General features: G+C 42.6%; 1 protein-coding gene across 1 annotated transcript; it reads right to left on the bottom strand.

The window, feature by feature from the left end:
- Positions 1-92736: 92736 nt before the first annotated feature.
- GLI3 (GLI family zinc finger 3) lies at positions 92737-501559 on the bottom strand. Its single transcript, XM_078688198.1, has 15 exons — positions 501250-501559; positions 455857-456019; positions 341467-341706; positions 281546-281651; positions 238137-238339; positions 220683-220817; positions 195400-195601; positions 179217-179430; positions 176473-176589; positions 175408-175548; positions 124558-124707; positions 115093-115257; positions 111393-111674; positions 99358-99685; positions 92737-97427 (listed from the first exon to the last, which is right to left on the bottom strand). Exons 2-15 carry the CDS (start codon positions 455978-455980, stop codon positions 95140-95142), a joined length of 4695 nt encoding a protein of 1564 aa, XP_078544324.1. The 5' UTR covers positions 455981-456019; positions 501250-501559; the 3' UTR covers positions 92737-95139.
- Between the last annotated feature and the right edge of the window lie 75157 nt (positions 501560-576716).

The raw sequence follows: 576716 nt of genomic DNA, 5'->3' as shown, positions 1-576716 counted from the left end.
CCGAGTACACAGTGTATGTGCTGGAGTGTCCCTGTGCCCTGCGATATGTCGGTAGCACGAAGCTGCAGGTGCATAAGAGGATACTCCAGCACATTAGGGCCATCAACACTGATGATTCCACCTATCCCGTGGCTCGGCATTTCAAGGAGCATCACAACCAACAAAGTCACTTACTGAAATATTTTGCCATTGACACAGTTCCACCCTTACAGAGAGGTGGCAACCGTGAAGCAATCTTGAGAGCTCTTGAGGCTCAGTACATCCTTGAACTAGACACAAAGGCCCCATGTGGCCTTAATACTAGTGTGGATTTTTATACCCATTTGTAAATATCAGGTGGCTTGCATCAGTTTTTTCTAGTTACATCTACTGTTACATCTTAATCTGGGGACTTTTAGCATCACCATATTTTGGTGGATGGCTTGTTTTTCAAAATGAAATTGCTATAGAACTGTTTTTGAAGGTCTCCCCCATTGGAAAATGAATTTTGAACCATCAATCCATTACACTCCCACCATCCATCTAGGGAGGGATTATTTAAAAAAATCTTTAGCCGTTATTATTTGTCAACACTGCTCACGACATCAGTTATTTTATTTTAGATGCTTGCGGTCGATTTAATTACACTCGTGTAAAATTTGATTAGTATTTTTGAACTGTATACCACAGAGATTCAGGTTGACAATTTAATTTGATAGGACATGTTAGATTAACCCACTAGGGTAGTATCAAATGTCTCAACCATCACAACCAGAGTGTATAAATAGGTCTTTGGTGAGAAAATTGTGATTATTAAACACTGTGTTAGTTTCCCGAATTGTTTGTAGATTATTAGATCTTAGAGAGGGCATTATTCACAAACCTTTATTTCTCGTTTGTGTTTATTTTCTCCCTCCTTTTTTACACTCTTTTTTCACTGACAGTGATTCGACAACTTTTGCAAAATTTGGCTTGGAATAATTTCATTGTAAATATCCCATTTAGATGTTGCACACTAGTGATTTATTGTGGTGGTTGTACACTAACAAACATTGTTCTATATGATCAACAACAGTGGTGACAAATTAGTTGCTGGAATTGCACATGTTGTTTATGTCTATTACCTGATCTCTGTGATGAACCAATCATCTGATTCCACAAGCATGCACTAGCACTTTAAAAATGGGTTGTCTTATCCCCAGCATCATGTGACCAAGGCCTCTGGGTAGGCCGAAACGTTATGCGGGTGGCGATGCATCTTATTTGAATAAACACCTTTTTCACCTGATGGCTGGGTCGGCTTTCGTTTTGTGCTGGATCGGTGGTGACCTGTGACACTGGGGAGTGCCGGTTTATGTTGGACGAATGCAGTTGTCATATATATATATATATATATATATATATATATATATATATATATATATATATATATATATATATATATATATATATATATATATATATATATATATATATATATATAGCTCCACAGTTCCGGTTAAGGATGTGCCAGGACAGATTCTGGGGTGGTCCAGGCTGGGGCTACCGGCAGCCCATATATACTTTCCACGATTCCTCATAATAGCGAAGAACGCCCAGACACATGGATGTTCAATGCAAGTTGGAAATGTATTCGTCCAAAGAAACACAACGCGTTGTGATGCCTTGGTCACGTGTACAAACATTACAGAACACTCCACCAATTATACCCTCTGTCATCAACAGAGGACTTCCACCCTCAGTGTAAACCTGTAGGTATTATTCGACTATGGCCGCCATTTTATAGTAGCATATTTCTAATTCATTCACTGTGGCTTTTATATAACATCTCATAATGCCCGATTGCTACATATTAAAATCGAAACATTAATCACACATTGATAATATATATACTTTCAATGAACGAAATAAATTGAATAAATCAATGTATGATTTTACAGCAGTTGCCCATTATCAATAATCTCAATTCATATTTCTGTTCAGTTATGTATGACAAATGTCTGCTCCGCATTTCCATAGCGCAATACTCAAAAACATTACATTCACTTGCCGACGGGCAGTCCCATCCTACGTCAGCGAGTGTTTATCCAATGGTTTCCCTTCAGCATGCTTAATGTCCATTTCACATTTTCGTTGTTCATAAAGTGCCCAAATTTTGCCCCAATATGCAAACACGGGCTTTATGTACATGCTGGAATACCAATTGTACACTTATTCAAATGCATCTATCAAGGAAACACAGAACATATGAAAAGTATTGTGAAAAATAAAAACTGAAAAATCACACCCAAGTGGGCTACTAGATACCCTACCGCCATTAAGTTATTGTCCAACTCTGGAGCCCCAGGTTGGATTGATCTTTCTTTTACAGGCCATAGTCAAACGTGTAAACGTGTCTGAAAATATTAAAAGTATAAAATCACTGTAAGATTCCAAAAGGCAGCCTATCTGCTAATCTCCACAATGTATTCATTCCATTAAGTGGATCACCAGTTCTTCGTTGGAATTTAATCCGTTTGGCGCTCACAATCAAAATCGATGATGTATTTAGATTCCAACTTCCGAAGTGACAACTCACGGTTGCCTCCTCTTACACTCAAAACCACACAATCTATTACTATCATCTCCAAAAGACTCTCATCAGTGATGTCATGAAGACTGAGGAGGGCTAAGCATGAAGGGTTGTGAAAGGAAGTTCCTTGAGAAACAAAGTATATTATGTAAGGTCACGATGATCTCTTCTTTCCTGTTAGGTACTATGTATGAGCTAGGCCCACACCAGTTGGGGTTTGTTGGGGGGGGTGGGATGGGAGGGCAGGGAATTCCATGTGGTTGTGAAGGGATGCTGACATGGGAAGGTGGCGTGACTTGATGCTATGAGTAGTGAGTTTGATATTTCTAGGATAGACTGAGCGCACGTGGGGTGTGTCCCCAAGAGCGACTGAGGCAAGGGACAGGTTGGTTAATGAAAGGAACTTAGGGCCATTATAGTGGCATACATTAGGATCTATAGTTTGAGCTTAGGCATGGATTGCCCGACAGTTGGGGAATGGGGTATTAGAGTTAAAAAGCAGATACTAGAGCTTCTGACCGAGTGACAGTCCTGGCTCCTCTAAGCTAATACCAGGTTTGTGCACTATCTAAATGACGCCGCCCGGCCTCAGGGATGTGGGCATACTGGCTGTGTAGAGGGCTGATTGATGATTTGTGTACAGCGATTGGGAGGGGCGGGCTCATCGGTATGTACAACTGTATGTTTTCTAAATCTGCAATTAAAATTATTTTTTTTTAAATCAGTGATGTCATGAGTGATGTCACTGACCATGTCATGAGTGATGTAATATGTGACGTCATCAGCAGTGCAATGTGGGCGCGCGAGTTATAGTTAGCTGAATTAACTATAACGGGGGAATTTTAATGGTTTTGTATGAGTGAAATGTCCAGCTAACTATAAAATGTGTGAAACCTTTGGTTTTTTCAGTGAATTTCTAAGGTTTTTTAAATGCTAATTTTTAACTATAACATGGCTGAAACCTATGGTTTTTTCAATGAATTTCTAGGGTTTTTTAAATGCTAATTTTTAACTATAACGTGGCTGAAACCTATAGTTTTTTCAGTGAAAATATATATCTCGTATTTGACCGCCCCAGTTTCACGTCCAACCTGGGAGGAGGGGCGCTGCAGTTAAGCGGGGACACAGGACTGGCACCGCGATGTTCGTCGTCCTTCAACCACCCCACCCTCCTGCCTGGGCACATAACCACATTGTTCTCCACTCCCCCACACCAGCTACCTGACATTGCCAAGACTGTGCATGCTGGGATTTGGAGTCCGCAAAACTCAAAACGGACTGTCATTCGCTGTGCAGATCGCATAAGGGGGAGGGAACTCAGTGCTCACCGACATTCATTCACAGGAGGAGTCCATTGGGGAAAGGCTCGTCAAGGAGGAAGGCGCTGAAGAAGGCTCATAAGCCGAAATGCATTCGCCAATCCGGGACCTCTGAATAAACGGCTGCTTGTTCCCTACTCCCCGTGTGGCCTCTCATCTTTTCTTTGGGAAAGTGTGCAAAGTGTTGTATACTGCGCAGCCAGACGCGCAGAAGAGATGGCCCTGCAGCTACAAGTGACTCCGGGATTCACTGGCACCACGCTGCTCGCAGCTTTAAGACAATCGAGGAATCGATAACCCCGGGAGTCCGCCAAGATTCTCAGCAAGGAGGAAACTGACTGAGGTATTTTATCTCGACGGGGCAAACTGTCTCGCATTTGAACGCCCCAGTTTCACGTCCAACCTGGGAGGAGGGGCGCTGCAGTTAAGCGGGGACACAGGACTGGCACCGCGATGTTCGTCGTCCTTCAACCACCCCACCCTCCTGCCTGGGCACATAACCACATTGTTCTCCACTCCCCCACACCAGCTACCTGACATTGCCAAGACTGTGCATGCTGGGATTTGGAGTCCGCAAAACTCAAAACGGACTGTCATTCGCTGTGCAGATCGCATAAGGGGGAGGGAACTCAGTGCTCACCGACATTCATTCACAGGAGGAGTCCATTGGGGAAAGGCTCGTCAAGGAGGAAGGCGCTGAAGAAGGCTCATAAGCCGAAATGCATTCGCCAATCCGGGACCTCTGAATAAACGGCTGCTTGTTCCCTACTCCCCGTGTGGCCTCTCATCTTTTCTTTGGGAAAGTGTGCAAAGTGTTGTATACTGCGCAGCCAGACGCGCAGAAGGGATGGCCCTGCAGCTACAAGTGACTCCGGGATTCACTGGCACCACGCTGCTCGCAGCTTTAAGACAATCGAGGAATCGATAACCCCGGGAGTCCGCCAAGATTCTCAGCAAGGAGGAAACTGACTGAGGTATTTTATCTCGACGGGGCAAACTGTCTCGCATTTGACCGCCCCAGTTTCACGTCCAACCTGGGAGGAGGGGCGCTGCAGTTAAGCGGGGACACAGGACTGGCACCGCGATGTTCGTCGTCCTTCAACCACCCCACCCTCCTGCCTGGGCACATAACCACATTGTTCTCCACTCCCCCACACCAGCTACCTGACATTGCCAAGACTGTGCATGCTGGGATTTGGAGTCCGCAAAACTCAAAACGGACTGTCATTCGCTGTGCAGATCGCATAAGGGGGAGGGAACTCAGTGCTCACCGACATTCATTCACAGGAGGAGTCCATTGGGGAAAGGCTCGTCAAGGAGGAAGGCGCTGAAGAAGGCTCATAAGCCGAAATGCATTCGCCAATCCGGGACCTCTGAATAAACGGCTGCTTGTTCCCTACTCCCCGTGTGGCCTCTCATCTTTTCTTTGGGAAAGTGTGCAAAGTGTTGTATACTGCGCAGCCAGACGCGCAGAAGAGATGGCCCTGCAGCTACAAGTGACTCCGGGATTCACTGGCACCACGCTGCTCGCAGCTTTAAGACAATCGAGGAATCGATAACCCCGGGAGTCCGCCAAGATTCTCAGCAAGGAGGAAACTGACTGAGGTATTTTATCTCGACGGGGCAAACTGTCTCGCATTTGACCGCCCCAGTTTCACGTCCAACCTGGGAGGAGGGGCGCTGCAGTTAAGCGGGGACACAGGACTGGCACCGCGATGTTCGTCGTCCTTCAACCACCCCACCCTCCTGCCTGGGCACATAACCACATTGTTCTCCACTCCCCCACACCAGCTACCTGACATTGCCAAGACTGTGCATGCTGGGATTTGGAGTCCGCAAAACTCAAAACGGACTGTCATTCGCTGTGCAGATCGCATAAGGGGGAGGGAACTCAGTGCTCACCGACATTCATTCACAGGAGGAGTCCATTGGGGAAAGGCTCGTCAAGGAGGAAGGCGCTGAAGAAGGCTCATAAGCCGAAATGCATTCGCCAATCCGGGACCTCTGAATAAACGGCTGCTTGTTCCCTACTCCCCGTGTGGCCTCTCATCTTTTCTTTGGGAAAGTGTGCAAAGTGTTGTATACTGCGCAGCCAGACGCGCAGAAGAGATGGCCCTGCAGCTACAAGTGACTCCGGGATTCACTGGCACCACGCTGCTCGCAGCTTTAAGACAATCGAGGAATCGATAACCCCGGGAGTCCGCCAAGATTCTCAGCAAGGAGGAAACTGACTGAGGTATTTTATCTCGACGGGGCAAACTGTCTCGCATTTGACCGTCCCAGTTTCACGTCCAACCTGGGAGGAGGGGCGCTGCAGTTAAGCGGGGACACAGGACTGGCACCGCGATGTTCGTCGTCCTTCAACCACCCCACCCTCCTGCCTGGGCACAAAACCACATTGTTCTCCACTCCCCCACACCAGCTACCTGACATTGCCAAGACTGTGCATGCTGGGATTTGGAGTCCGCAAAACTCAAAACGGACTGTCATTCGCTGTGCAGATCGCATAAGGGGGAGGGAACTCAGTGCTCACCGACATTCATTCACAGGAGGAGTCCATTGGGGAAAGGCTCGTCAAGGAGGAAGGCGCTGAAAAAGGCTCATAAGCCGAAATGCATTCGCCAATCCGGGACCTCTGAATAAACGGCTGCTTGTTCCCTACTCCCCGTGTGGCCTCTCATCTTTTCTTTGGGAAAGTGTGCAAAGTGTTGTATACTGCGCAGCCAGACGCGCAGAAGAGATGGCCCTGCAGCTACAAGTGACTCCGGGATTCACTGGCACCACGCTGCTCGCAGCTTTAAGACAATCGAGGAATCGATAACCCCGGGAGTCCGCCAAGATTCTCAGCAAGGAGGAAACTGACTGAGGTATTTTATCTCGACGGGGCAAACTGTCTCGCATTTGACCGCCCCAGTTTCACGTCCAACCTGGGAGGAGGGGCGCTGCAGTTAAGCGGGGACACAGGACTGGCACCGCGATGTTCGTCGTCCTTCAACCACCCCACCCTCCTGCCTGGGCAAAAAAACACATTGTTCTCCACTCCCCCACACCAGCTACCTGACATTGCCAAGACTGTGCATGCTGGGATTTGGAGTCCGCAAAACTCAAAACGGACTGTCATTCGCTGTGCAGATCGCATAAGGGGGAGGGAACTCAGTGCTCACCGACATTCATTCACAGGAGGAGTCCATTGGGGAAAGGCTCTTCAAGGAGGAAGGCGCTGAAGAAGGCTCATAAGCCGAAATGCATTCGCCAATCCGGGACCTCTGAATAAACGGCTGCTTGTTCCCTACTCCCCGTGTGGCCTCTCATCTTTTCTTTGGGAAAGTGTGCAAAGTGTTGTATACTGCGCAGCCAGACGCGCAAAAGAGATGGCCCTGCAGCTACAAGTGACTCCGGGATTCACTGGCACCACGCTGCTCGCAGCTTTAAGACAATCGAGGAATCGATAACCCCGGGAGTCCGCCAAGATTCTCAGCAAGGAGGAAACTGACTGAGGTATTTTATCTCGACGGGGCAAACTGTCTCGCATTTGACCGCCCCAGTTTCACGTCCAACCTGGGAGGAGGGGCGCTGCAGTTAAGCGGGGACACAGGACTGGCACCGCGATGTTCGTCGTCCTTCAACCACCCCACCCTCCTGCCTGGGCACAAAACCACATTGTTCTCCACTCCCCCACACCAGCTACCTGACATTGCCAAGACTGTGCATGCTGGGATTTGGAGTCCGCAAAACTCAAAACGGACTGTCATTCGCTGTGCAGATCGCATAAGGGGGAGGGAACTCAGTGCTCACCGACATTCATTCACAGGAGGAGTCCATTGGGGAAAGGCTCGTCAAGGAGGAAGGCGCTGAAGAAGGCTCATAAGCCGAAATGCATTAGCCAATCCGGGACCTCTGAATAAACGGCTGCTTGTTCCCTACTCCCCGTGTGGCCTCTCATCTTTTCTTTGGGAAAGTGTGCAAAGTGATATATTTGTGTCACTGTTATATTTTGAATTCATTCAGATATTAATTTCTTTTTGTGTCAGGCAATGTTAAGCCACGTTAACATTATGTGTCTTTGTTTCCCCCTTTTCCCGAACATTTGCCAAAATACATGTAATGATAGTATGTCTTCCATGTTTATAGGTGTCACATGGTATGCACACGCAGTTTAAAAGTTCAGGTGTGAGGGGTTTTTAAATTGACTGTGATCAAGGGCACCCCGCCCGAAACGCGTCAGTTTTCTTTCTCTGTTAAGCGTTGCTTAATAAAAACCTTTGCCTGGATACTGGATTCGTGGAGTTGTCTGCTTTCCTGGGGACCCGGGACGGCAGTTTTGCTTCTTCTTGTTTTCGAGATTTATTCCGCGGAAGGTGGTTGCTTCCGCAACGATTCCACTCCTTTTAAGTGTCCGACGTCGTCAACCAGGTCTGGCTCTCTGTGCGAACAGGAATTTGACGACGGACCCTGCCTGGATGTAGTAACACGCCTTGCCGGGGAAGAAAAGCATTTACCCGCCCACAAACGCCCACAAACGCCGAGCGCTGAAGGAAGCCTGTGGAGTGTAACATTCTGAACACCACGAGCGAGTAAGCGGCTGTCGGAATACTGTGGAGGGCTTCCCGTGAGGGGTGAGTGAACGTTCTTGGCGGTGAGGAGGAAAAAGGCATTGTGCGGAGGGTGGTGTAATTATATCGTCTTCGCTGCACTTCAGAAACTAAAGCATTTACGCTTGATAACAGAGATTGAACTCGAGATGTCGGATGACACAGTAAAGGGGCGGGAGGCGGCTTCGCTGCTATTATTTACCAACTTGCCGAAAATTCCTCAAAGAGGAGCTTCCAACACAGCTGGTATATCGGGGGCTGCACAATCACAACCCCCATCGGATGAAACGAAAATAAAGGCACTAATGAAACGCTTGGAAAAAGTGATGAAAAGTGAAGTCACCAAATGGTGGGAACACAAATCATTGACAATGTACATAGCAGAAGAACATGTTCCACGAGGCTTACGCATATTATTGGCACCTAATTATGAGAAACCCCACCCAGAAATGCTGAAAAAATGGGGGAAAAGCAATTTGGAGGCCTCAAAAAATCTAATTCTAATTTTAATAGAATATGCTGAGATAGACCGTGACATTTTGCTTAAAGAGTTGGCAACAATTAATGAGGAATTGCTCAAATTCGAACCAAATGATTTAATTACCTCATTGAGAAAGGAAATTCAAGAGAGAGTAAATGGACATGAGGAAAAAATCAAAACCCGTAAAGCGTGGAAATTTGCACGTGATAAAGATGATTACGAGCATGGTAAAATCTACACGTTTGCACGCAAGTTTGAGGATGCCAAGCGCTTGAAAATTAATCAAAACAAGGCATTGCCGCTAACTGACGGGGGAGCATCCTCAAGCCAATCTGGCACAAGAGAGCAACCAAGAGAGCACTTACCCAGCACAAGTGACTCCAACTCCAACTTGAGCAGTATTGACAGCGATAATTCAACAACCGGTGAAGATGGGGATGAGCCCTTAATGGTTCTTGATTTGGGCGAAGAAATTGATTTTTTTAGTCAACGCCCGACTGCAAACCTTGCGCCCACGCAAGCAGCAACAGCAGCAGAAAAAAGGGCCAGAATCAACCGGCGTAGGAAAGAGCGACGCCGAAAAAACAGATGTAAGAAACAACAACAAAAAGAAAAAATTCTGGCACAAGAAGAAAAATCAAATGAAAAAACAATAATCAATCTCTCATCCCAAACTTTGACGATAGCGGAACAGCAATTACTTAGTCTTGGGTTAACTTACTGTCCTTTGACGGACTTTAATTATTCAACCACAAGAATAGATATATTCCGCTATATTCGAAAGCTCAAGTTGTCCAAATTCTTTAAAATCAAGCAGAATACATGTACAACGGAATCAGACTTAGCTACACCAACCACTTCTAATCTCCAAGCTAGTGACGTAAGAGGTTTACTTACTCTGTGCCAGTTGGATCAAGGTACGAATGACATGGATGACAACATATCGACTCAGGAAGAACTAAGATCTGCTGAAATCCCACAGACGGGAGCAGGATCAAGCCCATTTAAACCATCATCTACATTTATGCCCATCATGCCTAAGGATGCAATAGATTCATTTCATGATGTGGTAATATCAGATTTGAAGAAATTACACCACCAGATCAAACACCGTGGCAGGATCAAACATGATAAGGAAAAACAATACTGGGACTTTGTATCTAGACTAAAAAACGACTATCGCAATATAGTGTGCAGCTCCGATAAGGGCGGCAATATTGTTATATGGCCACAGGAACAATATATTGCTGAAGCCACTAGACAGCTATCAGATTCATCATGTTATACAAAAGCTGATGTTAAAATGTACGACAAAGCAAGGGACAAATTGAGAAAACTTCTCCTTCAGTACAAAAGGGAGGGTTTAATCTCCATTCAAGAATTCAAATTCCTGCATGTCGAATTACCCTGCATGGCACGTTTTTATCTAATACCTAAAGTCCACAAGGAAGTAACACCCGTACCGGGAAGACCAATTATATCAGCTATAGACAGTATGGGTGAACACCTTGCTCAGTATATTGACTATTTCCTGCAACCTTTGGTGGTGAAATTACCTACATATATCAAAGATACGGGACATTTTTTGAATAAAATCCACAATACCACCTGGACAGATAACTCTCTGCTAATTACGCTAGACATTGAGGCTCTGTATACGAGCATTGAACATCAGAAAGGTTTGAAGGCCATGGAGTTCTTTTTAGGGACAAGGCCGGTTGATTGTTACAACCACAGTAAAATGCTCATTTCATTGACAGCATGGAGTCTCAACCATAATTTCTTCATGTTTGGCAAGGAAATATACCTGCAGCGGAGAGGGGTGGCGATGGGGGCCTGCTTCTCCCCGAGCTACGCATGTCTTCATGTGGGGTTTTGGGAGAGGCAGGTCCTTATGGGAACACTTCAAGAGATTTTTAAAGAACATGTCCAGATGTGGGTAAGATTCATAGATGATGTGTTTTTAATTTGGAGGGGAGATGTTTCCAGTGCACTTGCGTTCATTGATCAACTAAATAACAATGATTATAATTTGAATTTCACTCATCATATCAGTGAACAATCAGTTGATTTTCTAGATGTAAGGGTATATCACAAATCTGGCAAAATTGCAACTACCCTTCATAGAAAGACCACTGCTGGCAATGCAACTGTGCACGCCAGCAGTTCTCATCCGCAGCACACAATAGAAAACATCCCCTATGGAGAACTGCTCCGTCTAAAAAGAATTTGTAGCAGTGAGGATGAATTGGAGAGATGCACTAATGAAGCACTTAGCAGATTCAGGAGGAGAGGGTATCATGCTGACACTTTAAAGAGGGCAGTTCAAAAGGTCAATAAAAAATCCAGGGAATGCCTTCTACAGCAGAACAGTGGTAAAACAACCACCGAAACAAGTTCTGAAGAGTCTGAATTAAGATTTATTACACCGTATAGTTGCCAGAACAGGAAAATTAGATCAATCCTTACCAAAAGCTGGCCGATCTTACAAACAGACAATGTAATAGCATCTGACCTCCCTGATAACCCTAGAATCACTTTCAGGAGAGGGCCGACCCTCCGTAATCATGTCACCAATGCGTTTCCCGAAATCCTCAAACCGAAAACTTGGTTCCCGCAACATCAGGGCTTTTTTAAATGCTCTAGTTGTCGGGCATGTAGGTTTGGTATAAACACCAGTACTTACATGACTCCTTTCAGTCCCACGCCTGTCAAAATCAAAGGCAAATACGATTGCAGAACGGAGTTTGCTGTGTATGTCCTGACGTGTACTTGCGGCCTGAGGTACGTTGGGAGTACTCGGCTTGCGGTGCACGTCAGGATTTTACAGCATCTCCGAGCAATTGTAAACAACGACAATGCCTATCCGGTGGCGAGACATTTTAAAAGTGTCCACAATAATAATTTGGAAAGTCTCAGCTACTATGTCCTTACCTCTGTGCCTCGTCCTCGTAGAGGAGGAGACAGAGACAAGTTACTTCGCCAACTGGAATCCAGAATGATATTAGAGCTAGATACCAAGGTCCCGAATGGGTTGAATACCACTGAGGACCTATATCACTTCCTATAAAGTCACTATACCCTGTATATATTAGCCTTAACGTGACATCTGGTGTTAATAGGCATTATATATCCTTTTGCCTAAAAGCTTATCAGTGGAGTCCGCCTCCCCTCTTAGGTCACCATATTGACTCACCAAACAAAATTAATTATTGTATACACCCCCTTTTCTGTTTTTTAGTAAGTTGACTTACTTTTCCTTCACTTCGCCCCATGTATATATTTCACGTTTGAACTTTGAATTAAATTTACCATTACTATATGTTGGAGTATGATGTATGCACAACTACCATATTCAAAGTGAAACAATATTCAATGATTTTGTTTATTCATGTCTATTTTTGCATGATGTTACTCACTAGATGTTGGGTACACAATCCCATTATTTTTGTTGGGGTAGATATACTATTAGACGTAGGAGAGCTGTTTGGGAAAATAGGGGCTGCCATCATTAGTTTGATGTCCCCTTAGCAAGCACATTAAGGTGGGGTTGCCATCACTATATAATGATGTCCCCACCTATACACAAACAGGGCATGAATTGTTTGATTTTAATGCATATTTTTGTATATATTTGTACAGTATTTATTGTGTATCAAGATATCATCCACTGAACATAGTATCTCCAACACAGATGTACATATGAGATATGGTCGTTTGTATATAGAGTAAATAGACGACAATTGTATGTACTTATATGAGTGACATTTATTTTTATGGGTATATATATATTCCTACATAGATATTAATTATTAATTGTGTCAACATATTGAGTTAAAGTTTGGTTAGTATGTGACGTAATAATGGTATTGTCCTTATTCAATCTATTCCTTTACTGTCGGTATACATAAATGATAGAATTTTTACTATTTTTGCCCTTGAAAACCTTTAGAAATATGTGACATTTAGCATTTATGCGGCTAGAATTTGTGTCACTGTTATATTTTGAATTCATTCAGATATTAATTTCTTTTTGTGTCAGGCAATGTTAAGCCACGTTAACATTATGTGTCTTTGTTTCCCCCTTTTCCCGAACATTTGCCAAAATACATGTAATGATAGTATGTCTTCCATGTTTATAGGTGTCACATGGTATGCACACGCAGTTTAAAAGTTCAGGTGTGAGGGGTTTTTAAATTGACTGTGATCAAGGGCACCCCGCCCGAAACGCGTCAGTTTTCTTTCTCTGTTAAGCGTTGCTTAATAAAAACCTTTGCCTGGATACTGGATTCGTGGAGTTGTCTGCTTTCCTGGGGACCCGGGACGGCAGTTTTGCTTCTTCTTGTTTTCGAGATATATATATATATATATATATATATCACCAGAAACCCTCCAAAAAGAAAGGCAGAGGCCACAACGGGGAACATCTTGAAGGTTTCTTTATTTCAAAAGGATGGCACATCGGGCGTATGCATTTCGGCTGTCGTGTAGCCTCTTCAGCGCCCAGCGTAGTCAAAGAGGAAAGTCTAGTGCCGCTAATTGGTATGAAAGTTCACCTGTTGAAATGCTGCTCGATCACTCCGCCCTCTTTGTTAATGGCCATACACAGCATACCAGTGGTTCGATGCACTGCATGTCCCAGCATGCAACAGTCTGCCGGGAAAGGGCGGCCGAGTGGATGCGTGATCTGCAAAGTGGCACTAGTCCCAGTGTCTCATAGATGCCGTATCCCCAGAAGCTAGTTGCCTCCTCGAGTCCCCAACTGCACCACCTATGCTTGCAGAGAATTTCTTCACGGGGGTAAGTCCGCAGTGCGTCTCACCCAATGCGGGGTTAAGTAACTCCGACACCGTTTTGTAACTTCTGTTTGCCTGAGGTGGGTCTGATCCGATTCAAATACTTGAAGGAGAAGAAGTAGCTTTTCGCCGAGGCAAAAAGCCGGGTAGCCAGTATAGATCAGACCAACTTGCGTGCAGGGGCCTCTGTACTTGCCGCTGGCAGATCAGCAAGGTAATATCACCAGAAACCCTCCAAAAAGAAAGGCAGAGGCCACAACGGGGAACATCTTGAAGGTTTCTTTATTTCAAAAGGATGGCACATCGGGCGTATGCATTTCGGCTGTCGTGTAGCCTCTTCAGCGCCCAGCGTAGTCAAAGAGGAAAGTCTAGTGCCGCTAATTGGTATGAAAGTTCACCTGTTGAAATGCTGCTCGATCACTCCGCCCTCTTTGTTAATGGCCATACACAGCATACCAGTGGTTCGATGCACTGCATATATATACATTCAAAACAACTTGAACCAAAACTCCAGCGGTCCCACAGTCTTCAGGATTTCTCCGGAGCAAGAAACGAGAGCCGACCCAGCTTGCAGGTGAAAAGATTATTTATTGATTCAATCCACCATCAGCATAACGTTTCGGTCTGCCCAGAGGCCTTGTTCAGACAACGCTAGTAAGGGAACAGATGATTTTTAAAGTGCAAGTGCTCAAAAAACCTGTTGCATGATTGGTTGCAACACCGAGTCCGCCCAAACAGACATAGAAAACTCAAATCCATCCCATAAAAAGCATAGATATTGTGCATTGAGAATAATCAACCATAAAAAAAGTGTTAATTAATATATAAATACATTGTTTGCAGTAACAATGCTTTACTTAATGTTAAAAGCATGATTTAGGCAATATAACACTAAAAGAGGTGACTACTGCTCAGGTAGAGACATTAAGTATATCACATTGTCTTCATATTCACATGGTGAGACATCCTCATTCAATATAACCCAGTGGATAAATTCATGGTAATCATGGTAAATTAAAGTGTGAGTTTTATTTACAACATGATACGGGCGTCGCAGTATAAGCAACACGCAACATAGTGCAAAGGTACTCTGCAAATAGTGCGCTCAATATAAAAGAATCAATTCCTTTTAAAAAAAATCCATTACAACCAGAATAAAACAGAAAGAACCACTGTACTGTGCTAAAGGGTAACAGGCCAGAGCCTCCGAACTTCCCATAGGGTAAAGCTGTTTATACAGTAAAAAGGGAAGTGAGTGATGGAGCCTGTCAGGGCAAATTAATAAGTAGTGCGCAGGACAGATTACGGAAACTATAAACAGGTGTAAAAATCCTCACTGGCGTTAAGACCAGAGGGATTTTTGCTGTCGAGTTCCACAATATACCTTGTCTCAAGGGCTCGTAAAATAGCCTTGCGATTTCCCCCCCCTCCTCAACGGGGGAACCGCATCAATGACAAAGTATTTCAACAGTAGCCTCTGACTTTCATGAAGGTCTTTAAAATGACGTGCAACCGGGTAAGCTGTATCACCGGTGTTAATGGCCCTTATGTGCTGGAGTATCTGTTTGTGAACCTGCAACTTGGTGCTCCCCACATATTGCAGGCCACATGGACACTCCAGCACATAAACAGCGAACTCGGTTTTGCACGTCAACTGTTTGTGGATGACATGGGGTGTGTCTGAAAAAGGTGTAATGAATTGCGTCTTATTCACCCCATGTTTACACGCCTTACAGACAGCACATTTTCTGAAGCCTTTGCTGGCTTTGAGCCATGAGATGTTGGTTAACACCTCCGGACTAGATCTCACCAGAGCATCGCTTAAAGAGCGTGCTTTTCTGAATGGAATCTCATATATATATGAAAAATGCTCCATTTCCACTCTGTCTATATATACATGTATATGTATATTTACATCAATATAAACAAATATATATGTGTTTTTGTGTGTTTGTATAAGTATAAATTGATATATAGGATCAAATATTAAAGGAATATATTTAATTTATATTATATTAAAATATTTAACATTTACTACTTTAACTTCTTTTTATATTAAAAAAAATCAATACTTTTCTCTATTTTTGGACAATATTAGTGTCAACGAATTATTTTTTCAATATTTTTGTAGTTGACATTATAAGTATAGGATCACAATAATGTGGTAAATGATATTTTTGGCAAAATATTTTTGTCAGCGATAATGTTTACCATGATATTGTGTCAGTGACCCATGAGAGTCATAATTGCAGTACTAAACTGTCCATATTTGATGTCTCATTTCTCTATGATGTTGTCCATACTGGTTACATTGTCGTTCTATTATTAATTATATGTCCTGAATGTTGTTATTTGTGAAGTAAGATGACTGGCCACTTAGGACACCACTCACATGGCTTTTCTAGTTGCTCAGCAAAAACATTGAGTGGCTTTGGAATACTCAAAAATGTGATTAAGATGGCACATGTCTAATTTACTTTTCCTTTTGGATGATGGAAAATAGTGTAAACCTTTCTTTAATATTTTAATTTCTTGTTGGGAGACCATTCTGTTCTAAAATATTGACAGCGTATGACTTAACTTCCTCCCCTCATCAGAAGGTGCTGTGGTTTATTTGTTTCCATCTGAGATCATTCTATATCTTTATTTAAAGGTGTGTAGCTTTTGGTATCAACTCCTCCCAAGTTTCAGTTCTGTATTTGCATTTTGGTCTTCTTATGAAAAGGCTGTTAGAATGTATTGCCATACAGAAACATGGAACTGTTTTGGGAATTGGTTTTGCGCCATTTTATGCGGACAAATTCAGGCTCTGAAAGTAGAAGGAGTGTGCCTAAAGGGAAGATCAAGAGAAACTAAATGAACTGCTCAGGTTCTTGTAGAGGAATAATTACTACATTTGTATGAATGGAATGGGTGTGTCGCATACTTTCTAAAATATATAGAATATCTGATTTTAAAAACAGTCGTTGTAAAGTTCACCTGGGCTTGTAGCATGAAAATAATCACTTCTTAGACATTTTGTTCTATGAGTGAGAAAACAACCGGAAGTTAAAAATCGATTGTACTAAAGGCCTGTCATGCCTATCTACCATCACAAATAATAAATAACTTCTAGCACAAAATACTGAGAAACCAATACATTCTGTTAGTAAATGTACTACGGAAATAAATAAACTGTGCAAAATTAAGCAAAGGAACTGACAACTTCAGACCCTGGGTCCAGCTCGAGTAGATACATTGTTGCTTTCCCAGATATTGCTTTACCAGCGAGTACTCACAGTGCTTGTCCTCAGTAACTTTTCATCTGCGCTCCAGCTCCTATCTCCAGCCGCGATCGGTCGTGGGAGTACCTGCAGGGCGGTGACGTGGGGAGGGACATGGTGGGAGGTAGTAATCTATGGATTTCAGAGGTTTACAGGTAAGTAAACATATAAATAAATAAAGCAAATTTTGTTGTGTGCACTGCATCCCCAAATGAGATGCAGTGTGCGCAACAAAATTCATTTTATTTATTTATATGTTTACTTACCTGTAAACCGCCATAATCCATAGATTACTACCCCCCACCCTGCCCCTCCCCACGTCACTGCCCGGCAGGTACTCCCACTACCCACCGCGGCTGTCTAACTCTCATACTATTGCAAGTTTAATTGTCTTGATGCAAATGGATTTGAAGCAATTCCTCAGTGCTGAATGCAGCATATGTTCTAACATATAGGAGGGCAGGCCTTTGACTTTTAATATAATTAGGGATGCCAACAAGGTTTTGGTTCACTTACCTTAGGTATGCTAACTGGTTAATGTAGTTAACAGAAACTGGAGGACTGCCTTTAGAACTATCTAGGTGTCCATCTCAAATTTCAGAGTACACAAACAGGGGCCTCATTTAGAGTTTGGTTGATAGGATACATACATTTGCATGTCCTGTATCCTAGCAGCAAGCATTAGGCCAATACTTAAGAAACCTTCGGCCGACCCTAACATCCTCCTAAACTATCGACCGATCTCATTGCTCCCATATTTCGGGAAAATACTTGAATCCTTTGTTAATAAACAGCTTGTGAGCCATTTGGAAAACCAGGAGCTTTTAGACCCTTCTCAATCGGGTTTTCGCACATCTCACAGCACAGAGACAGCTTTAGTTGAGGTTGTGGACAATGTCAGGCTGGCCATAGACAAACACCAATCAACTATCCTTATTCTGCTTGATTTGTCGGCGGCATTTGACACCATCTCCCATCGCATTCTAATCCAACGGCTGTGGGAGATTGGTGTCAGAGGAACTGCCCTGAAATGGTTCACAAACTATCTGTCTGATCGTACAACAGCTGTCCAAATTGGCAAAAATACAGCAAGTGAAAGGCCTATTAAGATGGGTGTTCCGCGGGGCTCTATTTTAAGCCCTAAGCTTTTTAATGTCTATATGACACCGCTTGCCAGAGTAATTAGAGCTTTCGGCTTTGAAGCATGACTGAGGTTGAGAAATGGATGAGCACTAACCATCTACAGCTCAACAGAAGCAAATCAGAAATCATGCTCTTTGGTAAAACTGCAGAACATTAGGCTCAGGACTGGTGGCCAACCAATCTGGGCAGTTGCCCAATTCCCAAGGAATCAGTGCGTAATTCAGGATTTCACATGGACAATAAATTGTCCATGATGTACTAAATAAATCATATCATAGGCACTGTCTTTGGACTTATGCACAGCCTTAGGAAAGTTTTTAAGTGGATCCCCGCTGAGGCCCGGAAACCCCTAGTTCAAGGTCTAATCATAAATAGAATGGACTACGGGAATGCGGTCTTATTAGCTATAAATGAACATCACCTAAATAGACTACAGGTTCTTCAGAATACCGCAGCATGATTGATTTCAAACATACCACGAAGGTCTCCATTGGCCCCATGTTTGAAGAGCCTTCATTGGCTCCCAGTAAAAAACGAATCCGTTTCAAAACGCTATGCCTAGTCCATAAACACATGTACGGAAAGGGTCCAAAATACTGGTCTCAAAAGCTAACATGGTATGTTCCCCAAAGAGAACTCAGATCCAGCGCTGAGTTTCTGCTCACTCCCCTCAGAATACAAACCTCCAGAAATGGTGGTCGTTCCTTTTGTTTCCTCGCCCCTCCCCTGTGGATTAAAATGCCCATCAATCTCCACGCTATCTCTGAACACAGCTGTTTCTGTAAGAAGTTGAAGACCTGGCTTTTTGCAAACTAAGCCCCTCCCTTTCTCGTCAGAGCTGTCTGCAAGCGCCATGAGACTCTTTGGATGCGATATGTGCGCGATACAAATTTTCTTGACTTGACTTGACTTGACTGTCTGCCAAACTGGTGGTGGTTCAGCTGCACTGTTTAGAGTTGTGGACTGTCACATTTCCAATAGCAGATCCTAAGCTGTCTCCGCAGATGACAACCTTTGCCTCACAGCAAAGCCCTATTTAGGGACAAGAGGAAACCAAATAAATGACACCCACATCATCTGAGATGACCATGTCTAGAATATTTATTTTTTATTTTTTCAATAACTAACTCTACTCCTACTTTTGTAGTTTGTTTTTGAAGAGCAAAACACGTTGATGGGTGTGTGCATTAAATATGTGGCAAGTAGTGGTGGTTTCTGAGCATGTATGGTAAATTATCTTTCTGCTTTCTGGGTTTTGGCACTGTCATGTTTCTGTTCCAATCTCAAATGTTCCTTATATTCATGTCATATCCTCAGTCACTTATTTTATCTTTCATATACTGACGCATTAAGCTCAAATGATGTATCTCTCATATATTTTGCCTACAGAATTCAGTGACTCAGTCACTCAGTTACTAAGTCACTCACTTACTCTCTAATTGCACCCTTCAAATCTCTGGAATTAACGTAGAAAGGCAATAACAAGAGGCCGAAGCAAACAGTCTTAAAGGCCATGTGAGCCCTTGTCCTCACACAACTGTCCAATTTTGCAGCATAAGAAAACAGCAATAAAATGAAGGAAGGGTCAACAGGGGCGAGTAATGACCAGGGAATCTAACTGAAGCATTACTGAAATTCCCAGCTAGATTTTATAGATGTTAGAAGGTCTCATATTCATTGCTTTGTGTACAAATAACCCTTCGACTGAGGTCATCTCACTTAGAACTGTGCCCAAGACATCCAGCATACTGTTTTGCAGAGCCACCATGTTGACTGACGGATAATTGGGGATTTAGGCAACTAGGAAGCAGAGGGTGCAGAGAACCGGTAATTACCAGGGGCCCAGAGATCAGCCAAGTCCAACACAGCGAACATTACTTTACACTCTCCAAGGAAGGCATAATGCAAGGCTTGGGAAGCAATGCTAACTTATATCTGGCTGTTCAAATTAGGCAGTTGTCTAAATAATATGGCATCTTATACTCAGAGGATAGCCTGCTTCTAAGCATTCCCTATGTTTGTTATACAGCGAAACATATGTGTATAGTTGTCTCAGACAGGAAAAAAAGGATCACATAGTGCTGGAAGAACTGTCCTAAAAAGCATGAGCCTTCTAGCATCATCATCTTTCCTGACTCAAATTACATTTAAATGGATGCATGTCACTAAATTGCTGATCACTACATCAAGAGTCACCACATTGCAACCTCACTCACAATGCAAGCCATAACCTCCACACAAAATGCATGAAAGAAATTACTATGAATGTGATAGCAAGTATTGGATTGAATATATCTTGCTATTTAATTACCTTGGGGATTATTCAGTGCTATACCTGATGTACTTGGCTTGGTATTTTTCCAAACGTTTTGCCTTCACTCCATTGCTGAACTCATTTTTGTTGGGATTAGGACTCTACTTTCTGCCTTGTGTCTTTCTGCCTGTATCCAGGGTCATATGATTCGAAATGTCTCTGCTGTGTTGTCTACTGTTTCCAGGCAGTGAGACAAAGGAATCCTTGGTGAGAAGGAAAAGAATCTACCTGACAAAATGACTGGGGAGGAGCTCTACCCTACCCTGATTGCATTTCAGAGGATCCTGCCTGCAGCACACACAAAGGAACCTGACACCAGGCCTGCCCATGCCTTTGTCACCCTAGACGAAGAGGGACTGCCCTGCTGACTGAAGATGGGTGATTGGACCTGCTTTCCTTGAATTCGGGCTACCCAAAGTGACTCAAAGGGTCAGGTGGTTGACCTCCTCGGGTTTAAGCTACTGGGACACAAAAAGCTTCCAGATGCCTCCCTGCAAATATACGACAGGCACCAAATGGACCTGCCTGGACCTACCAGAGCCCTGCTGCTGGTGTCTGATGGAGTGAGTCATGATGCTCCTGAAAAAAGGTGACGATAAAGATGTTTTGGTCTCCTCATGAGTATAAAGTGACCTTTCATGCTGAGAATCAATAGCATCCGACAACCACCAATGCAACGATCCAGCGGAACCTGTTCTTAATACCTACAGCGACAGTTCGTAATGATCAACCCATGCAAAGTTCCAATGAGACCTGTGTTTTGCGTCACCAGCCACCGTCAATGTTGACCATCAATGTGAGACCTGCCCTTCATGCCAACAGTAATCACTTGAAACGATCAACCAACACAAAGCTCCAGCAACAACTGCCTCTTTGTGCTACAGCAACGACTGTCCACGATGCTCGACCTGCTCCTTGTTCCAACAGCCTCTTTGTTGCGGCCGCTGCCGACATGAACTGAACTCTTTTTTGTGGACTTTGAGAAGGTGACTCTTCTGCAAGACTAACATGGTCCCTGTATCTGACCCACACACTATCATGGTCCGCCTGAACTTGTGACTTTCCCCTTAACTAGCATGACCAGATAACAGCAATATAGCCAGTGTCTGACCCAGGGTGGTGTGGAGTGCAAAAAAACGATGGATTTAGGCCCAGATCCTTGTACTGGGGTGAATGTATGACATTGTTCTACATTCTGTCCATCAACTGTGTTTTTTGCAGATAACAGCAAGTGGCGCTTTCTACTCCTTTTTCAATTCAATAATCTTTATTTCGATTTAAAAAACCATAAAAGATTACATTCAATATAAAAACATCATACAATAATATTTCAAAGGTGTGTGAGTAGTGTGCGACCGAACCCCCAATTGTAATCATACAATAATATTTCAAAGGATATCCCTCCCGACGATGCGCATATATTGGGAGTCAATGTCCCGTTACAAGACCTTTCTTGGATTTAAAAAAATAATAAATATAAATAAAATCCCGTCAATAAATACATTTTACAATAGAGTAGCATTTTAACAATGTTTAAAATCACACATTTGTATGGGAAGTACATTTTATATTGTAAACAGTAAATGGCACTTGGAAAGATATACAAGGTTCCATGGGGACCAGCTAAAATAATGCATAGTGGGACATAGCCCCTCTAGTACGAAGCCAACAAAGTACAAATCTAGTTGTAAATCCATTAAAGCTCACAAGTACCTATAAATGCCTATAATTTCAGTCATATTCTCTTTCTTATTAAATCAACACCAAAGAGATATCTACTTACACAAACTACTATTGCTTGTGTCGTGTCTGTTTGCAGTATTCTTGCCGCCTGACAACATGATCTAATACCCAAGAGCTGGCAAATGTGTTTAATCCATTTCCTCCTCGAGTGTGTGTAAGGTGAACAAAATAATAAAACGTGCAATTTGTTCTCTTTTGCACCAGTGTGGCAGATATCACAAAAACCATTGTTTGTACCCCTGCTGATCCTTTTCACTGTATTTGCATTAATCTGGAAAATACCGTAGCGGAATTTAAGGTAGAGGGATTTAACAAGTTGTGGTTGTATTTCATCCAAAAAGGACTCAAATTTACCATTTGGTTTTATGGAAAGGAACCTTGTGGATAAAGTACCTAGGGGCATATTACCAACCTACAGCGATTTTTATCGCTAAATAGGGTTAGCGGTAATATTTTTATCGCGCCCTTCACCTGTTTTTATTGCTGAGATAACTTGCTATTAGCAAGGTTTATCTCAAAAGCGATAAAAATCAGGCGAAATGCGTGAATATCGCTGTCAATACAGCGATATTTACGCATTAGCGTGACAATGCTCTTAGCCATGTTATCCACCTCCCATTGGATAACATGACTAAGAACTGGTCAGGGCAGGCGTTAGCTTTTGGAGATATTCGCGCTTAGCGCGAATATTTCCAAAAACTACGCCTGTATTGATCATAGGCGATAGCGATGTTAGCGACTGTTTTCAGTCGCTAACATTTTGGCACGCCCACTTTGCAAGCGATAATTATCGCTGACATGCAAAGTGGGCCCCTAAATGCCCGCTATCGCCTACAAGCTGTCGCTAACTGGTGTTAGTGACAGCTTGGTAATAGGGCGAGAAAATTATCGCCGCATTAGCGGGAAAAAGTCCCGCTAAAGCGGCGATAATGGCCCTTGGTAATATGCCCCCCTAGTTATGGCGTGAAGTATCTTGAATAAAAGCCCAAAATGTCTGTTTCAAAAGTTTTTTGACCCCTAGTCAATCCCCGAGGGACCTCCCAAAACTGTTTTAATCCTAATTTATAAAACCAATCGTGAATATGGTTCAACCATGGCAACCTTGTGCTATTTTTAATTCTAAAAATTTCCTCTAGGCCTTCCCTATAATGAATAAGTTTATCTGTTCACCACAGACGCACCCAGAACAGTAGTGTTAGCAAAATTGCCTGCTGATCAGTGCGACGGATGTTTAAGTCCATCACTACTGGTATTAATAGTGTATGCATTGGCAAACTTAACTGTTTCCTAAATAATTTGTTCTCGTGCACCACAAAAGTATTAGTTATTACATGACCCCACAGTTCAGCCCCGTAAAGGCATGCAGATTGCACCCTATATTTATATAACTCAAGTGCAGGAGAAACAGCTTTAGACAAACTGTTCTCATGCTTCCTTGTTATTGGGATTGAGTTTTGGATTCATATTGTTTTACTTTTTTCCAACTGTGGTCTCCAAATCATTTTAGAATCTAAAGTGATGCCTAAATAGTTCAAATATAGCACATATTCTGTCTTCTCGTTTTTCAGAGTAACATTTTTTTTAAAGATTTGTGTGGGTTAACTGCCATGTATTTTGTTTTGGTAGAATTTATTTCCAAGCCCTTTGTTTCACAGTAAGTTTTGAAAATATTTAATAACCTTTCCAGACCTTTGGGGTTTGTGATATTAAAATTGGATCATAGGCAAATAAAAGTGCTGGTACTGGCACCCCTCCCCCCCCAACTTGGGAGAATCATGTTCGCAGCCCAAGAGATAATCAGGGATTTCATTAAAATGCAACGAAAATAAGGTAGGGGCCAACACGTATCCCTGCCTTACCCCCCTTTTTACTAGTATGCGATCTGTAAGTTTGCCATTTGGCCCCCATCTAAACCTTGCAAAATTGACCTTGTGTAATCCAATGATCTGTGCAAGGATTTCACCTGGGATGCGCTGATCTCTTAATACTTTCCACAGGAGGTTTCTAGGTATAAGGTCAAAGGCTGACTTAAGGTCTACAAAAGCAATGTACAAGTGAGACTTTTTAACTGTAATATACTTCCAGATTATTCAGAGAAATCTAAAGACCTGAACAATTGTGTTGTGTCTAGTTTTGCCTTTAAAGCCTTCTTGATAATTAGATAAACAATCCAGTTGCTCAGTTTATTTAAAATTTGACGTGCATATATCTTTTGTAAAACATCAATTAAGCTAATCGGTCGATAATGCGACGGGTCATGGTGGTTACCCTTTTTAAAAATAGTTGCAATCTTTGCACCCCTCCACGTTTCAGGAATCGGTGCACCTGATGCAACTGCATTGCATAGGAAATTAATATAATGAGCCCAAACCTCTTAATCCTGTCTCCATAAATCACCAGGTATATTGTCTGGGCCAGGTGCCTTCCCTGCTTTTGCTGCATTCATTGCTACTAATGTTTCCGCCATACTAAAATATAGTGGGGCATCATTTGCGTGATTTTCATAGCCTTCAGGATTGTAGTCAATATCATTATTAGAGGATGAATAAAGTTGTGAAAAATTAGTTATCCAGGTGTTTGCATCAAGGAAAAGGTCCTTGTTACATTTTCCTTTTTTATTGCCCTTAGATATCAAACGCCAAAAGGTAGCTTGGTCATTTAATTTACCTGCAATTATCAGCTCAGTCCAAATATTATCTTCCCAGTTTTTCCTAGACTGGGCCAGCACCCTCTTGTAATAGATCCTTTAAGGGCTTGCCCCTTGTGATGCACTGCGCAGCAGTGCTCACTCAGGCGAGCCGTTTTGTAGAGGTTTTCAAAATGGACCTGGAAATCCCACACAGCTCGTGCGTGTTCATTTCCTAGGTCCATCTTGATTAGGCTTTGCGTGCATGTTGTTTTTTAACAGAACACGCAATAGACCATAGGCGGTCGCGTAGCTCTGCCTATGGCCTATTGGTGTCTATTACGTGGACCAAAGCCCATATGTTTTCAATTATCGTGCCCAGACACGGGCGCGATAATTGAAAACATATGCTCGCAGTGGCTCGCGCACCAATCGCGGGCATTTTTTTTTACAATCTTCGCGATCGCTTTTAGTGCTGCTTGCCCTGTCATGTCCAATATGCTTTTGTCTCGTGCCTCCGCCGATGGTCCGTGGCAAGAAGATCATTGCACTGGATGCTAGGCATTGCTAGGATTAGGGTCAAACTTTGTCTGCTTCGTGAAGTGCTCCTGGATAATCGTCCTACTTGTTTCTCTTAGTGCTACCATAACCTTAACCTTTGTTGTAAGAATCAAATCTTTTTTTGCGTTACGGCAATCTTTGTTATACCATGGGTTCTCTAGTGTAGATGTCTCAGATATTCCCTTTTTAGATGCCTCTGGAACCTTACTTAGTATTGGTACTAGTTCTTCTACCAATTTGTCATGCATTTCCATAATTGGAATCTCTGTTGTTGGTAGGTTTACATACGGAGAGACTATTTCTACATAAATGTCATAGATTTTTATAATAGTCATTTCGTTTCCCCAAAGTCAAGGGCCATCTAAGTGCTCTTCGATTATTTGATAGTAATGGCTCAATTGCACTATCACTACGTTCGCATCGCCTAAGGGAATTTAACTGAAAAGAGAGGATGAGAGCATCAAACATAAAGGATAATGGTCACTCTCTGTTCTATCCTCAATTACTAGATCATGTATCAAGGACCAGAGGGGGATAGATACCAATATATAATCTATACAACTTTTAGAGTTACCCCGAGTAAATGTAGTAAATTTGGGCTATCAGATGGTAGTCGCCCAAAAGTGGAATGTTATCGGCCAAGTCCTCATCTTCAAAAATATTTTCAAATCCGACCTCAGGTTCGAATTTGCGGTTGAAGTCACCTCCAATAATTATCAAAGCACTCTGGTTAATCATAGTTAAAATTTTATCCAGTTGCTCAATAACTTCCAGTTCTCTACTTGCTACATTCGGTCTGCTATATATATTAAAAATACTTCTTTTTCACCTTAAACTTTAAAAACCCATAACTCCAGTTCCACTATTTGGATTCTAATAATGTTGGTGTCATTTTATTCAGTAATATTTGCTCTACTATTCTAAATTTGTTTGGGATCTTTCTTGTGCTCTGTTTTTACTTTATATTGTGTGTGTGCTGCATAAATTCTTTACACATTCCCTCTAAGTAAAACCTGACTGCTTTTGTGTTAAGCTACCAGAGGGTTAAGCAAAGCTTAATTTAGACATTTTGGGGCAGATTTACGTTTCCTGGCGCATCCCTGCAAATCAGCAGGGATGCACCAGGAAAGATGCGTGACGCCACCACAGATGCACCACATTTACAATGAGGCACATCATGGCGCAAGGATCAAGCTGCGTGTCGCATCTGCCGGCGTATGGTGGCGCAGTGCTAGAGTTGTGTCGCGGGGGCGCAACGCAACTCCAGCACTGTTCCCACCTGGCCTATCCTCAACATAGTGCATCACACCTTACACCTGCTTCAAGCAGGTGCAAGAAGACGCAGCGGCGTCAGAAAAGTGACTGAGTGAAATCATGTAGATTTCACTCAGGCACTTTTCCCAGGCGTTCCTGTGATGGAACGCCCCCCCTTGCGCCGGAACGCCCACATGAAACGCGCAGGGCTTTACAACGTGACGCATCTCTCTAGATGTGTCACGATGTACATAGGGCGCAACGTGGCGCATGGTTTATGCCGCTGCTGCGTCACAGAAGTGACGCAACAGCGGCGCAAATGTGGCGCACAGGCCTCGTAAATCTGCCCCTTAGATTTTGACATCATCCAATGAGTGTGCGAGATTTCTTTATAGCATACATAGTGGTGGGTACATATCATATTACTTGTCTACCTAATTTTTACAGCATTGGCCAGCTAATGGGTGTAATGGTTTACAAAACACATCTGCTCTTAATGTACCAAAGGTGTGTAGAAGTATTGAACACATTATAAATCTTTGCATTCAAAAGTAACTCTGTGTGGAGGTGAAAGTTGACGACTTGTGTTCGTTATGTTTCACACAAGTTTTTTGGTACTGCAGAAAAAGTGTTTAACAGGAGAAACAATCTACATAGTAGATACACACTTTTTGTATGCAACCTTGAGTTATTAGACAGAATCATGTCAGCATGACAATTTCTACATAACTTAGAAGAATGAGTGCACCAGGTACTAACCTGGGCTACCTGTAAAGTTTTCGCGACAGTATAAAGGGTTCAGGTAGTAGGATGTTTAGCACCTTCATATCTTTTTTGACAACTTTTGCATAGAGTGTACACTGTTCTTATTAGATACTTTTCAACAATTTGTGGTGTGTTTATTATGAAAGTTTCCCCCTTTGCAAACAGTGTGGTATAAAGTAAACTTGCCCCAGAGTGTAACACTGTTTACAGTTCCCAGCACCTTACTGATATCAACATCATTACTCTATGTAGGTTGAGTGAGTTTCAGGTATTTGATACAGATAAAAGCTGTCCATAGTAGGTCATTTGTTTTGGAACTGACATTCACAATTTTAAGCTACTTGGCTTTCTCTGAACAGTTGTATACAGATTGAACACCGTACTCAATGAGGGTTTCCCATATATCTGTGGTTTATTGTTAATGTGAACTAAGCCACCTGTAAAGTGTATAGTATAGGGTCAATGTTGCACATAATGCAAGCTTTCTAGACCTAAGGGAGTTGTATCTGTAGTGGCAGTAATGATGGCTGATATTCTCCTGAGCTATTTTGCACTTACTGTCAGGCCTCTAATACCATAGTTATTAATAGACCAATATGCAGGAAAACAAAGCTTGGATGATGTCATCAGTGATGTCATCAACGATGTCATAGAACATGTCATTAGTGATGACATAAGCAGTACATTGCAGGGGCAAGTGAATTTCTGTGGGGGGTTTTTTGCTCCAAAGGTTATGTTATCACTGACATACTCACCTAACTATAACGTTCCTTTAATCTTTGTTTTTTTCAGTGAAGATATATATATGTGTGTGTATATATATATATATATATATATATATATACACACATATATATATATATATATATAAAGTGACCACACAGCTGGAAGAGCTGCCATTCTCCATGCAGCCCCCTCAGTCGGCAAACCCGTTGTGATAAAGGAAAACAAAAATGTATGTATATTTCTAAAACAGCTTACATTCATGAAGAGCAGTCTATGCTAACTGTGGATTTTTTGGGGTCAAATTTAGTGTCAGTATATAGTTGTTAAAAATATCCATTAAGATCAATACAGCCATAGCCAATACGGAATACGGCTCAAAATTATGGCAGATATTATCTTTTTTGTGTGATCTTTAGGTAACATGCATGGAATACCATTTGGTCATATATCATACCAAGCTTCTTGATATTTTCTCAATATTACACCACCTTACCTGGGTTTAAATATCCCCTCATCAATTCCTACTGTTCAGGCTTCACAGCACATTTAGAGTTATTTTACCTTTTAATATTGTATGGGCTTCCTTGAGCCCCTAACACTGCACCCATATACATGAGGGCTCAACACTGCATCCATCTGCTTGCTATGCACAGACTTATACCTATACCTCTGTGTATGGACTTTTCCACCCTAACTGTGGCGTCTGAGTGCAGAGAAATCTGCACACATAAGTATGGGGAGTGCGGAATCATAAAACTCCTCACATAGTTTGTGAATACCAAAAATGAGTAGTGTTTACCTTTGAGAATCAGGCCCAGAGGGTGCTGTACATTTTGAAAAGGTGTAAAAAAGAGAAGGAAAAATATGTGATCATCACTGGCTTCTAGTGAGGAGGGTCGTTACATGAGAATCTAGGGCCAGATGTAGGTGGCCAAATACCGGTCAGTAACGGCCGAAAATACCGATTTTCGGCCGTTTCCGACCGGTATTGAGCGTTCGGTATGTAGGTGATAGGAAATAGGCCGAATCGGTAAATTTACTGAATCGGTAAATTTACCGATCGGTAAAATACCGATTATGAAAATTTACCTACCGATCGGTAAATTTACCGATCGGTATAGTTACCGATCGGTAAACTTTCCGATCGGTAAACTTACCGATCGGTATAGTTACCGATCGGTAAATTTACCGATTCGGTAAATAAGTGTGGTAAATAAATAAATAATACCCTATTTTTGACTAGACTTATAGCATAACAGATAGCTCAATAAAATAAGAGTCAAGATTCGAGGTAGTAGGAGTTTCTGCAGGTTTATTACAGCATAAGGACAGGATCAGGACAACCTGCATAGGAACAGAATGACAGGGCCCAGCAGGACAACTGGGGCCCAACAGGGGAAGAGAGGCCCAGCAGCTGCTGGGGCTAGGTCTGGGATGAGCGCGCTAACTTTTAATAACAATACATTGACTTATATACATAGCGCAAACACATAGCATTACATTGCAGTAGGCGTAACAGTGGGTGGAGCAGAAGGCGTGACGCGTAGCAGTCGCGAAAGATAACAGTAAAAAGAGGTGTAACTGGGAGTATACATAGACATGTGATGCAAACGTAACAGAATATGTCATGAATGGGCGGAAACATAGGAGGGGGCTGCCTAAGGAGCCGGGACCTCTAACCTAATGGTGCGCGAAAACTGGCAATGACGTATTACTAGGAGAAGCTGGGGGCTACGAACTCTGTGCTAGGAGCAGAGACTAGAGTCTGGAGGGTCGGAGCGACATGTACCTAAACCCTATCTGGTATCTAATGTTTAGGGAACATGTTGATATAAACTAGAAGTCATGAGGGGAAAAGCTAACTTGATTCTAAGACTGGACCATGCATTATTCTACATGTAGTGCGTGATGGAGAATACTAAATGACCATTAATACAGTATTTCTCTAACGTGGAGACGAATAGGCTAGACAATGACGGAAACTATTGATGCAGTTCAGTAGCTTAGGAATGCAAAGGAGGAGGACCGAACTGATAGCTGGAACTATAACATACTTTTGGCAGACTCAGAGGCAGAGCCGGGCTGCACCGGGCACTGCGAGGCAGGAAGTAAGTGAAGGGTCGAGGATACAGGTGGGGGCTGTATCGCTCCTCAGCGAGGCTTTCAGGAGACAGGAGCTGAATCTGATGTCCGGGCCCTGTTGAGGCCTGGAAACGGGGACTTTATAATGGAATAACGTGCACACTGAGAAACGTTGCAACATAACTTTACATAGGCCTGATATTCGTAGTATTCACGAGGACTGGAAACTAACATACTAGAGGTGGACACAACTGGAATTGCGTCATTAATCGGACATGGGGAATAACATATGCATATTGGTCATGCACACATAACATATGATGGATGAGGCGTAGGGACACAGAACATGGCAAATTTTACTTTTCCACATTCCCTCCTTGTCACTACGTTTCCATCAGGAAACATCAATTTTCATGATACCATCTATCATTTCATACAGTACCATTTGTTCGTCTCGAATTGTCTTGGAACGGGATTTAGAACGGGGCTTGGGACTAGGAATACAAGAGGTAGCACACATGCTGCAAATCGCAGGGCCACATTGTATACAGAGGCAGCAGCTAAATATGATCGCTACTGCAATACCTAGAAAGGACAGGACTTTCCATCCCCAGGCGGAAATTATATTCCAGAACCAACCGGACCATGTCCAGGTGCCTGGATCTTGGTGTAACAGATGGGCAATTTTATGGAGTCTGGTTATAGCTGAATAAACAGACGGCGCGTTATTAGGAATGAAAATGCAGCAACTAGATCCGATGACTCTACAGGCCCCGCCCCTATCGGCCAGTATGACGTCAAGGACGAGACGATTTTGCAAAACGACCAATCTCATAGCAGATTGTTCTTCGGTTAAGTTACCTAGAGCAGAGGCAGTCTCATTTACTACGGCTTCAAGGGTTCTTGTTAACCTACGGATCAGTTTACTATTCTGGACAGGTCCTACAAAGAAGAAGAAACCTTTATTGAAATCTGTATACTGTTCTAGAGTAGTTTCAGTATAATCGACAATTGGGGACTCCCTTCTATGTCTAATGTGTACTAGATGTGTGTTTCTGTGATAATCAGATGGGGCTAGGAAAACAGGTGGCAGTAGGAAGGCAATGTAACAGGTTCCCTCCCAATCGAGGGGCAGACGAACATATGCGGTCTGACCACAAATAAAATAAGAATGACGTGAAGCTTTAAAATTAGATTTCCCACTGTCACTATACTGGATAACAGTAGTACATTCACTATATCCTACGTGTGCGGAACCATAACTACGGACACATAATTCGCCTTTGACAGGTAGTACTGAAATAGCAGGTAAGTCTGGAGTAGTATCAGACTGAACATTCAGGACCATGAATTTCGACGAATAATTACCTAAATTATATACTTCATTTTCTAGATCTAAACCTGTTCTGTGGGGGAAACCTTTCTTGTCTGGAAAACATGTACTGTTAAGAAAAGACATATCTGTTGAGGATGACGTTAACGTGGACCATGCTCCACACGAACCATTATGTGAGAATGGATAAGGAAACAGTGGCAGAACTCCCTTCGGTGTCTGAAAAGGGGGGAGTCGACCACACACCCAACAATTAGTGGCATTGCTGGTCTGGTGTGAGTAATGTAACATACGGATAAATGTGTTGTTGCGCATAGCGAGGCGGTAAGAATATTCGTGAGGAGGCAGATCACTAAACGTGTGCTCTACTGTAGCATTAGCAGACATATTTACATGAGGAACTGGAAAACACAGGAAAAGTGCGTAACTGGTGCAGGAAATCATTATGCTGAGAAACAATATGAAACTCAGAAAAACGATACATCTGATTGAACTTTGACTGACTCTCTCACTATGGGGGTCTATTTTATACATGTCAGAAACAATCTAACCGTTTCACCTAGGGGAGGACTTATACAATCAAACTGACTGACTTATTTTACTAGACCTTAATTTGAGCTTATACTCCTGTTGCGGAGTTTTCTCTACCAAGGGAGGGGTTGTAATAATGTCTTGTGCGGGACAGTCCTTTAAAACAATGTTCTGGCAGTCTTTCGAATCCTGGAAATCCTTGGAAATGTTTTTGGAGACTGATTTCAATCCATTGAAAAGTTTTACATGAGAAAGGTGGACCCACCCCTTCCTGCCTTCCAACTTGACGGCAGTTCGGGTGGTCAAGAGGACCTGACGTGGCTCCTTCCAACGTGGTTCCAGCGGACTTGATCTGTCAAAATTTCGGACCATTACAAGGGAGCCTGGAACGATCTCGTGCGGTGCCACCTCGGTATTGTCTGGAAATGCGGCGGCAACCTGTGAACGACATGAGTTGAGGGCAGACATCAAGGAAGCTAGGTAATCTGTCAGCATATTACATGAAACATCGGTAATACTTCGGGGTCTAGGAGTACCCCACATGTTAGGGGGGCGGCCGAATACGACCTCATACGGGGACAGACCTGATCTGGAATGTGCGACCATGCGCATATAAAACAAAGCGACTGGCAGAGCTACTAGCCAGTCCACACCTTTTTCTTTACAAATTTTGGCAATGCGGATTTTCAGGGTCTGATTATGTCTTTCGACCAGACCGGCTGCTTCAGGATGGCGTACACAATGGAACTTCCACTGGTACCCTAACAACAGGGAAACGTGCTTCATTAACTCTGAGGAGAATGGCTGACCGTTATCAGAATATACGACTCTAGGGAGTCCGTATCTAGGGAAAAACTCACGAACCAACTGCTTGGCAGTGGTCGCGGCTGTGTAATCTGGGACTGGATATGCTTCTGTCCACCTGGACAAAGCGCATACTACTACAAGGACATACTTGAAACCTCGACATCGCTCCATCTGAATATAATCCATCTGGAGGACCTCAAAAGGGTGGTCAGGGGGCTGGAAACCACCTTGTTCCACCGGGACACTTTTACCTGGGTTAAACTGACAACATATCATACAGGTACGGACTTTCTGCTTGGCTGCAGCTCGTAAATGCTTGTTGAACCAAATGTTCTGGATACTGTCTAACATAGCTTTTTCTCCTAAATGTGCTGGACTATGTGCGGTATTGATAATGACTTGAACCATAGAATCAGGGAGAAACCATGTGGCTCTACCCTTCGTTAACCATCCTTGATCTGTCTGAACCCCTCCTTGTTCAGACCATTTCTTGATTTCATCGGGAGTAGCATGTAACTGGATATCTATGACATCTTGAGTAGGGTCCTTAACTGTCATACATGTAGTCGGATCTGGAGTGTGTGTCATGTTAACTGGAATGTCTAGAGTCTGTGCTGTAAGCTTGGCTGTGCGGTCTGCTAGATCATTACCTTGGGAAATAATGTCAGTAACTTTCGTATGTGCTTTGCATTTCATGATAGCAATGGATGTCGGTAAATGTATGGCGTCTAACAGGGCTTGAATAAGGAGACCATGCTGAATCTTGGTTCCATGAGAAGTCATGAAACCTCTCTCCTGCCAGAGCACTCCGAAGTCGTGTACAACTCCGAATGCGTAACGTGAATCTGTGTAAACATTGACTTTCTGGTTCTTGGCGTGTATACAGGCTTGTGTCAGAGCGACTAGCTCTGCTGCTTGAGCGGACAAGGTGTCAATACGGTGTGTTTCAATAACTTCGGTGTCAGTAGTCACTGCATACGCGGCGACTAGTTCTCCTGTACTAGTTCTCATACATGAACCATCCACATAAAGTGTCAGGTCAGGATCTGGTAACGGAATGTCTGTCAGGTCTTGTCTTGGCTTTGTCATAATATTAACTACTTCCACACAATCATGTGGGTCTGGATTTAAACTAACTGATGGTAACAGTGTAGCAGGATTCAGGACGTTGCAGCGTCTAATTTCTATGTGTGGCTGGAACAGTGTCAATTCATAACCTGTTAAACGTGCAATTGTCAAGTGCTGAGTTTGTGTTCGGTTTAAAAGAACTTCTACTGAATGTGGGACTTGTACTGTCAGGGAATGCCCTAAGACTATGGAATCACTTTGTCTGATAGCTAGTGCTGTGGCTGCAACTGACTTGAGGCACGCAGGCAACGCCTGGGCGACTGGATCTAGTGTGCTCGAAAAATAAGCACAGGGCTTGTATTGACCTGCTTGATCTTGTGTGAGAACAGATAATGCTGTACCTTCGCGTTCAGTAACGAAAAGTGTAAAAGGCTTACTGTAGTTCGGTGTAGCTAGAACTGGAGCTTGACATAAGGCTTTCTTTAACTCGTTAAAACTAAGTGTATGGTCAGATGTCCAAGGGAGGACAGTCGATACGGCTGCCTCCTGTGTCGTTAACTGTATCAGTGGCTTGGCTAGAAATGCATACTGGGGAATCCATTGTCTACAATAAGAAGTAAGGCCGATAAAGGCACGTACCTCCTTCTGGGTTCTGGGCTGGGGAAGACTCGCTATTAACTGGATACGGTCGGGTGTCAACTGCCTACCCCTCTTGGACAGCAAGTGTCCTAAGTATACCACTTGCTGGACACAGAATTGAAGCTTCGAAGGTGACACCTTGTGCCCCATCTCGGCTAGGAAATACAGAACTGTAAGTGATGCTCGCTCGCAAGCACGTTCAGAACGGGCTGTGATCAGTAGATCATCGACATACTGGAGCAGGGCAGTGTCAGTTGGCATGTGAATATTGTCTAGTTGTCTCTTAAGTGCTTGACTGTAAATACTAGGACTTTCTGTGAAACCTTGAGGAGCGCGTGTAAACATATAGCTCCTTCCATTTAAACAGAATCCGAAAAGAAACTGGCTATCTGGATGAATTGGAACACTAAAAAATGCATTCTTGAGGTCAATGACAGTGAAGAACATGGCTTCGGAATCAATGGCTGTTAACAGGGAAGAAATATCTGGGACAACTGGGTACTGAGGAATAATACATTTATTAAGCTCTCGTAAATCAATCACTAATCGATATACTGGGGGTGCATTCGGATCAGTACGTTTCATGACTGGAATGATCGGAGAATTGCATACATTGGAGTCAGTTTCCACAACTACTCCTTGAGCCATGAGCTCGTCAATAATTTTGGATAAGGCTGCTACAGCCTCAGGTGGCAATCTGTACTGTCTGATTCGGGGTAACACTACACCTGGCTTGAGAGTCACACGATGGGGTGTGATTTGCATATAACCTACATCAGTTGGACCTTGCGCCCATAAATGCTGTGGAACATTAGACAATCTGGAATCAAAATCTCGTAATACATAGTGACCCTTAAAGTCACGTAGGAACAGACGTATTCCCTCTGGGGAACAGCAAATAACTGCACCTAATTCTTTCAGTGTCTTAATGCCTAATAGGTTTTCTGGACATGACTTAGTAAGTAACAGATCAGTAGTACGGGACAATGGACCTACCTCTAGAGTGACTGGCTTAGATATCTCATTAACTATTGGTTTTCCTGAAAATCCAAGGGAAACATTTCTTGAGCCTGAGAGCGGAGCCCCTGGAACTTCGGCATGACTAATTGTGGTCCTACTTGCCCCTGTATCGATCAAAAACTTTCTGTCTTTCCCTAATACTTGACTGTGAACATAGGGACCTTCTTGATCTACAGGTATCTCGATGAGAGGCAAGCCTACCTCCCTCTCTAGGCTGTTTCATGAATATGGCTGGTACTCTGGATACTCGGACTGTGCATACTGGTACATCTGTGATGTGACATGCTGTGTTGCAGCAATAGGCTGCGGTGCGGGAACTGTCTGTTGTGCATTCTGTGACTGAGGAATCTGTGAAACTTGTTCTTGTCTCGGCGGACGTGGTCTTTCTTTAGTCTTACCAGTAGCTATGTTGTGTTTCAGAACTGCACACTCGTTTATAAAATGACCTGGCTGTTTACAATAATTGCAGTTCCCTTTAACGGGAGCTGCAGGATGACTGGCTTGATTCGGACCCCTCTTCTGACTGTCTTGAGGAACAGATTGTGCAACTAGCACTTTCATTTTCGTGTCTTTCATACGTTTTCTCTCGTGTTCTTGCTCTTCTCTGATTCTATTCTGGTGATACTGGAGCATCTGGAGCATCTGGGACGGGGTATTTGCTTGCCAGGTGCTTTCGACTTTCAAAACACGATTTTTAATTTGTGGGCTTGAATTCTCGACTAATTTGGTAACGAAAAGATGAGGGTATGACTCACTACTTGTCTTGAGACCACTATTAATACTGAAACATTTCTCAAATCTAGAATAAAAATCACTAATATCTTCATCTTGTTTCTGTTTACAGGCTGAGATTGCATCCCAGTCTTCTTTTCTAGTTGTCAATAATCTGGGTAAAACTTGAATTAATAATTCTGGTAATTCTTTACATTTATCTCCAAGACCGGTACCTGGTACTCGTGCCTTGTCTTCAGCTTCTAGAGCTGCCCAATCGATCTTTTTCTCTCCCACCTCCCATTCCTTTTCCTTTAACTTTTCATACACCCCTGCGGGTAACAGGACCTTTAACATTTTAATGATATCTGGGTAAGTGTATTCTCCCATACGGAGCATGTCTTTTAATTCTCTATGGAACCCTGCTGGATCTTTGTCATGACAGGGAATTAATTTCTTCATTTCCAGAAGTTCCATCTTTGATATTGGAGTGTATACAAACACTCGTTGCATTACGCCACCCGCCCCTTGGACTGGGTGGACTTCTCGTAACGGATTCTGTCTGTCTATGTAGAATGGTTTACTTTCTGGGGGTGAGACATGAACAAAATGCGGGTTCAGGAACGTTCTATATTTGTGGCGCTGTTCTAGAATGACACTAATTAAATCGGTACCTAGACCTCTCCATCTATACTGGAGTAACTCGTTCAGGACATCGTGTAACGGGCCTGGGTCAGAATGTTGACCCTCATACAGAGTAATAAGGTGTTGGATCATATACGTACCCACCAGTCGTTGCTCGGCTGGGGGCAGTTTCAGAAACATTTGTGCCACTATTTCGTCTGGAAAAGTGGTAGAATCAGTAATCCATCGGACTGCTGATCGGACTAGTTCTTGTTCATGCATAGTACTTAACTCACTATAACCGATTCGTGATTTCAGAATGTGGTCGGTAGCTTGAAATACTTGTTCTAGAGAACCTTGTTCTGGTGCTGGATGACGGAAAATAGACTTGGGTTCTAGACGTAAATGGCGATCTGGAAATCTAGATTTTCCTACATATGCTATTCTGGCGGGATTCTCGTCTTCCTCTTCAGGATCAGAGATACTTTCTTTCTCACTTACTTGTGCTGCTTTACGCTGGTCGTGTAACCTTATTATTTCTTTACGAATTTTCTTGTACATACTCTCCATGGCACTGACGGTCTTGTGCTTACCCTCGGCTATATTATCACTCCACCTTGTCAGGATTCTCATTTCGGCGGGATCTTTAGACGGGTAATCTTGTTCTCTTATTAGACAATTGATCAGGAACTTTAATATCATGAGCTGAATCTCGGCTTTCCTTTGAGACATAATCTCGCCAATACTTTCTGGATCATCCCCTGTACGGATGAAACGATATATTCTGTCTAGATCTTCTTTCATATTCGGCAAGGTGACTAGATACTCGGTCACTCTCCTTACACGTAAGGAATATAAAACCATAGTATATTCGCCTGGAACTGGATCATAGACACATTCGTTAAGGGCTTGCCTGATTTCTGTAACAGACTTATTACTTTTAGGAGTACGCTGTGATGCTTGAGCATGTAATTCGAGTGCCGATAAACGTTTGTGTGGCGGCGGGGTTTGAGGAGTAGCTCCTCCTGCGGCCCCTAAACTGGAGTCGTCTACTGAGGCTCTACGTCCTGGCAGAGTGGGAAATGGAACTGTAGGCTGGACCGGGGGTACCGTAACAGGTACTCCGGTGTCTGGAGGAACATGAATTACCTGGTTTACAGGGACTGGCGGAGCGCGAACAGGATTTGCATATTCTGGGACTGTGTCGTCCAAGTAGGACGAAATAAAAATATCAGCTGCGGTCGGTTTGTGACGTAGCTTGGTCGGAACTAATGGTGGCGGGAAATTACTGGATGCCTCTGGGGTCGCTTTTGGCAAACCTTCGGCAAGAAGAGGATACATACCCTTAATGAGGGCATGCCTCTGTCTGTCTGACTGTTCGGCTTTGACTTGTTCACCTATCTCGATTAATTCTCTTTCTTGAGCTCGTTCTTGGGATTCTCTACTTAACTCTGACTTTCTGACTTCTTTTTCCGTTCTTCTATGCGCCTCTTTACGCCATAACTCGATGGCATCTTTCTGTGACTGTCTGGCTTTCTTTTTCCATAATGCTTCTTCTACTCGCATGATACATTCAGCATCCCATGTACCCGATACGGGCCATCTATACTTGTCTTCTAACTGTTTGGTATACTCTACCCATAAATCTAGATACATTATGGCGCTTATGCCATGTTTCTGATACATAAAATGACCTGGACTGTCCCTAGGCGGGACAGGAACTGCTTCCTCTAACAGACCCTTTCTAGTTTTTAACTGTCGTAATCTTGAAAAGAGCGGCATTGTAAACTTAAATCGGAACACAATACAATACACGAAGAACAATAACAAGTGGGGAAAACAATTCAGGCATACCACGACATTGGAATTACATTAAACAATATCATAACATAACAGTTCGAACAGAATATTACCTGAAAATACTGAAAACAGAAACAGAACAGATTTTCTCGAGAACGGAACAGACTAGAGTTACTGGATGCACTGCTGTAACAGTACGGAACATACCGGTCCCAAAAAGGGACGCATCAGGACCCGTGTCCACCTAGGTGAACACTTCGTTTGTGAGTCTGGGCACCACCAACCCACGGACCAGGAGTCAATTTAGATTGGTCCTGTCTAGATACTACCCCAGCAATGGTACTCACCGGGCAGCACGGAACGGAAGGCCTCGGACGGGACTGGACTGCTACGACGACGGACTTCGGACTTCAGTTACGGGTGGGCCTCCGGATACCTCGGACCTTGGACTCTCGGCTTGGGCTCTGGTCGGGACTCGCCGCGTTCCTCCACCGTCTCGTTCGGATGCTGGACCGCCTCCTCCGTCTCCTCCGTGGGCCTGAGGGATATTTGAGCAGAAATATCTGCCACTGCGCAGAAGAGTTCCGTCACGACTGCAGAGGGTCAGGGGGTCGGCGTGGCTTCACCGACGCGTGGGGAAAGGGCAAGTCCCTGTTCGGGCGCCATTATGTGGTAAATAAATAAATAATACCCTATTTTTGACTAGACTTATAGCATAACAGATAGCTCAATAAAATAAGAGTCAAGATTCGAGGTAGTAGGAGTTTCTGCAGGTTTATTACAGCATAAGGACAGGATCAGGACAACCTGCATAGGAACAGAATGACAGGGCCCAGCAGGACAACTGGGGCCCAACAGGGGAAGAGAGGCCCAGCAGCTGCTGGGGCTAGGTCTGGGATGAGCGCGCTAACTTTTAATAACAATACATTGACTTATATACATAGCGCAAACACATAGCATTACATTGCAGTAGGCGTAACAGTGGGTGGAGCAGAAGGCGTGACGCGTAGCAGTCGCGAAAGATAACAGTAAAAAGAGGTGTAACTGGGAGTATACATAGACATGTGATGCAAACGTAACAGAATATGTCATGAATGGGCGGAAACATAGGAGGGGGCTGCCTAAGGAGCCGGGACCTCTAACCTAATGGTGCGCGAAAACTGGCAATGACGTATTACTAGGAGAAGCTGGGGGCTACGAACTCTGTGCTAGGAGCAGAGACTAGAGTCTGGAGGGTCGGAGCGACATGTACCTAAACCCTATCTGGTATCTAATGTTTAGGGAACATGTTGATATAAACTAGAAGTCATGAGGGGAAAAGCTAACTTGATTCTAAGACTGGACCATGCATTATTCTACATGTAGTGCGTGATGGAGAATACTAAATGACCATTAATACAGTATTTCTCTAACGTGGAGACGAATAGGCTAGACAATGACGGAAACTATTGATGCAGTTCAGTAGCTTAGGAATGCAAAGGAGGAGGACCGAACTGATAGCTGGAACTATAACATACTTTTGGCAGACTCAGAGGCAGAGCCGGGCTGCACCGGGCACTGCGAGGCAGGAAGTAAGTGAAGGGTCGAGGATACAGGTGGGGGCTGTATCGCTCCTCAGCGAGGCTTTCAGGAGACAGGAGCTGAATCTGATGTCCGGGCCCTGTTGAGGCCTGGAAACGGGGACTTTATAATGGAATAACGTGCACACTGAGAAACGTTGCAACATAACTTTACATAGGCCTGATATTCGTAGTATTCACGAGGACTGGAAACTAACATACTAGAGGTGGACACAACTGGAATTGCGTCATTAATCGGACATGGGGAATAACATATGCATATTGGTCATGCACACATAACATATGATGGATGAGGCGTAGGGACACAGAACATGGCAAATTTTACTTTTCCACATAAGAATAGGTAAAATTGAACATTGAGATGTAGGGAGGCTCTGAAATACCGATTTTGCCTCAAAATCGGTATTTAAGAGTCGGTATTTACCATGGATTCAAATCAGGTGGTAACCAGGTGCAGCCTATAAAAAAGGACCCAAAATGCAATTCAGTTTGCACAATGGCGGCATTTTATGTAATAGCAAGACGGCTACGGCTACGGGAGGAAGGAGAGAGGGAATGGCTGAGACAGGAGCAGGTCTACAGGCAGAGGGTGACCCTGTTCATGCTCACAGAGGAAGAGATACTTCAAAGGTACAGGTTGGCTCCAGACACCATCTTGGAGCTCATCAGGAACCTCAAACCACTGTTGGAGCACCCCACCCCAAGGGCACATACAATTCCAACACATGTACAGGTGCTGTGCAGCCTCCACCTGCTGGCGTCAGGGAGCTACCAGAGCGTGGTTGCTGTGGCGGGAGGGGTGACCCAGAGCAGCCTCTCAAGGTTTTTTCACAAATTCCTTGACGCCATGTTGCATAGGTGGAGCATTACATTTCTTTTCCATCCACCCATGCTGAACTTGTTCAAACAAAATCTGAGTTCTACCAGATGGCAAGATTTGCCCATATCATCGGATGCATTGATGGCACGCACATCCCCATTTGTCCCCCTGCTGCCACAGAATACATTTACCGCAATAGGAAGTCAAGCCCCACCATCAACGTCCAGGTGATTTGCAATGCAAAGTACGTCATCACAGACCTTGTTGCAAAATTCACAGGAAGTACCCACGACTCCTATATATTTCAGAACAGCGGAATCTATGCACGGCTGTCAGCAGGGGAATTTGGCGAAGGATACCTCCTAGGTAAGACAGAGTCAGCGACCCCTTCCACACCTATTGCAGTGAGAATGACAAGTATGCATGTGAGTAATGTATTCCAATTTCCCTTTTAGGAGACAGTGCATATGCCCTACGTTCATTTATCCTGACTCCCTACCTCAACCCCTCCACACCCAGCCAAAGGAGGTATAACCGGGCCCACAAAAGTACACACAATGTGGTAGAACGGACCTTTGGCATCTGGAAGAGCAGATTTAGATGCCTTCACAAGAGTGGAGGCGCAAGGCAGTATACCCCCACCACCTGCTGCAAGATCATAGCTGCCTGTGCCATGTTGCACAACTTGGCTGTGAGGAAGGGTACAGAGGTCGAGTTGTCTGACTACGAGGATCATGACGACGACAATGCTGTGCCTGACAGACAACCTGCTGGAGTCACAACACCAAGTGATGGCAGATACAGACGTGAGGAAATAACAAGCAACTATTTCTGAGTAAGTAATGAGACACAGACAGGTTGTGTATGGGCCAAAAGTATTTATATGTAGCCACAAAGTTAAAGCACTTAAGTGCAACAAATTAAATTTAAGAAAGGTGGGGACAACATGTCCTGGGTTACATCACCCACTGGCAAAGTCATTTTCGCGCGCGCTTCCCAGAGCCACTGGGATGTTCCCCACTGCCTTCCTCCTGGCCTGCAGGCTCAGCTGGGCGCCTGCTGCTCCTACGGGGCTGCACCACAGCGCTTCCCAAGCTACTGCGGCTACTGCTGTCCTCTCCCTCAGGCACATCCAGGGCAGGATTGTGTGCTGTTTGAGAAATCCTCATTGCCTCTAGGGCACTGGTGATTCTGGCCATGCCCCTGGTGACCTCGGCCGTGTTCTGGGTGAGGCTTTCCTGCATGTTATTGCCTCTACGGCATAGCTGTGCTGTGGCAGTGGCGAGGCGATTCATGGCCCTATTGGTTGCTTGGGCGTCCCTGCGCCTTGTGTGCTCTATGTTGTCCAGTTTTGTGCACAGCTGCGTAATTGCAGAAGTAATTCCTGCAGCTAGGTCTGCATTTGATTTTACAATGTCCCTGTTGCTTTGTGCAATGTCACTGATGCCCTTCCCCATTTCTCCTATTGTTTGGTTTAGGGCACGGAATTGGCGGTGGCAGGCCTGTATATATTTGCCCTGCATGCGCTGGATGCGCACCATGCTTCCCTCCAGCCCACGGAAGACAGTGCCATCTCCAGAGCCACCTGCACTGCTGGGCATGCGGCGACGTCTGCGCATGGTGTCAGATTCTGTGTTGGGCTGCAGTGCAGCATGAGGCATAGGCGCAGTGTCTTGAGCCTCAGCTTCTGCTGCCTCCATCATTGGCAGTGGGGCCACGAGTCGCCTCCTGGCTGGTGGGGTTGCAGGTGCAGCCTGTAACATTGATGAGGATGTCTCAGGAGAGAATTGCAATGCAGGGGATTGGGAAAGGTATGAGGAGTGTGCAAACTCGGGGGTCTGGACTGTCTCCTCTTCCTGTGTGATGGCAGTTGTGTCCTCCTCATCCTGCGATGCATGGACATGGCTTGGCCCTGCCTCGTCACTCTCCTCCCTCGCTGCTGCAGTCCCTGTTGTCGGTGTGACTTGACTGGCTGATGGTGCCCCTAGGTGTAAATAAGCGTATGTCAACTGAGTGCTACTGTGTCACAGTGACTAAAATAAAATCTTTACACATTTTACTTTCATTAATCGCCATTACTTTCACTGCCTTGCTGATGTCTGTTCAGTTATACATGGTCTAATATTAGCTGACTACATTTCCCATAATGCATTGCTCCTGTATAGTGCTAGCAGTACTGGACTGGGGTTGGCCTGTGCACAAAGGGTTAAGGGATGCTGCTTGGTATGGGGTGTTATGCTGCGCATGCGTCTTACCTTTTGCTTTGGCTCTGGCTGAGCTGTCCACTTCTCCCAGTCCCACGACACTGTCTGGCTCGATGGTTGACGCCACCAACTCCTCCAGGTCAGTCAGGGGGGGTGCTGGGTTCCTGCCTCCACCGGTGAGACCAGCCTGTTTGTGCAGCTCTGCCATCGTTCTCTTTGTGAGGCTCCTGATGTCGTAGAACCTTTTCTTTAAATCTTCCAAGCTCCTGCTGGTGACTCCCACAGCATTCACCCTTTCAACAATGTGTAGCCAGAGCTTGCGTTTTGCAGACTCAGCTAGAGTGAGGGACTGCTTTCCAAATAGTTGTGTGTGGACTCTAACCACCTCCTCCACTAGTACCTGCAGCTCCATGTTGCTAAACTTTATTTTTCTCTTTCTGTCAGCCTTCTGGCTCTCTGTGCTGCTTGCCATTCTTTCAGTATTACACTCAAAACAAATCTCTCCCTGCTGCTCTGTCTCTCTGCTCAGCTCTGCCTGCCTCCAGAACCTTCTAATGAGTTGCAGCTGCCTGGGCAGGCACTTCCTGGTAGGAAGGGGGAGGGTGGTTGCACCTGATTGGCTGTTGTGTTAAGTTTCACTTTTGTTTGCTGCACGTTTTTGAAAATACCGATCGGTATTTACCGATCGGTATTTACCGATCGTCCGATACCGACTTTTACCGAATCGGTAAAAAATACCGATTTTTTATCTACATATCATTTACCGGTTTTTAAATACCGAATCTGTAAAATTCGGTATTTAAGAATCGGTAAAATGAATTTACCTACATCTGGCCCCTAGAGCACTATATGCTATTCATAGATGGTTACAGGTAACATATTCAGCTTGTAGCATGTGTGGCTTTGAAAACACATGCTCTGTATTCACTCTATATAGACTGAAAAGCAATGCCTCCTGAAAGTGGTGGCTAGTGAGCACATAATGTACATGTCTGAAACAATGTTCTTAGGACAACCTGGCAAACTAAAACTGGTAGATGGGCTAGAATACTCAGACAATGGAGCTTAGCATAGGTGTGTGGTATTGGTCAAATGGAAGATTTGCAGATTCCCAGATACTTGCTAAAAAGATATCACCAGGTAGAGCTAAAACGGCACGCTTTTTGTACATGGATTGAGGTCTAGGGGGCACAGGGATTATGCGTTTAGCATTAGAATATTAGCTCTGAGTGCACGTTTAGCATTAGAATATTAGCTCTGAGTGCACTTGACAATCCATCTAGCAACACCAGCTTTAGAGATGGAGTGACCCCTTGTGGGGTATAGTAAAAGCTACAAAAAGTTGATTGGACTCCTGGAATTACTAAATTCTATCAATATAATTCTTAACTGCCCTCTTAACATCTGGAGTGACAAAAGAAGACGGGTAGCTCATCCAGTTCATGTGGAAAGTGGAGGCAACCTGTGGCAGAATTTTTGGGTTGGTGTGGTATCCTTCTGAACCTTGATGAATACTTTCTACCTGAACCTGCTAATGTACCTGGGGCAGATGATTACAACTGAAAAAACACATTACAACACAATAACAGCAGGGTATGAGAGTAGAGACTCGAACAGTGGGTCTATGAGTCATGTGAGGATCATATTCAAGTTCCACACAGGGGCACAGCGCTTTCTGAGACCATACTCTTTTAAAACCCTCCTTGAAGACTTTAACGACTAGTACTGTGAAAAGTGATGCTTGTTGGCTGTTTTGAAAACATGCTGTAACTGCAGTTAAGGAAAATGCTACTTACCAGTATACATCTGTTCTTAGCATGTAGAGCTGCAGAATATCATACTTTTGCATAGATCGCCATCTGGTGTTGGGCTTGGATGCTTGCAGTTTGTTGTTGTCTTGGAAGAAGTCGTTGTAGTCACGAGATAGGTGACTCCTCCCTTGGACGATAGTGCGCATGGGCATCGACTCCATCCTTAGATTGTTTTTTGCGATGATGGGAAATGATGGAGTTTGTAGGAAAAAGAGAAGATGTCCATGTGAATGTATCTGAGTAAGATAACACTGGAACAGATACAAGTCCCGGGGAGGTGGGTGGGCGTATGATATTCTTCAGCTCTACATACAAGGGCAGATGCATACTGGTAAGTAGCTTTATCCAGTCGAGGCATATGAGCTGCAGAATTCATACTTTTGCATAGACTGTATTGCAGTGTCTCTCTTAGCGGTGGTCACCTGTATCTGTTGCAGTGGTTCTGAAAAGTGTCTTAAGAACAGCTTGGCCTACAGAAGCCTGTTGCTTTGTCTGCACATCTACACAATAGTGTTTGGTGAAAGTGGGTGTAGTAGAACATGTAGCTGCCTTACAAATGTCTTCCAGAGGAATGTTCCCTAAGAATGCCATGGATGCCCCTAGTTTAAGTGTTGAGTGTGCTCTAGGGAAATTGTTAATATGCATTTTGCTTTTTGGCAGCATATTTGAATGCATTTAACTATCCACCTGGCAATTCCAGATTTAGAGATGGGGTTTCCTTTATGCGGTGGAGAGAAGGCTACAAACAGTTGGTTTGTCTTTCTAGAAGGTTTAGTCCTGTCAATGTAATAAAGTAGAGCTCTTTTTATGTCTAGCGTGTGAAGAGCTCTCTCTGCTACGGAATCTGGGTTTTGAAAGAACACTGGTAACTCTACAGATTGATTAATATGAAAAGCAGAGATTATTTTGAGAAGGAATTTTGGATCAGTTCGAAGAACCACCTTGTTACGATGTATTTGTAAGAATGGTGTTGGGTACTATTTATGTAATGCTGTGCGAGCTGTCACGAGCGTGTGTGTTGTTTCATAGCTTGTGATCAGCTTGTGTCTAATGAGAATGTTGGGGACCGTGTTGTGTTTCAAATATGTGGAATGTTGGGGGGAGTAATGTTGTTAGGGGACTAGTGGCATTATCTTGTGGACTTTGTGATGAGTGGATGTTAAATAAACCACGTCTCATTTTTACACGCTTCCAACGTGTTTTCCTTCAATTGAGATTTCCAACAAATGGTTCTAGTATGGTTAAAGCCTGGATCTCACTTCCTCTCCTGAGAGATGATTGCGACAAGGGAAGTTACTTTCCATGTAAGGAACTGCAGTTCGCATTTGTGTAAAGGTTCAAATGGAGGACCCATGAGCCTAGTAAGTAGGATGTTTAGATGCCACACTGGTGAAGGGGGGCAGTGTGGGAGAATTATCCTTTTAAGGCCCTCCATAAAAGATTTGATAGCCGGTACTCTGAACAATGACAAATGTTGTCTGTTTTGTAGGTAGGTGGCAAGGGCAGCCAGATGTAATCTTATGGATGAGTAAGCTAGATTATATCTTTGCAGATGCAGCAAATAGCAAATGATGTCCTGAATTGAAGCATCTAGTCGGTCAATTTTGTTGTGAATGCAGTAAATGACGAAACATTTTCATTTGGCTGCATAGCATCCTCTAGTAGTAGGGCGTCTGGCTTCTTTGATAATGTTCATGCAGTCCGGTGGGAGGTTAAGGTAACCAAACTCTAGGACTTCAGGAGCCAGATCGCTAGATTCAGTTGTGCTGGATCTGGGTGCCTTATCTCGCCATGGATCTGTGTTAGCAGTGTTGGGGAGAGATGTAATTTTTGGTGTAGAAATACTGAGAGTTGGAGGAGTGTTGTGAACCATTGCTGCTGTGCCCATGTGGGAGCAACTAGGATCATTTTGAGAGACTGTTGCTTGAGCTTGCTTACTACTAGTGGAATGAATGGTAGTGGCGGAAAAGCGTGCGCAAATCTGCCTGACCGGGTCATCCATATCGCATTGCCCTTGGACAACGGGTGTGGAAACCTGGAGGCGATGGTTGGGCATTTTGTGTTTGCATGTGTGGCAAACAGATCTATGTCTGGGTGGCCCCACATGTGGAAAAATGGTTGAAGAACTTGAGAATGAAATTCCCATTCGTAGATCTGCTGTGTCTGACGACTGAGCAGATCCGCAATCTGATTGTGCACTCCTGGAAGATGTTCTGCAAGAAGATATATATTTTGTGGAATGGCCCATCTCCATATACTTTGTGCTAGCTGAAACAGCTGCAACAAGTGTGTTCCTCCTTGTTTTTGTCTGTAATACATTGCTGTTATATTGTCCGTGCGGACTGGGACAGTTTTGTTGAGAAGTTGTGCTTGAAACGAATTTAAGGCAAGAAATATTGCTAGTAATTCTAGGTGATTGATGTGGAGCAGTTTTTGTTGAGAGGTCCACTTGCCCTGAATTGTATGGTTTAATAGATGGGCTCCCCAGCCGGTGAGTGATGCATCCGCTGTTCGCACTATCTGTGGAATTGGCTGTAGGAACGGCCGCCCTCTGGAAAGGTTTTGTGTGTTCCGCCACTGCAGAGAACGATGTGTGTGACTGTCCACCAACACAAGATCTGTAAGTTGACCGTGAGCCTGATTCCGCTGACGGGCTAAGCATTCTTGCAAGGGGCGTATCTCACGTCTTGTGTGAGGTACTATGAAAATGCATCATTCCTATGAGCTACATAAACACTCGAGCTGGAAGGGAGTGTTGTGGTTGAAATTTTGTGATGAGGGTTTGCATACTTGCTATCCTGGCTGGATTGGGGTATGCTAGAGCTTTGGAAGTGTCTATGGTGGCCCCTAGATACGGGAGACAACCTTTACAGCGCAACTTTTACTACGCAGTGCCATTACGATGCAACTTTTACAACGCAAACCATTACAACGCATTGCGCTGGGGGGAGCTCTAGGATAGGGAATAGGTTTAATTTACTATCCAACACCTTCCCTACTATCCACGGGGACTGGAGTTGGAATAGTAAATTAAACAATTCACTATCCAGCGCCACAAAGCACTATGGGGCAGATTTATGAAGGCCTTGCGCCGCCGGTGCGTCACTTTATTTGACGCAACGGCGGTGCAAATAATGCGCCCTATTTACAACGTGCCGCATCTAAGAGTTGCGTCACGTTGTAAAGCCCTGCACCATAAGGAGGCGTTCCTGCGCAGGGGGGGCGTTCCTGCGCAGGAACGCCTCCTAAAAGTGGCTGAGTGAAATCTATGAGATTTCACTCAGTCACTTTCAGGACAATGCTGCGTCAAAACCCTGCGTCTGCTTGAAGCAGGCGAGGTCTTGACGCAGCATTGTGGAGATGGGGCACCCCCGAGCCTTGCTGGAGCTGCGTCGCACTTGCAATGCAGCTCCAGCAATGCGCCACCTTTACGCCACAGATGCGTCACGCATCTGTGCCATTTTTGCCCCATGGTGCGCCGCATTGTAAATGCGGCGCACCATGGGTGGCGGAGCAGCGGCGCAGGATGACTGGCGCATCCCTGGGGATGCGCCAGTCATCATAAATCTGCCCCTATGCGTTGTAAAGGCATGCGTTGTGAAAACCGTGTTATAAAGGCATGCGTTGTGATGTCATACATCCCTAGATACTGATGTAGGTAGGAGGGCTGATGTGACTTGGCGTGGTTGATTGGGAACCCCAAGTGGTGTAGCAGTAGAATTGTTTGGTGAGTGTGATGAACACACTGACTGTGTGACTTGGCTTTTATCAGTCAGTCGTCCAGGTATGGACACACAGGGATTTGCTGTCTTCGCAAGTGTGTAGCTACCACCGCAAGACACTTTGTGAAGACCCTGGGTGCTGTGGTTACCCCGAATGTGAGAACCTTGAACTGATAGTGCTGGCCGTCCTCTGTGAATCTTAGATATTTCCTGTGAGCAGGGTGTATGGAAATATACAAGTAGGCATCCTTGAGATCTAATGTTGCAAGGAAGTCACCTTGTTTAAGTAGTGGGAGGACTTGTTGAAGAGTTATCATATGAAAGTGATCTGACTGTATGTAGAAGTTGAAAGGTCTGAGATGCTGTATTGGTCTGAGAGTACCGTTCTATTTGGGGATTAGAAAATATAGGGAGTAAAATCCCTTCTCTTGATGCTCTAGGGCAGAGGTCTTCAAACTTTTGTAGGCTGAGCCCCCCCATCTAACCCTTTTTACACATCGAGCCCCCCCCACCACCTTCTGACAAAAATGTTCTGGAAGCTGGTACTCTGCATCATTGACGGCCATTCCCTCCTGCAGAGCCCAGGTCATATAGGGCAAATAATATTAAATAACGTAAGAGTATTTAGTAAACTAAAGTTTTTGTAGTGCGTGTGCATAATATAAGTTCAAACAAAAAAGTCTTCAAGAAAAAATTAGCACAAAAAATTACATTGGTGCTTTCTTTTTCACATAAACCACAACATTTAGGATAGATTAGTAAAAACACTCCCAAAACACAGGTGATGAGTGTGCCTGTTTTTCTCCACGGAGATGGACAATGTGTGGATGTATTCTTGCTTTTGCCATCCTCAGGTTGTGCTCCACTTCCAGTCTTGAGCAGTTCCTGTAAACGGGAGTGCTCATAACATTTTGTAATATATTTTCTTCAGTTTTATATGGAGCGAACATGACCCAAAGGTATTGGAGCGCTTTACAGGAACATCTTTTACATTACACAGGCACGCTTTCATTTTTTGTAAGCACAGGGAGATTAAGTGATTTGCCCAGAATCACAGGATGTTGAGCAAATACCATGAATTGGTTCCCCAGCTCCACGGTCATCGGCTCTGGCTGTTGCACCACATCCTTGCCCCTAAACAAGATATCAGAAAAAGTGGTTCCACAAAACATGATTTAAGACACAATTGAAAAATATGTGATCTTGTGGAGTATGGCCAGGTGTTGCCATGCCAGTAGGAGGCCAACCACAGTTTTCCAAGAAGGCCTAGGAGACATTTACATACACATGTGATATAAGTGATTCGAGAGGATATATACAACTGTATTCTCTAGTAGCATCAAGAGTCAATTTGTTAGCATAGTGGCTTATAAAAAAGATTGCCTTACAAAGCTTCAGAAATAGTTACCCAAAAAAGCATTTAAATTTGGTCTACGAAGGAAGTGAGGACAGATGGTAGGCATAATTCACAATATTTGTTATATTAGGCTTGTGGACTCAGCTCGTGGACTCAGCTCTAGGGATTGGAACATGTTAAACAAGCACTAGCAACTTTAATCAAGGTCAAATTCATTTTTGTAAGTCACTGGTAAATTAAGTGATTTTGTCCAGGATCACATGATGTTGACCCAATGCCAGGACTCGGACCCAGGTCCCCAGAACGAAAGTCAGCACCTATGGCAACTGTAAAGTAACTGTGATTTAAATACCAAGAATAATAATGAATGTGGCAGTACTTATATTAGCAAGACTGGATTTACTGTTTCTAAGAAAGTAATATATTTAAGAAGTACAACAATCGGAAACATAGAAGATAGTCTACAGTGGCACATACAAACAGCAACTTTTAAGAAGGGCCAGAGTGGCTCACAGCCCCAGCAACGTAAAAGAAGTTGAATAAAGGGGGATAGCACAAGTTATATAGATGGACAGCAGTGGCACGTTCAACCGGCAACATTGAGGAAAGACCACAATGACACATACTGTCAGGGACATAGAAGAAGCACTATAATGCCACTTATAGACTTTGTTAGGGGCATGCTGACAATGACAAAAAGTCACACAATTCAGTTTGAGGAATGAAAGTGGCAGCCTAAGAGAAGTAATGACACAGTTGATCAAGTGTGCGTGTGTGAACGCTAGATAATGTCTCTGATATTTTTTGTGTGTGTTTTTTCCACCCCAAAAAACATTGGGCCTCATTTATGAGGCCCTTTGCGCCATCGGAACGTCACTTTTTGTGACGATCCGTGGCGCAGAAGCCTGCGTGATATTTATCAGGCAGCACTAAGCCACTTTTTTGGCTTAATGCTGCCTGATAAATATCAGTCCCTTTAACACAGTGTTCTGCGTTAAAGGGGCATGCAGTGGGTGTTGCTGGAGGCGTTCCCAGCAACATCCATTGCCTTTTGACACTTCTCCAGATTTACGAGAAATCGTAAATCTGAGGCAGTGCCAAAAGCTTACGCCTCCAAGGGAGGTGCAACGGGGAGAAATATCTTTATTTCTTCTCGTTTTTCCTTTTTCTAAGTGTGCTGCAATCTGCAGCACACATAGAAAGGAAAAGCCTCTTGTGCTTATTTTTGTACAGAGAGGTTTCCCTTCCTGTACAAAAATAATCATCCCTGGTACAAAGGTGGCTGCGTTGGCACAGGCAGCCCATTGTGCGCCAGTGCTGGGGAAAAGGACAGGAATGCACCGTATCTTATAGATACAGCGCATTCCTGCCCTTTTCTTTTGCCGTAGGGAAGTGCAGCAGGAAGGCCTGCTGCGCTTCCCTACGGCAAAACCTCATAAATGAGGCCCATTTTCTTTTTGAAAAAAACACGAGACCATTAATATTGAGCATTTACATATTTAACATTTGCTCATAATGCAAAACATGTTGCTCTTAGAGGATTGCCTTATTTCCAAGATGGCACCTAGGTAAACCAAAGAGTCCTTACCATGTGCTGAAAACAATGCTCATAATGCACTACTATGAATGTGCTGTGTAGTAGGCTAAACGATACACACCAAGCAGGAAAGACTAACAGTTCTTAAATAGTTTGCAAGAATCCAGCCCCACTGGTCTGAATCCTGCCTTTGATGACTTCCTGGTACAGTTTCCTGCTATGAATGTTTCCTCCCTAGAAAAGGTGTATTTCCACACTCTAATACTTTAATTCTCAGGCCCCTCTTGGAAGTTCGTTCCTCTTTGTAAAATGTTTGATTTTATCCTGTATATTCCTCTCTCCTGCGTGCTACATCGGAATTAGTGTCTATGTAACTTTCATTATTAGTCTCCTGTGTTTCTTTGCAATGTTTTATTGTGTTCCACGGTTCTTTTGTAATGTCACAGGCTCTATTGTACAGCGCTCTGACACCTTCGGGTAATGTCCGCATTTTATAAAAATGCACATATAAATAAATACATTTGGGAGTCATGTCGAAATCCAGCCAGGCAGACACAGCATGTGCGTGCTGGAGATAAGACTCTAAACATTGCCAAGCCGAGCCCCCAGCTGCTCGCAGCAGCTCGAACTGAGACACACGGCGGCGGGGGGTTAAGCACTTTGACCCTTACGTGGTGTTTCGTGCTGAAAGCAACAATGGTAGAGAAGTGGTGGGGTGGAGCGCGCGCCCCCCCTGAGGGGATGCTGCGTCCCCCAAGGGGGCCCGCCCCACAGTTTGAAGACCTATGCTCTAGGGGAACTGTTTCTATTGCATGCTTTTGAAGCAGTGAGAGACTTCCTGTTTGAGGAGCGTTAGATGTTCCGTGGACATTGGACGCTGTTTGGGTGATATGTTGGGGGGAGTTGCAGTAAGTTCCAGGTAGTAACCATACAGGATAATTTGTCTTACCCACTTGTCTGTAGTGATGGAATTCCAGACAGGTAGGAACTGTGGGAGTCTCCCTCCGACCGGAGTGGAATGGTCTTGAGGGAGTGGAGAGAAGTCACTTTTTGTTAGTGGGGGTGGTGCGAGTATTGTTACTCGGCCTCTCCCTTTGTTGTTATTTCACCTGTACCCATCTCTGAAATAACCCTTGTTGGGGGATGTTTGTGTGAGACTTTTGTAGGAGGAGGAAGCAGTATCTCTACAGATGTTTTCGGATGCACCCCTATAAAAGGAGCGACAAAAGGAGCCTCGTGTAGATGGAGACTGTAATGCACCCACAGATTTTGCAGTGTCTTTTTTCATTTTCGCTAATGTAGTGTCTACAGCTGGGCGCAAAACGTGTTCCTGATTGAATGGCTGATTAAGGATAGTAGTTTGCACTTCTTGTTTGAAGCCAGAAATGCGCAACCATGCATGTCTTTGCAGTAACAGACTAGTGTTGATTGATCTAGATGCAATGTCTGCTGCATCGAGGGCACATTTAATGGATGTGTTTGTTATTAGACTGCCCTCCTGAATCAAATCATTGGCTTTGGCCTTGTATTGGTCAGGCAAATGCTGCATTAGGCCCACAAGCTCGTCGTAGTAAGCCCTATCATATCTGGCAAGTAATGCTTGTACATTAGCTATCCTCCAGTGATTAGCTGTTTGGGAGGCAACTCATTTGCCGGAGGCGTCTAGCAGTTTTGACTCTTTGTCTGGAGGTGGGGCATCACCGGAAGTTTGGGCGTTGGCCCGCTTCCTATCATTGGTCACTACCAGGGAATCTAAGGGGAGTGGGCCTATAATGTAGGTGGGATCATTAGGGGCGGGTTTATATTTTTTATCAATCCGAGGATTGAGAATCCAGGTCCTGACGGGGAATCAAAGATGTCTGGAGCATGTTTAATGACACCTTTATGCATGGGTAATGTTTGTACTGTCCATTGTGACTGTGCAAAAGTGTCTACCAGGAAGTCCTCCTCTGTGGGGTCTGAATGCATTTGCACGCCATGTTATTGGGCAGCCCTATTAATGAGCTGACTAAAACCAATGTTGTCATCCGGGGGAGATGGTCTGGTTGGGTATGCCTCTGGATCAGGAAGGTCTGGAGGATCTACAGGGTGACTGTAGTCATCCCATGTGTCCTGTGGAATGTCAGTGTCATCATCAGGATCATTGAAGGGGTCATTAGTTCCACCCCTGCCCCCTATGTCATCATCATCCTGTGGTGGTGGTGAGGATGGAGGAAGTATAGGAGACTTTGGAGGGGAAAAGGGGTCAGTAGGAAAAACAGGAGAAGAGGGTCTAAATGGTGAAGTTGCACAGTCATTTTGCTTCTCAGGCACCTCAGGAATGTGTGGGGTGTCCAATTGTCTTTTGTTTGAGGGGGTACTGATAATATGGCCTGTTTTAGGGTCCACCTGCAGCCTTTTCTGTTTCAGATTGATGGGATCTGGTAGACACAGTTCCTCCTCGTTGGCATGTGCTTTCGGCGTCGATTTTTTCAGTTCGGGACGTGGTTAGGTTTGTGTGGAGCCTTTGAAGGGGTTTGTATGTCCTCCAGCTTCGGTGTCGAGTCGGAAATCTTTTCGGATCCGAAGGTTTTTGAGGTGTGTTCGGTTCCGAGGCCTTTTGGTTTTTCAGTGCCGAAGTACTTGGCACTGAGGTCTTTTTAGCGAATGCGGGATATGTTCCTGCTTTCAGTACCAACGATGCTTTTGGGGCACTGATGAGGCTTTGTTTTGATCTTCAGAGCTGGGCCGGGGGGGCAGGGCTTCTGATGTGTTCTTTTGGTCTCGACTAAGGCCTTCAGGCAAAGTTTTGACTGGAGCCTTCTTTTTGGGTGGGGTAGGGTATGGGGCAGTTGTACTCACTCGTTGACCTGGAGTGATGTGGTCATCGGAGTCGTTGTCTTCATTAGCCTCAGATACGATGTCGAGCTCCTCTGAATCCTTTGCCTCTGGGACGTCGGGCCTTCATTGAAGATATCTTCTGGCACCGGTGCCGATCGTTGCGTCATGAAGTGTTGTCGAGCCCGGCGATCACGGATAGTTTTCTTGGATCGAAAATAGGCACAGGCCTGGCAATGTTTTTCTTCATGTTCAGGCAAGAGACAAAGGTTGCAGACCTTATGATGGTCGCTGTGTGGAAATTTAGCTCCACACTGGGTGCATTTTTTAAATGGAGTCCTTTCCATTAGCTGTAGGACCGAATGGCATAGATAGGCCCAGTGGCCCGCGTCAACGACCGTAACTGGGGAAATCTTGAGTTATCGCGTCAAGGCACGCAAACAAAACAATACTGTAGATTTGCGATGTTTTGCACGTAGCAGAGGTCTGGAAACACGGTACCGAACCGGAGCGCTGAAGTTAAATCCAAATCCGATGGCGGAAAAAAACAATATAAGGATGGAGTTGATGCCCATGTGCACTATCGTCCAAGGGAGGAGTCACCTATCTCGTGACTACAAAGACTTATTCCAAGACAACAAACTGCAAGCATCCGAGCCCAACACCAGATGGCGATCTATGCAAAAGTATGAATTCTGCAGCTCATATGCCTAGAACATGAAAGTTTTTGGAGCTGTAGGCAAGACCTACCTTGTATAGGTTTAGTAGATAACAGACAACGTCTTGCACAGAGACCCTAAAGGGATCTAACTATTTGGAGAAACACTAGTGCATTAATCTCTTCCACTTAATGCCATAACACTTGTGGGAAGTGGGCTTGCATGACTCTATCAAAATAGGCATGCATTCATCCGGAAGTGTCAGATTGCCAAACTTAAGGGAGGTCTTAAGGTTCAGCTCTCTGAGATCTGGGTGTCTGAACTGGCCCTGATGCTGAGTGAAAATGTCTGGCCACATTGGGAGCTTGTTGTGAGGAGTGACAAACATTATCAGGAGCATTTGTTGGACTTGGACCGCTCGGCAGGGTTACATCTACACTTTTTTTCCATCATCCCTCTTGTTATCTGAACACGTTTTTGTTGGATTTTAGGACTCTGAGCACTTTACCACTGCCAACAAGTTCTAAAATGCTTGTGCCCTCTACTTTAAACCTATTAAAATTGGCTTACACCCAATTGGCACATTTAATTTATTTGTAAGTGCCTAGTAAAGTGGTACATGTGCACCAGGGGTCTGTAAACTAAATGTCACTGGTGGGCCTGCGCACTTATTGCACCACCCACTTAAGCAGCCCCCTACAACATGTCTCAAGCATGTCATTGTAGTGTCTGCAGTTTCAAACAGTTGATTCGACTTGGCAAAGCAACCTTTTGCCAAGCCTAAAACTCCCTTTTAAATTCATGTAAGCCATCCCTAGGGTAGACTCTGAATAACTGATTGTGCAGGATGTCATGTATTTAAAAGGTTAGACATGTACTTTTAAGTTTTGCATTTCCTGGTAGTCAAAAACAATTCTTACATTTATTTTCACTACTGCAAGGCCTATTGCTGTGTTAGAGCAACAGTGGGTTAGCTTATTACATTTAATAAGGGATAATATTTGTTTAGGAACAGGTAGAAATGTCACGTTTGTGTTTAAGGAAATATAATTAAAAACGTTCTGTAATGGTAAAATCTGATTTTAAGTCACAATACTGAAAGCTGATATTTTCTTTTCCTATTTATTTGGTATCTCCAACTTGTATGCCTGTATTCTGGGTCACATTATTAGGTGTAATTGGTCTTTGTGCACATGTCCCATGTATCATAAATAGGGACACGATGTTGGCAGGATGGGCTATCCTGACCTAATGGGAAGGGTGGAGCGGTCACCTACCACACTTGCATTTCTAAGGTGCTGCTTACACACAGACACCCACACACAACCCACACCCACACACAACTTCACACTAGCATTATATGACTCTAGACATCCTGGGAATAGGGCCCAGAGGATGGAAAATCCAGAGCCAGATGTTGGGGGCAAGTCTAGACATTTTTATCACTTCAAAGCTGGCACCGTTTATAAATATTGTACCCTCAGACCAACTCTTTAGTACACTCCTGAACATGTGACTAGTTCTGCACGAGGATTGCCATGCTGCATGAGGCATGCCTGCTGTATGAGAAGGAAGACTTGACCTGCTTTTTAATGTCAGCCTACCTGAAATTAAACCAGGACAGCTAACTGGCCTCCTGTTCAGAGCTTCAGGGACATACCAAGCTCCAGAGGCCTCCTTGCACCTGCCCAGCTGACCTGATGCTACCGAACCTGCCACTTGACTTGCCTGAGCCCTGCTTGCTTCTGTTAGAATAGCTCCCTGTTCCAGAGAGGCACCTCCTCAGGTTCTGAGAACTTGGTTGGTATCAGAGTGCACTGCTCTTCGCAACCACAATTGGGTCTGTTCATGCCGAGATCTTGCCGCCCATGATGACTGCCAATGCAAAGCTCCAGTGGACTTGACTTTTGACCAACTGTGACCTCCAGCGGCGACCTGCATTTTGATATCTGCACTTTGCACCATACCATCAACAGCTTGCGGTGACCAGACACGCGAAGCTCCAGCAATGGCCATCTGTGATGCCTGGCAGGATCTACATGCTACAGCAATGACCATTCCCCAACGCCCAGCCAGCTCTTCGCAATGCAGCGAACCCCATCCACAATACTTTTCCTGCTCCTACCGGCCTCCTCCATTGTGAGCTGGACTCTTTCAGCTGAACTTATCTGGTCCCTTTAGATGGCCTGCACTCCATCATGATAAGTCTGACCTTGTGACTTTCAATCGGTCTTGCACATCCAGATATTCGTGGGGCGCTTTGTGCTTTTAGGAGTTAAACTTACATAAAATCTTTCAAATTCAGTATTTCCGTTTCTACAGATTCCATTTTTGTGCCAAATAATTTATTACATTTTACCCTCTTTTTCTAAGTTTTTCTTATGCTTTGTTTTCTCTTTATCATTGTTTTAAGTGCTACATAAATATTTTACACATTGTGTTTAACCCTCTAGTAATTTAGCACAAAAGCAGTGCTTACCTCAGAAGCAATGTGTAAAGTATTGATGCAGCACACAAACAGTAATAAAGTGAAAACACAACAGAAGAACAATTCCACACCAATTTAGTAAATGTTAATGCACAAAATCACACCAAAATGAATTAAATCTAATCAGTAGAACCGAGCCATGAATTTCTAAATTAGTTTATGAAAAATAGAGCCTAAAAGATCAAAGCACCAACCATGCATATCTGGTTGTACGAGACCAAGTCAACGTAAAAATTAAATGCCACCTTGATGCAGCGTGGGTGGGATACAAGGACTGGATGGGGCCAGGTCTCAGCAGATCTTTGGACATAGAAGACATTTTGAAAAAACTTATGCAGAAGGTAGAATCTCAGTGCAGTAATGCACCAGACAGTATCTGAGGACGAGTCGTTGATGACTGGGAGCCACTGGACGAAGTCTTGGTGAAGCCGTTGATAAGAGTGGGAAAAACTGCGAGCAGGAGAAGCTAGATTCTCAGGCTGAGGAGGTTGTTGTTGTCAATGGGGTGCTGGTCATCAAGCTCAGAGAAGATTTCTACCTTTGGACTTGAATTAACCAGTAGGATGATGCTGGAGGCTGTAGCCAAAGAGGCCTCCATGAGGCAAATACGGTCACCAAGAGATCCAGCTGAAGAGGATTTGCTGCTTTGGAGCTGCAGTAAAGTCACCACTCCTAGCAGCATGGCACTTTCATTGGCTCGCAGGTGGGCCAGTGTCTCCTGGAGGATCTCAGAGCAGTCTTTTCTGGAAAAAAATTCTGTCACAGGTTTTGCATTTTGTTAGGAGGATGACACATTAATACCACACCAAGAGTCCAAGAGTTGGGGAGAACCATGTGGGGGCTAGGACGCACTCTAGGAGGGTCCAGCAGCAGCAGACAGGTAATCTGCAGGGTCTCTGGAACTCTTTGTGTCTCTGTGGCTCATGCAGGAGGCCAGCCAGATAGCCTTTTGAGTCACTGTGGTGTTCCTGGGTTAAAGGAGTTGGTCCAGTCTACCTTCCTAATGTGGAAGGGCAGCAAGGCAGTCCTTCCAGCAGCAGGGCAGCAGAGCAGTCCTTCATAAGAGTTTTCTGCAGGTCCAGAAGAGATCTGAAGAGTGGTTCTGTATATATTCCTGGTGCCATCCTTTTGGTGTTGGGGAAACTCCCTGTCCTACCCCACCTTTGGTTCTAGAAAGTTCTTCCCTTCCCCTGTCAAGGCTGCAAACTGTATGGAGGACAAAGGGCTGGTGTCAGGTTCCTTTGTGTATGCTGGAGCAAAAGCCTCTTAAAGTTAAGTGGGGCAGAATACAGCTCCATCCAGGGGTGGTTACTCCACTAGGGCGGAGTAGCATCGCCCCACTGCTTTCTCGTAGTGTGTGAAGCAGAAACATAAAATGGTAATAACTATCTTTTTATGTCCCTGCTTCTCACACAGCGAGAAAGCAGAAGGGTTTGGTTGGGACCGGCGGGTCTGGTCTAGGGCATGGGAGGAGTGGCTTGCCAAGGATCTTGCCCACTGCTGAGGGTGCTGACTGTTTGGTTGGCATTCTGGGGCTGCCCACACCATTCATGAGCACTCTGCCCTTTCTCCATGCTTGTTGCTATGCAGCCTACATGGAGAAAATGGCGTCCCCGTAAGCCCCTGGCTGGGCGGCATCCCCACCAATTACAATGCTGCCATTGCAGTGTTGTGATTGGCTTAGGGGATGGGAGGGAGGTCGCCTGCTTCCTGTTCCTGCCAGAAGCAGGAGAGCAGGAGCAGGCACCAAGAAAACGCGAAACCGGCCTGTATCAGGTACGTTTTTTTAAATATTAAATTGACCCCCACCCCACGTGAGCCTCCCCATGCTACCCCCGCCTGCGATTAATGCCGGCCTCTCAAAGTTACAATATTTCCTTGTGCGACATACAAACCGCTGAACACAGATGCATCATTTCTTTCACAAGTTAACTTTAAAACTGTTTTGCTTGCAACTTTGAAAATGGAAAAAATTGGTGACTCAAAAAAGGTGCTACCTTCCTGATTTTAATGTGAAAAGCAACGTGCCTAACCTTCGTAAACTACTGGCAGTGGTAGTTTTTACAGTAATTAAAAGCCGCTTCAGCTGAAAACTTTGCATGCATGCACAACCTTTATTAATATAGTGCAGTATAAACTTTCACTCATTTTAGCATTACTAGTACTACTCCCTACATACTGCATTAAGGGCTGCAAGTAACACACAGTTGAAGATTGTGAAGCACTCTTCAGCAATGTAGTCTTGTCACCTAATAAAGGTACTGTTAATGACAAAGGTCTGCGACGCTTACTATGTGGTTGAAGACATGAACAACACAACCAGTAGAATTCAGGAAAGCGAAGATAATTGGCTTGGGGTTATTACACTGGTCGTTAGTAACAGGGGAGGCTCTCCTCTAAGGTGGAGGAGCGTAGTCCAGTTATTTTTATTTAATTAACAGCCCCAATCATCCCCACACCCGCGCAACCTCCCTGTGACCCCCTTCCCCGTGTGACCCGAGCGCCTCCCCCCCCACTCCCAAGCCATGCCGTCCGTGACTGGCTCCATCCTCTGTCATCCTGCCAGGATGGCCCCTTCTGCCCTCAACTAGTCCCCTTTGTGTCATTCTCTAGGAGGAACAAACCTCAACAGCAGAGCCATTCACAGTCAGGTAACCCAGGGTACTGGAAGAAATTGTGGGGCAAGAAAATGCCAACTTTCTAAGAGTGCAAAAAACACAGTTGATGGACAGAATGTAGAACAATGTCATACATTCACCCCAGTACAAGGATCTGCCCCTAAATCCATCGTTTTTTTGCACTCTACACCACCCTGGGTTAGACACTAGCTATATGAAAATCAGCTCTCACCCTGTGCCTCATGGGAACCGTCCAGTCCGAACTACCAAGCCATGTCTTTCCCAGACCGGAATCAAGCATCCAAGGACCGGTTTCTGGCAATCAGCCTTCATCAGCCTGGATAGCTTGACTCCAGTGGTGTGGAGAGCCTGGGACTCACGTCTGAGCATACCCAGCCCACTAGGGGTGAAAATTGCAAAAAACACAGTTGATGGACAAAGTGTAGAACAATGTCATACATTCACCCCAGTACAAAGATCTGGGCCTAAATCCATCGGGTTTTTTTGCACTCCACAACACCCTGGGTTAGACACTGGCTATATGCAAATCAGCTCTCACCCTGTGCCTCATGGGAACAGTCCAGTCCGAACTACCAAGCCATGTCTTTCCCAGACCGGAATCAAGCATCCAAGGACCGGTTTCTGGCTATCAGCCTTCATCAGCCTGGATAGCTTGACTCCAGTGGGGTGGAGAGCCTGGGACTCACGTCTGAGCATACCCAGCCCACTAGGGGTGACAATTTCAAAAAACACAGTTGATGGACAGAATGTAGAACAATGTCATAGATTCACCCCAGTACAAGGATCTGGGCCTAAATCCATCGTTTTTTTGCACTCCACACCACCCTGGGTTAGACGCTGGCTATATGCAAATCAGCTCTCACCCTGTGCCTCATGGGAACAGTCCAGTCCGAACTACCAAGCCATGTCTTTCCCAGACCGGAATCAAGCATCCAAGGACCGGTTTCTGGCTATCAGCCTTCATCAGCCTGGATAGCTTGACTCCAGTGGTGTGGAGAGCCTGGGACTCACGTCTGAGCATACCCAGCCCACTAGGGGTGAAAATTGCAAAAAACACAGTTGATGGACAGAGTGTAGAACAATGTCATACATTCACCCCAGTACAAGGATCTGGGCCTAAATCCATCGTTTTTTTGCACTCCACACCACCCTGGGTTAGACACTGGCTATATGCAAATCAGCTCTCACCCTGTGCCTCATGGGAACAGTCCAGTCCGAACTATCAAGCCATGTCTTTTCCAGACCGGAATCAAGCATCCAAGGACCGGTTTCTGGCTATCAGCCTTCATCAGCCTGGATAGCTTGACTCCAGTGGTGTGGAGAGCATGGGACTCACGTCTGAGCATACCCAGCCCACTAGGGGTGAAAGTTGCAAAAAACACAGTTGATGGACAGAATGTAGAACAATGTCATACATTCACCCCAGTACAAGGATCTGGGCCTAAATCCATCGCTTTTTTGCACTCCACACCACCCTGGGTTAGACACTGGCTATATGCAAATCAGCTCTCACCCTGTGCCTCATGGGAACAGTCCAGTCTGAACTACCAAGCCATGTCTTTCCCAGACCGGAATCAAGCATCCAAGGACCGGTTTCTGGCTATCAGCCTTCATCAGCCTGGATAGCTTGACTCCAGTGGTGTGGAGAGCCTGGGACTCACGTCTGAGCATACCCAGCCCACTAGGGGTGAAAATTGCAAAAAACACAGTTGATGGACAGAATGTAGAACAATGTCATACATTCACCCCAGTACAAGGATCTGGACCTAAATCCATCGTTTTTTTCACTCCACACCACCCTGGGTTAGACACTGGCTATATGCAAATCAGCTCTCACCCTGTGCCTCATGGGAACAGTCCAGTCCGAACTACAAAGCCATGTCTTTCCCAGACCGGAATCAAGCATCCAAGGACCGGTTTCTGGCTATCAGCCTTCATCAGCCTGGATAGCTTTACTCCAATGGTGTGGAGAGCCTGGGACTCACATCTGAGCATACCCAGCCCACTAGGGATGAAAATTGCAAAAAACACAGTTGATGGACAGAATGTAGAACAATGTCATACATTCACCCCAGTACAAGGATCTGGGTCTAAATCCATCGTTTCTTTTCACTCCACACCACCCTGGGTTAGACACTGGCTATATGCAAATCAGCTCTCACCCTGTGCCTCATGGGAACAGTCCAGTCCGAACTACCAAGCCATGTCTTTCCCAGACCGGAATCAAGCATCCAAGGACCGGTCTCTGGCTATCAGCCTTCATCAGCCTGGATAGCTTGACTCCAGTGGTGTGGAGAGCCTGGGACTCACGTCTGAGCATACCCAGCCCACTAGGGGTGAAAATTGCAAAAAACACAGTTGATGGACAGAATGTAGAACAATATCATACATTCACCCCAGTACAAGGATCTGGGCCTAAATCCATCGTTTTTTTGCACTCCACACCACCCTGGGTTAGACACTGGCTATATGCAAATCAGCTCTCACCCTGTGCCTCATGGGAACAGTCCAGTCCGAACTACCAAGCCATGTCTTTCCCAGACCGGATTCAAGCATCCAAGGACCGGTTTCTGGCTATCAGCCTTCATCAGCCTGGATAGCTTGACTCCAGTGGTGTGGAGAGCCTGGGACTCACGTCTGAGCATACCCAGCCCACTAGGGGTGAAAATTGCAAAAAACACAGTTGATGGACAGAATGTAGAACAATGTCATACATTCACCCCGGTACAAGGATCTGGGCCTAAATCCTTCTTTTTTTTGCACTCCACACCACCCTGGGTTAGACACTGGCTATATGCAAATCATCTCTCACCCTGTGCCTCATGGGAACAGTCCAGTCCGAACTATCAAGCCATGTCTTTCCCATGTCTTTGACCGGTCTTTGGATGCTTGATTCCGGGAACTGTGTTTTTTGCAACTTTCTAAGAGTGGCATTTTCAGAAATGTGACTTAAATCCGACTTTATCAATAAAGAGTTTTTTAAATTACAATGCATTTGTGTCCAAACCGCTATCTGCTCCCAATCCAAAGTTAGCACTTGTTAAATGTATTAAGGTAATCCAGTGTTAGTGAATGGGAGAGATAGGCCTTACCAAAGTGCAACACGACATTAGGAGTTTTTTCATTGCCAGGACATCTAAAACTCAAGTACACATGTCCTACTTTGTAAATACCATACAAACTGCTCTATGAGCTGTTAGCGACTACCTTAGTGGTGCACTCTAAATATTAAAAAGGAAGGTTTAGGCCTGCCAAAAGGTTTATTTTACCAAGGTGAAATAGCAGATTAAAACTTCACTACAGGCTGCAGTGGCAGGCTCAATACTTGTGTTGAAATGACGCTTTAGTTAGTGTCACAATGAGTGCTGCAGGCAAATTAGGGTTAGGCCAATTTTACCATGTTTTAGGGAGAGGGCACAAGAACGTTAGCACTGGTTAGCAGTGGTAAAGCCAACAAAAACAATTTCAGCAAAGTAGGATGGGTGAAGGCAAAACATTTGGGGGGACTACAACCCAAGGGAGTCAGGTCTAACAGAACACAATCACCCTCTGTTTCGTTAGGCTATGCTTTTATGCTTTTGCCTGCGAACAAATTTAGAGCAGAGTCCACAAAAGGTGGAACATGCTGATATTGAATGTGTTATATATATAAAACACAAGGGAACACAAAGGTGCAATAAGCTTGGAACCTTGGGTATTTTACGTATCAACAGAGACAATGGTCCCTAAGCAAGAAACAATGAATCCAGATAAATATAGACTAAATAGTTCTATATCATATGTCCAGCCGGACAGTTTAATTTCCAATGGAAAGAATACATATAAAAATCAGTGTGATACAAGTGGGACACCAGCCGGTGCCGAACTAACACACTCAAGGGAAAAGGGACAGGGGAAATTTCTAGGCAAATTTCAGACGGTCTGAATATCATAAATCATAAACAGACAATGCAAACTATACACATATGCAACTATTAAATCACATGATGGTTATGCATTTAGTGTATTTAAGGTCAACAACGTTTCAAACCCAATTAAAATACAAGGTTCATCCTCAGGACAACAATAAATTGCCTAATGAACACAATTCTACATAGTACCCACACTGTGGGATTATTTTGCCAATATGATAAATTACGAAAAAATAAGAAGGGGAGGAAAACAAAAAAACAGATTAAAACAGTTGTAGGCATGTCAACCTTTCTATGCTTGTAACCAATTATAGCCACGTTGAAACACTGTCATGCGAAGTCATGCAAAAATGTGCACGTGACCTTAAAAATCTGAGTGGCATACTGGAAAACCCTCAAGTGATACTAGCCATCTACTGACTGTACATGCAAAGAAAGTGAAGGGGATTGAGTAAGTAGTGACAGGCGATGGCGGTGCAATAAACAAACAGACGTGTAGACGTCAGGTTGCATGCAAGAGTGAAAAGATAACAGTACTGCGCAAGGAATGATTAATCCAATAAGAATTGAGGAGGGCGGAGGACACGAAAGGACAATGGGCAAGTGCGGAGGGGTAAAAGGGGCATGCAATTGTTCGCATTGAACACAGCTTACCGGGGGGACGCGGTATTAGGCTTAGTAGTTACAATAATAGACTACGGCGTGTTGCCAAACCTATGGAGAAACATAACGCGGGATTAGCCAATGAGCAGGGAATACACAAACACCATGCGGGCTCAAGGAATATTTTCTTACCCGGGAACCGCTATTGCGGTATCACAATGTCGGGCAGTTCTACAAGGAAGCAAAAGGACTTAGAAATAATGAACGATAAGCCACGTGGACACTGAAGAGGTATAGCGATATGTGATCAGAAACACGGCAAATTGGGCTTACTGTGTCCAAAAAGGGTACAGGTCCTCAATGGGGGTCCTTGTCCGTCGTGGGAAACACCTCGTGATCAGAGAGAATTCATGTTGATGACGGAAATGGGGTTATTTCGGGTCACATGATGACAGTCAAGCCAATAAAATTACATTGGGAATGGCGGTCATATTAGCATAGTTAGGAAGTAATGGTTAGAGAAATGAGAACGAACGACCAGTGCTAAATGATGTAGGTACGAAGGGGAGTGACTGTATGACTTATGACCATAGTTGCGAGGCAAACCAATATAGGGGTCATAACAGGTAAATTGTATCAATTACACCAATAAAGTTACAGATAAAAATTGGCGGCCATATTAGCAAGGTAGATGAAATGCAAAAATCGGCCATGACTGAGTGGTGCAAGGGATGTGAAAAAAGGAAACATAGCAGTGACAAATAATCAATGACAATATACATATGGCCATTATTACAAAACAAGACCCTAATACAAGAGGACACCTCATTATTTTAGTACATCATAGCAACACGGAATAAGATTTCTAGAAATCAAATCAATGAAGTCCAGTCCTCCATCCTGTTAAGGCCACTGTGAAGGCTTTTAGTCTTCAAAATCCAAAGGAGTTCTTTCTTATTAAGGAGACGTTGTAGGTCCACCCCACGAGGCGGCAACTTGATCAGGGAGATGATTGTCCACTTGAAGTCCAACTCAGTATGCGAAAATTCAGTAAAATGTTCAACCTTAGGGGCATTTGGAGTCTTGCAACGTATCCTGCTCCTATGTTGACACATTCTCAATCTCACCTTCGGGGTTGTCTGCCCTATGTAAATCTTTGAACAAGGACAGATGATGGCATATATGGCATTTACACTATTGCAATTGGAAAACTTTTTCCGTACATGCTTAACATCATTGAAAACAAAATCTTTACCCCCCCCAGTAGTGTCACACATTGAGCAATTACCACACTTAACATGCCCAGTCAGAGGGGGAAGACCCCATATGTTATCCAATGTACCACTCTGGGGTGGGATAGGCAAGGCTGCACGAACCAGATGGTCCTTAATGTTTTTGGACTTTTTAAATGCAAAAAGGGGTTTCTCAAGTTGGAGGCGCCCTGCATTGACCACCGGCCAATGTTTCTTGATACTCTTGGTTATAGAATTAGATGCAGGGGAAAAGGTGGTAACACAGACCAGCCGGTTCTGTGTCCTCCACACTTTTTTCAATTTGGTATTGATATAGCGTCTGAGGAACTTAAAAAACTAGAAGCTGAGATTCAAGACATAGAGAAGCAGATTTCGGACAATTCAACTGTACTTGAGTGCAAAAAACTCCTTGAGGAAATTGAAAAAAATGTAGGAGATTTCTACAGAATCGAGCAAAACAAAAAAACTAATAAAGTTAAAAAAGATATAAGAAACTTTTCCCAGGAAAGGGCCTATCCTTACCTGGTAAAAGATTATTATACAAATAGAAGGTATACTGGCCCCCAAAATCATAATTCGAAACCTTGGGGTCGTTATAATAAAAGACAAACATTAGTCGTTTTTTCCGATACCTCGGCTGAGTCATCTGACAGCTCAGACCAGAGTGAAACACCTGGCCCTTCCAATAGGGTTCCTTTTTTTAGCCAGAAGCCAGTCAGACCCCCCAAAGAGAGGGAAAGCCAAGCAACCACAGCGGTGGCCTTACCCACCTGGCGAACGCAACACCAGACGACAACACTACCAATGGTAGACTCAAACGTCCCGCGGAGTGCTCTGTCTAATGATGGGCTTGATACTGTACCCTACAACAATACGCTCCCAATTTTTAATCTTACACAACATCTACTGTCCAACAGTGAGCTGTCCTTGTTAAGTAAAGGACTATCATTTGTCCCAACTACTCGTCCGAATTACCTGGAAGTTCAAACCGAACTGCTTAGGTTTTTCCGCAAATTGAGATTGCATGCCTTCTTCTTGTTAAATCCTCAACCTTTGCCAATCTCGAGTACTCCTTTCAAACCACCATCGACCTTCTCACCAACGGGCAATATGGTCCCGGCTGAACTTCTCACATTTGAGAAACTTGTCCTGAATGACATAACCAACCTTGAAAGACGCCATTCTTTTATTCCATATAACATCTCTCTGGAAGAAAAGAAGGCGCTAATAAACTTGAAATCCAATCCTAATTTTATCATTAAACCTGCCGATAAGGGCAGAGGTATTGTTATGCAGGATTTGGACATTTACAAGACTGAAATTAAGCGTCAACTTGATAATCCAGAACATTATGTCAAACTTTCAAAAAATCCAACCAAAGACATGCAGAAATTGATAGCTGAGGTTACCACTGAAGGTTTGGACCTTGGCTTTCTCAGTAAAAAGGAGTATCTGTTCCTCAATGCTAAATCACCAAGGATTCCGGTGTTATACACACTCCCGAAGGTTCATAAAAACGCCGAGCATCCACCTGGACGGCCCATAGTGTCCGGTTGTGGTTCGGTGTTAGAACCCTTAGGTTTATTTGTTAATCATTTCTTCAAAGACTGTGTACCAACAACAGAATGTTACATACGTGACAGTATGCATATGATTAATATAATAGAGTTGTATCCTTTTGACCCCACGTCCAGTGTACTTTGTACTCTGGATGTGGAGTCATTGTATACCAATATCCCTCAAAATGACTCTATCCTTGTCATTCAGGATGTCCTTAACAAACGCCATAGGCCCATCAAATGCCTACTTTGTTTATCTTACAATTACTCGAGATTTGTCTGACTAAAAATTACTTCCTGTTTGATGGCCAATATTTTGGCCAGATCAAAGGTACATCTATGGTGGCAATTTTTGCCCCCAACCTGGCCATTCTGTACATGGACAGTCTGGAATGCGGACGTATTCTGACGTCGACTAATCCCTTCCATAGTGGTATTACACTATGGAAGCGATATATCGACAATATTTTTATGATCTGGATCAACTCTGAAAATTTACTTCCCTCATTCCTACATTGGTTGAACAGTAACTGTAGTGGTTTAACTTACACGCTATCCACCAGTCAGGCCAATATTCCATTTTTAGATCTCAATATACAGGAGAAGGATGGTCACCTTATCACGAGTCTATACAGAAAGTCTACCGAACGGAACACTCTTTTAAATTACCAAAGTCACCATCCACGTGCCAATCGAGATTCATTGCCATAATCTCAGTTCCTCAGATTACGCAGAAATTGTTCTCTGAAGGAGGACTATTTTGAGGAGGCAGAAATTCTGAGCGCCAAGTTAAGGGCAAGAGGCTACCCACGGAAGTTAATCCGTTCCTCTCTTAAACGGGCTTGGTATTGCCCGAGGGACGTGCTACTTGAACCAAAAACCAAGAGGACACAGAACCGGCTGGTCTGTGTTACCACCTTTTCCCCTGCATCTAATTCTATAACCAAGATTATCAAGAAACATTGGCCGGTGGTCAATGCAGGGCGCCTCCAACTTGAGAAACCCCTTTTTGCATTTAAAAAGTCCAAAAACATTAAGGACCATCTGGTTAGTGCAGCCTTGCCTATCCCACCGCAGAGTGGTACATTGGATAAGATATGGGGTCTTCCACCTCTGAATGGGCATGTTAAGTGTGGTAATTGCTCAATGAGTGACACTACTGTGGAGGGTAAAGATTTTGTTTTCAATGATGTTTAGCATGTACGGAAACAGTTTTCCAATTGCAATAGTGTAAATGCCATATATGCCATCATCTGTCCTTGTTCAAAGATTTACATAGGGCAGACAACCCCGAAGGTGAGATTGAGAATGTGTCAACATAGGAGCAGGATACGTTGCAAGACTCCAAATGCCCCTTTGGTTGAACATTTTACTGAATATTCGCATACTGAGTTGGACTTCAAGTGGACAATCATCTCCCTGATCAAGTTGCCGCCTCGTGGAGTGGACCTACAACGTCTCCTTAATAAGGAAGAACTCCTTTGGATTTTGAAGACTAAAAGCCTTCACAGTGGCCTTAACAGGATGGAGGACTGGACTTCATTGATTTGATTTCTAGAAATCCTATTCCGTGTTGCTATGATGTACTAAAATAATGAGGTATCCTCTTGTATTAGGGTCTTGTTTTGTAATAATGGCCATATGTATAATTGTCATTGATTATTTGTCACTGCTATGTTTCCTTTTTTCACATCCCTTGCACCACTCAGTCATGGGCGATTTTTGCACTTCATCTACCTTGCTAATATGGCCGCCAATTTTTATCTGTAACTTTATTGGTATAATTGATACAATTTACCTGTTATGACCCCTATTTTGGTTTGCCTCGCAACTATGGTCATAAGTCATACAGTCACTCCCCTTCGTACCTACATCATTTAGCACTGGTCGTTCGTTCTCATTTCTCTAACCATTACTTCCTAACTATGCTAATATGGCCGCCATTCCCAACCTGTAATTCTATGGGCTTGACTGTCATCATGTGACCCGGAATAACCCCATTTCCGTCATCAACATGAATTCTCTCTGATCGCGAGGTGTTTCCCACGACGGACAAGGACCCCCATTGAGGACCTGTACCCTTTTTGGACACGGTAAGCCCAATTCGCCGTGTTTCTGATCATATATCGCTATACCCCTTCAGTGCCCACGTGCCTTATCGTTAATTATTTCTACGTCCTTTTGCTTCCTTGTAGAAATGCCCGACATTGTGGTACCGCAATAGCGGTTCCCGGGTAAGAAAATATTCCTTGAGCCCGCATGGTGTTTGTGTATTCCCTGCTCATTGGCTAATCCCGCGTTATGTTTCTCCATAGGTTTGGCAACATGCCGTAGTCTATTATTGTAACTACGAAGCCTAATACGGCGTCCCCCGGTAAGCTGTGTTCAATGCGAACAATTGCATGCCCCTTTTACCCCTCCGCACTTGCCCATTGTCCTTTCGTGTCCTCCGCCCTCCTCAATTCTTATTGGATTAATCATTCCTTGCGCAGTACTGTTATCTTTTCACTCTTGGATGCAACCTGACGTCTACACGTCTGTTTGGTTATTGCACCGCCATCGCCTGTCACTACTTACTCAATCCCCTTAACTTTCTTTGCATGTACAGTCAGTAGATGGCTAGTATCACTTGAGGGTTTTCCAGTATGCCACTCAGATTTTTAAGGTCACGTGCACATTTTTGCATGACTTCGCATGACAGTGTTTCAACGTGGCTATAATTGGTTACAAGCATAGAAAGGTTGACATGCCTACAACTGTTTTAATCTGTTTTTTTGTTTCCATCCCCTTCTTATTTTTTCGTAATTGATCATATTGGCAAAATAATCCCACTGTGTGGGTACTATGTAGAATTGTGTTCATTAGGCAATTTATTGTTGTCCTGAGGATGAACCTTGTATTTTAATTGGGTTCGAAACGTCGTCGATCTTAAATACACTAAATGCATAACCATCATGTGATCTAATAGTTGCATATGTGTATAGTTTGCATTGTCTGTTTATGATTAATGATATTCAGACCGTCTGGAATTTGCCTAGAAATTTCCCCTGTCCCTTTTCCCTTGAGTGTGTTAGTTCGGCACCGGCTGGTGTCCCACTTGCATCACACTGATTTTTATATGTATTCTTTCGATTGGAAATTAAACTGTCCGGCTGGACATATGATATAGAACTATTTGGTCTATATTTATCTGGATTCATTGTTTCTTGCTTAGGGACCATTGTCTCTGGAGATTGAATGTGTGACGTCTTGATGTTCATGGCAAACCCTAACCTGTGGAGTATGGACACCTCTGTTTGAGTGTGTGCTAGGCATTGCCATTTGCTGCTTGATCAGTCAGTCATTCAGATAAGGGAAGACATGTATAGCATTTCTGCACAGGTGTGCTGCTACTATTGCTAGGCACTTTGTGAACACCATTCAAGCTGTAGTGACTCCAAACAGTAACACCTTTAACTGGTAGTGTCATTCACTTACCACAAATCAAAGGAACTAGTGATGCTATGCGCTGGGTGGAATGAGGTGTGAAAGTTCGCATCTTTCAGATTAAGTCACAAGCAGCGAAATTATGCCCTCAATAGTGACCATGAGAAAATGCTCTGACAGGATGGACCTGTTTATAGGGATAAGAGGGTGTAGGGAGTATACCTCTTTTCTGCTTTGTTCTCAGGCATCAGTTCAATGACGCCTTTTGCAAGGTGTGCTTGAACCTCCTTCTCATAGCTTGAGGTAGTCTTAGCTGAGAACGTGGTGAAGGAGTAGTATGTTGGGTGGCATGGTGTGGAATTCTACTCAGTACCCTTCCTGTACAATGGAGAGCACCCACTAATCTGAGGTGATATCTCTACACTGAGGTAAGAGGATCTCAGTCTTTCCCCAAGAGGTGTCCAGATATCAAGGAGGACAGGTGGGTAGTCACTGCTTTCTGAAGGAGGTGCCTCTACAGGAGCCACCTCTGACATTTCCACAGTCATTGGATCTGTAGGCCCACTGCTGAAAGGTTTTAGTTTAATGGGGGTCTTGAAAGGGCTGTTGGTGTTGTTGATAAGATAGCCGCTGCCAAGTCGCTGCTGATTTGACACTACTACTCATTTAATGCCTGCAAGAATCAGATCTTGGACTGGGGGATTGCAAGACACTCATAGACTTGCAATGTACATCTTCCTTTTATTCTTTTGGAGCATATTGTCTATGTGGGGGCCAAACAGAAGCTTGCCATCAAAAGGGACATTTATGAGTTTTTGCTGCACCTCATGCCGAAACCCACATATCCCACACAGGAGGATAATAATGTTTATCTCTCTAGCGGCAGTTTCTTGGCATCTCATGTAGACATGGCTGATGGAATTGCCTCTATTTCCTGTGGGCCTCTTGGAGGTGCTTGAACAGCTGCTCCATTTCCTCCTCGGGGTACTGTTCTTACTGAGATAGTAGCCCCACAGAATAGCCAATGTACGAATGGGTGACTGCTCCAAGCTTCACATGCTTCTCTGTGGTGACTATTTGCTCAAATTCCTTATCTGGGGTGAAGCATCCCCTGTTGCCTGTGCAAATGCCCTCTTTTGTGAGGTGTGCACAGCTAAGGAAAGGGGGAGAGCTGGACATTCACATAAAGAGGGTCATCCATGGCTAGTTTAATCTTTTCGTTAACATTGGGTGTGACCACTTTGGCTTTTATGAGCTCTTTAAAGTTATCTGTGGCAGATGTATGCATCTCTTTCATATGGGGAGGTAGTGTACTGGTCCAACTTGGACGTAATCTTCATCCTGAACCGTGTGCCTCTTTACTTGATAGTGCTGGGTGGCCCATTATAATCCCGCATGATAGGCAGTGGTATCATGGAGTTGTGAGCCCTTGGCAGGTAGGGTTCGAGTTTGGGATCCTCTGGGAGGTTGACTACATATTCCTGCCCACTGGTTTTCGCCCTTCTGGGGAATGAATAACTCAAAGTAAGTTCCTGTGGGGAATAGGGACTTCCTGTATCTGATCCGATGTCCATGGGTAGGGGTGTGTGGGGGCAGTGATGGTGGTGGAGAAGTTGTAGGTAAGGAATAAAATGATAGCGGACTAGTTACCAAGTCACTGATAATTTTGGAGGTGGGAGGCCCCAAGACGTTAAGGTCTCATTCATCATTGAAGGCCAGGCTGCCTTTCTGGGGAATCCAGATAAGCCCTGGAGCCGGTAGCTTGGGGCGTTTTTTGCCCATGTCTAGTATTATAGTTTTTTTCTGTTTTGCATCGAGGTCTTCAAACAGTTTCTCAAAGATCGACCCCTTAGTGGTCTCCATTTTGACCTTGAGGGTGTCTTCGGCGTTGGTTTCAATGCCGGTGGAGGTTCAGCTTTCTGCATCAATTTCAGCTCTAAGTGTGCATTTTCAAGGTTTTGAGATGAGGCGCCATTGAAGCGTGCTGCAGATTGGAGTATTTGTTTGAGGAAGGGGAGGGACGAGAGCAAAGGCAAGCCTCAATCCTGAAGCAACCAGGACAGAGGGGCACAGGAGTACCTATAGACCCATCCTCTAAATTAAAAAGAAACAAGACAAAATATCCTGTCAAAGAGTGAAGAATGCACTCACAGAAACATAGCCATCCACCGGAAGGCGAGAGCAGAAGGCCAAGCCAAAAAGGTCCTCGCAGAACGGGGAGGAAGGGCGGGCTGTGAAGGAATATGCGGCTAAAATCGTCTCTACCAGATACATCGTTACCGAAAGTAAGTGACTCGTACATCTGATAGACACTACTAGCCGCAGATTCCTTAACGTAGAATAGGTACCCGAGCCATACCCATGGGGAAGGAGGGTCTGCAAAAGGACCCCACCAGCCCGGACGTAACAGAAGGTCCCACACGGGACCAGTCCAATGGACAGGGCGAGCAGCCCCGCCCCCAAGGCAAGAGGAAACCCACAAGCAGAACACCCCGACCCCTAGAGGGGTGTGGGAAGAAGAAAGGAGAACGAGAAGCCCGTTCACACTCAACAGAGGAAACAAGGGCAAGGCCAGGGAAGGCCGAAGCACCCCACATCCCTACAAGGCAATCAAACCTCCAGCCAATTCCAGGTAAGAAAGAAGAAGAAACCTAGAGGGCCCAAGGAATCGAGAGAAAAGAAGGCAGCCCACCATAGCCGAAAATCAACAGACCAGACAAAAGCGGCGCCAGCAGCAATAAGCAGCCGGAAACAGGAAGAATAGCCCGGCCCCCAGGAAGACCGGGCAGGATACGCCTGAAAAAGGGAAAAAACATGACACCATTGCAGCCTCCAGGGCAGGAGCATGAAGGCGAGGAAATGCCCGGACACCACCACGAGGGATTCGCGCACACCACCTAAAGAAGTATCTGCAACATACATAAACGCCATGGAGAGCAGAGGCCCAAAGGTGACCACAACCCCCTAGCACAACGCAAGCTATATAACAGCTACCACTACCCCACATAGGGTACATTAAGTCCCAAGACATGGGAACGCTCTTTGTAAGAAACTTCCGCAGCAAAGGAAAAATGAAAGAGCCGCAGGGAAAAAAACCCCCGCAGAAGGCTTGTCAAGCAGCCTAAGAGAAAAACAGACGGCCTAATCTCAGGGCAAATCTGACAGATAACTCAAGCAAAGAACACACATACAGTCAACAAAGGGCCGTCCAGCAGCCAACAAGCCACAATCCCAGCAAGGAAAACTCGAGTGGCTATAAAACACACAGCACAACAAGGGCGACTCGCCCAAAAGGAGATCCAAGAACCAGATCAACTCACCAGTCATTGAGGAGAAGGAGTAGGAGGAGGAGGAGGAGGACAAAGCCCTCCCAAGAACCTCTGGATGGCCGAGTCGGTGCCGTCGAAGGGAAGATTAACCAGTCGTTTTCTAACATTCTCAGGGAACACACTGTCCCGAAGCCAAGCGTGGAGGCGAAGGGCAACCGAAGAAGCCATGGCACGACCAAGCACCTCCGATATGTCAAGAGCGGAGCGAAGAATGAACGCGGCCAGCTCCCGGCCATCCAGCGCTTTATGCTGCAAGTCAAGCTGAACAGTCTCCTGTGAAGCGGCGGATCCCAAGGACTCAGCCGAGTCCCACAAAGAAGAGGTGGCCTTGGCCAACACACATAAGGTGTTAAGGGGCCGCAGAGCGACGCTGGTCGAGGTGAACATGTTGCGCCCTCAAGAGTCCAGCCAGCAGATGGAGGCAACAGTGGCAGCAGGGAGGGAAAAGCAGTCTGCAAAAGTGGGCTGGAAGCAGCGGGGTGGAGGAAAAGACACGCCGGGTCACGCAGTGCTGGAAGGTGCCGGTGCAGGAGGTGAATAGGCCCCAGTGGCGGGACGCCGCCAAGTCCCCATCAGGGCAGAAAAGGGCAAACCCTCAAAGGGAAGCAACAGCTCCCTCCCACCAGAGCCCTGATGGAGAACCTCCAGAAGATGATCTGCAGGAAAATGAGCAACCGGGTCACCCATGCGCAAAATACCCACAGCCGTGTACACAGCGTGAGCGAAGGCCTCCGTAGGGCCCCGTGGTGCAGAAAGCAGCTCCTCCGTGGGCGAAGGCTGCAAACTAAGGCAGCCATCACCGAAGCCAAGCGGGGCAGGCAAAGGCCAGACCTGAAAAGTAGAAAGGACCGAGGAGTGGGGGATCTGTTGCTCCGCCGGCGAAAACCGCGGTCTCGGGGAGCCACCTTTTGATGACGTCGGGGAAAAAGCCACCACGCATCAGCCCGTCTCCGGTGAAGATGACACCAGCAGACACCCAACCTCGGGAGAAGAGAGAGCGTCCGAAGACGAGTCCATGACCCGATGCCTGTCCAGCGCGTAGAGTCCGCAGCCTGAGACAGGACATCATCACCACCCGGCGCCAAAGGAGATGCCGGACAGGCCTCTCCCACGTCACACAGCGCTGGGGACCGGAGCTGAGCTGGAGCCGAAGTGGCCAAGGGACGGCTCCGGAACGGCGCTGACTCAACCTCCGACAAGGCAGCCGAGAGGGACTGGAGAGTGACAAGAAGCCCTCCGCCAGCCTTGACCCAGAATGGGACGTAGGGGCTCCACCGCCAAGGTCGATTCAACCTCCGACTCAACCTCCAACGAGACCCTCAAAGGTCCCCACCCCAACGGCACCACATCCTCCAAGCCTGGAGCCGAGCCAGTCTGCGCCGAGGCCAGAGACGCCTGCAATGCCGCGTAGGGCCCCGTGCAATTCAAGGGATCCGCCGAGGTCCCAGGAGGGGAAGGAGGAAGAGAAGTCAGCGAGGCCTGCAGGGCTGCCCCATACAACTCCATCTGGGCTCTCGACGCCCCCTCACCGGGAAGTGGTGGATAGGGGGACAAAACGCCCGCCGCGACTTCGGCTTCAACTGTTGGCACGGCCCACAATCAGTGAAGCCGTGATCTTCCCCCAAACACCACATGCAAATGAAGTGAGGGTCCGTCGCTGACATAAGAGGCCCACACGATGTGCAAGTCTTAAAGCCGGAAGGCATTCGTACACTGTTCCACACAGATAACCACAATTGTGAAGAGAAAAGGGGCCTAAATAGACCCGGAACAGAGACCGGATCCACGTTGAACACGGAAAAGGAAAAAACTGATGTAGGCGCGCCGGGGTGGGACTTATGTGACATTGCTGACGTCATGTGCGCAGACGACGCCTGGGCAGAGTCGCGCGATGCAGTCCCCCCGGCAGGCAGGGATGCTGTGGCAAAATGTTTTCCGGATCCAGTCTCATGCCTGGGGATAATTCTACGTTAAGGAATCTGCGGCTAGTAGTCTCTATCAGATGCTGCATCTTGTGGTAAGTCCACCACCTCTTTCCCTGGCACTGGAGGGGCTTTTTGTATCAAAAGACATGGCAGGTGCCATAGTCTTCTTGTAGTTTGACAAGAGATATAAATCACAGACACCATGATGGTCATACCTGGGACACGGGTGTTACACCTATGGAAGAGTTGGAATGGTGTACGTTCCATACCCTTTCCTTAGGTACAGTCTCCAAAAGGAAGCCCAACAAGACTTGGGATTTATTGAATGTTTGAGTCAGGAGGCAGAGTGCATCGAAGGCTAACAGTCGGTGACCATTCTCGCAATAATACGTAGTCCACCGTACTGGCGAAGGTTCGGCAATGAAAAAGAAGGGGACGCATACTGCGGGGAATAGACTTAAGAGAAATCACATATTTGGTCTTGTCAGCCGTAACGGATATGATTGACCGACACTGCGTTCGTATGTCTGGGACTTCAGTTACAATCAAGTTTTGAAAGTTGGCAGGCGGAGCCTAAGTGTTTGATTCGGCGGTTTCAACGGTTTGACTACCTGAAGAACAGATACATGTATTTCCCCTGACGAAGGGACTCCTTTGTCCCGAAATGCATTGGGCGGACGAAGATTCTCAAGCACTTTTAATTTGGAAATTAAATTGTGAATCATATCATGAGTTTTGAGAAGTGATTTGTATAATGAAATGTACACTGTATTGATGACAATGCATGGTTAATTGAAATAGTATGTGATTAAATACTATGAGAATAGTGAAATTATAAATGAAGGTGTATTTTTGATCACAAATGAAGTATATCATTCATGTTATGCAGGCTTGTGTCCAGGTTATCTATTACTTGGCCTCTATTTGGTATTGAAAGCCCCCCAGATGCTGAAACTGGCCCAATTTATTTGGGCACTTTGTATTAAAGAGTAGCACTGCCAAGATTATGGACGCCATGAACTGCAGGCATGCTGCTGCACATGTGCTTTGTAACGCAGACTCATGTACCGAAATGGGCAGAAGAAGACACACGCTCAAGCATCTATAGATGCATACATACATGCATTCATGCACAATCCATCCTCCCCACAGCTATTGATTTTTTAATTTCTGCTACATATTGCTGCATCTGGCCCGCATCTCAATTTGCTCTCCTCCTCTTCTCCTTCTCACACAGTTTGAGCTATCACATACCAGGGCCCCCACACTCACTACACATTATTGTCATTGACAGTGTATGGCTTACAGCATGACCTTTCATCATGCAGCAGCAGGTGTGTCTGCCATTTACTGCCAATAAAAAAAGAAGTCAGAGGATATCGCACTGTCGCTAACTTCTTCGCTCCTTCTCAGAGAGGCCACAGGTATACCACCCAGTGACAAATATTTTTTTCTAAGGCTATGTGATGTCACTGAATCTACATGTGCCAAGCCAAGACCAGCACAACAGCAAATCGGATCACCCACTGTGGGGCTCAGGCAACATAAAGGGAGTGAGGATGACATCATCTTGATCCCTCCTTTATTTGCTGCTAATTGATTTATGTAATTGGCATTGATGATAATCATTAATGATAATCTAGCTCATTGCATTATAGCACCCCAAATAGATAATGGATGGAATGCTTATTGTCAAACATTCACCCACGTCACAGATCTGGGTTAAATCCATCGTTATTTTGTTCATCATGTTTGTTCACAAGTTTGGACCCAACCATATGCAAATCAGTCTTGACCCTGCTTCCGGTGGGAACAGTCCAGGATGAACTGCCAGGACAGCTCCTCCCTGGACCAGAAAGCAAGCATCTTGGGACAGGTTTTGGGGTATAACCCCTCATCAGCCAGGTTAGCTTGAATCCAATGGCATAGCAAGCACAGAACACACGTCTGGGCATACCCATCCCTCTTAGAGCAACTATACCAACACAAAAAGATGACGACTGGAATTCTAAACATTGTCAACCATTCACCTCAGTCACAGATCTGGGTTTAATCTGTTGTGTTTTTGCTCACCATGCCAACTCAGCGTGGATCCAGTCATATACAAATCAAGTCTTGACCCTGCTCCAATGGAATCCATCCCTCATCAGCAGGTTAGCTTGAATCCAGTGGCATGGTAATGACGGGACCCGCGTCTGGGCATACCCATACCACTCGGGTGACAAATGCAAAAAGAACAATGCAATGCAAAAAACTGATGGACGGAATGCTAAACAATGTCAAACATTCACCCCCAGTACAAAGATCCGAGTCTTAATCCATCATTTTATTTTTTGGGCTGCATATGAATATTTGGGCTGTATATGAATCTACAGCACTACATGCTACTAATATATGCTTACAGGATAAGTACCATATTCCATGCATAGCATGTGCTGGCCATAGGCACATACGCTTAGCATCAAATGCAAAGCAGCTCTCACCTTTTTGGTGGCTAGCGATTGGTTGAAGTATTGGTTTGAAATAGTGTTTTAAGCACAGCTTGTTGATCTGTGAAGACAACACACTCGTTTTTAGGTCTCGACCTGCCAATGCGCTTGCGCATTGCTGGCGAGACATATAGAGGGCCACCAGCAAATCCTACCAAGAGGTTTTGGAGTGGAGATTATGCCCAGTGCATGTGAGGCATTCAAGTGTGAAACTTCGCCAGCGCGCGCTCGGCCTCACTTCTCACTCACACTCCAAATGCTCGTTCCCTCCCACTCGTTCGCTCCCCTGCTCCCCCGCCACGCATCACTTCCTGCTCCCCTTGTTATCGCTCACACCCCATATGCTCATTCCCTCCCACCCTTCCGACTTCAAAGGAATGCCGCTCCCCTGCTCCCCCGCCACGCAATGCCGAGAGCTTGTTAAGCTTTGAAGTCTGCCCCAGTTTCTCATCCATCCTCACTTTATCTCGCTGTTGTCTCTAGTTTTCCGAATCGTTCTCCGTGTCTCACCCCCCCTTGCTTTCGCAACAATTCTTTACTCTTCTTTCCCCATATCTTGCTCTTCCTCTCTCCTCCAGCCCCCCTCCCCCACCCCCATAGACTCTCAGTTCGGGCCGTCTCTAGCTCTCTCTCATCTCTCCATCTTCCTCTCTTTTCTGCTGTTTCTAGCTCAACCTCAGGCTACGTTCTGACTCACTCCCTCCCTTCCGACTTCAAAGGAACGCCGCCCCCCCGCCATGCAATGCCGAGAGCTTGTTAAGCAGTGCGGCACGCCGCACTTAGTTTAATGTTTTTTTTCAAATCTGCGCTTTCCGTCCCCCCCCCGCCACAGCAATGCTGAGAGCTTGTTCACTTAGTAGTATTTATTGCTATTCTAGACGAGTTTGGTGTTTTATCACTCAACTGAATGGTGCAAAGTGTACCGACCTCACAAGGATGAGAGGCGCACTTGGGCTCGAACCTACGACCTTCACACTGCAAGTGTATACCTGCCATTCATTTGGTGCATTAGTGTAAAGATCTATCATTTGCGCCTTGTCCTCTCTTATACCGCCTCTCTCTCACTGTTGCCCTTCTTTGCCACTCTTTTCTCTCCTTCTCTCCCGCTGTCCTCCTCTCTAGCTCTCTCTTGCATTGTGTTCTCACTGTTAAGACCCATCTCTCAACCCTTTTTGCCTCTCTCTTGATGTCTCGTTTTTACCCTCCCTTTCCCCCATTTAAAATCCACGCAGTCCATTGTTATCTCTGCACTGTCCCTCCCTACTTTGCTCTGTCCGCGTCTGTCTGTCACTCTCTGCTCAAGTCACTCGTTGCTATTCCTCTGCAGAGGCCCGCCTCTCTCCCCCTCTCTCTGCCCCAGTTCCTCTTCCATCCTCACTTTATCTCGCTGTTGTCTCTCTAGCTTTCCGCTTCTCGCCCAGCCGGTTATCGCCCGACTTTGTCCTGCCCCCCCAGCCTCTCTATTCTATTGTCCTGTCATTCCTAAATCTCTGCCCTCCTCTAAACCATTCTCTGTCTCACCCCCCTTGCTTTCTCAACAGTTCTTTACTCTTCTTTCCCCATTTCTTGCTCTTCCTCTCTCCTCCAGCCCCCACCCCCGCAGACTCTCTATTCATGTCGTCTGTAGCGATCTCTCATCTCTCCATCTTCCTCTCTTTTCTGCTGCTTCTAGTTCTGTCTCACTCCCCACAGTCACTGACTGCCTCGGCTTATCGTTGCCAAAAGAGTTTGCTCTTGAATATCCATTTTCAACCGTGCATCCAGCAACAGGCTGTACTAGAGTGACGTTTTAGAAATCAAGCAGCGATTCGTTTAAACAAATCATGGGGAAATAGGTTACTAGCTCAGCCATTTAAAATCCAGCCTGTGTTTATCCTGGCCACATTCGGTACTATGATTTTAGATTATACGTTTTTTTGGCTGTCGCTTGTTTTTCTCTCTGTCTAGTTCCTTTAACCTCATTCTCTGGCTCATGCTTTTTAGGTCGAGCTTCCTCGACTTTTTGTAAAAGGGGATCTTAAAAGTGCAACCCAGCGTGGCCATCTGCCTTTCCTTTGCCATGGGTAATTAAGCGCCTCTCTCCGGGTACCCTTTCATGTCCGGCGAGCTGGCCAATGCCCCCATGCTGTTGCAATAACAGGCTCACATTTCACCTGGCCCTCGTACCACTACAGAGACAAAACTTAACTTTTCCAGATTTAACATAATTTAAAATAAGACTTATTAAATATGCTGTTTGTGTGTGTGCATTTGTTTCCTGTTTTTTTTTCTGCTTGTGTAACAGGAATTTAGCAAATGATGTTCACTCCTGGACAAAGCACAAGCTGCGTCAGTTTATATAGTTATAAAATATATAATTAATAGGCAACGAGGCAAAACGTATTTTTTTAATGCACCATTGGAAATATTCTATTATGTATCCCGTAGTTGACCTTTGGCGCCGCGGCCAGGGCGACTGACGCTGGAATCTGGGGACCACGGTTCGATCCCCGGCTCCGGCGGCAGGTTAGCCCAGCACCATGTGACTCTGGGCAATAGCTCGCTTAATCTTCCCGACGGCCCCCAGCGCCTAGAGACCCTTACGGGTGATTGTGCGCTTTACAAATGTGGACTTTTACTTTACTTTACCTTTGCCTGATGACATTTTAACAGCCTTTTATTTTTAATTTAAAGTGAGAACAGTCAGTATCTACAGCTTGTGAGCAGATCATGATACCTCGTTGCATTTCCGCCTGCGCTATAAACGGCTAACGCCACCCCCCTCTCTGTGGGTTCGTCAACTTTTCATCCCACTGAAAGCACTACTGCTTAGGACTGCCAAAGAGACTCTTTTCCTCAGACCATGCGCTTTGACAGCACCGGTGCTTGAGCTATAAAATCTATGTATGCATAGGTTTCAAAGCTAGCATTTTGGGTTTTTTCATGTCAGCTGGTGCATTTGAAATGATTAGTTGGTGGCGTGGACTGGAGCTACTGTGTTTTCTCTTTCCCATAACACTTTATTTTAAAAGTTCGGAACAGGCTCTTGTGACTTGGGGCCCAGCATAGTTAATTAAGGAAGTGCAATTAATAAGTCATCTTAGATAAAGAACCTCCTGAACTCTCTCTACACCCCTCTCTCTACACCTCTCTCTCTCTACACCCCCCTCTCTACACCCCCTCTCTCAACACCCCCCTCTCTACACCCCCTTCTCTCTACACCCCCTCTCTCTACACCCCCATCTCTCTACACCCCTCTATCTCTACACCCCCTCTCTCTACAGCCCCTCTCTACACCCCCTCTCTACACCCCTCTATCTCTACACCCCTCTCTCTACACCCCCTCTCTACATCTCCTCTCTCTACACCCCTATCTCTACCTTCTCTCTCTACACTCACCTCTCTCTAGACCCCCCTCTCTCTACACCCCCTCTCTCAACACACCCCCTCTCTACACACCCCCTCTCTACACACCCCTCTCTCTCTACACCCCTCTCTCTCTCTCTACACCCCCCTCTCTCTCTACACCCCCCTCTCTCTCTCTCTACACCCCTCTCTCTTTACCCTTCTCTCTCTCTACACCCCTCTCTCTACCCCTCTTTCTCTCTACACCCCTCTCTCTACACCCCTCTCTACCTCCCTCTCGCTCTACACCCCTCTGGCTCTACACCCCTCGCTCTACACCCCTCTCGCTCTACACCCCTCTCGCTCTACACCCCTCTCGCTCTACACCCCTCTCTACACCCCTCTCTCTCTAAACCCCTCTCTCTCTACACCCCTCTCGCCCTACACCCCACTCTCTCTTTACCCCACTCTCTCTACCCCCCTCTCTCTACACCCCTCTCTCTACCTCTCTCTCTACACCTCCATCTATCGCCCTCACTCTATCTATCTATCGCCCCCACTCTATCTATCTATCTATCTATCTATCGCCCCCTATCTATCTATCTACCGCCCTCACTCTATCTGTCTATCGCCCTGACTCTGTCTATCCATCTATCGCCCTCACTCTGTCTATCTATCTATCGCCCTCACTCTATCTCTCTCTCTCTACACCCCTCTTGATCTCTCTCTACACCCCCCTCTCTCTCTACACCCCCTCTCTCTCTCTCTACGCCCCCTCTCTCTCTCTACACCCCCCTCTCTCTCTACACCACTCTCTCTCTACCCCTATCTCTCTACCCCTCTCTCTCTACACCCCTCCTCTCTACACCCCTCTCTCTACACCCCCCTCTACACCCCTCTCGCTCTACACCCCTCTCTCTACACCCCTCTCTCTACACCCCTCTCTCTCTACACCCCTCTCTACACCCCACTCTCTCTACACCCCTCTCTCTCTACACCCCTCTCTCTACACCCCACTCTCTCTACACCCTTCTCTCTCTACACCCCTCTCTCTACACCCCTCTCTACACCCCCTCTCTCTACACCTCCATCGATCTATCGCCCTCAATCTATCTATCTATCTATCTATCTATCTATCTATCTATCTATCTATCTATCTATCTATCTATCTATCTATCTATCGCCCCCACTCTATCTATCTATATATCTATCTATCTATCTATCTATCTATCTATCTATCTATCTATCGCCCCCAATCTATCTATCGCCCCCACTCTATCTATCTATCGCCCTCACTCTATCTATCTATCTATCTCCCTCACTCTATCAATCTATCTATCTATCGTCCTCACTCTATCTATCTATCGCCCTCCCTCTATCTATCTATCGCCCTCACTCTATCTATCTATCGCCCTCACTCTATCTGTCTATCTATCGCCCTCAATCTATCTATCTGTCTATCTATCACCCTCACTCTATCTATCTATCGCCCTCACTCTATCTATCTATCGCCCTCACTCTATCTATCTATTGCCCTCACTCTACCTATCTATCTATCACCCTCACTCTATCTATCTATTGCCCTCACTCTATCTGTATATCTATCTATTGCCCTCACTCTATCGCCCTCACTCTGTCTATCTATCGCCCTCACTCTGTCTATCTATCGCCCTCACTCTATCGATCGCCGTCACTCTAACGCCCTCACTCTATCGCCCTCCCTCTATCTATCGAACTCCCTCTATCTATCGCCCTCCCTCTATCTATCGCACTCCCTCTATCTATTGCACCACCACAGCATCACTCAGCACCACCACAGCATCACTCAGGGGCACCAAACCATCACTATGCGCTACCACAGACAGCATCAATGAACGCCACAGCATCACTTGTCGCCACCACAACATCACTCAGCGCCACCACAGCATCAATCTGTGCAACCATTTAACAACAACTGGTTCAAATATGTTCTCTCAATGTTTCAAGCTTTATTACAAATGTCACAAAAAGATGTTAATATTTCACTTCTGTTCTTGGATTTTCGTCACAATAAAATACACTAAACAGAATCTTCACAAAAGTTATTTACAAAAGTTTAAGCTATCACCATTACAAATAACAATAACTTTTATTTAAGTATTAATTATTTAAAAAAAAGCCATTGCTATTTGTAATATCAATACATCTAAGTCACGTAAATATAACACATATTGCATTACAAATGCTATAGGTGTCACATTTGCGAAAGTTAAAACTATTGGCATTGTAAATGACAAAGCTATTAATTTAGCTATTTTCAAAACCAACACATAAATACAAAATCTGTCATTTACAATACCAATACCTCAAACTTTCCTAATGCGAGACCTATTGCATTGCAAATGCTTGTTTGTGAATGTAAGTTGATTATTAGATGTTGCTGTGCTGCAAATATCCTCTATAGTTATATTTCCTAGAAAAGCCATTGTAGTTCCCCGTTTATGTGTGGAATGTGCCTATGGTGGTACTGTAAATACTCTTTTGGCTTTCTGGTAACAGGTTTGAATACATCTAACAATCCATCTAGCAATTCCTGCCTTAGATTTGGGCTCCCCTAGTGAGGCTTAGAAAAGGTGACAAAAAGTTGTTGTGTTTTCCTAAAGGGTTTTGTTCTACCAATGTAGACCATGATAGCCCTTTTGACATCTAATGCATGCATGTCTTTCTGGGCTACTGTGTCTGGGTTAGGAAATGTTATGTTATGTTATGTTATCCTTTATTTCTAAAGCGCACAGCTACTCAGAGTATCCCGGCGCTGCTACCCTGAACCCCCGCCCACCAACACCGCAGGCAAAGCCTCTAAAAGAGTGGGCTCAGAACAATAGTGTTTTTAGGCTCTTTTTAAAGACAGCCGGACCAGCAACCTTCCTGAGAGCAAGAGGAAGTTCATTCCAAGCTATGCCGGCTTTACGGGTGAAAGAGCAGCCACCTAACCTATGGCGCAAAAAACGTGGATTCTGGATAAGGAGTTGGTCCGCAGACCGCAGAGTCCTGGTAGGGGAATAAAAAGCAAAACGCTTCTGAAGATAGAGTGGGCCCAATCCATACAAGGCCTGTTGGACAATGACCAACATTTTAAATTTCAAACGGGCCTCAACTGGGAGCCAATGAAGGTGGCGGAGATGGACCCGCACGCTCTGCCTGGAAGAGAGGCCCAGTAGGAGCCGAGAAGCCGCGTTTTGGACTACCTGTAACTTTTTAATCAAATAGCCTGGACAACCAACTAAAAGCGCGTTGGAATAATCCAACCGCGAAAGGATCAAAGCCCGGACTACTGTTTCTTTGGCCTTCACAGGCAGAAAGGGGAGGAGTTTTCGCAGGGTTTTAAGTATACCAAAACAAGTTCCTGTGAGTTTTTTGACATGTGTCGCAAAATTCAGATTTTCCTCAAACCACACCCCCAAGTTTTTTGCAAGGCCCTTGTCTGATTGAGGGGGCGGAAAGTCCGGAGGCCACAGTCTAGTTCTAAAGCCAGCAGGAAATGCTCCAAACAGGAGCACTTAAGTTGTGCATTGGCCAGCCAGCGAAACACCGCAGAAAGACAACGCTGAGCCGTGATGACCGAGTCCTCACCCCTTCTCCAGGTGAACAATAACACTGTAGTTCCATTGTCTGACATGTGTGAAAGGGCGAGACCCCCTTGGGTAGGAATTTTGGATTAGTCCGCAGAACAAATTTTGTTGGAACATTTTTAAAGAGTTTTAAGGGCCTGTAGTTCACTTATCCTTCTGAGAGAAGTGATTGCCATTCGGAAGGCAACTTTGCATGTTAGAAATTGGAGCCAACATGAACGAAGTGTTTCAAATGGCGTCCCCATAAGCCTTGTGAGGATAATGTTTCGTTTCCAGGCTGGGGCTGGTGGAGTGGAAGGTGGGATAATTCTTTTGAGTCCTTCTATGAATGATTTTATTGCTGGTACATATGTTGCTTATTCTGCATGTAGGCAGCTAGGGCTGCTCAGTGCAATCTGATAGATGTGTAAGTGAGCTCTGCTTGCTGCAGATGGAAGAGATAACTTATAAGGTCTTGCACTGTGGGTGCTAAAGGTGGGATTTATTTATTTGTACAGTAATGTACAAATGGTTTCCATTTTGCAGCATAGCATGCTCTAGTTGTAGGCCTACAAGCTTGTTTAAGGATGTCCATATATTCTTGTGGTAATTTCAGATGCCCACATTGTAGGATTTCAGGAGCCAAATAGAGTTATCTGACTTGGATTGGGATTCATTACCTTTCCTTGATCTTGTGTCAGTGTATGTGGCAAAAGAGGTAGTTTCTCATGTGGCACTACAGATAGTTGCAGTAGGGTTGTCAACCATGACTGCAGAGACCATGTTGGGGATATTAGGATTAAAGTTAGAGACGTTTGTGTTAACTTCTGTACCACATATGGAATGAGTAGGAGAGGAGGAAAAGCGTTGGCAAATGCTCCTGACCAATTCATCCTTAGGGCATTGGCCTTGAATTGGGGGTAAGGAAACCTGAAGATGAAGCTTTGGCATTTGGCGTTGAGGGGAGTGGCAAACAAGTCGATGTCCGGTGTTCCCTATCTTTTAAGAGTGGAATAGTGGTAGGTTGATCTCTCACTTTTGTACCTGCTGATGTGACCTGCTGAGCTTATCTGAAAAGTTGTTGTCCACCCCAGATAGGTAGTGTGCTAGGAGGTGGATTTTGTGAGTGATTGCCCAGTACCATATGAGCTCTGATAGGAGGAATAGCTGTGAGGAGCCCCCAACTCCTATTTCTGAATATATTGCATTACAGTCATATGGTCTGTTTGTATTAGTACTACCTTCTAGTGTAGGTGACAGTGAAAAGCTGTGAGGGCTAGTTGAATTCCCAGAAGCTCTGAATGACTTAAGTGTAGATGTCTCTGATATGGTGTCCATAGACCTTGAACTGTGAGGTCTTGCATATATGCTGTCCACCCCTGAAGAGATGCACCTGTGACAATGGTGACTTAGGGAATTGGGGCCTTAAAGGGCAGACCCTACAACAAGATGTTGCTTTTCCACCAAGGAAGAGAGCAATGGGCCACTGGTCTTACCAACACTAGATCTTGTAGATGACCTCTGCTTGAGACCATTGATACTGCAGAGTGCGCTGAAGGGGGCACATATGTAGGCGAGCATGTGGTACAATGACTGTGCAGGTAGACATCATACCTAAAAAGCTCATCACTACCTTTATTGTGAGTTGAGCTTGTGGTTGAAAAAGAGGCAATGTTTGTGTGAACTTTTGCACTCTTTCTGGACTCGGATAGTCTTTGGCTGTGACTAAATTGAGTGCTGAACCTAGGAAGTGTTGAACCTGTAGCAGATGCAAATGAGACTTTAGTATGTTGAGCGTAAACCCTAGTTTGTGCAGAAGGTTGAAAATCTATTGGGTGTCCTGAACACACTACTGGTAGTTTGGACTCTCAATGAGCAAAATAGGGGAACATATGTATTCCTTCCCTTCTAAGATGAGCCGCCACTACTGCAAGGCATTTGGTAAAAACCTTTGGAGCTGAAGTGACCCCAAAGGCTATCACTTTAAATTGGTAGTGTTGGCCGTTGAGTTTTCGAAACTGAGATAACGGCGATGCACTGGATGTATGGGAATATGTAAGTATCCGTCTTTGTAGTCTAATGCCATCATGAAATCTCCTTGCTGTAGCAGTGGTATCACCTCTTGTAGTGTGACCATGTGGGAGTGTGTTCTGAGGAGATGTAATTGTTGAGTGGCATGGGTGTTAACATTTTGTCCTTTTTGGAGATGATAAAATAGAGGGAGTATGATGCTCCGTGTACCCGATGTTGTAAGGGTTCAATTTCTATTGCCCCCTTTTCAAGGAGAGATTGGACCTAATCCTGTAAAAGGGTAAGTTGTTCTTGTGGCATGTTTTGTGTTCTTAATGGTATTGTGGGTGGTGTCTCCTTGAGTTCTAGACAATAGCCATCATTGATCTGAGGTGATGTTGTCAGTATGGATAAAAATCTTGTAATCTTCCCCCAACCGGTGTTATATGCGGTGGAGGGAGGTGTAAGTTGTCACTGTTTTAGAGAGGAGGGCGTCTTGGGAGTGGTTGTGCAGCCTCTACCTCTATTTCTATAGTTTGATCTATAATTGGAGCCTCTGGTAAAGTGATTAATATGACCCCTGTTGTTTATAGCCAGTGTCGGAGTCAGTGGATTAACCCTTCTGGCTGCACCCCTTTATTGGCCCCTATGAAAGGAACTGCAGTGTTGGTAGGTTTGCAAGGCCCCCATTGCTTTAAGGGTGGCTTTTTCCTTTTTTTAACTTTCCCGACATTTCATCTACCTATGGACTAAAGAGATTTTGTCCATCAAATGGTAAATTGAACAAGTGTTGTTGCATGCCCAGTTTGAAGCCGGAGAGCCTGAGCCATGTGTGGCGTCTAATAAGGACACTGGTGTTGACCTTGCGTGTGTTTGAGTCTGCAGAGTCCAGGGCACGCTGTATAGTGGCATTAGAGATAGCCCTATCCTCTTCTACCAGTTGCGTACCACGTTGTTGGAATTGATCAAGGAGATGTGGCAGTAGTTCCTGCATTTTGACCCATGCGGCACGATTATATCTGGAGAGAATCTCTACAGAATTTGCAAAGAGGATGTGGTTGGATACTTGTGCTGTGACGTGCTTGCCTGTGGCACCATATTTCTCACTGTCCTTATTGGCAGGAGATGCATCTCCTGTGCCCTGCGAAGTTGCCCTTTTCCTAGCTGTGAGTCCCATTAATGAATCCTGAGTAACATGCCTCTTAATATATTCAGGGTCCAATGGGAATGCTTTGTACTTTTTTTCAATTCTAGAGCTAACAACCCTAGATTTAACTTGCTGCTTAAATATGTCTTGTGTAGAAGACAAGAGGACTTTGAGCACAGTGAGCGACTGAGCTGTTTTTTGCGACCTATTAAGTGTCTCTTCCAGGAAATCATCCTCTTGTTGTATAGTGTGTAGGATTTTATTATGGTAAGCAGTAGTTCAGCTGATAATAAGATATGATGTTTTATCATCTGGTGGGAACGGCTTGGATGGGTAGATGTTAGTATCTGTAACATGCACCGGATCTGCATCATAAATATCCCATGGGTCAGGAGTAGTATAGGGATCTCCCTGTGGATTTGTGAAATAGGTGATATTTTATTTCTCTGGTTGGTAGTTACCAGTAGGCGACTGATCTGGTGATAAATGTAGCTGCTCTGAGGGCAGGTGTTCAGAAGGGGGTGAATGCACTGGCCTTGGTGTCAGTGAAGGCAGAGTAGGCGAGGATGGAGGCGGAGAAGGAGCTGGAGGAGGAAGATGAGGAGGGCTTGTGCTTGTCTTGCAAGCGCTCTAGAATTGGCTGCACTTGACTTTGCCTTGACTCAGCGTCATCTTTGGTTGCTTTCAGCGTCAAAGGCGCCAAAGAGGGTCTTGTCCCCATTGCAGCTTTGTGTGCATGGTGTTTCAATGCTGATGGCTTAGCGCCAGCTTCAACACTGATGTCTTTGGTGCTGAAACATCTTTTGGTTCTGAGGTTATTTTCGGATCCGATGTGTGCTGCTTTTTTCACTGCTGGTGGCAAAATATATTTTACGGCATTATAAATTCCAACGCTAGTTGAAGGCTTTCCAGGTGGAGTGGATTTATCTTTGTGTGCCTGCTGGTGGAGACAGCCATGGCCTAAGGGGAGTGGGACTTCGTAAGCCGGTTTGGATGGTTTAGCAGGGGGTTAGGCTGCTTTTGCTGAGATACTCATGTGCCCCTGCCTGGAATCACGGTCGGAGTTCAAACTGTCCTCATTGCTAACTAGCAGTATTGGTACATCTGGAGGCGCCGTCTGCGTGTCTGTGTCCTTCGGTTCCTGCATGGGGTCAGGTGAGTACTCCCCGAAGTTGTCCGGTGCATCTACTGTGCATTGCTGCATGGTGGTGTGGGCCCAACGACACTCCCTTCGTGGCTGAAGTGTTGTTTTTTCTTTTTTTTACCGGAATGCCAAGCACACCTTGTAGGAAGTCTCCTTGTGTTCCAGTGACAAACAGAGATTGCACACTTTGTGTTGATCTTGCTGGGAGAAATTCACGTAGCACTTGAGGCAGAAGCTGATCGGTGTGTTTCCATCCCTCATGGGTGCTGGTATGGAGAGAGGAGGCGAAGAAGTTTTAAGGCAGGGCCCGGACCGGCACTTCAAAATGTCTAATAACAACAGCCGGTGTTGTTCGGTTGTGGAAGCTGTTCGGTTGGAAAGAAACAACGGGGCGCTGCAAAGGCCTCCGTGAGGAATTGAGCTTCGGTCCCAGAGCTACGATAATAATGTCTGAACCGACCCGATGGCAGAAAAAAAGCATCTAATAAAGGGGCCAAGGAACATGCACAATACACACCGGAAGAAAATTCACTATACCTCGTAACTCCTCAAAGAACAACAAATTGTAATTGTCCGAATCCAAAACTCGATTCCAGGATAATAAGCATATGTATGTATCTACAGCCAATACATGCTAGAAATACAAATCTTAATCTTAATTTGCACCTATTGTTGTGATTCCCATATTGCATTGCCCTTCTCGCCCCTTTCCACAATTTTGTTTTCCTCTGGCCATGGGATGTCCTCCCATCTGAAGAGATGTGAAGACTGTGAGGGTTTAGCGAATGCTGCTCCACTTCATTTCCTTGAAGCATTTTCCAGTCCGGACCCTCCTTCAACACCCAATCCATTAAAGAAAAAGAGAACAGAAGGAATTTTTGTCAAACTATGAACTGGGGCAGAAAAAAAGTAGGATAAATAATGCAGCATGTTCAGTTTGACCCAATTCCTGTTCCACAGCTCCTGGGCATTATGCTCTGGCCATTTACAGGGGAAACAGATGGACAACAAATGAGTATAGTTTCCACATAATTGAAACTTGCACAGTTGTGGGTATTTAATACACAATATTATTTTAATATGTAATTGTCACCCCAAAGATTTTAGTTGGCATTATCATACATTCTATTCAGATAATGCATGAGCAGAACACAAGAAGTCTTGACATGGCAAGTTGTGTCTTACAGTAGACTGCAAACTTTACAATGAACTGCTGTGCCATCTGGCTTCAATACACACGGAATAATGTGTTTTCATCTTAAGACTTAAGATGTAACTAGTTTGGTATGGTAATGTCATCGACTAAAAATCTGGTAGAATTTCAATATTATCAAGAAAACAAAAAAGATATTTGGTGTTGACAGATTCGCTGGACTAAGTGATGCCATAGTGTGAGTTCACAGAGAGAAGAGCTAGCTGAACTTTACATTGTGAAAACAATATATCTTACTGCAGGAGTGCTCTGTTTGATCTGACAATCCAGTTGCAGATTGTAAGTGAGTTCCTGAATGTACAAGGTAAGGTGCTGCATGGTCTGGGTTCTGTGAGTATGTGAGATTTAACCATGGTATATGGCCCAAAAAGTACAATGGTGTGGGCCTGCTCGAAGCAGCTTTCTCTGAAAAAGTGCTGTGGGCTCTGATTTGGAATATGAAGTGCATGTGTTTGGACCGTCCACAAAGTAAAATGTCAAGACACTTGCTTGATGTAAGAAGGTAAAAGCAAATTTTTTATAACAATAATCTTCCCAGTCTGATGTAAGTTACATTATTTAGGAATGATTTTTATTTTTACGTTTGTAAGTTACTGATGTATTGTTTGGATTATTTATTAGCATATTTTATGAAGCAGGGACATGTCTTCTAATGGTTCAAGATACTGTGACTGATTTTGAGTTTGGCAGATAGATTACACTCTCACAAATGTGAAGGACATCCTATGTGCCTTATTACAAGGATACAAGTTTATAATGCACTTGTAATAATGTGGACGGAATATCTATCACGGTTTTATGATGAAATAAATCATCGGCCACACTGTAAATCAGGCCCATTGTTTCTAATGTTAATATGTAGGCCATTTATTTTATTTCTTTATCTACTCTTTGTTAATTGTCTGAACACTGCTAGGCAACCTAAAACGTTATTTGTAGTTTAATGTAGTGCTCATCAGGATATAGTAATAAATTAACCTAATCACTTTTTTCGGTACTTTGCATACTTGCCTCAGTGGTCTTAGTTAACATTATTTTGCTCTGTATTCTCTTTTTTTGTAAAGTTGTCATCTCCACAAAAAAACTGTTAAACACTTTGATTGATTTAGGCCGTTGCTCGGGAAAATATTTTATAGTTATGAATTATTATAAATATCATACAGCAAGAGAAGCATACATTGACCTCCAAAGATTACTTTTTTTATAAAGGCCCAGGATAATTAGAATTGGGAGTTCCAAAATGCTGACAAGTTTATAGTCAATAGAATGTAATGTTCAAACAGAGACCTTACCATTTAATGCACAGAGATAACAATGGTGTGAAAGGGATTTTACATCACAGGCCTTTTTCCAGGATGTAGTAATTATAAAACGTATCTAAAACAGTGCTATGAATTACAAGAGCTAAATTATGAAACTATTGGTGGTTCAATCTTCAAGAAGCATAAAGAAATGTAGAACAGAAAACATATTCAAGTACAAAGTTGTTTTTTTTATTTGTCACTGTAAGAAACTTTTTTTCTTTGTTATAAAAGAGCTAAGCCGTTCCAAAAGCCAGAGCACAATTCATATGTACACAGTGCTAAAAAGCCTTCAGATTAGTCTAAGGCTTGAAACATCAGATCGTAACTGCAGGTGTATCAAACAGACACTAGTCCAGGTACATTTTAAGCCTATCTCTACCAGACATAAATGTATTTACGCATTAAAAAAACAGGATTACAACAGTTTATAAAAAAAAACTTTTTATAAAAGTGAAAAAAACAATGATAATCGGTCTTTTATTATACACGTCGGAAGGATATGCCACAATACTTTTTCAAAGGAAGATATTCTACACTCATGAGGACATTAATACATGAAATAAAAGGCTTGCAAAATACTTCTGGACAACAGAGGTGCGCTGTGTGCATAATGATTTTTTCTTAAAAAGCACAGAGCAATGACTAACATTTGGCAAAATTCTTGGTCCCTCTTTAACAGAATCAACACAAAATAAGGCACATACTTACAATTTCTGAATCTGCTGATGAAGTTGTATTTGTAAAAGACAAACACATTTTAATACACGGGTGCCTGACCTTAAAATGAATGCCTACATAAAGCAAGAACGGGAAAGTACAAATCATGCAATCTGACTGCTTGAACACTTTCATCATGCGTACCTGTTTATGACATTCTTTGGTGGATAAGGAATGTCAAAATAATCTGAATCATGTGTATCAAACATACAGAGGATGGATTTTAAAAACATTTTTCCTGTTAACAGTACCTATTGTAAAATACTCTGAGATTTACAAGCGCCATACAATCAACAATCTTTGCTTTTATTTCTTTAGATTTACTATAGAAAATTGCATTTGATGTTGGGTGTATCTGCTAAAAAACACTGAAAAAATGCACTTTCTCTACAGTCTTTAAAAAGTATCTACTCAAGTGCAGAACCTGTGAGCGACAAAAACCTTTACAGCACTTACATGTTCGGAAAATGTTCTGTTACAACCACAAAGATAGTACAAAGATAGTACAATGTGTGGTTACAGCACTATTGTCCAAACACAAGACACGTTGAGCAGCTAATGTGCACCATCAAGTACCATATATGCACCAAATTTGCTTGCACCAAACGCAGCCAATATAAAAAACAGCTCTGAAATCTAAGGAAAGCTAAACTTCCTTGAAAACGTTTAATGCTTTTCCTAAGCTGCAGCCACATAGGGGCCAACTGAATTCAAGCCCTCTGAAAAACTATTGTGTAAGCAAAGGGATATAAAAAAAATAATGCATTTACATCTAAATGATTGCTCCTTGGTTGTTGAATATGGCTTAAAGATGAAACAAATATACCCTCATTACAGGCCTGTGCCTTTCATAAATTCAAACACATGTTTAAAGCAGCACATTCTCTGGGGAAAATGTGTCAAATATGCTATATCATTTTACAGTAAAATATAATCTGAATGTAATGTATCACACTCATTCCAAGCTCATCAGATGTGTAGTAAATATAGGTTTGTGGAGTAAGACTCCTCAACTTGTTTTACAACTTGGCTCGTCCAGTGGAATACCCTCATGAGTACCTACATGCACGCACACACACACACACCCCATACCACTGCCTCCCACACACATCCATGTACACTGCAATATAACAACAGATATTTGTGGTGAAAAACGTTTTCTTGATTCAAATAATTATGTTTTTAGCATGGTCTTGGTAACTAAATTGTAATGCCAAAAATGACTTCGGAGTGCTTATGATGTCGCCTTGAGTTCAGCCTTTCATTTAACCATGGGGAAGCAAAAATGAACATCATGTTTTTTTGTGTTTTATATTATTTTGAAATTGTGCTCGGTAAATGAAGCGTGAAAAAATTCAGCAAAATCCAGCTGCAACAGTAGTTGTCCAAATCCTTACAATTCATCACTGATTAAAGTTTCAAATACATACAATGTAAGTTGGGCTTGTATAAAAAATAATATATTCATCTTGACAATTGTACAAAGTGTTTAGCGCAACAGAAAATCACCAGTCATTTCTATCCTTTTTGTTCACATGCATGTCAGATTTTTACATTGTTCTACAATAAAAAAGAAAGCATACCGACTTTCAAACGGGGTGGAGAATAGGAGGTAACAATACTGATCCAAACAACTGAAATGGAAGACAGTTTCTCCCTAGAACACTTTAGGGTTTTCAGAGTCATTATTCCATAAAAGGAACATACATGTAGTACATCCTATGCGGATGGGACGAGAATGCTAAAATACATATTTAACTAAAAAATACCAGTCTTTGTATCTCTTATTTTCTAGTCATTCTTTGCAGTTGCCTATTGCATAACAGCAAGAAACTTGCTTTCTTCTGCAAGAGAGGTCAATAAAGAACTCATGTCCCCAATCGCCATGTTGGTTGTGCTGACCGGCATAATTGGGAATGTAAGAGACGCTCGTGGAGTAGTGAGGCGTGAAGAGTTGCGTGAGAGATTCAGGATAATACTCGGGCTCAGGGCTCCAGAGATTAAGCTGGCATTGTCCCCATCATCTAAGATTGAGTCAAAATCAATCTGAACCCCTAACAGACTGTTGCTGTCAATATTATCAACTGTGCTTGTCACTTGGTTGGCCCCCGGGGATAGAAGCTCAGATGAATTGGCAGTTTCCTGTAGGAGGCAGCTGGATTCTGTAGCAGGGACAGAACTGATTTTCACGACTTGCTCATTAGGTCCTAATGTTTGGTCATACAACTGACCAGAGTAATTTGACATGTTAGCACAGGATTGTTGAAATTCACTTTGCGTCTCCATTTTAACACTGTTTATCCTGCATGCCTGGCTTGCATCATTGATATGTTCTTGCAATGGCAGGATGTGATGCCTGTGCAGGCTTTGTCGTCTGTTTCCCCCGTAGTTGATATTACCAAAGGGCTGGTAACCTTTTGTGACCATCATATTTGATTGATTTCCATTGTTATTGGGAGAAGCTTGTTGCTCTTCGTAGGAAGTGGCATGTGGCACAAGGTTAACCTGCCCAGATATAATTTGATTGGATCGGCCAGCTTCATAAGCATGCGCGCTTTCATTCCCTTGGTGGTTTGCAAGGTGCTCGCTCAGAAAATAATCATTTTCAATTGCATTTCTGCTCCGCAGACCATTAATGATATCTGTCGATTGTGAACCGACAATTAAGGATGTTGAGAATGGTGCCTGTCCCACATTCATCTGCAAGCTATTGTTTTTTGGCTTCAGCCTTTGTGCACCTACATCACAGGTGCTAACCATAATTTCCTGCCTGTTCATGGTTTCACCATACTGGTGTGCTCTGTTTTGCTGCATACTGCTAAAAGAGTTTCCAGAATTGTTCATTGTCAAACCGTAAGAGCTATTTTCAATGTTATGGAAACACGCATGCGCAATTCCATTTCTTGACTGATTTTGCTGCTGAATAATCATGTTGTTAAACAGCCCAAATGCGCGATTTTGCTGTACCATAGAACGCTGCTCATATTTTCCTTTTACGGGAGGCTTTTCTGCACTTCCTGAGCTGACCTCATTCCATTGAATTGGCAAATCATTTTTGTCTGCATCAGAGTTGAGGTGATCGGAGTTGTGGTAACGCTGACTTCCTTGATTGTTTGTTGCATGTCCCTGCTCAAAGCTGTTGCTGCTGTTCCCCATGGCTGTGCTCTGTTGCTCTTTGTTTATTGAGGCGTTGCTCTGGAAGTGCTCGTGGGGACTAAGGTTCTGAGAGTTCAGATACTGAACAACATCATCTGGAAGGAAGTCCTCATCATCTAAATTCCCATCAGCCTCCATGATCATTGCCTCTAGGGCCACATTCTCACTGATACTTGGCGGACAGGGAGAGTAATTATTGCGCATTAACCCACTCTCAGAGCGTGTATAGTTCTGCAGACTTAAATTACGCCTTTCTGAGGATGGAGGAAAAGCAGGAGGATTGACATTGTTCAGGCTGTTGAAACGCTGTACTCCAGCAGAGGAAAGGTTATTGGAAACCATTCTTACTGGATCACTGGCTCTTCGTGTCGCATTCCCTTGCATCTCTTGAGGTAAAATATGCCTTCTTCCAAAACTGTTTGCCCCACCATCACTAGACCTTCTTGGAATATTCCCTGAAGAAAGTGTTAACCCTGTATCTCTGTTGTCACCTAAAAGTGCCATTCGTGTTTTCAGGCTCATTCTCTCCATGTTAGGCAGTGGTGTTGGCGGTGGGCCCCCAGTCGCTGCAGCATACTTAGCTTTCAGTCGGTACTGCTGAGCTGGTGTAAGGCTCAGGAAACTTGGTAGACCATCATACTGACTTGTGTCACTCGATCTTCTGGAGGCATCCGTGGAGATTGGGTCATAGGAATCTGTAACACTCAAATTGTGGTGCCTTCCCTCTACCTGAGAAGCATCACTTGACCGCCGGCTTGAAAAACATGGTGAAATACCAGAGGACCTCCGACTACTCAAGTATGCTGAACTGATGGTGCTCGTGTTGCTGTCCCGCCTGTTGTTCAGCATGTTTAACACTGTGATGTCAGTGCTGGAAAAGTCATTTTTGCTTGGAAGAATAGTCATGGATCCTACTGAACTGCAGTTGTTGCTTGACTGGAAACCTAAAGCAAAACACAAACACGGTCAGTTAGCCTACTTTACATATTTGCCACAGTTTATAAAAATAATATGTACATTCCAAAAAGAACTCCCATGAATGTTTTGGGTTAAACTCTAGTAAATATTTTTCAAGCTCAATTCAATAAATGTATTGTGCTTTGGCGATAAGGTTTCAAAGTATATATTTAAACATATGGATTAAAGGCTAACCGTGTCTCGTGGTCCAGTACTGTCATTGAGTGAATAATGCAACATTATATATCTTGAAATCAAATGATGTGTAAATGTCAACAGATCCCAGTGGTAACATGTAGATCCATAACACACATTTCCTTTATAATATCTAGTAATATTTGCAAGAAATAAACAGTCTTTCATTGGCTGTAATTTTATAAGTCATGGGGAAAACCACATACCAATGAAGTTGTTGATTTTGAAACATTGTTCGATTATACAAACAAGCGTTTCCATATTACACAAGAAGCACTGTAGCATTGTAGTTCATGATGTTTGCAGAAACACTGTATAATTTCTTGTATTTTTGTGTATAAAAGATGTAAGAGCAAATATCTTTTTGGTCACAAGGGTGAAAGATTTATTGAGTTACACTTCCATGATCTTTATTTGCCCCAAATTCCAAACTCCCTCTTCAGGTGAATTTCACGACTAGTGGCATAAAAGTAAGCTATTCCAACTTAATGTCTTCACCACTGAAATATTTTGAGTGACTTTAACTGTGTGTTTGCAAAAGTATTGCCTTGGGCCTGGTTTAGAGTTTGCCAGCATCTACGACATATGTTCATATTGGAAGGAACCACAGTCATTGCAGTTCCTGTCAATGTTGTATAAGTTAGATGGATGGCTTCGACAAACAGGACAGCCGTCCATCACACCTTTACATAGCTTTACTTTTTTCAAAAATAAAAACCAGAGTGTGGGAGTTTATTTTTCAAAAAAGTTACACTAATGACTGACACACTGTCTGAGTTTTGTCCCATGGTGTAGGAGTCATTTTGTTTTTTTTACGTGTTTTACGATGACTTACCTGGCATTAAGAGACAGATAAATAAAGCCACCCCCACTCTCAATTGGGCAAAAAGTTGGATGGCTAAACTTCGAAGGTCCATACTCCATCAGGCTGTCAGAAGAACATGTCGGCGATGGAGGCGGAGTAGGCTCCATTGTTGACATATTGTCATCTGCCCACCTCTAAATCAGCCAAGAAGACAGTGAGTTTGCCAGAGAGGGTACTCAGTCGCAAAATCAATAGAGTACCCTCTACATTAAACTCTAAATCAGCCTCTTAATTTCCAACATGTCTAAGAGCAATTATCTTTGGATGCCTCATTGTATATCATTTGCCTCCATTTTACTAAGTGAAAATGGAGGCAAAACTTGAGGCAAACATGCCTAGTTCTTATTTTTTATTATGTAAGAAGTAAAATTGGAGAAATTTTGATGTGATTAATTTGTGGCTGCGGCATATCTTTTACATGTTGCGCTAGCCTTAGGATCAGTCACTGAAGTTCTGATCATAAGATAGTTGATATTACGTTTATCCAGCTGTGGGTATGTTAAACAGAATTAGTAGTGCATCAAACTAATACATGCTATATCTAGTAACGAGTCTCTCATAGGTGTATTATTTCTTCTGAATATGCACTTATTACTAGTGAGAAATATTAGGCATTACAAAGTTGCTTTCATATTGGACTTTCCATGTTTAATAGAATTTCTTTACATTACTCAAATGTTTCATCAGAAGAACACATCACATTACATGATGGAAAACTAAGGTTTAGACACTACCAAAAAGGGGTTTCATACACTGCTTGAAGCAAGGTAGAGGTAGTTGCAATATTTGATGAATTAAACAGAAGTGAAAAGAAAACAGTCAACATTTAGAAATGCATAACTAACTTATGATCTTACCATTTCCATTGATGAGCGGTATGTTTGGGGCTCTGGAAGGTGGAACGGGGTTTAGTCTTGGCAGCATTCCATTGACTTGTTTGAACTTTTCTACTTTTACTTGCTCCATCCATCTGGTCCCTGTCATAATTCTCCTGGCTTGTAAACCGAGTGCTGAATTTGCTGTGGAAATGGTAGAGTCCATGATTGGGGTTTCATCAATGGCACTGAGGTCTCCTACACTATCTCCACTACTTAGAGTAAGCTCGATCCCACTGTTGGAATAGTTGCTGAAGGGGGACTGTTCGCTGCTGCATGAAGACTTACCACCAGGGCTTGGCTGAGATGTCTGTTGGAAAAATAAACAGAACAAGACGTAAGAGTGGTCCACAAACAACTTCAAGACTGTCAACAAGTCACAGGATAAGTAATCATTTCAGGTAATAATAAGAACCCATATACAACAAAATTTTATTTGACACATGAAATAGAAAGATGACCACTTCAGCTACTTAGAGGATACACTTGGTTTCTTTTAATTTCTATTCCTGAATATGGACAAAAAGGATGGCCCATAAGCAAACAGAGAGTGTGACGTGTGGCTATGCCCTGTTACAATAGGACAAATACCAATAGAGAGGCAATTAAGAGAAATACTGCAAAACTGTGTTTGTGTGATGCTTCCACAAGTTCTGCCAGGGAGCTTGTAAGAAATATATATGCTCTAGGTAGCGAGTAAATAAATAAATAGTCATACTGGCAGAAGAATGTGTTCATTTGCTATCATCAGCAATAGCTGGAGTACGTGTCTTTTTGTGTACATGTGATTATATGTGCCTGGGTATATGTTAGACCAGGCAGCCTTAGGGTTATCTTCCCTCCAACATTTTGCCTTCCTCCTTTATTTTTTTCTGACATCATTTGTGCTGGCAATAGGACTCTGATCACCTTACCACTCCTAACCAGTGCTAAAGCACATGTTCTCTCTTTTCTAAACAAGGTAATATTGGCTTAAACTAAATTGTCATATTTAAATTACTTATATGCCCCAAGTAAAGTGGTACTATATGATCCCAGGGCCTGTAAATTAAATGCTACTAGTGGGCCTGCCTTTTACTACACTTAAGTAGCCCTTTAGACATGTCTTAAGCCTGTCATGGCTGAGCCTATGTGTGCAATTAAAACTGCCATTTCGACCTGGCAAAATAAGTCTTTTGCCAGGTCCAAATCTTCTCTTTAAATACATAGAAGAGATCCCTAGGGTAGGCCCTGGACATCCCAGAGGGCAGGGTGCAGTGTATTCTTTTTTAGAAGGACATGTACATTTAAGGTTTTCATGGTTTGGTACTGAACAACTCTTACATTTGATTTTTTACTACGGCAAGGCATATCTCTCTCATAGGATAACATTGGAGTTGACATATTACATTCTATACGTGTAATTTCTAAATAGGAAGGGATCACCAGTTCATGTTTGGTGTCTGTAGAATCCTAATTTATAATCCAAAAATATGGTGAAGTCAGATTTTAAATTACCATTCTGAAAATGCCACTTTTAAAAAGCTGATATTTTCTTGCCATAGCCATTTTGTGCATGCAGCCTACCTCTGGTCACATTACTAGGTGTAGCTTGCAGTTGGGGTCTGTGTATTCCTCATAGACAGCCCAGGATGGGAAGGAGGAGCTGGACCCAGCCTCACTTGCACCTGAATAAGCTGTGTTCTGTCACCACACAAAGGGCCTAACAACCCTGCATTGTCACTTCAGCAAGCTTGGAACTAGGCCAGGGAACTTCATGCACTTCAAAGACACTGTCTAAAAGCTTCACACACCTTCCAGAACCAGGGCATAAAAAAGGTGACCGAAGACACCACCTCTTTAGTACACTTCTTGACCTGTGGATACTCTGGTAGGAAGAAGGACTGTTGTGCTGCTGAAAGGACTGCCACTCTGCAAGACTGCTTCCTGAAGGAACTGCTGCCCTGTTGTCTGGGTGAGAAGGACCTGACTTGCATCTCTTGAACCCGGAACCCAGAGTGACTCCAAGGGCCAGTTGACTGGCTTCCTGATCTGAAGCCTCAGGGATATAATAGGCATCTAACAACCTTGCACCTGCCCATGAACTCTCCCATCTGTGAGTTTACACGGTCAAGTGGTGTCACTCCAGTTCTGGGCCCTTGGAAGTGGGCCTGTCTCTTTGGATCAAGGAGGACCCATAATCTCCTTTGATGCCCAGCGCATCCCCGAGCAGAATTGCTGTATCACCGCCACTGCGTGGTTTGGACCTGTCGCAAAGAACCACATCACTGCTGCAAGTCCTCGGTCCCGATGTATCACCCCTACTGCATGTCGCAAATACTGCATTCTCGACAACGCTGCCATATTCCACATCGCAGCCTCACAGCTCTTCGGAACGAATGAATCTCCCCGACTGCGAGCCTCACACTTGATACCAAACTTCACATTACAAGCCCTCTTCAACTAGAGCCCTGATGACAGCGCAGGACCTCACATGACAGCCTTAACGCATCTCAGAAGAGATACATCGTTTTGGCTGTGCCACGCATCTTTCACACGGATCTTCGCAAAGCTCAGCATCCCAGATCTTAAGATACTTTGTTCAGAGGCCTATCTTTAAAAATCCATAACTCTGGTTCTACTGATTTGACATTTTGGTCTTGTTTTATTTATTAAAGTAAACTCTATGTTTCTAACCTGGTGTGGGAACTTTGTATGGTGTTTTCACTGTTTCGCTGTTTGAAGTGTTTCACAAATACTTTACACATTGCCTCTAATATAAGCTTTCCTGCTCTGTGAAAAGCTACCCAGGGGGTGAACACAGGTTAATTTGGGGTTTGGTGGCACCTTAACCAGACAAGTACTGTGGTCTCTGCTTGACCAAAGCTTACAACCCAGTCTACCAGTAACCGCATTTTGTACAGTATACATATGCAATAAAACATATTTAGTAGTAGAGGCTCTGTGACATAGGTGCTTATTGTAGGATAGCAGGGGTAAGGCAGCACCTGCAAAACAACAATGCAGGAGTTTAGAAGGTAATGAGCAATACAGATGCCCTTAAATTTGGTTTTTATCTTGTTTCAATTTGCAGTGCTTTAAAGACAAGTCGACCCCGCAGCAGAGCGAGGCCTGGAGGGCATGCAGCAAATATTACTTGCCATCCTAGATACCTATGTCGTGCCCCCGAGGCCTCATGAAACCACAGGGGCCTCCAGTGAGGATATCCTCACCCAGTGCCGTCTATCCTCTTGGGACTCATTAGTGACCCTGCACCAAAGAAGGTACAGACTCCTTCTCCACACACAAGATACATGCCAGACCCTGCTACACTGAACCAGTGCCAATGCCACCAGCATTCGAAGACTCCACATGCCAATATAGTGGTAGCAGCTTTGACCTAGAATGACAGTGCAGTCCTTCCAAAGGCTGCTTTCTGGCCAGTGCGACATTCGAACCGGACGACTTGAATGTTTGATTTGTCCTGCATTCCGTCTATCATTTGTGTGTCCACTGCCATGAGAGGCATGTTTTAACCTGGCGGGTGGTTCAATCTCTGCACACAAAGCCATCATTCCAAATACGATCATTACAATATGGACGGTGATGGGACAGTGTATCTAAACAAGAGACGGCAGCTGTTGAAATGCCACCCCCTTCTGTTGGTTGAGTGGTAAGCTTTGCCTGCTTCCACATTTAGAATGGAACCGAGGAAGGGTTGAATTTGTTGGGGTTGAAGATGCAACTTTTTCGCATTGATAGTAAAAATTGTGCTGTGAAGTAGAAACACTGCTAGCTGAGTGTGTGTTAGGCATTGTTGTTTCATACTGCTCTTTATCGTCTGTCGTCAAAATATGTAAACACAACTGATGTTTCTATACAGATCAGCTGCTGCGACCATCAGGCACCTTCTAAACACCCTTAGAGATTCAGTAACTTTGAAGGAGTAGTGTTTTCCATTTACCAAAAATTGAAGGTAATGGTGGTGATGCACTGGGTGTGTAGTGCTGCGAATGTGCAAATCTTTCATCTCTGACATGAAGTCACCTCGGCATAGCAGCGAGTTGATCAATTGACCATGTGAAAAAATTTGGAGCATTTGACTCTGTTCAATGGTCAGAGGCTGAGGATTGCTTGGACTGAAGTGTTCTTTTTGGGGATGAAAATACAGGGAGTACACCCTTGTACTCAATTGGTGTACGGGTTCTAGTTCAATGGGGCCCTTTGCTAGGATTGTGTAGTATTCTGAGTGTTTCCCCTTATTATATATAAGCTCATTACATGTATTCATCCCCTATGTTCTATCACCATGGATTCATAGAATCCTGTTGTGCTCGCAGAGTGTGTTCTACTAGTGACTCACTCTGGCTCAGACCACGACATGACTAGCAGTTTGTTCCTGTACTTCTGATTCCAATAAAGTCATTCAAGCAAACAACCTCGCCTCCCGTGGATTTCTACAGATTGCCTGCACCTCTTCCTGATGAAGGTGATCTGAACTCAGTACATGATGGTGGGCGGGATTTTGAGACAGGGAGTGTGAAATTTGAGTCACTACCCTACCCTCACACGGAGGATGACCTACTTGCTTATGGAAGGCTTTGCCATATTAACAGGAAGTGCCTTAGGGTCTGGTTTAGATCTTGCCAACTGGGTTACACCGTCACAATGGTGATGGATATCCTGTCTGCCAAAATATAAAACCCATTCTATTCTATGGGATTTATATTTCGACAGACTGGACACGTATGAAACAATCTTGCATTCGCAAACAGTGTGAATCTGTGATTTCCGCAATTAGTCATTACAAAATAGCCTTCAAGATGTATGAAAGGCTTTATAGTCACCATTTATAGTCTTTATAGTCATCATTTTAAGGAATCGCAAACATTTTGATTACCTAAAATTGCAATTGCTAATAGGGATTCACATTTTGCAAGTCCCTTAGCACATGTACCTAGCATTTTCTAAATGTAAACTGTGCATTTAGGAAACTGCTACTATCATTGAATCCTAGTCGATGGTAACGATGTGCACATTTTGAAACATGCACAAAACGCATTTTTCAAAGTGCCATGTAGCGCACACATGCCCCTAGGGTGGTCTGTGACAACTGTGAAATGTTTTCCATACAAGAGCACAAGAAAATGCTCACAAGCCCACCCCACAGCAAGGCTTTCTCTTTCAAGGTTTGACTAGGCATGGTCCGCCAATGACAAACTTCATAAGGCATAGGCCACAATGTGCCTTGGGGCATTGGGATGTCTGGACACAGATTTTATCAAATACCTACATATGGGTGATAACTATACATGCACAACAAACTGATTTTGATTATGGAGATGACTGTGGCTCTTTATAGGTTCGAACACAATTCTCCTATATGTTGAGATGCACTGGAGGACAAAAACTAAATGATAGTGTTAGAAGGTGGTTCTTACACTAGGGGCCGCCTGGATTTTTCGCTTTTTCAGCACCTAATTGTTGAGCTTTTACTGTGGGGGAGCCTCATAATCTGGGACCCAGCCACAGTGAACTCATAATGAAGGAGACTGCAGGGAGATTTTACTGGTGTCCGCCTGGCTTGACTAGGCCGCTGCGCAGCAGCTGGAGTATGGCACACCGTGCTGGTTACATGCAGACACAGGTGTACATGCGTGTGCACACGTGTAGGAGCTGCGCAGGGGAGATTTCGAGCGTGCGCAGTCCAAGAGCAGCTACAGAGTGAATGGTGTGGCAGGACTTATGCAGAATTGGGGGATGACATGGAATAGGCTTTATACCCTGGGAAGGAACTTGCCAGGGAAAGTCAGTATGTTTTAATGTGTTTTTACTTCATTATTCCCCTATGGGGATGTGGGGCTCATGGCTAAAATGACTTCCAAAAGGCCTACAGATTCCAGACACGCACTAAAGTCCATTGTAGAGTAGGTGAAAATAAGTATTCTGCAGAGTCCAAAGTCATATGTACTGCTTTTGGGTCATACAAAACTGTCATATTTCTCTGAGCCAGCCATGACCAGACCCAGACTGAGGGTTGAACTCAGCTGGATGGATTGATAACCTTTCTTCCACAAGCTAGGGCCTCCTCTCCACAAAGAAGAAGATGGGTGGGGCTACAGGTTCATCTATTAGCAGCTGTCACTGGGTGCCAGGCACCAGGCTGCACCAAGAAGTAAAGAGTTGGGTTTCAGAGGCCATGTGGCCAGAGACACTGGATGACTCCATTTTGAACAAACCCAGAGGCTGGACAAGAAGGAGGGAGCAGGGGCAGGGAAGTGATGTGTCGCTGTTTGATAGGACCCACAGAGACTTTCTGCCAGCCCCCATCTCAACTTTTAAAAAGTACTTGCACAGGAAGAGAAGCTCTATCTGGGGTATGGTCTGCGCAGGCGAAAGGTGCTGAAGCCTGGTGCAATGGGCAGTTGCAAGGAGGACACCCCTGACTGCCCCCCAGGCCCCTAACAGTACCAGAAGAAGAGCCCAGGACCGGTGCACAGAAGAAGAGGCCTCTGCACAGGGAGAAGAGGTGCAGGAGGAGAGCCAGGCGAAAGGCTGGCGCAGGGAGCCAGTGCAAACTGCTCCCTGCAGAATGCACCCTCTTGGAGACCCAGATGGGGAGGGAGGGTGCTCCCAGTGGCTGGGGGGCGCCGCCAGGAGCAAGAAGACGCGAAAATGGGGCAGATCGGACCTCCAGGGGCTGAGATATGGCCCCCAGAAGGGGAGCGACCATTGACTTGTGGCCCCCTGATGGCGAAGCGCGCGAGGCTCCGCCGGCGGTCCAGAAAAGGCCCCCGGGGTGGGTCCGATCCCGGGGACTACCCTCCAACGTGGAGAGCCTGCGGGGGTTCCGGATGGGACCGGGCCCCGAACAAGGAAGGAGGAGCCAGGGGCCCGGGTGGGACCGGGCCCCCGACCAAAGCGCGGAGCGGCCGGGTGTGGGCTCGCCGCGTCGCATACCCTTATCCGGGGGTCCAGTTGGGACCGGGCCCCCCACCGAGGCCCCAGAAAGCGGCAGGAGCTTGAAGCGCCCCATGATGCCTTGCAAGGCATGAGAAATGGATTGTTTTGGGCGTTTTGGTGGCCACCAGAAGAGAGGGGAGCAGCGCAGTCTCGCCCCCAGCACAAAGCTAAGTCCCACCCTAATTTTCTTGAGGATTTAAAAAGAATAACCCCTCAACGCTCAGCGAAGATTGCATCACCTCCTAAGCTGGAACTTTTGTTCTACAGCGAGGGGTACATTGAGACGTGCATCAAAGATTGAAGGGCTGAGTTGGAGATGTCTCGAGAAGGGCATCCCCTGGAGGTGAAATGGCGTAATTGCACTGAAATGCATTTATTAATGGTTATTTATTTTAGAGGGACTGATGTTCAATGTGAAGTACTGGTGTAAGGTGAAGTCACAAGCAAAGTGGATTTAAGTGATTAGACACTCCTGCTAGGATGTCTGATGGTATTTACAACTTAATCCTGTGATCATCTGTGATGCCTTTAGGGGCTTGAATTGCAATGCATTTTTAATGATATCCAAATGTGCTGAGTACTGTCATTCTAAAGTGTGTGTAAACATGTAGTCTTGCTGCTGCGCTTAGGTAAAGACCCCAGACTGTTAGCCCTTAAGATGTAGAGGTGTATACTTTAGGGTCAGTAGGAGATGATTGGTCAGGGTCATGTGTCACCAAGGCAGGTGTATCCCTGTTTAATGCTTGTTGAGGTAATGGGAGGGGGACGCCACTGGGATGGTGCCAGTGCGCAGGTCCCTCGCTCCAGGATAGGTTCAACTAATTGCATTGGGGGCAAGATGATGTGCATACATAGGAGTGGTGGTACTAGACCCTCCCACCCTTGCGGGAGGGGTGGAGATGTTATGCAATGTCACAAAGTAATTCCAACAGCTTATGTATATTTGTAAATTGGTGTATAGTATTGAGTGGTGTGTGTGTTTAATGAATGTACTCTTGCTTTTATAAAGGAAAGTACAGACTGTACAATCAATTATTGAGTGTTATTTTGCACACCTGCAAATGGCGATTACTAGCCCACACCACCTCCCTTGAGTAAGCCGCAGACTGCTCTGCAACGCTACCCTCTGAGAGTCAGGCGCTGCCCTAGGGTGTTTGGTTCCCAGTGAAGGACAAATGTGTCATGTTATTTGTGCAGGCCTCACAGATGCTGCCCCGTTTTCCAACATATAGCCACTGTAACGTGGACCTTCAGGTGCATAATACCTAGTGTACAATACTCTTTTGTATTGTTCATATTTCTCAAAGCACAGCCAACAGTATATTTAAGTGACAAACTTGTGTCGAATTAATTTCTGCCTGAATCGGAATTTAGCGCATATTTTTGGAACGATAGATCTTTGGACTGGACAGCTGTTCTGATTATGATCCAAATGTATAGTAAACCAAAATTATTTCCATGGAGAGCATTCCTTTTCTGGTACTTGGTGGTACAATACGTGAAAAGAGAATGCAGTTTCAGTGTAGGCTCAGAGGTCATGCCACAAAAACGACAATCACAATTGCTATTAACTGACAATCCAGTGGGCAGTCACATTAACAAAACATGGATTTATTGGCACCAGCATGAACCTACAATGCAAGGCAAATAATCTTTCAAGCAGTACTTTCATTTCAAATACTTCCCAACATTGATCTCTTGCTATAAATACCTTGTTCTACCCATTCTGTATAATGTTGAGAGAAAGGCACATGGACATTGCAATCATTGTGTTTATGAACACTCAGATATGTCACCAATGGATTTCTTTAGGGATGCAGTGAAAAAACATCAAGTGGTGAAATGTCAAGACCACACTTTAGAAAATGAAAAATGAGATTCATGTAAAAATGTGACACGATGGCTTCTGTCGAAATACTTTAAATATCCCTCACCTTATTACCCACTGTCCTTAGGAAGTTACCGCAAGACATTTATTGAAATTAGAAAGAAGAAAGACCAGATTAGTTAAAAGAATATGGTTAATGTTAATCTATTCTTTACAAACTAAAGGAAAATCACTAACATTGTTATGTTATGTACACAATCAGGGAAATTTAATTTTCAGTCAGTGAAGTGCTAAATAATCAGATCGTATTGTCTGCAAAAATATTTACTATACGTGTTGTGTTTTCATCAGGCCTAATGTTCAACCATAATGTTTGGTACCACACTGTAGCTTATTGATATTCAACAATTGGGCAGAAATGTTCTGCCCGCTTTCTGTCAAAATTAGCAGAAGCCTCTCTGGAAGATGCCAAATACAGTGAATTAGAACAATAAGATAATGACTATGCACTTATACTTCTTTCATGTTAGAGGTACATATTACAACAGCACTCACAGAAGGTATGAATACAATTAGCACTATTGGCAAAAGTACACAACAAACTTTTAGGGCATGTTACCTCAACACAATATGGAAACAGCTTTGAGAACACCAAGAGGGTGCAAGTTCCTGCTAAGCGATAAAAGTACAGCGCTAATGCTAGTTATTTTAATATTTTCCTAAACATACTAGAGGTATATTCAATGTGAGGCATAATAATATTCAAGGGTAATGTAAATTTGATTGAACATTTCTGAAGGGGGTCAGATAAACTGAGCAATTGTATCTACTAAAGCGCCAAGAGACCCTCGAGTGAACAGAGCTCTATAAGTACAACTAACATTAACATCTACAAAACTGCGAATATTCTGGGCACAAAAGTCTCGCAATAAGGTAAGTACATTTTTAAATAAAAATACTTTTCAGTTTCAAAAGTCAACACAGTGGAATTTTCAAAGAGTTCAATGTTATCCCATGGAGGAAAACAATAATGCGGTTATAAAGGTAAGTATTCAACTTACAGTTCCAGTCTGCGGGACCAAAGGTCAGCAAGGGTCAAGTGAGTACCAAAACTGCACCACCAACAGAACAAGGGCGGACTGGTGCAGAGGTAAAACTTAGTTTGGCCCAATCAGTTTCAATGGAGACTGGGTGTGATCGAAGCCACACTGCTTGCAGGTAGGTAAATAGGCTGCAGGGGCCCAGCTTTGGGGGTAAGATTAAGTACAGAGGTCCCCCAAAGCAGCGAATAACATACACCATCAGCGGCACAGGGGTGGCTGGGTGCAGGGTGCAAATTCAGCTTTGGACACCCAATGCTTTTCAATGGAGAACGTGCTTTGGACAACTCGGCTGCAGGCGTTGCACCGGAGGCTGCAGGAAGGAGACCTATGACAAAAGTGGTAAGCAGAGATGTAGCAGGTCGTAGGGGACCATCGATTCATATCACCAAGGCCCAGGGGTTTCGGGTGCAGGGGTACCTTTAGACGTCGTATTCTTCTAAACAAGCCAATCGCGGTCAGCGGGAGCCCATGGAGTCAGGCTGCAGGTGTGGTCCAGGAGGGGTCAGACAATCCTGGACTTGAGATCAGAATCGCTGTGGAATCTGTTCTGGGTCGGTGGGCCACCTGGTCAAGGGCCGCAGGCATCAGGTATAGAATGGTCAGGACTCGTGGTTCCAACTGGCAGCAGGGTTCTTGGTGTTGGATTCTTGGGGAAAGAACCACTGTCTTCTGGAGTTCTGTTTTTTTTCAAAGTTCAGGCAGTCTTCCTCTGGTTTCTGGAAATCACTGGCTGCAGGACAGGCATTGTCTTCATGCAGGGTCTTTGAAGCTGGAAACAGGCCGGTAGAGCTGGGGCCAAGCCAGCGGTCATCTTCAAGCTTCGCTGCACAGTGTCTTCTTCGTCCTTCTTCTTAGGTGGCAGGTAACTAGTTTCAAAGACTGAGGGAGCTTCCTAAATACTAGATTTAGGGGGCATTTTAAGGGAGTAACAGGCAGGGTGAATGGGCACCTCACCTGGGGTGACTACATCCTCTATTATGCCACTGTTTGGAAGAGCTTCTTCATTTTCAAGATGGTGGGGACTGAAAAGTGTGCTTAACTTCGCCTCCTCGCCCTGAGAAGTGGAGTTGGAAAAGGTGGGCACACCTTCTAGACTTTCTAGCTTTCCCTCACAAAGTGGGGGTATAAACCGGGGGCTGCCATCTGCTGCTAGCAGCAGATGCTGAGGGTCCCATAATAAAGGTAGCAGGCCGTTGAAGCTCCCCCTTCGAGCATTGTGCCCATGCTGGGAGAGGAGGTGCACCCAGGACGTGCATTGTTCCTAGTCCTGGAGAGTAGATGTGTCCAGGGATCCAGGGGTCCAGAAATGTATCTGTGTGTAACAGGCTGCCTAAAGCCAGTCAGTGACCAAACCAGGGTCTGTAGGTTTTCAGGGAGCACCTCTGAGGTGCCCTCTGTGTACATGTTACAATAAATCCCACACTGGCATCAGTGTGGATTCATTAAAAGGAGTTGTCTGGTACCAAATGCTCCTGTACTAAGGAATAGACCCTAATACTGTAGAGGTATATCTGCTCATGCAGATATGGCCAAACCTATATATAGTGCACCCTGCCTTAGGGCTGGTAAGGCCTGCTGGAGGGGTGACTTACCTATATCTTACGAAGTGCTAGTTGGCATGGCATTTTTTCACCTCACTGGGCATGCAAGCTGCAGTGGCATGGTCCCAGTGAGCGGGTTCCGCAGGACCCTCTTCAGCTCCCAAGCCCTAGGTACCCAGGGTACCAATTACCAGTGACTTACGGGGAATAGAAGTATCAATTGTGGATATGTTTTTAGGGAACAAACACGGGTACTGGGGAACCTGGATAGCAGGGAACTGGCTCCCTGCTGTCCAGGTTCCCCAGTACTCCACAGTCAAAGTTGCATCAAAAGTCAGGCAAAAAGTGACGGGTACTGCAACCAAACCCCATTTTCTCACAATGAACTTAGGAATGGCATGGTTTAGGGAATCTAAAAGTGTACTAATAGTAATTATTTTGTACATTGTATTGGGATAGCCATTGCATGTTAGTGTATGTATTTTCCGCAGTTCACGCATTGGTATCTCTGCTTGCTTTGAATAATATAGCTTTTGGTAAAGGTTACACGATTCTCGAGTTATATATTGAAAATGTTCAGATGCAAAAAGTAATGCTGCTTACCATTGGCTTTTCAGTCTTGACAGACTTCACCTGCAGGCATTCTTCACGTTTTGAGGTAGAGTTGCTGAGGTCCCGTTGATCACCAAGTGCGCTATGTCCTGGTGATCGTGACTGTGAATGACTCCCAGATTCCCTTGGGGGAGGAGGTCTCGGATGGAGATCCCCACGCTGCTTCTTGGTCACATGTGCTTCGGGTCCATGTACTGTCTTCACATGCTTGCGGAGGGAGCTGGGATCTGTGTAGCGTTTTGTACAGCCCGGGATTTTGCAAACATATGGTTTCTACCAAAACATAAACAAATGTTAGTTTATTTAGATTTGATTTAAAATCTAAAAGCATTCTTCATAGAAGAATCAGAGCAACACAGACTACAGAGATTTCAAACAATCACCTACATCATCAATAAATATTTTCTGCAATTGAATATTTTTTTGACAACTTTTGGCAATACTTGTTCTGAAGTTAGCATGCAGTATATATGGGTCCCAACTTTTCAATTTGTCATTTTAAACCACTATCAGACTTTGAATCAATGGGAAATAATTGTCAGAGCAGATTGATTAGTGACTGTATAAAGAATAGACTGAACCTGAAATGTGTGTTACCATAGCTCAATGGTGGATCTACTAATGCCAAAAACATTTTCTCTCCCCTTAATTTTTTGGGGGAGGATTAATGAAATATATTTTCCATAGAAACAGATATAATGGCAGGTAGAATTTTCAAATTCAGCACCCAAGCATTTTAGTTAAGTGCAAAAGAGAAAATGCATATGGGGCAACGATAATGAAAAGCTGTTACCAAATGATGGGGCCAATTTATATTCTTGCAGTGTGTATACTCCGTCACAATGGTGACAGAGTACACACACCAATAACATAATTGTCCGCCTGCCTGATTTAACTGCGGGTGGAACAAAGGTTTGGATACAGTGGTGACTACTCTGTCACTGCCATAGCCAAGCCTCTTCGATGACCTGATGGAGCAAGGGCCATCGGAGAAATGGCAACATGCCCCCTCACCCAATTTAAATGGGCAGAGATGTAGCCATTGTTTTACAGTCTGTCATCGCCAGGCAAACCCTGGTGGTGAGGGATACTAAAATATAAATAATACTCCCCCTGCCATGGCAGATGACTCCCATAGAAAGGGAGCATTATTGTTTTATTGTATTTTTTTTAAATCCCGTTTTGAGATTTTTTTTCAAACAAAAACATTTCAACTGTTTGGAGCAGGATTGTGTCATGATGACGCAACCCTGCACCAAACAGCAATATGCATTGACAGGAACCACCGTGATGGTGGATCCTGCCAATGCCTTATAACCTTATAAATTAGCACCACATTAGCGTTCATTTATAAATTTCGCAGGTGGGCCCTCCACCACAGGGACTGAGTAATCCACTCCGTCACCCTGCAGCAACAACGGGCTGTGCGCCGAAATATCGCCCCCCCTATGTCTTCTGAATGGTATGTGAGGGAATCCACGAGTCAAAAATGTGTGGGACATGAAATGCTTTCATCTGGTTCTATCTCTTTTGATATCAATATATTTAATATATTATAAATACTTAAATTGCTTTCCACATGATGTCAACGTTCACAATCCAAGCAATGGTAAAAGGTACCAACCGGTACTTTGCAAAATCCTTCCACTTAAAAAAATGGACCACAAGGTTGAGTTAACCAGACCAGAAGCCAGGATCAAATCTGATGCTCTCTGTAGCATTCATAAGCTTACTCAAGCAAGGTGCACAATAGCAGAAGAAACTGGCTCCTTTCAACGCTTCTTTCGGTAACTTTTTATCATCTGCCACCTGTCTTATTCTCCATTTATTAATCAAGATGATCAGCCATGGAGGGAGATCCATGAGAATGCAGTACAAAAGATTATGGAATTTACTTACCCACTCCTTATGCAGCAAACCCAACCACCTTTGATAAAAGAAACTCCAGAAATGTAAACGCTATATATTTGTCCCTTCCTTGTATGCTCCTAGCATTTGTGATTGCTAGAGAGAAACATAGGTTGTGAGCTTTGTCGCTCTGATTGAACTCTTAACGCCTAATGCTAGCACAGATCTGTACACTGATAACTCCTCTAATGTATCTAAATAATTGAAAGGTAAGTCCTCACCCTATAATATCCCCAAATAAAAATAAAAAAATCACTCCAACAAACCTTTAAAAATATCTTATCCCTGTACTTGTCTTGTGCTAAATGTGCAGCTCACCCATATTTTTTCTATAAATTGCTTGAAGTACCTTAGCATTTGAAGAAAAAACACTACAACCATGCCCAATCAAGACCCATGATAATCTGGGTGCCAGTTATCTTTGTTGGACTGCAGTGGGGTAGTTGGAAACAACTTTCAACATATTAACAAATCATTAATGTAGCTGGGTTGTGTACAATGCTGGGACATTCAATTTCCATTACAACCCTGCAAATATAAATTCTGTGATTACTGTGACTAGTCATTTTGTGGATGCCATTTGATCCTGCATGTTTCACGATTACAAACTGGCTAATGTTTTAGATATTACTTTTGCTTTAAATAGCAAATATGCACAGCATTCAATAACCACGGAGAGCAGTAGAGTAAGGGGTGATATATCATCACAAACTGACAGCATGTCAGTAAGCAATTGGGAAATCTTTGGTGCCTCCTAAATGATCTTCAACAAATATCAGAAAGCAGAAGTAACTGACCCAAATCATCCAGCTCAAACATATACTCCTGCCAATTAATGCCATGGGCTGGTATCTATAGATTGCAGCATTGCTAAATGATAAAAAAAAGAAATTCCTGAAATGGTGTTGGCCCATTAAAACATTTTTTAATGGTTTCAAATAAGAAACTGAACAAAATAAGCCCCAAACCACTGAACCCAGGCTCCAACTCAGGAACGTTCAAAGTGATGTTCTACTGCGGTATGTTCTGTGCAGAACATTACCCTGAAAGCCCTGATGCAGGAATAATGTGAGTTCCATTCAGCATATGGAGGCATTCAGCTAGAAGAAACTTTCCCCAAGAGAAATTTATTTTCCAGTGTTTAGCAATTAGAAAGAAAAAATATTACTTAAACACATATAATTAAGATTGTTACAATAATAAGGTCATTTAGAATATGCTAGAAAACTATTGAAGGCAATAAGTGTTGTTTTGCAGTTCATTGTGAGTAGAAAACGTTTTTCCAATTATATACTTTGAAGAGCTTTAGCTATGTTACTTGCCATAGGTTTGCAAGCATTGACTGGTTTCGTATCAACTGTGGCAAACAAAGCCATCCTGCTAATCTGGCCTGAAAGTGTATAGTTATAAAAGAATGCTTACTTAGATCATACCTGAAAAAACATGCCCAGAGAAAAAAGAAAATATTTGAAAGAAGGAAATAGAAAAAGAAATTGAGCATAGCATTCTACATGCATATTCAACAAAAATTGAAATCTATTTTTCCTTTACTGCAATGTAAAGAAAATGGTATGAATTTCGCTCAAATTTAAAATAAACTCCAGTAGGTTTGCAAATGCAAAAAAATAATAACAGGCATGATCGTTAAATTGATTTGACACAATCGACAGAGAATGCCCTTCAAAAACATGTATAGAAAGGTTTCTACATGAAAGATCATAAAGAACAATGTTCTTCTTCTGGTGAAATGTGCTAGGAAGGCATTTCTAATTCACAAGCATACCTCATTCGAATGAGTTCTGTTTTGGTGCTTGGCCCTGTCTGATGCATTTGAGAAAGCTTTGTTGCAGGTTTCGTGCTCACAGACGTATGGTTTCTCTCCAGTGTGAGATCTCAAGTGGGTTTTCAGGTTTTCAAGTCTGGAGTAGGCCTTACAACAACCTTCAAACTAAGTAGAAAATGTAAATTGTGATTAGGTGTGACACACACAGCAAAGGTAAGCAGTACAAGAAGTAGCAGCAGCATTGGCTGGAAGTATTCAGCATCTCAATGACACAAGGTATGGCAGTACATTTTAAGTGTTCTAATTAAGCTCTGTCAGACAAGCTAGTTCAGTGAACAAATGTATCAACTAGTGATCTGTGATTAACTTCAGAGTTTGACAGCTATCTGGACATCCTGTCCACCTTATTACAAATGCATTATATCCTATAGCACTTATAATAAGGTGCATGGGATATCCTTCACATTTGAGATGGAGTAACGCATGCGCCAAATACTAAGTCAGATCCCATGTCACTAAACACACAATAAATATGCTAATTATAATAAATAACATACAATTTTAAGTTTACTTTGATTAAGAAACTTAACTGCATTCGTGAGTTTTCATGGCTAATATTAAAAGAGATAAAAGAAATAGTGAAAACATTCAAGAACTGAAAAGGAGTAATCATTACATGGAATAGAATGGCACAGGAAGTAGAATGTACAGAAGTGTTTACCTCTTCTTTTACTTTCTAATATATGTTGTGTGTGATGCCATTAGTGATGAGACATGAAAAGTGCCTAGTGACTTCCTAAGTGACCACTGCTGACGTTATATGTGATGGTAGCAGTTATATCATGTGTGGTGCCAAACGTGATGCTATTAGTAGTTCAGTGGAGAGAGTTAAAATGACCAACCTGCTTTAAATGAGGCGTGATCATTTTGCACTGAAGTGCTAACATACTTTCATTCATTTTACTGTTTCATGGAATATATGCACAAAGATTTGTTTTATGATAATGTGACCAAGGGTGTACCAGACATTAATGATCACGGAATTCCCCAAGCAATACTAAAGAAGTTCAAGATAATGAAACAGGTATACATCTCAAGGCACCAATCAGCATGGTAACCAAGTGTAGACAACCTGAATTAGTCAAAAAAAATTAGTTGATTTTTGGACCTTGTTTTGATTTAATTTTAATAAGTATGCTCTGATAGCTGTATTACACAGTATGATAATAAATATCCTTCTAAAATTTAATTGGATTTAATGAGTGGGACATATCTAGATTACCTTTTTTCCCGTCAAAATTACTGATTTTTCAAACTTCGGAATGTTGGTCAACCAAGTTACAATCTGAGTTTGATAATATTTGCAGGTCTATCTCAGACAACCTAACCTCTGAGCCACAGCCATGTCAGTGGTTTACTACGTTATGCGCCTCTGCCCATAAACAGCTCCTGACTGCTTTGAAAAGCTGCCCTTGTGTTGCATATGATGTTAAAGAGGCAAAATGGCTATATAACTTGGATCTAGAGGAAAGAAAAACTGAGATTAAGAATTAGGCCTGGGAAGATCTCATAGCGACAGGAAAGTCCAGGGACAGTTCGAAATTTTGGGAAGTTGTCAATCAGCCATTTTTTTTGCTGAGCTAGATACACCCAAAATAGAAAATTTAATATAAGTGGATGCATTGGTGACCAATGTTTACCGGATTATTTTCACTAGAATATCTGCCTGCTAACACAGTTTTAGCCTGCAGTCCAAATCTTCAGCACTCAAACAATTTCCGAAGACCCACTTGAGTCTATGAAGTGACCCTAGCCATCAAAAAATGTGCCTCTGGGAAGGCTCTCATCTCAGATGGCATGCAAGCCAATATTTTTAAAACTAATATGAATTTATGGGCCCCTTTACTGACAAATGTTTTCATATCTGCCTTTTTAGGTCTAATCCCCAATTCTTGAAAGACAGCCACCATTGTCCCTATTTTTAAAAAGGGGGATAGATGACAGCCAACATGCTAGAGGTCGATTTCTTTATTGGACACTAGCGCCAAGATCCTGGGTCGAGTATTATGCCTCACCTGGAAGACTGGGCTGCGGAAAATAATGTTGTGATGGAATCCAAATACGGATTAAGACATGGTATTGGCACAGCCAAACACTGCTCAAAGCTCTCTCCCTTATAGCAGGGAAAAATGTGAAGGCCAAAATAGTTTAGTAACATTTGGCCTTCTTTGATTTATCTAGAGCCTTTGACCTAGTTAATCACTTCAAGCTATGGGATATGATGGGTGTCGAGAAAGGACTTCTCACCCTTAATAGGTGCTTACATCTGGACCTTTAAGTAAGGGTACATTCTAGCCCTGTAGGTGAATGTTCCCCTCACATTAGCTCTACCCGGGGTGTTAGGCAAGAGTGTTTCCTGGCTTCTTTCCTTTTCTTGCATTATATCAAAGGGACTAACAAACACCTAACGGAAATGGAAAGGACATGCCAAGTGTGGGAAACAAAATTACAACCATTTTGTTACATGCTGACGATGCGGTGCCCGTTGTCCAAATGGCAAACGGCCTACAGACCATTTTAAATTTGTTTTTAACCTATGTGAATGACTTGGACGAGCTGGTACATTTTTCAAACACTTAAATTATGAACTGCTGTGACCCAACAATGAGTCCAAACATTTTGTTACGGGGATTCTCCTTTCGCAAAGGTAAAATCTTTTAACTTTTTATGTATTCTTTATAGACTATTTTTTTGCTGGAACACATTGCTAACCTCTAGAGTGCAGCACTTTAACAGAAACATTGAATCAATATTCAGATTTGCCAATAGGTTGAAGAATAAACCAATCACGGAAATGCTACGTTTATATAAGATTAAATGCATCTTGGTGGGGGTATATGGCGCGGTCTATAAGGCCACTATAATACGGGGGTCCTCCAAAGAGCAGAAAATCGTTTCATACGTAGATTATTGTCGGTTCCTGGGGGCACTGCCACACTCATATGCCATGAGGAATGCCATATACGGAGGACTTGATAAGTCTTTCACCACTGCTATTCTGGATCAAATGTTGGAGACCCCAGAGGCTGGTCTTGTAAGAACTTGCATTACTGATTGTCTGTCACTTGATAGGGCAGACCAGGTTCCATGGCACTTCTATTTGAGGCAAAATTTCGAGCCTATAGGCCTCTAAGGACTATACAAAAAAACTCTGAAAAATTGGCCTGAACATGAAGAACTGATTCAACAATGCTATTTGGACCATTGCATGAACTCACGCTTAGAGAAGGCCCAGGCCAAGGAATCGATAGTTAAATATTCAATATTGTCAACAAAAAACAGCATGGAGACCTACCTAGAATGGATTATAAACCCCACTCAGCGTTATTATCTTACAATGTTTAGGTTATGCACACTGCACATTAAATATGCTTTTCCTTTATCAGGGATTTGGCAACAAGACCTTCCCCAATGTCTATGATCACCAGATATTTGCTATGCATTATTGAATTTTATAAGAGTGACTTTTAGTTTTAGGAAACAATATGAATCTTAACAACCTGTAAAATATATGCACTATGAACTGCACATAAGCACTCTATCTTCTATTGATGGAGTATATGCCATTGCTATAAAGCCAATTTTTTGTCTTTTCTTGCTTATCATGGAAACAATATTCATTTTAACAATCTGTGATATACATGCACTGTGAACTGCATATGAGCTCTTTATCGCCTATTGATGGAATCTATGCTTTGCTGAAATGTTAATTCTTTGTACTTTCTCGTTGGTGTCATGCTTTTATGACTTTGGCCGAATAAAGATATGTTGATGCTGCTGGTTGTTGGGACACTCATAAGCAAGTTTCCGTGCTGCATCGTTTTGCAGCATTCCGAGGCCCTAGCTGTGGTGGGACTTCTTCCCCCAGCCTTCCGCTGTGTGAAGGAGAGGCCAGACTGTGATGCACTTGAAACAACCAGCAACCTCCAGCAGAGTGGGAAGTGCCTGGGCCAAAACCTAGAGTGTGTGTTCGCCTGGGCCACCCCTCTTCTGTCAGCCTCTTCAGGTACTGTGCTCTTTCACTCCTTTTTTGACTCTTACTGGTCATTTTCTGAGCCTAGGTTGCTGGCGGTGCTTTCTAGTCCCCTGCATCCAGTATTTCTGACATGGGGAAAGGAAGTGCTGCTCCCTTGAAGCTACACACCTGGTACCACCCTAGATGATTTTCTACAGCTGGCTGTGGGAGCAATCAATAACAAAATTGAATCAGCAGAACAACGCTTGTCCTTATCATCCCCTCCTGAACCTGAGTCTGAGATTTTGCAGGCCCTCTTCGAGCCTACTATAGTCGATATGGACTCCTACACGCTGCTGCAAGCTGTGCCCTCGGGGATCCAGATATTCCAACTGGTCCCCCCGACTGTGGTCTCATTGCGGCTGTTGATGGTTTGGAGGGGGCTCAAATGCTTGTGGGGAAAAGGAACATAAAAAGCCTCAGGGGAAAGAGGAAGAGGGCAGAAGGGACAGGCAAATCCAAGAGACAATGCCCAGACCCTTCAGCAGCTCCAACCAGCTTGAGCCCTGGCCCTACGTCTGACTCCCGCACTTACAATATGAGCAAATCCAAAGAAAATGTGCCTGACATGTCGAGGAAAGGGGTGGTAACATGTCACAAGTGGTCATTTCTGGCTCATCTCGAGAAATTGGAGGAAGCACGGACAAACCTGAGTAGTGTCTTTGTGGAGCGACATCTAGCACTGTTCCTGCCAAATGGCTCCGGGGGCGCTGCTAACAGCATTGTCCCCTCTATGAACCCACATCTTGCTCAGCCAGATCAGACTAGAACCGACAATTCAACTACTTTCGCTGAGATTGCATGACCACCTGGAACCACTCCAAGAAGTGTCTCACAGCAAACGATGAAGACTAGCAGCTCTGAGCTGGAGGGGATGTTAATTAACAATGTGACCATAATTTTACCCACTGCCTGTTTATCGTATGTGGCAATAATAACTAATGTTCTCCCTCTGCCCCCAGGTAAAGTTGAATCATCTGACCAATTAAGGAATAAGGTCCTCCATTGGTTGCATTCTAAGTTTATTTTTCCAAACACGAGAGCTGACCGTATAATTATGACAAGAAGGTTTGGGTGTATTGGACCCACTAGGAACACTATCAAGGGGTACTGTGTCATTATAAATGTTAAACAACCCAAGGCACCAGGTGAGATTCTGTCTAATCCCCCAATGCCTAGTATTATTCCTGGAAACATCCCTTTTCTTCCCCTCGCTTATTTCTATCGCCACTTGCATCCATCTTGCATGGTGCAAGCTCCCGCTCTTCATGTCCAATTTTCAACGGCTGACTGTCAACCTGCCATTCCTACATCCAATAGATTCATGGCACTAAGTGATTTACAGGACACAGATTGACATAACATCATTGGGACTCACCCAATAAGGAAGAATGGGGCAATCAATCCAACTGCCCCCTATTCTTTAGTCATTGGCTGACAGTTGGGCCTGTTGCATCCATCTGTAATTCTATCACTCTTCTAGCTGAGCCAAAGGTATTAGAACCTCCTAGTCAAACTGTTGTATTCCCTTTACCAGCATCAGCAGGATATAAAAGAGTATGTTTATTTACATCATTGAATATATTTGCCGTTAAAAACATGCTAGATGTCCCAGATTGGGTCCCTATTGCTTCAACATCTCATGTGATCTGCCTTCAGGAAACTTGGGACGTAGTCCCTTGCCACGTGAAATGAGTCTCCACTATTTTTTCGCCAACTGCTCCATCATTGTCAGGTCGACCGAAGGGGGGGTCTCCAAATTCTAATCTCAAATCTGTTACCCGAGGTTACTAGGAGATCATTTACTGCCTCGCCGTATTACCAGTTTATGTGCTTGTCCATTCTGGGCGGATTTGACCTGGTTTTAATTACTTTCGATAATAATTTATTTGACTCTACACCCAGTGTGGTTATAACTGCTCTAAAGGCAGATTTAGATACGTTCTTGCAAGCCAGCCCATCAAATTGTGTTATCTTATGGGCGTCGGATTTTAATATACAGAAATGTACTTTTGTCGCCAAACTGGTGTGTGGTAAAACTGATTTAGTAGGTGATGGAGCCTCTCACGTTTTACCTAACACCTATGGCCCGTCTTTCAATTTCCTAGTTTTTAGGTACAACCTATCATTATTGGAGCCCAATACTGAAGTAAATAAAGTCCTGATCCCCTCTGTTATTGGTAGAGGAGCTAGCATGAATATTGAGCATTTTTGTGTCTCATTTTCAGCCAGGAACCTTGATCTTGACCATAGAATAACAGCAACTGCAGTAAGTGACCATTAACCACTGGTTGTATACCTGTCTTTACATGTTGAAAAGTTGAGGGTTAGCACCAATATGACTAACATATATGCCATTAGGGCCAATAGGGTATGGATTATGTGGGTGGGGTCGAACCTTCAGCTGTGCTCCAAAAGTTGTTAATTACCAATGACACAGAGTTTAAATACTGCCTGAGTGATAAGATAAATAATATGCTGCGGTTTTATTCATTTGTAGCTTTTACTAGGTCATTTAACGTCTCTCCGACGCGAAAACCTAAAACCTAGCCCACAACGAAGCGTGGCTAGTTTGATCATTCATGCACTCAGGTAGCTAAATTGCTGCGGACAGCACCGCACAGCTCACCAAGAGACTATACTGTCATCAAATTACTTAGGAAGGACTACATCTTGGTTTTAGCCAATAGGAAGATGGTACTTAGGGAAAAGTCTTGGGTTTATCTGGCCCAGGCAGCCGAGATCGATGGAGACACTTTGTTGGGGAACACTGTTAATGCCCCCTTCTTGAAAGATGTCACAGCCCCAGAACTCACTTCCCACGTACCACCCTGCATGTGAGTTGAGCATTACTAAGACATTTTAGGCTCTCTAGCGGGTGATACAGATCAGTTAGGCAACCCAATTGATAGCAGACCCCTAGAAGTGTCCCTGGAAGATGTCCTTCTTAGACTAGATCGCAGTGCAGTGGGTAAAGTGCCCAGGCAATATGGTGTTTCCGGTTCATGCCTTTAAGGCTCTGGGAGAACTCTGGGGCCCTATTAGTAAATGATACCCCCCAGCTGGGACAACTCTATTATAGTACCCATCTTTAAGAAGTGGGATAGATCCAATCCTAAGTGCTACCGTCCAATTTCATTATTGGAGTCATCTGCAAATTGATGAGTAGTGTGCTCCTACAAAGTTTAGACCAGTGAGCCAATGATTACTCTGTCCTGTTAGAAGCCCAGTATGGTTTTGAGAAACGGGTGGGCACAGTAGAACAGTGTGTCAACCTGGACCTGCTTATCTGGAAATACATAAAGGGCAAGCTTGGATCATTATATCTGTGTTTTGCTGAACTCAGTTGTGCCTTTTATTGCGTGAATCATTTATGGCAAACTTTACTCTAGCTTGGAGCACCTGAGAATCTTGTTTGCTTTCTTGCTAGATTGTATGCGAGTTTGACTGCCCATGTACGCTTTGGCACAAGTGGAGAATGTACTCACTCCTTTAAAATCAAGATGGGAATAAGAGAGGGCTGTGATCTGGCACATTCCTTTTCTCCCTTTACATCAAAGGGGTTGAAGATGTCCCCAGGGCTATGCAGGCCGACATGCCTATGCTGCAAGCTGCTTTGTCCCTGTGTTTCTTTACACCGACGACGCAGGTCTATTGTCAAGAACAATCATCGGACTGCAGAGACTGATAAACACCTTTGGTTTTTTTATGGAGGGAAGAAAATTGAAAATCAATATCCCCAAGATTTTTAAGATGATAAGTTGGAAGAAGTCCCACAGGAGCAGAGCTTCTTTATGCAAGGTTCCCCGATTATGAGTGTCAACACATTATTTGGGTATATCTTTTGCCAGTAAAGGCTTATGGGTCAATCATGTACAAAGGACTAGACTTAAAATGAGTAGGGCCTGTGAGGGTGTCTTTAGATTTTCAAGTACGCTCGGTAGTCACCCTGTTAGAGAAATGATTAATATATATATATAAAGCCAAAGCATTGTCTGCCTCCATGTATGGAGGAGGCATCTGGGGATATTCGCAGAGTGGCTCTTTACAGGTAGAGAAGAATGCCTTCCTCAAGCGTCTGCTGAGTAGCACTGCCTCCGTTTCAACTTATTGCTCACCAAGAGGTTGGACTTAACTATCTAGTGGACTTACTCTTACTCAAGCCGATCCTTCTTTGGCAGTCATTGTGGACCTAGCCCGAAACGACCGTCACAAGATCCATCATCATGGATTGTCTTACACTTCCTCATGTTTTTAACATTCTTTGGCTTTCTCATATTAATGAAACCCTAAAGAGTCTTCATGGCTCCCTTATGATTTGATCTCCATATAGTGTATTGGCCCAGCATAACACTAAGTTATAATCCCACTTCTTACGCTCTAGATCTGAAAATAGGGTGAGTATTACCGAATCGTTAAGAATCTTACCGATTCGGTAATACTTACCGAATAAATACCTACATCCCATTTACCGATTCTAAAATAACGAATCGATAAAATTCGGTGTTTTAGAATCGGTAAATCTTCATTACCTACATCTGGCCCCTAAATGTTTTGAACCGGAACCGATTCATTGTTGATAATAACAGTTTAAAAATAGAATGTTTCTGTGATGGATTTTGCACCACGCTAGATTTATATTTAATACTTAATCGAAAAAATGCTCGGCCCAACTTCTATTTATGTAATATGTCATAAAGGTACACCTTAAGTGGTGTCAACTAATTTCTCTTTTCATATTTTAAGAACGAATACATGAGTAAATAAGTGCAAAGTTTTTGGACACTTTTTGTCTTGACTGATAATATCTAAAATGAAAATGTTGTTTAATGATCAGTACCCATTGAAATGAGAGACCCATATTATGACATTTTAGGAAGAATAGAAATCCTTAGTATTCTATAGTTTATTCATATCAATGTATTAGAACACTGTGGCCACATTTAGATTTGGACAGTAAAGAACATCTTCCAATTTCTGGATGGACAAAGCTAAAATACTGTACTGATAGTTGATTCTGCTCTAGAGTTAGCATTCACTTCAGAAACTGGAGGATTTTTCATTGTCACCCAACTCTAAATCTTCTAAACAAAAAAACAGGAGAGACCCGAAGATGTGTGAAGGATAGGTTATAAGAGTACTTCCCGGAGTCATTCCGAAGATGGGGGAATGTCACTTTCTACTAGCGAAATACAATAGAATGGTAGGAGAATGTTGGTTTGCGACTGGAAGCCTATGGACTTAGTCACAACTCTGTCATTAAGCCAGAAAATATTTGTCTCATTGAAGTAGTTGTGCACATTCGGTAGCAATGTCAAACCTGTTCTATTGGGTGAACAAGCAATACACCATTAAGCTGCTCTCCAACTAATGATTTTGCTGTTACTTACAGTGCATTTGTGTGGCTTTTCTCCGGTGTGTCTTCTCATGTGTACCACCAACATGTACTGGGCTTTAAATGGCTTTTGTTCTCTTGAACAATCTAGCCAACGGCACACAAACTCCTTCTTCTCACCATGTATGTGGTCATTATTTATGTGCTGGATGGAGAAAATGTAAATTAGTGACAGTCAGTTAACTGTTTAACGAATAGCGCACAAAAGCACAGTGGTCAATTTTTCTGTAATATAACGTGTATTGGTGAGAGTTTTTTTGAAAAATATGCAAACAATTTCAGTTACACCAAATCATACATTTTCAACTGACAGAGATATATACTAATATTAATTCTAATTGCTGGTACTGTGATTGATGCTACATTTCACAACAGTTAAACTTTAAATTTCAATCCCTCTGTGACTCTTTCTGTGCCTGCTTACCTCCTCTTTTACTCCTATCACCTTATGTTGCATACAACTAACCTATCAAGGTTTAAATGCAAGATATTGTTTGTGATGTTTAATGCTTTGCAAAACGTGTCAATAGCCTAACACAGAACAATACTCATCAATATGCATCAATAACAGATCAACACATCAGAAGGAAAAAGTAAGACCTCGTGAAATCCACAAGATGCAGTCTTCATTACTGTGATCTATATAGAATAATGGTTAGTTTATTGGGCTTTTGTAGAAAAACTAATGTGCGTTATTCTAGCAAATGTATATACACTGTGGGCCTTCTGTACTGTTAAGAGTTTAAAGAGATTTAAAAAACACCTGGTGCACAGCTGGAAAACCATGACACAATGACTGAACTCTTATGTCCTCTACCACCCATCATGCTTTGGCTATGTTGGGTGAAGCGAGGCGTTTGTTGCACCACTACAGCATAGAAATCTAAAGCAGCCTTGACACACAAGATTACATACTGGCATGGACATACACATACAAAAATTAGGAAGACATCATGTCTCTGCAGATTACAGAACTAGTGGAACCAGACCCACCCCGTGTCCACCACCCCCACACCAAAAATTAGACCATTGCTGGGATGGGAGCATCAAACCTATTCACTCTCACGCTGCTAAACTGGCCGCCTACAAATATGCGTGAGAAATGAACCACAACATTGGCAATGCCTTCCCCTATTTCTTTCAGTTTTACCTAGTCCTAGGAAGGAATTACATAATTAGTGGAGGCATTACAACACAGCCAGATATAAAACGGTTGCTGTGATAAAAGCATTAAATGTACCCAGTCTGACTGCAGCAAGACGTTTACCAAAGCACACCTTACCGCAGCTGACCTCCAAATTCATTTGTTGGCCCAGCTCAAATAGACAACGATCCCTTCACAAAAGAACACCTACTATCCATTATGGAGTTGTGCTTTATTTATTAGGCTTTTATCTGCAAACACTGTGTTTTTATTTTCTCAATGCCTTAATTAAATCAATTAGCAGTTTCATCTTTTCAACTTTCACCAGCATTTCAAAATACACAGTTTTTAAATTGATCGGGCACGACATTTACAGTCTCGAAGACTATCTACGCTTTCTTGCGATGACACACGATTGATGATGACAATTCACTGTGCACCCTTTTACTTAATCTATAAACTTCGCTTTTCTGTTAAGCAAGCACCGCAAATGTAGCTCAGACGAGGAAAAGCTTCATCATTGGCTGGAGACATAGCCAGTCCCCGTTTTGGAAATTCATGACGTAGTAAAGGCTGGAAAACAGTTATACATGTCCACTGAAAGGAAGTCAGACATTGGAACACGCTGGATTTGTTAAATTTCCATTTACATATTTTGAGTGCAGCTCCTAGATAAGTGAAAAGAGTCAGTACATTGGAAAAAGGTGCTATGCTACAAATAAGAATTCGGGAAACAATATCATAAATTAGAAGAAATTATTTTAAGTTGTTTGAGATAATGTGAACTCACATTACTATAAATACATCTAGACAAGTAGTACAAGAGATCAAAGTGAAGGACTGCAGAAATAAGCATACCAGTAAAAGGTGAGGCAACATATTTATGAAATTATTGATTTACTTATCTCTGTTCACTTCCAGTGTTGTCATTGGTTATATGATTTATCAGCACGTCTGCTCAAACCAAAATGTAAACCACGTGTGTTGTGTTTCTGCATATAGTGAATGTATCTTTAATTCCTCATTAATACATGACAGGGTGATTCACAAACCTCTGTTTAAAAGTTAGAAATGCCCTCATTAGAGAATTTTTACCAGAATTTGAACAGATGTCTGATTTTCTTTTATTTAGAATAAGGCTAGATGTACTCTTGGTAACTGTCATTTGCAATATCCGGTTCTACCACTAAACTCCCTTTAGGGTATTTAAGGAACTTTACAACTCAGTTGAACACATGTACATTTACATGTCAAAAAGGAAGGGAAAAACTTTAGGTGTAGTGAATGCCCAAAAAGTTTATGGGTGTTCATTACTTACCAATCCCTGCCTTCCAATTGCCCTTAGCTTCAGAACAACTGTATTCCGGCTTCTAAATCTAGTTATGACAATGGCATCTTTTCTACCGAAGAAACTAGAATCTTTGAACCAGGAACTGCTGTTTACATCTACAGACTAGTTTTTGTGACCTAATTGGACTTAGGTGCAAGCAACAAAGTTTTAAATGTGCCTTGTGTAAGCCAATGTAGGAATTATTCAGAACGGAAAATAATTCTGCAATACAGCATAGACGCAATCATAGCACAACAGTGGTACTCAATGTGTACTGTCACGTATACACTTTACATTGTGATTGCTTCAGAATCCATGGCCTTCCAACTCATGACTCTGCCCCAGTATTGGATTAATGGAGGCACCAGGAGAGCAAGAGTGCCACCGGAGATGCCCTCCTACAGCTCTAGCACCAGTCCTATAAGACTAGGTGCACACGGATGATTGGAAGTTGAACATTCCGCACCCTTCTTCTTAGACTCAGCCTCCACCATTTTTATGACTGCATATTCTAGATTTTGTTTATAAAGGACAGCCTCTGCAATGCTTGCTTCTCTTACAGTCACCTAGACTATTCTCTGCCGGACAGGATAATGAGCTCCTCCAACACCGGCATCGTGAAAATAACCCATGTCAAGCATGAACTCCAGCCCTACGTAGAGGGAGACATGCACTGCTGAAAGTGGGCATGTAACGCGGCATCAGTCAAGGAGGCAGGCAGCAAGAAACTGATCACAAGCAGCCCAGTCCACTAGGCTGATGATCTTTCTTGGTCAATGTCCTGAACTCCATGTGTCCTAATAATCTGCAATCCTAAACAGGCATGTCAAAGATAAGAGTACCAGTGAACAACACACCCAGTTTTGAGTGGCTTCGGAACACCGGGGGCATTATCGAATTATAGGAACCCTTAAAGCAAATTTGGGCTACTAATCCTATCAGACTCTCACACATGTGTGAAGTAGTGTACCCAAATACAAGAGGGCGATTTTAAGTAATTTCACAAATTGCTCTTGAAATGTAAAGGCGCAAATGAGAACCACTCTTTGTTATAGCAATGTAATGGCTAATAATCCTGTTTCTTTAAACAAAAATGGTTTATATAGACAACAAGGTGTGCATCCAGTTGCAGGGCCCATGGTTTAAGTCCTCAATTGGGGGCAATAGCATTGTTTGATTTAAACAAGGAAGTTATATGTATAATTTGAGGTGTAGAGTATACTCTGCAAAATAGACAATACACTATTTTATATTTAAAAGTCAGAATGTTCTGCAAATGAATGCATGATTGCTCCAGGATTAAAAGCAGATAATACTGCTCAGGTGGTTTCAGCAGAGACCCGAGGGACTGCTCATTAGTGATGTGAGAAAGAGTAATGGTTCATGTGCAACCCATTCAAATGCGATGGAAGCTCATAATTCGAAGCAGTCTCTTGACAGCCCATTTATGTCTCATTAGAGAAACATCACTTCATTTTGGAAAAGTGGGCAATAAAAGTAATGAGCGTGCTAGGAACAATCTCACTAATTGTGATTTATTTTAACAATCAGCACACTTTATGACTGAATGGGAGTGTAGCTACCCGTGTATGTTGGTTTTAAGGTAGGTCTACGTGCACCAAGACTTTGATGTTCACGGGTGACAGCACTTAGTCATTCTCAACAGAACATGTTCTAGTGATCACACATTATTGAGACCAACTGCTTGCCCTCGATGTGGTGCATACCTATAGTAATTCACCTACTCGAGCAGGAAATTAGTCACTGAGAAAACAAGCACTCTAGAATACATCATTAATTCTCAAGAATTGATACATTAATTTGGTTATTGTGAAAAGTGAGACACTGGGAATACTTGTCGCAGCAAACTGGATACAGAGAAAGCAGAATAATGTCCCCACTTGAAAACACGTGCTGAGTATTTTTTAACACTTGTTGTTTTTACAACAATTGTGCTCATTTTCAGGAATGTGTCAATAATAGCACAGTCCAGCATATAACATTGGCTCTGCTGTTTGAGGTCTTTTCAAGTTTCAAGAATTCTGCAAATCATAACATGCCTGTGAAGGAAAGACCTGCTTCTGTTGCTGGTTATAAAGTGCTTGTAGAAATCGTTGACACAATAGGGTTCAAGGCGCTGGTTTCCATGGTTCCAATGCCATGACAATCATGAAGAACACATGACGGGAAACCGAGCAGTGGCACACTGATAACAAAGGAGTTTCGTCCAACTTAAAATGGAGAACATTATTAACACAACATGTTAATTGGGCATAACGTTCATTCTACCTATTGGATATAATCACAACTGAATCCGTCTTCTAGACACTCACTCAGGCAGCTGTATGGACCACATTCTGAAATGCATGTTAATATACCCTGACCTTCCATTTGTATTCAGCGTAGTGATTTAAGAGTAAGTGGTTGGCTAATCTCTGACATCTTCATTTATCAAGAGAGGTAGTGACCAAATTAGAACCTGGCAGAACATTGACACTGTGTTAGTGTTGTCCAGTGCAGGCGCACTAGTAGTAAGTCTCTACCTCATACTATGCAGATCACTTCCGCAACCCAATTAATGGAAGGTTGGTCACAGAAGATTGCACATACGGGAGCCCATTGTGAGGCCTATAATGAGTGGGCTGGTGTGAGGAGAAGACCTCCCATTTTGTAAGACTAGATGCTCAGGATTTCAACCACTGACTTCTGATGAGGATATAAGACAATCCATTGACTCAAAGTATTAGCATACACATATGGAATGGATACTGAGAATTGAGCCTAGACCAGGGTCAATCAGCACGACTGATCCTCGATGTTCCCCGACGAAGCCACATCACACCCCACCTGAGAGGCCATCATTGGCTCACCGTCAACAACAGGATCACCTTCAAACTCCTCATCCACGCACACAAAGCCCTACAGAACGCCGGACCATCATACCTCAACAACCGTCTCAGCTTCCACACACCCACCCGCAGCCTCTGATCTGCCAACCTCGCTCTCGCCACTGTTCCACGCGTCCGGAAAACCACCGCCGGGGGCAGGTCCTTCTCCTACCTCGCCGCCAAGACCTGGAACACTCTCCCTACCAACCTACGTCAGACCCTGGACCTGCTGGCCTTCAGAAGACTTCTCAAGACCTGGCTTTTCGATCAGTAGCTACCCCCTCCCCCCCCCCCCCCCCCAGCGCCTTGAGACCCTCACAGGTATGTAGAGCGCTTTACAAATGTTAATGATTGATTGATTGATTGAATTAACATCCTGGTAATGAGGCTGTCTGAGTCAAAGCTCCTCATGAGACGTTTGTAGCATCAGTAATCTCACACCCTCTGGAGGCCGGGCACTGATATCTAAAGAGCGAGCAAGAGGGATCGGAAGCCTGTGGAGCTGTTCTGACTCTGATAGCTTCATACTGAAAATCTGCTACAAATGAAACCGGATGTCAAGTTTCAACAGTGCATTGGACTCCCTTAGTGCCTCCAGGCAGCTCCTGGTGCAGAAGAGCATGCTCAACATGGAACTGCTTATATGCTGGTGGTGGAGCAAGCCATGCTGGGTTTCAGAGATTAGCCTGGGTGACAGTAGGGGATGGAAGCCCTGCTGAGGTCACCCTCTAGATACTTCCTCCAAGACAAGCTTGAGTAAAAAAAAAAATGTAAATGTTGTACTTGTATAGGGCAGGTATCACCGCAAATGCATCAAGGCGCTTGTACACATACCGCTGTGGAACCCTTCCTGGCTTTTCCCTGTGAAGTGTCCACTCCTGGGCACCCCCAGGGTGAAGCCAGGAATCCCAGCGCTGTTGGGGCCGTTGTGGAGATTAAGCAAGCTATTGCCCAGAGTTGCAGAGTGGGACCCACGATTAGAATAGGCACCGAGGCGAGAGAAATATCAGGTCCGAGGGAATTATTGCACCCAAGACCCGCCGAGGTGGGAATTGAACCCTGGTCCCGGGCCAGACCTCTGCATCAGGGTCTGCCGCTCTAATCATTGAGCCACACTTCTCCACTGTGAACAAGGGCATGGACTGTGTCCACATCAGCTTGCACTCAGCTCTATGCTCCATCAGTGTGTGCTACTCACTGTCCCTACATACAGTGTTCAAATGGCTGCTCAAAGAGCTACATGAAGACACCGCCAAGCTTCTGAAATGTATGTGACGCTCTTGCTGTTCAAGAGTCTTCAGAGTGATTCTGGTCATATGTGTTTTCTGTTTCATACCGGTACAACTGGGATGGGGAAAATTCAGAAATTGGGCCCTGGAGGTCCACTAAGAAATAAGGAATTACTGGGGGAATCTGTAACTCTGGAACAGCTCCCTCCCATAGTCCTACATTTTCAAAAGTACTTTTACAAGAAGATTTACGCAGTTTTCAGCAGCCGAGATCTCTGGGTGAAAGTAAGGCTCACAATCCTGATGGGGACAGAAATTACTATCAGAGCCCCTTCAGAGTTAAAAGGCCACTCATAATGAGGGGCTGGTATCTGTAAAGAATTGAGGTATTCAATGTAACTAGGCATTTGTAATTTTGGAAGCCTCAACAACTGTGCTTGTTCAAGCGGCATATCAGAGAGCAGAAAGGACTGCAAAGAATTACCATGAGCCGTAAACGAGGCTTTACATTTTCGAAGACCACCTTTACTAATTTACTTTTGTAAGCAATATATTTTTAGAGCTGCAGCCACTGAAATTTATTGAACATTGAAACGTGTTTAAGTAAAATGATTATATCGTAAAACACGTTTTTGTGATTACTTCTATTTAGTAACTCCTCACAGAATAATTAACTTTGATAATTGGTGCCAATTTCTTAAGCAGGAAATGTGAAGATAAATTTTGCCTTCATGTCATGGAATTAAAGTGCGCTGACATCAAGGTTTTTTGGGTACTTAGCTACTAAAACCGACTGAGTTGCTCAGTGAGCTGAATGTTTGCCACTGACAAGTGCAGTGTTCTTCTAGTTATGAGTAGGGCTCATTGTTTTCCGTTTTTACTGACTTTTACAGATAAATATAGACAGAACACATTGTGTTTCGTGTCTGTATTTATTTATAAAAGTGGAAATATGCAGATAATGTGGCTTCTTTTGAGTGACTCTCCAAGCTGAGGTTCATGACTTTCAGGCCAGTGGTTGTACATATTGGCAGCATGGGTGGGGTGGTACAAAGCTCAATGAGATGTACTTAAATTACAGCATACATATATTTGTGCTAATGTGCACATATTTTTAATGTGGGCTTATTATCTTATTTTTGGCTGTGTAATGTGCTAAAACCGTACAGGCAGAGTGTACGTTTATCCGTTAAATAAAAGTGGAAATATGCAAGTTTTCACCTCATCTGTTCACAAAATACAAAATAAATATGTATAAATACCAATAAGATGGCCAACAAAAAACAAATATGGGTAAATATAGATGGAAATGTTCCAAAAATAAATACCATAATAACGAGAGCCCTGGTTATGAGTTAGGTTGAAGGCAATACAAACTATTATGTTTTTCCCAGGTTGGTAAAATGATTACTATTAATTAGGTATTAGCAGAATCTGTCATTTATGGCGCTCAAAAAGACATAAGTGCGGTATGAAGTTGAACGTATGAAAAAGATGTTATTAAAAAAACAAATTATTACACGGGTCAGATTGTGTGGCCCTTTACCACAGCATAAACTAGGAGCAGAAACAATGCAGGTTTTATTGAAATGATTACATACTTATATGAGAAATTCACATTCCGTTTACTTCACTCGTTTTACTTTCTATACTCTGTGAAGTTAATTTCAAATTGATATGGTGTAGCTGGATCTGTAACTCATTTAAGACGAAATAAATAAGTGATTTCTTTTTATATGGGAAATAAATGAATGTACCACATGTGTTTTCGAACGCACACGGGTCCCTTTTTCAAGTGTGATACTTAATATTTCCTGCACTGCTTGTTAAGAAATTTCGGACAAATAATGCCAAAACAGCAATTATGAAACACGTTTGCAGTAGCATGAGATTAATCGCTGTGCCACTAGGTGGCGATCAATACCAATAAAGCACTGGAGAGCAAAGGATTCATGGTGGAGATTGGCAAAGATTACAAGAGTACCCCAAAACTTGCACAGTATTCTCCACTAACCATTATAATAGCGGTGTGAACTTTCCAAAATATTGACATCCAACTTAAGGCAGTATTTAGGGGATCGCCTACAAGATAAGCCCAACCTGAAGAAGATGCTCATAGAGAGGCGATTAATGGAACTGCCTTACAGGGAAAGTTGACAGGAAAAAGGGACCCGGAAACACGAAAATTATTTGCTGATGCTCCCGATAGGAATGTAAGACTTTTTGCAGATATCCTGAGACAGATGGGCCATGAGGCAAGTGTTGTTAGTTTAGGCAAAGCTGTTGACTGCTATATTTAACACTGAAGGGCATTTTAGCTGTGGGACAACTGAGAACACGTGTCAACTGCTCTATCTTAAACAACATTCCCATGTCAATAGGTCTCATTTGGGCGTCTACGAGTTTTATGATGTCTCACTCTGGATTTTGACCTCTAACTGGACCTGGACACAACTGCTACAGACGGTAACCCAAGGCCCGATTCACCGAGACTTCTGTGTGTGTGTGTGTGTGTGTAGGTATGACTTACTGATATAATACTACTGGCTTTCACTTCTCATTAAGGAATAAAATAGGCTTAATCCCGATATACTCCTGGTTTAGTTTTGGAATCTAGCAAGTAAGCCTGGAGAACTACTTAAATCGAACACACACATACACACACACAATTCACACACTAGCCAATGTACATGGTGCAAAGCGTCCAATATAACCATTTCTGTTCTGAAATGTAAAACTGTCTGCATGGCAAACAGAGAGGTAGGCTTCTAAAAAAACACGACAGTTCTTATTTTGGTTTTTAAACATTGTTTAACGTGTCTCTCATGTGTGGATGGGTTTTTCCAGATGTGCTGGGAAATGAACAAAAATGCAAAAGTTTGGAATTTCTTTTGGCGATTTTCTCTCTTCAGTGTATTCAAGGTTTCCCTCTTGGCAGCTAAAAAAACCTATAGGTCCCAACAGAGAAGCCCGGATGAATCCTGGGTTACCTGCAGTGAGGGGAACACGGCGTAGAGTGGAACCTCATTGGCTTATTTTAGGTGAACCTCGACCAGTAATGGGGACCGTCACAGACGAAAAGATAATGATAGTAGTGTTCCTGGACCGGTCCTAGAATTCAAACCCATGGGACACAAAGTTTACTATTTCTTATGGCCGGCTGTTGAGGGCTATACAGGTTGTTAAAGGCTCTGAACCCAAGTTATAGCTATAGAGAGGGCGAGGGTCTTTTCACAGCCTGTATAGCTTGAGGCAGAAGGGCTATAAGGCTATTAGAACATTCCACCCACTTAGGGTAGAATGTTCTAAATTTAAAAAGGAGAAACAGAAAGACAAAATTGGAATGTTGAAGCAGAAGGCTTCCATCAGTCATTAGAACATTGGAATGTTGGGAGCTCCATTGAAAACAATGGAGTGCTCAGGGCTTATAATGGCTGGTATAAGCCTGGACCTCAAACATTCCAATGTTTCTTTGTTCACAGCTCTGACTGTGAACAAAGGCTTCAGGGAACCTGAGGGGAGTCCAATCCCCTCACGCTCCTATAAGGCTTTTTTTTAATTAGAACATTCTGCCTTCTAGTGGCAGAATGTTCTATAGCCTTATAGCCCTTCGTAGCTGGGCTATACCAGCTATTAAAGTCCCTCTCCCTTGTTAAAGGCCCTCGCCTTCGGCTTTGGCCTTTAACGCTGGAGAGGTCCTTTAATAGCCGGTATAGCCCTCTACGGCGGGCTATAAGGCTATATTATAAGATCGGAGCAACTGCATTGTCGCCAATGAGGCTCTCAACATTCCAGTGTTCTAATTTATATCACACCTTTCTTTTTAGCATTTCATGTAAGCCATTGCACAGCCCTTTCAACCAAGTGTTTACAATGGAGTTAATTGTCAATGAATGATGCCAACCGTGCCAAAGATGTAGATTTAAAGGCTCGACTGGCGGAATCCCTGGCCATTATAGGAATGTAAAAGCAGTTTAATAGTGGCAAAAGCAGAAGCTTAGATGACTAACATGTTTATCTTTTGTATGAGACTGCTAATTAGATCACTGGAATTTTGAGAACTCTGTTGAAGACAGTGGTTTAGTTCTGGGCTTTTAATGGCTGGTATAAGCCAGGAGCTCCAACATTCCAACGCTTGTCTTCAGGTGTCTCCCTTTTCACTTTAAAACATGTTACCATTAGTGGGTAGAATGTTCTGATAGCCATGCCTGGGGCTATAGCGGTTGTTAAAGGCCCTTTCACTCTTTGTAAGGCCCAGGCCTGCGTCTCAGGCCTATAACTCGGGTTCAGGGCCTTGAACAACCGGTATAGCCTTCGGCAGAGGGCTATAAGGCTATATTACACCACCCAGTCCCAAAAATACTAGTGTGAGCCGTCTTTGGGGTAGCCCAAAATATATTCATTGTGTTATTTTGAGGCTGTGCAAAAGTGTATTTTAACTGCAATTTTGTGTACACCTCGTAGTCAATGTGGCACAGAAATAGTTTATAGATTCCTTATTACATTTAAGGGGTGGGCTTTGACATATGCCATTTTCATTTATTACTTTAGTCAACTGCCTATGATAAAGACATTACATTATTACATTATCAATGTTTTCACACTTACGTATACGTTAGTATAAATATTAGTACCTAATAAGAATCATATTTAGCACAGAGCCTTATATATTTTATTGCAAGTAATTAAGGGGAGTGGGCTTGGCTTGAACCAGCAGCAGACTTTTTGTGCACAAAACTAGGGAAATGTGTTACATGCTAAAGTGTTTACCAAAGCATCATGTGCACCCATCAGCTAAGTGGTATATGTGATTATGCAGTGCTTATAAAGTGATTGAGAAAGTTTACAATGCACAGGTGTACTGTGGGTGGAATAGAATGAAAAGCCAGGGAAAGGGGTGAACTGCACTGTACATATCAACAAGCTGGGTTTACTGGAGCAAAGGCTGGAAAGCAATGCATGCCTGCAGATGTAAATGACCAACTGAGGGCGATGGTCATTCCTTTGGAGAATGACGGGGATGATCTAATGATATTACATGAGCTTTATTGTGACAATCACATTATCACTTCCACTACATTGAAATAACCTCGACATTGCGAAGTAAGTTGTGGAAAGAAAATGTGGGCGTGACAATAGTATCTACATTAGTTAGGGAGTTGTGATGTTACTGTACATCAACGTTATCGACCTCAATAGAATATCATACAACCATGGGAAGATTCGAAGCGGTGAGCATTGCAGCCTTTTCATACAGCAGTAGGGACAGATCCAGCCTGAGGTGGTTAGGGTGGTGATGCCAAAGTGTCGCACCAGAGAATAAGGTCTGCTTCGCCCTGGGATCATTGAGGGCTTTGGTAAGTTCAGGTCTGTGCAGAGTTAAGTGGAGTCTGCCTACGTGCCAACAGAGGGTTTTGTTGTTGTTCGACATTTGTATGAAGGTGGGTAGGGCACAAGTCCTAAAAAAAGAAGTGGGGGGACGCTGTCACCGGAAGTGGCGTCACGAGTCACGACAGGAAGTGACGTCACGAAAGGTGCCGAGCTCCTCGTCCCAGAGAGGCCAAAGAGTGAAGTCCAGCTGTTTGGCAGGGGGACTGCGTCCCCCCGGTAAAATAAGTGGGGGGATGCCGTCCACCCGCGTGGTACCCCGACTCGAGCCCTGATGGTGGGTAACTTATTCTCCTCGGATTCAGGATTGCTGGCGTGGAAAGTTTAAAAGATGCCACAACTCGTTTTGCAGCTGGCAAAGTGATCCAGTGAAGCTGCATTCGAGTGGGGATTTATGTCTGTAGTTCCCTCGTTTAATTACTAGTCATACCGTGCCATGAGAATAGTTAGACTTGATCCTGGGAGTGTGCTGCTTCAGTTGACGTGAAAGAAAATGTGAACCAACACCTTAGAATGGAAGGTGGTAGGAAAGGCAAACGATCTGGTGCCTGGTGTGTGTGTGTGAGAGAGAGAAAAAAAAATGAGAGTGAGAGAGAGAGGAGCGGTGAGGGAGAGAGAGAGGAGCGGTGAGGGAGGACGGGAAGCAGGGGTAGAAAAGTATGGCACAGTAAAATAAATAGCAAAATAAATTACTTACAATTAAAATAAAAAGAGTGTAATTAAAATAACAAGAAAGACAATTTAAATGATAACAACGGAAACAAGTATGAAAGAAAGGGTAAGGAGAAGGAAGAAAAAAGCAAAGATGTAAGATAAACAGACGGAAACCTAATAAATAAATTCGGCATTAAAAGGTGAAAAGGCGAAATTATGAACATTAGAAAAGCACGTTTCTCACAATTAATTATTTTGTATTTATTGTGGAGTATTTTCACTTGTTCCTATACACCACCACAGCATAGGATAGAAGTGCAAAGGAAGCACAGGGAGATGGCGCGCTTTGCATACGTTTACATGAAAGACTGGCAGTCTGCCCTGGCTGCAAGGCGGTTGCCCTGACCACCAGACCCCCCCCCCCCCCCCCCCCCGCTGCCAATGTCTTCAAAGGTCATGGGTTAAGAATGGGGAGGAACCATTCACGATAACCTTCTTTTTTTGCCAGCCTCGTAAACGCATATGCTTTTCACTTAAGAGTCCTACATATGTATGTGCAGATATCCTTCTGCAGCCACCAATAAATTAAATGTTCCCAAGTTGTATGGTAAATTGCTAGAGGCAGCGGATTCCCCAAGGATCAGTCAATCTCTGGCTCGCCTACAAAGAAAATACTGTACTTTGCTCTGAAGAGCATTCTGTGGCAATTTAAAGGCAATGAAAGAGTCACAATATCCTGGAGAGAGGAAAACCTGCACTATTACATTCTTGACCCCAGAGAAAGGCTCTGCCCCCAGGAGCTGAGCAGGGACAAAGGGAAAAAAAGCCTAATCCCACATATATAGACAGCAGTTCATGATGCGGCATGACATTCCTTTTAATCTTTTGATGTAGTAGTTATGTGTGTACGGCACAGCGCTCAAGAAGGGAGGGGGCAGGGGCCAGGGGGGGTTCTTTGCTACTCCTATAGTTAGAGGGGCATTCCAAGAGACTTTGCTGTGGACTCTTGTCTTTGAATGTTAAATGTGGTTGCCTGAAGACATGAGTTTAATGTGATTATGGATTATCGTATATTACGAGAATTCTTTCCCAATAAGCTCACATCTTGCTCAGCAAACAACTTGCAAGCATTACGGTAAAACAGATTGCCATCTGCCCTCCCATTTATTTAGCTTTGTATTTAGTTATATCGGTCTTGGTTTCTAAGAGAATATATTACAGAATTATAGCCCGCTGCTTATGTACATACCAGTTGTTAAATACCTTCAACACTAGGCAGATGTCGTTTGATGCAGGGGGCTCTAATGTTATTAGAACACGCAGTACAATGAGGTTAGAATGTTATAAACTTGTGCAGTCCGCTTGTTCAGTGCACTCTGCAGTACGCGCTTGGCGCCTTTGAAATCAGGTTAATTCCAGTAAAGAATTGTTCCAAAAAAAAAGAAGAAGATCATGTTCTAAATTATAGAGGGAGAAACAATAAGGCAAACCTTGGAAAGTTAAATGAGACAGCCTACACTAGCAATTACTGGCTCTCTGCCACTCACGCCACAATTGAGAGCCCAACATTCCCAAGTTCAAACAGAGCATTTAGGGCCACATGTATCAAAGTTCCATTTTGCATTCCCTAAATAGTGAATTTTAGCGAATTGCTATTTTGGGAAGGCAAAATGGTATGAAGCAATTCCCTAATAGCGATTCCTACTTAGTTGCAATCGCAATTAGGGAATCGCTATTAAGAAATGCTATTCCATTTGTTCCTAGACGCACGTGCGCCCTACATGGAAGTTTGAAAAATGATTATTTTGTGCTTTTTCAAAAACTGCACATGCTTACCATTGACTTGGAGTCGATGGTAATAGAATATCCTAAATGCCCAGTTTGCATTTAGGAAATGCTTGGTACATGTGCTTAGGGAATCGCAAAAACTGTGATTCCCTATTGGAAGTCACAATTTTAGGAAACGCAAAAAAGTCTAATTACCTAAAATGCACTGCCAAAGCCTTTCATACATCTTGAAAGGGTATTTTGCATTCACGAATGGCCACATTTAGCGATTTGAACCATTTGTGAAATCAAAATAGGTTGATACAATGACATACAACGAGACAGACCGCTTTTAACAACTGGTATAGCTGAAGACAGAAGGGCAATATTGCTATTTGAACATTCCACATATTGAGGACAAAAACCTTTAATTAAGTAGGGAGAAACTTAAAGAGAAACACTAGCATATTGGAAACGAGTAATAGTGCTACGCTACATTGTACTGTCCCACACCATTCTCCTCAATGAAGACTCAAAGTTTACGAAGTTCTAATAACTCTTTCAATTTTACATTTTTGCAAAAATTACAAATACTCGCAAGGAAGCAATCTGCCATCCACTTCAGCCTACTTGCTGCCATAATGTCTCTGCCGTTTCCTCAGTTTTCCTAGCACCACCTGAGCTTAAAACTGAACTGTGCATGTACCTTGATATGATCAGACCGACACAAGATTGCTAGTTATTGAGACTTTCTTTCCAGACCTGCAGGTGTTCCTTTGCAGGAACAAAACACGTATTTAGGACAATAGCTAGTTGTGTAACATTCCCTTGCTTGAAAACTGTAATCAAGAGAAGAGGAAAATGACAAGCTACACAGTTAATGCAATTTGGGAATGTATATGGAAAATCCATGAAGTACTGATATGCAAGAGTGGCCTTGACAATACATACTTTGAAAATCCCTTTTCATGCTTTGTAGAATGTCTTGCAGGCTTGAACTTGCAGGGCGGGACAATGGCAACATTAAGTCAAAGGGAATTAGTGGTTTAGATTCCCCAAAAATGTAAAGAAAAAAATCCCACTCAAAAACAGTCTATGGGCTTGATTCATATACTGCACTTTGTAGTACGTTTTTATAGTAATGCTCCAAAATCTAACTTTTGCCTATTCTTATATGGGCAATGGTCCTGTCTCGAGTCTCTGCACGTGTAAATATAGAAATACAAGAGATATCGTAGCACTAAAAAAAAAGAATGTGTTAGAGCTCAACACACAGGACTCCACCATTTGCTGCTGACTACGTACAGACTTTATCATATCTCCCGTATGTACAGACTTCGCCATACTTGTATACCTCATTCTCTGAGTAAACGTACTTACTTTTTGGACCATGGTGAAATTAAGGCACCAAGACGTTGGGGTTAGCCGCCAATTCAGCTGAGTTTTTATACTTTGCGGAGTCAACACTAAGGACTTGGCCTCCTACTCACATAGGAACATTTATTGGAACTTCTGGACCTATACGGACCACGAGAAGAGCCTTGAAGAAGTCCTGCATGTGACAAAAGACATGTTGGCTGTACCTCATGATGTTGGATGTACCATTTTTGGAACATTTTGACAACAAACAAGCTTCGACTGAACACTTCCTGAACGTGACTTTTTGGACTAAATTCATACCTAGCCTACAAATTTCTCTGAGTTCTGTTATATCTCTTGTATTCATGTGCTGATTGTGGCCTGTTGCTCATCACTCGCTTGCAGACACCGTTGGTAGTAGGGCGTTTGAAGTCTAATAGACCATGGTACGCATGTAGTAACAGGCTATTTTGTCAACAATACCCACATAAATTGATGCTTTATTAGATGTGCAATTTTTCTTCACCACTACTACCTCTGTGCTTGTGTACGTGTAAATATAGGTGGTAGTAGTAAATGTGGGTGGGATACAGGGAAATGGGCATGAAAATGTTCAGACTTACTCCTAAAGATGACGGGATGAGGGAGGAGTAAGAGGGGTTTAGGTAGGGCCAGGGAGGGCATTAGGGAGGAAAGTCACCACCCGCACAAGAGTAAGCCAACTGCTTACCTCTGGGCATGGATTTGTAAATGACACTTTTGTAGTAAGTTTATACTCTGAGTTTGTGAATTCCAACCGTAGTAAAGTTACTCCCAAGTGTAAACTTATTCAAAAGTGTAAGTTACCTTTGTAAATCAGGCATGTGTTTACATCAAACGTAAATGCCCACTGGTGAGGACTAAGGAATGCAGGTGACAGTAAACAAATCTGTAGTGGAAGTGATTAAATTCTTGTGGGAGAAGCCTAGAAAATGTTATCTTCTAATAGGCATTTTATTTAAAATAAAAAATAAAATGGTTAAGGAGATCCATGAAACCTTCACATGTGGAACTAGTTATTTGCGGATTAACTTAGGAGGAAACAGAAATAATGTAATCAGCTATGCAAGTGGAAAAAGATGTCTTTAGTAGAACTTAGAGGGCATCTTTCTGAAAGTTTCAAACTCTCGTCCAGAGCCCAAAATGCTTATTATATTAACGATATGTTAAGAACGATTTGTTTTGCTCTGTAGGAATATATTAGCAATCCTTTGTGCAGTACATATAGCGTTCCCACTACATTGCATCACAACTGAAGTCAAGTTCAAAACGGAGGCAAAGCGGATGGGATGGCAGCAGTGCTTTTATTGTGTAATGGTACAAACACACATGGGAAAAGAAAATATTAAATAGAAATGTGTTAACTTTCTGAGCTTAAGCCGTTTACTGCCTTGCACTGTGAGTGATGGCAATTGGCCAGATCACAAGTGCACATTCGCCTAAAAATTAGTACCAGGGCAATTTTTTCTTTCCATTCTTTTTTATTTTATTTTTAGTCATCCTCTTGTGTTTATACTATGTTTTCACGTCAATGTAATAAAATCGAGTAGTACCTTTTATTGTGCTAATGAAAGTCATTTTTTTCTGTGATATCTTTTTAAATCTAACAAGGTTATTTCATAACTTCTCCGGTTACACCTGTCTGCTAGGAAGCACGTGCAATGTTTTCTGAAAGTTACACGCAATGATTACATTTGTTTAATTTTACATATTCATTGCCATATCATCATGTTTATATTCTGGCATAATTTCCTTTTTTCTCCTTTTTATTTCTTCAGCACACACTTTAAAAAAAAGCTATTTCTCTTCCACGATGACACATCATTTGGTGTTTTCTTCAATTTTTTGTCCAAGTAGAGTATCTCTTAGCATTGCCATAAATATAAGCTTTATTAAAGGCTACATGTAATATTAGGGCTTTATATTATTTTCATTCTATGCATATTACCCTGAAGATTGTTAGAGAGAATGCCACTATACTATGGTAATGAACAGTCAATTATGTTAAGTACTCATATTATTTCTATCGCTGTTATATTGTTATTTTAACGTAATAAAAATATTATAGAAAAACATAACCTGTGTCTGCAAACTGAAACTGTTTTCTCATAACCTCTACTCCAATCTCACTCTTCTGGCTTAATTTAATGTCATTAAACCCAAAGATGTAGACTTGAATGTGTTTCCTTCAGGACAACATTTTGAGGCATATCCCAATGCTACCACCCATACTGCTACATCGTTATAAAATGGGATTATACTAACACTGTTCTTCTAAGAAAAATAAGGTTCCATGTGTTACTATGAAGGGAGGTGTTACCTTAACTACTATTTGTATATTGTGCAACTGCAACTTGTGTGGCTTGGTAATGCAGTTGCTTTTTGGGAGCTATTGTATGCCGGAGACTGAAAGAGGGACTGGACAGGTGTATGGGTGCGGAATATGCTCTGTTGCAGAGTTGGGGTCGTCAGTGAAGGCCACCCATGTTACAGTTGACTTATAATATGTATGCTAGTGTACTGTAGGGCTTTGACTGAGGCAAGGTTGGGTGAGTCAAACCAAGTGTTGAGGTTTCTGAAAATAATCAGGTTGACTGAAAAGAATGGCAGAGACTGCATCAGTGAGGGTTCTGGCAAATGCAGTGTTGTGGGGGTCTGTATACAAGAAGACGTTAATGAGGAGTTGGGTGAGAACCTTTGCTTGTAGGGGAGGGCTTTAATTTCTGATACCGAGAACACCGGGGTTAGTGGTAATTACAATTTTTTACTGACCGCCTCTAAGGCTATTTCCCCAGCTCTTTTGCTGGGTTCATGTCTCAGAAGGATATGGTTTCCAAGTGGTTTTGCATTGTGCAGAAATGGAGCACTGCTTTATGCAAGTCTGACTTCTTTGATAAAAAGCAAATCTTGTCAGTGAATGAATCTATTATGGGTTCATAGACAAAGATCAGATAGATACGCTGATATGAGTACAGCTGGAAGCTTGACGAATGAGAGGGAAGTAGTGTGCTGAGAAGGGGGAAATGTAAGAATATCATTGTTGAGGTGAAGAGGTGGGGATAGTGTAACAGGGGAGCAGGGAGAGGAAACATCAGGAGAAGCATGGTGTGGGTGAGGTAAAATCAGGCTGTGGAGGGCCAGCTTTATCATGAGGCGTACAAGTCATTTATAGCATATGCCATTTAAGCATTTATTTCTAACAAAGCTGAAAAGCAACCTTTTTCACTCGTTCCATAAAATTATGGCCACTAAGCTCTCAATGTAAATGCTCATTTCTTGAAGCACTGGGCTATGAATCAGTCACATAAATATTGATCATAATTAATCAGAATGGGGCTTGCCCAATAAACTAATTCAGTGAAAAGAATCAGTGAAATTATTTTAAAAGGGGAAAAGGCTAAAATACAGCTTCCAATCAAAACACGTTAAAAGTGACTGTGCATCAGATGTGCAGAACAAAGGCGTCCATTGAGAGAACAGGTCATAACAATGGAATATCGTATTGATGTTTAAGAGTGAAAGAGGATTTAATGTCATTTGTAAAAAAGTATTCTTTCCCGGGCGCATCGGAAGGGACAGAACACGCAATTCCAAAATGCCTGCTCCTTGCTAATCCTTAAATAATATTTAAAATCGTAACCATTTTGCTACAACTTGACCAGCTTCGAATAGTATGAGAATGTAGTTATAGCATTCATTTCTGGTCCGTCTCTAAAATTACTGAATTATCTTTATCACTTCTGCAAAACCATCAAACATCCAAACTACCTATTAAAATATAGCAATAACCAGATTATATTTTTATAGAGTTGGTACATTTCTCATCAATGACTGTTCATGCAGGTGTAACAGATCATGATTTGTCTACATATGGCTCTGATTCAGCAGTGGCTTAGCAGGACAACATTTGAGCACTCCAAGTCAGTGCTTTTATTCACGATGTCAACACCCTCATTTTTTGGCCTTTACCCAGTCCACGCAGTAACATTTTTAATTTCTGTATAAAAGATTTACTGAGAAAAAGGACACATTCCCACCAAACAAAAAGGGGAATAAATACCAATACGAAAGTGCCGGTTGTAACTCCACACCTATGACCATTCCTATAATGAAACGGTCTACTGGTGTTCTGTCTCTAAAGAAACAATGTGTGTGCACGTGTGTTTAATGAGTGTATACATGTGTGCATATACTGTATGCACCCCCATATACTGAGCCAGGTCAACTTTGAACCTGCATGCAAAAATCCTCCAAATACTGGTACGGCATCAGACTTTTTTCTTAGTGAAACCACAAAGATGAAGTGCTCATTGCTGAATTTCACATATATGTCTGTATATGTTTCTTATAATTTATGACTCCACCCGATCTTTAAACTTCAGTTTTGAAAAGTACATATGATTCAGTACTTGTGGTCAAATGTTTACAATGTGATTTGCAGAACAAGCATGGCAGAGGCTGCTAAAACTTAGAAACTGATGGGAGTATCAACCCACGCATTTGTAAAACCAGATCCGGCAGTCAAGCCTTCTCCTATATCGCTCCAAAAGTGTGGAATGACCTGCTGCTACTCATAAGTGCTGCCTCCTCACTTCTTGAATTCCACAAGAAAGAGAAGACCTGATTTTTTGAATAGATCAGATAGGACCTAGATGTGGCTAGACTTGGATAGTAGCATGCTCTACAAAACTGCATAACATAACATGTACAGCATGCTACTCTTCCATAGGAATGTAGCAGTTACAGAGAAGCAGCCCATGATCTACTGCAACTCGTGTTTTTCTCCTTGAACGCAACTTGCGATGCACAGGGACTGTTAAGGATTGCCTTTATGTAGTCTTTTATCTTACTGCTCCTCCATCAAAATCCAAGCATGTCAGATGTTTCTGCGGAGCTCGGGTCAATAACTTCAGGGGTCGTCCCATAGAATGAGCACCTTTACAAAATCATGGCCCTCAAGCCAAGAGAAGATACAGCAGATACAGCATCTGGAGCCAACTAGTGGTAGTAACTGCCTCATGATTAATAAACAAGGCAGGCAATTATGTGGCCCTGATGAAGTGTTGGGGCTGGGGCATAATGCCCCGTCTTCCCCTCTTTTCTGGCTGCTCTTTCAGAAGGCAGCAGTTTACAAAGTGGTCCACCATCTGCTGTGACTCGCCCAATCTCCCTGCACCCCACTGCTGATGCCCAGGTCCTGTTGGTAATTTTTCAGTTAAAGAATACAAACAGTATTAAAAGAAATCAGCTGAAGAAAACAAACAGTGCATCAGCATCTGTAGCTCCTGCTGCTGAGCCTTGACACAAATAAAAGGACAAACCTAATGAGGCCGGGTGTCAGCACAATATAAATGACTGCGAGGGAGAGGGTGATGCATGGCCCAGGATCTGAGAGAGGAATGTCCGCCATTGTTCGCGATTATGGATCACATCACGATCTAATAGCAATTTTTATTTAATCAATAATTTCCATGCTGAACAGACAGCCCTGTTACCGAGAATCGACAAGCAGGTACTGATAGCAGCAAGGCTTGTTATTAATCTTTACCCTGCAAGCTTATCAGCCACAGCTACTGTAAAAGCACCACCAGGATGGATTGAAAAGCACAATGCTCTTTTTTTTGTGCGTGTGTGTGATTCCTAACAGGTACACAACGTTTCACACGCTTTTTATATTACCAAAAAAAAGTTAATTTGAAGAACCCGGGGCCTGAATTGTACAAAACAGCCAATTCGCATTTAGCAATTTCACAAATCAGTGGGACCAAGAGCCGGCTCGTTGTTAGCCATTACAGGCTAATAAATCATCTTTCTCTTTGAGATGTCAATCGCCAAAGAGCTTTGTAAGATGCTGGCGTCTGTAATTCAGTGAAGTCTTTTCATCTTGAAATAAGATGCTCTAAACTGATAAGAAGAATAATCCGCTCTTGATCAAAAAAATAATCTGCATTTTACCAATTAAAGCGGCTGCCAGGAGCAGCGTCGGACTGCGCTGAAGTTTATCTCTGCTAAACACAAGGAGGAATACAGTGCTCGCTTTGTTTCATTTTCAGGCTGACTACTTTATCTCGCGCTGGGGACTCGCGCGCCTCGGCGGCAGGACACACACGGGGAGGGTGCGCCGGCTTCTTCATGCGCACGGCGCTGCTCCCCGGGGGACCTCCCTGACAGTGAGAGCCCCTGGCTGACCACCACCCATTCATTCCCGAGATAGCGTGAAATCGCCCTTTATACGAGCGGCCCTGGTCCCTGCAAAAGGGTGGCGGGTTAGAGACACAGTGTCATGTTTACTGACCGGCCACCGAAGTTGTTTGTAGCTCTGTGCAGCTACATCATAATATCTTGAGTTAGCAACCCCTGCATCCTGAACCAAGAATTGCCATCCATGAGGGGGAAAGGTGAGGGCCCTCCCGAAGGACCGAGGTCGAAGGAAGACGAATTACCTTTGTCCAAGAAATCTACAGTGGATTCGCCCTCTCCTTTTAGCGGTAGAGTAGTTTATTTCACTTAATGTATGTCTATCATCTCGCTTTCAGGGCAAGGAACGCATCTAGAAATTAACAACACAAATGGCAAAGATAATATTCCTGTCCAGAAAGTAAAAAGCGAAAGGAAAGACGAAACATGAGAGTCTTTGATTTAGAAGAATCCAAATCATCACATCACTGTATACCTAGGCTGTCTTTGAGAAAACATTTGAAAGCTGACACCTGTCTATAGGCATGCCACCATATGGTGGTCAACTCCCGCTTATCAAGCAAAGCTCTGCAGTGAGGAGCATTTCCTTCCACCAGTGGGGTATAGGGATGGATTTGAATGAGCGGGACCATGCAAATCTAATCCAGGCAACCTTCATTGCCTGGTTCGAAATGAGAATAAGTATTATGTGCCTGTTTTCAACCTTTCCTTTCATCCCACCAGCCTTTCTCTGGATTAATGCTGGTTGAGGTTTCAGGGGGCCCGGTGGGTCTGTACAACTCATTCTCCATATGGAATCATACCACACTGCACCACTCAGTGTAGCAAAATACTCTTAATCTCAGATATTTTACCATTCATCTATGCAGAAATATGAGCATAAGTGCAGCAAAGTAAAATGTTTCAAAGTGCCCTGTAGCTGGACTTTCAGCCCCTTGAGTGTTATTGGTTAACATTGCCTCATAGTGTGATCTGTTGGGTTTCTTTCATTTCTTCATTTCAAGGACTTTGAAATTACATGAGTGACTTGAGATTTCTGATGTGATAATTAAGTGGCCTGTTCTACAAGTGGTTGACGATGCACTATAGCCCTGGTTCTGAGTTGGCCGAAGGAGTAGGTGCTTTTTAAAATATCCCCCAAAATCTTCCTCCACAGCATTCAGATGTGCTAAATAACACTTAGACTGATTATTTTCGGCACGTTTGAAGGGTGGGATATCCCACACTTCCGTAACAACCACGAGTGGTAAGTACCACACAACTTTGAATTTCAACCCCTGAATAAACAGAGGCTTGCGCAGGGGTCAGAAATCTCCAACAAAATCAGGACCTATGTCTTCATTGTGTTATCACTGCTGCATTCTGGTGATGTCAATACCATTCTGATCTTCTGAACATCTGGAGCTGGAGCGTACACTGTAAGTTCCACTTTTGTGACTGGCCATAGGTTGGCCGGTGCCAGTTGCTATGGACATTTGAGTGTCTACTGAGGATTAGGAAAATAAAGTTGCACTAAGTGATCTTCATATCAATGATTTATTTCTACAGTTAATTATCTGTGCAGATTATTCAATATTAGCTCGTGTTCTATCTGCCAACTGTAATGTAACCCTTCTTTGGCTTAGTAGAGTTTAAACCTTGTGAAAAGAAATTCACAGGGCCTGGCACTTGATGGGATTCCCATTAAAAGAGTCTAGCCGTGTTTGGGATTACACACTATCTGTAGTAATTCATGTCTCTGAAATGTTTCTCCCAAGATCTTGTTTGTCATCTAGCATGCTATTTTCCTTCTCAATTGGTTATTCGAGTCCCCCCAACAGAGGGTGTGTCCCAGTTACCACAAATGAGGTGTAAAAAGGAGTATACATTTGAATTGGTAACACAACTAGTTCCTGAACACATTTTGTAAGGCAAAACCTGGAGGATTTTTTTGGGGGGGAACTGTTTTTTCTTAGGAGTTTGCAGCTCTCAACTAAGGAAAACTTGCAGTAGGACTTTTTAACCCCTATTTTTAGGCCCAAATTTAGATTAAGGAGGCAGAACCACACCCAGTAAATAGTGTATCTGACAGTCACAGCATTTATCTAGTGTAGAAATACATGACAAATTACCATCTTTAGTGCTAAAGAAATGTGAGATTTAATGATATGAAGCTGCAAGAGAGACAGCTCGAAAACGAAACATACCCTATTGCTGCTGGCTGTGGATGGTTCACAGAATAGGCTTCAAACAGCCACAGGCAGAGAAAAAGCTTGTCTAGTTCCAGACAATTATATTTTTACTGTTGTTAGAAAGGTTTTAACGGCTGAGAGGAAAGGGCAATGAGGTGAGACGTGAAGCACTAATGCCTGATAGAAGTAGTCTTATTGTATCTATTTTCCAGCAATCAGACTCCGAACAGACGGTTAACTTCAACTCAGTAGGTAAATTAGAAAGGAATGAAAATAAACCTTCTCTATCCAACATAGCACAGCAGGCGCATTTTTAAAGCACTTAATCACGTGTGAAGGATTTTTGTCACTATTGACAAACGACAGATGTTTACTGTTACCAAGCTATTTTCAATTTATGAACTTCAGAAAGATGAAGTACTATGTGAACCCAGCAGAATTCGAACCTGTACCCATGGGATCAAACAGAGTCTCCTCTTGATGGGCCTTTAGTCGGCTAAACCCCCAGACTCAGTTTAGACTTGTTACTGTTGCCCTCCCTTTCGGTGACTGCAGACAGCCTCTTGTGTCTGGTTACAAAATGAGAATAAAGTAACATTTGCAAACTGCCAGCAATCAGTCCTGAAAGTGGACTGAGATAAATGGAAACTCACACTAGACTGCAGAATTTTGTCTGGGGCCTGAAAACAGAGATGCAATTGTACTCACAATATAAAACAAATTAAAGAGCGCACGGAAAAGTAATAAATATTTGCCAAATCTCGGAATCCGAATGCCAGTAGGGACATGCTAGGGTACTGCCTACCTAGAGGGCTCCTATAAACACATGAAGTATTTATGGACATTTCTCAGAGAAAAGCAAGCTAAATCTTAGCCACTCAAGTAACAAAGAATCTTTAAATGCGAGTGCAAGGAGTTAAAGCCTGAAAGTGATGTGCCGAGAGAGAGGTCTGTCAGCATATGTAAAATAAATATATCCATATATATAAGATGGTCTTCGTGACCTCATAAAAACACAAGCGTCCACTGGACTTGCCTCTCCCCTTAATAAAGAAAGACTGGTGATTTAGGCTTAGGCCAAGGAGAATCTTTAAATCCGGAGTAGAGTAGAATGTCCCGGCTGAATTTCTCCACTATAGCGTCCCCACGCTGGAGGAAATTCAGCCGGTAAATTGGCCATCTTGAGTTCCCACAAAATCTAAAAGAGACTCATAGCTTGTTGTCAGGAGGATATTTACAATACAAATGGATTGGTTCTAATGGAAGAGGGCTACCCTTGTGGTGTGGATATTCATGCCCCATTTAATTCGACATACGAAGGAATTGTATTGGAAAATTCATCACATTACCACTACAAAACGTTTGCGACAGTCATCACTGAACAAGAGTTAAATGATGCACGGTGTCTGGATCAGTAGACAAACTCCTAAAACCGAGAGAAGTGGGCACATGTTTAAAGCATTCCAAAGAAACACTTCAAAATGTGCCTCCATCCACAGGAGAACCGAACAAGCTTGAGCAGAGGGGCTATTGGTGTGCCTAGGCCAGATATGATTGGTTTCTTTGACCAAACAGGTGTCCCACACTCTGGTTAACATGACACTTAAAAACAATAAAAGCTAAACATTTTCAAATGCTTTTAATGTATTGCTCGATTCTTTCATGTAGCATGGACATGACACCATTTCCTGATACACGATGTTCAAACTTGAGATAAAGGTGTAGGGGAAAAATACCGGGAAAATATAAATAGGCATGAAAAAATCAAAAGAAAAAGAATCACACAGGTTAATAAAACAAAGCTTTTGTGTTTTTTTCAGCGAGCGGCTGCTTTGTGTTTATAGATGGAAATATTTGCACAAGACACACACACAAACTGTATATTGTGTTGAAGACTATTACGGAAACCTGCAATTCATGCATGAAATGAAAGGAATGAACCTTATGTTGCTTATGTAATGAAATGTTAGGGTAATATCCGATATTACTATTTTCTCCGATTAACCTTAACATTCTGTCTCAAGTGCCTGAATCACAGAAATGAAGGTTTATTTTTGAAGTTTGCTCAGTGCAATTTTTGTAAACTTTGTCAACTCACATTTGATATTCTCCTTCCTCTCCTTGACGAGGACGGGCTAGCTGCATTGATTATTGCTTCTTTGATGATTGCTGTATCTGATGATCTCTCTTCTTTATTTGGTATTATCAGGTCGCAATCACATCTCGATATCACAGCAATATTTACATCATCAAAACAATAAATCCAATTTACTGAGAATTAGTATACATTTTAACTGGAGAGGATGGTCGGATTGCTACTGAGTAGCCAATCAGAGATGCAAGCATGAATTTACAAGTAATTCTCATTTAAACCGAAGATTTCTAAACACATATTCAGGTGTTTTAAAATACGTGGACTATGGCTATATTACATTCCAGTCTGGGGATTTTAGGTAGGCAGAGGTGAACTACAGAACATAATTGTACTCTCCTACTATTGCAATGAAACAGGCAACACTCATGGCATGTCCATGTCGCTTCAGGGTATAAGTGGCACGGTGGAGGGTTGTGTGGGACCCAACTAGGCAGAGTGATATTGGCCACGCTCCCCTGCACCTCCCCTGACACACTGAAGTGGGTTTAAAGGAGGTCCACCAGTGTTCGCCTCAACAAACCGGTCCTTTTTAAGACAGCGAAATGTTTAGACTAATTAGGTTGTTTTCAGTATGGTTGCGCAGTCTTCATAATAATGACCTGACTGTCAGATCATCTGGCCTCAGGAGTAGGATGTCATTTGAATGAGCGATTTTAAAAGTAGCCCAACCTGGCAACGTTCAGCAATGTCCTTTGCCACCGAACAACAACACTATTGCATCTCTCACTCACACAATGCTTGGTAGGCTTGTGTCCAATTGTATTCTTGCTTACTATCAGAAGTCTGCTATTCAATGTGTAATGAAGGCCACCAACTTGAAAGTCTCTTTCATCTTAGGCAACAAGCCATTTCGTTACTTGGTAGATGACAAACATATAATAAGGCTGGCAAAGATGTTTGTCTAGAATGTGAATCAGGTGAATTATGGGCAAATTCAGGGTTTTAGAAACTTTATGGAAAAATGTTGACTATTTGAAGTCATTGGCTTGGGATGACTATGTCAATTTATGAAGTAGTCACCTAAATTCGAGGAGGCCATTGGTTCTATTAGCCGCCACCACGAACCCTTTTGCTCTTTCTAAATCCTTGTTACGCCACTTGTTTAAATTACTTCAAAACATTGGGAATAAAAACATTGGGGCCTACTCACATCACAAAGGTAAACAAACATGCATGTGAGTAAATCTAGACGTTTAAGTTTACTCTTACAAAATACTTTAGGCTATTCACCTTTTATGAGAGTTCATTTATTTAAAAGTATAGTCTTACATGTCCCTATCCACTGCACTCAGATGGTAAAGCCTAATGGAGATCACAGCCACTGGGACGGTGATCTCCCCATTGTGAAGTATAGGGAAAAGTTTATTAAACTTTAGTGAAACACAAAATGTGAAAAAAACTTATGATTTAAATATTTATGTTAATGATTATAATTTCATGAAAGTATTTAAAGTGCAAATTAACATTAAAAGGTTATAGCATTATTAACTTAATTTTAAATTAAAAGTGTAATTATTTTGTAAATATTAGATTGAAACTAAAATAAATAATCTGAAGTTAAAAAATGTTTTATTATGGACATGCACGGCCCGTGCAGGGCGTTATACCGGGGCGGTGACGTCAGGCGGGGGAGGGTCAGGGTGGGGGTTGTAAAATTCGGGATATGGACCATTACAGGTAAGTACCGAAAAAAATAAACAAAACGAATTTCGTTACCTGCGCTGCATCCCCAAATGTGATGCAGCGCGGGCAGCAATTTTTTTTTTCTTCGGTACTTACCTGTAATGGTCCATATCCCGCATTTTACAACCCCTCACCCTGACCCTCCCCCGTCTGACGTCACCGCCCCGGTATAACGCTGATTATGGATTAAAAGTGATGTATAGAATTAATTACCACACATTTAATTGTTTTAAATAATTAATGTTTCATTACATTTTATATTAAAAAGGCTAACAAAAATAGAAATGATGTTTTATTTATGGATCTTTTTTAACATTAAATAATGTAAATGTTATTGTGTTTTATTTTTAGAACTTCTTAACATTAAATAGAATTTATTTGAAGATTTATACAGTTTAAATATTTTTTTACATTACTTTGTATAGTGTTTAAATTTAAATCGCTAACAGAAGAGGCGGAGGTGGAGAGCCCTGGACATATAGGTATGTGAACAGCATTTTGCAGAATGTTAGTAGTTCTATTGTAGTGCTATTAAATGCGCTACAAAAGACAGTTTGTGAATAGGCCCCTCAAAGTGTAAGTCTGTTGCCTAATTTTCTCATCTCTCGTTTCAAAACCATGGGCCTGTGAAAGTTTGTATTATAGGAGAATTTCGATAACGACAAAAATGTGCACTCAAGATAGCATACTAAAGGTATTTCTCAATTCTTGAATTGCCTGCAAGATCATGCCTTAGTGAAATTTACTCTTGAAATGCAGCGACTCTGCCCTAGTAGCTTAAGTAGCTAGTAACTTGACATAGAATACTTATTGATAGTAGGGGGTACTACTGGAAGTCGCTGAGGAATCAGATTCCTAGAGCAGGAAAGCACATGGAACACCTCAATGGAGAGGAGACGTATGAGATAAAGAGGAGCAGCTTCCTGTATACTGCTATTAGCATGCAAGAGAGAGAGGCATCAGAGCCAAAGGTACATGGAGGTTAAACTTTCCTTACTCACACTTGCAATCAATACTCTCTTGGAGTTAATTCATAAAGTGAAAGTGGTATACAATTGGAGTTTTTTCCATATGCTGATCAATGTTACTCCTTAAGATAGGTTCTGAGGTGTATATCTAACATGCTCTTTTATTATTATTTATTAATCGTGTGCCATTGTTCATTAATGTGACTAATTAGTTACATTTTGAAAAAAATAAATGTGTGTTAAGGGTGTACTGTGCATTGACTGACAGAATATTTTGATACAGTTTACAACGATTGTACCAAATTATTGTACTTTAAAAAGTTACTATCGGGTGTGTGTGCGCCCCTGCACACTGTTCAGGGCAAAATGCAGTTCTCCATATTTTAGTGTATTCATACATTCCTATTTGCTGACGAGATGTGGGTTCCTCCTGAAAGCCATGCTGGGAATACACAGAAATTCCAGCTGTGCATCCTGTGACTGCATCAGACCAAGGGGCAGAACTTGTCAAGATTTAAGGGCCTGCATCAGAAAGCCCTTCAATGCAGAAGGCACCCTATTCCATGGTAGGATGTCAATTATAGATAGGGACTTGCTTCAGCAGTCAGCCGGCACTGTCAGACACTAGATAGACAACCATGAAGACGCGTGAATCCTTCCATTAACTTTAAGAGGGAGAGGGGATGGAAGGGTACTATAAATAAGGCAGATTGTCAGAATGGTTTAAAACACCTTGCCTGCCGGATAAATATATCATGAAAGTTTAGCTCTGTGTATTCGAGATGGCTATTACACTTTCAAATGAGGAACGGCTCAGAAAAAGGCCAAGTACGATGATTCGATCCCTTGATGACGTTTTGTGCTTTTCTTTATTTTAAGGCTTTAAGGGGCACATGCATCAAGGGTTTTTGCATTCGCAAACGGTGCGAATAGCAAAATTCGTCCGTTTGCGAATGCAAATCCCTTTTTTGGGATGCATTAAGCTTTTTGCTTCTTTCGCAATTTAAGAAATCGCAATTTATTTGCGATTTCTTAAATTGCGATTGCATTTAAGAAATCGCAATTTTGCGATTTCTTAAATGCAATGCATGATTTTTTTGAAATGCGAAATCGCAAATAGGTAGTGGTAAATTACCATGAAGTTAACCTTCATGGTAATTTGCGAAAACTTTAAAAAGTGCACAAAAGTGCATTTTTGAAAGTTTCATTTTACACACACACATGCCCCTGGGGCATGTGTGTGTGAAAAATGTACTTAAAGGTACATTTCAGGGGTGCAAGGGGAGGTCCTTTGGACCCCCCCTGCACCCTTGAAATTGCATTCTCATTTTGCGTTTCCTTAATTACGAATCGCAAAATGAGAATGCCTTCACATTCATTCCTCTAGGCCCATAGGAATCAATGGAAAGCGATTCCTTAATTGCGATTCGCAAATTGTGAATCGCAATTAAGGAAAATTAAGAAATCGCAAAAAAGTTTGCAATTTCTTGATGCATAGCCGTTTGCGAATTCTTAATTGCGATTCCTTAATTTTCGCAATTAAGAATTCGCAAACGGGAACATTGATGCATGTGGCCGTAAGTCTCGTGGAAAGAGATGTTAGGTCTGCCCGGACTGAAATAAAATAGGTTAAGCTTGAGGACACGATTTACAAAGCAATGCTAAAAAAAGGCAGAAACATAGAAATATAAAAATATGCAACTTTTTCTCCTTTTAGCTCGTGCAATTGTTCCTGGTAAGAACGATGGAAAATCTTTAACAATACTGGTGTCTGAGACTGTTGTAGGGAGGGAATGTCTGCAATTTCACACACTGGCTGCTCAAAATATGTAATCATAAAATATCTAGGTCCTCAATGAGAAGTTGTCAGGCTTGTAGCCAAGTGGCAGCCCACCCATCATATTGCTTGCAGCCAAGTGGCAGCCCAACCATTTTTCAGCCCAGTCAGAGGGACTTTTTAGGCCTGGCTTCACAGTGCAGCTGTCTGCAAGAGCTAATGTTCCCAATTCTTCAAAATATACAGTGTGGGCTTTGGGTCCACCCAGGAGTACGACTCTGTCACCTCATATTTTGCTCTTTAATCCGTCATTATGCCCCTATTGCATGCGTATATTGGAAAGCATGAGGTACTATTTTACAATTCAAAGGTACAATGAATTATTCCATTTTTTATCACTTAGATGCATGGTAAATAGAAAACAATCAGTTTTTGTTTTATGTTTTCACTGCAGTAGGTCTTATAAAAAATGCTTTAGTCTGAACTCTTTATGTAAGCCAGACATATTAGCTTTGCCAATGCTTGTTTCAAAAAAAGTGCTTCTATTTAAATGGCAGGAGCACTTTCGACAAAATGCAACAATGATATATCAATGTGCTATGCCATGGTGGCATGAAGGAATAGCTGGGAATACTTAGTTTTTCCAAATGTATAATCAATGTCCGTGAATTTGGTGGGTGTTTTCTCCAAGTGTGGGTGGCTCTTGGTCAGTTTTCCTGCCAAATACCACGTTGCCATAACTGTATCAGATAGACATATGAAAGACTGAAGGTGAACAGAAGGTCAGACTTGAATAGGACAGGTCTTCCAATGCCATGCCAACTGGAAAGTCAGCAATTGTAAGCATTTTTGCTGGTGGAGTCAGCTTTCGACCCAGTAGCTGAAACATGCCCATTCCCCCACTACTGAATTTGGTGTGTGGGGTGGAAGGCCTATCTCAGCCAGTTTCTGAAAGATGCTTTTTTTTTTTTTTGCAGAGTTTTATATAGCGCGAACTAGAACCGAACCGAATCAGTTATCAGAGCGCTTTACATAGCACCAGTTACGTTACATGAGGACACACTTTCATTTTAGGCACGGGGAGATTAAGTGATTTGCCCAGAATCACAGGGGGTTTTTGGCGTCGTTACCGAGTCTCGAACCCAGATCCCCAGGTCCGAGGTCGAGCGCCTTAGCCGTTAGGCCAACCCCTCTCCCCAACTCTCTTCACTCAACTCTACATGAGCCCACTAGTCATGAACAAAATCAAATTGCCTGATCTGGTGATCTAAATATTTCAGAAAGTTAAAAAACACATATTCGGTTACTGTGAACTCCATGGTACCTATGCAGATGCATGGTGCAGCTTTTCTTTTCTCTTTTTTGAACTTTTCTAATTGAAATGGTAAAAAAAGTAATGCATATCAGTAATATCAATTTATTTAGGACACAGCACAGGGTGGCTAAACCAACCACTGCTAAAAAAAAGTGGGGTGCCAGTGTAAAGATGAAGTGTCATTACCAGAAGTGTGATATCCACTGTTTTCATCCAGCAACCACATACTCACTGATTTAAAGTCAAGGGGCTGCCTCTCTGAAATGCACATGAACAAGACACTGCAAGCAGTCTATCTCTTCACAATCATCAGGTCTGCCAGACGGGGCTGGCACATGCCAAGCTTTGCCACAAATACACACATCCACATTAATGGAAACATGCTATTGAAGTCCTTCAGGGGAACTAAGACACACACAGAGGGTTCTTGGGATATAAAGCATGGTAGACTGACAATACAAGGACTTAGGAAGATGTGACAAGTGAGAAGGAAGGAGAACGTTTTAAGATCGTTTATGAGGAAGCAAATCAGGTTCAGTTTCACTTTAAAGATATTAACTGAGGAGCTGATAGAGTTGTAAAAATAAAGTGGTTAATGAGGACAATAGAGCAAAAAGAACCGAACAAATAATGGGTGCAAGGGGCCAATGAGGGGATAAACAGAAACTGATGGTGTGCATAAGGGAAGTCTACAAATAAAGTGTTGGTGCACTACAATGAACTTGTCCTTATATTTGAAACTAACTGAGGCAACATATTGTGTCCTACAACAATTTCATGAACATAACCTCAGACAGGACATGAATAAATCATAGAAAATGTAATTTACTGGTTTGCAAATTTGAACATCTGCAGGGCTATTCACAAAGGTAAGCTACACTTGTGAGTAAGTTACATAACTTTACTCTTACAGTTCTACACCCCCTGAAAAGGGCAGTGGAGCCAAATTTACAAGAACAAGTTACTACTGCCAAAAAGAAACAGTAGGAAGTCCAGCACCACACATGGCCAACTACTGGCACTGCAACACTGACCCATAGAAAATAACGGAGGTAGGAACTTAGAATAAAATCCACAGGATATACAGTTAAATTAAATACTTGTTTTCAAATAGATAAAATATTTAAAACATATATATAATATTTAACTATAAAAAAATGTAACTTAAAAAAAATGTAACAGGAAACTATAATCAAATATAATTAAATTACTTTAATTGTATACACCATGTTTTATCATTATTAATGGAAGTTTGTCTAACTTTAGGTGGTTATTGATTATTTTCATTTAAACTTCAGCAAAATAATTTTCATGAAATTGAATTCAAAATTTAGTTAACAATGCTGTATCATTTTTATTATTTTGTGCTACATTTGAAATAAATATTTACAAATTCGTTTTCATTAATTTTTTAACATACACTTATTTTTACAAATCTTTTCAAAGGTTAATAAACTTTTTATTTTTTCATATACTAATCCATATGGAGATCTCTGCCCCGACAACAGTATCCCAATGGTAAAGTAAAGTAAAAAGTAAAAAGTTAATTACCGTATTATGCTTAATATTAATTCAAATTAATGTTATAATATATATATATATTGTAAATGTAGAATCATTTTACAACTTAATAAGTGAAGTCTTTGCATAGCAATAGGCTTTCTCTTTTGTGGGTAGATGCACACTTTCTCCTAAACCACTTTCCAAGTCCATCCTTACTCCTCCTTAATTCCCTCCAGTTTAATATTAAGCACTCCCTGTTTTCCATCCACTCTGACCCTCCAGCCTTTACTCCTAAAATGTATAGTTACGCGTTTGGAAACTCTGCATTCGGGGTGAGATCTCTAAACAGAAAAAGATAGGAGAGGCGGAGGCGTAACTTTTCCATGTAAGTTTGTGAATAGCATTTTGTAGTATTTTTGCAGTGCTATTGCAGTACTACAAACATACTACAAAATGCAGTGTGTTAATGGCCCTCTGCTATCTACTTGCCTTCAGAAGTTGTGCCTGTGTAGTTAATCTGCCTTGGCAGTATCATCCCACATAGGTAACAAAGGAGAACCACATATAAATAACCAAAAAAAAAGCTGCCTTGACATAAAGGAGTAAAAGTAAACCATTGTAGTGAGTGTTACACCTTGAGTGAACGTACAAACCCACAGGAATTGAAAATATTGTGTGTTTTCGTAGATAGAAGATTTGTACCACAAACCCAAACTGCTTAGCCTTATTACTGAAAAAGCGAAATATTTGCTCATAGATATTGTGCAATTGTTCCAAAGCTCTAGCTTCTGGGCATAAGGCAGTTGAGAGAATTACATAAATTGCTGGATAATTTGGGAACCTGAAATATTTCTAGAGATCAAGGACAGAAAAATACCAGTTTTTACCTTCCAACCATGAAACGAGTATAGCTTGGTAACAAAAAAAACTGCCACTCACTTACTTAACTTCCTTATTTGAAGGTAAAAATAAAGCATACAGCTCTCATTACGATGGACAGGCGGACCGCAGGGGGGTACGATCGCCAATTCTGACAGGATCAAAGATCCTGTCAGGACAGCGGTCGGATTAGTGATCCATACATTGGGGGCGGTGCCCCCGTAGGCATTGCCTTAGGGATTAGGATATCCCTTTCCGAATGCCTGTTCATGGCGATTCCACCTGTCGCTTTCTAATCTGGTGGGTGGGTCCACGGACGACTTGTCGGCCGGTCCCAATCCCACAACGATGGTGGTCAAACGTTTGCCTGACCGCCATCGAAATGGCCCCCTTAATTTCTAGTCCAAAATGTGTATCAAAAGGAAACACTCGATTCTGCCAATAGACTTCATTATCTTTAATAGAAAAAAGTTCAGTTTTTGTTACTGACAATGTATTTAGTTAAGTGAATTTATCTATAATATTTTATTGAGCACAATTTAAGAAAAATAATTGTCCTATCATTTAAATACCTCTTACTCATCGTCATATTAATCGATGTACTAATCTTAATGACAATATATTATATACTAGCACAAACAGTGTACATAATGGTCAACATCCATTCTGGGGAATTATCACTCTACCTCTTTACTCCATCTCACCCTTACTCTTCAGTGAGGAGGCAATACGCCAACAAGTGAATAATAGTATTCCTTTTAATGCACTACCACTTGTACTCTTAGCTCCTTTTCCTCACTTCTCCACCTCAAACAATGAGGTAAGAGGATAAATGACTTTGCCGCAAATACTGCACACCCTCCATTTTCAAACATTATCCTTCTTTGTCCTCATTGCTTCACTCAATGAGTGGGGAGTGAAGAGAAACTGTACCAAGTGAATCCTCAAAGATGACGGAGAGGCTAAATCATGGTTAGTGTTCACAGATTCTCTATGGAATCAAGCTTCTGAGTGGATGGCAGAACCACATTGCTTGGTTGATACAGGTGACCATTGTAGGAACAAGGAATGGAATGAAGGCTGAGCAATACTTATTTATTTATTTATTTATTTATATAAAGTTTTATATAACGCAGACATTACCCAGGCCGGTATCAGAGTGCTTTACAGATGACCAAGGACACAAAGAGTTGGGCCTGAAGGTCAGTAACAACAACAGTGATAAGCAAGATACTTGAGTAGAAAGAGGAACAATTTATCATGCTATCGCAAAAGGAAATAGAAGGGCATATATGAGCAACAGACAAATATAGATGTTGAGAACAATCATAAGTCATAGACATAGTCAAAGTCATGGGCTCAAATGCAAAATACATTGAAGCAGCGTCACTCTGGACGAGGCAGTCAGTAGCAGAGGAGCATAACCCACATGTAGCGAAACCAAAAAAAATGGTACCTGGTAGGGGTAGATGCAACCAAAAAAGGGTGTTTATCAATAGAGCTTTCACTTCTTCTTTGAAAGATGCCATAGAGGGAATCAGGCAGAGAGTTCCAGATTCTCGGGGCAATACCTGAGAATGCCAGATTATAGGTTTTGTTTCTTTTGAATTTTTGAGGTTTTAGCAGCAGGGTGCTGGAGCTCCTAGAAGATCTGCTACCACCAGAAAGTTCCAGTTTTTGGGCTAGGTACAGAGGGGTGTTAAAGTGAAGGGCCTTGTGTGTCATGCACACAATTTTAAGATGAATCCTAGCCTCAAAAGGCAGCCAGTTTAGGGATTCCAGGTCCGGTGTGATGTGGCTATTTCTTCTGGATCCCGTGATGAGCCTTGCTGCTGAATTCAGAGATGAGCAGTGCCAACTTGTAGCTGGTTAGCCCACACAGTGTTGTGCTACCATAATCCAACCCTGAAATTACTAGTGCTTGAACAGCAGACTAGAAGTCATCCGGAGGGAGGAAGGGTTTTTATCTTTCTTAGGATACTCATGTGGAAGTTGGCCCCTTTGGTAGCTGAGCTAATATGCTCCTGCATACTCAATGTCTTATCGAGGATTATTTCAAGAGACCTTGCCGAATCAATGATGTGTGGGGTACAGTAGAGAGCTGTTATGTGTTTTAAATTATGCTACAATGATGGTAGTCTGTTTGGTTGGCGCGATAAGGAGGAATTCCGTTTTGGAGGAATTTAGCTTGAGAGCCAATGTTGTGTTTTGAGTAGGGTTGAGTTTAGTGATCTGATGTCGTCCGGGGAGGAGATTTTCAGGTACAGTTGGCTGTCATCCGCATACCTGTGATAGTGAATGGATGAATTGAGCATTTCCATTAGAGGCATCATGAACAAGTTAAAGAGTGTGGGTGAGAGTGCAGATCCCTGAGGGACACCAAGTGTGGATGGCACAGAGTTGGAGAGGGATTGATTGACTTTAAATCTTTGAGTTCTGTTACTAAAAAAGGAGGCAAACCAGTTTAACACTGCGCCTGAGAGTCCCATCCTTCATTTCTGTAAGTCCAGGAGGTTGTCATGTTTGACCGTATCAAAAGCTGAAGATAGATCCAGGAGGATTAGAAGGCAGGCTTTGTTCTAATCTAGCATTCTTAGAGAGTCATCAACTATGTGCGTAATAGCTATTTCAGTACTATGGCCAAGGCAAAAACGCGATTGGAATTGCTCTAAAAGCTGGAATTGATCAACGTGGTTGCATAATTGGACATGAACACTTTTCTGTAGGAGCTTCGATAGAGTTGAAATGCTAGTGATAAGACGAAAGTTATTAAGACCCTCTTGATCCGCGGTGGTTTTTTTGAGAATGGGCGTAACCTGCCCTGACTTTAGACAATCAGGGATCATACCTTGATGTAAGGAGGCATTTACTATTTTGGTCCATAGAGGGACTAAGTACCATTTCATCTCATTGAAGAAACTTCAAGGGTAAGGGGTTACTAAAGTGGTTTGAGGGTTTCAAAGTAGGAGGCAGATTGAGTATAGAGAATTGGTCAAAGTGGGTGAATTGGCTGCAGCAGGCATTATTTTTGGGTGAGAGACCTATATCAGGCAGAGGCTTAGGTGGAGGAGGGGATGTAGGGCTAGTCACGAATAGGACAGTTGGTTAGTTACATTGCAGTGTTCGGAGATCAGTTTCAATCTTAATTGTCTTTTCAAGAAAGAAAGAGGCAAACACTTTGTAATGGACTATGATGGCGTAGAGTGGGGAGATAGTTGGATTAGAGTTTGATCAATTAAAAAACACATTTAGGTCTGTTTCTGGCATTACCTAGTTGGCTTCTGAAGAAGTTTGATTTCACCCTCCTGATATCTTTGTTGTAAGTGCTTTTCCTAGATGTCAGGAGCAAGAGGTGTTCAGGGGGCTGTGGAAAAGTAAATTTTGCCATGTTCTGTGTCCCTACGCCTCATCCATCATATGTTATGTGTGCATGACCAATATGCATATGTTATTCCCCATGTCTGATTAAAGACGCAATTCCAGTTGTGTCCACCTCTGGTATGTCATTTTCCAGTCCTCGTGAATACTACGAATATCAAGCCTATGTAAAGTTATGTTGCCACGTTTCTCAGTGTGCACGTTATTCCATTATAAAGTCCCCGTTTCCAGGCCTCAACAGGGCCCGGACCACAGATTCAGCTCCTGTCTCCTGAAAGCCTCGCTGAGGAGCGATACAGCCCCCACCTGTATCCTCGACCCTTCACTTACTTCCTGCCTCGCAGTGCCCGGTGCAGCTTGGCTCTGCCTCTGAGTCTGCCAAAAGTATGTTATAGTTCCAGTTATCAGTTCAGTACTCCTCCTCTGCATTCCTAAGCTACTGAACTGCATCAATAGTTTCCGTCATTGTCTAGCCTTCTCGTCTCCATGTTAGAGAAATACTGTATTTAATGGTCATTTAATATTCTTCATCACGCATTTCATGTAGAATAATGCATGGTCCAGTCTTAGAGTCAAGTTAGCTTTTCCCCTCATGACTTCTAGTTTATATCAACATGTTCCCTAAACATCAGATACCAGATAGGGTTTAGGTACATGTCGCTCCGACCCTTCAGACTCTAGTCTCTGCTCCTAGCACAGAGTTCGTAGCCCCCAGCTTCTCCTAGTAACACGTCATTGCCAAGTTTTCCCGCACCATTAGGTTAGAGGTCCCGGCTCCTTAGGTAGCCCCCTCCAAGGTTTCCGCCCATTCATGACATATTCTGTTACGTTTGCATCACATGTCTATGTATACTCCCAGTTACACCTCTTTTTACTGTTATCTTTCGCGACTGCTACGCGTCACGCCTTCTGCTCCACCCACTGCTACGCCTACTGCAATGTAATGCTATGTGTTCGCGCTATGTATATATGCCTGTGTTTTGTTATTGAATGTTAGCGCGCTCATCCCAGACCCAGCCCCGGCAGCTGCCGGGCCTTATTGTCCTATTCCCATGCAGGTTGTCCTGATCCTGTCCTTATGCTGTAATAAACCTGCAGAAACTCCTACTACCTCGAATCTTGACTCTTATTTTATTGAGCTATCTGTTATGCTATAAGTCTAGTCAAAAATAGGGTATTATTTATTTATTTACCACATAATGGCGCCCGAATAGGGACTTGCCCTTTCCCCACGCGTCGGTGAAGCCACGCCGACCCCCTGACCCTCTGCAGCCGTGACGGAACCATACCGGCCAAGTGCAGATATTTCTGCTTCAAGTATCCCTCAGGCCCACGGAGGAGACGGAGGAGGCGGTCCAGCATCCGAACGAGACGGTGGAGGAACGCGGCGAGTCCCGACCAGAGCCCAAGCCGAGAGTTCAAGGTCCGAGGTATCCGGAGGCCCACCTGTAACTGAAGTCCGAAGTCCGAAGTCCGTCGTAGTCCAGTCCCGTCCGAGGCTTTCCGTTCCGTGCTGCCCGGTGAGTACCATTGCTGGGGTAGTATCTAGACAGGGTCAGTCTAAATTGACTCCTGGTCCGTGGGTTGGTGGTACCCAAGCCCACAAACGAAGTGTTCACCTAGGTGGATACGGGTCTTGATGCGTTCCTTTATGGGACCGGTATGTTCCGTACTGTTATAGCAGTGCATCCAGTAACTCTAGTCTGTTCCGTTCTCGAGAATTCTGTTCTGTTTCTGTTTTCAGTATTTTCAGGTAGTATTCTGTTCGAACTGTTATGTTATGATATTGTTTAATGTATTTCCAATGTCGTGGTATGCCTGAATTGTTTTCCCAATTGTTATTGTTTTTCGTGTATTGTATTGTGTTCCGATTCAAGTTTAGAATGCCGCTCTTTTCCAAGTTACGTCAGTTAAAAACTAGAAAGGGTCTGTTAGAGGAAGCAGTTCCTGTCCCGCCTAGGGACAGTCCAGGTCACTTTATGTATCAGAAACATGGCATAAGCGCCATAATGTATCTAGATTTATGGGTAGAGTATACCAAACAGTTAGAAGAAAAGTATAGATGGCCCGTATCGGGTACATGGGATGCCGAATGTATCATGCGAGTAGAAGAAGCATTATGGAAAAAGAAAGCTAGACAGTCACAGAAAGATGCCATCGAGTTATGGCGTAAGGAAGCTCATAAAAGAACGGAAAAGGAAGTCAGAAAGTCAGAGTTAAGTAGAGAATCCCAAGAACGAGCCCAAGAAAGAGAGTTAATCGAGATAGGTGAACAAGTCAAAGCCGAACAGTCAGACAGACAGAGGCATGCCCTCATTAAGGGTATGTATCCTCTTCTTGCCGAAGGTGTGCCAAAAGCGACCCCAGAGGCATCCAGTAATTTCCCGCCACCATTAGTTCCGACCAAGCTACGTCACAAACCGACCGCAGCTGATATTTTTATTTCGTCCTATTTGGACGACACAGTCCCCGAATATGCCAATCCTGTTCGCGCTCCGCCAGTCCCTGTAAATCAGGCACTTCCCGCTCCTCCAGACACCGGAGTACCTGTTACGGTACCCCCGGTCCAGCCTATAGTTCCACTTCCCACTCTGCCAGGACGTAGAGCCTCAGTAGACGACTCCAGTCTAGGGGCCGCAGGAGGAGCTACTCCTCAAACCCCGCCGCCACACAAGCGTTTATCAGCACTCGAATTACATGCTCAAGCATCACAGCGTACTCCTAAAAGTAATAAGTCTGTCACAGAAATCAGGCAAGCCCTTAACGAATGTGTCTATGATCCAGTTCCAGGCGAATATAATATGGTTTTATATTCCTTACGTGTAAGGAGAGTGACCGAGTATCTAGTCACCTTGCCGAATATGAAAGAAGATCTAGATAGAATATATCGTTTCATCCGTACAGGGGATGATCCAGAAAGTATTGGCGAGATTATGTCTCAGAGGAAAGCCGAGATTCAGCTCATGATATTAAAGTTCCTGATAAATTGTCTAATAAGAGAACAAGATTACCCGTCTAAAGATCCCGCCGAAATGAGAATCCTGACAAGGTGGAGTGATAATATAGCCGAGGGTAAGCACAAGACCGTCAGTGCCATGGAGAGTATGTACAAGAAAATTCGTAAAGAAATAGTAAGGTTACACGACCAGCGTAAAGCAGCACAAGTAAGCGAGAAAGAAAGTATCTCTGATCCTGAAGAGGAAGAGAACGAGAATCCCGCCAGAATAGCGTATGTAGGAAAATCCAGATTTCCAGATTGCCATTTACGTCTAGAACCCAAGTCTGTTTTTCATCATCCAGCACCAGAACAAGGTTCTCTAGAACAAGTATTTCAAGCTACCGATCACATTCTGAAATCACGAGTCGGTTATAGTGAGCTAAGTACCATGCATGAACAAGAACTAGCCCGATCAGCAGTCCGATGGATTACTGATTCTACCACTTTTCCAGACGAAATAGTGGCACAAATGTTTCTGAAACTGCCCCCAGCCGAGCAACGACTGGTGGGTATGTATATGATCCAGCACCTCATTACTCTGTATGAGGGTCAACATTCTGATCCAGGCCCGTTACACGATGTCCTGAACGAGTTACTCCAGTATAAATGGAGAGGTCTAGGTACCGATTTAGTTAGTGTCATTCTAGAACAGCGTCACAAGTATAGAACGTTTTTGAACCCGCATTTTGTTCATGTCTCACCCCCAGAAAATAAGCCATTCTACATAGACAGACAGAATCCGTTACGAGAAGTCCACCCAGTCCAAGGGGCGGGTGGCGTAATGCAACGAGTGTTTGTATACACTCCAATATCAAAGATGGAACTTCTTGAAATGAAGAAATTAATTCCCTGTCATGACAAAGATCCAGCAGGGTTCCATAGAGAATTAAAAGACATGCTCCGTATGGGAGAATACACTTACCCAGATATCATCAAAATGTTAAAGGTCCTGCTACCCGCAGGGGTGTATGAAAAGTTAAAAGAAAAAGAATGGGAGGTGGGAGAGAAAAAGATCGATTGGACAGCTCTAGAAGCTGAAGACAAGGCACGAGTACCAGGTACCGGTCTTGGAGATAAATGCAAAGACTTACCAGAATTATTGATTCAAGTTTTACCCAGATTATTGACAACTAGGAAAGAAGACTGGGATGCAATCTCAGCCTGTAAACAGAAACAAGACGAGGATATTAGTGATTTTTATTCTAGATTCGAAAAATGTTTCAGTATTAACAGTGGTCTCAAGACAAGTAGTGAGTCATACCCTCACCTTTTCGTTACTAAATTAGTCGAGAATTCAAGTCCGCAAATTAAAAATCGAGTTTTGAAAGTCGAAAGCACCTGGCAAGCAAATACTCCGTCCCAGATGCTCCAGATGCTCCAGTACCACCAGAATAGAATCAGGGAAGAGCAAGAACACGAGAGAAAACGTATGAAAGACACGAAAATGAAAGTGCTAGTTGCACAATCTGTTCCTCAAGACAGTCAGAAGAGGGGTCCGAATCAAGCCAGTCATCCTGCAGCTCCCGTTAAAGGGAACTGCAATTATTGTAAACAGCCAGGTCATTTTATAAACGAGTGTGCAGTTCTGAAACACAACATAGCTACTGGTAAGACTAAAGAAAGACCACGTCCGCCGAGACAAGAACAAGTTTCACAGACTCCTCAGTCACAGAATGCACAACAGACAGTTACAGTACCGCAGCCTATTGCTGCAACACAGCATGTTACATCGCAGATGTACCAGTATGCACAGTCCGAGTATCCAGAGTACCAGTCATATTCATGAAACAGCCTAGAGAGGGAGGTAGGCTTGCCTCTCATCGAGATACCTGTAGATCAAGAAGGTCCCTATGTTCACAGTCAAGTATTAGGGAAAGACAGAAAGTTTTTGATCGATACAGGGGCAAGTAGGACCACAATTAGTCATGCCGAAGTTCCAGGGGCTCCGCTCTCAGGCTCAAGAAATGTTTCCCTTGGATTTTCAGGAAAACCCATCGTTAACGAGATATCAAAGCCAGTCACTCTAGAAGTAGGTCCCTTGTCCCGTACTACTGATCTGTTACTTACTAAGTCATGTCCAGAAAACCTATTAGGCATTAAGACACTGAAAGAGTTAGGTGCAGTTATTTGCTGTTCCCCAGAGGGAATACGACTGTTCCTACGTGACTTTAAGGGTCACTATGTATTACGAGATTTTGATTCAAGATTGTCTAATGTTCCACAGCATTTATGGGCGCAAGGTCCAACTGATGTAGGTTACATGCAAATCACACCCCATCGTGTGACTCTCAAACCAGGTGTAGTGTTACCCCGAATCAGACAGTACAGATTGCCACCTGAGGCTGTAGCAGCCTTATCCAAAATTATTGACGAGCTCATGGCTCAAGGAGTAGTTGTAGAAACTGACTCCAATGTATGCAATTCTCCGATCATTCCAGTCATGAAACGTACTGATCCGAATGCACCCCCAGTATATCGATTAGTGATTGATTTACGGGAGCTTAATAAATGTATTATTCCTCAGTACCCAGTTGTCCCAGACATCTCTTCCCTGTTAACAGCCATTGATTCCGAAGCCATGTTTTTCACTGTTATTGACCTCAAGAATGCATTTTTTAGTGTTCCAATTCATCCAGACAGCCAGTTTCTTTTCGGATTTTGTTTAAATGGAAGGAGCTATATGTTTACACGCGCTCCTCAAGGTTTCACAGAAAGTCCTAGTATTTACAGTCAGGCACTCAAGAGACAACTAGACAACGTTCACATGCCAACTGACACTGCCCTACTCCAGTATGTCGATGATCTCCTGATCACAGCCCGTTCTGAACGTGCTTGCGAGCGAGCATCACTTACAGTCCTGTATTTTCTGGCCGAGATGGGGCACAAAGTGTCACCTTCGAAGCTTCAATTCTGTGTCCAGCAAGTGGTATACTTAGGACACTTGCTGTCCAAGAGGGGTAGGCAGTTGACACCCGACCGTATCCAGTTAATAGCGAGTCTTCCCCAGCCCAGAACCCAGAAGGAGGTACGTGCCTTTATCGGCCTTACTTCTTATTGTAGACAATGGATTCCCCAGTATGCATTTCTAGCCAAGCCACTGATACAGTTAACGACACAGGAGGCAGCCGTAGCGACTGTCCTCCCTTGGACATCTGACCATACACTTAGTTTCAATGAGTTAAAGAAAGCTCTATGTCAAGCTCCAGTTCTAGCTACACCGAACTACAGTAAGCCTTTTACACTTTTCGTTACCGAACGGGAAGGTACAGCATTATCTGTTCTCACACAAGATCAAGCAGGTCAATACAAGCCCTGTGCTTATTTTTCGAGCACATTAGATCCAGTCGCCCAGGCGTTGCCTGCGTGCCTCAAGTCAGTTGCAGCCACAGCACTAGCTATCAGACAAAGTGATTCCATAGTTTTAGGACATTCCCTGACAGTACAAGTCCCGCATTCAGTAGAAGTTCTTCTAAACCGAACACAAACTCAGCACTTGACAATTGCACGTTTAACAGGTTATGAATTGACACTGTTCCAGCCACACATAGAAATTAGACGCTGCAACGTTCTGAATCCTGCTACACTGTTACCGTCAGTTAGTTTAAATCCAGACCCACATGACTGTGTGGAAGTAGTTAATATTACGACTAAGCCAAGACAAGATCTGACAGACATTCCGTTACCAGATCCCGACCTGACACTTTATGTGGATGGTTCATGTATGAGAACTAGTACAGGAGAACTAGTCGCCGCGTATGCAGTGACTACTGACACTGAAGTTATCAAGACACACCGTATTGATACCCTGTCCGCTCAAGCAGCAGAGCTAGTCGCTCTGACACAAGCCTGTATACACGCCAAGAACCTGAAAGTTAATGTTTACACAGATTCACGTTACGCATTCGGAGTTGTACACGACTTCGGAGTACTCTGGCAGGAGAGAGGTTTCATGACTTCTCATGGAACCAAGATTCAGCATGGTCTCCTTATTCAAGCCCTGTTAGATGCCATACATTTACCGACATCCATTGCTATCATGAAATGCAAAGCACATACGAAAGTTACTGACATTATTTCCCAAGGTAATGATCTAGCAGACCGCACAGCCAAGCTTACAGCACAGACTCCAGCCATTCCAGTTAATCAGACACATACTCCAGATCCGATTACATGCATGACAGTTAAGGACCCTACTCAAGATGTCATAGATATCCAGTTACATGCAACTCCCGGTGAAATCAAGAAATGGTCCGAACAAGGAGGGGTCCAGACAGATCAAGGATGGTTAACGAAGGGTAGAGCCACATGGTTCCTCCCCGATTCTATGGTTCAAGTCATTATCAATACCGCACATAGTCCAGCACATTTAGGAGAAAAAGCTATGTTAGACAGTATCCAGAACATTTGGTTCAACAAGCATTTACGAGCTGCAGCCAAACAGAAAGTCCGTACCTGTATGATATGTTGTCAGTTTAATCCAGGTAAAAGTGTCCCGGTGGAACAAGGTGGTTTCCAGCCCCCTGACCACCCTTTTGAGGTCCTCCAGATGGATTATATTCAAATGGAGCGATGTCGAGGTTTCAAGTATGTCCTTGTAGTAGTATGCGCTTTGTCCAGGTGGACAGAAGCATATCCAGTCCCAGATTACACAGCCGCGACCACTGCCAAGCAGTTGGTTCGTGAATTTTTCCCTAGATATGGACTCCCTAGAGTCGTATATTCTGATAACGGTCAGCCATTCTCCTCAGAGTTAATGAAGCACGTTTCCCTTTTGTTAGGGTACCAGTGGAAGTTCCATTGTGTACGCCATCCTGAAGCAGCCGGTCTCGTAGAGAGACATAATCAGACTCTGAAAATCCGCATTGCAAAAGTCTGTAAGGACAAAGGTGTAGACTGGTTAATAGCTCTGCCAGTCGCTTTATTTTATATGCGCATGGTCGCACATTCCAGATCAGGTCTGTCCCCGTATGAGGTCGTATTCGGCCGCCCCCCTAACATGTGGGGTACTCCTAGACCCCGAAGTATTACCGATGTTTCATGTAATATGCTGACAGATTACCTAGCTTCCTTGATGTCTGCCCTCAACTCATGTCGTTCACAGGTTGCTGCCGCCTTTCCAGACAATACCGAGGTGGCACCGCACGAGATCGTTCCAGGCTCCCTTGTGATGATCAGAAATTTTGACAGATCAAGTCCGCTGGAACCACGTTGGAAGGAGCCACGCCAGGTCCTCTTGACCACCCGAACTGCCGTCAAGTTGGAAGGCAGGAAGGGGTGGGTCCATCTTTCTCATGTAAAACTTTTCAATCCATTGAAATCAGTCTCCAAAAACATTTCCAAGGATTGCCAGGATTCGAAAGATTGCCAGAACATTGTTTTAAAGGACTGTCCCGCACAAGACATTATTACAACCCCTCCCTTGTTAGAGAAAACTCCGCAGCAGGAGTATAAGCTCAAATTAAGGTCTAGTAAAATAAGTCAGTCAGTTTGATTGTATAAGTCCTCCCCTAGGTGAAACGGTTAGATTGTTTCTGACATGTATAAAATAGACCCCCATAGTGAGAGAGTCAGTCGAAGTTCACTTCAATGTATCGTTTTTCTAAGTTTCATATTGTTTCTCAGCATAATGATTTCCTGCACTAGTTACGCACTTTTCCTGTATTTACCAGTTCCTCATGTAAATATGTCTGCTAATGCTACAGTAGAGCACACGTTTAGTGATCTGCCTCCTCACGAATATTCTTACCGCCTCGCTATGCGCAACAACACATTTATCCGTATGTTACATTATTCACACCAGACCAGCAATGCCACAAATTGTTGGGTGTGTGGTCGACTCCCCCCTTTCCAGACACCGAAAGGAGTTCTGCCACTGTTTCCTTATCCATTCTCACATAATGGTTCGTGTGGAGCATGGTCCACGTTAACGTCATCCTCAACAGATATGTCTTTTCTTAACAGTACATGTTTTCCAGACAAGCAAGGTCTCCCCCACAGAACAGGTTTAGATCTAGAAAATGAAGTATATAATTTAGGTAATTATTCGTCGAATTTCATGGTCCTGAATGTTCAGTCTGATACTACTCCAGACTTACCTGCTATTTCAGTACTACCAGTCAAAGGCGAATTATGTGTCCGTAATTATGGTTCTGTACACATAGGTCATAGTGAATGTACTACTGTTATCAAGTATAGTGACAGTGGGAAATCAGTTTTCAAAGCTTCACGTCATTCTTATTTTGTTTGTGGTCAAACCGCATATGTCCGTCTGCCCCTCGATTGGGAGGGAACCTGTTACATTGCCTTCCTACTGCCACCTGTTTTCCTAGCGCCATCTGATTATCACAGAAACACACATCTAGTACACATTAGACATAAAAGGGAGTCCCCAATTGTCGATTATACTGAAACTACTCTAGAACAGTATACAGATTTCAATAAAGGTTTCTTCTTCTTTGTAGGACCTGTCCAGAATAGTAAACTGATCCGTAGGTTAACAAGAACCCTTGAAGCTGTAGTTAATGAGACTGCCTCTGCTCTAGGTAACCTAACCGAAGAACAATCTGCTATGAGATTTGTTGTTTTGCAAAATCGTCTCGTCCTTGACGTCATACTGGCCGATAGGGGCGGGGCCTGTAGAGTCATCGGATCTAGTTGCTGCATTTTCATTCCAAATAACGCGCCGTCTGTTTATTCAGCTATAACCAGACTCCATAAAATTGCCCATCTGTTACATCAAGATCCAGGCACCTGGACATGGTCCGGTTGGTTCTGGAATATAATTTCCGCCTGGGGATGGAAAGTCCTGTCCTTTCTAGGTATTGCAGTAGCGATCATATTTAGCTGCTGCCTCTGTATACAATGTGGCCCTGCGATTTGCAGCATGTGTGCTACCTCTTGTATTCCTAGTCCCAAGCCCCGTTCTAAATCCCGTTCCAAGACAATTCGAGACGAGCAAATGGTACTGTATGAAATGATAGATGGTATCATGAAAATTGATGTTTCCTGATGGAAACGTAGTGACAAGGAGGGAATGTGGAAAAGTAAATTTTGCCATGTTCTGTGTCCCTACGCCTCATCCATCATATGTTATGTGTGCATGACCAATATGCATATGTTATTCCCCATGTCTGATTAAAGACGCAATTCCAGTTGTGTCCACCTCTGGTATGTCATTTTCCAGTCCTCGTGAATACTACGAATATCAAGCCTATGTAAAGTTATGTTGCCACGTTTCTCAGTGTGCACGTTATTCCATTATAAAGTCCCCGTTTCCAGGCCTCAACAGGGCCCGGACCACAGATTCAGCTCCTGTCTCCTGAAAGCCTCGCTGAGGAGCGATACAGCCCCCACCTGTATCCTCGACCCTTCACTTACTTCCTGCCTCGCAGTGCCCGGTGCAGCTTGGCTCTGCCTCTGAGTCTGCCAAAAGTATGTTATAGTTCCAGTTATCAGTTCAGTACTCCTCCTCTGCATTCCTAAGCTACTGAACTGCATCAATAGTTTCCGTCATTGTCTAGCCTTCTCGTCTCCATGTTAGAGAAATACTGTATTTAATGGTCATTTAATATTCTTCATCACGCATTTCATGTAGAATAATGCATGGTCCAGTCTTAGAGTCAAGTTAGCTTTTCCCCTCATGACTTCTAGTTTATATCAACATGTTCCCTAAACATCAGATACCAGATAGGGTTTAGGTACATGTCGCTCCGACCCTTCAGACTCTAGTCTCTGCTCCTAGCACAGAGTTCGTAGCCCCCAGCTTCTCCTAGTAACACGTCATTGCCAAGTTTTCGCGCACCATTAGGTTAGAGGTCCCGGCTCCTTAGGTAGCCCCCTCCAAGGTTTCCGCCCATTCATGACATATTCTGTTACGTTTGCATCACATGTCTATGTATACTCCCAGTTACACCTCTTTTTACTGTTATCTTTCGCGACTGCTACGCGTCACGCCTTCTGCTCCACCCACTGCTACGCCTACTGCAATGTAATGCTATGTGTTCGCGCTATGTATATATGCCTGTGTTTTGTTATTGAATGTTAGCGCGCTCATCCCAGACCCAGCCCCGGCAGCTGCCGGGCCTTATTGTCCTATTCCCATGCAGGTTGTCCTGATCCTGTCCTTATGCTGTAATAAACCTGCAGAAACTCCTACTACCTCGAATCTTGACTCTTATTTTATTGAGCTATCTGTTATGCTATAAGTCTAGTCAAAAATAGGGTATTATTTATTTATTTACCACAGGGCGGGGAGCCTCTCCAGGAGCGTTAGAATAGTCTCAGATTGCATCTCTCTGAATTTAAAATATTGTTGAACCAAGGTTTGAAGTCTTTGGAGGACTTTCTTTTTAGTTGTAAGGGGACAACTGAGTCTAAAATACTCAATATAGAGATGTTGTAATTCTCCGTGAGGTCCTGTACCTCAAACATGTCAGTTGGTGGCAGCAGGGTATTCTTGCTGAGGGGTATCAGTTCATTCATGTTTGAGTTTCGGAGAGATCGTTTCCAGAGCCTGGGATTCTTGTCTTGTGATCTTTTCTTAGACCAAGGTTCAATGAAGTGGAAGGAGATATAATGATGATCAGACCAGTCATACAGGGCAATCAAGACCAATTGAATAGCAATGGGTTTAACTATAATAAGGCCCAGGTTCGATCCCAGAACTTGAGTGGTGCTATTACAGATTTTAATTAGGCTAAGGTCCGCTAGGAAGGTTTTAAGAGTGTTCGCTGCCAGGTCCTTGACTCATTCTAGTGTCGGTTGAAGTCTCTGAGGAAGATTTGGGGACAAATTTGCCCCACATTGGAAGAAATGATTTCCAAGATACGCTCAAAAAAGGAAAGGATATCTCCCGGTGGATGGTAAAACATGTGCGATTTGCATAATGGCCTGCTGTTGCTGGTGATGTCAATGTACAGGTATTCGCAAGAGGATACTGCATCTATGTGTGACTGTTTTACAATTAGACTATTCTGGTATATACAGGTGATACCTCCACCAGGTCTGCCCGCTCTGTCCAGCCTGATGATGTTATGGTTCGGGGGACTAGTATGTCAAGGACCGGACCAGAGGAATCCTTTATCCAAGTTTACGTTACAATGAGGATGTCAAGATCCTGAGCCCGAATGAGTTCAGCAATGTCTGTGGCATGTTTCACAGCTGATCTACAATTGATGAGCATGCACTTCAGATGTGGAATGGTGTCAGAGGAAGTAGGCTGTGTGAAGGGAACTTGTTTCAGGTTAGAGAAATTTAAAGCATTAGTGTTGTGTCTGGGTCTTCTGAGAGGGTTCGGAGGAATGGCTTGAATGTGTTTCTGGTGATATGGCTTGTCCATGAGAAAGGTAATATATGAGCGCAGGAGAATACAAAAGGCAATTACAAAATCTGATTCACGAAGATTTCAAAATTAAGTGACGTATGGATAATCCTGGATACCAAATACAAAACTGCAATATTTATAAACAGCTCTGTATACTGCAAAACATAATGATGTTGATGGAAAGAAACGGCGCAATGCATTTTTAATGACAGGTCTTCTGGATGTCACACACAGAGGTAAATTGATACAATAGAATAATTATAATTCTCTGGACAGGCTCAAAGACTTTAATTGCTTCTGGTAAACCCTATATCCTGCACCCTTGGACTAAAAGTGCTCCTCTGGAATAAAAAAACAAATCTAGCATCAAAAGGTTAATAATAAGTGGTGTTCGGGTTGCTGTTGTTCAATAACCATCAAAGTCGGCAACTGAAAATAACGTTTGCTGGCTTACAGGATCACAGCCATTACACTCTCCATTGAAGAATTTATTGAATTTTACACTAAGCTTAGGCTGACTGAACAGGTCAAGCCATGTGGCTCAGCATCATTTCCTATTTTCGCAGAAATTTGTGAAGCCAGGGTAGATTTTACTGACACACTAGCTTGAGACACTTGACCCAGCATGGGATCATGTTAGAAACCCCCATGAGAAGGTTGCATAGTTTTAAAACACGCTTCCTGCAGACCATTAACTTACGTGCACAAGCTGGTCCTGTGTGTCGAATTCACGCGAACAGCCTTCCCAGTGGCAGTTGGTTTCATAGATCATTTCAGGCTCTTGCTTGCTCTCATCTTTATCACATTCCTCCTTCACTAAAGTCATGCCTTCCGTCTGTTCCTGCCAGAGAGAGAGGTGAAGCAGGGTGTGTGTTACATGGTGAAAGGACAGGCCAGTTGCTTCAGTACCTGGGACTGCAACAACTATTTATTTAGACTGTGCGTCCCATTCACCAATTCCGTCACATGTGTAACAAAGCCTGCTCTAGGCAGACTCTTCAGTGTCATAGGTAAAGACAAATATATCTCCACATAGAAACAAAAGGAAAAATCTCAAGTAAGAAACACAGAACTAAAACCTATTATAATTGGGGTCACAAGAACAGATTTAATCTGAGGACAACCAAAAAGACAATAATGAGCCTGAGGATGGAGCAATTTGCTCATGATCCATATTCGGCCATTCATCAATGGATATCACCTATATAATGATCACTTCCTGTGGTGGACAAGTCTGAACACCAAGAAGTGGAAATTACGAATACTAACTTAATATGATTACCATTGAGAAATTGAAGAGGGCACTGTTACAACACACGTGAGGTGACAGATAGAAGGACTCCATGATAATTACTGCCCATAATGACTTCCACAACACAAGCCATACTCGGCCAGCAATAAAACACAAGGAAAAGGGCATACAATACTTTACTTCTACAACCCATTTTTGTTTTCAGGATAACTTAAATGTACTTGTAATAGTCCAAAGGGATTAGTAAAAGTGTTTAGCATTATTCTATGAAATACCAGTTTCAGCAGATAAGAGAACTGACCAATAGAAAAATCTAATAATTTGCATAGGATCACACATTATGCGTAGATTTACATCTGGGAACAACAAGGTATGCATTCTATGCTAAAGTGTGAGTAAGTGAATGCCCCGGGCACATGGATGGCTTTAATGAGTATACATCTATGCAATGTTTGTTCTACTGTGCCCCTGTTCAGAGAAGCCTAATTAGAGGAATGTGAAAGTTTAAATTACCTGCATATGTCCTGCTCCTGGGCTCGGTAGTTCCTCATCAGGCTTTACCTTGGAACGCTTGTTGTGCATTGGGTCCCCTGTACTGCTCACTGCAGATTCACTTGTAGGCTTGCTTTGCTGTTAAATTGCCAAGTTTTTTTCAAAACAAAATTATTATATAATATATTTACAGTTAGATGTCAAAAACATAAAACGGTTTGGAACATGTAAATCACAACCTTTAATTATTGTGGACATGCAATTACATTTAATAGAAACCATTATCTTACAGACTGGCTGCATCACTAATGTTCATAACAAAACAAAATAAGACAAAAGACGATGTTAATCTGTGTAGCGCATTTTTTTCAAAATGACAGCCTAGGACGGTGTTTCCTGAATCACTGTGAGTCAGAAGAGTAGAGGACTCAAGGTACTAAGGGCCTCATTTAGAGTTTTGCAGCTGGTTACTCCCTCATAAACATGGCGGACATCCCGTCTGCCTTATTAAAAGTGCATTATATCCTACAGCACTTGTCATAAGGCATGTCATGTTTGTGACAGAGTAACCCTTCTGCCAAACTCTAAATCAGGCCCTAAGTGCCCCGCAATGTTTTTTCTAGGGGTCAAAACTATCTTCATAAATCTTTTCCAACTTTATACTAAATATCTTTATTTAGTCAAAAAGCTGGGTGTTCTCTGACTGCTTAGGTCTAAGTGCTAACCCATTCGAGGCTAGGGCATGTCATCTTAGCATGGTGCCAACTGGACAGTACAGGAGAGTTATAGTGTTTCCATGGGTTCCTCATGTCCGCTGTCCTCAGTGTAAAATCCAGTTATTGAGGGTAGACAGAGCAGCAATGCAGTGGAAATTGGCAATCAGAACATTCATAGAAAAAAGACATGCGATAATTAATGGCACATCTAATTTTATTCCCTGTGATTTATAGATGGACAAAATGGGGTCTACAACAAAGGCTGCAACCAAAATTTTACGTTTTGATGGGTACGATATATATGAAATAAAGTATATTATAAAGATATTGCAAGTCACTGATGAGTTCCATGAACATACAGAGGAACGAGGACGAAGGCCACATATTTAATAAGGCCATGGAATGCTGCTGTGACTTGCAATAGCCTTGCAAAATATGGAAAATAGGCAGGGTCGGACTGGCCATAGCGGGCACCGGGCAATCCTCTGGTGCGCCGCATGGGTGGGGGCCGGTTTTGGGCCCCTGGGGGCAGTTTTGGTTACAGGGCCATTTTTGCAGCATAGCTGCAAAATCGGCCAAAAACCGGCCCCGGCAAAAAGCTCGGCGGCACCTCCAACCCCCCCCCCAAAGTGGGGAGGGGGGGCGAGCACTTTGCCAGGGCCGGTTGTGGTTCCCAGTCCGGCCCTGAAAATAAGGTCTTTGTGGATGATTCTCACTACTGTCAATCTCTAGTGCCGGCCAGTAGGTTTTCAGATTGACAGGCAGGGGAGTTAAAAAAGAAAAAAAATCCCAAATTAATCTTAAAAAAGTGCAGACATATAGCTTTTTATGTTGTTCTGCAATGCAAATGTTTTTTCAGATGACTGTATTATACTGTGTATAGCTGAATCATGTATGTATTCAAATCTCAGTATACATTTATCAGTTGAACAGATGTGGAAATATGCCCATTGCAGCCTAGTTGTTATACTAAACACTAAACAAAAACGGATAGAGAAAGAATGAGCAGGAAATAAATATGGATAAATACATACAGAAATGTTAACAAAAGAAATACCATAAAACAGGGATTCTTTCCTATAATGTATAGCGGGGGCACATTATTTCTTAAAATACATGGCAATAACATCACCCTTCCCAAAAACAGAAATATCCTTGGTGCATTGCTTTTTCATATGAAAGGATTTTGCAGATATGAAGCATGAAAGTAGAACTTGGAGTGCACAATTAAGCACACCAAAAACCAATTGTTTTTTGTAGTAAAATTATATCACAACCAACTTCATACAAGTCAGATTTTAAAAAAAACGCTGTAGGTCAGAATATGTCGACACATGCAGAGAAATTCAGTCTTTAATATATTTAACTGAAGACTGCAAAACAAAAATGTGTAGCCATAAAGGATCACTTTACAGTTAGAAAAACAGAGCAGATTAAAAAGCAAGTTTTCCTTTTCGTTGCTTAACCTGCAGCTGTTAAGTATACGCTCTGTGACCTGCCTTTCCCCTTGGCTGCTGGCAGAAGGCATTATAACAACAGAAACAAACTCATTATAGTACAGCAGTTATGTCATACAAGAGACGTAAGTAACAAGTCACCTGTAATAAGGAAATTAGAGGCAGACTTCTATACAGGGAATGCATTGTCCATGTCTTATAAACATTCTCAGCATAAATTATAATGAAATAAAAACCTGGGCAGCCTTTAAACATTTTATGCGTAAGCCGCATTCACATGTGTTTGATGAAGGAGTTATTCATTTCATTTTCAATAAATCCAACATATTCCCCTGTGGCCCACTTTGCCCGAACTGAGCTGTGTGATATGGCAGAGGCAGCTTGGCTACCATTTACGTCTCACAGAACTTTTGGCCAATCAGGAACTAAGGGCGGACTCTTGCGATCTGTGACAAAGAAGGATTGCAAATGCTTCAGCTGTACCAGTGCTGTACAGGATTTTACAGCGATTGAGGTGATGAATCACCAAGGTGACAATGTGCTTCTAAAATGAAATTAACAAGCTGCAAAGGTGTGGATCATTAGCTCTCACCTGCGTGGACTCGGAAGGACCGCTGCTGACCTGGACTGGGTTCAGGACACTCGGGAGGCCGGGGATCGGTCTCTGGGTAGGAAACGCTGGGGCAGGATGGATGAGAGGGGGGCTGTGCCCAAACGCCGAGCCGATGCTTTGCTGCCTGGACAGGAGATGCTGGTGCATTTGCTGGAGAGATACCGGGGTGTGAGGGTAGGCGAAGCTCAGAGGGCTGCATTTGGACAAAACATGACCACAAATGAGAGGCAGTAGGGATGTTACTGACAGTAATGGTGCGGTCAGTTTTTGATTGTATGTGAGAAACCACTCTTTAAAGGTAAATATAACACCAGACAGCAATAATGATGCAGCTAAAATCTCTACTCCCAAATACCATACTAGGTATGACTAAAAATGCAATAACACAACCAACATCAGTTTTATGAAGATAGTGAAAAACAGCTCATCCTTTAATTTATTTACTTTAACTGCATATTTGAGCAAAATATGAACAACATGAGTGTGCTTGATCTATGGTTTATGGTTTATATGGTTAGTTACTGTAGCCTCTGCAGCATGTGTTATCTTGAGGCTGAAGGGACTCCTTTAATCTAGACTCCGGCTAAGCTCCTTCATATTTCTCTAGATCTTATTACAGAGGAGAGAAAATCAATTGGCTAAATGTGTTTTGAACACCATGCTTGTCATATCACTCATTTGTTTGTTAAGATGGAGGGCTTGGCACATCCGCTATGTCACTTAAAGAATTTCCATCAGTGCCGTTTGGTTACCGAGCCTGATGGATTAACCTCTCTCCTCTGAAATTGGTGATCAATGAGCGTCAACTGAGAAATATTCCAATGGGAAAGCGCTCCTCCCGCCCCCAGTTAGACGACATTAAATGTCTATTAGAGGCCATTATGCATGCTAATACCTGTCATCACTTCATTACGCAGCCACTGTTCCTGGGCAACAGTGACTTCTGAGGAAATTGCATTACATCCTAAAGACCTCTTTAGCAGTAGGCAGTGCCAAGCCCTTCTTTATGCCATACTTCAGAAATGAATTGTTCATAGAGAAATCCTCGCGTGAAAATTGTAAGATGTTCTCACAGTCCTTTCCGGCATTGTGCTTGAAAACAATGGTGTTCAATGATCTCCCCTTCTTTTGGAATAATTTAGCAGACAACTGCATCCACGTGCTGTTTCTTAATTCTGCACAAAAATTAAAATATTCGTGCAGCGGCAAATTTACATTTCCAGGCATACGCAACCTCCCATCTTAATTAGCTCCGCCGTTAAGCACATTATGTGGAAAAATGTAAATTTCTGAGTACGAGGAGGATCCGAAACCTTAGTGAATTTTGAGGCTTGATGAAGCAAGGATGCGGGTGGATTTTGCTTCCTTGGGTCAAAGATAAACCCAGGCAGCGAAGTGCTCGGTGTGATAACATGCTTTTACGGCTAACGAAAGCCTTGCGTTGCAATAGTTGTGACATTCAGGGAAGAATGTCATTAGAAATACCCCAAGAGAATACCCACCGCCGTTGACGAGAGCTCTTCTCATTTCACGTTGTATCTTCTTGCTAACGCAAACTAGGCGCAACGATGGGGACAGTAATTGTTCTCCGCGAGAGTCAGGAATAATATTCAGTTATTGCAGCCCGATAGTCCCTGCCAGTGCTCCAGTAAGCAGCCATGAGTGATTACAGCGCAACTCACCTCAGGTAGCCGCAGAGGATGATTGATAGGGCATTAATCACAAGATGCATATCAGGCTCAGAATTTGTTCACAAGCTTTCCTCTAATAGCTGATTTCATGTTCGCTGAGCTCCATGGCAGTTTGTTCAATTTATTCTTCAATGTACAAGCCATTTATCAAAGAACACAATGATGTAGTGCTTTTTTCTCTTCTGGTGAATACGTATAAAACTGTGACTAGGTGTTAAGTAGATTAGAATTAAAATTCTACTTTTTAATATAAAACAAAATAATGGTGTAATTCACTATTTATTCAGTTTTATTGTGCATTAAAAATATATTATTCCAAGCATGCTAAGGTGACCTATTACTGCTGAAACAGAACCTAATGGAAGTCCAAGGGGACGCACGTTATGAAACGGCTAGTTCTGGCTTTCTCTATGGTAACCCTGGTACTGCTCTTGTTAGCCCTGGATTTAGGGCTCATAAAGGCAGTGGCACCATAGAACGGAAGAGGGCTCTAAGAGTCCTGTTTATTTTATGCACTTTCCTCTCCTTTCCCTATTTCCTCAGCAAGAAAGAGGAAGCTTATGAGGGACCAAGGGCGGGACAAGTCATCTTCCACAATAGAGAGAGAGCAAAATAATCCCACTACCACTAGAGTAGAGTTTTGTAGAGTGGATTGGCACTGAGTGTCCTGTATTGGAGTGGTATAGAGTGCAGTTGTGTGGCGTACAGTGGAGTGGTGTTGAGTACAGTGAACTGGTGTAGAGTGCACCGGAGTAGAATGTTGCAGAGTGCAGTCGCGTAGAGTGTAGCGGCATAAAATTCAGCGGTGTACAATCCACGTCGTAGAATGAACCTGCACAGATTATAGTTCTGCATAGTAGAGTACAGTGATGTAGAGTGCAGTAGTACAGAGTGCAGTTGTACAGTGTATAGTAGAGTGGAGCAGAGTAGAGAGGAGCAGAGTGCATCGGTGCAGAGTAGAGGGGCATAGAGTGCAGTGGCGAAGAGTGGTGTAGAGTAGAATGGCGTAGAGTGGTGCAAAGTAGAGTGGGATAGAGTGGTGCAGAGTAGAGTAGTGGCATAGAGTGCAGTGGTGTAAAGTAGAGTGAAACAGAGTTCGATGGCAAAGAGTGCAGTTGCAGAGTAGAATGTCATAGAGTGCTATTGTGTAGAGTGGCTGAGAGTGCATTTGTGTAGAGTGCACTGTGTAGGGTGGCATTGAGAGCAGTGGGGCACAGTGCAGTAGCGTAGAGTAGAGTGCATTGGCATACAGTGGGTTACAGAATATATTGGCGCAGATTGCAGCAGCATAGAACTCTGCAGCATACAATGCAGCATCATAAAATGCAGTGTTGTAGATTAGAGTGGTGCACAGTAGAGTGCAGTGGCATAGACTGCAGTCGTGCAGAGTAGAGCGGTGCAGATAGAGAAGCATTAATTGCAGTGGCATAGAATACAGTGGCATAGAAAGCAGTGGTGTGGAATAGAGTGCAGTGGTGCAGGGTAGAGTGGTGTAGAGTGGCTTAGAGTGCAGTGGTGTAGATTGGTGCGGAGTAGAGTGCCATAGAGTGCAGTGGAATACAAGGTTGTAGAGTTCAGTGGCTTATGAGTAAGCTTTCCACAGACGGAGCCACTGGGAGCACACTGACGAAAAGCTGATAGTCCTCTCGACTTGCAGTCGGGCAGGTGGACCAAGCATTTGCCAGACAGGGAACTCTGTCAAATTTGTGATGGAATACCTTGCCCGCTTAACTCTAAATTAAACTCTTAGTTATTTTAAGTAGCTGGTCACTCAATCAATCAAACTGTTCTTGCATAGCATGGCGTAATACCTATGGGGGTATCCAGGCACTGTGCTGGGGAGTTCATTTGAAGAGCCAAGTCTTGAGTCCCTTCCTGAAGTCTGTCAATGATGGTGTGATTCGGAGGTGGAGAGGGACAGAGTTCCAGGATTTGGCAGCGAAGTGGGAGAAGCAACTTCCTCCGATGCTGCATCGACAGATGCGCAGTGTCTGGGCACGGGTGAGGTGGGCAGAGTGGAGGTTTCTTGGTAGTTGGTGGAAGTTCAGTTGTGGTTCATGTATGCAGGTCCTTGGTCATGGAAGGCTTTGTAGTTGTGGGTCATGATCTATTCTGTATAGGGAGTCAGTGGTCCTTTTGGGTAGGGGGATCAGTCTGTCTGCTGTGTTCTGGGTTGTCTGGATTCTTCTCTTGAGTTCGCTCTTGGTTCGTGCATAGACTGCGTTGCCGCAGTCGAGCCGGCTGGTGATGAGGGTCTGCGTCACTGCTTTCCTGGTGTAGATGGGTATACATTTTAAAATTCTTTGGAGCATGAGGAGTGTGAGGAAACAGGCTGAGGAGACAGCATTGACATGTCATTTGTTGGTGAGTCCGCTGTCCAGGATGATGCAGAGGTTGTGAGCATGGTCTTTCGGAGTGGGTGCAGGGCTGAGTTGGATGGCCACCAGGTGTTGTTCCAGAGAGTGGTGTGTCTGCCGAAGATCAGCATTTCAGTCTTGTCCACGTTTAGCTTCAGACAGTTGTCCTTCATTCAGGCTGAGACGCTCCTCATGCAGTTGTGGAAGTTGGCTTTCGTTGTGGTGGGGTCTGCTGAAAGCGAGAGGACGAGCTGAGGGTCTTCGGCATAGGAGATGATGTTGATTTCGTGGGGTCTGCCGATGTCTGCTAACGGTGTCATGTAGATGTTGAAGAGGGTAGGACTGAGGTCTGAATGATGAACCTTGAGGACGCCGCAGATAGTGCTCTTGGGCTGTGATGTGAAAGGAGGGAGGAGGCGGCTCTGGGTGCACCCCTTGAGGAGTGATGTTATCCATCTGAGAGCCTCTTCTTTGATTCCGATCTGGTGTAATCGGCAGATGAGTGTGTGGTGGGATAATGTGTTGAAGGCTGGGGGGAGGTTGAGAAGGATAAGGGCGGCTGATTCTCCTCTCTCAAGTAGTGTGGATGCTGTCCGTTGCGGCGATCAGGGCTGTCTTTGACTGTGTTTGGCTCTGACAGTTGATTGGGAGGGGTGGAGTAGGTTGTTTCTCTACAAGTGTTCTGTGAGTTGGAAGCTGATGGCCTTTTCCAGGATTTTGGCCGGAAATGGGAGTAGTGAGATTGGGCGGTAGTCTGGAGATCCGTGGGTTTTGTAGTGTGTTTCTTGAGAAGGGGTCTGAGCGCTGCCTGTTTCCATGCATTGTAAAAGGTGGCTGTGGTGATGGAGGTGTTGAGGATGGTGGTAAGCTGGTAACTGATCTCAGCACTTCTGAGGCTGAAGATTCTGTGAGGGCATGGGTCGGTGGGTGCTCTAAGTGGCTGTAGTTCCTGGTGTACTGAGTTGTTCCCATGAGGTGAGTCAGTGGTCATCAGCTGTATTCATGGGAGTGAGGATGTTGATGCTGAGGAGGTTGGTGGACTGGGTATCAACATTTCTGTAGATGGTGGCAATCTTGTTATGGACGTAGTCTGCCAGGGTGTGGCAGAGCTCCTGTGTAGTGTAGTGGGGATCAAGCTTTCGGTGGCCGGGGAGCAGGTGAACTCTCTGATGATGGTGAAGAGTTCTTTGGTCAGGTTGGCGCAGGCCTCGATGCAGTGTTTTAGGGCCTCCTTTTTTGTGACTTTGAGTTGGTGATGGTAGCTGATAAGGGCGGACTTGAAAGTGGCATGGTCGATGTTGTTTCTGCTGGTGCACAATATTATTTCCAGTTGTTTGCATCTTTCTTTTCGCTGTGCTGAGTTCCAGGGTGTACCAACAGGCTGGTTTGGTGGGGTCTGTGTGTTCTGGTGGGTTTGGTGGGAGCAACTTTGTCAGCCACTCTGGTGATACATGCGCTGAAGATCTCTACTGCTTGATCCAGGCTTGTGGGGACGTCAGACTGGGAGCTGCTGAGGGCGTCGGTCCATTGGTGCTGCGTGACATTGGTCCAGCTGCGGAAGAGGGTGTTGTGGTGACTGGACTGATCGGACCAGATGAGTTCAGAAGTGCGGCTGTATCTGACTCTGTTGTTGGATGTGAAGATGGTGTCCAGGGTTTGTCCTGCTCTGTGCGTGGGGTCTGAGACCAGCTGTGTGAAGCTGATGTTGTTCATTCATTCCAGGTCAGTAGAGTTGGTGTTGGTGGGGACGTCCAAGTGGAAATTGAGGTCTCCCAGGAAAAAGTAGAGTTCGGATTCGATGGGGAGTTGGGTGATGAATTCTGTGATGGCGTCGGTGAGGCCAGTATGTGGTCCAGGCAGTCTGTATGCGAGGGTGCCTCTGATGTTGGTTTTGTTGTTGGTATGGTGTTGGAAGTTCAGGAATTCCATGATCAGCTTGGTTTCATCTTCTGCGGTAGTGCAGATGATGGATTTCTTGTGTACAATGGCAATGCCACCTCTGTGGTTGTTGGTGTGGTCGCAGTGCTTCAACTTGTAGCCATTGAGTGTTGTGATGGCAATATCAGTGGGCCAAGATTCTGGCGATGGGCACAGTCCAGGCGTGGATGGACACAGACAGGCTTGTCATTGGAGAACCTTCGGCGTGCTGGTGGTGCTGCCATGCAGCATCCACCATAAAAAGTCCTGGCAGGTGCTAGCCGGGATGGCGAGGAGTGGGAAAAGGCCTGCGGGAACTGGAGCCTATGGGACAAGGCAGGGCTACGAGGTGATCGAGCGGCGGGAAAGGCAAGTGATCAATAAACGGGGAAGTGCAACCAACCCCAGTAAAAAGATTACCCCGATAACAAGTGCCCAAAACAACAGTAAGAACCCAAATTAAACAATAATACACTATAATAACAACCTACATTTAAATAAATAAACTAACTTAGGAGACGCTAAAGCCTAGGGAGAGGGACTACCTAAGGCGATGAACTAAGCGTTACCCCTGACAGCAGGGGGAGGTGACTTGATGCTGCAGGGAGTAACAGAACAGAGAAGACCAGACGCATTAATAGGGACCCAAGGCGACTGCTGCACCGGTGGAGAGGGGAGCAATGTGAAGACCGAGAGGTCAAGTGTTGCTCAAAAAGGCAGCGCAGCTGATAATGTCCACTGTTATCAGGGGTCACTGGTTATGTAAGATGGAACTAACAGTGCTGTATCACTGCGTGAGAAGCTGCATAATATCATTTGCATACTTTTGGAATTTAGGGAATTTAAAACAACTAGGCCCCTCCAGATCTCCTCAGAACAATCATTTAATGTTAAAGATAGATTTACAAGTCATGAAACTATCTTTCAAAGTGGTGCCACAATCCAACACAGTAACGCATTTTTAACATCCCTAGAAAATTGTTAAGGCATTTTAAATGTATTTCTGGTCTAGGACAATTTTTGAATCTCTTATGTCTTTTTTGATACTGAAGTGGTATCGAGAGCAGCCTAAGAAAACATTAGAATACAGGACATAACTATGTGGTTCTTCGCTCTCCCCAGTTTGGAAACAAGAACACTGTCATATGCCATAGAAGTATTAAACATATCTAAAACAACTAACTTAATGTTATGTTAAAGGAGTTCAAATCCTGAAACTCTCCCCCCCTGCCCCCACCTTCTCTGCTGTGGAAGATTCATTCACACATTTCCTGACTTGAGAACCAATGTCTTTAGAGCGAAGAGGCAGTAAACTTGCTTGCAAGCAGAAGACACAAAACAGTGAGTACAGAAATGGCCTACCTTACAGTACGAGAAATGCGAGTATTGACAGGTTCTGAACAGAGTTGACAAACCATTTCAAAAGCATAATATAAAACGAAAGCAAAGGCTACTGAAAGAGAAATCACGTGCGAATTCAAATGTGGCAGATACACTTGGCTATTTATCGTGCACAATGTTTATTCTAGCGAATCATATAAAGCAGGGAATGGATCTGGGCTGTTGTGAAGACAATATTATGTTAAGCCGATGTCCTCTAAAACATTCCTTAATGGTATGGAAGGTGTTCCTCTGCACACATAAACCGTGATTGAAAATCCTCATAGGCAATTTACTCAGTATGTTTAAGCTTGCCTATGAAGCAATCTGATTCGGCAATGCCAGAGCTCAGCGCGCTCGCTCAGTTGTGAGCTATTAGAGCCAATGCTCAGTGAACTGTACAACTATGGATTGGAACAGGATTACCAGGACTTTCCTCCTCTAGGTCTCTGCTGTTCATACTGTAAGTCAAAAGAGACCAAATACCACTACTACCTCACAGGCATGTTTCACATTTTGGTGAATGCAATTGAAGACCTTAAAACATGCAAGGTTAAATTAGGTAGGATATGGTATGACCCAATGGCACTTTTTCCAGGGTCTCAATAAGAATGAAGCATCTGACAGCAAATAATACATGCATATGTTCGGTGTTCATATAACAGAATATTTGAGTTTAGTTTGTTGCTTAAGGACTGAAGCACATTGTTTTTTTCTATAAGCAAGTGTGACTTGGAAATACATAACAACTGCTTAAGCTGGGTTGATTTAGGCTTAACTTTAAAAGTTCGGGCAAGGCAGAGAAAGGTATGCAGGTGTTTGTGAATCCATCTTAACTTATGAATTTGTTCTTGTGTGTGTTGCCATAATATGTAATGATCACACCCCTGGGAAGACATAGGTGTCACGGGTGAGAAAAACATGCACATCCTGTGAGATTTACACAGTAGTAAGGGACATTTGTGCACATGAAAATCTGCAGAACCAGATTTTGTGCATCATAATTCAAATTATACATAGTTTAAATTTCTTCCAAACTTTGTGTGAATCAGGACCACGGCTATTTGCTTGGGAAAATGTTAGGTCATGAACTGAGTTCATTAGTTTTAATTGTCATGAACTTATACCAGCCACCAAGGAGCCTCATCTCTGGTGTGTGTTGAGCTAAGATTTGGATACTTTAAGTCTTATTGAATCTGTTGGAGTCCATTTTCTGTTTCACTGTTCGAGGGCCCTGACAAATGTTGATCGTGCCAGATTGTCAGAGGCATATGTGCCTTTTTTCTAATGCTCCTATGCAGCTATTTGGTTCACAAGTGAACCTGAAAACTTTCCTACCTACACTAACTCAATTTGCTGTAGTGTGGTGAATCTGTTAAATCACTCTTGCATTTTTTTTTAACTTTAGATCTGCTTATTGTGTTTTAATAAGCATTACAACACATTTGCAAATGAAAGAGCAACCAATAGGCATCAGCAAAGCAGTAGTAACACATACAAAAGGATATGCAGGTAAAACATTAAAGTTTCACCAAGTCCCAGGTAAGGAGAAGGCCCATGGTTTGCTAATTTGCTCCCGGTAAAAAAGACCAGGAGAGCCAAAGGGGTAGACACCGCTGTTTGTTTTCTTGTTGGAACATGCCTGTTTGAGGAATTAAACTAGGAAACAAACTGGGATGGAAAGGAGAAGGGCAGCGGGAGGATGAGGGGATCTCTAGGAGAACTTCCTTAGCTGCAAAAGTGCAAGAAGGGGGGCTAACCACAGGGTGAATTAACGCTACCAGCCCCCAGAGGGCGTTTGAGGGGAAACTCTCCCTTACCCCGGTGTGTCAAACAGGTGGAGAAAGCGCAGTCTGGGGGGTTGGAAGCATAAGTACTCTAAACGGGACATGTAGTCAATAAGAGATGTTCAGAGGAGCAAGAACCTTTTATCTGTGAGGGACAATAAGTGATGCATTTTACACAAACATCACCTCTACTATGCTAAATAATGTCATTTTCTCTATCTTCCTGCAGCCTGTCTTGCGTAATGTGTAAATTTCTTGCACAACATCATGTCATAAGCCAGGTAACGACTATTTCATGGAGACATTATGTACATAAAAATAGAAATAGTCTACTCCTGCAGTGTCCACAAACACAATGTACTGAATACTTGCATGATGACTGGTTAACACAGCGCTACATTTATAAAAGGCGACGGCAAAGAGGGTAGTCCTTGTCAAAAAGGATGGCACGCTGGCTGGAGGGCTTGACAGCAAAATTCCTAAAAGTTTTTCAGTAAAAACCTAGCACCACTCATGACAAATAAATAATACCTACACTTAGACACAAACCTACGTAGATGCATGCACACACACACACACAAACATGAGATTCCAATTTAATTTCTAAGCATGATGCTAATTTAAACGCTTTGTGACTTTTACATATATCTACTTTCTGAACATGTGTAAATCATGTATCATTTATGTGTAATAGTAACATACATTAATACATTTCTGACATACATTTGATTCATCAACTGTGTGCAAACTAATTGTATTGCACACTGTGCCCTGTACATATTGTATAGAAACTAGTGGTTTACAACTAAACTTTTTTGCTTTTCTCTAAACTTTTTTACAATAAAATGTAAATGTCTTCCAGTACTACGGGAAGACACTGAAAATGCACAGTTTGGGACACTTTCCAAAAACCTTTCCACCATTTACAATTGGAACTTTCGGATATAGGTTAGGTGCTGGTGCAGAAGTGCCAAGTGCATTGCAATGTCCTTATGAATACCAACAAAGATGAAACTCTTTGGGTGTTGACTTAATTTCTATTCGATGTCCCCTGCCGCTCCTTCGACATTCTCCGTGGCAATGCCCACTTGTCTTATTCAAATTCTGATCTGTGTGTATTTAAGGATAACATGTGTTGTGCAACCTACATATGTTCGAATCAAGCATGCATTAAGCATGTTTCATAGTCTGTACGCTCCCCATAATGAACACATGCACACACTAAGACTAATTCAAGAAATAGGTTACACTTAACATATGAAAAAAGCAGTGTGCATCAGCCCCAGTATCTTTCAACCGGCCGCAAAAATTAGAAGCGAAAAGTTTCCTCTAGCAGTCTCACAGAACGCTACAGGAAGGGGCTGAGCTGGAACGCAATTGGATTGGCGTATCAAGTTGTAACTGACTTTAAGAAAAACAGACATGGCAATCAAAGACAAACTTTGCGGCTAGGCTGTCCGACTACCAAGGTCATCTAGTTTCATGTCACAGCTGGCGAATGTACCATAAAACAGCTGGCATTCAAAGTCAGGGAAATTGTTTCCAGTTTCTCTTCCTTTCCAACTCAGGCCCTTTCTCCCCTGGGCGTGTAGTTAACGCTGCTTATTTCTTACACACCGTTCGTACAGCTGAAGACTAGCGTGAGACATACTTCGAAATGAAGAAAAGAGGGGTATGCAAATTTGCGTGAAGAGGCTGGCATCGCCACTAGAGGCCTGGAGGGCTCTGAGGTCAGGTCGATCATATGTAAGCTGCATGGGGCAAAAGGTAGAGTGCTTCATCCTGGATGTATGGGGGCAATCACCAGCACACTCAAATAACTGCTAACATCTGTTGGTTGAGCTTGACAAAAGAACCATGTTTCTTGGAGAAGGACAGCTCTGACTTTACAGAACAAGCTGGGGTTACAACTGGAGTCTATAATCGAATAGCAGAAATACACAAAGGAATACCCAGCACGTAGCAGGTTAAGGTACTCCACCAAGCAAAGAAGAACCATAAAAGTGATAATGTTAGAGTTAAAAAGGCACACAAAGCTTACACCAACAATGTTTTTTTAAACACAGGAACTGACGTGCACATCTGGGTGGATTTCAGCATCGCCTTTTGTTTTTCAATTAATACACGGTTTCAACTTGTAAAACGTGTATGAGAAAAAAAGCAAATAGTATGTTTCTTATCATAGTTGCCGAGCAGTCAATCCTCAATCTATTCCTAATTTTTAAGTGAATTGGCATTCAATTAACACAAAGAAAGAAGGCACAATTGTGGACACAACCACTAGATGGCTGAATAATGCACCGAACGTGAATCCAGAAAAAATTCAAGCTTCGAAACGAAATATTCTAAAACCCCAAACTAGTTTTAATGTATGGCATGAGAAGGTACACTTAGCCAAGAGGCAAAAGAGAGTTGGGAAGCTGAGTTTACTAATACATGCCCTGAATAGAAAGTGTCAGAACATATTTTCTGTGCGATAAGTAGAGGCAGCACTTGGCATGTATGCCCCAAACCCTGGACAAGGATAGCATACTTCCATGGGATGAGGTCATGTGCTTACAGAAAAGGAGGTGGGAGCCAACTAAGCCCCTGCAAACTGCAGATGAGCCACATTTATTGTACCCTACAAGGTGTGGATTACACAACAGAGGCTTGACATGTTTAAGGCATAAATCAGGGTCTTTCGCTTAGGTTGAAAAAACACTTCCACAACTACCTTATGAAACAGAATGAATAGTAAAATAATGAGACTGAGGTCTAGGATTGAATGACGTGTAGGAAGCAGGCATATTATCTCCGCTCAAATTGCTGTTTAAGGATATGGCTTAACATTTGAAGATGGCACAGCTGCAGTGCCCTTCAGGAGGTTTCTAGCTTATACATCTACCGTTTTTAATGTCTTTTGTCAGTCCATGCTTCTGTGTAGATGTATTAGTAAAGCTAGCAGGACTGCTTAGTACATTTTGTTCAACGACAGTGATCTTATCCTCCCCACAATGTAAGAATCTCTCATTTCCTCCTTCGGGGCAATTTTAAGAGCTTCTCTCTGAATTTTTCATGAGCAAAATCTCTGATATCATTGCCAATTACACTAATGCTTCCACTGCTTATCTGCCTTCTGTGTTCTTCCCTCACTCATCACTTGCCCCATGTCCTGTGATTACTCCCATCCCTACCTATGTCGCACTTACTCCTCCCTCACCCATTTCTTCCCTCACTCATCTCGCCATGAACTCTCGTCTTGCACTAATGCTCTAGCTACTCTGCTTCCCTTTCTCAAGCCTAAATGTCCACTAAATCCTTGCAACTCCATCACCAGTAACATGACCAATACTATTCTGCTCTTGCTTAAGCAACATTGCAATGCCTTTATTTTTTATACTACTTTTCCCTCTGATTAGAGGTCAGCTCTCAAGGTCTCCCTTCTAAAAAAAATCCTCTGTGGACCCATCTGTCTTTATTAATTATCATGCCGTTTTACTTATTCTCTGCCTTACCTCAATGACCTCCTCTATTCATCCTTGGAATCCCACTCTCTTTTGGGTCTTTCTCAATTTGTTTTTTTATCTCTTCTACAACATGGAAGCTGCTCTTCTTGAAGTTGCTGGTGACCTTCGCGTGATCTTAAATCAAGGTGGAAATGCAGCCCTGATTCTACTTTCCTTATCATCTGCCTTCGGCATTGTGTCCCGTTCTCTAGTGATTCATCCTCTCCAACAGATCTCTGGCACTGCTTTGGCCTGGTTTACTTTGTTCATATCCAACTGTTCACAGGCTGTTCGCCTCCCCCTTTTTGTTCCACATTCAAACCTTTTTCATGTGGTGTCCCTGAAAGCCCTTCCTTAAGCCCCATTTTTTCATATTGAGGATCAGGAAGATCAGTCGGATGCTGACCCAGTCGGCCCTGATCCAGGTGGTGATAGCTTTAGTACTGTCACCCCTGGATTATGCTAACTCCATATACTTAGGCCTTCCTCTTTTTCTCAGTAAACGTCTCCAACTGGTTCAAAATCAAGCCGCTAGATTGATCCATCAACAGCCACGTTGGCAATCAGCAAGACCCCTGTTAAAAAAACTCCATTGGCTCCCTATCTCCCAAGGAGTAGCATTCAAAACGGCCTGCATCATTTTCAAGTCTCTTCGCGCCCGCAGTCCCCAATTCATCAATAACCTGTTGCCTAGGTACGTCCCTTCTCGCAATCTCCGGTCCGCCAATCTTCATCTACTGGCCACTCCTTCTTTTAAGCTCCAACGCCAGGGCGGACGCAGGTTCGCGACTCTAGCTTCCAGATTCTGGAATTCCCTTCCCTTGGAAATCCGCTCCTGCACTAATCTCCTGATTTTCAGGAGACAGTTCAAAACCTGGCTATTCACTCAGGCCCATGTATAATCTTCCGATCGCTCGGGCATCTGCTAGTTAGCGCCATGAAACCTCTGGGTGTACGTGCGCTCTACAAAAGATTGTTAACATAACATAACATCCTTGTGGGCCAACTAAATAAACCTCACGGTCTCCAGCTCATATCCTAAACAGATAATACTCAAATTCTTCTTAGGCTAGCCAGCAACTCAAAGACCAACAGTACTAGTGGCTTCAAACACTGTCTTTCCAGTGTGACCACCTGCCTCAAAATTAATTCAGATAAAACTGAACTCTCACTGGTTGGAGGTACCCCAACCATTTTGTCCTCATGGTAGTGGCCACCTTAAAAAGGCTCCTTACAGCCTCCTCCTTCCACTGTCCACAATCTCTTTGGCACACCTTTCACATTCTGTTCTCATATATCACAGACCTCTGCCCCTTCTTTTGCTATGCTAAGCCTCTCTGGGAAATCCTTCCCCTTCTTCATACTAAGGGGAAGAAAGCAATCATCCAAGCAGTGGTGTTATCTTCCTTGACTTTCTCGGTCTTCCTGCTTATATAACAGATGACAATAATCACTGATGCTGAAGGTGATTAACGTGATAAACTCAGGAATTCCTGGATGGATATGGGGTACAGACCTTATTTTGCTAAGAGCCCAACAAGGACAGAAGTTCATCCCTACTTTGGTACAAACAAGTGAAGAATTCAAGGCCCCAGTTAGAAGGGTAGGTTTTTGAATTGCCTCTTAATGAATATCTAAACCAGTGTCAAGTGTGGCTTTGTGTTTCAACATTGCATGCCATCATGTAATATGAAACCACTCTACCCTTATTAGGAACTTTATAGAGAAAGCTCATTTGTGACCAGTTTTTATTAAGGACAACAACCCTGCCAGTTTGGATCCAAAATGAGAACAAGTTAGATATATTACTCTTCATTGATTTGTTGTTCCTGGTTCTATCAAAGCCCTGTAATGGGAAAAGTTTAATCAAATTGAAGACAAAGAGTAGGGGTTGCATTAATATACTGATGATAAGAGACGAGATTGCATTAATAACTGATTTTGTGTGCTTGGTACCCCAGTAAAGAGACTGAATAAACATTTGCCACATGTTACTAGTTTAGTATAGTTTATTACACACTGTTCATTACTCTCCACATTTCTCCGCACATCTGAACCCAGATGTTATAAGACGAAGCATGATGCACCCATTGAAAGGGGGCGAGAGACCTTCTGGTAAATTATTACAATGCCATCCACCGTACATGAAAAGAAAACTGCAAGTCACTTCAGATTTAAGAGTCCTTATAGCGTGTGAATTGGACAGTTGTATTTTTAGTGCTCGCACCAGTATTGGTACCCAAGCACCATACAAACCTTGTGACAGATGCATGGTAGCACTTTATTGTCATGTGGATTGTGAAATGATTTTCTTTCTCGAAATGAAGGTTCAGCAGGCACGTCAATCAATTATTTGGAGTGATAACCAACAGAACTTGAGATAGGTGCAGGCTAGCAATTAGTTGGACAATCTATATTTTAGTATACATTGAAAAAAAACAAATCTTTCTTTTCAGGCAGCTAATTATTTGATTAAGCCAACATCACCACAGATGTGCCCTCTTAACATGTTTCACGCATCTTGGAACAAGCGATTTGTATCAGTTGAAGATTCAACTAGCCTTGTATCGAACAATAAAATACTCATTTAGGTGCTTTCGCACTCGCCCGGACAATGCTTCGATTACCTTATTTTTTATACCGGCTACCACTGACAGCCAAGTAGGTCAAACTCCTCAGTGACTTCTAATATCCTACAATTATACTCAGAAGCAATATTATCACATATGTTGATTTTGGTCAAGATTGTTTTTTTTTTATCTCGATTAAAACTGAAACTGTCCATGATATTTTCTGATTAAAGCATACCTCCAAAATTACGATACGCTGACATTAAAACTTTTTTTTAAATGTCATTGTTTCCCTTTTTTTGATTAAAGACATTATACTGTAGTTTCGGAGGGCAATCTTAAAATTGTTTTTTTTCTGCTGCATTGCATTACAAAGGAGTGGTTGGTTGCAGGGAAAAGTGTAATAAAATGAAAAACACAAACGGGGACAAGATGGTAGGCCTGGGCGGTAAATTCCGTTCCGCTCGCGGAATTTGCGGAATTTGGGTAATTTTGCGTTCCACGGAGAAGACGAAATTTCCCAAAATTCTGCGTTCCGCGACTTCGCGAAATTTTTTGCTTGTTCACGTTCTCAAGTGCGTGTTTGCGAGATATTTCAGCCCAAGCACGCAGGCAGTGATTGCAAACAGTAAAAAACATTGCGAACAAGCAATTCCGCTTGTTCGCAGAATTTCTGCGTGTTCGCTGAGATTTTATACCGTTTCGCGATTATGCAAATTCCGCCCACCCCTACAAGATGGTCCACTGCTAATACCCCTATGAATCAAACCAATGAGAAGCACAATAAATGGGACAGGGCAGAAGGAATGTTTATGTTGTAAAAATGATTTTTATCAATAACTGTTTTTTTGATGGAGAACATGACCTGCAACCATTAAACATTTGCCAAGTAATCATCTGCCAAAAGGTTTTATTTTCCCCATGAAATGTAACATTGTTTTAAAAATGGTTGCAAATTATCCAAAAGCCTACCTGATCGCACTTGCCGATAAGTGGCCGTAGGAGCCACTGGCCGAGGAGCTGCTGCGAGAGGAATTGAGAAGAGTGACCAGGGAGTTTGGAGATGTCCGAATCATCGTCTGGAGGTCGAAACTGTGATCGGAGAGAGGCGATATGGAGAGGGTCCGTTTTCGACTTGGCCTGGCTGACAACCGAGGACTGGGGAACCTGGAACCTGTCAAGCAAAGAGAACATGGTCAAAGGCCGGCCGCAACAAGAACCAAATTATTTATCGACAAAGACGGGCAGCGACAAACCCATAACTGCCTGCGACATAGGCCTTCACTCCCCACCTGTGATCTACTGACTACAATTGAAGAAAATTAGGAAGAAAAATGTGTCTTCCAGCCGCTTACCTCAGGGGAGCTCTGTTTATTAATGTGCACACGAAATGATAAATGGCTAAACAAAAGGAAAAGACTTCTGTGTATTACCCCACTCATTTCACGTGATTTATGAATCTGACGGCTGCTTAGACATTCACATCATTAATTCACTACAGGCAGAGAAAGAGCGGTTCAGGCTGGAGCTACCAACAAACGCAAGCCCTCCCTGCCAAACGCGCGCAGCCGAAAATAAACTTTTCAAATATCAAGTTGGGATGGAGATCTTGGCTCTCTGACATGAATCACCTCATTTATTAAACAGTGAAGCACGGATGAACTCAGTATAAACACCAACACACAGGTCCCCGCCATCTGCGCAGATTTTAATGCTAACACTCACACTTTGCTTAGAGGCTTTCATTTTTTTAGAAAATCACATGCTCTGTGGATGCTTCTGCATTAAGCCAATAATTTTTGGGGGGAAATCTTTTTATTTTAACAATGCTTGTAAGACCAAATGGTACAATGCCATGTACAAATAGCACATTAGGGAACAATACAGACATCATTCAGGCGTTACACATCAGGGAATCATAAGTGTCTTTCATCCATATAATTAGACTATATCTCCACCTGGGCACCCGCCTCTCTGTATTTGCGCCGTGGCCCCCACATTTTCTTCCATTTTTTCGAACCCCCCTGCTTTTATATACCGTTTCTTCCACTCTCTGACAACAATCTAGGTCCCACTGCCAATCCTCCCACAATAATTTTGTAGTAAAAATATTCATAAATATATTAGAATTGTGGGATTATGGGGCTGCTACTGTAGACAATGTAACGGCAGAGAACACGCTATAGCTTGTAAAAGTCTTCTGCTCTAAAATGTTATATTTTGTCTTTAGGCTTGTTCCTGTTTAAATTAGAAACGTCTACCCTCAGTGGAAGGAATGCTCTAATACATCACAATCCCTCACCTGCGACTCTGGCCTATATATAACTTGGGGAGAGGATCTGTAATGACTAATACAGGCCTTAACTGCGGCCTATTATACTATAAGAAATATATGGGGGAAAAATCAGCATCTCATATGAACTAGTTCTGTTGGACGGTATCATTAACTATACTAAATTAACTCCCACTCCCTACTTAGGATGCCCCATGACATCACAAGTGACATTACAAATTATATCACTTGGACATGCCCAGGAGGCCATGCATTGTGTCCTGCCATGCCAGTATGATATACCACTGCCCCATTCTGTTTTCTTTTTCATTTTGTTCTGTAATCTTCAGATCCAAAGTGAAGTCCACATATGCTGTTAATATATTTGCATGCCAGGCAGTTCTAGTTAGTTTAACTTCGAGCTAAAAATCTGAATCTGACATTGTGTTGCCTTTAAGGGAATGCTGCACAATTTCCTGCTGTATTAGATTGAATATTGCAGAGTGCCTTTATATTAGAATGATATGTCACTTATTGAAGGTTTCTCATGTTGTCCTTAATGTTTCATTTCTTTGGTTTGATATTGCCCTATTTGTATCTGGTCCAAAAGCTGCACCCTTATCAGTGGCTCTGAGTGCTACCAGATATTTAGCATATGTTGTGTGCAAGCTTCCTTGAGACAGATTCAATTCATGTCGTGCTCCAAATACAATATAGAGAGGAGAGGGACGGATTTGCAAATATTTTAGTATAGGCCTGTGTTACTTACCCTTGTAGTACTCCCAGCGTAGCCTTAAATTGCAAATGTAAGCGTGGAGTATTGTTGGATTAACTCCTAGAATTCAGGTGTAGGGAAGGAGTACTACAACACTAAGTTACAGCAAAATCTTTGGGAATCAGGCGTAGTGTTTGATAGTGGGGTGTTTTGAAAACTCAGTTATGCATGTCCTTTGGTGTACCTTTACCGATCCTGCATAGGCATTAGCTGCATGGACTTTGCTTTCTTCATGCTCCATGTTCCATAAACTTTATTTGTTTCTACACACTGATTCAATCAATAACGCTGTTCACTGTTGAAACGTTAGGCTACTTAGCACTTTGCCTGTCCAGCGCCGGGACACTTTTTGGGTAGCTGTCGCGCTTAATAAGCTTAATAAATAAATAAATAAATTCATCTAACAGCTATTTTTCCAAACCTAGCTTGCACTCTATACTTGCTTGATAGGGCTTACTAAATCCAGAACCGCAATATGAGGCGAGTGCAATTTGGACCTGTGCAAATCGACATATTATATTTACTTATGGAATTAAGTTGAGTACATCTAATCTTAAATATGCCATTATATTGTGCTTTCCATTGCCCACCGCAAGGTCTAAAGATCTTTCAAGATGGTTAAATAAGTTCCTACTCCTTTTGATATGCACGGTTGTTACATGGTTATGTTTACAAAGGTTTATATTTACACATGTGAGAATCACTAGCTAACATTTATTTCTTTTGACTCCATGGAGAAACTCCTTCACCTACACCCAACATCTACTATTGACAAGTGAGCCTCTGTTAGACTTTGCATCTTTAGGTGTGGTTTCCCCTTAAGTTTTGCTTTCTGATCTCCTGTTTTGACTGTGTGCTGAACTTTGTTTTTGCTGGCTTTAGGACTCTGTGCACTTTTTCTTTTACTGCTGATCAGTGCTAAAGTGCACGTGCTCTGTGTCTAAAATGTAATGGTATTTGGTTTCTCCATAATTGGCATATGTGATTTACTGATAAGTCCCTGGTACAGTGTACTATATGTGCCCAGGACCAAGCACGGCCCGTGCAGGGCGTTATAGCGGGGCGGTGACGTCAGGCGGGGGAGGGTCACGGTGGGGGGTTGTAAAATGCGGGATATGGACCATTACAGGTAAGTACCGAATAAAATAAATAAAACGAATTTCGTTACCTGCGCTGCATCTCAAATTTGATACAGCGCGGGCAACAAATTAAAAAAAAATGTTTTTTTCGGTACTTACCTGTAATGGTCCATATCCCGCATTTTACAACCCCACAGCCTGACCCTCCCCCGCTCGACGTCACTGCCCCGGTATAACGCCCTGCACGGACCGTGCCTGCCCAGGACCAGTAAATTAAATGCTACTAGTGGGACTGCAGCACTGATTTTGTCACCTACACGAGAAGCCCTTTCAAACATGTCTCGGGTCTACCACTGCAGAGCCTGTGTGTGCAGTTTCAATCTGCCATTTCGGGATTGGCAAGCTTACCAGGCAGAAATCTTCCTATTGTATGACAAATAAGGCACCCCTAGGGGAGGCCTTAGGTAGTCCCATTGGCAGGAAGCAGTGTATTTAAGAGGTAGGACACATGCTTTGTGTTGTACATGTCTTGTTAGTGAAAAACTGCTGAATTAATATGTCACTAAAACAAGGACTGTCTCTCACATATATTAGCACTGAAGCTGTCTTGTAACACTTCGAGTGTAAGTTCCAAATGGGAAAATATAGGAAAAGTAAAATTGGTGTCTCTGGACTCACAATTTAAAAACACATATTTTAGTCAAGTCGGTTTTTAAGTTACAGGTCTGAAAATGACACTTTTAGAAAGTTGACTGTTTCTTACTTTAATCATTCTGTGCCTCTTCCTGTCTCTGGAATACACATCTGGGCTGGGTGACAACTGGGCTTTATGCATTCCCTTCAGGCAGTCCCACACAAAGGGAGCTGAGGCATGCCCTGCATATCCTGATCGCCCATCACCAGGCTGCTGGGTCTTCCTGAGTGAGAGGGAGAGGGAAGAGCTGACACTTGCACCTAAATAGGGCTGTGCCTGCACCCATACAAGATTTGCATACCCTCCAGTAGTGTGTCGTGAGCCAGGCCAGGAAAAGGCAGGGTCTTGTGCACTACAAAGACCTTTCTTTGAAGTCTTCCTACTTCAAAACATAAAATAGGTATGAGCACTGGACCTCTGACACCATATACTCAGAAACAAATCTGGAACTGAGGACATTCTGCCTGGAAGAAGAGCTGTTGTGCTTCCAGGAGGGACTACCATTTTGCTGCTTGCTTTACTGTATTGGTCTGCTGCCTGCTGCTTCTTACCTGGGAGTGAAAGGACTGGACTTGACTCTACATTCTGCATCTTCAAAGATTCTCCAAGGGCTTGTTCGGCATGCCTCCTGTTTCTGAAGTCTCAGGGATATCACAGACTTCACCTGCATCTTGCTACCATCACCTGGACTCGTCTGCAGTGGTGTCAAATAAATCCAATCCTGTTCTCTTGGAAGTGAGTGTTTGGTGTTGCAACCCAAGAAACCAATGCATTGACACTGAAGTGTCATTTGGAACCAGCACACTTCTCTGTGATATCGATGCATCAACTCTGCCTGCACCAGAGCTGTGGACACCGATTGCCGACTGGCAATTCAATGACCTTGACTTAAAACAAAGCCCGACTTTGCCGACGCAGCACCTCCAAATCACCTCTGCAGCTACGCACTGTTCCCAACTCTTGACGTATTCCAGACTCTGCAAGTCTTTGCACCAACACATCGCATGCAGCCCAGCGGTTCGACATTGACACCTCGGCCTGATGCACAGCGCTCTAGACACGACCCATCAACAAAGCTGCAAGACCTTGAAAACAACGCATTTCCTTCGACAACGACGCATCCCCTCCTTTGTTCAACACTTCAGCCCCGAGCTTAAACGCATCCAAATGAAGGTCAGTGGGTCTGCATGAGTCCTGTATTTGGCCTGTGCTGAATCGCGGTCGGACTGAACTTTGGGATTTGCCCTAGTCAATAGCGACCACACAGACCCAGTTGGAGCTACTCATTTTTAAGCACCCCATTTTGATTTACTGTTGCAAAATTCATATCTTGAATCATGTATGTTGGATTTTTATCATTTTTGTCTCATTTTACTTCAATAAATATTGGCTATTTTTCTAAACTGATGTGGAGTACTTTTGTGGTTTTGTTACTGTGTGTGTGTGTGCACGAATACTTTACACATTGCCGCATTGGATTAGACCAACTGCTCTGTGCCAAGCTACCAGAGAGTGAGCACAGGTAAACTTTTCATGGGTACAGTCCTTACAAAACAAAAAGGGAAGTGTAGAGGAGTTGATAGAATCACCCTCCAAAACGATGTACATAAACAAAGAGATTCTATCAATGTGTGGCCAAGTATTTTATTGATAGTTTTACAGTGATGAAAATATGGTGAAAGTACTCTCTCTTAGGGTGATAAAGATGAGAGCGTTATGTGCTTTTTAAAATACCCCTCACACACTAAAAAAATCCAGTAGTGTCATGCTTCATCATTGGGGTCTTCCCGTCCCTCTACGGGGCGGGGCGTGCTACGACCTGACCGACTACGCGGGAGCACTGAAGTGGTGACAGGACTATGTGATGGTGCAGGGTGTCAGTGAAAGTGTAGGGACCTAACAATGTATGTGAGTACAAAAAATTAAAAATCCTCTGGCTAGTAGAAAAAAATAATTTATTGGCTTCTCTAGCTGGGGACGTTAAGAAGGCGGTTTTGGGGTTGAGCCGATCGCTACAACCTGGTCTACATGTTTCGTAGGCAGTCCCCTACTGCCTACTCATCAGGACCTTCTACTGGTCCCTACAAAAATGAGCTCAGTTGCTAAGTATTGTCAGCCTGTCTTCCTAAAAACTCACAGTAAAATTCCACTGTAAGTTTATGCTTCAGGGCATGAGCTGGCCCTCGGGAAGCAAAAATTTATCAAAAATAGTGACCCAAATGTGGTCTCTGTAAAGAAAAGGGAAAAAAGGGAGACACAGATATTTACATTTATAGCTGTGAATTTTGCGCTTTCATTGTTGTTTGCGCCACAATTTCACTCATCAAATTCATTCACCCATTACACAAAGAATAGCTTTTAGACTTTATGGACAGAGTGATGGTTCAGTCTGCCATCCCCTGGCTGTCCGTGAATGGTGCCGAACAGTGGACAAAGAACACACAGATGTTCATGGTTGAAACTGCGGTTTGTCACTGCGCTTTCATAGTTGTCTGCGCCATCTTTTCAAATTCTAATAGCCCATTGCCTAAAGCCCTAATGTAAGACTTTATGGACAGAGTGATGGTTCAATCTGCCATCCCCTGCCTGTTCGGGTAAATACCCAGACGTATACATGCCCTTAGTAATTAGGGCTGAATCTATCTCCACATGCACACACCATCGCGACTCAATACATACAACGACATTTCACAGGATTAAAAAATGAGGAACCCGTTCTCTCGTGCTAGTCTTAAGGTTAAGGTCACTGAATCATTAAAATCCCCACAAAACGGGACGCACCCCTGCAATGGAAAAGTAACCATACATACTGTTGTGGCAAATGCGTTGTGCCCCATGAGCTGACAATCGGTAGGAAATCACCGCGGCGCTCTGCAAGAAAGAGAGCCACGCCCTTAGCGTATTTGTGCAAACTGTGCGAGTAGTGGAAAAATGTCTCAAGACCCACTTGTTTTGAGACCTGGGGTAAAGGTCTGTAACTTACTTTGTCCGCATTGTCCCTAAATCTTACTTCTACCAGTCTTGCCGCTCTGCTGAATGCTCGCGTGTTGGAAGCGGTGAATCATTTAAGCTTCCCTGCGCGCTGGTGAAGGGTGTGTCCAAACACTAGCGCGCTAACCCAAAATGGCCGCCCGTAATGGAACGCGGGAGGGTGAAAAAGCGGAAGTCTATCTACTGTGTCTATTGGCCCTGAGATGTTGCCTGCACACTGTAGATATAATTGAAAAATAGATCGTTTTTCACAGTTTGTCACAGCGAAGATTATACTATACTGTTGGTACTCAAATATAGCCTGCACCAAGTAACTCTTAAAAAATAGATCGCTATTCACAAATAATGACAGAGGAGATTATGCTACAGCTAATTGGTGCGAAAGCCATACTATAATAACCAGGTCAATAGTGGTGGACCTAGATTGATATAGCAGTTGCTAGAAAAGGTTATTAGAATTCAGCTAGGAATCTTTACGCAGGTCGATGCCCTGAGTTGGACAAAGATGTAGGGTTATAGGTTGGTTTAGAAGGACATATATGTATTTGTGGGTAGAGACTTGACCCCTGCGTTAAGGTTGGGCACAGTAGTCGTGCACTGTTGGTGCTGTGTTGTAAAGGGGGGGGGGGGTTTCTACATGCCATTAGGGTTGGTAACTTAAAGGGGGCCTCTGTTATTATTTGGCCACAGTTAGGGGTGGTGCCTCAGGGAATGGGGGTCTTGCGGGGTACGGGGGTTCTATAACTGACCCCATGGAATTTCATCGTTCAACCCATTTTTATTGGACTGGACACGAAAAACCCATCTCTGTTCCTTTTCAAGGAGATGCCTTTCGTTGTCGATCTGTTCAATTACAGTCCACAGTATGTCTTCAGGTTTATGACCACTTTCCAGGAAGTGGTTTGTTAATTTGGTACTCGACTTTTTGCACTTGATAGTGCTTTTGTGTTCACCTATTCTTAACTTCACTGCCCTGCTCGTCATGCCAATATATTCGAGTTTGCAGGGACATGTGATGAGGTATACAACGTTGGAACTATTGCAGTTGCTGAATGTTCTTTGTTCCCATGTTGTCCCGTTGTTGAAAGTCAATTTTTTGCTTTTCCTGGTCAGACAGCATACCTTGCATCCGCCGCAGGGGTAATGCCCTTGTACAAAGTTAGGGTTGCCAGTATTGTTCACCCTGTTGGCCTTTGGTCTGGTATGAACCAAAATGTCCCTGACACTCTGTGCTCTTTTGTGCGAGAACATTGGCTTTGGAATTTCTAAGTCCCCACTATTGAGAATCCTCCAGTTCTTGTTAATTATTTTGCTCACCTGATCAGAGTTGGTGTTGTACGTGGTCACACATATGGGTCTCTGCTTTTCCACTTTCTTGACTTTATCCTCCAAGAGGCTTTCTCTGCAATTGTTCCTTGCTCTCTTGTAGGCTTGATCAATGATCTTAGGTGGATAGTTCCTCATTTTCAATTTTTCTTTTAGCTCATCTGATTGGGTTTTAAAATTCTCAACTTCCGTACAGTTCCTGCGGAGTCGCAGAAACTGGCCGTAGGGGAGATTATCCCTCAAGTGTCTCGGGTGAAAGCTCTGGTACATCAAGAGACAGTTCTTGGAAGTACTCTTAAAATGGGTTGTTGTCATCAATCTGCCATTTTTGGGGAAGATGTTCAGATCCAGGTATACCAAATTGGTTTTTGTTGTGACGCTGGTGAATTTGAGGAATTCATCCTGATAGTTGAGCCATGTCAGGAACTGTTGGGCACTCTTATCATCGCCATCCCAGATGATAAGGATGTCGTCGATATACCTCTTCCAGGTTAAGATCTTGGGCCTGAATGGGTTGATGATGTTTAATATCTTTGTAGCCTCCAGGTGGTGAACATAGAGACCAGCTATGCTTGGAGCAAATGTGCTTCCCATGCTGGTCCCGTGCTTTTGGAGGTACAAAGTGCCGTTGTATTCAAAGAAATTTTCCTTGAGAGCCAGGGCACAGCATTCCATCACCACGTTTCGTGGTGTTTGGTACTCCCAGTCATCTGTGAAGAGGACATCTTCAATTATCGCCAGTGTTTCATTGTGAGGCAAGCTTGTATACAGGCTCTCCACATCACAGCTAATTAATAGCTGTGTGTTAGGGTCAAATGACACCTCCTCGAGCAGATTAAGCACATCTTTCGTGTCTCTGAGGTATGTAGATGTGCTTTGTACCATTGGGCGCAGGAATGCGTCTGCAAACCTGGAGACTGGTTCGAGGACCGACCCGATCCCCGATACAATCGGTCTACCCGGTGGATTCACAAGGTCCTTGTGGATCTTGGGTAGGATGTACAGGTAGGGGGTCTTTGGGTTTTTTTGACACAGAAATTCCCCTTCCTTGGTGGTAATCCAGTCGTGGGACAGTGCCTCCTCGACCATTGTCTTAATCTTGATTGAAATTCTCTCAGTTGGATCTGATGAGAGTATTTCGTAGTTTCTTTTGTCCTGTAACAGCCTGGTACACTCCTTGTCATATTGATCTATACTATAGATGAGTATAGATCAATATGACAAGGAGTGTACCAGGCTGTTACAGGACAAAAGAAACTACGAAATACTCTCATCAGATCCAACTGAGAGAATTTCAATCAAGATTAAGACAATGGTCGAGGAGGCACTGTCCCACGACTGGATTACCACCAAGGAAGGGGAATTTCTGTGTCAAAAAAACCCAAAGACCCCCTACCTGTACATCCTACCCAAGATCCACAAGGACCTTGTGAATATAGTATAGATCAATATGACAAGGAGTGTACCAGGCTGTTACAGGACAAAAGAAACTACGAAATACTCTCATCAGATCCAACTGAGAGAATTTCAATCAAGATTAAGACAATGGTCGAGGAGGCACTGTCCCACGACTGGATTACCACCAAGGAAGGGGAATTTCTGTGTCAAAAAAACCCAAAGACCCCCTACCTGTACATCCTACCCAAGATCCACAAGGACCTTGTGAATCCACCGGGTAGACCGATTGTATCGGGGATCGGGTCGGTCCTCGAACCAGTCTCCAGGTTTGCAGACGCATTCCTGCGCCCAATGGTACAAAGCACATCTACATACCTCAGAGACACGAAAGATGTGCTTAATCTGCTCGAAGAGGTGTCATTTGACCCTAACACACAGCTATTAATTAGCTGTGATGTGGAGAGCCTGTATACAAGCTTGCCTCACAATGAAACACTGGCGATAATTGAAGATGTCCTCTTCACAGATGACTGGGAGTACCAAACACCACGAAACGTGGTGATGGAATGCTGTGCCCTGGCTCTCAAGGAAAATTTCTTTGAATACAACGGCACTTTGTACCTCCAAAAGCACGGGACCAGCATGGGAAGCACATTTGCTCCAAGCATAGCTGGTCTCTATGTTCACCACCTGGAGGCTACAAAGATATTAAACATCATCAACCCATTCAGGCCCAAGATCTTAACCTGGAAGAGGTATATCGACGACATCCTTATCATCTGGGATGGCGATAATAAGAGTGCCCAACAGTTCCTGACATGGCTCAACTATCAGGATGAATTCCTCAAATTCACCAGCGTCACAACAAAAACCAATTTGGTATACCTGGATCTGAACATCTTCCCCAAAAATGGCAGATTGATGACAACAACCCATTTTAAGAGTACTTCCAAGAACTGTCTCTTGATGTACCAGAGCTTTCACCCGAGACACTTGAGGGATAATCTCCCCTACGGCCAGTTCCTGCGACTCCGCAGGAACTGTACGGAAGTTGAGAATTTTAAAACCCAATCAGATGAGCTAAAAGAAAAATTGAAAATGAGGAACTATCCACCTAAGATCATTGATCAAGCCTACAAGAGAGCAAGGAACAATTGCAGAGAAAGCCTCTTGGAGGATAAAGTCAAGAAAGTGGAAAAGCAGAGACCCATATGTGTGACCACGTACAACACCAACTCTGATCAGGTGAGCAAAATAATTAACAAGAACTGGAGGATTCTCAATAGTGGGGACTTAGAAATTCCAAAGCCAATGTTCTCGCACAAAAGAGCACAGAGTGTCAGGGACATTTTGGTTCATACCAGACCAAAGGCCAACAGGGTGAACAATACTGGCAACCCTAACTTTGTACAAGGGCATTACCCCTGCGGCGGATGCAAGGTATGCTGTCTGACCAGGAAAAGCAAAAAATTGACTTTCAACAACGGGACAACATGGGAACAAAGAACATTCAGCAACTGCAATAGTTCCAACGTTGTATACCTCATCACATGTCCCTGCAAACTCGAATATATTGGCATGACGAGCAGGGCAGTGAAGTTAAGAATAGGTGAACACAAAAGCACTATCAAGTGCAAAAAGTCGAGTACCAAATTAACAAACCACTTCCTGGAAAGTGGTCATAAACCTGAAGACATACTGTGGACTGTAATTGAACAGATCGACAACGAAAGGCATCTCCTTGAAAAGGAACAGAGATGGGTTTTTCGTGTCCAGTCCAATAAAAATGGGTTGAACGATGAAATTCCATGGGGTCAGTTATAGAACCCCCGTACCCCGCAAGACCCCCATTCCCTGAGGCACCACCCCTAACTGTGGCCAAATAATAACAGAGGCCCCCTTTAAGTTACCAACCCTAATGGCATGTAGAACCCCCCCCCCCCCCCCCCTTTACAACACAGCACCAACAGTGCACGACTACTGTGCCCAACCTTAACGCAGGGGTCAAGTCTCTACCCACAAATACATATATGTCCTTCTAAACCAACCTATAACCCTACATCTTTGTCCAACTCAGGGCATCGACCTGCGTAAAGATTCCTAGCTGAATTCTAATAACCTTTTCTAGCAACTGCTATATCAATCTAGGTCCACCACTATTGACCTGGTTATTATAGTATGGCTTTCGCACCAATTAGCTGTAGCATAATCTCCTCTGTCATTATTTGTGAATAGCGATCTATTTTTTAAGAGTTACTTGGTGCAGGCTATATTTGAGTACCAACAGTATAGTATAATCTTCGCTGTGACAAACTGTGAAAAACGATCTATTTTTCAATTATATCTACAGTGTGCAGGCAACATCTCAGGGCCAATAGACACAGAAGATAGACTTCCGCTTTTTCACCCTCCCGCGTTCCATTACGGGCGGCCATTTTGGGTTAGCGCGCTAGTGTTTGGACACACCCTTCACCAGCGCGCAGGGAAGCTTAAATGATTCACCGCTTCCAACACGCGAGCATTCAGCAGAGCGGCAAGACTGGTAGAAGTAAGATTTAGGGACAATGCGGACAAAGTAAGTTACAGACCTTTACCCCAGGTCTCAAAACAAGTGGGTCTTGAGACATTTTTCCACTACTCGCACAGTTTGCACAAATACGCTAAGGGCGTGGCTCTCTTTCTTGCAGAGCGCCGCGGTGATTTCCTACCGATTGTCAGCTCATGGGGCACAACGCATTTGCCACAACAGTATGTATGGTTACTTTTCCATTGCAGGGGTGCGTCCCGTTTTGTGGGGATTTTAATGATTCAGTGACCTTAACCTTAAGACTAGCACGAGAGAACGGGTTCCTCATTTTTTAATCCTGTGAAATGTCGTTGTATGTATTGAGTCGCGATGGTGTGTGCATGTGGAGATAGATTCAGCCCTAATTACTAAGGGCATGTATACGTCTGGGTATTTACCCGGACAGGCAGGGGATGGCAGATTGAACCATCACTCTGTCCATAAAGTCTTACATTAGGGCTTTAGGCAATGGGCTATTAGAATTTGAAAAGATGGCGCAGACAACTATGAAAGCGCAGTGACAAACCGCAGTTTCAACCATGAACATCTGTGTGTTCTTTGTCCACTGTTCGGCACCATTCACGGACAGCCAGGGGATGGCAGACTGAACCATCACTCTGTCCATAAAGTCTAAAAGCTATTCTTTGTGTAATGGGTGAATGAATTTGATGAGTGAAATTGTGGCGCAAACAACAATGAAAGCGCAAAATTCACAGCTATAAATGTAAATATCTGTGTCTCCCTTTTTTCCCTTTTCTTTACAGAGACCACATTTGGGTCACTATTTTTGATAAATTTTTGCTTCCCGAGGGCCAGCTCATGCCCTGAAGCATAAACTTACAGTGGAATTTTACTGTGAGTTTTTAGGAAGACAGGCTGACAATACTTAGCAACTGAGCTCATTTTTGTAGGGACCAGTAGAAGGTCCTGATGAGTAGGCAGTAGGGGACTGCCTACGAAACATGTAGACCAGGTTGTAGCGATCGGCTCAACCCCAAAACCCCCTTCTTAACGTCCCCAGCTAGAGAAGCCAATAAATTATTTTTTTCTACTAGCCAGAGGATTTTTAATTTTTTGTACTCACATACATTGTTAGGTCCCTACACTTTCACTGACACCCTGCACCATCACATAGTCCTGTCACCACTTCAGTGCTCCCGCGTAGTCGGTCAGGTCGTAGCACGCCCCGCCCCGTAGAGGGACGGGAAGACCCCAATGATGAAGCATGACACTACTGGATTTTTTTAGTGTGTGAGGGGTATTTTAAAAAGGACATAACGCTCTCATCTTTATCACCCTAAGAGAGAGTACTTTCACCATATTTTCATCACTGTAAAACTATCAATAAAATACTTGGCCACACATTGATAGAATCTCTTTGTTTATGTACATCGTTTTGGAGGGTGATTCTATCAACTCCTCTACACTTCCCTTTTTGTTTTGGAATTACTGGCAGCGTGCAGCTGCGGAAGTCAATCAAAGAATTCATCTCTTCACACCACCTTTTGTGGTTCTGCACTCGGCGACACCAGCAGGATAAACAGAGGACCCCCCGTTTTTCTGTGTACTAGTATGGCTGACCTGGGCCTTGCATTCACTGAGGACGAGATCTCTAACCTCATGGCCTCCTTAGGTACATTTGAAGGATTGAACTCCGGATGCCCATCCTTAAAAAATAGTGATTGGGATGAACTAGAGGAACTAAGGAGAACCCAAATAAAAACAGCCATCCATGGGCTGCTCATGTCTGAGTATCTTAAAGTCAATACAGCTCCATCAGGTCTAGTAGTACGGAATGAACCATTCATATTCCTTGAAGACAAAACCTTTAAAATCGATTGGTCCCAAATATCATGGAGATGTACACGGGACTGGATCGTTTTAATCATCAAAACAGCTAGCAGATTAGCGAGTGATCTAAAGGTGGAAATACAGGCAGTGGAAGTACGCCTCAAGAGTTACGAGTCCCCAGCTAACTTAAAGAAATATCTGGATGAACTAAATAAAACATTGAACGACTTTGAGATATCTCTAAAAGACAGCAAATACGAAAAACTCCAAAAAGACACTAGTAGGTGGAGTAAAGAAAAGATCTACCCCTATATAAAGGATAATTATAAACCAGCTAATGACAATGCCTCCAATGACGGTTCGTCTGATGCCGGATCCAACAGCTCTAACTCGAGCAGTAATAGAAGCCCAAGATTCCAGGGTGCACGGAAGAATTTCCGACGACCCAACAACCGGGGCATGAGGGGATGGAACAGCTACCCTCAGCCAATGATGTACCCCCCGCAACAGTTTGGCCCACCGCCATTTCAACATCCGAATGCCCCTTTTCCTCCGTGGGGTTTCCAGCAAGATTACGGATATTATGACAACTCGGGTCCTTTTTTAGGGGCGCGCCGAGGACAAGCCAAAGGAAGGAATCGGAGAGGCAACTCGGTCCATTGGAGCAACGAAGACGAAGTAACTCCAAGAGTATCAACCAGGAGCATGACAGGGGCACAAAAGAATCAGAAATGAGCCTGGTTGTCAATCTGATGGGTAACGAACTATCTGAACCACAGAAAAGAATATTGGAAAAAGGCTTAGGTTATGTCCCCACGAGTAATATGGATAAATTCCACCTGTGCAAGGAAGTACAGGAATTTATGAGGAGACTGAAACTGCAAGTCTTTTTCAAAGACAAAGTGGACACCCAAGAGAAAGGAGATACCGGACTCAAGCCCCGATCAACTTTCACACCGATGAACAACACCCTCCCCATAGAACTCCTGACCTTTGAAAAAGCTGTCATGAAAGACCTGGAAGCCCTCGACCCAACGCAGAAACGCGTTTTCCAAAATGTTTCAAATGAAGAACGAAGGGCGCTCCGGGACCTAAGTAACAACAAACAATTGGTCATAAAACCAGCAGACAAGGGGGGTGCCACAGTATTGATGAGTATAGATCAATATGACAAGGAGTGTACCAGGCTGTTACAGGACAAAAGAAACTACGAAATACTCTCATCAGATCCAACTGAGAGAATTTCAATCAAGATTAAGACAATGGTCGAGGAGGCACTGTCCCACGACTGGATTACCACCAAGGAAGGGGAATTTCTGTGTCAAAAAAACCCAAAGACCCCCTACCTGTACATCCTACCCAAGATCCACAAGGACCTTGTGAATCCACCGGGTAGACCGATTGTATCGGGGATCGGGTCGGTCCTCGAACCAGTCTCCAGGTTTGCAGACGCATTCCTGCGCCCAATGGTACAAAGCACATCTACATACCTCAGAGACACGAAAGATGTGCTTAATCTGCTCGAGGAGGTGTCATTTGACCCTAACACACAGCTATTAATTAGCTGTGATGTGGAGAGCCTGTATACAAGCTTGCCTCACAATGAAACACTGGCGATAATTGAAGATGTCCTCTTCACAGATGACTGGGAGTACCAAACACCACGAAACGTGGTGATGGAATGCTGTGCCCTGGCTCTCAAGGAAAATTTCTTTGAATACAACGGCACTTTGTACCTCCAAAAGCACGGGACCAGCATGGGAAGCACATTTGCTCCAAGCATAGCTGGTCTCTATGTTCACCACCTGGAGGCTACAAAGATATTAAACATCATCAACCCATTCAGGCCCAAGATCTTAACCTGGAAGAGGTATATCGACGACATCCTTATCATCTGGGATGGCGATGATAAGAGTGCCCAACAGTTCCTGACATGGCTCAACTATCAGGATGAATTCCTCAAATTCACCAGCGTCACAACAAAAACCAATTTGGTATACCTGGATCTGAACATCTTCCCCAAAAATGGCAGATTGATGACAACAACCCATTTTAAGAGTACTTCCAAGAACTGTCTCTTGATGTACCAGAGCTTTCACCCGAGACACTTGAGGGATAATCTCCCCTACGGCCAGTTCCTGCGACTCCGCAGGAACTGTACGGAAGTTGAGAATTTTAAAACCCAATCAGATGAGCTAAAAGAAAAATTGAAAATGAGGAACTATCCACCTAAGATCATTGATCAAGCCTACAAGAGAGCAAGGAACAATTGCAGAGAAAGCCTCTTGGAGGATAAAGTCAAGAAAGTGGAAAAGCAGAGACCCATATGTGTGACCACGTACAACACCAACTCTGATCAGGTGAGCAAAATAATTAACAAGAACTGGAGGATTCTCAATAGTGGGGACTTAGAAATTCCAAAGCCAATGTTCTCGCACAAAAGAGCACAGAGTGTCAGCGACATTTTGGTTCATACCAGACCAAAGGCCAACAGGGGGAACAATACTGGCAACCCTAACTTTGTACAAGGGCATTACCCCTGCGGCGGATGCAAGGTATGCTGTCTGACCAGGAAAAGCAAAAAATTGACTTTCAACAACGGGACAACATGGGAACAAAGAACATTCAGCAACTGCAATAGTTCCAACGTTGTATACCTCATCACATGTCCCTGCAAACTCGAATATATTGGCATGACGAGCAGGGCAGTGAAGTTAAGAATAGGTGAACACAAAAGCACTATCAAGTGCAAAAAGTCGAGTACCAAATTAACAAACCACTTCCTGGAAAGTGGTCATAAACCTGAAGACATACTGTGGACTGTAATTGAACAGATCGACAACGAAAGGCATCTCCTTGAAAAGGAACAGAGATGGGTTTTTCGTGTCCAGTCCAATAAAAATGGGTTGAACGATGAAATTCCATGGGGTCAGTTATAGAACCCCCGTACCCCGCAAGACCCCCATTCCCTGAGGCACCACCCCTAACTGTGGCCAAATAATAACAGAGGCCCCCTTTAAGTTACCAACCCTAATGGCATGTAGAAACCCCCCCCCCCCCTTTACAACACAGCACCAACAGTGCACGACTACTGTGCCCAACCTTAACGCAGGGGTCAAGTCTCTACCCACAAATACATATATGTCCTTCTAAACCAACCTATAACCCTACATCTTTGTCCAACTCAGGGCATCGACCTGCGTAAAGATTCCTAGCTGAATTCTAATAACCTTTTCTAGCAACTGCTATATCAATCTAGGTCCACCACTATTGACCTGGTTATTATAGTATGGCTTTCGCACCAATTAGCTGTAGCATAATCTCCTCTGTCATTATTTGTGAATAGCGATCTATTTTTTAAGAGTTACTTGGTGCAGGCTATATTTGAGTACCAACAGTATAGTATAATCTTCGCTGTGACAAACTGTGAAAAACTATCTATTTTTCAATTATATCTACAGTGTGCAGGCAACATCTCAGGGCCAATAGACACAGAAGATAGACTTCCGCTTTTTCACCCTCCCGCGTTCCATTACGGGCGGCCATTTTGGGTTAGCGCGCTAGTGTTTGGACACACCCTTCACCAGCGCGCAGGGAAGCTTAAATGATTCACCGCTTCCAACACGCGAGCATTCAGCAGAGCGGCAAGACTGGTAGAAGTAAGATTTAGGGACAATGCGGACAAAGTAAGTTACAGACCTTTACCCCAGGTCTCAAAACAAGTGGGTCTTGAGACATTTTTCCACTACTCGCACAGTTTGCACAAATACGCTAAGGGCGTGGCTCTCTTTCTTGCAGAGCGCCGCGGTGATTTCCTACCGATTGTCAGCTCATGGGGCACAACGCATTTGCCACAACAGTATGTATGGTTACTTTTCCATTGCAGGGGTGCGTCCCGTTTTGTGGGGATTTTAATGATTCAGTGACCTTAACCTTAAGACTAGCACGAGAGAACGGGTTCCTCATTTTTTAATCCTGTGAAATGTCGTTGTATGTATTGAGTCGCGATGGTGTGTGCATGTGGAGATAGATTCAGCCCTAATTACTAAGGGCATGTATACGTCTGGGTATTTACCCGGACAGGCAGGGGATGGCAGATTGAACCATCACTCTGTCCATAAAGTCTTACATTAGGGCTTTAGGCAATGGGCTATTAGAATTTGAAAAGATGGCGCAGACAACTATGAAAGCGCAGTGACAAACCGCAGTTTCAACCATGAACATCTGTGTGTTCTTTGTCCACTGTTCGGCACCATTCACGGACAGCCAGGGGATGGCAGACTGAACCATCACTCTGTCCATAAAGTCTAAAAGCTATTCTTTGTGTAATGGGTGAATGAATTTGATGAGTGAAATTGTGGCGCAAACAACAATGAAAGCGCAAAATTCACAGCTATAAATGTAAATATCTGTGTCTCCCTTTTTTCCCTTTTCTTTACAGAGACCACATTTGGGTCACTATTTTTGATAAATTTTTGCTTCCCGAGGGCCAGCTCATGCCCTGAAGCATAAACTTACAGTGGAATTTTACTGTGAGTTTTTAGGAAGACAGGCTGACAATACTTAGCAACTGAGCTCATTTTTGTAGGGACCAGTAGAAGGTCCTGATGAGTAGGCAGTAGGGGACTGCCTACGAAACATGTAGACCAGGTTGTAGCGATCGGCTCAACCCCAAAACCCCCTTCTTAACGTCCCCAGCTAGAGAAGCCAATAAATTATTTTTTTCTACTAGCCAGAGGATTTTTAATTTTTTGTACTCACATACATTGTTAGGTCCCTACACTTTCACTGACACCCTGCACCATCACATAGTCCTGTCACCACTTCAGTGCTCCCGCGTAGTCGGTCAGGTCGTAGCACGCCCCGCCCCGTAGAGGGACGGGAAGACCCCAATGATGAAGCATGACACTACTGGATTTTTTTAGTGTGTGAGGGGTATTTTAAAAAGCACATAACGCTCTCATCTTTATCACCCTAAGAGAGAGTACTTTCACCATATTTTCATCACTGTAAAACTATCAATAAAATACTTGGCCACACATTGATAGAATCTCTTTGTTTATGTACAGTCCTTACCCTGACAGGGATTGTGGTTCTTGCTAGGACAAGGTGTATACATCTGCTAACCAGAAACCTAATTTCTAACAGTCTCTCTGACTTTAAAGTAATATTCATAATTCGGAATTTGGGATCATGTTATCATTAAATTTTATGTCTCAGCTTTGCAACCGTTTGCAAAAGAGAGACATGCTATTTCTCACATTTTTCTTACATCACACTAAAAAAATAGACAACTACCAATACCCCAAAAAACATGCAAACTGCCAGAACCCATAAATGTTCTAATGTGACCCTAGTGTTAAAAGAATTAAAGAAACACTCCTGCTTGATAGAGTGACTGATCAATCCCAAGGCAAACGTCGCTAAAACATTAGCTGTGCATAAAAGCATCACTAGTGAATTCTTGGAACACTAAGGAATATGGGGCTGTGTGGAGCATTTGTCACAGTGCCGGGAATCCTTCATTTCTTGCTCACTGGTCTCAGACAAGCCCATCCGACAGTGACGGTGAACTATTGTCTCAAGGAGACTTTGTGGCCGTTTATCTGCAATTAGGTTTTTTGGGCCTCAGTTCAGCTCTTGGTGTAAAGTGAATTTCACCAGTGCAAACAGGTTCCTATTGCAACATTTTCTTTCGTAGATTGATCTGAGAAGCCCTGGAACTCAAAGATTACTGTCACTCTTTGGTGGCTCTGAATATTTGTTGGACCACAGCATGCTATTGTACTGCCTCTGTTACGCGTACTGTACATTGCATGTTCCTTTGCACGTCTGCTCACCTACAAATCATTTGCATGTATACACCACATAAGGATGGCTGCCCTTTAACCTGAATGCTCTGACTCCGCACCTCATTTAAATTCACAAAAAAATACAAATATTACGTTTATTTTTATTTTAAAAAAAAATAAACATATGCATTTCTTAACCTCATGACGATAAGAAAATATTACATTAATGCAGCATCCCTCCAAATACCCATAAATGTAGACAAGGACATGAAAGCTGCTAGTGAAGTAGCATGGTTCAGTATGTTTTATTTCATATTCTTCTATCACAATTCCAAGTTTAAAGAAGTCATTAAAACCTTTGCTTGCGATAAGCACCAAAGACGCTCTGCACTGATTGCAACACTTGACGATTACATGCAAACGTAGGCATTCTGATTGCCACAAAAGAGGGGCAGGGTCTCCCTTATATCTGCCGCTAATTGTTTTGTTTCTGTGTTCTAAAATTATGACAAAGAAGAAAAGGTTTTATTTTCACAATGATGAATGATGGGACATTCAGATTTCCACTTAATGACAATTAATTTACCGAGCGCCCAAGCAAGTTAAAATACTTTTAATTAGTTTTTACAAAGGAAAAGGGTAACTTCATACTCGATTTAGATAAAAGCAGCGATTGTCTGACTAAACACATCCTCATCAAACGAGGAAGGTGAGGCTGAGTGACCTTCCCCCGTATTCGCGCGTGTGTTTAATTCTCTATTTACTGCTTAAAATAACTCATTTGCATAAAGGCGCTGCACATTTTTCCTATCTTAGATGGGGGGAAGAGAGATAATTGAAAAGTTGCTGTGATGATGAATTTCAATTGTATTCGCCCCTATTAAAAACTCAACGACTCACTAAGATGGAGCGTGTTTACCTTGCGTCGAGGGAATGTTTAAGGGACAGGCAGAATCTGGCATGAATTAATGGCTGTTGCTCTTCTGCCTTAGCAGCCATCTTGGCGAGTCAATGAAAATGGCTGGGTCTGAACTGGGGTGGCGAAGTGAGCTAAAGAACGATGATGGATTCAACCCAGATCTGTGACTGGGGGTGACTGTCTGAAAAGTTTCAGAGCTCCGTCCATCATTTCCTTGTGTTTGCAATGAAACTTGCTGCACATGCAGTATGAGAAGACACTGATCACTTTTTTTCAAGACCAACCCCGGTGTTCAAGTGTAACTACACTCGCCCTCTCCCCATTTGTGTACAGTGCAGGGGGAAGGGGAAGGGAGGCGGGGTTAGCATTGGTCTGGGATTTCTTGTCTGAGACTTTTTAATAGTTTAGTCTATCTCATTATCAATAAACTATGTTGGCTTCCAGCTGAACTTCCTTGTGGATGACCCTACTTAGCAGTTTTTCTCTGTTTATAAAAGACAGATGCTAAAAGTAAGGGCCTGGAAGCTGTCTCTGCCCTGCGCTGGGCTAGTAACTGGATTCCAACTCTCTCGGTTGAGTTTCTAGGGAAGACGGATGTCATGGATTGATAAGCAGGTCTTGACAGGGTAGGATGTGCAATATATTTGTGTATTTAACTCAGAACTGCTGGTGGGGACTCTATGTCCAAGAGTCATTAGGTCGAGCCTTCAAGACTGCGCAAGCTGTCTCATTGAGAAAGACATATTCTGGGTTTACCAAGAACCTAGAGGGGCTTGCAGCCTGCCTGCCTGTTGCTTACCATTGGTTGGATTTACTGTCACTCTCAGTTGCTCGCTTTTTAGTTAATGGCTTGCTTTTAGAAAACTACCTTTTTGTATTTTGTTTAAGCACTCTGTGAGAGTGTTTGTGTTTTCCAGCTGTATCCCTTTTGGTGCTCTTCTCCCCCCTCCACGGTGCCTTCTCTTACCTAGGTGCTTCTCTTCTCCCACCCGTAGTGATGCTCTCCCTCGCCCATATGCCCCCACCCACGCTCCATGTTGCTCTCTTTTGCTGATGTTCTCTCCAATGTCCTGTCTCCCCTTCCCTAATGCTTGATGATGCTGGCTCCCTCCTGTGTGCTCTGTGTTGCTTTCTCCCGTGTGCTTCTCTCCACCACAGTGTTGCTCCTCCCTCATGTGCTGCTTTCCCTCCCACAATCCACTACACGATGCTTCCCACCCTGGCTCGCCCCCGGCCAGTCGCATCTTTGAACCACAGCATAGAAAGTGAGCCATGAACCATGTTTATATATCATATTCACTTCGGAGTGACAATAAAGAAAGTACAATAATTAACCTTATGATACTCATGGAAACTGTATTACCACTTTGTTCCCAATCCCCACCGTTTTTAACTTTAGTAGGCTATTTTATTTTGTGATGTCACTAATGAAATTGTGCTTTTATGGCAGTAATTGCCGAAATAAAGTTTATATTGACTTGACTATTGATTAATCTTTGTGTGACACTAATATATCAAGGCAGTATTATTTTCTAAAAGATGACGTGGATCACATAGCATGGTCCTACAAACACAAGACTTATGGTCTAGGGTTTGAAATCTCCATTGCGCATGAGCTGTAACCAAGTAGTCAATGCGTTACCCAATGCTAGTGAAGTGAAAAGTCATCATGCACAGTTCTTCCCATTGGACGCTGGTCTTGTCTTTCAAGAGAAAGCTAATATCCGAGTTCAGGGTGTTTAGGAAGCAGCCAGAACAGACACCAACTAAAAATGTCATCATGGTGGGTATGCTATCTCTGTGATTCTGCGTTTAAGCTCGGGAGTTAACAGTACATTGCGGAAAACGTGCTGGAGTCACGCTCGTTTCTGTGATGTATCCCAGTTCCATGTTATGTGTTTTAACATGGAACTTGGTACAAGGAGATTCCATAGCTTGGCAGGTGGTGACTGCAAGCAGTTTCCACATGGTGCACTTGCAACATACACTGTGCACCATTCCGCCCACTCCTGCTCCACTGCTGGGATGCTGTTCTGTGGCTAATGTCTTCGCTGCATGCATCCTAAGAGCAAATCTCCACTTTGTGTTTTGCACATCTATTCAAGCTTCTTTAGTGTTCCATGTGGAATCCTTTAAGATGTGGATGTGTTCTGCCACAAGTGACTTAGTACTTTGTTTCTGCAAAGGGTGGGATTCCAAACACACTTATGGCGGGCATGGCTGTCCCCTGCACAGAGCACACACTGCAGATTTTTATGTTTCTCTAGTGAACCGTGTGTGTGAACTTCAGAAATGAATCGTATATCCACTTGTGCCTGAACCAATAGTGCAAATGTAATTCATGTGGTCTTTTTGTAATTCATATGAAGCTATGAGATGTTTTAAGCAGATAAAAATATCTGTATTCACTCATATTTCATAGCTGACAAGTTTTCAATTGCCGATGTGACATTTCAGTGCTGTGAGAGGGGCTCAATAAGTGATCGTGGGCAATGGAACTCACAATTTGTGGATACCATGCTCTGTGGACAATGTGTGAATGCAAAAGGCGTAGAAAGCCAATACGTTCCAGAGGTGAGACCTTTTGGCTTTGCCAATGCTGGTTTTTAGTCAGTGTGCATATATTCTGTACGATGTGCATTCTGCATCTGCAGTTCAAACAGAATCTGCTTGCAAATGATATCATCTATAGCCTCCAGACACCATTGTTGAGGCAAAGGTGTCACGGGGAGCTCCAAAATGCATATTTGTCAGTACCATTAGGATATGCTAACAAGGATATGTAAATAACATAACCATGCAAAAGGTGCAGAAAGGTTAGGCCAAATTTACTAAACTCCAGAAATAAACATTAGAAACCAGATCTCCATTTTGTCAGCTGCTGGCAATGATGTATTGAGCTAAGCTTGTTCTACCACATATTGTCAGGGTGCCTCAAAGGCAAAAAGTTATAAAATAAAGAAGAAGAATAAAAGAGAATAATAAGAAAATGATTATGGACCCACCCACTAGATAGTGGAATAATGCACAGCATCTGAATACAGAAGAGGTTCACGCTGCAAAATTACAGATGGAATCCATAGATACTGTTGCCTCTCTGCTTATCCCAAGGACACTGGAGGCCCCTGCGCTTAATTTGTAAATGAATGAGTGCTGGTGCTCAAGCCGTACTCACAAGCCAATGGCGGACCCTATTAAATGTCAGCATCCCAAATACAAAAGCTGAGTATCTTAAATCCACCTCATACCTCTTTCATACCGCCAAGCACGCCTTCCCCCTTTATCCCGGCGTTCAGGTTCCTGTTTTCTCCCTTGGTGGAGATTTTTCTGTGTTTTTCTTCATCCACCATTCCCCCCTGTTTTTTATCCACTCTCGTACTCTCTGTAAATGTCTAATGAGGGAAAATAAGTGGTGACTCCCAAAAATGAGTGCCAGACTGGCAACCATCATCTCAAACTAAGCACTGGTGATGCCCTTCTGGATCACTTCAATAATCAAAGAAAGTACTAGACTATGACAATATGACATCATGAAGGGGCTTTAACGGGTATCTTGAAACCTGAACTTGAATAGTATTTTCAATTCCAAGAATTGGTTGTCAGACCACCTTCAAGCTTGGGATTTCTATAAAAGCTGGACGCTGGTGTAAGTATCTCTTCAATGTCTTGAGTTGCTCCATAAATATTTTTTTTTTAATCAAAGGCCCAGTTACCTACACCTACTTTGTGACAGCTAGCAGGAGAAAAGTTTCCCATATGAGGTTCATGTTTACAAACTGATTCATTCATAATCTTCAATGAGGTCTCTAACATAAAGTTTTTTTCCCCACTGAAAAGGGTGCAGCTAAAACTCTCAAAAAGCTGACACACTTAGGAAAGCCATCCCACTGCAGGTTTTAGTTCCATTGAGCCCTCAGCAACAGAGAGGAACTGAGGGGCATATTATCAAGGACCGGTGTTAGAATTATCGTCGTTTTATCGGCAGGAAACTGCTGATAAAACGTTGATAATGGGCTTGATAATACACAGGGCCGGACTGAGAACCAAAACCGGCCCTGGCAAAGTGCTCGGCCGGCCCCCCTCCCCACTCGGTGGGTTGGATTTGCCGCCGAGCTCTTTGCCAGGGCCGGTTTTCGGACGATTTTGTTACACAGCCGATTTTTCAGCTATGCTGCAAAAACAGCCCTGTAACAAAAACGGCCCCCAGAGGCCCAAAACCGGCCCCCACTCGTGCGGCGCATCGGGAGATTGACTGGTGCCTGCTACGGCCAGTCCGGGCCTGATAATACGCCCTTGTTAATTCCCATATAAGCCCATGTTCTGATGTTAACATGGGCTTTAATGGGAATTAACAAGGGCGTATTATCAAGCCCATTATCACCGTTTTATCAGCAGTTTCCTGCCGATAAAACGGCGATAATTCTAACACCGGTCCTTCATAATATGCCCCTGAATGTCTGCCCAGTTCCATGGAGACACATAAATGATGAACAGCCAAGATGGAAGGCTGCTTTTTTAAATCTATAATTTAAGGATTCTGGATTCCTCGCCTCTTTTTATATGTAAAAACATGAACAAATTTCGAATTTAAGAAAATTAGAAGCTAACAGTCCTAAAAGTACGCTTTAGTAAAATAAAACAATGTCACTTACTTTCCATGGCATGCAGATATTCCATATGAAGGGCGCTTGCTCCCGCTGTAGCTGCTGATGGGAACATGTCAGCATAAGGACTGCGCAGCGCCATTTGGTGGTAATATTCAGCTGGATTAACGCCAGCATGTGGAACTAGAAATAAAACATCAAAAGCATTTTTACCAGCGTGAGCTGTAAGAAAGATGTCGAACCAGAGCATTCCCCGACCATAGTCACTTCAAAGATGGAGTTCTACAAAAACATGCAGCTGAAATACAGTTGGTAGAACAAGAAAGACAAATATTTACATATAACGTCATTTATATCAAGAATTCGCCCCCATTGCTTGAGCACAGTAAAAATATCCATGTTAATTGTGTTCAAACTCTTTAACTTTGGTTCCCTAAAACCCGTCACCCTTCCTCCTGCCTCCCTAGGTCGAAAGATATAGCCCTGTCCATAAATATAGGTTCAGAAAAACAAATTCATAAACAATAAATATGAAAATGTGCCTGCGTGCTAGAGGTTTTTAAACAAAGTATGAAAATTAAAACCAGTTGACTAGGCGCAGCGTTCTCGTTAGATGCTTTTACAAGGTGACTAGCTACTCACATAAATAACGGGTCAAAGGTGGAAGTGGATGGTATGTAGGTTTTGAATGTATTCACCTCAGCAGAAATGAACGTTTGCCTTCCGGGGTCAAATACTCAAATTAGTTCTTGGAAAGTTCATTGCAAAGCTGTAAAAGTAGCCATTGGTTGATGGGCAAAACAAGTATTTCTAAATTTAAGTCTTTCTTAAGGCAGAATACAGATTACGCTTCCTGAAGTAAACTGATGCTGCCAGTCCTCAGGTGTCCATACTTCTAGCTACTCATTACAAGTGAATGTCAATGGACAAGGAAGGCTGTAGGGTTGGGAATGAGTTTGGTACAGACAGCCTGGTTAGGAAATAATTCAAAAACCAGGCTGGGAACTTGTGCAGAAATTTCTGAGAATTTGACCCAGTATCTTGATGCAATAAAATATGGTGAGATACATGTATGTCCCAGCATTATTTGAACATCGAGAAAACAATACAACAAAATGGAGCAATTTATATTATCAAAGAATATAAATGTGGCCTAATGGATAGAACGATCGACCTCGAAGCTGGGGAATCGAGTTAGAAGTCTAGGAAGGGAAGCTCAACATCTTGTGAATAATCACTGGTATTGCGGTAACAATACCTGAGCATGATTGAGTTAACCATTTTGCTAAGTTGTATGACCTTAATGAACAGATAGGTACTGTAGATCTTTATAAAGATAACCTGTCCTTTTGTGCCCCAGTCTTGGTGAACATTCTGAGGAGTGCAAATTAATGCATCGGCCCATAAGTCGTGGTCGCAGCAACGATTGTGCTAATTTTTAAAAAGGGAAATAGAAGTGACCCACAATATTATCGGGCAATCTCTTTAATAGATGCCACAGCAAATACTCTAGGTGGAGTTCCACTTGACCAACTAGAGAACTGGGCTCACGAAAAAGCCATTATAACATTGGTACAATATGGCTTTCAGCATGGATTAGGTACAGCAGATCAGTGCCTGAATTTACAATTAATAATGAGCAAGTATGTGGCCGTCAAAGGGGGGTTGCCTTGTCCTGGAGTTTATGGATTTAAGAGCAGCATTTGATAAATGTCATGTGGGGAAAGCTGTGGACTATGCTGCTAAGTCAGGGTGCCAATCCTAAATGTGTCCACCTCCTTGCCCAGTTGCACACAGATGTAAAAGGCAAGCTTAGGTACGGGTCAGATGGGGAGTGTACCTCCTATTTAAAGATCAGAAATGGTGTCAGACAAGGTTGTGTGCTGGCACCCTTCCTCTTTAGCTTTTATATTAATGGTCTTGAGGCCTGTTTGATCGAAGTTGCAGCTGACCCACCCAGGATGGGGACACGTCATCTACCTGTTCTTATGTATGCAAATGATTTATTTATTTTTATTTATTTATTTTCAAAGTTTTATATAGCGCGAACAAGATCTTCACAGATATCAGAGCGCTTTACATAGAGGGGTACATGAGGGAACATATTCAAACAATAAATCACTAGATCATACAGTACAAATAGGTGGCTACAAAGCCCATCACGAGAGTAATAAGACAGCTCATACAAATCAGTGAATGGGTCAAACATGTAGTACAGATCGGTGCAGGGTGTTAACAGAGTTCGAGATAGTAGATCAAGTGTATTTAGCCATGAGGATAGCTTTTACTTCCTTTTTAAATAGTGTAGTGGAGGGGATAAGCCTGGTTTCGGGAGGGAGTGAGTTCCAAATCCTAGGCGCCAATCCTGAGAAGGAGCGCTTGTATGTTTTTTCCTTCCTGAATCTTCGAGGTTTCAGCAGAAGATTCTTTGTGCCTCTAGTGTTTCTAATACCCCCAGAGATTGTCAGTTTCTGAGCGAGGTAGCCGGGTGAGTTTAGGTGTACCGCCTTGTGTGTCATGCAGGCGATTTTCAGATGTATTCTGGCTTCAAAAGGCAGCCAGTTCAGGGATTTCAAGTCGGGGGTAATATGGGAGTGCTTTTTTGACCCAGTGATGAGTCTCGCTGCAGCATTCAGAGAAGCTCTTAGTGGTGCGGTAGTAGTTAGGGGGAGTCCGCAGAGGGCGGTGCTGCCGTATTCAATACGTTGGATGACTAGCGCTTGTACTGCTGTTTGGAAGTCTTTGGCTGGGAGGTAGGGTTTAAGTTTCCTCAGAGTATTGATCTGGAAGTTCGCTCCCTTTGTTGCCTTGCTGATATGTTGCTGCATGTTGAGGTTGGTGTCAAGTGTTATGCCTAAGGATTTTGCTGAATCCACTATGGTCGGTTGGACATTGAGAGCTGTTAGGTGCTTAAGCCATGTTTGTGTGGTAGATATTTTCGTGGGAGGTGAGATCAGAAGGAACTCAGTCTTCATAGCGTTGAGTTTGAGGTGGTTATCAGCCAACCAAGATTGGGTGCTTCTGATCGTTGAGTTCAGACGCAAGATGTCTTTGGGGGATTGTAGCTTGAGATATAGCTGAGTGTCATCGGCGTACATGTGAAAGTTTACGTTGGATGCATGTAGCAGGGAGGTGAGAGGTTCCATGACTAGGTTGAACCAAGTTGGGGATAGAGAGGATCCTTGGGGGACGCCTAGCGTTACAGGTATTGGCGAGGACATCAGGTTATTGCTCTTGAATTTCTGCGACCTGTTGTGAAGAAAGGAAGTGAACCACTTGAGGACAGTTCCAGATAAACCCATTCTTGTGTTTAGTAGTTCTAGTAGATTCTCATGTTTAACGGTGTCGAATGCTGAAGAGAGATCTAGTAGGATGAGGAGGCAGGTGTCGTTTTGGTCTAGCATTTGAAGTGCGTCGTCAATTATGTGAGTCATGGCAGTTTCTGTGCTGTGTCCTGCTCGGAAGCCTGACTGGTGGGTGTTGAGGAGATCAAATTGCTCAATGTGTTTAGTCAATTGTAGTTGTGCGCATTTTTCCAACAGTTTGGCGAGAGTAGGAATATTGGTGATGGGACGGTAATTGTTGAGATCAGAGGGGTCAGCTGTGGTTTTTTTTAGTAGAGGTGTGTCCTGACCAACTTTGAGGGAGTCAGGTATGCTTCCTTGTTGGAGAGAGCTGTTGATAATTTTAGTCCAGAGAGGGAGAAGCAAAGGGGTAAAGTCTTTTACTGCGGAGGCAGGGAGGGGGTCCGTGAGGTGATTGGAAGGTTTCAGGGTGCTGAGCAGTTTGCCAATTTCTTCTTCCGAGTATGTGCCGAAGGTTGACCATGTAGCATTGTTTTTTGGTTCAGTGGGTGCTAGGCATTGGGGTTTGGAGTAGAGGCTTGCGTCCATGAGGAGATCGTTTTTTATTTTGTCAGTTTTTTGGATGAAGAAAGCAGCGAAGTCTTCACAGGAGGGTGCCTCATGCCCAGTGTTGCGCGGTTGGGGTTGTTCCTTGGATTGTGTTCTGATTAGCTCAAACAGTTTTCTTGGGCGGTTTTTTGCTTGGTCGAGTTGGAGGCTGAAGAAGTCTGATTTTGAGCGTTTTATTTTCCTGAAGTAGGCGTTTCTCTTTTTCTTCAGCTCTTTTAGGTGCATTGCAGAGGGAGCTGATCTCCAGGTACGCTCTGCCATTCGCATGTCTCGTCTATCCTCATTGAGACTCCCGTCGTACCATGGTTTGGAGATTTTAGTAGAGACTCTTTTCAGCTCCATAGGAGCAGCCTCATTGATTGCGTCTTCTTGGCATGAACGGGGAGAGGCCTGCAGAAACTCCTTAACAGCTTTGTGACATTTATGTCTGATCTAGGCCTCTCCACGAATAAAACTAAATCTTATTGAATGATCTGTGGGCAACTGCAGAGTAAAGTAACTCCTTTTCATATTGATGGAGTATCCCTCAAATGTGTGTCCACATTTATGTATCTGTGGGTACCATTAGACAGTAGGAACACCCTGCTACATCTTAGGGGGGAAGGGTCATGCAATTTGAACAAGTAGTAGTGTTCCTATGCAAATTTGCCACTCCGTTAGGGTCTATGCCCCTAGATTACTATCTATAAAGATAGACCTATATTAATTGCTAACTATGGGGATGGTGTCTGGGGGCATATTGACCCAGACGGGTCTGCAGAATAGTGAAAATACGTTTTTGTGAAGACTTATGTTATTTCCTCCCAGTGTTCCTGCCACTATAGTACACGAGGAGCAAGGTTTAAACTTTATAGGTGATCTAGTAAGGATGGCAACAACTTTACTCTGGTTGTCAGTCTGGTGTAGGACATAAGCGGCGTTGACACAAATGGTGAGTTCTGACTGTCTAAACCTAGCAGGGGCACATAAGATCAGTTGGCTTATGTTTGTTAAAGAAAAGAACTTGATGCCATTGATAGATCCGATCTGTTTCTCATCCTGAAGTCTATAGCACCTCGAATTAGACCTCAGGTAAAAGGAGAACTGCTAAATTGGATGGCCGGAATCAATGGGGGGGGGGGGGTGACTCAAAGAAGGGGTTAATGGCGGCCTACCTTCCCATTTGTACTACACCATGTATAGAGAGCCATACCTACTAAAAGTACCATGCCACCAGAGATATTATTTGTCAAGATTTAGATTGGGCTTGCCCCAATTTTAGGTGTCTTACCCCTCCAAATTATTTGCTGCAAAATACTTGATACCCTGCCCATGCAACTCAATCACCGAGCAATCACAACTACATGTTTTTTCTTTTGTGAGCTCTATAGAGTGCAAAGAACACAGCTAATCCTACCTCTTTTGAGACCGTTAAATATTAGGAGGTGTAAAGAGGTTTTGGCTTACTTACAATTGTGTCAGACTGATTTAATATGCATAAGAGTTTTATATATTCTTTACCTCTGTTGTCAAATGCAGGGGAATTGTGCGGAAATAAGAGTAGTACATTGTCTGAAGGTTTATGTTTATGTTTTAAAGCTTTTTATTGAGCGATGGTATTTTTATGATATGATGAATAATAATCCGTTGACATTGTATGATTATCTAGCAAGGCTAGGAAGGATGGGGCGATATCTTTTTCAGAACATGTTGTGCCTCAAGAGATACTGTTTTTATGCAGTACCCTTTTTAAATTATAAGGAGTTTATGGAATGATGGCCTAAAATGTTGAATACTTTCCTAATCGCATATTTTCCAGATGCTGAATGTATTTTTTTTAATTGATTTTAAAATATGTTTGTATGCTTTTATGGCTTTTTGTAACCCGAATAAAGCTTTTAAAGCTTTTAACTAACTAACATGAATACATGTTAAGTGGAAACTTGTGCATCTAAAAGTACTGAAGTAAGATCATCCCAAGTCCATAAGTCATGCTCAGCGAAGTGGAACTGCTTCCTTCATGGTCTAAATGGAATTCTTGATTAAAGTAAAAAAATCTTATGTGCAATTTTTATGTTCAATAATAAAAAATAATACTAAGCTCCTTCCACTGCACTTTACCATACTGAAAACTGCGGCCAATTAATTCAATAAAAACTTAAGTGCTCTGGGCCAAGACAAACCACACAATCATAGGCAGTGGTGGCTCCTCTGCTAAGGTACGTCGCCCCACTGCTCTGAGAGCAGTTCAAAAATGAAAAATAAAATGATAATAACCCAATGTTTTAATCATTTAATGTTTCTGTAGTGGCAGGGCAGGACTGGGCAGAGCAGGAGCCAGGGGGAGTAGTGGTGGACACTCTCTAATTGCCCATGGCGGTTTGGCCGGCTGTCTTGGACCGAACAAACAGTTATGCACACTTTGCATGCTCCCCACCCGGCTGTTTTGCACAGCCTGGTTGGAAAACAAGAACAGGCTCTCAGTCCCCGTCTGAGCGCTGAACCTTGGTGCTCAGACCAATCACAGCGCTGCTGTTATGCTGGTGTCAGCAGCGTCAGAATTAGTTAGGCGAGCATGTGTGCTTCCTGCATTGACGACTAAAGAGGGTCAAGAGGCGGCGGCCGGCCTGCAGGTAAGTGGATATTTTTCCATCTCCCTGCCCCTCCTCCCTTAACCGCATGCGCGCTGCGGCGATTTTCGCGCTACCTTTTTTTCAAAAAGGCGCGTTAGATGACGAGCTCAGCTCGTCATCAGCGTGCGAGCGGCGCAACTGACGACGGACTGAGCTCGTCATCAGCGCCGAAGGGGTTAAGCAGCAGCCACCACTGGAGTTGAGAGAGACATTTCAGACAGCTAATTCACTATTTCAACTCAGACACCTCAGCACTCATGCAAAATATGGAAAGAAACTTAGTGGCACCTTTAGAAGAGAGACTCTTTCAATAATATGAGTAGATGCCCTTAGTGGCCTACAGAGTCTAGTGACGTTTTCCAGAAAGCTTAGACTGTAAACTACAATATCATTAAGAGGCGTGGCAGGATTTCAGCCTTTGCACTCATTCATGTAAAAAAAAATGAGGCCTGGCTTACCACGTAGCACTACACAGGGCTGCGTTGTGAAGGGCATCAGCTTGCACATACTGCTTCTTCTCAATTACCTTTATAGATCTGGATGGAGAGAATTTTAACTCTTTGATGCTAAAGCTACTGAGAAAGGTCAGAGGACAGTATGTCCATTGTGCAAAAAAAACACATGAGAAGATCAGGAACGCAGTTTGTCTGAGAAGATAACTAACCAACGTTTACACTCCTTAGTGAAGTGTTATACTTTGTTTTGTTCGTGATGTCCCACAAAATCTGTCTATTTTTATTTTTGTATATGATGGGTTTACTATTTATGCGTGGATGTTTCATGTGCTGTTTTGAATCACATCCTTCATAGTTTCTGTTAAAGTTTGTAACTTCATTCTTATTGAAACCTACTCCTTTCGAAGGAAAGCAAAAATGTGTATTTGCACTAGTTTGTACAGCTACTCGAATTTGCGTCATAATCCCCACTCCTTATCTTCAACAGACTGTGTGATTCGGGGCACCTCCCTTATGGTTTGCATTTGTTGAATGCCTCATTGCACAACGAGTTACAATCTTGTCTTCCTCAAATAACCAACTGCTGTGATGCTGAGCATACGTTACTGTTTATTTTGTTTTTAGAAAGTTGTATGTGCTATTGAATTGTGCCTCTACTTTTCACTGAGATTATAAGAAAATTGCTGACATACAGTTTCTACTTCATTAAAATGTAGTGGTCCTCATGAGAAGCACTGGTACTGCCCTTTGATAAGTGCAGCAACTCTCCCTGAGAAGTACACATACTGTCCTCAAAGAGAAAGAGCTGCAATGATAAGTGCCAGTACTTCCAAAATAAAGTGCAGCCTTCCTTCCACGCTGAAGCTTACCTGGGAGTAGATGTGATCTAGTTGCTAAATTAACAGTTTACGGATTCTTGTTTCACCTGCCCTACTGACCTAATAACATCTTTTGGCCTGTTATTTTATCTCTCCTACATACAAGGCCATCACTATTAACTCGCAAAGATGTCCCTTATGTGCATCGTATCAGTACATTTTGTAACTATTTTCTAAACCAATGCTCTCATTCGACTTAATAATTCAGAATAATCGGCGCGTTCAACACAAGCCTCTCCAACTGAAAACACAAAACCCACATCTACTGTTTACCTGGAAGGAAACAGCCCAGGAGTAAAGCGCTCTCGATTAATGTGTTGTGAATGGCATGGTAAAGCTGTGCATGAAGTTATACAGATCTCAGTAAAACTTGAGACAACAAGACTATGCCATAGTTTGTGCAGCTCTAAGTAGTACTTGAGACATCAGAGCAATACCTCAGGTTGTAAGTGAAATCTCAAAAAGAAGATCTATTTATTAGATAGATACAGCACTCTCAGCGATACCTGCAACAGCGCAACCGTACAACAGTGTCTCCCAGGCTACACACCAAACTGGCTAAAACTTTAAACAGCAGAGTTATCCCTCAGGCAAAAGAGCTGTTAAAAGGCAACCAGTCCCTCAAGCTAATCAGTTCTATAGGGCAGCATAACCATCCTAGATGTTACACATCTCACAGGCTCAGATCTCAAACAGGATATGGCACAGCACACAAGTGAAGAAGTAAAAAAAACAGAAAAACAATGATGGGGTGAGGCCCCTATAAAGCTACATAGGAGTTGGGTCCAAGAAGAAGAAATAACAGAAGACACTGGACAAAGGAGGAGCGGCAGTACTAATACTTTTGGACCTCTCCGCAGCCTTCGACACGGTCGATCATGTCATCTTGATCGACCGTGTCGCAGCCATAGGAATTAAGAACAGAGCTAAAAAACTTCTTGCTTCTTTTCTGGCTGACCGTCCACAGACAGTGAAGATGGGCCATTACACCTCCCAGACCTTTACTCGCCCCTGCGGAGTACCACAGGGCTCCTCGCTAAGTCCGACACTCTTCAACATTTATGTTTCGGACTTAGCGAGGGTAATAAAATCTTATGGAATCGCCCTCACAACCTATGCGGATGATACTCAACTGGTGTTATCTGTATACAACGATGGTACATCAGTTGCGGCAAACTTCCAAGAGGGAATGCGGGCAATCAGCTCCTGGATGTCATCAAACTGTCTTAAATTAAACTCTGACAAGACAGAGGTGATGACATTCGGGAAACTGGAACCAACCTGGTCCCCCCAATGGTGGCCACCTGAGATGGGAGCACCACCTCAACCGGTTGCCAAGGTTCGTAACCTGGGAGTCATATTTGACAACAAAATGACTTTCCATCAACATGCCAACTCCGTGGTCTCCTCATCCTTTTATACCCTAAAAAGGATTAAAAAAATGATTCCATATCTACCTCCTTCTGCTGGCAAAACTCTAATCAGTACTTTGGTCTTTTCTAGAACAGATTACTGCAATGCCCTTCTTTTGAATGCCCAAGATAAGGTCCTCAACAGATTGCAGCTGGTCCAAAACGCCTCGGCCAGGATCCTACTAACCATTCCCAAATTCACATCTATCTCCCCTTATATTCGAAAGCTGCACTGGCTCCCAGTGAGGAGCCGGACAAAATTTAAGGCTTTATGCATTGCATACAAAGCCATTAACAACCAGGGCCCACAATTCCTAAAAAAAGCCTTCTGCCCTCTTGAACACTCAAGAACTTTACGTTCGTCGTCAGCCCATCTGCTCAAAGTACCACGTACAAGAAGGGCCAACTGGGGAGATAGATGTTTTACCATCTCGACATCCAAACTCTGGAACACGCTACCCCTCTATATCAAAACCGCCCCCACGCTCATCAGTTTCAGAAAGAAACTAAAAACCTGGTTGTTTTCAGCATACATTTTCTGCCACAGTGACGGTTCTGTTCTGCTAGCGCCGAGACACCCCTTGGGTATTTGCGCGCTCTAAAAATCGCAATAAATAAATAAATAAAATAAGAACTCCTATTGCTACACCTTAAATTAATTTAAACACGGTTCCAATGTATCTACCATATCCTCTAACTCAACTGTACAAACAGTTTTCCTCGTATGATAATGTTATTTCATAATTGTTCAAGGCACATTGCACTACTGTTTACGTTGAAAGATTCATATGCATATATACACCAATGTTGTATGTGCATTCAAGACCCAGTGCTCAAGTGAAATAAGTGGTGTGAATTCAATCATGAGTCACCGTGTGTGTGCATAATACATGATATTTTTTAAAACCAAATAATGCAAATAATGAAAAAAAATGAAATAAAAAAATAACAAATACAATCCACAATGTACACCAGTCCACTACCTTTCAAATCACTGTGAGTGTATGTTTTTCAAAATAATTAGTCACGCAATATGTGATAACTTCCACAAGGGAAGGAAATGTCCAACTTATAAGACCATATCTATTCCTCATCCCTTGATGCCTGTTGAGTCAAATAGTAAATCCAGTCCAAGGTTACCCATCTCCCAGTTACACCTAAACCGTAAGAGCTCTCAACTTAAACATTCAGTAGTGCATGACACCACAATGCTATCACCCAGTGTGCACTGCCCGCAATAAGGCCAGGTCATATATGAGACACACCTCACTATGAAGTATATGGTATGGGCAATCCAACGAGTATCTCTCAAGCAGGTGACTGGCCAGATTAGGAAAGTATTAGTCGTATGTCCGGCACAGGAGAGGTCCACAATGTAAGCCGCAAAGGGCTGCGGGTCAAGAGCACTCAGGTCCAAGGTCCCCCATACCACTGCATCTCACCAGGGCAGGGGGGGTGAGAGAGGAGTCCAGATCGCAGTTAATCCAGGTCTCTCTTGGCTACACCTGCCAAGAAGCGTCAAAACTGCACCATGGATAACACGACAGTGCGGCTCTTCCGGAGACCACAGGCGTTATCCTGCATAAACTACCCTATAGGTCTGCGGAATGCCAGCACTGTGAGATGAGCTGAACCCAAGCCCTGCTGGGAAGGGTCAGTAGCATCCCAATACAAGGCCTGTCAGTCCCGATGAGAAATACCCAGCTCTGTATTAATAAAGGTACTGACAGAAGACAACATTACCTATATGCTGGCAGGCACCTACAGAGCTCGTTCAATCAAGAAGAATTCTCTACTCCTGCTCAACATACATCAGTGTAGTCTGGTTCAGTACGTGACTGCAGAGGACACACAGAAACAGTGTGATGGCGCCAGTACTATCTGCAGCAGGTACCTGAAGTCTGACAGCAGCAGTGCCGCCTGCACCAGTCGCGTTTAGTATGGCAGCAGCAGTACCTTCTGCACCAACGGCTTGGGGTGTGGCAGCCCTGGGTACCTATAGTGTGATTGCAGCAGCACTATCCGCACCAGGTGAATGCAGTGTGAGTGCAGCAGTAATACTTACACCTGGTGCTAGCAGTGTACCAGCAGCTGTACTGCCTGCACTGGCTGCTTGCAGTATGACAGCAGCAGCACCTTCTGCACCAGCTGCTTGGGAATGTGGCAGCACTGGGTACTTACACTATGATTGCAGCAGTACCGTGCACCAGCTGCTTGCAGTATGACAGCAGCAGCACCTTTTGAAACAACTGCTTGAAGTGCAGCAGAACTGTGTACTTATACTGCGAGTGCGGCAGTAATATGTACGAGGTACTTGCAGTATAACAGTAGCAGTACTTCCTGCACTGACTGCTTGCAGTATGACAGCATCAGTACCTCCTGCACCAGCTGCTTGGTGTGTAGCAGAACTGGGTACTTATACTCTAAGAGCAACAGTAGCAGGCACCAGGTGCTTGCAGTGTGACGGAAGCAGTACTTTCTGCACTGACTGCTTGCAGTATGACAGCATCAGTACCTCCTGTACCAGCTGCTTGGTGTGTAACAGAACTGGGTACTTATACTGTAAGAGAACAGTAGCAGGCACCAGGTGCTTGCAGTGTGACGGAAGCAGTACTTTCTGCACTGACTGCTTGCAGTATGACAGCATCAGTACCTCCTGCACCAGGTGCTTGCAGTGTGACGGAAGCAGTACTTTCTGCACTGACTGCTTGCAGTATGACAGCATCAGTACCTCCTGCACCAGGTGCTTGCAGTGTGGCTCCACTGGGTTCCTATAGTGTGCTTGCAGCAGCACCGCCTGCACCAGGTGCTTGCAGTGTGACTGCTGAGTAATACTTGCACCTGGAGCTTACAATGTCCCAGCAGCTGTACTCCCTGCACTAGGTGCTTGCAGTATGACAGCAGCAGTACCTCCTGCACCGGTTGCAGAAAAGCGCAACCGTCTATTTCAGTGTGACATCAGCAGCACCGTCTGCAGCAGCTTGTGGCAGTATGGCAGCTTGGCGGCTCACAGTGTCATTACTACCTGCATCTGTCGCTTAGAGCGTGACAGCAGCAGTACCTTCTGCACCAGCTGCTTGGAGTGTGACACCACTGGGTACGTATAGTGTCAGTGCAACCGGAAGGCGCAGCAGTCTATTTCAGTGCGACAGCAGCAGTGCTGCCTGCACTGGTGCTTTTAATGTGGCATCAGCTGTACATCTGCAGCAGCTGCAGGCTGACTGAGAGCATGGGGATCACAGTGTGACCACAGCAGACCTACCTGCACCCATGCAGGATGAGAGTAACTTTATTACCTGCATCCGTCGCTTAAAGTGTGACAGCAGCAGCACAACATGGCACAACCTCTGCCATGCACACATCTAGCTAAGCCCACCAAACCTGTGTATTAAGAAAAGGTCAGCCCTATGGGCGCTGTCAATGATTGCTTCAAAGGTGCCTTGTTCATTGCATATGAGCAGAGTATTCGAGGGTGTAAATTAATGGAAAAACCAACAAATCAGTGAGGGAAAACTGCGGGGGAACATGCAGACAAAGAAAGCAGACTTGAAATTAATGGGTGCCTTTACGTTCCGGGGTTGATAAACTGAGTAGGAGTGTGTGCCAATGTAAATAAATGGTAAGGGGACTAAAATAAATTAAGTGGGTATGACATTAGGTCATTCCTTACTTACACGGTTTTTTAAAGCAGTACAGTAGTGGGGACTCATGGTATCTTTCCAGACACACTTAAAATACTTCCTGAGTGTTCTGACATATGTGTCTGGGTTAACTAATAATAACATTGGCTGCATGCTTTATAAGGAAATTAGCCGAACTTGTTAAGCCATACAGTGATGACAGAAAGATAAACTATAAATGCATTGCTTGGTAGCACAAATTCATTTTTCTTCTCAAAGTAAAATAAAACACATCTAGGAGAGGAAAACTAATGAAACAGCAAACAGTTTGCATAATGGAATATCGGGCAGCCTGGGACATATTTCGGACATTTGCTTTATTTGGAGTCGTTCCAAATTAAAGATATGTTTAAGAATGTATTTCTGCACATATATAAAATGTTTATGGGCAGTTATTTTAAAGTCAGTTGGGTAACTCTACAATAACGTATGGCCAAACATGCACGACAAATAGAGTAGCCACTCAATCAACCAACAATAAAACACTTTGGGGCCCTAGGAAGGGAAAGTGCCACAGTATCTCACAAAACCGAATGACTACCGCAAAGTAAATGTAGAAAGAAAGATGGCAATTTCACAGCACATCATTGCTGTATGACTACATTGAGTAACTCATGTTGAAAAATGTGAAGACAACAGTGAACGTATGAACTATGTAGGAAACACTGGATTGGTTCCTGTGGCTGAAAACAAAAAGTTCAGCTTGCAAGGAGAGGTTTATGATAGAGTGCCATTAGTTCAGAAAGAAAGTTGGAAGTTCAAACAAGTTCTGGCAAAGCCAATGGGTCTCACCATGCAAGGTCTATTGGCTATGCTGTACAGTATAGTATGCTGTATGGTATAGTATGGCCTGTCATTGTATAGTAGGTATAGTATGGTTCGTTAGTGTAAATGGTATTGTATGGCCTCTCAATGTATTTTGTGGTTTTGTATGACCTGTCATTATATAGCATTTTATGGTATGCCCTGTCATTGTATAGTTTTGTATGGTATTGTATGGCCAGCCATTGTGTAGTATAGTATGGTATGGCATGGGCTGTCATTCTATATATGCTACATTATGGCCTGTAATTCTATGGTATGTCATTGTACAGTATAGTATGATATATCCTTGTATTGTATGGTATGGCCCATCATATAGTTTGGTATGGTAATCTATGGTATGGCCTGTCATTGTATAGTATGAGATGGTATGGTATGTGATGGTGTGGCCAACCATGTTATATTATGGCATGGTATGGCATGGGGTGCTATTGTATATTTGGTACATTATGGCCTGTAATTCTATGTATGTCATTGTATAGTATAGTAAGATATGTCATTGTATTGTATGGTATGGCCCATCAAATAGCATGGTATGGTAATCTATGGTATGGCCTGTCATTGTATAGTATGAGATGGTATGGTATTTGATGGTGTGGCCTGCCATTTTATATTTTGGCATGGTATTTCGCTGTATAGTATTTTATGACCTGTTATTTTATAGTATGATATTGTATGGCATGGTATGGTGTAGTAAGGTATGGTAGGTCATGGTATGGTATGTAATGTATGGTTGGGTATGGTATGGTACGGTATGGGATGGTATTCCTTGTAATTGTATAGTATGGTATGGCATGTCATTGCACAATAAGGTTATGGTATGGTATATTGTGTCATTGTGTGGTATGGTATAGTATAGTATGGTATGGGCAGTCTTTGTTTTTTATGATACGGCATGGTATGGCCTTCATTGCATAGTATAGTGTGGTATGGTATGCGATGGTATGGCATCCCTTGTTCTGCATGTTATGGTATGGCCTGTCTTTCTATGATATGGTATGGTATGTTATTATGGGATGGTAAGATATGATATGGTAATGAAGAGAGGAGTCAAAGGCCATAGAGATTGAGGGTGAGAGGGAGGGCATCAAAGACACAGGACGGAGGGCTGGAGCGGGAAAAGGGAACGCAGACAGATGGACGGAGAGAGGGCATGTGAAGGAAAATCATGTCTCCAATCCAACTAAAACAACAAAAGTCAGAAAATGTAAGTGATTTGCATACTCTGAAAATAAACTTTCACAACAATATTTGACTTACTAACAAAGATGGAGATACAACAAAAGGGGTCAAAAGCCAGAGGTATGGAGCATTGGAGGGAGGGGGACAAAGGCACGCAGAGGGTGGGAGTGAGGGAGCAGGTAAAGGCATCACAGACGGAGGGAGAAAGAACAAAGCAAAGGAATAACCTATCTGCAATCAGTGGTTAATTTGTAAAACAAATAAGTGCTGGGGCTCTCACCAGAAGGCAGCTTGCACCCGCTTGTTTCTCCTGTTAGAGCTGCCTAAAACACCAACTACGAGTCATGAAAGTGGGGCGAAGATGTGGCATAATGGCCAGAGCTAACAACTTCGGAGCTGGGGAACCAGGTTCGAATCTGAGCATGGACTGTGATTCTGGACAACCACTTAATCTCCCCGTGCCTACCATAAATGAATGTGTCCTTAACTGGTGCTCATCAAAAGCGCTGGTGTTGATGATTAAGTGCCGGTGCTGAGCACCGGAAATCACCAGCTCAAATTAAGCCCTGTCTGCAATACAACTAAAACAACAAATGCCAGAAAACTGTAAGTGATGTCAATTCGGAAAATAAACTCAAATATGCTGTAGCATGTTTATAGCAGTAACACAGAGATACAGAGAGAGAGGTCAAAACCCACAGCAACATACGAAGGAAGGCAGGGGGGCAAAGGCAGTGCGGACGGAGGGGAAAAGGATGGAAAGCGGGATGCAACGGCAACACAGAAGGACATGTCTTCCATGCAAACAAAATAACACAATTAAAAAAAATATATTGAACACACGCAGTCTGAAAATATACTTTCTCCGCTATTGTGAAGCGTGTTTGAAGAAGAAGAGGGAGTGGGATGGAAACAGATAGGCGGGAAACAGATGTACTATTTAAGAGTGCTTCCTGAAGAAAAAAAAAATAGGGCAGCAGGCAGAGGTCAAGCAGCGGATGGACACTCAATGCGCTATAAAATCAGCATGTACTAACCAACCCAAAGCACGGAAATAGGAGTGACAATGAAGTCAACCAATGGCAAGCAATGGAAGGGCTCTAAGTCCCCTTTACGCTACTAAAATGTGTAGCAGTTGACAGTACACAGGCTATTCCAGGCAATGCCTAAAACTGGGGAGAAATGATTCACTCGATCTCCGCAACTTGAGCATTTTCTGTTACCAGTTTACTCTAATTCTGTCTTCTACAATCAAACGAAAATGTCTACAACAGGAGGAGGAGAACTGCTGCACAACGGTGTTCAGCTGGAAATTTACGTATTTTCAGAGCAGACTTTTTGGTTTATTCCTTAATGCACTATGGCCTTCATTTAAAAATGGGACTTGTTTTGCATACGTGACCTTCTCAGGGAAAGGCATGCTGCTCATGGAATCTAGCAGGGCCATCAGAGATTTGACAACACAGCTGGGGTCTTATCGATAACCTTGATGCGTTTCTGTGTTACCGTATATTACTCCAGTTGTGACACTTTTTGGGCCTGATGCCCAACGCTTTTCCTTTATTAAGGGCATCTTAAGCACAGCCAAAGTCACAAATTACTCACACATAATGTTCCGCAATTTACAATGTATTTAATTTTACACATTATGCATTTAGAGGAGTACCTTATGTGGGTGCTAAATACGCAGAGTGCTCAAATCATGTACTTGTAAAGTCTATGAGATTTATAGAAGTGCATATTCCTATGGAGTAGGAATGGGGAGATGCAGTACAAATTAGGTGAACAAGCACAAAGCACTTTGAGGGTATTCAGACAAAAACACATATCATTTATTATACTTACCTGTTAAAATTCAGAGGAAACGTGAGAGTGGTGTGGACAGGTCGATGAAGCAAGCCAATCATGCAGGTGTCTCTGGATGTATCTAGGAAGGACTCTCGACCAGGTTCACAAAAGTGAACTTGCACTTCTGTGTAAGTTTCATTATTTTGGGTATTCACAAACTATAGGTTAATAATAAGTTTAGGGCTGTGGAGACTTCACATTCGGGGCCAGAACTCGGCATTTAAAATGATAGATCTATCCTATATTTTTTTTTTTAAGAGTTCTCTGCTCCGACCGGGTAGTCTTTGCAGTCGTAAATTTACCTTTAAATCTTAGTTTGTGAATAACCAAAAATAGTAAACTTATACAAAAAGTTATCCTTTTTGAATCTGACCTTATGTGTTTAGGTGGAAATATTTTTGTTATTAGAGGAAATTTATGTGATGAGAAAATAACTATTTAATGTGTAAATTTATTAACCATGATAGTGGATAAAGTATGAAGAGATGCATATATAGGGTTAGGGATAACAAAAATGGATCACCTGGATCTGGCGAAAATGTATAGGCAAACTTTTGTAAATTACGCAAATGCAGAAATAGCATAGACTTATTATGTTTATGGCTGTGTTTTTGAACTTGGCCATCAGATATATGGCAGATATCAAGGAAATTAGAAACAGTGCAACAGACATGTACCAAGAAGGCAAAGTGAACTCACTGTCAGTCGGGCTGAGTCCACGAGCAGTCGAGATCATGGACAGAGACGGGCTGCTGTGCAGGGACCGGATGTAGTCTATGTAAGGGTTAATATACGGCTGAGGAGGGCTGAAAGGAGACTCTGAGGTTCCGTGGTTTCTGTGCGGGGAAATCCTGATGAAGGGAAGGTCTGGATACGTCGGGCTACTCGATAACGCAGAAGGCCTGGAAACCAAAAAGAAAATGATGTGGTTATTCATTACAATATTGGCAACCATAGCAAAAGCATAAAAAAATTGTAGGCACAGTATGACTGATAAATTACAGATGTACTAGTCAAATCAAGTTAATTTTATTTGATTTAGTTCTCCACTGAGAACCGCAAATATTCAGTACATAACATAACATTTTTAAACAATTTTGTTAAAAAGGAAGGTTTTTCATTCTAATACAAAGTTAAAATAGGTTTTAAAAATGTGTATAGATTGTAGCAGACAAACTCATTTGGAGGAGCCTTACAAATGTACAGATGTACTAATTTTGAATCAACTAAACAATTCGAAGGACAGAGGTGTTCAATTTTGATAATTTATTGAGTCTAATTGATAGCACAAATTAATGTATTTTTTTGCTCTTGTATGTGATAGTAGCAGAAGGACGTTTAACATTTACAAATCGGGCTGAAATAAGACAAGAGTGCTGCTGCGAATGAGAGCTGCTGGTCAGACCGGGAAGGAGCCTGGAAGGCTTCCATTTCTTTCCTGAACCACAGGAGAGTAGGGATCAGTCTAAGAAGCATTCGTTCTCCATGATGAAGGGTAGCAGAAGTCAGTTTTCTCTCTTTATTGCTATTTGCTATGGTTGTTTATTTTATGAGGTTTGTGGTGCAGCTGCACACAGAGGAAGTGTTTTCAATCTAGGTTGTTCAATTTTCTGAAATGGATAGGCTTGTAATGATCCAAAGTATTTTGAACTTGATGCTGTGTTGAGAGGTAGAACCAGTTAATAGCCTTGAGGCAGGGGTGAGGTGGCAGTATTGATAATCTCAAACCACTATTCTATCATTAATTATACGAACTTCTCGGGATCGTAGATCTATGTAACCTCACTTTAATTTTTTAAGCTGTTCCGCATCAGAATTATGTCTTAGAGAGCTTCACAATTAATTTTCGGATAAAATATGTTTCAAAATTATTAATTTTCTGATAGCATATATATAAAAGGGTTTAGTGTATGTAGTGTTAAAAATCAGGATTAGCCAATTCTAAAATTACCAATTCTAAACTTTTTAAGTAATACAGCAGACAAGAATGTGTGGAATACATGCCTGGAAACAGCCAAGTATGGCAGCAGGGCCAGTGAAAGACAGTTTTAGAGCGCACATTCTCTCATTAGCCGGTCTATTGTTGGCTGCGGAGAACGGCTCCTTTTTGCTCCCTCCGTGCACTGGCTGTAATCGGCTAGGGGTGAAATGTCAGTGCTTGTCTGGAGTGAGGATATGTCGGCTTCCCAGGGTACACCCCATTTCATCACAGTGTGAGGATAATAAGCTCTGCTTTTGGAGGTGAATGGTCCTCATCACCAGCTATTCTCCAGTCTCTGAGAAGAGGCTTTTCACTTGTCGGCCGGGAGTGCGCCTCGCAGGCCCTTACCATCCCCTTCCATTGTACACGATAAGTATGCCTCAAGTAAGCGCCACTTCAACAGACTGACATGAGCTAAATGTCTTTTATTAGACACCTCTGATTCCAGCGCATTTTAAAACATGTGACCATCACTGAGGCTACCAACACTAAATTTCAGCCCGAGAAGCTCTTGGCAACGAACCCAACATTATAGAAGCCAAGAGTAAAAAACACCACGATTGGCAGCCACCAAGTCTCATAAGAACCAAATGTAGGTAACATATTCCTGAGTTCTGCCTGTTTAATGTATTAACTTTCTCAAATACAAGGATTTACTATCTGAAAAACAGAGCCAATTCAACACTTGGCCAAGAACTAATGATTAATGGTGCAAAACCTTCAACTTATTTCTAATAGACCCTGGACAGTATGACTTGGCAGTGAGGACATAGGCAGGGATGACGTATTCCTGCCAGAGCTTCATACATGTCCGTTTTGAACAGTTCAAATGGTGCCGGCGTATAGCAGAAGCCCCATGGTGGCTCATTTAATGCTGTGGCTCAATTTAAGACAATCCTTTTACTTCAAAGCGTCCAAAAGATACAATGCAGCAAAGTATTGCTTAAGCTTGGGTGTATACAGTGTCTTTTTCATAATTCAACAAGGCAAAATGTATGCATGGCTCTTATAATGCAGGATCCACATTCTGTATCAAGTCTTTCTGGCTCAGGCAGTGTTTGATTATTTTCTATTTCTCTGAGATTTTAGGAGTCTTATTTTGTGAAATGCTGCAGTAGTGTCCGCCTCCTTAGTATTCCCCCAGTATGAACTGCATCTTTTGTTCAAAACTTGGGTACCAATTTGGAGTCGATGCAACCAGAGGTAATCAGTTTTGAAGAGAGAGAACTAAATCTGGGGAAACCCCATATTGTGGAGGCAACTTCACTGGGAATTAGTCTGTATTCAGCTATGTCTTCCACAAACAGGAGAATGTAGGTTATCATACAACTCATACTCAGGACCTTAGTTTTGGAAAGCCTGTGAGTTGCATTGTCGATGCATGTCAAAAACTGAGGACAGAAATGCCGGCATAGCAAAATATTGTGGCCTAAATATAGAGCATTGAAATATTGCGAAGGCAAGCATGTATAGGAAATTGTAGATTTATGACTCTTAAATCTACATGCACGTATCTTGAAGATATGTATATCATCAAAGTGCAAATATCAGGAGCTACGTAAATGTATACTTCCCTACATATACTTGCATTCACTGACAAACTTGTAATACTCTCTATTTTGGCCACAATATTTTTCTATGACGAGATCTAGTCCACGATGTACTAGTAGTATACCCATCAGAATTGTATGTCAGAATATCGAGAACTGAAATATCGGGATACATAAATAAGGTGACATAAACCAAAATTTTGTGAAGCGAAGTACATATAGGTAATTATAAATGTATTATTCGTAACTACGCGTTCACATACCTAAAGTATACGTGCATTATTAAGGTACATATATTTGGAGTGAAGTAAAGTAAATCTATAATTACCTTAACATACCTCCGGGTTGCTATATTTTGGCCGCAATATGTTTGTATGACGCTATCCTGTCCACGATATGCGCGTGGTAGACCCTTCAGTAAGGTCGATGTCCCACTGTTTGTAAACCTTGCATTCCTGGTCTGCATATGCCTATGTCCGTAACTCAGGAACGCTGACCTGTGTTTGGTCATTATTTGCCTAGTTTAGTGTTTTGAACCCTCAATATGGCTGGTTGTAGTCTCTGCTCACTAATCTTAAACATTTGGTCTTATGCTGCATAGTTATTTGATTTTTCAAGTTAGATTTAAGTTGTTCTGTGTCTTTATACCAGAGACACATGATCGAGTTTTTTTTTTTTACAATACTACTGTTTGTGTTTAAAATGAAGGTGTCACTTTGGGGAACTTAATCATTTGTTTATCGAACAACAAATACATCCTTTCTGTTGGGTTAGTGTCCCACTTAACAAGACCCTGGATTTCAGCATGTTCTCAGACTTCATTGACATGGAGGAGAATTTATGTTGGCGCCTTCTCAAGGTCCATTGATGCTCATTGATCAACTCATTAAAAAGCAGTCCCTCCTTAAGCAGCACGCTAATTAAGCGGGGTTTAATCAAGACAAAGAGAAAAGATAAGTGGCCAATGATTACATAGTTGGAGCGCTAACTCAGGCCTAAGGGCTTACCTCTTAACAGATGTCCATATGCTTTGAAAAGTATGCCTACAGACAGCTAAGATTTATTTTGGCAAATGACCTATTGTATTTAATATAGGTTTAAAGTCGACTTTGTGTTCACCCTTTGCAAGTATCCCTATTCTTGAGGTAGCGGATCAGTCTCCTTTTTTCCTACCCCTGGAAATGTAGTTGAAACATGGTGACATTTATGGTGGCATGCGTTTACAAAGAAGGCCACCAAAATGAAGACTAGGTCTTAGCAGATATAAGAACAGCAGAGCAAGTGGATAAATCCCCTCCGAGTACACATTAAAGAAACTATTTACGTGTAAGCCCGTGTGCTAAGAACCACATATTCCATTATATGTTACTCTTTAAGCATCCTTGCAAACCTCAACCTTGCTTTAATTCAATACACTGAGGGAGTTTCGAGTAATGAATTTAATGCATATATATGTCTTTTTTCAAAGACACAGGCCTTGGCCAGTAAAAAGGGACAAGCAGCTAGTATCCCTTTATGGACAGAGAGGAAAGGTTTTAGGAAAGTTTTATAGTGATAAGCTTTTTCAGGGGAGGCTGGTCCCTGTGACAATGAAAGTAAAGTAAAAGGATCTACCTTATGGCTGAGCTCAGTTCAAAATCTGGTCTGAGGTTGCATGTGGTATGTGATACCGCCTAAAGTACATGCAGGTGTTATGCAGCTGTACACAAAAGAATCACTGGCAAGAGGAGGTGGATGTAGTGAGTGCTTTACATCTGAAGACTGGCTCAGGGTAGGTGATCCTATGGGGTAAACCTAGTTTTCTGTAAAGAGTAACTGCAGATTTTAGACAGGGTATAAGGCGCTGTGCATATCACAAGATGAGTCAACTGTCAGGTGGCTGCAAGAGGGGCATGAGAAGCCTAGGTATTGGGGGAAGGGGGCGAGCCACATGTGAGACCAGAAGCAGTGGAGACTGCAAGGGGCATGGAGAAAGGCGAGCCACTCTTGACAATCGTGGCTTGAAAATATTCCGTTTTCTAACTGTGCAGTGATAGTTGCACTCCTATCAGTGCTTTAGTGACCCAACTTCTTCTCTCTAAGTCGACATCTCATGGTACTTTTCATCAGTGAGTGGTACCACTTTTAGGGCCCACTTCCTATGAATTCCTGCTATTCTGAGTTGTAAGTTGTCTCAGCTGGCTACTAATATGGAATCTACATGTCTGCAGGCCTTCCTGCATTTTGAAGGAAATCTCATCATTAACCCCTCCCATGCTCATGACGAGCTGAGCTCGTCATGAGCCACGGCGCTCCGGTGCTCATGATGAGCTCAGCTCGTCATGGCCTGTGGAACGCTCAGGTGCGGGGAGAATTCCCCTGCTGTGCTGAGCGTTCCACGGGAGCCGGGGCACCTGTGACGAGCTCAGCTCGTCATGAGCACAGGAGCGCAGTGGCTCATGACGAGCTGAGCTCCTCATGAGCATGGGGGCGCTGTGCGCGCCCCCCTCCCCCCAACACAGCGGGGGAATTACCCCATTACCCCCACAGCGAAGGGGTTAAGGGTTCACAATTTAGCTTTGTGAGTTCAATGCCTCCACATTAATAGCAGAATACTATTCTCAGACTACTACGACTTTCTGTGATTTAATGACTTGTCCTGTTCTACCTTCCGATCACTTCGAGACCATGCAAACTCTGGGGATGCACCATACAAACGCTCTCAACATAACATAACAAATAATGGCCTTTATTCTTTTTATTTTTTTTACAACAACCCGTTTGTTTCATTGTCTTAAGCCAAGCCCCTTGGGCTAAATACCCAGAATAACTGGTGGGAAAACCCAAAAAAATGTTTAAGGCTCATAGCACTGAAAGGTAAATGAACCAGTCACCAGTCCTGGTTGAAATCCACTCCAAGACCTTCACTCCACTACCAACCCTACTGGTCATCTGCCCAGAATCCGTCCAGGATTTTTTTTACTGTGACATGCATGATGAGCTGCTGAGCAGCCCTTTAGTGGAGGACTGAGTATTATACAAAGCATCATCTTAGGAGGCATTTCCCGGAACTGTATTTTATATCTAACAGCATAATTTGACCAAATAAACAAGTACATTTGCATATTGCACATTCACGCCCAACGTGTGTCCTGGTGCTTTCAATAGAAAACACAAACGCTTCCTCTTAGTCCATTCAGTGACACTCATTTCATCAAACCAAGACGCATGAAAGGCTAAGCAGAGGGGAATCAGGGACTATGAGGTGAAACACAGATCCCTGTGGTGAAGGCATTAGTCACTGAGCCACAGACGTTTAAGTAGAAACTTAGCTTCGGATCTATGGAGCTGCAAAACCCTAGCCATGCAAACTAATAACATGCCCTGATTGTACAGTGTTAAATTTTACAGTGCACGGGGCAGAGGTATCTAACTCCATAAAAATGATTTCTACATATAATCTGTTTTTGCTTTCCAATTATGTCATATGATAAAGCGCTTTGCTTTACTTTTGCAGATAAAATAAATACCATTTAGGAGGCTTTTTCTTTGCATGGGGGCTGGGATGAAGGGACCATAGATCATGACATTTGGGCGGAAAATATTAGGTCGAGAGCCTAGTCTCCTGTGATTCGGGCTAGTTGAGTTATTAACCCTTAAAAACACATAGTTTATAATGAAAATGGCAGCTGACCGCTATCTACAGTGCAGTGAACCTGACACCATAATAAGGTTACAGATGGATTATTGTTCTATCACATAACATAGAATTTGTCAACCAATTGGAATGAAGTACTAGAGCGCAACCTAATGTATTATTGCCTGTTACATCCATCAGGGTGTGTTAATAATATGTCAAAGGTCAAATCTAGCTATTTCATCATTCATCATCTCTTCCAGGCAGGAGCTCTGAGAGCTGCCTGTGTGACCAGAGTTTGGACTATAGTTGCTTATGTTCCAGCAATCAAAGCAACAATAGATCTTGTGATTTTTTTTTAATAGGATTAACATTTCTAAACATTTTAAGCGTGTCTTTGTAATTATCTTTTTGCTTGTGTTATAAAACATCGAATTTAAGGAGAATTGATAGATAATTAAAGTAATATATTTTGTGATTAAATATTATTGATTTAAAAAATGCATGTTTCAAATCTACATTGCAATGCCCTGTATAAAAGTGACCTACATGAAGAAACCATGTCTCACTGCTTAGAAAAGTAGGTGGGTGCAGTTATAATAATGATATCATCGTTTTGCATGTGTATCAGGATGCCTGCGTTCTAAGGCATGATGTGTGGATCCCCCAAGGGAAAGTTTAATTTTTGTTTGTCATATGTTAAGTCACACCTCTCCTACTTCCAACCCTCAGGATGTAAGTGTCAGATGCCAAGAGAGAACAAGCATTCGAAAATGAAACATGTTCCACTTTTTAATACCCTGACTTTGTAAATGCTTTTTGCCAAAGCTGTGAAACATCAGTAAAAAAATCAAAAAACCAAACAGTTTCATTGACGCAGCCGTTTATGGTGGTTGTGTTATTTCCAAAGCGCACACATGCATGACAACATAGGTGCGAGCATGCATCTTACACATGAGCATGCTTCAGGAATGATGCAGACATGATTTTATTTTTTAATTTAATTTTCAATTCCAGATGGCAGATGTCATTTGGAACCATAAATTTAAAGAATCATTTTACAAGTGATTCAGGGACCAATGGAGCAGTGGGAGGGGCAGCCACAGGGAAGGAAGTGACAATCACTAAGCAAGGGGCAAAGAAGCAACAATGGCACTTAAGGGAGGACACGTGGAAGGCCAAATAAAAAACAATTTGAAAAAAGGAAGGGAATGGTGGGGAAGCAAAAGGGGGTGCTAGGGGGAGGGACGAGGGAGCACAGGGGCAGAGGAGTGCTTGCACATGTGGGAGAGCGCTAGAAAACATGGACTCTCATGGAAAGTCATCCAATAAATAGATGGTCAAGAGGCTATTCTACAAGGGAGAGATAAGCACATGAAGAGAAAGGCAACTCATTCCATAAGAAGTATGCAAATGAAATTGACAGATAAAACAACCAACGATAAGCAGTAGATGGGCTCTAAGCCCACCACAAGTTTTTGGTATGGTCCACAAGAGTCTCTCACTTACAAACAGCTAAATGCTGTATGGATAGTGAGACCTAAAAATATATAATTGATTTGATGCCTGGATCTGAATAACAGAGAAGTGAGTCTCTAGCCACCACTCCCCTCGATTTAAAACACAGCAGTAACATTATAGTTTGATGAGTACATCAGTGAGAACATTAACATTTTAAACTGAAAAAAACACAGAAATTCACAAGTTACAGTTGGCAGAGCTAATTATAACTTGTGCCCCCACCATGTACTGCTCTTGACCTCACAAATTACATCACTCATGACATGTTCTATGACATCATTTATGACATCACTGATGACATCTCAAATTACATCATTGATGACACCACTAACGACATCTAAGCTTCTGTTTTTTAACACATTGCTCTATAATGGCTATAGCATTAGAGCTATACCCATTTTTTAATTCAAAACGTTAATGATGTCACTGACATGCCGCTATATGTATCAACAAACCATTTTGCATTTCCTAAATAGCGAATTTTAAGGAATCGCTATTTAGGAAATGCAAAACGGTATGTATGTACAAAATCGCTTTCCAATAGCGATTCCTTAGCATTCCTAATTTGAGATTAGCAAATTGTCATTCGCAAATTACCCCTTCATTTCCATGGGCCAAGAGGCCCATAGGAATGAAAGTGCAATTTGCGATTAGCAATTTGCTGATCGCAAATTAGGGATTTTTCCAAGGGTGCAGGGGTGTCTCAAGAACACCCTGCTGCACCCCTGAAAAAGACATTTGGGGGCATATGGCGCACATACATGCCCTAAGGGCATGTATGGGCGTCATATGGCACCTTTGGTTTTTTTCAAAAAAGCTTTTTGATAAGAATTCGCAAATTACCACCAACTAGAAGTTGGTGGTAATTTGCTAATCCTTAATGGCATTTTTTCCATAATATTTGTTTGATACATTGCATTTAAGGAATTGCAAAATTTGCAATTCCTTAAGTGCAATCGCAAAATAAGGATTAGCAAATTTTGCTAATCCTTATTTTGCATCAAACTTGTTTGATACATTCCATTTGTCTATTTAGCATTCGCAAAGGCCGAAATTCGCAGAATTTCGGCCTTTGCGAATGCTAAATAGCTTGATACATATAGCGGATGGTCACCTAACTATAACGCTACATTAACCTTTGTTTTTTTCAGTGAAATTCTAAGGTTTTAAAAAAGAAAAACATCTTTTTTATCACAACTAACTATCATGTTACTTTATCCTTTGCTATTTTCAGTGAATTTCAAGATTTTTGTAAATGTAAAGAAATATTTTTTTGCCATACGTAAAACCAACCCCCGGCTGTGCGTGGCGATGGGTTGGCCACAGGGCCTTATGTTTTTTGAAGGGCAAGGAGGCCGTGTGCCACCACCCCGAGCCTTATTTGGGTATGGGGACCCCCATCCCCAGGTCCTCTTTTTTTAATGAAAGGATCGGGGCTACGAGGCCCCTTCCCGAGCCTTATTAGGCCCTTGGAACCCCATCCCCCAGGGCTGTTTATTTTAATTAAGGGGGGTCACAGGGCCCCCCTCTCCAAGCCTTATTAGGCCCTTGGGACCCAATCCCCCACTCCCCAAGTCTTGTTAAGCCCTGGGGACCCCATCCCCCAGCACTTTTTTATTAATGAAAGGGGAGGGGCCCTCCCAGAGCCTCGTTAAGCCCCAGGGACCCAATCCCCCAAGGCCTGTTTGACAATTAAAAGGGGGGGATGCGCTGACCACCTTCTTAAACATTGTTCTGGCCCCCCTCCTCAATAGTCAATCATTTTGGCTCGGGGGGTGGGCTCCCCAGGTCTTAATATGCCCTGGGGACCCCTTCCCCACAAGTCCAATACTTAAAATAAAGGGCAGGGCTGTTTATTTTAATTAAAGGGGAGGGGTGCCGCGTGACCCCCCTTCCCTACCTCCCAGGGCCTTGTTAAATAAGAAGGGAGAGGGCCATATGGCTCTCTCCCTGAGCCTCCGCATGCCCTACGGGCCCCATCCCCCCAGCCACTACTATAATGAAAAGGGAGGGGGGCTGCACAGTCCCCCTTGCTGAGCCTTTTCCGGCACTGGGGCACCATCCCCTGGTGCTGCATCAATAAAGGTGGGTACCCTGTTGCCCACTCAGGGCACCCATCACACATTCTCCATTTTGAGAAAATTCAGCCCCGGAGGTTGGCTCCCTGGGGCCTATGATGACTCTGGGAGGGGGACCGTGCGGCCTCATCCCACCAAAACTCAATCATTTTGGCAATGGGATGGGCTCCCTGGGGCTTGTACAGGCTGGGTGTAGGGGGTTGCACGTCCCAACATCCCTAAATACATAATTTCTGCCTCAGGAGTGGGCTCCCTGGGGACTTGGATGGCTCAGGGAGGGGTTTGCGTGTCCTCCCTCCCCAATTACATGAACATTGGCCCCAGGGGTGACTCCCGGGCATTTAAAGGTCAGATGAGGGGTCCACACACCCTCTCCCATTAATAAAACAAAGTGGCTCTGGACGCCATTTTTTTATTTTTTACAATCCTGCAGGAGTCCTGCGGGATTGCTGCAATTTTTGCTGATTTGGGGGGTTTTTGGCCACTGCCCCTTATATTTTTTTTAAAACATGGTCAGAACTGGGGACCTGAGTCCTATAATGACTACCAGCAATATTTTTTACGTGTTGCTGGCAGCCAATCAGAGCACTTGCCCTGCACCAGTATGACTCCTGCAGGAGCAAATTGGTGCAAGGAAAAATGGTCCCTGGGCCAATTAAAATTCTCTATTTATTAAAATTGGTTCAGGCAACACTCGCAAGAGTCCCTCGAACCCAACAGTCCAGATATCTATTTTTTTTAACCTTAATATCACAAAAATTACTGATTGGATTTAAACCAAATCACAAAAAGTACAATCTGCGTACCAAGATCTACCTTCCTGTCAAATTTGGTGTATTTCCATTCATCGGTTTTTGCTGTTGCCTTGTCTAAAAGAAGTGTATGGAAAATGCATCTGGACTTTGCATTGCGGGACTCCTCTTTTTTCTTGGCCCCTGCTTGACGGATCGCCCTGAAAATTTCCATGCATAAACTAGACAAAAACTAGCACATTCTTGGAAAGTTTCATGGCAAAGTAGCAACAAATAATGATTTTCCTATGGCGCAGCTGACATAACTATAACTACTCTGTGGGTAATTATATACACATACATACATATATAAATACACACAATATATATATATGTATGTGGGTATATATATATATATGTATATATATATGTGTGTGTATATATATATATATATATACATATATATATAAACACACACAGACATACGCACACCTACCTTCCATTGTGACTGTGGGCACATATGTTAAAACCATGTAAATGAGTTGCTTTTAATTTACTAAATGTGTGAATGTATGTGTAAGTCCCAAACCACATACCAATTTATTTTGATATAATCATGTGCAAACACTGCTCTGCATCTGCAAAATCCTGTTTTCAAGTGGCTATTATTCACAAGTGTTTTACAGACATTAACAGGAGCACTGTGATGCAGGACCTAGTGTGATCTGGATTCTAAGATATTGTCAATAAATACAAAAATGATAAGAAACTATGGACATGCCCCAAGATACAGATATACTGGGACAAGATTATATGAGAACTCAATGGGGTGCTCCAGATTTCCCTTCCCCTAGACCCAAAATTCATCCTACTAGGAATAAATAGTGAAGGTAGACATACCGAGACCGCAACTAATGTGTAGTGCTCTGGGATTAATGATGGCAAAAAGAGATATAGCACCACACTGGGGAGCAAAGGACACACCAACCCTAAAGGAATGGAAAATAGGGATGACCAATGTATGGCAGCAGAAAGGGTGACGTATAAAAGTAGAGGATGCCCAGGCAAGTTCCGAAAGGTATGGGGAAAGTGGATGCGACACTATAGACTGGATTTCATTGACAAACCCACACAAGCCGTAAATGGGAATAAGACACAGCCACAATGAATGGAAAGGGAGAGAAGGAAGGACTAGGGTAGCAAGAGCGTGGGAAAAGGAGCAAACGATCCTAAGCAATACTAAAGAATGTACATATACAGGGAATGAACGGAGAACTTGAATAGACAAATGTTTATGAGTTGTGCAATTGTTGTGTTGTTACTGAAAGAAAATCAATTACATTTTTTTAATTAAAAATGATATGAAAATGGTATAAATGTATGCTCATGCATACTTAAACAAATTTCATCCCTACTTTCACAGACATTTGGGCTTCTAAAATCTCACATTCCAATGGCATATTATGTCAAATATGTATTTCTATCTTGGAGCATTAAATGTCTGTGGTAGAGTGCAGGTGATACGCTGCACACAGATAATCTATTGTCACAATACACATAGCCAGCGTGCTTTGGAGTGGTACTGATCTGAAGAAACACGAGCAGCATTTCAAGCATCCCTAAAGAGGCCTGCTACTACCTGCTGAAGAATGGCAGTCACCTAGAAGTATGTGACCAGGAAAGACCAAAAATACCTGCGCTGATTGCACCAACTGATGGTGAACACTTACTAACTTGAGAATTACTGAGCTTATCATAAACTGCATTTACCAGAATGCAATGTGGAACTTTTCATCAGATGGAAGCAGTGTGCACCCGTGCACTTTTCAAGCTTCTCCTGGAGTGATTACTCTGATGAGCTTGGGATGCACCTGTATGATTTGGAGTGGTAATGACCAGATGAAATGCAAGCATTTCAAGCGCCCCTTAGAGAAATCAGCCTCTTTCTCCTGAAGAAGGGTAATCACCCTGAAACACATGTTCAGCAATGCACAGAGTACTAGTACTGGTTGCACCAATTGATGGTGAACACTGCCTAACTTGTGACTTCCTTAAACTATAATAAATGTCATTTACCAGAATGCAATGGGAAACTTTTGCTGCGAGACTAGCAGCTTCCTCCTCCCCCTCCGTCCCTCACCTGCATAATTAAGTAAGCACCTACAAACATGTAGCTTTGTGGGTATTTGCCTACCCGTTGCTCGGAGCTTCACAGCCTGAAATGCATCTAAATGTGTTGTGGCCGACTCCAGCAACAAGTGGCTTCATGAAAGGCAATAGAACACCTCCATATTTAATAAGGCTGCACATTTTCTCCAAGCGGAAAAATATTTTCCACCTGGAGAAAAGGGCTACATGAGCCAAAGCACAAACCACAGATTTGTGGCGCAGAAACGGCATATCTGGTGGAAATTTGGTATTTAAAGTTTTCTTTTATTCACAATCTTTTTTGTAAATCTGGGTCACTGAGGCTTCACCTGTGTTTGTGCATCATTGGCTTTTCCTTATTTTTTCCGACCGCTTTGTATATCTGGACCACTGAGGTTTACACAGTGTTTATGCATCACTACCGTAGTGTAATGGTGATCAGTGACGCTGTGGGTGCATTGAACGTTCTGAAGAAGATATACTGTGAAGATGCACTCATCATGGGCAATCTAGCAAAACACAGAGTATGCTAAAACTGCACAATCCAATGGGAATGTGCAAAAGTGACATCAAATTCAACCTATTTGATATGATGGAAGAGGTGACCTTATACACCTGCTAAGCCTCTAGCTCATACTATAAAGAACATAAACAAGTCTAATCTTCAGAGTTTGGTCAAGTTAATCTTGCTAGGACCCCACACGACTCCATTGTTATAAAAAAATTGTTGTGAAATAGATCAGTTGATTTTATGATCAATGCCAAAGCCACCAAAGCTCTCAACGACAATAAAGCAGAATGCTGATCTGTTTGTATTATGTTTTGTAGTATCTCAGAAGATATCTCCTTCTTGTACAATACATAGCATTAAAATAAATCCTGACGACGAGCTGGACTTCAACTGTGTGGGTCACAGGATGTAACACTGTGAGAACCACAGCACTTCCGGGTGAGTGATACGTAACATCTCCAGATAGCTCACCCCCAGTGAGCGGAAGTCACATCCTCGCCTTGGTACCGCTCTACGCGAGCATCTCGAGTCTCGGCCCGGCCTCCTTCATTTATCACAAGACACTCACTCCGGAGGGGATCTAATCTGCTCATTCGACCACTTCGCTGCCGATGACTTTGAACTCTATCTTTTCACATGTGACCTCTTTGCCTCAGTCCAGTGCTGCCTCAATGATGCCTCTCAGCCATTTCCGCCTCGATGACACACCACTACATAAAGCTCAGCGCGTCAAAGTCACCCGACAGCCTCGTGCATCAAGCCTTCGCTCTCAGTTTCTGCTGACAACACCACCATGCTGCTTGTCTTCAACCAGGGTGTCTTGCATGACAAATCCCTTTCTTTGGCTGCTCACTGAGATTTGATTTTGAGCGATGCCGAGGAAACTGACTCTTCTAAATCACGCAGTTTCCAACCTGTTGACAAACTAGCCGAGGGGAATGGTCGAACGATAGCATTTTAGTACTGATGCAGTAGAGCCCGAATTTCCAAGATATACTTCATACCAATTCTGAAAATGTATCAACTTTAGCACTGACATTGTTGCCGGACAATCCGAGGAACATATGTGTTTGTGTTAGTCAAGGTCTTGTGAGGAGCAAGAGGCTAAGGTCATCAAACTCAAACTCCTATTGTCGGAATATTGAGGAGAAAAATATTACCAAGCCAAAATACTGACTACCAATTTTAGCATGAAGGTAAAAAGTAAGGAAAGTTAAGATTTATTGATCTTTACTTCACATCTATGTACTCTGAAAATATATATTACTACTACTTATAACTCCGCATCTATAGTCCTTGGATCTTGACAATATATATATGTGTGTGTGTGTGTGCGTGTGTGTGTGTGTATATACATACACACAATCATATATATACATACACACATATATCTTCAAGCTTGACATTCTATAGATGTGGAGTTAAGAATAGTAATAATATATAGTATTTTTATTTGTATGTATATGTATATATACATACACACAATCACACACACATATATATATATAATCTCTATATATATATGTTTATATATATATATATATAGATATATAGATACAGATATGTCCAACACTCCGTCACTTGTCTCACGCTCTGGAGTCACACCAGCCAGGATACAAAGTACACGGACAGATATATACAGATATGTATATACATATATACACCCATATATTCTGTACTTATAGTTAGAATTCCCAGGGATAGAAATTCTTCTGATTTTCACTTGATAATAACTTTACCACTGTTTACCAAGTTCCCGCAAAACCTTGGAGACCTATTTTCTTATTTCTAAATTGGCATAGTTTTGTGGTGATTAGTTAATGGAGTGCGAAGAAAAAAGGGGGTCTCACAACATATTTTTCCACCAATGTAGTGTCCATAGACTGTTTACTCAATTGTAGTGGTAAAACGGCTGAACAGATTTTCATGAAATTTGCCACGAATATAGATTGTGGCCTAGAAATTATCTTTTCGGTATTTCATGAAAATCCGTTCAGTAGTTTTTTTTTCTAATAAGGGACAAAATCTTAGCGATATATTGGGCTGCGGTACTTTCTCGGTACATAGCGATGATAAAAATGACAAACACTATGTTATTATCTAATGAAAGCCCTTATAGAATAAACAGGACGCCATATTGTTTAGACCACACTTTGGCTGTGTTGTGGGTTTCCACGTGAGATTTAGCTTATTACAATGTTTTTATGCTATAGGAAGACATGAGGCAATTTACCATACTCTGCCCAGGTAGGTGAAATTATTTGTATTGCTTTATGTTTTTTTAAAGGTTTTCGAAGTACCAATGCACTCTCTCAAAAGTACCACAGTACTTTTCAAATATTAAAAAAATTAAATTAAGGGATGAAAGTAGGGGGGTATGTAATATAATACAGAACACCATTCTACTGTACACCACTGCACTTTACGCCACTACACTCTACACCAGCGTTCTCCAATGACTGTCCTGGAGGGCAGAATACATGCCAGATTTTAAGCGTATCCACGTTGGAAAAATGTAGTTATCTTAAAAATCTGGCATGGATCTGGCCCTCCACTGCACTCTACTTAACATGACTGACCTCTACGCATCTCCACTCTACTCTATACCATTGCACTCTACGCCCCTGCACTCTATACAACTCTGCTCTTCTAAGCACCACTGTACTCTATGCCACCCTACTGTGCACCACTGCACTGTAAGCCACTGCGATGTACCCCACACTACTCTGCAACACTGCATTCTACGCCACTGCACTATTTGCCACTCTGCAACACTGTGCTCTATGTCATTGCTCTGTATGCCACTCTACTCTATTGTGCACTGCTGCGCTATACATCACTCTAATCTACTCTGCACCACTAAACTATATGCGTCTGCACCATAAGCCACTCTAATCTACTCTGTACAACTCTACTCAATGCCATTGCACTCTACACCACTCTACTCTCACCATCCTACTCTACACCACTACACTCTATGCCACTACAGTCTATACCACTTTACTGTACTCTGCACCACTGTACTGAATACCAATGCAATCTGCCCCACTCTACTCCTCCAGGAAGCACTCTGCTGTATGCCACTGCACTCTACGTCACTCTACTCTACTCTGCACCACTGCACTGTACACCACTGTACTATCATTTGTACCAGTGCACTCTATGCCACTGCACTCTACTCAGCACGGCTCTACTGTACTGCACTGGACTCTACGCCACAGTTCTCTACTTTGCACCACTCTACTGAATGCCACTACACTCTAATTAAGGTACACACGTATCCTGAAAATAATTGTAAACCAGCAGATCACGCACTGTTAAAAAATCTGCCCGTTTAGGGTTAGGTAGGATCAGGTAAATGCACATGAATCTGCCATTGCTGTCGGACAAACTCTAGGACTTCTGTGCATTCCATAATAAGAGTAACCAGAGATAAAATTAGCATAATCCCGTAAATCAGAAACTTAATATGATGACTGTGAGTCAAACCCTTTATTAAGACTCATCATCTCACATTTATTATGTATATCGATCTAAAACTCCCTTTTACATCAGTGTTTTTATTTTAATTTATAAAAATAAATAAGAATATACAAATATCATCTAACGGTGGTTTCTGCTAAGCCAGCCAACTGAATAAACATTGGTTTTCTATTTGATCTCACTATAAAACCACCGTGGATAGGTGGGAAAAGCCTTATCTTTTTTTATTTATTTAAATATTTTTTTGGTGCACGGTTTCGGCCTCTATCGCGGTGACTAATGTGCTGTGTGGCCATTATGGTCTTCAAGTCGAAAATTACTTCCAGAATGAACGATAGGGTCTGCCTGTCTGCTGATTGGGTCTGGATGATGATTGATTAGAAGAGAGCGGGACTACACAGCCATGCGCGGAGCTCTAAACTGGGCGCCACCTGCTTATAACACTGAAGTCCCTTTCAGCAGTGGCTGCAGAGCTATTAGATGTTTTCATAGTAACAGCATTTCCCCTCTCATGGCTTGTGCATTTTATCTTTATTCTTTCAAATCCTGAAATTGCTTGGATAAGAGAGACTTTTTTTTTACACATTTCTAAGAGCAGTCTGAACTTTTAGTGGAAATTGAAGAGGCTTTGTGTCAAATACAGCTAAATCCTACCTTTCCATATCAAACCCCGGCTAGAAAATTACTGTGCAGGCGATAAGGCTGCGAGATATAATAAAAAGTGACTCTACTCAATTTACACCGTAATATTGGTATGACTGAATATTTTTCATTCAGGTGACTGATAAAAATCACTAAACGGTATTGCAGATAAATAAAGGAGGCCTCTGTCAAGAATAAACACCATTAATCATAAAGTCTCACCCTCCAAGCAGCTGGGCTACGCTTCGGCACAAATTTGCCGACACAGTGATGTCTGACTCACACTTTGCTCAGTTCCTGGGCTTGGTCCCTTGCACCTATTTATGCTCATATTCTCTGGCACGCTACTGTTTGGGAATGTAATTTAGGTGCTAACTGAAGAATTGCGCCTATGGAATATTTACACTATTATAGAGATAAATAGTGAAAGCATAAACAATGGAGGAGGAGACAAAAATATGGCTGCAGGCGGGTGTCCGAGGGCTAGTTGTCCCAGAAATGCCTGATTCCCAAGAGCATGAAAAGGTTCCACACCACCTGCTACTAAAATGTAAAACAAAACTATTGTGTGTTAATGAGATTCCCCAAAGACCAGGGAGATTATGAAATACCACCAGGAACGAAATATTAAAATAAAATAATTCTGTGTACAAATGGGTCATGATCAGGCTTTCATATGGCCTTCAGCATGCATCTGGAGAGTCTTACAAAGTGAGGAATTCAATTGAGTCTCATATGGTCTCGGTTTTCAGAGAGTGACTAAGTGACTGTACTTGTGTGTGTGTGTGTGTGTGTGTGTCTGTCTGTCTGTGTGTATGTGTTTTAAGCTGGGAAACATTGTGATAAATTATAACAAGGCGAGTAATTTATATAACACCACAAACTTAATTGTCTCTAGTATTATTAATATTGATCTTTTCTACTCCACCACTAAGGAACTTACTTGATTACTTAATAATAGGGGATATTTCCACCCACAGAATAGCAATCATTGTGTAGACAAAGGAAGAATGAAAGGCTGAACCCGCACTGTCATTCAAAGCTTTGATCAGCAGATTACAGTAAAATCCTGACACTCACTGAACTGTCTCAAGATCTACATTTCTACATAAAGCGATTCCAAAAATATTCAGATGTTTAAAGAGAATTTTGCACAGCTATTTTTTAGAACATGTTCAAATTGAGTGATAGCTTTTATACATATCGATGCAGACAAACAAAAGCATGGGTTAATATACTACACAGAAATTCACTAGATGCACTTACAAGGACAGAGACAAACCCTTTATCAGTAGGCAGGATATAGCGTTTTGATTCTATGTCTGATCCGACTGCCCCTACTTACATCAACATATGTATGTGACATACAGCATCTTCACACTAGCTGAGGGAGTGCATTAATAAAAGCATCAACATCAGTACAAATCAACCTTTCTCTTTATTACCATCTATGGGCTTATGCTCTTATGTCATTTCTGGTGACTCAAAAATAATTTCCAACCTCCCTAAAAAAAATCAGGCCCTCTTGCGTGACTACAAGCCATCCCTCGTCTAGGAACTGGAAGGCCACACTTTATGCCTTCTGTGGTAGCCTCACAATAAATTCACCACACTCATATCTTCAACAGTACACTCTCAGGAGCTGCACTATTTCACTAGTCAAAGATAATAATACCTATATAGGGTGCATGATGTTAAGCTGCTATTACTCTTTCTTATGTTTGTTCTTTTCAGGAGCCTGAATTTGGGACTAACCTTAGAACTTTAGGAATCACATTCCAGCAGGAGGTGGCTTCTCTTAAGATGTCAGAATATAGACTATCCTGGTGAAGCTAAGGTTTGTACACATGAGTGACTGATGGATTACATCCCTTAAAAATATATATGCCTTGGTGCATGGTAGAAGGCAAGAATCCTGAAGTTGAGGAACAGCAATTGAGGGAACCAAAACCACACTGTCATCCCTTGTCATTCAGTTTCAATGCACTAAATTAATGTCTAGAAACCGAACTTTGTAAAGTCTTTGGCAAGTTGCTGGAAAGTGTTCCCTAGATTCAAACTGTTCTCAATCAGTTTATGGAGAAACTGTCTACCTATTTACCCCACCATTCATTGAATATTTTGGGGTATTTTACTGCAGAGCCGTAGAAATTGAGTCATGGAGTGAATACACTCATATTGAGCTATTGCAAAATATGAGGCTTTGAAAAACACAGGAAAGTGGTGCAGATTTGCAAGGATCACTGTGAGCTTACTAATCCACAACTTCCTCAATTTTGAGGTAGTAAACCATATGACTATAAACCCTAAACCGAGTTTTGTTTTTGTTTGAAGACAAGAAGAGGAAAGGCATAGCACTATTGTTTGTACTTCCTAGTGGGCAAGAGCAGGCCACTGTGGTTTCACACTTATGGTCTGCCTCTTGATGAGCTGTGCTTATGTTGACTGTGTTGTATATATGTGTGTGTGTGTGTGTGTGTGTGTGTGTGTGTGTGTGTATGTGTGTGTATGTATATATATACATATATATATATATTTATATATATATAAACAATGGAAGGGTGAAGAGTATATCCAGTTGCCCTACATCACATGAGGGAAGAACTCATACTCTGACTGCAAGTAAGGCGGACCTGGTTACTCTTGGCCATCTGTAGCCCAACTGAGACTCCTGAATATGTTTACTTCCACATGCATGATCCTACGCTTCACAATCTTACTTACAGGTAGGAGAGAATAATCTGTATCTCACCAGTTGCTTACAGCCATCTACATGCTTTGTCAGTAGTAGGGTTGTTATGTCAAGTTACATGCTCTGTTGCCACATTTTGTTGAAAGAAGACACTGATTACCACCAAGATGTTGGGGTCTACTGTGTTGATGTGGTCATTCAGGATTGAAGGGTAACATGTCCTGGTACTCTTTATGTCTCAGTCTAAATGATCTTGTTTATGTCAAAGAAGACAGTGAGTACTTTCTCACAGTGTACTGGGGTGCTATTGGAAGTTATGGCCATTGCATTCGTTTTAGTCAACTCAATAAACATTTAAAAAGTTTTCAGGTCTGAGTGATAGCCCTACAAAAGGGGGTGGTAATGGACAGAGCATCTGAACCAATCAAACACTCACACCCAGTCAAAAGATCTGGGTGTGAGTGTTTGATTGGTTCAGATGCGGAAGACGGCTGTAATGCCAGAAACCGGTCCTCGGAACCTTGTTTCCGGTCCAGGGAAGGCATGGCTTGGCAGTTCGGGCTGGACTGTTCCCATGAGGCACAGGGTCAGACTGATTTGCATATAGCCATGTCTGAACTGGGGTGGCAGAGTGGGCTAAAGAACGGTAATGGATTAAACCCAGTTCCGTTGACTGGGTGTGAGTGTTTGATTGGTTCAGATGCTCCGTCCATTAGCACCCCCTTTTGTACCGCTGAGTGATAGCCCTTACATTAACCTTGTACTACTCTGAACTGTATTTTACATTGGACATTTTGGATGTGGCATAAGTTTTCTCACTTGTCCTTTTTAACTTGTGCCCTTATCGTTTTTAGTGTGCTGACTCTTTACTTCAAACCATTTGTTAGCTCACTTCAGTCTGATTTTTCTTGTTTCTTTAGGGAGGTTTTGGCTACCATGTTGAGAGTCCTGATGATCGGAATGAGCTTTTTCCATGTTTGGCCCTGATGCCCTTACTGTCTTGAAAGAGAAGGAATTTCAAAACCAGAAAGTGATGTCCTGAACAGGATATTACCAAGCATGAGTATCACAGGTCATTTAGCCTTATAGATTGCTTAGCTGGTGTCTCTGCATATGGAAGCGTTGATCGAGAAATTATAAAATAAGGATATGGGTTGAATGGGCATATCTGGCATTTCAATGTTGCAGGTTGACACAAAGGAGTGACACTTGCAGTAGACATTAGCTGGGTAAACAGAAAGTCCTATAGTTTGTTGACTACATCCATTGACTATTTGCTCACAGGTATGTCAATCAATTGATTAAATATTCCACATTAGCAGGATATATTTAGCTAGACTTTCTATCCCCTCTCCGAAGGATGCACTGGACTCTGGTATACAGTTTATAATGGCAATAATAAATGAGCAGCAGGGGCATAAAGAGCAGAGTGACTGTACGTTCAAAGAAGGTGTTACTAATCCTGCTGATTTTAAGGTGTGCTCTGTGACCAAAGTAGATCAGTGCTACTTCATCACATGTAGCCCTATTTCTGTTGTTGTTGAAGATGTTTTGATGCTATGGGAGAAACGTACTAAAGAGAATAGGTATGCTGAATGACCAACAGGCATCTGACAATCCAAGAACTATGCTGTATTTCCCTATAAGCTGTATTTCTTGAGACTTTTTTCAAGTCTACGCTTGGCAGGTGAATGTGCTTAATCAAGCCAGTCTTCACGCTCTCATACGTGATTGCAATTGTTTATCAGTGGCACTAGTAGTGGAGTAGTTGTGGTCAGACATTGGCGTGCGTTTATTTGGTCATTCGGGAGCAAGATAGTGGGTGGGTATGAGTCCTGAATGCATGTCATCCCCTGGTTCCTTTTTTTTTTATGGTGGGGTAAATCTAGAATTTGGACAAATTTGTCCCGTTCCTACCCTAAGCATTTGGGAGACAGAGAGAGTTGATGTGCTCAGCATACCTGTTTTGTGGTGTTTTTTAAAAAGTGAGCTATTGTTTATGCCTGGTTTGAATCATTACAGTCTCATCTAGGTGTCGTTGTGTGAGTGTTCTCTAGTACTGAGGGCTGATGTGATTGTTAGGAGTCACGTGAAGGTCTTTTCTTACTGGACGATATGTGTTTTGGGGAAACGCAGATCATTTCTAAGCTTGCAAAAAGTGATCGTGAATGAGCGGTCGAAGAAGGAGGTTTTACAAGTTAATGTTATTTTCTAATTAAGTACATGCATGCCCGATGTGTCACAATTGAGGCATTGTCTGTCTGTAAGAAAATGATAATGTAGCTGTGAAAAAATATCAAATCTGATAGTTTCGAAGAACACAGAGGACATCCATTTAAAATAATATAAAAATGTTATTTTATGCAATTTACCAAAACATAGTTTCACCATACCTTGTACACTGTATATTAGTATATCTGATCATCAGATATAGACAAAAGCCCCCTTGCATAATCACCATTATTTTATGTTGGAAGTAATGTATGATCTGCTGGCTGCCTTGCATGCAGACATTATCTAAAATTCAATTAGAATATGTAAACTAAAGAAAAAGTCTCAGATCTAGCACAGAAAGCCCTTACATGTTGTTTGATATGTTAGGTTATGTATGTTTTGCTATATGCAGGGCCACTGGAATTTAAGTGATTGTGCAGCCACAGCGATTTTTGCATGTTCAAGTTCAAGTTCAGAAATTTGTATAGCGCATTACTCACCCAGAGGGTCTCAAGGCGCTTGGGGGAGGGGGGGTACTTTACTTATCGAATATCCAAGTTTTTAGTTGCTTTCTGAAGGAGAGGTGGTTCTGTACAAGGCGGAGGTGGGTGGGGAGAGAATTCCAGGTTTTGGCCGCTAAGTAGGAGAAGGATCTTCCCCCCATGGTGGATCTATGGATGCGCGGAATTGCGGCGAGGGCTTGATTGGACGATCGTAGTTGGCGGGTGGGGGTGTAGAAGGATAGTCGCGTGTTTCGGTGGGGATCCAGCGGAAGATTTTTTTGAGCATGCGTAGGATGTTGAAGCATGAAGATGAGACGGCGTTGACTTGTCTGGTCATCGAGAGGGAGGAGTCCAGGATGAAGCCCAGGTTACGTGCGTGGTCCGTAGGTGTGGGTGCGGTTCCCAGGGCCGGTGGCCACCATGAGTCGTCCCAGGCGGAGGGGTATGATCCTAAGATGAGGACTTCCGTTTTGTCCGAGTTCAGTTTTAAACGGCTGTTCTTCATCCACTCGGCTACTTCTTTCATTCCATCGTGTAAGTTGGTTTTGGCGGTGTTTGGGTCTTTGGTGAGGGAGAGGATCAGCTGGGTGTCGTCTGCGTAGGAGATGATGTTGAGGTTGTGTTGGCGTGCGATGGATGCGAGGGGACTCATGTATATGTTGAAGAGGGTGGGACTGAGTGATGATCCTTGTGGTACGCCGCAGATGACTTTGGTGGCCTCTGATCTAAAAGGGGGGAGGCGGACTCTCTGGGTTCTTCCGGCGAGGAACAAGATGATCCAGTCCAATGCTTTTCCTTGTATTCCGACGTTGCTGAGGCGTTGTATGAGGGTGCTATGACAAACTGTGTCGAAGGCTGCGGAGAGGTCAAGTAGGATGAGGGCAGCTGTTTCTCCGTTGTCCAGTAGAGTTCGAATGTCGTCTGTTGCTGCGATGAGGGCGGTTTCGGTGCTGTGTTTGGCTCGGAAGCCGGACTGTGAGGGGTCGAGGGATTTGTTGGATTCGAGGAAGGCGGCGAGTTGACTGTTGACGGCTTTCTCAATAACTTTGGCAGGGAATGGGAGGAGCGATATGGGGCGGTAGTTCTTAAGTTCAGTGGGGTCTGCTGTGGGTTTCTTCAGAAGGGCGCTGAGTTCGGCGTGCTTCCAGCTTTCCGGGAAGGTGGCGGAGTTGAGGGAGCAGTTGATGATGTCTCGGAGATGGGGTGCGATGATGGAGTCTGCTTTGTTGAAAATGTGGCGGGGACATGGGTCGGTTGGCAATCCTGAGTGGATGGAGTTCATCAGGCGGATGGTGTCTTCAGCGGTGATTGGGTTCCAGGCGCAGAGGTTGTTAGAGGGGGGTTTTGGTTCGGAGGTGGGTGGAGTGGACTGGTCTCCGGACTGGTTTTCAAAGCTGTTATGTATGTCGACGATTTTGTTGTAGAAGAAAGAGGCTAGGGAGTCGCAGAGGTCTTGGGAGGGAGTGATGTCGTTGGTGCCGGTGGTGGGGTTGGTGAATTCTTTGACGATATTGAATAGTTCCTTGCTGTTGTGGGCGTTGTTGTCAAGTGATCCTTGAATGCTGATTTCTTGGTGGATCGGATCAGTTGGTGGTGTTTGCGGGTGGCGTTCTTGAAGGTGGTCAGGTTGTCAGTGGTTGGGTTTTTTCTTCAGGCTTTCTCGAGGGTGCGACATAACTTCTTGGATTTCTTAAGGTCATCGTTGAACCAGGGGGCTTTTTTGCTACCTTGCTTGATTTGATGGTTTTTCAGGGGTGCTAGTTCGTCGGCGCTGTGGGCGATCCATTGTGTGAGGTTGGTGGCTGCTTGGTTTGGGTCCGATGATTTGGCAGGAGAGTTTTGGTGAAGCGATGTGAAGAGCTGGTCGGTAGTGATTTTGTTCCAGTTTCTTCGGGGAATAGGTTGTGGGGGGTTGTGGGTCGTGGTTTTTTAGTAGTTGAAGTGAACGCAGCTGTGGTCTGTCCAGTGGAGAGCTGTGGTGTGGTTGAAGGAGATGTGCTTGCTGGAGGTGAAGATTGGGTCGAGCGTGTGTCAGGCATAGTGGGTGGGGGAATTGACAAGTTGTTCGAGTCCGAGGTTGTCCAGGTTGTCCAGAAGGGTGGTGGTGTTGCAGTCGTTTTTCTTTTCCAGGTGGTAGTTGAGGTCTCCCAGAAGAATGTAGTCCTCGGAGGGGAGGGCGTGTGGGCTGATGAAGTCAGTGATGTCTTCGCTGAATTGTGTGCGGGGTCCTGGTGGCCTGTAGATGAGGGTGCCTCTAAGTGTGGTTTTGGGGTCAGTGTGGATCTGGAAGTGCAGGTGTTCGGCGGCTGCGAGGTTATCGTCGGAACTGGTCGTGATGCGGATGGAGTTCTTATGGATGATGGCGATGCCTCCTCCTGTTTGGTTGGCGCGGTCCTTTCGGATGATCTGGTAACCTAGTGCATAGTTATAGATTTGCAGATTGTGACACATAATCCATCATCTGCCACATAATCTGCAGATTTTAACAAAAAAATTGTTTCTAGCTCAAACCGTTCAGATTGTATTAAAAATACGATGACACATGTTGCAGCGCAGTGGAAGGACCTTTGCAAAGTTGGACTGGTCACCTTTCCGTTGCTTATTAATATATTTGATTGTTAAATTAATACTAATGTAATGCAACCACAGCCCAGAAAGTGTAACCAAGTTTTAAAATTATATGAAATAAAGAAGTAATACTATTACAAAATGTGCCGCATTATGCCACATAATTTGTCTTTTCTTACTGCATAATTTGGCCCTCTCCTGCCGCACAAATCCAGGGTCCCTGGCTATATGGAAAGTTGTTTTGAGTTGCACTAAATTGTCTTATTGAAGGGCATATGTACAAAAACTGGTTTCTTGGTTCTAAGCTCTATCTTCTGAGGCAGGATTGAGACTGAACAGATAATAGAGGAAAATGCACATGGTGACATCCGAAGTGATGTGAGAATATAGCCAGAAGTTTACCTGCCTGCAAAAAAGAATGTTATCTTCTATGGACACATAGCTCGCGGTCTAGTTCTAAGATGGTACAACCCACGTCCCGAAAAGGCACCAAATACGATTATCATGCGCTGAGATGCATAGTTAATGAATACTTCAGGCATCATATGGGACATAATGCAGGCTCAAGGATCAGAAGAAGCTGAGGTTCAGCAGATGGTGGACAATTAATTGCTCCTTGAATCGTAAGGTTGCCTCCCCGTCCTTTCAAGGTAGAAAATGAACAGCATCTAACCATGGCTGTCTGATATAGTCCGTGCCTGTGGGACGCTCAGCTGCTGCTCCTCGGGTGTCCAAACTGACTGTCTTCCATGACTGCCTGTATGCGGTGCACTTTTATCTTCCCTGAATAGACTCCATAGTGACATCCTCAACCATAAGCATGAGATCTAGTCCTCCTTCTTCTTCCCTTCACTAGATGCTTAGGCACAGAGATCTGAGACAGGATAAGAGCACAACTCTGGTCAATCACTTTTTGCGCCAAACCGCTTCCCACATAACCCATGCTGCATCCAACACTACAGCACGCCTCCACTGTGGAAAGCGCTACACGGCCACTAGTGTGCTTTGGCATATCAGCAGAGGTCTCAAGTCCTGTATAAAAGCAACTATATCACAAAGCAATACAAAAGTAACCACTGATCCCAACTCAGAGATAGGGTGATATGGGCTTGTTCATACCAGAAAATATTGTGATAGCCACACGCTGTGTACTTTATGTGCTGTAGCCACTCCAACAAATGTATTGTATTGTATTGTAATTGCATTTATATAGCGCTTACTACCCCTGACGAGGCGTCGAAGCGCTTTTTCGGCGGGTAGCACGCTACTCCGGGACCCACAGAGGATTAGTGTTGAATTAGTATAGTGAAACATGCAAGTACATTTTAAGTGGTGGATACGTTAATCAGTTATTTGGATTTGGAATGATAGCAGAAGGATAGAGTAGGACAAAGGTTCGTATTTATCTATCGCTCGCTTGTTGACGCATGCTATTCAGGGAGCCTATAGAGGATTAGTGGTGAATTAATATGGTGAAATATGAGGTAATTTCAGTGGTGGATATTAGTCTGTTACTTGGAGTGAGAAGGATAGCGGATGGATAAAAGGGGAAGAAAGATTTGCATTCATATAGCACTTGTTACCCCTGATGGGCGTTGAAGCGCTTTTCTGGCGAGTAGCACGCCACTCCGGAACCCATAAAGGATTAGTGTTGAAAATTAGTATAGTATAAATATGAAGTAATTTGAGTAGTAGATATGTTATTCAGTTATTTAGGCAGTATATTAGTATAGTTGAATATGGAATTTGAGAAGTGAAACATGTTAGTCTGTTAATTTTTATTGAAAAAAGGATAGTGGAGGGATAAAAGAGTAAAAGATTTTTTTTTATATATATATTAGTAGTAGGAAGAGGCTTTTGGATGAGTAAAAAGGAGTTTTGGAGGGAAGGAGTCAGAGGGGAGAGTTTAGAAATGTTTGTTTTAGGGGATCGGTGTAGTAAAAAGGTGTCAGATGATGCATGGAGGGGTAGAGCAGGAGAGAGTCTAGAAAAGGTTAGTATGTAGTGGTATGGGGTTTGGGATAAATGAGAGAGTGGATGTAGAGGATATATTGATAGATCTATAGGATGCGAGATAGGGTAGTGCATTAGAAGGAGTAGTAGAAAGAAGTTTGAGAGGAGTCTGAAGGTTGGGCTAGAAGATATATTGAGTGAAGTATAGGCTGAGAAATAGGCTAGTGCATTGGAAATGCTAAATTAGAAGAAAGAGATAAGTATATAGATCCATAAGTACATTAAAAATATATAGATACATAAAAAAGTAAGTATATTTAGATTAAATATATTGATAGAGGCACAGGATGAGAGATAGGGTAGTGCATTGGATATGCTTTTTTTCAGGAGAAAAGTAACAGACACACAGATCCAAGTACATGGATGGTACATAGATGTACAATGGAAGTATGTACATGTAGACCAAAAATGATTTTTATTTATTGATGATTATTATTATTATTATTTTTCTTCTCTTAACAACATAATTGTTTTACATGTTTTATAAAGTAATACACAAAGATAGATACATATCTATAGTGAAAACAAATGCTTATATACAGAGGGATATGCTGTAAATTTCTATTTCCGTATGGTACCTATGTGGGGAAGAGCCAGATCTTGAGTAGTTTTCTGAAGATAAGGTGGTTGTCGGTGGATCTTATGTTGGGGGGTAAAGAGTTCCATAGTTTGGCTGCTTGAACAGAGAAGGATGTGCCACCCATTGTTTTTTTCTTGTATGGTGGGATTTTGAGGCGAGATGCTCCTTTAGAGCGTAGGTTCCTTTGTTGAATGTGTTTGGTGATTTTATTCCTGATGAAGAGTGGTCCTACTCCATGTATTGCTTTGTAGGTAATACAAAGCAGCTTGAACGTGGATCTTCTGGCAACCGGTAACCAATGCAGGGCTTTCAAGGCAGGGGAGATGTGGTCTGGTGGTTTGATATGCAGGAGTAGTCTGGCAGCCGAGTTCTGAATCCGTTGTAGTCTTTTCATGGTCGTTAAAGGTGATCCGTGGTAGAGGCTATTGGCGTAATCGAGTTTGGATAGAACAAGGGAGATGGTAGCTTGGACCTTGTGTGGAAATCCCAAATGAGGGAAAATTCGTCGCAGCGTTTTTATAGTAGCAAAGCTTGATCTTGCTAGTTTATTTACTTGGACATTCATCGACAGCTTGGAGTCCATGGTCATTCCGAGGTTTCTTACTTCCTTCGATACTTTAGGCAGTGATCCCAGTTCATCAGGCCATGCGGCAAGCGGGTTGTAATTTTTCCAATCGCCACACGTGAGTATTTCAGTTTTTGAAGCATTCAATTTGAGATGGCTCCAAGTCATCCACTGATCCATGGCTCTGAGACAGCTGAAAATTGGTGATTTTCCAATGTCTTTGGGGCATTCCAGTTGAAGGAGTATTTGCGTGTCATCTGCATAGTTGTAGCACGTGAGGTGAAATTTATTGATCAGTACTGGTAAATACTTCATGTAGATGTTGAAAAGCATGGGCGAGATGATAGAACCTTGAGGGACCCCTGCTTTTGTGGAGTACGGTTTGGACGAGAAAGGTGGGGTGTGGATGACATTAGTTCTGTTTCGAAGGTAGGACGCGATCCAGTCTAGAGCAGTTCCCTCTATGCCGGCTTCATAAAGTCTTTGTTTCAGAGTGTCATGGTCAACCGTGTCAAAGGCTGCTGAGAGGTCCAAGAGGAGTAGCGCAGCAACCCCGTTGCGGTCAACTGTATTCTTTAGGTCATCCCAGATGGCAAGGAGGGAAGATTCAGTGCCTCTTCCCGGACGGAATCCTGTTTGGAAATCTGAAAGTATGTCATTCTCTTCAATGAATTGGGACATCTGGGCGAACGCTGCTCTTTCTATCAGTTTGCCCAGGAAAGGTCCATTTGTAATGGGTCTGTAGTTTTCGGGGTTCAGCGGGTCCAAGTTTGTTTTCTTCAGTAAAGGGCGTATGTATGACTTTTTGAGTTCTTCTGGAAATATTCCAGTAGTTAAGGAATCGTTGATGATTCTTCTTACTGGAATGGCAGCAGACGTTGATAAAAGAATTGTCTTGAAAGTTTGTGGCGGATAGGGGTCAGAAGGGCTGCCGGCAGGCCTGCTTGCTTTGACCAGGTCCATAAATTCATCGTGTGAGATGTGTTGGAAGGAACGGAGAGGCTTGATTAGAGCATTCTTGGATAGTTGTTTTGAACAAGGGTTAGTGCTGGTGCTTTGTTTCTGTTGTAAGTACGAGTCCAACGTGTCTGCTTTGTCCTTGTAATGATTTGCCAGTTTGTCTGTGAAATCTTGAGTAACAGAATGAGTTCCTTCTAGGCAATTTGGTTTTCGAAATTCATTGAGTATTTTATAGAATTCTTTATTTGCACATTTAGCGTTTTGAATTCTGTCTGAATAGTACCTTTTTTTAGCTTTTTTGATAGCAGACTTATATAATCTGTTAATTTTTTGTAGGTGAAGTTTGTCTTGTTTGGCGTTTGTTTTGAGCCAGGTACGTTGCAGCTTTCTAATTTGTTGTTTTATGTTTTTTATTTCTATGTTTCTCCAAGGCGCTTTTTTCCTTTTGTTCTGTTGTGTGGTTTTGAGTGGTATCAGGATGTCAAAAGCTTCCTGTAGCCACTCGTATAGATTCTGAACAGAATTTATGGTTTCCAGATTTATACTGGATGTTAGTTGTGTTTCCAAGTGTTCCAAATTGAGTTTGTTCCACGGCCGATAGGTGGATGGATGTAAGGTAGTTTTAGGTGAGTTGCTTAGTGTTGTTTTATGTTGGAAAGCAAGCAAGTGGTGGTCTGACCATGTGACTGGAGTTATAGTTTGAAAGGTAACTAGTTCAGTATTAGCAAAAATGACATCTAGGATATGTCCAGCGATGTGTGTCGGATTGGGGACAATCTGATGCAGGTTCAATGCGTCTAGGCCAGTGATTATTGTTTTCGGATGGGTCATATTGGTTTTATCAAACCAAATGTTATGGTCACCCAGAATGCACAGGTTGGAGTGTATTGTTATCAGATTTGAAACTGTGTCTAGAAGTGCGTCTGGGAATGTTGCCTTGCTAGGTGGAGGTCTGTAAAGGAGCAGGAAGTTACAGGTGGAAGACGGTGTAGGATTGCATCTTGTTAGAAGAGCCTCACAATTCTTTATGGAGATGTGTGACTAGTCTGGTACAACACCTACCTTACTGAAGCAGAAATGCCGAAGAACACAAAGTTTATAAAGTATCAGCTTCCTGCGAAATGGTAGTCTGTTCAACTGAGAGGACAGCTCTGTTCTGACACTGAATCACCTTGTAAGTCTTGATGTAAAGAAATAATGGAGCGTCTTCACAAAAGCATTTACGAACACGGGAAGTAGTGTTACAACAATGAGCTTTAGGGACTCTTAGATGCCTTTGTGAGTCGATCTTGAAACATCAACTTGCCCGTTAGTAAAAGTGCAAAGAGGGAACAATCCTTTCTATTTCCACTCACTACATATGAACAACCTTATTTTACTCCCATTTTGGAGGTTTGGTGAAAATTCAAAAAGATGTTTAAGGACTATGTAATAAAGTTCAACAAGAGTATCACTTTAGGCCAAACTTCCTTATTAAATAGACTTAACTATGATGAAATACAGTATCCCTTCATTTAAGCCTCAGGATTCATTCTCGCTGAGACTTGGCATGGGAAACACTCCACAAGGAGGCCGGAGCCGTAACCGTCCAGAGAGTCAGCTGACAAAATGGGGGAGACAAAATGGTGAAAGCATCTTCATCCGCAAGAGCAGTGAAGGTAAGGGCAAGGAGAAGCCCACGTGAGGGAGAATATGCGCTAAGAGACCTCTCCTCAAACCTTTGGTGGTGGCTGGGAGGCACAAGGGTGCAGAAGGCATTGATACCACGCTTCGGCTCAACATCCTGTGATTCTGGGCAAATCACGTAATCTCCCCGTGCCTGCCAAAAATGTATGTATCCTTGTGTAACGTAACTTGTGCTCATGTAAATTGATCCAATACCTTGGGGTCAAGTTCGAGCTATATAAATCCAAAAAAACAAAAAACTGAGGTTCGGATAACGCTCTGGGCGACCATTTAAATACATCGCCGCGTGAAAGGGGACACTATAGAGGGGAGCAACAGTGAACATGGGCAGCAGTGCAAAAAGGGCAGATTTGTTTCTGTTTCTTATAATTATATATGAATAGTCCTTTGTTTTTCCTATTTTGGATATTGTACTTAAGGCAGTAATAATGATCACTAAAGAACAAACCAGAGTGATCACATACACAGCAGAAAGCAGGTCAGCAGGCAATGTGCCACGACAACAGCAGAGAAACAGCAAAAGGAGTCGCCTGATAAGCTGACTAAACTTTCTCAAGCGCAGCATAGTTTGATTACGTCCGTGTGCTATTAAACCTGTGATTCCCAGACCTATTAACGAGGTAAAAGACTATAATCAGTTCTCCACCTAAAACGCTCAACAGGGCCCTCGCCCTACCCACCTCGACTTGGAGTGGCTCCCGGGCACCAATGGTGCAGGCGGGCCTCTAATCGACTTGCAGGCCCGAGAGGAGCGCAGCTCATGCGGAAAAGCAGTTGTCAGAGAGAGGCCGGCGAACCCGCGTGGGAAGCAAACACAACAAACAGCTCAACAGAGAAAGCGACGACTATCAGAGAGGGGCTGTTCTAGTGCTTATGCGAAGTACACCAAACCCCCAGTCACTGCCTCTGCCTGAGGCACCCTCCAAGGGTGGATAGCGCTTAGAGGGGGCTTGTGAGTGCACACATTTACTGCCTGCCATGGAAAGCACAGCCATCGTCACACTGTTATCTACGTGAAAAGACTTGCATAAGCTGGTAAATTGCACAAACTGTCCCCCCAAAAGCTGGCATTTTATTTATTTAATTATGAAGGAGCTTTAGGAAGACCTGGGTGTCTCCTTTAATTCAACGCAACAATCTGTGGCGGTTTCAAGAACATAAAGTTTGACATTAAGTTCAACGGCAAACTGCTTTCAAAATTACAAATTTGCACAGGATACGTAAATGCAAAAAGGCTGGGATTCCCCACAAGGAGAGTTTATGTTTTTTAGGGGCATGTGAATGCAATGGATTTTTGCTCATTAAAAAAAACGCATTCTGTGTCTTTTGTTTCGTCGTTTGATGGGTCATAATAAAGGTATGCTAACAACTTTGACCTTACCGCCTGCCCTTACTTAAGTAACAGCCCGAAGAAGGGTCTCTTTATTCTGGCCTGCTGCCTGCACTGCCTCTCGGGTTACTACCTTAAAGCTGGGTGCTGAATGTGGCCTTTGTGGTGTCGAGTGACATCATTTTTTTAATATAAAATCCTATGCGTCGTTAAAATATCTTTTACATTCTGCAAACTAAAGAGCGAGCTCAGGGCTAAGGGACTGACACTCCAGAAGAAACTGCAGTCGGTGCCTTTGTTAGGTCGGCGAGGCTGTAACATTGGGAGATGGCGTGCTGCTGGTTAGATAAAAAGAAAGTATCAATGAAATTCGTGTATGACCATCTTTATAAAAAAATCAAAAATTGGACAGTTGTTATTAACTTTCTAACATTGGTCACAATGGCCTAAAAATTGAACTTGTTGCTTTTGTCTTCCTTGTATCCGCTCGCTGGTGGCTCTAATACTACCAAAGGTGGTATGCAATACTTAGGGAAAAGACATAAATTAAAAAATAACTAAATACATTGAAAATTGTTGTTGCCTTGGACGCCAAATATACTTGCAGGAGAGCTGCTGCTAAATCGAGTCAAAAGTGAGTGGAGCTAGCTGCAAGTTTGCAATAAATACCCTGTTTAACAGATGCCCCGTGCTCGGATTAGACTCATTTCTGAGTGTAATATAGGCCAAATGCAGTACACAGTGCAGGAACGCTTTCTGACAGTTTCCAAGTACTCACAATCAATAAAAATATAAATCTAATGGCCATTAAAATGGTCGAAATAGGCCTCCTTTGGTCTTTCAGCTTTGTTTCCCTCGAGTACACGAACTACTTCACTAAAAAAGAATAGCTTGACTGTTTGCAGAAAGTGGGAAAGTGGGTTACGCATTCGCGAGGGGGAGGGGTGGGTCAGGATTGAAAGTGGAGCAAGGTGTTTTTTTTATGCATCCGCGAGCCCAACAGCGCACCAGCTCCCGGGGAAAGCTATTTTTCTTCAAATGAACCCGTGCACAGCAAGGCCTAGTCCTCCTCTCGTTACTGCGACACCTGACGTGAGAGGGGGCTGTGTGTGCGGAAATGGCGGTCACAGGCCGGTACCTCTCAGCCCCGTGCAACAGGTTTGACGGCAGCCTCCATAGAGCCGGCTTGCTTCCGGTTCACTGAACCCAAACACCTCAGTCAATATCTGCTCACTCAACTAATACTGCTGACTGCAGCACAAAGGACACAGGAATTTCACCCAATGAGTCACCGCAGCACAGGGCTCCAAACGGCCATTAATTGTATTTAGGCTGCATTATATGCTTAATTAGATATTTCAATCAAGCGTACCGTGAGGTTCTCGTCGACACGCCTTTCAGGCATTGCCAGTAATGTTTTTAGGAAAGGCCTGGAGGATTGCTTCACGAAGCAATGCTCAGGAAACAAAAAATAAATGTATGTGTTTTTTAATGTGGCATATACTCTATATGAAGCGATAATACCGCACGGGGAATTACCACTACAGAGAGGTTTGGTTTTCCTGGGTACAGCATTATCAAAGCACAATTATGTCGGACTGTGGAATAACAGTCATTTTTACAAGTTTTCCCATAAGAACTGCAGAACCAAATATTGTCTTCTATGCACGAATTCGGGTAGGATTTTTCTGGCGAAATATGGCCAAAGTAAAATGCATATTCAGTGTTGTATTACTGCAAAAGCTGTAATCTCTATTCAGGTGCAAACTCTGGTTTGTGCTTGAAGCACCTGACTTGGGATTACCACACAATAGGGTCCTACATTGTATTAGGCCTCTGAGGGTGGCTCTCTGTTACCAGGCCCACTGCATGTGGTTCATTGTTTCCCTTCAGTATAGTTAGTGGCATGTTTGCCTTAACCATGAAAAAGAACTACATAAAATACTCGTCTGTGCAGCACACAAAATGCTTCATGTTCGTCCAACGCATTCTTGTAATAAAACAAACTCAAGGAAAATAATTCTCTGAAACATGTACAAATATTTTAATTTACTGGAATTAACAAAACTTTCAAGAGAGCCCTGTCAGAAGATCTGGTTATGCAAAACTACAGCAGACTTGAATGAAGGGTTCACCAATCATATTAGGGTCCCAAAAACAAAGGTCTTTAATTCGAACAAAGCAGTATGTGTACAGCTGCCTGTAATTTAGCATGCTTACAAATTCTATACATTTCTGCAAGCCTAAATTTTCCCTAAACAGAGACGGTTTCGAAGAAAAACAGAACATCACAAATAAAAACACGTCGAGTTTGTAAATCTTTAACCATGTCTTCAACTACTGCAAAATATATTTTCTCAATCTCAAGACTGCATCTCTTTCCTTTCTTTGAAATTAAATGGAATGAAGACATCATATTTAAATTAGTGATCCTGAATGAAGCTGTCTGACCTCCAAGAAAAGAGAATAATGTCACTATTTGTGGGATAGGAGAGGGATAGACTAGCCAAAAGCGACAGAGAAGACTAGGCAAGCCGCCCAACCATTCAAATGTCTTGGGGATCCTTTCCTGGCCAGCCTGCTGAAGAAAGATGTTGGTATTCCATCCTATGAAACTGCAATTACCTTATTTTACCCCTAATGAAAAAATACTGGTCCCTTATCTGCACTAGAAGGCCCATGCAACTGGAATTTGAAAAAGAACAATTTATGCAGGGAGCCTTAGGCTCTGGCCAAATGAAGAGTTATACTCATAATAGTGCTGTGTTTTAAGCACAAAAAGTAAGCGTCAGTAAGCCGCTCTATAATGGGCCATTCACTAACATCTTTTGTCATGGATATCCTAGCTGGGAGTATGTGTCAAAAGGGAAAGGACTCCGAATAATCTTCAAAATCCCCATCCTATTTTTAATAATTACACTGTGGATACTTTTACATGTTAGTGAGGCCTGACTGACCAGAATAGTATGTTTGGCAGCCATATTTGATTGCATTTTTAAATATGGTAACAAAACATAACTGCAATGTTTAAATGAGTCTAGACATACTTAAACACTGCCAATTTAATAGAATAATTGTGAAAAATTCGGCGGAAGCCCAATGATTTTTTTTGCCCACTGGAGAGGCGTGGTATGAAAAAGTTTGAAGATCACTGTTCTATGACTACCTACCACATCTAATGAGTTACTTAAGACGTTGGGCCTGATTCAGAGTTTGCGGATGGTCCTTTCAGACACAAAGGTGACGGATATCCCGCCCACCTTATTACAAGTGCCTTATATTTAATGGCACTAGTAATAAAGTTGGCAGGATATCTGTCATGTTTGTTGTGGAGAAACCTGTCCCCCAACTATAAATTAGGCACTTAGTCTAAGAAGGAAGACTTAAAACTGTTAGCCCAAGGATGCAAATATTATGTCAAGACTAAGTATATTAATCGTATGCACTTCTTACCCATTACCCGATGCAGGAGCTGCAGCAAACCGGTAGCAAGTCTTGGTCTTTTATCTGGCTGTGTGCATTACTTCGCCCATTAACTCATTACATCCTTGAAGAGTTTTCTGGAGTCCCGTGGTGTGCATTATTCCACTATCTAGTGGTTTACTGGTTGGGGTCCGGAGTTGTATTTTCTTTTGTTTTCTTTTTTATGGTTGTGGGTGTGGTAATCGAACACCATTTGGTGGTATGTCTGTCTTCTTTGTGACATCAGATGAGCGGCCCAGAAGGTCCTGTAGGTATGCCATCTTCAGATTATTTTTTCCCATTTTAAAATGGTAGGTGTTTGAACTTCCTCTTTCTCTCTGGTCTTGTTAAAGAAAATCGTTTGTTTGCCCCTGACTTTGGTAACTAAAAGAAAGCCACCTAGTTGTATTGCTTGGTTCACATGGAAATGCTCCACTACTTTGCGAAGGAACTGGGGGAATGGTTCTTAAAAAGATTCGGTCTTTATGGATTTGGAGAGATGATTTGAGGCTGGTGAGTGCTTACAGCTCATTGACTCTGTGTAGAAACATCAAGTCCAATAGTAAGGCGGTTTTTAATGTTAGGAACTAAAGTTCTGACTTGTGCGCCGGTTCAAATGGTTCTGTCATGAGCCCAGAGAGCACAGTATTCAGGTACCATGTCTGTGGTGGTACCTTCCATTTTTGCACCTTCTAGAAATCTCTTTACGACTGGTAGAGTGAACCAACAATGCTCATAGGCCCGAGGTGTAGGCCATAATGGCAGCCAGGTGAACCTTGAACGATACGTATGCTAACTTATTATCCAGCTGGTAAGTCAGATACTTTCGGTCTGTGGTGCTTTCTGTCCTCTTATCTACGTTGCCTTGTTTCTTGCACCAGTGAATTTATTTGTTCCACTTTGCAGAGTAACACTTGTGTGTGCTTGATCTTCTGGCCTCTTCGAGAATCTCCATGGTTATCTCTGGACAGTGGAAGTGGCAGATTTCTAGGTACTCAGGAGCCAGGCAGCTAAGTTGAGAGTGGTGGATCCTGTGTGTCAGATCAGACCATATTTTAAAGAGTGCAGTGATTAGGTCCCATTACGATGGCAGGACTATCCTCTCTCACAAAGATATTGCTACCAGGTCTGAGAATTTGTCTGGCTCAGTGAGAGGCTACCAGGATAAGGTTCATGTCAGAATGTTTGAACTTGTCTATTACCATCTGTATTAGGGGAATCAGTGGAAAGACGTATCAAAGTGTCACTGGTAAGTTTATTGACATGGCATTCATTCTGAACCGTTGGTGTGGGTATCTGGAGTCATCTTGCATTCCCTGGGCTTGCAAATATATGTACGTCTGGGGTACCGCATTTCCTGAAGATGCCTTATGGCATTCCTTGATTTACCCGAGGCAGGACTGGCCCTACCAGGTATCGGGAATTTCCACAGGAGGCATGGTGGGGGGCCCGTTTTGTTAGTGGTGCGCGTTTTTAATACTGCAGCAGGTTTTAAAACACTGCAAAGTTCCTTGTATATCCAGCAGTTATCAGGAAATATCAAAAGTGTCAAGATAACTGGTGAATAATGTACCTGCTGGAGAGAGATGGGAGTTTTGTCTAGTGGCAGTTTTGACTCATCTAATGTAGCGCAGAGGGTTAATATGCCTGCTGCAAAGAAGGTGTACCATGCATATCAAAGAACAGTATGTTATGTGCATAGCTTATTGGGTTACTGCTTGTGTCACAGAGATTCTTCTGTTACTGTGCAGTTCATAAGTTACAATCATAATCTAGCACAGCGTACTCTGAACTGCCATCAAAGAGCTGCATGCAGGCTGCATGATACAGGTTAGAAAATTATGTTTTTCCCAGTCTTTCATTATTCTGAATGCGCTAAAGAAAGTTTTTTTTGGGTAGAAATAAATTTGTATTATTAAAGTCAACCCTAACCACTGTGTTATGTTCTGAAACCTGAGTTTGTGCTTCTCCACACCCAGCACTCTTAAAAAAATGCATATCAGTATGATGACATGTGAATCTACACCTTGTAGTCCCATTTGCCTTATGTCACATCTTCCATACACTGATTTACACGTATATGATTCATTGTCTCTGTATGTGTGTGTGATGTGAAGTGCTCTGACACCTTACAATAGTATGAGAGGTTCTATAAAACAAATGAAATATCTGTGAGAGGGGAGCTATGGACAGATGAGAGGCACTGTTGGAGGGTGATAGTGAGGGAATCATTGAAGAGCCCCAACAAAGACTGTTTGCATCCTGGTGCACAGTACAGGCATCATGTACTATGCTTTGAAAGCTAATACAATTTAATATATAATGGCAAATGTGTCGTAAAAATGCACCAATTGTTCCATCATTTCATGGAGGGAAAACTCCCAAAGTCCCCCTTTGTAGTGGTCAGGCTCACTTGAAGCACTTGTGCTGCAGGGTACGGTAGCTGGTCTGACAAAATTTGCCAGGGCTACTTTGGGTTCCCAGTCCGGCCCTGGTTTTATCTTCCATTCATGGGTTGCATTTGCTTGTCTGCTTAGCCTGCCAGCTTCGTTATTTTGTATGCCTGGCAAGTATATCACCACCAGTGTTATATTTGTTTGGATTGCCCTAAATTCTTGTGCTCCCAGATGACGGGTCCCCATTCTGGTTGTGAAAAAGGGGTGAGTTTCCTCCCTTTTCAACTCCCTCTCAGTGTGTGTGGCCTTCGGTGGTATCCGGTTGATTTAAACTGTTCTTTCTCAGTGTCTCTTTCGACGATCAGTCACTTCCCCTTCGACTCTTTTAGAGCTCCTCCATCCTGCTTCCAGACCCAACAGTGAAAAAAAGAAACTGAGGTTGGCAAACAGCACAGGAAATAAATTCCTGGGTACAATTCTGGTGTCACAGAAGGGATGGCCATACCACCAAAAGTTGGTTGACAACCACACCAACAACAACAACAAAAAACAATTAGGAAGTTACAATTCCAGACCCAAAAATGACTTGGCTGAATAAAGCACATTATGTGAATCTAAAAAAGATTCACGATGCAAAACTTAATTATTCCATTGGTGTTCTTTATACAGTGTGGATCAGCAGATACTTTAAAAACTAAACAAAGGTGTTTTGGATGAACATTATATTGGGGTCCACACAGACGCTATACCACCAACAATGAGGAGAACAGGAATAGATTTTCAGGCCTGATAAGCATATAATATCTTAACATAATTTACATTATTTGTTCACGTAGATGGATGGGTATTTGGAACGGAAGGAAATCCCAGGCAGGTTAGAGGACAGTGGAGTCATTTCATGGCTGGATGTATTGAGGTATCCTCACACCTTCCATGCCTAAAAGTAATCCTGCTTAAGCAAAACACTTTATTTATATTCAAATACTAAAGTGACCGCTGCCATTTCAGAAATTCCCTTGGAAGAACAGTGCAGAATTTCCACTATAGTTTTCAACCTCCCAAAACTCTACCACCACAAAAAAAATGTAGACATTTACTAATATGACTGCATTTCACAGTTCTTAATCCCCTGGTTAATAATTTTTCTAATGATGACATCGTTTTTACTATTAAATTATTAACTTGATTGGACAGTTGATAAGTTACACCAGTCGCACTGAATCTTAATTTTTCTTTCTCTAATCAGGACAGGTGAAATCACAGATAGCAAATCACTGGCATTACTTAGTGTCTTCTTAGATGCAATCACACCTCCATGGATTCCCCATGGTAATTTACTTTGCACTAACAAGGTGCCAATGGAGTTATCTATATATTCTTAGCAGAATAAATACGAAACAACTATGAGCAAAATGACTGCTGGCACTTATGATCCCAAGAGGCAGTTTCATAAAAAAGGGGTAATATGAGTAAACCTCTCCTCTTTTGGAATAAGACCAGATGTTATCTATACCAGGTCACTAATTTAGTGACGGGAAGTGAAAGTCAAGGATTATTTCTAAATGGGAATACATGCTTGCTGGTTCTTCTTGCCAGGTAAGAGACATTGGTATTACTTTCCGAAGCCAATACCTACCAGAGCAGTCTGTAGTGAGTGCAATGCAATGTGGAAGTTTGTGTTTTCAGAAAATATTTCTCTATGCTGCATCTTCCAGGTTAATCAAACATGGGGGTTTATCTAAAAAGCTTTTGTTGGGGGGTGGGGGATTCCTAAGACCTGTTAGTTTGTCAAGTTCCCAGGGAACCCACCGATGCTTCCAATGAAGTAGGGTAGGGTGCACCACAGCTTCCTTTCTACCTCGAACGTGCAGCGCAATGGTGGGCTGGAAGGGGGCAGTATAGCCTACTTACATTTTCCATTCACCCACCTGGATGCAGTGGGTGCATTTCATGAAACCAATCTACACCTAAGCATTACAATCTGGTTACACCATTTACCACATGTCTTGGTGGAAGTAAAAACGTTCGACCTGCAATTTCATGTATTGAAGGCCATGCAATATTATATTGAATGGCTCTGTCAGATGAGGAGCAAGTATGAAATATTCTTTGATAATGTCGTTTTAAATTTTTTAGCTGTAAGGCTTTGGAGAAATGGTTTGTACTTCGTGTTTTTGTTCAATGCAATTTCCAATTCAAATGTACTGCATGTCATAGACAATGGAGTATATTTGATGCTTAAGAATATGGAGGAAAAAAAATCTTCTTTTGGAAAAAACAATCTATTCAATGAGTTTTGTATGTATGAATGTTTGTTAATGTAGCTTACTTGTGTTGCACAAACGTATCCAGAAAGGAGTGCTGTGTCGCATGGATAAAAGCAAATCGTTTATTACTGGCGTTCGAGTCAGAAATAATTGAACCGTTGTAGGGGACACTACATAGGTGAATCCTTTATTCTTAAACTATAATGCAAAGTTCTAGGTAGAGACTCGTGTGAGAATGCCGATGTACAAGAATCATAGTAGCAGATGGAGTAATGTATAGAATATTAGAGAGCAGGCGTTCTAGTTTCTGTATGAAAACTGAAGAGTAAAATATTAATGGTGCATATTTAAACATTTCTAACACGATATGTTCATGATACCAGAAGTGCCTTAAACATATTTCTCTTTCCATGAAAAAAAAACAGTGACATTGTCGAAATAAATTCATAAAGGGCTAGAGGATGTGAAAAGGCTGTAATTACATCCATTTTAACATCTAATAAGCCCTGGTTGGGGAAACCAAAGCCGGGTTAATTCGTGATTTCCTCTGTTTATTCAGAACCAAATTAAGTGTCAAACAACTAATACAGCACATTTTTCATTATACAAGCTCTTAATTTAATTCTTGTCCACATTGTTGATGCCTGATGGGGTGTGTTTATGGAAGGAGAAGAGCTATTTACAAACATCTGGGAATGAGATCTTCGTTGATGGACAATGGGAAGATAATTTGGAGAGAACACGTACAATTGTATCCTTTGTGCTACAAACCCATGCAATGACTTGGAGCAATTTCTGCGTACATATACCCTGCTGCCTAATGCCTGCTTGAGAATACAACACAGATGTATAGCAGCCTCCAGGCAAATTTGCCCTGAAATTACAACGCCGTAATGGAAAACTGATCCAAACAGCATCATTCCAGCATTATATGAGTACTCGAGCATGTAGTTAGGAGTGTTAATATCAATTAATTCTGCACAGGAGCGGAATACGTTTTCACACCACTTCATTTTTCATCAGCGCATGTGTAATTACAGAACTCCAGCTAATAGCCATGGTGCTGCAGACTGCCAAGAAAATAACTAGCATTATTCTTCCAAGGAGTCTTGTGTTTTCCTTCCTTTATTGTCTCAACATGATGGGTAATTATTACATATGATTAAACGTATGTATTAGGTCTTTTAGCGAGCGAGTGAGAACACCTCCTTCTGGCTTCAGTTCAGAAGCCATTCATCGTATTTTTGACCTCAACGTATGAATGAAGTCTGTTATTACTGTATATACTATTTTGCAATTCAATCGTTCCAGATGAGATAATATTGATGCGCCAACCTATTTATTTTGCATTTCTTTTGACTGTTATCGCTAGTTATTTTCTTTTCTTTTATCTTTATGTAAACCAAGTGCTATATCAGGGACGCCATTTTGTCTCAGTGACATTGTCATCAATCACTGGAAGCATGCGGGCGCACACAAGAGCGGGCTATATAGTGCACTGTACATTTCATTACAGAGCCGCTGATGAATTTGGAAAAGGCAGTGCCTCAATGAAATCTGTGCAAACAAGAAGACCCCTAAAAATGTGAAACACTATTTTATACCAATGATTGGTTACTAATAAAGTTTTGCTTTAGTGGTTCCAAATGTTCCAGTAGCAGAATGTGCATAGGACTAATATTTAGGTTACTCAATATTAGAAGGGTTTTGTTTGAACTCAGTGTGATAAACTTGGTAATTGTAAGGGCCTGAGCTAGGAATTATCAGCTTTACAATAATCAAAATGGAATGCTCACATACACTATCTATTCCATGGGTGAGGTGAGCTCTCAAATGCCAATGGCCAATGAACATGACCGATAGCCTAAGGATCTTCGGGCATACTAACACTAGCAGAATCGCTGTGGTGGACTGCATGCCACAATTATTTAAATGCTCACAGCTAGCTAAGTTACTGTAACTGATACACTGCACAGGAAAATGTATCAACATCGGTAATTACTAGGTACTGTATTAGCCAGGACCTTTTGTTTCTCCAAAAACAACTTAACAGGTGCATATATATACACTGACACATGGACGGGCTTTCAGACAGCCCTCTTCGTCCAAACGTCTGCAATAGTGTCATTCGCTTCCATTATCACAACATACTACATCAGACAGAGGTTCAGCTCACATCAATCAGCCTTTGACTTAACTTACTATGAGCGAGGGCATTCTGTTTATGCAAACTGTGCACATTGGCAGAAAGAGTAGTCCCCTTTACTGCCATGCACTTTTTCTTTTTTTGTTTTTAAATCTATCGTTTTCCTTTTGTAAACTCTTTTTTTCCTTATATAAGGGCCTGGCAGCTCTTCAGACACCACTACCAGGCCATCAGTGCCGCTTACAACACACCACATGCCACACACAGTTTTAGAGGCCTCTATCTTGAAGAAATTGCTTTGTAATCAGGTATCTAAATATTTTTCTAACCAATATTTTAAATATTTAAAATTTTAAATATTTGAAAGAATTGTTTCAGCATTGGAAACAAGGAAATGTACATTTTGGGTTATAGTTTTAGTCTAATAAGCTTGATGCATTAAATAAGTAACATTTGAGTACATACATGTGCAGTGGAGGAATAGGTGTGGGGTCATAATGGTACCGTCCTTCGTGATGTCGTGCATCAATTGGCACTGGAGGATGGAAGGCTGGGAAAAAGGGTTGAGGATCTGAAAAATAAAAGGATACAGTTAACAGGAGACAAACTTACTTCACACCACTATTAGGAACTTGCATTTAAATCCTTATTTCGCACTAAAGAAATCGTTTGCACAGTGGAAACATGGACCAGCAACATGTCTCAGCAGTAAACATTTTCATTTTTGAGTGTTTTCTTCCATGGTTTATATTTTGGGAAATATTAGTTAAAAAACAAATAACATTCATCTTTTCTGATTTGTCTGAAACATTCTGGGCTTCATCACTAACGACTGGTAAAAATAAGGCGCAAAAAACTTCCAATATAATTACCATGACTTCAGGAGAGATGGGAAACTTTGCACCTGATCACAAGTTTTCTCTTACGCATAAGGTGGTGAGAATTGTGATATCAGTGCAATAATAGATATTGCAAGCAGCATTACAGCATCGTGGTCCAATATGCACACAGTGTTTAACATGAGTAAATCCCAGGGACAAAAGAACAGTTTGTGCAAAATGCGTGCTGTGAAATCACACGCAGTTGCTATTTGGCCCTGCTCAAGTGTTACCACTGCACTCAGAATGAGATCACTATTTTACCAGTGGGGTTCACTGTTTGCAGCAGGATTTCATTCTTTTGAAAATTGTCTGAATGCTTTAAAGTTTGTGTGCCTGATGTTGCATGAAATAATTCCTACACTATAGCCTTCTCAAAAATTGTTACTTTTTTTCAATCTTTTGCCCTTTTCAGATGTCCAGGAGATACCAAATTCTTTTAAAGTGACTGTAACACATTGGAATTGATAAACAAATGTTAGTAGGTAGTTGAAGAATATTTCTGGAACCATTCATTGGCCCCCACTATGTAGCCCGAGTTTTCAAAATATGGTGCAGGAGGGCCAACTTCATGCCAGATTTTCAGAAAAGCCACATAATATTATCAAACATGCAGTAAATCTAAATGGAACTCTTGCACATTGTAAGGTTATTCTAAAAATCTTACATATATTAGTCCCTCATTCACATTTGTTAAACACACCTAATGTAGGATGTTATCTATGGATTAAAATCACAGGATCAATACACAAAACTTTCTTTGGCCACTTTATAGAAAGTGTCCCACAGTCACAGTAGATATGTATTCCTGCTTTTTGCACCCTCAAGGCACTTTGGTATTACAGAACAAGGCACAGATTCTTGCACGGCTGCTTCTGTAATGCAGATGCTGTCAGTGTCAAATGTGTGCTGACACCATTTACTTGTGGCATTCCGTTACTTGCATGGGGGTGCAGCCTCATGCAAATTAGGGAATTTGTTCCTTTTGCCCCCACGTAGAGGCAAGGATACCATCAGGAGAAGCACTGATTGTAAGCCACACAGAGGTGGAGAACAGTCAGTGTGCCCCAAAGGTGCCCCTTGAAAGGGGTAAGAGAGCACTCCAGGCATCCACCAACAGGCAAGTGCAGTCACTCACTGCACCAATTAAACACCCACACCTTGTAACCATGAGGGCAGTATCCACCTACACAGTGAAAAGTTGCCTAGCCTCTTCAAAGACCTGGTCCATCTTTCACTAATATGCTGTTCCCAGTGCAAACGCGTGCACATGCATCTTCTGGGAATAGAACACTTGCTGCTACATGGCTAATTCTGCCGGTCTGCACCCAGCATAATTAAGGTTACAGCATGGATCCCTGTTCAGAATCATGTCTGATGTTTTCCTCTGCAGATCCGGATGCCCTGAGCAAATAAATAGCAGATATGTTGCACTTGATCCTAGTTAATCTGGCAATTCATCCCCTTGGCCCCTACAGTTCCTACATCTGGAAGATCACTGACATCCTTTAGGGAACATTCCTTAGGTCTGGCTTACCTTATCTCTTACAAGTAAAACTACATGGGAGATGCACTATCTCAGGCTATAACAAAAGCAATCAATAACACTTCTAGGTCCATGAGGGGTATTCATGGATACACTGAAGCTTTTACATAAGTGCCAATATTTATGTTGAAGACTCACGATCAGTGAGTACTGTTTGCCTCATTGGACACATAAACAATATATAAGCTACCATATAAGTTAGATGATACCTTTTTTAAAAAAAAAAAAAAAATAGGCATTATGGAGAATCAAAAGGACAGATGGAAAGAACAGCAAAGTTTTCAACTGCAAGAATAGTGACCATCAGAACACGAAGTAATCAGCAATAATCTTGCACATGACACTGGACATTTTCCCCACAGACCGGATGTATGACGTTACAACGCATGCTATTACAACGCATGCCTTTACGACGCAAGTTTTACAACGCAAGTCGTTACAACGACTTGCGTTGGGGGGGGCGCTGGATAGTAAATAGTTTAATTTACTATTCCAACTCCAGTCCCCGTGGATAGTAGGGAAGGTGTTGGATAGTAAATTAAAACTATTCCCTAACCTAGAGCGCGCCCCAGCGCAATTCGTTGTAATGACTTGCGTTGTAATGGTTGCGTCGTAATGGTAGTGCATTGTAACAGTTGCGTTGTAAAGGATGTTTCCCCCACAGACCACACTGCATCCACACACACTACTAGCTAAACATGCATGGTATGGTTTAGAACATATCAGATAAAGTTGAGTGCTGCAAGGCTTCATTACTTGCAGTAATGTACTATACAAATGTCAAGGAACAACAATGACAATCGAGTAATACTGCCCATTTGGGATGTGACCACGTTATAAATTACTTTGGCTCACTAGCACCGTTAAGCACAAACACCATTGCTTTTATAGAAGATCCTTTCCTTCTTTGCACAGACACTGGGCCCTAGACATTGCTCTTTTCCTCTGTGAAATACTTCTGGGTTTTGGGAAATTGATTATGAGGTCTTACTTTACAAAGATTTGTTGTAACTTACTATTGTAGTACTCATGGCTTGCTCCTGAACAGAGCTGGCACTTGCTCAGCGAGAGCCCTGGGTAAAACCAAATCTGGGGCCACCTCCGACTCGTCCTCCTTTATTGCCTGTGTACTGAAAATTTGGGAGGAGTAGAAGCGGCGGTGGCCAGTACAGGTAAATACGTTGAGGCGGGGTGGGAGTTGGGGGAAGTCGACAGACGACGGAATAGATATAATTAAATAAATAAATAATACCTATTCAGTCTTCTGTCGACTTCCCCCAACCCCTGGCTGTGCCCTCCCCTACCCCATGGCGCTTACCTGGGCCGGTCGCCGCTGAGTAAGAGGAAAGTGAAAGGGGGGGGCAAGATTAAAGAGCACCATGAAAAAGAAAAAAAAAGCTGGCAAGGGCAGAAGCAGACATCACAAAAATTGTTTAAACACACTATTCTTTGGATCCAAGTCAAAGGAAGACTGTTGCAGGGAGCTCCAGTGTCCATCCTGAGGTCGGCGCTCTGGGCATCGGCCCAGATTACCCATGCTAAAGGCCGGCCCTGTTCCTGGAAGTTAGGAGTACGTAGCTAGAGCTACAAGAGTACGCCACACCTGCTTAGAGCAGAATCTTTGTGGAATTGGGACAAGCGCTTGGTCTTCACTCTACAAACGCTGGATCCCAAAATGTGAAACAAGGTCACTTGAGGACACTTGCGCCTCACCCCCCTGTTCCTCCTCACTGCTCTCTTCATCTCTGCCGAGTTTAGCGAGCACCAGCTTCAACAGCTGTGCTATCTTGGACTCTCCCTCCTTCCGCTTCTGATTGCGCTTGGGTGGCATTTCTACCCTTTTCCAAAAATTAACCTCTGGTGCCTTCACTCTGTTGCCGCCCCAAACACTTTATACACCGCTAACGCTAATTGGTTAAGCCAAATTTTTGCTTTTATTCAGTCAAGATATACCTCTAAATACCTTCCTGGCCCTCCAGCCCTTTCCAGAGCTTAGGCTGTTTGCTTAATCCGCCTATTCTGCTCATGGTGAGCAAATTGGCTACCAGGTCCTACTGACAAAACTTATCACACGTAAAGGGGGCTTTTTATTCTTTCACCGCGCCGCGCACGCGCTCACGCCCCAAAGATTGATACCCTTCGTGCCAGTCAAGCATAAAAAACGCCTGCTCCGTGTTACGCCCGCATGGACGCCGCCCGCCCAGTACTGCGCGCAGACCCGCTACCCAGACAGCTGCCACCAGAAGTACGCCTCACCCACTAGGCAGCGCCCCGAACCACTACGATGCCGCCTACCAGGTCCACTACGATCCTCTCAAAAGCCCTTCTCCCCCGCCTCAACGCCGCACCACACTAAGCGCCGGCTTCCCGCCCAGCACCCGCGAACCAGCCACCCCCTGGGAAGAAAGAGAAATGGACGAAACCAGCCCGCTAACTAAGCGCACCCACACGCAAGCGCATGTGCTACGCGGCACTCGGATACCGGCCTGATGGAGCCCCAAACCGATCCCAGCTAACACCTACGACCACGAAGCAGACAGGCAGGACACCCTCATGCGGGGACGCCACCCATCGGGAAAGGGAGAGAGGGAGACCGACTGGACGAGCCCCACAGCGAATGCGCGCCTAACACAAGTTCGCGTCCGACGCTGCACCCAGACGCACGCCCGAGAAGCCCCCACATCCCACCAGCCAAATAACAACGGATGGACGGGCAGAAGTTAGGTGAAGAGCCCCACGCCCAGAAACGCCGGCAGCAGCCTAATCCCAGCTGACGAGCGTTAATGAACGCGAAACACGTGTCCAGGGATGGCAAGCACATCAGTGAATACCCTCAAGATTCAAGACTCGGGTAGAAGCGCACCCGCTGATACCTACTACATCGACCATCATGCTCATGGGTCCCACGCTGATGGGACGAGCAGTGTGCGACCTCATTTGGAAATACTATTTATACAGGCTCCCTTGAGCCGGTGGAGGTGACCACCTCGAGATTCCGCACCTGCGCGCCACAAGAGGTATCTGGACCTGCTAATATTTTCGGTAGCCCACGCAGCAACCCCGTGCACACGCCTAATCCCTGCTGACGAGCGTTAATGAACGCGAAACACGTGTCCAGCGATGGCAAGCACATCAGGGAATACCCTCAAGATTCAAGACTTGGGTAGAAGCGCACCCGCTGATACCTACTACATCGACCATCATGCTCCGGGGTCACACGCTGATGGGACGAGCAGTGTGCGACCTCATTTGGAAATACGACCACGAAGCGGACAGGCAGGACACGCTCATGCGGGGACGCCACCCACCGGGGAAGGGAGGGAGACCGACTGGACTAGCCCCACAGCGAATGCGAGCCTAACACAAGTTCGCGCCCGACGCTGCACCCAGACGCACGCCCGAGAAGCCCCCACACCCCACCAGCCAAAAAACAACGGACGGACGGTCAGAAGTTAGGTGAACAACCCGACGCCCAGAGACGCCGCGAACAGTCCTGGAGCGCTCGCTCCCCCCGTGCCCCAACACCTCACCTCAAAACTGCCCTGCTGCAACGAAACCGACGAAGCTGTAGGAATTCCCGACGCCCGACGATCAAGACGCAACACTGCTGCCGCCGCGAAAGAGCTTCAGCCACCGCCCAACGAGATTGAAGGTGAGCCCTGTCCGGGAGGGTGTCCAGCCAGAGGAGAAAGAGAGCGAGTAGAGGAGCACCCGGGGCAAAAGTAGCCCCCTTGGCTCCGCCCATTGCACCTGAGGCGCAGAGCGGAAGAGCGTCACCCTGCGCCCCGGAAGGACTACCTGTCCAGTAGCCAACCGGCTACTGTACACCAATGGGGGTGTGGCGGGGATCCGGGAGGCCGGGAACTAAGGGCACGCTTGCTAACACTTGCGCTTTTCAAATGTGAAACAAGGTCTGATCCATAACTTGGAGCCACAGAACTCTAATAATTTCGCCACGGTAAATTCACGAATAGTTTTACAGATATAGCGTGTTCACGGAATCACCAAAGAACTTTAAGATTCCAGCGCATGCCCTTGTTTTACAGGCAAAACAATATTTAAATACCTAAATGCAAACTTGGTGTACTGTTGCGAGATAATCTAACAAAGACTGTTGAGACGAAAATTCATTTTTTTACATTTATTAAGTTGGGGGAGCAGCTGTTCATCTAATAATATTAAACAAGGCCTGCCCTCGACAGATGCCCTGGTACACCCAGCAGTTATCACACAACTATACAAGGCTTCAATAACATCCGCTCTCTGTCAGGATTATTATTTAAACAATTCCTCTAACTACTCTTCCCAAAGGTAAACTGTGGCTAAGCTGTTTTCCTTCCCCCTTCACAAAGCAGATAGCAGGAGGCGTTTATTTGAACTACTCCGGGGTTTACTCGGAGCTCTGTTTAAACACTTGCTGCTCCGCACCGCAAACAAACAGGTCACTTCATTAGAAAGGCAAACAGTTTAGCACTTGCATGCGAGCACTTGAGGGGAACTATGAGCGGCGAAGGAACCCTCGGCCCTCTGTAAACACGCGCTCGTCTACAGCCCCGAGCAGCAGCCACGCGGAACGACACTTCAAAACCCGCTTCACAAACACTTCACACGTCTGCGCGCGCAACAAAACGATAACCTCGGGGAGACTTTCGGAGCGCCTGAAAGAAAGGCGTGATGTTAAACACCAATATTCTCTTTTGTTCCCTAGCTCCGCGAAATAATACAACGTGAATCCGTACAGTTTCGTACTTTTTTTTATTTGCTGTTTTATATGGCGCGAACTCGACCCGAAGGTATCGGAGCGCTTTACCAGTGCATTACAGACGGATACATTCATGTTAGGCACGAGGAGGTGTAGTAATTTGCCCAGAATCATCGGATGCTTGAACCTCCCCTGCCAGACTCGAACCTGGTTGCGCAGCTTCAAAGCCGGCAGCTCTAGCCGTTCAGCCACATACCTAAGATACGAAACTACCCCTCTCAACGCTATGGGCTGGCATATCGAAGGCGAATTGCAAAAGACAGCAGAAACTTAGAGATGTCAACACGTGGAATTTAATGTAAAAACTTGCAAAAAATAGCCAAACTTAATACTCGTTCAGCTCATTAAGCGTTTTATAGAAAATGTTGAGACTGTGTTTCGGAGACTTCAAGTGAAATCTCTAAAAATGAGCCATTGTGCCAGTTTTTCTAGCAAGGATACTTTTGTGCATAAAAATAGTCAGCTCGTAGTCTAGAGGATTGTTTTTTTTCTATGCTCCAGATCTACAATTTTGCCATAAGCACAATTATGCAGTGGTTGTGGCGATAATTTGGGTAAGTATGACGCAAACTATGCAGCATAATTTACATTTCACCTAGCCTAGTCTTAAGAGGTTGCGTATGTCCGTTTTATAGGGGCATATGTATTAAAAACCCGGTTTGCGAGTCCTTAATAGCGATTTTTGTGTATGTAAGAATCGCAATTGCGATTCCTTAATATTCCTTAATTGCGGAACGTAAATTGTGATTCACAATTAAGGAATAATTTCCCATTCATTCCTATGGGCCTAGAGGCCCATCGGAATGAATGGGAAGACTTTCGCAATTTGAGAGTACCATTTAGGTACTCGCAAAGTGCAAATGCAATTTCAAGGGTGCAAGGGTGTCAAAAGGACACCTTGTTGCACCCCTGAAATATGTATGTGTGCACATGTGGCACACATACATGGCCTAAGGCATGTATGTGCGCCACATGGCACATTGAAAAATGCAAAAAAGTGAATTTTTCCAAAGAAATCGCAAATTACCACCAGCATGAAGTAGGTGGTAATTTGCGATTTCATATGCCAAAATCTCAATACTTGGGTGCATCCTGCATCACATTTAAGGCATCGCAATTTGTGATACCTTAAATGCAATCGCAAAATAGGGAATTGCAAATTTAGCGATTCCCTAATTTGCGAGGCCCTTTGGGATGATACATCCCAATAGGCTTTTTCCCGTTCGTAAACGGGCCAGTTTGTGAACGGGAAAAGGGCTACATACATATGTCTCATAGGTCGTTGTCCATTGTTTTATCACCAATTTATTAATGAGCACAAAACCGAAAAATACCGGAAACACACCAGTTATGGTTTGAAACGCACAATACTTAGTACAACCCCTTAGCCAATGGCAAAAAAGTCTATCTACAAAGTGCAAAACATGGCAAGGTTGTGAGGTTTGGCCTGCTGCATGCAATCCATAACTTGGGAATTTAGGGGCTAGTTCTGTTCTGTGTTCGCTGAACCTTAATTAACCTTTAACTGTTTTTAAATGCATATATACTGATCCTAAAATAGAATCTGTAGGCCAATAACAGTTGTTTTATCAGTAATTTCACTGTACAGTAGTAATAACAAGAAAGTTGAGCTCTGCATTCTAGTAAGAAATGTGTGTATCTATGTTTTATTAGTACACTGGCGCTCAATATTAGGTGTTATTGGGCCATTTTTATTTTCACTAGAATTTATTTATCATATATATATACATATATATATATACAAACCGACATAAGAGCAGGTGTGCCCCTGAAATGAGGTTTCAATATTAGTCAAATTGTAATGGCAACACTATGCTCAGTACTTTACACATCCATGACATATGCCATATTTCCATGCTCTCTGATTTATAGCTCAGCGCAACATTAAGGTAGATTTATCTTGTCTGGTTTATTTATAACGAAAAATGAGACAACTGTCAAACGTGACTGGTCATTTACAAATATAGAGTTTTTTAAGTCTACGTAAAAGATGGCAAGGCAGCAAAATATGCTTATATGCGCTCTGCTTTCTGACTTCTCCATTTATCACTTGGGAATGATGTCCTATGCTGAGCCTCGGTTCCCTTTGCTCAGTAAAACAATAGCAGCATGCACATTCATGTTAATAGTGTTTTCTTATGTTTTGTGTGGTTTACAGGAAAATGGATGCCCGAACATGTGATTTCAAATGTTCATTAATAAATGAAAAGATTCCAATTTACGCCACATAATTGTGAAGCTACATTTCTAACATTGTTCTATGTTCATTGCGAAAACATTATTTCTTTGCCTTCCTGCAGTCTGCTTGTGACATATCACGTCCAATAACAAATATTGCTTAAAATCGAGGGTTTCCACATTTTAAAGTATCTTAGAAAACACAGCAGTGCTTAGAAAGTATATCATCAATAATTTGATAAATAGCATCTAATTCATTAGTTGTTAAATACACTGTTCCTGAGTTACTAGTCCACTATCACGAGAGAGAGAGAGAGGACATTAATGACACGTATATCTAGTCCAAGGCAGGACGGCTCTAATGCTACTTGAACAATCTATCAACTGAGATCTGAGTGAGAAAAGGGGGCCTATGGAACAACGGAAACCTAGGCCTTGGGCCATTCAATATTTGACCTCTGCTACATTGTATAACGAAGTGTTGGTTCCACCATTTCAATGTATTGAAATAGCATTATATACTCTGGCTTTGGGGGCTATGTCACTTGATATGGCTGTAAGTTTCTGGAGTTATTTTATACAGGTGTCCATTATTGATGAAGGCCCTCTCGCCAAGCTTTAGGCGCAGGCGGCAGTTGCATGCCCATAACTAACAAGCATTTGCAATGCAATAGGTCTCGCATTTGCGAGAGTTTGAGCTATTGGCATTGTAAATGACAATACCTTTTATTGCAGTTTTGTTAATTAACACATGAATAAAAGGCATTGTCATTTACAATGCTAATAGCTCAAACTCTTGTAAATACGATACCCATTTCATTACAAAGAAGCGGCCACCATTGTCCCGGGCTGCTTTGAAAGTGAAAGCGCGCATGGCGCGCGGAATGTTGCAGGAAAGCATGTCATGCCTGCAGTAGGAGAAATGCATGAAAGAAAATAGTGCTTACAGACTAAATAAGTCATCCCACGTAACAACACAAGTAAAAGGGCCCAGGAGGTTACAAATGAAGACAAGGCGTACTAAGGAAGGACTAACAAGCCTATTAACGAATCAGAAGCCAGCATTTATAAGGGACAATGCCGCAAGCCAATGAAAATAAGGGTGGAGAGTGGGCGGAGCTTCAAGGTCATACTCAATCACAGCATGCCTTGCAGAGCAACACATGCGCTGCCCAGGATAGACCTAAAAAACAGGGCCAGAGCATTTCAACATAGCACTTTTCAGCTAGGGGTGAAAGGTGAACATTCAGTGACCTAATCTCTGTGTTAAAGTAGAAGGTGGCCAAGCCAACCAACAAAGCAGTCTTTGTGCTTCAGCAGCTGGTACCAAACACATGCCCACGCTAACACATACACACACACACACACACACACACGCACACGCACAAGAACTGTTTGACATTAGATATTAGCAGATGGTGTACAATCCCACCAGATGCTAAATAACCCATGCATGAATGGGGTCATTAGGAATAAAGCCACATACAACAATGCATGGTAGAAGCAGAATGTACAGACATCGCAGAAGTTCGGTTACAAAGGTTTCACTTTGGAGGCTCTTCTTCAAACAGTTGTGAGGGCTTGAAAGTGAACTGGAGAAATAATAGTGGGCGAGATTAGGTTATTGAATTTGCTCCAAGGCACCTTGTTCTGACGCTGCATGTCAAACGGTATACCCAATAAAGGCCAATACATAAACCAAATGTGATAGCCGTTTGGGCAAGAAATAGGTGAAAGTGGGTGCGATGCAAAGCCACAGTCAGAAAGGGAGCAATCCAGGTCAACATTCATGGTACAGTCGTATGTGCATTTTTTGGATCCTGCCTACTCGCCTTTCTCGGGTATTAAAATAGTCATGAATTAAAATATATACATAGAGGAGGTTCTGAGTGAGCCCTCTTCATCCGTTGATATGTTAAATTGTCGTTCACATGTTGCTTCTGCCGACCACTGCAGACAAAATGGGTCAGCCCACTTAGGCTCCTGGCTGTCTTGCCTGGGATAGTATTTCCAGGTAACACATGCACTTACAAAGCAGAGCACTTAGTACTGAGGGCCAATCTGTCCTTTCGTTTATTTATTTTAAACTATTTCTTAAATGTTTAATTTCTATTGCATATGCATAAGAAATATTTTTAAAAAAAGGCAAAATTGCCAATGCCCATCCTATGGGTTTTGTTAATGCTTGCTAAAAAACAATGCTGAAACGAAAGCCATTGAGGGAAATCCCTTCGGCCACAAACCCACAGGCGTCCAGGTAACAGATGCGTCTCCGTATGTAGCAAGAAATAGTGGTACTACAGAAAGCTATTCCTTGGATTTATAGTATACGGCAGAGCATGGGCTCCTCTTATACGACAGAACAAACTGAAAAGCTTAATAGGAGAAATAAGTGAAAGTATGGGGCCATATCAGCCTGTGACTTTAGTGAAATTAAGATTGTCAGCCCATGACAATGGTGAGAATTTACGAGTCTTCTCTGCAGTTGATGTGTTTAACAGTATTGGCCAGAAATATTGTGAGTGTGGTTGTACTACATTCTGGGGGGCCAGTGAGTGACATTCAAAAATAGTTTGCTAGGTAAGCATGCGGAAATCGAGTGCGGGAAGAAAATACGTTGTTTTAGAAAAATAGGTGTAGAGAAGTGGAGGTAATAGGGAAATAAAGGGGAGAAATGAAATCAACAGAACAGTACTCACAGGAAGCCCACACTCTCCTTTTGGACCTTCAGGACAATCAAAGCCTTGTAGTCCCTGCAAATAACAAGCTGGCTCTGTGGAGCCGACGGGGGAGGGAAAGGGAAAGCGCGCGATGCACGCGCTGTGTAATGCCAGCCTCCGGGGACAAGAGATGTGCACGCGTACGGACTGCACATCTCCTGTGTGTACGCGTGCACATCTCCTGTCCGCGCGTGCCATCTCCTGTCTCCCTTCGGCACAGAAAGCGGCAATAATAGATCTCGCCATGGCGAATGGCGCGCATGCGCTGCGTCGCTAGGCGAGAGCTAAAAAGGGGCCTCTAATGACGGGCTCATTCTAAGGCTATAATACTAGCTATGGAAACCTACTGTAAACAAATAACCTGGTAATGAATACCAGCAAAACCAAGATAATGATGTTCAGGAGTAAACGTGAATTCAACTTTTACATTTTCATAAAGCACAAGAAGTTGGAGCAAATGGCATCCTTCAAGTACTTAGGGTTAATAATGGACACAACATTGAAATGGAAATCCCATATACAAACCACCAGGCATTAATCAGAAGTTTCTGAGGCTGGCGCACATGCACAGTTAGAGGTTTCTATCTTTATTAATAAAGTTTTCCAAGTAAAGGTTGGAAGTCAAATCACATATGAGCACAGATATGGGGGGCTTAACAAGACAAGTGAGTGCACAGGACTGTAAGGGAGGACATTCTGGAAATAATTTCTTAAACTTCCAGCAAGTTTCCCCATAGCAGTGTTGGAAGCAGACATTGGCTGTACTTCCATTCAGACAATGTCAGATGGCTTCTATCAAATAAGGCTAAGCTCGAGAAGCACTAACCTTGTAGACCAAGCATGAAATGAACATCTCTCTATGCGGTCAAAATCCAGTTATGCAATTCAATCGAACAAGGAAGCTGCAAGACTAGGTCTATCACCGTCCTCGAATATGAACTTGTTGATATGCAAGCAGCTGAACGCCATAGTTAACAAGCAATCTCTGAGCTTAAAGTTTGTTTAAAAAATCAATGCCCTAGGTAACCTTCAACCGAATTGTCATGCTGACTTGTTCAACCAATCTTCAAACGCTTAACAATATCTAGTGAACCAGAGGGAAAGAATATTGTTCGCCCTAACTAGAGGGAGGTGCCTACTAATGAACACGACTGAGAACAGAAGAACAGAAGAAACCAGATAGTCTAAGACAAATGCCTTTTCGGTGAAAGAGAGGGCCTGGAACATTTTATGCTGCTTTGCAGACACTATGCTAAGGTCAGGTCCAACACAATAATCCAGTATCTATGCAAAGAGCAGCTCGAAAATGCAGCAGACCTAATATTCTTTTTGTTGTGTGACCTTGTGAGCCAAGCAGCAAAAGCAGCAAGCCAATATTTAAGGCTCAGTTGGGACATTCGTTCAAAACTCCAAGATGCTTAAGAAGAAAATGTATTGGGTCAAAAACGTTGTAAGATCCTATTGCTTTATCGCTAAGTATATCCTTTTATGTGTTTTTATTTTAATTTGGAGTGATGCACTTTGTTTTTAGAGCATTTCGCAATTTAAGTTTCTAGTTTAAATCTTTAATTATTTAATTGTATGTGTGAAAAGCAGCTATGTTTTGTACTAAGGGCCGAAAGCACTTTAATAAATAAATATCATAATAGTCCATCAACTGAGGCTTATATTTCGAAATAAAAAACTGTGAAACTTAAAAAGAAACAAAGATATTCTAGAGATAAGAAGTCCTAAACTAGGCATCATTGGTGCTCTCCAGTTCCTTTGTCTACAAATGCCTTCAGAACATTTCAGTGTCTTAATATAGCATAAAAGCATAGCTGTCAAAGGGTATACCAGAATCTTTTTGAGCTACAGTCCCAAGTGCAGGCAAGGGCCTATAACGAAGGAGAAGCTTTTTAATGACCAGTGTAGTTTAAGACAAAAGAGACATAATTAATTTAAAACATTTTGCCCAATGAGGGTGTAATGTTCTAAATTAAAAGTGAGATAAACATAAAGATAGGCATTGGAATGTTAGAAGCACAATATCTATAACTGCAAATACTGAACCTGTTACACCGCATTGTGTTCAATGGAGCTCTAAACATTCCAGTGTTCTAAGTGTTATTATCTGCACGTGCAAGTAATAACTCCAGTGAATTATTTGCCCCTGAAACTACAACTCAAGGCACATGTGAGCATCCTTAGTAATGGTAAAGGAAATAAGGCTGTTAGCACCCTCTGCTGCACCCCTCACTACTGTAAGAGATAACAAGCATTTGCAATGCAATAGGTCTTGCATTTATGAGAGTTTGAGCTTTTGGCATTATAAATGACAATGCCTTTTTTTACGTGTGGTTTTTAAAACAGATCAATAAAAGGCATTGTCATTTGCAATGACAAAAGCTTAAACTCTCGCAAATGTGAGAATTATTGCATTAAAAATGTGTGCTATAAAAATAAAAATAAGCGTTAGGAGAGAACGTGCCCTGCCTGCAATAGCAGGCAGGACAATGCTATTTGAGAAAATAGTGCTCCGAGGCTGTAATTAAAGCCTACTGGGCAACAACACATGTAACAGGGGGTGTTGCCATGGGACGTTACAAAATGAGACAAGGCGGTACTAAGGAGGGACTACTAAGCCCTTTGACCAATGAACAGCTACAGTTTACGGTGGGCAATGACACAAGCCAATACAAAATGTGGGTGGAGCTTCAAGTCCCTACCTCAATACAGGATGCCTCGCAGAGCAGAGCATGCGCTGCCCAGGCTCGACCTCAAAACCTGCTATGTATTAGCGCCCCACTAGAAGGGAGAGATGGGTCTGCTGCCCAAGTCTAATGGAAAGCAGCTCCTGCTTTGGGTCCTGGTACTTAGTTTACAGAACGACCTCTCTCCCTTTGAAGTTTCACTATGTCGACTCCACCCCTTACTTAACCAGAGGAGAAAAACAAGAATGACAGACACAGATTTAGAGGAAAAATAAACAAACGTCTTATTATTTTCCTTCTGTTTTAAGTCTCTTAAGCCACACTCTGAAACTTCATCCAGGCTACATAATCCTTTAAAAAAGAAAAGGCGGTGGGAATAGTTGAACTTCTTAGATGTTTTGTTCTCTCCAATCTGTACAACTGATTTTTTTTTCATGAAAGTTAGGAATCAGAGGGGCCATGTATAATGCATTTTTTTATTTAGTTTTTTAATGCATTTCTTTGATTTCAAATAAGTTTGTACTTGAATAGTGGAAAAATGCCCAGTGCAGAACTTCTAATGTAGAATATTTCAGCAATGCATTTTGATATCTTTGACAATGTTGATAACAAACTATCTCTACCCTTGTCAACATTTTACTAAAATATCTGCATCTGGCTATGACCACTGACTGGCTGGTCTTAAATTAGGGAGAGTACCGTATGCATTGGTCAAAGGGACAGGAATAAACAATTTCAGCGCATCTCCTCTTGCACTCATTTTTTGGCATGAATTAGAGAACCATCTGGGACCTGTTAAGATAGAAATTACTCATTGTAAAAAGAAAAAACCTCTCTATCTCAATTATCAGGCTCCAATAGTATATCAAAATACACTTCGGGACTGGTTCGCAAATAATTTTCTGTAACTTACTTTAGCAGAACACGCTCCTTACTCTTGAATTCCATAAGCCAGATTCACAAAGATTGCTGGATGCGTAAGTCTGACTTACTTTTATAGTACTCCTGTCCTACTGATGAATTTCAGGATTAAGACTGAAGTACGTCTAGCTTACCCCTAGAACTCATAAGTACTATAAGTGTAAGTCATAGCAAAATCTTTGTGAATCGGGTACTGTGAGCAAGCCAGGAGTACTAAGAACGTGACACAAATGAATCCACAACAGGAGGCAGGCAGATACAACTGTCTCTGCCCTAGTTAGCTACCAAAAAGAATCTCCTGCACAGCTTAATGCATAGGTGTGCACCACTACGTAAGTTGTAAAGAAATGTGGAACCTAGAAAGTAGATGGGTTGAAGAAAAAAAGCCCAACAAGTAATGAAAGGACTATGAGGGAAGTGTCTGTCCACAGGAGTCAATGGAAAAGGCTGCTACTGAGATGGATGTGGCGCAGGGTCAGGACCAGCATGCTCAGAGAGGTACACACATGTTTTTTAAATCATATTTGAAGCACTTTTCAGGTTTCGCTGCACAGCGCTTGAGAAATCCCTTGTAAATAAAACAAAATCTTAAAAGGGCTTATAGCCCACCCATTACCTTTTGTTGGCATTCTTATCACTGTAATTTCCCTTCTTTCCATTACTGACTGTGTGAGATTTCCTGTTGGATTCCTGTCTGCCTTCATTTCTCTTTGTGTGTTTTTGCCTTCTCTGGAACACTGGCCAAGTACCTCTTCCTTTTGGAGTGTTCATTTGCGGTTTCGTCACTGGAGCTACTTTTGTCCCAAACACCCTGCCCTCCTCCTGCTGTCCGTTGTCCCCCACACCACCGTCCCCCCACTGTCCATTGTCCCAAACAAGCCCTCCCTCCTCCACCATGCTGCTTGCCAGCCTCCCAACCCCCCAGCACTCTTCTTATTTTTTACATGATGCACCACAGCGCTGGCTGCTGTGCTACATGGCTTAAAAGCGAGAAAAAAAACTATGATGCGTTCAACGCTGGCTGCGCCATATAACGTTCTTTTTTACTTGAAGCCATGAGGTACAGCAGCCTACACTGCAGTGCAACATGTAAAAATAAAAACATTCACAAAGCCAATAGATCTCGCATAGGCGCAAGCTATTGGCTTTGCCAATGCTTGTTGTTCTTGCCACAGAGTTTCAGCAGTCCTCAATAGTTGAGAACATTGGTGCACTTGGCGTAAGTATTAACAGAGTGTAATAAGATTTCTGGTCTAATCAAGGTTATATTTTCTCCTTACAGCCTGACACGTAAGCTATTTAGGACATCATAAGAGATCCCTCCCTCTTTGATGGTGGCGTCGAAGTGAAGAGACATGTAATTTAGAAAGAAATAGGCCAATGAGACAGGGGGGCATGTAGATCAATCCATAGATACCCACATTTACATTGTGTAAGTTGAGAAAAACCTATCCACATGCATGAAGTGAGATACATACCACTGACCAAACAGGCATGTGTCCAAGGACAATGGCTCAAAGTGCATTAATGGTTGAAGTTGGAGGAGCAGATGCAGTACGCCTGCACTTTTACATTCACACCTAAACCAATAACTAGCATGTAAATCTTAATTTGAAAGACAGTAATCCATATGGATCTTAGGATGGAATTCAGCCTGGCCATGCTAATACTCCAACAGCATATAAAGCACCATATTCATGCTAGTACTGTCACAGAGCGTAAAGCACAGTTTCCATGCTAGTAATACAAAGCCATCAGCATGCAAAGGATCATTCTTGAACTAGTGACCCACACAGCACCACAAGAGGAAGTAAAGCACCACTGTCCAAAGCAACCCATGCACACCCATTTCAAGCATATCAAAAAGCTGCTTTACTTTGCCTTTTTGTTGGTCTGTGTCACTTGATCCACCTAACCCCAATTAAAATGATGTGGGCTGCGTGCATTACACATGAAGAAAAACCCTAATATGCAACAAAAAAAACGGTTTTACTGATTAAAATCATTCTACCTTGAAATATCAGATGCGCAATAAAGGAAACAGCAAAATTCACAATAACTTCGGACGAAGGTGTCTATGATTCATCTCCATAACCTGCAGTAGGTAGTGAACACATAACAGCAGAACAAGGCCTTCAGCTTGCTCTGCACAACTGTGCCGTCAATAGAGAGAAAAAACACTCAGTTCCTGCCTGAAAATAGATCAGGGAGGTAAGGGCTTTCCTAGTTGACATTTTCTGACGAATGCCCTCTTGGGAAAACAGCGAGCTTACACTTTTCTTTAGAATTCATATTCCCACAGAGGTTGTGGTTGGTTCATGGGTTTCTTGAGCAGCCTTGTTTGGTAGTTCTGTCTGTTATAGCAATATGCCCTAATCAGTGTTCAGGATGTGTAGCTGTCCCTTGCCAAACCCAGCCACGCTTCTTCAGTCACAGCATGCAGAGGTGCAGCTGTAGCAGCTACTTCGTACACCCCGGCACGCCGTGCCAAGACTGTCATGAGAATGCTGGAGCCCGTGATATAAACAGGCCGTACCACAAACCACAATTTTTGCTCGGAAAGAAAGGATCAGGGAAAGACTGACATTTAAGGAAACGGAAAGGCTAGTGAAACAAAGTCGTGATGGGAACCAGAAAGAAAATCAGTGTGGTGGAATTTTGCTGGCAAACAGTAAACTAGCACTAGCCGTAAACAGGGTGGAACACAAATGATCCTCTCTAGAAAGATTATCACCTTATTGCCATGGATGTTGATTCACCAAAATCTCAGGTGTAGCAGAGGTGGCATCAAACACCCTTTGCCCCAAAACACATCGAAGGTGAGACCTTCTGTCCTACTCTTGCCTCCTCAGTAGCCTTTTATTTCATAGTAGTAGCTCAAGTTGTAGAAACTACTGAACATGAACAGGATTCAAGGAGCCATCTTTACTTTCTGTTCATGTTGTTGCATTCTTGACCCCTTAGACCAGCAATTGCAAGGCCAAGAGTAGCATTTGCTACCGCAGTCCTACCTTCAGTAAACTACTAATTGACAGCCATGTTTACGTCCTAGCACGCCTCACTGAACCAACTCTCAGTCCGGCGCAGCACGTACCTTGACTACTCAATTTTTCAAAACTAGACCGCCACCCAATGCATTTTCTGTTGTTCATTTCACTTTTACTCGTGATACATCCTCATTCAAAGTGGCGATTGACTGCTCATGCAGTATATTCAAGAGCACTTTCTAATGTTGTCATAATTAAAAAAACAAACACAGATGAGGGATAGCACCATAATCAGTAAAACTGTTTTGAAAAAGTTTTAAGATGCAGTGGAAATAAAGAGGGTATGGCTTTTACTGCTATTTAATACCCAGATGCTCTCAGTTTTAGGCGCAACTGCGCCCCATCCTCAGTGGAGGCAGGCTGAATAAATGTTGCAGTAAGAAAGACAATATTGAAACAGTGGGAGAGGGGATCAACGGGGCCAAAAAAATGATGGTTTCCAGGTATATCCATTGCTTAGCAGCAGAAACTCTTGCCAATCTTTCTTTTATGTCCGCCTACAGGGTTACGCACACAGACTGGCATGGCTTTAAAAGTTTTATGAGTTGCTTCAGCAGCGGGACTGAAGCACCTATGTAACTTTTTCCTACTTAAAATAAGTCATATGAGATGTAAACCTAAATAAAATGTTAGTAGTGAACTAACTAAGATTGTGCGAGGTGCACTTTTTTCCCGCTGGCGTAGTTTTGCCAAATTCCCAATGTTCACCCTTTATGAACTGTGTCTGGGCAAAGTTTTCTTCAGGCTTACGAAATCATTTTTAGCTCGATCGAAACCGGCTAATCTGGAAAATGTATGATTTTTTTGTTGCAAGTTTAAATTTCGCTGGGCTTTTCTCTTCACAGTGGTGCTTTACAGGAACAGTAACTGCTTTTCTGCAAAGCGGAGTTTATGCTGGACAAGTTTGTTACTGTTAAATAACGGTATAGGCAACATGTGGCATGGCAAGAGTCAAGATTTACATGCAACTGTAGCAAAGCAATTCATTTCTCAATCTTCTCAAGTTGCAGAGTTTGTGATGGTAGTCATCTCTGTGACGCCCATATTACCTATGCGGCCCTGTTGTTTTAAATGGCGACCCTGATACAGGAAGGAGATGCGGGAACCCTGGGAGAGCAGTTTTGGTCTCTTTTAATTCTACAGGTGTCAGAGGATGGAACAAATAGGCTTCTGAGCTGGCACTGCGAAAGTTCATTACAACATCGCTTACTGCGGCGCATGACCTCAGAAGCCAGGCATCTGGCTGAGAGGAAAGTTTACATTAATGTGATGAATATACATCTGGTGTAGCTTTCACTGCAAAATTTTTTTTATAAAAACAAAGGTGTGTCTTCCTGTCGAATACATCACTTAGTATGCTCCTGGCTCGACGTGCTACCAAAAATATTCAGTTATTATTACCCTTGCCTCTACTTGAGATGCTGAAATTAACACTTTATTTTTTATTACATTTTTATTTCTACTGAAATGGAAATGCAAATGGTTTAAAGAGAGTTGGACAAAGCCTTAACGTGTCTTAGCCAACATAAACCAGAGCAAAAATATTCCCCCCTCAATGTAATGTCCATGAGTTAGCGGTCACACTGTCATGTTATGCACAAGGAATAACGTCACCTCAATGTGTCGAAGACCACACTGAGCTTTTGAGGATGCCAAGTAGAATCCCCAGCGTCAACACCCCTGAGAATGCTTATGCTGTCATTGCATACATGCCACTTCCTTTAACAGAGACCCTTCAGTGCCTGGGTCCCACATTTTGAATCTCCTGATCATTACAGGTCAGACTTGAGAAGGACATTAGGATGTGCATAAAACCAATAAAGAGTGTGATCTTTGACGATTCGACCCTGCCTTCTACGGCTGCCAATTTTATTGTGACCTGTAAAAGATCACTGTGCAGTGTGTTCTGCACACTTTATGACACTAACTAATTGGTTTATCCACTCACTGAGGCACTCACTCACCCATTCACTCACTCAATCACTCGCTCACTCAAAAGAGCAGGGATGTGGTAGCTCAAGCAAGAGGGGCTAGGGCAGCCTGGGTAAGATCTAGTAGAGAGAACAGTGCAAAAAGACAAGCAATGCACTATTTATGTACAGCGACTTTCTGTCTAAAAAGACAGGAGTGTTATTTTAAGAAAAACTACCTTCCTGAAGCAGCTAGAACCTCTGTTGCTGTTTCAGCAAAATTAATGGACTTACCAAGTCCAGCGTGAAGATGGATGCATACAAAACAAATTTCAAAGAGTGAAACAACTAATAAGAAAACCTAGAAATAGATGGTGCATCTTTATTATTTTCAACATGAGTTTGGGATCTAATCTCAGACTAAGAAACAGAAATAAAAATTAACGATTTGTTTCTGTTCTGTAAGTTACACACATTTGTACAGTGTATATCTACCATATATATAGTCCAGCAGGAATTTTAGAATCTGGGCGCTCGTCTGGTAATCTCATTGAACTAAGTAAATGTGGTCTGTGGACAATGTATTCCATAGTACTTCACAATATATTTAGAGGGTCATCATATTGTATAATGGTCAGCAAGATGAGAATATTCTAATGGATTATATTGGATCCTTGTAGAACATTAGATGGATGAATGTGTGTGTGCCGAAGGGCTTTGCCATTTGGTTCGTTCTGCTCGGTTGCATAGTTATTCATTTCCCATCTTGGGTGGCTGTTCAGTTTGGAGGAAAGTTGCTTGATTTTGGTAGTTTGATGGTGTGTGTGTGGGTATGTGTGTTTTCAGTGGTTAATTTCTTATGAAAAATTATAATTTGTTTACACACACACACACACACACACACACACTATAGGCTAAAATGCTTGGTGCACACCACTGTCTGTTATCTTTTGCAACTAGGTCTAGTTTTAAGAAACCTTTTAGAGTGACAGAAGAAACATGCTTGTTTTAACAACAATTTACACTGGGTAAGAATGGTTAACTGTGCAATTGGAAATCAAAATAGCCTCAGCAAGATGTGGAAAACGTTTTCTTTCACAGTCCTGCCACTCTGATTAACAATATCAGCTCTACATCTGCAAGAAATTTATAAAGTGCGCTCTTTGCAAATTGTGGTGAAGCAATTTGTGCACAGTTAGTTCTTTGTTTAATCGAGAAATCTGCCCGAGCCCTGATTGTGAGCTTATTTCCCCAAGGCTGGCACTGAAGGTTATTTCATTATGCCTTTTGGGAGCAGCAATCTATCTAATATGTTTGTGAATTATTCCAGACGGGCTGAGCTGCACAGGAGAACAAAGCCCGGCTTCCACTGCGAAAAGACTAGCATAACTCCCAGCTGAGAAGATTCAAACTGAGATTTCTATATACAAATACAGAAGAAATTTGTAGGTAATTGGATGCATTTGGCTTTTTGTTGTGTAGGCGGTCTATCTGTATTTATTTAAAAAGTATCAGCAAGGCAGAGCTTAATTTACCTCTTACAGCCAGCAAATGGATAATGGTTGGAATGTTGTCGAAGTTGCCACTTGCGCTAGAAGCAACTAATGCTGACATCAAGTTAATATTTCGATTTGCTTATAGAAAATAATCAATTTTGTTGGCTAATGGGTTATTTTACCAGAGTAGAGCAGAACTTGAGCAAATAGTGAAATTCACAGCTGTGTACTAGTTACTGCAAAAGTTACATGGTGATTCAAACTTAAAGCACCTTTATGACCCGCTTACAGGCACTTCAAGTAGGGAAGTCAAGCACAGGCAAACATAAACTGAAGTCCATACAGATGCAGCTGCGGCGCGTGCAGGTAAGAGCGGGAGGGCGGTGAGGTTGGGTGGGAGAGATTTCGACATACCACCACGATGGGAAATACATTTATTTCATTTTCCCGCGTGGCCGTATGTTGAAATTCCCCCCCGCCCCCCTTTACCCGGCTCCACCGCTCTTACCTGCACGGGCCACGGCTGTGCAGATGGCAAGAAAGAAAACGCTGAAGTACTACAACTCTAAAAGTGCTGTTGTATGGCCTCGGATGTAGTGTGGCAGCATCCATTGTTAGGTGGGTCACACTACTGATACTAGCAGGAAAGAGGGAAGCACAATGCAGCTGGTCTTCTCCTCCTACTCCATGTTTTTACCATGATTCAGCGAGTGATGGGTCTCCAGGATTGATTCGGGAGACTGAGAGGCCCAGTGTGTGAGCAACAGGCAGTGTTTAATTTGCTCAAAAACATAAGTGCCTGGGCTCTAGCAGGGAGGCAGCTTGTGCCAGCCCATTTCTCCAGTTAGCGCTGTCTAAACAGAACGAACTACTAACCATGAAAGCGGGGAGAGGATGTGACGTAATGGCCAGAGCTGCTGACTTTGGGGCTAGAGGCTCAAGTCTCGGCGTCAGCTCAACATCCTGTGATTCTGGGCAAATCACTTAATCTCCCAAAAGTGATGTCCTTAACTGGTGCTCATAAAAAACACCTGTGTTGATCATTAAGTGCTGGTGCTGAATACCGGAAACCACTGGCACAAATTAAGCACTGGCAACAGGAGAGGCAACACAAGTGTCACCTTTATTAGGTGACAGACTGATGAGACAGTGGCCCCTTTGGCACCTTCCATACTTGGACGATGGTGTCTAACTCACAGGAACCGGGACCCGCTGTACACAGGCCCACCGCCAGCTATGCTCTAGATGCAGCAAGTTCCTTGACCAGAGCAGGAGGGCATGGAAGTAGTTCTCATTATATTGATGGGAAGGGAATGGGGTATAGCCAAGATAAGCAAGATGAGTCAACGCCTAAATGGGGATGAGTTTCTTCTTTGTCTCTCCTTTCATGGAAAACCAGGAAGAAAGAAGCAACTAGTACACCTGTGCCTAAGAAGGATAAAATTCAGCAGGAGAAGACAGGACCGAGCTCCTTTTGTACCGGGAAAAACAAGCCAGAAGAACCTGCCAAAAAATCATAAACTAAGGAAAAGTTTGGAAGTAGCGTCTACCCAGAAGCAGTAAAGTGCTGCCAGGGACACTGTTAATCCTCTGTCTCTTTCACTGCAAGTATCAGTCATCACATCAGGATTATCCAGCTAGAATACTCCTCAGTTTTCGCAGACCGAAAGAGAAATTGCTGGCATCTGAGCACCAAGAACTTAGCAAAGCTCTTACAAGAGTGGGGACATTTTAAAGTATACTCTGGGCAGGGCTCCCTGTCGCAGTAGGTTAAAATTCAGGCTTGGAGGCCAAGAGACAGGATTTCATGAAAAAGAAAATCTTGAAAAACCACAAAAACATTTCAAGTTAGTGCACATCTGTGCTGAGATGGTGCACGTAGCACATTACTCGCACTTCACACTTTCTCTGTGAGTTGCAGAAAGGTGCACTTCAAATGGGACGAGGGCTTCTCAGGGCTCTTAGGCCCACCCGTATATTCATTTACCCAAAGATAACCACTGAGCTTTCATTCCACTATTGCCATGTCCTCATATTCAAAAGTAGGCATCAGCTCAGAAGCTCTTTAGATCCATTAAAGTGGCAAATATAAAGAATTCTCGCAAGCAGCCACTGGAGAGGCTAGAGGTAAGCCTGCGTAATGTCTGTAAGCATTCGTAAAGATGAGCTGTTTACTTCTGCACAATGGACACAGTGTTGCTGGGAGTGAAAAAGTATTTTTATGAGCTAACAAAGCGATTACTGCTTAATATTCTTATGTTTTCGGAAAGTGAGTCATTTCATTTACCATGTATTTCTTTTATGGTTTATAAAAAATTCCCCACACCCTTTCTGAAAAGAGATCAGAATGGATGCAGTTTCTAGAGTTTCAAACAACAGTGAACACCACCACCTCCACATAAAAATGTGCATTCTATTATCAGTAAAAATTCCTTTGAACGGTTAAAAAAAGCTTTATGAGAAATCTGAATGATCATTTATCAACTTTTTCGACTTTCTGGAACTTTTAGCAGTTTCACATTCCTCGAATCTTGCACTGCTAGATAGAGCACGGGATCACGGCTGTTCTCTTCGCAAGTCAGGGGTGGCTGCACTTAATATATTTATTTATATTAAACTCTTTTTGAAGTGTGCTGCTATGTATTTATTTTAGGAGCCCACAGGCCTCCATTTCCAAAAATCCAAAATGACTGCATTAATAAAAACTGAAATTGTTAACATTAAAAAGCAAACGCCAAACTTCTTCCTGAAACTGAACAGAGCCGCAGAGTAAACAGACCCGCGGCCAGGGCCATCCCACTGAGCAAACCTTTGATACCAGTGCTTGGAGGCCTGCCTGACTCACCCCAAGCACTGCAGCTGTGAGCCAACAAGAACGAAGAACTCAGGGCACAGAACCTTGCGTCGGGCCCTCTCCTGGGGCCTCAAGTCATGCACTCCAAACATCTAAATACACGTTTTGTGCTGACAGAGAGGTCAACACTTCTTTTATCGTTTTTACAGAGCATAAGTACACTATTCACACGAGGTAAAGCACTGTGACAATATTTAGCGGGGTGGAGTTGTGTACTTCAGAGTGACTTCCACTGCACACCGATCACATCATGAAATGGGGTGCTTCTTTTATCAACCACACAGTAACTGATCCCCCATTTCGCCTTCCTGTTTCTGGAGTTGCTGTGTACTGGGGCAGAGCGGCTCCAGATGAGCCCCATTCAGAGACAAGGCTTTCAAATAGCTGATTCAAAGAAACTATATGATCAGTTTGTTGGTGTTAAGACTACTTCTGAACCCCACCCCCCTCTTTCTTTTCCCCTCTTTCTTCTCCCCCTCTCACACTCTCCGGGGGGGGGGGGGGTTACAGACCTACCACCCGAACAGCCTATACCATGTATGATTTATGTACCCATGTAACCATAAAATGCATTATATCTCCCAGCTGTAACACCCCCCCAGTATCACTGCATCACTACTGTACTGTATTGAAAATCTTCTAAATAAAAAACTTTTGAAATAAAAAAAAGACTACTTCTGAACAGTCCCATCAGAATGCTCCCTCTGTATTTAGTTAAATAATATCATATTCAAAAGCATTGCCCCAAACGCTTTAATTTATTATTGTGTTTATATGTTTAATGTCTTTTCAGATTGACAAAATAAAAAAAATGTAATCTGTGTTGAGGTAAGGACCGCCTGCCCTCACCCCTTCACCTCCGCTGTATTGTTCTTTAATGCCCTCACAGCATATCAGTGCGTTGCTCCCTACTCACTCTCACTGGGCCTTTTTTGTCAAGGGGGGTTGCGAGTAAAGACAATGGACCAGGAGGAAGTATGGCCGCACACCACCACCCACATCCATGCAACCAACTGACAGACGTGTTCCTACCTCTCTACCCAAAGCAATGTCACCTGATGAGGAGGCTGGGAGAGGGTTGTCTTTCAGAGCGGTGATGTGCTTTAAATGTGGTATCATGGCTAAATAGTGACTCTCATGTCCATGTCGTCTCTAGCCAGGCATCTATGACACCTTCCCTTACCCGTAATCAATTCTAAAGAACAAAATTAACTGGGCCTAATAAACTCAATGCAATATGATTAGAAATAAACATTCATTACGATTGAGAATTAAAAGAAGTGAGTCACAGTCAACAAAGAGAAACTTTAGGTACCTCATGTGATAGGAGGCACCAAGGTGAAAACTAGTTCCACTCTTGAGCTCCTCCAGATGAAATCAGGGATTGTGTGTGGACGGGAACATCAGGGTTCGAGGAAGAATCCATTCACACATCCACATCCATCCACATGCCCACCCGCTCACACACACACATACAGCTACATGCATGCATCTGAACTAAATGATTGTCAGCTAACTAGGGGTGGGCGTAGTTCGCAAAGTAGCGCTACACGAAGTGCACTTCGCACTACGCGAGCTACGCATAGCACTTCGTGAACTGCATAGTAGCATGTTCGCACTGTGCAAGATGTCGTTTGCAATGATTGCACAGTGCGGACAAGCATCCGGCACGGTGCAATCATTGAAAACGGCATCTTGCACAGTGCGAGGTGTACTTTTCTGCCGTTCGAGTAGATTTTCACTTGAGCTGCAGCTTTTTCAACGCAGACTCGTAGATTCTCATCGCGAGCAGTCGCGAGCATGCGCGAACACTCGCAATGAGAAACCTGACCTCCCCGCGTTGAGAATCTCACCGGGAGGTTTATTTTCCATACTCGCGATTGCAAACAAGGAACAAGACTCGCGAGGATGTAATTTTGCTTGTCCGGGGTCGCCAACTTGACATTGAGGACCGCAAGCAAGCAAAAAATGACCGCTGCACTATGCTTTGCTACGGTACGCATGTTTGCACTGTGCTACGTGCAGCTCACAGAGTGCAAAGTTGTGAAAACTTTGCAAACTACGCGAGCGTAGCGTAGTGCTTTGCCCAGGGTTACAGCTAACATATAGTGCAGAACACACAAATCCCCACACAAAGGTAGAGAAATATATTCCAGACCCAGGATCCTAACAAAGTGAAAAAAAGCAGACACTGATCACTCTTCTCCCCAGATATATAGGGCGTTATTTACAAGCTGGTTTGCATCGCTTTGAACCAAGCAATGCAGTGCTAGAGTGACGCAAACCTAAAGTCACATTTATGCAGCCATGCAAGGCCACTTTGTGTAGCCCTGAGTGGCTCCATAAATCTGGAGTAAGGCAATGCTGTGCAAATCGATGCGTTGCATTACTCGGCCCTGGGAAGGCGTTGTATGGGTGTTCCCACATGGTATTTTTGCATTCCTAGATTTACCAGAACTGGTAAGCCTGTGAATGCGCCAAAATGATACACTTTCTCAGGAGAGGTGTAACGAGGAGAAATATATTTATTTCTCTTTGTTACTTCCTTCTTCTATGTGTGATGCATTCTGCAGCACACTTAGAGGAATATGCATCCCAGTGTCCTTTCCTGCACAAAAGCAATCCTGGATGCAATGTAGGCACCCTTGCACTATGGTGCAAGGGTGCCTACAATGGCAATAAGCTGCCAAAAGGGTGCCAGCACAGAGGAAAAGGCAGGAATATGACTTGTTGCCTTGAGTATGGCACATTCCTGCCCTTTTCTTGTCGCGCAGTGTAGCACGGGAAGGTGACTTGCTGCACTGCGTGACTTTTTCATAAATAGGCCTCATGCTGTTTGACACACCACTAATATTCCGATCCCAATGCACACACAGGTTGTGCGTTCGTCTCTAGTGCCTAATACCTAGTTTCGGCACTGTAAGGGGTTAGGGGAAAGCAGTATTGTGACCCAGTGAGAGGAATGCCACAAGGCTACCAGCTGAGATTTCTACCATATGCCAACACATCTACGTCATCAGAAGTCAAGCCACAGTATGAGTAACCATAAGAATATATGCTGAAATGCCGGGACAAAAGGCAAGCATAGTTGGTTGCAAACATCATACAGGATATTAGCATGTATCTAAAAGGTCCAAAATATGAAATAATTGTCCAAGAATAATGCGCAGCTTGCAAATGCATGAGAGCCATGACCAAGGTGAAGTCCATATATGCCGTAAACAATTTTACAAATGTAGCATAACCCCGACTCTCTTCAAAAGCCAAATGAAACAGAAAGGAACAAATTAAAACAGAACGAGCACAGGGGAAGCTCGTCTTGTCAGTTTAGTCCAGTAGGTAGCTGCCTATGGCAAATTAAAATATGGCCATAACCGATCCGCCAGAATATTTTCTACATTAAGACTGAGCAGCATTTTCTTACCTTCCAAACTTTAAGACTGCTGATGTTAACCAAAATATGTAAACGAAGCATGGCTTTCATTAGTAAAAGTGGAAAGGCATTCATTAACCAATATCCATGAAAGTAATGAAAATTCTACCAACAGACATCATGTAAAATGTCGATTATGTTTCTGTAATCTGCATGATGATTAGCACATTTCCACATACCCTCCGAGTTTACAGGCAAGGCAACTGACTAATGGCAAAAAAACGTAATGTAAAGCAATGTGCTCAGGATCACACAGTGCTGTGAAGTGAAGTAACTGGGATCAGAATAAAGCTACACTGAGCCCAGAATCAATCCTGTCATCTCTCTCTCTTAAAGTCCTTCTTAGGATGATACAAGCATTGTTTTTGCTTCAGGAAGGGCTGTATGACACTATGAATTCTCACTCTTAAAAGATCCTTTCACAAATCTTGCAATTGGATTATTTCTGGTCAGGTTGGGGTTTAATTGCTATGCCCGCACCTTTCCTGGTGACTGACTGACATCACCTGCTTGTCGCCATCCAGTTCCCTGCCTTAAATGCACTTTTCTAGGCCTTCTGTGCTTTGGAAACTCACTCACATCCTGTCACCGTTCACAGATATTTTACCTTGATTGATACTTGAGAAGAGTACCTAAAATATGAATGTAGAGGAGCTGGACCCTCAGATGGACTTACTCCCACCATATATGCCTAGGGTGCATTGGCAGAGCAGAAGGAACATCTTCTGACTACACTGAACCTAAACTTAAAAGAGGGAATCTGTTTCTAGAGCTCTACCCATGGAAGCCAGATTACAACGGGCTACTTTGTATGAATATTTACACTTTCCAACTAGTGCAGTAATTAGAGTTACTGTTACAAACCGGGGCGTGAACGTCATTTTGTAACCAGCCAGTAACTCAAATGGGTAGTGCAAAATCAAAGTGCACTGGTGCAAAGTAACTCGAAAGTGGCCCTTGATGAATGCTAGGGGCTTTCCAGGGACTGTGGTGCACATTTTAAGCTAAAACTAGCCTGTAAAGAATGAAAACTTTAATGTTTTGAGGCTTTTTGACTCTGAATCAACTCTACCTTTCATCTGCTCATTTTCACCTCTCCTGTTCCATTTCATGCCAATTACATCATATTTTGGTGCTTTGCTAAGAAGCAAATCACTGTCTAACTGCCTGTGTTTTTCACACAGTCAAGCTAACCCGGTCACAAACAAATGATTTGCCTAAAACTACGTCAACGTGGTAAAGGTACTGATTTCTAACTAGTCAATGGAAGATGTTCGTAGCTGATGGCTAAGTGAATTTCAATTCACCATTACAAAGTCCTGGTTCCTTTTTGTGTTAATTTTCATAAAAGCGGTGGGCAGCCTCTCCCCGGGAGGGGTAAATGTTTTTGGTGGTATGCCTAGTAAGACAGATACCACATATCGAGCCATATTAGGCTAACCCCTACTTAAAGCGTCGTTGGCTGCGGGCGAATATTGGCCTATGTGGTGGTATAGGGGGTAGTTTGTTTAGCAGCGGCTGTGTTGCTGCCAAGAATATGTCTCGCTCTGCTCCGAATACATTTACAGTTTGGTAAACTGATTGCCTTCATGCTTCCTTCTCAAAACAGACTCTGACATTTTCGTCTCTTTGCGGTCCCAATTATTTTTATTGGATTACATTTAGCCCAGTACATTGCTCCACATGCTTCCTTTTGTCCCAAGATCTACAATTGTAGCAATTAGCGTCCTAATGCACGGCGGAGCTGTGGCCAGGCCACAAAAACATTTCTGTCCAATTCTGAGGGCCGCGCAATGCAAGGAGAATGGATTCACGTTGTACAAATCAAGGATATAAGTCATTCTGACTGTTTTAGAAACACTGGATATGGAAAACGTGGATATATTATTGTGCTGTAGGAGCACCTTTTCATAAGGTAGTCAATGTTCAATGTGTAAGTTTATCACGTGTATGTGGACATTTGCACTCTACCTGTGCCAGTAGAATGCTACCTAAGGCTTCATGGAGCTATAATGTGCAATGCACAAGGTGTTATACAGTGCGCTGTTACCTAAAAGGTAAACAACTAGGACTTCATGGCTTTGCAAAATAGAGTAATTTATTGAACATACAGACGTATGCTGATAAAGAATTCCAAACTTTACGGCATTACCGAAACGTATGTTCTCTACACTACGGACACACTTTTTTATAGAGCTCTCCTTGGATCCTTGATTAGTATCAGCCAACCAAGCATGCATCTTTCAGTTGTGGTTTTTTAGGCACAGTCCATGTTTTCTGTCCCTCCATCATTCACCGCACGACTATTATTGCGTAGTAGAGATTTCATGCCTTTGAGAACTGGCCTCAGCAACTCAAATTCTGAACCTAGAATAGGATTTCATGACCTCCTCAGGGTTCACTATCTTCCTGGTGTATTTCGTTTGGGACCCGTCCCAGGGCTCCTAGATGTCAGCCTATCTTGCATATGAATATTTTAAAACAGGTTTTCTATTGGTTGGTTGTGGCCACGCCCTAATCACAGCCATGTAAATGAGAGGATTTGAATGTATGCACAACGATGGGACTTTACATTCTAAAGTGCATGTGGGTGTTTTTCACATTTGGATTAACATGAAAAGAGTAGAAACACTGCAATGAAAAAAAAAGAATGTGAAATATGTTTATTGTTTCTGATTTTGAATCAGAATAGCTCCACTACCCATGAGCCACGCCACGATCTAGACTAAAAATGATACATTATAAGCAGAGCTGCGGGATGCCTGTGCCTCTGGGTCCACTCGAGTTTTCTTATGTAGTATTACGCCTGTCTAATCACTGGTAGTTGTACAGGCAGAATATGACAGTAAGTCAGTCAGTCATATACTTTATTCAGAAAAATTGTCCATAAAACATTTAACTAGCAATTTCACACAATCATTTCAATCAATTCCAATTAGTAAAATTGATAAGAAACTCACTATATCTTGATAGTATACAAGATAAAACTAGAAGTACAAGTTTAACAAAGTTGTCCGCCACAGGATAAAAATCGTGAACAGTGCCAGGTTCGAAAGGATGTGGACCCAATACTCGACTTGCTGGACTTGTTAGGTGTATTATTGTCCTGCTGTGGGTAGAGAGTGGGGTTGGGTTCATGGAGCAGGTATTTGCCATTGTTTATGCTTATTTTGTGTCTATTCTTTTTCTTTCAAATGTGGCCTTGCTCCTATATCGAAAATCAATAACATTTGTTTTGAAAAAAACGGCATTAAGTAAAAGCTAATTAAGAATATCTCTTTCTAATGGTTAGTGACTCTCTAATATAACTAATTACAGTACTACAAACTCCTGATGGACCTAATTGCTGTAAATACGTAAAGCTCCTTTTATGTGAACTAAAATGTAGTTGGCGTAAGGATGGAGCTAAAATACGTGTTCTCACAGATTTACAGGGTGAACAAAAAGAATAAAGTGCAATGTGCTTTGACATGCGTGATTATCACAGGGGCAAGCCAGGAGATTCTCAAAACAGGCACCTCGGTGAGGAAAAGCACAGAGAAAATGTATGGACGTCAATCTTAAACTGGTCAGATAAAATCTGTATTCTATGGTTTATGCATGAGTAGGAAAAAATTCCGGCTCATAGTTGAATGATAAAAAATGGTTTATATCCACCGAAAACCACAGGAGTGTGTTATATATAAATATGCGTCATCATAAAGAGGGTCTTAAACCGGGCCCTGGCTGAGGTGGGCATTAGACTGGGGTTGGTGAAAAACACAGGTACTCCCAGTCTAATAAAAGTACTCTTGACATAAGGTAGCCAAGGGATAAGAGACATCTTGTACCAAGCTAACCAATTCAAACAAATGCTTTTGGTAAGACTTATATCAGGGGATTACCGAATTTTCTGCCATAACATAAGTGGGGCGAGCACAATGCAATCCTCCAGGTAATTTGGACCCACTAGACGAACTCGAAGCAACCATTGGGAGTCTACGCTGAGAGCTGTTTTCTATTTTTTTGAAGGCTAGTACAATTACGATAACCCCACACTCCTACCCCATAAGTAGCAATTGAGCAACATTTGACTTTATACAAGGTTATGTCCTTCACTGGCCCTTGGCCCAGTTTTGATGCAAACCGAAATACGGCTTCAACTGATCTGGGCAATTGCTTTGCTCTCAGTCAAAAATGATCCCCTATTTACATGTGAGTATAAAGGCAGCCCTAGGTAATTAAAACTCTCTACTTTAGAGACGACACTATCTATCAAGTGGGTCTTGTTTTCAGTTCCATTGGCCCATAGACCATTACAAAGGACTTTGAATGGTTAATCGTCAAGTCTAAAGTCACCATGAACTCAGAGACAGAATGTGACAGTCGGTTATTTGTAGTTCTGAAACACATTCCTCGCCTAGACTCTTGTTTACAGTGTCCAGATCTTACAGTTGCCAGACTTCATAGTAAATATGAGCGAGGAACTACTGCACATTTATCATTTCTTGTCTTTTGAAATAAGGAGGTAATTACCAATTTTCTGTATTACCACTGATTTAGCGACTTTTATTAAATGAGGGTGACTGTGTCAAAGTACACAGGTGACAATCACGTCAATAGCGATCTTAGTTGTTAAAAAATGGTTTTACTTCACCAAAGGTTTGGCTTTCCATAAGTATATGAATATAAAACCATGCGTTGTCACGTATTCTGTGATTGTGTTTAGAAGTGCAGTCTGAAATAGGGAAGTGCGCTGCTTCATGACCAGAACAAATAAGCAAAAACCTGCACATTTTAGAGCAGGAGAGGCATAGTAACCGGAAGCGTATCATTTTATGCCTGTACCTGTCTGTGTGTGCTGCACTACTTACACTGTGCCCAAGTAGCCCTAAGAATAGCCAACAAGCCAGCAGAGTGGGCTGCAGCATTCTCACATACTCTGCTATACGCGGAGCACTTCGAGGAAGATAAAAGGGCGACGGCGCGCAATAACACCTCCTGCAGGTGCTATTAAGGTCCCTGACTGGGCGTGCAGACAAAACCATCCCCGTGTAAACCTGAAAGCGGACTAATCCTCCAGGACCGCTGTAATGAGACCTTCCGGAGACGGAACAACAGCGGCCTATCGGGGAGGGAGGCGGCAGCCTGCTCCCAGAAGTCTCCTCTCGCGGAGTTACATCAAAGCAAACCGGGACCAGATAGCAGGATTCTGCGCGAATCCCTTATCTGCGCGCTAGCGGATGCTTCTCCGCTGATTGTCTCGAACTGCCACCTGTCCCCGGCATCTTTGAAGACAGCACTAAGCCTGTGACGGAGCTGACCTCCACGCGCAGGCTTTCTTTTATGTCTTTCTTCGTTGCCTCCGCAGTTACATGATGCCCCTGCAATGCACACTACATGAAACAAAGGCAGTTCTCCCTCCGCGACTCACCGTCCCCAGCTATTTGAAGGCGCAAAATAACACAACATTGAGGATTACACTCCCGCCTGTAATGTGCAGCCCCATTCTCTGGAGGCGCGGCACTCATTTTGGAGAGATATAGCTAAGTGGCTCTTATGCACAATGGGTTTACAGTGGGGTTTGCTGTAACTGTAAGCCTTCATCAGAAAGCTGCCTACAAGAGATAGCTTAAAATCACACAGCTTTGCACAAATGGATTGATTTAAAAATGGGATGCTGGCACTTAGGCACAAGGACAATATTATAGAGTTAAGATTTAAGCTTGTGTACACAGTAAATCCATTCAATGAATGTCATTCTGCAGTCTTCCAACAGAAAATGAAGTGTAAGTGAAAATGTAAAATTAAATCTGAATTTTATAAAACAATATTGTAAAACGAGATTGGTTTGCTTGGAACAGTATCTATCTACATACACCCATAGAAACGAAGGTATGATCTGCAATTTAAACACCAGAGAAATTCTCCAGTTAACATGAAGTTCAAATATCATATCTTGCTATGCACTTCATGCGTGTCATCACAGATGATATAGAAAACAAAAATCTGTGAACTGGTGCTGTCCTATAGATTAAACGGAGAATAAAGACAGTAGTAGCACTCTTCTCGACCAGATGTCCTCATTAGATGGTATGGAGAGGGTAGACTGGTGCAATTGCACTGAAGAGCAGAAGATAGCCTGAAACTAGCCGGTATAAGGATGTTGTTTCATTTGGCATCTCAATGTGCTTGCATAAAATATACAAAGATGTAACTTCAGCTCTCCAGCTCACGGGAGACAGATATTCAAAGAGGCATACAATGCACAGGTAGGGGATTTGGATGTCTTTTGCGAGATTGTGTATTTTTAGAAGGCTAGTTTTATATTCTTGTTAAACAGATGTGAAAAAGTGCAACCATTTGTTGCTTAATCTGGCTCATTGATGATGTTACTGGTGATCACATACCTGTTAGTGTGACTGATTATGTAATTTGCGGTGAAATGATAAAAAACAACCACATAATGGCGCACAAAGGACAAGGCTATGCATACGTATGCAGTACCTAACAAATACAACCCGTATTTGGATGCTGCAGTGCACATAACGTTTTCTATTAAGAAACAAACATGCATCATGGAACAGGACACATTAGACAAAACATTGAGCATGTATCCAACACAAGTCAGCTATTACGTGGAGCACAGAATCACCAAGCCCACAATGGTGGCAACTATAACCATAAACAAATAATAACAACCACAACAGAACACATTATTCACAACAATGCACACATATTCAGCTCAACTGAGTGGCGCCATGTAGTTCAACCTCACTGAGCAGCACCCCACTTCACAAAACAACATACCACTCCATAATAGCCCATAACACATACTAAGCCTAACACCCAATCAACATCCCACAGATACTCTGGTCGGACACATACTTAAAACTGGGAAATACACACAAAATAACACAACGGCATGAGTATACATGTGCGAAGTTACGCATAGTGCATTGGGAGGGTGAATTATGATTGTGTAGAAAACCATAATGGGGGAAGTTCAGTGGTTTTTTTGCTTTAAATTGGAACAGAAACATTTTTTAATCTGGCACTTTTCTTATGATTTTTTAAAAGTTTTTCATAATATACGTTTGTTTGAGAACTTAGTGTCCAACCATAATGTCCCTTTGACAATTGATTTCTTTGATTTTTGTATTTACTTAGCCCACACTATACCCTCAACCTCAACCTCTAACCCATATTCTTCTGCGCATGAGGTGAGGCTGTGCTCAGAAGCTGATTGACACGCTATCTATCCCAGGGTGTGATTAATGATAATGTATTGGCCTTCCTGAAAGTTTAGAAAATAAAATCATTTATACTTTCAAGATGTCTACCCCGTAGAGTCTACATGCAATGTGATGGCAATCTTATCAGTATAGAAAATGCAATCTTCTATACTTTAAAGATGAGCACCATGTTGTGTCTACATTCAATGTGACCACCAATTCTTGAAATATAGCATCTAGAATTCCAAGATGGCCAGCCGCAATTGGCACTGGCAATGCTGGCGCAATTTTAAAGTACTAAAGACAGGGTGACCCAATATTCCATGTGGGATGTTAGAGACACACATCATTTTGAGTATCACAGTATATACTCTGTCCATCTGGGTGGTGGAGGACTATACAAGAGAGTTTGTTTTGGCAAAAAACAAATAACTAGTGTCCCCCACAGCTAGGCAGTGTTTTCCCTGGGTGTGGGGCTTGTAAATTAAATATTTTGGTCCATCACCTCCGGCAGGTTTGCCACTACCAACAATCAATATATATAAGAGAACAAAATAATGTCCAAACTAAGATCAACTCTGAGATGGTCTTTAATTGGAGAGGACCCAAAACGAACACCCTGAAGTGAAGCGTTTACTACATGTGGACAGCAGGAAACAGTGAAATGTGAAGGAGGATGCTGTTCTGCGGGGACTCTGCCTCAACACCAAAAATTAAAACGTATATTGCATCAAAATATGCATTTACCATCCGGCAGTAATACAACTCGCCAGCGTATGACGTTACTGTCTGTATTTGTTCGTGACTTCACACGTGATAAAATGAGGTTTGCCAGCAGTACTGTTTTACCACCTGGTGACAAAGCACCAGGCAATATTTACCCAGGATGGTAATTGCATGCTAAGAGTAGTCATGCATCATTAAATAACACATAATTTAGGTCTCAGAGGAGCAGTAATATTGTCTGACCCGTACTTTAGAGGTAATTGTTATCTAATGAGACCCCAAGATATTCATAAATTATTTTATTTTCTCATTAAAATTTCAGACTATTTCTCCAAAGTAAGATTGAGTTTAAATTGTTCTCTAGCTAGTTCAATGGTAAATGAACATTTTGTGCAGATTTTGGATTTGGATTTAAGATTTCCCTTGTTTTAATAAGCATGTTATGTGTTGAGCTTCAATCCTATTTTGTCTTTACTTCTACTTTGTTTACATGGCTTAGACTTCGCTACTTACAAAATTAAATAATTAACTTAAAGTAAAGACTGTCTAGAGTAGATTTTTTTCATGGTGCATACTACAGTTTTTTTTCAGACGCATCCTATAATTGCGCACCCAATAGCGTTAAAAACGATAGAACTAAAACAAGATAAGGTTGTGGTTAACTACAAACAAAAAGCATTTCCTATAACTACTCACATGCCCAGGGGACTCTTGGCAGCATTTTTATCAGTAACTTCAGGAAAGAATCCAGGGTCAATACAACAGGAAGGGTGTGGGAGAGAGCATACCAATTTATTGACAAACAAAAAAGTATCACGGTCCAAATCTAGAATAATATTAATAATGCCAAACGTCACAGGTTTTATATTACACAATAAATTATGAAGTTTAGATAAATTCACAGTATTTTAAAATTAAGTAGTGCAACTCCTCATTGTCACAAATAGCTCATACATTAAAATACTCAAAACGGAAAAAGGATCCCTTCTCCTGACATATGCTTTCTTCGCTACCACATCACTCTCTCCTTTGCCTCTTTCCATCTATGTCTTTCGTCCACTCTTATATCTTCTCCCCCGCTATACTTTAACTTCTCTGAAACCTCGAGCGGAAACATTTTTAAAAAGCAAAAAATACTTCTGTGATTTACATTCATGAATTTGTACTCATAAAGAAAGCTATTTTCATGTGTACGCTAGGGTTACAAGCTCAACTAGCTTTGTGAATAAGGCATATATTGGCAACATTTTTGCAGATATAAACAGACCGATTTTAAAAATCAGGCCGTTTGAACTGGGGAAAAATGCTTTTCCAAATGTTCAAATATTCACACTGTGATTCTCCAGAATAGCAGTTTGGGTGTCGAAATCTGTATTTGGAAGGGGCGTGTTTAGGCCTTACCTACCATATAGCGATTTCCTGTGTTATGTATCAAAGTTTTAAGACCGAAATGCGGTTGCAAAACCTTGATATTCTACTAACTCAAATTTCGTGGTAATGCATTGGCAAATTGGAAGGGGTCCCCCGGGACCCATTTCACTTGCGAATGTTGCAAAAAGATATTTTAAGAGCAGGCAGTGGTCACAGGGACTACTGCCTGCTCTTAAAAAAATGAAAACAAAATGTTTACTTTTTTTTATCGTTAAACCACATTCCGTTTTCCTTTAGGGTAAATGGGTTGCATTTCACCAAGAAAAAAGCCCATCTATTCAAAGGGAATCAGAGAGATAGTGGTCCGCTGACCTCAGCAGGCCACCATACCTGTCATGGCAGGCATTCCTAATGGGTTGGATAGTGCGATATACCTCATTAATATTCACGAGGTAGGTCGATTTGCAACCCATTAGGAATCCCAAGTATGACCCAAAATGTTTCATACATAAGGAAAAGTAATTTCCAAATAGTAATTCGTATAACATCTTTACTTGGAAATTGCTATTCCTACTCCCTGTACATCTAACCCATAGTACTTTTCACATTTATAAGATACAAAAAATAGTGTTTCTGACCCTCAGCATGTAGGCCTCTACATGCTCTCCATTAAATTGAATGTTATGCTTTAATTTTTAAAAGTAGTGATCTATCTGTTTTTAAAAAGCACAATCTATAAGATGAACTTCAAAGAGCTATTTAGCCCCAAAGATTTTAAAAGCACCCACAATATAAGAGTTACCTTAATGTCTGACCAGTATGGCCACTTTAATGAATTATTTTGTTATTTTCAGATCTATTGTAATTTATTTAGCAGAGGTCTCAAAAATCAAAATAAAATGCACCAATGGCACCTCATATGCACAGATAAACCTCCGGCGCAATTAGCAGTCTAACTCTGTCTATGGCAGAGAGAACTTGATGCGTGCAAATTTATGCATACTAGAATACTGGCTGGCACCTAATCCTTAAATTACCTTAGTAAGTAGCAAAAGCACTGGAAGGACCGTGTAAAAGTATGTTTCTCCCTGTTGAATAACTTGTAAAGAAGTCCTTGAGGCAGGGCATATGTTTCTCCTAATGAGACATGGGTTGTGTACTGCCTAAGGTTGTCTAAAATGTTCATTCTACTGGGCAGAACTTTCCAAACGAAATAGTGTGTTTCATTAAAACATTAAATCAATAATTATTTTGCCTAAGCCTGTCTCATAAAAACTTTTGTGTGTGGAAATTTAACGGAGAGCCTAGCTTTTTTGATGCAGAGAAAGATCTATCAAATATTATTTGCTGTATGTGTTTCCTGTTTCCAAATTAGAGATTTCATAATCAGTGATTTGTTTCTCTTGAAAATGTTTTTCCCCACATATTTTTCAAGTACTTTATATTTTTGAACACATTGCCAGTGCTGTGCAATGCTTTTCCAACTATCCATGCAACCGAACAATACCTACTTTCCTCTAACATCTCCCTTCATCCCACCCACCATCTGCATGTACTTGCAAAACCCCAACTAATGAACATACATAACTCCTATTAATTTAATCTTTGATAAAGAAATTGCAGTAAATGTATGGACTGGTTTTCTTGAAAGACCAAGACTAATCTCAACAATCAGCAATCACCTAGGGCTCAGTAATAGCACACTACTGCTTACCCTAAAAGACTTCAACACCTTGTCGAAAGTAGCAAACACTATATCAATCCAATTGAAATACCATACAAAGCAAACATGGTTCTTGTGGCTCAGTGTACTAATCAGATGTCATGGTCACAGGTTGAAATACAAGCTGGTACACTCAGTCTTTCAATCTTCAAAGTGTGACTGGGTCAAACTCTGTTGATGAAAAAAATCCCAGTTTCCAAGAGAAAAAGCCCACCACCAACAACCACTGGCACACATTTAGCATTCGATTTATAACAGATCATACGTTGTAGAAGCTATTGAAAACGAGCTTAAACTTTGTTTTGAAAGAACTCAAGGGCATTAGCTGCCATAACCAACATCAGTCACAGTTTTTGAGCAGGCGTCCCTTGTGTTGACGACATTACAATGTTTATTACCCATATCTTAAGCTGGCCTACTGAGATGCATTTTATAGCGCCCTTTATGTATGCTGCATGAGCCTAACTCGAATTCCTATTCTCTGACATCACTTTCAGTCTCCGCATTGAGGTAGGCTATCACCTTTCTGAGAATCCCAGGGATGAATTTTATGTTATCCCAACAGAAGATGAAGAGAGCATAGCAGATAGCTTTCCTCTGAAGTCACAGTGTTTCAGTTGTTCCTACATTTTGTTTTTAATCAACGTAAACTGACGAGGATGTATCTAAATATTTTTGACTTGCGCTATTTTACATTGTTGGTCAGTTAAAGCAGCCCTTGCTCTAAACACCTTTCACCACGACTTATGAAAACAGGATTCTGGAGCTGATAATGTATGACATGAACTTTGTGTGCATTTTATTTTGTGCCATATAGTTGTGGGGGTGACAATTTATGTGTTTTTTTGTGTTTTGTTTTTCTGTATTCTAATTTGTTGTGAGGTGCACTATTTTAAATTAATGGTACTGTTATGTTTATTTGTGTATGTCAATGTTCCATATTCTATAGTTTACTTTAGACAGTTCTACAAATGCTGCTATGGTTCCAGTCAAAAGCAGAACATACCTTTCAATTTCTGTGCAATCAGTATTTTACCAGTGTATAAGGCGGTAAAATAGCACTGATCCAACTCTTCAACTACGTAAGACACAAGTCAACCCTAAAGTGTGGTAGACTGTGGGCCTTGTCACAAAAGGGGAGCAGTGGTATCGTTAAATTAAGACACAGGAATGATGCATGCACCTTCATTTTAATGTTTTTAGTTACTGATCCAAGACGGTGGACACCATGAAGATCTGCAAATTATAAAAAGAAAGGATTTTTTTTTAGCTCAAAAGTGCTTTTAACAGTGTGAAGTGGCCTGGTAGCAAATGGCAACTATGGGCCCTCTAGGAGGATTTTATTAAAATGTTTCAAGGGTCGTGATGGTCGAGGAGTGGATGAGAATGTGTAGGGCAGCAAGGGACAAGCAATCAGGTGAGAGGTGAGAGAGGGAACAACTGTGGTGTGCAAAGGCACTTGTTGTACTGCGGTTTGTTCTGACAGCAAATGGAAGCTGCCAGTCCCTCCTAAAATGTAACTGAAAGCATTATTTTAAGGCCTGCAGGGGGCGGGACCTGGGGAGCAACAGAGGACTGGGTGGTGACAGGTGAAGGGTAGGCAATAGGGCGGCTGGGTATTTGAGGAAAGGAGAAGCAGCACGAGGGAGTGAGCAAGAAAGCTCACCAACTCTGAAAAAAGTAGTTCCCTATAAGTCAGCCAACCAAAAGGATAGAAAAGAAGCTATACTCCAGTCATGGGACAAACACTGTAGGGCTTTGGGAGAGGCGGCCGACCAGCGGGAGGCCTGGCCCTCCCGGGGTGGGGGAGGGGGTTTGGCCCAGGGGGGGGGAGGGGCAGCCAGCACCTCAGTTGGGCTGGTTGGGCTTTGTGGGCTCCTTTTGGGCTGGTTGGGCTGGTCTTGGGCTATCTGGGCAGCCAGCACCTCAGTTGGGCTGGTTGGGCTTTGTGGGCTCCTTTTGGGCTGGTTGGGCTGGTCTGGGGCAATCTTTGGGCTAGTGGCATATTTAGCCGGACATTTTGGGAAACTACCCACCATTTTGGTGGTAGTGACCCAGCAGCTGGCTGTAGGTGTCCTGGGGGTTTATCTGTTTGGTTTTTCTGTTTGGGTTTTGTGGCCTGTGACTTGGCTTGGTGTTTTGCCTGTGTTAGTTGGCTGTGGGGGTGTACTGAGGGCTTCCCTGTCGCTGGTGGAAGTTTGACTTACTGGGAGCCTTCTGTCCTGCGTGGGCCTCGTGGCTGTGACTGGCTGGCCTGGGCGCGGTTTTAGGCGCGCTCCTCTGAGTCCCTGTATTGTGGGCGCACTGCGTTTCCTTGTGCAAAGTCTGAGACTGTGGTCACTCCGCGGCCACAGATTATATTCGTGGAAGGGGCTGAGGGGGCTCCAAAAGCAGTCACAGCAGCTGGAGTGGCGGCACGGGAGGGGAGGGGGTACTCGGTGGTGGGGGCGGGGCCTAATGGGGGATGCCCACATACGAAAGAGTGAACAGTTGGGGGGATGCCCCTGGACAGGATGACATTGGGGGGTGCCCCCCTCCTAATTGATAGCTCGGACACGGAGGGGAGAGGAAGGGAGGGTGCGGCGGGGGTGAGTGCTGGGGGTGCCGCTAAGGGGGTTGGGAGTGCAGTGGGGGTGACCAGTCCGATGTCCCCTGGGGGGGCAGACGACAGCGATTGCAGTTCCGGGTGTGGGGGGTCCGGGGGTGAGGAATTGGGGGGTGAGGGGGTGGGGGCCGACCTGGACTGGCAGACCTTGGAGTGCGGGCCGGCTTCCACAGCGGGGTCGGGGTGCATGGAGCATGGGGGGTTGGGGCAGACGGGGGACCGAGAGGGGGGATCGGGTGGGGGCACAGGGAGATCAGAGGGGTGGGGGGTCAGTGCGGCAGGAATTGGAATCGTTGGTTTGGAGTGCAGGGGAGGAGGAGGGGGGCAGTTGGGGGGAAGGGGGGTGGGGTTGGCCGGGCCCTGGTAGGGAGCGGGGGGAGGTCGCAGGACAACCCGGCACATCGAGGGGGATAATCAGCGGGATGGTGGTGAGGTGCTCGGTAGAGCAGCATGCGGCTCCAAACCACCGGGAGGATGGGACGGCTCTGCTTTATGCGGGCGGTCGCGCTCCCATGAGGGACCGGGCGATAGAGCCCTACGAGAGGCGGGACAGTAGGTCCCCGCCCGCCCCACCCCGAAGGGTCGAAACGGCCGCCGGGGAATGGGGCGGAGGTCCATCATTTCTGATCGGGACCCCGTGATGGAACCGGAGGAGAGGAGAAGGGAGAGTGTGGACTTGGGTGATTTGTTGCGTAACTGCAGAGAGAAGGCGGGGCTTAATCGGCTGGAGCCCATGGAGGGCGGCCGTTGGCGTGATGTGGATATGGAAGGGCTTCAGCTGGATTATGACGACGACAGCACGGAGGACGGAGAGATTCGGGAGGGGCGGGGCGGGACGGGGGGACAGAGTAATGTTGTTCCTAGTGTGTTGCAGGCCCCGAGGAGGAGCAGATTGGACAGAGTGGCGGCCCTCCCTGCTCAACTGGTTAGGCAGCGAGATCCGGTGTGGACTCCGACCTTGACGCCAGGTAAGGAAGGTGGCGGAGCATGGAGCGGGTCGGGCATGGCCCACCGGGGTACGGTGTCCGTGGGCACTGATGCCAAGGGAGGGGAGGAAGGAGTGCAACTTAATAAAGGGACGTACGTGAAGGACATGGGGGTGGACCCAGATGCGGAGGGAGTCGGTGGGCCGGGGGCCGTTAAGCCAGATGGGGGTGCCAAGGGGGGGTGACGGTGGGAAGGAGAGCCACGACTTACCGGTGCGTAAGCTCCCATATATGGGCATCACGAAGCCCCTGGGGGCGCACCTGTCCTTGGCCACCAAGGAGAAGATTTGGAAAGGGGATTATGTAGATATTTTTGAAGCGCCTACATTGGGAGCTGCCGGCGAAGGAAGGATCGAAAGAGGAGGGGCAGGAATTGGCGAAGAGGCCGCAGGTGCCTTTGACCATAGAAAATTGGTTGGCGGGGTTTTTGATATTCGCCAGCGAGTACTGTGAGAAGCACCCAGAGCGGGCGGTCGCGCTTTTTAAATACATGGACGTGATCCAAAGGGAGCAGGTCACGTATGGGGGATACACGTGGTCGCGCTATGACGAGGAGTTTCGGGCGCGATTGGCGGAGAAATTGAAATCGGTCCACGCGCACAAGGCGGTGGGGCAGGACTGGTTGTTTAAGGAGGTGCGGGAGGGACGGATGGCGGGCCCCTTTCGGGAGGCGCCAATTCAGGACTTGATTATTTCCCCTATCGGCGTGGTGCCGAAGAAAGAGCTGGGGCAATTTTTCCTGATTCAGCATCTGCCGTGGCCGGAAGGGAGGTTGGTAAATGATTACATATCAAAGGAGCTGACCTCGGTGTCATACTCGTCCGTGGATGTGGCGCGGCGGCCTGATTCGGCGGACTGCCAGCAGCAGCCATGCGGTTTTACGGAACTCATGGGTTACCTGGGTGTGCCCTTGGCACCAGAGAAGATGCAGGGACCCAGTACAGTGCTGTCATTTCTGGGCATAGAGCTCGACGCCGTGGCCATGGAAGCACGCCTGCCGGAGGACAAGAAGGTGCTTATGGTGGCATTGGTGGATGGCATGTTGAGGAAACAGAAGGTGACGGTGCGTGAGGTCCAGGTTCTGTTGGGTCATCTGAATTTCGCGTGTGGCGTAGTTCGGGTGAGCCATATATTTTGCAGGCGATTGGGTCTGGCGCTGTCCGGTCTCACGTTGCCGCTTCATCACCTCTGCTTGTCAGCAGGGACGAAAGAGGACCTGCACATGTGGCAGGCTTTTCTCAAGCGTTTCAATGGTGTGCCCATGGCACCCCCGGAGGACTGGGAATGGGATGTCACCACATCATCGGATGCGGCGGGGTGGGCGGTTTCGGTTTGTATTGGCAGGAGCAGTGGAGTGCGGAGGAATGGCCGCCACATTGGCAAGACGGGGGACGGAGCATTGCTTTCTTGCAGCACTTCCCGCTCTTGGTGGCAGTGACGGTGTGGGCGCAGGAGTTGGTGCACAAGCGGGTGAATTTTAAGGTAGACAACATGGCGGTAGTACAGGTCGTTAACAGACAGTCCGCCAGGGACCCGCATGTGCTCAAGTTGATGAGGGTGTTTATTATGAGGTTTTGGAGCATGATATTTTGTTTCAAGCTCGGCATGTTCCCGGGGTGCACAATGACATTGCGGATGCTTTGTCTCGTTCACAGTAGCAGAGGTTCCATGGGCTAGCCACGGAGGCGGACGAACACAAGACGCCGGTGCCGCTGGGGCTGTGGCACGTGGGAGAAACAGGGTCGTACAGCTGGTAAGAGCGTCTGTGGCGGTTTCTACCTGGAGAGCGTACGAACAGGCATGACTGGAATTTCAGGACGGTGGGGCAGTGCGGCAGGACGATCGCTGGTTGGTGGTGCAAGCTAGTGGTGCAGTTTATGCTGTGCATGATGGACAAAGGAATGTCAAAGGTGACGATTGCTGGTAAATTGGCAGCTGTCGCCTTCATGGGGAAGTTGTGGTGGAGATATGCACCGTCTGCGGGGGAACTGGGCGTGCGTTTGTTGGAAGGTTGGGCACGGGAGAAGGGTGCGTCGCCGCTGGCCCATCACTGTGTGTCTACTTGGCACTTTAATTCGGCTTTTGCCCTCCATCCGCCACAATCGGTAGGAGACTGTGCTGTTTTCCACGCTCTTGTCGTGGATGTATTTTGGGGCGTTTCGAGTCTCGGAGCTGGTGGGGGATCAGGGTGGGGCCTGGGATCCTGTGGGGGGATGTGAAACTGAGGACCCGGGAAGTGGCGGTGAGATTGCGACGTTCTAAGACCGACCAACGGGGGCGGGGACATGGGTCGTGCTAGGTCCGCTGGAGTCAGGTGCGGTGTGGCCGGCAGCTTGGGATAGGTTGTTGGCGTCTGCGCGGCAGGCGGGGTCAGGCGAAGTTTTCTGTCAGGGTGACCATAACAGGGTGACGGCGTCTCAGTTGTTAGGGGTCCTGCGGCATGCCCTATGCGCCATGGGTGAGGACCCGAGGGTTTTTGGGACACACTCGTTCCGCATTCGGGCGGCGACGGATGCAGCACGACAGGGTTGGGGGCGGAAGGAACTCATTCTCTTAGGGCATTGGAAGTCGGACTGCTATCAGATGTATATTAGGCTGCAGGGAGTGGGGTTGGAGGACCGCACCTGATGGCGTTTTTTCCTGTGGCTCACATATGTGTCTTTGCAGGTGCAGTGGCGGGGGCGGAGGAGGCTGTGGGTCATTCCTCATTGTGGGTCATTCCTTCGTGAATCGGGCGGAACGTGCAGAATGGGAAAAGGAACGGAGTTTGCATCTCGGATTGGACCCAGGGTTGTTTGTTTGTCACTGGCAGGGAAAAGGGGGTATGCGGTGGCATGAGCTGCTGCCAGCGTTGAGTAAGGTGATCAGGAGGGGAGTGTGTCTGGATGTGCTGATTATACACCTAGGGGAGAATGATTTGGTACAGTGCAAGGGTCTGGCTTTAGTCAAGCAAATGAAGAGGGATTTGTTGGAGGTGGGGCGCCAGTGGTCAGGCTGCCATGTTATATGGTCTTAGTACTGAGGCGGATATGGAGAGGAGCGGAACGGCCGGCGGCCATAGGTAGTGTGCCCAGGAAGATTAACAGGGAGATGAGGTGTTTTTGCAAAAAGGATGGTCTGGGTAGGATGGAGCATCCGGAATTACGCTATGGGGCAGTGTACTTTTTTCTGGAAAACGGAGTGCATCTATCTAGGTATGGGATGGAGTTGTACACTGTGCAATTGAAGGAGGCACTAGATAGGGCCATTGGAGTATGCCGATACCCTAAGAGACAGGATGCCTAAGGGGGGGGGGTCAAAAGCCGTTAGGACGACTTTCAAGTTTTTCCTAAAAGTGCAGGGGGGAGTTATGAGGTCTGGGTTTACAGTTGGGTAGATATAAGAAGTTTTATAGTTAGGTAGGTAGGAAAGTTGGAAAGTGCAAGTTGGTGTTTATAATTGTTGCAGGGGGGATCCAATTTTAGGGGTGGGGGAGTGGGGTATGTTAGGAAGTATATATTTAGTGAGGCTTAGTTTTGTTCGGCACAGGCCAAGGGTATGTATTTGTAAGGTGCACCTGTTTCCAATAAAAGCGGCTTTTGCACACCAACAAGCTGGTCTGTGGTATGTCTGCCCCTCCCCACCCCAGTATGGGCCCAAAGAGAGGAACGCAGGCCCTCAAATAAGAAGTAAGCAAATGAGAGTGACAATTAGGCCAATCAATGGTACGTAATAGTTGGGCCCTACCCCCACTGTACGATTTTGATACAGACCACAAGAGGCTTTTGCCTACAGAGAGCTACAAACTGTCTAGCAGGTGAGGCCTGAAAAGTAATTAGCTATAGGTTTAAGAGTGTGACTCCTTTTTTTAATGGTCTCACTGTGAAACACCCAGGGCTCATTGCAAAGGGAGCAATGTGACTGCAGAAAGCACTGGCTGCATGTAAAAGATTAGTTTTTGGCACTGGGTTTTCAAGACTCTAAATATGGAAGGATCGCTATTAGCACTGGAAACTGAAGCTGAAATGTAGAGTGACTTTCCAAGAAAGAGGAAGATTTCTGGAAAATCTAGGTGAGATACTTTATGAAGAAAGGGGTCTTCGCATATAGAAAAGGACTGACTTTGTTAGAGCAATATGCATGTAACACTGTGATACAGTGTTTTACATTTTGTACAGAACCTTGCCATTATAGTAAAAAAAAAATGTTAAGAAACACTTTGCTCGATTGATTTGATTGATTGTTACGTACATTGTTTTTGTGCGATTGTGTGCAGCCCAACGTCATGGGCTAACCTAAGCAAATATCCAAACACAACTTTTTTCCCCCATAAAATTCATTGAATATGCTCTGTGTGCAAGAGTCACTCGTTCATAGATTGAATAACATTTAAAAAGAATCTGAAACACTTGAACCAACACCCTTAATATCAAGAGTTGTATGGGTAAAATATATAAAAAATCGGAATCACTTGGAACAACACCATTAATATCAAGAGTTGTATGGTCTCTACACCTAGGTGATCCAAACCACGAAAAAAAAAGATTTTATTTCTTTTGATTTTTTGGGTGCCCGCCCAACATCTCATAAGTTTGGTATACCAAGTTTTTTATCCAGTGGTTGGGCTTCTTTAGTTCTAGAAACTACAAGCTCTCTGGTTGATAAAACGCTAGTTGTAGACTTAACGAAGGACTTACAGAGGCTTAGTCCCAAGCAGCAAATTTCTACTGGTACTCCACATGACAGCTTTCTCAAACTTACAAGTCCGTTATTTATTGAATGATATAGGTAGCACCCACCACTTTATATAGGTCAATGACATTCTGTAGGCACATGCATGCAAGATGACACAGAATGACGTGAACATCAACAGCCGCCACTTCATTGCATAATTTATTTCTTTATTTCCCCACTACGAAACAGCATGAACAAAAAGTATTGCTTTTTACCAATGCCGTGCAGCATCATCAAAAAGCTTTGGCAAAGAAAGTAGGTCTTAAAGGCAATACTTTTATTGGTTTTACCAATGCTTGTTTTTTTGTCTAGCTTTTATATAAAGAATTTAATTATCTATACAGGCTGAATGCTTGTTTTTTTTAATGTCCTACGTGAGATTCCTAGCCCCCAAACGGTAGAGAACTGGAAGATCTTATGACTGGCACAAGTTAAAGGCTATTTAGAAAGACTTTGTTACAAGCATTATCATTTTAACATTATCTCTATGGCAAATGTAGACAGATATAGTTGGGAAGATGGTGCGAAGGCAAACCCGCACTGTCCTGTGTAGACCTACACTCCCTATCACAAAAATTAAAACAAGCATTTGCAAAGTCAATTAGCCTTGCCAAAGGCTAACCCCAACATAATGACACCTGTGTGCCCATACACCTCCATGTATGTGTGCGTACACATCATGACAAGTCGGCCATTTTGGCTTTCGGCCCCAGCATGAGTACTTATGCTCTCATAAGCAATGCTGTACATTCTTTTCAGTATAAACACAGTAAGTGCATCTACGAAATTTAAGCAGGTTTAGCAAAAAATGTGATGTGTTGTGCCAGTTGAGGAAATAATGTGTAAGCATGGGCTCAAAAACAATGTGTGGTGGTTTGTTACATGACATAGGACACATATTTTCAAAACCTTGTGTAGGTTATAACTCTTGCTTCTAATGAAGCAGAGAAGCTGTAAGACATCAATAACATATAGAGGGAAAGGTATGGTCTGCCATGCAATATAAATTTGTATTTTAGTCACAGACCTCAACAACCATAAACCAAGGTACCTGAGGCATGACAGCAACTCTGAATCAGCAAAACTCTACAGGAAAAATATAGCTATGTATCGCAAAAGGCAGAACATACATTTTCTGGACATCACTAGAAAAGAAAATGTACGTTCTTCAGATAAAATAAGAAACGGCTAACAAAATATTTGAAAGTTTCTAATAATTTCACATGAAAGTGTCTGATGAGGGAATGCTAGCATACTTTGTGTGAAACCTATTTCTAAATGTGTTGCTATTTATGTTCATAATGTTTACGTTTTTGCACACTTTTATTAGATTATGCCTGTTGCACTGAATTCTTTTATTGTGTGTGCTTTTAGAATTCTCTGTCCATAAGAAATAATCTATTGAAAAATAAAATAAAGGATCAAGCACATTTTACCATATAATTTAGGGGTGGAAGCTAATTTATATTTTCAGACAGAATAGCACTAACCTGTATGTATAGTCTTATTTATTTGAGATAAATGCGCCTGTTTAATACAATCTGTACCAAATGCATCAAGCTTCAAGTCACATTACAGACAAAATACAAACAAGATATAACCATGAATTAAAAAACATACAACCCTAAAACAGACACACGAAACAAAGGAAGAATGTTTCCCGCTGCTCATAGTACTCCTACCAACCTGAAGATTACTATGAAAAATATAATTTGTTAAGTAGAGCGGCGCATGGTGAGGTGAAATACTGACAAATGATCCAAAAGACGTTATGAATAGTAGGCCTTTAAAAATATGCATAACATATAAAAGCTGATATTGAAATGTGTTGTAGGCTGATCATGGAAAGTTGAATATCTGTCGCACAGGGAGAAGAAAAGTATACAAGATCTTAACGGGAAATACAACACATCAATCAGAGCAACAATAATACAACCATATAAACATACTTATTAGTCACCTAAAGAGAGCAATTTCTTTTGGAACACAACAGTTCAAACAACCCTCCACCTGACCACAAAAACCTACTCACTAAATGAAATCTCACTGCAGCTTATTCAAATATTAATTCAATACATACACAAATATAAATACCAATGGGAAAAAAATAAACCTTCACACTCCTGTAAGGTGGAAAGTACAAATGCTTTAAAAAGTCACATTTATTTAAAGTGCACGACAGGGCAGTTGCAGTACAGTAGCACTAAATCCTCCTTATGAAGGAAAAGAGGTACAAAAGACTACCATGCACTCGACACAAAGCTACTTCAGCTCGTAGTTAATGCCATAAATTATAGGATGTTTTAGAAATAAAGAAACAGAGAAAATAGAGAAAGAGAAAACCAAAGAAAATAAATCCAGGGAAAGAGAGGAAAACTGCTGAGATCAAACCCCTATAAGGGCTCCCGCTTCCTGTCCCACACAAAGATAAAACCAAAATGCATGTTTTGTATATGTGCCCCAGTGTTCATTTGTATCAAGAAATATAGACGGGTAATACCACTTGATCATATAGTGTGGATATCCCCTTAGGTCACAGACTTTGATATCAAGTTCTTAAGCAATGAATGTGATCTATGTCTGATTTTTGCAATAATTATGTTTGATTGGTGTGGTATCTGATGCACCACGACAAAAAGTTTTTTCTTTGTACTATTTATTTTATTTTCTAGGAAGAATAAAGATTTTATTGCCAGGTTAATGTATATAATAATACATTATTTTGTGAACTCAAAATCGGCCTGTTTCATAAATGTTGTGATGTCACTTACTCTTTTAGCATACCCGGGTTACTCGTGAAATTCAGGAGTGAACAAGAAGTATTACAAGAGTAAGTAACAAAAACATATTTGATAATCGAGCTCTGTAATTTCTAAACAGAAAGAATCCATTCACTTCAAGCTTACAGAATTATTAGTAACAGCCTATAGAGAGAGTAATGCGATGGGCAGTTTCATGATTAAATTGTCAGTTGATCTTAAGGTGTGGTCTTGAAAACCTAATCGTTCTAACGACCTTAATAAGAATCTGCCAGGCAACAGATTTGATTTTTTTTTTACTTGTTTCTATTTCTTTAATTTCTATAGTACGTTTTCTGTCAAAACGTCTACGGAATACATGTTCTTTTATTATTCAGTTCCACTGCTTTAACTAGGTGACGTTGGCAAATGACACTTCACTCTAAATTCTAGTGAGTTCTACTGTCCAGGAAGAACAGTGTCTACAGTAAACAAGCTGCTGGCGGAATAAATTAAGATGGGTGGGAGTTTCTCTTCTATATGTGAAAGTCGTCCCTTCTTTTGAAGAATTGGGTATATGTGTACCATGACTTAGTGAGGACTCTGGTCGATCCTTCTAAGGTGGTTAGCAGGTCGGTGATGAGTATGAAGCCGTGTGACGTTAGTAATATGCGATGAGCCAGGATGTCTATATGGCCATTGGGGTGTTTTATGTATGGGTTATGGGTGAGGTGGAGCAACACTGCATGAAATGACAACAGCGCAGTAAGGAGGCTTGGAATTGGATGAGTTCTTTCTCTTTCTGAACCTGAAGGAAATGTTCAAGCCTAATAGGTGGATCGGAACAATAAGAGTGTGTTGGATGGATTAGAAGTTCTTGTGGGAACTCATCTTGTGAGGGGTGCTTAGACAGATTAAAAGAGTAGGAAGGAGAGTGTTTGAGTAAGAATTATTATGCTCTAAGAACTGGGTTTGTGAATAGTGAAGGCAAAATCATCAGTGCTCTGAAAAGACATGTAGTAGTGGATGAAGAAGGGGAGGTTAAATTGACAGAGGATTATGTTGTGTCACTCCAGTTTAAGGCTCATGGGGATTGTGATGCTGACAGAACATCTCTGTGTGAGGTGGAGAGGTGGGCGAGCCACTGAAAGCTCAAGCCTGCTTGAGCCAGATGCCTGGCTCTGGCTCAGCTTTAGGTCCACTTGGACTCTCGTGCCCAAAACGAGCCAGCAGGCCCGGACTGGCGGTTGCGGGCACCGGGCAATCCCTCGGTGTGCCGCAAGGGTGGGGGCCGGTTTTGGGACCTGGGGGCCGTTTTTTGTTACAGGGCCGTTTTTGCAGCATAGCTGCAAAATCGTCCCCTGTCACAAAATCGGCCGAAAACCGGCCCCAGGAAAGAGCTCGGTCGCACCCCAAGGGGGCCGGCTGAGCACTTTGCCAGGGCCGGTTTTGGTTCTCAGTCCGGCCCTGCGAGCCAGGCCTTATTGTGGCATCTGCCTGCCTTGCCCTCTCTAACTTAATGCTCCAAGAACGAAAGTTACCCTTAAATACTACCCTTTTATGTAAAACAAGGGAGGGAAATAGGCACCCATCCAGTGGCTGAATGGCACAATGTCATATCAGAAAACCTAAGAATTTTCCTGCCTTTCCCACACCTGAACAAACTGTGTGATCGAAGGCAAATATTCTACTGTGTTTCTTTTTTTTCGATTATTGCATCTGAGAGCACCTTGAAATGTTTGAGTTCAGAGTGTGTGCTATGCAAACACCTTTCTTACAACTGTTTTAAATAAGCTATTGTGTTGTGCAATGTAAGACTCAAGGCTACATTCAGGGTGCCCATGACTAATGCATTGCGGGGGCTGGTGAACATGAATATTTTTAAGTTTATATTTAGAAACTGTCATTATTAACAAATGCCTCTCAATGCAGTGATGTAATCTGATGTACTAGGATGAAACACTTCTGCATGTAAAAGAAATGCACTTTAAAAAAAATAATTTGAAGTGTATTTATCATATTTTTATTTGCACAGTTTACGTGCCATATATCTTCAGGGCTCAGCTCGAGCATGGGTTCTTAGAGCCCGGCCAGTCCCTTGGCTCAGCTCCGCAGATCATGGACAATCTCCTATTTTGTGATTGAATGAGGCAAATATTTTTGGGTGACCCTGATTATTGCTGATATCACAGCATGTGTCTCAGCAGCGTGGTCACTTAATGCCAGAGTGCGCAGAGAAGAAGTTAACACCACAAAGGTCTCATGGTTAAGTGTAAGCAAAGCTACAGGCCTATAACGGAGCATTTAACAGAAAGCAATAAATACTTTATTGGCATTTTTTAAATTCTCAAATGTTTGGCTGGTAAAATGCACGTTTTCGTGGGCATGCTTTAATGATCAAACAAAATAACCATGGGGTTTTAAGTTCAAACTTTAGGGCTGAAAGGTGTAACTAATTGACTAGAGACACAATTAACATAATACTTTGTGTTTATTGAGGGGCAATAAAATGTTACACATAGCTTTTAAAACACCCTTTACAATCACCTCAAAGAGGAGTGGGGATTTTCAAATTCCAGCGCCCAGAGTTTATCTTTTTGGCATATGTTTAATTTTTTAAGAAAAATCCCCATGAAATGCGTTTACCAAGTTAGTATTTTGAAACAATAAAGAGAAATAAAACAAGTGCTAAAATTTCAATAGTCTGAAGAAAAGAAATTGTATCGAAGCCCATTCCTGGCTGAAGAAAAGAAATTGTATGAAAGACTGTGTTGTAGCTTCCCATTCCTTGGATACTAACAGAAACTGCAAGGCATCCACCCAAAACAACGCCTGACTACAGTCTTTCAATCACTCCACTGGAAACCTATAGCTAGAAGGACACAATGTTCAAGGCACTCTGTATTGTCCAAAGAGCCACCCAAGGAAAAGGGACCACAATACCTACAAGTCAAATTCAAGCAATAGAAAAAAACAGCTCACTGCACTCCAGGCTTGCATCAATTATCATCATACCATCTATCCATAAGTAATCCATATGAGAGACTGCATTCTAAGTATAAGCCGTAAAGCTCTTGAACTCACTGACAGAATTTGAATCATTCAGGAGCATATACAGGTCAGAAGACAGTTGAAAACATGTCTACTTCCAAGATAACTAGATTAACCCCACATCCATTGGATATAACCTGCAAAAACAAGCACACCTTCAAGTTCAATCTTCTGCTTACAGCCCACAGTAAGAACCACTCCAACCAGCAAACTACTTTCTATAAGCAGGGAATCTAAGATGGGCTGACCTTTGGTTTGTCAGGGTATTATGTGCCTACGACAATTAATATATAACATTTCTGAACCACGTTAATACTAACACCATCAAACTCAGAGGCCGGCTGCCAACTTAAACGTACCCTTTTTATGCTCAAATAAGACAAATCTGCTGTGGCGCTTGTCTGTTACCAATACTAAACCAAGCAAAAAAACAGCATTCACCAAATGAGGAGGCATAGAACAACTGCAGAGATTTGTCACATACTGCTGGTTAATCTGAGGATTTATTCTAGTCCATCACTGCAGGTCCCAAGTAACTCAGCGCTATGACTGCTTCTTTACATGCCACAATCACACTCAGATATGGGATGATAGTAACAAGACCCATCCGAGCACACCTCTTTACTTCTTTCTCTCTCCAGGCATGGCAACTCATGACTAAAACTACAAACAACATTTCAGGTTAACAAGCCAGTGCAGTAACCAACAAAGTAGACTATGATCATAAGAAATGCCAAAGGGACCTGCTGAGATCATCAATACTGCCAGGTTACTGAAAACCATTAACTGTGTGTGTGTGTGTGTGTCACAACTCACCACAATGCTAGGTGCTGCAATCCATAACATGATAATCACACCTTGGTGGTCATCAAGCACGACATGGAAAGACTTCCAACATAGGGCCACAAAGTTAAGTCAACAACCTCCTAGCCACACTCCCTATATGGCGTAGCTTGCTACCCAAGCAGGCAAGGGCTTCCATGCCCCATGTAGGGATAGTAAGCGCTATAAACATGATGCAACACAATACAATACACTTGCACTGACAAACAAGAAAGTAGATGTGTTGGGATGTGGTTGACATTGGAGAGAGGGAAGACAATGCCATATAAGTAGTCTGCACCTTTTAATCACGCCTATTTGAAAATAATATGAGAAAATATAGGAGATGTTATATTTCCATGAGTTTAAGGAGTTAAGGAGAATAAAATATGAAAGCCATTTTTCTGTTTTTGTAACTGATGATTGTTACAGGGCAGATATTCTATTGCTCTTTCTATTTTTCTACGGTGGTGTTCAAGGTTGTTCTCGGTATATAAGCAGATCCTGAGAGCTTACAATTCTCATAATTTAATTTTTTTGTGTGGAAGATCTTTTTGATTTGGCAGTTTCTTTTCTTTTTCTCTACTATTAGTATAGATTCAAAGCAGTTGTGGTGTCAGTCCTCTTCTTCTATTCAACATGAAAGCAGATTCCTACAGGACCACTGTGTTTCAGCACAGCCCCTGAAATGTCTAAACTGCTGTACTTCATATCTCTGCTGAATGTTATTAGGGCATCTGCATATTAAAGATCAAGTTCTAGTGAAAGATAAATTTTATTACTGAAAAAAACGAATAACTGATTCAATAATTGATCCATGGGGATTCTCCTTTTTTGTCATTTACATGTAACCAATTGTATTTTATGTTCTTCTATGATGATGCCTCAATAGGTATCAGAGGAAATGCACTGCCATAAACACGGGAGAAGGTGATGAAGATGAAGACAGCTGTCCACTGCACGATGGAAGGCTTGGGAAGGGCAATCAAACAAGTACGTTTCACCATGAGCATGAACACGGATACATCCTCTAAGGAAGAATAACATGCGTGGAGGAAAGCCATTTGAAAGAAAAAAGGTGGATAACATGTTTATGAAGAGATCTTGTCATCCTGTTCCTTAGACTGTCCCTGTTATACATTTAGAGCTTCTGTTGGAAAAAAACTTGAACGTGCCCTCGTGCGTGCCCGACCTGTGCAACTGTGGCAGCCATATAGTGCTGGGCTCCTTTACCATTATATTAGATTACTATCATATTGTATTATTAGTTATGTCTTCACACACACACAGGCTAATCTCAGTCCTACTTGAGTTTCGGAAATTGTATAGTATTCAGAGTGATCTTGAGTCACAAAAGTCCAGATAAAATGTGTACATCTATACATAGAGATCTATTGATAGCTTTTGCACGATTTACCCAATGTGAGTATTTGCAAATCCCCCAAGAACTCAAACAACAAATATAAACATGTTATTGATAGGTGTACTGCGATGATGTGCGCTCTCACATTTGAATTTTTCTCCATCTGTAAGACATTTTTCTATGTGAAAACGAGCCTACACCAGTACCTGAGAAAAATGCAGGATGTTGTGTGTAAATTCCATACCATTCCTGTACAGTTACTCAAAACCTATCACTCTTAGCCCTTTGCCTTGGCACATCCATCTTGCAGGCCCTACAGGACAGCTAATGACTGTGACAATACTCCATACTGTCCTATTTTCAGTATAAAAAGAGCCATCTCAGGCTTCAGCTGAATTCAAGTGTAGGGATCCAGTAAGTTGGTTAAGATTCTCAAATGATAATTTAAAGACGACAAGAAATCTAATGTTTGTACTTACTTTAAAAACAACCACGGCCATTCAACAACACTAATAACTTAACGCAAAACCATAACCAATGTCACATTTCAACTCTTTTTGTGATTTTTTAAAGCAAATCAAACATTACACAACATTAGATTATTCTTTAATATTTGCAACGATTCACAATATTAAAGCAATCGTTTCTTGGAAATAAGCATTTAATTTGGCGGGGAGAATCAGACGCATGACTTCAGCAAGCTCAAAATAAGATGTATGTGGAACCCAGTATCTGGGACCCTGTATTACAGTGTTCGAGTTATGTGAGACAAGAACAAAGCAGCATTGGCAAAGCTTATTAATATAATAAATATAATTTGAAATGGAATTATGCAAATCTAACTATTATTTAAATAAAAAACACCCCAAACATGGCGATCTGTGCATTCTTAAAGGCAATGCATTAACCAATTCAGCAAAGAGGGACTACAGGTGCAGATCACACAACATGTTTGATTAGCAATATTTCTTTGCTTGGGAATAAATTAAGGTAGGGCTTGCTTGCTCAAACACATTTTACCATGATGTTATGATAAACGGATTCTGGAGGTGGTAATGTGTGACAAGAATGGCTGTGCATATGTTGTGTGGCATTTTGCTGTTGTGATGATGTGTTCTGTAGTAGTTTTTGCTAGTGATGTTATTGCATTGTATTGTGTTTATGGAGTTATATCTTGTTTTTCCTTTTTTGTGTTGTGCCCGGCTATGTTTTAATTATGTTTCTATATTGAGTGGAGTGGTGTGGCTCACTGGTTAGAGGCGGCAGACCCGGAAGCAGAGAACGGCCCGGGACCAGGGTTCAATTCCTGGCGCGGCAGGGTCGCGGACCAGGGTCAGCGGACTCGACAATTCTCGCCTCGGTGCCTACTCTAACCATGGATCACACTTGGCAACTCTGGGCATTAAGCTTGCCTCATCTCTACAACGGCCCCCCACAGATGCCGGGGATGCCTGGTTTCACCTTGGAGATACCCAGAAGGGACCATCTCACAGGGAAAGCCAGGACGGGTTCCCCAGCGGTCTCCAGCGCCGGGACGCTTACGGGCAGCTGTGCGCTTTACAAGTCCAACACATTTACATTTACATTGATTTGTGGATGTTATTGTGTTAAGTTTTTATGTTTGCTTTGGATGTCAATAAATGCTCCATTTCCAGCAAAAATAACACATTGCTTTCAGGTTCCCATGACAAGCAACCATTTGCCACTAACTATGGTAGTTAAATAGCACTACTCTAGCTCTTCAACTAGTTAAGACACCAGTAAGCCCAAAAGTGTGGAAGAGGTTGTGTCTTAACTTAGCACCCCTAGTGCTCGCTTTATGTGATATGGCCCTGTATGACCACCAATGGGAAAATCAAAGTGCCAGGTACAGAACAAAAGTCCCCCCCAAAAAAAGAAAATGTTGCAACTGTGCAGCATCGGAGATACTGAAACAGAAAGACAAGTAGACAAGGCCAGACTGGCCACATCAGGCATTGGGAGATTGTTTCCCCAGGAGCTGGAAGAGTGGAGGCCCGTCTTTGTTACTGGAGGCTGGTTTTGTTACTGGGGACCAATTGTGTAGCAGTGCAGCAACTTGAAAAGCACCCGCTGCAGTGTTCCTTGACTATCTAGCAGTTTTCAAGCAACAATACCAGTGTCAAGATAACTCTGGTGACTAATGTACCTGCGGGAGTGAGGTCAGGTAATGTAGCGTATATGGTTAAAAGGCCTGCTGCAAAGAACATGTACCATGCATGTCACAGAACAGTATTTTATTTGCATAGCTTAGTGGGTTAGTGTTTTTGTCACAGAGATCCCTATGTTACTGTGTAGTTCATAAGTTACAATTGTAATCTTGCACAGTGAGCTATGAACTGCCGTTAAAGAACTGCATGCTAACTGCATGGCACTGGTTAGCAATTTATGATTGCTCCCAGTCTTGCAATATCCTAATGTTGCTAAAAGGCGGGGCGTTTGGGTAGAAATAAGATCTTATTAGAAAAGCCTACCCTAACCACCTTGTTACAATCTGAATTATTCTGAGTTTACTTCTCCACCACAAAGCACTCTTAAAAAATGCCTACCAGTATGGCTGACATGTGGACACTAACCCTTGTAGTCCCCTTTTAGTTATGCAACATTTCACTGATTTACACTTGTATGATTTATTGTCTCTGAATGTGCGTGTACCATGTAAAGTGCTCCGACACCCTACACTGGCATGAGAGGCACTATAAAACAAATGAAATAACATGTGAGAGAGCGGCTATGGAGAGATATGAGGCAATGTTGGAGGGTGATAGTGAGGGAATCACTGAAGAACCCCAAAAAAGATTTTTGGATCCTGGTGCTTTGTAAGGTCATTCTTTGCTATGCTTTAAAAGCTAATACAAATGAATATATAATGACAAATGTGTTGTAGAACGGACCATTTCCCCCTTTGTAGTGGCCAGGCCAGTTTGCGGCACACACTATGCACCTGTATGGGAGTAGGCCTGACACTGGGCTGGACTGGGAACCCAAAGCAGCCCTGTCAATTTTCTCAGATCAACCCATGGGGAAGCACTGCCTTGCCCCTGGAGGCTGGAAACACTTACTTGCTGCTTTGTTACTGGGAGCCAATAGTGCAGCGCCGCTGCAAAACCATCCCCCAGGACCAACCTTCCGCCTCAAAAGCCCCCTCACCCTTCCCCCCTCCCGGGGAAACTCCTGATGCCCGTCCGGATGACCGGTATGGCCACTTCGACAACATCTGCCTGGGCTGCTTTGGGCTCCCAGTCGTGCCCTGTAAAGGAGACTTCGCCCAAATAACAGACTTGAAACGGTATTATTTCGTCTAACCGCAGATTCGCACTGCATGCCTGACTTGCCATGCCTAATAAAGTTCTTTTGTACCGCTCTGGAACCCCCCCTCGTTTCGCATCACACAGAGGCAATGCGTTCGAACAGAAGAAACTTCCTCCAACCCATTTCCGCTACAAAAAGACGTTTGCTGTTTAACTCACTACAAACCCGGGTCCCATAAAAGTCTCCGCCAACTGGGAAACAAAGTCTGGCTTGCATTTCGACAAGCACAAACCGTTACTTTTCCCTCTCTTTCTCTTCTGGAGCGGTCGATGATAATTGTGCCTGCTAGAAACTTTGATCTGAGCCCTGATGAGTGAGCTGTTCCCACTCCCCCCTCCGCCCCCCTTGACTGCCTGCCAGCTAATGAAGGCAGGACATTAGCCTTTATCCTTGCCACTTTCCTCAGGAAAATAAGTACGCTCTAATCAACTGTCCTCACTAATCAGTCATCTGGCCAATGACCTTTTGCCTTCCATTTTTACAAGTTGGTGAATAATGTGGAAGCACAGACTGGACCCCCTTTGTGAGGGTTTTAAACCAGCATCTGGAGCTGGAGACAGAGGGGTTAAAAGGCATGGCTGCACCGCCACCAGGTGATAAATCTGCAATCAAAAGGCGCAACGCCAGACACCTCAAGATGTACTTCATTACCGCGCCACCAAATTGCTTTGTTTTAAGTAGAAACAGCCTTTCCCTTCTGAAAATTAAGCAACCCACGCCTCCTAAGGCTCTTTTTTTTCTTGCAGACAAATCTATTCCACATCTGTGTTCGAATGACCCTTAATTTCGCTTTTTTTATTATTAGCAAACGAGACTTTAACAATTGGTTTTTGGCTTTCTTGGTCGCAATAAATAAAATGGAACTCTAAAATGTACTTCCACCAAATTTTGTTAGTGTCCATAAAAATATAATGTTTTTCACAACCTGTTTTTCCGTCCTTGTTTCGCAGGCACCAAGTTTTAATTTTTGCTTTCCTGGCTAGGACAGAGAACAGACGTATTTGTAAAACTTGGGCAGGTTAAAACTAAATCTGGTGCAGCTCTTTACTTTCTTTTTATTTCATTGGCTCAAAAGGTGGAATGCAAATTGTCTTGACTAACATCATTCAGACAGGAACAAAAAGCACTGCCCCTTTCCCCTACCATCTTAAGTAGTAACACAGTTGATTAATCCTGATAATGAAACACCTTTTAAAAGCAGGAAATTGAAATGATAGATGTGATAGCTCTAATATCCTCAAAATGTTATAGCGGAAACATGCTGTCACTTGTAATAAGTACTCACGGTAATGAGGTTCCATGTATCCATTCCTTGGGTCCATAGCAAACAACGCACCACGGTAGGGTAAGGTGTGCTCATGGATGTGCGATATGGACGCATGAATCTCCTTCTTTATCGAGGCCCTCTCCTCACTCGACGTAGAAGGTTCTTCGCTGACCTTGCTGAGGCCCGGCCCTCCCTGTGGTTGCATTGTGATGGCGTTCCGCCTCTCCCGGTGATAGGGCTGACCAGGACTTTCATCTTCTGTAAAGAAAAAATAGAAAAGTAATGTAGATGTTCACAGGGAATTGCAGAGATCATAGCTCTGTGCCGCATTTACAATGCTATGGGTACTTGATATCGCGCACAACCCGCTTCCGAAGGAGTATCTCGGCGCAATGTTGAATATAATTGTATTTATTTCTGTTCATACTGGTTATAGATGAACTGTTGGGTGAACTGTAAAAAAACTTTCAGACTAAGGGGCTGTCCAGCATAATATTATCAGCTATTTATTGCTGCACGTGGTTGCTGCACCATTAATCTCACAGAGAGTAACAGCAGGCAATGGTCTGCAGATGACTTGGCTCTCTTAAGAAGAACCGAGGCTCCGGAAAGCCCACATCAACTGCTAGGCCTGGAAGTCACTTATGGAATATCTAGACAACCCACTAATGCATCACAAGCATGGAAAGATCATTATTCCTCTACTTCCGAAATGCAGTAATTTGAAAGGGGGTGTTATTTCATTTACAATGACAACATTGATGCAATTTTCCAGCTAGCACAGGGAAGGGTGTGGCAAGATGAGGCAGCATTCAAAGAGTATAGAAAGAAATTGAATAATTAGTAATTAAATGTATTCAAAGGTACGCATCGCATCCACTGTGTTGCACATAGTTGTGTGTCACTTCATGCCACCACAATATACATACTAAGAAACATCATCTGTGGCAACACCATGTCAAACTGGAGTAGCTATGCTTGATTTCAATTTAGACGTATGCTGAATGGCACAAGCTGTGCAAGGAAAACTGGCCATTGAATTAGCCTTGCCAGTATTTGGATGTGGTACAAAAATCCAGATGTGTTAGGGAATGCCCACAATTACACAATCCTATGGTCACAATGTAGTTCCATTACATACAAAATGATTCTGGTGCATTACCCTTCCACAAAGGGTCATGCCAAACACCTGTGTTTGCCAGAAAAGTACATGTGTGTCGTCACACTATGGACCCTATTTTGATGTCAGTCGGAAAGCCTCCGACCACAGCTCAGAGGCTTTCGGACCGACATCGACGGTTTCAATTCCGACCACCTAATTACAATCTAGGTGGTCGGAATTGAAACCACCCGTTTATTACGGCTGGCTTCCAACGGGCTCAAAGACCCTGCGGCCAGTCGCAGACCAGCCCGTAACCTCAATGGATGCCGTTTTCGCAGTTGGCATTACGATGCTCAATTTACGACTGGCTTTCCATGCTGGGCTTTCCGACATGGAAAGCCTGTTGGAAAGCGAGTTTTGGGCCCCCTAGCAGGGCCCCGTTCTCCTTGCGACCTCCAGTTGGAGGCAGAGGAGTCACCTATGGTGCCCCCCATTTAATCCATGCACTGTGTGGCAGGCACCTTGAGGTACCTGCCATGTGATGCAGGGATTAACAGAATCTCCCATTTCCCTGTGGGAGCTTGTGCTACAGCCAGTTTACGGCCACAGCACAAGCGCCCATAGAGAAATGAGAGAATGCAACCGCACCATGTGCGGTCGCATTGTAATTGCGGTGTTGTGATCAGAGGTCAGTCGGTCCTTAGACTGCGACGGTGTCGGTCTCAGGCAACTCTGATTGACATTGTAATCGAGCCCATACTAGTTCAGTCAGATCTGAACATTAAAACTTCTGCATTTTAGGTGAACCTGGATATAGCAATTTCAGGTCCATTTCCAGTTTTTAACCCTCATGACCATAAGGTTAGTGCTAAATTACAGAACAATGGAAACAAATAGAACATTTTCAGAATTCAGACTCTTCTATACTATTCAGTGAAGGTATGTTTCCTGAATAATGAATGCCCAGCCACTGCTGAAGTTCCCACATCAGTGGTGCTGGATTTAGTCATGCGGGAGTTGCTGCAGTGCCCTATAAAACTTGAAAGAACTTAAATGGAGAATAAGCAATAAAAGGACCCTTCGTGTGTTTTTCATTTGGCAGCATTTTTGTGTTTTCAAAGAAACACTGTCAAATATCCCCTATTCCTTTCAAGAGATGAGTAATTGCCCAGCACCACCACTCTAGAAATTGATCCAGCACCACTGTCCCCGTATTTACTGATGGTTGATTCCTCATTTGCACAAGTGTGCTTCCCGTGCAAATTAGGTCATTCATTTTGCCCCAGATTATGCTCCCATTCCATCGCAAATTAAGTCTTGTGAGATGCAGAATCGAGATGAGTTGCTCCTCCACACCTTGTGAAGTTGAATTGTTGAAGAGGATAAGGAATAACCCACACATCTTCCAGAGGTTCACAGTAGGGGATTTGTGAGCTGTAGCCAAAATGAGTTAAAGATTCCTTGGCAGAGAATTAGAAAAACTACCATTAAACAATAAGGGGGTTGAGTAACACTATGTGGCATTTGGGTTGAGCAACGCTGCCTGGATAAAGGCATTCCTCCATGAGAATAAACATGACACTCTGCTATGCAGCAGCACACTAACACAGTGGTTTGCTATGCAGATGACGGGGTTCAAGGAGACAGATGGATATAGGTTTCTTCTGTGATTGGTTCATATTGGCAGGAGTCAGATACTGTTTTCTGGCATTCACTGTGCAAAATTGACAGTCCCAGCAACATATGATGCTGTGTAATCCAATAAATAGGCAGGGCTCAGGCAGCCAATAGATCTGGTATTGACTGACTGCTCTTTGACTATGCCAATTCTTGTTTTTTTGCCAAATTGTATTGTTTGGAAAGCTGTGGGTCGTGTCAACCTAAATAAACATTGTCTAAAAAAAATAGATTTCATTTGTTTTGGTCTCAAAAGCACACATTGCTATAGTATACCCTGGCAGTGAAGGAAACTAGTTTGTGTATGGATGGGCTTTTTGTGAAAGAACATAATGCTGAAACCCCCAGTGAAGTTACCAAAATGGCTGAAGTGGGCTGACCCACTGCCAGGTGCTGTATGCTGTAGTGAGAAGAAGAAACATGTGAATGACACAATAAAAGACTAATGGATGAAAAGGGATGACTGCAAGGCCCTGTAAATAATTGTATTACATATGTAATTTTAGTTCAATCAAAAGATCTGGGTAATGCCAGACCTAAACAATCACTGGCAAAGTCAATAGGCATGAGCTATTTTAGATGAATAGGATTTGTTTATGGCTATGCATGGCGCAGAGTGTGTCTTTGTGACAGTATTGTTGCGTGAGTGTGTGTAAGAAAGTGTGTATGTTGAAGTGGTGTATACGGAAATGGTGGTGTTTATGGAATACAGGTGTAGCAAAGATGCCAAGGGCCCTAATGAAACAATGAAAATGACCTCTTAAAATACAGCTATATTTGAGGTACAGTAAGCCAATCACATCTCTGGTGTACTATCAAGGACTAAACCCCTCGTAAGAAAACAAAGTATAAGTGCGAGATGAGAGAGAGAGAGAGAGAGAAGGTACAGTGTTCAGTTTACAGATTCAAAGGCGGAGAGAAAGGACTGAGAAAGGCAGTAGCATAGCGCACCACCTCAAGAAATAAGTTTTGTTAATGTTGTAGCAAGAGGAGTGGGCTTGATTACTGCAGCTACCAGGTGTTACTTATATTTGTTTGATACATCTGGGCATCAGAGTTCGAAGAGTTTCTTTAGTCTTCATAAGCTAATGTAAATTCTTCTGAGAAAAACACAAAATTATTCAATTTTCAATGTTGTAGTTAAACAGCAGCTGCTTTTTTACTTTGCGGCAAAATGTGAAAAGTTCAAATTTTTGTAAAACACATTGTTTTCCTTCACAAATATGCAAACCTTAGTTTTGTATCACAGTTAGGAATCAGATTTACTAATGCTTTGTGCTAGGTTTGTGACAGAAATTACACAAGTGGGGCAAACTAGTTGCAGTGCAATGGGGTGAGATTTACTCTATAACAAAAAACAAGATTTGCATTGGAATGTCACCAAAGTTACACTAGGCGCTACTTTGCCTCAAGGGGGTGTTACATAGGCATAGGTGGTACATGGTCCCATGCAACCGGCCATGGGTTCTAACACGAATCCCTATCTACTAACATTCGTAGCCTTCCCTAAGTGCATGCAGTACATGAAGGGTGTTGCCAAATGGGAACAAGTGAAAGACCAAAGCACACACACCACCCCCACCTCTCTCCTCTGTAACTCTTGGATTGAAAAACTATTTCCATTCCACGCATTTAAAAAACATATAGCAACAAGACCGATATCTTACAGTTTTCAAAATGCTATTGCATACATATTAAAGGTCTAACTTTCCTACATAAATGTGGAACAGCAAACTGCCATCATTCACACTGCTTGATGCTCCATACAGCCAATGGCCATTTAGTGGGCTGAAACAAATTGTTAATGGTTTTGAGAGCAAAGCCAGTAGTACAGCAAGGCTGACCCACAGTCCACCGTTTGCAGGCTAAATGTGGGCAGATCCAGAATGTAAATGACACTGGAAGAAACCAACGGCTGAAAGGGTGTGTGTGTGTGTATACATAGATACATATACACACATAGACGTGTGTGAATGTGTGAGTGTGTATATATATTTATATTCACTGAAAAAACCATAGGTTATAGACCATATATAGTTAGGAATTAGCATTTAGAAAACCTTATTTTACTCACACAAAACCATTGAAATTCCATATATAGTTAGTTGCACTAACTATATATCGCGCACCCGCAATCCACTGCTGATGATGTCACATATTACATCATTCATGACATGGTCAGTGACATCACTGATGACATCACTGATGACATCTCAAATGACATCACTGATGACATCACTGATGACATCTCAAATGACATCACTGATGACATCATGACACACCAATACCAGTTACTACATACGCACTCACTGATTCCTACGTCTACACACACATTCACTCATTCACCCATACAATCACTCATACATACAGTCACTCATTATTACAACACTATCATATGCACTTATACACCTATGCAGACAGTCACACACTGCCACTCATCCATGGAGTTACTCACACACCAAGTCAGTCCTGTAAAGAATCAATCACACTTCCATTTCTTCATCTATACAGTTAAACACAGAACACCATACTTCAGTGACATCACTGATGACATCACTAATGACATCTGAAATGACATCACTGATGACATCTCAAATGACATCACTGATGACATCATGACACACCAATACCAGTTACTACATACGCACTCACTGATTCGTACGTCTACACACACATTCACTCATTCACCCATACAATTACTCATACATACAGTCAGTTATTATTAGAACACTATCATATGCACTCATACACCTAGTCAGTCCTGTGAAGAATCAATCACACTTCGATTTCCTCATCTATAGTTAAACACAGAACACCATACTTTTCACACATATACTAACACATACTTACTCTCTTATACAATCACTGATACAAGTACACATTGATATGCACAGAGTCACACACCTCCCAGCCAGCCACACACACACTCAGTCTTCCATACATCCACTCATTCTTCAATATGTAAAACGTATTTAAACTTTACAAAAACACACAGACACTAGATGATGTCATCAGTGATGTCATTTGAGATGTCATCAGTGATGTCATCAGTGATGTCACTGACCATGTCATGAATGATGTAATATGTGACATCATCAGCAGTGGATTGCGGGTGCGCGATATATAGTTAGTGCAACTAACTATATATGGAATTTCAATGGTTTTGTGTGAGTAAAATAAGGTTTTCTAAATGCTAATTCCTAACTATATATGGTCTATAACCTATGGTTTTTTCAGTGAATTTTCAAGGTTTTGTAAATGCTAATTCCTAACTATATATGGTCTATAACCTATGGTTTTTTCTGTGAATTTCATTGGTTTTTTAACAGCTAATATCTGTAGCTGTAAAATGTATTCTTCTTTAAATCCAAAAATATATTTTATATGTTTATGAATAATTTTTTTTTTAAATATTTTTTTTTCTTCGTTCCCGCTTGGCGAATCGGGAAGCTTCCCGTTAGCTGACCTTGATGCCGCGAAATAGACCGCGAGCCGGTAAACGTTTCTTTACCGCAAGTGCCGCGTTAGAAAACAACATCGTGACGCCTCCCGTCCGCATGACGTTTCACGTTCTCGCGTGATACGTCATATGACGTGCTACGTTAGCGAACTGGTACGCGAAGCGAGTCGCAAAGCGCAGGTTTCTGGAAGCAAACCGGGAGGCCCTGCAAAGCGCTTAACGTAAACACAGCAAGTCATGTGACTTGGTAATAACACTTTTCATTGGTTCATTTCACTTTTGGTTTCCTAATGATGTAAGACTAGGTCATATAATCTAAAATGAACACTTTTGATTGGTTGAGAACTCTTGTTTTTCCCAAATGATGAAAATCCCTCCTTCTTTCCTCACTCTGACTTTCATCATTGTGAGAGAAAGACCCTTTGTGATCACTGAGCAATGGCTTCTTTAGTAGCTTCAGCTGGTGCTTCCCCACCACCTCCACCACATCCAAGGAAGAGTGGACCACCTGCTCAAGTTATAATTCAACAAGAAGAGGAAGAAGAGGAACAGGACGACGAGCACGAAGAGAGGCAGTTTTTGCCTGAGCAGCCCAGGACGTCTCACCGGAAAGAAAACTTCATTTGGCAATTTTTTTAAATTCCCAAAGGTCAGAAAAAAGTAAATGCAAGATACGTAACTTGCCTTATATGTCAAGATAGACTGTCCAGAGGGACCGACAAAAAATACAGCTTCGGAAACTACACAATGCATCGCCATATGACTAGGTGGCATCCTAACAACTACAGTGCTGCACAGTTTCGGAACGACCTAGATAATCTCCCTATTATGGCCAGAAGATCTGTTGTACCGGAAGTAACGGGACCAGAGGGCAGGGAGATGGTGCCAAATATACAAATGAGATTTGGTGAAGTAAAACACATCTGCGTATTTTGCGATGGATTCATTTGCTACGGAGAAAGAAGCATCACTCTGATCAACAGAGCTATTGACTATCATATGCAAGTTTGTACGAAACGCCCAAAATAATAAATACTTCTTTTTTTGTTTTGTTGCTCCTGTTGAGCCCTTTACAATGAATCGTTTTCATTGCCCCCTCCAAGAAAAACCCAAAAAAATATAAAACTGTTCAGAAAAATTCAAAAAAAGTAAAAAAATGTTCCGAAAAATAATAAAAAAATATATAAAACAACAAAAACAATAAAAAAAAAGTTCTTTTCAGAACTACCTCCCCGTTATTAAAAAATTGGTACAATATTTGGAACTGTGCCAACCTCTATTTCTCTTAGTTCGCTTCCCAGTTCGCTCGCCGGTACGCGAACCAGAAGCGAACCAAAAACAGTAAGTATAAGGGAAGGAAACAGACACTTATGTTAAAAGAAAGACAGTTATAGGGGAGTAAACTAGAGATACTATTACCCGTAATCCACTGCTGATGATGTCACATATTACATCATTCATGACATGCTCAGTGACATCATCAGCAGAGGATTGCGGGTTTTTTGGCAACGTGCCTTATCCACGGTTTAATAACGCTGCCTTTTGCTTTATATAAGTTTTCAAATTGTATGAAATATATACCAATAGGTCGTTATGAACCTTTAGGTAGTGCTTTTCTTCATGAGGTCTGGTCGCTTCCATACACATACAGATGTTTCAAAGATGATCAAGAAGTTTATCTGAATGGAGAGGAATGCACTGAGACGCCAGATCATTCACTAATGTGTAGGCACATACAGTTACACGGTTCATGCAACAAACACCGACCAAATATGGCTTGCGTGTTGCAAGGCACGCCAGTTCCTGCTATCATCCCCACGTTCAAGTTGTTGGAAAATGGTAGTTATTTGATGCTCAATAATGAAGATTGTTCTGAGTGAATTAAAAGTATTCCTTTTATCGTAACAGTAAGTGAACGGGTTATTTGCTGCAGAAATGTTCTATTTCCTCCCACACATGAACATAGGGAGTTTTCAATCTGGCCACAAATACCAACCTTGGGACAGATTTCAACGGCATGGCAAGAATAAGAGCTCTTTTGTCTCAGAGAGAGGTGGCCTTGAGTTCGGCCCGTGAAACTTTCGTGCTTCACATAGCGAACACCCGTACAGAGGTGCAGACCCTTTTCAATTCAGATTTGCCTTTCAATTTCAGCAAGATGGTTCCGACTATCTTTAACGCATCCTCCACAAAGACCCTGGCGCACTTTTTTAAAGTTGTTACCAGTGGTCTCGTGACTTCATTTGAGAAAATCTTTGGAGTCATCCCTGCTTCCTTTCATTCTATTTTCTCCACTCTGGTTCGTGGATTGGCATTTTTACTTGCATTACCAGCGGACGCTCTTGTGCTTTTTTACATTTTTAAATATGGATGTCCCTCCTATGCAACCTCCCACCCTGCAGCTGCTGACACTGTTCCGCAATCGCATGCTAGAATATTATGGCACAATGCCGGTGGCGATATTAAGCACGGCATATGGATTATCTTTTCGATTCTCCTACTTCACCTGTGTCCAGCCTGTATTTCACTGCCTGACCTGTGATTTCGATTGGGCCATTGATTTGTGTCTCTGCGGACCGGTTTCTCCTGACGTCGACTTTAATCAGCTGATGACTCCTATCATTACTCACGAGTTGGTTTGTCCTGGCGAAAGGATTATGGCTGTGGCATTGATGCATGGACTACTTGGTCCCTGGAATTTACTGGCGGCAGCACAGTCTTTCTTGGAACAGAGCTTTCTTGAAAACCCACCGAGCTGTCCTCTGATGGTGATAGAGGATCCGGTGCTGGGAGAGCACGTATGTTCTTTTCCGCTTTTAAATTGGATGGCTGAACTGTTTTCGGATGAAGACGGTGACTTCCTATTGGAGGCTGTTGCAGCTTATTTTGCATACACAGTTATGTCATAGACCTTTTTCATGTTTGATATGCTGAGTACTAGCATTTCATTGACAATTCATTGACTTATTTGTCAAGTTTTTATTATTTACCTTGCCTATTGGCTTAAGACTCGATAAAGTACTTGGCTGTTTTATTTTTCTTTAGCATTAAATTTTCCTAGTTTTTAATGCTTTACCTTGCGGACCGTCCACATATAAACTTGCAATCTGCTCTCATGAGATGGCACTTCTATTATCTTATTCAGTTCGTTTCCGGATCATGGGGAGGTGTCATCTAGGTCCTGGATATCTTTACACCGTGTTAAGTTAGCATGGGCTCATTACCGGTTTAAACGCCATTTTTCCTTTTTTGCAACTTCTGCACACGACACTTAGTTGTTGCTTTAGCTTTCCACCTAGTAGTTCATCGTGGTTTACATGAGAATAATATGTTATTGCTCTACTATCTGCTTTGCTTGTTAAACTATATCTGTACAGCGAGTGCTAAAGTTTCAAGAACAACACGATACAGAATTGTTATGAGGTCTGATCTCCACGACTTCATACTCATAACATAAGTGCAACTTCTGCCAATTCTGGGCATGAGGCGGGTTTTATATTGCTTTGCCGAACACACATACACAACAGTTGATGCGGTTCACATGAAGAGAGAGCTGGTGTATGCTGATGTGATTCCTTCAAATCTAAGACACTAAAGTATGGGCACGCCCTAAACCAACACAAAGAGACCTTCTTAGCAAATAATATAATATGTGTATTAGGGAGGGTGAGATATAAGCAGCCGCGGGCCGTGGAGGGAGTTACGGTGAGGCAGGGAGGCGGGGAGGGGGAGAAGCAGGGTGGAGCCCTCTCTACCTTGCCCCTCCCCCTCCCCGCCTCCCTGCCCCACCGTAACTCCCTCCACGGCCCGCGGCTGCTTATAAGTGTTGCTAACTCTTATTCATTTACAGCATGTTAACATACTGTCACCATTCGCTTTTTATGTACTAGTAACTATGCTGGTAATTTTGCTACTGATAATATGTGTACTTGTATTCTCCACCCTGCTTCTCCCCCTCCCCGCCTCCCTGCCTCACCGTAACTCCCTCCACGGCCCGCGGCTGCTTATAAGTGTTGCTAACTCTTATTCATTTACAGCATGTTAACATACTATCACCATTCGCTTTTTATGTACTAGTAACTATGCTGGTAATTTTGCTACTGATAATATGTGTACTTGTATTATCTAAGATACTACACCTGAGAAGACGGCATTAGTAAATAAACATTTCAAATACACATGTGTTCTTCTTAACTCCATGTTCTGGTTTCTAAGAAATATATAACGACCGACTGTTCATGAGTTCCACGTATCCTGAGGTACTATAAGTTCATATTCTGGATTGTCTAAACATTGAGAGTTTGTTATATCCAATGTGACACTGTACCTAGCTTGCTAAGGAGTTTTTGATTACTAACGTGAGTTTTGGGACACCCTAATTCGCCGAGGTTCCAATCCTCTGTCCACAGTTCTGTGTGAGAACAGAAACCCTGCGACAGGGGCACCCCCGACCCTTGCTGGAGCTTCATCACACTTGCGATACAACTCCAGCAATGCGCCACCTTTACGGCACAGATACATCACGCATCTGTGCTGTTTTTGCCCCATGATGCGCCGCATTGTAAATGCAGCACACCATAGGTGACGGAACAGCGGCACAGAATGACTAACACATCCCTGGTGATGCGCCAGTCATCATAAATGTATCCCTATGCTTCTTATCTTGTTAGAGATGAACCGCCATATGTATCATCAAAGTTTTTTGCATTTCCTAAATAGCGAACTTTAAGGAATAAATAGCGATTCTTTACCATTCCTAGTTTGCGATTAGCTATTTGCTAATTACAAATTACCCATTCATTTCCTTCATTTCCATAGGGCGGTTGGACTCACTTTTAGCTCGAACGGCTGAATGGATTTCCACGAAACTTGGCAAAATTGTAGGGACTGGTAGCCCGATGTGCCTTTGCTATGTCTCAAGATATATGCTCCAGTGGTTTTTACGAAAATTAACTTTGAAAAATATATATTGGGCTACATTGGCCTATATATATGTTGGAGCCCAAATGTAGCCCAATGTAGCCCAATGAAGCCCAATGTAGCCCAATGTAGCCCAAAGATGGCCGCCAGACACACAAAAAAACAAATGTAGCCCAAATATCAGCCAGATGTAGCCCAACTATAGCCCAGTGACAGAATGACCAATCAGCTTCGCAAACCTCCGTTACGCGAAGCGGAGCGCTGTTACAGATATATATCTTTTTTTGAACGTTAATTTCTCAAAATCCACTGGAGCACATATATTGAGACCTAGCAAAGGCACATCGGGCTACCAGTCCCTAATATTTTGCCAAGTTTCGTGCAAATCCATTCAGCCGTTCGATTATTATTATTATTTTTTTTTTTTGCCCCGCGGGGCCCTTTTAAAACCTCCACATCAAACCTAGGGGGTCAGCGAGGATCTACTATGCCCCCTTATAGTTATTTCCCCCTTTGTTTTGACCTCCTCTTGTCTCTCGATCCTACCGAGAGACAAGATGGCGGCCGCTACGGACTTTTTGGAATGTTGACAGACGCCGGAGAACCAATCAGCTTCGCTTCACAAAGCTCCGTTGCGCGAAAAGTACGCGTCCTGGGACGCTGCCAGGTCCGCTGTTACAGATATATATCTTTTTTTAAACGTTAATTTCTCAAAATCCACTGGAGCACATATATTGAGACCTACAAAAGGCACATCGGGCTACCAGTCCCTACAATTTTGCCAAGTTTCGTGCAAATCCATTCAGCCGTTCTGGCTAAAAGTGAGGCCAACCGCCCTATGGAAAACTCAATGTTAAAAACACGTTTTGGGACCCCCCTTTTTTCTCGGCCCCCCCTTGACGAACCCCCCCCAAATTTTCAAGGGCTGCTCAGAAACAAAATGTGCCATTTTCCTGAAAATTTCAGCCAATTCCGTCCACAAACGCCAAAGTTATTAGACATAGAATTTTCAAAAATCCCATAGAGAAAAAATCCTAACTATATATACCTACTGGCGACCGCCAGTAGGTAATACATATATATATATATATATTTATATATATGAGGAAGTGTGTGTGTTTTTTTTATAAAATCTCTAAAAATCTGACTCATAAATTATTTTCAATAAGATTACCTTAGTCCTGGGCATTTACAACATGATGTCTAGGGTGAGACATACCCACTCAAGGAAGAATCTTTGAGAATGGGACCCGATGAGCCAAGAAAAACTATCTTTCAAAACATTCTAAATAAAAGAATGCCCTTAGACCATACATCATATTTATGAGGTCCTTTTTATAAGACCCTGGACATGATAGATTAACCTTTAAAGATGTGTGCTTTTCAGCAGGTGCTCCGAACCACTGAAGCTATGCATTGTCCTTTCATATCCTTTGATAGAGATAATGAAGTAATGCTTACCCATCACACATTCATCCTTTTAAGCGATACTCACATTTAATATCTCCAACAAACAACAAGAAGACGGCTCAAGATCTTTGCAACTGACGATCACTTGGGCCGCATTCTAGTTCATCATTTTCCACCCGCCACGTCACTCTAGACAAAGGATCCTCATGGAAACAGTTTGTCCCAAACTAGCAGGAGACACCATTTCTAGAAGGGACCAAAAGCAACCCCAGACTGGTTTTGCGCTAGGTGAGGTTCGTCATAAGGTGTAGCTTGATTCCTGTGGCACAGCAATGATGGGACCCATGTCTGGGCATACCCATCACACTTCATTTTGTACCTCAGCACATTTAATGTCTAAGAACTAGAAACAGTGAACACAGAAGAAAGGAGTGAGGACCAAAAGCCGTTTCACCAAGGCATGTAAGAGTATGTAAACGAGTACTAAAAGTGTAGTAGTTTATATACTCCACAATATCTTTGTGAATAGAACAGGTGTGTTGAATTCTGAAAGATTTGTCGACACCTATAGATGCAGCTAAACCAAAAGCATAATCTACTGGTGAATAATATATTGCTTGGTAGTGAATCAAGTAGTGAGCCCAAAAAAGGGATTATAAAGGTTGGCACCAAAGTTACAAAATTCTGTTGCTTCAAGTACTTCCTGTTTACTAATATTGTACATGATCATCAGCACTTATGTTACAATAATTTGTATGTTAAATATAACAAATCTAGCTAAAAAAAGACAAATTGAGTAACATGAGAGACAATGATCTGAAAACGAAAGATTTATCAACTAAGAAAAGAACGCATGAGGAAGAAAGGGTACATTTAATGGGACCAACTTTTTGTCCAGGTTCCGATATGAATCTGATAGAATTTAAAATGTGCCTAATCTAATTTGTTATAAAGTTGTGATTACTTAGGTATCATGGGGTGTATTATCAAAGGTATGTTTACCCACTTTTTGTGCAGCCAAGAGACTTTGGCATTGCAGAAGGGGACACAATCAGCTGCTTCCATAATACAAATTATGCTGGTCCCAAATGTGAACTGGAGGCCATCTGTCATTTGCATCGTGGCATAGCCCATTCAAATGAAGGTATCCTTTGCCTCTCTACCTGCACTGTATTATTGAAGCAGGGCAGAGGCGAGGAGGAGTTGACGAGGTGCACTGATTTTTTACCACATAGAGGTGGTACACAGTAAGTTTGCTACTTAAGTGTGCCTCTTGGAAGGGGGGGAGAGGTCTTCAGGACCCGAGGCATTTCACCTGCAGAAGGGTGCAGTCACGGTTGCCATTTGCACAGTGAAAGATGAATTTGCAGCTTCCAGCAGCTGCTCTGCCTTTTATTAATGTGCTTCTCCCCAGTTTAGATGTGGGTTTGTGCTTGCACTGGGAATAGCGCAATCTTTGTTTTAGGATATACTGACCTGATTAGCATCCGGTGCCCTCACTAAAGGTGCAATGTGGCACAAGCAGGACAGTTCTTACTATCTATTATATGTGCCCATGTATCAAATGAAATCTCATTCATGGGTAACAGTAAATAAACCTGAAACACAGTAGTGGGCCAAACATCACCTATATTTTCTATTTCTTGAAAAATTCGAATCTGAAAATGAAGTTGGTGACTATGTGACTATCTAAAATCAGACGTTGACCTCACTTTAACGAACGACAAGGGTTACAAGTTAGAGCAAACTTTTTAACTTAGCATCATCATAGACCAAGCCATTGCAATGTTTGAACATCAAGTATGGCGGGGTTTCCTTTAAAGATTTTATTGATTAAATAATGTTTTTAAATGGACAGATAAAGTCAAAAACAGTCTTAGGAAGTAACAGACAGAGCTTCAGGGTTGAACTGAAATTAAGTGTTTGATTGTCTAAATTCAGATAACGATGAAAACAGAATTAATATTGACAAGATGGTGCTTGTAAAACAAGCAAAATGATTTCTCACTGAAAAACAGTACTGTTACCCAGTGAATCTGTCGTAAAATTAAAGGCAAGCCTCAAACTTTGATAATGACAGTGTTAATGTTTGATGAATACATTCCCAGTAAATTCAGCATACATTTTTTTTAATTTACTTGAAAATGAATAATCAATGTCAAATTCTCCAAGAAGACTCAGTTATGTAGTATTGACAGTCTGATGGATAATAGATCTGTGGGTGTCAATACATGTTGCACGGTCTGTGGAGGTATTAATGTCATTTTTTAAATCAAATATGTACTAAAACACTGTGCACCAGACAGGAATGACTGATCTGGACACTATCAAAAAATGTCGCAATAAAGCAGTTGAATACATTCTATATTATTAGTATTGATATAACACTCCATGAATCTTACTCCTGCTTGAAACCAGCCCAATTACTACATGCTGTGAGAAGCATCACTTTGTTCAAAAATGGTGTTCGTAAAGCAGCCTGGCAATGGCATTTGAGAGAGAGCCAACTTAAAATGGCTCTAAACATTGACAGTGGATGCACATCCCCTGTCTGAAAGACGTAAATAAACCCATGAAGTTCACTGTTTGTGGGGCACCAAGAAGTAGCTAACTACGGAGAGGGAGTGAAACCGGTCTTGACCTGGAGCTTGCAGGGTTCCCCGGTCTCCAAATTAAGCTCCCACCATGATCTACGTAAAGCAGTATTTGCTAAGTGTCACCATGTGGCCAGGTGTTCCCACTGTCAACCGTGAAGGCCTAATGCTGCTTTTGCTCCCTAAGGTACCCACCCAGGAGGGACCATTTCATCAGCCTCCTCGGCCGGAACTTCCAAAACAAGCACCCATCTAAAGACGAGTGCCCACCTACATTTGCCTCCAAATTTGTAACTGCTGAATACGAGCCTCCACATGCACTGGCTCCTGAGGACCACAACTGCTGTAGATGAATTCCTGCCTGGGTTGGCCAAAAGGTTGGGGTTGCCAACAAGCCCACTGAAGGTACTTCTCAGCGCCCTTGTTCTTAAAGGGGTACAAAAGGGGGTGGTGATGGACGAAGCATCTGAACCAATCAAACACTCACACCCAGTCAACAGATCTGGGTTTAATCCATCACCGTTCTTTAGCCCACTCTGCCACCCCAGTTCAGACATGGCCATATGCAAATCAGTCTGACCCTGTGCCTCATGGGAACTGTCCAGCCCGAACTGCCAAGCCATGCCTTCCCTGGACCAGAAACAAGCTTCCGAGGGCCAGTTTCTGGCATTTCAGCCGTCTTCAGCCTGGCTTGCTTGAATCCAGTGGCAAAGTGAGCAAGGGACTCACGTCTGAGCATACCCTGCCAACTTATGGCGAACAAAGTGGTACAAAAGGGGGTGGTGATGGACGAAGCATCTGAACCAATCAAACACTCACACAAAGTCAACAGATCTGGGTTTAATCCATCACCGTTCTTTAGCCCACTGCCACCCCAGTTCAGACATGGCCATATGCAAATCAGTCTGACCCTGTGCCTCATGGGAACAGTCCAGCCCGAACTGCCAAGCCATGCCTTCCCTGGACCGGAAACAAGCTTCCGAGGACCGGTTTCTGGCATTTCAGCAGTCTTCAGCCCGGCTTGCTTGAATCCAGTGGCAAAGTGAGCAAGGGACTCACGTCTGAGCATACCCTGCCAACTTATGGCGAACAAAGTGGTATGTTATGTTATGTTATGTTATGTTAAAGATATTTATATAGCGCCTATCACCGCCGGTCTCTAAGCACTTAACAAAAGAACATAACACACTGGTGCCCATAGAACCCTCAGGTATTCCACCGCCTAGACTGTCATGAAAGCTTTCCTAAAAAGATGGGTTTTTAGTTTCTTTCTGAAGGGTAGAAGCTGTGATTCCTCCTTCAAGGTATGCGGGAGCTCATTCCACAGTTGTGGGAGAAGCACAGACAGGGCCCTGCCTCCTTTAGTTTTTAATTTGAACCTAGGTTGAATCAGATTCAAAATGGTACAAAAGGGGGTGGTGATGGACGAAGCATCTGAACCAATCAAACACTCACACCCAGTCAACAGAGGGGAGGACGTGGGCACCATAGGGATATCTGCATTTCCTAGACGCCCAAAGGTGTATACAACCTTGTAACTGAACCACCTTTGGAATACAAAGTATTTAATAACTGAGTGATTAAAGTACTTCCTTTTACTTAAAATATGAGTACTGGGCTAGACAATACTTTATTGTCTATGTTGGGTGTCTCTTGAGTTCTGAGCTCTTGCTCCCATCCTTCCTCCGTGAGAAGCCTGTGACCACACGATCTCACTACCCTTAAAGTCAAACGCAGAAAGGGTTGTACTTGGTCCAGATTACAGATCTATAGGAGGATGGACTCCAGGACGGCAGTGGCAAAGGACCTCCACCCCCACTGCTGGGGCACATTAGCATCTCTCTGCCCTGTGGTCTGACATATATGCAAAGGCATCAACTTGAGTCAGGCATCTGTAAAAGAAATAGAGCAAACTGTGCACTCACTGTCACATACAACATTATTTACAGAGCAAGCGGGCATAAAAGCTGATTTTAGAAACAGAATAGGAAGCTATCAAAAATATTTGCATAGTTTGCATGGAAAAATAGAGAGTCTTAGACTAAGATCACTTTAATAAACAAGCATTGTCAAAGCCAATAAGTTTCGCCTAAGCAAGACCTATTGGTGTTGTCAATGTTTTGAAAAGATGTTGCACAGCAGCATGGACTGCAGTGCAACATGACTCAAAATGACTCAAAGTAAATAAAAGCAATGGGTTATGGTGCAGCCAGTGTTGGCTGCACCATAGTGCTTATTTTGTTTTCTTTCAGTCATGTTGCATAGCAGCGCTCTTTAAAAAACATTAACAAAGCCAAATAGCTCTACGTAAACTATTTGGCTTTGTTAATGTTTGTCGAAGAGGATGTGGCCTTACGGTCAGAACTGCTGCCTGTGGAACCAAGTTTGAGTTTGTGCAGCGGCTCAACACCCTGTGATTCTGGAGAAATCACTTAATATCCCTGTGGCTAAAAAATATGAATGTGTACTTGTGTACTGTGACTGGTGCTCTTGCAAAGTGCCCCAATACCTTCAGGTCGTGTTTGCCCTATATAAACCTACAAAAAAAAAGCAAAAAGAGGGAGGCGGGTGGGAAACAAAGGCGGGGGTGAGTGGACTAAATAGAACAGCGTGGTGGGGTGGTAGGAGGGTGATGAAAACAAATTTTAGAAAGAGTACCTGAAGGAGCCTGTGGCCAGTGGTAGGATACTAGCCACAGGAAGCAGTACTTGGTCCATGCTCCATGGCAGAGACTAAGTCTGAAGTCCAAGGTGAAGCCGAAGGCAAAGAGGAGGCCACTAGGAAGCAAGGTAACGAGAGAGACGTGGGAGCCAACCAATGGTAAGTAAAGATAAATAATGGGCGGGCTCTAAGCCCTTTTTAAGAACAATAGATTTAGCTGAGAGCGCAAGCACGCTGTTTGTGAAATCTAAAAATGACACAAATAAATAGTCAATATGAATTTTCGAAACTGGGTACTGTTTCTCTGACCCCAGTACATAACTTATAGTATCAGAAGTTCATATTAAAAGCATGCATATTTTCGTTTAATGTTTTACATGCACACACCCATCTATTTCATAATATTTTTTTATGATGAAGCAGAAATATCCATACTCCTTGCAAAAACGATACTGCAATCACTTTCGCCTCTTGTGAAATAGTTAAATAAGGAAGTGTGGGTTTCAATAAAGAACAGAATTCAAGATATTACCAAGATGGAGGTCTGAACTTTACAGAACAGCAATAAACGCGTGTTCTAGTTTACTCATAAACTCCAATCGGTTTGTCTTCGGATGCACACATCAGAAGGTAAACTTTGAAAATTCAAGACAAATCCTCTGAACTGAAACAGTAAAGCTGGTGAATCGTGCTTCAGAATTCTGGACCAAAACCAAAGTTAGAAAACACGTGGTCACTGTGTCAAGGGAAAGCAACAGCTCAAAAATTGGTAGAGGTGTTTGGGAAAGGGCGCAAGTTGTTGGAAATACGCTTAAAAGGGAGAAACTAAAAAAAGGTTCAAAAGTGAAAACTTACTGCAGTGTGAACATTTGTGTATGGAAAACTATTTACACGTGAATTCTACTAGTTGCCTGCATCAGTCACAGGTAGGGGTGCTCCTCTAAATTTTGGAGAATTTAAAAAATGTAAAACGTAGAGAGTTACACTGAATTTAGGAGTGCGTTCATGTGCAGGAACAGGGGCTGATGATAATCTGTTTAGAGAACACACTGCAGAATGCACGAGGGTTGGGACCTCAAAAGTCTTCTCTCTGCAAATCGAGAAGGCAAATGCCCCCCTGCAATAATCCTACACTTCAGCAGACAAAGCAGAGAGCTGCCTAATTTCATACCGTGCCCCCGGACTGTTCGATGAAGTGTGGGAGTAAATGCGGCAGGCTGTGTGTGCCTGGCCAGATTACTGACAGAGGCAGGCCGTGCTCCATGGTAACAAGGGGGAGTCTGCTGCAAAAAAAATTGTGAGCAAACATCCCACGTCTCTGGAATCATATGCCAACGGATTTAAGAGTCAAACATAAGACAACTGCTATGTTTTAAATTGAGCCAGCCAAGGGGTCAAGAGAAACTTCCGATCCGCTGAGAGCATCCCCAGGCGCCTTTAAGTACAGCATCCCCCTTCCAAACAAGTTCTAGAGAACCTCTCTTGCACATATATACAAAGACTATGCAAAGCTACCAACTGGAGAGATGTGTACCACGGAGGACGTCACTTGTCAGCTGCGGAAGTTCTAGACTCCTACCGCAACCAAACGTCACATGCGTCTGACAATTAAAACTCTATTTTCATAATTTCAGCCAAGTATCAAGCCAAGATTTATTCTTTTGGAAAAAAGCATAGATGAGATTTTTGTGTATACTTGGTTGATTAAAATAAGTTATTTGATTAGCTGTCATAGAAGTAGTATGACTATAATTTTTTGAACAAATTTATGATGAGAAAATTGCTTTGGTACTCGATATTATAAACAAGAAAGTAAGCTAGACAGCAATATGCATGTTTTTAGACTTTGATATTTTTGTTTCACAACAGTCAGCAAACAATTTAGTATTACAGGGGGCTTAAAGGCACATCCCACCCACCTAAGAAAAGTGAAAGTTACTTACAGCACTCTCCAAAGGACTCCTGGCTCACTCACTCCTTGGCTGACATTTTCTTGCTAAGTGGGTATTCTTCCCTGCATGCCCTGTCTCCCTCTCCGGGGTCTCTCCCGCGCTCCCACTCTCTTTCCTCTCCCGCCCTCTGTCCCTCCCAGCCTCTTCCTCCCTCCATCTCTGGAAATGCTTTACCCATTAGCGGAATTAAAAATGGTCCGGTCCCATGGTAAATTTAACTGGCTCATTAGTATTCTTTCAGGGTACTTCTCAGTGAACTCTCCCTCTTCAAGCAAGTCTCTCCAACTTCGGGGGTCAGGCGGTTAATCATTAAATCAAAGCAATGTCACCCTATCACAATCGGCCTGTGAGGAGGAGGGTTGATTATTTCAGTTTATGCTAAATAAATGGATTTACAAATGGTCCCCCAACCAAGGTCAACAGCGCCTCAATTGCAAGACAAACTAAATGCAGACTGCTGTACGCCAAGTGGCCCATATTGACTTTAGTTCAGACTCTCCTTCACTTACTGCCACTGGCTGGATTGTAGAGGAATGCATATTGTAAAAAATAAAGGCAAAGAGGGGAGTTTTTCTTTTTTTTTTCTCCAGAATTTGTGACTGCTCGAGACTACTCATTCACCTCGCCCCAACCGGCGAGCTGCTCAGCTCAATTCACCTCACACAAAGGCTGAAGCCCAGACCTCAATGGGTCCAAGTGAAACATGTTCAAAACTAGGCTCTCTATTGTGACTGAATTTCTTAACATCTTTTCAAAAAGCGGAGAATGCCTTGAGGCTAAAGGAAGAAACAGGCTAATGGTGAATTGGGAATACTGAGCAAATTTCAGAGCCCTTTCCTCCTAGCTTTTGAGGTTGAAAGCAAGCTCTTTCCTTTCAAGTTTCAAAGTCCTTTTTCCTCCCGCAGTGTCACAGAAGGATTTGAAAAGAAGGTAATTGTGCTCACAGTCTCCCTGATCAGAGCTTACGTCCTATTTCTGGTATTTCGGAATACTTCTTGCAATAATGGCGCATATAGCTCAATCCCTTAACCGTCCTGCACTCGGCAATTGCTCATTAAATGAACAATTGCTGGAATGAAATGCCTTTTATGTCCAAGGTCTGGATATAAGATAAGCGGTCTAGTACTCCAAATTTGGTTTACGGAGGAAACTCTCCATCATTAAATCACAAAACTGAAGTCAGAATATCAGTCTTTCCCAGACAAGTAGCACTTCGGTGGATGTGAACCCAGAAAGAAAAAAAAAACACGTGAAAAAAAGTGAAAGATAAGGCACTACATTTTTTAATGGACCAAGGTCTTTTAAAAGAAGCTAGAGCAGCTACCGGTACCTGTGCAATATTTCTTAGGCACTTTTTACTCCAACATCTGGGTATTAACTAAAAAACAATGAAGGCTTAAAATTGCTGAATTACTATAATAGTGCTGAACGAGAATAAAAATTCCTATTGTGAGAATATACCTCAAGTTTCTTGAAACCATTCGCTTGGTTTCCTGAGCAATTTAATACAGGTACGAAACATTACAGTATGTGCTGCTTGATTCCTTTTCATAGCTGTATGTGGCATTTAGATTCAATTATTCCCAGACACATAGGCACGAGAGCCACTGACGAGTGCTCTGATTTCACAAATTGAGACAAACTGTGAACTTGCACAGTAGTTGATCTCAATATTTTAAACATATATGGTGATGTTTGCAGCATTCCAAATAAAATTTTATGGCAACTGAAAGTTTTTAAATTTTTTCAGGGTAACAGCTGTTTTTGTACACGTTGCCCTCTCTTTCTACTAGTTAACAAAAAGTTCAAGTACTAGTTATATCCTGAAGTATTAAGAAAGGGATTGTGTTAGAAGATAGCAAGGCCCCACTTAGACCCCAAATTAGGAAAATGGCTCACATGTTCAGAAAGATTAATATGTTTTTGGTTCACACTGGTTTGAAATAAACGTTTGTAAGGCAATTCATTGGTTTGAGAACCCTCTGTAATCAGCCGTGGATTTGAATGCAGGTATTTCAGGGTTGAAGCAATGACGAGTACTAGTTTAAGTTAAGTGAAGTAAAAGAGACAATCCATTTCATAATCAGTAATATTATTAATTGGATTTTAAACATTGTTCAATTCGGTGATGTCACATATTATGTAAATTAATCCATCCTGCAAGTCGAAACAAGCTGTGGCAAAGCCAATAGGTTACATTTATGCAAGATCTATTGACTTTGTAAACATTTTTAAGCCATGTTGTACCGCATTACAACTACTGTGAAGTATGGCTGAAGTTAACACAAAACAATACAATGCGGTCAATAATGGCCATGTCATTACGCTTTTTATTTTTACTTTTAACCATGCTGCAAAGCAGCCGCACTGCTGTACAACATGGTGTAAAAACACTGGCAAAGCTATTTGACTTTGCCAGTGTTGTTAGCTATTTACCTTTGCCAATGTTTTTTGCCATGTTGTACAGCAGCGCGGCAGCTCGTGCAGCATGGTTGAAGATTAAAAAAAAAAGGCAACATGACTCGGCCAGCTCTGATCACTTCATAGCACTTTTTCTTTTTTACTTTTTGTGCTGCTGTACACTACAGCATGGGTAAAAACAAAACATTCACAATGGCTAAACTTTTTGCATAGACGAGACCTACTAGTTTTGTCAATGTTTGTTTTATTTAAGAATTTCAATTAAATAAATAGAAGTACTAGAAGTACAACAAATGTCATTAAAATTATTATAATGTAAAGTATGGAGACTTGAAGTCTAGGTAGGTGGACGATATGGAGAAGAGACAATGTATGAAGTACTTCAGTATACACAGTATACACATATTTTGAGATGGCATCTGGGCACATACACAGCACAATCGCCCATGTTTCCAGATACATCAGGAAGTGTGCATACACGGAACTGTGTGCACCAACAGTGAGCTCACATAGTACTGTGAACGTCACCTGTGCCGACACATTCTGAAATACGCTTATAGTTACACACCAGTACAAAGGGCCACCCCACGCACACGCATTCGGAAGTATGCATATTTGCCAGTACAGTAAGCACCATCTGTGCATACACATTATGAAGTACACATATATGCAAGTACATTCAGCACCCTCTGTGCACACATTCTTAAGTATGCTTATATGCCAGTACAGCGATTACCCGCTGTGTACAAGCATTTCAAAGTGTGCACGGACATAGCAATAAAAGTGAGCACCAACTGTCTACAAACATGATGAAGAAGGCACATAATCCAATACAGTGAGCAGCATTGATGTACAAATATTCCAAAGTATACACAAATGACAACACAGTGAGCACTGTGCACACCCATGCTGACATGCATACACGCAAACCCAATACTCGTACTACGCAGCGGAAAGGAGTTAGTCAGCCACCCCCCGCCTGGCCCGGTCCCTGCTTTTGAACCCACCCAGGTCGGGGGAGCCTTCCCTGGCCTGATGGACCCCATGACGGGCACCTGGACCCTCGCCAAGCCGCAGGACGGGGGCACCCGCACAACAGGCTCGCCGTACACACACATATATACATCTGTGACCATCCAAGTGCAAGTACACAATATTGTAGCAGCATTCCTTGCATGCCCATTCTTTTCAAGTTTCACTTTTTAATGTTATTTAAATGTATAAATGCATAACAGCATTATGACACAATAATACAGAATAATGGAACAGTACAACATACCATATTTTCCAGGATACCATCCCTGGACGGCACAGCACACCATTATGTCTACCTCTACGAAGGCACAATGGATTAAACCTGTCCGAGCCAACACTACATCTCCTCATACATTTCTTAGCGCTTCAGAACTTTCAATAGTGTCCATGTAGTCATCCCCATAACTGCTCATAGCTACAATCAGTGCAATAGAAAGCTGAAGGCGTGAGGAGCAGACAGAAAGTGACACAGTCTTAAATAGATAGTGAAAGTCAGGGTTAGATCACAACAGTGTTCCATCCAGTAGTGAGATGTCAAAACTAGATTCAGAAAGAGCATTTTGGTGACAATGTGAACTATTGTAATGCTAGCAGTCATTCTGTAGGCCTCCAGGGGAATCCCGTATTCACGCCCATTCTTAAGAGGTCACAGGAAGTACATTCTGCACCCTTCATCTCTGCCAGTTCTAAAGAGAACATTAAAAGTTCTGCGAGCATCATTTTGGACACTTATTTTCAAGAGTGCAAACATAATGCAGTGAGCGCTGTCTGTGTACATTCATCCGAAGTGTGCAGATGCAGTACAGTGTACGTGTTCTTTATACACTTATTCTCAAGTGTGCACATACAGTAAAGTTAGCGCATATTTGCAAATAAAGTTGACAGGTGGGTGTAAGCAACAACAGGGGAGGCAACAACGATAAAGTGCCTGAATCAGAGAGCGAACAGTGCAATGACACTGATAAAGACAGTAATCGATACTTGGTCAATACGCCATCGCAGACACAAACACCCAAAGTGAGAAAATGAAATCAACATATGTGGTCCAATGAGAAGCCAGACAATGAGAGTGACGAATCAGCTACTACAATTGTAAGTAATGGCCATGCTCTAAGCCCTTCTTGTGAGATCTTTTGTAAAGTAATTAAAGATCCTGTAAGCGACAATCTCAGGTGAGACATTAAAATATTCCAGACCAATGGCAGCCAAAAAAACTCACCACAACTCAGCTTCTTTTCCACATTGTACATCTTTCTGGTTGTGCATTTTTTTTGCAATTGGCATTTCCCAAGTCAATTTCTATATGCCCTCTGTTTGGATGTGTGCACATCGCCCATGTCCTGGATGACTTCTATCTCACTCAAACTATTTGCGAGCCTTTGTCATAATGATAATGGTGTGGGCTTCAGGGGCAAAGAAGGAAGCTGTATAACACGTTGTGAATGTTAGTGTGTTCATATCATCATTTAACACAGGCAAAAACTTTGTGATGGATGCATACGTGTTGCCGGGACACCTGGTTCCTAGGAAAAGAGATGTGTCCTGGTGGCTTGTATCATCGACCACAAACCCAGGAGATCACAGGTATAGCTTCCCTTCTGAACAAATGGCACCGTCCCGGACAAGTCACTTGATAGGCTCCTGCATTAGGACCGTTATTCACCGAAACTGAGATTATTTCAAAGTTCTTATTATGCACTTGTAATTAATTCATTTTATTGTAAGAGCATACCATTATGTCATTACAATCAAAACCGTTCACAGGCACGTACATTTCTCAAGATACAGGCTCGATTGTTGGTGCAAGTTCTGCAAAGACCTGATCTGATAACGGCGCGCATTTCATGCGGTGTGGCGCATCCTTTCCACATCTCTGTAAACTGGACTACATCGAGCTCCAGCCAAGATCGAGACGTTCTGCGGCTCGCGCGGGGCACACGGAAGTGTTTGCTTTGACGTTGTTGTGAAGTGCTACAATCTTAGCTCGACACAGTTAAGCACACACACCTTCGGGCTGTTTATCCTGCGCCAATATTTGAACTTTCTGTGGAGCTCTTGCAACTCCTCCGGTGCATTCCATCCGAGGCGCATTCCATGGACATGGAAGGAAAGTAAAAGAAGGCGCCTGCAAACGCCTCCGAGAACACTGCCTTTTTAAGGGCTTGAGCACAGAAAGGTGTGAGGGACTCCTGAAGCGTCTTGTTAACTCTCATTAGGCCTTAGGGCGCTGCTTGCTTCGAGTGTGCTAATAAGGCACCCCAAAGGAGTGACCATAGAATTCCATGAGGGATAAAGGTAATGTTTCATTCGGATATTAGTGGATTACTACGTATCCATGTCAAACAGGCCAATTTAACGATAGACGACCAAGGCTTACAAAGTGACTGGAATTAGACACTCTTTTTCACGACCCATTTAATTAACTGGCACTGCGTAATTACAAACTATCTTACAGTTTAAACACAGCAGACCGACTAATGAGCAAAAAGGAGGTACCCTTCACATATACAATACAAATACAAGTGGTTTATAGGGCATCCTAGGCAGCAGCACAGGTATACGGGCAATGCTAGCAAAGTGAATGTTTATAAAAACGGATATGAACTCCCGACTTCCACCAGTGTCAGAACACTTAACAGGTGAGACAGATCTAGCATTCCTGCCCAGTGTTTAGTGCAGAAGTGGGGGCTGCCCAGAGGATCTTCAGGTACATCTAAACACCTCTTTTGGTTCTCACGACCTCTAATACTTCCTCTGGTGACCTTCCCTCAGCTGTGCTGTTGTGCAATCAGATAACAGATCAAATTACCTGCAGGCACCAGCATTTTTATACTGATGAGACCAATGTGTAAATGTGCATTTAATTGAAAACGACTGTCATGTTGCCTCTGCAATCTCGTGGTATAACTACTGCTATCCCTGGCAACTCTCCGATCACCAGCCCAAAATGATGGCTCTCAGGGTCTGTCCAACTGCAGCAACAACTGCAAAGATGGCACCTATGCCTTGCCCCCTTAACCACAGAGGTGTGTGATCTATTACACCTTAGAGGTTTGGGAGACAAAACATAATAACCTAAGGCATCCACATAGCTGCCTGAGGCACCGAAAGCATAACTGCGAGCCTAGTTCATGGGAAGGTTACTAGAAACAACCCATATTACAGAAATTGAGCACATAAAAGCAAATATTGCCTTGGAACTTTCGAAGAAAGAGGACACCTATCGGCTCTATTTGTTGCTTGTGCTTGAAAGGTAACAGGAGCATGAACACAAACATTCACAATTATAGAAGAATAAGAGAGGGAGGTTGTCTCCACAGGATATCTGCAAATCCACAAAATTATTCTAAGTCAAAAGCTCCGGTGTTTCAATAGACAGAGTTTCGACGTCAGAGAGATGATGCATCAGCCTTCTTTTTCATTAGTATGTGAGGGATGCAAAAGGTTAATGTTACAGTCCAGGAAAAGGCCATGGCCATCACAGGCAGCCTTTGGAAGTACCCGCTGATGGGTGTCCCCTGGGCCATGGCCTGGCTCTACAGGGTGGATGAGAACTGGGTTTTTTGATGCCCATCAGCTTGATGGGCAGCTGCCTATCGGATTCCAGTCATAGAAGCACAGCATGTCCTGCGTCACCCATTAGAAAAGAATGTAGACAGAGATTTGTGTACCTTTCATGGAAGGTTTGGACCTACTTCAGACCTTTCTGTAACTAATAAAATCATTTTTCAACAAGCAAATGTATTTTAGACACATACTCTCACATCACTCTTACGGAAAACAATAAAAAAAATTCACATCAATCAATCAATCAAACATTTGTAGAGCGCACTACTTACCCGTGAGGGTCTCAAGGCGCTCCTCCCATTCGTGGCTCCCTCCTCCAAGCAATATACAATCCCTAAGGGCAGTAAATATGATGAAAACAACAGTGGTATTTTTCACTAAACTCTAGTGGAAGAATTTATCCCATCTGGTACATTTGTAAGCAAATTGGGACTGCGGGATGACTTCAGCTTTTAAACAGTGTGTAAGCTGTGGCAGTACATGAGCATCGGTTTCGCAACTTGTACCAAAGCGAGGAGACGGTTCCATAAATGCTATCAATATATCACTTTTTGTTCAATGTTTCCGAGTTGGGAAAGTTCTCTACATTTAAATTGGAGCTGAGGTACCTGTTTAGTATATCTTTCCTTTAACTGTGTGCCGTCTTCTAATTAAATTTGTTTTTCCATAAAATTAATCCATTATTTTACAACTGGATTCCTTATTATTGTCATGTCGACATTGAGGAACAAGGTGATCTTCTAGGAAGCCAAGTTAAGGAGGAGGAACACAACATTTAAGGAAGAAAATGACATTTAAAAAACAATTAAAAAATATGGGGCACTAATTGCAAGGTCTGCCTATGGCACCAGCTGTACCAACTAAGTGAAGGCTGCCCAAGGGTCAATTTATGAGGTTAACTATTTGTCTTAAACTTCTAAAGTCATAGATACTGTCAACCATATGTCACTGAAGTCGAAAAAAATGTATTTAACTTCCTGAATGGCACAACATGACTGATAGAATCAGAGTTAGTTTAATGTATTGAACGCAGATGACTCTCACAGTGGTTGAATATCCCTAAAAATGCTTTTAACTTTATAAATGCCACATTCTGATTTAAAGAATTTGTATCAGTAGAATTTAATAAAGACATATTGCTATTATAATGGAGAAAAATGTGCAAGTGTAACTATTTTAGGGTGATCCCAGGGGAGGAAGAGCAGTGATATTTGGACACGTGGTAACCACCCACAAAGTCCCAACTACTTAAGCATCCATATACCCATTGAATAGATTTCCCCCCTTTTATACATATATAATTATTCCACAAAAGCGTGTAGTAAATGTGTTGTCAAAAATCCCCAAGCACCTCTTTTTAGTACAAGTAAAGTAAAAGAGTTTCTTCACAAAGAAAAAAATCTCGAGAAAGAAAAAATCAAAACACTTAAGGATTGATACATTATGAACATCTGTAAACAAGCAGAAGCTCATCCACAGATGATGCTTACTGTTAGGCATCCACACATCTCTGTGATTTCCTTACCACTTATGCTTCATGATTTTTGTGACTCTCACAAACGTTGTATATCTATTCAACTCTTAGAGGGAAATCTGGAAGGAGTGGGTTTACAGCTTTGAAATATGCATTTCTGAATGTGTCCTGGGAATTTTCAGAGGCGGGACGGCTGATGTCATCTGAATTTGATGAATAATTTGCTTCATTACACATATACAATCATGGTAAAGAAACTGGTAGAACTAGCAGAAATGCCAATTCTATTACATACACAGCTGGGAATCATTTATTTCAGTTATATCATTAATGCAACGCTGCACTGTATTACATGCGTATATAACAGATGGCAGAGTCACCTGACCTAAGATCATAATAGGAGCCTAAACAGCTAAATGTATTTGCCCACTTCAGAACAATTGGGACAATAGTGACCATAATGTCTTGGATTAGACCTCCTATTGCAAGAGGGGAACATACAGGGGAAGCACATGGAACCACTTGATTCTAGGCTGTGCGTGTCAGCATCAAGGAGACGCATCCATTGGGCTAAAATACAGCAGTCCCCAAATATTATCTCCACTATTTTTAAAATAATGGGGACTGCTTTGGAATATTTGAGTACTTGTATGTAGGCATCAAACATAGAAAATAGGTTTAAGAAAGTGGCTGAAATTCTTTTATCTGTGTAGCTGCACTGACGGATCTTTTTTATGTGGGGGCAAGGTCCAGAGAGATCCAGCAAATTATTCCAACCTTGTATAATGGGAACTTTTGAAAAGCTGAAGCTATTTTTGTAGTAGTAATAAAATCAAAGGATAAAGCCGGATCTCAAGTTTTAGATCCATGTATAAGGATGACATTAAACAGGCCAAGACTGACTGGGAAACAGCAAAATGGGAGTCTCTTCTACAGGCCCTCAAATATAAAGACCGAAGAGCATTCTGGAATAAATTTACTTTTGGCAATCGAGAAAGGATAAATAATCTAGAGCCAAACATTGCGGCTGAAGTATGGATTGATCATTTTCGCTTACTTTATGATGATCTGGACTCCCCTGAGGTAGTGGTGGTTAAAAATGTAGACCATCAAACACTTGAACCAGGCTAGTAAAAAGGCTACTGAGGATTTCCCAATAGTTTCCCTGGAGGAAGTATGTAGGACTATCTCAAACATTGTCCCTCACAAGGCTCCCGGAATCTATAAGATTCCTGGAGACATGTATTATTTAGAACCTGATGTTTGGTGCCCCTATTTGTTAGTCATCTTTAATGCTGTATTGGGTGGTATGCCCATCCCTGAGACCTGGGTCTACCTGGGAATTACAGGCTTATTAGCCTCATAGGTGTGATGCAGAAGGTTTTTTCAAGGGTCATTCTAGAACAGCTTCAAGAGTGGATAGAGGACTATGATGCTTTTAACACTACAAGCAGGTTTTAGAAATCGAATTTCCACTATTGATCAGGTATTCCACCTCCAACTCCTCTACTGGAAAATTGTGGAGTTGGAGGGTGGCAGCTTGTACCTGATCTTCATAAACCTAAAATCTGTCTATGGCCTAGTTCATAGGTCCAAACTCTAGTCTGTTCTGTCTAATATTGGGGTCCCCACTTACCTCTGCAATACCATCAGGAGGCTGCATGAGAAGAACTTTGCACAGGTTCGATATGGGAAATTGGGGGAGCTTTCTGAAACTTTCCCAGTAACCAGGGGCATACGACAGGGCTGTGTGTTGGCTCTGACCATGTTTTGCTTGCACATCAATGGGTTTTTGGATACCTTAAATGGGGTCGGTGACAACGATGCTCTGTCCCACCAAAATCCCAGCCCTGATGTTCGCCGACAATACCCTCCTCTTATCCAATTCTCCAATGGGGACCCAAGGGATACCTCAATGAGTTTAACTCTTTCTGCATTGAGCAGGCCTTGTGGTTAATGTTGCCAAGACAACATTCATAGTTTTTAATTCCGTGCATTCCACCAGAACCAACCTCGTGTTGAATGAAACCTCGGTGGAGAAGGTCCCAATTTTTGAGTATTTGGGGATCACCCTCAATGAGCACATGGACTGGGACTTTCACATAGGGAAACAGAGGTTAAAAACAGCACAGAGTACAGGTGGCCTGGCCAAGGTTTATAGGTCTTCAATTTCTAAGCCTCGTAGCCCTTTGATGGAAACATACAAGACCCAATCTCTGGGAGCCATTACTTATGGGACAGAGTTATGGGGACATAAGTCTTTTAAAGATATTGCATTGGTAGAAAACACATTTATTAGGGATCTAGTGGTTCTTCCCCCTAGCACCCACTCTGATTCCACTCCTGTTAGATCTAGGGCTGAGCCCCATTTCGGAAGTTATTGCTGTAAGACCTTTCCTATTTTGGAGGAGAATTCTGTTGATTCCAGAGCTGACCCCATAGAAACAATCATTAGAAAACGTCTGGGGATGCCAGGGGCTAAAAGCTTACCTTGATTTTCTTATCCCAGGGACACTCCGACAAGTATAAAACCGATTTCTCTATGGGAAGACCCTCTAACAACCTCTCCGGCAACTTCCAAGAAGAAACTTGCTGATTGCACCAGGGTCTCTAGACTTTCCTCTCTTATGAAGGGTCCAAATGTGGGCAACTTAACTAGGAATCTTATACAGAATAAAGATGTTTATAGATACAAGACTTTCCTAGACGAGAATCAGTCAGTATTAGCCAGGAAGTTGTATCTGCAGTTTAGGCATGGCTGACTCCCCCTGCACATTTCTACTAGTTCCCGATTGAGGAAAATAGATCAGAAATGCCTCTCCTGTGGAACAGCAGAAGAAACTGAGGCACATGTACTTTTCTTCTGTTCAGTGCACAAAAGAGAAAGACAAATGTGGATAGTACAGATCTGTAGGAACCTAGGGATCCCTAACCTCCTCAAGGCCCTTAGAATACTGAAATACAAACTTCACCACACAATCGTATTCACAGTATCTAGACTTCTCTTTTCTATATGGTCTGTTAGGAAAATGCTCCTAGGACAAGGGATGGACAATCCTCTCTGACTAGTAAAGAGGGTTTCACTGGCAATATAAACTGGGGCTTATGCTGTCATGGCACTTGATTTCGATATCATGTGCATGGGGCCAAGAAAGTAACTAATCTTATTTTAAGGTTCATTTTTAATCATATAACTTCTTAATTTAATATGGATCTTAATGTATACCTATTTTACTTGTTTATGTTTTAATGCATTGGCGAACTTTTATGGTTCTTAAAAGCCGAATTAAAGACTAAATGTATTAATTAATGTAAATAATGCATACAAACCGGGTGACATAGCGGCCCCTTCAGGAGTACTATTTAAGGTTTCTCTTTTTGAGGTTTTTGTCTCTTGGATTTTGGTCTTAGTTTGGGGGGGTGCAGTATCGGCCAATTGTTGTCTTAAGACTAGCCTTTTCTAACATATGTATACTGGTATTTAGATATAATCTGCTGTAATGATCTTTATTATGCACGTATAATGTCTCTTGCATTGTGCACTTTTATTGTTTTTTCCAACTGAAATAAAGTTAATATGATTATGACGATTGCTAACAACTGTTTTACAAAGAATCCAAAACATTTAGGCCAACCTTGGAACTACTGAGAGTGGGTCCAACACCTTGGATCGGTGTATTCATATCAGGAAGAAATACCTTTATACAGGAATTGCAGCGCTAGGCTGACCCTACTGGGCCCACCCACAAAGCTGCTCAAAATAAGGGCTTTACAAATGTGAGTTACAGATATAACTGTTACTGTCAGGCCCTACAGTCAGACAGTCAAGTTGCATAGTTGCATAGAACATGCGGGATGGCGCTGCTGTGTTTCCTGCACAAAGTGCTGCATTTTTTGTGGTATTATGAACGGAGTATCACTTGCAGGTGCTATTTATTTGAAGGGTTTGTTTGGACGTCATATTGCGACTTTCTACAGTGCAATGACTGTTTACCAATTCGGTGCTGGTGCTGGTGCTTCTCTTTTAACAAATTAAAGTAGTAATTTGAACAGCAACTTTTACATTTATTAAAATAGATTCACACTTCAACATAAAAATAACAAGTCCTATGCTGACATGCAACTTTCTTTCTGAAGTGGCAACATAAAAAGTAGGGGTGCTAATTAGGATTCCCAGGTTCTGTGCTTATTGTAACAGAGCACAAAATGTATCTTTTTGTCCTGGATGCAGTATATATTTAATGTGTTGAGCGCAATATGTAACTTACTACCATTGACTCACGAGAGGCAGAGCTTTGAATTAATCATGATCCCTCTCTGCTCCCTCATCAATAGTAGTAAACAGCATAATAATCTATGTTGATCTGCAGTCAAGGTTTATCCCACACTCCTTTGCCATGTGTAGTACTTTAAAAAAACTGTACTTCACAAGAACCAGGCAACAAGGGGATACATTAATGCAGCAAAATATCATCACACTGAAGAGGCCTAGTGACTGCTATTTGTTTTCCTCTATTATGTCCCTGAAGTAAGGCATCTTTATTCTTGGGGTGTGGGTGCACCAACAGCAGCAGTTTCGAAGGCGGCATGGGGACCACTGGGCTGGGTTGGTCAGGGTGGGGTGGATCTCTCCTTTTATCATGGGTTCTGACTTCCCGTTAGGTGTAGCACAAGGCCAAGGACATATGTGGGCAGAGTCTGGCCACCTTTAAGAGTTGAGAGCCAAGAGCCTTGTGACCGCTTCTGACACCGTGTCAAAGCCACCCTGACCTTTGGAATGTAGTAGTAAGTGTGTGAATGTGTCTTTAGTAGTAAAATGGCACTAAAAACATGGTTTTGGGCCACATGTATTTTCACCCGCATGGTATAAAATTAGGGGTGGGCGGAACTCGGAGAGATTCACTCCGTGGAATTCCACAGACTCATATTAAAACTCTGCAAGAGAGAAAGAGTTTTGAGAACCGGCGAAAATCGGCATATTGCGTCCCAGAGGACGCTGCTTCTTGAGTTGTTTTTGCTGCCACTCTGCCACTTGAGTAGATTTCTACTTGAGCACCAACTTTCTCACTGCGAACGGTCGCGACCGCCCGCATTGGGAAAATCTTGCTGGATGCCTTCCTAGCGTCCAAAAATCACGCTACAGACTGCCAGTTCTCGCTTGCACTTGCACACTTACTGTTGCGAGTCACGCACAAGAAAAACTCTGCCACAAGGCTGTTGGTGGAACCCGCCAAGTCTGCAGTTGGAGCGGAATTTATCACCCACCTCCATATAAAATATATGGGGTCTACCTTTCTCATATTATATAATACAGTGCCAAATCATTCTTGCTCTTCTGAATGAATTTATATATGTGTACTTAGGCAGAAATCCACTAATATAATGGACTCATTAGATAAATGTGTGCTAATGACACACTTTTACAAATAAAGTTGTCACACACCTCAATAAGTACACACTAGATCAATCACAAGCCCAATAGAGCACAAAAGTCATATTTTTGGTAACGCGCTGTCAAATCAACAATACTGTAAGGTGTAGCATCAACATGCAGAGAAAACTAGCATAATCCAACACACTGTCACATGGACAATATTGCACTGTGACATAATAACCTAGATTATGAGAAATATACAGAAAACACAATGCTCGAGCTGAGCAGTGGACAATCAACCACCTAATAAATTGAAGAAAGAAAAAGGCCTTTGACAAACCGACCGATACACATACAACACCACAAAGATCATCCAAGATCAAACTCACAAAATGTTAAACGTTCTTCTAAACACACATTAACAGAAAAAAAACACATACAAAAAATTGTTCCTGCTATTCATTACTCAAGAAACCAACAGCGGACCCCACCGACCTCAAGAACTACCGCCCCATCTCGCTCCTCCCGTTTCCAGCCAAAGTCATCGAGAAGACCGTCAACAAGCAGATGGCCGCATTCCTCGAGACGAACGGATCCCTCGACCCCTCACAGTCCGGCTTCCGAGCCAACCACAGCACCGAGACCGCCCTCATCGCCGCCACCGATGACATCCGAGCCCTGATGGACAATGGAGAAACAGCGGCCCTCATCCTCCTAGACCTCTCCGCGGCATTCGACACGGTCTGCCACCGCACCCTAGTGCAGCGCCTCAGCAACGTCGGAATCCAGGACAAGGCGCTGGAATGGATCATCTCCTTCCTCGACGGAAGAACACAGAGAGTCCGCCTACCACCGTACAAGTCAGAGGCCTCCGAAGTCATCTGCGGCGTCCCTCAAGGATCATCTCTGAGCCCCACCCTCTTCAACGTCTACATGAGCCCCCTCGCGGCCATCGTACGCAAACACAACCTCAGCATAATCTCCTACGCCGACGACACCCAGCTGATCCTCTCCCTGACCAACAACCCCGCCGCCGCCAGAGCCAACCTGCACGAAGGGATGAAGGAGGTAGCCGAGTGGATGACGACCAGCCGCCTGAAGCTGAACTCGGACAAGACGGAGGTCCTCATCCTGGGCTCCTCACCCTCCGCCTGGGACGACTCCTGGTGGCCTCCCGCCCTGGGCACCGCACCCAAACCGACAGACCATGCACGCAACCTGGGCTTCATCCTGGACTCCTCCCTCTCCATGACCAGGCAAGTCAACGCCGTCTCCTCGGCATGCTTCAACACCCTACGCATGCTACGGAAGATCTTCTGGTGGATCCCCACCGAGACCAGGAGGACCGTCACCCAGGCCCTCGTCACCAGCCGCCTGGACTACGGCAACGCCCTCTACGCCGGTACCACCGCCAAGCTCCAGAAGAGACTCCAGCGGATCCAGAACGCCTCAGCCAGACTCATCCTCGACATCCCACGAACCAGTCACATCTCCGGACATCTCAGAGACCTGCACTGGCTCCCCGTCAGCAAAAGAATCACCTTCCGCCTCCTCACCCACGCACACAAAGCCCTACACGACCAAGGCCCGAGCTACCTCAACAGCCGAGTCAACTTCTACGCTCCCAGACGCCACCTTCGATCAGCCAACCACGCCCTCGCCGCCGTCCCCCGCATCCGAAGAGCAACTACAGGAGGAAGGTCCTTCTCCTACCTGGCCGCCAAGACCTGGAACTCCCTCCCTCCCGACCTGCGCCTGACCCAAGACCACCTCTCCTTCAGGAGGAAGCTGAAGACCTGGCTGTTCGAGCAGTAGCGGCACCCCCCCCCCCCCCAGCGCCTTGAGACCCTACGGGTAGGTAGCGCGCTTTACAAGTGTCATTGATTGATTGATTGATTGATTAATTGCTTTCCCTGATCTGCACAAAAGAGCCCTCAGAAGGGAACAACGTAATATTCGCCCTGGGCGCTATACAAATACGAATAACATATCACCTAGCAAGTAGCAGCCAGTCAACAACAAATAATATCCTTAAATATACATGTTTGAGTGCCATTCTCCATTCATGAATATATCTTAAGGACAAATGTGCCCTGTGTTGCCTCACAAAATAATGGGTAAGTTTTGTGAAATCTACTTCAGTCTCTATTCTCACAGAAGTAGAAATGCAAAGTAACTTCCCAAAATCCTCACTGGAATAATGGATATTGCACTGGCCTGAAAGACGCACGAAAAGTCACTGGTCACCCGCTGTCCCGCCAGAGTGACAGGAATACCTTGTGAACTCTGACCTCTGCATTCTTTTTTCTAAAAGGTCAACGAACAGCCGATCAGGCAAAAAAGACTGACATAAATTAAACTGCGTAGCAGGCGGTACTCTTTGATCAACCGGAACATTCTTAAAACGCCCGTGCTTGCTAAAATATGAGCTATTAAATCAAATAATCATTCATTACAAGGATAATTTCAAAGAAGTCTCTGGGCAAGAAAAAAAAGCTTTAAAAAAACGGGAAAATGTAATATTCGAGCGACAGCTCTCACACGACTTTTATCCTTCTATAAGCACGTGACTGAGACAGATATTTGATTGACGAACTGAGGTAGTGCTGGACTTCATTATCTTCTGAGTGTTTACACTGTGGGCGTATGAGCGGTCACTTGAAGCTCCTTCTAATTGCTGCATGCACTGTTGCTACAAGGGAAATTACTTCTCTGTTAGTAGGGAGGGGAGGGAGTGAGTCTGTCGCATAGCCAGATACATTCTCAGTTCTCTACTGTAAGCAGAAAACAAAATGTTAGGGTCTTCCATATGCAGCTTGGATAAGACGGGTGACACCGTCATGAATATGTTACACTTAATTCAGCCTGCAGAGTGGCTGAGATTCCAAAAGGCCTCTAACGGGCAGTGATGAAAAAGTTGGGATAGATGTAGGCAAAGTACTGACTCAGTCAAAAGGAGCAGCAAAAAAGAGAGTTCGAGTCGGTCCTTTGGACTAGAATCAGTGTAACAGCAAAGGTGTTTACGTAAAGAGTTGGATAAACGAAAAGACTGCAGATCTGATGACTGCCAGTGTAGTGGCCCTACCTCTTTTTTTAAATTTCAAGATACATTTTATTGAGATTTTATATAAATAAAGTACAGGTACAGTAAAGATATAAGGAGGAAAGATAAAACAATTTCCGGTGGAGGATTTCATAACAGGCAGTTCAGATGAACACTATAGTTTATGATTGGGAAAAAAAGTTGTGGCCTTACTTCTATGCAATATAGACAAGATCTCATCAAGTGTGGGCTTACCTGGCAACCGTTAACATTCAATAACAAGACTAGGGCGTCTACGGAAAAAGTAGCCTTGGGTCGTTTACACTTTGTCACCTGTCACCATAGTCTATAAACAACTCACAAGATATTCTCTTAGTCCCACTTTAAGACAAGAAGCAAATGAAAAACATTCCAGCTAAGTATCAAATGTCCACCCACCGCCTGGTGTCCTCCCCATCTCTGGTCTTAAAAGACCTTTAAAGTCCTCGGAAATAAGGATAGGTAGGGTGGACGGCCTTCGGTAAATATAACTGCAAGACTTAGCATCAAAAGCATGTAGCTTATTTAAGTCTCTTGTTAAAGTTATGGTGAGACTAGAATGCAGTACCATTTCAGATGGGGCTGCTGGCCATAATGGGGTTGGTGCAAAAAAGGAAGAGCTTGGCTCAACTTTTAGCTTATGGCTCCCTCTTTTTAATGGCTTGCTTTTGGGTATCAGTCTACAAATGATTTATCAAATGTAATTGTAACCATTGCCTCCTCCAAAACGTTGTGAAGTCTTAGTTTTAGTGCTATGTTCTTATGGTGCAGCAGCTGAATGAAGTGCAAACCCCATTGCACTTTAGTTTAGGAGGTTGCTGATTGACTTAAGGCACGCTGTGGCATGGTATCAGTTACCAGGATCTGAGTGATCCACTACTCCAGGGAATGTGTTTAGTAGCAGAGCATAAAAACTTGACATGAAAAACACAAAAGACGAGAATGCCCAAAGGGACAAATATCCTCTCTAAAACTATCTCCTTCTGATTTGCTAGGCTGACAGTACAATTATAAACCCCAGGTCTGAACCAAAGTCTCTACCTACAATACATTAGGTTTTGATGTGTGGAACCAACAAGTCATTTTAAGGATTCTCTTACCAGACTGCTTTAGCTGTCTGGTTACGAAACACCTCTTGTGGACTATCCTAAAAATTTACATTAGTTTACGAAACACCTCTTGTGGACTATCCTAAACATTTACATTAGGTTAAGACCACTGTGTGACTTTATTGTCAATCATATTTATTGGCTTCTTGCTTGTTGTTATTTTCACTTTTTTGTGCTTGATCCTCGCCTGGAGCATAGCCTCTTATCACCCCTTTGTATGCTTCCACTGCTTACTTTCAGGGAACTACTTGCTTTTTTCTGTTAAACACTCCATAGGTGCATTTGTTTTACAGCCGTCTCCCTTGTACGCCTCTCCACAATTACTTGGCCACCACACACTGTGCTGTTCTCTCCCGTGGTTGCTGCTCTCTCTTGTGTACCCAGCCAGATAACACCCCACTCTCACAAATCGTATTGCTCTCTCCCGCATGTACCGATTTCCCTCTCCATTATACCTTCTTTCTTCACCTTTTTTTAATACTTTTAGTTAATTCCCCCACCCACTTCCCGTTCTTTCCCACCAACCAGCTACTGTTGCTCATCCATCCCTCGAGTCCCTGTTAATTTTTGTAAACATTTTTTCCATTTTTTTGAGGGCCTTCAATGGTTGCATTGCATTGAAGGTATGTCAGTGACCTACAACCTTTACCCCGTGGTTGTTTTCCTGCATGGCATTCACCCCAGACTTGACCACACATGTAAGTAGCACGCAGATAAGTAATGGTAATGGGCTTTTACCATTACCTCACAGACGACTAAGGCATCGCCAAAACGCGTCATGTTCTACTTGTCCCGGTAATTTGGATTAAAGTAATTTGTGGCAACTGAAGTTCCTGTGGAGTGCTTTCCTGATACCTAAAAGGAGAAAGGAGTGAGCGTTGAGATATAATATATATATATATATATATATATATATATATATATATATATATATATATAGAGAGAGAGAGAGAGAGAGACACGTCTGGCAAGCGCATCATTGTTTGTGATCCAGCGGCTGTGGCGAGGGGCTCACATATGTATAGTAATGTAGTTACCTCAATAAGAGAAGATGCACAGAGGGGCTGTTTAAGAATGGCCAGCGATGGATGTGAGGTACCGGGACACCCATCTGTTCCCATAAGGGAAAGAAGTGTCATGTGGGGCACCTGGGCACATAGAAATCTGTAAGACTGTGGTGAAGGTTGTAAATTGGAATGGCATGGCGGCCGTAATGAGAAAAATTTGAACATTTACAGCTCTACTGGGTTCCAATTCAACTGGGTTCCAATTCACATAATGGCAGTCGCTCCTTTCTCTCAGGTTGCGGTCAGCTAATCACTGCCTTGCTGTTGGCAAGTGGATCCACGGATCCACAGTGGTGGATCTGCATCTCTAGATATACATACATCTTTTTTTCTTTAATAACTCCAAAACTGCTGAACAGATTTACACCAAATTAAAAAGCACTCTTCTGGATCAAGATCTAGCTTTCTGACAAATTTGGTGTAATTTTGTTCAGTGGTTCAGACTGTAGTCTGTAATCTACCCGAAACATTCCAGACAGTAGCTGAAGTGACCAGCACACTAGTTTTGAAAATTACGTGAAGATTCATCAAACGACACCAAAGATATTAGCAAGAAAAAAAAAATCCTCTGCAAACTAGGTCCTAATTATAACTACCTACTGGCGACCGCCAGTGGGAAATATATATATATTTTAAAGATTAAATATATCACCCAGTGTTGATCACCATTGCGTAGTTATTGTTATGACCATTTTTCCATAGGAAATAGATTTTTAGTTTTGCTAACAACTTTCGTGCCAATAGACAAATCTTGACAAAACATTCCAAACAAATAGCCTATCCACCTCAGCTACTTTCTGGGAAGTTTTGTGCTGATGTCCACAAACACCACTTCCAGATCCGCACAGGAATGGCAAGGCAGGCAAGGTAGGAGACGGACCACAAAATTCACAGGTTCTTACTTTATTGCAGTGTCAAGCTGGTAAAAACAGGAGGGCAATACGCATTTCGGGCTTCAAGAGCCCTTGTTCACATGCAACGAACTAGTGCAACTTGTTTGTTTTTATAATGCTTAGTGAGTAGCGTAAGCTCCACCCTTTGAATAGTCACATGCCTATAGATATAGAAAACATCTTGTGTGTCTTGTGACAGTTATCAGTGCAAATACGCAAAATAAGTTATACACATTTATACATACGTTTGTTAAATATATTTTTTAACATAACAATCATAATTTCATGAATTAAAATTTATAAAGTGTCTCTTAGTGCGAATTTGTAAACCGATAGATAGGCTTTATTCGATAAAAGATTTATCATAAAAGCATTTACAGAATAGAAAATTGTAAGACAAAATTTTAAAACACAGCTAAAATTCAGCACAGATAGTAAAATATCATGTAAATAAAACAGATAAAAAAAATATCGCATCATGTCTTTAAAATAATCATAAGTCCATAGATTCAAAATTTCCAATTTGCAAACAAGATAACAGGATGAATCCATTCAATACTATGGGCCAGATGTAGGAAAATCGTACTTACCGATTCATAAATACCGAATTTTACCCATTCGGTATTTATGAATCGGTAAATATGAAGGTAGGAAATGTAGGTAATTTCAAAAATAGAAATACCGATTCTTTAAAATTCGGTATTTACCGATTCGGTAAATACCGAATCGGTATTTCCTATTGATTCCTATGGGCTGTGAAGCCCATAGGAATCAATGGTAAATACCGATTCGGTAATTACCGAATCGGTAAATACCGATTTCAGCAAGGGTCCAGGGGGTGTCACTTTGACACGCTCTAGCACCCCGAATACAGGCATGTGTGCCATGTGGCAGACAGACATGCCCTAAGGGCATGTCTGTCTGTCACATGGCATAGGTGTGCATGCACAAATGTGCATGCACACCTGGATTCGGTATTTTACCACCCAATTGGATTGGGTGGTAAAATACCGAATCTGTAAGGCCTTTGGGACCCACCAACATCAGGAAGTTACCTAATCGATAAAAATACCGATTCAGTATTTTACCGATTCAGTAGATTTACCAATTCGGTAATTTTACCAAATCGGTAAAATAGGGCCCCTACATGTCAATTCTTAAATACCGGTCGGTAACGGCCGAAATCGGCCGTTACCGACCGGTATTTGGGCTCCTACATCTGGACCTATGTCTTAGAGTCTATAATAGGAGTATTCAAGTATTTTCAAGGCAAGCTAGATATAAAGTGCTAATAACAGTGCTGAACTAGATCAATGTCTAGCTATGCGTAAAGTGAAATCATGCGTGCTACAGGGAGTAAACGTGTAAAATATTGAAAATACATGATAAAGTGACCTGTGTAAAAAATGCATACATGCTTAATTCGACAATTAGGATAAATTCACAATTTTGTCATTCTAAAAAGCAATTTTTAAAACATTTCATACAGGTATAAAAATATTCTCATGTTAAAAAGTGATAAAAACACCCATAGATAAAAAAGTGTTAAAATCCTTAATAGTGATAAATATAAATATGTGAAAGGGAGTGAAGAATAGGTAAATTATGTTGCCGTGGCTAACAAGCAACTTGACTAGCCACGGAAACCAAGATGTCAAAGAACAAATCTAATTACAGAGACTGAAACAATGTCTATACGGGGGAGATCATCTCTAGGTAACAGGGAGCCTGACTACCTGAGGAAATTAAATCATTAAAGCCCGGGGCTGAAAATAAGTTCAGAGAAAATTACACAAATCCTCAGTATTATTTAGCCCAATAGGCCACTTGCTGTCATATTCGAGGATGAATCGAGATTCTAGTTGCCTCAGTTTGAGCTCTCGATTACCACCCCGCCTAAGTGTGGGGACTGAGGCTACAACATAATAAGTTTGGCAATTCACATCTTTATTATGCGTGCTCTGAAAGTGATGAGCCACCGGGTAAGATTGGTCACAGTGCAGAATGGCCCTGATGTGCTGCAAGATCCTGACGTGCACCTGCTGCTTAGTGCTGCCTATATAGTTAAGGCCGCAGGTGCACGTCAGGACATACACAGCGTATTCAGTTTTACAAGTGTGGTTGCCAACACTAGGTGTATCCACTGGCTTAAATGGGGTGCTGTAATGGGTTTTATTTACGCCAAATTGGCATGCTCTACAATTGGAGCATTTGCGAAACCCAGATGCCGGTTGTAGCCAGACAGCTTTTTGCTTTAATTCTGGACTACTTTGGTCAAGCACTGTTCCCATACTCTGCGCTTTCCGAAAAGTTACCAGTGGTTTGTTTGGCAACATACATCCTAACACTGTGTCCGTAAGAATAGTTGGCCGATTGCGGTTGATGATTTGTCTGATCTTTATCTCTTGACTACTGAATGCAGTAATAAATATCGGACAGTCATTAGAAACTCCTGGAGTTGCTACTGCCTGATCATTATCAGTAGCTTCTGGGAATAAGGAAGATCTTGGACGTTTGTCGGCTCTAGCCAGAGCACGATCAAACACCTGATCTGAATACCCTCGAGCTTTCAGTCGTATCCTTAAATCCCTGACACATTTAAGGAAGTCTTCTTGGGAGCTACAAATTATATATATATATCTTTCCTTTCTTCTCTTTTGCATTACATGAATGTTTATTATTATTTGTGTATGGTAGCATTGTTAATAAGCCCATCCAGGGCTATGATTCTGATATGATGTGCTACAAAGTATAACAATGAATGAAGAAATGACCCACTGAGTAATGGTGGACACCTCGACTGAAAGCAAGTCGGGTGTCCTTTGTTTATGTTAATGAAATATGATTATTTAAACCTGCCTCATGGCAGCGCCGGCCACTATTGACAAAGGCGGCAGCCGAAACGCGTTTAGTCGTGTATTTCTGAACCCAAAATAAAATAAGATTTTGGCTACCTTCCTGTGAGTGCTGGTGCATTGTTTGTACTTCAAAGCTGTGGTCTCGGAGACCAGTGCACTGTCCATCACCCAGCAACAGAGCACCCAATCGCGAGTGCAGGAGAGCCAAAGACGGAAAGTGAGCATGGCATATCTATATATCTATATATATTGCTAATTATCGGGCAAGTATAACAACGGACCCTCTGACCTCAAGATCTGCTTACATTGCTGCTGAATGAGCATGACATAGACTTGTGAACAAACAGTGGGATTTGAGACCCATAAGTTGAGCCTCCAGCAAGGAAAAATAGAAACCTAAATGTGAAAAGCATGGACGGGGCTGAGAAGGCAGAGTATGCCCCTGGTTCAGGGAACACAGACCCTGAACTGAGGTCACCATCTTGAACTTTTTTCTTAACCAAAGAGTTGCATTTCTCTTAAGTCTAGAACTGAACAGTGACTTCTAAGCCCTTTTGGGTAAGAGATGAAGCTGCAGTAGAAATGCCCTTATTGTGATGAAAAGACACTGTTATCACTGTTAAGGGCAGGTAACTAAGACCGTATGAAGCTATGGGCCAGATGTAAAAATCCTACTAAGGTACAAAAAGTATGGTGAATGTCTGCTCTCGGTTTAGAATGCCAATCACAAAACCTAAACTAAGATTTTGTTTTCTATAAACACATACACATGGTATTGCAAAAAAATAACTAATGACTTCCACAGCCAGGTAAGTTTTTCACTTGGTGTAGTGGGGAGTATTACTTGTTTTTTATGTCTCCATGTTTTACATCACACCGTCCACCCTAAAGTGGAACAGTTGGGTAAAACCCTTTCTCGGACAGTCTCAAGGTGGACGGGCCATTGGAGGATTCACTTCTTTTAAGCTAACAAGGGCTCCACCAATACAAAGCTTACGGTCTTCCAAATTCCAAACATCGGGGATGGCCCAAGTGTTTGGCGGACAGAGTACCCTTTGTGTCAAACTCTAAATCTTGCCCTGAGTTCCTTCAGGCTTGAAAACAACATAGTGGGTATGCAGGGAGAAGGAAGGGCTTCAATTGTATTATTTTTCTTACTAATTGAGCCATCCAAGCAGAATCTTACACCTCTCTTTCAGGAACTGACTGTCAGATACTTTTACATTGGTGACTAGCAATGATGTCCCAGTGGTGGAGACCCCTCAGTCAGTTAAGTGGTGGTTTCAGAGTGAGGTATCTGCCAATGAAATGTTACCCTCTTTTATTCTGCATTGAAAATTCTTTTGTGATGACATGCATTTCAATCAAAAGAAGATGAAAAGAAAAGTACCTAAGCCATCATTTGGGAACACACTGCGGTGTTAGATGGGAATCATAGTCCCAAAATATTACTCCATGAGCAGGTCATCTGTGTTAAGAGATAGTTCAGTGGATAGCACATGCTATATACATGATCATATCACTCTGGATTATTCATAGTGGCTTAAAAAGAGCCCCCTCTACATGCTCAGTATCTCTAAGGTAAGGAATATTTATTGAACCCGAGAATAAATGGTTAAGATTTTTTTTGTTGCAATTTTATATAGTGCAATCTCGAACCGAAGGTATTGAAGTGCTTTACATGAGCCCCAGTTACATTACACAAGGTCATTTATTTCTGTAGGCACAGAGAGATTAAATGATTACCCAGAATCATAGGATGCTAAGTTAACGCCAAGACTTGAACCTAGTTCCCCCATTTCCAAAGTCACCCGCTCTCGCCGTAATACTACATATTAATACTTTTGAAACACTTCTATGCAGCGGGAACAGCATGATATTCTGTTTTTCTGCCTGGCTCTGCCTGTAGAGAAAGCGATCAAGTTTATGAAGCGCAGGAAAGCTAAAGTCCCAAAGTGAAATACACATCAGTGATGAGACATAACCATGATAAAATAAGCCTCTTTTATATCCTCTTTTGCAGAAGGGATGTGGCCCACCAACCTATGCCAACTGTATCTTTTAGGGGTCTTGTCACTAATTTGCCTAAGGTTATCCCTTCTCCTATAGTGGCAAAGACAAGGTTAACAGACCATGATAGGTGGTATATCACCATTAGCTGAAGCATGTCTGTCACACTTTGTTTTCTGATAAAGGGGTAAAGAGACTCCAGAGTCATTTTGTATGATACAGCTGTGTTTTTAAGCTCCTGTGTGCACCAAAAGTGAAAGATAGTGGGGGATTAGCAACCCTCGACCACAAATAACACCAGTAAATCAGAGAGAGTGTAATAAGCAATGGATGGCCAACCTACAGCGTCTTTTAAATGTATGTATTTTCATAACTCATAAATTGATGTTTAAGAAAAAGGTTGGATTTTTAAAATGTATGTAAAGCTGTTATTTAAGTTGGAGAGATGTATTACTCATATTTTTACCTTGGTGCCAGGATGATTGCAGTTATGGGTTTTATGCATTACCCATATAGAAGAATTTCATTTTGAGAATGTTTTTTTTACTTTACCGGTGTCAACCTTGCTTAATGCACTGATGCTATCACTGCTAACAATCATCTCAGAAGGGGTAGTCACCATTAAGTCACTACTATTAGTAGCTCAGGGTGATTTTCACTGAACAAAAGTAGATCTTATTACAGAAAGGGTTGGGAAGACTGGCCATTAAGTTAATCAGGTTAGTGCCAAACTGCTTTGCTACATTAAAAGCTTCATGACTGGTCCTCTTCCAGCTTAGAGCAGCTTAAATGCTTTTGTCCAAATATATCTTTAACATAATTTCTAAATGCAAACATGTTGCTAAAACTGTGTTGTGCACAATACCTTCTCTTCTTGAGTGCCACTCTTTGATTTACTCTCCCAGGACCTTCTGCATGGCTCATGTTCACAGCATGAGGGGCTGTTCATTGGACATCCCACCTGGATAGCTGGACAAACCCTGCCCAGGCAACTCAAGGCACCCTGTCTTCTTCAGTTCATGGATGTATGAAGGACTATTCAACACCTAGAGATGTTGCTGCCTGCAAAATAAGATGGTGAAAGACCACTGCCCCATCCGCAGCCTGTGGGCAAAAGACAAAGAGGGGACCACGGAAAAAGACAGGTCCCTGTGATCATGAAGGGCGAAATGCTCAATTCAGAAGGGTCTTATTTGGTTGTTTTTGCATTGAAAACAGATTTTCTTATCCCTGGGCCACGGTTACTGTCTAATTAAAGGATCATCTCTGTAATTACTGGAGACTGAACCAAGAAACAGGCACTGTTTCTAAGAAGGGGAAAACATAGGAAAGCTGTCCTCTGCTTCTTTCAGAATGAAATAGTTCAGCCATACAGCAAGTAAAGAAACTCAAAACAAAAACTTTAAAACATTTACAATTAATGTAATACCTATTGCATAGTCACCAAAGAATACCATACCCAACAGCTAAGAAATTAACTGAAACAAATAATGCTGAGTATGAAGTCCAGTGTAATTGAGCGGGCAAAGTACTGATATAAGGAGGGGTTTGAATTGCAAAGCTACCATTAATATTGAAGATCATTTTATAGCATTTGGCATTTAACTTGCATAATAAAGCATGCTTTAATTAAATGTGCTGTTTTATTACATATGTGCCGTGATACCTGTCAAGTGCCTCCAAATGTAATGTTGCATGAACTTAAGTTGTTTCAGTTTATTTAGCCAGCAACTATAGTATTTCCATACGGAAATGTGCCCCTTCTGTTATTAAGCACACACAAATTAGCTAAAATCAAAATGATATATATATTTTTTACATTTGCAGAAAGAATTGTGTGCATTCTATTAGCATACATTTGCTGTTTTATTGACATAAAACTCATGACAGGTGTTCTCAGCTTCTTAACTTTTTAAACTTACTACAGAAGGAGAGGAAACAATACCAAACTAACTGGATGTTGGAATTGCAAAAAAGCTGAGAAATATAATAGGCCTAAGGATCAGAGCTCAGGTTTAGACATACATTCTTCATTAGGCAGGGATAAGTAGCTCTCATTTGCAAAGCTCTACTTCCTCTAACAGCTGCCAGTAAATGAAAGCACAATTAGGAAGCGAATGCCGTTAACCAAAAGATTAACTTTGCAATGTAAGCATTGCAGTAAAGAAAAATAGAACATTAATTCAGATTAAACAGACTTTTCTTTCTGTAAAATGACACCCTTTCCTTCGCCATATTACGACATTCGGTGTCAATGGCCAATATTTGTTTTTTTCCCGTCAAACTTTACTTAAAAGCAGAATAATTTTTCCATTAACACCAGAAGTTCCAAGTAAACTACCATCATAGTGCCATAAACTGGCACACAGAGGGGAAACATTGATTGCCCCTGATACTGGCACCACCCCTCCACAAAGACATTGAATAACAGCCCGAAACCAACTTATTTTTCTCTTAGAAAATAATTTCTCAGGCTGTATTTAATATACAAACATAATCATTAAATTAAGAAAAACGACAGATAGGGACACTCATTTACAAAATTGTACAAAACGTTTGGACCCAAAGACAAGTCAGCTAGACATTACGGTACGACCATATTTTGCATGCGCAAACGGGTGTTCAACCCGTTTGCACATGCAAAATGTCACAGGGCCATGTACAATTCCTACATAGCGAGTCGCAATTTATTTGTGACTCGCTATTTAGGAATTGCGAGTCGCTATTAGGAAGGGGAGTTCACTTCCTAATAGGGACCCCAAAGCCATGTATGAATGTTTTGCAACCGTAATTGCTGTTGCGAAACCCTCGCAAATTACCTCCCTCTTCAAGAGGGTGGTAATGCACTCTCAAAAGGGGACCCCTTCCCCTTTGCAAATGTAGGGGAAAATATTTTGGGGAACAGGCAGTGGTCCCAGGAAACACTGCCTGCCCTTAAAAAAAGAATCAAAACGTTTCATTTTTCTTTTTAAACGCATCCCGTTTTCCTTTAAGGAAAACGGGCTGCATTTAAAAAACAATCTGCTTTATTGAAAAGCAGCCCCAGACATGATGGTCTGCTGAGCCCAGCAGGCCACCATCCCTGGGAGGTCCAGCCATTCTCAATGGGGTCACAAATTGCGAGTGGCTCATTAATATTCCTGAGCTTTGCATTTTGCGACCCTATTGGGAATCGCAATCAGTGTCTCCGACACTGTAGTACATGGTAAATTGCGCCTCGCAATTTGCGACTCACAATCGGGTGCAAATTGCGAGGCACAATTTACAAGGGTCATACATCTGGCCCCAAGTTACCTACCAACAAGTCCCTCCCCATTCATCAAAACATTATTGTGAAAACTGATAAACCTGGCAAGTCTAAAAGCCGCGCCCGGACAGGTAAGAGTAGTGGGGCTGGGTGGGCAGGGGAATTTGACAGGCGACGAGGGAAAACTTATCATTTATGTAATTTTACCTTGTCGTTTGTCAAAATCCACCCCTGGCCCTACCACCCTTACCTGCACGAGCCGCGGCTGAGGTCTAACCGTTCCATGACGCACTCAAGAAGCGCCCTCAAATGTTAAAAAAATGTGCACAAACCAGGCCTGCTCTTTGTGTGAAACCAGGCTCTATTCATTTATGCTAGAGGCACAGCTCCTCTGAGCAACCAACAGGGAGGGGTACCCCCAACTCCAACTGGAGAGCTGGGCACGGTTCCCTAGTGCAGGCCCCATCCTCTAACATTCCAAAGAGCCACTATAATTTAAGCACCCACCGGAAATCAAAGGCTGGTAAAGGCTACGGAAAAGACTCCCCCAGCCTCCAGGAAAAGCTCTAAAAAGCACTAAACATCTCCTTTGGGTTCCTCAAGAAACTGGCATTTTATCTGCCTTATTTCTTGTGAGATGCCAGGGTGAATAGAAGTGCCCCTGCCAACCATTAGTTTAGTTTACCTCAGGCCAATATGGTGCACCTACCATATGGCCTCTGAAATGGAGTCGCTTTGACAACTGGTATATTTAAATAAAGTATATTTATTCTTTGAAATATAGAGACAAGGTGCATCAAACGAGCCTGGGTCTAAACTGTCTCCTCTGGAATCTGGAACCCTGCAGAGTTCCCGATTCCAGACACGACATGACAATACCACACATTCCCCTTTGTAAAGAAAATAAGATAACTTAACAGAATTATAAAAACACAGCAATTGATAAACAAATTACATATTGATTCAGATAACGAAAATAACAACTACAATTACGAGATGAATCGCTGTAAATAAAATAAATCAGGTTATTTATAAAGATGATAATCATTAAACCGCACTGGAGTGAGACACTTCCTCTGTGAACGTTGAACAGTATTAGAGGCAGGACAAGTGGCAATCTTACTTTCAGGAACATTATGAAGTGACGTTGAACCAGAAAACTTTCTCCAATTACTGGCACTGTTAGAGTACTTAGAGTTGGATGGAATACTAGACTGTGGTACAGTATTCTTAGGCCACAACCACATCGGTATTTTTACTACCTTGGACATGCTCCACACATTACCATCAGAAAGTTCTAGAACTTGCCGACCAACACGTTTGACCATTAAGGGATCTGAATAACGTGACTCACCTGACCTGACCAATCTTCCCTTTTTGACTCGAACCCAATCATAGACATTAAACAGGGAAGATTTGCCATCATTGGAATCACTAACTGTAACTTTTTCCGAGTCAAGTAATCTCATCCATGGTTGACTCATGTTGGAGACACATCTCCTCCCTCTCATTTTTTCAAAAGGAGAGAGATCACCCATGCTTCTAGGTGTATTTCTATAACACCATAAAATCTCACTTATGGTTTGTTTACAATCACCACCACTTCGTAATGCTAATTGGAGACCCTCCTTAAACACCCTGATCCATCTCTCTACTATGCCATTACTATTAGGATAATAAACTGAAACACGTTTGTGTCTAATACCATGACACGCTAAAAATTCCTTCATTTCCAGAGAAACAAACTGTACCCCATTATCAGTTGTAATTGATTCAGGGAAACCTTCTCTTTCAAATATTTCATTTAAAAACTTGATCACAACCCCTGATGTGATGTTACAGACCATCTTTACCTCCGGCCATTGGGACAATTGGTCAACCAAAATTATGGCATACATCATACTTTTATTGAATGACATGGGCCCTGCAATGTCTAAAGATACACTCTCCCAAACCCGTGAAGGTCTAGATACAGGGAGACGTTCATACGCTACATGTTTCTGAGACTTGTCACTCAAACAACAATCCATACACTCCCTGACATACCTTTCTATACACTTATCCATCCCTGGCCACCAAAATTCGCTTCTAATTCTTCTTTTCATGGATGTCATTCCAGGGTGACCTTCATGAGCCATCTCCAAAATCTTGGACTGTAATTCAGCAGGCACTACTAATTGGAAGCCTCTGAACAATATCCCTTCAACTACAGATAACTCTTGGGCTACATGATAGAAAGTTCGAACATCATCAGTTAACAAGTCCTTGCGTGGCCATTGAGTTTTCACAAAACCACAAATCTCTTTCAAAATAGAGTCATTAGTACATGCCAATTTCCATGTGTCCTCACGAATACAACCTTTAGAAATTTCACAAATTGACACTACATTGTCCTCATCATTGTCCACCTCAACTACATTGTCATCAGGTACCGGTAATCTGGACAAACAGTCAGCTAACACATTTCTAACACCAGGAATATATTCAACTTTAAAGTGGAAATCTTGAAGCTTGTATTGCCACCTGGCTATCCTTGAAGTCGCTTTTCCACAACCTTTGGTTGTAAATAAATCTACTAGTGGACGATGGTCAGACCAAAGTTTAAAAACAGTACCATATACATATTTGCGGAAATATTCTATGCCCCACCAGCAAGCTAGGGCTTCTTTTTCCAATGTGGAGTATTTACATTCTGCATCTCTCAAAGGCCTTGAAGCAAACCCTATCGTTACCATTTGTCCTTTCTGGCGTTGCATTAATACTGCACCAATTCCTACATTGCTGGCATCGGTAACGATGACAGAACTATGAGCAGTGTTAAAAGTTGCTAAAGCAGGTGCAGAAGCTATACATTGTTTCAATAAAACAAATTCTTTTTTACAATTCTCATCCCAAAGGAAATGAACATTTTTTTTCATTAAATTTCTCATATGCACAGTTTTATCAGAAAACAGGGGAATAAATTTCGAATAATATTCGGCAAGCCCCAGGAATGACCTGAGCTGGTCTTTATCCCCAGGGTCGGGAGCTGATTCAATGGCTTTGATCAAATTCAATTTTGGAGAAATGCCATCTTTATTGATGGTATGTCCCAAGTAATCAACAGAGGATACACCAAATTTACACTTTTCCTTTGTGAGAGTTAGACCGCTATCTCGTAGCACACATAGCACGTCATATAGTATTTCAGAATGTTCAGATGAATTAGATGCAAATATCAAAATGTCGTCTTGAAAGTATAAGACGTTATTAAAATCTTTAAAAAGAGTGTGCATCACTCTTTGAAACACAGAAGATGCCGATATTAGGCCAAAGGGCATTCTCTTGTACCTGAATGCACCTTCTGACGTGATGAAAGATGTTAAATGTCTACTGTCTTTGTGTAATGCAATTTGATGGTAAGCATTGGATAGATCTAGAGTGGAAAAAATGGATGCCCCTTTCAATTTTGTAAACATTTCATTTATATTAGGCAAAGGATGCCTATCTACCCATACGTTCTCATTTAAATCCCTCAAATCTACACAAAGTCTTACTTTGCCGTTGGGCTTGTGAGCCACAACGACCGGGGACAACCAAACCGAAGATTCGAATGATCCTCCCTGAGCAGCGCCTTTACCAAGGTTGCAGGTAGGGACTCCAGGCTCGATAAGTTCTTTCTCCAGACGTCGCCAGTGAAATGGAGTCGCTTTGACAACTGGTATATTTAAATAAAGTATATTTATTCTTTGAAATATAGAGACAAGGTGCATCAAACGAGCCTGGGTCTAAACTGTCTCCTCTGGAATCTGGAACCCTGCAGAGTTCCCGATTCCAGACACGACATGACAATACCACAGCCTCCTCACAAGCTGTAGGTTTGTTGAGAGCTTTTGGTTAAGCCTCTGAAGGGACTGACTATCGACACATAAGGACTGGAGGAGGACACAAAACAAGGAGGACAGGAACAATTTGGCCATGCCCTGCCTAGCGCCCCTGTTTATGAGTGAAGCATCACCACGCCTGATGCCCAAGTCCTTGTGAGCCTCACAATGCAAAGCAGGCAACGGATGAAAGGTGACGGGCCAGATCAAAGGGGGCCTGCCACACCCTGACTTACCATCCTGTCTTTCGCAGCCCTGTCATACTCTCCATATCGTCAGATCTCCCTATTCTGGGGGGAGCCTTAAGGAAGTCTCTTGAAACAAACTGTGCACCATTCAGTGACTAATTTGTGAAAAAAGAAGTGACAGGGCTGTCGTCAGGAGGCCACTGCAGCTTGTGCCACACACTGCCCCTTCCAGCGCTGACAATTATATTGGCACCCCCAACTACTAACCATCACACTCCTGCAAGTGTGACAATTCTGACTATTTCAATAACCCAAAGCTATGAGAACGGATTGGTTGACAGGTAATAGTCATTTTTAATGTATATTGACTTATTAATTAAATGCTGTTGTGCTCATCTCTAAATTTACGAGACAGCACCACCTTGTGGCAGACCGTCACAAGCACCTGTGTAGAAAATTAAGTGCCTGTGCAAAGCACCGGAAACCACCATCTTAAATTAAGCACTGGCTGTATTATGGAAGCACATAAATCCACTCCAAAGAAAGTGGAATGTGTGGTAAAGGACTGGTTACTGGGGAACGAATCTCATGCCATTAAATGGATATCAGGGAGATGAGCAATATGCTGCAGACACAAGTGCTACAACAATCCCTGAAAATAACATTTAGGGTAGGAGCATCTTCAAAATAGATTAGCAAATAGTGTTCACCTGCATTCTGCATGTCACATAATGTAACAAGCACCCTATGATGAGTTTATCTAGTAGACACAGAGCACTGAAACAGCCTGGTCAAATCAATCAATCAATCAGCATTTGTAGAGCACTGCACTCACCCCTGGGGGTATCTGGGCGCTGGGGTGCATGGTCCCCGTGAAAAGCCAGGTATTGAGGAAACAATGGGAAGGGGGAATAACGAGCAGAAAAAGTTAAAACTGAGAGCAGAAAAAGAGTAGAGGTTGTAGTTGATGGATTTCAGTCCCATGTCAGCAGCAGTGCTGAAACTGAGTAAACATGCACTCTACTAAGTACCTTGGAGAATATGAATTTGTGCTTATACTGTCGTTTTCTTATGCCTCCTGGTTGCTACAAATGACAGTTGAGTTTGCAATGACATAGAAGCATCCCATGTGTACACATTTGTTTTCAATGGAGTTAGATAGGACACCAGAGACAGTTTTCTGTATTTTTCTGCCGGCATGATATTAATCAATGTACCAATGTCTATAATGAAAGTTGTAGGGCAGCCATTTACCTTTAGCGTGATCTTTAGAGAATGGCCAAATGAGTTTGATCACTTCACATGGTGATCTCTCTTTGACATGGACTCTTCTTTTCAAGCAGCCAATCCTGCGTGAGCATGTCTTTCCTCAGTCGACATCACCATTGCGAATGTCTGACAAAATATCGAGATTCACAATATCGACGTACAAAAATATCGGAGCAAAAATATCGAAATCAAAAATATCGGGTTCCTATACTTAACTAGATATATACACAAATATCGATTTTTTAATATCGATATACAAAAACATCGTTTACTTTTATATCGACTACATTAACATCGGAAAACAAAAATATCGCTATCTACAAAAAATAATGACATTAACTATAATATCGACATCAAAAATATCGTGCACTTCAATATCGGATTATCAGCTATATCGACTTTTTATATGCATCTGTTTGCATAATTAATTAACGTTTTATATGTTTTCACATCTAAATAAACACACAATACTTAAATTAATACTATAGACACACTATTAATTTGTCAAAAATATCCTATTGGTATAATTATATCACCTACACATATAAAAATATTCTATAGTACTTTGTATAATTTTATAATTTGTTTTTGTTTTTCACTTCTATTACAAAGTAATCACAACTGAAATTCAAATATACTAACTAACCAATCACAAACCTAATTTTTTAAATGAACCAATAGCAAAATAATTACTACTGACACTCCCCTATATAAACAATTAAAATCTAAGCACAAACTACTTGCCAAAAGTCACTGAAGGAGATTCATCTCTATCCGAATTGCTGCACAACAACTAGAAGAACCAGACTATCAACCTACTATCACATCTTCTAAGTAAGTAAATAAAATAGAAAATGCATTATTTGCTAATACTACTTACTTACCTGCTAAATACCCAGTGCCCCTTTGCTATTCATACTACTTAACATGCTAAATATTTATATGAAACTATTTTTTTTAGATACAACGAGTACTGAATATTCTACTCAAAATAACTGTGAACAAACCCTAGGAATACAGATTCTAATAACTATGTAAGTAATTTCACATTGATTCATTATGTGCACATAAATCTAAACACACAGAAATAATGACTTTTGCCCCACATATTTCTTTTTTTCTGTAGATTCTACTACTGAAAACTGCACTACTAATGAACTAAGGACATCAGTACTATTTCTCCAATACATTTTACTACGTAAGTATTATGCAACTGAAATAAATGTGGAAAAACAATACAAACATTTAGAACTGTTCTAAATATGTTCTATTATATATTGTTTATTTACAGAGCAAACACAACGAATAGATATATAGACATAATACAGAACTCCACATTCTGAATAATACAGATAATAATCACAAAGTAAGTATATTAAAGACCATAATTACCAGATAATCTATTAAAAAACATACCAACATGGTGATTATTCTAATACATATGTTCCTTTTTTATTTAAGGTAACACTACAAACTACTCTCCAGAAGCTGAAGAAACAACTATACTGGCAAAGACCAACCTAAAAAAATATGTAAGTATCTTCACAATGTGAATCATGAAGATACACTTTTGTAGTAGAAATGAGCTCTAACATTGCAAATGTACCGAAACATTAATTAATAATATACTACTTTCATGTTTTTCATAACAGCTACAACAACATCACAAATAAATATCCCCAACTAAAGAAGCAAGCAGCTCCTAATTTTGCTGTAAATTCAAAAACACGTAAGTATAAACATTCCTACTTATCACTGACATAGATTATTTATCACATTTAATTTGACATTAACTATTATATATACATTTTATAGATATACAAAGTACAAAATGACCGAAGGAGCCGAATTTGTGACCAGCCAGAAAGGAAAACTATTACTATGCTACATGGGTTACACTTATACACAAGAAAAGCAATATGGCATGCAAGTTAATTGGAAATGTTGTAAATATTATTCTAACAAGTGCTATGGCAGAGCAACAACTAAAGAAGCTACAGTACTGTATACTAGGGAACACAATCATCCACCTAATGTTACTGAAATAGAAGTTAGAACAGCTTTGGAAAATATAAAAGAAGCTAGTACTGGTTCCCAAAAGCAAACAAATGTCATTTTAAAAGAAGCCATTCCTAAAATCCCAAAAACTGCCACAACTCAAATGCCAAATATCCTCTCCTTAAAAAGAACTATAGCACGAACTAAAAAAGCTACTACTTCTACAACACCATCTCCCAGAACATATCAGGATATAAATTTAACTGCTAACCAAATAATAACTTTAAATAAACAACCATTTATAGTTTACGACAACGAAAACAATGACAAAAGGCTTATAATTTTTGGTACCAGTATGAATTTAGTTAAACTGCAGCAAAGCCAATATTGGATGATGGATGGAACATTTAACATCTGTCCCAAACCATTTTTCCAATTATACACAATACATGGCCTCTACCACAACTGCAACATACCTTTGCTATATGCACTATAACCAAACAAAAATAATTCCACATATATGGAATTAATAAATATAATTAAACAAAAAACTAATGATTTTTCTCCTGAAAGTATCATTCTTGATTTTGAGCAAGCAATGCAACTATCATAAAAATCCACCCCCATACCTGCATTCAAGGCTGCTATTATCATTTAAACCAGTGTTTATGGAGACACCTTCAAAAAACTACCCTAAGTGTCGAATATGCTACAAACTCATCTTTTGCTTTCCAAATTAAAAAACTCATTGCACTTGCTTATGTACCTGAAACAGACGTAGCTGAACACTACAACATTCTTATAGACAGCCCCTTCTACAAACAAAATGAAGCTAAATTAAGTCCATTTCTCGACTACTTTGAAGACACCTGGGTAGGCAGACTCCACAGATCTGGCCACAGACGAAATCCCAAATTCCTCATACCCTGGTGGAACGTTTACAGAAGTACCCTTAACGGAGATTCAAAAACTAACAATGCAGTGGAAGGTTGGCACAATGCATTTGTACAATCAACTGGCAGAACCAAACCTACTCTAGAACATTTCATTAAACGCCTACAGAAAGAACAGAGCTACCAGGAATTTAGAATGGACCAATCTGTAACTGAACTTGTCCCTAAAACATCAAAGCAAAATAAACAAATGCACAAGTACCTGGAAGAACAAGTTAAACTTTTCCCTAGTACAAAAGGCATAGAATACCTAAATATCATTGCCAAAACACTACTCTAATTAATTCCCAAAATGTTATAAAACACTAAAAGTATCACCTAAGTATGGAAAAATATGTAACGTGAGCTTCTAAAGTATTTAATGTATGCAATATATAGAGATATTATTATAATATATGCACACATTAAAACTAAATAACAAGTAAAAAACTATTCCATAATAAAAATAACATTACCCACCCACACAAAATAAGAAAGCAAGGATTTACCAATCATGTTGTCAATCCAATAACCTCCTTGTCCACCAAAGTAATCCAGGTAGTGCCAAATTAACCCCAAAAAAATGTAAAAATACAACTGTTCCAAAATTAAGACATCCACGTTATCCAGAGCAATCGAATAAGCATAAAAAACCCGAAAAATTTGAAAAATAGAAAGAATCGCTCCAGCAAAACCGAAAAATGTAAAGAAGTGTTTGTAAAGCAGTGTTGAATGAAACAAACAAACACTTCCTTTAAAAAAAAACGGAACTTCCGATGTAGCGTACACCTATGACAAAAACATAGAAAACAGACATTCCCACCCACATTAATTAGCTAGTAATTAGGTACAAACATATTAAAATAGATGATTTCACTTGTAGATATACCGTAAAAGACTAAAATTCACTCTATATATAATGAGTTAACTAACTAACACTACGTGTATATACCATAAGTAATTATCTGTTTTCGAAATCTAAAACATACCTCCCTCACATTCAACAACACAAAATATAAGGTCACTAATCTCAAAACATCATTAAAATACACATAAAACATATAAAATAAACCTTACCTGAAGCGACGTGAAGTGTCTCCCAACCGCGATCAGCCCTTCTTCCAAATAACCCAAAACGACCTAACCCGGTTACAAAATAAAGCACCCAAATGCAATAAAATAGTCCCAAGTATAAAATATAATATATATACTTCACTAAATATGCAAAAATGAACATTAAGTTTCTATTATTGTAAAGAAATATTTACTTTAATCCTACAATGATTTGATTAACAAATATGTAAATGAATGTAATAAATACATATTATGAAAAGAATAATATTTATATTAACAATGTATAGAAATATAACTACATTGTCAAAAATTATAATAATAGAAAAATGTGTTAAAAATATGTGACTCACATAATAAATATTTTATGTATTGAAATAAAGTGTAAAAAATACTTTTGTTATTTCTACATTTCTTTATGAAATTACAATATGTAAAAGAGATAATAAATAATATTCATTTTTGTACAAAAAGTATGAAAATAATAATGCTTCTGTATAGTTGCTTATCATTGTGTTTATAAAATATGTTTATAAAACCAAATGTAATAAAAAGAATTTTGTAATGAAATAACATTTTATTTGTGAAACATAAATAAAAATAATGTTTCTACAATCATGTTGTACTATTTGTATCATTATCTTACTATAATGTAACAATCTTATCAGAAATTTTGCACTGTATATTAAATGTGAGTATATGTTGGTGTCTAATAATTTAATTATTACTATACCAAATCCAGCGTACATTAAATTAAAACTGACCCTGAACCCAAAAAATACCCCTTTACCCAAAAACAGAAAACTGACCCTGAACCCTAAAAATACGCCTTTACCCAAAAACCCAAAACTGACCCTGAACCCTAAAAATACCCCTTTACCCAAAAACCCAAAACTGACCCTGAACCCTAAAAATACCCCTTAACCCAAAAACTGAAAACTGACCCTGAACCCAAAAAATACCCCTTTACCCAAAAACTGAAAACTGACCCTGACCCCTAAAAATACCCCTTTACCCAAAAACCCAAAACTGACCCTGAACCCTAAAAATACCCCTTAACCCAAAAACTGAAAACTGATCCTGAACCCAAAAAATACCCCTTTACCCAAAAACTGAAAACTGACCCTGAACCCAAAAAATACCCCTTTACCCAAAAACTAAAAACTGACCCTGAACCCAAAAAATACCCCTTTACCCAAAAACTGAAAACTGACCCTGAACCCTAAAAATACCCCTTTACCCAAAAACTGAAAACTGACCCTGAACCCAAGAAATACCCCTTAACCCAAAAACTGAAAACTGACCCTGAGCCCAAAAAATACCCCTTTACCCAAAAACTGAAAACTGACCCTGACCCCTAAAAATACCCCTTTACCCAAAAACTAAAAACTGACCCTGAACCCAAAAAATACCCCTTTACCCAAAAACTGAAAACTGACCCTGACCCCTAAAAATACCCCTTTACCCAAAAACCCAAAACTGACCCTGAACCCTAAAAATACCCCTTAACCCAAAAACTGAAAACTGACCCTGAACCCAAAAAATACCCCTTTACCCAAAAACTGAAAACTGACCCTGAACCCAAAAAATACCCCTTTACCCAAAAACTAAAAACTGACCCTGAACCCAAAAAATACCCCTTTACCCAAAAACTGAAAACTGACCCTGAACCCTAAAAATACCCCTTTACCCAAAAACTGAAAACTGACCCTGAACCCAAGAAATACCCCTTAACCCAAAAACTGAAAACTGACCCTGAACCCAAAAAATACCCCTTTACCCAAAAACTGAAAACTGACCCTGACCCCTAAAAATACCCCTTTACCCAAAAACTAAAAACTGACCCTGAACCCAAAAAATACCCCTTTACCCAAAAACTGAAAACTGACCCTGACCCCTAAAAATACCCCTTTACCCAAAAACCCAAAACTGACCCTGAACCCTAAAAATACCCCTTAACCCAAAAACTGAAAACTGACCCTGAACCCAAAAAATACCCCTTTACCCAAAAACTGAAAACTGACCCTGAACCCAAAAAATACCCCTTTACCCAAAAACTAAAAACTGACCCTGAACCCAAAAAATACCCCTTTACCCAAAAACTGAAAACTGACCCTGAACCCTAAAAATACCCCTTTACCCAAAAACTGAAAACTGACCCTGAACCCAAGAAATACCCCTTTACCCAAAAACTGAAAACTGACCCTGAATCCTAAAAATACCCCTTTACCCAAAAACTGAAAACTGACCCTGAACTCAAGAAATACCCCTTTACCCAAAAACTGAAAACTGACCCTGAACCCAAGAAATACCCCTTTACCCAAAAACAGAACACTGACCCTGAACCCTAAAAATACCCCTTTAACCAAGAACTGAAAACTGACCCTGAACTCTAACAATACTCCTTTACCCAAAAATAATTATTATTATGTAATTACAAATTAATTATTAATTAATAATAACAATAAAGTTAATATATTTGCACATTAGCTGTAAAGAAATAAATTTAATTATTAATATTATATTTTCCAAAATAATTTACAATAAGTAAAAAATATATATTAAACTAAATGAAGCTAATTAATATAATTAACTCATTTATATTAATTAATTACCAATTAATTATTATTTAAAAATATGTAAAAAATTATATTCATTAATTAACTCATTAATATTAATTAATTAACAATTATTTATTCTTTAAAAATATATTCAAAATTATATTAATTAATTAACTAGTTAATATTAATTAATTACCAAATAATTATTATTATTATTTAATTACCAATTATTTATTATTTAAAATTATGTCCAAAATTATATTAATTAATTAATTAACTAATTAACTATAATTAATTACCAATTATTAATTTTTTACAATTATGTACGATATTATATTAATTAACTAACTAATTAATATTCATTAATTACCAATTAATTATTATATAAAATAATGTACAAAATTATATTAATTAATTAACTAATTAATATTAATTAGTTACCAATTAATTATTAATACATTTTTTTACAAATATATATTAATTTATTAATTATTTTTAAATTACTTCCCACCCTTATCCCCTATAAACCCAATAACCCGCTCCTAAAACTATATATGTTTTTTAAAAATATTTTTATATAAAATATATTGTAATTTTTTAATATAGACCTTTTTATCAAATTTTTATTTACAATTATTATATTTTTTCCTACACTATTTATTTTTTCCATTACTACACGATATTTTGTATTGTCGATATTTTGTCATACGATATTATTTTTTTCGATATTTCTACTTACTTACCTATTACGATATTTTTGTATCCGATATATTTGCTTCCCAATATTTTTTACCTTCGATATTTTAACTTCGATATTTTGTCTTTCCGATATTTTTTTTTCGATATTTTGTCTGTGTACCCACCATTGCATATTCACCTTCTTCACTGTCACTCGATGATGAGGCTGAAGAGCCTTTGGAAGAGGAATCTGAAGATGATCGAATTTGTTTTGTTTCTACTTTCTCAATTGATGTTGCCGTGTGGCCTTGTGGGCATGGCTATACTGCTTCTGGAAGTTACTGGCATCCATTTTCTCTTCTCGTCGTGACACACTTGGTTTCTCTTTCACTTTGCAGAGCGTTATTAAATAATTTTCTTTTCAACAGCCTTTGCATAGCTGTCCAACGGTGGGACATTTACCTTCATGCAGAAACCAGAATCCACATCGGAAACACAATTTCTTGATTAACACTGATTCATTCTAGGCTATTCCAGCTTCCATATCAGCAGTCTGTCGATCTGCACATTTCTCAGCTCTCACACCAATGAATACCATTTCTAGACTTGAGTGTCTCTCTCAGCATGCATCATTTGAACTAATTGGAGAGGCAACCATCGAAGACGCTAAGACACATGGCTTCTTTGCCATTGCACTCACTGACCTTGCAGTTTATGATGAGGGTATGAAATCTGTCGACAAACTCATCCATTGTTTCACCAGTTTGCTGTCTTGCCTGGTTGAAACTGTACTTTTCATAGTCACCATTCGGCAATGGATTGAAGTTGGTGTCTAACATTTCTTTGATTTGACGGTACAATACTTAATCTGCATGTGATCTTTTCTTTATCACTTCTTTTACTACATCACTTGCAACGTAATTTAAGTATTTGATGATCTTTTTGTCATCTACTTCTTCTAGACCATCTACGAAGTTCTTGAATGTTTCGATCCATGCAGTCCATTTTGTGCCTATATTCTGCCTTTTGGCGGTTTTGAATGGTGGTGGAGGTTTCAGAAATGCAGCTGTGCCGTACTTGGAACTCTTCTCTGCAGCCACTGAAAATGTTCACAATTCCGGCTGGCTTTCATCATATTGAATGCTGCTGACTACTTTGAATGCACCGGCCGCCGACCAGGCCCACTCCGAGGTCAGGTGGCACTTCCTTCGCTCGCAATGATTAGGGCACTTGTACTTTCTGTACCTGATTGTTACTTCTTCGTACCTGGTTGTTGCTGCTTTTAGCGCTTCTTCGTACCTGATTGTCGCTGCCTTTAGCATTTCTGCTTTGTATGGATGATGGCTCTGTGTAATGCTGTGGTGCAGTATCTCTTCTCTTGACCTTACCAGTAGGTTTCTGGTAGGTTTTCTAACTGTGCTCCTCTGTAGGGCCTTCCCTTTCGTGGAGGACCTTGTAAGAGCTGGAGCGGCACTTCAATTCCAAATACACCAACTTTGAACTGCTTTTCATTGAAATTGGCATACACAAGGAGTTTGCCATAGCATAGCATACATCTAGGTAGAGCAGTATCATTTATTTGGGGCACAGATCCTGCACATGTCCACCCCTGCTCTGGAGCACGCAAATGCCCACACCACACACAGAGTTCTTAATACACATCTTTATTCATCAGCATGCAGCTGTTAGCTTAACGCACTGCAATTTTATACTTCATTTACCACACCCAGACACTCTCCAAATACCTCCTGACTGATTAAGTAACTTTGTAAGGAGTCCGCCTAAAACCAAAAGGGTCCTACAGCACATAATCACACAATACTACAATAAAAATTGTTTCAGGTATGCTCAGCGGTAACTAGAGTAGAACAACTACAAATAACACAATGCAAGATGAAACAGACAATCCTAACTTCCACGCTGGCTGTAAACAACCTTCTTTCATCTTATAAAGGGTATGCTTGTCCCATAAGGCCCAGAAAGGTTTTAAGATGCCTGACTCTAATGGCAGAACATGTTGTGCCCTTAAGTTTCACGTACGAGCGAGAAATGTGTCATCTGCAAACAAAAATTATAGGCCTTGATTCCTAGAATCAGAACTTGCAGACTTTCACAGTCGTAGATGGACGTTACAATTGTGGAAAACCCACAATTGGGATGATTTTCCTCAGTCAAGTGTCTACGAAAGAGAAAGACTCATGAGAGCTGTCAGGATGTAGGTGGGGAATCACTGAGAAGGTTGAAAACACCCACAAGCTCCGTACTTTTTGAGTATACGCTAATATTCAAAATGCATTTTCCCAATCTAAATGCACACATAAACTCACGGAAAAACAGTTTGGAGTAATTGTGCATTTACAGTGGGGAGACTTCACTACACCCCATATTTTTATACAGGGGAAAGAGTTTGATTCCAACAAAATGCTTTTATGTGGAGAAAATGTTACTGATATCCTTGACCCACCTTGTCTGCCAATGTGGGTTCCTGTGGTATTTGGCAATCCTAAAAATAAGTCAATGTAGCAAATCTATAGGCAAAACCTACAATTCATATAGTTACTCTTTTTCTTTACTGATCAATTCCATAGTTCTTAAAAGCGAGGGAATCCATAGTTTGAGTCCAGCCCTCAAAGCACTATTGAGCACAGCTCCTCCTACCATTCCCTGTCAATCTTGAGAACAAGGGCCACAAAGGCAAGTACCTTTTGGGATTTGCAAAAATGCTCTTTTCAAAATAATTTAATTCATTTCTCTTTCCATTTAATTCATCAGTGCTAAGCAGTGACATTCTAGTGAATAAAGCTAACATTGTCTGGTTTTTCTTGGCTGAATAAGGCAGATCAGCTTTTTAAACAGCAGCTACAAATTCACACACTTCCCATAGAAACATGGATTCCAAAATAAAACAGTATTCAATATTTTATCTTACAAGCAAGGTGCTGCAAAAAGCACTGATTAGCATTTCATTGCAACAAATGCAGCGCCAACCCAAAGGGCTAAAAAAAAAATCTACATTTAAATGGAAGAATATAGAAAAGTGCTACACAAAAGCACCCTCCAGACATTCTCTTTTAAAGTAAAGGAGGCAGGTTAAAGGTTTGATTTTTATAGACTTTAAAGAGAGTCTGCATTGCTTTTGTCAAAACCAAGGTTAACATTGTAGGTTCACCGTACCTTCAGATTCAGGAACTCGGCAAAGACAATATTGTTTCTGAAGTGCAAAACTATAGGAATTCGGTCTTTTATCATCTGATCTTGTTCAAAAGAAACTGCCTTTTGGTAGGAAATGCAGAGCTTTTCTTGGAGCCACCTTTACTTTTCAAGCCAGTTTACTGGAAAAGATAAAGCTGCATTGCTCCCAACTGATTACGTTTTAAGTTTTAAAAAAAAAAACGAATTTAGGAGTCCATGACACATTCTGACTTGCACATTGTCAGACATTGCTTACAAGGACATGCTGTGATAATGAATTGTGTTTATTTTTGGAAACAGTGAGCTCAAACCAATATCCAGCCCCTCCCTTCATAGTTCATATTCTACACCTCTTGTATATCCCTAAACATTACGCTAAAAGTCGAACTTCTCAGGGGGGTTACAACGTCAAGTCGGTACTAACTCGACGACAAAGAATGATTCAAGCAAGTGAGTCTATGAAAGATCCAGTGATGGAGAACCAGTATTTTCTAAGGAGGGAGCTTTAGCTCCAGAAAGGCACACTCTGATGATGGCAGCCTGGAGCAGTGGATTCCAAGGATCAAGAGCATTTCCTCTCCAAAATCCCTCATGTTTACCCAAGGAGTTGGTGAGTGAGACTATCCACAGAAACGCGGACGCATGGGAGCTATAATATGTAGTTGTGTATATATTATTCAGAGAGCAGACAGAGCTGCGGGGTTGTCATGAAAAATTGCTCCATGAAAGTTAGTCTGATGTCAAAATTATCCTCTATGGGTTTGTCCGGAAGTAGCTTTTTTGCTTCACATGAGCATTTGCGCCTTCTTGGCATATTTTTGCAATCTCCTGGTACTCAAGTCACACAAAAACAGGATTATGAAATTTACCAAACCTCGTGAGCTTTGGTGAGCAATGATTTTGATAAATCCGGTTAGAACACAGAAGAAATAGTTTGAAGCTGATGCTAAGGAAACACGTACTTGACTTGTTTACCACATCCATTGAACTCAATCCCAAGAGCTGAATACAGGAAAATCCTTAGGAAAATCAACATCCAAATGCCAGCTTAAAGGTGTTAGTTTTGGTAATCTACGTAAATCCTCAGAAAATCAACTTCCAAATAAAGCTATTTGGTGAAAGGCAATTCAATGTCTCTTATTCCTTAAGGCTGAACAGACTTTAAATATGCCTTAGTATGTCAGACTTTTTGAATAAGGCACGTTTAGCACTAAATCACGATCAAAAATATTGACTTGATAAAATCCAATTTCTTAGGGAACACTTAATAAACACATAGTGTCTAATGACATGGGGTGAGGAATTCTGTGCAAGATAATGGGAGGACGACATTTCTTATACTGGCTGGAATCTCTTCATAGAATTCCTGCAGTTATAAATTGGATTCCACTGCATGGGGAATAACTGCATATCCAGAATTATCAGCCTGAATTACATATGGGACTCTTGGTTTCTGAAAGTTTAAAGCAGGCATTTACTAACGAATCTGTGCAGATCATAAATGTTTGCAAGGGCACCAGTGAGTAGTGGCGGAGGGCGTTTGGTTAGGATGGGACATTCACTAAAGCAAAACAGCATTTGTAAAGCGCAACACTGTCACCCCTAGTGGTATCTAGGCGCTGAGTCTCCACCAAAGTGTCGGGTCTTGAGTCTCTGTCTGAAGTCTACCAGCGAGGGGGCTGTAAGGAGCTGAAGGAGAAGGCCATTCCAGGTCTTGGCAGCAATGTAAGAGAAGAAGATGCCACCGCTGCGGCTACAACAGATGCAGGGGGTGTGCGATTGCAAACGAAGAGGAGCGCAGGTGTCTATAGGGTTTGTGGAAGTTCAGTTGATATTTGATGTAGGCGGGTCCTAGGTCATGGAGGACTTTGTTGATGTGCATGAGGATCTTGAACTGGCATCTCTTCTGGATGGGGAGATCTCTCAGATGGGGGGAGATGTGGATTCATTGGGAGGTGCAGGATGAGTCTGGCTGCAGCGTTCCGTATGGTCAGGAGTCTTCTGAGGAGCTAGGTAGAGAAGCCAGCATAGAGGGCACTGCCGTAGTTGAGACAGCTGGTGATGAGGGCCTGAGTAATGGTCTTTCCGGTGTTGCTAGAATCCATCTGAAGATTCTGCTGAGCATGCGAAGTGTGTGGAAGGAGGAGAAGGCAAAGTGTGAACTTGTCGTTTCATGCTCAGTTGGCTGTCAAGGATTATGCCAAAGTTGCATGCATGGACGGTCGGTGTGAGTGTGGGTGTAGGCCTGAGTTCTGCAGGCCACCAGCTGTGGTCTTATGCAGAGGTGTCCTTCCCGAAGATCAGTACTTTGGTTTTGTTGGAATTGAGATGGAGGCAGTTGTCTCTAATCCATTTGGCTACGTTGGTCATGGCGTTGTGGAAGTTAGCTTTGAGGGCTCCTCGGTGAGAGAGAGAATCAGTTGAGTGTCGTCTGTGTAGGAGATTATGAGGAGTCCATGGGATCTGATAACATTTGTGAGGGAGGTCATGTAGATGTTGAACAGGGTGGGGATGAAGGATGATCCTTGTCGTACACCGCATATGATGTCTTTGGGTGCGGTGTGAATGGAGGCTGTCGGATGCTGTGTGTGCGTCCTGTGAGGAGGGAGGAGATCAACTTGAGGGTGTCTTGCTGTATGCCTTTGTTGTAGAGTCTGTTGATGAAGGTGTTGTGGTAGAGTGTCACACGCTGCAGAGAGGTCAAGGAGAATCAGGGCCACAGTTTCTCCATGGTTGAGGAATGGTTTAATGTCATCTGTGGCGGCGATCGGGACAGTCTCAGTGCTATGGTTGGCATGGAATCCTGACTGTGATGTGTCCAATAGGTGGTTTTGTTCCAGGAATTTGGTGAGCAGCTGGTTTATGACTTACTTGAGTACCTTGGCCGGGTAGGGGAGCAGGGAGATCGGAAGATCATTTTTGAGATCGCTGGGGTCGGCAGAGGGTTTCTTTAGGAGGTGCCAGATGTCTGAGTGTTTTCATCTGTCCGGGAAAGTTGCTGTGGAGATGGAGGGATATTGAGGATGCTGGAGAGTTGGGTAAAGATTGGGTTCATTGTTAGGGTGTAGAAGTGGTGGGGGCAGGGGTCGGTGGGCACCCCAGAGTGAATGAAAGACATAATGGCTGAGGTGGTCATGGTGGTGAGCTGAGACCAGTTGGTAGCGGTTTGGCTGGTGTTCGCTGGTTGGTGGAGGTCGTTGGGGTTGAGGTTGATGGGTTGGAGGTAGAAATTGTTGTACATGTTGGGGATCTTGCTGTGGAAGTAGTGTGAGAGGGTGTAGCAGAGTTCTTGGGAGGGATGGATGGTGTTCTTTATGGCTGTCAGGTTGAAGAATTCTTTTGACTATTTTGAAGAGTTCCTTTGTGTGGTTGGCCACGGTCGATGCGGGTGGTGATGGCTGTTTTCTTGGCTTCTTTGATGTGCAGGTGATAGTTGCTGAAAGCTGCTTTGTAAGCTGCTCTGTCAGCAGGGATCTTGGTGGTGTGCCATCCTTTATCCAGTTGGTGGCAGTTGCGCTTGGTGGGCCTGAGTTCTGGGTGTATCAGCTGGCATGTTTGGAGGTCTTCTTGAATTTTGTGTGTTTCTGTGGGGCAACTCTGTCGGACATCGAGGCATTTTTTCAGTCTGTTGGCTGGGGAGCAGGGCACTACACGGTTCCCCCATGCCTTGGATGAGTATCTCATTTAAGAGGCTGAGGAAGGGGTCATGGCTGCAATGAAGCACTTCCAATGATTTTCCAGCTGCTACATCGAGGTCCAATGGTCCAAAAACAATTGTTGTAAGGATTAGCCAGTCCAAAACATTGACTGGTCACACTAGCGGGACCATAATATCAAGGAACAAAATACCGAACAGGTAGGCTCACAGTGGGAGGTAAGAATGTGCTATTTTTAACTTCACATTTAAGCTGAATTGGAAGAGAGTAATGCAACCAAGGAAAATGATTTTAAAAATGCCCCATATTTCACCAAGTGATATTCTGAATCAGTTCCACTTTAGGAGGTTTTGGTTTTGAGGGCAGGGGAAGATGTGGAAGCATACCCAGTGAAAATTGTTAATGCAATGGGCCCACATTACATATTTAACAGCACTATTTTATAGATATATTGTTGAAAAATAGAAGTTTTGAAGAGGAACGTATTCCAATTCATGATGATCTGGTACAATACTCACAAATATTTTTCCTTCTCTTCGACAGTGGGAGCATCAAACCATGTATGTGCATATAAGAAAGCTTACTCTTGGAGTTATAATTATGTGCAGATAGTGTCTCTTTTTTTCTTTTGCTAATTTTTGGTATCCAGAAAAATGTAATTAGAAGACGCTAATACAGTGCATCTTAAGAACACATTTTGCTGGGTAAGGGTAACTCAATGTACTAATATTGTTCCAGATAACATGGAAGAATGTGAACATTATCAATGATCAAGAAAAGGAATTATCGTTTTTCAAAACCAAATAATCTTTGTCTCTACGTTATGGTAGTGAGTCCACATCTAACATAGCTATCAAGAAACTTCCCACATGAGTAGTTAAGGTGCCATCACAAAGACATCAATCACAACATGTTGTGTTCTACCTGTATGACTAGCCAACAACTTCCTGTCTCAGCTCTCAGAGTGTTAATTGGAGGAGTATTAACCCACAGGCTTCCCACCAATGTATTTTAAACAACAATACTTGCCATGAGCATGCACAACTGAGATAAACTCATGAAATGTTTGGGCAGCTTCCGTAAAATATATTGAATGTAAGTTTTATTTTTCAATTAGATTTTTATGAGCTTTTGTTTCTATTTTAGCATTTCCTGCTGCAGTTTTTCTAGAACAAGATGGAATTATGGTATTAATGGTGAAGAATTATATCATAATTTGTTGTGAGTGCAAATTTCAAAGGTAGCTCATTTGTTAAACCCATTACTATTAGTTCAGACTGCAACTGCCAAAGATCTTTTAGAAATGAAGTGGCATGCCTGACATTATGTCTATGAAAATCAGATGTTTTACAGGTATCAAAATAAACAAAAATCAACAAAACAGCTGAAATTGTACGCATGTGTGTCTGAAGCCAATTGTGATGTGACTTACCTTCAAAGAATAGATCAGAGAGACACTGTTAAGTGAACTAAATAAAAGTGATATAGGACAGAGCAAGGTGTTTATTTTTTGGGGTCTATATAGAGTTCATGTAGCTTTGGTAGTCAGGCATACATGAGCATACGGTGTGAGATCCAGTTTTACGATAATGAGTGCGGAACAACAGCAGAATTGCGTGTAGACTCTTTAAAACAAAAAGAAAAAATACATACTGAGGTCGCTTTCTGGCCAAGAGTCTCCACCATTAGGAGACTAGGACTCTGGTGTAGATGTGCATTTCATAATTTCTGGCCGCCATAAAACTAAAACCTCTGTCTTATTGCAGCTGAGATGTGAAGAGTTGGACTTCTAACAGTCAGGTACTGCAATTGGCCTCGCAGGAAACTCTGTATTGTCATCTGAACGTAAACCCTGCTCAGTTTCCAGCCAATGATAGCAGTTATGCATCACATTTTTCATATATATATATATATATATATATATATATATATATATATATATATATATATATATATATATATATATATATATATATACACATATATAAATATATATATATATATATTAGTCCGTATATTACAAAAGAAAAGGTTTTGGCCCATATTATGGCCCATACTTGGTACATATTCATGTGCAAGTTTTTGTGCATCACTGAACGGCATGGGCCTTTTGGCAGTGCAGTACTGGCTCAACACATAAGGTACATGCCCAAATGGGATCCAAGCAGCGCATCAGCTCAGGTACGACTGCCCACTAAGTCTGTGAGGGCTGCCTGCCGAGTGAGTATTTGTTCCCCTTTGATTGAAAAAAAAACTAACAAATTAATCTGAGAAACCTGATTCAGGATTCCTACAAGGGGTTGCCTCCACATTAGTTATTTACTTTTTCTGATTGGCAGTTTCTGTTGTATTTCAGCATCCACCAACATCACAAAGATGTACTCATTCTCCCAGGACACAAACTGAATATTGCTCCCGAAGGAATCATTAAACAAGCCTTAAGCAATCCTCTGGCAGCCCTGGGGTTTGAGTGTGGGGGAAGGGGGGTGGGGGGGGTGTTGTGGGTGAGGGGGGGGGGCAAATGAACCAGCTTGGGTTGTGATATACAGATTTGTTTCTGGGTACTTGTGCGCCTGTTCCTTTTTAAAGTTCTGCTGCATTAAACCAGCTTTTTGTAGATGTTCCAATTTCCCACTGACGCTGTAATCAATCCGCGCGCTGTGTATGTCGAATCCGATTGTTCTGCTAAATTCACTGGTTAGCATCATGCGAAAAGAACCTCCTTTATGCTGCACTGAATTGTTTTTTACCGCAATCACAAGACATGCCACCCCCTGGAGTGAACTGCCCAAGAGGACAAAAAGAATGAATGAATGAAAAAAAGGAAAGGGAAAGAGGACCCTCCCCCTCCAGTCCAGGGGGTGGCGGTGGGAGGGAGGGCCAGGAGGGGTGGAGAGACTGCCTTTGTCACACGGGGCCCCACTAAAACAATATTAACCTTACTGAACTACCGGAGGCGCCGCGCCCCCCTCTCCACAGCCAGCGCTCCAGAAAAGTGATCATGTTTTCATTTGACCGCCGAAAAGGAAGACGGAAGAGGCAGAAACGTGTTAAAGCAGGCACTGATTTGGTTCATTTCAGGAGGGGTGGGGGCGCGAGGGAGGGAGAAAGGGCGAGGAGGGGGAACTGGACGGGAACTAAAGAATGCATGGTGGTGTAGAGAAATGCCTCTGCGAATTCCTTGTCTTAAAACTTCACTCTGAGACTTTCAAGAAATAAAAAAAAGTCTGGGCCCACGGCCTCCCGGGCACTTTTAAAGCCTTCTGCGCCTCTCAGCGGATTGGCAAAACAAAAAAATGCCGATGGGAAATCGTTTCTTTTTAAACAAACACATGAACAAATTTTAAAAATAAAATATGTTTGAAAGGTAAAGGCGGGATCAGCATTTGTTATGTATGAGCCCTGCTGCTGACGGAGAGCTGCGCTAATGGCGGGCACTAATGGACTCCCAGTGATAAGCAAAACGCGGGCCAGGCAAAACTTCTGTTCCCAATCAATCAGCGGGGATCAGTAACCTCATTAAAGCCTTTGATCTCAGATCCCCTTTCAGACACAGAATGGGGGATGGACTGAGCCCAGCCACCAGGATGACTGGAGAAACACCTAGGAGACGATTCACTGAGACACACGAGAGGGCTCCCGCATTCCCTGACTGGGAAAACACACACCCCCTTCCCAGAGGGAAGAAAACGAGCACATTCCTTGACATCCAGGCGATTAATTGCTCCTTCCCATCAGGTGTTTACGCCAGAAATATTCACAAACTCGCAGGCATGGGTCTACATCCAGTCTTAATGCCTGGCACATATGAAAATGGGTGTTATTTATTCATTCATGCATTTACTTAATGAAAGTTTGTACAGCGCATGTAACCCCTGTGGATATCTGAGCGCTTTACACAGGACAAATATCTAAGACAGGAAGCGAAGATACTGTCACATGCAACATAGAATAATAACTGGAGTCACTTCTACGTCAGAGAGGAAACCATGCAAAACATATATGGTACGACGTATTAAGAAAAAGAGGATTACAGTAAGTAGAAGAAATTAAATAGGGTCTGGACAGAGGCACCCCAAATGCCAAGCACTGGAATCCTGACAGTGACGGTCGCTGGATTAAATGTAAAGATGGCGACGCATATTTTATATGGCATTAATACTATCCATTTGATCCACATAGTATTTAATTTACACAAGAATTTACTATGTAGCTTGTCTGTTGCCGAACCAGTTTAAATTATCGGAAGAACTTTCCACGTTAAGACAGCTCTTTAAATCAACCCGAAAACTGCCTGAGAAACTCGCTTCATATTTGCCAGCACTGAGATGAAAAAAAAAACATAATCCATAAACACTAGAGAAACACAATTGTGAAGAGAGTGCTTCGGCCGCATTGCCTCCCTTCCTTAAGAGAATCTAATTGCGCGTCCCCGGCGCGCGGCGGGATGTTGTTTATTATCCCCCTCATCAAGTGATCAATGCTTTTCATTAATAAGACAGATAACAAAACTGTCATATCATCGACACCCGCGTGAGGGATGAGCCCGGCTTTTCCGTTCCATTCCCGAGGCCCGGGCTCCTCTACGGCGGCTCAAAGTCCGGCTCGGTCTTTTCCCAGACAGAGAAAAGTGAAAATCCATTTTTGAAACCAATTTCAATTAGGACCCGGGGGCTGTTATCGCAGGTGTCGCAGAATGGGCCCCGTAAGTGGAAATGTCGCCTATCCTTTCTGAAATGGAACCTTATCAGGCGCTATGAAGATGGCCGGGGACAGCCTATCTGTAAATTACTTTTCTTCCCGTGTTAACTCAACCTTACTTCTGTCATAGGGAACCCTCCCCATTTGCTGGCAATAATCTACTGAGTACATTCCGCGCGCACGACGCCCCCACGCCACGGGGACTTGCTTTTGCGCGCGGCCACTTCCGCAAATGGCCGGCGCGCGCATTTGGTTATATATCACCTCAGAGTTTTATGGTTTTTATCACCAAAAGTACAAGAAAGACTGTCGTTCTTAAGTATGCCCTCCCGCCCGCTGCACGCCTTGTGATTTTTCAAATGCAAACACCAAGGCCCACCGATTTCATTAATTCAGAGCCAACCATTGAGGCTTTTCTCTCACATCACCGTCTCCTTTTGGCAAATTATCCCATGACGGAGGATTTATTCAGTCAAAGGCCTCGGACTCTGAGAGGCAACAAAAGAATCCAGGATCCCTCTGGTCCACCTGCCTGGCGAATGACGAGGCAGGGAAAGCCTCCCCCAGAGAAAGCAATCAAACTATTGTGTGGCGCAGCCAGGCCTTTTCAACTGTCAGGCCAGGGTAGCAGGAAAGAAGATGAAAGAACCTTGGGCGAAGCCACCATTTACAGCTCCATGTGGGAAGAGAGTCCCAAGATATAATAACTGCGACCAAACTCCGGCTCTGTGCAACTTTAATAAAGCAGCAGGCACCATAACACGAAAGGACTTCCATATGCTGCTCGAATGATAGGGACTGGAAAAGTAGAGGGCGTTTTATGTAATAAAAAAAAGCAAGTGCATTATTTCATGAAAACTTTTAATTTTAGGAAATCATGCACACTAAAACCCCCCCTCCAAACTTGAAAAAAAAAAGGCAAAACTCGAGAAAATAAACACAAAAGCACCTCTCTTGGACGCCTGGCATCCTCGTTACAATTCAAAAGCATTTTATAAATGGTGAACCATACAAAAAGCAATTCTAGTAAAACAAAACGCAACCAGCGCACAAGATGATCAGAGAACAGGTGTTTACAATAGTAGTTTCAATCTAACAGGAACACAGTTTGCATTTATAAATCATAAAACCATAAAATAGGCCAGCTACCTAATATTATGTAGGAACATGAAACAGAAATGAATGACAAACTAAATCCAATGGGTCGGGCGAGCCAAGTCTGCTTCACAGTCGCCTTTAAAGTTCGGTAGTCCATTAGTAAATTGTCATTAATTCTTTAAATTTTCTTCAATAATGCCAAAATATTTTATATTCACACTGCACAACAATTTCCCTCAAATGTGGACAGAAAAAAGAATTGAGGTTTATACTTTCAAAAAAGTTTAATAAAAATATGTTTAGGAAAAAAGTTTTTGCTCTGATGCTTCATTCGTTTTTATTATACTTTGTGAAATCACCCCAAAATATACTGTTTACATGCTTGGCTACCACTGAGGCGAACGTGATGATCTTAAAGAGTGATAGATAGGGCCGAGATGTGGGGGCCAGGGCTTGTTTTTCATTCAGTCTTTTATGTCCTACTTCCCCTGCTTCCCAAACAAGTTAAGAGCCCTGCTTCCGGGAGCAGCCACTGTTTCTCATTTGGCAGGTGTCTGAAAGCAACACAACGGCTAAGTGTTTTCCCAGATGAGCATCACCACCAAGCATGCGCCAGCAGAAATAACATGTGTACATCCTCTATCCATGACACTTCCCAAGCATTGCAAAACATAGGGTAGACACACACCTGCTCAGCGCCAGGATAGCCTACAGGGTGATAATGCGCTCTACAAATCTGGAAAACACCAATAAATTAAAGAAATGTCAATGAAAGTGGTTAACACTGCAACACAATTGCTTTTCAATTCTTTTGGTAAATACAACACCACATTTTAAATGTTACTGGCAGTGGAATGTCATGAAGAATTTGTACTCAATACCGAGAATTACTCGGAATGGCAGGGCCCTGGGATGCCTATGTCAAAGCAAGTGGACATTAAGATGCTTTAGTACAGATGTTGAAGGTGAATGAAAGACAGAGTAAGAGTAACATGAGGAGAGATGAGATCAAGCTGGAATTGAGGACGATGACTGGTTAGTAGTACAGTTAGGTGGATTTTGTGAGTATGGCAAAGCAGCTGTACTTTTTAAACAGGAAGAGCAAGTCCTGGTGAGAAGGGACCACTTAACATGCTGCCGTAGATGGTACATCTATAAAGGGGCAATGGTGTAGTTAAAGTGGTATTTATAAGGGCAAACTATTAGACGAGTTATCTGAACACAGTTTGTTGTGTGTAACTCTGAGGCTTGGGCAGAAGGCAGTGATAGTGGAAGGATTAAGTACTTGTGTTGTAGGTTGAATAGAGGGTTCACAAGAAAGCAATAAGTGATGTTAATCTCATAATAACATTAAGAAATTGGTGTCTGTAGTTTCACTGGATAAGTAGTCATGCATTCTACTATCGTGTGACTATTTTCTGATGCACTAACCAGCTGAAGGCAGCAAGAAATCGCACTTCTATGCCTGCGATAAGTGTAGCCTACAAAATAACATATTCACAGGACATTGAGGCATACTCTTACCTTGTGATCTACCAGACTTTGTGTGTGGATTATGTGTTCTATAACTAGACAGAGAAGGGCCCTACTAGCCTGCAGACAAGTATGTCTCAATTCTACTTTTAAATACACATCAGATGTTATACTTCACAAGTTTATTTGCAGATGACGGTTTTCATTACAGCTGCAGTGGCTATGTTTAGTCTGCTGATGTTAGCATTTATCCAGCATATTGATGTTTTGCATCTCTAGGTGGTGGGAATCTTTTGCCTTAAGCTGAGTACGGTGAATAATGCAGAAATGGAATCCTTAAGTTGAATCTGAATGGAAGCATGCTAGGCTTTAATGTTCGGTGAAAAATTACTACACAAACAAGTGGCCTTACTATTTGCCTTAACACTAGTGTGTTGAAGATCAACTAGAAAAAAGTATCTCAGTATTGATTGATCAGAACATGTCTTGTGCATAGTGGATACAAGCTTCTAGCTTTTAGATATCTGGGTGTTTTGTTGGTGATGTGTCTTTGTCAATGTTTTTTTAGATGTTGCTCAGCAGCTGAACTGCAGTAATAAAAAGTGCTATGAAGCAGTAGGAAAAAGCGCTATGACGCAGACAGCATTGAAAGCATCACTTTTTTTTTAACTTCAAGCCATGTTGCACAGCAGATCAACTACTGTGCAACATGTGAAAGAAATGACCATCCCAATAAGATTCTGCATAGGCAAAACCTATTGGCTATGTCAAGGCATGTTTTTTGTTTGTTTTTTGCCTGTGTCCCGTGAACGGACCAAAAAAAAAGCTTCAAGCTTCTGGTGGTGCCTGAAAAATCAGTCCAATAATGATATACAGGTAAAAAGAATCTTCCCTGCAGTTTCCCTGTTTTACATATCCCCACACATAACTAGAAAAAATATACAAAAAGGAAAAGTGAAACGGTTAATGATTAACAATGTATGTTACAATGTTTATTACAGCATTTTTAGTAAAATGAATGCTTAATGTTTCGAGGTAAAATTTAAGAAATCAGTTCTCTTACAAGTAAAGCAGTCTTGTCAAATCTTCCATTCTGGCATTAATCATTAGAGACTTGAAGTTATGAGGAGGAGATAAGTGGTCTAACTTCCTACTTGATTTAAAATATTTTGTCACTAAAAATGGAAAGAGAACAAAGCACAAGAAATAATTCTGACTCAGTAATCTTACATCTATAATATGTTGGTAGGCAAATGTTTGGAAACACAAGCCTACATACATTTGGTATATATGTTTTCTTCTAGTAGGATACATGAGTAATTTTGCATGTATTAATAGGAGCAGATAAGCTGGTTAGATACCTAAATGAGGTAAGCACCTCCTTCTGCCATCTTTCTGTGATCTAAAAGTCACTAGTTCCAATCGAGCCAGAGCTCATTCCTCCAATTGAAATGAACGGAGCACTATTAGTAGAGGTGATCGTGTTTGCAACCAGCAAAATTAGCTATTCCAGGTGGATGCAGTTTGCTACCAACAGAATTAGCGTGATCCAGGTGGATGCGGTTTCTTATGACTAGGATCAAGAAAACGACATTTGCAACCCTATCCATTACGGTGAAGATACATGGAGCACCTCTCAACATTCTACAGTATTTATTTTGATCAACTATGGAAACGTGAGTGGTTGACCTGACCCTGCTAGGTTAGAAACTGTGAACTACGCAGCAGTAGAATATAAATGTAAATTCATTCGCCTCTTAAGGCTCTGGATTTAGACTACACAGTACAAAACAAGAAAAAGACGTGATGTAATCAGGGCTTTAGTGGCATTCAGTCAATTTTGCACTCAATAATAAAAAACTAATTATTAAAGGAAGCGGATGTTGCGTAACAGCCAGAGCTGTTGACTTTGGAAGTGGGGAACAGAGTACATTTTAAAAAGTACCTCCAGAAGCATGTAGCCTGTACAAGGCCACTGGCCACCGGAAGCATAACTTGGTCCAGGTTCCAAGGCTCGACGATGGAGGCAAGGAGGAGGTGGGGACAGGCAAGGATATGAGAGTGATGTGGGAGCCACGTGGGAGCCAGCCAATGGTAAGTAGAGGTACGTAATGGGTGTGTTTTAAGTCCCTTTTAAGATTTTTGTTTTAGTACAGGAGATTTCACAAGGGTGTGCACGAGAAACCTAAAAGTTAGTAAGACTTTCCACCTTGAGCCAAAGTAGCCCCTCATGGTATCAAAAATATACCTTTCTCTCCTCCCCTCAGTTGATTGGACTTTAATATCTCCTGATTGCAGTAACCTATGAAGTAGGCAATTTCCAATTCTTAAATAATGTGAGTTGCCACAACCCAGTCCACAAAGTTGAGGTTTCCACAGTAGATTAAGGGAATGGAGGGTGTGGAATACCTCAGTGAGGGCACTGCACAATCAGAAAAAACAATCTTAGACAGTGAATGGGATTTAAGGACTATATGACGTTTGTGTGTTCTGGGGAAAATTTAGATCAGAGATTAGCACTGATACTCCATGTTGGATTTAATATATGAAACTCTTACTTATGATCAGCTATGACCTAGTAACTAGACATTTCACATACAGTAATATGCGGTTGGATGTCCTCCAATTGTTTAAAGCTTAACTCCAACAAGACCAAGGTCCTAAAGTTCGGGAACAACCCACAGTTGTGGACACCGGAGTGGTGGCCAGAATATTTGGGCCTATGCCCTATACCCACTAAGAAGGACAAAAACCTTGGGGTATTAGTGGATAACAAACTCGCCATGGGGGATCAAGTAAGCTTGGTGACTTCAGCCTGCTTTATGATTCTTAGAATCAAAAGGAAAATTAAGTTCTTCCAGACCGAGAGCAATCTCAAGACAGTCGTCACGGCCCTTATAACATCGCGTTTGGACCACTGCAACAGCCTATATTTGAACATACAAAAACAACATATGAACAGGCTCCAATTAGTCCAAAACGCAGCTGCCAGGCTGCTGTCCGGAACACCTAAATTTGTTTCTGTGAAAGGAGAGCTTAAGAAGCTACATTGGCTCTCAATAAAACAAAGAACCCGCTTCAAGGCTCTCTGTATAGCTTTCAAAGCCATTAACGGTATAGGTCCGGAGTTTCTTAGGCGAAAGTTTCACTGCTACGTTCCTGGGAGAACGCTACGATCTACCAGTGCCAAACAAGGGCAAGTCTTCATGTCAAAAAAAGTAAACTTGGGAGGCAGGAGTTTCACTCATTGTGTCTCGAGAGCCTGGAATGAGCTCACCTTTTCCTTCAAAACCGCACCGGATCGCCTCACGTTCCGGAAAGGCATAAAAACATGGCTTTTTTCACAGTAGCACTCTTCCCAGGAAGACCAGTACTTAGCGCCAGGACACCCAAGGGTAATCGCGCGCTCTACAAGTGCAAATAACATAACATAACATACTAAATGAACTTTTTAGCAATGCCTCTAGTCTTTATGAGGAAAGTACACTGCTATATTGATCAAATAAAATAGCAACATACCAGGGGTAAAACAATATATTTTTAAACAGTATAACTAAAAGTAACTATACAGATTTACAATAATGATTGATATTCGATTCAATTTGTGGCTTTCAACAGAAACAACAAGTCTAGCGAAACTGAGAGTTCACAATATATTCCATACCAGTCATCTTGAAGTAAGATGGGAGACAAAGAGTGTATCACTGAAAGTGAATATTTTATAACCCTTCAAGGCAAGAATTGAAGCTTTGTAATTGGAATGTTGAAAGAACAAGACTGACTGTTCAGGCAAGGATCCCACATATAACTAGGCTGTAACACATAGTAGCATTACATTTAATTCCAGTAACAAAGGTAGGGAGTGCGAGGTTGTAGGGAGGGCACTGGATGCATTTGTAACTGGGGAGTGGGATGAACCTGAAGGAAACACAGAGGAGAAGGCAAAACATGGATACACAAGGAAGGGATGGGACTGAACACAGTGTATGCTTAGTTAGTTGCTCAGTTAAGGCTCTGCTCTATAACTGACACATACAGGAAAACAAGATGCAAAACTACTACATAACCCAAAATGCCGTCCATTTGTTTGATCTCTGTCATGATAGAGAAAGAGAGTGTCAATTACATTGGAGAACTAATTACTTTAGTGAGAAATTTAATGAAATTGTTGAAAGATATTCTTGTCAGCTTGGAAGTGACAAGTTTGGCTAGTTTGAACAGTAGAGCAAAAGGGAGATGTGTGCAGCATTTTTTCGTTGCGGCGAATGTCTTCATTGGCTTATCCTAGAAAAGATCAAAAAGAAAAAAGAGCTTTCTATCTCTTGCTCTGCCCAAAATAGTTTCATATTTCCATTCGACCATCTAAAACTAAGGGCCTGATTTAGATCTTGGCGGAGGGCAGTACTCTGTCATAAACGTGACGGATATCCCATCTGCCGTATTATCATCCGATTATTCCCAATGGAGATTGTAATACGGCGACCGGGATATCCGTTACATTTGTGACAGAGTAGTCCAACCGCCAAGATCTAAATAAATCCCTAAGTTTAGTACTCATAAAAATTATTTGATTTCAGCATGACCAGGTAGATCCCAGTATACATGCATTTTTTTTTACCTATCTCATTTGTGATGTCAAAAAGAATTATCAAGTTGCATAGTTAAGAGCACATGCAAGACGCTGAAAACTAAATTAGGATTATCAATCCATCTCTTAGATTTGGAGAATGTAATTGTTCTTTCTTCTGCCTCTTTATTTCTGGTCAGTAAGCATCAACTGGCTCAAGACAAGCAGATTGAGAGCAAGGGTTATCAATCAATGACTGTGCATTTGAAATACGGCCCACAAAAGAAAATTGACTCAATAAAATGGAAAGAAACAGCAAGGTGGATAGTTACAAATGTAACATTTTTTCAAGGAAAGTATGCTATTAAAACATGCAGATTTTACTATTCAAGAACTTAGTCACTCACTGGAGAGTTCTAAGCTGGTATTTACTGAGACCTTCAAAACATTAATATATCTACAGGGTGAAAAGTCAAAGGCTTCCAAAATATTGGAGCATGGTCAAAAGCTCCGCTGAACTATATCATGAAATTTGGTCTTCAAAAGTCAAATTATATAAAGAAAATCATAGTACCCAGAGAGTGGTACTTTTGATTTTGGCTACAGTGGAGAAGCTGGATCATGGATTAAGTTACATGTGAATTTATGCCCACGTGTGTGAGTGTGCTTTTGGCACCACACTGGAGACTGGCATCTGGCTGTAACTGACATAATTATTTTCTTAGACATCCTGGGGTGGGGCATCCAAAGGTCTGCACAATGCACCTTCTCTTGCTTCCAAAGGGTCTATATGTGTACAGCTTTGGTCATGCCTGGCAACTGCCAGCTCACTCGACATGTCACTCCAGCAACCACTGGTTGAGTGAGTGTTCTTGCAGCCTAGGTTCTGCTACCCTAGGACTGCGAGTGCCAGGGCCTGTCTCTCAGAAACATAATGATGACCAATGTCTAGAACCCTGCTATCCTACTCCCAAAAATCATCCCAGACACTTAAAGGGCAAAAGCAACTGACACCCCACCAACCCAGAGAACAGACCGGCATCCATCCAACGACACATGCTTTTTGGCAAATGCCCACTGGCAACTAACAACAGAAAAATCTCTTGCTCAGCTGAATTATTTCTGACTCAGGTTTTGCAGCAGTGCTATCTATCATCTGTCACATACAACAGAACGCTCAATGGCAAGCATTAGCACAGCTACCCCTCACTTGCCTCAGACAGCAGAGATATCCATCATGTTTGGCAGAACAATTCTTTGCCGATACTTCACTCACTAAAGTCAGTAGAGCTATCTCTCATCTATATCACAACAGAACTAAGTCTCATATGCCACAATGATCAGAACTTATACTATCTCTTACTTGACAGACAGAGGAGCTATACCTCACCTTTGCCAGATCAATCTATTGATCAGCTGCTTCATGTTTTGTGCAACACAGGCAGCAAAGAAGTCCATTACATTTCTAAGACACAACTCAACTCTCAACTTTCATAGGAAGCAGAGTGACCCTGCATTGCTAGGAATGATACCATCCAAAAGACCTTGCAACATTGATCCATCTCTGGTCAGGGGGATGCATGTCTGATTATATGCCTGGCTTTCTTCTGCCATTCCTCTATCCCAGAGAGCCAAGGATATGGATCCTCAAGGATAAGAGTGCCTCTTACCTGCCTCCATATCGCTCTTGGCCCCGTTCCGCCCCGGCATAGTGCCGTTTGTGCGGAGGGCCGCCTTCTCGAGCGCCCTTTCCGCTTTCCCAATACCACTTCCGCCCTGCACCTACACATCGCAGGTTAGCGGTCTAGTGGCTGCAGGTGGGGAATCTTATATGTAGCGGGTAAATGCTCGCATTCAATTGACAGACGCGGCGACTGAGGCTGCTGATGTTTGCTCTTGCCATTTTACGTTATAGCTGATTAATAGCTGGATTTTAAAACTGTGTTTAAACTGTGTTTGGAAAATTACTGTGTGTTGTGTTTTTAACTGCAACAGACTGTATATCTTTCTGAGTGCCTCTTACCTGCCTCCATATCGCTCTTGGCCCCGTTCCACCCCGGCATAGTGCCGTTTGTGCGGAGGGCCGCCTTCTCGAGCGCCATTTCCGCTTTCCCAATACCACTTCCGCCCTGCACCTACACATCGCAGGTTAGCGGTCTAGTGGCTCATCTAGGATTTACATATTATGGCGATATGGCGGAAGCGCAGCGGACGAGCGCAGCGGGAGCGCCGACTTCGCGCCGAAGTCGCGCCTAAGTCCAGCCTGTCTGCGCCCGTCCGCGGCCGGTCGCGCCCAGCGGCCACTCACTCTGCCAAAACTGTTACATATTCGTCTGCCGATTTATTAGCTTTTCGGCATGTAGTGCCCCTACCGCCGCGCGCCATTAGGGCAGCCCTGGACTGTGGCATTCTGACTTCCTCTGTTGCATTAATTCCTGATTTTTCCCCTACACATTTTGAACCTGCACCATTGCCCTCTACCCCGTCACCCTCAGGATAGCTCCCCTTGACAGTTCTGTATCTTAATACCCGGTCGATGGTGAAACACCAGTTGGAAATTTTCCATCTTTTAGATAATAGCGCCGTGGATATTTTACTTTTATCGGAAACATGGTTGACCGGTGATTCCGCTCCTGACATCCTCGCTGCCATTCCCACTGGCTATTATATTATACATTCCAACCGCCCAGGGGGACAAGCTGGTGGTGGGGTTGCAGCCATCATTCGCAAAGAACATTTCTTTTCTACCTTAGCCTGCACTGCGATTCCCAATACACAAACTCTTGTAATCAAACTTGGTTCTACCAGATCTTCCCTTATTTGTGCCCTCATGTATAGACCTCCTGCTTATATGCCCTCCTTCCCACAACAGGTCGGCGCTCTTATTTCCCAACTAATCATCAACAACGCCAAAGTCATCATTATTGGCGACTTTAATTATTGGCCCTCAGACCCTCGGGAAAGCCGGCTATCGGAAGAATTCTCGGATCTTCTGGCTAGCATGAACTGCCGCCAATTTATCAAGACATCTACTCACTGTAAGGGTCACATCCTGGACCAGGTTTGGACTTCAAACCTCGACATTTCCTCCCCCTTAGTGACTCCCTGTTCTTGGTCTGACCACTACTTTATTTCTTTTTCTGTTGATTTGTCTCTTCCCTGCCGCCCCCCTCCCACAACTAACGTTTTGGCTCGCAATTGGAAGAAAGCTAATCTGACAGAATTGCATTCCACGCTGGCATCCACAGTTCCTTTGCTCTCCGGCTCAGCCACCCACCAAGCTGTTATCCTTGAGCAATGGTTGTCGTCGGCTTGCAACACTGTAGCCCCATTAAAAATTATAAAATCTATGCGCCCCCATGATGCTCAGCGGTGGTTCACTGATCAATTAAAACTCGATAAACTGGCTCTTCGCCAGGCCGAGCGCCGATGGCGTCGCAACTATGATCCACTCCTTAAACTTGAGTTCGTGAACCTCCTAAAAACCTATAAATCCTCTATTCTCGAGGCTAAAACAACTTATTTCTCTTGTAAAATAATGGATTCAGCCTCCAAGGCAAAAGACATATTTTCCATTGTCAACGAACTCTCCCTTCCCGACCGGGTTACCCTCCCCCCCTTGCCCACCCAGGATCTATGTGATGCATTAAATACTCATTTTCGGGACAAAATCATTACCATTAAAAATAATATCCGTCCGCCCCTTTCCCCTCTCCCATTCCTTCCACCTCCCAACAATCCGCAGCATTTGGACGCTATCCCCCCTATTTCTATCACTGAGTTCCAGAGACTCCTGCATAAAGTCAGTTCGGGCTCTCCTAATGACTGCTGCCCTCCTCACATCTTGAAAGAAATCTTTTTGGCTTGTCCCGACCCTGCCTTGGCACTTCTTAACACCTCATTGGCCACTGGAGTTGTTCCTGACTCTTTTAAACAGGCAGTGGTGTTACCAATTTTAAAGAAAGTTAATGCAGATCCTTTGGTCCTGAGTAATTATAGGCCTATTTCCCTTCTCCCTTATCTCGGAAAGATCTTGGAGACCCATGTTACACGCTGTTTGAGCACTTTTATCGAGAGCTCATCCTTCCTGGATCCCCAACAGGCCGGCTTCCGCCCCCTTCACTCTATTGAGGCAGTCATTGCTGCCGTCATGGACACTTTAAGAACTGGGGCTGACAATAACATCTCCCAAGCCCTTGTCCTGTTGGATCTGTCGGCGGCTTTTGACACGGTCGATCATTCTATTCTGATCGACTGTGTCACCAACTCCCGGCATCCAGGGTGTTGCCCTCGATTGGGTCCGATCTTTCCTTCATAGGCGCTTTGAAACTGTACATCTCTCTACCTTTTCCGCTTCTTCTTCCCCTCTTTTTTGCGGAGTCCCTCAGGGCTCAGCTCTATCCCCTCTCCTTTTTAATTTGTATATGCAGCCCCTCATGGTTCTTCTCCGCAAGTCATCTGCAACAATATTCAATTATGCAGATGACTTGCAGCTGATTTTTCCTATTAATACTTCTCCTACTTCTCACACTGATTTTCAAACCACCATGTTAGATATTTCCGACTGGATGGCTTACAGCCAGCTCAAATTAAATCCTACAAAGACGGAGCTTGTGCTGGTGGGTGGACCAGCTAACCCCTGGAACGACAGCTTCTGGCCCCCCTCACTCGGGATTCCCCCTCGCCCTGTCAACTCTGTGAAAAGCCTTGGTGTAGTCATCTCGGGTGATCTATCCATGAAGGATCAGATCTCGGCGGTAACATCTTCCTGCTTCTTCCATCTGCGCAGGATACGCAAGATCTGTAGATTCCTCACCAGAGATGCACTCATCCTAGTCATCCTGGCTCTTGTTATCTCCAGAGTTGACTTCGCCAACATCTTATATGCAGGGATCCCCGCCTACCAGCTCCAGAGGCTACAGCTTATACAAAACCAGGCCGCTCGCTTAGTATACCACCAGCCTAAGCACCAGCATGTCTCGCCGCTATTACGGAGTCTTCATTGGCTTCCTGTGGCCAAACGTTGCACTTTTAAACTTGGATGCACTGTTTTTAAAGCTCTCTACAACCTTGCACCTGTTTTTATTTCTTCCAGCTTGAAGCGCTACATTCCCACGCGTAATCTATGCTCTTCTGCTGATAATCTCTTGCACATCCCTCAAATCCATCGCAAGAAACACGGCGGTCTCCGCTTCTCATTTTTAGCGCCCACATTTTGGAATTCCCTCCCTTCCCCTTTCCGCCACTGCCCTTCTTACGAATGCTTTCGTAGAACACTGAAGACGTTCCTCTTCAAATCTGCATTTGAGTAAAATATCTGCCCTTGCTCCCCGCATCTGTTATGAGCGCCAAGAAACCGTCCGGTGAACGTGCGCGGTATAAGAAATTTTAACATAACATAACATAAGGACACTTGAGCTATTGGGTAGTAGAAGGCAGGGGAAAGCCACAGATGACTCTGGTGGAGAAAATACATTTCTGAGATGGCTCTGTTAGGACCAGGAAAACCATAGGGCACTGAGACTCAGATACAGGCAACACTCACAAGCAAGAGCACTGGGCTTGTAAATATCAGATACAACAACACAGGGATACTGTACGTTAAAAAAACGGAAACAGTAGTGATAGATCTATTCCACCATGAAGGGGTAAGGGAATTAAGAACTTCAGGTGGGATGGTTTAATCAGAACCAAGGTCAGGAACAACACACTCAGATGAGAAACCAATCATTAAAAAATATTACACTAGGAACCATACGTTATTTGAAGGGACGATTTCCATTGCCTTACACAATAACAATTCTATGGCTTACATGGTTTTGGGGGATGGCCTTAAGGGCTGAAAACTCTGTATGAACTACACTCACTTGACATTCGCCCATATTCAGCTCGAAAGTGAGAAGCAACCCCCTCTTACAGAGCACATCCATGAGGGTCGCTCACAACTCCAAACCACCCAGCCTCACCTATGGGGTTTAGAAGAGAAAACTCCCATTAGAGAATCTCAGATCAACAAGACTTATCAATATATGTAAAAAGCTCCAAAAGTATATCAGTAAATGGTGAATGTAGCTCTACACAAATACCTAATAATAAAAAAACATAACACACATCCACCTATCATAATATTCCCTGGAATCCTGAGTAATGTTTCCAAGTGGAGCTTCATTTTCTTCTCAACTCCTTTGCAATTTCAAATACACAGCAGATACACTAGCCAGTGCTTGTTCCCCAAGAAATTGGGTAAACCACTGTACCTTATTCTCATGTGTGACTCAATCTGCCTTTATGACCCAACCTTCATCCTTTAAGTGCAGTGGATATTTCTGGACACTGTTTTTTAATTCACATAGTCATATTATGTCTGTTGACATTAGATGCATAAAGTGCACCCTTCTCCATATGCTGAGTTAATGCTGTCAGCTTTACCGATATCTTTAATCCATCCAATATCCCATAAATCATCCAAACATTTCAACTACCCTTCAACATCTTCTGCTCTATAAATTTTAATAAAAGCTAATGATTGTGCATCTACCTTGATGATAGCGAAGAGCACTCAATTGTCTAAAAATGTGTTCTTGCACTCAGATTGGGAGGTAGAGTAGACACAGTTGAAAAACTAGGATAAGGGGAAAACTACCTCAAGTAACAGGACAGACTCAAACACTGTTATGGTGACATTATGTTAGTGATATTGTTTTTTTTGGGCTCAAAGGACATCTCTGAATTGCATCCAATTGTCAACTTTTTTAACAGACAGAATCTTAGGTCATTCTTTCTTATTCCGAGTAGGGTTTATATAACTGTCCTTACCCATTGTGATCTCCAAAATTGGCAAATAAGGTGCAGTGTTGCGAGTTGAGAAACCAAATTGACAATGTCATCTTCAACAGTGTCATCACCTTTTTTTGGAATGTTTTTCTTATCATGATAGTCACTTGAAATTATCATGTAATGACACAACCCCAACTGTACAAGGCAACAGTCAACAACCATTAACATAGAGAACAGGGCTTAAAGCCAGCCACCTGGAAATTAAAAAAAGGGCATGAAGCTCCATAAACTGATTATGAGAAGAAAAGGCTATCAGTGATATCAAAAACTCAAAAAATGAGATGGGCAAAGACTGTGTTTTTAATTTTAGTTGGACTTCCACTTTAAATTTTGGGTGCCTGTGGTGTTCTACGTTAGTGGACATTGATGGTTAAGAAAACCTTTTATTGATCAAAATACATGTTATTTGATGAGTATATGGAAAACTCTATAAACTCACAAAATCAGATATGGGAATAAATACCAAAAAATAATAATACAGTAACTGAACCATGTGTACTAGACATTGCAAAGTGGTGGCAAAAAAAGGGAAGAAATAATGGATAGTGGGTCGCTTAACTGGTGTGGCCTGGTGTTGAAGAGCTCTTCTTGCTATGGCAATAACTGTGAGGTTCTAGTGACTTGAAGAACAATCTTCTACAGTGAACTGCAGATGTTAGTCTAGTTTCTGGAGATGAAGGTGGATGTAAAACTATTCATCACCATTCTACACCATTAGTCAAATATCATTGTAGTCCCACCAACTGGATCAAAATTATGCGGTCCCTATCAGTTGTTTAAGGTCGCCAAACAAAATCATGGGCTCTCTTTCAGTTGTTTACGGTCGACTAACAAAATCATCCGGTCCCTATCAGCTGTTTAAAGTCCACTAACAGGGTGTCATCATGGCAGGTCCATGGGACACACATTAAGCATAGTGTGCAAATTACCATGCATTATATACAGAGCACAACAGTGCAAATGTGTGGCTTTGCTTTAAGAAAACCAAGCCCCAATCTCTTAATTTAAGGAAAATTACATTTCATGTCAGTGAGAAGTGAGCAAAAAACAGAATTTCAATTATTTAACCTTCCCCCACCCGCATCATTAAAACTGAGACCAAAATATCACAAAAATACAAGGGAAAACTAATAAAAATAAAAAAAATATTGCAATTGTTTATGGTGGTTCATGTAAATGGGAATACAAACCTTAAGGTACAACTGACTTTTATTTTTGCACTGGCAGCGACTTGGAGTTCTCCGTGTAAGGAAAAACTAGCATTTTTACGAGACAAATCTGATAATGGAACAGAGACTGAAGAATACTAGAACATCCACTGTCTCATCCTTTTAGATGTATCATTTGAGGCGGATATGAACCAGGTAACAGGATGATCAAGGTGTCCCACAAAGATGCTGGAGCTTTGAGTGTGCCGAACTTCTGCATAAAAATTATTCCCTTGCACACATTTAACAGGATGGTAATCTTCTGTGGTAAATTCCCTTTTCAAATATTATGGAATATAAGGCCCATTTGTACCAATATAAGGAATATAAGGAAAGTCTAATTACTGCTTTTGAAAGTTTAAAACGTGTTTAGTCTTTATGTGTACACATTCACTTTGAAAGTGAGTATGTGAGAGTTTGCAGTGTTCAAATGAATACTGGTGTCCAGGGCGCTTGGAAACACACGTGCGTGTGCATATAGGCTGACATACCATTGAACCTCAACCTCTCTGTGAGAACCAGAAAAAGAGGAGCAATACACCCTTCACTGCACTACTGCATAACACAACAAAGCATTTACCACTTGCCTGACTCTCAAGATCTGTTTTTGAATGAAAGTAGATCTTTGTGTTAGCAGGTGTTGCTAAGGCAAGTGCCCTAGCTACCCAATCGTTTAGTGAATTTGAGCCAAATAATCAGCTTGGCTTTAGACTTCAAGAACAGAGAATGTCCGCTAGTTCTTCAGTACCATGCTAAGCCTGGAAATATGAATTCTACGGATTTTAAAAAGCAAACCTTAAGGGATAAAGGCAAGACAATATACAGAGAATTTTTAACCAGTCAAACTTGGAAAGAAAGAAAATTTAACTGTGGTAGGGAATCAGAAGTCATAAACATAAAATGCATTTATACCAGGTTCCAAATTATGGCCAGCCAATGACATGAAGTAAGCCTTTTCTAACTTACTCCATGCTAACCGTGCTAATCCTCTTCATGTGCCATGTTCCTGTGCTATTTGCACCATATCAGAGATGCCCACATCAGTTCTGAAAGGGACTAAGGCTGTATTTCAAGTACTTATTAGCATTTAAACATTAATGAATGCTTAATAGATCAGTGACAAATTCGGTTTACAAATGCTTTTCTATTCTAAACTAGGAATATTTCCATACGTGGACGCAGAAGGGAGCACATTCTAATGAAGTGATGCACTTTATTCATTTGCTAGAAATATTAAAAATTGTTGGCATCCGCTATGCATCCGTGTATATAGGTAATCTATGTAACTTTTCTGTGTATTGCATATGAACGGTTTTGATCTCTTTAACCGTGTTTTAATACCATGTCTATATATTCCTACATACTATGACATACCTACGTACAGTATTTTTGTTAACATTTCTTTTTTATTTCAAATAAATGGAAATACAGAAATGGCAGATTTTGTTAATTGTGTTAATTGTTATAATGGAGTAATTTGCCAGTACACCTCCCACCCCTTTCCTTCTATGCAAAGACATGAACCACAAGATTGCCTGATTTTTTAAACAATAAAATCCATCAAATAAATGTGTTCGGTAATGAATTATTGAACAATTTGGAATGAGCATTGACATTACCATGCTGCTTTTACAAGACTGTAGTATTAAAACGTACAACAAACATTTGATTGAAACCTTTTACTTCACTGCTGTGAAATGTTTTGCAAAGAAAGGAAAGGATATATTCCCAAAAGCTAATTCATACTGAAAATAAAATCAGATTCTAAACACTATGCTAAAACAATTTCAAAGACGTTTCCATCCCACAGCAGTAGAGTGAGTAGGCCTGACACACTCAGACAGATTTTCCTTAGTGATGGGCAGACAGAGATTCGGGATTTGTAAGAACATGTACAGGAATGCAGGTCTGACTTTCAGCAGATGAGCCGATAGTGCATATTAAATGTGGGCAAGTGGAAACACCCACAGACGAGCAAATTATGAAATCATAACAAGACGTATTTTCAATGGCTAATCCCCAGAGTTACTTTTTTTTTGTCATGGGTGTATTTTGCTTTTCGCAAGAAAACTAGCTAGTTTTCAAAATAAAGTGGTTTGCCTACTGTAAAGTGGCAAAACATTTCAGGTGTGAAAGCTATTCTCTTTTAGTTTGAACTCAAGGTTGCGTGACGTCACGGGAACTGCTCAGTGGTCCGCACTGACTCAGGGGAAAAGTCCTCTTCGGTTTAACCAGGGGTAGTCGTACAACTACCAACATATATGTAGTCAACTGAGGGCAACAGAGAGCAATGCAAACTCACACGTGCCAAACTCAGATTGTGACAAACATTAAAACAGGTTTGTGTTTTTTAGAACCATTTTTAACAGACATCCTGCTAATTGCTTAACCAGGTTGCTTATATTGCATTGAAAACGAAGGGTTAGCTATTTTTTTTCTCATCAAACTTTTCATTTTCACTACATGTTTAGGACCAGACCACATTTGGGAATAGAAAACCAAATAATAAGTACAAGCAAGCCCTACATGGATGGAATTTATGTCCAGTAGAAACACTTCCTGGAAAAAAATCCACTGCTTCTGGGTACATTTTAAAATCTACTTCCTGGAATTAAAAGTTCGGTTTATTCTGTGTTCCCCCTGATGGGCTGTTGAAATCAACCTTTTCATGATGACACTCCTTGAATAGCGAGTACAAGAAAATTGTGGCGCACTAATATCATGGATAAAACATTGAGGAACAAATTATCAAGAGGTAAGAATACTGACAGAAGAATACTTTTATTATTCCTAACTTCATGTCTATGTACCTTGAAGAAATATACATATTATGAAGATATATAAGTGTGGAGTTAGGTATAGAAAATCTATACATGCTTATCTTTTGGTATTTTGTCCTTCAATATGCGAGTGCATTATGTGTAAAATCCATACATATGATTTTTCTAAATATTTACTGCTCAGTTGAAAAAGCTGAGGCCCATTAATTAAAATAGAACTTAAAGAAATAAATAATTATAACTTAACTCCAAAATAGGTAGTACTTTCCTTGGTTAAAATGAACTTAAACTTCTTAAGTTGTTTTACTTTGCCTCTATTATAATTACCATCTTAATAGTGAACTATTAGTAAAATATTCAAAAAAGCCTATTTAAAAACAAATACTTAGATACTCCAGCCTGCTTAAATCAATTTAAAAAAAGATGATTGTTTTGCTGAAGCTGCATTTGTGTGGCGCTAATATCTGTAGCGAAATTCTCAAATTGTCAAAATATGAATGTGGGATTCAAAGGGCAAGAGTTCTGCAGGATACTGTACAGCATCAGAGGATACAATCAGTTTTCTTCATTCTACATTGTATTGCTAAAACCAATAGATTATTCAGCAGAGAGAAAATTACGTGGCAAATGTAGCACATCAATAGTAATGCAGAATTTACTGCGGCTGTGGAATCACATAATTCAGGTGGCCCTGATTAGAAGCCAGTGCCTAGCAAAGGTAGAAAGCAGAGGGGCCACTAACTGTCGCTGAACTGGAAACTTATCAAGGGAAGTTAATTAGTTTTGCCTTGTGAACAAACAAGCTAATAATTCTCGCATTTGAGACCTATTGGCTTTGCCAAAGTTTTTAGCGATGATGTTGTACAGCATCCGACGCGTGCCTACAAAATGAAGGAGGCACTTTTTCTTTTTATGTACTGTTGCAAGTTGGATCAGTAAATAAAAAAAAGTAGAGCGAAAGTGTTTTCTTTTTTTAAAAAGTGTGAGTGCAAAGCAACACAGAAGATGGGGGAAGCAACACGGATTGTGTGCAAGCAACACAGGAGAGTAGAAGCAACTCAAAGAGCAGAAGTGAAGAGACCGCAATGTAAAGTGAGGGATAAGAGAAGCACAAGGTCGGGAGAGAGAGGAATGTGGAGAAGGGACAGCACATGAGTGTGTAAGCAACATCGGTGGAGAAGCCCACATGGACGAGCACAACACGGGTGAGAGCGAGTAACATGGAGCGTAGTGGAAGGGGGTATAGAAGAACACGGGGAAAGCAGCTGGAAAACACATGCCCTCTCATGTAGTGTTTAGCCAAAAAGGAAGAAAGTAGTGCAATTAAAGTAAGCAATGGAGGTACACACGTAAAGAGGGTATGGTCCAGAGGAGGGACAAAGAGAGGAAAGAAAGCCCACATACCCAGATAAAAAGCAAGCAAATGAGAGTGAAAATAAAACCAACCTATGGTAAGTAATGGGTTGGCTCTAAGTGCACTGTAAGCTGACAATAGGTCTTTTTGCAACAGGGAGAGTGCATTGCCTGGTAGATGAGACATAAAAATGAAACGAATCTTTGATCAAGTGCTTACAGAGCTCTTTGCAATAATGTTTCCTGTTTCTAAGCACTACAAACATCGAGTCGTATTATTCCTCAATACCACAGTACTCAATTTATCAACCCCAGAAGTATAAAACTCTGAAATTGAATTGCTAGAATTTAAACTCATAAGTACAGGTTACACCTAAAGGTTTCAGCAGCTGCTCAATCTGTGGAGCTATTGTGTAAACATGTGCTGCGAAGTAGTCTTGAAGCTTCCTCAATCTTCCACTTTCAGGATCTTGCAGATGTAGTTTTAGAGTCCTTTTGAAAAGTATTTCGTTTTTTACCTTATTGTGAGCTGTATTGATTACTTTTTAGTTTCACATTAGACATGTTTAAGTGCAGTGCGTGGTATCTGGCTGTCTATGTTTATATGCACATCCCTAGTTCTATTTTAATTCGGGGGGTTTCTAATCTAACGTGAGACAGAGAGTGAAGGCCCAAATTGGAGCCAGTGCTTGATTATGTATTACATGTAGACATTAAGCTGCCTTTGGCAGTGATCATTTTCGACATTAAGCCTAAAAGGATGTTTCTGCTTGGGCCCAACAACATGGAAAGGACTACCATCACTATATCAGTCCTTAGCTCCCATCATAACCCAAAAAGAGGCATGAGTGTGTCTGAAATGAACACACCCTATTTACACGCTTCTCGGTCACAGGAAGACAGCTCAGATGATTATTTAGGAGACCAGCAGCTGAAGGAAACGTTTTTACAGGTGGGTAAACGTTGGCAAAGTGATTGTTAAATCAGGCAGTGCAACATGTGTCAAGCTACTTACTCTGGAAGCAATTAGCGCACATAATGCTAACTTTAGCTTACTACTGTGTGAAACTGTACTTCTAGTATACCTAATTGGCCAGCTCACACTGTAGTTAATTCAACTACGAATTGAACTCCTGACGTCTCAGGCCATAAGTGTGAAGTTGTAGTGGATTTAAAAAATGTCACCTGAAGTTCAAACAGGGACAATTTATTATACACATGTTAATTGTCACACTGTTACTCATTTTGCACTACAGGCCACTGTTCACAATTCTTGCCTTTGCCCACAGCCAGGTACACGGCTGCCGATCCAAATTCGCAATTACATGTATCAAACAGATGCCTTTGTAAGGGCCTCAATGTGGCTGCATGCTGCCAGGCCACAACAACCGAAAAGATGGGCGTTGGCTGTCTGATGATGTTCGGATTGCAGGACACAATCAGACACCACACCACCACCACAAACGGAAAAGCAATACTAAAGATGTTATAACCATCTCTACAATGGTCCCTCATCAATGGAAGATTCAACTATTTGCTACTACACTAGAAGACGAAAAAAGTACATAAGTGTCATTGGCTCATCAAGGTGAAGTGTGTGTGCGCAAACCTTAAAGGGCATGAAGGATAAGGAGTAGCCATTTAGTGGCACAGATATTGGGATGAATTCGCTAGGCCAACATTTTAGTGACCTACCGACTTATTAAATTTGTTTTTAAAAGTTATTTTGCAGTAATCTCCCCTATTTAGAAAGAAAATATATGGTTTGCCCTGTTATGGAAGAACATGTGTTTTTATTTTGGCCTAGTGTGCAGGGTTTTAGAAGCTCAACATGTTTGTTCACCTTTGAACATTAAGGTCTAAAATCTGCACACAAAAAAAAATTAAATGTAAGAAATGTAATAACGCACAACACTAATAAACTCAAAATGAGAGCTCCCAAATTAAAGACCATTCATATCATAGTTCTGCTGCTGCCTTACCTGATAAGCAGTTGTAAGTTATCATGCTGCAGCGTTAAAATACATCTTGAGCACCGCTAACTTCACAGTAACTTCCAGCGATAACTCACAGCTCAAAACTCTCTTACAAGAAATCAGCACAAATACAAAAGAAATCAGCTGTGCGCTGTACCAGCAATTTACCACACTCTGTTTTAGGGATCTTACCTTTTCTTACTCCAAGCCATTCCTTTTGGTAAGGGGTCCTAGTTTAATGACAGGCTTCCTGCATCTGCAATGCTCACAGCTTCTACAGATGGGAGTTATTGCACTGCAGCATTTGTATACCTCTTCATTCCCCTGATGAGACCCTGAAGCGCTTTAGAGATAGAGCAGTAACACAAAACGCAAACATCACCAGAAAATATTACCTTTCTCTCTTCTGTAAGTCGAAGTGAAGCTCAATGTTAAACAGTAAAGCACTGTTGCTTGGTATTTTGTTGCTTTGATTTATGGTTGAACACTATTAAATCAAGCTGCTGTGTACACCTCTTTACCTTGCCACCACAATGACAATTTATGAAAATCCTCGACTCTTGTGTATGGTTTAAGGACCTTGTATTATCCCAGAGTTCTCTCCATATTGTTCTGATTAGCATGTGCGGGCGCTGCTAAATAGGAGGAGCTCTTTGAAACTTCCGCCTCTTCACTCTGCTCAGGAATTTAATAAAAATCAAGAGAGAAGGCAGGCGCACTGATGACGCCTCCAGACAACCAGGCTCCTGGTGGGGTGCTTTTAAAATCATACCATATGTACTCAAAAGCCTTTTCCCCTTTTCCCAACTGTCTCGTTTCAAACTATTCTCTTTAAAAAAAAGGAAAATAAGCTATGTCAGATATCGAAAACAAAATACGTTCATTTTGTGTTTTTGTTCGACATATCTGGCTTTTCAGTATGAATACTTTGTTGTTTTAAGCTGGTGGATTTAGTCACAAAAAGCACAATAGAAAAGTAACATAGAAGACCAAGAATACGTTATTTCTTTCAGATGTTATCATGACAAACTTAAACTCCGAAGGCTCAAATGGCCGCAGCAAAGTAATAGATTATTTAAACATTCAAATAAATAACTAGTAAAGGGCAATTTATCATGCTCAGCTACCAGGAAACAAACTTACTGAGACCAGAAACCCTTCAATTATAAGAATTTGAATAACACAAATACGCACACAAAATACATGCAAAGATGACCACGATGCAGCAATGTTTCCCCCAAAATCAATTCTTCCTTACGAGCAAGTTATGTAAGTAATGTATGTGCCTATCTTTGATCGAATGTGCACAAGAAGGCCTCAGAAGTACATTGGTGTCAAAAAAGAGTTTTGTGATTCTGAAATTGTAATTTTTAGCGAATCTCAATTAGAGAATCGCAAAATGCAATGTATGTAGGATTTGCTAAAAATTTTACGAATACTACATATTAATTATTTGCAAATCGCAAATTGAGATTCGCAATTAAGGAATACCTTCCCATTTATTCCTATAGGCACGGAGGCCCATAGGAATGAATGGGAAGACATTCTCAATTTGCGATTACCAATTAGAGAATCGCAATTTGAGAATGCAATTTCAAGGGCGCAAGGGTGCCAAAAGGACATCCTGTTGCACCCCTGAAATATGCATGTGTGCATAAGGGCATGTATGTGCGAGATATGGCACTTTTAAAAATCAAAAAGTGTTTTTTTAAAGAAATTCGCAAATTACCACCAACTTGAAGTTGGTGGTAACTTGCAATTCCTTAAGGCCAAATAGCAAATTTCTGGTGCTTCCAGAATTGCATTTAAGGAATCGCAAATTGCAATTCCTTAATTGCATCTGGAAAATAGAGAATCGCAAATTTACCAATTCTCTATTTTGCAATGGCCTTTTGGGATGATACATCCCAAAAGGCATTTTCCAATTTGCAAACAGGCCGATTCTGAGAATCGGCCCGTTTGCAAACGGGAAAAAGGCTTGATACATATGGCCCATAATCACAAAAACTGCTGAAATGTATTTGCAGTTTATTGGGATCTTCAGCCCTGCAACTGGCGGAATAATCCATTTTGGTCCTCATCACTGCTCTGTAATAACCAAATGAATGTTTTGCATTCATTGTTTTTGGACCATCACTATCCGTTGCGAATGGGCAGTCTCTGAATAAAGATATTTTGTTATTTCATTTGCACCCTTATTTCTCCTTTCTTTCTAAGTACATTTTTACCAGTGTTTTTGTTATGTTGCGGTGTTGAGAGTGGAAAAAAGTTACCCATTACTTAATGGATGCCATGCTAATGCCCTGGCAAAGCCGAAGGACACAAGATAGGTATGGTTTGCAACAATATTGTGTGTTCCTTTTTAGAGGCCTAAAATGTCTTTTCCTCCTAATAAATAAAAGTGACATTTTCGGGAGGTAGGAGACACAACTCACATACAGGCAAAATAGAAAGATTCTCTGCCATATAAAATGAAGTACTGGACTTGTGTGAAGGTAGGAGGATCACATGGTGTGGGGCTGGTCAGATTTGTTCTGTCAGGGCAGAGAACTTCCAAGTGTGCTGCACTTCCCATTCTGTATTTCTCTTTCAGGTATGCAGGATGGCAGTCCAGTTAGGATTTTAGATGTAAACTCACTAGGATGCACCCGACCGTAAAGGTCGATGGTGGCTAACACCCACTTGTTGATACAAGCTATTGACTACTTTTCAGTCTACAAGAGAAGGCGGCAATCCTTATGATGGACGTAGGAAAGGCATTTGATCTTGTGGACAGGAAAGCTTTGTTCTTCATTCTGGGCAAATTTGGTGTCCCACCCATAATTATAGACATGTTTGTGAAGCTCAATAAGGGGGCAGAGGCTAGGATTATCATTAATGCACAGAGGTGGGCATAGTGAAGATAAGTTGTGACACCCGCCAGGGACGCCCCATATCCCCGCTACTTTTTACGTTTTTTTAATACAACCCTTAGCTGCTAGGATTTGTAATAATTCACCGTTTTTTCCGACGATAGAGAGGATGACAAAAGTCAAGCTATTCGTGGATTACATGATTTTATATTTGAAGGGGGGTGACATAAATATTCAGAATACTACAAATGCTGATTGTCCCTGCTGAGACTGGAACCCGGTTCCCCAGCTCTGAGGTTGACCGCCCTAGCCGTTAGGACACATTCTCTCCCTTATATGGTCGAATAAACAGCCCAGAGTCAAAATGGCTATCCTACAACTTGCTACATCTCTGGGAGGGTTAGCAGTGCCACATTTTCAGTCATATTATCTGGCTGCATTGGTCGACTCAGTGGTTCAATTAGTATCAGTGACTACAGTTTATGATAATTTCTTGATATGTCGTATGATTAAGGAAAGCCAAATTGTTTTACCAGTTTTTAGGTCTTATAGACCTTGGCATCTTGCATTCAGACATTTTTTAAACACTGGGAAATTCCAGTATGCCATGCCTATACACCGATAGACGATTGTGAGATCTGAGGGTTGGCGACAACCAAAGCCACAATACAGCTGTGGCAGACATTGGGGTTTAAGAACTTGGGCAATTTCTATTCTGGCTCAAACCTGATTTCATGGGACTCTGTAATCAAAAACAATGAGGAAATAAAGAATGAGACCCATTTAATAGTCCATCGAAGAAATAAAACAAAGCTCGTGGAAGTAGGAGCTTGGTATCAGGTACTACGGTGACAGGTTAGACAGACCCTACTGCCCAGCTCTTGCATAAATCTTCCAGGAAACTAAATGTAGATTTAATATCAAGGAATGGCAGTGCCTTTGCGAAACAGGACACAGATCAAACAGAGCAGATGGACAGCATACTATACACCTCAAAAGATACACAGGATGATTCCATCTCACCTGGACCAATGTTTTAGATGCAAAACAACTGAAGGGTGTGGCTGGGTTCATACTATCTTTGAGTGCTCCATGCTCCAACAGTTTTAGGATGGGGTCTTCCATGTAATTATCCAAACCACCCAGACCCCAAACTATCCGTCACCAATGCTGGTGTTGTTTGGCTCCTCTTATGAGGATTACCATTTACTTAAACTTCAGCAGTTTTTTATATCAATAGCCATTATGGTGGCTCGTTCATTGATTTTCCAAAGTTGGACGACTGATATGATCCCACTCAATTCTCAATGGTATAATAAAATTATTAGAACTGAGCCTTTGAAGAAGCCTATGCTAAATGGGTAGGTGCCCTTCAGAGATTTAATGCAGCTTGGGGACCTTTACCTCGTTGTAATGCAAGCTCTCGAGTACGGATTTACATCTTGCAAAAGACTGACGAGTTAAAATAAAGTGTTTTCTTGAATGAACTGTATAATCAACCACTGGCGAAGTGAGTTCTGTAGGGGGTAACAGGTTAAATCTAATGAATTAGATCATTTCTGAAGTTGATATCTTTTTATATGATTTTGATTTTCTTGCTTTCTTAAATTTGCGTCTTGCTGGAGCCTTTCTTTGTCATTTAGGCACTGATAAAGATTAAATTGACTATTTCCCTAGTCAAAATGTACGAATATGTTGTAATAGATCTAGAGCTGAAGGATGAATTGAACGCTATCTATGTACTTTTTTCTGTTAATGCTTTAAATCAGCTATCTATGTACTTTTTTCTGTTAACGCTTTAAGTCGGCTAATCGCACCTCTGCACATTTATTCCTATTTATTGCTGCTAATGGGCATTATCAATTTTGACTAAGAATCGTCACTTGCATTTTTGAACTTTTATAGGCTTCTGTGTTATCATATTCTACTGCCTTTTTCTGATGCTAAATGTTCATTATTAATTCTGTTTGTGAATTTCTATTTACACTCCTGCGCTTTAAAAAGCATCATTGCTCCTGTGATGGCGATCACTATGTAATAGATATTGTATTTCTGTTTGTATTGAATTGACATTTGTATAGCACATGGCTACCCTGAGGCATCCCAGCGCTGTGATAAGTTGTTGTGGGCGCCGATCTTTTAAGGGAAAAGCCAGGTCTTACGTTGTTTCCGGAATTTTAGATGGATCGGTTCCCTCCGTAGGTGTAGCGGGAGGTAATTCCAGAGTTTGGCGGTATATAGCGAGAAAAGCCTTCCGCCACTTCTCGCCTTCTTGATCCTAAGAACCCTTGCAAGATGGAGCTCATTAGAGAGGCGTTTTCTATTAGCCCTAAAAGGGGGGATCATGGCGTTTGTAATTATAGACTTTCCTTCATTCAGTGCCTTATGGACTATACAGAGAGCTTTAAAATGCATTCTCTCCTGTACTGGGAGCCAGTGGAGAGCATGTAAAGATGGTCTGGCTGAACATCGATTAGGGATGTCAGTAAGCATCCTTGCCACACAATTCTGAACTTCCTGCAGTTTTGAGATCACCTACTTTGGGGCAGCTAAATACAGAGCATTTCCGTAATCAAGTCTGGACAAAATTAGAGCCTGGATCACTAATCTTTTTGCAATCGGAGGTAGAAGTGGAAGAAATTTGCAGATGATTCTCAGTAGACTGTAGCAAAGGGCGGCTGTTTTCCTTGCCTGTGCTTTAAAGGTAAGATTCTGGTCCAGCCAGATTCAAAGGCTTTTGATCTCAGTTTTGGGGATCGGTGCTGGGCCCATGGTGGATGGCCAAAGATTTTTTGAGAGTGCGTTTGCAGAGCTACCAAGAATCATAAGCTCTGTTTTCTTTACATTAGGTTTCAGAAGCGATAGACTCATCCATTTACCACTTCTTGCAAACAGAAAGGGAGATTGGTCTGTTGGCTAGACTGGTTCAAAGCTACAACCAAATGGGTATCATCTGCGCAGGTCACCATATGGATCCCGAAAGGGGCCACCACCTCAGCCAGCAGAGCCATATAGGCATTAAAAAGAGTTGGACTCAGTGAAGAGTCCTGTGGGACTCCGCACTGTAAAGGCATGTTTGTGCAAGCTTTGTTCTCTTTTCAATCATTCTGATCAAATAATAAAAAAAATAGGATGCACCCGACTGAAGATAGAAGACTTCAGGAACATCGCAGGTGCATGGGATGCAAAATTATGCTCAGAATTGGTTCAGAGATGACATATTTTCAGCCATCACAATACCCACCATCGCCAGCCACCAAGAAACAGTATACACGCATTCTCATCTACGAGACAGCTGGCATGTTCATTGGCCTAAAAGATGCTTAAGCAACTGGCAAAGCCTTTCAAGGTGGCTTAATGCTTACAAACTAAAAAGCATACACCCACACCTTAATAATTAATCCACCCAAACAAATCAAATCAAATCAAAAATCTTTATTCGATTGTAAAAATTACAATCATAAAAGTACAATTCATAAGTACACATTTTAAAAACATTCCAGACAATTCATTTCATGTGGCAAGTAAAGGACACAGTATACAGTACAAGAAAAAGAAGGTACAGCGGGCACTATAAGCATGAGCAATATATGGTTAAAAAACATAAATTACTATATTGTTTAAAAAGCACCTAAAACATTCACAGCATAATTATCCGTCCATACTTTTCCTAAAACAAATGGCTTTTTTAAAAAAGTTACAGACAAATAAGGTACAGTCACAATTCAGTAGTTGTAGGTAGTAAAGTGCGGGCTTGATTTGTAAAAAATTCAGTTTTTTAAGGCACGGTTTAAGGTATAATTTCCGTGGGATAGAATAATAAGGGCAAATAAAAAGAAAGTGTGCCAGGTCTTGAGGAGACTTACCGTCGCAGCCACAAGCTGGCAACACTTCACCCCGTTGAGCCCCACTTGGTACCGCCAGTAGAAGATTATATAGATCGAAACGGAACCTTATTAGCAAAAACCGTTCATAACTAGTCATAGGCCATGTCAAATAAGGTTCCGTTTGTGGACAGGTTTTAAGTAATAGGTGTTTCCTGACACTATCCTTCTGTATCTCAACCTCTTCTCTGTCAGTACATCTTAACAGTAATATAGCGTTTTTTACCGAGACGACATCAGGTTTTGTAATCAAGTTGGGAGCATAAAACAAGTCAGAACGGCCAATTGCCGTCAAACAGTCCTTTATATATTTTACCCACGGAATTTTAAACCTACCGTCTAACAATAAGGCCTCTTTCAATAGGGCATGTGTGAGTGGAATGTCGGTATTAAGCCAACAATTCAGCCAACACAAGACCGGGTTCACTGCTATTCTGTCACTTAGATAAGGGACCCCCAACTCCTCGTGTACAGAGTAATTCCCAGTACCCCTTGGCAGCCTCAGTATCTTTTTCAGGACGTTATTTTCTGCAACCTCTAGGTCTTTTATCTTACGATAGCCCCAGAGCTCGCTACCATAGCAGGCGACAGCAACACTTTTTGCCTGGTATAGTTTGAGCAGTGCGGCCGTAGGGCAGTTGGCAATTTTTTTTCCAAAGCCAAGTATGGCCGCATTTACCCTTGTTGTTTCGCCCTTCTTTTTGGACACTGTGGGGCCCCACGTTAATTTGTAGTCTAAGAGGACCCCAAGGTATGAGAAAGAGTTAGTTGAAGGGATTTTCTCCCCGTTTATGCTAAAGGAGTCAGTTTTCCGGGTACCCTTTCCTGTTTTCATGACATAGGACTTGGAGTTGTTTATGCTAAGGCCACGTGACTCCATAAACTTAAAGAAGGAATTTAGTAATTTTTGGAGACCGATTGCTGTCCTAGATATAAGAACCGCATCATCTGCGTAGAGTAGCACAGGCACCCCCTTGCGCTCAACAAGGGGGTAGTCTGCTTCAGTATTTAAAAGAAATTCCTCCAGTTCGTGTATATACAGGTTAAAGAGAAATGGGGCCAAAATGCAGCCTTGTCGAACTCCCCGATTTATTCTAAATTCGTCCGTTACTTTAAGGTCTTGGGTGTAACGGACGTTAGCTTTTGTATCCGAATGCAAGTCGGCTAGGAAGTTGACAAGGTTCCTCTCTACACCTATTCTCAACATGGTAGCCCATAATAAGCTTCTGTCCACGCAATCGAAAGCGGACGACAGGTCCATAAATGCCATGTAGACAGTTCCTTGTCTAGCCAGGGTATATTTACTTAAAATCAAATATAGGTTCAGGCATTGTGTGATAGTCGAGTGACCGGGTCTGAACCCATATTGTATAGGTGATAGAATATTATTGTCTTTAGCCCATGTAGATAGCCTATTAAGAATTACCCCCCCTACCACTTTAACTACTGAATTTATTAAAGAAATCGGCCTGTAACATAATGGGCTGCTGCGGTCGCCCTTTTTAAAAACGGGGACTATGGTCGATATACCCCACGTATTTGGGCACCCCGTTATAACTGCTGCATTTATTACCGCCGTGAGGACGGGAGCCCAAAAGGGGATACTAGACTTAAACAGGTCCGGAGGTAGACCATCCGGGCCCGGGGCCTTGTTGCTAGTTAGACCCTGAATCCCCCTTACAACCTCATTAACTGTAAAGCATAATGGGTTTACAGATGGTATTAAAAAGGCATTTTCTACCCCATGCTCATTACTCTTAAAAATTGTACTAAAATGGGTCACCCACTCCCTTTCTGAAATGCTTGTACCTAGGACTGTGTCATTTGGATTATCAAACAATGGTTTGTTGATAATTTGCCAGAACTTGCTACTGTTCCCCAGCACTGTAGGATCAAGGAGGGATTCTATCGTGTTAGCCTTAATTTCCTTTTTTCTAACGGCTAATGCTTTCCTATAAGACACACGAAGACTTTTTATCAGGTCAGGGTCTCTAGGTTTAATTTTTAAGGCGTTCTTCAGGTCTCTGCTTGCCTTTGAGCAGTTGTGGTCAAACCATTTAACATGTTTTCTACTTTGCCCCTTTGTTGGTGCTGTTAGCATGGAGCCAATTTTAGAAACCAGCCCCCCAAACCCAGCCAAAATATTCATGGAGGATGAATCAAAAGATGAGCATGCTGACAGCTCCTCCTCACATGCACTATTTATTTTAGAATATAAATTGTCTTGGTTTATCATTGTCCATTTAATACGGCGTCTGCCATTTATACAACTCAGCGTGCCTCGGTCATTGCGAGACGGTCGTTTGGTGAGTAAAAACCCACCCAAGCTAATAACTAGGGGGTTATGATCACTATATACACTGAGGAGAATAGTAAATTGCAAAACCCAATGTACAAGATCTGAAGATAGAAATATATGATCTATAAAGGATCCCTGACCGTGTCCTTTGAAAGTTGGAGTGTCAAAGATTTTTGTATCAGGAACCATGGACATAGCTACTGTTAAGTTATTGTCATTCACTAAGTCATTTAGGTTCTTACCACCCCTGGTATGAGAAAAATGAAAACCTTCAACACTGTTACATCCCAGGGAGCCCATTGGGGTAGAGCCTGGATTACCACATGGGTGAACATTAAAGTCACCTACTATCATCAGGTTCCGGGATGCAGTGTGTGCATTTTTTCTCAATAATTCTATTAGGGATATAATGTTACAACCACCATTACTGCTATTAGCATTATAAAAGTTGACCAGAGTCAAAACATTCTTGCCATTTTTTAAGTCAAGCATCTGAATGTTCAAGTTATCATTATGACGGATGCTGATTTTGCAGAGCAAGCCCAGATTTATAAAGGTGGCCAGGCCCCCCTTTGCTCTGCCCCTAATCGAGGCAGCCGCTGGAATGATAAAGCTTAAAAACCCTTCTATGTGTACGTTTTTGTCCTCCAACCACGTCTCTTGAAGACACACAATGGTAAATTTTTTAATAAATGATAACCAGGCTGGGTCACTTAACTTGTCGGCCAAGCCAGCTATGTTCCACGAGATTAGGCTCACACAATCGTCTGATACTGGACATATAAGAGTTTCACTAATAATTGGTGCGGGTGTTGGGGTTGGTATCTCAATATGTGTGATCCCCGTATCCACAATACTTGCTGCAACCGGTTCTAATAGCTCCCAGATAGGAACATGAACCCCATACGAGGCAGGAGAATTGTTGACTATGGGTGGAAGGTCCAAAGTTACCAGTGACATACTGGGATGGTCTTCATGGCAACCTATCATACGTACACCCTTATCAACATCACTTTCAGAGACACTATTATCTGACATTATAGCAGATAAAGGCAGTAAAGACACCTCATTAATCCTAGAAGACACTGTGGGTAAAACAGCGGGTGAACTACTATTCATATCAACATATGTTACAGCAATATGTGTTTCTGTTTCATAGCAGCAAATACCCTTCTCTTCCTGTGACCTTGTAATACAGGAAACATTTTCACCCTCCCCCACACCCTCTATACACCTTAAACATCAGTCACATTCCTCCAGGCCGCTAAAGGCCTCAAACCTATTATAAAGCTCTAGGGGAGTAAATGGCATCAGATGTGTCATACTACCCTTTGCTTCTATTTTGTGGGTTAGTGGTATAGTATTCCACCCCTGCATTGCAGGTGTCGGAGCTAAATAAGGCATATATGCAGGATTCAGTGCAGAGTCCATGATTAGGGACTGGGGGGTAAAATAGGTGTTATTAGTTGAGTATTGTGGGGGAAATACAGCGGATCTAGGGTAAAAGTACGTCAAGGGACGTGGTACAATGCAGCTATTTTCATTGGCAAAAGGCCAATTCAGTATATGTTGTACAGCTTTTCTGTCCCTAAAATTTATAACCACAACGTCACCCCCTATATCCTTCGCTCTGCCCCCCAACCAAGTCAGGCGCCGGACATGAACTATTTCGCCATTTACCAGGTTGGGTTTAGGTCTATACAGAGAGAGCCAGTGCGTTATTTTATTTTTTAGTTGAAAATATCCCTCACTTTTTCCATTAGTCAGTTCTGGGACCCCGGTAAGTACAACCACATACGGTAATGCTTCTGGTGGAAGTTCCATAGGCGGTATCCTAGTCTGACCCCCTCTCCCCCGGGTAATCACATTCCCGTCGGGTCTAGGGTGTCTATCCGGAAGGGTACTAGGTTCCCTGGTCAAGATGTTAACTGTAGTGGCAGCATTACTGTCTGAAGTTGCAGCAGTTGGTCTTCCCTGAACTGCTATTAATTCTGTTGACAGAGATTTATTTGAACTGTTGCCGTCAGGTATTATCACAACCGCATGCGATCGGTTAGGGGCAGCTGGAATTGCTACTGCTGCCTGACTATTACCAATAGAGGATGCAGGGGGTGTAGGGACAACAACATTTTTTGAGAGAGGGTGCGTTTTTGTGATAACTTTTTGTTGTTGCACTTTTGAAGGCCCTTCTGACCGAACAAAATTCCCTAACTTGGTCAGGTCCCCCTCTATTTTACCCATCCTTGACTCCAACCCTTTAAATCTTTCTGCCAATGCAAGCATGTAAGTACGTACAATCAACTCAATATTGTCCAAAAGAGACTTAGGGGAAGCCGGTTGTAAGTCTTCTTCCATTTGAGTGTAGGCAGTGTCTAGCTCTGTAGTTGCTTGAGATGAAGTTTTTAGGGTAGGAGAAACAGCTGCTGCTACTTGTTTAATGACGGGACCTCCCGATGACGTTATAGCGGCAATGTTCGCCTTTTTGCCAAACTCAGTGTGGCTTAATTTGGACTTATTTGCAGTTGTTGTTTTCCGTCTCCTTTTAGAAGGTGGGGGCCCATTCATTTTAAGTGGCGGTGACCTCAAACTTTTTCCTCTTACAACTTTGCCGGGTCTAATTGTAGGTGAGATCAAAATCTTGGAAGTGTTATTAGGGGCATTCGACACAGTTAATGAGTCTTGTTGGATTTGGGTAGGTGACACAGCTGGGGCTAAACATTCTTGAAGGAGCAAGGGCACGCTGGCAGTTAGTGACGTATTGTCTGCTGGTGTAGTAATCAGATCGTCGTCCAGAGTAACAGACATTATAGGTTCAGAAAATGTTCTGTTTTTTATACGTTCTATTGAGCGGCGGCGATCTGCCCTCCTCTCTGCCAGCAGCAGATCCTTGTTACCCTCGGGAGCTGGTTTCAGAAAGTAATCGTCCAGGGTTCGATTTAACAAGCCCACATTTTTATCTACTCCCGCAGTGGCAGGGCTAGTAGCAGCTGTTGCCATCATGCATAGAAAAGTAGAGGCAGGATCAGTAGAGAAATGAAACACAACTTACGGGAGTCAGGGACCAGGACCTCTGGCCCAGCCCAGCCTCTTCTGGCCGATGAGGGCCGTAGAGGGCCCGCCCTTTGCCCGGGCTTCGCCCGGCTGCACCCGCGCCGCGTCCCGCGACGCGGGAGTTCTGTCCTCTTTTGAAAGCGCCAACTGGCGCGGAATCCCTGTGGGCGGGGTCAGCCGCGGGGAGCGCTGGTGGTTGTGGTCTCCCCCCTCGGCGGCCGCGCACGGATGGTAGGGTGCAGCAGCGGCGGGGGAGACCTGTACAGCACTCTGGTTGTTCTGCTCGTGTCCCCGCAGCCCTCACACACCGCAAAAACGCCTGCACAGAGTCTCCAGTAGCAGGAAGGCTCCCAGGTAGGGAAAGGCTGCTCCGTCAGTTTACGAGTGAGAAAACAGCAAACACCACCCCCAACCCAAACAAGAATATGAAGACAATAAAATATCCATTTCTCATCAACACCAGCTGAGCCACATTGAAAGGCAATGGACTGCTGAAAGGGCTTGGACGCCTAACAGTTTGCTGTATGCACACAATACATAGGCCCATTCGTCCTATTTTGTCGTTTCAACTGTCCTGTACCGCAAGCATTGTTAAAGTTGTTTTTGTTAATTTCGTTGGTGTGTTTGATCGAATGGTGATACAGAATAAAGAGACAAAATTGACCGCACTGGCTATATACACAGTAAACAGTACAAATTGACTCATCTTTTGCCTTGCAGACTTATTAGTAGAATTCAAAGTTTAATCCACCTTGCGTACATTTGACCCACAGACCTTTATATCAAATTAATAAGGTATCATAGTGGCAAAGAGAAAAAAGGGTATGTAGGGCTCAACTGAAGTGAAAGTGGGAGATCTTCCTACAAATAGTGCCTATAAAAGGTCAATAGAGGTTGGGTTGAGTCCGTCATTCGATGAGTTGAAGTGTTCAATCTAAGAAGAGTATGATACATCTGTGTCTTTAAATACTTAAAATGCTTTTATACATCACTCCTTGGATTACTGGACAAAAGTTGGCTATCACTGTGCTCACAATATCACATCCTAACAAAATGCTCCACACACTAACTTCTACCAGAACATATAAGACCACACTAGTGACATTTTTAAACAGGGCCCAGGTACATCACATAGTCAGCAATCACAATACCCTACACTTGCCACCATGAAACACCAGACATACACACTTTCATCCATCAGGCAAGAGCTATGCCTTTTAGCCGTGACCATTAAACACTAAAATCTTACACTAACAACTCAGGGATTAAGTCATCCAAATGTCAAATTGAATGGAAAGTAATATCGATAAGATATCATCACAAGCTAAATCCTACGATGAGTATGTGGCAATTCCTTTAATCGAAATTGGGAGATCTCCCTGCATGTTTATATGTATAAAAGGTCAATAGGCTGGAGAAGAGTCAGTCACATGTCTGGTCATCTGGATTACTGTTTGCATGTTTGTAGAATACATGTCAAGAAGAGAAAGGATTTGAAAAACGCCTGAAGCAATTCATCATAAATTCAACAAACCTTACACAAAACACTTTCTGAGGGAAGCCTATAAAAGCCTTCACATTCCTCGTATGAATAAATTCAGTCCAAAAGACTACAATTTCAGGGGAAAATACGTCGGGGCACTACGGTCATGTAAGATGACAGTAGTAATTTAGGGAACTATTCATTCACATAACATACCGGAAATACACAAACAACTGACCTGAAGTAGAATTCATGTATGCAAAACAGTACCTGCAATAAATGCATGAAACTGACATTTAGGACAAAGAGCAAGCATGGGAAGGCTTGGAAAACAAGTAGAGTTTGTGCTATGTGGAAATGCAGGGTAATCAACAAATAAAATGTACTTGGTAGTTACATTCTTTGGCACAAGTTCCATATTCCAGATATCAGCAGGTATGTAACATAAACGTACCTAATGCCTAAACACATTAATTACCAATAACACAATCATAGAAAAAGACTGTCATAGAAATAGCATTTTGATCGCTTGATTTGAAGGTCCAGTCTGCACTACGTACCAGATAATGTCTATGTGTTCTATGGTCTAATGGCAAAAATGACTGGTCTTTGAGCTACTCCTCGAAGAGTTCCGAAATTCACAGTAGATTTATATTTTCATTGCAAACAAATGGAGAGAAACAACAATGCGATGCAGACGAAATTATGTAATTATGAGTGACTGTACTATTAAATATCGACACCCACAATATCGTGGTACAAGAATATTGAGGACAAAATGTCGAAGGACAAAATATTGAAAGCTAAGTGCATGTAGGGAAGTATACCTTTACTATTCCTAACTCCACGTGCACATACCATGAAGCTGTAGGAAATACATAGATATATATAGATATGTTGAGTTAGGTACACATAATCTAGACTTACGAACCTCTCAATAGTTTATTTTCGATTTTCTGTCCTCCATATTGTGTCCCATCAATATTGTGGTTTCATATTCAGGGAGCACATCATTACGAGCATCACTCCCCTTCTTCGTCATGCAGCTATCCCCCACAGAAAAATAATACATATTTCTCTTTAAGCACAGTTTCTGCATAGCACCTCCAGATTGTAACCACCACACTCCTTATTCCACCTCACTACTGCAGGGAGCAGTTGTCTGTGGAGGAATTGTGGACTGGGGAACGAGAGAGTAGACAGGCCCACCAAGGCACATAATCTGCAATATGGGAGACAACTTCAGTGGTATGTCCTATTATTAACCCATTGTTAACAACCAGCCACCTTCAAACAATTAATTTATGATAACACACAGGCTGCTGCTTGCACCACAAGGAGATCAGAGACCTGAGGTACCAACGGCTCTCGGGCCCGATATTAAACCACATGCCATGTCTGGCTGATGAAAATGTAGGTTATTCACTGATGAATGATTAACTCCCTTCAAGGGTGCAGAATAGATACTTCGGCCTTTCCTTGCTGCCCGCAGTTTCACCCTTTTGCCTACAATGCCCACACTCAGGTATGGGAGTGACAGCACTTCGCTTCCTCCATATATAATATGATTTTAATTACTACTAAACTTGAGGAAGATCCTCCTTTCATTGGTCTCAGAGCTTGAGAATTTTGAAATGGTCTCTTGCAGGGAACACCGAAGATATGTTGGCAGTATGGACATCCTTCATGCTGGAATTGTCGTGGTGACTATTAAGACTAGGTATCTGGGGGTGAGTATACCAATTCTTAGTGAATATTTATTTTCATTTATTGACATGAAAACATGGGATATCATCAGACATATGTGAGGTAGCACTCAAGAATTACAATTATTATTGAATTATGTTAAATAAACATTTCCAACTTTAACTTTCATATCTGCAAGTCACAGCCATGTTCCCTCTTGTTTCTTTAAAAAAGTGCAAGGGATCATTTTAGATAAGCCAATCACATTTTATCATGAAAAAATATGCTTTTAACCTTTTTTCATGAGAGGCAAGCAAAGCCCTGATCTTAGGAGTTTTTAGTGGGTTTCTAGCATAACCTTTAGTCAAGGCACCCATGAGTTAATTTTTTTGTGTCTCTGTGCTCTCTTTCACCCCAATATTTTTTTACTCATATTCAGATCCCACAAATTCTTTAAAAAGCTTCTCAAATTTCAATTGTGAATATGCACTTTGTCAACTGAATTCAGAATACTTTCAGAATTCTCCATTTGTCCCTTATTGGGCGGTCAACTCTGATTCATTTTATACAGAGCAACTCTGCAGATTATTGCTGGGATGCATTAAGCACCATCGGAGATTTTTTCAATTCTGGATGCCACTATCTGCCGTTGCATAAACTATAGGTGATCACCGGATCCTGGATCACCTTCCTCACGTACCTTCCGTCTTTTTAAAGGTTGATGAAAAAAGCTACATCGAACAACCAGCTTATGTGAAATTAATTCGTATTTATTTAGAGCAATTATTCGATCGTTAAATTGCACATTGATATGGTAAACTGAGGGAAGTCGAGCTTACTCCTGATAATGACCCAGCTACTACTACTACTACTGTCAATGAATGTAGGAGGAGCTATGCTTGGTAGCACATCTGGTGAGGTCACTGGTTCTAGATCATAAGACATTCAGAGCTGCCAATCATAAACAACAGCATTCAGTCTCCAGCCATCTAGGGTAATTCACCCATAATAGGCTCAAAATAATCAGTGGGGCTGGTAACATGTATTATTCCTACGCTGGATGTGACCATGTGAATACATACCATCCCTGTATTTTTGCAGATGCCCTTACCTACAGAAGGTTTGGGAAATCATAATAAAGCATCTTAATGGGGTCTATTTCGAACCAGCTCTTTCATTCACAATTAATTCCAACCACAGCAGCTTGATCCTATTTGGTTGCATTCTCCCCGCTCTCTGACCTTGAAGATAGCACTTTAAACTGCTATCAGCATACCGTCTGTGCTCTATTTTGTCTTGTTGCAAACCCAGAAGGGACTACATACATCCCCAAACCATTCCTTCTGTTCTACTCTCTCAAACTGAGAAGGGGTCCCTTCCCTCTTCCCATTCTTTTTCTTCTGTTTCAGCACAAGTAGAGACTGAGTCTGGCTGAATCCTTTGGATCCCAAGACCTAGCAGTATATATACATTATAAAATTGTAAAACTAGAAACCACTTTCAAATGTGAGGAAAGACATTACAGGATTTAACTCCTATCAAGGGGGAAATAAGAACCTTTTGTACTTACATTTTTAGGATTTGATACTTGCAGGGACTTCAATCTATGTGCTCCTTTGGTTTTGTCATACACCCAATACAGGTACCGAGATGGATATGCACCGAGCCTTATCCACCACCCATCACCTCCCCATGTGGTTTATCTAGCCACAGTAAAAGTTGTGTTCTGCTTTCAGAATGTGAGGCTAGCACTTAACCACTTCCTCCTTCAGAATTTCAGACCTACCACTTCTGCGTACCTTTGGTTTAAGATACCACAGAGGAACAGTGCATGGCATAGTCAGCTTGGGGCAAAATATGCACATATCATCTTAGTTTCTCTTTGTACATAGTCAAATAATGACACTCTTTGTTCTTTCTGCCTGCGCTTATAACCTGTAGAGAAGACACAACTGAGTTTTCCCAACTCACCACTAGGTCCCCTCCCTTCCTTTGCATCTGTGGAACATTCTGCGGAGCAGGGGTACACTCGCAGCCTGAGAACTGAAGCCAATCTGATTGAGTACAACATATCTACCGCTGAGCTCTGCTGATTCCACCATTAGTGCAGATCCTTTCTATGAACCCCGTCCCTTATTTCCCCACTTGTTAAATTGACTTGATACGCATACTCTTGAATTATGTGCCATGCAATACTGATCGCATCTTAAGATGGTATATGTGTAGCTGAATCCCAAGTGAACATCTTTATTTATTAACTGTATGTACAAGGCAAAACAGAACGTCTTTCTTTGTCCTTATGCTTTTGTGTCTGCTGCCCCTTCTTCCTAGTCCTCAACATACCACTCCATTTGGAATTGGGACTATGTCTCACGCCTTCTGCCAAATTTTTGTTATTTTAAGTAAAGTTTTATAATTTCCTGTAATCTTTCAGGAGAGTAAAGAGACATAAAGATTCGCTTGACTTCCAAGGAGGGAATGAGCCATGGTGGATCAAAGCAGACCCGGATTGAAAATACAAACAGTTTTGTGTTTGACATTAGAAGTAATTACTCTAAAATATTGCTTACTATTTGAAAACCCTGTCCTACAGCTGCTCCTCTTACAGTAGCCTGTTGTTTTCACTATGGGATGTGGTTTTAAGTCATTATTATTCATATATTTGGAGTGAATTCAGCTTGAGGCACCAGAATCACTAACACTTTTACAGACAAAAACTAATTTTATTATTTTATATCTGCAGATAATCTTACACATCTACATTCAGGCATTAATATTAGAGATCCATATAGTCTTTACCTGTGAACATGTGAACCGTAGCAATTTCAAATAGCGAGTGTCTCTAGTCCTGACATTAAAAGTAGACAGTCCAAGCTAATGTGAGAGAAAACTCCTGAACCATCTTTATATTATCTTTTGTTTGTTTTGTTTTACTTTAATTTCCTTCTTTCTCACCAAAAGGCAAACGGAAGCATTCTCATCTTATGGGTAACTAGTATTACCCCCCTCATTGACCTGACCAGGGATTGTTGCTTTTCTCGCCCAGACTTTGCACATGTTGAAATACTAAATGCTGCGGGCATGATGCAACTGTTCAAGAAGGTTCTGAAACTAAAGCAATACAAAATGTTCTACATCAACCCAAAAGGCACTTGCCCAGTTCCATGTTCCATGTTCCATGTTCTATGGGAAGGGGTGGACTGCGGCAGCTCTGCGCTGAAGGCTTGTTTTAACTCTCTGGTTTCCTGTTAGTGTAGATTATAACACATTTCTACTTGAAGGAAGAGTGGCCTGAAAACTGGAGCCATTGCTGCCCTCTGGAGATGATGGGCAGATCAGCGGGTTTGACATTTTGAAATAGAAGCGTAACTTTGTGTCTGGTGCATAACGGTATAAACACATTTACAGAAGCCCAAAGAAGGCAATGCATCACGACTCACTTCCTGCACTTCACGGTGAGGGTAGAGTGAAGAAAAGCAGAGCAATGTGGCAAATCACAGATGTTTTGGGAGACACTGTCTAACTGGAACCATATGGCCTTGTCCGGCAATAAACATAGTATCAATCACTTTTGGAAACACACAGCGTGCTTTACTATGTTCCCTCTGTTTATATGGTAGAAACACTGAGCTATGTGCCGCTTCCCAGCAGAATAACATTTGGACAACACCTTCTCAGGCACAGCCTCTCCTTTGGCAGATTACGAACTTGACAAATCTGGAGCAAATCAGCAGGAACTTGCTATAATGCTATACAGTCTTCTATACATCACTGCCAGTCATTTGGGCAGAGTAATATTTTGCCATTGTAAAACCTGGAACTGTGACATATTTGACCAAAGGCTGCTATTGTAGATGTCTCTTTAGGAGATGCCCCCAAGCAGTGGAGAACCCTGGTCTCTCTAGGGTAGTATTATTCTGGCCTGTCATTTAAGCGATGTGTCAGACATTTGACAAAAATAGGACTATATCTGGACGCACATCGAGTGCACTGTCTTATCCACGCTAGAAGTGAAACAGAGATCAGAATTTAGAAGTTCCAAAATGAGTGAAAAGCAAAAGGTGCTGCTCACAAATGGCAGGTTTCGAGAGCAGGGTGTTGATATGATGGCTTGAGTCCAATATCTGGCAATTGGTGATCTGAAGCTCTCAGACATGAAGGAGGGATCCCTCTCACCAAGTCGGTAAGAAAGAACACGTTCCCGTGAAGTTGTGGCCATCACAAAAAGGATAGGAAATACAAGAATCGAGAACTTTGAGTTCACATGCTGCAGGTCTTGGTCGAGCCGATGTGAAGGTGTGTTCTATGTGTCCAGTGCCTAAATCCATTAAAAATATAAGACTTGTTTCTCAGAAGATGTGGCTTCACTGTCTCTGCCTTCTGTACGGCTGTGACTGGCAGGCCCACCTCTCAGTTAATACTGCAGCTTCCCTGGCCACCCCAGCCCTCCCAATCCAGAACATGCATACACCAGCTGACGCTGCCACAGTTCCAAGCAGTTGCAACGAAGAGGGCAGATCCTACAAAAAAGTAAATTTGTTGTTGTGTTATTGGTATGAGGGCTTAGTGGTGTGATTATATATGTATTTTCAAATTAAACCTGTCCTATTAGAGATAAATACAGCATCATACACATCATTATTAATGGTTAAAGGAATAAGTGCCCCTCTTGTGGCAATAATATTGTCACTTTCCCCTTGTGGTGGCCAGCCATATTGGAGCTGTGGATCAACACTCTTTGTTATACAACCTTAGCAAACCCTTCAGCACTAAAGATATACGTTTATATATATTTTTATAACATATCTATGGATCGTCATATGTGCTAATAGGCCTTCTGCATATAAACCCATTTAATTTCCTGAACCCTTGCACAATTACTCCATTAATGTGGATACAATCTGGGGAACGTGCATGTTTATGATGCTGAATTCACATAGGAATGCAATGACACATTTCTGAGAAAATGACACTCTATGGTCCTTATTATTAAACTTCACAAGCATGCCACAAACGTCGTAAACCTTGCTTGCATCCTTTCTGTTGTAAGCATCATTGGGTATACATGAAACATGTTTTGCTCCAGTCCATAATGCATATACAATCTTGCACAAGAGCAAACATGAAGGAAACGGACTGAGGAATCAATACTGAAAATATCTGAATGGCCTTTTGCATACTAATAAATACTAAAATTCATCATCTGCATATGGTCAATCGCTGTTTACAATTGCACAGGTGCGCTCAAAAATGACAAACGGAATTAATCTTGGAACTAACAAATTTTTCCCCAAATGTTTCCCAATGGTCAACATTTTAACAGCATAGAAAAATAAGGCGGGCAAACACAGCAACATCTGTTTGCTCCCTATTTTACACTGAGGCAAAAGTTTAGTTCGCACATAAGCTGCAGCTATGGCGCATGATGCATTCGATGCATTTTTCTCTGGTACAAAAGTGTACGTAACCTGGTAGAAGTATGGTAAGCATAGATCTAGCTAATCCCTCTCCAGTTTACACAGGGAAATGAAAAATGCTCTGAATGCCTGCATTGCTAACCGGAGTTGCCCGCCAAAATTCCAAAACAAAACGTTCTGGAGATACATTTCACACTCAGGAAGATTGAATCGGGGGGCAAACTCGGATGTTCTAAGAAAAAAAAGTGTTTGAAACAAGAGCGTGGATTACTTGCTTTCCCTAAAGCCTTTGTTGGATTATTTTAGCCTTTCCTCGCTCAGGACAAACAATGACCCAGGTGCAAATGCTCAACACAGAAGGAATGCAGCGCGCACAAAATGACTCCATGTTCCGCTGCTTGTAAATCCCTCCGGTTACTCACCATTGGAGGTTGTGCTGGAGGCGACGGCCTTCTCGCTGACATCTGTTCGACTGGAGCCTTTCAAGATGGAATTCGCAACTTTTTTCTTCTCGGTCGGGGAAGCGCTATGGGAGTGGGCCTCCATGACGGATTCTCATAACTTCAGCTCTCTTGGCCCGGATACCTGAAGGACAGAAGAGGGGCGTGAAGTTCAAACGTCATTAAATAAACAGCAAACAGTAAAAAAAAAAATGCGTCATACTCCTCAGGCGGCACTAACCAGAGCAAGGAACGACTGCAACGCAAAACCACCGGAGATATTAAGACCTGAGGGGCTCACAGCAACAAAGGCCGTCACAGCAAGACCACGCGCACATGTGCACCCACGCGCCGAAGGAAGCAGCGCAGCCATGTTTGAGAACTATCGTAATATCAGAGGTGCATCTGGTACCGTTTAAACTTCGCACGAGAATACTGCCCCATGTTTCCTGCTTTGCTCTGTGCAGCGCGCGGGCTAACCAGCAATGTTAGAGCATGCACCGCTCACAACACAATTGCTTTGAAAGACTGCAGCATAGCCAACAATTGTGTCTGAGTTCACTTCCATGTTGTGGTGATAGTGCCTCTGTGGTTATATTGGAGTAACTCTGCACTAGTAGAAAAAAGGGCAAATCCACTCATGTTACGTTTTCTGCTTGTCTGATAGGTAATCGAGTGAACCAGAAAAACAGTAAGCACACTAGTTAATCTGTACGGATTATGTAAGAATTGGAAAACACATTTCCTACACAGTGTTAAAGTTGAAAGATTGCATTAAGATTGAGGTAACAGTCATTACTTCCATTGTGGGTTTGGGTGTTGACAACGCGACTATCATATATATAGATATATTGCTTATAAAGTACATAAGTGGACTATGTGTGCACATCTTTTGACTACTGGTGTTATATGACCAACTTCTTTCAGCCATTAGCTAGAGACTTTCTCAGTCACATCTTGGCTCAACCCAATGTGGCAAATATCTCTCGCCTAATGCTAGAGGCTGATTGGGAGTATCCTGCCACCTCAGTGCTTACATTGAAATGCATGAGGTACTACTTTTCAACAATAGTTCTCTTTATTGGAAATAAAACATGACTGCATCAAAGGGAAGCCATGGCACATTAAGTCAAGACCTATTGACTTTGTCAATGCAAAAATATTGCAAATCCAATTTCCTCAGTCTAAAGCGAGGTTATCCACTGAGTATGATATCCATGTTCAAATCTTTATTACAACATTATCAGCCAGATTCATCGTTCTCCCGTTTAGCGAGCCCCTAATAGCGATTCATAAGGAATCGCTATTAAGGACTTGCAAAACGGGATTCATGTAGGAATTGCAAAACATATTGCGATTCCTACATGTTCCTTATTTGCGATTAGCAAATTGCTAATCGCAAATAAGGAATAACTCCCCATGCATTCCTATGGGCCTACAGGCCCATAGGAATGCTTGGGGAGTTATTCCTTATTTGCGATTAGCAATTAGCTAATCGCAAATAAGGATGCGATTTCAAGGGTGCAGGGGTGTCCAAAGGACACCCTGTAGCACCCCTGAAATGTAATCTACATTGGTGTTTACGCAAGTTTAACCCCTTGCATGCGTCGGACGGACGGCGGCCGGGGGCCGTCCGAACCACGCCCACGCCATAAATCACCCGCACCGGGGCGTCAAGGGGTAAGCTATTGGCATTGTAATGACAATGGCTTTTATTTATGTTTTAAAAACCTAAACACAAATAAAAGGCATTGTCATTTACAATGCCATAGCTCAAACTCACGTAAATGCGAGACCTATTTCATTGCAAATACATGTTTCAATGTACAGTAGTAACTGAAATCACTTTCATGGTCCTCCATCATTTGACAGGTACTAATTTCTGCAAATATGAAAAAAGTATAGAGGGATATTTCCTGGGCCCGCTTAAGAAATGCATTCAGGTAGGTCAGTTCGCTCAGAAGACTATACCCCCCTGAGGACTTGTCAAGACACCTCTCAAAACACCATACTCCTAGAACCTAATGCAACATTATGCAACAGACTCATCACTTTAAACACTAAAAGAGCTATAACTCCGCACTACTTTCTGCTAAAGCCAGGGGATACAGAGTGGTCATATGCGTTAAATGCCTGGGACGGCGCGCATACAGAATTCGAAAACAGAGTGCGAGCGAACAAAAGTGAAAAAGCTCCAGGAGGTACAAGTGTATCCTACTTCCTTAAAATGTATCTGTCATTCATATTTTTTAAACAATTAGCAACTAACTTCGATATTTTTTCCTGATCTCGCTAACGTTAATCGGCAAGAAGCCTAGAGTTATGCGTAACGCATCCAAACTACATTTTGAGAAGCAACTGTCTGCATGATGGGACTCGGTGTTCATGTTCCCATTAATAAAGGGGGTTGTCGGCTGTAAGATTCTAAATGTGCCATACTGTGTGACATAGTTCAACTCTCTCCCTATGTGGCAGAGTGACTATATATTTAGAATAGCAAGATAGAAGTGGCGCGGTTTAGGAATCTGCTATCCTTCTTACCTTCTTGCGTCTCTTTCCACCCCCCTCCCCGGCTGCAGCATCGGTCCCGGTTCTGGGCGCTCAAACCCATTTCTTCTTCAGAACAAGCATTGGCAAAGCCAATAGGTCCTGCCTTTTGGCTTTGCCAATGATTTTTGCTGACTCTGTTCAGAATTCTAACAGACAATGATGTGCCGGGGAGGGGTGCCTCAAGTGGAGAGGGGGGCAGGAACAAAGAGAATGCAAACAATGGGAGGGGGGCGGGAGCAAAGGGTATGCGGACAACGGGAGGAGGTGCAAGCCTGGTGAACATGGGCAACGGGAGGGGGGATGGAGAGGGATTACCTCACGGACCGCTGCAAGTGGGGAGGGGGCGGGAACAAAAGGAATGCGGACGAGAGGGGGGACGCGAGCAAAGCAACAGGGATTTAAACAAGCGACCACCATTGTCCTGCGCTGAATGTAAGCAAAGCACGTTGTTGTGCTTGAAGTAGGAGAAACTCAAAGTAAATTGTGCTTACAAAACTAAATAAGACGTTCCGTGTAACAACCAAGGTAAAGAGGCCAGTAGCCATGGGAGGTTACAAATGAAGACAAGTCAGTACTAAGGAGAGACTAACAAGCCTATTAACCAATCAGAAGCCTGCATTTACGAAGCACAAATGAAAAATATGGGCAGGTGGTGGGCGGGGCTTCTCTTCCAAGACTTTACTACAACAGATCGCCAGAGCAGCGTATGCACGCTGGCTCAGGCTCGACCTAAAAATGAATAGGGTGCAATGTGTCACTCATTAATAAACCTTTTTAGAGATGTATAATTTTGTTGAGAAACTCACATTTAAAGTGGCACTGCCTATAAAATTATTTACATAACCCAAAGATTTTGTTGGAGTATAATGACAAGCATTAAAAATAGGTCTCCGCAATACCCAAACTGTTGGCCTTGTCACTGTGGATTTCTTTTAGCCGTGATCCCTAGCAGCACATCTGCTGTTCAACATGGCTGAAAGTCACTGAAAGCCCAGAATCACAGGATGTTAAGCTGGCGCAGAGTCTCTTCGCCCCCTAAACCGCCATGTTGAGTTTATTGTCCTGCCCCTCCTAACACAAAAAAATCTCTAGGACGTGGCCTGCACTGGCTACATCATAACACTTTTTTCACAGACTTCCAGTCATTGTGGAATGTAATTGGTGAGCACTTAAAGCGCTCCAATACCATTGGCTCTTGTTCGTGCTATGGCAAGACGAGGATGGAGTAATCACTCCAATACCATCGGATCCTGCAAAAAACAAATACACAAGCGCTGTTCGTGTTTTAACAACTTTTTAAGAACTTCATTTGTTTATGTACACATACATGGATTTTAGTGGGATGTGTGTATATGTACAAGGGAGATACCCTGAAAACACAAGTACTCCTCCGAAGTGCTTGAAAACAAAGAAAACATAGCTGTGGAAGCTGGGAGCACAAAGACAAGAAGAGGGCATGACGCCCACAGGCCATGACGAATGGCATCAAAGAAAATGAGAGTGGCCCTGAAGTTTACCAATGGTAAAACATGGGTGGCCTGTAAGCCCACAGACAGAACACAACATCTCTCTTCGAGACAGCATATGCGCAGGGTACATGAGACCTAAAACAATATATTTCACACAGCCGAAACCTAGTGACTTTTCCAATGCTTGTTGTGTTTAGAAATGGGGAGATTACGTGATTTATTGGCATCCTTTCGGGAGAGAATGTGGCATAAAAGCCAGAGCAGCCGACTATGGAGCTAGTAAACCGGGTTCAAGTTTCAGCGTCTGCATAACATCCTTGATTTTGGGCAAATCACTTAATCTTACAGTGCCTACAAAAATGAATGTGTCCTTGTGTAAAGTAAGTGATGCTAATGTAAAGTGCTCCAATACCTTCTGGTGGTTTTGGCACTATATAAAACTGCTATTAAAAAAAAAGTAACTGATGCTAATGTAAAGCGATCCAATACCTTTGGGTGGTGCTGGTGCTACATAAAACTGCATTAAAAAATGCAAAAAACAGACTCAGTAGAGGAGTGGATCTCTGTAACGAAGTTCAGCAGAGGTAAGCAGCAGCAGGTAAGATCATCTCACGAGGATGCCAGAAACGGAAATAAAATGTTCTCCACACTCCTGCACCCCAATAGATATTAAGGCGCTTTTCTACATTTCCATTCCTGGAAGCCCTGCAGCCTTTTGCAGAAGTAGTTTTCCTAATGCTTTTAGGACAGGATATGGTAAAATAATTGTGATAAAGGGCCAGATGTATCAAGCAAATTCGCATTCGCAAAGGCCGAATTTTGCGAATGCAAATTTGCTAAATGGAATGTATGAAGCAAAATCTGGTGCAAAATAAGGAATCGCAAAATTTGCGATTCCTTATTTTGCAATTGCATTTAAGGAATCGCAAAATGCGATTCCTTAAATGCATTGTATGTAGCCAAAAAAAATTGCAAAATGCCCTTGAGGAATCGCAAATTACCACCAACTTCTAGTTGGTGGTAAGTTGCGAATTCCTTGAAAAATGCACATTTTTGCATTTTCAAAGTGTTCAAAGTGTCCTTTGGACACCCTTGCACCCTTGAAATTATTCTCAATTTGCGATTAGCAAATTGCGAATCGCAAATTGAGAATAACTTCCAATTCATTCCTATGGGCCTCCTGGCCCATAGAAATGAATGGGAAATTATTCCTTAATTGCGATTAGCAATTTGCTAATCACAATTAAGGAATTTTAAAAAATCGCTAAAAAATAGCGATTTCTACATACATCCCAATTTGCAATTCCCAAATAACGATTTCTAAAAAAATCGCTATTTGGGATTCGCAAATGATGGTGATGATACATCAGCCCCATAAACATTAAGGGAATCTAAGAGTGTCATAGCCACTGCCTAGTATTGCCATTATGATCTGTCCTTCCTTCCATCAAAACAGCAGTATTCATATGGAACACTCCAAACAAGCTTGGTGAACTATTTCGTATACATGAGTGGAATGAAGAAAGTCTTATCCTAAAATGTTTTTAAAATCCACACAATCTAATTATTTGAATCAGTGTTTGGAATATACTAGCATAAATTAAACTTTTTTTCACAAATAAGTGACATCAAATAGGGCAAAAGCTTTTGCCAATTAAATGCAACTTGAGTAAGACAGGCAGTGACACACACACACACACACACACACAAATAACAGTCACATTTCATGCATTATTAGTGAATGAAGAAGTAACATCAGGTGTATGTAGTGCAATGAACACTTGTGACCAATAAAAATCCATAAAATCTGAAATTGTTTACCGTGGCAATTTTACAGGGACACAAAACTACAAGATTACAAGTGTATTATTGCTGAAGGGGCAATATTAGACCCATTAGAAACAATAGATATCCGAACATAAGTTTAACCATATATATAAGTCCCAAAGATACTGGGGCCATGCCTCACTAGCTTACGGAAAAGTTACAATGATGGTACAGCACATCATCCAGAAAAGTTAATCAGCTTTTGAATCCAGGGAGCAAAGCCAAGGTAATCCGTCAACCGGTTGCATGCCTTGAGGCAAGCTAATAGTGCGGAATTACAAAATATCAGAGAGATTATCATCAGAACCCGAAAACAGAGTTTGCATGCTGACATAAGAAAGCAAATTGCGCTGCCATCTAGGTATGCATTTTCTCCTTTTGTCAGGGAAAAATGAATCAATGCCACCCCAGGCGCTTACTGGATAGTATGACCAAGACATCACTTACTAGTAACACAATTTATTTGTGTACAACAATTCGCAATGTTCCTTTGTTGTTTTCAGGGACAAACATCTGAGGTTTATGCTGCAGGGAATACACTTACAGATGTTGATAGGATCAATTAGCTGTTCATTGGTGTTAAAGTACACAACTCACTTCATGAAGTTCTGTCATACACCTCTTCTAGGACGTAGAACACAATCCTTGGTTTGAAAGCAAACATATTAAAAGCTTTTTGAGTCTGTATACACTAATGGAGACTCAGATTTGTAATATACCCAATTCTAGTACTTTGGGAAGTCAATAAGACTTCATTGAATATGCTTTCCTTCTTCTCTTCTGCCTCCACTGCACAGGGATGAGAAAGTGGGTAAGGTATGCTTAGACACGTGTTAAGAGGTTCTCGTGGGTGGAGAGATCTAAGCGGATGGCATATTGGGCTGAAATCTAAATGTTGACAGAAAATTGGGTCATGCTACATAACCAACGTGGTGCAGTTTCCTTTCGGGCATTGCTATCCACTGTAGAAAAATTACTTTAATGTGAAAAGTGTAATATTGCTGGGAGGCACTCATTATAGCTAATCCATAGATTGGTAGCATAGCTCCAACTCCTGATAATAGGTGTTTGCTGAACACTGAACCTCTCATTTGTTGAATGCTACCATAACATTTACGTTCAGACTTTCTTTTACTTGTTAGTGGATGATGTGAATCCAGATATTTATTTGACTTAGTCTCTCAAGTGTACGGATACCATACACATAGAGATTGTCATGAAACCAACAGGAATTGGCTTACTCTTTTGAACAATAAACAAAAGAAGAGTGTCTGGGAGAAAAAAGGGGAAGAAGAACTACGCTTGGAGCTCAGTAACACCCACACTAGGATGTTTAGGAAGGCCCTCACTCACCACCTAGTGATGACATGCTTCATCATCGGGCCCCACCAAAGAGACCGAGTGTCTCTTTGGTGTGCTGCAACGCCAGGATTACTGCGGAGCTGGATGGTGAATATAGGGCGTGTTGAGTGAAAATGAAAAAATTAGTGAGTGATGAGGGTATTTATAAAAATTGTCAGTAGTGTATCTGAAGCAATTTTATTAATGATCACTAAAGACAGAAAATTTAAAATGTATTAAAGGATCCAGTCCACTTACACTACACTACTGACAATTTTTATAAATACCCTCATCACTCACTAATTTTTTCATTTTCACTCAACACGCCCTATATTCACCATCCAGCTCCGCAGTAATCCTGGCGTTGCAGCACACCAAAGAGACACTCGGTCTCTTTGGTGGGGCCCGATGATGAAGCATGTCATCACTAGGTGGTGAGTGAGGGCCTTCCTAAACATCCTAGTGTGGTTGTTACTGAGCTCCAAGCGTAGTTCTTCTTCCCCTTTTTTCTCCCAGACACTCTTCTTTTGTTTATTGATTATTGACCGGGGAACAAGAGTGTCAGATACTCTCCCTACCTCTCTCCTTGATATTTCATACTTAGCAGCGCAGAGCTGTGAGAGTTGATTTTACTGAGCACTCTGTTGGCTCCTTTACTTTTTGTCTCACTGTCTGGTCTCAACCGTTAACACCATAAGTCTATTATGGCAAACCTCGGATTGACATTCTCCGAATCTGAAATAGCTAGTATCCTTTCTGACTCTGACCAATTTGCTGACCCTGCCATTTCCCAGGTAATAGCCCACACCACTGAGTGGGACAAACTCACAGAAATCAAAAGAGATAGGATACGCACCATCCTACACGGGACTATACTCAAACAATATCTGCTCAAAAACATAGCTCCACGCGGACTACTTGTCACGAACGCCCCACGAATCTTTCTGAATGATGCCACATTCAGAAAAGAATGGGCAATGATCGCGTGGCATTGCACCCGCGACTGGCTTGCTTTGATTATTAAAACAGCTCTGCGACTCTCAGAGACCCTCCAAATTGAAATACAAGAAACTGAGTCCAAATTCAAAGCAACAATAACGGGTTACAAAAAGAAACTCGACAAAATAAATAAGGAGCTAAATGAGTACAAGGATAATTTAACCCAAGCAAAAGTGAATAAATTTCAAAAAGATTTGAAAAAATCCGAATACGAAAAAGTGTATCCGTACTCAGTTCCAACATTTACACCACCTTCCAGTAACCCTTCTAATGATGACATGTCAGATGACAATTCATCTAACAGCAGTGGATCTAGTTCTGGATCATTCAAGCAAGGAAGAAGACGAGGCAATCGAGGCAACAGAAACAATCGTGGCCAACAAGGCTACCACAACCAACCACCCAGGTGGCCAGGACCACCCCAAATGCCTACCATGGACCACCAATTCCCATTTCATCAACCACCATACCCTATGATGGGCTGGAACCCAGGTTTCTTTCCCCCTCCCAACTACCAACCTCATTATCGCCAGCCTTTTTTAGAACAGGGCCGGAGAGGAAGGGGAAAGAGAAGAGGTGCGGGTCAACCAACGAACCATGTATCGTGGGAGACCGACGACGCGGTGAGCAACCACACCCGCAACAGGGAACAACAACCGGGGTCGAGCGGAATTTAAGTCTGATAAATAAGCTGTCTGACAAAGTGTTGACCCCGACAGAGACTGCCGTCCTTGAAAGAGGTCTAGGCTTTGTGCCAACAGCCCGCCCAGACAAGTTTAAACTACATTGTGAGCTCTCAGCTTTCTTTAGAAAACTAAAACTGAAAGCATTCTTTGAGGGTAAGGAAGACCCAAATGAAGCGCAACGCAAAGGTGACACTGGGCTAAGGTTGAACTCCACCTTCAATCCTCCAATTCAAACAATACCGGCTGCCATCACGGCCTTTGAACAGGCAGTATTCTTGGATCTTGAGACCTACCAGGCTGCTCCAACCTATTGCAATTTCAGTACAGAGGAGTACCAAGCACTGAAATCTCTACAAAGTGATCCCAAAATCACGATAAAACCGGCGGACAAAGGTGGGGGTCTGGTAATTCAAAACACCACTGATTATGAAAAGGCCTGTGAAGCCCTTCTAGCAGATAGGCGGAATTACACCCCCCTAACAAAAGACCCTACCCCTGAGCTAAGAGCACGGATCACCACTCTAGTAAAAAGAGCAGAAGAAAACGGAGAAATCTCCAAGAATGAGGCTGACTTCCTTAGCACTAATGAAAGTGTAGTACCATATTTTTACACTCTCCCGAAGACACACAAAAACCGGCTACCACCACCTGGGAGACCGATTGTGTCAGGCATTGGGTCTCTTTTAGAGCCCCTTTCGCGGTTCTGTGACCATTACTTGAAACCTCTAGTTCAAAATACTCCAACCTACCTCAAGGACACAAAAAGTCTACTGCAACTACTCCAGAACATAGACTTCCCAGAAAACACAGTCACCCTGGTGACACTGGATATTGAAAGTCTGTACACCAGCATCCCCCAGGACGACACCATCAAGGTCCTGGGTATGGCTTTGGATTCCGAAAACTGGGATTACCAAACCTCGAAGGCCTTTATCCTAGATTGTGCCACTATAGCTCTCAAAGAAAATTTCTTTGCCTACGGAAACAAGCTCTACCTTCAAACAACGGGGACTTCAATGGGCAGTACATTTGCCCCCAGCGTAGCGGGGTTGTATGTCGCTGATTTTGAAGCTAGACACATTACACAACCAAACTGCCCCTGGACGGCCTCAATCAAAATATGGAGGCGTTACATTGATGATGTCCTAATGATATGGACAGGCAGTGATGAGCAATTACAAACCTTTCTGGGTTGGATAAATACACTAGACACCAACCTCAAATTCACCTCTGAACAAAGCAAAAATGAGATCACCTTCCTGGACGTCAAGATCCAGGTTTATGGCACCAAACTGTTAACAAAAACTTACCAAAAACCCACTGCTCGTAACAACCTTCTCGAATTCACAAGCTTCCACCCGAGGCCCCTAAAAGAAAACCTCCCATATGGACAATATTTGCGAATCAGACGCAACTGTTCAGAACTCCAAGACTTCAGAACCCAGTCGGCAGAACTAACAGAAAAGCTAAAATATCGAGGGTACCCTATCCAGATACTAAATAAAGGGTACAAGAGGGCACGTAACCAACCACGTGAGTCCCTCTTGGAAGATAAGATCACCAGCAATGAAACCATACCATTGACCTGCGTAACGACATACAATGCTATGTCCAACTACATGAAGAAATCAATTAACAGAAACTGGCGCATTGTATCCAGCATCAAAACTGATTGGGAGAAACCACTGTTCTCTTTCAGAAAAGGGCGCAGTTTCAGGGACAGCCTTGTACATACGCGACCCAGAATTGAAACACCAACCACGGAATCTGTCACAGAAACATGGGGTCTCCCGAAAATCACTGGACACTTCCCATGTGCCAACTGCAGTGTGTGCCACCTTACGACACACACAAAAACCCTAGAACTAGAACCAGGGAAAACATGGACACAAAGATGTCAGACCAACTGTAACACGGATAATGTTATCTATCTAATCACGTGTTCCTGCGACCTACGTTACGTAGGAATGACCACCCGCAAAGTCAAGCAAAGAATAGGAGAACACCGTTCCAATATCAGGTGTAAAAAACTAACAACAAAACTGAGTCGCCATTTCCTGGAACACAAGCACACCCCCAACGACATGCGTTGGACTATTATTGAACATGTAAGGGGCACAAAAAACATCACAAACCTTCTTTTTGAAAAAGAACAGAGATGGGTCTACAGATTGGGCACCCATCTTATTGGTTTAAACGATGATATTCCTTGGAATGCAGTAATCAAATGAATCAGAGTCCTGTGATATTAGTGTTTCATTGATTTGTCTGAGCCTCTAAAAATAAAAATAACTCCCCTGACCCTCATGAGAAGGTCATTATTTATCAGCAACACCCCCCTTTTTTACCTCTACGCAACCCGTCAGGCTTAATAACCATTGCGGTGATACGTCTATATCCCTAGGAGCACTGTTACCCTGGTAACTACAGACGCCTTCCCTCGGACACGGAGGGCTATACAGCACGTCACCGCCAACCAATGGACTAATGCCGCCTAGCGACGCCTCCGTGATGACGTCACGTGACCACACCCACCCGGAAGCGTCCTTTCACGTTAACCGCGGAGGTTTGGCGGCTACCCAGGCAACAGAAAGGCACCCTTACTCGGCGGACCCACGAGACAACGACCAATGGGACGCCCGCGTGTAGAGACGCCTACGTGACGTTTAACCACGCCACCAGGCCACGCCCACCCAGAAGCATTTGCCGCCCTGCCTCGCTGCATTTAAAACAACATACGGAACCCACTCACTTATCGTCGGGGTCCGGTAGAAGGGCGACGTAGGTACACTACGGGTGCCGAGCGTCGAGGGCGTAAGTAGGAACAACTTGCCTGCAATGAGCTAAGTATTGATCGCGCACGGCCAACCATTTGGGGCAATCATGATTCTAATGCCGGTTTTTGTTTTTCTTGTGTTATGTCATGATATAGGGTGTGCCAAATACGCTCCCACCCCCCTCCTGAGACCTATGGTGTTTATTCTTAACACCTTAAAAGTGAGACCTTTTTAACTTGATGATCATGTGTACATATTTTAATTTGATCGCAAAAATGTCGATCTTTTTTGGAAGATCTTCACCTGTTTTTATCCCTTAGTCACTACTAGCTCGTACCACAAATAGTACACAACACCTCTTATAGCCCTTGCGAACCCGTGGCTACTAGGCGGTGTTAAACATAGCGCTATTTTTTCCACAGCTAGAGTGTCTTTCACGTTTGGAGCACCAATTTCACCATAAACAACTGTTGGCAACAAGGAGTAATTCTAAATGTTTGTCCTGTCCTATCTGTGTCTCTGTCCCTTACCTTTCAGGTGCAGAAACGATCAGTAGAAGCCTCCTAAACCAGGAGTAATTAGGAATTAATCCTTTATTCCTAATTTTTTGCACTTTTTCACATTTTTATAATTTTCACATCTCACGTCCCTAGGTAAGGGTGGGCCTTAGAGTGCCCATACCGCCAGGGTTTATCACACCCAGTCCTGAAGAATTGCCGGGTAAATTGACACCGTTTCGATGGCAAGAAACATGTTGACTACTCTCTAGGATCCCACCATTCAATTAAAAGTGGACTGGATCCTTTAATACATTTTAAATTTTCTGTCTTTAGTGATCATTAATAAAATTGCTTCAGATACACTACTGACAATTTTTATAAATACCCTCATCACTCACTAATTTTTTCATTTTCACTCAACACGCCCTATATTCACCATCCAGCTCCGCAGTAATCCTGGCGTTGCAGCACACCAAAGAGACACTCGGTCTCTTTGGTGGGGCCCGATGATGAAGCATGTCATCACTAGGTGGTGAGTGAGGGCCTTCCTAAACATCCTAGTGTGGTTGTTACTGAGCTCCAAGCGTAGTTCTTCTTCCCCTTTTTTCTCCCAGACACTCTTCTTTTGTTTATTGATTATTGACCGGGGAACAAGAGTGTCAGATACTCTCCCTACCTCTCTCCTTGATATTTCATACTTAGCAGCGCAGAGCTGTGAGAGTTGATTTTACTGAGCACTCTGTTGGCTCCTTTACTTTTTGTCTCACTGTCTGGTCTCAACCGTTAACACCATAAGTCTATTATGGCAAACCTCGGATTGACATTCTCCGAATCTGAAATAGCTAGTATCCTTTCTGACTCTGACCAATTTGCTGACCCTGCCATTTCCCAGGTAATAGCCCACACCACTGAGTGGGACAAACTCACAGAAATCAAAAGAGATAGGATACGCACCATCCTACACGGGACTATACTCAAACAATATCTGCTCAAAAACATAGCTCCACGCGGACTACTTGTCACGAACGCCCCACGAATCTTTCTGAATGATGCCACATTCAGAAAAGAATGGGCAATGATCGCGTGGCATTGCACCCGCGACTGGCTTGCTTTGATTATTAAAACAGCTCTGCGACTCTCAGAGACCCTCCAAATTGAAATACAAGAAACTGAGTCCAAATTCAAAGCAACAATAACGGGTTACAAAAAGAAACTCGACAAAATAAATAAGGAGCTAAATGAGTACAAGGATAATTTAACCCAAGCAAAAGTGAATAAATTTCAAAAAGATTTGGAAAAATCCGAATACGAAAAAGTGTATCCGTACTCAGTTCCAACATTTACACCACCTTCCAGTAACCCTTCTAATGATGACATGTCAGATGACAATTCATCTAACAGCAGTGGATCTAGTTCTGGATCATTCAAGCAAGGAAGAAGACGAGGCAATCGAGGCAACAGAAACAATCGTGGCCAACAAGGCTACCACAACCAACCACCCAGGTGGCCAGGACCACCCCAAATGCCTACCATGGACCACCAATTCCCATTTCATCAACCACCATACCCTATGATGGGCTGGAACCCAGGTTTCTTTCCCCCTCCCAACTACCAACCTCATTATCGCCAGCCTTTTTTAGAACAGGGCCGGAGAGGAAGGGGAAAGAGAAGAGGTGCGGGTCAACCAACGAACCATGTATCGTGGGAGACCGACGGCGCGGTGAGCAACCACACCCGCAACAGGGAACAACAACCGGGGTCGAGCGGAATTTAAGTCTGATAAATAACCTGTCTGACAAAGTGTTGACCCCGACAGAGACTGCCGTCCTTGAAAGAGGTCTAGGCTTTGTGCCAACAGCCCGCCCAGACAAGTTTAAACTACATTGTGAGCTCTCAGCTTTCTTTAGAAAACTAAAACTGAAAGCATTCTTTGAGGGTAAGGAAGACCCAAATGAAGCGCAACGCAAAGGTGACACTGGGCTAAGGTTGAACTCCACCTTCAATCCTCCAATTCAAACAATACCGGCTGCCATCACGGCCTTTGAACAGGCAGTATTCTTGGATCTTGAGACCTACCAGGCTGCTCCAACCTATTGCAATTTCAGTACAGAGGAGTACCAAGCACTGAAATCTCTACAAAGTGATCCCAAAATCACGATAAAACCGGCGGACAAAGGTGGGGGTCTGGTAATTCAAAACACCACTGATTATGAAAAGGCCTGTGAAGCCCTTCTAGCAGATAGGCGGAATTACACCCCCCTAACAAAAGACCCTACCCCTGAGCTAAGAGCACGGATCACCACTCTAGTAAAAAGAGCAGAAGAAAACGGAGAAATCTCCAAGAATGAGGCTGACTTCCTTAGCACTAATGAAAGTGTAGTACCATATTTTTACACTCTCCCGAAGACACACAAAAACCGGCTACCACCACCTGGGAGACCGATTGTGTCAGGCATTGGGTCTCTTTTAGAGCCCCTTTCGCGGTTCTGTGACCATTACTTGAAACCTCTAGTTCAAAATACTCCAACCTACCTCAAGGACACAAAAAGTCTACTGCAACTACTCCAGAACATAGACTTCCCAGAAAACACAGTCACCCTGGTGACACTGGATATTGAAAGTCTGTACACCAGCATCCCCCAGGACGACACCATCAAGGTCCTGGGTATGGCTTTGGATTCCGAAAACTGGGATTACCAAACCTCGAAGGCCTTTATCCTAGATTGTGCCACTATAGCTCTCAAAGAAAATTTCTTTGCCTACGGAAACAAGCTCTACCTTCAAACAACGGGGACTTCAATGGGCAGTACATTTGCCCCCAGCGTAGCGGGGTTGTATGTCGCTGATTTTGAAGCTAGACACATTACACAACCAAACTGCCCCTGGACGGCCTCAATCAAAATATGGAGGCGTTACATTGATGATGTCCTAATGATATGGACAGGCAGTGATGAGCAATTACAAACCTTTCTGGGTTGGATAAATACACTAGACACCAACCTCAAATTCACCTCTGAACAAAGCAAAAATGAGATCACCTTCCTGGACGTCAAGATCCAGGTTTATGACACCAAACTGTTAACAAAAACTTACCAAAAACCCACTGCTCGTAACAACCTTCTCGAATTCACAAGCTTCCACCCGAGGCCCCTAAAAGAAAACCTCCCATATGGACAATATTTGCGAATCAGACGCAACTGTTCAGAACTCCAAGACTTCAGAACCCAGTCGGCAGAACTAACAGAAAAGCTAAAATATCGAGGGTACCCTATCCAGATACTAAATAAAGGGTACAAGAGGGCACGTAACCAACCACGTGAGTCCCTCTTGGAAGATAAGATCACCAGCAATGAAACCATACCATTGACCTGCGTAACGACATACAATGCTATGTCCAACTACATGAAGAAATCAATTAACAGAAACTGGCGCATTGTATCCAGCATCAAAACTGATTGGGAGAAACCACTGTTCTCTTTCAGAAAAGGGCGCAGTTTCAGGGACAGCCTTGTACATACGCGACCCAGAATTGAAACACCAACCACGGAAAGATCTGTCACAGAAACATGGGGTCTCCCGAAAATCACTGGACACTTCCCATGTGCCAACTGCAGTGTGTGCCACCTTACGACACACACAAAAACCCTAGAACTAGAACCAGGGAAAACATGGACACAAAGATGTCAGACCAACTGTAACACGGATAATGTTATCTATCTAATCACGTGTTCCTGCGACCTACGTTACGTAGGAATGACCACCCGCAAAGTCAAGCAAAGAATAGGAGAACACCGTTCCAATATCAGGTGTAAAAAACTAACAACAAAACTGAGTCGCCATTTCCTGGAACACAACCACACCCCCAACGACATGCGTTGGACTATTATTGAACATGTAAGGGGCACAAAAAACATCACAAACCTTCTTTTTGAAAAAGAACAGAGATGGGTCTACAGATTGGGCACCCATCTTATTGGTTTAAACGATGATATTCCTTGGAATGCAGTAATCAAATGAATCAGAGTCCTGTGATATTAGTGTTTCATTGATTTGTCTGAGCCTCTAAAAATAAAAATAACTCCCCTGACCCTCATGAGAAGGTCATTATTTATCAGCAACACCCCCCTTTTTTACCTCTACGCAACCCGTCAGGCTTAATAACCATTGCGGTGATACGTCTATATCCCTAGGAGCACTGTTACCCTGGTAACTACAGACGCCTTCCCTCGGACACGGAGGGCTATACAGCACGTCACCGCCAACCAATGGACTAATGCCGCCTAGCGACGCCTCCGTGATGACGTCACGTGACCACACCCACCCGGAAGCGTCCTTTCACGTTAACCGCGGAGGTTTGGCGGCTACCCAGGCAACAGAAAGGCACCCTTACTCGGCGGACCCACGAGACAACGACCAATGGGACGCCCGCGTGTAGAGACGCCTACGTGACGTTTAACCACGCCACCAGGCCACGCCCACCCAGAAGCATTTGCCGCCCTGCCTCGCTGCATTTAAAACAACATACGGAACCCACTCACTTATCGTCGGGGTCCGGTAGAAGGGCGACGTAGGTACACTACGGGTGCCGAGCGTCGAGGGCGTAAGTAGGAACAACTTGCCTGCAATGAGCTAAGTATTGATCGCGCACGGCCAACCATTTGGGGCAATCATGATTCTAATGCCGGTTTTTGTTTTTCTTGTGTTATGTCATGATATAGGGTGTGCCAAATACGCTCCCACCCCCCTCCTGAGACCTATGGTGTTTATTCTTAACACCTTAAAAGTGAGACCTTTTTAACTTGATGATCATGTGTACATATTTTAATTTGATCGCAAAAATGTCGATCTTTTTTGGAAGATCTTCACCTGTTTTTATCCCTTAGTCACTACTAGCTCGTACCACAAATAGTACACAACACCTCTTATAGCCCTTGCGAACCCGTGGCTACTAGGCGGTGTTAAACATAGCGCTATTTTTTCCACAGCTAGAGTGTCTTTCACGTTTGGAGCACCAATTTCACCATAAACAACTGTTGGCAACAAGGAGTAATTCTAAATGTTTGTCCTGTCCTATCTGTGTCTCTGTCCCTTACCTTTCAGGTGCAGAAACGATCAGTAGAAGCCTCCTAAACCAGGAGTAATTAGGAATTAATCCTTTATTCCTAATTTTTTGCACTTTTTCACATTTTTATAATTTTCACATCTCACGTCCCTAGGTAAGGGTGGGCCTTAGAGTGCCCATACCGCCAGGGTTTATCACACCCAGTCCTGAAGAATTGCCGGGTAAATTGACACCGTTTCGATGGCAAGAAACATGTTGACTACTCTCTAGGATCCCACCATTCAATTAAAAGTGGACTGAATCCTTTAATACATTTTAAATTTTCTGTCTTTAGTGATCATTAATAAAAATTGCTTCAGATACACTACTGACAATTTTTATAAATACCCTCATCACTCACTAATTTTTTCATTTTCACTCAACACGCCCTATATTCACCATCCAGCTCCGCAGTAATCCTGGCGTTGCAGCACACCAAAGAGACACTCGGTCTCTTTGGTGGGGCCCGATGATGAAGCATGTCATCACTAGGTGGTGAGTGAGGGCCTTCCTAAACATCCTAGTGTGGTTGTTACTGAGCTCCAAGCGTAGTTCTTCTTCCCCTTTTTTCTCCCAGACACTCTTCTTTTGTTTATTGATTATTGACCGGGGAACAAGAGTGTCAGATACTCTCCCTACCTCTCTCCTTGATATTTCTTACTCTTTTGAACATCAGGATTCTAATCCAACAGGAGTCAATATCAGTACAGTTGCAATGCAGCCACGCAGAAAAACCTTTTATCCACTGTTTGTCTGATTACAGAATTCAACACCAGCACTACAGAACTCTGTCAAATCTACTTCCTGACTGTTCTATCCCAAAAAGTCTCCTGCTGTGTAACAGCAAATATTCTGCCTCTTTCCCACAGAAGCAAATCTATGAGGCCAGCCCCCTCTCCCTCAGAACCAAGCTCACCACAAGAAAAGTAACTCTATCTGCAAGATTTGAAACATGTTACCTTTCTCTGTAAATTGATGTTTGCCACATTGTCTATTATCGTACGATATTACAATGTAAGTGTTGCAGTTATTGTTAATAAAAAGATTTTTAAAAAAGAAAATCTAAGAGGCCACCACCCACAGTTTTCCTCAGTTAACCATTATAGAATTTATACCAAAAGAAGCATCATACTGTCCGAACTGATTTTGCTCTTAGAACATAGCCAAAGCATGGTATTCCACTGCCTTTCTCAGCTATCTTTTTTAACCTGACTTCTAAATACATGAACATGTGAACATAGTAGGATGATCCATAACAAACACATGAATGTTTCTGGGCTTTCTGATACCCATCAAACAGCTGCCAAAGTCCAACACTTAGCCGCTACAGGATTGTGACTAAAAGGTGCATTTTGTTATTCACGAATTGGTGGTGAACTTCAATATCATTACTGGCACTTTTACCAGAGTTCCAAAAATTGCCACCTCAAAAGCACATTCTTATTGCCACGTCAACCTACCAAACAACCATTCAATACAGTTAGCTGCCGAACAACAGACAAAAATGCTGCCCAGATGAATGGGGCAAACAGCAAAGACCTAGAGAACGTACACCCATAAACACAAAGTAATACAAATATCGAGGACAGAATCAGTCACTACGCCATAACATCCCATCACAAAGTAATACATTAATCAGCCTGCTATAGCAGGCCTCGTTCCAATGTGATTCATTAACCCCTTGGCCGCGGCGGTAATTCCGCCGTGGCGCTGGGGGAGAGGGGGGTCCGTGCGGCGCTGCCATGCTCGTGACGGAACCACTCCGTCACGAGCCACGGGCACGCTGTGCTTGTGACGGAGTGGTTCCGTCACCAGCATGCAAAGGGTTAATAAACATTACAATTGCAACACAACACAATGGAAACAAACCACCTTGAGTTCCGTCCAAAAGAATCCCAGGCCTAGCTGTAGCCCATACTAACGGGCTGAGGAGCAATGCCCCCTCAACATTAGGCCACCATAAAAAGTGTCTGTCAGGTGGAGCAAAGGTCAGCCTGACAGACACTCTATATTTTAAGGTCAGGCAGCCAGGAGCTAGACAAGCGCTAAATATGCAGGCTTCTGGCTGACTGAGCTGAATTTTGCCAGGCTGAAGAAGCCACAGATCCTGTGGGCCTGACTACTTCAGCCAGGCAAAGCACCTCAAGGCCCTCTCCCTCATGAAGAGGGGAAGTGTCACTGATTGCCTCTGACCTAGATGCTTCAGTTCTAAGCCCGACGTGCCCAGGCCCAAGCGTCAATCACTGACAGCTCTTCACAGAGTGTGGTGGGGTCAGCGGTCTCACTGACTTCATCTCACTCTGTGATCAGTGAGGTACTGCTGCCATCCCTCATTGGCTGCCAATGAGAGAAGGCAGCAGTCCCAACCCGCCTAGGATCTTTGAGGCAGAGCTGTGCAGGCCAGTATGATTTTATTTTTAATGTTTGGTGCATGCATGAATATTTACAAGTGAGTGTTGTGAAAGGATGTGTTTGCTTGCGTGTGGGAATGCATGACTATGAGTGGGTGTTCTTAACTGCGTTTGTGCCCAGACCGACCACCCCACCCTTGCCAAAAGTACAGGCAACCACTTGCCCAAAACTGCCATGGGCGTCCACACTTTGAGTGAACAAGAGGACCATACAAATGATAGGAATGCGACATACAACTGTTTTTAACTTAACCCACAGTAAGTAATATGATATGACATAATAGAACTGAGTTTTGTATTGGCCCTAATTTAGTAAAGGATACAGACTAATTTAAGATGATCACAAGGTATTTTTAAAGTACAAAACCACAAAAGAATAAAAGACAGCAGATCCTAAGGGGAAACACTGTTATCCATGGACAGGAGGTTAGGTGCAGAAGCAGCAGGACGTTGTGTGGGGCTGGGATTGCACAACAGGGGATTGTAGACATAAAAGGGCAAACGGAAGAAGGATGAAGTGCACATATGTTTTAACTCATAGTAAAAGATCTGTCGTACACGTATCTGCATCAGTGCCGTAAACATGTCCAGTACATATACATGAGATGTAAAGAGGAAGTACTGTGTGCCCTCACCAGCATCCAAAACAATACTAGTGCCACCAAAGTAATATCATTGTTATTATTATCGTTGCCATTATTGTTATTATTTTTAGTATTTTATTGCTAGTATTATCGAGATTGTATTACTGTTACCGTTATCTTTCAATTGTGAAATCATACATTTCATAGAAAAGAGAAGCCATCTGCGTACCCCACAAGTGATGAAAACACATATTTGTAAAAGCCTGCAAAGCTCAAACAATGGGGAACCACTTTCTGTTGTCGTAAGTAATATATTGCACACAATATTGCTCAGCAACTCAGCCTTAGAGTGACATGTCTGCATCCCGTGAAATAACACACTCTTGAAGCATTACCTATGGCACTATATAACTGACAGACTCCAGGGAGACAAACTTTTATCATGCAGTTATAAAACAGACACATTTAAAGAAAGGTAAATGCTTTATTTTGTAACATTTCCTTTTTTCTTTCACCATGACAAGAAGCAAGTGTTTTGGGGAACTGCGCTGACATTGTGTGATTTTAGGTAATGAATTATACATGGTGAACTATTTGAGTGTGTTTTCTTCTGCAATACTCCGGCACTTCTGTGCAGAAATTACATAGTTGCTGTTGTAGATGCCACATTATGACAGTAGATGTTTCTGGTTCATAAGAAGTCTTCGCTACAACCGAATACATTTATACTATGTATATTTTCACAATTTTATTGCCTTTTAACACTTTCAAAATCTGCACGTAATTGAAATTTCTGGTACCGCGCTGACCAGAGTGAAGGTGATCTGTAGTTACTGCGTTTGGTTACAGGATGTAATTGTATTTGTTCTATAATGGTTTCTATTGTTTTCTACTGAATAGAGACTATGTATTGTGCATCCACAAACTACTAATAAATATTATACATAGGAAAAAGGACCTCAACATTATGACTATGGGAAAAAACTATTTTGCACAAAGGAAGATAGCGGTTTTAATCTGAGGAGAACACCTGCTCTGCACCAGGACGGTATGTCCTCCCCCACTGTTAGCACAAAAGACACAAAAGGAGAAGCTCCATACGCTCACAGTAAGTTGGTACCATTGCCATGTGGTGAACAGCCTTTACGACGCGGCTGTTACACCGCCGTGCCGTTACAACGCGGTCTTTTAAACGCAACTCGTTACCACGACTTGCGCTGGAGGGCGCTGCAGGACAAGGAATTTTTTTATTTACTATCCAACACCTTCCCTACTGTACGTAGGCTGGTGTTGAAATAGTAAATTAAAAAATTCCTAAGTCCGCACCCCCTCCAACGCAAGTTGTGGTAACGACTTGCGTTGAAAAAACCGCTTTGTAACGGCACGTGTTGTAAAAGTATGCGTCGTAATGCCGCACATCCTTGCCATGTATGTCAATAAGTAGAACAATATCAGTGCCACATGGCCTACACCACTCAAAGGGAGCCTGGACCAGACCCAGCCATCAGGACAAAAATGGACTCACAGACACAGGTGTCGCGCAAATTGTAATAAAGGTACATATTTTCCCCTAAGAGGGACACTGTCTGTTTCCTCTGAGAAATGTGTTTAGGAACTAAATTAAACAAATGCACACAAATAAAGTATTTTTTTCAAAAATAATAACAGGTCATAAAATAGGATTTTCTTGCACGACCCGAGACTCCTATTATGCTTTTGTAATCTTGCATTTATTGGATAGCAGCAGTCAAGAAGTGTAAAAGTCCCATGAGGATTAGGGAAAATTAGCCAATGGGAAAAAAAACTGTTAGCATCACAACCAATAGGATCACCTTAACATGTGTAACCTTCAACTTGACTGTGAATAGCCCTCTTTTCTTGCTGCCCGCAGTCAAGATAAGTACATAGAGATAGGCAGCGCTCACAACAAATGAAGAGGATGGAGACGTTTTTAAAAACTAGTTGAATTACTTTATTCAGTCTTTTGTTGAACAGGCTGTTTCAGCCTCTATGGATAGAATATCTTGAAAATATCAAAAATTCTGTGGTGAATATTATCTCCAAGACTTTACTGCTCCATTCTGCGGGGGAAAGCAGAAAACGTAAAACCACCACTTTACCCATATTTTCAAAGAAGGTGCAATGATCTACTCCCATTTCTGACTCTGCACTTTTGAATAGTGAGGTTACCTCACACACGGTTGGGGACGTCGTTGCTACTAGGCCTCCTTATAAGGAGGTTAATTCTAAGACACCGTCTAATTGCAAAACATAATAGGAGTCTGCAGTCTTGCAATAAAATGTAGATGTTCCTAGTAATTTATGAAGGAAAGTCTTCATTTGATTTAAGACGCAGAAGTGAGTATTATGCTACTCTAATCTTCTACTTGGGGGAAGTGGTGAGAAGCAACGTGGAGGGGGGATGAAATCAGCACGGAAGATGAAGGTGGGGTAGGAGATGCAACGGGTGAGAGAGAAGGAGGGTGGGTGTGGGGGAAGCAACACAGAGGGCAGGAGAGAGGGAAGGAGAAGCAATGGGCAAGAAAGTATTGTGAAGCGGGCAGGGAGAAGTATATGGATATGAAGGAGCAACACGAAGTGTGATGGGAGAAGAAAAGCACCATAAGGAGACATCTAGAAAACAAATGCACTCGGGTGGAGTGCCTGTGAGAAAAGAAACAGGTAGGTTCCTAAAAGTGAACAGTGGAAGGACACAAATAAATTGGCCATGGTCCGGGGTGTGTCAGACACGCAACGGACATTGATAAGAGGCACACAAATCAGAGAGACAGAACTGCCAAACAAAGATAAGTAAAGGGCAGACTCATAGCTCCTGTATGTTCTTGGTAAGCCCATAATATACCTTACAACAGAGAATGCATGTGCTGTCTTGGAGGCTCAATCTAATAATGCATTACGCTTCCTAGTAACTGCCTACCACAGCTGCAAATGCACCTACCTACTTCACCAGCTCTTACCTGGGAATGTAATGGGCAGTTCTTGGGAGAAGAGATAACTCCTAATATAGTATCTTTAAACTCCAAGTCATGTTTTGTCAACTCTGGCTGCTCTGCGGTCTGCAAACTTCAGAGGATGACCATGCTGACAGTTACCTTTTATTACGTACAACAGCAAGAGGCTCTACACCCTCCCTAGTCCACTCTTCACCTTCATCACCAACAAGGACTACTTTGTAAACTTTTTTTGTTTTTTTGCGGCTTTATATGGCTAGAACTCAGCCCAAGGACAGTGGAGCGGTTTACATGAGCATCATATTACATTATACAATGACAGATTCGTTTTTTATGGCATGGGGAGATGAAGTAATGTGTCCACAAGATGTCGAGCAGTCTCGGGGACTCCAACCTGGTCCCCAGTTCCCAAATCGGCAGCTCTGACCATTAAACCACATGCTTTCTTATACTCAAGAGAGCAAGAGTTTTTCTACATGTTAACTCTATGTGAAACGGTTCAGCTATCCATAAAGTGCGATTTAAAACAAAAAACAAATACGCATATCCATCCACCAAATGCATTTGTGAGCTGGTGATTTTTCTTCAATTCAGAAATAGTTTTGATTGACAAATACTGCCATTCAAAACCAAAAGTCTTTATTTTTAATACCATCAAGATAGAGCAAGCTGACACTGGTGTACATTGTATCACATTGCAAATATCTTAGGGGTACTTCAGCAAGTGAAAGGCTTGTGTTTAGGAGTACCTCCAGCTGTTTCCTTCCTTTACTTCAACAGAGTGCTTCCGATGTCCCACATTCATCATACATTGCAGATTTTAAAATGAGATATTATTTGTAGTTATTTAATGCTTTGTAAAGATTGCCATACTTTATGAGGCCAATAGCTCTTGTTCCAGGCCTCTGCACTAGTACTCTTTACTAAACCCTATCACGTGACGCCATAGCATGTGTTTTCTTTAGTTAGTGACCTTTTTAATACAAATCGAGACACTGCGTCCGTGTCTGTCAAGACGTCAACTCACTACTGTACAATAGAAAGAAAGGGAAAAAAATGTTTTCCTAAACACTATCCTAGGAATGTGACTTGTAATAATATCATAAAAAGTTCTCAAACTACACAGAGAAAGCCTGAAAAATTGAACATAAATGGGGGGATGAACATTCTTTGAAAAAACAAACAGTCGTGGCCTTCCCCCGGCTCTTCCCCACTCAAGCGTGCAGGAATCTTTTGTCGTTTTCCCTGCAAGCATCAGCCCAGCATATAATTAAATTCAGACCCCAATTTAAACCCTAGCCTTCTCATACCAGGAATACTGCCTGCAGGTGTTTGCCTCTTTGTGGACTCAGATCTTGAATTGTTTGTGCCTGTCTTCGATTAAATTGAACAGATTACGAGAACAACTCGTGCCAGGCCCTTCTGCTCAACTGGCCTGCCCTAGATAAAGTAGCTTCAGCAAAAACAAATTTAGTAATGAAGGAGAGTGTGTGCTTGCAGCTGGCAATAATGTGAAGTGAAACTTATTTCTGTGAGTGAGTGAGTGGGTGGGTGAGTGAGTGAGTGAGTGAGCAAGTGGGCGAGTGAGAGCGTGAGTGAGTGAGTATTGGTGTATGGGTGAATCAACCTGTGAGTGTATGTTATATTGATATTCACATCTATATAGTGCCAACCACCACTGTGAGAATGTGTAATGTATAATTCAGTGAGTGAAGGTACATTGGAGAAACTTTCAGTGATGGAGAAAGAATTAGTGGATATGCAACTGATTATTTAATTGTGCTTACATGTGCAGATGAGTGAATTAACCACCAATAATGTGCTAGTGAGTATCTGAGCGTATAAGTCTGGAAGTGAGGTACATGGATGAGCATGTGAGTAACTGGCGTGAGAGTGAACTGGGAGTGTGCATGCAAGTGCTTATGTGTGAATGAAGCAGTAAATGTATGTTGTTTAAATTTTTACAGCTACAGCCATTATTGTTATGCTACTGTGTGTGCACATGTAAGTCAGTGACTAAAGTTATATGGATGAGAATATGAGTGAGTGGGTTAGTGAGTGGATTAATGTACAAGTGGTTATGCAAGAGTGTTTGTATGTGGGTACATCTGTAATTCCATGCTATTTATTTTAGCCCCAACCACCAATGTTACCCTAGTATACATGTGTGCGTAATTAAGTGTGTGCGTAAGTCAGTGAGTGAAGGTATATGGTAGCACATGTGAATAAGTTGAGTGTGAGTGAGCGGGTGAGTGAGTTTGCAATGGTCGGAACCACAGCAGATCAGGTTTTTTTCTTGCCACTGTCGCTGTGATATTGCGCGTAAGGCCTCCCACATCGCTGCCTAGAAACTAAAAACCATTTATAAAGTAGTGAAACAGTCAGCTGTCTCACTATGGAACTGAAACATTTCACAAACCTGTAAAAATGCATGTGCCATGCTCTGCTTGAAGGTTGCAAGAGAAGGTACCCTTGCAGGTGTGTGTTTGTGTGTGTTTGTGTGTGCGTCTACTGCTATTACCGGTCCTTGCTGTACCCAGGCTGCCACGCGATAGCCTTCATTTCATTAACACGTTCTTTGCATCCTCTGGGAAGAGCTGTCTGAAGCAGCAGTGTCACGGCATTCATCATCATTACATCAGCAATAGGGAAGTTCATACTGATTGCTATCAGCATTCAAAGTGGCCCAATCACCGGGCCAGCAAACACTGCATGCTTCGTTTTCAGGGGGAACCGTGGGCATTTTGGGCGGGTGTTCATCTGCGCCACTTTGATCCACGCGACAGGAAGCAGCCTTTGGGGAGCCAGTAATCCTCAAGCAGGGAAGCTGTGCGAAAGTGGAAAACACAAGGGGGAGGCCCGAAGAACAAACAGGAAATTACCGTCCCTCTCTCAGCCTTAAAGAACCCTTTATGAATTTTATCAAAACTTGTTTGACAAAGTCTGGAGGGAAAACCACAGATATATAAGAAATCAAAAGCACTTGCTCTACCCCAGACACGCTTAGGGCTACATTTGCATAAGATAATTTCACGCCAACACACAAGAGGTGTATTTTTCCACTATGCTAGGTTATCTGGGTTAGACTGCCATGTGTACAACTGACAGTCGTTAACATCTGAAAGACACTTGTATTCAATAATGTTTATCAACCATTATTAAAGTGAGCTCATGCTTACTTGAGACACCTGTAGAGGACATGTCGCAGTTTTAGAGTAAGACCTACAACGTCAAAAAGGCCAGTCCAACATCCAGTTCTACCAACTTTCGGATGCGGCCAACCTTAGGTATCACATTTTACAATATGAAACAGACCGCCAAATGCCAGCCTGTGCCAGCGTTGGAATGTGACCAATCTTAACTGTGAACATGTTTTACGATGTCAAACAGGCAATCCCAAACTCGCAGTACCAGCTTTTGGATGTGATCAAACTTTGCTACAAACAAGTTTTAGGATGTCAAGGAAGCCAAACCAATCCCCAGTACCTGTCAGCGTTCAAATTTGCCCAACTTTTGCAGCAAACGCGTTTTATGATAGTAGACAGGCCAACTCAAAACACATTTTGAACCAGCTCTCAGATATGGGTAGCTATGAACACATTTTACGATGTCAAACAGGCCAACCCAACTCCTAGTTTATGCCAGCTTTTGTTTATGACCAACCTTAGCTACGAACAAGGTTTACATTGTCAAAGTGGTCGACCCAACACCCAGGTCTTGCCAGCATGAGTCAGACTAAAGTTGCTGTGAGCTATGGAGACAGCTTTTTTCAGCTCAAAAAGAAATCTTTGCCTGCCTTCAAAGAGCGCCCAATCCCAAACTCAATTATCGACCAACTGTCTGCAGATGGATGCTAAAGAAACAACGAAAATTATAACATATGTGAAACAACCCACTTATTCCTTCCACTCTACTGTTTTAATTTGCATGCTTGCTGAAACAACTGCCTTTGAAGTGGCCATGCACTTCGGGGATCAGCACTGAATCATACACATTCTTACAGACACTGAGACCACGTGGGAGACTTTTGTCTCCTAAAATTAAAGCATGCCATGATGGTGCTGTGATGTTAAGAGTACAGAGGGAACCTCCCAAATCATCATTATGCACAATTCTCCCTTGCCACTCTCCGGTCTACGTGTTTTCCATTACTGCCTTCGCCGGCCCCTTCCAGTGTGAATATTTAATAATATGGCTACGGTCTGCCCAAAGCCAGACTAATGTTGATCAGCTTCATTCCTGATTGGTTAAATAGCTTCTGGCCACATTTGTGAAGAATAACAAACCCAGTGGTAATCAGCTTGGGAAAGCCGCAATAATGCTGAAACCATTAAAAGCCTAAGTGAGAAATTATTCTATGAGCCAGCTAAACTATTGATGAAGTGCAAGCCAGGTCTTTCGCCGAGAGAATTCACCTGGTTTACACTCTTGTTAGCACACAAACAGCCACATTACAAGTGTACTTACTGCCAACCCGGTAACCCGACTCAGTGCACGGCTACATGAGTGGCTACCCTTTCACCACGGTTGACGTCTGTGTGGTTGCATGTAAGCGTGTGTGCATATGTCACTATGCATGTATGTCTGTCTATGCATTCTTGGGCTGCATGTGTCTGTGTACGAGTCTGCGTGTCGGCCTGTTTTCTGTGTGGCTGTGCATGTGCTGTGTATGTGTGATTGTCAATTTGTGTTAGCGTGTGCCTTAATGCGCGTGTGTGTGTTTTCCTGGAGCCATGCTCTGTAGCACGAGGCTACGCTGGATGCTCCCTTGGCAGGAATTTAAACAAGATTCCGTGTAAAATGCAAACTAAATGCAAACAAGAGAGCAGAAATGCTTCAATCAGTGTGTCAACATAAAACAACCTTCCTACTGCACATGATCAAGGTGAACAAGCCGGAATGACGTTCAATGTATGTTCCATTGATTTTAAGTGGCTGACTGTATCTGGCTCCAGTCACTCGCTTCTACAACTCAACCTGCACCTTTTAACTTGGGTGAGGAAAATGAAAGGAGGGAACTTTCAACAAAAAAACACAAAAATGTTAAAGCACACAAGCACATAAAATGTCTGAATCCCACGCTTCATCTTTAACTCACTCTGTCATCACTATGTAAACATTATGGAGGAAAGACTGGTGAAGCCTCCTGAAGTCTCTGGATTACAGAATACCCGTCACTCTGGTTCACCAGAGGTGGTTATGAACCATAGATCTGATTTTAACCCTTTTGACTGGGGATTTAGAACAAGTAAAAAGGTGTATGTAAAAGCCTTTGGCACATTTACAGATGAAAGACATGTACGAAAGAATGGCTGGGTGCGTGTCTTAGCATGATGAAGAGGGGAGGCACTGGGGACACAGATAGAAGGCGAATGAAGTTCACTCTGGGAGGTTTTAGATGGCTAGTAGAGTGTCACATTTGGTTACTCTGGACGATCTTCTCCAATATCTTTAATGGTAGCAAGGCAGCAGGATGGGAATCAACTGTACACTTCTTAGCAAATAGCATCAGGATTAGCCACAGAGCAAATACCGCAAAGGAAGGGGGAAGCATATGGAGGGAGAAATGAGAATCTCGCCTTTTTCCAAAGTGCAATACCATTTCATGAAACAAAGAGCAATGGGGGAGAAAACCCACTGAGGAACTTCAGGGTGCTTGATGAGTGAGTGTATAGCACCACATGTGAGATGAATCTAAGACACTCTATGACTTGATTTTTCAGTTTGTCCATGTCAGTGTTTTTCAGATTTCTTACCTGAATTTTTGGTTCTTGTATTTGGTTTTCTTGTGATTCCTATCACTTAATTGGTCTAAGTGAAGGGTAGCAGAAGTTGATGAGACACATCAGCTAGTGTAGAGTCAGTGCATTGCAAGTTTAAAATGTTGGTGATGAAGGGACAAAAGACCGACTGAACAATGCAGGTTTGTTTGACGCTATGTTGGATGAGGGCATGTTTTTGGTCTCGCCTGAGACAGCACATACGCTGTCACTTGCAAAACAATTTGTTAGCTTGCAGGGGGTCTAGTGACCACCCATTTCGAACCATTGCTTGGCTTCATTGTCATTCTCATTTCCTTGCTTCTCTTTGGCTAGCACGTGTCGGCTTCTCTTCCTCTTCTTCTATTGTATTTCCACTGCTTGATTTATGAAGTCATTTTTTTTACTTTAGTTGTTGCACTCCATAAAAGTGCATGCTTGCAGTTTCTCTCCCCCCCAACTCTGCATAGTTGCATAGCTGTTGCTCCATTGTTGTTGTCCCATCATTGCTAGCTCTGTTGCTGTTGCTTTCTCCACTGTTGAAGCCTTGTAGTTTCTTGACTAGTTGACATTGTTGTCCCGTAGTTGCCCTCTGGTTTTTTGCCCGGTGCACAATTTTTCTTGCACCGCCTCTTGTTCTTGATTGCTTCCCGCCCAGTGCTTTAAATGGGCTAGTACTGTCCGTTTTTGAGTACTGGCACTTTTTTATTTTCAGAAGGAGAGTATGTGCACTTCTCAAGAGAGACGTAATAGCTTCAATTGGAGAGTACTGGCATTACTCTGAAACGACCAGGTACTCATCTGCAGGGTACATGCACTTCTATTTTTTCATTTCAAGCACTGTCCCTACCCCACCCCGTTGCTTGCCATGTACCCTTCTGCCAGGAAAAACAAGCATTAGCTCAGTCAGTAAGTCTAGCCTATGCAAGTTCTATTGGCTTTATCAATGTTTTTAGCAAAGCTGTGCAGTAGTACGGCTGCAGTGCAGCATGGCTTAAAGTTTTTTTTTAAAGCTCAAAGATGTGGTCAACGCAGACTGTGTCATAGCAACTTTTTCTTTTTACTTTCAACCATGCTGCACGGCAGCCATGCTGCTGTACAACATGGCAAAAAAAATTACAGAGCAAAACCATTTTTTGCCATGCTGTGGAGCCAAAAGGTGCTATGACATGGCTAGCATTTTTTTTGCTTGCAGTGCTGCTGTAAAGCATGGCTAAATAAAATACATGGACAAAGTCAATATATCTCTCATAGGAGAGACATATTGGCTTTGCCAATGCTTGTTTCTCAGGAGTCCTTGATGGTGCATATAGGTATGGATGAGCAGTTGCCTCAATAGAGGTGATATCCCTAAAAAGAGTCTTCAAATTGATTTTAATGTATAGTTGTAAGCCTAACCTTTTGATTTTACTAAAATTACACATGGATTATTTCTTAAAGGGGCCATTCCTCTTCATCCACTGGTCTGTTGTTGTGTCATTCAATTTTTTTCCGCACCCTGCAGCATGCAGAATGGGGCAATGGGGTAGTCCACTTGAGTCATTAGCTAACTTTGCTGTTACTGATGGCCTCCTGCTCATTCACTAGGAGCACACCTGCACACACAGTACTTTCCTTTATAGCCAGGGGTTACTATAGCAAACTAGTGCCCTTTTCGAGACTAAATATGTTTTTGGCTTTCAGACATTTTTTTTGTATTGGTGAGGGATTGCCAGCTCCACAATCTAAATTTACTGTTATTTACTGGATTCTGCTCTTTCACTGTGAGCACAAATGCACTCACAGTATTTCCCTTCAAAGCCAGGGGCTAGCTACTACGACAATCTAGTGGGCATTTCAAGACCAAAAACGTTTTTTGCTTTTAGACATTTTTTGCTTGGTATATTGGTGAGAGCTTGCCTGCTCCACAAAAAATAACATCTTAAAACACACCGACAAGCAAAACAAGATTTGACCAAGGGAAGAAGCTGAAAGCAGACACCAAAACTGTTGGATTTGCCAATTCGTATTTAAGCTGTGTCGTAAGATATTTAAACTCTTCATAAATAACTTGCTCTTGCTTTGAATGACACTAATTTTTACTGGCCTCTATATGAAGATTTTAAATGTGGGCATTTCTTTATAATGAAACTATGTAAGTTCCTCCAAATAAAAGAAAATCTTAAAACTAGAACACAATTCAAATTTAAAGGACTCATTTTATGAGACAAAAAATCACTTGCCATTTAAACATTTTCAGAGGTTTATTTAAATGATTTTTACGAGAGAAAACAAAGCATTGTTTGGACCTAGAATTGTCTGCAAGTAAGTAATGTCCCCCTTCTCCAGTCATTGTTATGCCTACCTACTGTTTTATATATATTTTCACTCTAGACACGTTGACTCCACTCCCTGCATCAACACGTTATTTAGAGACTGTGAAGTCATTAGTGACAGGCATCATAAATTAGCTGGTACCACTAAATGGAGAGGAAAAAAAATCAGAAATCTAATTGAAAGTTCTAAAAGTGCACAACAATGAAATACATGCTATAAGTGCATAAAAAAACATTGGTACCAAAGCCTACCCCAGAATTATTAGGCTGCTCGTGCTCCACAGGGAAACAACAATGATAGCCAGGGCAAAGCCTTGTACCTCAGTATGCACAGAGGAAACAAAGAACACAGCAAGGACGAGTGCCAAGACTTTTAAACACACATATATGCAATACCCTGCCTGATCTCTCTCAGATAAACAAGGAGGGTCTAGAAACAACAGAAAATGTGAGATATTTACAAAATCTGACAACATTTGGAAGCATTAAGGTAAACATGTCCCTTTAGTGCTCCATCACAATAATCAGCAGAAAACTGGGACACTTCCATCTTCTGACACAAACCTAACGGCTAAGGCGCTCGACCTCGGACCTGGGGATCTGAGTTCGAGTCTCGGTAACGACGCCAAAAACCCCCTGTGATTCTGGGCAAATCACTTAATCTCCCCGTGCCTAAAATGAAAGTGTGTCCTCATGTAACGTAACTGGTGCTATGTAAAGCGCTCTGATAACTGATTCAGTTCGGTTCTAGTTCGCGCTATATAAAACTCTGCAAAAAAAAAAAAAGAGAAATCCTCAACCTATTGATGCCTTCTATCTGATGGGCAGACCCCATATTTAACATTGGCAACGAACAGATTTCTACCCTTTCTCCCTCGAAACCATTCCCAAAGAGCCAGGTGAAATGTCAGGTAAACCTGAGCCAAAAAAGTTCATAGCAGACCACTGCAATCTCAACTATTACACTGCAATGTATGATGCTACAATAGAACTATCGCTGTCCGTGGGCATATTTCTTTAGTGAAATACCAGTTCAGCTTTGGGCTTGCCATCAGCAATTGAAGCAGGCACCTTACAAGTCAGGATTATATCTGTTACATGAAGGACAACAGGACAACAGTGAGGTTTGTCTACTCATCCTACTTGACACAATCATAGGACCTCCACTTGGTATTGAGGGTCATGAGTTTAAAGTGTTCTTCTCTACCAGCCACGCGGAACTCATCAAAACTGAAATATCTACATCCATCTAGGGTTCTGTCTAGGGCACTCTGTGGAGTGTCTGAAGACGGAAATCTCCGTTTCATACTTGTATGCTCAGTAACGTGGGCCTAACCATCCACCAAATTACAGTGGACACAAAGCTTTGAGTGTCACAACTGAGATGGACATCATCCACCTTCTTCTGCTCACTAGAGACCCAAACAAATTTGTTGGTACAAAACCACTACAAAACCCAAGCGAAGTCACCTAGCAGAAAATCTTTGGGCTTTATACTTGACAGTAAAGCAGTGCTTAAACCTCATGTTTAAAGTGTTATGAAAATAACTTAATAACTAAGCTTTTGTGAAACACAAAAGTGTACTCTCAGAAATACCTCAAAAGAGGTTCAAGCACTTGTAAAAACGCAGTGGTTCTGCTTATTTCAGGTCCTGGCATTATGACCACAAACCCCACTCTTATACCGCCTACATTGAATAAAATCTTGCCCATCCACATAAGCTACAATTATTAAATGGGGCTACGATCTAAGTCACTAGAGAGACATCTGCACTATGCAACAAAACCGCTAACCACTGTTTCTTAAAATGCACTAGCGATTTACTTAAGACTTGACCATCTCTCCTCCTATTCCAGAAAGACGTATCACTCCTGAAAGAGAAGTGTATCATTTGTAAAGTCTGATTGAGAAAACACATCACTCAAGATTTGAACTTGTGGGGTTTCATGCTCCTTCGCCAACTGGGGCTATGAGAAGGCAAAGTCACGTGCTGTGTGGGCTTTGCCGCCTCATCAAATTGATCATCGAGATAGCTTAAAGAATGCATAAATTGAACATTGTTTCCTCATTCTGTATTTGGTCTATAGATCTTGGATCATTATTACGACTTTCTGAACTTCTGATGGACACATTCTCTAGGCCTAATTGCCCACATGTTTTCCGAAGCTCTACAATTAACAGCCTTTCTAATCTACATTACACTTCTTCCCAAAACCCAAAGAACCCAAATATTCAGCTTTGATCTATATCATTAACCCCATCTATTAGGCTCTGCCAGATAATAACTTTTATAATTTCCATACTTTCGACTAAGTGTTTTCACACAAGACAACTGTCATCCTCTAACACCATTAATGTTCCAATGGCTTCAATTCACATCCAGTTATACTTGGACTATCCCAAGAAACCAGCAGACTAAATCAAATCCCAATGTGTATTTTAATGCATTTTACACTGACCTATGAGCCATATAGGTGTGTGTTGGTAAATGTACACTTCTGACACATGCATGTCATTTTCGATGTATATGTACAAGTGACAATGTATATGCTAACGAAATCACACTTTGTTTTAGAGGTGCAGGAGCACTATTGTTATGATATGTTATGTCATGTTATGTTATTTGTATAGCATGCAACTCACCCGGGAAGATACCCTGGCGCTAAAGCAGGTGCTGTAGTGGCCGGGCTAGGGGCTAGGTGAAGAGCCAGGGCTCAGTTTCTTTTGAAATTCAAGAACATAATAGGAGGCTCTGTTGTGCAGGGGCAGTTCGTTCCAGGCTTTAAGTGGGAGATAGGAGAAGGGATGACCTGATCTGCTCTGGATATGCAAGGGAGCGATGGAGGTAGGATTCCAGCTAAGCGGAGTTGTCTGGTAGGTCTGTGGAAGTTTGTGTGGTTGTTGAAGTACGTGGGGGCAATGTTGTGTACGGTTTTGTACGTGTGCGTGGAGAATTTGAAGACTGCGCATTTGTGGATTGGGAGCCAGACGAGCTCTTTGAGGCATGGAGTTTGCCAAGCGCGAGGCTCGACGAGCACGCACTTAGGGCCCGGCCTCCCGGCTCCTTGCCACGCCCTTGGGAGAGTAGGCGGTAGATGTTTCCATTTCCGGGTCAGGGGTGACCCGCATCCGGTGCGGGAGAGGGTGGAGACTCTGGCCTATTTAGGCTCTGGGAGTCGTGGTCCCGGTCTCTTTCCTCTCCCGCGCCGGACGTGCGGACACCACACCGCACCTATTTAGTTTAACTGGTGGGTCGTACCAACGGTCTTTTGCGGTCAGGGAGCGTGCTGGGAGGTCCAGGCTCTATATGTGACTGTGGGGTGGGAGGATGGGGATGAGCCCTGCCGCAGACTTTTGTATGGCCTGGAACCCACTGGTCAGTACTGCATTGATTCCAGCACAGAGTTCAGAATATAAACTGTATTTATATACAAATGTTATTCCAAAAAGTGCCTCGGAATGGCCTCTGTTATTCTGTTCCAGAGGAGAGAAAAATCCAGGTCGCGCAAAGAAGTACTGATATTCACAGGGAGCCATTGTGCACTTTGAACACTACAAATAGTGAGATACTGGGGATGGTTATTTGGCAAACTTCCATGTGCTTTGGGCTCCTCGGTGAAATCCATCCGTTGCACTAATAATTTTAAATTATACATTCACAGGTTGTATTTGCTGTTCACATAACTAAACGCTTGAAGTATTATATCAGAATGTATAGAGGTTACGAAGCAGCCCAGTTGGCACAGCGAGTAATACACAACTTGACGTGCTTAGCTATTATTCTGGCATTTACACTTTATCAAATGTTTGCACTCTTTTATTTCCTTGACATTGGTGGGTTTTTCAAAGTTTACTTTTTTATCATCACTTCGCATTTATGAAGATACCACACCACGGGTAAAGTTGGTTAGTGGGTTTTTTCTGTCTGAAGAAATGCACCTTTTAAACGTGCATTCCAGGAGCAGTGCTAGCTAGTTTAGTCTGCAACGCAGATCACTGCATACATGTGCCTGCTGTCAGTGTCAGTTGCGGGTGACAACACAGCTTCCACCACAGTGCATTTTGGAGAAAAAAATTAACAAAATTAAAAGGCAAGTTTGAGCACAAAAGCACTCTCGGTGGGTACAACTGTGTTTTAAAAACTATTATCTGTGAATAGAGCACCTAGTATCAGATTCTGCAACCATTGTGTGTTCTGCTTAATTTTGGTATGTCACTGTCTCCATCATCTACCAAACAATCTACAAATTTGAACAAAAAAGTGTGTTTCTTTTTCAAACTAATTCATAACTAATAACAATGATGCACATGAAATGCAACACACCTCTTGACAATATGCAAAAATTACCAGGCCAACTTTCAGCTGCTGATTGCTGGTTAAAGGCACTAAAGTGGGTAGGAATTCAACCAAATGGGGTTAATATAATGGAGGCTGATCAACAACTCTACATACTTAGAAACATTTGATAGCGGCATGGCCGGACTGGCTGCAGCGGGCACCTGGCAATCCCCCGGTGGGCCGCACGGGTGGGGGCCGGTTTTGGGCCCCTGGGGGCCGTTTTTGTTACAGGGTGTAAAGATCAGCTACTTATTAAGAGGATATTTTCTTGTAATGCTTATGCCAATTGAAGTGTACATTCTGATGTGGTTATAGCACGAGGGCACCAAGAATTTAATTTAGAAGAGTGCCAAGCATGTCTTATCTCCATTTAAGGTCGGATGACTACAATCTGAAGGTGCCTTGCAGTGAGGCTCTCACAAAACAAATATGCAGGTCTGTTTCGTGATTGAAAGGGATGCTTTCAGAAGGCCGATGATGTGAGCACAGAATAAACCTTGCACTAATTGCCAGGATACAGGATTTAAAACTTAACTCTGATGCTTAGAATGAAATAGGCCTGTATTTTACTTGAAGAAGAATGTTGAGGCAGGTTTGTGCTCTAGTGAGCACAACTTTGCGTATATGTTACACAAGCAATTCTACACCGGGAAGTAGAGACGGAATATCAATTAATGGTTGTTCCTATGCTCTATGTAGGGCAAAATGAATATTGCAAGTGTATAGGTACTTTAAAGGGTATGTAGTTAGTTGAAGTCATTTCTGAAAGTTCCATTGTGTATCAACATCTGTGTGCTAAAATGTCATAACATCTACCTCAACAATACCACAAAATGTGACGTGATATGTCTGTAACTGTCCGATATACTGTTCATTCTGCCTTTTCCCTGAAGCATAATCAATTCAGTATTGCACTACCACATATTTCCAGGGTCGAGGATTAAAAGAAACAAACACACTGATCTTACAACAAATATCACAGCCAAAGAAGGGCATCAGTCATTGAAAGTGCTTGTAACTCTCGACCACAGGGTTACAGTAAAGAGGTGCTGAGAACTTTCTGCAATTAGTAAGTTTATTGATAATGGTTTATCTGACTAAGGGCTTCCCTTGATGAAGTGTCAGAATCGTACTTAATGATATAAGCAGTGGTTTCGGTTGCGAGTCAGTGGTCAACATTTCGTGATATAAATTCTACTGTATCAAATCTTCTGGGTCCACATTCAACCTCTGGACCGAAATCGAGTATAGTCTAGTTGATTTATTTTCTACAAGACACCCTATGTCCACACCAAGCCCTATAGTATATGATTCTTAAACCAGCAGTTCCATTTAATCTACACATCTCAAAGCTGCAGACATTAGACAGGGTTCAAGTGTCAAAATAGAGCTGCTGTCAATGTAAACACAGTACTTAAACGTAAGCAGAGTTTTAATATCTAAGAACGGTGGACGTTGAGTGCTTCATACAAAGATATTTCCAAATAGAACGCATCACCTTAACCTAAATTATAAGAATGAATTATTAACTTTCACATGTTCATGTGTCTATATATAGTTATATATAATTAAGGATTATATATATATGTATACATACATCCATAATTCTCTATATACGTTTGTATTTAGTCATGTATTTATTTAGAGGTTTCACACATCGCATACTGGGTGTCAGAGTGCATTATATGGGGGAGCTCAATCAGATTATCATAGGCAGGTGCTACATTAAAAAACATGGAAAACCGATTAGGTGACATTTAACTAAGCATATCATTGGGGTATATTTACGAGTGTGTGTAGATAGACAGGCAGGCAGAGGGCATGGATGGATGGATGGAATCCCCACATTAAAGCTGATCTCTAATTTAATTTCCTTATTACAGTCGAGCTGTGATGCCTCTAGGCACCTATACTAAGAAAATGGCGTCATTTCTCAACTGTAGTAACTTATTACAATTATGCTCTAATGTCGTAACACTTCGTCCCACAGTCAGTAGTGAAGGTGACAAACAGGTCACGGAACGTCAGCATAACTGCAGCTCTAAAATGAAAAGTGATAAGCACAAATGAGAGATGTATGGCAGCATGTGTGGTTTGTTTATGCTACATTTCATTACAGGAAAGAAAATACCTCTACATGTTACTACTCATGTGAGGTACAGCCATTTTAATCTGATTTACATTAAACTGGTTCTATTTTTGCAGCAAATTACTAACTGATTTTGGTGTGTTAAATTTTGCACTGCAGGTTCTGCTTCTATTCTTCATTTCTACAACAATACTATCTCTTTCACGTGATTGAGCAAGATACAAAGGATGTAAATGGTTTTGGGGACATGTGATGGTGTCACCAAGCATTATAAGGAATATATTACCCCCTGCTGTACATTCAAAAGTTATTGCAAGTCTCCTCAGAGTCCCATGCCATTATAATTGAAAGGGGCCCTTACTACGTTACTCTATAAGGTCACGCAACATCTCCATTGCTTTCAATGCCCTTAGCTTATAATGTACAGCAGAACGCACTTTAACCCATACATATTATAAATAAATACTATTATTTTACACACATACGCATGTACACATATAGTCACACCCATACATGTGCAGGTAGATAAAAGAATATAACTTGGTTATTAAATGGAAAGTACACTTACAACAATTAAAGCACAAACACAGAATTTTCTCGGCAAACTTCCTAAATAATATTATTTTCACCTGTCATGTTCAAGGTACTTACAACAACCAACGCCCCTTCTACCGATCTCTAGAAAATGCGTTTTAAGAACACTCACCGTCACTCCATAACACGATTTCCCCCCAATCCTCACAAAAGCGAATCAGAAGTGTCACTTTTGTGGTACTCGGCACTAGGCCGCGCCGGAGCCATCTGCCATCAGTGAATAAACCGGCGTGCGCCCCAGTGCGCCCCTCCTCGAGTGTACACTGTCAGGGAGAGTCCAGACTGCCCGGGAGCGTGTGTCCACAATCCCAGACCACCGGCTCTTTCTGCTTTCCAACACTGACTCAAGTCACCAATGCACTATCCATACCAGTTACCGTCCTACCACGGACTACAGCGAGGAGACGAACCGAGCTGAGACCGGCCCAGCCGACAGACGAGCTGCTGCGAGGCGTCACCTGCAGGACGGCCTGAAGCTGAGACGGGCTGGGGGGCGCTAGGGCCCAGCCTGGAGACAGACACACCGGCACGACGCAAAAGAAAACACAGTGCAACCGGGAAGGGAAACTAACAAGCACCAGCTCGACCACAACATATGCTCTAACTGTCCCAACGCACCGCACCCAGCGCCCGAGTACAAGAGGTTCACTGCTCGATGCACCCTGCCTGACAATAATAGGAGTTTGTTCGGATTTAGATTATTGCACTAAAAGAGTTCGGGTAACTAACTGTGCACAGTAAGGTGTGTGCCAAAAAAAGCAAGTCCCTTTGCAAATCTAGTAGAACCCGTGATGACTCTGTAGCGAAATCTGGTTCGTACTCTGTAAACTGTTTCTAAAGAAGAATAAAACGTGCATAAGGAAAATATTGCACAAAAAACTCTCCTGACCAGGTGAATGACACATATTGCACACAATCTCTACGGGACATATCCACTTTCAAGACGGCTATGCAAAGAAATTAGTCAACATAGGGGAAAAAAATATATGCCCAAGACCACACCATTTAATAAAACTGAGAAGCCACGACCAGAAACCAAACATCTGCTTGTTTCACCGCAGTGTAACCACTGGCTCACGTCTCCTGCCATTCGTGGTATCCTCGGACAAGTAATACTAGGAAGTGTCGGCCCATTGAGAAAAATGCTCCTTTGGGCTATTTGTACACATAACCGACGTATCTCCAAGTGCCGCGGACTCCAGGCAGCCTTCCCCTCAGAGGCTCCCGCTCGTCAGAGGGGGATCCGGCCCAGGAAGCTTAGCGGGCTCATAAAAGTGTTGTCGGGGCCGGAGGAACACATAGCATATTTAATCTGCGAACTGCGCGCGCCTGGAGTGATTTCAGCGAGATCTGAGGCATGCCCGCGAGCTTCGCCGGGATCTGGGATTATGGGGGTCGAGGGGGGGCTGACGTGGAACCTCGGAGGCCCACGGACATGTGTTTCTTCTGCACTTAAACGTAAATGCACAGAGACGTTTGACTGCTGCTCGGAGTTACTGCTCCGGCTATATGAAAGCGCGGCAGCCCCTGGTGCTGTCAAAATATCAAAGTTTCAAAAGAAATCTTCAAAGTGCGGAGTCGCATTGAAACTATTTGCTTGTTAAGGCCCTCTGACAGACTCATCAGGCACCTGTAAAATAAAGACTGAATGTGGGTGAAAGCTTGTGGGACTGTCCAGCCCACAAAAACCTCAGACTAAAAATGGCTGTCGACCTTATCCAGATGACCACTTACAAATGGTTCTACCGGACAGAGTTACCGTATATGTGTTTTTGAGACCTACTGAACTGCAGAGGAGTACATTAGATGATTGTTATGGCAACTTTGAACGGGTTCTTTGACTCCCTCTGTTTTATTTCATATTTAATTTAGCCACCAGAATAACGTATTTTCCATGGATGTGTTCTGTCCATAAAAAGTTGCCTCTAGAACGCCAGAGAACCCGAACAAAAACATGTGCAACCGGTCAACTGGAATGTCCACTCTCAAACACTCTTCCGTTTTCCTCTTGCTCTTTAATCCAGAAACGCCCATCTAGTGTTTTTTACGTGAACACAGCAGTGGAAAATAATAAAACACAGTCCTGCTCCGCTGCTGTCACTACAGCCACCTCCTCTCATTCAAACTGTGATGATACGCGCTAGGATCTTCCAAAACAAAAGTGGCCAAGACTGAGGGCAAAGTCAGACCTCCTGAGGGGAGCGGCGGAGGCTGGCTTCAGAGTATCTCGCTGCAGCCCACGGACACACATTGCAGGGTTTCCCGGACGTCCCAAAGCTGGGCCCTTACCCCGGGGGTACCATGCAGAGTGCGCGCCTCACAGACTCCCGTGTGAAAAGGATGCGCGGAATCCTGCCAGCCGCCTCAGACCCGGGAGCGACAGATGCCAGGAGTCTGCTCCCTGAATAGTGACCGGGGCTGGCTCAAACTGGCGGGAAATGAGAGGGAAGCCCCGAATGTTGGGGTTCTATGCGATCTCCGTTATATCACACATGTGTCCAGTGACAACGGGGGTTCGCTTTGCTATAAGGTGATCGTCCACTAAACTTATGTTACAAAAGTTTGCTGTTGGTGAATGAAAAAAAAGTCAAACAGCAGGGTGCAACAATAGACTGCCCCGCAGAGAGTATTAACATGTTGCTCGCGGTCATATGTCAGCGGTATACGTCATAGTGACCTCAATGAAATCTTCAGAAATGTAGGATTCGAAGACAATTATGCAAGCGCCTTGAAACTATTTTAATTTGAAAATAAGCACTTTCCGGCCTATAGCTTAGTCAGGGGGCCACAATAATACCGACAGAACTGTGTTTTGTACACTTCTTTTGATTTGAATTTTCCAGTGTGCGTGAAGAACTGGACACACCACTGAGATTCGAAGCAGTTAACACTTCCCCGTTGTCAGAAGGCATAGCGTGCATTTGATGATGAGCAGAAGACTGTGGGAGGGGGTTCCTGAGACCCCGGATGCTGCCCACTGGGTTAGCCCCTGCCTGTCCTGGGGTCTCGGCTTGTCACAGCTCGTGACCTCTAACGCCAGTTCTATTAAGGAAAGGCGCCCTTTGGTGCCAAATGTGTAATTTGTCATGTATGTGTGTGTGTATGGGGGAAGGGAGGGGGTCAGGGGTGCTGCACCTCCAAACTTTACCTTCTGTTCTTTCCTCCCACCAGCCGTACCGTCTTGTTCCTTGCAGGATCACCTATTAGTGCCTGCTAACTTTCGTAACCGTGCAAAGTAGCTTCTGGGCGCTAGATATAACATCAGCAACAAATGCATGCTCGAGGGTCGCACCTTTATAAAAACGCTCCCTGCTGACTTTGGCAGTTTTAGAGCTATCACCTAGAGGTGAATAGTCTCCGGATGCTGTGGCCACCCGGTCCCTTGGGAAATGACTGTTTTTGAAACCTCAAAATGAAACGAAATTACGTTAAAGACCGGTCATCGAGATATCGGAACATATATCACCATAAATAAAATGACCACAAAATAAAATCTGTAAGAAGGGCTCAAATATATATTAGTCTACCACTCATTCCAATAATCAGTGTAACCCGAACACGAAAAGGTTTAAACAGTGTAGAATGTATTGCGTTTTACTTCTCCAGCCTGCAATATATTTACCCTAACATTCTGTTCACTATTAAGATGGGGAAGAAGTGGGCCACTGTAAATTATAAATTTTTGTTTAATGTGTTGGCAGCACAGCACTACATATGAGAAAAGTGATTACCACACAATATACAGCATATGCACATTCCTTGAAGCAGCAACACATGCTTGCATGTAGTACTCCATAGATGTGTTAGCTTCGTGAACAGTCACGCTGGTGATTGTTTTCCCAGTCTGGAAGGATGAGAGGCTAACATCACCAGCCATGTTTGCAACATGTGACACACAATCTCGGACTACTATCTGCAGAAAAGTAACCCACTGGCCTGTTGTGTATCTTAATCTTTAGATTTTGTGTGAGAGCAATAAAAGAGAAGAGAGAGGCGCCCTGTTGTGAAAAGTAAACTCTAGGGTAGGTGAAGAGAGTGTATCATACACTTATGTTAGTAAATTTACAATCCTGGTCTTTTCCTGCAGAGACACTGTTGGGTAAGTTAGACACTGCGCACTTCCAACCCACTTCACAATTTCAATAACATAAAAAACGAAGCAATCTTGTACTTATTTTCAGTTTTTGTACCCTCAGTATCACTTCTCTCCAATTAATCTGTGGACCTGGGATACATAAGTGCATTGCTTTATTATTCTGTGAACTTGGGATATAGAAATGCATTGCCTACTAAGACATATGTTGTTCAGAAATGTATAGAAAATACATTTACCCATCAGGCTATTTTTGCAGGTGCATACATTTGCTCATTTAACTATATGTAATAGAATTTTGTTGAGGTGCATTGTGGGAGCATCGTGCACACTCACTCTTTAGCTATTCTTGAGGTTCTCTTATCTGCAAATGAGCAGGGGGGGAGGCCTGAACTTCAGAACTTACTATGGCCAGCAGCAGAAAACTACTGCCAGACATCCACTTCACCCCACCGCAATGTGGCTCATATAAGATGTTCTATAGGAAAGCCTCTATAATGTAATGCTAGTTCCTATAACAGTGTTCGCTCTTTAATATGCTATACTGTGTCCATGGAAAGCACTACAAATTAACAAAAAGTTCCAAATTCAAGTTTTGTACACGCAGGTCTTTCTATTATAATCTAATAGAAAACAAAGACTATGCGAGGACAAACTGACTAGTTGGCAAGTGGTTTGAACAAAGCACTGATTAGTTTGCTCCAGTCCAACTCCACTATATTCCATAGACACCAAATTATTTACTGGAGCAAACATTATAAGGAAAAAACAGCTTTTACCATAAAAAAGGTTCTGCTATGTCATCTTATAAAAAGTTAGCCTTGTTAAAGGCAATTTAGTAAGGCTCCGAAAATCACAATCGTGGCCTCTAGCAGGCAGTTTGTCTATATTTATTTGCAAATTTGTGATGTAGAGTATGTGGAAAAACTGCAATATATAAACGCAAAAACAAGTTTAAAAAAGTGTTTGCAATGGAAAGTGTTTGCAGAACCTATACTACAGTGGTGATCGCCACGGTCAGATAGATGGATGGATGGATAGATAGACAGAGGTAGATAGATAGATAGATAGATAGATAGATAGATAGATAGATAGATAGATAGATAGATAGATAGATAGATAGATAGATAGATAGATAGATAGATAGGTAGGTGTCTGGATGAGGTGCTCAGAAGCAGCAGCTCTAACCTTGCCACTAAGTTTATCAGACCTGGTCACAGGCCCTTCGGAAAGTGGATGCCCCCCCGTTTGCCCAAAACTCCCTTCCAGTCCCAGATCCGGACAGTCCATCATTCCCAAGCCGAGCTGGCAGCTGTAAAAAAAAATGTGCAACAGCTGGTAACGTTCTACTGGAAAACGTTTTACAGAAAATGTAGCCGCAGAAGTAGCTGGCACGGTGCCACTCCCCACACTCGCACCCGGAGGACTGGATTAAAAGCACACACATGAGCGGGCCGAGCAGAAACAACATCGCCCACTCCCGCGGCACCCCGCTCCTGCCACGAATTATGCTGCTTTCAAAGTTGTTTTTAAAAAGACGCCTGCATGTCAGTGCATAGGCATGTGCGCATTTCCGTGGCATTTGGGGGAAAGTGCGGTATCTGCAAGGGCCATCAAACTGCAAATCCGAACTTTCCCAAGTCCCTCCAAAAATGCTGCTAGTCAAGTCTGGTATACTTTGGCAAAGTTCGAAGACTGTCGGCCCGCGGGATGATAGTGTGGCTAATGGACATGACCGCATGACTGGGCATGTTACCCCCTCGCCCACCACACAGACACCCCTCCCTCTCCTCAGAGGTATGGCTGCCTGGGGGAGGCGAAGGACCGCGTCTGGAATGAATCCATCACTCTGGGAACGGGAAACGTCATGGACGCCGCATCTGCACCGCATAATAAGGCCACGCAGCGCTCTCCCTCGCCGATGACCCCCTGCAGCCGGTGAAAGTAACGCCCCAGGCAACAGCCGCCGCTCCCACCAAACAGACACAAGCGGCACAGCCAGGGCGTAATCTGAGGTGTGTATAATAAACCCAAGTGCCCTTCTCCTGCTGTGCCCGGCTCAAAATCAAAAGTTACTTTATTACAAGTTACAGAATCAGGGGAGACCAGAATGATGCAACGGCCAGGTTACCCCTCGCTGAGCATCACCCCGCGGAGCACTTCTCCCTGGTCCTGATGTCTAGTGTAACAAATCCCGTGCTACAAAGAGGACACCCCCTGCAAAGTGTCAGGTCACTCATTGAGGTCCGCTGTACAGGTCGGAGACTCACGCGCAATGCAAAGTAACCCCACCGGACCTCTCCAGATGTGCTTCGAGTAGGGTAAAGAGACAGGCGTGGTAAAACTCTGTCTGCGGGAGCAGCCCAGCCCTGTCCCAACTGCGAGCAACGAAAAACAAACACAGCGGGAACGGCGGCAGCGCCCCGGGGCCGACAAGCAGCTCAGGCCGGTCTCTGACACCCGGGACGGGAGTCCCCCCACGCACAGAAGAGCTCCGCGGAGCCGGGCCTTACCTGCAGCCCTCCCGGGCTCTCCAGGACCAGGCAGCGCGCAGTGCCCCGCCGCTTTGTTTGGGCTCTTCCCCTGCTCCGGGACGCGGCCCTCCGCTCCGTGACTTCCCCTCCGAGCCGCCCCGGCTTGATCGGCTCCTTGTAACCCGATCCCCGCAGTCAAGCCCCCTGACACCCCTCACATGTGTACAAGTATTTCACAGTTGTACCGGCGAGGGCTGCCCGACCACAACTCACACGTGAAATTTGAAACTGGTGAACATTTGCATCAGAAAGTTGGGCAACATCTAACTGCCCAATGCAACTTCTACAGTTACGTGGATGGAGGAAAAACGGCAGAAAATGGCTACGGCTGAAACTTTGCTCAGAGTTGCTAGCGGTTAAAAGAAAGCTCTGTAAAGTTGCTCAGACTGGGAGGCTGGCGCGCTCTCGGCGCAGAAGTTCAGGCGCGTACTCACGTGTTGCTGCAGAGCTGCCCCGGCTGGTCCTGAGCTGGGCTCTCCTCTTCCCCCTCAGATCCCGGCCGTGCAGATGTGTCTGGCTGCCCTCCCCTTCCCGGGCTGAGGCTGGCAGGAGGGGCCGGGCGGCGGCGCTCACAGGGGGCTCACTTGGCTGTGGGGAGTCCCGTGTCCCCCCGGCTCCCTCGGCTTCGCCCTGCAGTGCATGCCCGCATACAGGGGGAGGGGAACTCCGAACGGACCCTTTCCACTTCTCCTTCCCTTTTTTTCCCACTCTTTCTTCGCAGAGTTCCTTTCTCTCCCAAAAAAAAGGAGGAGAAGAGGGAGTGCCAGAGGGCGGGAGGAGTGGCGCGTGCGTGCCTGGTGGGCAGCGCTGGTGGAGAGGTGCCGCGCGGCGAGCTGCAGCGGAGGAAGCCGGGAGGGGAGCAGGCCAGGCAGTGCTCAGGGTACAAACACTGCTTCTCCTCCTCCTCCTCCCCGGGGCTATCCGAGCTCCGCAGACACTCCCCCCTCAGAGAGGGGAGAGGAGGGGGCAGCAGCCCCCGCATCACTGAGCCTCCCTCCTCTGCCCAAACCACTCCTCACCTCTTGCACTCTGTTTCTTCCTCTTTGTCAGTGCGCCTTCCCCGCTTGCTTCCCAAATTCGATCTTTATTTATAGGTGCCTCCATATGATTTTCCTTCAAACAGTTTAAGCATTCTTCTACGACACAAATATAAGAAAGGCTTTAAGTGGGCCTGGTCCCTCTCAGTCTCAGACCCACCAGCAATTAAATACTGACGCTGAAAAAAGGTCCTGATTGGGTTCTATGTTCATGACTTTATCTTTACAATAAAACATTCTGATCGAGTGCTGATAAATGATTGTAAAGCCTGTTTAGACAATCCATGTCAGGGATGCCTTGTCTATTTACATTTCACTTGCTTTACTTAAGCTTTCTTTCCCTTTGTTTGCTCTTTGCAGGAAGTCGTGCTTCTGTAGTTTTTTCATGCAGTATATTACCCGTTTAGTGCATACTGTGAATTAAGATGGCTCGAGGTGTCTTTGTTAGTTCAGGCTATGGGTTGCTGTTTGTGACTTGGACCATCTTGAGTGTGCTCTGAAGTTAAGGTTGAAAGCAGTGCACGTTTCTCACAGTGCCTGTCAGTGGGTTATAAGAGTGTTAAGAATACATGCGAATTCAATCCTTGGCCTCTTTGTAGAATGCACAAGTTATGGTCAATGGGGCAAACTGTGTATGTATATCATTGTAGGTTATCGTATAATAAAAAATGGAGCATCAGGATGTGGAATAGGACCTTCGCTGGCAGCTGAGGTCAGTAAGCATGTTTTAAAACATCTGTTTTGTTCATGCTTGCAGGCGAGAGTGTGAAAGAGAAAGTGTTCATGTGTAAGTGTGCATGGTTATTTGTGAGCACATGTGTGTAAGTAAGTGGGACTGATTGTGACAGTCAGTGACAGATAGTGAGTGGGAATAAATGAGATTGAATGTCAGTAAGTGATTATGAGTGAGTCAAAGCGAGTGAGAATGATGGCGAGGGAGTGAGAGTAAGAGTGAGTGCAAGTAAAGTGAGTACATTTGAGTGATATATGAGTAAGAATGAGTGAGGGTGAGTGTAAATGAGTGAGAACAAGGGTGAGAGCAAGATTGAGTAAAAGTGATTGAGCATCACTGAGTGAGGGAGAGTAGGTGGATATGTGTGTGAGTGACTAAGACTAATGTAAGTGACGAGAATGTGGAGCGCAAATGCAAAACTGCTGGTGCTGGCATACTGGAGTTAATTCTTGGCACAATGGGCACTCAAGGTAAAATAATGGTACTTCCATACTAGAGGAAATTCTTGGCATATGGGATACACATGGCAAAATGCTGGTGCTAGCACAATGGAGGTGACTCTTGGCATAAAGGTGGATAGCCGTGACATATAGGAGGGGGGCAACCAAGACAAAACACTGGCTGTAAAATGCTAGAAGTACATTTTGACAAAAGCGTCACACTTGCTATACGACTAGCATTCATAGCAACATTCTGAGACTGGCATATTGTATTTAATTATTGCCATAAGGGGCGACTCATGGCATATGTGGGGCATCTATTACAAAACCCTGGCTTATGCACAATGAAGGTTATGTTTGGCATATAGTGGCACCCACAGCACATTTTGAAAATACAGGGACCTAACTCATGAGGAGCATCATGTTTCATTGGCTTTGCTCATCCTGAAATTACAGACATTAAACACGTGACCTTTAATAACCCATGACTTTTTGGCAAAGGTTAATGAAAAGTTTGCTTCAAAATGCAATATTTTACCTAATTTCTCAAAATTGTCTGCTTGAGAATCTTTCCTCGAATTCTCCTAGAAGACGTCTTTCTCATTTTCTTCTCTCACTACAGTTATTATACGCCACCACTTTTAAAAAGGACTCTACTATCCGTTGTATCGAAAATAGTTTATTTGTGTTGTGTTTTTATAGCACTCACAAAGTTATTATATAACTTCATCAATGTCAATTATTTTGATATCATCCAGGTTAAGGTGAGTGACATCACTTAGTGGGAAGATTCAGCATTAAATGTCATATGATGTCATTTCCTTTGATGTGATTAGGGTCAAAGGGGGTGTGATGTCACTTCTGCTACTCCTGGTATTTTGGTGAATTGAGGTCCATGGGCATAAGTGTCTAGAAGAGAGACTGAAGAAGAAAGTGGTGTGAAGGGAGGAACCGAACCATTACCCCATACACAGAGTGTAGTCATATTTCATTCACTGTTTCATATTTTCTGAATTGGAACATTTTCAATTCTGATCAAAATCATTGTTACCGAGTTATCTTATAGAGCTAAAAAAAATTAGCAAAGCCAATAGTTCTGATTTCTTTTAGGCATATGTTGATTGTTGTTATTTGTGTGGATGCCATTATAAAAAGTTCACATAGAAACCCCATAATACTCATTTTGCGGCATGCTGTGGGAATCATATGATATTAGTTTTCATGTTTTTAGCTATGCCCTTAATTACATAGGCCACACGCCTTGGAAGGACTTCTAGTTACACTTCTCAGACCATGTCCCTTTTAGAGACCTCCCTGACATTTTTCATCCCACTTGCAGCCCTGAATATAAACGCATCAGATAACACAGGATTACTTTTTTTTAACTCAATTGTTTTTTCATTTGTATACCTTCATGATTTTTGTTGTTTATTCTGCGTGATAATACTTTATTATCCCAACGGAAGGCAGTAGTTAATCACCCTTTTTTCTCTTCCCAGCAGATTTTTCCAATGGAATTTTTAGGGATCGATTCACAAAAGTATTTATGAGTACGGGAAGTAATACTACCAAAGTACTCATTTACGTACTTTCACACGTTTGTGAATCGCCTCCTGAATGTCCAACTCCATGTTAGAAAAAGTGCAAAGCGGCACTGTCCTTACTATTTGTCCTAACTGTTGATGAATATTCCTTCAATTTTCCCATTTTCATCCCATTTTAGATGATTTTGGGCTAATGCACAAAGGCATGTAAGAGTACTTAAAAGAGTAATCCAGATATATTACTTTCTGTACTGCAAAATCTTCTGCAGTCCAAAATATCTTTCTAAATAGACACGTTGCTACTGGATTTAAGCTAGCCTGGCTGACTAGGGGTGTTACCCGAAATCGGTCCGAGGGTGCTTGCTTTGGGTCCAGGGAAGACCTGGTTTGGCAGTTCAGGCTGGTTTGTTCCCATGAGGAACAGGGTCAAGACTGATTTGCATATGACTAGGTCTGAACTGGGGTGGCACAGTGATATAAAGAATGATGATGGATTCAAACCAGATCTGTGACTGGGAGTGAGTGTCTAAAAAGTTTCAGCGCTCCGTCCATCATCTCCATGTGTTTGCTTTGTTCTCCCTAAGTTGGCAGGGTATGACCAGACGTGGGTCCCGTGCTCACTTTTCCACCGGCTTCAAGCTAGCCTGGCTGATATGGGGTGTTACCCTGAAAACGGTCCCAGGATCCTTGTTTCCGGTCCTGGGAAGACCTGGCTGGGCAGTTTGGGCTGGACTGTTCCCATGGGCACAGGGTCAAGACTGATTTGCACATGGCTGGGTTTGAACTGGGGTGCCGAAGTGAACTAAAGAAGGATGATGGATTCAACCCAGATATGTGAGTGGGGCTTAGTGTGTGAAAAGTTTCAGTGCTCCATCCATCATCTCCTTATGTTTGCTTTGTTCGCCCTAATTTGACAGGGTATGCCCAGACGTGGGGCCCTTGCTCACTTTTCCACTGGATTCAAGTTGGATGATGAGGGGTGTTACCCGGAAACTGGTCCCAGGATGCTTGTTTCCGGTGCAGGAAGACCTGGCTTGACAGTTCAGGCTGGACTATTCCCATGAGGAACAGGGTCAAGACTGATTTGCATATGGCTGGGTCTGAACTGGGATGGCAAAGTGAGCTAAAGAACGATGATCGATTCAACCCAGATCTGTGACTGGGGGAGAGTGTCTGAAAAGTTTCAGCGCACCATCCATCATCTCCATGTATTTGCTTTCTAAATAGACCCCCAAGTATTTTGGTAAGTTTAAGTATTACATTATGTGGTTTAAATTACAAATGTGCACTAGCTAAAGGAAAGGGCATCAAAAGTATTGTGTTAAACTTGACATTGCTTATGAATGCTGGAAATGTGTTAATTATTCTGATAAAGCTCTTAAATGATGTGTCCCTGGCCACATTACAATCTTAACAGACAAACAGACAATGGGGATTTGGGATATAAACAAAAACACATTCACTGCGCCACATAACTTCCAACTACTCATCAAAGGCAATAGTGCCCTTCTAATTTCCAGATCCTTCTTTGTCACATACAGCTAGCAGTTCCTACACAGCACAGTGTTTTCATTGCATGCACTCAGTATCTCACTCTTGCAAAGCAAATCTGTTTAATTCTGCTTTAAGCCATTCCACCCTTCCTACAAATCATACAATAGTGATAGGTGGTTGAATGTATGTTATTGATACACAGTCAGTTGACATATATTGTATGTCTAACAAAGGCTAAATTCACCTAGCATGTATCTGGCGACTCCCCCTCCTCCTCCAGCCTCTGTATCTCTTGAATTGGGCAAGTTGAAACTGTCCCACACACTTATCTGTAGTGGTCCTAGAACACGGTGCCTACTCTCCAATACATCATCAAATTCCCAGACACCCCAGAGCCTTGCTGTATCTCAGGAAACAAAAGATAAAGGGCCTTATTTCGAAGTTACTGGATGTCCCTCTTGCCACCTTCACTGTTCTTATCCCCTGTTTAGAAGGTGGGGAAACTAGTAGAGAAAGAGGGACCCCTTTACGCCAAAGGAGTAGGGCACTATACAGTAAATAAAGAGTAAATTCCTTTGGACGAAATTATATTTTCCACACGTCATACGATCAGCACACTACATGCAGGCCATGTATTGCACTTATCCAACTCACTCACCCATATTACAGAAAATTGAACCATATGAAGCTAGGAAATGAACAATATAGGCAAAATTATAAACATTACAAATTAATTTATTAATCATAAAAAGTCACCAATAAAATAAAACAAAAAATCAATTTACATGATCCCTCACAATGAATATAAACAACAATGTTTGTTAGAAAGCTGTTACATAAAACAAACACAATAAAAAGAGAGCAAAAATAACATAGACAAACACAATATGTCTTTGGACTTTACACATCCGTCATAAAACAATGTCTAAATCATGGAACCTAGTATTTTATAGTTGGTACTCATAGATAGACCATGCCTCTGTAGACATAATGGGTACTAGATTAGGCGTCAACGCGTTTCGATGGATGACTTATATGTCCATCTTTCTCAATACCAATGGATAAACTCTTTTTGCTTGTTAAAAAGATTTGTAAAATAACCTATGGGGACCTATTTATGTTAAAAGGAGCGCACGATCCATGCTCTGGTCCGACGTTAATTCTAATAGTCGGGTAAGCCTCACACGATCAGTTCGAATATCCCCGCAATGAAGCTTTGTACTTTGCTTCAAATTGTATGTGTATATCCTGGTCAATTTGTAACTATTCCAGAGAACCAGAGTGTGCGATGTAACTCCAGCCAGAGAATAATACAGCAGTCTTTTCGCCCCTTAACCGCATGCGTGCGGGCGGAATTCCGCTCGCACGCTGACTTTTGCGGAAACGCATGTTACGTGACGAGCTGGGCTCGTCATGAGCGTGCGAGGAGGCTACCTCATGGCGAGCCCAGCTCGTCATGAGCGTGGAAGGGGTTAAACAGGAGCACTACTTATATGCAGCTGAACTCTAGGCTTCCTACAAGCGGGCCACAGTAGCTATTGCGGTTGGCTCCGAAAAGATTGGCCTTCTTGTCTTCCCTTTAATAATTAGGGTTGAACTTCTTGGCTTGATGTCTCACAAGAAATTCTTATTTGACACCCCACGCAGGAGCGTTAATCTATCCAAGGGGCACAGCCAGCAATCAACAGATATCTCATACTGTGCAACTGTTGAAAACATGGCCTAATATTGTTTCTATTGAAATGGAGATTTGTTGGCTCGAGGAATGAGCCACATGTATCCTAAATAACACACTGTTTTTGATTGGCACTTTTATCCTTCATTCTCTTTCCTACCCTCACTGAAGCACCAATACCCGATCCTCCCTTTACCCAATCCCTCACCATGCTCCCGTTTAGGGACATTGTCGCATATATTAATATGTAAATATTTTCATTAAGAGAACATCGCTCAGTGTGAATTAAACACTGTGTATAACAAAACGCCTTGTGTTTTATGTTATGTTTTGAATTTGTTTACAGTGTATGGTTGCTTTCTGGGACAATTGCCCCTACGTATTGTCTGTGCTATTGTCAGCTGGATGAGTGAAAATTTGCTCCAACTGAGCCCTCAAGCCACTTTTTCTGACCACGCACCTCAGACCTCTGACCATCATGTTTAAAGTTGAATGTAAGATTTCCAAGCTAACATAATCAAAAATGTCAAGTCTATTAAGGACAATGAGGCAAGGATTATGCATTTGTTCGCATTTAATTACAGTCACCAGCCGTCAAAAGCTCGAACCTCGGGACACATTTTCCTGAAATCAAAGAGAATTAGGAACTCAACAAAAATCATTTTTAGAGGAGGTGGATGGGGAGTTTACCCTTCCAGTCAATCTTTGGGGAGGTGATGTGGGCCTTCAATGCGAGGAGCTATTGATAAGATCTTTCACTCTCCTGTATAAATCAGTTAAACCAGCTTGGCTGAGGCGTAATCATCTGTTCACATACCATCGTGCTTACCTCTCCCCGCTAAGGTTATAAAAATTCCAGCCGGGAAAGAGGTGTAACAAATGCAACCTTCAGGAAGCATCCGACATACATATGTTTAAGGACTGCCCCTCCATCAGTCTTTTTTGGGAAGAAGTAAAGTCTTCACTGGAGTCTATCCTTAAGACATCATTGTCTATTACTCTGCCACTAATAATCTTTGGGTTAGATGAAAGGGTTATCGGCAAGGCAAAGACTTTTCTTTTTTATGCAATCCTCCTCGCAAGACGGCAGATTTGTAAATTCTGGGTGGACACCACGGCACCATCACATGCAGGCTGCCTAATGTCACTATATGAAATCTCGAAGGTGTATTTGGCCAGATCCTGCAGCAAACGAAATCTGTCTTTTTGGGACTTACTGGTTCAGTGGAGATAGGATTTCCGTTTTTTTCCCCCCGGGTCCTATGATTATGCCTACTACACTCCATGGACCTTGGGTTGTAGGTTCCCGCGGATTGAGTAACTGGTCCAACAGGTTGAAATACCTCGATGGAGTAAAAGCTGGTCTTCCCCCCCCTCTTCCTCTCTTCTTATGAATCCGTCTCCCGCCATTAAGTGACTCATGTCTGGAAAAGCAAGGAGCAAAAAGCTCTGTTTGCTGCTCAATGTAGGGCACGTAAGTTGGTTCGCGATTTCTGTTGGAAAGAGGGCAAGGCAAATGAGGACTAAAAAAAAAATAAAAAAAATAAGATTAATGACAGGCAAATAAGCTCCAAAATGTAATCCATGAGCTAGCCTTGTCTTTCCTGTTTTTTCTTCCAGCAGTACAACCCTTAGAATTTTAATATGGATCATATCCATTTCTCTTGTTTCTGGTCCGCTCCTGCGAAAATGAAAAATCACTGGTATAGTAACCACTATAAAACCAAGGAGCATACTCAATTCAAAGTAACCAAACTCTATCAGTAAAGCATCACTAAATAACCAGAGGAAGTCATATACATATACCGTACAGCACAATCCCAGGTGGGAATTCAGGAATCATATGTTGCCGGGTGAGATAATCCATGCATCGTATCCTTAATGGAATTGAAACTTTCCTTCACGTTAGTTAGTACATTTTACATTCCTTGCCAAGACTGGAGGTGAGGATTATTTATGTTAATATCTTGCGCAACACCAAGCTGTTCTCACAACCAGCTTTAAATAGAAACTAGTAAAGTGAAACTATTCAACCAGTCTGTCATGTCCATTACATACTTAAGGTGACCTGAATGAATAAAGCTGGTACTTGTCAGCTCATGTTCATTTAAGGCATATTGCATTAGGACTGGTGACAGGGGCTTTGGAATAAGTCCAACAGACTAATAAAATTAATTGTTTTTAGGGTTTCGCGAAAGTTAGTATAATTTTTTATGAAAGCTATGGAAATGGCAGGCAGTTCCACAATTTGGGAACCAAAACAGAAAGAGTTTTGTCTTCCATATGAATCAGCCTGAAAGGAGGAACCAATGTCCCAAGATGGCGAGCTGACTGTAGGAAGTTTGAGGGGGTATATCGCATGATGCAAGTTTGGATAGCAAGGGTGCCAGTCCGTTGTAAGTCACAAGGAGCTAGACGCAACACTTTAAATTCAGTCCTTCATTTCACTGGATGCCAGTGCAGTTTGTGACATGTCTTTGACACTTGTTCAGAATTCCAGAAACCAGTTTGACAGTCGTATTCTGAATCAAGTCTAATTTAGCCAGAGCTTGAGATGGGAGCTTCATAGCATGCATTCCCATAGCATTCTAACATTAAAGCTTTGGATGGCAATACACCTGTCTTTGAATGCACACCAAAGTTTGAGGTAACATTTCCTGCTTCAACCATGAGTCATCTGACCCATCTAGCTATTGTTTGGGATGAATTCAGAACAAATCATTTCCTGAAGAAAACAAGGAGTTGCTGTACTCCTGCTGGTCTTACCTCAATAGTCATGTTCCTATAATCCATGATACATTGCATCATACACAGCGTTGGCATATCTGGGAATGCTGGATAAAATATTGTATGGGTATTGGATTTTGCTGTGACGTGTCTGGCAATGTTAAACATTACTCCAGTTGAAATAAACATTCTGCCAAACACGTCACCAGCCGCGGTCCGTGCAGGTAACAGTGGTGGGGTGGAGTAAGGGGGGGATTTCGAGGGACGATGCCAAGGGAAAATGAAAATAAATAATTTTCCCTCTGCAGCGTCCCTCGAAATCCCCCTTTTCACGGCCCCACTGCTGTTACCTGCATGGACCGCGGCTGCACGTCACTTTCAATGTCCTCCAGCAGGATACATGTTTCAGTGGCATAGCCAATATGTCTGGCACTTCCTTCTTAAACAGAAATTCATTATGCATCTATGATGAAAGTAGCTTAAGAACTAAATTAATGCCCCATAAATGGGAGATCTAGCTTTGGGAGGTCTTGACACTCTCACTCCTTTGATAAACTTACAGACTAGAGGTTACTTCCTAACAGGGAACTCCACAGAGGGAGGTGGCCAGTCAAAGTTGACTACCACAAAGACCTAATATTTCTACATACTAATTCACCCTTTGCCAACCCTGATAGGAAATTCAGGAGATGCATAAGTTCTGCCTCCACATGATCCAGGCCCTATCCCAGACACCAGCCAGACCAACATCCCTTAGCTAACTTGTATTGCCTAATCGGGCCATTGTCCTAAACCCTTTGGATGAACTCCTCAGCCTGAATCAAAAGTCCTTGGACCATTCAACAACCCCTCAAATCCTCCAAGTGATAGAGTGTGGGGAGCTCTCAATCAACAACTGATGTACCAGCCTAAATGATTGGAAAAGAGTGATGGCGTCTGCAGAAGGAGAATTGAAAAGTCATAGAACAACTGAAACAGAACTGGGAATAGGATCTGTGCTCTCCATAATAGTATCACTAAACTCTGGTTCACCTATTGATACTTTAATTGTGCCTAATGAAATCCTAGAAAGTCAAGGGAATATATAAATATATGGGCAATCATTAATAACATATAACAGAAAGGGAACCTCTGAGATTCAGGGTGAACCACAAAATGGCACTAAATTAACCTATGCTTAATCCTCAGGTAGCTTGGTAAAAACAGTCAGGCTTAATTTAGAGGCAACTTGTAGAGTATTTATGCTGTAAAGTATTTATTCAGTACTTAAACACTCACAAAATGAAAACACAACACAAGAAAAATCCTGCACCAATTTAGAAAAATAGTGTGCATTTTAATAAATTATTTGAGACCAAAACAACAAAAATCGAATAAGTAGAACTGGAGATATGGAATTTTAAACATTTCGATAAAAATTGTGCCAAAAGGCACAAGGAGCCAAGTGAGGGCATGTGGTCATGCTGTACCGGGGCAAAGTCACAAGATCAGGACGACCACAATGGAGCTCAACCCAGGCACAGGACCTAGTTGGCCCCACTGAGGATTGTACCTTATGTCAGTGTGTGGTCTGCATGGTGTTGCTTTGCAAGGCTTCAGATGAAGCTATGTGGCAAGGCTTTACGTTACTCTGCATTGATTTCAATGAGCTGTGCAGTGAGACTTTGCAGGGCTTTGTGTCGCCCGTCATCAGTTCCAATAAAGCTGATGCTGTGTGGCACAGCTTTGTGGGTCTTTGCCTCACTCGGCTTCGAATCCAATGAAGCTGGCAGCTGTGCTTCAAGGCTTTAGTAAAATACAACATGAGTATAACCCATAGACCAGGTTGATATCTGGGTAGTAAGTGAAATTTACAACAATGTCTCAACCTGATTCAATGAGGAAGGCATCATATATTTAAAACCACAGGTTATACAAAACAGTTATATCAGCACTGTGAGCATAAATTGCGAAGGCAACCCAAAGGAACTTGGTGCACGTTGTGCTCATGATGCAATGAGTGACGGCGCAAGTGACAAGTGGAAAACACAGCGAGAGACGCAAGGAGACACGGTGATGAAAAAATATGTACACGGATCAATGGTTCACCAAGAATAGTTGTTCTGTTTTGAATTTGTTTACAGTGTATGGTTGCTTTCTGGGACCATTGCCCCTACGTATTGTCTGTGCTATTGTCAGCTGGATGAATGAAAGGCTTTGTGGGGCATTGCATCACTCAACATAAGTTGAAATGTAGTTTGCAGCTGTGCAGCAAGACTGTGCAGGGCTTTGCATCACTTCGCTCTAGAGTTGGTGGGACTTTCAGTTCAGACAAGAGGAGATCTCTGTGATGCCAGCCAAGGGCTAGATCCTGGAGAGGCACCACTTGGGGATCAGGAACTCACTATAGCAGAGGCAAGCAAGGTTCAGGCCAGTCAAGTTGCACGTCCAAAGCAACGACAATAAGATGATAGATGGACCGGTTGAAACTTTTCACATACTCACTCTCAGTCACTATTAGATCTGAATTAAATCCATCATTGTTTTTCTGCTTACTTCGCCACCCCAGTTTTAGACCGAGCCAAATGCAAATCAGTCTTGACCCTGTTTACTCATGGGAACAACCCAGCCAAAACTGCCTGGCCAGGTCTTGGAGACAAGCATCTTGGGACCGGTTTCCGGGTAACACCCCTCATCAGCCAGGTTAGCTTGAATGCAGTGGCAAAGTGAGCAAGAGACCCACGTCTGGGCATACCCTGCCAGCTTAGGGCAAACAAAGCAAACACAGTAAGATGATGGATGGAGCATTGAAACTTCACAGACACTTCACCCCCAGTTACTTTTAGATCTGGGTTAAATCCATTATCGTTTTTCTGCTCACTTTACCACCTCGGTTCAGACCCAGCCATATGCAAATCATTCTTGACCCTGTTCCTCATGGGTACCATCCAGCCTGAGCTGCCAGGCCAAGTCTTATACCCCTCATCAGCCAGGCTACATTGAATCCAGTGACAAAGTGAGCAAGGGACCCACGTCTGCGCAGATGTGGGTCCTGTGCTCGCTATGCCATCAGATTCAAGCTATCCTGGCTGATGAGGGGTGAAACATTGGGAACAGGGTCAACACTGATTTGCATATGGTTGGGTCTAAATTGGAATGGCGTGGCATGCAAAAAATCGATGGATTTAACCCAGATTTGTGACTTGGGGGTGTATGTTCGATTGATTCAGAATTCCGTCCATCATCTGTTCTTTTTGCAATTTGAAGGCCCATTGTAGCAGGTCAGCTGGACAGTTTCAGGGAGACATCTGGAAATTGTTGTGTCCCTGTAGCTCAAAACAGGAGGTCAGTCAGATGACCCTTATTGTCACTTTAGCTTGGGATAAAGGGCGCAGGTACAGTCTTCCTTCTCAGACAGCAAGATCAGCCTAAAACACACCCAGTTGCATGTCTAGTTCAGTAGGTCAACTGGGCAGTTCTTCTTCCTTAGTCTCCACAGGTCCAGGAGTGTTTTGAAGAGCGGATCTGTGGGTCCTATTGTTATACCTGATGCCAGCTTTGAAGACGGAAGAAACTTCAGGAGTATTTCCCCCACAGAAATGTCTGGAATTATCTGCCTCCCGGCCTTGGTCCCAGTCTGTCTGAGGCCACAATATGTTATTGTGAAGTTCTGTCTGGGTGAGCTGAGGCAGTGTTTTGAAGTGCAAGTTTGACAGATGACAGCTCAGCCCCTCCCATCAAGTCAGAATGGCCCATCCTGCCAACACTCAGTCCCCCTATTGTGTGGCTGTCTAGTAGGAATACAAAAAAGCAAACTGTCAACTCCGCCTAGTCATCTGACCCAGGAATAGACTTCAGGCACCAAATGTTTAGGACAAGAAAATGGAAATTTTTTAAAAGTGCAATTTTTGGAGTTGTGGTTTAAAATCCAACGTTATCATTAAAGAGGTTTTACAATTAGAACTGCTTAGGCACCAAACATGTTCCAAACCAAACTTCATCACTTATTATTTGTAATTAGGTAACCCAATTTTATCATATGGGAGAGGTAGGCATCACAGTAGTGAAAAACACATTTGTGCATGTTTCACTACCAGGACATGTAAAATATAAAATCCCATGTCCAGCTTTTTAAATAAAAGCGGAGTCCTCTCTATGGATGGTGGAAGTTCAGGCAGTGTTATTGTAGGTGGATCCTTGGTTGTGTAGAGCCTTGTGTGCGAAGGGTCAGCAGCTTGAATTGGCAACTCTTCTGTACGGGAAGCCAGTGGAGTTTCTTGAGGTGGGGTGTGATGTGGGTTCGTTGGAGAAGGCCGAGGATGAGTCTGGCTGCGGCCTTCTACATGATCTGAAGTCTCTGTAGAAGGTGTTCGGTGAGTTCTACGTAGAGGGCATTGCCAGAGTTAAGTTGGCTGGCGATGAGGGCTTGTGTCACTGTGTGACTTGTATCTAGTGGTAGCCATTTGAAGATCTTACGTAGCATGCGCAGAGTGAGGAAGCAGACGGAGGAGACGGCATTGATCTGTGATTTCATGGTAAGATTGTTGTCAGTGATGATTCTGAGGTTACTCGTGTGGTTGGAGGGATTGGGTGTAGGTCCTAAGTCTGGTGGCCACCAGGAGTCGTTTCATGTGTTGCTGCTGTTGCCAAAGATCAGTACTTCCTTCTTGTCTGTGTTTAGCTACAGGCAGTTATTCTTCATCCAGTCGGAACCATTTATAATGCATCTGTGGAAGTTGGTTCTGGTGGAGGTGGGGTCGTCGGTAAGTTAGAGGATGAGTTGGGTGTCTTCTGTGCTGGAAATTATGTTGCGACCATGGGATCTGATGCGGTTGGCCCGCTGGGTCATACATGTGTTGTAAAGCATGGGGCTGAGGGATGAACCATGGGGACACTGCAGGTGATCTCCTCAGAGATGAAAGGTAGGAGGTGGATCCCCTGGGTGCTTCCAGTGAGGTAGGAGGTGATCCATCTGAGTGCGCCCTTTTGAATGCTGATGTGGTGGAATCCCTTGATTAGTGTTTGGTGGGATATGGTGTCGAAGGCTGCTATGAGGTCGAAGAGGATCAAAGCTGCTGTTTCTCCTCAGTTCAGGAGAGTTTGGATGTCGTTGGTGGCTGCGATCAGGGCGGTCTTGGTGCTGTTATTACTGCGGAAGCCAAATTGGGAGGTGTCAAGTAGCTGGTTCTGCTCCAGCTGCGGAAATGGGATATATCAAACAAAGGTTTGGGAGGTGCACAGCAAAGTTACTCGGGGGGTTCTTGCAAAAGTTGTTGCAATTTTAGGGTGCTCTCACCGGGTGGTGTTGTCCGTCTTCACACCACTAGATACTACTGAAGTTGTGTTTGCGGGAACCGCAGGTACATCCCCAATGAGGCACACCGAAGAATGATCACACAAGAGTGCTTCGTTTCTTTCTAGAATTTTTCACGTTTTATTTTCTTAAGAATTACTTCATTTGAGAGTTGTTTGTAGTTTACTGATATTTAAAGCATATCAAAAGACAACATCATTATGCATCCGAACTGTGATATCCTATGCATTTCGGGCTGATGGGCCCTTGGTCACGGATAAGCTGAGGAGGAAGAGTAAAGAAAGACGAGTGTAAGGGATGAAGCTCAAGCATATAGCGTGAATGGTGTGTACAAAGTGCTCATAGTGCGATTAAAAAAGACGGATAATATGTTGTGGATGACGTGAAAAAATAGTAACCAAAAGTGATAAAGAACAGATGAAGAAACATAGTTAACTCGTAACTAAAATACGGCAATTCCTGCTGATGGGAAACATGTAGGTCTAGAACAAAAACTTTAACTTTAAAGCCGACGTGGGCGTGCTCCGTACACAAACGGTTGCGTGATGGTTTAAAGCTTGCAGAATAGCGCGTAAGCATGTACTTACTTCAGGATGAAGAACATAGCAGCGTATAAACGCGTGCTCACTCGACTTAGCGGCCGGTTGTCTAATGTGTCAGGAAATGAAGTGAGTAGATATATGCTTAGAAACTTAAACATAGAAAGTAAAAAGCGGACTAACGTATAGTAGTGAAGTTGAAAAAGTGTGGCAGCCATTTTGGAATGGTGAAGTTATCGTGAGAATCGAAACAAGGTGCATACAATGTGTAAGCGGTATCAGAATATACATGGTAGCATAATAAACACTATGTACAAAATTATAAAAAACAACTTAATTCAGTACGATCGTTAAGCCCGTTCAGCTTAAGAGTCTGTAGCAAGTAAATCCATTCAAGTTCTCTCCTAAGTAGGAATTTGGAGTTGTCAGTTCCTTCTTTTTTCAACACCGTTTCAAGAATGATGAATTTCATTTGAGCGATGGTATGATTAGCCTCAATGAAATGCATAGCAATATTGGATTTTTCAGATCTTAGTCTGATGTTAGACTTGTGTTCATTGAGTCGAACTTTCATTTTCCGTTCTGTCTTGCCAATGTACAGTTTGCCACACGGGCATTTCAATGCGTAAATTACATTGGCAGTATCACATGTTGCATCCACCTTCAGTTTTACATCGTGACCTTTCATAGGGTGCTGTATAGTGTTTCCTTTGATAGCACTGTTGCAGTGACTGCAGTTGCGGCATGGTTGGGTGCCTCGATGTTGTTTGGATGGCTCACTAGATTTGGTTAGGATTTCTTTCAAGTTGTTGCTTCTGGTGTGAGCGAAGATTGGAGGTTGCTCAAAAATACCCATGAAGTCGGGTTCATTTTTTAACACAGGCCAATGTTTGCAGATAATCTTTTTGAACTTGCAACTAGCTGTTGAATACTTGGACACGAGCACCATGCGTTGTTTTGAATCCTTTTGAGACTTAGTCATACTGTCACTTCTAGAGATGGTGGTGACACGATCACGTGCTTGTTTCAAGATGTTGTGGGGATATCCTCGTTCAAGAAATCTGTTTTCCATTTCTGTGATACGTTCTTCTACCAGCTGTTCGTTAGACACTATGCGTTTGACGCGTAGCATCTGGGAAAATGGGAGGTGTTTTTTAAGGGAGCCTTGATGAAAACTAGAATAGTGTAAAGCATTGTTTCGATCAGTACTTTTCCTATAAAGGTCGGTGACCAATCCTTGTGAAGTGTTTTTTATATGTACATCCAGAAATGCGATATCTGTATCGCTGATGAGCCATGTCAGTTTGATGCGTGGTCTTCGCATTGCACTAAAACCTTCACTGTGTAAAAACTCCAAAAGCTTCCTCGAGAAATGGAATGGAATACTCAATAAGTGCAGCTTAGATCTAATATTGTTAATTGTTGAGGAACTAGCAGGCATCCTTAAAGAAATGGAGACCGAAATGAAAGAATTGCAAGAAGAAGTAAAAAATCTACTCACAAACGAGGAATTAACATCCATGCTTGAAGACACTAAAACTATTTTGGACAAATATCAGAAGGAAATATTAGAGCGTAAAGTCAGAAAATTCCGACGCGACACGCTGGATTACAAGCTGGATGAAGTTTACTCTTGGGCTGATATTTATGCCCAAAAACGTCGCAACAAACCATCAACCATGAACACCGACACCTCATCATCCGACTCAGATTCGACAAGGATTCCACCAAAACGTCCCCAACCATTCAGGCAACCAACTAACAGAGAACAAGCTAGCACATCGAGTGCCAACCAACCTCAAGATTTAACCACATCAACACAGTCTTTTTTAGAGGTAAGCCAAGCTCCTCCCGACGACCCAGGCGGAGCAAAAACAAAAGACAGAGACATCAGTCCACCAGCCACCAGAAGCACAATAGCCAAAAAGAAACAAGTCTCATAATTAACATCTCGAAGACGGAAATCAGTGACTACCAAATGAAATTATTGGAGAAAGGTACTTCTTTCATCCCAACCACTTCCACTAACCTTTTGGAACTTGAAGTAAGCACATTTAAATTTACCCGTAAACTTAGACTCAGACATTTTTTCGACAATGTCCTACCTCCTGTAACTACCACAAAAGAGGATGAACTCAAAGGACTACGACCACCAAGCACATACCTACCACCGACCAGCCACAAATGTATAGACTTGTTCGAAACTTTAGTCCGCCAGGATCTCTCAAAGATCAACTTTAAGACACCAAGGAAGACCCAGAACTTAACCACTAAAGACCGTGATACTTTGAAAGCATTGGCCAATAATCCCCAGATCAACATCACCAAAGCGGACAAAGGGGGCGCATTAGTTATTTTGGACAGTGAAATGTATCAGAACAAACTTAAAGAGCACATAGAAGACACCTCCATCTATATGGAGTTGGACTGTAACCCTACAAATGAGTACCAAGATTTACTCAAAGACATCGTGCTGAAAGCATTCCAAAACGGAATCATCGAAGAACGCACTAAAAAATATCTGTTGATTGATTGTCCTAAAAGTCCCACAATACACATGAGCCCAAAAATCCACAAAAATCTGATGGATCCACCGTTCAGGCCTATAGTATCCACCAAAAAATCTATTCATGAGAGAACTGGCAAATTTATCGACAAATATTTACAACCGTTAGTGATCCAATCCCACAGCTACATCAAGGACACAACTGACTTCTTGTTGAAACTTTCCAAAATTCCGAACCTTCAAAATGAATCTTACATACTATGCACAGCTGATGTGAGTTCATTGTATACCTCTATACCGCACCTTGGAGGAATTGAAGCTATTGAACATACATTACTAAACAGTGGAATTGACATGAAACTCCAAACATTTCTAATTGAATTAATGATGTTTACCCTTTACCATTCTTACTTCAAAGTACATGATCGCTGGTTTCTACAACTCTCTGGGATGGCCATGGGTAATTGTGCTGCCCCGTCATACGCAAATACATACATGGAAAATTTCGAAAATAACTACATATACACCAACTTGAATTTCCAGAAACATGCCAAACTGTACGCACGTTATATTGATGACCTTTTCTTTTTATGGTCAGACACCAAGGAAACTCTACATGACCTAATGACTGAGATTAATGTTAAAGATCCACGCATCAAACTGACATGGCTCATCAGCGATACAGATATCGCATTTCTGGATGTACATATAAAAAACACTTCACAAGGATTGGTCACCGACCTTTATAGGAAAAGTACTGATCGAAACAATGCTTTACACTATTCTAGTTTTCATCAAGGCTCCCTTAAAAAACACCTCCCATTTTCCCAGATGCTACGCGTCAAACGCATAGTGTCTAACGAACAGCTGGTAGAAGAACGTATCACAGAAATGGAAAACAGATTTCTTGAACGAGGATATCCCCACAACATCTTGAAACAAGCACGTGATCGTGTCACCACCATCTCTAGAAGTGACAGTATGACTAAGTCTCAAAAGGATTCAAAACAACGCATGGTGCTCGTGTCCAAGTATTCAACAGCTAGTTGCAAGTTCAAAAAGATTATCTGCAAACATTGGCCTGTGTTAAAAAATGAACCCGACTTCATGGGTATTTTTGAGCAACCTCCAATCTTCGCTCACACCAGAAGCAACAACTTGAAAGAAATCCTAACCAAATCTAGTGAGCCATCCAAACAACATCGAGGCACCCAACCATGCCGCAACTGCAGTCACTGCAACAGTGCTATCAAAGGAAACACTATACAGCACCCTATGAAAGGTCACGATGTAAAACTGAAGGTGGATGCAACATGTGATACTGCCAATGTAATTTACGCATTGAAATGCCCGTGTGGCAAACTGTACATTGGCAAGACAGAACGGAAAATGAAAGTTCGACTCAATGAACACAAGTCTAACATCAGACTAAGATCTGAAAAATCCAATATTGCTATGCATTTCATTGAGGCTAATCATACCATCGCTCAAATGAAATTCATCATTCTTGAAACGGTGTTGAAAAAAGAAGGAACTGACAACTCCAAATTCCTACTTAGGAGAGAACTTGAATGGATTTACTTGCTACAGACTCTTAAGCCGAACGGGCTTAACGATCGTACTGAATTAAGTTGTTTTTTATAATTTTGTACATAGTGTTTATTATGCTACCATGTATATTCTGATACCGCTTACACATTGTATGCACCTTGTTTCGATTCTCACGATAACTTCACCATTCCAAAATGGCTGCCACACTTTTTCAACTTCACTACTATACGTTAGTCCGCTTTTTACTTTCTATGTTTAAGTTTCTAAGCATATATCTACTCACTTCATTTCCTGACACATTAGACAACCGGCCGCTAAGTCGAGTGAGCACGCGTTTATACGCTGCTATGTTCTTCATCCTGAAGTAAGTACATGCTTACGCGCTATTCTGCAAGCTTTAAACCATCACGCAACCGTTTGTGTACGGAGCACGCCCACGTCGGCTTTAAAGTTAAAGTTTTTGTTCTAGACCTACATGTTTCCCATCAGCAGGAATTGCCGTATTTTAGTTACGAGTTAACTATGTTTCTTCATCTGTTCTTTATCACTTTTGGTTACTATTTTTTCACGTCATCCACAACATATTATCCGTCTTTTTTAATCGCACTATGAGCACTTTGTACACACCATTCACGCTATATGCTTGAGCTTCATCCCTTACACTCGTCTTTCTTTACTCTTCCTCCTCAGCTTATCCGTGACCAAGGGCCCATCAGCCCGAAATGCATAGGATATCACAGTTCGGATGCATAATGATGTTGTCTTTTGATATGCTTTAAATATCAGTAAACTACAAACAACTCTCAAATGAAGTAATTCTTAAGAAAATAAAACGTGAAAAATTCTAGAAAGAAACGAAGCACTCTTGTGTGATCATTCTTCGGTGTGCCTCATTGGGGATGTACCTGCGGTTCCCGCAAACACAACTTCAGTAGTCTGCTCCAGCTGCATCATGAGTTGATTTTTGCTGATCTTTTCCAGTGCCTTCACTGGGAATGGGAGCAGGGAGGTTGGCCGGGAGATTTTGAGTTCCCTGTGGTCGGCGGAGGGTTTTTTGAGCAGTGGTCTGACTTTAGTAGCCTTCCAGGCCTCAGGAAATGCTGCAGTGGTGATAGAGTCTGTGGGACTTCCCGAATGGATGGATTTCATGGGTGAGGTGGTGTCCTGGGTGGAGAGAATGTTCCAGGTGGTCAGGATATGGTTTGTGTCAGTTATGGTGGTGGCGTATCTGTCTAGGAAGTCTGTAGGCGTGGGTTGGGGTTTGAAGTTTCTGTATATGGTTGCAATCTTGTTGTCAAAGAAATGGGCGTGATTGTTGCACGGCTCCTGTGAGGGTGTGAAGTTGTTTATGCTGACAGCCGGGTTGGAGAGTTCCTTAACAATATTGAAACGTTCCTTGGTGTTGGCGCTGATTTCAATGCATTCAACAATGGCTTAGTTCTTTGTTGCCCACAGCGGGCGGTGGTAGAGGTTGAGGGAGGTCTTGAAGGCTGCCCTGTTGGAGGTGTCCTTGCTGATGCGCTATCTCCTCTCCAATGGTTTGCTGTCTCGTTTTGCTGTTCTGAGTTCCTGGGTGTACCAGGTCGCCTTTTTAGAGGATTTCCTATGGATGTTGCTCTTGGTAGGGATGATGCTGTCTGCGCAATTGGTGATCCAGGCGTTGAAGCTTTTTACTCCCCGCTCGAAGTTGGTGGCAGTAGCAGTGTTGGAAATGTTGAGGGCATTCACACTGCTGGTCTCTGAGATTTTATTCCACTCCATGTGGGGGTCTTTGGTCATCTTGAGGATGGCTGTGTGGGCACTGGAGATGCGGAAGTGGGTGATGGAGTGATCTTTCCATGTGAATACTGTGACTTGGCTGTGTTTGACGCTGATTGATGGCAGTGAAAATTGGGTCCAGTGTGGGTTCTGTGGTGTGTGTATGGTTGTGGACAATCAGGGTCAATCCGAGGCTGCTCATACGATCGAGGAAGTGTGTGGTATTTTTGCCATTGGGATCTTTTATGTTGAAATGTAGGTCACCAAGGAAGATGTAGTCCTTGGAGTCTAAGGCTAGGGGTGCAATGAAGTCTGCAATGGTGTTACAGAAGCAGGAGCTTGGGCCCCTGGGTCGGTATGCATGGGTGCCTCTGATGGTTGTCTTGTTATCCATGTGGATCTTGAAGTTGTGATGTTCCATGGGGGTCGTGGTGTTGTTAGTGGTGGTGGTTGACTATATGGTCTCTTTGTGGAGGATGAATGTTCCTCCTCCAGGCTAGTTGATGCAGTCCTGGTTAGTGATTTTCTATCCATCTCGGATCGCTGTGGAAATACCTTGGGTGGATGAGGGGTTGAGCCAGATCTCAGTGAAGAAGATCGTCGGGTGCAAGGGTTGTGATGAGGTCCCATAATTCAGTGGAATGCTTGCATAGTGAGCATGCATTGAGAAGGGTGCTTGCGAGTTGGTGTTTTTGATCAGTTGGTGTCTGTGGTGTGTTCCGGGTTGGGCTGGTGTGTGCGCAGTGACAGGTGAAGATGCAGTGGGTGTTGGTGAAGGGTCCTACTGGGTTGCGTGGGTATAAAACTGCATATGCCTTTTCTTGAGACATGTTTTAAATGCTTATTTAAGTGGGTGACACCACAAATGCTGCAGGTCCACTAGTAGCATTTACAATACCAGCCAGGGGTATATGGTATATCACTTTACTAGGGACTTATAAGTGAATTAAATTTGCTAATCAGGCATAAGACAATTTTACCAAGATTTAGGGAGAGAGATCAAGAACTTTAACACTGGTTAGCAGTGGTAACATTTGGGGGACTATCGCCTAAGGGTGTCAAGTCTGACAGAATCCATAGAAAATATATAACCACAATTGTAATAAACTTTATAGTAAATAAAGTTAATAGTAAATAGTAAAGACGGACTAATTTGCATATAGCCAGGTTCTGAGCTGGGATGGGGCAGTGAGATAAATAACGGTGATGGATCAAGCCCTGATCTTTGGACTGGGTAAGAGTGGTCTGCTTAATTCAGACACTCTGTTCATCACCACCCCCTTTTCTGAATCGTTTTTGGCCACTACAGGTGTGGCAGGGTATACTCAGACATGAGTCCCTTTCTCACTGCTCCATCAGGATTCAAGCAAGCCGGGCCGAAGAGGCTGAAATGCCAGAAACCGGTCCCCGGTAGCTTGTCTCCTTTCTGGTGAAGAATTGGCTTGGTAGTTTGGTCTGCCCTGTTCCCATGATGCACTGGGCCAGGGACGGACTAATTTGCATATAGCCAGGTTCTGAGCTGGGATGGGGCAGTGAGATAAATAACGGTGATGGATCAAGCCCTGATCTTTGGACTGGGTAAGAGTGGTCTGCTTAATTCAGACACTCTGTTCATCACCACCCCCTTTTCTGAATCGTTTTTGGCCACTACAGGTGTGGCAGGGTATACTCAGACATGAGTCCCTTTCTCACTGCTTCATCAGGATTCAAGCAAGCCGGGCCGAAGAGGCTGAAATGCCAGAAACCGGTCCCCGGTAGCTTGTCTCCTTTCTGGTGAAGAATTGGCTTGGTAGTTTGGTCTGCCCTGTTCCCATGATGCACTGGGCCAGGGACGGACTAATTTGCATATAGCCAGGTTCTGAGCTGGGATGGGGCAGTGAGATAAATAACGGTGATGGATCAAGCCCTGATCTTTGGACTGGGTAAGAGTGGTCTGCTTAATTCAGACACTCTGTTCATCACCACCCCCTTTTCTGAATCGTTTTTGGCCACTACAGGTGTGGCAGGGTATACTCAGACATGAGTCCCTTTCTCACTGCTCCATCAGGATTCAAGCAAGCCGGGCCGAAGAGGCTGAAATGCCAGAAACCGGTCCCCGGTAGCTTGTCTCCTTTCTGGTGAAGAATTGGCTTGGTAGTTTGGTCTGCCCTGTTCCCATGATGCACTGGGCCAGGGACGGACTAATTTGCATATAGCCAGGTTCTGAGCTGGGATGGGGCAGTGAGATAAATAACGGTGATGGATCAAGCCCTGATCTTTGGACTGGGTAAGAGTGGTCTGCTTAATTCAGACACTCTGTTCATCACCACCCCCTTTTCTGAATCGTTTTTGGCCACTACAGGTGTGGCAGGGTATACTCAGACATGAGTCCCTTTCTCACTGCTCCATCAGGATTCAAGCAAGCCGGGCCGAAGAGGCTGAAATGCCAGAAACCGGTCCCCGGTAGCTTGTCTCCTTTCTGGTGAAGAATTGGCTTGGTAGTTTGGTCTGCCCTGTTCCCATGATGCACTGGGCCAGGGACGGACTAATTTGCATATAGCCAGGTTCTGAGCTGGGATGGGGCAGTGAGATAAATAACGGTGATGGATCAAGCCCTGATCTTTGGACTGGGTAAGAGTGGTCTGCTTAATTCAGACACTCTGTTCATCACCACCCCCTTTTCTGAATCGTTTTTGGCCACTACAGGTGTGGCAGGGTATACTCAGACATGAGTCCCTTTCTCACTGCTCCATCAGGATTCAAGCAAGCCGGGCCGAAGAGGCTGAAATGCCAGAAACCGGTCCCCGGTAGCTTGTCTCCTTTCTGGTGAAGAATTGGCTTGGTAGTTTGGTCTGCCCTGTTCCCATGATGCACTGGGCCAGGGACGGACTAATTTGCATATAGCCAGGTTCTGAGCTGGGATGGGGCAGTGAGATAAATAACGGTGATGGATCAAGCCCTGATCTTTGGACTGGGTAAGAGTGGTCTGCTTAATTCAGACACTCTGTTCATCACCACCCCCTTTTCTGAATCGTTTTTGGCCACTACAGGTGTGGCAGGGTATACTCAGACATGAGTCCCTTTCTCACTGCTCCATCAGGATTCAAGCAAGCCGGGCCGAAGAGGCTGAAATGCCAGAAACCGGTCCCCGGTAGCTTGTCTCCTTTCTGGTGAAGAATTGGCTTGGTAGTTTGGTCTGCCCTGTTCCCATGATGCACTGGGCCAGGGACGGACTAATTTGCATATAGCCAGGTTCTGAGCTGGGATGGGGCAGTGAGATAAATAACGGTGATGGATCAAGCCCTGATCTTTGGACTGGGTAAGAGTGGTCTGCTTAATTCAGACACTCTGTTCATCACCACCCCCTTTTCTGAATCGTTTTTGGCCACTACAGGTGTGGCAGGGTATACTCAGACATGAGTCCCTTTCTCACTGCTCCATCAGGATTCAAGCAAGCCGGGCCGAAGAGGCTGAAATGCCAGAAACCGGTCCCCGGTAGCTTGTCTCCTTTCTGGTGAAGAATTGGCTTGGTAGTTTGGTCTGCCCTGTTCCCATGATGCACTGGGCCAGGGACGGACTAATTTGCATATAGCCAGGTTCTGAGCTGGGATGGGGCAGTGAGATAAATAACGGTGATGGATCAAGCCCTGATCTTTGGACTGGGTAAGAGTGGTCTGCTTAATTCAGACACTCTGTTCATCACCACCCCCTTTTCTGAATCGTTTTTGGCCACTACAGGTGTGGCAGGGTATACTCAGACATGAGTCCCTTTCTCACTGCTCCATCAGGATTCAAGCAAGCCGGGCCGAAGAGGCTGAAATGCCAGAAACCGGTCCCCGGTAGCTTGTCTCCTTTCTGGTGAAGAATTGGCTTGGTAGTTTGGTCTGCCCTGTTCCCATGATGCACTGGGCCAGGGACGGACTAATTTGCATATAGCCAGGTTCTGAGCTGGGATGGGGCAGTGAGATAAATAACGGTGATGGATCAAGCCCTGATCTTTGGACTGGGTAAGAGTGGTCTGCTTAATTCAGACACTCTGTTCATCACCACCCCCTTTTCTGAATCGTTTTTGGCCACTACAGGTGTGGCAGGGTATACTCAGACATGAGTCCCTTTCTCACTGCTCCATCAGGATTCAAGCAAGCCGGGCCGAAGAGGCTGAAATGCCAGAAACCGGTCCCCGGTAGCTTGTCTCCTTTCTGGTGAAGAATTGGCTTGGTAGTTTGGTCTGCCCTGTTCCCATGATGCACTGGGCCAGGGACGGACTAATTTGCATATAGCCAGGTTCTGAGCTGGGATGGGGCAGTGAGATAAATAACGGTGATGGATCAAGCCCTGATCTTTGGACTGGGTAAGAGTGGTCTGCTTAATTCAGACACTCTGTTCATCACCACCCCCTTTTCTGAATCGTTTTTGGCCACTACAGGTGTGGCAGGGTATACTCAGACATGAGTCCCTTTCTCACTGCTCCATCAGGATTCAAGCAAGCCGGGCCGAAGAGGCTGAAATGCCAGAAACCGGTCCCCGGTAGCTTGTCTCCTTTCTGGTGAAGAATTGGCTTGGTAGTTTGGTCTGCCCTGTTCCCATGATGCACTGGGCCAGGGACGGACTAATTTGCATATAGCCAGGTTCTGAGCTGGGATGGGGCAGTGAGATAAATAACGGTGATGGATCAAGCCCTGATCTTTGGACTGGGTAAGAGTGGTCTGCTTAATTCAGACACTCTGTTCATCACCACCCCCTTTTCTGAATCGTTTTTGGCCACTACAGGTGTGGCAGGGTATACTCAGACATGAGTCCCTTTCTCACTGCTCCATCAGGATTCAAGCAAGCCGGGCCGAAGAGGCTGAAATGCCAGAAACCGGTCCCCGGTAGCTTGTCTCCTTTCTGGTGAAGAATTGGCTTGGTAGTTTGGTCTGCCCTGTTCCCATGATGCACTGGGCCAGGGACGGACTAATTTGCATATAGCCAGGTTCTGAGCTGGGATGGGGCAGTGAGATAAATAACGGTGATGGATCAAGCCCTGATCTTTGGACTGGGTAAGAGTGGTCTGCTTAATTCAGACACTCTGTTCATCACCACCCCCTTTTCTGAATCGTTTTTGGCCACTACAGGTGTGGCAGGGTATACTCAGACATGAGTCCCTTTCTCACTGCTCCATCAGGATTCAAGCAAGCCGGGCCGAAGAGGCTGAAATGCCAGAAACCGGTCCCCGGTAGCTTGTCTCCTTTCTGGTGAAGAATTGGCTTGGTAGTTTGGTCTGCCCTGTTCCCATGATGCACTGGGCCAGGGACGGACTAATTTGCATATAGCCAGGTTCTGAGCTGGGATGGGGCAGTGAGATAAATAACGGTGATGGATCAAGCCCTGATCTTTGGACTGGGTAAGAGTGGTCTGCTTAATTCAGACACTCTGTTCATCACCACCCCCTTTTCTGAATCGTTTTTGGCCACTACAGGTGTGGCAGGGTATACTCAGACATGAGTCCCTTTCTCACTGCTCCATCAGGATTCAAGCAAGCCGGGCCGAAGAGGCTGAAATGCCAGAAACCGGTCCCCGGTAGCTTGTCTCCTTTCTGGTGAAGAATTGGCTTGGTAGTTTGGTCTGCCCTGTTCCCATGATGCACTGGGCCAGGGACGGACTAATTTGCATATAGCCAGGTTCTGAGCTGGGATGGGGCAGTGCGATAAATAACGGTGATGGATCAAGCCCTGATCTTTGGACTGGGTAAGAGTGGTCTGCTTAATTCAGACACTCTGTTCATCACCACCCCCTTTTCTGAATCGTTTTTGGCCACTACAGGTGTGGCAGGGTATACTCAGACATGAGTCCCTTTCTCACTGCTCCATCAGGATTCAAGCAAGCCGGGCCGAAGAGGCTGAAATGCCAGAAACCGGTCCCCGGTAGCTTGTCTCCTTTCTGGTGAAGAATTGGCTTGGTAGTTTGGTCTGCCCTGTTCCCATGATGCACTGGGCCAGGGACGGACTAATTTGCATATAGCCAGGTTCTGAGCTGGGATGGGGCAGTGCGATAAATAACGGTGATGGATCAAGCCCTGATCTTTGGACTGGGTAAGAGTGGTCTGCTTAATTCAGACACTCTGTTCATCACCACCCCCTTTTCTGAATCGTTTTTGGCCACTACAGGTGTGGCAGGGTATACTCAGACATGAGTCCCTTTCTCACTGCTCCATCAGGATTCAAGCAAGCCGGGCCGAAGAGGCTGAAATGCCAGAAACCGGTCCCCGGTAGCTTGTCTCCTTTCTGGTGAAGAATTGGCTTGGTAGTTTGGTCTGCCCTGTTCCCATGATGCACTGGGCCAGGGACGGACTAATTTGCATATAGCCAGGTTCTGAGCTGGGATGGGGCAGTGAGATAAATAACGGTGATGGATCAAGCCCTGATCTTTGGACTGGGTAAGAGTGGTCTGCTTAATTCAGACACTCTGTTCATCACCACCCCCTTTTCTGAATCGTTTTTGGCCACTACAGGTGTGGCAGGGTATACTCAGACATGAGTCCCTTTCTCACTGCTCCATCAGGATTCAAGCAAGCCGGGCCGAAGAGGCTGAAATGCCAGAAACCGGTCCCCGGTAGCTTGTCTCCTTTCTGGTGAAGAATTGGCTTGGTAGTTTGGTCTGCCCTGTTCCCATGATGCACTGGGCCAGGGACGGACTAATTTGCATATAGCCAGGTTCTGAGCTGGGATGGGGCAGTGAGATAAATAACGGTGATGGATCAAGCCCTGATCTTTGGACTGGGTAAGAGTGGTCTGCTTAATTCAGACACTCTGTTCATCACCACCCCCTTTTCTGAATCGTTTTTGGCCACTACAGGTGTGGCAGGGTATACTCAGACATGAGTCCCTTTCTCACTGCTCCATCAGGATTCAAGCAAGCCGGGCCGAAGAGGCTGAAATGCCAGAAACCGGTCCCCGGTAGCTTGTCTCCTTTCTGGTGAAGAATTGGCTTGGTAGTTTGGTCTGCCCTGTTCCCATGATGCACTGGGCCAGGGACGGACTAATTTGCATATAGCCAGGTTCTGAGCTGGGATGGGGCAGTGAGATAAATAACGGTGATGGATCAAGCCCTGATCTTTGGACTGGGTAAGAGTGGTCTGCTTAATTCAGACACTCTGTTCATCACCACCCCCTTTTCTGAATCGTTTTTGGCCACTACAGGTGTGGCAGGGTATACTCAGACATGAGTCCCTTTCTCACTGCTCCATCAGGATTCAAGCAAGCCGGGCCGAAGAGGCTGAAATGCCAGAAACCGGTCCCCGGTAGCTTGTCTCCTTTCTGGTGAAGAATTGGCTTGGTAGTTTGGTCTGCCCTGTTCCCATGATGCACTGGGCCAGGGACGGACTAATTTGCATATAGCCAGGTTCTGAGCTGGGATGGGGCAGTGAGATAAATAACGGTGATGGATCAAGCCCTGATCTTTGGACTGGGTAAGAGTGGTCTGCTTAATTCAGACACTCTGTTCATCACCACCCCCTTTTCTGAATCGTTTTTGGCCACTACAGGTGTGGCAGGGTATACTCAGACATGAGTCCCTTTCTCACTGCTCCATCAGGATTCAAGCAAGCCGGGCCGAAGAGGCTGAAATGCCAGAAACCGGTCCCCGGTAGCTTGTCTCCTTTCTGGTGAAGAATTGGCTTGGTAGTTTGGTCTGCCCTGTTCCCATGATGCACTGGGCCAGGGACGGACTAATTTGCATATAGCCAGGTTCTGAGCTGGGATGGGGCAGTGAGATAAATAACGGTGATGGATCAAGCCCTGATCTTTGGACTGGGTAAGAGTGGTCTGCTTAATTCAGACACTCTGTTCATCACCACCCCCTTTTCTGAATCGTTTTTGGCCACTACAGGTGTGGCAGGGTATACTCAGACATGAGTCCCTTTCTCACTGCTCCATCAGGATTCAAGCAAGCCGGGCCGAAGAGGCTGAAATGCCAGAAACCGGTCCCCGGTAGCTTGTCTCCTTTCTGGTGAAGATTCGGCTTGGTAGTTTGGTCTGCCCTGTTCCCATGATGCACTGGGCCAGGGACGGACTAATTTGCATATAGCCAGGTTCTGAGCTGGGATGGGGCAGTGAGATAAATAACGGTGATGGATCAAGCCCTGATCTTTGGACTGGGTAAGAGTGGTCTGCTTAATTCAGACACTCTGTTCATCACCACCCCCTTTTCTGAATCGTTTTTGGCCACTACAGGTGTGGCAGGGTATACTCAGACATGAGTCCCTTTCTCACTGCTCCATCAGGATTCAAGCAAGCCGGGCCGAAGAGGCTGAAATGCCAGAAACCGGTCCCCGGTAGCTTGTCTCCTTTCTGGTGAAGAATTGGCTTGGTAGTTTGGTCTGCCCTGTTCCCATGATGCACTGGGCCAGGGACGGACTAATTTGCATATAGCCAGGTTCTGAGCTGGGATGGGGCAGTGAGATAAATAACGGTGATGGATCAAGCCCTGATCTTTGGACTGGGTAAGAGTGGTCTGCTTAATTCAGACACTCTGTTCATCACCACCCCCTTTTCTGAATCGTTTTTGGCCACTACAGGTGTGGCAGGGTATACTCAGACATGAGTCCCTTTCTCACTGCTCCATCAGGATTCAAGCAAGCCGGGCCGAAGAGGCTGAAATGCCAGAAACCGGTCCCCGGTAGCTTGTCTCCTTTCTGGTGAAGAATTGGCTTGGTAGTTTGGTCTGCCCTGTTCCCATGATGCACTGGGCCAGGGACGGACTAATTTGCATATAGCCAGGTTCTGAGCTGGGATGGGGCAGTGAGATAAATAACGGTGATGGATCAAGCCCTGATCTTTGGACTGGGTAAGAGTGGTCTGCTTAATTCAGACACTCTGTTCATCACCACCCCCTTTTCTGAATCGTTTTTGGCCACTACAGGTGTGGCAGGGTATACTCAGACATGAGTCCCTTTCTCACTGCTCCATCAGGATTCAAGCAAGCCGGGCCGAAGAGGCTGAAATGCCAGAAACCGGTCCCCGGTAGCTTGTCTCCTTTCTGGTGAAGAATTGGCTTGGTAGTTTGGTCTGCCCTGTTCCCATGATGCACTGGGCCAGGGACGGACTAATTTGCATATAGCCAGGTTCTGAGCTGGGATGGGGCAGTGAGATAAATAACGGTGATGGATCAAGCCCTGATCTTTGGACTGGGTAAGAGTGGTCTGCTTAATTCAGACACTCTGTTCATCACCACCCCCTTTTCTGAATCGTTTTTGGCCACTACAGGTGTGGCAGGGTATACTCAGACATGAGTCCCTTTCTCACTGCTCCATCAGGATTCAAGCAAGCCGGGCCGAAGAGGCTGAAATGCCAGAAACCGGTCCCCGGTAGCTTGTCTCCTTTCTGGTGAAGAATTGGCTTGGTAGTTTGGTCTGCCCTGTTCCCATGATGCACTGGGCCAGGGACGGACTAATTTGCATATAGCCAGGTTCTGAGCTGGGATGGGGCAGTGAGATAAATAACGGTGATGGATCAAGCCCTGATCTTTGGACTGGGTAAGAGTGGTCTGCTTAATTCAGACACTCTGTTCATCACCACCCCCTTTTCTGTATCGCCTAAGGGTGTCAAGTCTGACAGAATCCATAGAAAATATATAACCACAATTGTAATAAACTTTATAGTAAATATAAAGTTAAGATGCTACAAGAAAAAAACAAGGGATGATGCAGTGCTCATGTGTGACAAGCATGCCAAAGTGAAAAAGTGAAATTAAATGTTCTTATAGAATAGTCACTCCTGCAGTTTGCTCAAAGGGTACCCAGTAGCAACACTAATTCCTGAGCACCTGCTGCACAGATCAATGTTTATGTAGCTCAGTTGTCAATGCACTTTCTACAGAAACTTATGTGTAATCCGTTTGTCACAGATTTGATCAATCATAGCATATCTTACAGGGTTAATGTGCCTGATGTAGAATAGTGCATATAGCCCTCAATTCAGTTATTAGAGTCCTAATAATAGGACACATTGTGTTTCAGGGTTTTTATTTTACTGTTGAGATTCTTGTGTAACCTACAGATGCAAATTCCAATCCCGGTAATTAGCCCAGTAAATTATGCACCTGCTACAAAAGCGCTGAATTTAACCCATAAGGAGTGTATCTATCTCCTTACGTATAACTCAACAATTCATTCTTCTTAGTTCATTAACATGAGAACTACAGATTTGGGAAGTAATACAACATATTAACTGCCCCAAAGAACTCAGTATGTGCAATTGTTATAATCTTTTTTTAGGATGTAGTTTTTTCCAGTCAATTAAACGTTTCATGTTTCTTTGACTGTGCTTCACCTTGGTCTTCCAGTAGAGTCACATACATTTTTGACATTGTTTGCCGTGCATTTTATACATTTTCAATGCTACCAGGCAAAAGAAAAGGCCATACCTGAGGTACCGAGAGAAAGGTCCAATAAGAAAACACAACATAAATGCACTATTATCCAAGAAGTCATACCTACTGGTAATTACTTTGGATGTCTTCCAGTCCATCATTGTAGCTTAACTATGATCTTATAGACAGGGAAGACACATGCAAATTAGTCTTGATCGTGCCAAAAAAGAGATAGCCCAGACTAACTGTGAATCAATACCTACTCTTAATAGGAAAAGAAGCAACACTACAAAGATATCAGGCTTCCTCAGCCTCAATAGTATCATGGAACATGAGTCCCTATGGCGTAGCAAGTCGATTGAAACCTATATCTTGACACACCTCTGCCTCTTAGGCATTGGTCGAAGTGAGGTAAAAAAGTAGGGGAACAGTGGGTGGAAATTCAGAGAGTCGGAATAACCGGAGAATTGGATCAGTGGGCGGAGTCAGAGGTGTGGTCAGAATATGCAAAACATCCCGATTTTTAGTAATCGTTTGGCATTTCACTGACCATTACATCTTATTATTTTATTTAATTCAATCAATGGATACACATAATTATTTAAGGCTTATTAGGAGTTATTGACATTAAAATACATTCACAAAGTGTGATATGTTTCCAATCACAGAATGTCCCAAATACGCTTAAAAGTGTAAGCACATGCCTTTTGTCTCTGAGCCATGGAGTTTCTGTCATCAGCACTTCTCCCTTTTTCCACAAGAGCAGTTCAAACATGAATGGCACATATCCTAGTTTGCAAAATGGGTTCTATATAATTATGTCTGCTACATAATCTGACAATTTTAACTAATATGTAGCTCAAACTGTTCAAAAGTTACTAAAAATGTGACTTGTGTTGCTGCAAAGTGGACAGCCTTTTGCAAATGTTGACTGATCACCTTTCTTACTGCTGGATTTGTATGGTGTACTGGTACTAATAATGCAACATCTTTGCAGAGACTGCTAGCATATGTAAAAATGTCAAAATAATAACGTGTTAGAAAATATACTGCATTACGTTGCAGCCTTTATTTTGCTGCATAATTTTGTCAACACTGCGGCATCAGTTTTACTTCCTTTGCTGCATAATTCCAGTGGCGCCAAAGCAGGCAGCACATGTTAAAAGTGATTGTGCATGAAGTAGAGAGACTGTGAAATTTGCAAACTTAGTTTAGTGTGCATGCAAATCCTGCATTGATGATTCCTGGTGAGTTGCAGTTACTACTGCTGGAACAAGGCCAATGGAGATACCAATGGGTGAGGTGGACTTGCCTCAAGGGCAGGGCCGGCTTTAGTGCTGGTGGCGCCCTGTGCAACAATGTTTATTGGTGGCCCCCAATGACCTCCTTTGCCATGGATTCCTTCACTACCACCCTTTAACAGTGCCTCTCAAGTCTCCATAATCACACTCTCAATCAGATGCATTTAATTTGATTTACAGTACCACTCATACCAGTGTACGGTGTCAGAGCACTTTACATCACAAACACTACACAGAGTCAATCAATTTTACGTGTGTAAATAACTATATAGGAAATGTTACATAAGACAAAGGAGTACAAGGTGAAGAAGTCCCATGACACCCATACAAGTGGGCAGTATAGATTAATAGTGATTGGTCTGGAGAAATACAAACTCAGAATTTAACATGTAATACCATGGTTGGGGGTTCTCTTTAATAATCAGGATTGATTTCTACCCAAATTAACACTTTTTGCAACGTTAGGATAATCAAAGACTGGGGAAAAAACTATACCGTTTTAATTTATTCCTTGCAGTTTGCTTGCAGCTCTTAGATGACAGTGAATAGTTCACTATTCTATGTTAGGATTGTGACTTCTAAACTGCAAGTAACCAAAGCTCTCTCTCAGAAAAGCAGTAACCCACTGACCTATTTACATTATGTGCACTTTGTGATCTGCATGGTACATGTTCTTTGCTGCAGGCATGTTAACCCTCTGCGTAACCTTTCCATGAATTAAAACTTCCACTAGAAAAAACTCCGATCTCTCTCTAGCAAGAACATTAATCAAATAAGTTATCAGAACGTTTTTATTGGCGAAAATTGCTTGAGGCCAGGAAGGAGTCAGCAAGCACTCTTAAAACCATATTGTACTTGCAACCCAAAGTCAGCGCACGGTGCAGTTACACCAGTCGCACTGGCCTAGAGCCGGCACTTCTCAAGGGTCCTGTGACCTCAGTCACAGAGTCACTGTTGCTCTTGGGTGTGCCGCTTCATAAGCCTGCCCGCAAGGCTGGAGGTCAACTTCAGTATAGATTGTGGTGTACAGGCCTTCAAGGTTAAACCACACTGTCCCCCACTAGGGTACATCTACTGGTGCTAAGCTTCTAAGGTCTTGCAGGGCCGTCTAAGGTCTAGCATGGGAGTGTGCTCCCCCAGGAGAGTAATCTGGTGGACTGGCCATCAAGGCTGAACCTGGTTCCCCAGTCCCAAATTCTGCAGCTCTGGCCATAGTGCTACATTCTCTCCCCCACTGAAGACCATACTGCCACACTGAGAGAAACTCGCACTTTCATCAGTTACTACCCAATTGTGCCCCGCTATAAATACCTGGATGCAACTCAATTTAAATTACGCACTAGACAAGACAAAGTAACATTATCCTGAAAAAAGTAAACTCTCTTAGGGAATGCAACATCAAGTTAAGCATGTGAAATAGAAGCAGGAACAACATGGTTACCTTAACGCTTTTACACTCACTATTCAGAAATCAGTGAGTGCTCTTGCCTGAAAAGTTAGGGACATGACTACAGGGCCCAGAAGGGACCCATTTCTACATCCAGTGTTTCTAGTCTTACAAAATGTAAACTGTAGGGTAGAAAGACTATATCAGTGAACACAAAGCTGTGTACACATTTTGTTTTTCCAATCCACCCTTTAGTCAGTCATTGCAGTACCTCCAGGATTGGTGCACTTCCACATTCAGGGAAAACAATGCTGTTCAAAGAAAAGATAAAACAAAGTAGCGCTTCACTGGCAAACTCTGTATAGTGATGCTAATTGTTTGGGTGTGAATAAAATCAATTTGGCTACTTTGCGAACACTCTGTCTTGCTTTATTTAGTTATTTATGTTTCATATTTTTAACCTTTTATTCCTGAGGCTGCACTTTGGATGGAAAAATGTCAGAAAAAGACGACATTTCAAACAAAAGTATTTTTCTTTTTTGGATCCATTTCATAGGGGAACAAATAAAGGAAAGGAGGAAAGAGAGGGTGAAAAACGTTTCTTGAAGTGACGGTTTTCATTAACTGGGGAAGAGCTAGACAGAAACAGATGGAAGAAGAGGAAGAAAGAGGGGGAGCAGCTGCCAGCAGCAGAGCAGAAGTAGACACTGTCCTTTGCTTCTCTGGGCAAGAAAGAAAAGAGTAATTTTCCTTCTCTGCCCGCACGACCAATCCCTGAATGGAATGCCCAGGAACTCCGAGCCTTATCTGTAGGCCATGGCTATTTCTGCCGTCTTGGGACGCATGTTTAAAATAAAAAAGTAGTTGACACCTGGATTTTCTTTTGTCTTTATCGAATAAAATTTTCTTGAACTTAAAAAAAAAAAAAAAGTAGGGGAGCGGAATCTATTTAATTATAGAAGTAGGGCCATGCTGTGCCTGCTGATCCCACCCACTTTGAACACTGCTCTTAGAGTGGCCTATTTAAAAAAGCCCAGAAGTCAGATATACAATTGCTTGACTGAATCAGAACTATTGATTATTACAATGACAGCATTCCATGTCAATGCTTTTAGATTACCTAAACATTGCAGACCTGGCCCAACTATATGCAAAACAGATGTGACCTGCCTCCAAAAGGAAAAGGAAAAGTGCCATTCAGACTGTCAAGCTACATACTGTATGGAAGAGAACAATGTTTTAGCCATATTTGTCCTCATCAGTGAGCAGCTACTTGAGTTCCTATTACACAGCATGTCTGAATATATAGGCACGACTATATGAAAGAGGGTCCCCCTTCTACAGGTTTTCTCATCTACCATGCCACTTTCTAAACCTGAAGATTCAAGTTTGTCCTGTCAGATGCAAACATGGCAGAGCAGCAAGAAAAGTTACCCGACTGATTTACATGGGTACATTGGGGATCTAGCTGATACACCAGCATAGGAATAGTGGGACGTAGCAGTACATTATGAGGCCTATCCACAAACTGAATTTTGTAGCACGTTTTGTAGTGCTAGAATAGCACTACACGCATACTACAAAACACTGTTCACAAACCTATGTGCGGAGGTTACGCCTTCGCCTCTCCTATCTTTTTCTTTGTGGAGATCTCCTCCCTGACTGCGGAGTCTCTGCACATGTAAATATACATTTTAGTAGTATATGTGGGAGGGACAGAGGGCAGTGGCTGTGAAACGGGGAAAACTTATGACCAGCCGCGGCCCGTGGAGGGAGTTGCAGTGGAGCAGGCAGGTGAGGCGGGGGAGGGGCAGGGTGGAGGGTGATAAACAACGGAATCTGGATTTCGTAGCGCGCCCTGCATCGCATTTTGCGATGCAGGGCACGGAACGAAATTCATTTTATTAATTTAATTGTTTACTTACCTGCAATCATCCAGATTCCGGTGTTTATCACCCCCCACCCTGCCCCTCCCCCACCCCGCCTGCCTGCCCCACCGCAACTCCCTCCACGGGCCGCTGCTTCTTATGACTAAAGGATTAAGGAAAACTGAGTAGAGGTTTTGGAAAGGCTAGGGAGGAATTTAGGGAGCAAGGTGAACCCACCCACAAAAGAATAAGCCCATTGCTATTCACAAACTGCCCTTCTGTCACTTCAGCCAAAAAGAGACCTAAAACAGTAGTAAATTATGGCAGCTCGTAGCTGAAGTCCGGCATTACATATGGTCATCCACAATTACTACGATACGTTCTAATTCAAAATAATGATGATAAGCACTTAACATACAACCTCATAAAAATATTGTTAAAATAAATTAAAGTATTTTAATATTTAAAACTATAAATAAACATAATTAATTGTAAGTAATTCTAAAAATAAAAGTATTTTTATTTTAACTTTTTATTTTAATAAACTCTTTCAAATTAAAAAAATGAATGTAACATTATTTTTAAATAAAATATATATAAATTAGTTCCCTATACTTTGCCATAATGAAATCTCTACCCCAGTGGTCGAGTTTTCCATATTAAAGAATAGGGAACATTTATAAAGTATATTAAATTAGAAAAAAATAGTGAAATATCTTTATGTTAAATGTTATGTTATGTTATGTTATGTTCTGTTATGTTATATATGATTTGTAACGCGCACAACTACTCAGGAGTATCCTGGCGCGAATGGACGTAAGCAGAGAGGGCACCAATGAAATTAACTAGGAGAGTTGAAAAGATGTGTTTTGAGGAGTTTCTTGAAGATACGGAGGTCCTGTGTATGTCGCAGCAGGCCAGGAAGCTTGTTCCATAGCATGGCCACTTTTACTGACCACGATTGGCCGCACATCCTGGAGCGGCGAAATCGTGGAATGGCCCGTAGGCGACGAGAGGAGGAGCGGAGCGAGCGGCCAGGCTTCTAAAAGGTCACGCGCTTCCTAATGTACAAGGGTCCAGAGTCATGCAAGGCTTTATGCGCCATGATCAAGATCTTAAATTGGACCCGCTGGGCCACAGGTAGCCAATGAAGGTCACGTAGCAGGAGCCTCCCACTGGAACATTTGGCGATGTTGAATAGGAGTCTGGCCATCGCATTTTGAATTAGTTGGAGTTTATTCATGAGGTAGCCAGGGATGCCAATAAATAGGGTATTGGCGTAGTCAAGCCTGGAGAGGATAAGTGCCCGAGCCACCATTTCCTTTGCCTGCTGTGGTAGCAGAGGGAAGAACTTCCTAAATATCTTAAGAGTGCCGAAGCAGATACCAGTCAGTGTTTTAATATGCTCGGCGAACCGGAGGTCTTCCCCAAACCATATACCCAAGTTCTTGGCAGGGCTGCCAACCGACCGAGGGCATGGGAAGTCCAGAGGCCACAGGGCCTCTCTAAACTGCTGAGGAAAGTTGCCATACAGCAGTATCTCAGATTTTTCTTCATTACACTTAAGATGCGCCTTGGCCAGCCAGGTAAACACAGCAGATAAGCACCTCTGCGCCTCCCCGGTGTCCAATTCGGAACCCTTCCATGTAAATAAAAGCTGCGTATAGTCGGCACATGCCATATTCTGGCACCCAGCCCCTCAGCCAGGTCAATCAGAGGGGTCATATAGATATTAAAGAGTAGCGGGCTCAAAGTAGAGCCCTGCGGGACTCCAGTTGAAAGCTTCCTGGCTGAGGAAGAGAAAGGAGGCACCCAGACCTGTTGGGAGCGCTCCTCTAGAAATGAACTCAGCCAAGCTCAGACTGCCCCAGAGATGCCGATGGCAGAGAGCCGATCCAGGAGAAGCTGGTGAGGTACCGTATCGAAGGCGGCAGAGAGGTCCAATAAAATCAGAGCCGCTCTGCCGCCCCCGTCCAGGCACTCCCTGATGGCTAAATAATACTGTAAATGCATTTAATATATTTGTTTTAAATGTAGAATAAATAAAAAAAAATGGTACAGCACTATTAACTGATCTTTACTTAATTTTGAATTAATTATGTTAAATTAAATTAAACTTATTTTTCGGAAGTTTATTTAAAAAAATAAATTCCCATCTAAAGTAAAACGTTTTTTTTTATTATGCATTAATAGGTATTAAGAGTGATACATTGAATTAAATCTGTTAAAACATGTTGTATTTATATTTAAAGTAAAAAAGATTAAACTATTTTATATTTAAATAATAAATATGTTTATTTTTTAAATATGTAAAACATTGAATTATATTTATTTATTTATATTTTTGTCTAATTTAAAGAAGCTAATTTAATGTAAACAATTTTACTTTGGTATTTACTGTAAGCTCCTGTCTTCATTATTTTCTATGGAAGTGTGTGGCCATCTGTGCTGCTGGCCTTACTTCAGCTCTGAGCTGGAGTAGTCTTTTGGGTCCCTTTTTTTGGTATAACTATAAAAGTGCAGTTTGTGAATAGCAGTGGGATACTTTTTGGTGGGGGGATGCATGTCCCTTCCTACACCCCTGCCAAACCTACCTAAACTCCTCCTTACTTCTCACTAACCCCCTCCCATTTAATAATAAGTATGCCTCCTTTTCCAATCATTCCCCCATCCCCGTTAACATTTACTACTAAGGGTCCAATTATGATCTCAGTCGGAAAGCCTCCGACCTCAGGTCGGATGCTTTCACACTGAGATCGACGGTTTCACATCCAACCACCTAATTACAATTTAGGCGGTCGAAAGTGACAGCGGCCAGATGGAGACCGGCCCATTATCCATCAAAGAAAGTGGTTCGGCATTCAACTCCAAAGACAATTATGCATATACCACAAGTTAGGATTAAAAAACATGGTCATCTCAATAAGCAAATGTGAGAATCGTGTCTTCTTCCCAAAAATCTTTATTCATCATCCTTTCCTTAGAATCACAGCATAAGAGCAGTAGGCCACGCGTTTCGTCCACCGGGGACTTCTTCAGGGCTACAAAATATATACAAAACACAAACTTATTTACAAACATTGAAACTAAGTCTATCTACACTATACATTAGACCAGATGCTACATGATAGATCTGTCAAATATCTAAACTTCATTTATTTCCTTGATTACACATCCATTCACTTGAGAATCCTTCTACGAATATCAAACAATACTATACACAGACTGTATACTTATATACATAAGGGGAGAAAATCTAACACGCACGATGTAGCACATAGATCACTGGAGAAACTCCAGGTGACACAAAGAGAGAAGTAACCGTACATATGTTAAATCAAGCAAATTGATAGAGAGACTCAATTGCATGATGGCTGATCAACTTATTCATACAGTAAGAATACACAGACATACCTCAATATGCAAGTTGTCATCTGGCATATTCTTCATATTATGATTTGTAAAGAGGCATGTAGTATTTTGGTTATATCTGTGAAAAATAGAAATGGTCATTTCATCATGATGATATATAACATCATACTAAATAAATATCAAAACAACAGATCGCGAGCTCAGGCAGAAAGGAGTGTATGAATGCACTCCAATCTACGCAGTAATAATGGTGCATCAATATAGTCAAAACATTGTTTTCGAAACCACTTATCATTTGTCAAAAGAGCATTAGAGTTCTGATGCTATTCAAAGATTTTTTAATATTCAAGGACTATAGGTATTTTTTACTATTTGGTCAGGTTGAACCAACTTTGGTACTAGACACACAAGTTTATAGGTGTCATGATTTATCATATTTGGCAATTATGGCACAGTTAATATAGCGTTCTTTCTTGACTAGCAAAGTCATTCTAGTTAGGAACACGATAATATAAAGAGTTTACAAAAGCCCACAAGTGCTGTTATCATTAATTCTTCAATAGTGCCGGGCACAAGAAATTTGAGTATTACAGCAAACTACTTTCAGTCAAAACAGCCCGTGTGCCAAATATCATGAATTTAGGTGAACATAGTTATGCCAAAAACCACTCTATCCCTTTATATGGACCCTTTTGAGGCATCAATCTATGCTATAGAAGCATCCTCTTGAAAGGTTACCTAAAAGACAAGAATTAAGGTGCACACTCCAGTGCCAATAATCGCATATGATATTGGCGTGAACATATCGACGCACCATCTTGGAAGAATTTCCCATAAGATGATTAGACAGTATCACATGAAATTTGTGTATATTAGCACAATATATTGTGTCAAACAACCCATATTGCAAATATCATGAATTAAAGTCAACATTCTTGTAACAAAAAAACGTTATCTCTTTATATGGATACTTAAGTGGCATTGTCTGCGCTATGGGATCATTCTCTTGAAAGGTTGCTTAAAAGAAAGCGATGAAGGTACACACTCTAATGTAATCCATTGATAGTAAACATATAAAATATTGGCATTGGCATTTCAGCGAGCCATCTTGTAGGAATTTCCCCATAGCATGATTAGAGAATATCGCAACACATTAATTCTACTCGCACCATAAGGACGGTTTTAAGACAGTCATATGTGCACACTAATTTGACCAAATTGTATATAAGGCAAGACTTAAGACAAAAACACAGCCAGTTGGCTCTAACACCCCAGCAGGCAGCATTATTATTACAATACTCACAGAGTAGAATTGCCCCAATGAAGTATCAGCATGGCGTCCAGTTCAGTAGAAAGAACTGAGCGCCATTGCTGAAGCCTATTATATAGTATGTGATAAGGGACTCACACCTGTGTGTTGTCAACATCAAAACGGACAACTGTGATGAACACAGGAGCCATATTTGAATGGCTATCACTGCATTGAGCCATATGGTATTGTGCTGAGTAAATGCAACAAGCCCGTTGAAATACAGGTAAATGTTAACAGTAATTAAACACTAATATCCGTAGAGTCCAGGAGCACTAATGTTCCGAAAAGAACATCTGAACTCAAATGAAATGGTCACGCCAGCGAGAAACGGACCAAAACGGATAAAAACAGATACCATATCAGAACAGCTCTATTGTCAAAACGGGCACCATATTTTGATTGCTGAGAGTACTGTGAACCCTATTTCTTAATGTAGAGTTAATGCAGTAAAAGGTAACCAGCATGTATACACTGGTTCCCATCAAGGGCCAGTGCACCGATGATCTTTTAAAATCATTTACATAGCATGTAAAGGTAACCAGCATATATACACTGGTTCCCTATCAAGTGCCAGTGCACAGATGGTCTTTTAAAGAGCACTTATATTCAGCATAATTATCTCGCTTACAAATAGGCCCGCCCGCCAGGAACTGACAATTTGGAAAAAAACGGGTGCCATATCAGAATGGCTCTGCGTATGAAAGCTGTCGCCATAATTAAATCGTTGTGATTACCGCAAGCCGTATTTCATGATGATCTCGCTAGCAGATAGTCACACCAGCGTAAAACAATCTGATAGAATACAAACGAGCGTCATATCAGAATGGCTCTACGTGTCAAAACAGTCGCCATATTTACATAGCTGTGGGTGCCGGAAGCCGTATTCCATATTATTCAATAAATAAAAGGAAATAGTTCACGTAGCATAAAAGACAAAATTAGCAATGTTAAAGTTGTTGAGTCCACAGACAACAGTTTTGTTGCACAATCTGGGAATGGAAGGACGTAATGTGGGCCAAATGTCACACTAAATATAATATAGTTTAAAGAAAAGTACGATACACTGATGATTCCGAAGGTTACAGAAGGGGACAAAAGTCATAGTTAATATTTAGGCCAAATACTACAGTCCAGAGTGGAATACCATCATGTGAACCAAATGCCACATTAAATACAATACAATATCTGCAAATATATGAGTAGAGGTTGACTTCCAGAGTTACAGAAAGTGATGGAATTCATTATTGATGTTCAGACCAAATGCCACGGTACGAAGGAGACAGATCCATCTGGCCTCTGCATGTTTTAGGCCAGTGGTCCTGTCACCACCCCTATCACAGCCTTTCACATGTTCTATTGCATGGAAATTAATTTTGATGTCATCTGGATGAGGAGTGTGTATTTGAACAGCAACAGGATATTTATCATCTTTATTCTTGATTGCTCTTACATGGTATTATAAGCCGAGTTTGGGACTACGTGTACTGCTTCCGATGTATATCTTTTTGCACGCACATCTAATCAGATATACTGGGTAAGTGGTGTTGCAGTTAATGAAGGAATTGATTTTGAATTCTTTTGAGTTGTTATATTGAAAGGACATCTGTTTGCTAATCCCTAAATTGCATTCACAACAGTTAGCGCCCGTAAAAAACCCATGTGGTCTCTCTGGTATCCATGTTTTAGTTATGTCATCTGCCTTCTTAACATAACTAGGACATAACAGATTTTTCAAAGTCTTGCCTCTTCGATATGTGACTTTGGATTTGACTGATACAGTACCAGTTTGTATGGTGTTAGATTTCAATTTTTTTTTCAGAATATTGTAAATGTGGCCACTGTACATATTGGTATTATGTTATGGAAGATGCACTGCTTAGTTTTATGTATTTAATCGATAGGTTGAAAAGTTAATGATTTTTAGTGGTGCTCAGCCTGGAGGCGTCGAGGGCCCTACGGCGCCGATTGAAATATTAACAAACGTGAGACTAGAGGTACTCTAGTTGCATCCCATGGTTGGCACTCATCATTAGTTGTCATTCCTTGTAATAAGAAAACGACTTTCATTCAATGTTCACAACTTGATCATTTATTGTATTTCTTAGTTCAAATATTCCATGTTTGAAAACTCAGTTCAATTTCATTACAGATCATGGTAATCGTTTGCAAAAAAGTAGGCACTGTCATTTATGTGGGTCCAATGCATTTCGGGCATAGATGATAAGCCCTTCGTCAGGGAATTGACACTACAAATAACAATAATAACATAAATTAATCTGAGACCAAAAGGTAAACAACAGTACAAAACGAAAATCAGCAATGATCAACGAAGGATGATAATGATTAGAACAGTACATGTTAAAAAATCGTATGTGCAAAGAAGTGCATAAGAGATATCCGTGCAATTAGTGACTGGGAGTGACAACGTGAGGATCAGGGTAAATAAGTAAAAACGGGCCATGTTGGTTAGCGTTTAAACCAAATATGTAACGGGGTTGTCAGTTTACCTAAGTACATAAGCCATAAGGTTTCAATTGCACTTACATGCCTGTTGGTCGATCGAAATCGTGTGATCTAAAGGAAAAATAGTAAACAAAAGAGCCGTCAGCGCCTGTGGGCGTGCGGATCTCGGTAACGCTCGCATCTAATGGCAGTGGAGTTGTAACCACTCACCTGAAAAAAATCTGGAACGGGTTTAATCGGCCGGTGGTCGTCTACTCGGGAACGCCGGTAAAAGCAAAGGTTTCCCGCGTCAGTTTCATTCGAAAAACCGCGATCACGTGGTTGGTCACGTGTACTCAAGATGGTGAAAAGACTATGTAATTGCTGGTTATTTGGAAAGTATCAACAATGGGTGAGGAGTCTCTAGAAAAAAGACTCCGAAATACTGGTGATATTACGAGCCATAAAAATATAGTAAAAAACCAGGGTTAAAAAAAACGGCAGATAAATCAAGATGGGGAGTGGTGTTACTGTTGTTAATGCAGCAGTGGTAATATACGTGTTCTGAATTAAGGATTGTGTTTTTTAAAAAAAGGGGGGGGGTTGTGTTGTGTGTCGATAGTGTAGAGAACATACACATTAACAGTCAATTCGGTAATCAGAGCAAAATACTTTACAGGTAACATGCAAATTCTATTCTTTCGTTCAATCCTGTGGGATTCTGGGTTGATAGCTTCTGAATCCAATAGTTTTCCCTTCTTAGTAGGAATTTATTATTGTCTCTTCCTTCTTGTTTGGTTACAGTCTCAAGAACGACAAATTTGATTTGAGAAACGTTGTGGGATTTCTCAACAAAGTGAGCTGATAGTGCTGATTTAGAATTTTTCAGTCGAATGTTAGATTTATGTTCCGTGAGTCGGACTTTGATGCGTCGTTCGGTTTTCCCGATGTACATTTTCCCACATGGGCATTTGATCCCATAAATTAGGTTGGCCGTATCACAGGTTGTGTTCACTTTGAGTTTGATGGTGTGACCTTGACTTGGGTGGTTGATGGTGTTTCCCTTGATTATATTATTGCAGTTACCGCAATTTAGACAGGGTTTAGTACCTGTATAGGTGATGTTTTCTACTGGTTTCTGTTGAAGGATTTCTCCCAAGTTTTTAGCCCTAGTGTATGCAAATATTGGTGGTTGGATAAATGCATTTTTAAAATCTGGTTCCATATTGAGTATAGCCCAATGTTTCATGATAGTTTGCTTGTATTTACTGCTGCTCGTGGAGTATTTTGAGACCACTACTATACGTGTTTGCTCTGTTTTCATGGTAGGTGTCAAAAGTTTGGATCTGTCCTGTTTGTCAATTCTCAATTTGGTTTCCTCGATTAGAGTCTTGGGGTACCCTCTCTTCGTGAATTTTTGTGACATTTCCGTAAGTCTCTGGTTGAGTGTTGTTATGTCCGAGGTAATCCTTTTCACTCTTGCCATTTGTGAATAAGGTAAGTTACGTATTAGATTGGGTTCATGGAAGCTGGAGTGTAACAGCAGGTTGTTCCTATCGGTGGGTTTTACGTGCAAGTCTGTGATGAATCCGTTCGGTGTTGTAGTAACTTTCACATCCAGGAAGTTGACCGACGTTGCCGAAATGTCCCAGGTAAGTTGGATCCTCTGGTCAATTGTGTTAAATTTAATGAGTTCCGTTCTTAGTGATTCCTCAGTGTCCGCCCATATGATGAAATAATCGTCAATGTATCGGGTTAGCATTTTCAGATGATTGGTCCAGTTTGTGTTCTTCAAGATATGTTGTGTTTCATACCAATGCATGAACAGATTTGCATACACGGGTGCGGCTGAATTGCCCATAGCCATCCCGGTGAGTTGTTGATACCAGTGGTCTTGGGTTTTAAAGTAGCTGTGGTATAAGGTAAAATGCATGAGTTCCATTAGAAACAATTGAAAATCATGGTCTAAATCAGTGTTCAGGAGAGCAAATTCCAAAGCTTCTATCCCCATATCGTGGGGTATGCTTGTATATAGGCTACAAACATCTGCAGTGCATAGGATTACTTTATCCGTGGGGTGAAGTTTGACTTGTTCAAGTTTGAGTAGAAACTGTGTTGTATCCTTGGTGTATGTATCCATGGCTTGAACTGATGGTTGTAAATACCTATCGATCAATTGGCCGATCGGTTGATGTAGACTACCTATTGTAGAGACTATGGGTCTCATAGGGGGGTTTGTGAGGTTTTTGTGAATCTTAGGTACCATTTTAAGTATTGGACTTCTCGGGTTGGTGGTAATGAGAAAGTTTTTTGTCCTGTCTGTGATGGTCCCTTGTTTATGTGCCTGATCAATGATGTTTTTTAAGGTATTGGAATATTCCATGGTAGGGTTGAAGTCCAATTGTTTGTAGGTTGCCATGTCCATCACATGTTCAACGGTTTTGTCATTATACATTACTGTGTTCATGATGACAATTGCTCCCCCTTTATCGGCTTTGGTAAAGGTAATTTTATTGTTCTTTGCCATTCTGTTCAATGTATCCCAGTCTTTTTGTGTGATGTTTTTGGTTTTAGGTTTAGTATGTTTGATCTTCATGAGATCCTGCTTGACTAGATTTTCAAAAAGATCAAGTGTTTTGTGGCTGGTAGGGGCTTGAAATGAACTTTGTGGACGAAGTCCCAGTAATTGATCTTTGTCCTGCTGTGGACGTTCTGGTACAATGTTGTCGAAAAAATGTCGCAGTTTGAGTTTTCTCATCAACTTAAAAAAACTCACTTCCAATTCCAGGTGGTCTGTAGAGGTAGTGGGTACAAATGAAGTACCTTTCTCCAATAACTTCATTTCGTATGCGTTGAACTTCTGATCACTAATATTAATTACTAGATGTTCTGTGGTTGGTTTTTCTTTGGTTTCTTCTCCTTCTCTTTGGTTATGGCCGTCGCACTTCTGGTATTCGGAGGGTCCCTTTCTTTCTCTTTTTCCTTTTCTTTGCCCTCTCCTGGGTCTCCTTTTTGGGCTTGGCCCTGGTCTAAAAAAGGGCTGCTCTCATGTGATCGACTGGTAGTTGGTTCCACTGTAAGTGTGAGGTCTTGTGGAGTTCGTGTAGTTTGTGGTTTACGTGGTCTTTGACCTACATCGCTGTCGGTAGATGAAGTATCCGTGTTAGAAGTGTAAGGGCGGTTTCGTCTTTTTTGGGCGTAAACATCAGCCCAGGTATAGACCTCTCCCAGTCTGTAGTCCAAGGTGTCCCGCTTAAATTTTCTGATTTTCCGTTCGTTGATCTCTCTAGTGTGGCGGTCAATTTGGTTTTTGATGTCTTCCAAGGTGGTTTTAAGTTCTTCTTCTGACATCATTTTAGATAATTCGGTTGATGTTTCGTCTATTTCATTGGAAATTTCTTCCAAGATAGAAGAGAGTTCTTGGATGATTAGAAGGATGAGGTCCAATGAGCACTTGTTAAGTATCTCATACCAGCGTTCCTGGAATTTTTTAGAATGTTTACATAGAGATGGTTTGAGTGCAATTCTTAGTCCCCGAGGTATGCGTTGGTTTCTGTGGTATTTAATGAGAGTACTTGCATGTAGTTGTTGATTTGTTTTTCAAAATATAAAACAATTACTTTACCTTTCAAAAAGAAAAACAAATCAACAACTACATGCAAGTACTCTCATTAAATACCACAGAAACCAACGCATACCTCGGGGACTAAGAATTGCACTCAAACCATCTCTATGTAAACATTCTAAAAAATTCCAGGAACGCTGGTATGAGATACTTAACAAGTGCTCATTGGACCTCATCCTTCTAATCATCCAAGAACTCTCTTCTATCTTGGAAGAAATTTCCAATGAAATAGACGAAACATCAACCGAATTATCTAAAATGATGTCAGAAGAAGAACTTAAAACCACCTTGGAAGACATCAAAAACCAAATTGACCGCCACACTAGAGAGATCAACGAACGGAAAATCAGAAAATTTAAGCGGGACACCTTGGACTACAGACTGGGAGAGGTCTATACCTGGGCTGATGTTTACGCCCAAAAAAGACGAAACCGCCCTTACACTTCTAACACGGATACTTCATCTACCGACAGCGATGTAGGTCAAAGACCACGTAAACCACAAACTACACGAACTCCACAAGACCTCACACTTACAGTGGAACCAACTACCAGTCGATCACATGAGAGCAGCCCTTTTTTAGACCAGGGCCAAGCCCAAAAAGGAGACCCAGGAGAGGGCAAAGAAAAGGAAAAAGAGAAAGAAAGGGACCCTCCGAATACCAGAAGTGCGACGGCCATAACCAAAGAGAAGGAGAAGAAACCAAAGAAAAACCAACCACAGAACATCTAGTAATTAATATTAGTGATCAGAAGTTCAACGCATACGAAATGAAGTTATTGGAGAAAGGTACTTCATTTGTACCCACTACCTCTACAGACCACCTGGAATTGGAAGTGAGTTTTTTTAAGTTGATGAGAAAACTCAAACTGCGACATTTTTTCGACAACATTGTACCAGAACGTCCACAGCAGGACAAAGATCAATTACTGGGACTTCGTCCACAAAGTTCATTTCAAGCCCCTACCAGCCACAAAACACTTGATCTTTTTGAAAATCTAGTCAAGCAGGATCTCATGAAGATCAAACATACTAAACCTAAAACCAAAAACATCACACAAAAAGACTGGGATACATTGAACAGAATGGCAAAGAACAATAAAATTACCTTTACCAAAGCCGATAAAGGGGGAGCAATTGTCATCATGAACACAGTAATGTATAATGACAAAATCGTTGAACATGTGATGGACATGGCAACCTACAAACAATTGGACTTCAACCCTACCATGGAATATTCCAATACCTTAAAAAACATCATTGATCAGGCACATAAACAAGGGACCATCACAGACAGGACAAAAAACTTTCTCATTACCACCAACCCGAGAAGTCCAATACTTAAAATGGTACCTAAGATTCACAAAAACCTCACAAACCCCCCTATGAGACCCATAGTCTCTACAATAGGTAGTCTACATCAACCGATCGGCCAATTGATCGATAGGTATTTACAACCATCAGTTCAAGCCATGGATACATACACCAAGGATACAACACAGTTTCTACTCAAACTTGAACAAGTCAAACTTCACCCCACGGATAAAGTAATCCTATGCACTGCAGATGTTTGTAGCCTATATACAAGCATACCCCACGATATGGGGATAGAAGCTTTGGAATTTGCTCTCCTGAACACTGATTTAGACCATGATTTTCAATTGTTTCTAATGGAACTCATGCATTTTACCTTATACCACAGCTACTTTAAAACCCAAGACCACTGGTATCAACAACTCACCGGGATGGCTATGGGCAATTCAGCCGCACCCGTGTATGCAAATCTGTTCATGCATTGGTATGAAACACAACATATCTTGAAGAACACAAACTGGACCAATCATCTGAAAATGCTAACCCGATACATTGACGATTATTTCATCATATGGGCGGACACTGAGGAATCACTAAGAACGGAACTCATTAAATTTAACACAATTGACCAGAGGATCCAACTTACCTGGGACATTTCGGCAACGTCGGTCAACTTCCTGGATGTGAAAGTTACTACAACACCGAACGGATTCATCACAGACTTGCACGTAAAACCCACCGATAGGAACAACCTGCTGTTACACTCCAGCTTCCATGAACCCAATCTAATACGTAACTTACCTTATTCACAAATGGCAAGAGTGAAAAGGATTACCTCGGACATAACAACACTCAACCAGAGACTTACGGAAATGTCACAAAAATTCACGAAGAGAGGGTACCCCAAGACTGTAATCGAGGAAACCAAATTGAGAATTGACAAACAGGACAGATCCAAACTTTTGACACCTACCATGAAAACAGAGCAAACACGTATAGTAGTGGTCTCAAAATACTCCACGAGCAGCAGTAAATACAAGCAAACTATCATGAAACATTGGGCTATACTCAATATGGAACCAGATTTTAAAAATGCATTTATCCAACCACCAATATTTGCATACACTAGGGCTAAAAACTTGGGAGAAATCCTTCAACAGAAACCAGTAGAAAACATCACCTATACAGGTACTAAACCCTGTCTAAATTGCGGTAACTGCAATAATATAATCAAGGGAAACACCATCAACCACCCAAGTCAAGGTCACACCATCAAACTCAAAGTGAACGCAACCTGTGATACGGCCAACCTAATTTATGGGATCAAATGCCCATGTGGGAAAATGTACATCGGGAAAACCGAACGACGCATCAAAGTCCGACTCACGGAACATAAATCTAACATTCGACTGAAAAATTCTAAATCAGCACTATCAGCTCACTTTGTTGAGAAATCCCACAACGTTTCTCAAATCAAATTTGTCGTTCTTGAGACTGTAACCAAACAAGAAGGAAGAGACAATAATAAATTCCTACTAAGAAGGGAAAACTATTGGATTCAGAAGCTATCAACCCAGAATCCCACAGGATTGAACGAAAGAATAGAATTTGCATGTTACCTGTAAAGTATTTTGCTCTGATTACCGAATTGACTGTTAATGTGTATGTTCTCTACACTATCGACACACAACACAACCCCCCCCCCTTTTTTTAAAAAACACAATCCTTAATTCAGAACACGTATATTACCACTGCTGCATTAACAACAGTAACACCACTCCCCATCTTGATTTATCTGCCGTTTTTTTTAACCCTGGTTTTTTACTATATTTTTATGGCTCGTAATATCACCAGTATTTCGGAGTCTTTTTTCTAGAGACTCCTCACCCATTGTTGATACTTTCCAAATAACCAGCAATTACATAGTCTTTTCACCATCTTGAGTACACGTGACCAACCACGTGATCGCGGTTTAATGAAACTGACGCGGGAAACCTTTGCTTTTACCGGCGTTCCCGAGTAGACGACCACCGGCCGATTAAACCCGTTCCAGATTTTTTTCAGGTGAGTGGTTACAACTCCACTGCCATTAGATGCGAGCGTTACCGAGATCCGCACGCCCACAGGCGCTGACGGCTCTTTTGTTTACTATTTTTCCTTTAGATCACACGATTTCGATCGACCAACAGGCATGTAAGTGCAATTGAAACCTTATGGCTTATGTACTTAGGTAAACTGACAACCCCGTTACATATTTGGTTTAAACGCTAACCAACATGGCCCGTTTTTACTTATTTACCCTGATCCTCACGTTGTCACTCCCAGTCACTAATTGCACGGATATCTCTTATGCACTTCTTTGCACATACGATTTTTTAACATGTACTGTTCTAATCATTATCATCCTTCGTTGATCATTGCTGATTTTCGTTTTGTACTGTTGTTTACCTTTTGGTCTCAGATTAATTTATGTTATTATTGTTATTTGTAGTGTCAATTCCCTGACGAAGGGCTTATCATCTATGCCCGAAATGCATTGGACCCACATAAATGACAGTGCCTACTTTTTTGCAAACGATTACCATGATCTGTAATGAAATTGAACTGAGTTTTCAAACATGGAATATTTGAACTAAGAAATACAATAAATGATCAAGTTGTGAACATTGAATGAAAGTCGTTTTCTTATTACAAGGAATGACAACTAATGATGAGTGCCAACCATGGGATGCAACTAGAGTACCTCTAGTCTCACGTTTGTTAACACTGTACATATTGTACATAGTTATAAATGCCAATTCTTTTTGATGCGTAGTATTGTCTTTTCTATTGGTAGAAGTCACAAGTGCATCTTTTCTGTTCAGCTTTGCTATCCTTTTCTCAGCATTGTTCAGACAGGAGGCATTGTATCCCCTCACACTAAAGTAATTCCTTATCTTTTTGATGTTTCTCTTAAAATTGTGGTCTTGACTGCAGTTACGTCTGGCCCTTATCATTTCGTCAAATGGAATGGCCTCAATTACGGGTTTCGGATGACAAATAGTAGCATGAAGTACACTGTTGCATGATGTTTGTTCTCTATAGATGTCACTCTGTATCGTGTTGGTATCATTAGACAGTCTAAGATCTAGGAACTATATCTAATTTCTGAAATGGTTGACAGTCAATTTAACATTGAATTTATTGTTGTTTAGCTATGCATGATATTTCTTCAGATCTTCAGTGCTACCATTCCAAATCATAATTATATTGTCAATATATCAACCATAAAAAATGATATTCTCAATTCAATCCTTTACGCCAGTGCCCCAAGCAAGCTCAATCTCAAACAAACCCATAAAAAGGTTTGAATAGGACGGAACAAACCTGGAGCACCTGCAGTCCCTTGCCTCTGCAGATACCATTTATCATTATGCAAAAAAAATTCTGCGTAAGGATAATTTAAGACATATCAAGACGCATATGTGTGTGCTCTAGGTGTTTCACATTGAGTTTGTACAGAAAATGAGTAAGAGCTCAAAGACCACAACGTTTTTGTATGCAAGTGTAAAGACTTTCTACGTCCATAGTGAGAAAAGATAGATTGTCAAAATCCCATTTAAAATCCTCCAACTTGCATAGTAGATCTCTACTATCCTTCAGATATGAACAGAGATTCTGTACAAACAGTTGTAGAAATGTATCTACATGCTCAGCAATATGTTCAGCAAGTCCTCTATTTCCAGCTATTATCAGTCTCCCTGTTGGAAAAGGACCTCCCTTGTGTATTTTTGGTAGTATATAAATACACAGATATCTGGAGCACTGGGTCTAAAGATATCTGTATTCTAAATCAATCATCAAACACGATTCATGCCAGTCTGTCAATTTTGAAAAACAATGATGGGCCTTGGCTCTCACTCAGCAAGGCTGAGCCAAATGTCTAAAGACTATTACTACCAAGCTCCTTAGCAACGACCACGTGATATTACAGGAAGTAGTGAGTTTAGCAGCATTGCCATTGCCCTTCGATTACCGAGTCAATGTATTTGGCCACTGGTTCAATTAAAGATTCACAGCCCAATATTATGGGCTGGCCGGGGGGATCAACCTCACTCTTGTGCAATTTGGGTAGCACATCACAATTGCCCCGCCTTTATTGCCTGTTTTATGACCAATGATTTATCATTCTTTAGAGAACAAAGAGCATCCTTTTCAACTTTCGGAAGGTTGTTATGTTAATACAGGCAGATAAAGGCGGGGCAATTGTGATCTGGGACATCAATAGATATAAAAACGAAGTATTAAGACAACTAGATGACACAAGTTGCTACAGAAGAATCGGAAAGAATCCCACGAGTGAACTACAAAGCCATCTCTTCATTAGCATTCAAAGAGGATTTGACCAGGGATTTGTTGGACCAAAAGAACTTGTATTCCTACAGAACAAGAACCCCAGGACACCGGTCTTTTATGTGCTACCCAAATTGCACAAGAGTGAGGTTGATCCCCCTGGCTGGCCCATAGTATTGGGCTGTGAATCTTTAATTGAACCAGTGGCCAAATACATTGACTTCTTCTTAAAACCGTTTATAGAGGGGATCTCTGCCCATTTGAAAGACACTACAGCATTTCTAAACAGGATAGCTTCTGTGCAATTTGATGAGACCAAACAACTACTGGTGACGCTAGATGTTGTTGACTTGTATACCCAGATTCCCCAGGATCAAGCTTTGGAAACATTAGCATTTTTTCTGGAGACAAGGGAACAACCGATGAGAGTGCCCACGGACTTTATCCTGGAGCTTGCCAAATTCGCCTTACAAAAAAATTACTTTACGTTTGACTCAGAATTTTTTTGCCAAACTAAGGGAGTAGCCATGGGCTGCCCCTTTGCGCCAGAATTGGCGGTTCTGTTCATGGGTCTATACGAAAACAAATTTGTATACAATAACACTCCTTACATCGGATGTATTTCTAACTACATGCGATATAGAGCCGACGTTTTCTTAATCTGGACTGGGACGCAGGAGCAACTTAATGAATTTGTGATGTGGCTAAATTCAAGGACTAATGACATCAAGTTTAGCTGTTCCGCATCTAACAATACGATTACTTTTCTGGACGTCAAAGTATTTGCCTTCGAAGGATCCTTAGCCACGACTTTGTTCCGTAAAGCTACTGATAGGAACAAAGCCCTCCATTACACGAGTAACCACCCTCGGAGTCTTAGACAGAACTTACCATTTGGGCAATTTCTACGAATTCGTAGAAATTGTTCAAGTAAAGATGAGTATTTTGTTCATGCAAATAAACTGAAGGAGCGTTTGCTTGAAAGAGGATATCCAAAGAAGTTGCTCAAGCATTCCCTCAAGAGAGCCTGGTGGAATCCACGTGAAACCCTATTGGAAAAGAAAGTCAAACCTGAGTCAAAAAGACCAGTGTGTGTCACAACTTTTTGCCCCAATGCCCATCAACTGAAAAGATTGATTACATCTAACTGGCACCTACTGAAAGACCTGCATGAGGATTTTGAAGCGCCACCACTTTTCGCATTTAAGAAAGAAAAGAGTGTCGCCAACCACATTATACGTGCAGCCCTACCTACTGAACAAGCATCTACATTGAGGAGTATGTTGGGTCTAGCACCGGTGGTGGGACACCATAAATGCGGGACTTGCACCTGTTGTGATCAAACTATGGAGAATTCAGTTTTTACATTTGAGAATATACATTGGAAACACGAAGTGTTTACAAATTGTAAAACAAAGAATGTAGTGTATGGCATTGTTTGTCCATGCCCCAGGCTATACATTGGAAAAAATACCCAGGAAATCCGACAGCGAATACCGCAGCATAAATCTAGATTGCGCAGGCTGGTTGAAAATGCACCATTAGTGAACCATTGGGTCTCTAAAAAGCATAAAGAAAATGACTTAAAATGGACAGTGCTGTCAAAGATTGAAAGAGATCCCCATGGGGGTGATTTTGATGCACGACTGAGTCAGCGAGAAGCGTTGTTAATTATGAAATTTAATACGGCCATTAGTGGCCTGAATGAGATTTCCGAAATATTTAAGCCCATGACTTAGGCATGGACCCAATCTTCCCCTGGTGGGTACACTGCCCCGAGTTCGTAGACATAGTACTGCTCAGAACAATAGGGACCCTAAGGGTTGATTCTTAATTACTCAGTCCCATGATGCAAGGATGCACCTAATTATGGCCACTCGCTCGAAATATCATGCCTCTGAACTCCGCCCCTGATAATGCAGGCAGTATCACCGGTTTCACACCACTCCGGGTTTTCACAGGCTGGACCAAATGCATTCTACTTTAGCCCGTAAGTTACGCTCCACACCTGGTAAAATAAATAATTCAGATTCCTAACACACCGGCAACCTTTTCAGGTGCTGGCCAGTTTTCGTAATCCCCAAACATGAAATACGCGACCCCGCGCTCTACTACAACTACCAAGCTCCTTAGCAGCGACCACGTGATATTGCAGGAAGTAGTGAGTTTAGCAGCATTGCCATTGCCCTTCGATTACCGAGTAATGAACATCTGATGGATTTTCAGAACAAATATCAAGACACCTGGTAAGTTAGGTGGATCACGGACACTGTAATACGACCTGAACGGGGATTTGAACTCACGCTAGATAACAGCATTGACATCTGGCATTTTGGTTTACCCCGCAGTTTTCGAGCGATTTAGAGGCAACGCACAGCAGACGCTGCGAGCAGCGGGGGGCAGCCATTGATCTCCCGGTAAGCCTCTGTTCACAGAGCTTTCTAAACCATGGTTTTTTTGAAGAAATGTTACTGACCGGCGGCTTTACATTCTAGGAGGCACAGCTGCCCATGTATACAGGACCCGCATGTTGAGCGGGTAAGTGACTTTTTCACCAGATTTACGGAATGACTACATTGATGAAAGTTGTTGTTTTGGTAACAAGTGGTTTATGTTTTCCTTCCAGCTTCTTCTTCTCTGTATGAGTCTTTGAATGACACAATCACACACAGAATTTGATCAGTGGACCATGATAACTAAAGGTAGGATAGCGATACTAGGAGCACGCACTAGTTTGATGGCCATAGTGTTTGATACCAGATAAACTGAAAGTGTGTTTGTTTTGTTTTTTGTAGAAAGTTGTTGGTCCTGAGGAGAACCCTTCAATTACCTGGGTTCGAAACGTGTCGACTGACTCGGTCCCCTGTCATATAGAAATTAACATTGTAAATAGGAAGGCAACTGTCTCTATAGTAGACTGAAAGATGTTACAAAAAATTTTAAAAATTGTATTGTGATGACTCATTTTCTTCCGGTTTATTTATTATTGACACTGGGATCGTTGTGTGCTGAATGAATGTGGTTAGTTTGAATGAGCAATGAATGGTTGTTGGCCAAACGTATGGGTAAAATGAAAGTGTGTGAGGTTGTTATTGGTTGAAGTGTATATATTTATGTATTATTTCCTTGTATGTTTTTCATCTACTGTTATGCACAAGAAATTACATTGTTTGCAAAAATAAATGAAGACAAATTAAATACAATGAGATTGGATGGTTGCAATTTCTAAAGCAGATTTTCATGTTATGTTCATGAAGTCAGGTATAAATAGTGTTAGGAGTCAGTCTCAGCATTGGCATTTGTGTTGTTCTTTAGTCTGTCAATTTGGCATTAATCTTTTTTTCAATCATGGCTATGGGATTAGTTCTTAGCCTCTCATAACATGCTGTGTCACCAAGTTGCCAATCTATTTCCACCAAGTAATCACTGAGGCCCATTAGCACGATGTTACCACCTTTGTCCGCTTCACGGAGTACCAGACTAGGATCATACCTAATTAACTGCAGGAAATTTCTGTCCCTATTGGTCATGTTTGTTTCATGCCTGCATTTTTTTTTATTATTTGCGTGTGCGTCTTCTAAGTGGCATAACTCATGTGTCACTTTGTGAAATAGTTCATCAATTACAGTGTTGCTGCTATTGGGTGGTATGAACTCAGATCTACTTCGTAACCCATCTACCGTGACATCTTTTTGTATATCAAGGTCCTGTGAAAACTGTATTATATCACCTGTAGGAAGGTGGATACCTGACTATGGTTACCCCAGATTTTTTTGCCTTGTGTTTAGCTGGTTTTCGACTTAGTTGGCCTGGGATCCTGCTAATCAGGGCCCCAGGCTATCTGCTCTCTATAAAATGGACTCCATGTACCTTAGGTACATAACTAATTGGATATTGGGTCACCTTATGAGCCCCTGTACAGTGTACTATAGGTACCCAGGGTATAGGTGCATCCAAGGCCTACCAGGGGCTGCAGCATATCTTTTGCCACCCCTGGCTGGCCATCCAAACTGACACAACTGGCTGATCACCCAGCTGGGGCAAGGTCGTGTAATCACCCATTGCTTAGATATAGTATTCCTATGTCTAAACCTATATCTGGACACATATGCACCTATAAGTCACTCCTATGGCAGGCCTTAACAATCCTGAAGGCAGAGTGCTTGGTGTTATGCGAGATGGTGTTCTAGCATGAGCTGAACCTGTCTGCAGCTTTCGGAACCATGTCCTTATAGCTGTTCTAGGATAATGCCATACCATATACTCTTAAGTGCATTATGAACCTCGCGGTTAAATGCTATCTTTGGTTTGGCTTTATCAAAACATGTCGTGTAAGGTGTCATACGCTTTGGAATACTACCCCCTCACCAATTCTGGCGACGGGGGTAGCATTCCACCCTTCTAGAGGGAGAAGACATGTTACTTCCATTAATCCCGGTTAAAGTTAACCAGAGCCTCAGCATCACAAAATGGATGCTGCTGCCACAGACACAAGTCTGGCCTCCTGCTGCTGGACGGAACTCTGGCAGGGGAAGCCTGGACAATAGGTTTCCTGTCACAGGGAGGTGCTAGCACCACCCCAGACAGGAGATAGTGGATTGGGGCAGGGAGGGCTGAATGAAACTAGACACTGCCTGGGGCACACAAGGCGTCCCATGCATAGGCCAGTTCAAACCGGTGCTGGGCACTCAAGCCCCAGCTCTGGCGCGAAACTGGACAAAGGGAAAGGGGTGTAACCACCCCCTTCCTGGGTCCCACCCATAGGAGGGACCTAGCAGGTAATCCAGCCCCTTGATTTGGAATAAAAGGTAGGAACTGTGTCCTTAGACTTTAGATAATCCCGACTGAAACTCTGATACAAAACTCTGGACCCTTCGACATCCTACTCGACGTAGAAGACTGAAGAATCTCCCATGTGGTCAAGGAGAGACCACTCTGTGCAAGCAGGCACCATCAAGCGCTCAACAGTTTGCTTTGTTTTGCTCCTGCTGGAGCTCGAACAACAGAGCCTGACAAGAACTGGACTTCCAGACATCCAACAGCCCGATCCACAGCAAAGCTGAGACCCGTGGAGGCGACGAGAGACGTGGGACCGGCCATCTTGGAAAGCCAGCGAAGTGCTTTCTGTGCAGCTCCTGAGGCACCCTTGAAGCTGTGCATTGGGGATTGAGAAGCTCTAGCCCCGAGCATCCTTTGCACCGAAGATCACCTCTCCGCACTCACCGAGTGCTGCGTGGGGGCCTTTTGCATTTTCCTGCTTGACGCGTCTGTCCAGTCACTTGCCCATTGGCTAGTGGCCTCCGTGACGACGAACCTTTGATTTTTCAACACTGGTCTGGTTGCTCCAGACTGGCCCTTGCTCCCCTGAAAAGGAGCAGCCCATCAGACCTTGCTGGTCTGATCCAGAAGCCATCTTTGATTCCTGCGTGGGTTGCATTTGCCAAAGCCTGTTGACTCCGAATCGAGATCCAACACCGCCGACAGTGAGAGCCTTTGTGGGACAGTCCGTGTCCAGCACCTGGTTGTCGTCGACACTTCCTGGTCCACGTGGCAGCGGAGACAATCTTCACAACATCACCTGATCGCAACCCGACATTGCCTGGTTCCTTCCTGGTCACTGGCTAGTGACCCAAACTCTGTCCCTTCAGCTTTCAGGTAGTCTACATCTTCGATCCACCCTTGGATCCAACCGGACTCTTCTCTCCTGGTCGCCTGCAGCATCTTTCTCCAAGGCTCCATAGAACTCCACGACGAAACCCGACCTACTTTGACACCTATGCACCCGCTTCCTGTGGGTGAGGTAACGTGAGTACTGAGGTGCTCCTGTAGAGGTTTACACTCCTAGTGTCCTAGTTTTAAGTGGTTAAGTTCTAGTCCAGTCGGAAGACTTCCAAATCGGCAACTTTCTAACTTTACGCACCCATAGGCTTCTATAGGTGCACGCGTGCGCATTTAGACACTGCACCCGCATCCTGTGGGCCTCCCCCGTCCTAACTGCTGTTAGTCCAGTGTAGCCCCAGCGATTCCTGAGGCCGTAGGCCTTACCATTGTTCGTGACGTGGTTCTTATACCACTATTTTAGTATATTAAGTTACTTGTTAAACGCTTGTGCTCCTGTGCTCATAAAGAGTTAAGGGGATTTATTTAGAAATAAATACATATATATTTTGAATATATAACCTGTGTGGTGTCCTTTCATTTGGTCTTAAAAGGTTTGCATATGGTAAAACAGCTGGCTTCACATGCCGTCTTGAGTTTAGCCTAAGACTGTTTTTGCCCATGCTACCACTAGGATAGCTGGTCTATAAGGTTGACTTTACAACCATCACCATAAGTGTTGTTTGGACTGGTGCAAGGTGCTCACTAGAATAGTGAACATCATATATAGGCTGTCCGGAATTCGGTTAAAACCGACTCTACTCGAAAGTACACTACTGGATGAAAATCAGCTGACCCGGTTTAAACCGAGTGTCACTGATTTTCATAGTTGCCGGGGGAGAGGACCTGTTGTGGTCTGCTGTCTGTCTCACTGCGGCCGCACCGAGTACTTCACAGGTCTTCAAAAAAGACCATTTACATAACAAGGCTTTGTTGTTCTTTCACCCTTCTCAGAGCCCCTGATCTTCGTTGCTTGCTGGTTTGGCACGTCTGGCAGCCGACCCTGCACCAGGGAGCTGTTTATTTTCCGCGTCCATAACTTGTATGTACACAGGTGCCGACTTCATTTTAGCAAGGCGCTCACTTTAATGTTTCTTTGCATACACGTTAAAGGTAGCACAGGCGTTGCGCTTTACATTTAGCAGAGTGCCCGTATTCATTTTTAATTACCATGGCGCCACCCACATACATTTTATGTACACAGGTACAGCGCTTTGTTTCAGCACGCCATCCGCCTATTGTATTTTGCGTGTATTTTTTCCCTAGTCAGAGGCTGTGCACGGTAAGACACCACCCCTGACCTCTGACCTAGGAACAGCAAGAGTACACGAGGCTGGCATGCATTGTGTCGAATTACTTCTAACTCTCACCTCGGACCCCGCCGGTTGCTGCTCTTCTAAACGGACTCATTTCCGCTGTGGTGCTGGTACTGCCCCCCTCCGCTGCTCACTCTAGACATTCGGGACCCAGGACAGGCTTCAGTGACGCCCTGACCCAGGAGAGACACCCGAGTCCGGGCCCAGAGTCAGGTGAGCGCTTCAAACAGCCATGAACATTACCGGGGCCTCTGGGTTGCTCCTCATAAAATATTATTCATAATCGGTTTTACTGTTTCTATTAAATGCTGTCGTTGGTAATTCGCTTTCTATTGGGCTCCGGCCAGATGACGTGCATTATCTGTTTACTTCTCACATTCCAATCACATTGTGCGCAGAAAAAACATAGCGCTGCGGTGGGTGATTGTCAATGTCTCATTTAAGGCCACGTGTGAAAGGGGGTACAGGCAGTTGTGCTCAACTCTGAACCCCAATCCCAGCTACTGGCCTGTTTCATATTGGAGGGGCACCTTTGTGAATATGACGTCACTCATGGTGTGTCCTGTTATTAGCACTAGGAGAAACCGCACTTGTGAACGGCTCACCAGGGCACATGATGTGCACAGCTGTTTAACAACACTCCGGATGCAGGGTTATTTTTATTTAATATTTGGCTTCTCTGCTACCATTGACGGGGTTATATAGCGGATTTTCCCTTTTAGTTTCCCTGCTAGTTTAACAAATTAATCATTTCCTGCTTGTGCATCCAAGGCTGCCTGGCTGCATTCACCAAAGTGCCCAGGGCGAAGCTTGACTTGTAGCGCTGAGCTGCTTTCTGGGGCACCTTGCAGCGCTGGGCTGCTGCAGAGCCTCTCTTTCAAACTCTGTCACACTTGACCCTGCCTGCTGGAAGGACAGTAGGTTAGTGGCCTTTCATTTCAGGGGTTCTGATGCATTTAAACATCTTTATAGAGCTTTTCATTGTTCAAAAGGTAGTCTGTTTCCAGTCACTTCATAGCTTGGTTTTACTTGGGAGAAAGTGTCACTATAAGTGTCACTCATTTGATTGTTGAATGTCACTCATTAGTACACAGAAATCATGGGAGTGTCACACATGTCATCAAAATTCAAACAGAATCTGTGCAATCTAAAAACTTGACAGCTCTGCTTTAGCCGTGCCTTTTCTCTTCCCTAGTGCATGCTGCTCGAGTCCAGCAGAGAAGTTAGTCAAAGGACTAACTTCGTGCTGCCCATGACATACCGAATGCCTATGTGTGCTGTTCTCCCGCTTGCGCATGCCTTTCATAGTGCATGAGCTCGGAGTTCAAAAGTATCAACTGAGCTCAGTTAATTAATGCCCTTTCACTGTGTGCAGGACACCAGTTCGGGTCTACGAAGTCGAGGTGGGTGATCTACAGTTTGTTATTTCATTTTGCTGTTCCTTTATTTTAGCCGTTTTTCCTATGGCTAGAGTTGTGATTCTTGCACCAAACCTAAATCTGCTATGCTTTATCACTGCTGCATATCAGTTTGTTTTACCTGGTTTTTCTTTTCTGGATACATGCACACGGACAGTAATGGTGCTTCAGCACAGGAGCTACTAAAGGTGCGTTAGTGTTCGTAATTTAAATAAAAGTGCTGTCCTATATAGATTTTTTTCTGTTGCAAGGTTATATGTTGCTTTCAATATGTGTATGTCGTAGACAACATTGGCCCTTGTGACCGTGCACTAATCTGGCTTCAATCCCTTTTTTTCCACACAGTCTCCAAGTAGTGGTGTTATTCCCATTTGACTCCTCCCTACATGAGTGGCAATGAGCTGTCCCCATGGTTGTCTTTACGGTCCCCTAACATTCTTTTACAAGTCCCTGGCATGTCTCCTACACACTCTGGAGTTGGATTGTATATGATACGCGGAGCCGAAAACTCCGTGTCTGTGTCACAATAAATGGCAGGGCAACAGAAACCCCATGACCTGGCTGCCGGTAAACCCCAAAGAGAAGCAAACTTCGTTTGTTTAGAAAGTTAAAAGAAACCCTTAAAACTTCACCTTGTTGAAAAGAGTTGCATTTTATACACAGGCAAAGAAAAAGAAAATAATTTCTCTTTGAAACGAAAAGACTGTCTGCGATAGACTTACTAAACTAAAATGACCGTGACATTTCATTAAGAAATAAGACAACATATTTTCTCCCTCTCCCATCATTTTCTTTTGACCACAGACGCCTCTCCATGTAAAGAACCCAGAGCTAATATTAGCCAATTAAAAGTCCCTACACGAAAACGTCCGCTTAACTGTTAATAACATACTCAGTCAAATCCAAATGCTATAGTATATTTGTCACCAACTGTATTATTAAAATGATTGTGGTTCTGGGTAAATCACGTAATCTACCCGTCCCTAACAAAAATGAATGTGCCCTTGTGTAACGCAACAGGTGCTCATGTGAAGCGCTTCAATACCTTCAGGTCGAGTGAGCATTATACAAATCTCAGAGGGGAAAAAAACCAGCAGTGAAAACCAGCCTAGCTTTACTCATAGCCGTGCCATCACGCTACGTGATTTGTGAGGAGTGCCCAAAACCATGAACATGTCACCCAGCTCTCACTTTCTTCAAATGACAACACATTGATTCTAAATGAACTATGAGAACTGCCTGCCTTGCCTACAACGCCCAACACCCCCAGAAATCTCTCTTTTCCCAAAAGTTATCTCTGTACCCCGCAGTTCAAGAGGTGTGCCTTGCACAGTCACCCTTTTCAGGCAAATTTCAGAAAGTGGTGACTTAACCTTCGACTTGTAAAAATGTATTCGGAACTCATATACACTGTACGTACACGGTCTATATACCATGCAGCAATGAAGAAATGACGCAATAATAAAAGCAAAGCGTTCAATAAACACCGGTAAAACACCGTTTCAGTTGTTTATTATTGCGCGAAAATGAGTAACCACCTAAAAGCACTGTTTTATTGAGGTATTGAAATCACTGGAAACCACTGAAAAAACACCACCAGAATTCACCAAAAATAGAAACTGAAAACAGGAAAGCCTAATCATATACCAGGCCAACTTCTCACCTTTGTCTTCCTTATCCTGCATTGTTGTGATCAAATGTATCACATTAAAATCAGATATTGAAAATTTCGAATCAGTCCCAGTGTCTAATGTAAGATGCCGCACAGTTGGATGATCTGCAAGTATTTTTTTAATTTTTAGCTTCTGCTCAAACTGAAATAAGTCTAAATGTAAATTTTCAAAGTTAAGTTTCTCAGTGGACAGATATTTAAACCTTTGCATAAAACAGACATTTCATGCTCATTCAGTAATCTAGATGACAGATTGATGACACTTAATGCTTTCTCTTTTGATACATCCTAAGTGCTGCCCATGGTACGGTTCACATTCTCAGTAATTTCTTTGTTTGAGTGTTCTCCATTCTTGCTTTTACACCTGCCCTTGTGTTTTTGTCACCCCTTCTGTTTCGTCTGTGAAGTTTTTCTTTTTGTTGCCCAACTAATATCGCTGAACCTCTCTTAAAAAACGGAAGGTGGAGTGGAGGTGGCTGCCAAGCTTGTCCCCTCACCAGGATCACTATCTATAGAGGAGAGAGATGTACTGCTAAAGGAAATACTGGATTCCCTGGAATTGCTGGTTTGATCTGATACTGTCTTTGTACTGATGTCGTCATACTTTTTGGCAAATGTGAAAATGCAACCTCTTTCATAATCGGCCTGATCTCTTTGAATTTTTTGTTTCTTCTCTTTAAGATATAGCTGGTAATTCATTAATTCTTTCTTCAAGATTACCTGTTTTTACTATGACTTCTGTCAGATTTGTATAATTTATCTCTTTCTCTAATGTAGATATTTCTTCTCTGATTTTCCTGACCTTACGCTCTGAGTTTTTTTTATCAATATGTCCATCATTTTGTAGTAGACCACATATTTATTTATTTATTTTATTTATTTTGTTTTAAAGGTTTTATATAGCGCTGGCTAGACCCGGAGGTATCAGAGCGCTTTACATGAGTATCAGACCATAGTTGCAGGTTACATTGTTACAAAGATTACACAGTGATTAGAGCATGGCAACATAGTTTCATGTAAGATCAAGACAAACAAAAAGGACATATACATAATGGAAAAAGCAAGCAAGGGGAGAGATTCATGGGGTAGGAGACAGAGAATGAAGGAGGGAAAGTGGAGCGGAGGGTGAGAGACACAGCATGGAAAGAGGAGGGGGAGGGTGAAGGGGACACAGACCGGTAGACGAGTTAAAGCTGCATCCAGAGTCCAGTAAGCTGTGATCCCAGGGGAAGTGGTATCATTTCCCCATCTCTGTTGCGAGAGGCTCCCTATACACAGTGGACTCTCTCAGAGGGGTCTCTGAGGCTCCAAGGCCTACATACTGGATCCTTCCCCAAATAGGGGAGAGGGAGTGCTTTGGCAAGGGGTGCCATACCATACCTAAACTGTGAGGCTCCCTTATAACTTTGGACTCTCTCAGCGGGTTCGCTGAGACTGCAGTGTATAAATATTGGATCTTTCCCCAACAAGGGGAGAAGCAGTGCTTAGTCAAAGGACACAAAAGGACAGGGGGCTGGGCAGAGTAGCAGGCAAGGGGAGAGATTCAGGGGAGAGGGGATAGGAGCAAAGGAAGTAGACAAAGCAAGAAAGTGTATTAAATGGGAACAAACAGCATCAGTATGGGGGACAGACTATTTTCTCTCTGTGGCAATGAGTTTGCCCCATCTCTAAGGTAAAAGCCTAGCACAGGTCATTCCAGAAGTATTCGTGCAAGAGTAGGGGTTGAGGTGGCCAGCGGGGGGAGGGAGGGGCAGCAGGCGAGCAGAGGGGCAAATAGCAAATAACCCAGGCGGACCCATGGTCCAGATGATCAAGGGGTTAGCAAATCTAATAAAGCAGAGTAGAAAAACTTTGAGGCAGCCAGCAGGGGGCAGCATGAGATGGAAAGTAAATAGTAAACTGCCCTAGCAGACACCCGTAATCGGAGTAAAGCACAAGGAATTGGTGAAGGAGAAGAGCAGAGTTGGCAGAAATGAAGTGTTGAGATGGCCAGCAGGGGGAGCAAAATATAAATTTTTGTTGCAAAATAGTCAATGTTTGTTGCAACATAGTCAATTTCTGTGGCAATTTATGTGTGCTGTGCGTTGGATCTACCCCAGCACACAGTCACCCACCGCTGGCCGAACTGCTGCTAGGGCCTAACGTGGTCCTGGTGCTGGCGAGGGGCATCTCTCTCTGCCCGCCATTTTGACTCCAGGCACGGTTGGAGTCGGTGTGTAACATGTTCCCCAGTAGTGACTCTTTGCTAAGGGGTTCCTGTGTGAGAGCTCTGGCATTAGGTGACTGCACTGTGCGGCGTATCCGGTCTTCTAGTGGCATTGGCTTTCCAGGGGGCCGCCATTTTGCTCAGCACTTCAGCCCCCCCCGACATTCGTGGTACTTGTCTCCCCCTACGCAGCTTCCGTTTTCCCAGCACCCTGGCGATATCTCCCTGGCTTTTTTCCGGATGGCAGGCGGCGCCACCCTCTGAAATCGGCAAACCCTTTAGCTTGGTGGTGTCTTCCGCTCCACCACGGGTCAGTTTAGGCTCTAGAGCGGTCACTTCAGGAAGCCTCCACAGCAAAAAGAAACGATTTCGGACCCCTCCGTTATATTTGAAGTATGTCAGGTTTTGCCTCCGGCAGTCTGGGGTACTATCCCTGCATTTGTGGTTCTTAAAAGGCACGCAGGCTGGTTCTCTGAATCTCCGGTTGTTCTTAACGCTTTAGGAGGCCGTCAGTTCGTGCCGGGATTCTGCCTCCGCCTGCATGTACGACACACGCCGCCCCCCCAGCGCAAAGTTCTAAAGGCCTTCCTCCTATTCTTCCAGTAAATTTGGGTCAAGGTCTTCATAATTGGAAATTTTAGAATCCGCAAACCTTGCGGTATGCTTTTATTCTCAATATACTTTCTTAAGGTGATCCCATTCCACCATTTGACCAATTCTTATTTTTTGAGCCTCCTCAAGCTCAACCCATCATTTTTGGGTAATTGTACGCCTGATTGTACAGCACTATTGTCTTTCTTATCAAATAGATCACCAATAATTTTCTCCCTGTTAATGTCAAAATCCGTTTAGTAATATGTGATAACTTGTTGTGTGACGGTGCTGGAAGGCCCAAATACAAATTGTCAACTAAGGAAAAGGGTCAAGGCACACAAGAAATATATATAATCCATATGGATGGCGTTTTACACCTTCCGGATTACGATGTTTTTTTTCCGGCAGGCTTTCCATGCCAGGATTTCCGACATAGACAGCCTGCCGGAAAGCAAGTTTGGGGGCCCCTATGGTGCCCCCTTGTTGATCCCTGCACCATGTGGCAGGTGCACATCCTCCAATTTTCCTATGGGAGCTTCTGCTACGGCCGGTTTACAGCTGTGGCACATGCTTCCATAGGGAAATGTGATTTTGCGACCCCACCATATGCAGTCGCATTGTAATTAGGCAGTTGGGACCGCTGACCGGAGGTCGGTCGGACCTGTATCCACGATGATGTCAGGTGGATTTGCATCTGCCCGGCATCTTAATAAGCTCCATAGTAGTAAACTTGCTTGAAAAGATAGGAGATGGAGATTTACACTTGTAGGGTTGTGAATGGTATTTTATAGTACTTTAGTAGTACGATTGAAATACCACTAAACATACTCAAATTGCAGTTTGTGACTAGAGCTCTGAGTTTCTGTTGTTGCAGTTTTCTAGCATTGAACATGCCACTGCTACACTGCAAATAAAAATTCTGATTTCCCCCATTTACGATAGCATGAAGTCATCCAGGCATGTGATCTGCTTTTAAGTCCTTTAACTTCTCACATTAGGAGGAAGGTTTTCCCTCGGTGCACCTCTAAAGCTAGCATACACAAATGTACAGAAGCAGTCATCTTACCTCAACTTTAATAATTCCACGTCCTGCTAAAACAAAATCATGTCCACAGTATCACACCTGACCTGGGCAAGTTCCCGTAAAGCATGCCTGTATGGAAGTAATTTCTCTTCAAGTTACAACTCAGTATAAAATAACCGTGTATACAGAAAATACATTTCTCTCAAAGCAAGACTCACTTTGGTTAAATTTCACATTTATCATCAATGTTTCTCCACCTAGCACTGCCTTAAGTTGTAACACAATTGGGCGCATGTTAGCCTATTGGTATTTTATGATGTTCACTTGTCAACTGCAGATGTTCGGGGGCTTTCATGTTAAATGCAGAATTTCTCTCTGCTTCTAAGGTTCTGGTGACAGCCTTGGTGTTAATTCAGTGTCAAATTAAAACTCCCTAGTCAGACCGTATTTGCCTATGCTCTTATTGCACGTAGGCTATTCGCTCATATGCAAACTGTCTACCCTGTATTATTTCCCTACAAGTTTTCAGCAGATAAAACTTGTCTAGTATCTTTTTGGCATTTTCTATTTGTATGTCCAGGAATGTGCACATGCATATGAAGGTGCACAAATTGGAACACCTCTGCAAGGTCTAGGAAGGGCAGATAGGAATTCTGTACTATTATCAAGATTCTTGATAAGGGTTACCTGGCTAAAACCAGTGACAAAATACCATGGGGTAGGCAATTTGGGCATGGGCAAATATTACACTTGCAATTAGCACATGGGTGAATACCACTGGAATTGGAGTTTGCACCTGAAATAGTATTAGCACTGAGGTTGTAATCTGAGCCAAACACAATGAGTGTACTTCAGAGATACTGCCTGAAGCTGAACTCAGCATTTGCTTTGAGTGTCAACCATTGCATTTTGGAATTATGTTATGTTATGTGTCTTTGTAAAGCACACTATCACCTGGGGATCCTAGTGCTGAGTAGGTATGTGTGCCTAGCCCTACCTATAGTAGATTGGTAAATTGAAAACCCAGGTCTTAGCTTACTGCTGAATTCAAGAAGAGAGGAGGAGGCTGTGGTGTGGAGAGGAAGGGTGTTCCATGCTTTAGGAGTGATGTAAGAGAACACTCATCCTCCTGATCTGGTTCTGTGTATGCATGGGGTGTTGGTGAGTAGGAGTCCTGTAGAGTGGAGGTGTTTGAATGGTTAGTGGAAGGAGATGTGACTATTCAGGTTGGTGGGGCCCAAGTTGTGGAGTATCTTGAACATTTGTGTGGGGAGTTTGAATTGAGGATATTTGTGTATTGGTAGTCAGGTGTGGTGTAATGTGAGTTCTGTGTGGGAGGGGGGTAAGGCTCTGGCTGACGAGTTCTGGCTGGTCTGTAGTCTTCTAGTGAGTAGCTTTGTGATCCCATAATCCAACTTGCTGGTGTTAACGGCGTGAGTGACAGTTTTTCTTTTGTTGCTTGGGAGCCATTTGAAAATCTTCCCCAGCATCTTCATGGTGTGTAAAGAAGATGCAGTGACAGCGCTGACTAGCAGTTATGTCTAGTTTGCTGTCGATGATTATTCTGAGGTTCCTGGCATTGATCACTGACACAATATCGTGATAAACAACATAGTTGACAAAAATATTGTGTCAAAAATAGAGTTTACCAAAATATAGTGCTCCTATATTATAATGGTAAGTACAAAAATAGCAGAAATAATTGTGTTGACACTAACATCGTCCAGAAATAGACAACAATTCTATTTTTTTAAATATACATAGACTTTACAGTTGTAGATGTTGAATATTTTAATATATGCATTTAATAGCATGTACATTGAACATGTTCTACTAATATTTAATAGTATCTATTTTCTCAAATGTTTTTGCTTAATCATTAGTCATTTTCATGCTTATTCACACTCTGTTTGTAAAGCGCTCTGATATCCGCAAGGATCTTGTTCGCGCTCTATAAAACTTTCAAAATAAATAAATAAATAAATATGTATATATATATATATATATATATATATATATATATATATATAAAGACACAAACACTTATATAAATGTGTTTGTATTTATATAAATATTTATATATATATAGTGCAACATAATAAATAGTATTTATTTTATATTATTTTTTATATTTCACATGTCATAGTATGAATCTCAATGCATATATACATATATATATATTTATGTATATAACCTACTTACACAATAAAACACATATGATGCACACACACACTCACACACAGACACATATATGTATATATATATATATATATATATATATATATATATATATATATATATATATATATATATATAAATATAAATATATATAAATGCTAATCATAATGCCAATGCATATACTGTTTGATAATGTTGTTAATAATATATGATATTAGGAAGGGATCTTCCCTGGTATCACTGTAGTTCACCTGGTACACCGTTCTTGTGCACTTTATGTATTTTGTCAATGGACCTATATTAGTTTTCAGGCTACATTTTGTTACTCTGGAAAATAGTATATGAATTATGGAATTTCCTTATCTGTCATTCATTTGCTATTTATTTCTAGTGTTTCTTTACATTCACAGTGTTGGTGGCACACTGGCCTTCGTTTTACAATGGTTATTTCATCAATTTATGAATTTAAGTGATACATTATGAATTCTCATTGGAATTTTTGAAATTTTATAACTTGCCTAACATCTGTATTATGTTCCGAGTTCTATTTTGAATGTACATATGTGTCACATAATGCTCACCTATATAGGGACATTTGCCGATCCACGGCTTTATGTTAGAGACCTTTCTTTCTTGTGAACACTCCGATTTTGTGAGTTATTTTAACTGTTCCAAGATGGCGCCCATTGTGGTGCACGAAGGGATAGCCCCTTGTTGGTGTTTAGTTATGTCCTCACATGTCTACTTAACCGGAACTGCCTGTGTACGGTGAGAAACACCGAAGAAGGCTTACGCCGAAACGTTTGTTGTGCAAAATAAACTCGCTGTGACTGTCCCCGTCTGAGTGCTGCTTCCTTTCTTTAACGGGGAGGAATCTGAGCGTTTTATATATATATAGACATAACACCAGCTGAAATCTCGTTACTCAAAAAAGGTATAAATTATTGTCCTATGAAAAGAATGGATCTGGCTCAAACCAGAATAGACTTCTATCTGTATATACGAAAAATCAAATTGGCAAAACACTTCATGGAATTGAAAAACAAACCCAAACCAATCCAAGATCTCCCGAAACCCACATCTACATTAAGGGTTAAAGAAGCTGAAAGCTACCTTACATTACTAAATCTAAACTCGGAGGAGGGTGAGGAAATTCAACTCAATTCTACTATATCACAATTGGGGGCAGGGACTAGCAAGAAAAAGGCAAAATCCAAATTTTATCCACAATCACCCCCTGGAAACAAAATAGACATTTTTCAAGAGGCAGTGACACATGATTTGAACAACATCTCCAAAACCCACGGCAAATATAACTTAACCCTTCAAGAAAGGGAAGCACTTTCTAAATTGATCAATGACAAAGAAATTGAAATTAAAATGGCGACAAAGGGGGAAATGTGGTGTTATGGGACAGAAACGCATACATCACAGAAGCAATGTCTCAATTATCTAACCCCCTCTTTTATGAACAACTGCAAACAAATCCAACGGACAAGATCAAAAGAGAAATTGACAAAAAACTAGACATTTGGGAATCTGAGAAACTAATCGATTGGGATGAAAAGAAATACCTAGTGGTGGATTTCCCCAGAATGGCAACAATGTATTTTTTACCAAAAATACATAAGGATCCTAAAAGACCACCAGGGAGACCAATTGTGTCAGCAAAGGACTCAATATTAGAACCAATGGCCAACTTTATCGATTATTACCTAAACCCTTATGTCCAGACACTAAAATCATATATAAAAGACACCACCGACTTTTTATGCACAATAAAAGAACTAACTTGGCAAACTGATTACTGGATGATAACAATGGACGTAATCGCCCTTTATACTAACATTGACAACCATTTGGGCATGAAAGCCTGCAAACATTATCTGCAAAATCGTAACATTCACTACACAGAACACAACAACATGATAATGAACATGATTTCTCTATGTCTAGAAAATAACATCTTCTTATTCGGAGATAAAATATTCCGGCAAAGAAATGGGGCTGCAATGGGCTTTTCCTTCAGCCCTAGCTATGCTTGCATAGCAATGGGCTGGTGGGAGGAAGAAGTGGCTTGGAACAATCAAAATCAACACTTCACCCAACACATAGTGACCTGGAAAAGGTTTATTGATGACCTTTTCATCATTTGGAGTGGAAGTGCAGCGGAGTTCCAACAATATTTCGAATATCTGAACTCTAGCACACCGTGCCTCAAATTCACTTATGAAATGAGCAAAACCAAAGTGACTTTTTTAGACACGGAGGTGTATGTCAAAAATAATCGGATGGAGACAACACTTCACAGCAAAACCACTGCAACAAATGCAACCCTAGAAGCAACCAGTTTTCACCAATCATCACTGATTTCCAGCATCCCTTATGGGGAATTTCTCCGTCTAAGACGAATATGTAGTGAAGAGTCAGAGTGGAAAAAACACAGTGCAGGTACCATAAAACGTTTCCAAAACAGGAAATATGGAAAACAGTTAATAAACAAATGTTGGGAAAAAGCTGACAGAAAACCCAGATGGGAGTGCCTAAAAACCAAACAAATTGACAAAGAACCGGACAATGAGCCAATAAGACTAATATTGGATTATAGCCAAGAATCCCAAAAAATCTCACAAATTTTGAGAAACAACTGGAAGATACTTCAATTAGACCCCACGGTGGGACAAAGGATGGGGACTCATCCAGTAATCACCTACAGAAGAGCAACAAATCTAAAAGACCAACTGGTCCATAGCCATTTCCAAAGCAACAAACTAAAGAAGTCCTGGCTAAAAACACAAGGATTCGTAAAATGTTATAATTGTAAAGTGTGTGAGATCGCCAAACCAACAAAAGAATTAACAATGGCGAACAAGAAAACCTGGAAAATTAAAGAACTTATAACTTGCAAAAGTCAGTACACGGTCTACATGATAGAATGTCCATGTAAGTTGAGGTACATAGGTAGTACCATTTGTGAACTGAAAATACGAATCCTACAGCATGTCCGCGCAACAGTCAACAAGGACAGAAATAACACGGTAGCCAAACACATGGAGAGCAACCATGACGGAAATTGGAAACTTCTAAAGTTTTGGGGACTGGAAACTATGTCCCTGTCTGATCGAGGTGGCCACCGGGAAAAACTTTTAAGGCAAAAAGAGTCACGTCACATCCTTAACTTTCGAACCATGACACCTCTAGGATTGAAATGAAAAACGTGAGGTCAGTGGACCACTGATCTCATCCTTATGTGCACTCAATGTATCTTCCCAAACATTTAGGAGTTCCAAACTAAATAAAATAGTTTGGAACTCCTAAATGTTTGGGAAGATACATTGAGTGCACATAAGGATGAGATCAGTGGTCCACTGACCTCACGTTTTTCATTTTATATTTGAACGCCGAGGGACACTTGACGTTACTTGTGTGGCACCAACAAAACTTATAAACTGCTTGAACATTCTACAACCTGCTGTGCACCCTAGCATACAAATTATATAGTGTTACCTCTAGGATTGAATCAGTCGGAGGAACTGTACATCCATTTATAAACTAACAACTATTTGCTTCATTCCATTGATCTCCATTCACATCTTACCCTCCCCTCCCCTTTTCCAACCCCCCCTTTCCTGTAAAAAAACTGAGACTTTACAGTCCACTGGAGGACAGCAAGGAACTAATTAATAGACAACACTACGGTCAAAATGCCCACTGGAGGGCATCACCATATTGAATAATTTTTTGTATATATTGTATATATTGCACACGTAGTTTTATTGGTATGATTAAACAGATGGGGGTTCTTTCAATACCAATGTAAAAGCACGATGGGAATAAGGCAAACTATATTGCCCAGAATTCCCTGCAGGTCAACACACAGGAAGTGTGAGAATCACATCATTTCTGGGTAGCATGGGTAATTTAAACAATGTACTTTCAAAGTAAAAATTAACCGTGAGCAAGGTAGATGTGACTACCGAAACGCGTTGGTTTTCTGTGCGATTATAGAAAATAAACAAACGTTTTGCAGAGGATACTGGCTGTGAGTGGCGGCTCTTTTCGTTGATTCTATGGATTGACGTAGTTGGATTGATTGGCGGCTTGGTTCGGCCGCGGGAGCAACGCACCGCTAAGCAGCGCCATTACGGGGGAAACAGTACCACAGAGATATATATATATATATTCACTGAAAAAACCATAGGTTATAGACCATATATAGTTAGGAATTAGCATTTACAAAACCTTGAAAATTCACTGAAAAAACCATAGGTTATAGACCATATATAGTTAGGAATTAGCATTTAAAAAACCTTATTTTACTCACACAAAACCATTGAAATTCCATATATAGTTAGTTGCACTAACTATATATCGCGCACCCGCAATCCACTGCTGATCATGTCACATATTACATCATTCATGACATGGTCAGTGACATCACTGATGACATCACTGATGACATCTCAAATGACATCACTGATGACATCACTGATGACATCTCATTTGACATTACTGATCACATCACTGATGACATCATTCATGTGATAATACGATAAACCTCTTCAGACTCTAATATAACCTTAGATACACTCAGTGTAAACAGACACTCATAGACTGTCACTCATCCATGGAGTTACTCAGACACTTAGTCAGTCATGCAAAGAATCAATCACACCTCCATTTCCTCAACTATACAGTTATACACACCTTACTTATTCAAACATATACTAAAACATATTTACTCACTTATACAATCCTGGATACAAGTTCACAATGATCCATACAGCCACTCACACATTCACTGGCTCTTATGCACAGTTATTTATATATGGTAACTCTCACATGTACTGTGTTTTACATATGTACTTACTTTGACATGTAGCACTGAGATATCCATTCACTCACCAATACACTCATGCACACAGTCAACCGCCCATACAGCTGTTTCCACATGCACTTTTGAACCCATACATCCAGTCAATCAACTGCTCACACATCTATGCAGAGAGTCATACACCTCCCAGCCACCCACACACACACTCAGTCTCCCATACAAATGCTTGGGCAACCAATCAATAACCCATACAGTTAATCATATAGCTAATGATCAACACATGCAGCAGTTTACAGAACAACAGACATAATGATGCACAAATTAAGACAGTTTAGTCACTAACCCATGCACTCAGTGAGACACATTTAATCAGTCACTCATACAGTCAGCCATGCCCCTACTAAATCCTTCATCAAGACACTTATACATCCATTCATTCTTCAATATGTAAGACATATTTTAACTTTACAGAATTATACAGTCACTGGATGACGTCATCAGTGATGTCATCAGTGATGTCATTTGAGATGTCATCAGTGATGTCATCAGTGATGTCACTGACCATGTCATGAATGATGTAATATGTGACATGATCAGCAGTGGATTGCGGGTGCGCGATATATAGTTAGTGCAACTAACTATATATGGAATTTCAATGGTTTTGTGTGAGTAAAATAAGGTTTTTTAAATGCTAATTCCTAACTATATATGGTCTATAACCTATGGTTTTTTCAGTGAATTTTCAAGGTTTTGTAAATGCTAATTCCTAACTATATATGGTCTATAACCTATGGTTTTTTCAGTGAATTTTCAAGGTTTTGTAAATGCTAATTCCTAACTATATATGGTCCATAACCTATGGTTTTTTCTGTGAATTTCATTGGTTTTTTAACAGCTAATATCTGTAGCTGTAAAATGTATTCTTCTTTAAATCCAAAAATATATTTTATATGTTTATGAATAATTTTTTTTTAAAATATTTTTTTTTCTTCGTTCCCGCTTCGCAAATCGGGAAGCTTCCCGTTAGCTGACCTTGATGCCGCGAAATAGACCGCGAGCCGGTAAACGTTTCTTTACCGCAAGTGCCGCGTTACAAAACAACATCGTGACGCCTCCCGTCCGCATGACGTTTCACGTTGTCGCGTGATACGTCATATGACGTACTACGTTAGCGAACTGGTACGCGAAGCGAGTCGCAAAGCGCAGGTTTCTGGAAGCAAACCGGGAGGCCCTGCAAAGCGCTTAACGTAAACACAGCAAGTCATGTGACTTGGTAATAACACTTTTCATTGGTTCATTTCACTTTTGGTTTCCTAATGATGTAAGACTAGGTCATATAATCTAAAATGAACACTTTTGATTGGTTGAGAACTCTTGTTTTTCCCAAATGATGAAAATCCCTCCTTCTTTCCTCACTCTGACTTTCATCATTGTGAGAGAAAGACCCTTTGTGATCACTGAGCAATGGCTTCTTTAGTAGCTTCAGCTGGTGCTTCCCCACCACCTCCACCACATCCAAGGAAGAGTGGACCACCTGCTCAAGTTATAATTCAACAAGAAGAAGAAGAAGAGGAACAGGAGGACGAGCATGAAGAGAGGCAGTTTTTGCCTGAGCAGCCCAGGACGTCTCACCGGAAAGAAAACTTCATTTGGCAATTTTTTAAAATTCCCAAAGGTCAGAAAAAAGTAAATGCAAGATACGTAACTTGCCTTATATGTCAAGATAGACTGTCCAGAGGGACCGACAAGAAATACAGTTTCGGAAACTACACAATGCATCGCCATATGACTAGGTGGCATCCTAACAACTACAGTGCTGCACAGTTTCGGAACGACCTAGATAATCTCCCTATTATGGCCAGAAGATCTGTTGTACCGGAAGTAACGGGACCAGAGGGCAGGGAGATGGTGCCAAATATACAAATGAGATTTGGTGATGTAAAACACATCTGCGCATTTTGCGATGGATTCATTTCCTACGGAGAAAAAAGCATCACTCTGATCAACAGAGCTATTGACTATCATATGCAAGTTTGTCCGAAACGCCCAAAATAATAAATACTTCTTTTTTTTGTTTTGTTGCTCCTGTTGAGCCCTTTACAATGAATCGTTTTCATTGCCCCCTCCAAGAAAAACCCAAAAAAATATAAAACTGTTCCGAAAAATTCAAAAACAGTAAAAAAATGTTCAGAAAAATAAAAAAAAAGTTCTTTTCAGAACTACCTCCCCGTTATTAAAAAATTGGTACAATATTTGGAACTGTGCCAACCTCTATTTCTCTTAGTTCGCTTCCCAGTTCGCTCGCCGGTACGCGAAACGGAAGCGAACCAAAAACAGTAAGTATAAGGGAAGGAAACAGACACTTATGTTAAAAGAAAGACAGCTATAGGGGAGTAAACTAGAGATACTATTACCCGTAATCCAC

This window comes from Lissotriton helveticus, chromosome 4_1 (assembly GCF_964261635.1).
Source record: "Lissotriton helveticus chromosome 4_1, aLisHel1.1, whole genome shotgun sequence".
NCBI classification, from domain to species: Eukaryota; Metazoa; Chordata; class Amphibia; order Caudata; family Salamandridae; genus Lissotriton; species Lissotriton helveticus.
The sequence above is the reverse complement of the archived record's forward strand: the minus strand, read 5'-3'. Positions and strand labels throughout refer to the sequence as shown.

Excerpts from the sequence above, each read along its gene's own strand:
- GLI3 (XM_078688198.1), bottom strand. The coding sequence starts at position 455,980 with ATGGAGGCCCACTCCCATAGCGCTTCCCCGACCGAGAAGAAAAAAGTT. Across the intron at positions 341,707-455,856 it reads CTCCAGCACAACCTCCAATG|AAGATGAAAGTCCTGGTCAG; the intron begins GTGAGTAACCGG and ends TTTTCTTTACAG. Across the intron at positions 281,652-341,466 it reads ATACATGGAACCTCATTACC|ATCCTCAACCCTTTTTCCCA; the intron begins GTGAGTACTTAT and ends TTTATTTTTCAG.